At 33.9% G+C, this 417,038-nt stretch overlaps 68 protein-coding genes, 4 long non-coding RNA genes and 2 pseudogenes across 99 annotated transcripts; 45 read left to right on the top strand and 29 right to left on the bottom strand.

Annotated features, from left to right (window-relative positions):
* Positions 1 to 18,103: 18,103 nt before the first annotated feature.
* LOC103831121 (receptor-like serine/threonine-protein kinase SD1-8) lies at positions 18,104 to 34,043 on the bottom strand. 5 transcript variants are annotated; one of them, XM_033274921.1, is made up of 9 exons: positions 33,304 to 34,043; positions 33,158 to 33,227; positions 32,884 to 33,067; positions 26,428 to 26,574; positions 26,149 to 26,330; positions 21,536 to 21,746; positions 21,209 to 21,446; positions 20,962 to 21,112; positions 20,559 to 20,888 (listed from the first exon to the last, which is right to left on the bottom strand). In XM_033274921.1, exons 4-9 carry the CDS (start codon positions 26,504 to 26,506, stop codon positions 20,559 to 20,561), a joined length of 1,191 nt encoding a protein of 396 aa, XP_033130812.1. In that variant the 5' UTR covers positions 26,507 to 26,574; positions 32,884 to 33,067; positions 33,158 to 33,227; positions 33,304 to 34,043. The 5 variants fall into 5 exon arrangements, with proteins under 5 accessions (XP_009105220.1, XP_033130812.1, XP_033130811.1 ...); XM_033274920.1 differs by having other exon boundaries at positions 32,884 to 33,227; XM_033274922.1 differs by lacking the exon at positions 33,158 to 33,227.
* A 1,030-nt stretch (positions 34,044 to 35,073) lies between these two features.
* Positions 35,074 to 35,694, top strand: SP11-60. Its single transcript, XR_004449204.1, has 2 exons — positions 35,074 to 35,192; positions 35,283 to 35,694. It is a non-coding gene; the product is annotated as an S-locus pollen protein (long non-coding RNA).
* A 17,855-nt stretch (positions 35,695 to 53,549) lies between these two features.
* Positions 53,550 to 53,966, top strand: LOC108869022. The gene has a single exon (XM_018652944.1). The coding sequence runs from the start codon at positions 53,550 to 53,552 to the stop codon at positions 53,964 to 53,966; it is 417 nt and encodes a 138-aa protein (XP_018508460.1).
* A 935-nt stretch (positions 53,967 to 54,901) lies between these two features.
* On the top strand, positions 54,902 to 57,429 carry LOC103831119 (EEF1A lysine methyltransferase 2). Its single transcript, XM_009106970.2, has 7 exons — positions 54,902 to 55,231; positions 55,393 to 55,518; positions 55,603 to 55,794; positions 56,198 to 56,294; positions 56,618 to 56,721; positions 56,828 to 56,879; positions 57,006 to 57,429. Exons 1-7 carry the CDS (start codon positions 55,011 to 55,013, stop codon positions 57,225 to 57,227), a joined length of 1,014 nt encoding a protein of 337 aa, XP_009105218.2. The 5' UTR covers positions 54,902 to 55,010; the 3' UTR covers positions 57,228 to 57,429.
* Positions 57,430 to 57,722: 293 nt separating this feature from the next.
* Positions 57,723 to 59,604, top strand: LOC103831118 (ATP-dependent Clp protease proteolytic subunit 3, chloroplastic). The gene is made up of 5 exons (XM_009106969.3): positions 57,723 to 58,124; positions 58,508 to 58,622; positions 58,722 to 58,897; positions 58,986 to 59,081; positions 59,151 to 59,604. The coding sequence occupies exons 1-5, from the start codon at positions 57,810 to 57,812 to the stop codon at positions 59,388 to 59,390; spliced, it is 942 nt and encodes a 313-aa protein (XP_009105217.1). The 5' UTR covers positions 57,723 to 57,809; the 3' UTR covers positions 59,391 to 59,604.
* A 236-nt stretch (positions 59,605 to 59,840) lies between these two features.
* LOC103831115 (E3 ubiquitin-protein ligase SINA-like 5) lies at positions 59,841 to 65,007 on the top strand. The gene is made up of 2 exons (XM_009106968.2): positions 59,841 to 62,210; positions 62,304 to 65,007. Exons 1-2 carry the CDS (start codon positions 61,881 to 61,883, stop codon positions 62,985 to 62,987), a joined length of 1,014 nt encoding a protein of 337 aa, XP_009105216.1. The 5' UTR covers positions 59,841 to 61,880; the 3' UTR covers positions 62,988 to 65,007.
* LOC103831114 (paraxanthine methyltransferase 1) lies at positions 64,880 to 67,383 on the bottom strand. Its single transcript, XM_009106967.3, has 3 exons — positions 66,268 to 67,383; positions 65,529 to 66,182; positions 64,880 to 65,427 (listed from the first exon to the last, which is right to left on the bottom strand). Exons 1-3 carry the CDS (start codon positions 66,340 to 66,342, stop codon positions 65,095 to 65,097), a joined length of 1,062 nt encoding a protein of 353 aa, XP_009105215.1. The 5' UTR covers positions 66,343 to 67,383; the 3' UTR covers positions 64,880 to 65,094.
* Positions 67,384 to 68,366: 983 nt separating this feature from the next.
* Positions 68,367 to 70,028, top strand: LOC103831113 (E3 ubiquitin-protein ligase SINA-like 2). Of its 2 annotated transcripts, XM_033274930.1 has the most exons (3): positions 68,367 to 68,826; positions 68,941 to 69,672; positions 69,707 to 70,028. In XM_033274930.1, exons 1-3 carry the CDS (start codon positions 68,614 to 68,616, stop codon positions 69,956 to 69,958), a joined length of 1,197 nt encoding a protein of 398 aa, XP_033130821.1. In that variant the 5' UTR covers positions 68,367 to 68,613; the 3' UTR covers positions 69,959 to 70,028. The 2 variants fall into 2 exon arrangements, with proteins under 2 accessions (XP_033130821.1, XP_009105214.2); XM_009106966.3 differs by having other exon boundaries at positions 68,941 to 70,028.
* A 1,608-nt stretch (positions 70,029 to 71,636) lies between these two features.
* Positions 71,637 to 73,876, top strand: LOC103831111 (methionyl-tRNA formyltransferase). Its single transcript, XM_009106964.3, has 11 exons — positions 71,637 to 71,891; positions 71,986 to 72,048; positions 72,138 to 72,272; positions 72,368 to 72,470; positions 72,546 to 72,616; positions 72,700 to 72,804; positions 72,883 to 72,916; positions 73,001 to 73,101; positions 73,199 to 73,258; positions 73,329 to 73,532; positions 73,627 to 73,876. Exons 1-11 carry the CDS (start codon positions 71,778 to 71,780, stop codon positions 73,714 to 73,716), a joined length of 1,080 nt encoding a protein of 359 aa, XP_009105212.1. The 5' UTR covers positions 71,637 to 71,777; the 3' UTR covers positions 73,717 to 73,876.
* LOC103831112 (protein AAR2 homolog) lies at positions 73,823 to 76,804 on the bottom strand. The gene is made up of 13 exons (XM_009106965.3): positions 76,587 to 76,804; positions 76,268 to 76,350; positions 76,121 to 76,178; positions 75,950 to 76,009; positions 75,606 to 75,735; positions 75,276 to 75,508; positions 75,091 to 75,183; positions 74,890 to 74,961; positions 74,741 to 74,773; positions 74,473 to 74,604; positions 74,315 to 74,371; positions 74,142 to 74,237; positions 73,823 to 74,054 (listed from the first exon to the last, which is right to left on the bottom strand). Exons 1-13 carry the CDS (start codon positions 76,680 to 76,682, stop codon positions 73,998 to 74,000), a joined length of 1,200 nt encoding a protein of 399 aa, XP_009105213.1. The 5' UTR covers positions 76,683 to 76,804; the 3' UTR covers positions 73,823 to 73,997.
* Positions 76,805 to 76,925: 121 nt separating this feature from the next.
* LOC103831110 (polyadenylation and cleavage factor homolog 1) lies at positions 76,926 to 78,396 on the top strand. Its single transcript, XM_009106963.2, has one exon. The coding sequence runs from the start codon at positions 77,019 to 77,021 to the stop codon at positions 78,267 to 78,269; it is 1,251 nt and encodes a 416-aa protein (XP_009105211.1). The 5' UTR covers positions 76,926 to 77,018; the 3' UTR covers positions 78,270 to 78,396.
* A 1,607-nt stretch (positions 78,397 to 80,003) lies between these two features.
* Positions 80,004 to 82,993, top strand: LOC103831109 (uncharacterized protein At1g66480). Of its 2 annotated transcripts, none has more exons than XM_009106962.3 (2): positions 80,004 to 81,982; positions 82,703 to 82,993. In XM_009106962.3, exons 1-2 carry the CDS (start codon positions 81,407 to 81,409, stop codon positions 82,787 to 82,789), a joined length of 663 nt encoding a protein of 220 aa, XP_009105210.1. In that variant the 5' UTR covers positions 80,004 to 81,406; the 3' UTR covers positions 82,790 to 82,993. The 2 variants fall into 2 exon arrangements, with proteins under 2 accessions (XP_009105210.1, XP_009105209.1); XM_009106961.3 differs by having other exon boundaries at positions 80,051 to 81,991; positions 82,703 to 82,979.
* A 4,208-nt stretch (positions 82,994 to 87,201) lies between these two features.
* LOC103831108 (transcription factor bHLH83) lies at positions 87,202 to 101,230 on the bottom strand. Its single transcript, XM_009106959.3, has 5 exons — positions 96,239 to 101,230; positions 96,041 to 96,148; positions 95,880 to 95,945; positions 95,723 to 95,788; positions 87,202 to 95,600 (listed from the first exon to the last, which is right to left on the bottom strand). Exons 1-5 carry the CDS (start codon positions 96,734 to 96,736, stop codon positions 95,466 to 95,468), a joined length of 873 nt encoding a protein of 290 aa, XP_009105207.1. The 5' UTR covers positions 96,737 to 101,230; the 3' UTR covers positions 87,202 to 95,465.
* Positions 101,231 to 101,477: 247 nt separating this feature from the next.
* LOC103831107 (probable fructokinase-6, chloroplastic) lies at positions 101,478 to 103,621 on the top strand. The gene is made up of 6 exons (XM_009106958.3): positions 101,478 to 101,759; positions 101,953 to 102,155; positions 102,225 to 102,437; positions 102,511 to 102,846; positions 102,983 to 103,099; positions 103,296 to 103,621. Exons 1-6 carry the CDS (start codon positions 101,597 to 101,599, stop codon positions 103,428 to 103,430), a joined length of 1,167 nt encoding a protein of 388 aa, XP_009105206.1. The 5' UTR covers positions 101,478 to 101,596; the 3' UTR covers positions 103,431 to 103,621.
* Positions 103,499 to 108,078, bottom strand: LOC103831106 (probable serine/threonine-protein kinase PBL7). Its single transcript, XM_009106957.3, has 6 exons — positions 105,519 to 108,078; positions 105,141 to 105,398; positions 104,870 to 105,051; positions 104,724 to 104,803; positions 104,482 to 104,629; positions 103,499 to 104,094 (listed from the first exon to the last, which is right to left on the bottom strand). Exons 1-6 carry the CDS (start codon positions 105,907 to 105,909, stop codon positions 103,729 to 103,731), a joined length of 1,425 nt encoding a protein of 474 aa, XP_009105205.1. The 5' UTR covers positions 105,910 to 108,078; the 3' UTR covers positions 103,499 to 103,728.
* A 219-nt stretch (positions 108,079 to 108,297) lies between these two features.
* LOC103831104 (calmodulin-1) lies at positions 108,298 to 109,494 on the top strand. The gene is made up of 2 exons (XM_009106956.3): positions 108,298 to 108,543; positions 108,941 to 109,494. Exons 1-2 carry the CDS (start codon positions 108,468 to 108,470, stop codon positions 109,312 to 109,314), a joined length of 450 nt encoding a protein of 149 aa, XP_009105204.1. The 5' UTR covers positions 108,298 to 108,467; the 3' UTR covers positions 109,315 to 109,494.
* Positions 109,495 to 110,868: 1,374 nt separating this feature from the next.
* On the top strand, positions 110,869 to 111,668 carry LOC103831103 (calcium-binding protein CML24). The gene has a single exon (XM_009106955.3). The coding sequence runs from the start codon at positions 110,913 to 110,915 to the stop codon at positions 111,372 to 111,374; it is 462 nt and encodes a 153-aa protein (XP_009105203.1). The 5' UTR covers positions 110,869 to 110,912; the 3' UTR covers positions 111,375 to 111,668.
* A 15,991-nt stretch (positions 111,669 to 127,659) lies between these two features.
* On the bottom strand, positions 127,660 to 135,563 carry PAP1 (transcription factor MYB114). The gene is made up of 3 exons (XM_009106954.3): positions 135,360 to 135,563; positions 130,700 to 130,829; positions 127,660 to 130,533 (listed from the first exon to the last, which is right to left on the bottom strand). Exons 1-3 carry the CDS (start codon positions 135,478 to 135,480, stop codon positions 130,041 to 130,043), a joined length of 744 nt encoding a protein of 247 aa, XP_009105202.1. The 5' UTR covers positions 135,481 to 135,563; the 3' UTR covers positions 127,660 to 130,040.
* Positions 133,254 to 139,949, bottom strand: LOC103831100 (protein C2-DOMAIN ABA-RELATED 2). The gene is made up of 5 exons (XM_009106953.3): positions 138,703 to 139,949; positions 138,148 to 138,243; positions 134,270 to 138,052; positions 133,761 to 134,084; positions 133,254 to 133,673 (listed from the first exon to the last, which is right to left on the bottom strand). The coding sequence occupies exons 1-3, from the start codon at positions 138,811 to 138,813 to the stop codon at positions 137,732 to 137,734; spliced, it is 528 nt and encodes a 175-aa protein (XP_009105201.1). The 5' UTR covers positions 138,814 to 139,949; the 3' UTR covers positions 133,254 to 133,673; positions 133,761 to 134,084; positions 134,270 to 137,731.
* Positions 139,950 to 140,206: 257 nt separating this feature from the next.
* Positions 140,207 to 143,829, bottom strand: ETR1 (ethylene receptor 1). Its single transcript, XM_009106952.3, has 7 exons — positions 143,622 to 143,829; positions 142,510 to 143,431; positions 142,069 to 142,437; positions 141,415 to 141,672; positions 141,210 to 141,337; positions 140,951 to 141,139; positions 140,207 to 140,878 (listed from the first exon to the last, which is right to left on the bottom strand). The coding sequence occupies exons 2-7, from the start codon at positions 143,416 to 143,418 to the stop codon at positions 140,521 to 140,523; spliced, it is 2,211 nt and encodes a 736-aa protein (XP_009105200.1). The 5' UTR covers positions 143,419 to 143,431; positions 143,622 to 143,829; the 3' UTR covers positions 140,207 to 140,520.
* Positions 143,830 to 145,130: 1,301 nt separating this feature from the next.
* LOC103831097 (senescence-associated protein AAF, chlorolplastic) lies at positions 145,131 to 148,006 on the top strand. 2 transcript variants are annotated; one of them, XM_009106949.3, is made up of 13 exons: positions 145,131 to 145,350; positions 145,531 to 145,817; positions 145,889 to 146,032; positions 146,134 to 146,207; positions 146,320 to 146,396; positions 146,483 to 146,554; positions 146,623 to 146,691; positions 146,767 to 146,816; positions 146,899 to 147,007; positions 147,092 to 147,163; positions 147,250 to 147,353; positions 147,465 to 147,540; positions 147,621 to 148,006. In XM_009106949.3, exons 2-13 carry the CDS (start codon positions 145,558 to 145,560, stop codon positions 147,807 to 147,809), a joined length of 1,296 nt encoding a protein of 431 aa, XP_009105197.1. In that variant the 5' UTR covers positions 145,131 to 145,350; positions 145,531 to 145,557; the 3' UTR covers positions 147,810 to 148,006. The 2 variants fall into 2 exon arrangements, with proteins under 2 accessions (XP_009105197.1, XP_009105198.1); XM_009106950.3 differs by having other exon boundaries at positions 145,247 to 145,436.
* A 2,966-nt stretch (positions 148,007 to 150,972) lies between these two features.
* LOC103831096 (THO complex subunit 4C) lies at positions 150,973 to 153,556 on the top strand. Its single transcript, XM_033274931.1, has 7 exons — positions 150,973 to 151,157; positions 151,419 to 151,615; positions 152,377 to 152,520; positions 152,613 to 152,681; positions 152,769 to 152,959; positions 153,045 to 153,110; positions 153,211 to 153,556. Exons 2-7 carry the CDS (start codon positions 151,436 to 151,438, stop codon positions 153,395 to 153,397), a joined length of 837 nt encoding a protein of 278 aa, XP_033130822.1. The 5' UTR covers positions 150,973 to 151,157; positions 151,419 to 151,435; the 3' UTR covers positions 153,398 to 153,556.
* Positions 153,557 to 153,559: 3 nt separating this feature from the next.
* Positions 153,560 to 156,518, top strand: LOC103831095 (putative F-box/FBD/LRR-repeat protein At5g44950). Its single transcript, XM_018653061.2, has 5 exons — positions 153,560 to 154,419; positions 154,502 to 154,622; positions 154,704 to 155,678; positions 155,765 to 155,905; positions 155,992 to 156,518. The coding sequence occupies exons 1-5, from the start codon at positions 154,298 to 154,300 to the stop codon at positions 156,337 to 156,339; spliced, it is 1,707 nt and encodes a 568-aa protein (XP_018508577.2). The 5' UTR covers positions 153,560 to 154,297; the 3' UTR covers positions 156,340 to 156,518.
* Positions 156,465 to 157,074, bottom strand: LOC108869069. Its single transcript, XR_001955295.2, has 2 exons — positions 156,843 to 157,074; positions 156,465 to 156,742 (listed from the first exon to the last, which is right to left on the bottom strand). It is a non-coding gene; the product is annotated as an uncharacterized LOC108869069 (long non-coding RNA).
* A 992-nt stretch (positions 157,075 to 158,066) lies between these two features.
* On the top strand, positions 158,067 to 160,840 carry LOC103831491 (putative F-box/FBD/LRR-repeat protein At5g44950). Its single transcript, XM_018653079.2, has 5 exons — positions 158,067 to 158,192; positions 158,268 to 158,385; positions 158,468 to 159,433; positions 159,532 to 159,672; positions 159,760 to 160,840. The coding sequence occupies exons 1-5, from the start codon at positions 158,071 to 158,073 to the stop codon at positions 160,105 to 160,107; spliced, it is 1,695 nt and encodes a 564-aa protein (XP_018508595.2). The 5' UTR covers positions 158,067 to 158,070; the 3' UTR covers positions 160,108 to 160,840.
* Positions 160,841 to 170,585: 9,745 nt separating this feature from the next.
* On the bottom strand, positions 170,586 to 171,931 carry LOC103831093 (transcription factor MYB20). The gene is made up of 2 exons (XM_009106946.3): positions 171,419 to 171,931; positions 170,586 to 171,318 (listed from the first exon to the last, which is right to left on the bottom strand). The coding sequence occupies exons 1-2, from the start codon at positions 171,679 to 171,681 to the stop codon at positions 170,739 to 170,741; spliced, it is 843 nt and encodes a 280-aa protein (XP_009105194.1). The 5' UTR covers positions 171,682 to 171,931; the 3' UTR covers positions 170,586 to 170,738.
* A 241-nt stretch (positions 171,932 to 172,172) lies between these two features.
* On the bottom strand, positions 172,173 to 177,358 carry LOC103831092 (subtilisin-like protease SBT3.17). The gene is made up of 8 exons (XM_009106945.2): positions 175,234 to 177,358; positions 175,036 to 175,127; positions 174,842 to 174,939; positions 173,931 to 174,751; positions 173,504 to 173,796; positions 173,311 to 173,425; positions 173,048 to 173,219; positions 172,173 to 172,782 (listed from the first exon to the last, which is right to left on the bottom strand). The coding sequence occupies exons 1-8, from the start codon at positions 175,351 to 175,353 to the stop codon at positions 172,220 to 172,222; spliced, it is 2,274 nt and encodes a 757-aa protein (XP_009105193.1). The 5' UTR covers positions 175,354 to 177,358; the 3' UTR covers positions 172,173 to 172,219.
* LOC103831091 (subtilisin-like protease SBT3.16) lies at positions 177,357 to 181,461 on the top strand. The gene is made up of 8 exons (XM_009106944.3): positions 177,357 to 177,473; positions 177,584 to 177,675; positions 177,777 to 177,874; positions 177,981 to 178,798; positions 178,878 to 179,173; positions 179,264 to 179,378; positions 179,462 to 179,639; positions 179,749 to 181,461. The coding sequence occupies exons 1-8, from the start codon at positions 177,357 to 177,359 to the stop codon at positions 180,312 to 180,314; spliced, it is 2,280 nt and encodes a 759-aa protein (XP_009105192.2). The 3' UTR covers positions 180,315 to 181,461.
* A 20,641-nt stretch (positions 181,462 to 202,102) lies between these two features.
* LOC103831090 (receptor protein kinase TMK1) lies at positions 202,103 to 205,466 on the bottom strand. Its single transcript, XM_009106943.3, has 2 exons — positions 202,998 to 205,466; positions 202,103 to 202,922 (listed from the first exon to the last, which is right to left on the bottom strand). The coding sequence occupies exons 1-2, from the start codon at positions 205,294 to 205,296 to the stop codon at positions 202,390 to 202,392; spliced, it is 2,832 nt and encodes a 943-aa protein (XP_009105191.1). The 5' UTR covers positions 205,297 to 205,466; the 3' UTR covers positions 202,103 to 202,389.
* A 238-nt stretch (positions 205,467 to 205,704) lies between these two features.
* Positions 205,705 to 214,875, top strand: LOC103831089 (zinc finger protein 4). 2 transcript variants are annotated; one of them, XM_009106942.3, is made up of 2 exons: positions 205,705 to 212,170; positions 213,957 to 214,875. In XM_009106942.3, the coding sequence occupies exon 2, from the start codon at positions 213,993 to 213,995 to the stop codon at positions 214,755 to 214,757; it is 765 nt and encodes a 254-aa protein (XP_009105190.1). In that variant the 5' UTR covers positions 205,705 to 212,170; positions 213,957 to 213,992; the 3' UTR covers positions 214,758 to 214,875. The 2 variants fall into 2 exon arrangements, with proteins under 2 accessions (XP_009105190.1, XP_033130823.1); XM_033274932.1 differs by having other exon boundaries at positions 205,705 to 212,176.
* Positions 214,876 to 215,882: 1,007 nt separating this feature from the next.
* On the bottom strand, positions 215,883 to 218,072 carry LOC103831088 (uncharacterized oxidoreductase At4g09670). Its single transcript, XM_009106941.3, has 3 exons — positions 217,503 to 218,072; positions 216,466 to 216,766; positions 215,883 to 216,381 (listed from the first exon to the last, which is right to left on the bottom strand). Exons 1-3 carry the CDS (start codon positions 217,965 to 217,967, stop codon positions 216,056 to 216,058), a joined length of 1,092 nt encoding a protein of 363 aa, XP_009105189.1. The 5' UTR covers positions 217,968 to 218,072; the 3' UTR covers positions 215,883 to 216,055.
* A 778-nt stretch (positions 218,073 to 218,850) lies between these two features.
* LOC103831087 lies at positions 218,851 to 221,153 on the top strand. Its single transcript, XM_009106940.3, has one exon. It carries the CDS (start codon positions 219,645 to 219,647, stop codon positions 220,701 to 220,703), a length of 1,059 nt encoding a protein of 352 aa, XP_009105188.2. The 5' UTR covers positions 218,851 to 219,644; the 3' UTR covers positions 220,704 to 221,153.
* Positions 221,154 to 221,817: 664 nt separating this feature from the next.
* Positions 221,818 to 223,663, top strand: LOC103831086. Its single transcript, XM_009106938.3, has 3 exons — positions 221,818 to 222,318; positions 222,527 to 222,733; positions 222,820 to 223,663. Exons 1-3 carry the CDS (start codon positions 222,264 to 222,266, stop codon positions 223,032 to 223,034), a joined length of 477 nt encoding a protein of 158 aa, XP_009105186.1. The 5' UTR covers positions 221,818 to 222,263; the 3' UTR covers positions 223,035 to 223,663.
* Positions 223,664 to 223,890: 227 nt separating this feature from the next.
* On the top strand, positions 223,891 to 224,969 carry LOC103831085 (protein OPI10 homolog). Its single transcript, XM_009106937.3, has 2 exons — positions 223,891 to 224,197; positions 224,282 to 224,969. Exons 1-2 carry the CDS (start codon positions 224,095 to 224,097, stop codon positions 224,749 to 224,751), a joined length of 573 nt encoding a protein of 190 aa, XP_009105185.1. The 5' UTR covers positions 223,891 to 224,094; the 3' UTR covers positions 224,752 to 224,969.
* Positions 224,970 to 225,989: 1,020 nt separating this feature from the next.
* On the top strand, positions 225,990 to 227,809 carry LOC103831084 (eukaryotic translation initiation factor 3 subunit J). Its single transcript, XM_018652732.2, has 6 exons — positions 225,990 to 226,210; positions 226,415 to 226,486; positions 226,621 to 226,891; positions 226,999 to 227,146; positions 227,225 to 227,384; positions 227,486 to 227,809. Exons 2-6 carry the CDS (start codon positions 226,474 to 226,476, stop codon positions 227,575 to 227,577), a joined length of 684 nt encoding a protein of 227 aa, XP_018508248.1. The 5' UTR covers positions 225,990 to 226,210; positions 226,415 to 226,473; the 3' UTR covers positions 227,578 to 227,809.
* On the bottom strand, positions 227,544 to 231,411 carry LOC103831082. The gene is made up of 2 exons (XM_009106932.3): positions 229,874 to 231,411; positions 227,544 to 229,650 (listed from the first exon to the last, which is right to left on the bottom strand). The coding sequence occupies exons 1-2, from the start codon at positions 231,148 to 231,150 to the stop codon at positions 229,338 to 229,340; spliced, it is 1,590 nt and encodes a 529-aa protein (XP_009105180.2). The 5' UTR covers positions 231,151 to 231,411; the 3' UTR covers positions 227,544 to 229,337.
* LOC117126860 lies at positions 228,063 to 228,782 on the top strand (annotated as a pseudogene).
* Positions 231,412 to 231,753: 342 nt separating the features above from the next.
* LOC103831081 lies at positions 231,754 to 234,171 on the top strand. Of its 9 annotated transcripts, none has more exons than XR_004449199.1 (8): positions 231,754 to 232,171; positions 232,395 to 232,496; positions 232,848 to 232,926; positions 233,001 to 233,149; positions 233,274 to 233,355; positions 233,434 to 233,551; positions 233,626 to 233,783; positions 233,930 to 234,171. XR_004449199.1 is itself a non-coding variant. In XM_033274937.1 (8 exons), exons 3-8 carry the CDS (start codon positions 232,916 to 232,918, stop codon positions 234,028 to 234,030), a joined length of 624 nt encoding a protein of 207 aa, XP_033130828.1. In that variant the 5' UTR covers positions 231,754 to 232,171; positions 232,395 to 232,496; positions 232,848 to 232,915; the 3' UTR covers positions 234,031 to 234,171. The 9 variants fall into 9 exon arrangements, 7 of the variants coding, with proteins under 7 accessions (XP_033130828.1, XP_033130829.1, XP_033130826.1 ...); XR_004449198.1 differs by having other exon boundaries at positions 233,877 to 234,171; XM_033274937.1 differs by having other exon boundaries at positions 233,434 to 233,556.
* A 3,287-nt stretch (positions 234,172 to 237,458) lies between these two features.
* LOC103831080 (60S ribosomal export protein NMD3) lies at positions 237,459 to 239,544 on the top strand. Its single transcript, XM_009106931.3, has 2 exons — positions 237,459 to 237,603; positions 237,798 to 239,544. Exon 2 carries the CDS (start codon positions 237,798 to 237,800, stop codon positions 239,349 to 239,351), a length of 1,554 nt encoding a protein of 517 aa, XP_009105179.1. The 5' UTR covers positions 237,459 to 237,603; the 3' UTR covers positions 239,352 to 239,544.
* A 551-nt stretch (positions 239,545 to 240,095) lies between these two features.
* Positions 240,096 to 242,085, bottom strand: LOC103831079 (exosome complex component CSL4). The gene is made up of 6 exons (XM_009106930.3): positions 241,467 to 242,085; positions 241,127 to 241,302; positions 240,887 to 241,050; positions 240,726 to 240,810; positions 240,526 to 240,607; positions 240,096 to 240,367 (listed from the first exon to the last, which is right to left on the bottom strand). The coding sequence occupies exons 2-6, from the start codon at positions 241,274 to 241,276 to the stop codon at positions 240,279 to 240,281; spliced, it is 570 nt and encodes a 189-aa protein (XP_009105178.1). The 5' UTR covers positions 241,277 to 241,302; positions 241,467 to 242,085; the 3' UTR covers positions 240,096 to 240,278.
* Positions 242,086 to 242,321: 236 nt separating this feature from the next.
* LOC103831078 (peroxiredoxin-2B) lies at positions 242,322 to 243,273 on the top strand. The gene is made up of 3 exons (XM_009106929.3): positions 242,322 to 242,580; positions 242,668 to 242,747; positions 242,880 to 243,273. Exons 1-3 carry the CDS (start codon positions 242,426 to 242,428, stop codon positions 243,131 to 243,133), a joined length of 489 nt encoding a protein of 162 aa, XP_009105177.1. The 5' UTR covers positions 242,322 to 242,425; the 3' UTR covers positions 243,134 to 243,273.
* Positions 243,274 to 243,836: 563 nt separating this feature from the next.
* On the bottom strand, positions 243,837 to 255,007 carry LOC103831077 (glutamate decarboxylase 2). Its single transcript, NM_001317245.1, is given in 6 exon segments — positions 243,837 to 244,347; positions 244,525 to 244,577; positions 244,675 to 245,143; positions 245,417 to 245,617; positions 254,594 to 254,798; positions 254,886 to 255,007. Coding segments are annotated over 6 exon segments (1,485 nt in total). The 5' UTR covers positions 254,972 to 255,007; the 3' UTR covers positions 243,837 to 243,876.
* Positions 250,257 to 253,854, bottom strand: LOC103841005. Of its 4 annotated transcripts, XR_004449202.1 has the most exons (7): positions 253,153 to 253,854; positions 252,952 to 253,048; positions 251,863 to 252,716; positions 251,696 to 251,770; positions 251,421 to 251,531; positions 251,113 to 251,233; positions 250,257 to 250,978 (listed from the first exon to the last, which is right to left on the bottom strand). It is a non-coding gene; the product is annotated as an uncharacterized LOC103841005 (long non-coding RNA). The 4 variants fall into 4 exon arrangements; XR_004449201.1 differs by having other exon boundaries at positions 252,952 to 253,854; XR_004449200.1 differs by lacking the exons at positions 252,952 to 253,048; positions 253,153 to 253,854 and having other exon boundaries at positions 251,863 to 252,942.
* A 1,111-nt stretch (positions 255,008 to 256,118) lies between the features above and the next one.
* On the top strand, positions 256,119 to 262,282 carry LOC103831075 (aarF domain-containing protein kinase 1). The gene is made up of 16 exons (XM_009106926.3): positions 256,119 to 257,916; positions 258,000 to 258,083; positions 258,405 to 258,545; positions 258,704 to 258,774; positions 258,882 to 258,972; positions 259,250 to 259,327; positions 259,693 to 259,759; positions 260,004 to 260,089; positions 260,193 to 260,243; positions 260,628 to 260,675; positions 260,816 to 260,936; positions 261,027 to 261,207; positions 261,292 to 261,429; positions 261,518 to 261,630; positions 261,730 to 261,801; positions 261,885 to 262,282. Exons 1-16 carry the CDS (start codon positions 257,716 to 257,718, stop codon positions 262,004 to 262,006), a joined length of 1,665 nt encoding a protein of 554 aa, XP_009105174.1. The 5' UTR covers positions 256,119 to 257,715; the 3' UTR covers positions 262,007 to 262,282.
* A 604-nt stretch (positions 262,283 to 262,886) lies between these two features.
* Positions 262,887 to 266,204, bottom strand: LOC103831074 (cytosolic isocitrate dehydrogenase [NADP]). The gene is made up of 15 exons (XM_009106925.3): positions 265,954 to 266,204; positions 265,425 to 265,468; positions 265,222 to 265,331; positions 265,099 to 265,136; positions 264,932 to 265,009; positions 264,786 to 264,839; positions 264,602 to 264,703; positions 264,398 to 264,483; positions 264,200 to 264,303; positions 264,046 to 264,114; positions 263,841 to 263,956; positions 263,705 to 263,739; positions 263,477 to 263,619; positions 263,277 to 263,399; positions 262,887 to 263,169 (listed from the first exon to the last, which is right to left on the bottom strand). Exons 1-15 carry the CDS (start codon positions 266,000 to 266,002, stop codon positions 263,082 to 263,084), a joined length of 1,239 nt encoding a protein of 412 aa, XP_009105173.2. The 5' UTR covers positions 266,003 to 266,204; the 3' UTR covers positions 262,887 to 263,081.
* Positions 266,205 to 266,450: 246 nt separating this feature from the next.
* LOC103831073 lies at positions 266,451 to 274,698 on the top strand. Of its 3 annotated transcripts, none has more exons than XM_009106924.3 (11): positions 266,451 to 271,243; positions 271,341 to 271,432; positions 271,517 to 271,542; positions 271,681 to 271,896; positions 272,001 to 272,072; positions 272,158 to 272,250; positions 272,824 to 272,865; positions 272,957 to 273,061; positions 273,140 to 273,299; positions 273,377 to 273,486; positions 274,384 to 274,698. In XM_009106924.3, the coding sequence occupies exons 1-11, from the start codon at positions 271,158 to 271,160 to the stop codon at positions 274,468 to 274,470; spliced, it is 1,089 nt and encodes a 362-aa protein (XP_009105172.1). In that variant the 5' UTR covers positions 266,451 to 271,157; the 3' UTR covers positions 274,471 to 274,698. The 3 variants fall into 3 exon arrangements, with proteins under 3 accessions (XP_009105172.1, XP_009105171.1, XP_033130820.1); XM_009106923.3 differs by having other exon boundaries at positions 271,330 to 271,432; XM_033274929.1 differs by having other exon boundaries at positions 271,341 to 271,542.
* Positions 274,699 to 274,938: 240 nt separating this feature from the next.
* Positions 274,939 to 278,418, top strand: LOC103831071 (benzoate--CoA ligase, peroxisomal). The gene is made up of 3 exons (XM_018652807.2): positions 274,939 to 276,500; positions 276,651 to 277,504; positions 277,711 to 278,418. Exons 1-3 carry the CDS (start codon positions 276,303 to 276,305, stop codon positions 278,360 to 278,362), a joined length of 1,704 nt encoding a protein of 567 aa, XP_018508323.2. The 5' UTR covers positions 274,939 to 276,302; the 3' UTR covers positions 278,363 to 278,418.
* A 952-nt stretch (positions 278,419 to 279,370) lies between these two features.
* LOC103831072 (receptor-like serine/threonine-protein kinase SD1-7) lies at positions 279,371 to 288,393 on the bottom strand. Its single transcript, XM_033274924.1, is given in 8 exon segments — positions 279,371 to 279,834; positions 279,919 to 280,069; positions 280,167 to 280,404; positions 280,493 to 280,703; positions 280,787 to 280,977; positions 281,059 to 281,193; positions 287,113 to 287,745; positions 287,748 to 288,393. Coding segments are annotated over 8 exon segments (2,535 nt in total). The 3' UTR covers positions 279,371 to 279,504.
* A 594-nt stretch (positions 288,394 to 288,987) lies between these two features.
* On the bottom strand, positions 288,988 to 294,142 carry LOC103831486 (receptor-like serine/threonine-protein kinase SD1-6). Of its 3 annotated transcripts, XR_004449196.1 has the most exons (8): positions 292,469 to 294,122; positions 291,651 to 291,788; positions 291,381 to 291,571; positions 291,088 to 291,298; positions 290,777 to 291,014; positions 290,523 to 290,673; positions 290,011 to 290,433; positions 288,988 to 289,017 (listed from the first exon to the last, which is right to left on the bottom strand). XR_004449196.1 is itself a non-coding variant. In XM_018653301.2 (7 exons), exons 1-7 carry the CDS (start codon positions 293,925 to 293,927, stop codon positions 290,107 to 290,109), a joined length of 2,715 nt encoding a protein of 904 aa, XP_018508817.2. In that variant the 5' UTR covers positions 293,928 to 294,121; the 3' UTR covers positions 289,912 to 290,106. The 3 variants fall into 3 exon arrangements, 1 of the variants encoding a protein (XP_018508817.2); XM_018653301.2 differs by lacking the exon at positions 288,988 to 289,017 and having other exon boundaries at positions 289,912 to 290,433; positions 292,469 to 294,121; XR_001955453.2 differs by lacking the exon at positions 288,988 to 289,017 and having other exon boundaries at positions 290,412 to 290,433; positions 290,791 to 291,014; positions 292,469 to 294,142.
* A 172-nt stretch (positions 294,143 to 294,314) lies between these two features.
* On the top strand, positions 294,315 to 297,724 carry LOC103839734. Its single transcript, XM_033274925.1, has one exon. The coding sequence runs from the start codon at positions 294,358 to 294,360 to the stop codon at positions 296,815 to 296,817; it is 2,460 nt and encodes an 819-aa protein (XP_033130816.1). The 5' UTR covers positions 294,315 to 294,357; the 3' UTR covers positions 296,818 to 297,724.
* Positions 297,725 to 297,945: 221 nt separating this feature from the next.
* LOC117125668 (receptor-like serine/threonine-protein kinase SD1-6) lies at positions 297,946 to 302,401 on the bottom strand. Of its 2 annotated transcripts, none has more exons than XM_033274928.1 (7): positions 300,408 to 302,382; positions 299,605 to 299,745; positions 299,337 to 299,527; positions 299,043 to 299,253; positions 298,723 to 298,969; positions 298,504 to 298,654; positions 297,946 to 298,412 (listed from the first exon to the last, which is right to left on the bottom strand). In XM_033274928.1, exons 1-7 carry the CDS (start codon positions 301,681 to 301,683, stop codon positions 298,086 to 298,088), a joined length of 2,544 nt encoding a protein of 847 aa, XP_033130819.1. In that variant the 5' UTR covers positions 301,684 to 302,382; the 3' UTR covers positions 297,946 to 298,085. The 2 variants fall into 2 exon arrangements, 1 of the variants encoding a protein (XP_033130819.1); XR_004449197.1 differs by having other exon boundaries at positions 298,175 to 298,412; positions 298,757 to 298,969; positions 300,408 to 302,401.
* Positions 302,402 to 302,433: 32 nt separating this feature from the next.
* Positions 302,434 to 307,095, top strand: LOC103831068 (probable helicase DDB_G0274399). Its single transcript, XM_009106916.3, has 7 exons — positions 302,434 to 303,176; positions 303,382 to 303,479; positions 303,578 to 305,507; positions 305,589 to 306,043; positions 306,124 to 306,485; positions 306,557 to 306,688; positions 306,762 to 307,095. Exons 2-7 carry the CDS (start codon positions 303,393 to 303,395, stop codon positions 306,841 to 306,843), a joined length of 3,048 nt encoding a protein of 1,015 aa, XP_009105164.2. The 5' UTR covers positions 302,434 to 303,176; positions 303,382 to 303,392; the 3' UTR covers positions 306,844 to 307,095.
* Positions 306,950 to 311,865, bottom strand: LOC103831069 (probable metal-nicotianamine transporter YSL7). The gene is made up of 6 exons (XM_009106918.3): positions 311,481 to 311,865; positions 308,989 to 309,152; positions 308,805 to 308,902; positions 308,583 to 308,717; positions 308,304 to 308,493; positions 306,950 to 308,226 (listed from the first exon to the last, which is right to left on the bottom strand). The coding sequence occupies exons 1-6, from the start codon at positions 311,863 to 311,865 to the stop codon at positions 307,126 to 307,128; spliced, it is 2,073 nt and encodes a 690-aa protein (XP_009105166.1). The 3' UTR covers positions 306,950 to 307,125.
* Positions 311,866 to 313,458: 1,593 nt separating this feature from the next.
* Positions 313,459 to 314,299, top strand: LOC103831067. Its single transcript, XM_009106915.3, has one exon. It carries the CDS (start codon positions 313,518 to 313,520, stop codon positions 314,067 to 314,069), a length of 552 nt encoding a protein of 183 aa, XP_009105163.1. The 5' UTR covers positions 313,459 to 313,517; the 3' UTR covers positions 314,070 to 314,299.
* A 613-nt stretch (positions 314,300 to 314,912) lies between these two features.
* ARF8-1 (auxin response factor 8) lies at positions 314,913 to 319,586 on the bottom strand. The gene is made up of 15 exons (XM_009106914.3): positions 319,382 to 319,586; positions 318,968 to 319,273; positions 318,765 to 318,877; positions 318,526 to 318,624; positions 318,378 to 318,434; positions 318,153 to 318,308; positions 317,999 to 318,083; positions 317,776 to 317,866; positions 317,543 to 317,707; positions 317,342 to 317,464; positions 317,151 to 317,226; positions 316,826 to 316,973; positions 315,655 to 316,538; positions 315,376 to 315,566; positions 314,913 to 315,289 (listed from the first exon to the last, which is right to left on the bottom strand). The coding sequence occupies exons 2-15, from the start codon at positions 319,008 to 319,010 to the stop codon at positions 315,178 to 315,180; spliced, it is 2,343 nt and encodes a 780-aa protein (XP_009105162.1). The 5' UTR covers positions 319,011 to 319,273; positions 319,382 to 319,586; the 3' UTR covers positions 314,913 to 315,177.
* An 812-nt stretch (positions 319,587 to 320,398) lies between these two features.
* Positions 320,399 to 322,437, top strand: LOC103831065 (sm-like protein LSM8). The gene is made up of 6 exons (XM_009106911.3): positions 320,399 to 320,531; positions 320,752 to 320,804; positions 320,879 to 320,919; positions 321,011 to 321,085; positions 321,984 to 322,036; positions 322,133 to 322,437. Exons 2-6 carry the CDS (start codon positions 320,768 to 320,770, stop codon positions 322,221 to 322,223), a joined length of 297 nt encoding a protein of 98 aa, XP_009105159.2. The 5' UTR covers positions 320,399 to 320,531; positions 320,752 to 320,767; the 3' UTR covers positions 322,224 to 322,437.
* A 308-nt stretch (positions 322,438 to 322,745) lies between these two features.
* LOC103831062 (ubiquitin carboxyl-terminal hydrolase 2) lies at positions 322,746 to 325,161 on the top strand. The gene is made up of 5 exons (XM_009106909.3): positions 322,746 to 323,030; positions 323,516 to 323,562; positions 323,855 to 323,901; positions 324,036 to 324,138; positions 324,210 to 325,161. The coding sequence occupies exons 1-5, from the start codon at positions 323,000 to 323,002 to the stop codon at positions 324,969 to 324,971; spliced, it is 990 nt and encodes a 329-aa protein (XP_009105157.1). The 5' UTR covers positions 322,746 to 322,999; the 3' UTR covers positions 324,972 to 325,161.
* A 181-nt stretch (positions 325,162 to 325,342) lies between these two features.
* On the bottom strand, positions 325,343 to 328,956 carry LOC103831064 (putative protease Do-like 3, mitochondrial). The gene is made up of 7 exons (XM_009106910.3): positions 327,723 to 328,956; positions 327,111 to 327,356; positions 326,649 to 326,835; positions 326,307 to 326,566; positions 326,100 to 326,227; positions 325,770 to 325,961; positions 325,343 to 325,602 (listed from the first exon to the last, which is right to left on the bottom strand). The coding sequence occupies exons 1-7, from the start codon at positions 327,952 to 327,954 to the stop codon at positions 325,396 to 325,398; spliced, it is 1,452 nt and encodes a 483-aa protein (XP_009105158.1). The 5' UTR covers positions 327,955 to 328,956; the 3' UTR covers positions 325,343 to 325,395.
* Positions 328,957 to 329,201: 245 nt separating this feature from the next.
* LOC103831061 (beta-hexosaminidase 3) lies at positions 329,202 to 335,811 on the bottom strand. Its single transcript, XM_009106908.3, has 14 exons — positions 335,276 to 335,811; positions 332,459 to 332,530; positions 331,658 to 331,693; positions 331,449 to 331,560; positions 331,232 to 331,302; positions 331,021 to 331,151; positions 330,857 to 330,922; positions 330,660 to 330,760; positions 330,508 to 330,567; positions 330,385 to 330,418; positions 330,224 to 330,322; positions 330,071 to 330,130; positions 329,757 to 330,007; positions 329,202 to 329,648 (listed from the first exon to the last, which is right to left on the bottom strand). Exons 1-14 carry the CDS (start codon positions 335,618 to 335,620, stop codon positions 329,482 to 329,484), a joined length of 1,605 nt encoding a protein of 534 aa, XP_009105156.1. The 5' UTR covers positions 335,621 to 335,811; the 3' UTR covers positions 329,202 to 329,481.
* Positions 333,370 to 334,581, top strand: LOC108869168. Its single transcript, XR_001955469.2, has 3 exons — positions 333,370 to 333,589; positions 334,258 to 334,314; positions 334,346 to 334,581. It is a non-coding gene; the product is annotated as an uncharacterized LOC108869168 (long non-coding RNA).
* Positions 335,812 to 338,234: 2,423 nt separating the features above from the next.
* On the top strand, positions 338,235 to 344,408 carry LOC103831060 (type II inositol polyphosphate 5-phosphatase 15). Its single transcript, XM_009106907.3, has 11 exons — positions 338,235 to 339,117; positions 339,343 to 339,595; positions 339,775 to 340,585; positions 340,962 to 341,086; positions 341,517 to 341,601; positions 341,762 to 341,927; positions 342,030 to 342,070; positions 342,190 to 342,451; positions 342,921 to 343,044; positions 343,338 to 343,698; positions 343,763 to 344,408. The coding sequence occupies exons 1-11, from the start codon at positions 338,379 to 338,381 to the stop codon at positions 344,159 to 344,161; spliced, it is 3,366 nt and encodes a 1,121-aa protein (XP_009105155.1). The 5' UTR covers positions 338,235 to 338,378; the 3' UTR covers positions 344,162 to 344,408.
* A 236-nt stretch (positions 344,409 to 344,644) lies between these two features.
* Positions 344,645 to 348,825, top strand: LOC103831059 (polygalacturonase). Its single transcript, XM_009106906.3, has 4 exons — positions 344,645 to 346,423; positions 346,888 to 347,177; positions 347,265 to 347,493; positions 347,823 to 348,825. Exons 1-4 carry the CDS (start codon positions 345,968 to 345,970, stop codon positions 348,039 to 348,041), a joined length of 1,194 nt encoding a protein of 397 aa, XP_009105154.1. The 5' UTR covers positions 344,645 to 345,967; the 3' UTR covers positions 348,042 to 348,825.
* Positions 348,826 to 349,333: 508 nt separating this feature from the next.
* Positions 349,334 to 353,861, top strand: LOC103831058 (mitochondrial proton/calcium exchanger protein). Of its 4 annotated transcripts, none has more exons than XM_009106905.3 (15): positions 349,334 to 349,560; positions 349,820 to 350,455; positions 350,530 to 350,842; positions 351,214 to 351,360; positions 351,445 to 351,533; positions 351,619 to 351,711; positions 351,812 to 351,938; positions 352,111 to 352,175; positions 352,247 to 352,421; positions 352,582 to 352,776; positions 352,871 to 352,918; positions 353,000 to 353,146; positions 353,234 to 353,316; positions 353,391 to 353,506; positions 353,594 to 353,861. In XM_009106905.3, exons 2-15 carry the CDS (start codon positions 349,905 to 349,907, stop codon positions 353,692 to 353,694), a joined length of 2,250 nt encoding a protein of 749 aa, XP_009105153.1. In that variant the 5' UTR covers positions 349,334 to 349,560; positions 349,820 to 349,904; the 3' UTR covers positions 353,695 to 353,861. The 4 variants fall into 4 exon arrangements, with proteins under 4 accessions (XP_009105153.1, XP_018508811.1, XP_033130817.1 ...); XM_018653295.2 differs by having other exon boundaries at positions 349,339 to 349,560; positions 349,856 to 350,455; XM_033274926.1 differs by having other exon boundaries at positions 349,341 to 349,564; positions 349,834 to 350,455.
* A 1,317-nt stretch (positions 353,862 to 355,178) lies between these two features.
* Positions 355,179 to 358,992, bottom strand: LOC103831057 (protein TWIN SISTER of FT). Its single transcript, XM_009106904.3, has 4 exons — positions 358,556 to 358,992; positions 357,659 to 357,720; positions 356,736 to 356,776; positions 355,179 to 356,652 (listed from the first exon to the last, which is right to left on the bottom strand). Exons 1-4 carry the CDS (start codon positions 358,754 to 358,756, stop codon positions 356,429 to 356,431), a joined length of 528 nt encoding a protein of 175 aa, XP_009105152.1. The 5' UTR covers positions 358,757 to 358,992; the 3' UTR covers positions 355,179 to 356,428.
* Positions 358,993 to 364,754: 5,762 nt separating this feature from the next.
* Positions 364,755 to 369,268, top strand: LOC103831056 (chromatin assembly factor 1 subunit FAS1). The gene is made up of 11 exons (XM_009106903.3): positions 364,755 to 365,805; positions 365,886 to 365,985; positions 366,072 to 366,219; positions 366,299 to 366,422; positions 366,505 to 366,863; positions 366,944 to 367,237; positions 367,697 to 367,778; positions 367,889 to 368,029; positions 368,136 to 368,558; positions 368,639 to 368,776; positions 368,856 to 369,268. Exons 1-11 carry the CDS (start codon positions 365,383 to 365,385, stop codon positions 369,027 to 369,029), a joined length of 2,406 nt encoding a protein of 801 aa, XP_009105151.1. The 5' UTR covers positions 364,755 to 365,382; the 3' UTR covers positions 369,030 to 369,268.
* LOC103831055 lies at positions 369,228 to 373,304 on the bottom strand (annotated as a pseudogene).
* Positions 373,305 to 373,468: 164 nt separating this feature from the next.
* On the top strand, positions 373,469 to 380,455 carry LOC103831054 (transcription elongation factor SPT6 homolog). The gene is made up of 17 exons (XM_009106901.3): positions 373,469 to 373,622; positions 373,767 to 373,840; positions 373,955 to 374,050; positions 374,411 to 374,546; positions 374,678 to 374,741; positions 374,830 to 374,974; positions 375,056 to 375,173; positions 375,255 to 375,492; positions 375,580 to 375,774; positions 375,857 to 375,964; positions 376,060 to 376,446; positions 376,520 to 376,627; positions 376,708 to 377,487; positions 377,590 to 378,900; positions 379,021 to 379,230; positions 379,297 to 379,741; positions 379,827 to 380,455. The coding sequence occupies exons 2-17, from the start codon at positions 373,810 to 373,812 to the stop codon at positions 380,237 to 380,239; spliced, it is 4,785 nt and encodes a 1,594-aa protein (XP_009105149.2). The 5' UTR covers positions 373,469 to 373,622; positions 373,767 to 373,809; the 3' UTR covers positions 380,240 to 380,455.
* A 157-nt stretch (positions 380,456 to 380,612) lies between these two features.
* On the top strand, positions 380,613 to 381,649 carry LOC103831053 (ycf20-like protein). The gene is made up of 2 exons (XM_009106900.3): positions 380,613 to 380,981; positions 381,061 to 381,649. Exons 1-2 carry the CDS (start codon positions 380,863 to 380,865, stop codon positions 381,533 to 381,535), a joined length of 594 nt encoding a protein of 197 aa, XP_009105148.1. The 5' UTR covers positions 380,613 to 380,862; the 3' UTR covers positions 381,536 to 381,649.
* A 1,215-nt stretch (positions 381,650 to 382,864) lies between these two features.
* LOC103831051 (CBS domain-containing protein CBSX6) lies at positions 382,865 to 386,336 on the top strand. Its single transcript, XM_009106899.3, has 2 exons — positions 382,865 to 383,421; positions 385,124 to 386,336. The coding sequence occupies exons 1-2, from the start codon at positions 383,069 to 383,071 to the stop codon at positions 386,073 to 386,075; spliced, it is 1,305 nt and encodes a 434-aa protein (XP_009105147.1). The 5' UTR covers positions 382,865 to 383,068; the 3' UTR covers positions 386,076 to 386,336.
* Positions 386,337 to 386,983: 647 nt separating this feature from the next.
* On the bottom strand, positions 386,984 to 388,443 carry LOC103831050. Its single transcript, XM_009106898.3, has 3 exons — positions 388,188 to 388,443; positions 387,678 to 387,960; positions 386,984 to 387,585 (listed from the first exon to the last, which is right to left on the bottom strand). The coding sequence occupies exons 1-2, from the start codon at positions 388,266 to 388,268 to the stop codon at positions 387,691 to 387,693; spliced, it is 351 nt and encodes a 116-aa protein (XP_009105146.1). The 5' UTR covers positions 388,269 to 388,443; the 3' UTR covers positions 386,984 to 387,585; positions 387,678 to 387,690.
* Positions 388,444 to 390,076: 1,633 nt separating this feature from the next.
* LOC103831485 (exopolygalacturonase) lies at positions 390,077 to 391,954 on the top strand. The gene is made up of 5 exons (XM_009107365.3): positions 390,077 to 390,110; positions 390,204 to 390,307; positions 390,390 to 390,701; positions 390,935 to 391,453; positions 391,548 to 391,954. The coding sequence occupies exons 1-5, from the start codon at positions 390,077 to 390,079 to the stop codon at positions 391,779 to 391,781; spliced, it is 1,203 nt and encodes a 400-aa protein (XP_009105613.2). The 3' UTR covers positions 391,782 to 391,954.
* A 668-nt stretch (positions 391,955 to 392,622) lies between these two features.
* On the top strand, positions 392,623 to 393,466 carry LOC103831049 (acyl carrier protein 2, mitochondrial). The gene is made up of 2 exons (XM_009106897.3): positions 392,623 to 392,952; positions 393,071 to 393,466. The coding sequence occupies exons 1-2, from the start codon at positions 392,764 to 392,766 to the stop codon at positions 393,245 to 393,247; spliced, it is 366 nt and encodes a 121-aa protein (XP_009105145.1). The 5' UTR covers positions 392,623 to 392,763; the 3' UTR covers positions 393,248 to 393,466.
* Positions 393,467 to 394,325: 859 nt separating this feature from the next.
* Positions 394,326 to 399,538, bottom strand: LOC103831048 (4-coumarate--CoA ligase 3). Its single transcript, XM_009106896.3, has 7 exons — positions 398,472 to 399,538; positions 398,164 to 398,402; positions 396,231 to 396,429; positions 395,542 to 395,687; positions 395,032 to 395,099; positions 394,848 to 394,950; positions 394,326 to 394,582 (listed from the first exon to the last, which is right to left on the bottom strand). Exons 1-7 carry the CDS (start codon positions 399,304 to 399,306, stop codon positions 394,478 to 394,480), a joined length of 1,695 nt encoding a protein of 564 aa, XP_009105144.1. The 5' UTR covers positions 399,307 to 399,538; the 3' UTR covers positions 394,326 to 394,477.
* A 1,034-nt stretch (positions 399,539 to 400,572) lies between these two features.
* Positions 400,573 to 402,390, top strand: LOC103831484. Its single transcript, XM_009107364.1, has one exon. It carries the CDS (start codon positions 400,573 to 400,575, stop codon positions 402,388 to 402,390), a length of 1,818 nt encoding a protein of 605 aa, XP_009105612.1.
* Positions 402,391 to 417,038: the final 14,648 nt, after the last annotated feature.

Below are 417,038 nucleotides of genomic sequence, written 5' to 3'. Positions count from 1 at the left end.
GAAAAGCAAGAAAAAGGCCGAGGATCCGAAGGAATCTTCTGAGCCCGGGCAAACTGGGGCAGACGGTTCCTCTAAAAAAGGGGGGAAGAAACGGAAAGCCGGAGATTTGCCCGCCGAGGACGCTCCTAAGAAGAAAAAGATGAAGAAGAAAGAATTGGCTATGCCCCGCTCATCCTCGGTCTGCGAAGAGGAACTTCAGGCTCTAGTTCCTGAAGCTATCCCTGAGGTTGGGACCTCGGAGGATGATGAGAATGAGACTATCGCCCTCCGCCGACGGAGACGGGAGAGTCGAGTCACCGAGGAGGTATCCCGTGGAACCTTGGCCGGTGATCTACCTTCTACTGAGGTTCCGAGGGGAATATCGACTTTGGGAGGACAGCGGGACCGCTCGAGGAATGAGTCCCCTGCTCATGTCACGGAGGGATCTGAGACCCGAGTATCCGGTCGCCCTAAGGAAACCCCGGCAGATGAGTTCAGATTCGAGTTTAACCGTGAGCTTCCGCTGGCTTGCTACCCGGAAGATTGTGCTCGCCTGTTACGGTTGGTCAAAGGCGGTCCCGATCAACTCCCTTCAGTGGGAGATCTCATCTTCAAAGATGAGTATGAGCACGCCTCTTGCTCGTCTGTAAAGGTAAGCGGTTGTTCGTTCCCTTCTTTTCCGAACCTTAAATTATTTTGGCTAAGTCTTTTGGTGTTTTGATCAGAGCCACGGCGACTGGAATGTTCTGGTCGGGAAGTATGACACAGCCCTTAGGCGGGCCAGAGAGCAGATCCGTGAGAGCGAAGAAGCCAAGAAGAAAGCGGAGGAGGCTCTTCGGGTGTCTTCGCGGGAAAAGGCTGAAGCCATTGCTCGGGAGAAATCTCTCAGGAAAGCGTTTGACGAGACGCGAACGTCTGATGCGGCTGAACTGCAGATGTGTAAGGAGGCGATGAACAATCTCGAGTTCGTGGTGGATAAGCAGCGGAAGGAAAAGGCTGATCTAGAGGCAAAAATGGCTGCGGAATTGCTAAGGCATTCCGAGGAGATGGACAGGCTTCGGAAATCTCGTAAATACGAGGTCACGCACGAGAGGGTTCGCGTGCTGATTGCCATGATCGCTAAAGCCGAGAAACGCTTTCACAGGATTTCCCTTCGTGAAGACAAAAGGGACAAATACGACGATGCTCGGTGTCTCTATAGTCAAGCCTTCGGGACGAGGAAATGTCTCGAGCAAATCAAGGCCTCTGGTGTTGAGATCCCGCAGGAAACCATCGACTTCTTCATCGGGCAAGAGAAGCACTACGAGGAAGAAGCAGAGCGTTTGGAGGTAAAGGAGATTCCGGCGGAAGATCTTTGCCTTTCTCCGCTAGTGTTGGAGTCTCGATTTTTGATCGAGGAAATTTGGCGTCAGCTTGACCCGTTTGGGTCGAATATTAATCTGATCGATTCGGAGGCCGCTATTGCTCTGCGTACTCCTCTTCGTCCTGAAGATCCGGTGGAGAAGCCCGCTCAAACTGCTGTATCTTCCAACCAACCCACCGATCAAGATGCTGATCTCGCGAAGCAGACATCGGCGGGAGCGGTTGTTCACAAGGACGGGGCAGTGCCGACCATTGTGCTAACAGATTCCCCCGCTAAGGCGTCGAAGAATGCCAGCTCATCTGCTTCCTCGTCGGAAGACCCGGAGAAGGGTGACGATGATCCCGCGGGGATGCCTATTGCGGACGCGACTGCTCCAGCCCCAGCCAAATTTGGTCGCATCTCGGGTCCCGGAGAAAAAGACGGTGATGGTGGCAAGAACCTTCCCGCTGGTGACGAATAGGGCTATCTGGTCGAGGACCTTCTCTTCCTGTTGTAATTTCGCAGTTTGCTTTTTAGTAGACTTTTTCTCCTTATGTTGTGCTTTGGTCTCGTTGAGACCTTTGAACCTTTATGTACCGTTGGCCCATATGGGTCTTGTTGTTCGATACTCGGGATGTTTTTCCCCTTTTTTTTTAAAAGGCTTTTATCAAATGTTTGCTTTGCTTCGAATCGTAACTCGTTTCTCGTTAAGTCGTTCCCGTTTGCCTTGTCCGTAACTAAGTTTTAACGAGTTTTAAATGTTTGGACTTTTAACGAGTTTTCGAGGAAAAGGTATCTGGATGCCCCGCGGTAACCGAGAGGAATTTGGTCGGCCAACTCATTATTCTTCGATTTGCAGTAAGATCCAGAAATTTCGCTCGTGAGTCGGTCAATGCCTTGAGCATCGGTGACGCGGAACTCTGTTTTTCCCTTCGTTCGATATTTGATCAGGATATCGTCGACTAAGTGGGATGAGTGCTCGTGCGCCGCTTTCGAGTTAAGGGGCTAGCATCATTTGGCTCTCGTCATTGTTTACTCGAGGGAGTGAGACGAGATGTATTTTTTGTTAGGTTGGGGCTGGACCCCGTAGAGGGGATGCCTACGTACCTCCGGGGAGGATCAAGCCTTTCGTAGTTCATTTTGGTCCAAGTAAAAGTAACTTGGTAGTCATTTACTTGGAGTTCATCATCGAGTAGAAGTGACCGTAGGGTGCATCTACTCGGTTTTTTTTTTTTTTTTTTTTTTTTTTTTTTTTTTTTTTTTTGCGAGTAAAACGGTGATGTAGATCATTTTACTCGTTCCGAAAGGGTACTCGTTTTACGAGTAGAAGCGACGAAGATGCATGGAGTTCCAAGCTCGTGGAACTGCTGCTCCGCGGGAAGTTTCGAGTCGATATACTCCTGGTTTGACGACTCGAGTGATCTTATACGGTCCTTCCCAATTTGCGCCGAGTTTTCCAGCATTGGGTTCCTTGGTGTTCTCAAAGACTTTTCTCATAACCAGATCGCCGAGATCGAGAGGACGCGATCGGACCTTTTTGTTGTAGTAACTCTCGATTTGGTTTTGGTAGTTTTGGATTCGAAGTAAGGCTTGGTCGCGCTTCTCCTCTAGCCCATCTAGGGCATCTAGCAGCATCTCTTGATTAAGCTCGACATGCTGGGGCATCTTGGACCTGCGGAGACTTGTTACGTTGACCTCGGCTGGAGCCATTGCCTCCATCCCGTAAGCGAGTGAAAAAGGAGTAGATTTTGTCGCTCCTCGGGGGGTTGTCCGGTGCGACCAGAGCACGCCGTCAAGTTCATCGGCCCAATGTCCCTTTTTGAGGTCAAGGCGCTTCTTGATTCCGTCGATGATAATCTTGTTCGAGGATTCTGCTTGTCCGTTTCCTTGAGGATATCTTGGCGTCGAAGGGCTTAGTCGGATGTTCCATTTGTTGCAGAAATCTTTAAAACTTCCGGCCATAAACTGTGATCCGTTGTCTGTCACGATCTCGTATGGTAGTCCGTGGCGACAGATGATGTTCTTCCAGACAAAGCCACGAACTTCCTTCTCTGTAACCTGCGCGAAGGCTTCTGCTTCGATCCATTTGGTGAAATAGTCGGTTAATACCAGCACGAAGCGACGTTGGCGAGAATTCGGCATTGGTCCGATGATATCCATCCCCCATCGCATGAATGGGTAAGGTGCTGCGGAAGTTCGCAGTAGCTCGGTTGGACTGTGGATACTCGGAGCGTGTCGTTGGCATTTGTCGCATCGCCGGGCATATGCTTCGCAATCGGTATTCATAGTTGGCCAGAAAAATCCCAAGTTCCGAATTTTCAAGGCTAATGATCGACCTCCAGAGTGGTTTCCTCCCGCTCCTTCGTGGGTTTCTGCCATTACTAAATGTGTTTGCTCGGCGAAAATGCATTTCAGGAGGACCTTGTTAGCCGTTACTCGGTGGAGTTCTTCTTCCATGACGACGTAATGCGCGCTGCGCCTCTTTAATCGTCTTGCGGCCCATTTATCCGTTGGAAGTGTGCCCGCGGTGAGATATTGGATGAATTCAGTCCTCCAGTCGGGTAGTAGCTGATCTTGGTCTGTCATCTCGGAGTCGTCGTTGGTCTCAGATAAGGGCGTTGTTTCGAGTTCTGTGGTGACGAAGTTAGCTGACTCCGTTGAGATGTCGATGCTTGGTTTCTCGATTCGGTGAATTGGAATAGTCCTTTTGACTTGATCGCGTAGCTTGCTTCCGAGTGCTGCTAGCGCATCCGCACAGACATTTTCTCCACGAGGAACCTTGGTGAGCTCGAAGAATTCGAACTCTTTAGCCAATGCTTGTACAACTCGGAGATAAGCATCCATTCTATCGTTGCGCGCATCGTAATCACCGCTGAACTGACTGGCGACGAGCTGTGAGTCGCAATATGCACTGAGTCGCTTAGCCTTGACTGCTTTGGCGAGGCGAAGGCCTGCGATGAGTGACTCATACTCTGCTTCGTTGTTTGATGCTGGGAAACCGAAGCTGAACGACTGTCGAATGAGCTCTCCCGATGGGGATTGAAGCTGAACTCCTGCTCCAGAGCCTTTGTTTGTCGAGGAACCGTCGACATGCAGGATCCATGTTGAATCCGAGGTTTCCAAATCTTGAGCGAGTTCCGGAGATAGCTCCACGAGAAAATCGGCGAGGACTTGGGCCTTAGCAGCGGTTCTGCACTTATAGGTGATGTCGAGCTCTCCGAGTTCGATCGCCCATTTGGTAAGACGGCCGGCTCTGTTCGTGTTTTGCAGGACAGTTCTGAGCGGCTGGTCGGTGAGAACTTCTACCGAATGTGACTGGAAATATGGGCGGAGTTTCCTCGCTGATTCGACGACGGCCAGGGCCATCTTTTCAAGTGTCGGGTACCGGGTTTCTGGTCCGGTCATCCTCCTGCTCATGTAGAAAACAGGTCGTTGTTCTCCTCGGTCCTCCTTGATTAACACGCTGCTGACTGCGGCGGATGAGACCGCAATGTAGAGAGATAAAACGTCGCCTATGTCCGGCTTTGCCAGGATAGGGGGCGTCGTCAGGTAATGTTTGAGCTGACTAAAAGCCTCCTCACATTTATCGTCCCAAATGAATTTCTTGTTTCCTCGGAGGAGATCGTAGAATGGGAGGCATTTATCGGTGGATCGGGAGATGAAACGATTAAGCGCTGCGATTCGGCCTGTTAGTCGTTGGACTTCTCGGCAATTTCTCGGACTGGGGAGATCAAGGACAGCTGATATTTGCTTCGGGTTTGCTTCGATTCCCCGCTGCGTCACTATGTAGCCAAGGAATTCTCCGGACGATACCCCGAAAGTGCATTTGGCCGGGTTTAGCTTCATCTTGTAAGCGTTTAGGATGTCGAAACACTCCCTTAAGTGTGCCAGGTGGTCATTTGCTCGGACTGATTTGACGAGCATGTCATCGATGTAGACTTCCATCGTTGTACCGAGCTGTTTAGCGAACATGCGGTTGACAAGTCGCTGGTACGTCGCACCGGCATTCTTCAGCCCGAAGGGCATTACTTTGTAGCAGTAAGTTCCTCGATCAGTTATGAACGACGTCTTCTCTCGATCGTCGGGATGCATCATGATCTGGTTGTATCCCGAGAAAGCGTCCATAAACGTGAGCATTTCATTGCCAGCAGTTGACTCGACCAGTCTGTCGATGTTCGGAAGTGGGTAGCTGTCTTTTGGGCAGGCTTTGTTGAGGTCAGTAAAATCGACGCACATGCGCCACTTGCCGTTTTTCTTCTTGACAACCACTGGGTTAGCGAGCCATTCCGGGTAACGAACTTCTGCTATTGAGCCCGCGCTTAGTAAGCGCTCGACTTCCTCGACAACTGCTTTGGATCTTTCGGGACCCAACTTTCGTCTCTTCTGTCGGATGGGCTTAATATTTGGGTCTACGTTTAGCTCGTGAGTCGTGATGGACTGGTCGATTCCCTGCATGTCAGTCATCGACCAGGCAAAGGTAGACAAGTTTTGCTTCAGGAAATCCGTGATATCACGTTGCATTTCGTCCGACAGATAAGCGCCTACTCGTAGCACTTTACTTGGATCCGATTCGTCGACTGGGACTTCGAGCACCTCTTCCTTTTGTGGGCAGATCTTGCTGATAGGAGGTGAGATCGAGTTGACTAGTGACTGAGATCGCTGCAGTTTGACCGTAGCGATTAAGAGATCTCGCGCGGCCCGTTGATCTCCTCTCACTGTTTTAGTCGTGCCATCCATTCCCGGGAATTTGACGCACTGATGGTACGTGGATGCGATTGCACGCATGGAGTACAACCATGGAGTGCCTAGTATCACGTGGTAGGGAGCCTTGGTGCTGACTACCGAGAACTTGACCATCCGTGCTACTCCCTCTGCTTGTACCGAGAGACGGATAGTTCCCATGATTACTTCGGAAGAACCATTAAAGCCGGTGAGAGTCCTGGATGACGGTTTCACGTCTTTTAAGTCGATTCCCATTTTTTCGAGAGTTTCGCGAAAAATGATATCGACCGAGCTACCAGTATCGATCAGCACTTTGGTGACGTCGTACTTATCGATGGCTAAAACGACGAGGAGAGGATCGTTGTGAGGGAAAGTTACTCCGACAAGGTCTCCAGTTGAGAAGGAGATTGGGAGATCAGTTGGGAACTTCTGCGGCCAGCGCTGCGAGGTGTCCACCATTCGTCGGTGATCTTTGACTGCTCGTACGGAGTCTCCGCAAGGTGGAGATCCTCCCATAATCACGTTGATCCGCGGCCTGACACTTGATTGCTTCCTGGTGAGAAGAGCTCGGAGGTCTTCGCTTTCTTTCGGCGACCCGGCCTTTTTGTGGTCCAGTTTTGCACGCAAATCACCGACTCGCGCGTTAAGCTGATCTCGTAGATCGACGATAGGATTGCCTTCCGTAGTTGCCAATGAGGATCCTGGGCTCGGCGAATGCTTAGCTCTTTTAGCATTGAGCTCGACTCGGAGGTCGGATGATCCGAGAGTCTTGTCAGTCGTTGGCGTGGTCTTTCGTTTGAGGAGTACACGTAAGTCCAACGGGTCGAGGGCTTCCTCGAGATCGCTCTCTTCGTCTGATGAGGACTCCGGTTGGGCTCGAATGACTTCAATCCTTTGTCTGGCTGCCGGCGGATCCTCGTCAGCCGAGGCGTCACCGTCATCGTCTTGATGTGGGATTTGCTCGGCGACCTTTGGTTTTTGGTCGTCTTGACGCGGTTTTGCTTGATTTTTTCGCTGATTTTTCCTGTCCTTGTTTCTGCTCCAACTGTTCTCGCTTTTTGGCTTCGGAGGAGGAATCTTAATTTCACCGCTTTCGAGTGAGGAGAGGAATTGCGCAAAAAGTGTTTTGCACTCCGAAGTGTCGTGACCTTTTACACCGTGGAGTTTACACGATTTAGTAAGCCCTGGTGGGGTCCGGGAAGATCCCGCTGCCGAATCGACCTGGGCGACCGTGGCTGGCGCTGTTGCTCGAGGGGATTCGCTTGGAGGATCGGTTTCCCGATGAAAGGTGTTCCACTTCTTCCCGTTTTCGTCGACGACGTAAAGGAGACCGCTCTTACGGTTATTTTTGTCGCTTTGAGCATGCTGACGAGGTTCGACGTGAGCTGTGACGGCATTTTTAGGCGCTGATTGCTTCGCCGAGTTGTGCTTGCTCATGATGGCTTTAGTGTCTTCTTCCATACGAATGAAGTTGTGAGAACGAGCAACGGCATCTTGCAACGTCGTGGCGGTGCATCGATAAAGATCTTCTCGGAACTTACATTCCACAAGGAGATTGTTCCTCAAGGCATCGACGGCGATGTGGTCTGGGATATTGATTCTTGACACGACCGACTTAAAACGTTCCATGTAATCGCGAAGATTCTGATCCTTCGTTTGCTTGAGGTTCCAGAGAGTCGACGCCGTTGCTTCACGCTTGGTGAACATGATATAAGTCTTGAGAAAAGCCGAGGAGAGCTCTTTGAAGCTTCTAATTGAATTCTCTTCGAGTCCCGAGAACCAGGTTAAGGCTTGCTCGTTGAGTGTTTCAATGAAAAGTTGGCAGTATCCCGCGTCTCTTTCATCGGGGGCGAGTCTGGCCCTCGCTACCGCAATATTAAAAGCCGTCAAGTGCTCGACGGGATCTCCTCCTGGTTTGTATTCCGGAAGACGCAACTTGTCCATCTTTCGGAGTTTGACCTCCGTCAGTTCCTCGGTGAAAGGAGTACGCGATGTTGATGCGATGACACTGTCAATCTCGGGTACTGCGCTCGTTGCTTGGTGGATCCTCGAGCTCATTTGTTGGAAATTTAGTTTGAGCTCAGCGATTTCTCGGATAGTTGATGGGTCTGACGCTGCAGGAGAAGCATCGGCGGCTAGGGTTTCCGCGAGTTGAAGAGTGGGATCGACTGGGTTCGTCGTTCGTCCTTCTGCCGGAGTAGGAGGGTTTGTATTGAAGAGGTAACGACGGAGCGGTTGTGAGTTGCCGGTGGAGGCGCTAAGAGCAGCGACAATGGCGGCGAGCTGATCATTCGTCGTCTTCTGAACTTCTTCTTGATGAGCAAGTCGGGCTATGACTGAACTCATGAATTCCGACGAGAGGAGGGGAGGAGGCGGAGGAGGCGTGAGTGCCGGCTCCTCTCCTGAGGTATCAGGGTTCGTACCTCCGGTGGTCATATCGGTCTAGAAACGCTGGGTCTGTCCTGCCCCACGGTGGGCGCCAATTGTTTAAGGTGAGTTTGGTCTCAGAAGAAGTAAACAATACTAGAAATGGGTCGAACAGAGGCGTTTATTAGATTTCGAGATGATGTTACAAAGGTGGAGAAAGTAAAAGCAAGCCGGAGCTCGTGAGAGCTTAAACCGGAAAAGTACAAATAGCAGAGAGATGATTGTACGGATGATAAACCCTAATCTCGCCGCTAAGTTTGTGTAGCTAAGTGTCGATGCCTTTCTCCTTTGCTTTCCTCTCCTTTTATACTCTGTTCGATTACCTTAACCTAAACTCTTTTTACTAATTGGGCTTTGTCGGCCTTTCGGGCCTGATTATGAGATGCTCGCTGAGCCGTTGAGTCGATCAACCTCGCTCCGCTTGCTCTCTGCTTCGACTATCAGCGCTCCCTGTCGAGTCGATCTCTCGAGAATCGGCTTCTGCGCCGATGTCGACTCGGTTTGCTGGACTGGGCCCTTTGTTCGATGGGCTTTGTGGATGGGTTAAATCCATCCCCAACAGTTTAGCAATCAAGTGGCATGATTATGGAACTAAGGTACACATGTGTATAATCTTTTTTAGCTATCCAAATTATGATATGGTCGTATTGATTTCAAATATACACTACAGAACAATATCTTAGCCAGCTATAAGTATATTGGACAATTTTGGTACTAAAGAAACTCTAGACTGAGTGTGAGACATTGACATTGTACATGTATACGATTGCATGTTAGTTAGCTACTTAAACATTTAGAGTGTGGCTGGATGTCACAGTTAGCTAGATAATATGAATGGAAAACTTTTTTACTCTTGTTTCAGTTTTTATTACGCCAATAAGTTATTTTAACTTCTTTTACGCTCGTTATTGTTCTAATAGAAAACAAGTACACAAGTGTACAATCCTTTTTAGCCAGACAAGCTATATTATGGTTTAAAGATGAATATATAGACTACAGAACTATATCATAGCCTGTATATATATATTTGGGCACGTGTGCAATTGCATGTTAGATGGCTACTTAATCATTTGGTGAGCAAAGATCAAACAAAATATTAAAGTCAAATTTATTAGCCATGTAAAGTTATAGTTAGCTATAGTTAAACATCAAATAGCATGGTTATGGATTTGATGTACACGAGTGTATACTCTTTTGTAACCATCCAAATTATGATATGGTCGTATTGATAAAAATATACACTGCATAATTATATCTTTAGCCAGCTATATGAATGATTGGCCTATTTTGTAATTAAAAATAAGTTAAGACTGAGTAATAAAATAAGAACTGATTTGCTGGTAGTGTCAATTTGTTAGACAATTAATATAATATTTATACAGTTAACAATAAGTTATTTGAGATACAACTTGCTTGAATGTATATCACATTCTTTGATATCATAATAATCAAATTCATAGCTAATGACATGAAATGAAAATATGAATAATGTTTAGGTACATGCATTTGTTGGTATATGTTAAATTCTTGAAGGGCTAATACAATACTTACACCTTTAAAAATGAGTTACTTGAGATTAAAAAATTTTTGTTGGTAATGTCAAGTTGTTATATCTTTACCATAATATTTATACGGTAAATAAACAAGATTTTTGCTTATATGTCAAACCAGAGAATAACATGTGGTTAAACAAGATTGTTGCTTAACATAAAGGTACTGTATATATATATATATATATATATCATTTATATCAGACGGAGACGCAGTGGTGGAGGGCTTCACCGGAGATGCAGAGGCAGGGAGCCTCAATGGAGACGGCAGATAGGTTCACCAGTGGTGGAGGGCTTCACCTTTAATACATGTCAAATTATTAGACAGCTAATATAATATTTACATCTTTAGAAAATGAGTTACCTCAGATTAAAATTGGATTTGTTGGTAATTTCCGATTGTTATACCGTTAATAAAATATTTACATAGTTAATAAACAAGATCTTCACTTATACTTCAAACCAAAAAAGAGCATATGGTTTAAACAAGATTGTGGTTTAACATATAGGTACAATATATAACAACACATAATATATATAAGACGTAGATGCAGTGATGGAGAGTTTCAAAGGAGTCTCAGTGGCGGAGAGCTTCAATGGAAATGCAGCGCCGAAGAGCTTCACCGGAGAGGCATCTACTGAAAGATTCACCGGAGACGCAGAGGCGGAGATCTTCAACCAGATACGCAGAGTCCACAAAATTCACCAAAGACGCATGGACTTAGAGCTTCATAGGAGACGTTACGGGAGAGACTTCACCGGAGACGCAGTTAATGTGACGAGATTGAGATTTCAGTGCACCACCAGAGCTTGAGTTTTTTCAGAGCACTATCGGAGTACGATGCTTCTTCCTCCATAACAACCATTCATCCAAAAAAATGTCAAACCAAAAAGAACTTGGACACATGTGAAGATTTGTAACGGTTGTAAAACAAAACTCAAAACAGAGAGAAAAGATAAAAGATGATTCAAGCAATTACAAGTTGGAGTATGTGAGGGAAAACAGGGAAAGAAAAATTTTTAAATTCGAAAATTTGGAGTGATAGAAAAGAGAAGAAATTATTTAGATGTAAGAACAAGTAAGAGATATGAATACATATGATTTGTTAAAAAAGATATGAATGCAGAGAATAAGATTGGGGTTTTTGCCAAAACTAACCCACAACTTGATTTTAATCCCAAACCTATACCCAAACTTGAATCAAATGCAAAACTAACCTAAAAGCCTAGTGAAATTACAGCTCAGCCCCTTGTGACCAAACAAAAAAACAGAAGCCATTTTTACGAATATAGCCCCAGTAAATCGTCTGAGTCGTCTGAATTGTTGGAAGTCGTCTAGACGACTGAAGTTTCAGTCGTCTGGTACCAGCTTATTTTAAAAATAATTTATAAATCTTGTAAAAAATATTTTGATGCGTGAAAAATAAAAATCAAGTAATTATAAACAGTTTTAAGTGATATAAATTAAGATATGATAAAATTGATTTGTTTTGAAGATAGATGAGTGGAAGTAGTGAATCATGAAATACTTTGGTTTAGGAGTTTGGCAAACATATGTTGTAGTATTGTATGGATTGTTAGGGTTAGATTTTGGAAAACTAAAATGTTTTTTTCAGAAATTAGTTTTCACTTATATGTGTTTATTTCTGTGTATAGTAAACACTTTTCAAGTTTGATTTGGTTTTATGAAGTGTTTAATTAGATAATTAAGTTTAGGGGTTATGTTTAGGGTGTGGACGACTTATATTTCAGTCGTCTGTTGAATAATTTACCCGGACGACGTATATTTCAGTCGTCCAGACGACTTACTTGTAAGTCGTCCAGACGATTTACTTGTAAGTCGTCTGGAAAGTCTTCTATTTTAGTTTCCCACTAAAAATATTTAATTTCCCGCTAAAAATATTAAACTCTTCTGGACGACTTACATGTAAGTCGTCTGTTTTAATTTCTTCACCAGACGACTGAAATGTAAGTCGTCCAGGAAGTCGTCTGAGTCAAAAATATTTAACCTAATTAGATTTTTTGCCTCCCTATATAAAGAAAAATTTACACATTCTCTCTCCTCCTCTCAAATGGCTGCAACAAAAATGTAATGTTCATCATTCTAAAACTCTCCAACCTCTCTCTAATCTCTTTGACTTGAAAACACCAAACTTTATATGAATTTTTCAGTTTTGTCTCATGTATTTCTTACTAATCTATCTCTTTTACAGGTTTTTAATCAAGTGGTACTCATCTTCCACTAATTTAGAGGTAGATCTATTAATTTTAGATATGTATTTTTGTGTGTTCTATAAATGTAGATTTATCTAATCTTCCACTCATTTTTTCTATTTTTAAGTCATTTGAACGTTTTTGGATATGCAGGTTTTTCAGATCTGGATTTGATGTGCAGGTTTTTCAGATCTGGAAGACTTCTGGGACGACTTACGTGTTAGTCGTCTGGAAGTCGTCTGGAAGTCGTCTGGAAGTCGTCTGGAAGTCGTCTGGACTTCTTGGAAGTCGTCTGGACTTCCAGGAAGTCGTCTGGACTTCCAGGAAGTCGTCTGGACTTCCAGGAAGTCGTCTAGACTTCCAGGAAGTCGTCTGGACTTCTAGGAAGTCGTCTGGATTTTTCTGAGCGTTTTGGTAAGTTCTTATGTCTGATTTTTCTTCATTTGGTAACTTCTTGTTGTATAAAGTTCTTACTTTTTTCCCAAACTAAAACTCTCCAAACCCACTTTAATCTCTTTGACTTGAAAACACCAAACTTTATATGAATTTTTCAATTTTGTCTCATGTCTTTGTTACTAATCTATTTTTTTTTGCAGGTTTTTAATTAGATGGTACTCATCTTCCACTAATTTAAAGGTAGATCTATTATTTTTAGATATGTATTTTTGTGTGTTCTATAAAGGTAGATTTATCTAATCTTCCATTCATTTTTTCTGTTTTTAAGCCATTTGAACGTTTTTGAATATGCAGGTTTTTCAGATCTGGATTTAATATGCAGGTTTTTCAGATCTGGAAGACTTTTGGGACGACTTACTTGTTAGTCGTCTGGAAGTCGTCTGGAAGTCGTCTGGACTTCCTAAAAGTCGTCTGGACTTCCTGTAAAGTCATCTGGAAGTCGTCTGGACTTCCTGTAAAGTCGTCTGGACTTCCTGTAAAGTCGTCTGGAAGTCGTCTGGACTTCCTGTAAAGTCGTCTGGACTTCCTGTAAAGTCGTCTGGAAGTCGTCTGGACTTCCTAAAAGTCGTCTGAACTTCCTGGAAGTCGTCTGGACTTCTTAGAAGTCATCTGGACTTCTTAAAAGTTGTCTGGTCTTGTCTACTCATCTACTCAAGTTGTCTGGTCTTGTCTACTCATCTACTCAAGTTGTGAATTGCATGTATACTCTTTTAGTTGTGAATTTTTTGTAAAATCAGTAATAATATTTTCCAAGATGTATTAAATGTGCTAACAATGTGTTTACACATTTACAAATCAATGAAATAATAGACTTCAGTAGCCTTTTTCTTATCTTTGGATCTCTCATATGCAATAATAAACTCCAATGGCCTTTTTCTCATCATAATAAACAAGAATGTTGGTAAGAGATGGAAACAAACAATAGTAACTAGTCAAAGCATATCATATTTTTTATAAGTTTGCATTGAAAAACTTAGTCAAATTTAGTAAAACTAAGGGAGAGAACATATTTTGTAAATATGAGTTTTACATATCTTGAAGTTACTTATCATTCTTAAAAATACAAGTTATTCAAAAACTAACGTAGAAGACTTAAAAACTAGTGGAGAAGACGCGGACGACTTCAATCTAAGTTGTCTAGACGACTAAACTATATGTCGTCTGGTCAACGCAGAGGTTATTTTTGCAATTGACTTTGAAATCTGTTATTTCGGACGACTGAAAGTTAAGTCGTCTACTATTGTTTGGTTAAAAAAAAAACTCCAAAAAAGCTAGACGACTTACATTTCAGTCGTCAGAGGTTAGTTTTGCATTTGACTGGATTATTTCAGAAGTTTGACTTTTTGGACGACTTACATTTCAGTCGTCTAGTGAAAATTAAAATAATAATATTTTTTTAAAAGTAGACGACTTAAAGTTAAGTCGTCGTAGGTTAGTTTTGCAATTGAAAAAAAAAACTTCAAGATTTAATTATATACAGACGACTTATAATTCAGTCGTCCACGAGACGACTGAAATGTAAGTCGTCTAGGATTTACGAGGTTTGACCAGAATCTCGGAAAAAAGTCCTGGACGACTTACAATTAAGTCGTCTGGTGGACGACTGAATTATAAGTCGTCTGTGTATAATTAAATCTTGAAGTTTTTTTTTTCAATTGCAAAACTAACCTATGACGACTTAACTTTAAGTCGTCTACTTTTAAAAAAATATTATTATTTTAATTTTCGCCAGACAACTGAAATGTAAGTCGTCTGGGGAAGTCAAACTTCTGAAATTATCCAGTCAAATGCAAAACTAACCTATGACGACTGAAATGTAAGTCGTCTAGGTTCTTTGGAATTTTTTTTGAATCCAAACAATAGTAGACGACTTAACTTTCAGTCGTCTCAGGTTACAGATTTCAAAGTCAATTGTAAAAATAACCTCTGCGTTGACCAGACGACTTCCAGGTAAGTCGTCTACAGCCAGACGACTGAAAGGTAAGTCGTCTACAGCCAGACGACTTCCCAAGTAAGTCGTCTGACGAACAGATCTGGAAAAAAACTCGATGTCATACCTTAAATTGGTGAGATAAGTTCCTTAGCATACATAAGGCTTCTCCAAGCACACAGAATCACAAACGAAAGTCACCCACCCATAATTGTTAGCTTCTATGACTCTATGAACCATAAAAAATTTAGAATCAAAATCTTGGGTTTTTTTAGCTCATTGTGGAGAGAAATTGAGAGATATGTTGTGTTTAGTTCACAAGAATGGAAAAAGAAGAAGGGTAAATCGATTTTGGGAGCATTAAGAGCTTCAAATTGGTTGTTCATGGTGGTTGTGGTATTGATGACAATGGCAATCTTGTAATTACTTGAAGATGATGAGGGTGAGAGAGTAAAAATGTCATTTTCGAAAAAAAAAGAAAAAAAAAATTGATGGCATTTTCGTAAATTATATGAACTTGTGGGGTGAATAGGGCAAAACCAATTTTCAAAAAAAAGGGAGGTTAGTTTTGTGTTTGACTTTAAGTTGTAGGTCAATTTTGCAAAAATCCCAATAAGATTTCATCAAATCTTTTGTAAGATATCGTCAAAAGCAATCGTAGAGCTGTTTACATCTACATAGGGGCATCAGAGTCCAAGAAAAAAGCCAACAGTGTCAAAATAGTAGAGTTTGGTAGATAGCTAATAATGAATAAGTTCTTTGGTATGCTTCCTAATTTACTACAATAATAACATCTAATAAACAAAAAAAAATGATAAACATGTATTCGAAAAAAAACTTTAGAGTTTCAAACTAAAAAGAGTATTAATAATAAACTGACTGTAACTTCTGTTTTGGCGGAAAACGAGGTTTTTTGGTATTGAAGGGAACACGAGATTTTTTGATTTTGACGGGAAAACAAGATTTTTCGATTTTGGCGAGAAAACAAGATTTTTTTTATTTTAACGGGAAAATAAATTTTTTTGCTTTTGGTGGAAAAACACATTTTTGCGGTTTTGGCGAGAAAATGAGTTTTTTTTTGGTTTAAGCAGGAAAACGTGTTTTCGGTTTTTGGCGGAAAAATGAAATTTTTCGGTTTTGGCGGAAAAATGAGATTTTTCGGTTTTGGCGCGAAAGCAAGATTTTTCGTTTTTGGCGGAAAAATACAATTTTTGGTTTTGGTGAAAAAACACGTTTTGTGGTTTTGGTGGGAAAACGCGTTTTTGCGGTTTTGGCAGAAAAAAAGATTTTCAGTTTTGGCGGGAAAACACGTTTTTCGGTTTTGGCGGGAAAACGAATTTTTTTTTGTTTTGGCGACAAAACAAGATTTTTCAGTTTGTGCAGGAAAACGACAATTTTCGGTTCTGGCGAGAAAACATGTTTTACCGTTTTGGCGGGAAAATGCGTTTTGTGATTTTGGCGTGAAAACACGTTTTTGTAGTTGTGGTATGAAAACACGTTTTTCGGGTTTCGCAGAAAATGTGTTTTGGTGGGAAAATACATTTTTAGCGGTTTTCGCAGGAAAATGCATTTTGGCGGAAAAACATGTTTTTACGGTTTTTGCGGGAAAATGCGGTTTTGCGGAAAACACGTTTTGCGGTTTTCACGAGAAAATGCATTTTGCAGTTTTGGCAGAAAATGCATTTTGATAAGAAAACACATTTTTCGGTTTTGGCGGAAAATCACTATATGGCGGGAACACACGTTTTGTGGATTTGGCGGAAAATGCATTTTGATGAGAAAACACATTTTTTGGTTTTGGCGGGAAAATATGTTTTTGTGTTTTGGCGGAAAAATACATTTTGGTGTTTTGGCGTGAAAACGTGTTTTTTTGTGATTTTGGCATGAAAACACGTTTTTGCGATTTTTTGCGGAAAAAACATTTTTGCAATTTTGGAGAGAAATACGTTTTTGCAATTTTGTACGGAAATACATTTTTAGGGTTTAGGCGTTAAAAATCGTTTTAGGTTTTCGCAGAAAAATGTTTTTTTGTGGTTTTGTTAGTTTTTTGTATGTGACAAAATGATATTATGTTTATGTTTGTAATTTATGAATTACATCAAGAGCATAATAGACATTATACCATATTGAATGAACCATCTCCATCGAGATGATCCAAATTAGCTAAGCTGAATGAACTTTAAAATAAAGCCTAAATTTCTGCAAGTTATCCGGATGATCCATCTAAATGAGTTGCATTTTTAGTGCTTAAACGAACAAAACTCTCATCTTCATCCAGATAGCTCATCCGGATGGAGAAACGAACAGGTCCAAAACCGACTAAATGTAGACTACAATGGCACTCGTAGACCAGACGTGACTATGTCGTAATTCAGTCATAACTAATTACGACCATTTGCCAACTGATTATTGTGCTCGTAAATCAGTCGTAAAGTAGAGACTGATTTTCAAATGATATAATTTGTGAGCGATGATTACCTACTAAAGCCGTAGTCGGAAATTCCTTGTTTCTTTTAGAGTGTGACTGGTAACCATCATAGGAACAATAAGAACGAATATGAAAAGAATGAGTAAGAACAAAATTTTAGGAATGATGAGGAATAATGGTTCCTTATCAAAACTAATGAAGAATTGATTTGTTTCATAACGAAGAATTGATTTGTTTCATAACGAAGAATTGATATAATTTTCTTGGTCACCAGTCACACCCTTAATGTCATGAAGTTGACGAAAATTTACACTTGAAATTTTGAATACAACTTCTAACATTTTAAGCAATGAAAATAGATTCAATAACATATTAAACATTGAAACTAACTTACTTGTTTGATACATCAAAATTACGACCACTAGCTCGTAAAAATGTGTGATGTGGCGGTGTATTTTTTTTAAAAGATTATCAATTATTTTAATAAATAAAAACAAACAAAAACAAACAAAAATTCAAAAATTGTAAAAATAAAAAAAGTCAGGAAAATAAAAATGAATAAGGAAATTTAAAACTAAAAAACAATAATTTAAGAAAATATTCAAAAAAACTGAAATTGAAAATGAAAAAAATATAATTTAAAAATTTTTAAAATCAACAAAAACTTTATAAATTCGTCAGTATCACCGCTATTTTGAAAACCAACATTGTCAATAGTCATATGTGATAATATTTTATAAAAATTACCAAAACTGTGAAGATTATGGTTTATAAAAATATTTTTTTTTAAATGTTGATATATTGAAAATCATTGATATGTCATAAAACCTCGCCTTCACAGATTTTTTTTTTTTAAATTCCGACATGTGTATATTGATAAAGATTATTTCCGACATAACGGTGTTGGTGACGAATTTAATCATATCACGTTAACAAGATATCATGAGATATATAGGATTTTTAAAACTTTTGGTTGAATACTAAAATATATATTTCTATTTAAAATATTTTTCATTTTCAATATTTCAAATTTTTATTTTTTCCTGATTTTTTTCATTTTGTGAATTTGTGCGAATTTCAAATTTTTATCGATGTCTACAATTTATTTTGTAGTTTTATTTAATTTTTAATTTTTATTAATTTTTTTATTAATTTTTTTTTTTGAAAAACCGTCATATCACTTATTTTTACATGTTAATAAACACTACCTATCATAATTTTAACATGTTAAACAAGTAAGTTAGTTTCAATGTTTAATACGTTACTGAATCTGTTTTTATTGTTTAAAATGTTAATACTTGAACTCAAAGATTTAAAATGCTATTTTTTTGCCAACTTCATGATTTAAAATGCAATTTATTTTAATATTTAAAGAAGATGAATAATTATAAATTGGTATAGTAAAATATATTTAATATATATGTGTGTTTTGGTAAAATATATATTTATGCTCATATATATTATAAGTGGCTTTCTTTACACGTAAACATTCAGAAACACACCTTATACATGTATACATTTGTTGTTACTTGACACGTTATAGACTACATGTGAGTCTATCAGTCACAAAGATATACACAAATAAGGTGTGTTCTAAATGTTCACGTGAAAAAGAGTGACAATTAACATAGGGTTAACTTGTTATATAACCATTATACGATAATAATCTACAAAATAACCATCTCTTAAAATATGTGTCAATTTACAATACAACTGGACATTGCAATTTTTACAGCGCATATGTATATTCAACACACACAAAAACAGAATACTCTTTTATCTATAATATCAAATATAAAATAGATTTTTTAAACAGAAATGTAACTAAAAATTAAGAATTTGATTTCCTTAGTAATATAACAATAATAATAGTACAAGGAAATGGAAAGAGAGAAATGAGGAGTGAATAGGGAGGAGCAAGAGGGAGAAGTATAGAAGGAGGAAGAAAAAAGAGGAGTTAAAAAGGAGAGTGAAGAGTGCAGAATGAAGAGAAATAGGAAAATGTAGAACACATGGTAGAAAAAGTGAGAAAGTTGGAGTAGGTGGAGGAAGAGGAGTGAAGAGTGAGGAGTGAGAAGAAGGAGAAATCAGAAGGAAAAATGTAGTGAGGTGAAGAAAAAAAGGTGAGGAAGAACAAGACGAGAAAGAAGAGTAAGAGGGGAAGAAAAACAAATGGCGAAAGAGAAATTAGGGAAAAAGTTAATAAAAATGAAAATGAAATGAACATATTGTTACATATTATATTGTGCTCTTAAAACAGAGGTAGAAGATTAGCAGAAAAAAAAAAGAGAAACAAGAAAGAAAGATGAGCAATGAAAAAGAACAAAGACAAGATAAAGAAGGAAAAAGAAGAGATGGGTGAGGAGGACAAGACGGATGAAAATAAGGTAGGAAGAAAAACTAAAAAAGGAGAATAAAGAAAAGAGAGGAGAAGATGAAGAGTAAGAAGAGAAAATATTGTAATGTGATATATTGTGCCACTAAAATATATATTTTATATTTTATACAATATACTATATCCAATTACATGATAGTTGTTTGGAAGAACAAAACAAGAAATGAAAAATTATGAAAAAAATCTATAGTAAATGTATATTATACACGTTCTTAGTAAAATTAAACTATTATATATAAATAGTTAAGTTAGTATAAACCACAAAGTTTTTTTATATTACATAATCTATTGAAAATATTTTATTCTATATAATAGATATAAAATATAATATTTTTATTTTAAAACAGATTATATAATTTTTAGAAATATATATCCATTTTAAACAAAACAAGTTTTGATATATTACAGCATCATTGTTTTTACAAAAATGCAGAATTTTTTTTCATCATCATTGTTTTTTGTAAACAAATTATTAAAGGGATTAAAGATAGACAAATGATAAAGGGGTAAACAATTTAAAACAACATATAAAACCAAAAAAAAAAAAATGTGGTTCAAATTGCGAAGGGCATACAAAGTAATTAATAAATATTATATAAATACACTATATTCTAGCCTCTCTATTGTTATGATTATTTCACTAATTATAATTTTTTTTGAACAATTTTATACTAAAATTAGACAAGTAAATGTGGGTTTAAACCAGGATATGTGTATATTTGTCCCAAATGTTTACACGAATAAGGTGTGTCCTGAAATAATGCAAGATATGTAATAGTGAAAGATATGAACATAACTCAACATAAAATAGGTGTATCCTGACTGTTTTTACGCGTAAAATACACACAATTAACATGTAGCTTACAAAAACAGAGTAAAAAATATGTAATGTGGTTGTCTTTGAATTGCCGGTGTTGACGTGTTGAGATGGTTGCTGCAGTTGCTGACTGTGAGTTGACTCGAAATAAAGAAACCAGATCGAGAGAATATCAGAGGATAAATGAAAATTTCGATAGAGACTGAGGAGTTTCGCACGCATTGTCACTCATTTTTTAAACTCATTTTTTCCATTTAGTAAAACTTTAATAATGAGAATATTATCAAAGACTATCATATTACCGAGCGTCAATGATCGACATGGTGATTTGGTTCACTGTCCAATTTTCATCGTCACGCAGTTTACTCCAACTAGAATAAGTTTCCAGAGAACTTTGGCTGACGCAATAACCTGGTTGTTTAGGTTGAGGAATCAATGCAGTTTCACTTCCGAGCATCAAAACTACTGACGACATCATTGGTCTATCCTCTACACGTTCTTGAACACACAAGAGGCCAATTTGTAAGCATCTTAAGATTTCACGTGGCCTGAACGTTGGTGATGAAGAATCTATGATGACCCTGTCTACTATCTCTAGACCTTGACCTTCTTTCCAATTTCTCCACACCTGTGGATAATGGTAGGATCTTTTCTTAGTGATTTCGTCAAAACACAATCGAATTAAGAGGTTTCAAGCTTACACATCCGAGAAGATTAAGATTACTATCCGAGTCGCAGAAGCCTTTGTTCCTCTTGCCACTTATAATTTCAAGAAGCAAGACCCCAAAACTGAACACATCTGACTTCATCGAGAATGTCCCGTTCATCGCATATTCTGGAGACATGTAGCCACTGCATAACAAATATTAAATAGATAAGCTATCCGGTTTTGATTCTGTACCCAGGTAAGTCTTTGTTTCAAAATACAAAGATGCTTTAATTGCTTACTAAGTTCCGACCACCTTCCTCGTGTCAGCTTCCGTCTCATCTTGTCCAAAGATCCTTGCCATTCCGAAGTCTGAAATTTTTGGAGTCATATCTTTATCAAGCAAGACATTGCTTGCTTTCAAATCCCTATGGATGATTCTAAACCGTGAATCTTGGTGAAGATACAGAAGCCCTCGGGCAATACCATTGATAATATCAAATCTCATTTGCCAATTTAACATACAGCTCCTGGTTTCATCTGCAGTACGTTCACAACAGAATCACATTAACATATCCAAAGACATTTAACTGTAAAAATAAATCTGTCTGATGTGTTGAGGCACTAACCAAAGAGATGAGAGTCGAGGCTTAGATTCTCCAAGTACTCGTAAATTAAGATCTTCTCGCCCTCATAAACACAACAGCCAAGAAGTCGGACAAGATTATTGTGCTGAAGCTTTGCAATTAGCCTGACTTCGTTCATGAACTCATCGGTACCTTGAGCTGACATTTCTGATAGTCTCTTAACTGCAATTTCTTGCCCGTCAACTAACCTTCCCTGGTAACACATAATTGATCACTTATACAAAACCAACAGAGCAGTGTCTATTCAATAAAAAAAACAATAATTAAGGCATTTGATTTCAAATAAAAATTAGGAGCATATTTTAAACTATATGTTTCTCTTAACAAAATTCACATTTTCTTTGTATCCCACTTGTTTATGTTTAGTTTATTTTATTTATTACTAGTATTATGGTCCTTGCTATTCAAGAGAAAAATAACGGTCCAATTAAAGATGCAATACGCTATGTTAATAATAAATCCATAGAAGACTACATACAATTACAAACTTGCAAAGTTGTAATGGATCAAATGAAACATGAACCAATAATATAAGTTGTTCTAATTAAAGTTTGAGACAAAAGATAGTACATAAATATTAAAAATCATATTGAAATGCTTGTAGAAAATAGAAATAAATAATAAAAAAATATCTTATATATTAAAACAGAAGTCATGACTTTTTTTCATGTGTGATTTTTTTAGTTTGGACCATTCCTAGAAAATATCATATTTTACATAAGTTCATTATTATATCTTTTAATATCTTTATCATTTTATTTGAAATACAAATGAATATATTTAAAATGTTCTAACAAAATCTTTTTAAAATCTTCTTAGAATCTTTTTAAATTTACTTTCAAAAATTAGTTAGTTTTAATTTAAATTATCATAAAATATAATTAGAAATTAAAATTGAATATATTTTTGGTTTATAAACGAAAATTTAAATAAAATGAAATTAATTTTTAAAGATTTTGTTAGAAATAAATATTTATTTTTATTTTAATTTTTTGCAAATTTGTTTTCTAATAAAATAAAAATCATGATTTTTTGATGAGTGATATTTTTATTTGGACCATCATTTAAATTTTATATTAAATGTATATCACTAATGCTAATATACATAATATTTTTAACTACTTTAATCATAATATCTTTTAATTTAAAAAAAAATTAAAATTCTAACAAATCTCTTGAAAAAGATTATAATAAGATCTTAATTGTCATAAATTGAATATAAATATTTTCAACTAATTTTGTAATTAGTAATGAAATGTTACTAAAAGAATAAAATTATATCCTATTTTATCAATTTTATAATAATATCTATCATTTTAAAATAAAAATGTTATATTGAAGAAAATATGATTAAATTATTTTAAATTGATAAGTTAACATATTTTATTTTCATAAATATAAAATATTTATGCTAAAAATATAATATGTTGGTAGAACGGATTAATATTAGTAAACTATATAATATATGCATAAAAATTGAACTTATCTTAAACTTTTTAATATACAGTAATTTATTATATAAAATTAATAAACATTAAAAAATTACTAAAAAAATCTAGGGATTTGAATTACGGATCATGATTATAATAAACTAAATACAAAATTGTTTTCATATATGTTGTTTCACGCATTAAAAAATTTAGTTTAGTAATCAAACGCAAATTCAATAAGACAAATATATAATAAGCAACATATAAATGTGATGATTTTAATTTACAGCATGAAAACTATAAAATTATTATATTTGACATAATTATACAAACATTTAAATATGTGAGTAACATTAAAAATATATAATAATTATGTAAAACAAATATGTATATATATAAATGTGAAAATATATACCCGCACGGTTGTGCGGGTGGAAATCTAGTTATATTTAAGATTGTAACCTTAATCTTCTCGGATGCAAAAGAATAATTATTTTGATAAAAAATCACGCACGTGCATTCTTATGATGTAAAAGAAATATTATTTTGATAAAATCACACTCTTAACAAAAGAAGTGCAGATCATGGGAGTATAGATAATGGGAGAATAGTTATGCTGGATAACTGAAAATCATTAATAGTTAAATATCAAAAACAATTTGACAATAACAAACCTTTTACAAAACAATACCGAAAGTAAATTGTTTCATTTTCTTAAAAAATACTTGTCATTCACATAATTGTTAACTAATTTATGTTTTATAGTATAAAAAAATAACTTTTATTTTGTCATAAGTTCTTGTCCCATTTATATTTCGTTATTTTAATTTATTCTACATATTTTATATAAAGTTCCGACATTTGTAAGTCAATAGTTTTCTATAAATTTACTGTAGTGTTTTTGTAAACAGTTTACTATAAATCGGCTTCTTCTTTTAAAAAAATTGTTTATTCATTGTAAATGTTTAGTGATTGTACTTTTTGGACAAATATTTTATTTTGCTTATCAGATTAAAAACTCTTAGGACACCTCCAACAATGATCTTTGATGGCCTGAGAATATCCAAGCCCTAAATTTTTCGTTTAAAAAGAAATAAAATAGACGAGAGAGAGAACCAGTTGTCTACATAGATATACGACTTTTTTTTTATTTTTTCTTCTGTGTGTCATCTTTTTAATTGTTAACTAGCGTTGACTCGCTCCCCCCCCCGAATGGATGTTTGTTTTTAATTTTTATAAGTAAAATAATTTTTTTTATAATTAATGATATATATTTTAACATTTACCATATAATTAATGATATATTATTATTATATTTTCCAAAAATATGGTGTGAATCCGATAATTTTTTTTTCAGATTGTCATTTGTATCACATTTTCTTATAATTATTATTATTTTATTAATTTTGAGCTAGAGTTTTAAATTAGAGAATATGTTACATTTTTGAATATTATTTGTTTGAGTAATTTATATGTTAAAAAATTTGGTACTTGCATGTATAATTAAATTTTAGATTATTAGCAAACACATAATTATTAATTATGTAGAAATTTTATTTTGATTAATATTTAAAAATCATGTACACTAACAATCAAAATAAGTTAGGTTACAATAGGATTAGTTATTGTGGTTTATAATTTGAAAATGATATTCGATCAAAAATATAATGAAAATATTGGTCTTAAATAAATATGTAAACCCACTCAATAATATGTGTTTTAGATATAGTTATATTACTATCTACTAGGTGTTTTGCCAGCACATGCGGTCATATTATTCTTACGATTTACTAATTCAAAACTCAATATAATAAATTATTATTTATGTTTTAAATTTTTTAAATCAAACATTAAATTATTGATATATGACATATTTTCATCAAAATATATATGCTTATTATTGGGTTGAAATTTATAGATACTCAGATATTATAAATATTTTAGAAAATATCTTTATACAAATATTTTTGTTTGATTAATATTTAATCATAAATTATGTTATATCTTAATTTTATTTTTTAATAGAAAATATTATTTTTAGATAACAACACAATGTATATAAGAATTATTTTTATTTTTTTGAAAATATTAATTTATAATCAATTATCTAGAAAATAAATCTATTATTAACTTGAAATTTGTTTTTAATTATATAAAATCCATTAAGGGTATAAACGATATTAACCGCTTTAACTTTTAACGTTTGAGCTTTATTGTGAAAAATCAATTCGCAAATAATAGTATAGATATAGATATATTGGGATATTTTGTAGACTTTATTCTGAGGAATAATAGGAGATACGTATTTGAATTAATTAATGTACATTTCTTTTAGATAATCATCATAATAAACATAATATTCTTATTTCTAAGCTAAGCCAAACATGATTTGCAAGTTTGAAAGTAGATTGCGTTAGTTGTATTCTTAGATGAATGCGTAATAATAGGAAACTTTTTAGGAATGTTATCAATGTTTGGAATCGACGGTTTTGATTTGCACGAGTATAATGATAATAACTACCCGAAGTTATTAATTTCAATTTTATACATGCTATATGAATCATAATATATACCATGATATTAACAATATTCGGTTCATAACAAAAACCGAGTACACAAAACTATATTTAAACAATAGTTAAGACGAGAAACAGTTCCTTGATAATTACATGATTTCTTAATCATTATATATATTGGATCGAAATTATGTGGTTAAGTATTTACAAAATTTGTTTTTACGTAGTGAACCGAACTATGTATAATTTGGTTTTGTTTATGTAGACTAACATTTAACCAAGGAATATTTTGTACCGAAACATGTTTGTTTTGATTTCTGCAGACCAAATTAAACTGATGCATATATTATTTAACAAACCACATGATTTTAGGTTCAATCGGTTTTGTTATTTAAGTTTTAAGTAGACGTAAATTTATTAGGCGCGTTAGTTAAGTTATAAAACACAGTGTATACGCCTAGTATAGTATTTCCATTGTAAATATTAAGTAAAAACTAGAGTTAAGTACTAATTGTGTTTCAGTTTTAATAGATTAGATATTGATTTTGTTAAACTATATTTTTTTAGAAACTCTAAGTGGGTTTTCACCATTGATGTTTTTCACAAAAAAAGAAAAAAATTCATAGTGATTCCTTCATATTATTTATACCTTGTAAACAACACCAAAACCACCTTTTCCGACCTTGTTAAAATCAGAGAAATGTTCGGTGGCTGTGACAACAGCTTCAAACTCCATCAATGAAAGTTCCAAATTTTCTACTTCGTCCTCACCAGAAAAATGTATCTTCTTTCTTGGTAACACCACCTCGTTCATTAGAACTTGATTTCCCACTAGACAGATTATTTTCATTCGAACACATAAAGGATCAAAACATAGAACGAAAATTTACGGAAAAGTAAAATAAAATGAAGGTTATTACGCATTTACCAATAGGTGTTGCATCTGCTTTTGCTTGCTTCTGTCTTCTCCTCCAAAAGCAGAAGACGATAACACTCAGAATAAGCATAACGCTGACTCCAATACTCCAACCTATGATTGTTCCAGTTCGGTCTCTCTTCTCACCCGAGGAAAAATCTGCAAAGAGTCGTGTAAAAAAATTGAGAAGTTATAATTTGGCATGAATGGGCAGGCTTGCAGCGCCTTAAAACAAAAAAAAAAATTGACTTCGACGGGTTAAGAAATTAGTATGAGATCGACGACATGAGAGCGAAAACAGAAAAAAAAAAACTACTGTATTATGTAGGTAGTGACGCCTGACATGACAGGAATGATGAGTTATAGTTTTTTTTTTTAAGTATTTGGTCCAGTTCACGTATCACATCCCTTGTATTTGCCGAATTATCTCATCTATTTAATCTTTCTGCTTCAACATAATTCGTAATCATACATACTAATATTAGCCGACCCGTTTCATGTATAAATTCGTGTTTAAATAATTTTATTTAGTTGTCCAACAGAAAAATATATTCAATTTAATTAATCATGTACGATCTTATATCTACAACGGGCTAATAACTACTATTTTATATCATATTAATATTTTATCCAGCATTCTCGTTAATCATCAGTTGTATATTTCGCACATGATATTTTTTAACTTAACAAATTCGTAGAAAGTAGATAGGGAGACTTCCTCATCCGGACAAAAGTATAAATTATTGATGACTATATTGGATGTGTTTAGTTTTAAGAGAATAAACCAACCTAGATCAGCAGCATTCAATCTGACGTAAAGATCTTGACCAACGACGGCTTGTTTCCGGATCTCAACGAGATCTCCGGTCCAAAACACACAACCCAATCCGCCGTTTCGAACATCCGCAGTCGCAAACGACGTACAGTTACAATCGCTAAGACACTTCTCTTCACATTTTTTCACATCAATTGTCCGATCCACAGACGCCGTCTTAGTATCCGGCAAATTCATATTGTTTAGCCGCAAAAACCCATCTCCACTACAGCTCATCTGCGTCGTCCTCACACACCCATGTGATCCGTCTCTCAAGTCCCACCGCTGCCGGTTCTTGGGAACGAACCCTCTAATACAGTTACAGTAAGGTGACGTGTTTAGGTCACAGTAAGAATAAGATCCACAGAAGTAAAGAGAATCGCACACGTCCGTTGGTAAACTCCAGAACAGGCTCCATCCCCATGACGGCGGGATCCGCGTGAATCGATTGAGTGTATAGTCACTGACTGTCAATCTGGAATAGATGCTTTGGTTGGTCATTTGGAACGAGTAAGCGATCTCCTCACTGTTCTCCGTATAATTGTAAACCATGTAATTTAATCCTTGCACCTCCGGTATGCCACTAAACTCGATTCCATTCCACGGACCGCTCCTTTGCATTACAACACGTTGATTCAAAAATCGATTTATAAGAATAAACTCAGGCAATCCCGTTTGAATGTCGAGTTCGTAAGTGAATTTCCCGCTTGACGGATCATCATAGGATCTCCATGATGTAAGGAACCTGTTGCGCCCTGTTTTGAAATCGTAACCTAGTTTCATCTCCGGAAGTAAAGTATCTGTCGGAAAATCGAAACTCTGCCACAAGAATCCACTTGAGTCTTTGTTGTTGGAGTATCTCATTACAAAATTACCGTTGGGAAGAAGCTCTGCTATCACTGGAGATCTCACATTTTCTCTAGTAAGATTTGTCGACCAAACAGTGTTATTAGACTGACCTAGCAGGACAAGATTGTTGCCAGAGATTTTGAGGGTTCCAATGGAATTGGAGAGAGGGTTGTCTCTGTTGGCAACCCATGCGTAGGTTTTCTGGGAGACTTTCTTATACCATATTCCGAGATACCATCGCGAGCGTCCCGAGGGTTTGAAGAAACCAAGCTCGAAGACTCCACCGGGAGATACAAGTGTTCTGTTGCTTGAGATTGTGAGAGACTCTGAAGACGACATAGTGTTGACATAGGTCGAAAGGGCAGGATGAAATAGAATCAAGGCAAGGAAGACTAACAAGAACGAGAAGGTGTAAGAATGGTGGTAAATGTTATGTACCCCTTTCATCTCTCCCCACCACTTTCTTTCTTTCTTTTTTTTTTCTTCTTGTTGTTAGTTTTTGTCCTAACTTTCATACATATATATATATATATATATACATCATAAGTTACTTTGCAAGAAAATTCGAAATTAAACTATTATGACGAACCTAGCTGGCAAGCAAAATGTTGTGTTCTATAGTCCATGACTTTTTCATCCGATCAATTAATTCACTTCCACAAACTTGTATCATTCGTCAACTACTTTTATATCTACACGTTATTAGTTCTCACGCTGCCAACATCGCATATGGAGTAGTTTTCTTTTAGAAAACACATAGCATATATAGTATTCCGCAAGTATGGTGGTCTCAATAGTATGATTCGATACATTCAAAGTATATTGAAAACTTTCGTACCATTTAGGGTATGATTGGTTTAACCGCTACTACCCGCAAACGCAACTATATTCGTTTAGAAAACACATAGCATATATGTGGTTTTGGAACATCGACTTTACTTTATGTTTTAAGTTCAACTATATTTATTTTGGTGTAACTACTAGCTATTTATTCTATTTTTATTGAATCGATCTATGAAAACCACATATGTTGTTCTTTTTTATTATTTTTATCTAAACAACTTTAAAACAAAGTAATATACTACTTTTAGTAACCACTATTGGACAAAAAACAATTTTGAACTCTTTAAGAAAATAAAACATACGAGTTTTGTCTGTCAATCCAAAACGTTATAACTCTTGAATTTATTTTAATTATAAGTACATAAACCGGTTCATTTTCACCAAAACCTAATATCTTCTTCATTTGCTTTGTCATCTCATCAGCATCCACATTTGGTAAGTTTTTCTTCTTTTCTTCTAATATCAATACAAGTATGAGTTTGTCATGCTAATAGAATAGATGTAAGACTAGATAATAACCCGCGCCTTGCGCGGGATGTGATTATTAGTTTCGTTATTTTTAATAAAAAAGACAATAAATCTGTTTAATCTGGATATTGGTTAGGTTTTACGTTTTTTTGTTTTTAATCTTCTAAAATATAACTATTATTTTAAATTAATATTCATTTTAGTTTATTCGGTTAAAACATTTGATTTTTTGGTTTTTTCGGATAAAAACCTAAAATTAATATTATATGTTTATTTTCATATTATAAAGTTTAGATAGTTGTCATGTCGAACCAATAGTTTCATATTATAGTTTTTAAACAGATAATAGTTTAAGAAAAAGAAAAGAAAATTATTAAGACAAATCATTTCACTACAATTTGGTCGGTAGTGAAAGAAACATTAAGAAAAAATATTTCAACTTTCAAAAAAATTAGATACTTCAGCTGTGGTGAATACTTAGTTATAAGATGCTCACATCAAGGTGCACATGTATGTTTATGTAAAAAGTATATAAAAATAGTTGAAAAATATATAAAGATATTGTTAATTAATATTAAATGACATTTTTGTTCAGAATAATACATGAAAGATAAAATTAAAATTTATTTAAAATAAAAAAGACCTTGACATTAGTCATTTTTTCATCAAAAGAAAATAAAATTATATTCGTAAATAGGGGTGGACACATATCAAGTATCTGGATATTTGGAAGCATTCTTGTCAATTTGATCTTTAGCCACCTAGATATTCGGTGACTCCGATATCCGAAATGTTTTAGAATTTTAAATAATATTCGATTTGATTCGTAAATAAAATAAAATTTTAAAAATAATTTAATAATAACATTTTATTACAAAAATAAAACATTATATAACCTTTTAATTCTAGTACCTAATATAATAAATTTATATTGTAAAACTGATATAAAGTATAATATATATAATTCTTTTCATATATGTATATATATGCATATAACATATCGAATTAGATATATGTTCCTAAAAATATTGGTATTAGTGATTTGCTTCTTTTTTGGATATTGTATTTTAGTATTTGATTTGTTTCGTAAAGTTTCAAATATCAAGATTTTTTGGTTCAAATCAAAACGGATAACAAATCGAATCAAAATTTATGAATATTTTGCTCAATTTTATCTGTAAACAATAAAAATAATATATATATATATAGTTTGGCTTTTGATTCGTTATCTATTTTTATTCGAACCGAAAAATTCAGAGTTTTTTTGGAACTATGTATGTGAGTTTTATATTAAAAAAATCACAAAGTACATAGTGTGAACACATTTATGACTATAGTGTGAACGCGTTAGCATATTTATTATCAAATCATTGTGAGACTGCCACGTGTCTATTATAATGTGAATGTATTTATTACAATGTTTCTCTTTTAATATATAAGGAATTATAGAATGGATAGATAACGGTAATATATCCATGCTAATAGAATAAATGTAAGATATGAGAGGATCTACCTAATGATTTAGTTTTTTTATTGAATGTAATGAAGTCTTGAATATAAACAGTAATCGCTTGTGTCGGTTGTGTACTCTTTGAAGTAATCGATGTTCCTTTAGTTCATATAATCTTGTTCTTTTTAAACTGATTTTGTTTGATGAACAAGGTAAAATGGCAGACAAGAGTAACTTGAAGTTGAAGCATCCCGCATAATCATGACTGTAGGAACCGAAATTCACACCGTCGATTTTTGTAATCAGAGAAAAACCAGAAAAACCTAACTTTCCCTGAAGTTCTTGATTCTCTGCGAGAGCCAACGACAAATAACCAAATAAATGCATAAAATATGAAAAGATAACAAAAAAAATTTAGAAAACAAGAGATATTTATTTCGAATTTGCGTATGAGCGTTTCAGAGACAAAATCATACTTGAAGCTTTTCTGAAAACGGGATTACAAAGAAAATCATATAACACAAACAGTAAAGCGAGACTAAGTTTGCTAGCGTTACCACCTATGTGGAGAAAAATCTATGTGGCCGCAATTCACTTAGAAATAGACGAAAAAGACAAAAAAGGTTTAAAGGATTTCGGACTAGAACTTATGAAAGGCTGCCTACGTACCCCTTTCGAGGATCAAGGCGAATGTAGTTCAATTAGAAAGAATTGAACAAGAGCTCGAACTGCATGGGCGAGTTCGTCTAGTATGAGTGCAAGTCATAGAAACCGAATTTGTCGAGAATAAAACTTAAGGTTTCTAAGTGTAGAGAGTTCTAAGAGCTCGGAAGAATCGTTTCCTTACTCCTTGCCTAGGCTCTTCTTTATATATGCCTCCAAGGTCGGCCATCTTTCCCAATTTCAGGTTATCTCTTCACCTATTGTGTCTTCCTTGGTGGCTGTATCGTATCTTGGAAGTCTAAGAAGCAAGGTGTTGTTAGTCGCAGCAGTACAGAGGCTGAATATCGAGCTTTAGCTGATACTACTTGTGATCTTCTTTGGTTAAAACAGCTGCTCGATGCGTTCGAAGTCACCATTAAGCTCCATGTTACTCTTTACTGCACAGCAAATCGGCTCTCTATCTTGCTTCCAGCCCTGTTTTAATGAGCAGACAAAGAACGTTAAACTTGATTACCATACTACTTGTGATCAACTTAAGAAGGGTTTCCTTAACATTCTCCACGTTGCGTCTACTAACAACTTGGCTGATATCTTGACGAAACCGCTGCAGCCAGGGCCTTTTTCACTCCATTCTATCAAGACTATCACTTTCAAGCCTTTGCTTTCCTAAGGATGGTAAGGGTTAAAAGCTTTTGTGGGGGCGTATTAGCATACACAAAGCCATCTAATGTTAACGGAAATATGAGCTGTATATGGTTAGTTATAACGGCGTTACTGTTAGCTATGTTGTATATAAACTGAACTCTGCACAGTGTAAGTAATTCTGATAATACAATTTCTTTTTTTCATCACTCTTGATATATATTATATACATAATTTTCTCTATGTTTTAATAGCGAAGTAGATTCTAAAACTTTGTTATTTTTTTTAATTCAAAATTTTATTAAATCTTTCATAATAAAATACATAGTGGATTACAAAAATCGGCAGAAAATGGTAATATCTTTAGAAGCAATAGCCCAAAAGAGGAAGACAATAACAATGAGGTAGGATAATACGAGAAATAAGCATTAGAGAGCCACATGTACTAGAGCCGGAGCTGATTGACTGATCATAACTCTAAACAGTCCTAAAGAATGAAACCGAAAATAACCAAAGAACCAATGACTTAGGCAAACCCAACTCTGAAGGGTACACCACCAAGCCAAAGCAGGTGCAACATCAGTATAAGCATGTGCGAGGATAAATTTACATCAATACTAGAGACTGTTGTAAACCGGAAGCAAGGCATAACCAAGTCAAAACCAAACACCTAGGTTCAAGAGCACACGAACTTAAAACGCTAAAGAAAAACACACCGACGAAGATTTACATGTCTTACCTACGGATACTCGTTAGGCAGAATAGCGATCTGCATAGCTAAAACTGATCACCTCCTTGCAAGAGAAAACCTGCAAATCAAATACGTTTCGTCTCGAAACGCTCGCCCAATCCATGGTAAATATTGGAAAGGTCTAATAGACACCTCTACAGCAAGTACACTTCACACCGACGAATCTAAAAAGCTAGAACAAGACGAAAAATGAATTGACCATAACTGTAAGCAATCGAAGAGAAACATAAACACTACAACCCAATTTAAAGCAGCCCTTAACTTGACAACAAAGACGGTTCTGATCGTCGAAATTGATGAGAAATATAAATCAACAAGAAAGAGACCCTCACCTAAAACCATCATAAACCATACAAAACATAAATTAAATTAAAGATAAAAATTTCACGTAACGACGGTAAAAAGTACCGTCAACCACGAAGTGAGATCGGTGATTATGGGATTTTCTTCTTATTTTTTTTCTTGGCGGCTTGACCTAATTCTGCTCACACCATTTTTCTCCCTGATACACATAATACATGTATATATATTATGTGTACTTACGTCTAAAAGAATAAAGCATGTTAAGTATAGAATAACAAAAAAAAAAAAAGTTAGACGAAGATGTTGACAAAAAAAGTGTAGACGAAAACTTTATCGATATTTTAACACGTTTGTCTACTCTTTTACACGTAAATACAGTCGAAACGTGTTAAGTGTTCTTTTCTTGTCAAGAAACGTGTTAAGTAATAGCACCTTTATCGACGCTGTTTACACGTAAAATGTATACACATAATGTGTTTATTTGTCACAAAATACACGAATAAGGTTTATCCGAATGTTTACGTGTAAGAAAGAGACAGTTAACATATGTGTTTATTTGTCACAAAAGTATACATGAATAAGGTTTATCCTGAATATTTACGTGTAGGAAAGAGACAGTTAACATATGTGTTTATTTATCACAAAGGTGAACACCAAAAAGGTGTGTCAAGCATGATTACTTGTAAAAAGTTCACAGATATCATATGTGCGTTGCCTTTGTGACTAATTTACACACAATTAATGTTCTGATCGGTAAACATCACTTAATCATAAAACAAAATTCTTAAACTACAGAAAAATTAATTAAATTACCGAAAAATTAATTAAATTACCAAAAAATTAAAAAAAAATTCAGAGTGGCAAAATATATATTATATTAATTAAAAAGCAAGTACCAATAACTAAATTCAGAATGGCAGAATGATTTCTTATTTCAAATATTTAGATTATTTTTAATAAATTTTTAATAATAGAATGACATCTTATAATACTATAAAAAATTATAATATAGTTTCATTTCTTACAGCATAACTATTCTTATCATTAAAACATTTATTATTATTTATTAATAAAATTTAAATGATATTATCATATAATATAATGATGTGTGTTTTTTATCCTAATTTATAATGTGAAATTGTTTATTTTGTACATAATCTACTAAAATTTATTTTTCACTTAATAATTTTTTTCTTTATATTTTTATCAGCGAAAAACGTAAACTTATGTTTTTACGTTTTTTTATTTTTAAACTTTTGTTGATTGATAAAATATTTCTGAAATTGCATTTAAAATGCTATTTTGTCATTATGCAAGATTATCAATAAAGCTCAAAAACATCTCCAATACATAACAGTATTTAAATATTAAAAACATAATATTTTAATATAGTTTTAGTACTAAAAAAATTGTTTTTCAACCATAACATTAAACTTTACATTAAAAACAATTTTATCATATTATATAGATTTATGTTTTATTTATTATTGATTTAGTTGTTTATTTTAATAATAAAATAAATGAATAGTTTTTTAGTGAAATGAATAATATTTTAGTGTGGTGAGTAGTATTACACTAAATTTGGTGTGAAACTATAATGTTACATTAAAATGGTATAATCTTTATTGTTGGATTGGAAAATATTGTTATGTCAAAATCATACTAAAATAGAATTGTTTATTTTAGTGTTGGATTGAAGATGGCCTAAGTGTTTTTTAAACCAGAAGAGCTCCGCAGGAAAAGAAGAATTGGATGAGGAAGTTACACACACGAATAAGGTGTGACCCGAATTGTTTACGTGTAAAATAGGCAATTAAGTGCAAGATGTGAAGGAAAAAAAATATATATATATAGTAATACAAGCAATAACATTCTATAAAAAAGCGAAAATCTTATATACTCATAAGTCATGAGATATGCTACTTCTATATATACATTTTTAACAAATATACACTACTTATGTTTCATATTTTTGATTTTGACATATGTTCAAGGTAAACTATATCAATAACTTTCCCCCTTTTATGGACGCTTTAGGATTTTTCTTACCTAATTGCAATTCATAATTTTTTGTTAATTTAAAGCACTAGATGTGGGAGCTTGGAAATGCCCTGAAGGCATCGTCTATCCGAGTCCTATCTCAGGAAGGTGCATTAATTCCAGGAGCACAGAGTGTAAAAAACACTATGAAGTTGAGGGACAGAATGTTACTAATTGCCGTTGTGATACTTATAGCATGCAAAATCCTGCGAGGATTACTTGCTACTGTTGCAAAGTTAAATCATAATTGATCAACGAAACATCCAGAGACGGTTACTCTATGCAATATACGACGGCATTGGATCTTTATATTGGAACATCTACTAGAAAATCATGATATTTAGCAGTCCTCCCTTTTATTTTCATATTAATATCACATTAATTAAGTTCCAACAAATAGTAATGGATCAACTAAATTAAACTCAAAGACTAGTTAATAAGACCCAGTACATCTTTTCTAGATAGGCCTTTCTATTTTTAGCACAAATATGTTTACTTTGTTAAAAAAAAGCACAAATATGTTTTATATAACTTCATATTATTTTTTTCTTTTATGATTTCTGAATTTTAATTTAAAGTGTTACAAGATTTATAGCTAAAATAAATTAGTCTCTATACAATTAAAAACATAGCAAGTCCAAAACTATGAAAAATGATTTTTTTTTAAAATAGATATACTAATAAAGAGAAACAAACAAATGGTATGCTATATAAGCAAATACACTTGAAATATAGTAAGTTTTGTAAAAATATACCAAATAAAATGACTTATTTAAGATATCACTTTAGTTTTTTAAACATCAATAACTAATATCATCAACTAATACAATTTATCTATATTATTAAAACAGATATCATGACTTATTTCATGTATTTTGTTTTCATTCGAATCATTTCTAAAATTTTTTATCAAATTTACATTATTTAATTAAAATATCTTTCAATATCTGTATTTTTATTTAAAATATAAACAAATATCTTTTAAAGAAATTTTTTTGAATGTTTTTAAAATTATTTCCAAAATTTAGTTAATTTAAATTCTAATTATTATAAAAATATCTTTAAAATTAACTTAATTTATCTTTTGTTTATAAAAAAATAAATTATAAAAATATTTTTAATTATATTTAAAAATATAAAAATGAAATTGACTGATTTTCGAAAATACATTTTGACAAAGATATTTAATAGAATATGTTAGAAACAAATATTTAATTCTATTTCAATTTTTTTGTCACTTTAATTCTATTTCAAATAAAAAAAATAGAAATACCTTTTTGATGTACCATTCTGGTTTGCAAGTAATTACAATACACTGTCATCATTGCAAGTAATTACAATACACTGTCATCTATCTTATTAAAATAGAAATACAAATAATAATTACCTCTTAAACTTACAGTTTATTTACAATTTTATGTCAATGAAGTAACTAATAAACTCATTATATTCTCTGTCTTTTTATAATTTATTAGATCATATCCTAAATCGAATATACAACAAAATCAGTATAAAATCTTTAAATTACGTATTACACATCAACACTTAGAATATCCTGCCTTAAATTCGTGGATAGCCTTTTTTTTGTCATTGAAAGTGTTCGCAAGGAACAGTCAACCAAAATGGTTGTAGTTCAAACAAAGAACAGAATAATAAAAGAAGAAAGCCAAAGGATGCCAGTAGGCACCATAAACCCCAAACACACGGGATAGAAAATAGCTAGAATTCATCTTGCTCGGTGGCTTTAAATTAGCACCGAGATACCTGGTAAATCGATCCTCATAGTCCTTGCTGCTTCCTTTCTGATAAGCGATTGTAGCCATCCTGGCCCATTCCTAGCCACATAAGATTGTTGCCATTGAAACTGCAGGGCGTCTGCGATTGACGAGGCTACCACATTACCCTCTTTGTGGGTTACCATACTCGATCTGTCTCCAGTTGATCCAAAGTTCATCGCAAACGTCTCCAAAGGGGTTGAAAAATATTAGGTAGTGATGACTGAGTATAATGGATAGCCTAAACCGGGAAATTAATGTTTAGAACCAAGCACTTTTTTTTTTTGATAAACGCCATCGGCTGATCCTATCAGCCCCAAAAGATCCGCACTTAATACTAAAAAGTGGACTAATCTAAAAACGTATCATCCTGTTTGACCCGAGCTTGGACCAAACTTTTTTTTTCCCACCAAACATTGAATTGATATATTAGTAGCTATTATAATTATATCTGACCAAACTAAACCAAGAAAATTAAATTAAATTACCAGAACAAACACATAAATTCATTTAGCATCTATCTTATGTAAATATTCAAATATATTATTAATAAATTAAAAATAAATCTATGAACATATGTAAAATTGTTATAAATACACGAGTGGTGACCATTGTGCTATACTATAACGGTATAACCAAACAATAAGAAAAAATTGATAGCTTTAAAAATAAATCGGTAGAATTATACATGGCTGACTATTGTTTCATTATAATATTTTCAGGAAATAAAATATTACTAACTCAATTATGGATTTAGTACAAATCTATCTATTATTTTAGTCATTGATTTAGTTATGTGTGTCATTTAATTTAGTCAAATAGACTTATATTAAACTTATTATGCATTTATATATAATTAATTTAATAAAACAATAAAATTATGTCAACTGTGTTGTGTTATCTATTTTAAACTAATAAATATGTTCAAAATCTAAGCACTAACTCCTAAAATTATATACAAATATAAATTATTTCATATTTTCAATGATACTTGAATTTTTTTTTCATTTACTTAATTATAACATAATATTATTTTTAATCTAAGTCTTTGCATTTCTAATTATTTATTAGTAATAAATGAAAAAGTAAAAACTACACAAATAATCTATTTATATAATATATGCATAAAATACAAATTTAATATGTTAGTATATTATTGAAAACACATTTCTATATATGATAACAAATGTGAGTGATATAACTGATTAAAAACAAAAGTCATTACTTAATGTAATAAATAAAATTATTACGTTTTAAAATATAATATTTAACCATTATTTAATACATGTAAATTATAAATTTATATTATGTCATTTATACAAAAAAGTTTATAAAAAAAGGAAAATAAATACATGAGTTGTTGCGCGGATCAATCTCTAGTTACCTTTTAGTTAAAATTATATTTAGTTTATTAATATCCCTATTAATATTTGAACACGACTTTGAGTAAAAAAAAAGTAAGTAAAATATATCTTCATTTAAAACGTGACTTATCAATTTATCTATAAGTCAAGTATACATAGTGTTTCCATTTGATCCAAATCGTGGGATTTTTCTTTAACATACCTCATGCTCACATGTATTTTTTATTTCAAGAAAACTTTAAGTACCTCATCTCCAACGACAACAGATATGATGATGATCTGTTGATGTAAATACTTATACAGAAATAGATATGAAGATGATAATCTATTATCCCCACTCAATGAAGGTTTTAAAAAGTTACATTATTATATCATTTTCCTATGTTTAATCAAACAAATATCACAAATATTTCACATGTGTTTTCAAATTAAAATATATTTTTTAGTAAACACTATTTTTTTCATCTAATATCTTTAACAAACTAGATTTTATTCTTTGTAACAACATATTATTATAAATTAACAATATTTTTGAATAATCATCCTAACTAAATTGTAACAAATTTAAGTATTTAAATCATTTCAGTACATTATTTTAAACGATTTTTACATTTTTCAAAATTAAAATATTTTATGTACATCATAGTATACACACTAGCAATAAATGTTTGAAAAAGTTACCTTAGTATATCATTTTCCTATGTTTTATCAGAAAAATATTTCACATGTTTATATAGTAAATGTATTTTACTATAAATTTTAAGATATATAGTAATATTACAAACTCCAATATCTTTATTTTTGTCAACAAACTCCAATATCTTTAACAAAGACTTTTACATGTGTTTTCAAATTAAAATATTTTTTGGTAAACAATATTTTGTTTTCAATATCGTTAACAAAATAGATTATTTCTTCGTTTAAAAATATTCTTAGACACTAAAAGCTTGACTGATTCAAACGCAGCGGTTGCGGTTGTGAATGCGTAAATTTGTGGATGTGGGTAGTTGCGTTTAAAGTATTATTAATTGTTTCGTATGACTGGTACAATATTTGAATTTTTTTACGTTTGCGGATCATTTTTGACTCGTTTACCCACATACGCAAAAATTAATTAATAAAAATTTATTTAATTATTATTTTGATCAATAAAATTTTCTTTAATAGAAAAATAATTATAAAATGATAATTTTAAACCCAATAACAAATAAATTATATATATTTATAAAATATATCATTAAAATAAATATAAAAATTATATTTATAAAATCATAGTATTAATATTATATTTATAAAATCATAGTATTCAAATTATAGTTATAAAATCATAGTATTAAAAATTTAAAATAGTAACGAAAACCCAAATAAAAAGGTAACCAAAACCCAAAAATCTGTATAGAATCAATCATTACTATTAACAATAATAAAATTAATAACATTTAAACTAAGCACACTAATTTTTAATTAATTTATTAAATATATCACATATATATAAGTTGAAATATAAATAAAATTAATTAAAAAATTGAAACTTTTTATAAATATTGAATTACTAGGTGTTCTGCCCGCACGTGCGGGCATAGTGTCTTTATAGATATTTATATGTTTATAACTATTAAATCAAAACCAACATAGGAAATTATTAATTACGTTTTAAAAAAGATAAATCAAACATTAAACTTTATATTTTATAATAAAAAAAATATTATTTCAGATAAAACACAACATATTTTAGAATTATCTTATGTTTTAAAAATATATTTTATTTTTGAGAATTTTATTATATTTACTTATAGTCAATCATCAAATATAACAAATAAATAAAATATTATTGATATATATTTATTAGTTTTTTTATCAAAATATATATTCTTATTGTTGCGTTAAATTTTAAAAACATTCACATATGTTTTAGAAAATATATTTATTTGTTTTATTAGCATTTAATTATAAATTGTTTTATATCTAACTATAAATTATATTATTGTCAGATAACAACCGAATATATCTAAAAATTATCTTATGTTTTAAAACATGTTTTTATTTTTGAAGTTTTATTATATTATTTATAGTCAATTATCTAATATAATATATAAATATAGTATTAATAGAAATTCGTTTTTAATTATTTTTATTTTAGATAATTTTTAGTATTATTAATTTTAATCACTTATTTAATTAGATATATTTTATATCCGTTTTGTTTTGAACTAATTTATATAATTTATTCATTAATGGTATAAATGATTTATTATTAATATTAATCACTTTTTTAATCAGATAGATTTGAAATTCATTTTTATTTTTTTGACTAATTTATATAATTATTCATTAAGGGTATAAACGATATTAACCGCTTTAACTTTTAACGTGAGAACTCCGTTGCAAAATTTTACTTCGTAAATAATAGTATAGATTATGTATTTAAAACAATTGTGTCAATTTTGCAGAGCCTAATGATGATAAATAAAATAAGTTAGGTTTATAATTGTATCATTCTTTAGACTATGATATAATCAAAAACTCATATCGTTTTCTTTGCGTTGAATCTCATGGCCGGAATCAGACTACCACCGGAAGAACCAGAGACAACCGATAGTTTTGCTTCGGGACGACGATGATCGTTCTATTGCGGCAGATTCATGGTCACGCCGACGCCGCCGAGGCTCTCTTCTCCGCCAACTTTCACGTCTCTTACAGGTTTACCTTTTGTCCGGTTCATGCTGATTTTGAAGGAACGGTTGGATTGATTTTCCAGATCTTAGGGTTTACTCTCGGCTAGTTAACCTGAATCTAATGGAGTATTGTTGTGAATCGTAAAATAATTTTCTGTTTTTTTGGTAAGGGATAAATAGTACTTTCTCCGTTTATGAATAAGTGTCACTTTGATAATTTTCACACAAACTAAGAAAATAACGAAAATATATGTAAGTTGTTATTAATTCATATTTCTTACCAATAGTATTTGAGATAAATAAAATTATTTATAAAACCAATGCAGTTTATAATTAATTTTCAGCTGAAATTAAGTATAATTTGTATTAAAATTGTAAAGTGACATTTTTTATATAACAAGAAAAAAAGTAAGATTAATACTTATTATGAAAAAAATGGAGTAATATATTTTTGGACGAAACTAGAATTTTATTTATCTTAAGAATACAACTATGGAAAAACAAATGAAAAACAAAGTCAATAGACCGAATTTCCATAGAACAATATTACATAAGCAGAAATATACGCTATTTGCTGAAGACAATAGAAATAGAATAGAAAAAAAATGAATTTAAAGATGCTTCCCGAAGTAAAGACTTATCCCTAACAGATTATTCATTATGTTATTTTCCTTGTTCATAAGCGAATTGTGTGTTTAGCTAGCAATTCCAAGACTTTTATTTATACACTGCATAGTGAAACTCAATGCTTCCATTAAATTCCCTATATATTAAAAAAGAAGCATTACAACATATTTTTGTAACCACATGTCATCACCACAATCATTCTTAGAATCCTTAGAAAAATATGTTGGTCCATATAAATATATAATAAGTTTTTTATGAAACTAACCATAAATTAATCATAAATGATTTTCATTGTTTTCTTAAATAAAAACCACGGAATTACCTAATGTGGCTAAAGTATATATGACAATTAATGATATTGAATAATAAAGATTTGATAAAAATCAGTCTATTTTTTATCATTTTTAATTCATTTTAAAATAAATTAAACAACCACATTAACTATATAATAAAATTTTAGATTTTTTCGTATATGTTATATTTTGAATTTTAAAAAACAAATATAAATGACTAAGTTGTTAAAAAATCTCACACTGAAATTTTTGTGATCCATGGTTTAAAATTTATGTTATAACAAGATATAAAGGATTACATAAGTAGGAAGTCTCATTTAATAAATATTATATATATGCATATAAATATTTTTTTAAATAAATTATAAACCATATAAAATACATAAGTATTTTAATTTTGAATTTGATTTGAAATTTTTTGATAAACATTTTGAACAATTATTGACAACTTAATATTTAGATTTTAAACTTTGCATTGAATGTTTTTAAAATTATAAATTATTAAAACTATTAAACATCCCATAAATGTTTTATTGTTATCATTGATTTAAAATTCTTGTTATAAAGAAATACAAACGATCAAAAATAATATGAGTATAAAATATTTTTTAACAGATGTCAATATTAAAAAATGTACTATATATCTATGTTAATATCATTTAAACTTAATTTTATAACATATAAAATTGAAAAAGTGTTTGTCTGGATAAATAAAATTTATTTAAGTATTTGTACCAATTTAATTATATACGTAATAGTTACTAAATTTTTAATTATTCAATATATATTTATTATTTCATAATATGTAAAAAATATATAATACTTAAAAATAATATATATATATAATATTTATTCCGCGCAAGGCGCACATCTTAACCTAGTAAAATTATATTGCATAAATAGATACCGATGCTTACGTACCCAACACCTTATAATACAGTTTTGCTTTGACTGCATATTTCTTGCTTGATTCAATTTATTATATACCTTTATATAGAAATATGTAAATATATTCAATTCATATCAATTAATTATTGAAAAATATCATAGGATAACCATAAAAAAGTCTTTATTCACAATATAGCCTCTAAGGACAAAAAATGACTAAAAATATTTCATTAAAGAGGTAAATAAATATTTATACCGATAGAGTTAAATAATCTAGAATTATGGAATAGAGTTAAGGGTTAAAGTTTTGGAAGTGAAGTTTAATTTTTTTTAAACAAAAAAATAAATATTAAATATAGAAAAATAAAAATTCTAAAAATATTTTTCCAAATTTTTTCGAATTTCCCAAAAAAAAATTGAAAAAGTATTGCATAATTTTTTTTTAAATGTATAAAAATTCGAAAACATATAATTTGAAACTGTAATAAAATATTTATTTGTTTGTTTAATTAGTTATATTTATGTATTTATGGTATAAGGGCCTTTTGCTTTTTAATGAAATGTATTTTTGTCATTTTCTCTTCTTTTTTCTGACGAAAACTTAAAAAATTATGAGTGAATTAGCTTAAAACTAAAAAGAATGATATATATATATATATATATATTATAAAATTTAGAACAAATGTGAAATTTATAATATATAGTTTATACTCTGAAAAAGGTGTATATAGTCATATATTGACAAAATATTATTTGTTAATAATTTATAAATTAGACTTGTATATAATAATAGTTTAGTGATTTGACTACTATATAGTATTTGATTAATATATTGGGATGTCTACGAAAATGGGTTAGATAGTTATATTTTATTTATTTATTTTTAAATCAAGTTTTGTCTAATTACAATTCTAGTCACTAAGGCTTATTGATTAATGCAATGTCACTATAGTGAAATAGTGAGACAATCAAATTACACAGTTTTCACATAAACATGTTCTCAAATAATAGTATGATTTGTTAGTAAAATATGCTGGGAATTTTTTATGATATTAAAAATGACAGATAAAAATTTTAAATTATTTTCAGTGTAACTGTATACATTTAAATTGTTAAACTGATAAATGATTTTTATATTTATTTATTTCATTAATTCATTAACCTCACATTTGCTTAAAAAAATTTCATATATAGGTTTTTTTAACTAAAATTTTATATATAGGTTGTGCTTATGTGTCTACAAATTAGAGAGTTATGTGATAAAGTAGTTTAATGAAAATAAATTTTTTCTACTTTATATATGTAGATTAAACACATCAAAATTGTGTAGAGTAACAAACCATATTTATGAGATTAATATTCTTATATGATGACGCAATCATTAATATTTTATATGCACTAATCGTTTTGTAACTATTTTACTCGTAAACATAGAAACCCACAAATTTTATGTTTTATGTGTAAAAGAGTCGCAAAACGATTAATGCTTAAGGACAATTATGCAATTAATCAAATTAAGATTCATGAAAAAATACATAAAATTTAGTCCGAGGTGTTTTGATCGACTTATCACTATAGAAACAATCTTAATTTAAAGTGAGGGCCATTCGAGCGACGTGGTGGCTTAGTTCGAGGTTTAAGATTCAAGAAAGAATGCATAGAAATTATCAGCATAGATCCATAGATGCATTAGATATAGAGAATACTCGTTAACAATTGTTCCGATGTGTTCGCCAGCATGAACACGAATATTTTTCTATGGTTACGTTATAAAACCATAGGAAAATTATTTGTTGCATGGTATTAGATTTTTTTTAAATCGAATGTGAATGGTATTAGATTGTTTTTTATTAAAAGAGAACAAGGTTACTGAACGTGAAGGAAAAGACAATATTGGTTACAGAGAATTCGAAATAAGTTTACATGTGCAAAATAAATGTTTTAAATTATATAAAGGTTATGGGTTAAAAGCCTATAGTCCCTACCAAAATTAATATTAGTTTATCCCTAATGCCAGTCAGTTCTTCTAAGTTTTGATTTTGATATATGTTAACTGAGCGAATGACACTTCACCAAAATAGATGTTTTAACGTTCTTTTTTTTTTAATAATTGGTTTTCATAGATGTTTTAACCTTATATTATAATATAAACCACGGCACTGATAAGACTTGTAACTCTATATTATATAATCATATAACATTCTTTTCATAGGTACCTCATTCCATCTTTTTTTTTTTTCCGCCAAGGATAAATTTTAATTCATAAACCGGGCCAAGCCCAAAATACATGGCCTAAGGCCCAAATACACAATAAACCTAAAAGCCCAAAAGCCTAACGGCTACAATCTAACACTTTAACGGCCCGCGGCCCACACCAAACAAGACCAAACGACGACGGCTGGACAAACGCATCAAGGAAGCTGGCTGCTGAACACGTGGAAGCATCTGCGCCCTCGGATCGACACGCGTCGCACACCGCCTCGACCTGACCGTCTCCGCCACTAAACGCCTCCAGATCCAACTCACCGGACCTTCGTTTCGCCGGATCTCAAAACCCGCCTCGATCTACCTTCTTCTCCGATGGTCCTCCACCGAAAGCGTTATCGGACAAACCGCGCTCTCATCAGAACCACCCACTCTTCTCTCGGGAGTAAAAACCGAACCCTCAACCTCCACTTTCCGCCGACAAGAACAACAACCCAACCAAACTTTCACCGCTAACACCCAAACTTCCTACGGGTACCACGCCGGCAGTGTAGATCTATAGTAGCCTCCACCCTCCGGTAACAAGACGGCGACGACGGAGCTAGGTAAGCCTCCCCCTCCCGGAAACTGAACCGACGACGGCGGAGCTACAGGAGCCTCCACCTCCCGGAGAAAACCCGACGACGACGGAGCTGTAAAAGCCTCCCCTTCACGGCTTCGAAACTTGATCTAAAAATACCTACTCTCCACCGCAGAAACCCTTCCCCACGACCGCGTCTTCACTCCAGACAAGAAACCGCCATGCACCAAAGATTGGGCCGGATCCACAGCTCAGACAAGGCGATAGTGGGGGGGAGGATACGAAGAGAGTCACTAAGATAACTTTAAACGGACGGACCACGGTTCCGGCGACGGCACGCTCGCTCACGCGCCGGCCGTACGCCGGAACCGAATAGATCTACTTTCTCTCACTAAGAAGCTCTCTCTCTCCAACGCTAAGCACTTGGCCAGGTGTGTGTCTTACCTCATTCCATCTTTGCCGCATGATCCATTAAAAAGTTTTCTTCTATAGGAAATTGTTTTTGGAGCATTCAGGAAAACAGAAACAAGGACTGGAACTGATTTAAATATATAAGAATGACGAATATCCTTTTTCATTTTTTTTGTAGGTTGATCCGAAAACTTTCACAGTTTTTCAATTTTTTCAAAAATCATGTTCTGTTTTTATTTTGTATACAAATAAATAGTAGAATTAATTAATTTTATATATTTTTACCTATTAAAATAATTAATATCTTTTTCATTTTATTTTTAAGTGATCTAGTATAGATTTTAGCAAAAAAAAAAAGTGATCTAGTATAGATATACTCACAGTCATCAATCCAGATGCAGATATCGAAGATATTCCGAGTTAGGTTAGTCGTAGTATATTACCATGAACTCATTTAAATATTACAGGATATCTTATCCAGAAAAAAGAATAAAAGATAACTTAATATATATACATAAAATATGTGTATTTACGTGTCATGACTTTTTAGTTGCTAAAGAACGTGTTGTGACTTGTGACTTTATAATGAATTTTGTTTGTCAAGTATGTGAATTTATTTCCAAAGAAATAGCAAAGAGATATAAGAAGTTTTAGATCTAAAGCTATTAAAAAGAAAAATTCTACTTAAGAATCTCCGGAAAAAAAAAAGAAGATAAAGGCTCTTAAATACAAGATTAGGTCTAATGTAGTTGTAGTAGAAAGGATTAAACCTGCAGACGCAAATATTCAAAGGATCGAAGGAAGTTGGAAAGATCCCGAAAGATACTTGAATGGACGACAACCGGAGGCAAAGGCGGTTGGCTTCCCGGCCCCCGGCCATCGGAAGGTCAAGGTACACCTAAACCAAACAATCCACAAGTGATGGAGGGAGGTGACTGTAGATCCTTGACAACGGAGAGAAGAGCTCACGATGAGGAAGAGAGACTCTGGAGAATGCAAGTTAATCTCCCAACAACTGAGAGAAGAGCTCACGATGAGGAAGAGAGACTTTATAATGATACAAGTTGTGTCTGTGTCATTCTATATACAAGCACATATATAAACACATAATTTTCATATAAACATATCAACACACAATTTTCGTGTATTTATTTTGTAACAACCTGCCCCGTGGGTCTCGAATTGGACCTGCACCTGCAGAGCACCGACCCTAACCTCTCACATTTGAGTTTTCATTGACTTCTCCATTTAGCTTATTGATGTGTTTGGCGTTACTCGAATCCAATACCTCATCCTTTAACAACCTTCTGATCATAAAATAAGTTGTCACCAACTGATCTGTAGGCAGTGGCGAAGCCACGTTGATTACTAAGGGTGCACATGCACCCAATGTATTTTAGATATTTAACATTTTACAATAGAAACATAAGATGGAAGTGGTTAATTTGGTTATGGTGCACCCATGATTTTCTAGCAACCTGAGTTCAATACCCCTAAGACTACTTTTATTAGTTTTGCACCCAGTTATAAAAAAGTCTAGCTTCGCCCTTCTCTGCAGGTCTATATGCATGCACATTTTTGTTATGCTCCTCATGTGATGATGGCGAGAAGCCGAGACCGGGTGTTTTGTTCTCTAATCCGTTTCCGGTTCCCGATCATAGCAAAGGTGAAGGTCTATTCCGTAAATCTCGTACCAGTGTAGAATTCTTTCTATTGTACTTTAGATTTTGAATCATGATTCGTTTGTTTGAATTGAGTCTTTTTGAGTCTTGTTTGGTAGTTAATTATTTCATTGTAAACCAGAACTAGGGGTTTAGAAGATTTAACAGTTGATTGGATTATGTGATGTTAAGTGATGTTATATAGATATATATATGTATATATATATAGTTATAAATATAAGGGCTATGTGGGGATTACGGGGGGCAGAGACGTCTGAGCTAGCGACGCAGATGTTTGAGAGATTGTGGGGTGCATAGACGTTTTCATAGCGATGCAGAGCAAAGATTGCGGAGTGCAAAGACATTTTCATATCAACACAGAGCAGACACTGCAGGGGTACAGAGACGAACTTTTGTACTATCGCCGCAGTTGATATTGTATATCCTTATGAGGAGAATGTGGGGGTGTATGGACTAGTTATGTGCTATCATCGCATTGTTTGTTTTGCTATTTGAGTGGCTTATTCTCTCAAAAAAGATGTTCAGTTGTAGTACTTAGGGATCGAATCCACATAGATTCTAGGATTACATAATAGATTTTATAGTTTTCGAAGTAAAGCTAAATGGAAATGTTGTAAACAATAAATAAATTGAAGTTTTGGTGAATAAGATAGTTGTTCAGTTGGTTGATTGATGTTCTAAACAATTAAAGGTAAATAGCTATATTCAGGTAAATTCTCATGTATGATAAGTATGCTTCTATGGTTTATTAGGGATTCATGAATATTAATTGTTCTCGAACTCAAACTTAAGTTATAATCTATCAACTTCCGTTTGTTTAGATTATCTAATGTCTAGATCTAAGATCTCAAATTCCGTTTGTTAATCATTAGAAAGTGTCGATCGATGTACTTCTCAAGTATCGATCAATACAACTTTTAAAACGCCGATCGATACACTTGTTGGTGTGTCGATCGATTTTCATTCTAGCAAGCTTTATCGAGTGGGTTGATGTGTTCTCTAATTGTTTAGACAAACTTTCGTGTGCGCCTAGCTAATTAGATCATACTAGCTTAGTTTTAGGTGACAAACCAATCTTTTGCTTGCGCCAATCAATCCTAAGATCTAAGTTCAGGGTGATCATGCGTAGACTGAGCAGTAAGAATAACTAGATGAAGAACTATTTTAATTCCTTAACAACTATTCATTTCAGCAATACATAGATCAGCCTTTGAAAAACCTTAAATCTAACAAGAAGACTACTCAGACATATTCATAAAAACATTATGATTGGTCTGAGTAATACTGCAATAAAATGAAATGAAAAGCAAACAAAGTAGATTAAGAAACAAAGGAGTTCAAGATCTTCTCTGGTATGAAGTTCAGATCTCTCTCTCCAATCCTAAGCTCTCTCAATAAGTGTATAGATGTCTGCCTCCAAAATTAGTCTCTCTCTAAAAGTTTGTCTCTAGTTATAATAGAAAACCCCTAATAATAAGCTAATAGGTAGTCATGGATTTGTGGTGCAATATCTCAGAAATTCTGAGTAAAACTTGTAATTTTCCAAAATCATCATTAAACTCACGGAGCAAGATGTCGATCGAGCTTCATGTCTTCCGTCGATCGATGTTTGTTGCAACAATTGACTTCAACTTCATGTTTTCAGCAGAGCTTTCCTCAAAGTTCCAAACGATCCAAAAGCTCCAAATATGTCCATTGAGTACTTGAACCTGTAAAGTTTCTAAAAAAACTTTAAATGCATATAAAAAACTCTAAAAACATATATAAATCATGGGTAAAATTGGATAAAATTCATGACATATCAGCTTCCCCAGACTTATCCTTTTGCTTTTCCTCAAGCAAAATATAGGACAATCATCTGAAGAAGGTTTAAAAAACAGCAGGGACTCACAAAATCTAAAATTACTACTCTCACTTCTGCAAATATGTTAGGTGAAAATGAATAATTACTAACCTTGGATGATTCAATGTACTACACTCTAGCTTAGTCATCATGACCATCACATAACTCCACTGATAGCGCCAGACATACCCCTTTATTGACTTCATTTCTGCATAAAGTAAATGTGTAGGCTACATCTTGGGAGTATCGATCAAGGAACACATGTAATCAACTCAAACAAGTATCTAGACCTACATGTAACCCTTTCTTGTTTTCTCTCTCTCTTCTCTAAATCCGAGTTTTTATTATTATATAGTATATAGTATTATTGGGCAAATGTTGTAGGCGAATAGTGGGGTCATCAATAATGTATCTACCCCTCGCTTCCAATCAATGTGTGATCATTCTATTATAGTAGAATAATGGGGTCGCATGAAACATTCATACCCCTCTAAACCGTAAGAAATCAATTCAATATTTTGTAAATATGGATGCCAAAGAGAGGTGGAAGGAGAACTAGGGACACTAAGTCTAATACCTTCTAGACTCGCCGGAGGATTCCGATCCAATGTATACCAAGCCCCAAAACAAGCGAGTAGAATAAGTTAAAGTTGGAAGTCAGCTTTGGTTTCACCAGACATTCTTAGTAAGTGTGGATGTGAGTAGTATGTGATACACTATGGTGTTTCCATCTAATACATCATTCAGTCAATAAATCAAGATAGTTCTAGAGAGTGGTTAGAGTAACAATCAAATTGTAAACGATCATAATCCCTTTCTTGACTCAATAAAAATTTTAAGTAAAAACTATTTTTTTATAAGACACAAATAAAACATAATATCAGTAACTACCGTCTCCAAACTTAAACGATATTGTCCCTAGTGTTATTTAGTCTAAGATTGGTTAAGAAATAAATCATAAGTACTAAAGAAATGCTAGACAGTAAGATAAAGTTTCGTACCTTTCTATCTCGAGCGTCGATCGTCACCATGAACTTGGTGTCGATCGATGGTGCTGAGAAGAAAATTTTTGCGCCTAAAGTAACGTATCATATGGTCTAACTCATCAGGTATGAGTCATCAGTCAGCACTGTTTGCTCTGTTAGACAATCCAAAAACATGTGAAATTTAGGCAATAGATAGTCTCAACTCTCAAATCATAGCAATGTAAAATAGAATAAGTGCAAGCATAAGTCTTAATAAAACCGAAAAATAAAACATAAGTAGCTAAAAGTAGAAAGATGGGGACTAGTCCTCACTGTTGTCTTCATCAGTGTCATCTGATTCATCCTCTTGTCGGCGAGATGATCCTCCAGCTGATGGTGATCTCGCGACACTCTCTCTACGCAGCGGCATCTCGACACTCTGGCCCAAATGGCATGAAGAGCGTCCACCACAACGAGCCTGAAGTTACCATGATCGTGCATGTGTATGTCCAGAATGTGTGGGAAATTAGGACCGTCTGGCTGTGCATGGGCGGCTGCTTCTGCGGCTCCTCTGGGAATGGCACGTTGGCGTTCGGTTGGCTGGGTTGCAGAGGAGAAGTGGGTCCGGGTGGAATGCAAGTCTGCTGACGTCGCCTCTAAAATATGTAGCCATCCGCTGAGGTAACTCAAGCAGATGTGATCTGTCACCATTCACAAAGGTCCAGAAACGTCCCGCCTTGACCAACTGTGTGCTCATCAGGTGCACCACGTCTATGAAGACCGTCTCTGACAACGGTGACTCCATCCATCCTAATCCCAAGGTGCCTGACACGGGTGTAAGCAAGCTTTCCCAATGTCTCCTTGTTGGCGCCAATACGGCAATACCATGAAACAACTTAGTCTTCAGCTTGACCAAGTACTCAGCTTGACCAAGTACTCAGCAAAAACAGCCCCTATGTTGAATGATCGGTCCTCCATCGATCCCTGCAAATCGCCAAAATCCACCAAATCCCTCATTGACTTGAATAGCAATGTAAGTTCGTGCACCCGCACTTTGTTTGCCTCCATCTTGCACAATAATGTGTTGGCAAGGACCTTGATGAAGTAGCATAGTGTCGGGTGACGAATATCTGTCTGATTCGTTGTCCCTGAGTCAAAGTGTCCGGTAGCGATGAGACCCCAGAAATCTGACTGCCCAAGAAATGTTGGTACCATGTAGTAGATGTTGTCGAGGTACTTGATCTCACTCAAATTACCCTAAGGAGTGAATTACTCTCTCAAATAAGAGGTTCAATTGTAGTACTTAGGGATCGAATCCACAAGGAGCTAGGAAACCCAATAAATCTAATCAGAGTGATTAAGCTAGGTTAATTATGTTTAAATGTAAATAAGCAGGTTGTGAGCAAGGCAGTTGCTGATTTGATTGGGTTTTGACAATTAAATAAAGTAGCTAGACTTAGGGTTTCTATTCAGGTTATCAGGATTATAATCTTATAGATGCTTAATAGTTGTATGCATGATATTATAGAGCTCAAACTCTTGATAACAAACCGATCGGCGTTCACTTTCAAGGTTTGTCTATTGACCAGATAAAGTGTCAATCGATGATTCTAGAGGAATATCGATCGATACACCTTTCGCACTATCGATTGATTATTCTATACGAATATCGATCGACGAGCGTTAGTCAAGCTTTACGCACATGTTGAATAATGTTCACTAAACTTCCTAGATCAGCTTTCGCCATACTCTAGCAATCATAGCTCAATTAGAACGGATTCAGGGTGAGATGCAAGTGATAACTTGAGTCTACAACTCCTAGGTGAAGTTCTAGCTAGCTAAACTAGACACCTACATTAATGACAATCCTAATATTATAAATTAGATTTATTTATTAATTGAATTTTGTTAAAATACATTCAAGTAAAAAGAAATTACTAATTAATTCAGTGAATCGAATAACATTCGGTGAACGAACATATTTTATGGCGATTATACAAAAATATTAATAATCTGAAAAACATGATCAATTGTTTTTATATCTAGTTAAAGTACAACTCAAAAATGATCTACAACTTTTTATTTTCAAATTCTAAAACTGATGTGAAACTTTAATTATTTATATTTATAGTTATGTTATTAATTAATTTTTTTACTAATGATAATACAAATAAGTTATTCTTGTATTTTAAGAATCTTATCAAAATGTAAATTTCATAAAAGAAATTGTACATGTCATAATAATGTGAGAGTCATGCTACATTTTATATTAAATCATGTCATCATTTAAAAAAAAAAATTGGTAATGACACAAATTACTTTTCAAATAATGTCTAAGAAATCATTTTTTCTTTTTACTTTTTAAAATATTTTTTTGGCAGAAATTTTTGTAAATGAATGATAAAATATGGTTTTCAGAGTAATAAAAATACACTTAAGGAGTGAAAGAAAAATTTCTAGATACATAAACTGTTTTAGAAACAAAATGAAATTAATTGGAAGGCAACAACACTAATATTTTTTCTTAAATACAAAATAACAAAGGTTGTACTCTCTGTTAAAAAAAGAGAAATTACCACAAATACCACATTCATAGTACTATTTTTCATATTTACTCTAACTATTTTTACCATCACTTTTAATGAAGGATAAAAAATATTTATATTCATAGGGTTAACTAATCTAGACTTAGAGTTTAGAGTTGAAGGTTGGGTAGAATTTTTGAATGTGAAATTTTACGATTCTAATAAATATATAAATAAATACTTAAAAATATTTAAAAAATTTTAAAAATAGTTTCAAACATAATTTTTTTTTTTCAAAATTTCCTTTTGAAAAAAAAATTAAAAAGTTAAAAAAAAAAGTTTATAAAAAAATTTGAATTTGAAAAAGTATAATTCGAAAACATAAAAAAAAATATTTTTTTTTATTTTTATATTTATTATATATATAAAGAACAAGAGTATAAGAGGTTTTTACCACTTAATGAAGATAATAGACACTATGTGTGTGTTGTGTGAAGAAAGCCAGGAGACTTGCCAGCATTTGTTCTTTGGATGTAGATATTCGGCTAAAATCTGGAAAGTTCTAGTTGGAGGCATCATGAAAGAAGCATTTACTCTGAACTGGAATGACATTATTGAGATGATAGCGAACTCCAGCTACACAGCTACTAAGACATTCCTTATCCGGTATGCTTTCAAAGCTCTAGTTCATAGCATATGGCGAGAAAGTAATGGGCGTAGACATGGGAAGCAGTCAAAAGATGAACAGGTTCTGATCAAATGTGTTGATAGAACAATCCGACTGAAACTGCTATCAGTTAAAGGGAAGGGGAAGAAATATTTGGAAGAAGGTCTATGTACTTGGTTTGGAACAAGAATACAAGACTCAACTATAAATTGGTTAGAATGGAACTAAAGCTCTGTTTTCAAACTAGTTTATGATTACAAATCAAACATTAGAAGCACTTGATGTATATATGTTTTGTTTGAATAAAATTTTACATTCATTTAAAAAAAAAAAATCAATAAACAACTATTTTGATATGTTTGATTTTTTTTCTTTAGTAATGTCATTAAAACAAGCTTTACTTTACTTTGACATAATTTGTTATATTAAAAATTAGAAGTGAAAGAAATTTTCATTCAACTTCTTTAAAAAAAAACTTAAATATTTTTTTATAAAGCAAAAATTTAAATGTCAAAGCTAAAAACTAAAAATTAAAAACCAAAAATATGTAAATAATCAAGACCTTAGCAAATGTATAAATGTTGTTTTGTTATTTTTGTAAATGTTTTTTTTGTCAATTCTTCTAAATAGATCATTTTCAATTTTTATCACAAAAATAGATTTTAAGGAGGAAAATGACCAAAATTTTTCTTTTAATATGTAAAAAGACCTTAATACCCTAGATGTATAAATACAAATAAATAAAAAATAAATAAAAAATAAAAGAAAATTTTAAATTTTATAGTTTCATATTATATGTTTTCAAATTCGAACTTTTTATAAAAATAAATTTTGAATTTTTTATTGAATTTTTTTGTAATTCGAAATATTTTTTGAAACTATTTTTCAAAATTTAAATATTTATTATTTATTTTATAAAATTTTAAAACTTAAACTCAAATTCCCAGCCCTTAACTTTAAATTTTAAATTTTGGATTAGTTAACCCTAAGAATATAAATATATATTTATTTTTTTTAAGAAACATTTTGGTCATTTTGATCTTTAGAATTTATATTTGTGACAAAACCTTTTTTTAGTGCTATCATACAATATTATCATGTTTTTTTTTTGGACAGAACTTTTGTAAATGACAAAATATGGTTTTCAAAGTAATAAAATTACACTCGAGGAGTAACCAATGTAGGAGATTACAACTTCATCGTCTCTTTTCTATCAGACAGTGTCAAAAAAGCAGCCCTACCTTCTTCCCCCTTTTCCTTGCGTTGAATCTCATGGCCGGAATCAGACTACCGCCGGAAGAACCAGAGACAACCCCTCAGCAACAGGCTAGAGCAACAACAGATAGCTTGGCTTCCGACGACGATCGATCTATTGCGGCGGATTCGTGGTCGATCAAGAGCGAGTACGGAAGCACTCTCGACGACGATCAGCGCCACGCCGACGCCGCCGAGGCTCTCTCCTCCGCCAACTTTCGCGTCTCTTCCGATTACAGGTATACATTTCCTCTGCTTTGGGAAATCGCAGAAAGCTAGTGCCTGGAATGAGAAATTAGGGTTTTCGTTAAGGAATCAATTGTACATTTTGAAGGAACAGTCGAATTGATTTTCCAGATCTTAGGGTTTACTGAATCTAATGGAGTATTATTGTGGACAGTTCTGATAAGGAAGAGCCAGATGCAGAAGGAGGACAGTCAATGCTTGGTCTCCAAAGCTATTGGGACGCTGCTTACTCTGATGAGCTCTCTAATTTCCGGGAGCATGGCCATACCGGCGAAGTTTGGTAAGGAAGGACCCATTTAGATCTCTGGTCATTAGCCTAGTGGAAGTTTGTTAACTTCTTTCGTTTCCTGTTGTTTAACCTTAGGTTCGGTGATGATGTCATGGAAATTGTTACCTCTTGGACGAAAGACTTGTGCGTTGAGATTTCTCAGAAGGAAATGTCTGTTTCTGACAACGGTGAGGTGAATGATCAGGCTGACAAGTATTTGTCTAGCTGGAATGTGCTTGATCTTGGTACCGGAAATGGGTTACTTCTTCATCAGCTTGCTAAGGAGGGGTGAGCTTCTTAACATTTTCTTTATGCTCTGTCACTTAGATGCGTAGCTATGTTATGACATCCTCGTTTTACATTAGCTGATTGCCATTAGGTACGTCTGAGAAGTTAAGAAATAAGAATCATGTAGGAATCAAAATAAACAAGATGTAGTCATGTCTTTGTAGGCTGGCTTTGTCTGCTGCCTAGATCTTGTGTTGACTTTCTTCTTCCACTCTTGCACCAAATCATGTTGGCATGATGCTTAGAGGTGGCCGTATATCTTTGGGGATATGACTTATGAGTCTCTACGGCCGTATCATTGATAATTATACTTTTAACAGAACATTTACACACCATCAGAATGTTACGTTCATACTCTACTTAGTATTATAAATCTCATCATCCTTGCATTTTTCTTGCTCAGGTTCTCTGATTTAACCGGGACTGATTATAGTGAAGGAGCGGTTGAACTCGCTCAACATCTCTCCCAACGTGATGGTTTCCCAAATATACGTTTCATGGTATGATTTTTGTTTAAGCTTCATTACCGTAAATGTTTGCAAAACCCACAAGGTTTCTTCCTTCATAAACGTCCAAATTGTATAATTAGCGGAATTGTGCAGTTTTCCCTGTGTATTTATCTTATTTCTTGTAAATGGTGACTGGCCTTATTCAAGGAATGGGATATGTTGGTTACATGCAGTTAGCATCTAGTATTACAACACAAAATCTTCGCTATGAACTAGTTGTTGTTACAGTAATGAACATCAGAAGACGTAACTTTTTATCTGGAAAAAAGATCTCAGGTGCTCTACGTTAGTGAACTAAAAGTTTGCTGTCGTAGGTTGATGATATCCTTGATACAAAACTGGAACGGCAGTTCAAGCTGGTGATGGACAAAGGAACTTTGGATGCCATTGGTTTGCACCCTGATGGCCCTGTCAAAAGGTACCTCCTTATATTGATTTCCTTTACACTTGCTATTAGTCCTCGGGGTTAGGTGAAGTAGATTATTTTTGTTTACGAATGACACACTCCCATTGTCTGTTTTCAGAGTCATGTATTGGGATTCAGTGTCCAAGCTGGTTGCTCCTGGAGGAATATTGGTAATAACTTCTCGACTCGTGAAAAAATATGTAGTGGAAAGCTGCTATAAATTCCCATGTTATCCTAAAGCAAACTGTCTCAGTGTTATATAAACTCTTTTTTTGTTTCTGTTTCTCTGTTCAAAGGTTATCACGTCGTGTAACAACACAAAGGACGAACTCTTGGAAGAAGTGGAGAATTTCAACATGAGGAAATCAAATTTAACTGGAGATGTGTCTTCCGAAGCTGCAAGTGAAACTGATCATCCTCCGTTCGAGTATCTGAGCCACGTTAGGACATACCCGACGTTCATGTTTGGTGGGTCTGTTGGATCGCGTGTGGCAACTGTTGCTTTTCTAAGGAAGTGATAACAGTGTGGTTTTTTTTCTGTTGAGGGGTGTGGGTTTTGGGGTTGGCATAACCTAGTGATGCCCAGACTTCTTTTCTAGCCGTATTTCTTGCGTCAAGACATGTTCATGTGCTTTTGGGAGCTCTTAATAACCTCTAAATTTCTTTTCAGAAACTTAACTTATGGGTTTGGCCATTTATCATTGTGTTCTCTTTTCCTAAGTTCAGTATGTGAAAGAGACAATATGGATAAACTAAATCGTATTAAACCGACTAATATCAGATCAGAAACTTAGTTTTGAAATTAGTCCACCAAACAATTTTTATAAAACAAAGTGGCCAAGCCTCCAAATTGTAATTTGACGACTTACATCTCTCGACTCTTGAGTTTGATGTTTAAGTATTGGAACTTCTAAAGCAATAAGAGAGTAGAAGAATCGTACACGTTACAAATATACAACTATCGTCCAGTCGTAGTTGATACGACAGCGTTTTAAAGAGCCTCCAGAAACAGCCCCATCACTTGCTTCATCCTGTATCTTTAGCACAACCAAACTCAAAACCCAAAACAAAACAAAAACACTTCAGAAACAAAACACACGATGGAGATGAGTTTGAATCTCGTATCGTCTTCATCCTCGAACCATGTTTTCCTATTCAATCCGATTCTATCAGGGAAACAACTGAGTCTCCCAAGCCGACACCAGAGAATCCCGAAAAGAGCGAAAACCTTTTGCGTTAGGTCTTCGATGAACTTGTCTGGACCTAGACCCAGACAAACCCTGTCTAGTAACTGGGATGTGTCTAAATTCTCCGTTGATTCCGTTGCTCAATCTCCTTCTCGGCTCCCCAGCTTCGAGGAACTCGACACCACAAACATGCTTCTCCGTCAAAGAATCGTCTTCCTCGGTTCTCAGGTTTTCTTCCCGAATTGTCTCCCTGTTCTATGTATAATCCAATTAGTCATATATCCGTATGAAATTAAACCCATATTTGCATTAATCTTGTGTACCCAGAGAAGTTGCCATATTATTTAGCTCTTTGATTATGTAAAGATTTTTGTTTTGTCCTGATAGAGTGATTACCTGACAGTTTATTGTAGTTTAAGATTGTGTTTTTTTGCTGACTAATTTTATTATTACTAGAGCATTTGATGTGTTTTAAGCTCTTTGTAGCAACCTGCTGAGTAAAGTCAACAGTTCTTGTTCTGTTCTTAGATAAAGAGAAGAGTTTTGGAGATAAAGCTCTGTTCTTGTTGTATGACTCAAGCTTTTTCACTTGAATTTGATTATTTCTCCAGGTCGATGATATGACAGCAGATTTGGTGATAAGTCAGCTCTTGTTACTAGATGCTCAGGACTCAGAGAGAGACATCACGCTCTTCATCAATTCACCTGGTGGTTCTATCACTGCTGGTTTGTGACTTTGTGTTCCCATATGCTTAGTACTGTACTAGATTTTGCAAAGTTTTTTTTTCGAAAATGATTTGGCCTTTTTTATTTATTTATTTTCAGGGATGGGAATATATGATGCAATGAAACAATGCAAGGCCGACGTATCCACTGTCTGCTTAGGACTAGCTGCATCCATGGGTGCGTTTCTCCTTGCTTCTGGTTCCAAAGGGAAACGTTACTGCATGCCTAACTCTAAAGTTATGATCCATCAGCCACTTGGTTCCGCCGGAGGCAAAGTAATAATCTTCTTTTTACGCTTTTTTTTTCTTTCTATTCTACTGAATGAATGTTTTGATAACACAACAAAACCGTGAATGTGTGTAGGCAACGGAAATGAGCATTCGCGTTAGAGAAATGATGTACCACAAGATTAAACTTAACAAAATCTTCTCTAGAATCACCGGGAAGCCCGAATCAGAGGTATGAATGCTAGAAATTTTATAATATGATTCCTTCTCCTTGCAACCTAATGCTTATGTCCTTGTACAGATTGAAGGTGACACAGACCGTGATTACTTCTTGAATCCATGGGAGGCGAAAGAGTACGGTTTGGTAGACGCTGTTATCGATGATGGCAAACCCGGATTAGTCGCACCAATTGGAGATGGTACTCCTCCACCTAACACCAAAGTTTGGGATTTTTGGAAAGTTGAAGGAACCAAGAACGATAATAAGGATTTGCCGACCGAGCAGTCGAGGGTACAGAATGGTTACGCCACTCCTGAATAGTGAATGTTGTTACGGCCTTTACTGTTTCCTTTAAATTCTTTATGTTTTAATGTGCTAGCTGCAACCATAACAAGACATTTCGTGTGTTTGTACCATTTCTCGGATAGATTTTTGGAGTTATTTGAAGACAAAAAAAAAATGATTAGTTGTTGTAGCACAGAAGGTGCAGCCAGCTACATTGATCAACTTCAGAGAAAGTTTGTTTGAGAGAAAATTAGTTGTTTTCTAAAGAAAAAAAAACTGAACAGTTTCAAATGAGCAGTTTGGGTATCAGCAGAAACCATATAACCAAACTGTCAGTTTCCTAGAAATCATGTTTTCCCGCTAAAACCGAAAAATCATGTTTCCCCGCAAAAACTGAAAAATTATGTTTTCCCGCCAAAACTGAAAAATCACGTTTTCTCGCCAAAATTGTAAAATTATGTTTTCTTTTAAAATTAAAAAATATACGTTTTCCCAAAACAAGATTGAAAATTACGGTTTCCTGTCAAAACCGCAAAATTATGTTTTCCCATCAAAATTTTGAAATTACATTTTAAGTATATTTTGAAATTACGTTTTCCATAGAACACTTTTATTACAGTAAACTAAATTTTTGTCAAAATCATATAAGTATATTTTTAAGAAACCCATGGACACCCATTGTTCATTTGGTCTTTACCTAGTTGGACCATGAACCAATTGGTCTATTGTCCAGTTAACTCATTTATTAATTGGGTGTGTCCATAACCCACCCAAAATAAATTGAACTGGGCTAGCCCATGGACAGCCCACCCAGTTGACACCTCTACAAACTGATGACTGTAATTGGTTATCATAAAATGAAATTAGTTTAATAAAAAGAAATGTTAAGAGGAATGGAATATGAATAAAATTGAAATAAATTTCATTTGTTCATGATAAAATTTGTAATGGAATGGTTTTCTTTGAATTATTATTTTTGTGGAATTGATGGAATGAGCATTTCAATGCATTCATTATAAATGGAAATTTTTTTTATGGAATCTTTGATCCAAAATAGTGTATCGAATGAATGGAATAAAACATTTCACATTATTTCATTCTGAAAATTGAAAATTCAATTACAGCCAAAATATTTTAAATACCGTATACATCAGTTATAACAGTCAACCAGATATATCGATAAACCAATCGATTAACATATAATAATATAGCTATTTTGTATACTACACAATTTTGATTTGATTATTTTATTGTTAAATGTACTATTAAAACAAAAATTTCTGGTTTTGTTAATTTTAAATAAAATATTTTATTGATACACCTATTTTATCGATTTTACTAAATGATAATATTCTATTTTTGTTTGTTGATCGAAAAAAATCTATTTTAGTTTTGTAGAGAAACAATTTAGTGATTTTTTTACTTTTTATGTCATATAAAACCCGTTAAGTAATTTTTGATTATGATTTTCCGATATAACTTGTAGTTATGACTTACATAGAAAATAAAGTGTGTTGTATTTGCGTCATTTTAATAAGGGTATTAGCACAAATATTTAAGATTTGCGGAATATACTTAAGATATCACTTGAAAATTTCATCTAAAGTGAGTTAAATAATCTAAATCTGCCATTAAATTAAGCCAACCTATGTGTTTTACAATCGTCTTAAGTAAATCCGCACACTCCCTCCGATTCAAAGATGACCTTTTACTTTTTTTTACCAACAATATAGCTTTTATATTTATAGTTTGATTAAAAAAATTTGACCATCTCCGATCCAATACTAAAACTCTATATTAGTGTGATTTTGACACAAAAACCTTCACTATACCAACACTAAAAAAAATATCATTTTAGTATAATACTATAATTTCACATCAAATTTGGTGTAACACTATTCACCACACTAAAACACTATTTACTCCAATAAAACACTATTTACTTATTTTATTAATAAAATAAACAATTAAATAAATGACAAATAAACATAAATATATATAATACTATAAAATAATTTTTAGTGTAAAATTTAGTGTTGTGATTGGAGAATAACTTTTTTAGTGCTGAAACTACACTAAAATGACTTTTTACTTATTATCAATAATATAGCTTTTGTATTTATAATTTGATTAAAAATATTATATTTATAATTTTGAGCATTTAAACAAAAAATCTTCTACATTTTTTCCGACTAAAATTTCATTACTTATATCAAATTAACTTTTGGCTCAAAAAAAATATCAAATTAACAAAATTAAAGTCATAAAGAATAATGGAGCGTAAATTATTACACAAACAGATAGATACATGACTCATATGCTAGAAAAAGGTATTAAAATCTTCTCCATGTTGACGAATCTTCAGCTTCTAAATGAGACCCAAACTAAGACAGAGATCATTGGAATGTGGACCAAACCAAAACTGGCAAGAAATCCAAATGACCAGTATAAAACCCTATCTGAGAGCACCCAGGCCTAATCATCTCAACAACATTCAGTAACAAAGATCTTCCCCCACTTTCGACAATGCCTCCTCCCCCGAGAAACCCCGACCACCGTTCCCCGAAGAGGCCACGGTTCCCTCTTTCTCCTCCCGTCCCTGAAGAGGAGGAAGAAGAAGAAGACGACGAGTTCAGCGACGTTAGTGCCAATGACGTGGAAGATCGCAGCGACGAAAGTGCCGATGACGAAGAAGACGACGTCGAAGTAGTCGCTGTCGTTACGGTAGCGGAGGCTCAGTCGAGAGGATACCTTGGCAGCAGCAGCAGCATCCCTAGCTCCCCCGTTAAGCTGAACAGCACTGAGATTCTCGACTGTCCCACTTGCTTAGAGCCACTCAGGGGCCCCATCTATCAGGTTTACTCTTTAATTGTCTTTATCTTTAATTTTTAATTACCTTTGTCTTTAATTTTTTTATCTTTAATTACTTTGGTGTTTATTCTTTTGCAGTGTCATAATGGGCATATAACTTGTTCTCCGTGCCTCCCCAGAGTCTATAAGCACTGCCCTGTCTGTAGGATGCCCATCGGTGACATCAGATGCAGAGCCATGGAGATGGTCATTGAATCATCTGCTGTCCCCTGTCGTTACGCCATGTACGGGTGTAAAGAAACCACGTTGTATGGGGACCAAGCACATGAGAAGGTGTGTCTATACACCCGTTGCCAGTGCCCCGTAACGAACTGCAACTACGCCGGCGGCTACAAGGAGGTTGAGGCCCACGCTCGTCTTCTGCACTCTTGGGACGTGGAAGACCTCACCCCGTTCGTGTTCAACACCCCTCAGATATTTAGCATCAACCTCGCTAGGACCAGTAGGGCAGTTTTTCAGGAAGAGAAGGAGGGCGATATGATTGTGGTCCAGACTTTCAAAAGGACTAACGCTGGTCTTTGTGTGACCGTGAACCATATCGCGCCTTTGTCTCTTGGATTGCCCAACCTCTCGTGCAGTATAGCTAAGCTCAATTCGTTTACGACGCTAAGGCTTGGGGTGATGGTGAAGAGAATCCAGAATGTGAGAGAGCAGGAAGAACCCAGTGAGGACTTCTTGTTTATTCCGGATTATATGTTGATTGATAATCACTTGAAGATGCAGATTTGCGTCGGAAGTGAATTTAAGTATGTTCATATCTGAGGAAGATGTGATGATGATTGCTCATCTTGAAGATGCAGATTTGCTGGCATGTGATTTGCGCAACTCTTTTGACCTTAGTGTTTTATTGCTTATGATTGTAGTGTTAAGCAATGCTGTTTTAATGTTATACATGGCCCTAGGCCAATTTAAAAATTATGTCTTTTATATAAAATTTATCTAATATTATAAACCAATTAAAATGCAAAAATAATTTAAAACTTCATAAAAGTACTCTAAAAAGAAAGATGAATGAAATGGTATTTATTTATTTTATAAAAAACTTAAAATTTCATTAACAATAAAATACACTCAACTGTTTATAAGAACTAGTAAATTTAAAACACTAAAAATATAGTTTTCTTACATTTTTTCCTATAAACCGTTCAAAAATTCCGTATTATCAAATATTTTAATCACATTCATTGAAAAAAAACTTTGTAAAACTTCATGTGTGTTTTGATAATATTATTTTTTGAAAAAAACTAAGTATTTCAATAGGATTTTTAACTTCTTATGGTATCAGAAAATCTTAGTTCTATAAAAAAAATCATCACCAATTATTAATAAATGTATACTTTTGTTTTAAAAATTATAAAATTTCAAACATGATTCTCTTAGGGCATTATAACTAAAATTGCCTAATAAATATTCTTCTAACTATAAAGCTATCAATTTTATTTATCTTATACATTAATAAAAAACAAACTAAAATGTGTCGTTAAACTAGATGCCCTAATGGCCTAATCAATGGTTTGGGTGGCTTGCCCTCTGGATCAGCCTTGATGTTGATGACCATTTGTAATGTTGGTTTAGATGTGGGTTGGAGTTGGGGGTAGCAGAGCAAAACAGTGTTCCATGCAGAAGCGCCAAACATTGTTGCGCCGAGAAGTAGGGATGTTAAATCAAGAGTTTGAGCCTCTTTAAGACCTGGAATTTGTATACAAATGGGTTAAACTATGGTTAGCCCAACTTTTAATGTGTTCTCTTTTGATATTCTGTTAATGTTTTCTAAAATAAGAAAGTTATATAAATTTATGTTTAAGTTGATAATTTAATTTGCTTAGATGATATAACTTGCAAGTGAAAATCTGTTAACGTCAGAATCACACGTAACATAAAATATGTTGCAAGGAAATAACAGATTCATAACCAAACTTATAAAAACTGAGATAAAAGAAACTAGATGCAAGGATCGCACACTAAATATATGATAATCAATAAAGATTACATATTCCATAGTAACGTCATATTCTTGAAACCAGGGAGGTCCTCCAACATTAAACAAAGATCCAATGTGCACATTACAGATTTTTCAAAAGTGAAAGGATCCAGCTTATCATAAGCTACCTCAAGCATCTGCAACTTGAACCTCAACTGATGTACACCATTTAGAAGTAGGGCGTCTATTACGTACCGGTTGATTTGTTGAGGTTGTCTAGCTCGTGGAGCTCGACTAGCTTGCTGAGCTCCAATTTGTGTTGATTGGATAGGTAGAGTGACGTCACTAAGAGCTTGTTCTTGACTTTCGATGTCATTATTTATTCGAATTCAAACCATTTTAACCTAATCTACGAAATTCATTTATTTATTTTATTTGTTAATCCATATGTATCCAATTTTTCTATCCATTGTATGGATTGTATATAACTAATGCATTTACTTTTATCCATTTTGACATTCCTTTCTTTAATCATTTAAAAAACTTAGCTGCTATAGGTTTATGTTTGTGCAATTTTTTTTGTCAACTGTGCAATTATATTTTATGTATTATTTATATGAGATTAATAAATGCCCTTAATTCTTTTCTTCCTTACCGAGGCACGTCCCTGCTTGTTGACACAAATGTGTGTTAGCCCTTTGTTTTGCGTAGATGATACAGATAAATGTAATAATTCAAACATCAACCATGTATTTGTTAAGTTGTAGGATATGGAGAATACAAACGCAACAAGACAACGATAAAAGAGAAAAACAAGAAACAATTTTGGATATTAAAAAAAAAAGGACAAGAGACAACACACCATGAGATGAAAGAAGGAGAACTGCAATAATGACAACAAAAATTAATATTGAAATATTATTCAAAGTAATAATATACTTTGGATCATCAGTTCTTGCGAAGCACGATGAGGTACTGCATTCCGGGTTTGGCATTCTGGATTTTAGAAAACTCCTTCCGTGCCTTGACCTCGACTAGTTCAAAGACTTTCCTCGTTGTGTCCACTCCAAAATATGCCGATAGAAAAGCTCCATAGGAAGCTCTAAAGGAGACCGCCAAGATCTTAGGGTCTAACGGAAACTCCCCGTTTGGATGAATGATATCCTCAAAAGCCTCAATTGTGAACTTCCCATTCTCCTTTATGATTTGCCTTAACTCGCCTTCTTCTGCAATGTAGAGTGGTGTGCTAAAAGAGTCAACCTTGTCTTGGTCGATGACACCCTATTTTTAATCATATATAAAGGTCGTGTGATTATGGTAATTATAGCTTGGAGATAATTAAGTGATACTTAATTAGTTTAAGATGAAAACAATAAACGTACCTGTTGAGCAAGATCGTTAAGAGAAGCTCCAATTAAATCCATCATAATTCCTTTAGCGGTCTCGGACATCTTAACCCCGTTTCTTAGACCTGATCCCAAAAGCAACATTAATCCCCCATGGAAGAGCTCCTCAGCTCTAGCGTCTAATAGATTCTTGGTGTCGGCCGAGTACTGATCGAGATATGCTTTCTTGACTGCTTCATTAAAGCCAGTGCAATGCACGTCTCTGTTCCAAAGAGGAGAGTCGCGGTCGGTGATCCCTTTGGGGATTTTGGAGGTGAAATGGAAAGCATAACTGATAACTCCTATGTGGAAACTATGCTTAGGGAGAACACGGCCGAAGAAGGAGCCCGGAACACCAGCGCTGTAGTAGCGTCTCCCCGGTGGAAGTGCCTGGAAGAGAGTGTTGAAATCATTGGTGGTAGAGTCGTTGAAGAGGACTTGGAACTCTATGTTCTCCGCCCGGTTTTGTCCGGTTTCCTTGCGGTACTTGTCTTCAACTGCGTCTATTATGTTTTGGACTGCCACAAAAGTGTTAGGTCCACTCGCACAACCAAAATCCGCAACGCAGAAGCGATCAGAAATCAAGTCGAGGCTGAGTTTGGCTGAGATAGCCTCGTTCATCTTTTCTTTTGAGGTTTCCAACAAAGCTCTCTGTGAATTGAAATCATATTAACGAAGAGATTGTTAATGCATACATATATATCTGACTTCCTAATTTTTTGAAAATCATATATACCTGATACGAGGAATGTTGGTTGTAACTCTCAGGACCATCTCCTCCAATCATGATCCATTGTGGAGTAGTTGCCATGGCCGATATCTCTTTTCCTCTCACTTTTCTTACTTGTTTGATGTTATTTTATGAGAACTGTGATGAACTATGGACGTCTACACGCATATTTATATTGTATTCCTTGGGTTTTTTTTTTCCTTGGTGTTTGTTTTTTTTATAACTTTTATTCTATTTATACTTTTACAAACATATTTTAGTCGTTTAAAACAATTCAACCTAATTTTTATTTTATAGTTAATGCAATTTTCAATTTGTTATAACAATTTTAAATTAAACAAAAATGAAAGAAGATAAACAAATTATTATAAATTTTTTATAATTTAAAATTATTAATTTTTACATATTTTTTAATAACACTAAGTAATTTCACTTATTTTATTTATAAAATTGAAGAATATTTTTGTAGATTACTAATTAATCTTATGGTTAGTTTAATGAAAATTATTGTATATGTTTAGATGAAACCACTTATTGTTTCAAAGATTTTAAAAATTATTTTAATGATCACACATACACATGGTACATCTCACATATTATAATAATTTTCGATTAATATATAAGAGATAGGTTTTGTAACTTTGTGCATTAACAAATAGCGTCAATGTCGTCCACACGGTATACGTTTTACACGTTTTAATATATAAGAGATAGGCTTTCTCTTTTGATACAACAACAAACAAAACAAAATGGAAAGACCCTACACTTTACTAGTTTTAATTTTTACTAGATCTTGATCCGTGCAACCGCGCGAGTGTTTATTTTCATTTATTTTTATAGAAATATTTTATTTTTAATTCTATATTGGTATATATCAGTATAATATATATGAGATGTGTCTATCACTTTTTAAAATATAATAACTTTATTGTATATTTTTTTAATTGAATTGGTTGTTTTCAGATCACGTTTTTAGCTTGAAAAAGATTGATAATTATTTAGTTCCTATAATGTAGTAGACATATTATTTAGTTCCTATAATCTAGAAAGTGAGTTATTTAGATCAATAATATGATAAGATTATAAATTAAATGTAACATGATTTTTTAGTAATAGGTCAATTAGGTCTATTTTTTTTAAAAATCACAGATGAGTCAAGATTGTGACTTCTCTTTTAATATATAAGATTGTTATTATGTTTCAAAATCATTTTTTAGTACCATTTGTATCAAGTCCGCCAAAAATTCTATTTTATGTTTTCAGTCTACCTGCATACATGTTAAGCTAGATGGGCTTCCAACCTAAAACCAATTGGTGCTAAGTGGAGTGGCCCATCCATCTTATATATTGCTTAGGATCCCTTCCAATATCCGATGTGGGACATTTATCCCTAATACGCCCCCTCGAGATGATGGCTCTTTGAGCGTCAATTTCGGAATGCTCGGGCAAGGATCGATGGGCCGACTTTGGGCTGGATCGATAATGGATCGGATTGGACTGTGTGGATCGGGCTCTGATACCATGTTAAGCTAGATGGGCTTCCAACCTAAAACCAATTGGTGCTAAGTGGAGTGGCCCATCCATCTTATATATTGCTTAGGATCCCTTCCAATATCCGATGCGGGACATTTATCCCTAATAATACATGAGTATTTTTTATAATACACTCAATTAAAAAACCCTTTATTTCGATAGAATATATATAAAATATCACTATAAATCTTCGTTTCTATATGGGTTCATTTCTATTTAATTTTTTTGACAACAAACGGTTATTTTATTACTCAAACTTGAGATGGTCTGGGAATCCAGATAAGAATAAAGCAACTAATGTAAAGAGTAAAAGATCTTGCATTCTTAGCTAGCAAATCAAAAATTTTATTTTGCGCTTTTGGGATATGAAATATCTTGAAGTCCGGAAAACATAGCTGCAACATCTTTATCGCCTTTAATTTTGTTGTAAATTTTGACCAAGCATGAGACTCCTTTACCATTGCAATCCGATCCTCGCAGTTCGTCCCAAAGTTCTGACATGGCGAATGTTGTAGCATACTCTCCATTGTCCGTTACATTGTTTCCACTTATGAATATTTTATATACTGATTACATTATTTTTTTGGAACACCATTACTAATTTAAGTTATATGTTTTTCTTTAACAATACTAATTGTATTTTCTTATGTGAAAATTTCCCAATATTTATAAGATGATAAAAATCATCTTTTAACATAACTGACCCAACTTTTGAGAACAACCGCGGGAAAATGAAAAAGGGTTTTCCCGCCTAAGTTGAGCTATGTATCTTTAAATGGCAGAATCGTAAAGAAATTGGCTCAACTTTTCTGAATAGTGATGATGAAAGAGACGAACGCCGCAGGAGAAGCGTCGAGCAGCCTCCGCCGCCACCGAAAGAGACAACGACTTCCTTCCGTTGAGAATGGCAGAGAAACGGCGAGTGAAGACGGCGATGAAGTGATACCGGAGGCACGATCGGGGACGCTACTCGATTTGGATCTTCTCGATTGTCCCGTTTGCTTTCAAGCACTCACCCAACATGTTTTTCAGGTCTCCGTTTATTTTTTTTTGTTTGTAACTGATTATTATTTAAAATGATTATATTTGGTTTTTGTTTCATTGATTGGTTACAAGTTTGTTTATTTTTTTTTTGCATGTCATCAGTGTGACAATGGACACATAGCTTGTTCTTCCTGCTGTCGTGAACTGAGAAACAAATGCCCTGCCTGCGCTTTACCCATTGGTAATAACCGATGCAGAATCATGGAGAGAGTTGTTGAATCAGTCACTGTCCCGTGTCCGAACGCCAAACATGGTTGTACGGAGAAGTTCTCTTACGGCAAAGAATTAGACCATGAGAAAGAATGTGGTTTCGCTCTTTGCTACTGCCCTGCACCTGACTGTAACTACGCTGGTGTGTACAAAGATCTCTACACTCACTATGATGCTAACCACAAGGATACATCGACCCGCTTCGTGTGTGGCACTCTCCACCGCACATATCTTGGCACAGTTTCGACTACTTCAGTCCTTCAGGAATATAGAGATGGTCCATTGGTTGTGGTTCAGGGTTTCGAGGTGGCACATGGATTGTCTGTGACTGTGAACTGTATAGCACCGTCTGCTCCAGGAGTTGGGAAGTTTTCCTTCAATTTAACCTACACGTTGGGACGTCACACTGTGACGTTTGGATCAACGGAGATGAATAGGATTCAGCAAGTGAGCTTGGAAACTCCTCAGAGCGACTTCATGTCGATTCCTTCATATTTGGTTTCACCCATTATTGTTAAGAACTTGCGTATATGCATCCGCCGGCTAGAAGAAGAAGCTGGTGAAGATGAAGAAGAGGAAGAGGAAGAAGAAGAAGAAGAAGAAGAAGAAGAAGAAGAAGAAGAAGCTGGTGAAGAAGAAGAAGCTGGTGAAGAAGAAGAAGAAGAAGCTGTTGAGGTTGATGTTGTTAACAATGTTCGCAGGTCAACTCGTGAGAAGAAGGGTAACTCCAAATACCAAAACAAAGTCAAGTAACCAAAGGTTTTCTCCAAATACCAAAACGAAGTCAAGTAACAATGTTCTCTTGCATGTCTCCTTTTTGTTGTTTAGTGTTTCAAAGTTTGTAAGAACTAACAACTCATGTTCCACCTTTCTGTTTAAAGTAAAAAAGGAAATTAGTTTATTGCCTTAATAATGTTCTATGTTCAGATATCTATGTACAATTAAGGTTTTTAGTGATTCTAAAGGACTTGGTTTGATTATTCTAACTTGTTTCTAGTGAAATTCATATTATGTGAGGTTGTTGTTACTAATGGAAAGAAATAGCAAAACCGGTGATGTTGAATTGTTGATATTGCAAGAACATTTGCTACAATCCTGAGACCCATCAACATAACCAGGTCTTCTGATAATAAGCCGGATCTCTAGACTATTAGAATCACAAAGCAAGAAAAACACACAACAAAAGAAATGATAACTTTGATCTCTACACCAAGCGACCTTGTCTACCAAGTACCAACAAAAATCCATGGGCACAAACAAGATTTGGTTCTCCTTGTCAGAGACCCATCAGCTCTATTCTTATCTAAAGAAACCTCATCAACCTTTTACTTTAACCAGTCCTGCTTGAAACTTGCGTGCATCAGCTCACTGCAACCCTTAGTATATTTTAGTATTTGGAAAGCTCTTTTGAATTTTCTCAAGTGTCTTAACGAGGTTGAGGAGGACGTTCATGTGTTAGGCCTTCATCACTTGAGTGCTCCGCGAATGAAAATAATCTTATAGTACTAAAAAAACGAAATTTGGTTGCCATTGTACTTACGTCTCAATACAACGAAAAATATACGTGCCCCTTCTTTCTCATTCTACCATACTATCATTGTTACTATCATCGTTGACCTAACATACTTACCCTTCAACATGAACCAACAAAAACCATATAAAGAAATGTCTAAAGAAATTAAGCATGCACAATTGCTTTTAGACAGTTGCTTCAATTGGCAAATAGAACGCTCTCTCGGAAACACAGAGATAAAGGGAAAGACATTGAAAATAATCTATCAGATAAATCCCTATGATAATTGTCACTAAAATGTGTATTATTGTGATAAAACCTAAATAATGTAAACGGTCTCCGTACTTAATAGTAAAGTATTTAATTCGGTAAAGGCATACTGATCTAAAGCGAAACAGAGTATGTGGTTTCGTTAGACCATCTCCAATGGTACACTATAATTTTCTCTATATTTCACTCTAAAATAGAGTAACTCTATTATAGAGTTGAATTTGCTCCAATGGTTCACTCTATTATAGAGTTAATCTATAATATAGTGAAATATAGAGTATTCTTGTTTTTTCACTCTATATTTAAAGTGAAAAAACAAGAATACTCTATATTTCACTCTATTCAAGAGTAACTCTATTATAGAGTGAACCATTGGAGCAAATTCAACTCTATAGTAGAGTTACTCTATTTTAGTATAAATTATAGATGAAAAAATAGAGTCCCTTTGGAGATGCTCTTAGAACATGATCAAGAAGATTTTGGACGTTTGAAATATTTTTTAATAATTTTAGTAATTTTTTTTTAATAATTTGGTGGTCCATGTTTATGTAAAAAACCTTCAAAACTTTGGAAGGTCAACCCAATGTTTCGTTGTTCTGTTTTAAAAAAAAAAGAATCTTATGAATCAGAAATCAAAACTAAATTAAAATAAATTAAATGTTTTTATAACTGAAAAATAATTATAATAGTTAATTTTTATATAACAAACTACTGAAAACCGGAAAAAAGAAACTAAAATCAAAATTAGACCAAAATTAGAATTGAACATCCCCAGAGAAGATTTAAATTCGGTTTGGCACATTAATTTTCGGTTCAACTCGGACAGGAACGGTTTAAATCCAAAAATGTAATCACTAACCATTTTATCTTCTTCTCCGTCTCGTCTCGTCTCTGTTTCCAAAACCCAAAGGAAATCTCCGAAACCATTTGAAGCAGAGAGAAAACAATGAATTCAGCGCTAATGCTACGTCGTTTCATCTGCGTCAACGCTTCCGCAACTCTTTCTTCCGTAGCTCCATCTCCGAGGAAGAAGCCTCTCATCTTCCTAGGCTCTCCTCAAGTAAGAGAGACTTCACAATGTTTCGTGTATATACATAACTTTATGTGTTTAGGGTTTAAGCCTGACAATTCAATCATATCTCTTTGAAAATGAGGTTTCCGTGACAGTGCTCGAAGCTCTTCTCGACGCATCTTCCGCACCAAACTCTTCCTTCGAGGTAATAATACCATTGAAGGGTCTGGTCTCTTCCTTACAATGAAACAAGATTTTAAGACAAATGTGGTGAGATGAGATCTTGTTGTCTAGGTTGCAGGAATTGTCACACAGCCTCCGGCGAGAAGAGACAGGGGGAGAAAAGTGTTGCCTTCTCCAGTAGCGCAATACGCTTTAGAAAAGGGTTTACCTTCTGATCTCATCTTCTCCCCTGAGAAGGCGGGAGATGTAAGGTTTTTTCTTTTGGGTCTCATTAATCAAGCTTCTTTGCTTTTAGGAGAAAGGTGTGATCTTTCTTTGTGTGTTTTGTTGTGTGGATGAAGGAAGCGTTCTTATCCAGTTTAAGAGATTTGCAACCTGAGCTTTGTGTTACAGCTGCTTATGGGAATATTTTGCCTACCAAGTTCCTTAATATCCCACTACATGGTTAGTAGAAAGTTGCTAATTAATGGAACATTGAAGAGGCTTGTGTGTTTGAAGTCAATGTTTTACTATTTTTAGGGACAGTGAATATACATCCTAGTTTGCTGCCACTGTACCGTGGTGCTGCTCCAGTGCAAAGAGCATTGCAGGTCTTCTAATCTTGACTTATTCCAACTCTTACTGTTATTGCATAACTAAAGATTTCACAGTAAGACTTGGGTGGCTGTAATAGGATGGTGTTGAAGAAACAGGAGTGTCAGTAGCATTTACGGTGCGGAAGCTTGATGCAGGGGCAGTGATTGCCTCTAAGAGTTTCCAAGTAGATGATCAAATAAAGGTTATACTTTTTCTCTGAAAGTAGCTGATCATCTTAACATATTTATATGGGTATTAATGACTTTTGAATCATTTGCAGGCACCAGAACTACTCTCGTTATTGTTTTCTGAAGGTAATTATTAGCTCTTATGCTCATACATTTCAAGAAAAGTGTCACTTTGAACATTACAGATTCTGTGTGGAAAAAACTTTGCAGGGTCTAAGCTTCTTATCCGTGAACTTCCATCGATATTTGATGGGTCAGCAAAATCAAAAGCAGTTCTTCAGGATGATTCTAAAGCTACCTTAGCTCCAAAGGTATTTTTTGCATGTCTCCCGTATGATTATGCATTAGAATCATATCAACAAATACCGTGTTTATTATTGGACTTGAATCAATTTCATTGATGCTCAGATAGCTCCTGATGAGGCTTGGCTTTCTTTTGACCAGGAAGCTTTTGTTCTACATAACAAGGTAGAAACCTTTTAATTTGTTCCGGTTAGGCTGTAATCGTAAACATGAAAAGTAAAAAACTGCTTTCTAGGTTCGTGCATTCGCAGGATGGCCGGGAACACGAGCTAAAGTCTTGGTTCTCGATGACAAAAGCGGTCAGCAAAACGAGCTAGAGCTTAAGATCATCACCACTCGAATATGTCAAAGTACAGAAGTCCTGAACGGTGAGCAAGATTATGTAACTTTCAAGAAATGTTCGTTGGTGTTTCCTTGTGGAGGAGGCACAGCTTTGGAGGTAAAAAGCTATAAGACTTGCTTAATTTTCCGCTGAGTGTTGATCCAAAGGGAAAATGTTGACATGCTTAGCATTTGGTGTTTTGCTAACTCAGGTAGTTGAAGTCCAACTTCCTGGGAAAAAAGCGATCAATGCAACTGCTTTTTGGAATGGCTTGAGAGGTCAAAAGCTGAAGAAGCTATGAAGACAGAGACTGAAGTTTGCTTCTAAATGTCAAATTAGTTCATTTCTTTTGTCACATTCTAATTTTAAATGACTAATATCCCCACATTCTTTGGTGTAATTCTATATATTCTCTTCTCGAGGAAGAAGACTTTTAAGATCTGAAATAAACAAATTCTACATACTTTTGCACTAATGTAAGAATTGTATTAACTCGTGTTAGAATAACACTCAACACACTAGCATCATACCAACATCTGTGCAAGCAAAGGTAAAATCGATGAAAGCTTGCATCTACGTCCTCTATGTGGCCATATAGTCTCCATGACTTTCGTTCAACGTCTCAACCACAGGAGCATACTGTACCATGTCAAGTTAATGAAAGTTCCATGAGCTACAATGAAAAAGAAAAAAAGCAGAAGAAGCTGTTAAGATTTCAACATCTACCTCATCATCTTCGTCAAAGTAGATCCCATCAACATCACTCTTCTTCTGAAACTCCCATCCTAATCTGCTCTCAAGCAACTCTTTGAACTTCCTTGTCTGCATAAACACATTATTTGAAAATGAAATTAGATGTTGACATTGTGTGATCTGTTTATGTAGAGTTTTGTACATACCCACGACAATAAATCTCCATCAACTACAGATGCCTCTTCCACTAACGCAAAAAAGTCCTGTTATCAAAAAGCAATGGTAGTTCGAACTCAAAATCTTTTTAAAATCTAAAACCTATGTTCGCTCAAAGGAAACATGTAAAGCTAGTCAGAGATTTTACCTTGCAAAGCAAGTGCAGAAAGCTATCTGAAGCTAACCAAGAATCATCAAGAAGTGCAAGTACGCCCATCTCTGGACCACTGCTCTCTTTCTGTAGTCCATATTTTAGTTGATGGTAGATGACCTTAATGAACTGTAATAAATACATCATGAAAGATTAAGTTAGGAACTAATTGGGTTCGTAGAATGAAGTTCAAAGAGTTAAAAAAGCATATCTATATGCATCCTCAGATAATAGTTTTCTAAAAATGAAAATTAACGTAACTCACCTTTGTGAATAGTTCACTCCTAGTCTGAAATGGCTGCAAAAGGTCACAAAGACCATGAAGTTGCATTATTTTTCGAATTAAAATTAACATACAGAAGCAGGTACCATATCTAACCAAAAACAGAGCTTGGATTTTCTAGAATCACATACCGCTTCAGTGCAGCCTAGTAAAAGACTAACTAAGGACTTCCACTGCATGAAGGATTCAAGAGACTGCCCCATCTGCACAAAAATGTGACACCATGATCTGAGAATGGAATACAAATCTGAAGGATTCCTATTTGTGACCATACATAAACATGCACTGTGTGTATGAGCGTCTAGTAGTAAGTATAGGTTAAGAGTACATACCAAAAATGCTACAAATGAAAACTGTAGCTCCCCAAGAAGCAAGTCTTCCGAGGCTTTGTACTCCTTTGACAATACGCTTTCTAATAGTTGAGTCTGTACAAACAAAAGAGAAAAGCTTCATAGGATTTAAAGGTTCAAAACATCTACCGAAAAAAGTAAAGAAGAAAAACAGAAAGAGGGGTTACCTTGTCAAGATTCAAAGAGGTTAGCTCCTGACCAGAAATTCCCTTGTGTTTTATAATCCGAGGAATAGAAGTATAGTAAAACCTATTCCCTTTGGGTTGCTCAGTAGATGATGATGATGCCTCAGACTTGCTTTTCTTCATCTGCGCGTCAAGTGCTCTTTCCATTTCGGTCTTAGGTCCGCCTTTTAGAATAGCAGATTCGTAGATGACTGTTATCTCTCCTCCAACTGGCTCTGCAAAACGGAAGAAGCCAAAATTTTACAGTATTCACTACACGACCGAGAGGAACAATGTGGTTAAAGAATCAACTAGATATAAGGTTTCACATACCAAACTTCTCGATAACATCTTTAGTAATGTAGTTAGACAAGTGCTTCCATGCTCCATATTGGCTTAAATCGTATGGACCAAGATGTTTGTCAAACTCCAGACTCTTCACTGCTTGAGAATATCTCTCCTCCTGGCATTAAAGGGAAAATGAGGAGAAACTTAACAAACATCAACATTTCTAAATCGTATGGACCAAGATGATTCGCTTCTATTCAAGTTTCACAGGAACAGGTTTGATTATAAACCTCTATCAGGAGGCATCAAACTAATAGTATGCAAATCACTGAGAAAGGTATAAGCAGGACTGAGGAAACTAGTGCACTAAGTTATTAAAAGGGACAAACCTCTTCTTCAGATACTTTGGCTAGCCACTCGTCTTGCTGATTCCATTTCCGTACAATAACCTTGTGCAGCCAATAACAAATACACCCATGATTGATAATACAGTTCCATGGCATTTCTCGAAGGGAGTTATCGAAATATTGAAAGATGTTAGGGTAAGATTGATTTCAAACCTGAGAAGGAGTAACGTCGATAAAGAAGCCAATGGTAGGTGAAAACTCTTTACCATCCCTGGAAAAAAAATAACGTACGCAGTTAATCATGGTTTCTAATATCTTAATCATGTTATATACAAAAGGCATATAAAGACTTGAATGAACCTGGTGGACGAACTGTAGAATACAAAGTGAATTCCAGGAGGGATCATCTTTATCCCTTTGAAAGCTGGCCCCACCGTAAACATCTGCAACGATAACTCACAACATTGTTAAGATATACAAATTCCACCAACAATGAATCTGTTAAGTCTCCATTGAAATAAGATTTAGACTATTAGTGTTGAGTATCTATCACTTCAAAATGTTCATCAGAAACTCCTTGTAAACTGACAATAGTGTTTCTATTCACCATACTAACGCTCAAGAAAGCTCGAACTCACGATTCGATACCTCAATAGGTTGAAAGAGGTAAGTCACTGACCTGAGTATCGATTCCGATGAGAGTATGCTGAGGAACGTCGAGAAATAGAAGCGTAGCTCCATGCTTCACTAGTTCAAGTGCCTTTTCCGAATCCATCACTTCCTCCTCCTTCGTCGTCCTCCTCCTCTGGGGTTTAACTTTCCGATCAATACGAAAAGAAACAAACAAACATCGAATGGGAGAGAGGGCGAGTAGATTCCAGAACGGCCCACTAACATGTTGGGCTTTTAAGTTCAGCCCAATTAAAATAAAACCCGCGTAGATTAGTGGAAGGAGACGCGATTTTCACGCGCTTTACTTCTAACCGACTTAAACCTTTTTATATATACCCACGAACCCTCTCGCTCGCGTCTTCTCATACGTTTCCTTTTCTTCTTTCACAATTTTTAATTCATTCATTGTTGATTCGTTCAGAGAAACTCATACGTCAAGATGTCTTCATCCAACGGAGTCTTCGTTCATCAGAGAAACGCGCATCGTAACGGTGGAAGAACCATGTGGAAGAGACCAATCGACAACCGCGGATGCAGAATCGGAGGTTTCCAGGAGGAGGAGGAGGAGCGAAGCCGTTACGCCCAGCCTCAGAAACGCCCCAGATATCATCAGGCGCAAACTCAATTCCAATCGGCTAAACCTGCCGGCGGCGGGACTCCTCCTATGTATCGTCATCATCATCATCATGATAGTAACTTGTCTAGGGTTTCTAATTACGGTGATGTGATCAATTCTAATTCAAGTAATGTCTTTCCTTTTGCTCTTCGTAACAATGAATCTAACGCCGATTATCAGAGACCTTACGGTTATAGAAACCCAAATCCCCAATCGGTTCCGCTTCCTTTACCGTATCGTAAACTAGATGGTTTCGATTCGTTACCGGAATGGGTTCCTAATTTCGTACCTAACACAAACCGTGAGATAACCGGAGTCCGGTTTAACGCTAACCAACTTTCTCAAGCACCGCCTGTGTTTACGAATTTGCCTAATTCAATGCCTTTGAATCATTCAAACATGGTTTCAGTTGTGTCGCAATCATTACCCCAACAACCTGTCGTGAGCAAAGAATTGGCTGATTTACTTAGCGTTCTTAACAACAATGAGAAAGAAAAAGAATGTGATCTCGGGCTTGATTTTGATAAAATTAATCTTAACGTCCGACATGAATCTGTTGTTAAGTCTCTTTATTCCGACATGCCGAGGCAATGTTCTTCGTGTGGAGTTAGATTCAAGTGTCAAGAAGAGCATAGCAAGCACATGGACTGGCATGTGAGGAAGAATAGAATGGCTAAAGACGCGACCAAAGCCGCCACAACCACGAGGGCAAGCCAGAAACCGAAGAAGTCGCGTGATTGGTTTGCTAGCTTGTCTCTATGGCTCAGTGCGGCAACAGGAGCTGCCATTGAAGGGGCTAAACCTCTTTTTGGAGAAACACAGAAGACGAAAGAAGAGGAGAAACAACAGCAACGCTATGTCCCTGCTGATGAGAACCAGAAGATGTGTGCGTTATGTTTGGAGTCGTTGGAAGAGTTTTTCAGCCATGAAGAGGATGATTGGATGTACAGAGATGCTGCCTACTTGAACATGAACGGGTCTGGTCCTATAGTGCATGTTAACTGTATGCCGGAACCACGAAAAGGGCCTGCAAAGGGATTGACAAAGCCTGTTGCGAGTGCAGTGGCCTGCTGATAGATTTACGTAGTCTTAGACTCCTAGAGATTTGATTCTTGTTCCTTTCTTTGTAACTAATGAACATGCACAATTAAGAGTTGTAAAACACTTTGAATTTCAATAAAATTTTCATCTTCAATTGCTATAATCTCTTTTTACTTTTCTGTATCTTCTCTGGCCAGTATTGTTCAATATGCAACATATTTTCTTCCCTACTTTCGACTGGCAGAAGCCAAAGGACATTGTTCAACACTTTTTCAAATTTAAGTTAAAACAATTGGGTTGTGTTGAATATGTTGCAATCGAATCTCTTTCTATCATTATTTTTCTACAGCAAACATATCAATAAGGCAACAGATAAATGTAGTTGATTATCAGTACAGGCCTAAGTTACAATAGATGTTGACAAATTGTTTGATTCAGTAACAGGCAATTTATAGCTTACTGGTTTAAATAGATCAGCATCATAGTCGAACATCATACGTAATGTGGCTTTGTGTATTTGGAATCACACTAAAGTCAAAATTACATGCCGCAATAACTGGTTAGCTATCTCAACCTTCTTTTTACGTTTATGGAGGAAACCAGATAAGCCTAGTAACTGAGATAGCTAGCCGAATTTACAGATAACAAGGCTTTTACCAAACTATCCCACTGAAGCATACTACAAACTCATAAGATTGTTCAATAATACTTTTTTTTAGTTCTTCAATATTATATATTTGCTGCAAGTATCCAAAATTGCGGGATGGATGTGGGAGTTCATGGATTTGGAGGAAGCTTCTAAAACTGCCAGGTGTTGTGAGTTTTTCAAAACAGAGCGTTCTGGTTTGATTTTTGACAACCCACTGGTCGAATATTTTAAATTGTAGGGGAGAATAGTACTCCGTTCTTAGGTGTGTAGAAGTATGCCACAGCGGCAGACGCTGCATCTAGCACATAGTTAGTGTATCATAGAAATGACTTAAGAGCAAAAAAAAAGAGGTTTGTTGTACACCAGTGCAACTCTTCAATCTTCATAAGAGAATTGACGCAATAAAATGTGCACACCTTTTACAAAAAAAATAAAAATATATAATGTGCACTTGATAGATAAACGTAATGCTCAATTCAAGTAATTATGGGAGCTAATTCTAGAATTACAATTTAATAGTGTATACATGTTAACAAAAAATGTTTTATTTTCCAAGGATTTGCAATTTATATCTTACTGATTTGATTAGATGTGTACTGATCTACATCAAATGTAATGTGGCCTTGTGTATTTTTGATTCACATTAAAGTCAAAAATTATATGCGAGTCTTATAATAACTGGTTAACTATCTCAAGTTCTCAACCGTCTTTTCTCGTTTGCAGAGATGCCTAACAACCAATGCCTAACAACCGATGCTACATATTCCCCGAAGCTTACTAATTAACACAGTAAAGGTAATCACCGTAATAAACTAAATTTAACAGTCAGTTATTTTAACTAGCATAACTAGTTCGTCTTCATTTGCACTTAAATACAGAATAAACTCTGTAAATTAATAAATATAATAAAATAATAATAGGTTGGACCATTTTAAAATCTAACATACACTAATAATATAATAATATTTTTAAAATGAAATAAACATGTAGTATATTAACCTTATAAATTAATAACTACTATCTTTCTCAAAAAAATTAATAACTACTATATATAATTTGTGTAAGATTCTTATAAACATGAATAAAATATTTTCGCGTTATTTTTTTAATTACATATAAAATTCATATATAATTTAAGATTTGTATTTTTGATACACAAAATACCAATTGGTATAATAAAATAAAATATATTTTAGCTGATATATAAGATAAAGTTTTTTAAAATATTATTATTTTTATAAATTAATAAAATATGATATTTTGATATTGCTAATTATAGAGTTTTTATTGTACTTTTCATTAGAAATGATGGCTAAGTTTGTCATTAGATTATGTGGAATGCTAAAGAATAGTAAATGAAGGATGCTTTGTTTGACCATCTCAACACACGTCCCGGTATTATCATGTTGCCTTTTTTTTTTACTTATTCAAGAGTAGTATAGATAATAATCTTTTTGGTTGAATAATCTTAATGATTATGAATAGTAAACATTGATTTTAGTTAATATAAGCATACTCTTTCGTATAAATTAAGTACTTTTATTTGTACTTTTTACTGCTATGACCAAAATATCATAAAATATGTTAATATCTAAACTCTTAATACAAATGGATGGATCAATAAATAATCTAGAAATGACATAGTTGCCATGTTCGGTACTCCGTACTCGGGCTGCAACCACTTCCAGCGATCAAAATTTACACATCAAAATAGGAAAAATAAATAGTGGAGAAAAATTGACCTGCCGCTGCCGCTGCGATTACATTTTACAAAGGTTGCACGGTGTTTTCCGTGACGTTGTGTAAAATAGCGGCAATTAAACGAGTGCTGCATCTAATTTTAATGGTGAAAAGTACGGCTACCAGCGGTGTTCTCCGCAAATTTGGACAAGAAGTCAGTTATAATTTTGGTAGCTCACCGCTGACGCAGCATCCGTGTACCGAACATGGTTATTATATTCTTAAGTATCATTTTCGTAGGTAAGCTTTAAACTGTAAGTGAGTAAGAATGAGCACAAAATAAAATTATACCATTTTCATATAAGTTTTTTGTCTTCATTATATTCCTTACATTATAATATGGATACATGAGCCATGAGTCTTACATACACGAATTACAACATACAACTTGAAAAATACGTAGCACGAAAAGCACGAACGGTAGTTACAGTCATTAACATTTAAATATCCAAGCTAATTCTAGATTGCCTGTTAAAAGTCTCTAATAAACAAACGAACAAAAGTTGTAATAAATCATATTATTAAATGTATTACGAATTTAGCATGGACCGACATATTCAAGATTAATATTCTTTTCAAACCGTTATGAAAAATATTTCAACGTTAAAGACTTTACAAAAAGAGGGGATTAGAACGAATCTCTGTTAAATTTCGCAGCTTCACACATATTATAACTAAAAATATATATTTATAAACCCAAACCTCTTATCATATATAAATACACCATGTTGCCGCTTTATGACATTTCACATCATCCACGCGTAACAAAAAGCAAGAGAAAATGGGAAACAGCATCACGATTAAGAGAAAGAGAGCCAAAGTGATGAAAATCGACGGTGAGGTTTTCCGCATTAAAACTCCGGCGACGGCGAGAGAAGTCACGGCGGATTATCCCGGCTACGTGCTGTTAGACTCCGAAGCTGTTAAACACTTCGGAGTACGTTCGAAACCGCTCGAGCCGAGCCAGCTCTTGAAACCCAAGAAGACGTATTTTCTCGTCGAGCTTCCGAAGCTTCCGCCGGAGACGACGTCGGGAACTGATAATAAGCTTCCGTTACGGCGAGTGATGTCCGGAATTCACGTCGGCGCGAAGGAGCGGTTGGAGATGCTCATGCTTTCTCGAAGAACGGTTTCGGACGTGGCGGTTGGTAGATCAGACGGCGGCGATGGGCTTGGGCTTGGGCCTGGTCAAACGAGCGTGAGGTTTAGGCTGCCTCGTTCTCAGATTACAAAGTTCATGGAGGAGAGCAATGATGATTCTGAGATCGCGGATAAGATTTTAAGTTTCTATAGGGAGAGCTCCGGCGAGATTGGCGGCGGTGACAGCCACCGGAAACTTGGAACCGGGAAGATTAAGGCACGTGAGGTATTTGGTTTTTCTTTCAAAAGATTTGTTGGTCTTATTTTGAGTTTTGGTCAAAATAATTTTACTGCGTCAAAGGCTTAAAGTTCAACTGTTTCCTATTCAACAAAAATAACTAAAAAATCATTTAACTGACAGTTTAATTTAATAGATTGAATCTATAATATTGATGATATAAGCAGATGAGATATGAAACTTAATAAAAATATATCTAGAAAAGAGATGAAATTTAAAATTGTAAATCATGTCAAGTATCACTTAATAGGGTTTTGTTATGGCAATAATGGATTACATCAGGGAATTAAGCATATATATAGTTTGACTATTAGTTTAATAGAGTAGAATTTCTATATAAATGAACAAGACAAGAAACAGAATTTAAATTTCCTGTGTTGCTTTAGAATTTGATGATAATTATTGTAACCACTAGGCCACTTGGGTATATATTTGTAACTTATCTATAAAACGTGAATATGACGTATGTAATATACACAAAATGTATCACATATGGATACGTACATAGATGCATGTTAACGAAAATTAGTTTTATATACATAGTCAAACATTAATCATACTTATATCAATGATGGAGATCCTCTCGATCATCAACTAATATTTTGTCGGTTTGTTTGGCTAATTGTACATTATTTTCTTTCTTGTAAACTATATACTAGTTAAGTGACATAACAAATTGTAATAATTAAACATGTGCAGAAGCAGGTGAGTTTCGCCGGAGATGGTGGACGGGAGCTTCCTGTGTTATGGAGCAGAACGGGAAACCAATCGTCATCAATTGGATAAAAAAAATTCCTTCTCTTTATTTTCCTATATATATATACATATTGTGGTAGGTATCATATTTGTGCTAGTGTATATATATCGTTTTATTTTGCAATTTGAAATCATGTAGAACTTGTTTCCTCCTGTGTCAACAGAACTTTCATTTTGTTTTATAAAAGAGTAGTTCATAGATAGACTGAAAGGTCCAAAAGTCAGATTAATCTCCAGTTCATGTTAAAAATACAAATATTTTGAAGCCCAAAAAAACACAAATATTTTGTCAGTTAAAATGTTTGCTGTCGTGTGTACATGCATAAAAGCGGTTATGTAAGTAAAAAGGAACCACAATAATTTTTGCAGATGATGGACGTCAGGAATTACATTTTATACACACGATGAATCATTTATCACATGAAAGAAATCAGTAGACCACACAATTTTGGTTTTCGTTAGTTAGTCCTAAATCACATTTTGAGAAATGTGAACATTATGGACCGCGCCACCTTCAATGGAAGGTTATCATAAAGTATTTCTGTACAAAATGAAAAATATTATCATTTGATATAAAAATAAATTATTTACCATGAAACATTACTAAAACATCCGCAGTTGTCTAATTAGTATATATTTTTATTTTAATATTAAAATTTAAATATGTAACTAAATTATACTATATAAATATGATATTATTTTGGATAATATAAGGATATAAATACTCTGAAATGGTTGGATGTCATCTACCGCCTACCCTAAGTAATCACGATCGTAAAATTCTCCAAAATTTACGTGGTTTTCAAAAGAGAAATCTGAAGAAAAACCTAAAAACGATTTTGCCTTTAGTAGCAAAAACTTCAAAAAGTAAAAGGTTGTGGGTAGTCCACTAGACGCGAAGGCGAAATGATTACTTATCTATTGCATGCAATCATATTTATCGGAACATCTTAACATATTGCATAATGATTTCTAAATTATTCAAACTACATCATCAATTCAACATGGAATGGAATCTATGTGCATCAATTTCAACGATCTGTAAATTATATATTCATGAATTTGAACATCAGACATAATGTAAAAAACTTCCAACTTTTTAGCTAATCACTTAACTACTTGTACAGATTGACTTTTAAGGATTTTTGGGTAGGAAAAAAGGCGAGTAAAATAGTCAGAATGGTTAGGCCAGTTTCCCCGATTAGAGTAGTGTTCATAATTTTGTCCTCAACTAAAACATTCCAAAATCTTCTAACATTGTTTTGGGAAAAAGAAAATTAGTTTTGTCCGTTTCTATAATCTCCTTTCAATTATTTTCATGTATCATTAACTTATCAACTATCTTCGCCTTTTTGGATGGAGAAGTCAGTCTTTTCTTTCGCCATTACAAAGAAAAAAAAATGTGGTATATAGTTATTTTTATAGATTGTAGAGTGCTTTAGGTGCACCACTCTCCTTTTGAATTTAGAGTAAGCATAATCTTTCCTTTTTTTTCTTTGTCACAAAAGCATAATCTTTCCTACCTAGTAGGAGTGAGAGCTAGGTAGAGAGAAGATGGTTGGTGGAAGTACTGAAGCAAATTAAGAGTTTTTTTGATTTGATCTTTGCTTTGATTTTTATTCAATCTGTATAGAAATCATAGAAAGTAAGGTACTTTGTAATAGGGTTTTTTTCTTTGAATTAAATTTAACATTCAATTCAAAAAAAAAAAAAATCTTTCCTACCTATGTTTTATTATGACTCTTAAACTACTAGATTAGGATGTCATCAGTATGCTAGCTAAATGAGAAAATGCAAAAAGAATTTAAACTAGTAGTTATGGTTCCGTAGTTCTCCAAAGTAAATATAATAAAATGCAGAGAGTATTCTCCAGAGAATTAACTGCGTTAAAAAATGTGGACCACCCTCCTAATTATTAAAAAGAAAAGAAAAATAGAACATATATAGAAAAGCTAATACAAAAATTGAAAAGGGATTGAAATAGATTATAATTTGTTTAACTAAAAAAAACTTACAAAGTCATTCTTTTGAAAGAAAAAATATAAAAACCTTAAACAAATATTAAGGGTTCTAAATTACGAGTTAGAAAACAAATTAAATTGTATATTTTTTAATTAAAAATTACAAACTCATTATTTTAAAAACAAATATGAATATTTTGTTCAAGTTAATCGAAACCTTATCCTCGATTCTCCGGCTGATTTATAAAAAAAAATCTTTTTAAAAAATTGGTAAAAAACAAAAAGAAATTACGAGTTAGAATGCATTTTTTAGATGAGACTGAAAATGCATGTGTTTCTAAAAGATACATAAAGATTACAGATGGTAGGATAGTCCGTCCAGATTCTATTTTGGTGGATGAATCGTGGTTGATTGATTTATTTCATTTTGAATATACTTTTTTGTGCAGTGTTCAATCATCCCGTGTTTTTCTTTTCTAACTAACATCGCGTGTTGGATTACATCAATATTCATTATAGCAGTTGCCTTTGATTGCAGAAACCATTACATCCATCTACCATCGATGGCTTTCTGATCAGATTATGGTGCATATTTAATGGACTTGTTATATGTTTAATGAAGCCCATAATAAAGGTGTACTTTTACTGAATCCAGAGAATTAGATACAAAAGTGTTATGATGAGCCCATATGTAATTGGGCTAAACAAAATGGTGAAGCATGCAAGTGTACTTTCTAAATTGATTAAGGATTTAATTAATGGTGAAAGTCGGGTGTATACGTACGCCGGATGTTTATTACACCGTGATGATCACATAGTATCTGAAGAGCTCAGGAGAGATGATAGTAAAAGAGCAGTTACTGAACTGAATGTTTTCACATACAACTCCATGATTTGATGGTTGTGTAAGGCTGGAAAGTACAAAATTCTTTAGTAATTGCCCCTGTGCTCAGTCCTTACTATTGAAACTCATATTACACCCTCCGATTTTTGTAATTTTATTTAGAAAAAGGAAGATGAGTGAAATAAAAAAAAGAGGCTCCCCGTGGCCGTAGAAGAATGAATAATTTTGACCATAGTACATTTGTAAGAAATGAATACAGTTGGCCTTTCCCTTAATTTCCTTTTATTTTTTATTCAATGTCCCTTAATTTCCTTTATACAACTAAAAACATGCAATTCTAAGAGCATTTTTATCGTTTAAAAGTGAGCGTCTCTAAAGGAAGGGGCACAATTTTGGAAAAAATGGTATGTTAATGTTGCAGAATAAGAGACGTGTGTTGTGTGGTTTTTGCACTGTTCGTAGAGTCTACCGACACATGACGGTCCGCGATTAGTGTGATTTTTAATTTTTTTTTAATCAGAAGAAAAAAAAATTAAGAAATCCTTAATGGAATTTAGGGATAAAGATGCACTGATAGCTTGATATGTATATATATGTTCATGTTCGGAAGGATGTTGTCGGATTGTCGCAACCCTACGGATTTACATCGGTTGGAAGTTGTGTAACACACATCCCAATCACTTTGAACTCTAGCTAGCTCTCACGCTGTAATTTGAACCACAGAAAGACATTTGTACAGATTTAAAAAGGAAAACGAAAAAGTGATACTATACAACAACAAAATTCAGCAATCAAATTTACTAAGCTTATCATATATAACCTATCATCTTACATGACACAATTTTCTAATTATACTATCACACAAGAACATATTTTAACCCTAAACCAGAAAACCAGACAAAATGTCCAATTTTAAAAGATGCAATGATGCGAATTACAAGTAAAAAAAGTGTCACTTAGAAGACATTAATAAAACCAATGTTCTAAAAATCGCTAGGCGGTAGCTAGGCGCTTTATAAAGGACTAACGACTAAGCGGATTATTCGGAGCATAGACGAGGTTTAGACTTTAGCAAATTATTGATTTATTTTATATATTTTATACTTTTGTATGACATATTTTAGTTTTTAAGTTTAATTATAAAATTATTGTAATGAATTATCAAAGTTAAATATACAAAACAGAAGAAAATATACAATTTTGTAGATTTGTAATAATATTATTGCTTAATTTAACATATATAGACAATTTTAGATCGGTTTTAACCAATTTTAACTGATTTAGAATTGTTTAAACCAATTTGAATCATATAAATCGTTATAAATCGGATTTTTAAAAAATCGTTTCGGATATGACCAAGTTGCCGCCTAAGCGGGGGCCTAAGCGCCTCCTAAACCGATTTTTAGAATTTTTTTATAAAACTGAAACAATATTATGTGAAAGACTGACACACATAATTTAAAAATGATTAAATTTTTTATATATTTTTTTCTCAAAAAAAGTAAAGGAGGCAAGAAATCTCCATAAAAGGAATCGGGAAGGGTTGGGAACTATAAATGCTCTCTTTTTTTTTGAACACCCTATAAATGCTCTTAATGACAGCAATAACTACAGAAAGAAATTTAAAATATTTGGACCATTCACATTAATCGGGACTATTAACATATACTATGATTGTTATGCGATTAGCCATGTGAATCTAATTGTATACAACACCTAATTATCCATAGTGGTCCCCTTTATGTTTTGGAGTTTGTACATGGTTGTATTTACTGAAACAGATATTAACTTCGTTTTTCTTTTTTTTTTCTTAATAAGAGTAGGCATTAACTTCGTAGAACAACAAATACTGTATATAGAAAGTTTATAAACAACGAAATTTTCAATCATGTTTTGGTGTTGTTTCGTTATAAAATATATGTAATTCGTATAAACTAAGTCTCCAAAAAATCTGATAACCCCATTAAAAAAACAAGCTTAATAATCCACATCAAGCTGATAAGATAAAGCTGCAGTCTTGGAATTTTTCGTTCACTAAAATAAACAAAAAATATAGGAAAAGCCCAAAACAAACAAAACCCGCGATTAGGAAAAGGAAAAACTGATTTTTACTAGTATTTTAATGCGAGCCTCACGTTTTCTTTCTTTTGAAAAGGAACACCGATTATATTAAAACAAGCTCTCGTCTCCAACTAGAGAATACGACCCTCACGTTATATTAATGAAATCAGTGTGCACGTGGATCCTCTTGTATTATTAATCATAGACTCATAGTTGTACATTAAATAAACACACTTTATGATACCATATACAGTCTGCCATTCTCTTAATGACACATTATTTGTGATTCGATATGTAGGATACGGTTACATTAAATAAACACACTTTATGATACCATATACAGTCTGCCATTCTCTTAATGACACTTTTTTTTTGTGATTCGATGTGTAGGATACGACTTGGGGAGGTAGAGTTTTCAACCCCTTTCATATAGTGACATACATAAATATTTACGGCTGGAAGGGTAGAGAACATAGACAATCATCATATTTACGGCTGACTTTAAAAGGTTGATCGATTGGGAATTGACGTGTTTTTGGAAAGCCAAAACATTAAAACTTAAAACATCTCTCTATCTGTAATATTTCAATAAAGTTATAAAAGTTAAACAAATAATAATATATAAAAATAGTTTATATATTATTATTCTTTATTTATTATTTTAAGAAACCTTTTAAAATATTATTGATAAAGATGCTTTTGTAACGAAATGACGTAATTTGATGTTATTTTAAATATAATTTGTAGGTACAAAAAAAAATAGACATAAGATATTATTTCATAACAATTAACAAATAAAAAATATAACACTATATTAAAGGAATAAATCAACCTCTAAACTAATATGTTGAGATTTTTTAAAGTATATTTGAAAAATGTTATTTAAATTAGATAAACTATTTTGAAGAGAGAATTAAACTAAAGAATCAATTGATGCAAGAGAAAAATAAATCTGACAGCTATGCTGTTATAATGATTGATTGATACCGCACAAAACATGTATTATTGGTAAATTCGAAGTAAATATAAAACTAGGATGATGAAACTGAGATTATGGAGTAGAAAAATTCAGCAAATCAGCGTGAATATGTTTTGTATATTTTGTCTCAATAATATCTTAAGGTAATAAAATATTGTTTCTATTTTATAGGTAAAACTTTAAGAATAAGTATAGATATTTTATTTTTCTTTGATTATTTACTCCAATAATGCAACACTTGTCTCTAGTCAACCCAGTTTAACTAAGGCTCACAAAATCATTCATAGGCAACTGTCATGACAATATAGCTTGTCATATTTCATTACGTTTTGATAAATTACTTAAATTTAACAATAAAGAAGTGAATGGAGTATTTGAGAGTCGTTCTTACTAATGGAGACATCCAAACAATAAAGAAGAGTTTATTAACCATTAAAATTTGTTTCCTAAAACAAGATTTTGTTGACAATTCTACTAGGAGGATTCTCTAGTATATCCTCAAAACCATTCAATTGATAATTTAAATGTATTCTTATAAAACTACTATTTTCTGTTTTTAATACTTGACATGTTAGAGATTTTTTTAATTCTAATTTAATTTTCAGTATACAATTTATTAAATTTTCATGTAATTTAATTTTCGTGTATTATGTACTTCATTTTTATTAAATAAATTATAAATAGAAAATAATAATAATATTTTTGTTTAGAAAAAACTTCAATGTGTTTTAAGTTTTTGTACATAATCTTAAAATGTCATCTCATAAAAACTGAGGAAATAGTAAAAGTTTGGCTATTATAAGATCTTTTTTTAGTTATCCTAATTGATTAGCATTTGGGTAGTCAACTGGTTAAGGTTTAAAGGATTCTACACTCATGTCTGAGGTTCGAATCCAAAACTATGCAATTTTTTTGCAGATTATAGAAAATTGAGGTTTCAAGTCCCGGAAAGAATAATTTATTAAATAATTATGCAGAATACAGAAGAAAAACTTACCAGAGATCTTCAACATGGTGTAAGTAAATCTGATCAGGCGTGAATCTTAATAGGACAGCTCAGATGATGCAATTAGGCGTAGATCCTCATACTGCAGATATTATTGTCGGTTGTCGAATCGTGTATGTAATATTTCTTATATCATAATTGTAATATCATAATAAATCAGCGTTAAAAAAATTGACTAGCTTAACATTATGGTCTAGTAACTTTCAATACCATTTCCTAAATAATGTAGATATTTCAAAATATTTTTAATAATAAAAATATAAGTTAATATATTAATTGTCAATTAGTGTTTAATTTTTTAAAAATATGGTATTCAATTCGATTTAAATAATCTAATCAAATTTATAACTGAGAGATCTAAAATTGGTCCCGATGACCCAAATACACAACAATCAATAGCTAAAATGTTATTGGGTTTGATTGAAAAGAGTTCTAGCTTTCTATTTTTTTGTTGTAAAACTAAAGCTGTAGATTTTTTGTTGTCACTATAAATATTTTAACTGTAGAATATTGACTGTAGATTTCAAAAGATTTAATGATTTACTTGTAAAATTTTATATAGCTAATATATAAATCTTTTAGCAGTTTTGCTTTCTACAGTAAAAAAAAAAAGAAAAAGAAAAAAATATGTAGCTTTAAATTTTTTTACAAAGCATGATTGTTAGAGATTTATGATTCAGAAAGAAATTGGGTTGTGGAAAGACTCTACGTACCAATCAAACCTATTATCTCAAAAATGTATTGTAATACTAAGGTTTGACATTAAAAACTAGAAAAATACTCCCTTTGTTTTATAAAGATGCATATTTAAAAAAAAAATTGTATCAAAAATATATTTTTATATTTTCAATGACAGTGAAAATCAATAACACTGTATAAACCGATAAGAATATCAATTAATATTTTTTTTTTGTAACTTGAATATCCAATTAAATTAAGTGTGTCGATTTTGTTGTTTTCTCCAAGTTGATCATGATGTTTCTTCGTGTCGATTAGTGTTTCTTTTCTGATCTCGCTGTGTGAAGTCAATAAGCCGTATATCTACATTTTATCCTTCTTCTTTGTTTTGTAGACTAAAGTGAGGATTGGTAATGAAGATTGTGGATCTGAGATAGGTTAAAGCTGTAAGAGCACCTTCAGCTACTAAATGATTCATATATAGAGGTATCTTTAATAGTTAATCATGTTTTTTCAAATAATAAAATATCAGTCGATGTTGATATTTTACCTTTTTCCCCTTTGTGTGTTTTCAATCCAGAATTAATAAATGATTTTCTTATAAAATTAATAGTTTCAGATCTTCTATAAAATGATTTATGATATTGGCTAATATACATAATTACATATGTATTCTAGATATATAATATTGATACACGCAAAATAATATTTTTTTGTTTATAATTATTTTTGACTAAGAAGCAGATAAATTTTGGACTTCCAATAAGTTCGTTTGTCTTATTCACTAGATGGAGCTCGGAAGTACATACATACAAGTACAGCGCTTAAAGTGTGATTATCCATGTGGCTAATCATGTATACTAATTAAACAATGTTTTGGACTTGCATTTAAATATCAGTTCAAAAAATAATGTTAATAATTTAATCAAACACGTATCCCTAACCTACATGTTGACCTTGGCTGCCAAATCGAGAGCTTTAAGTATGTCGTCCGGTCAGTTAGAATTAAATAGGTTTTGCGGGGGTTGTTGGCATTTTACAAAATTACAAAACGTTATAAACCGTTTTATATACTGTTCAAAACTTCAAAACTTCTCAAAACGAAAAATTGGTTCTCTTTATTTTTTATATATATATTTTTATTGGTTCTCTTTATCGCTTATATGGTTATGGATGATTACAAGTAGATAAACAATAAAAACTTAGTTTATTAAAATAACTAGGTAAGGAACCCGTGCGATATCGCACGGAAATTCATTTTATAAAAATAAAGATGCTATATTTTATAAAATAATCTTTTATTAAAACTGTTTTAATTTTTTTTAATGAAATACATGGGTTACAAAATTATCTTTCATGAATCTATATTACTTTATTGATAGTACTAAAAATCTTTATTTTGTTTATAGGTTTGGTTACAATAAAATTACAAGTACGTCAATACCAAATAATATATATGTTTTAATATAAATTTAACTAAGTTATTTAAAATCTCAAAAATAACTAAATACTTGAAACTAATTAAAAAAGAGTCTAAACATATTTCAATTTATTCAAGCAAAAATTAAAAATACGTTGATATAAATATATTATTTTATCTGAAATACTATTTAAACTTAAAAATATTACCTTTTTTGAAAGGATACACTTTAAAAATATTTTTAGTATTCTTAATGGATGCATCTCTTAAACAGAAAAAAAATCCTTTAATAAACAAATGCATTTTTCATGTAAAATAAAATAATTTTTTTAAATAGAGATAAAATTGAGGATAAGAAAAGAAATATTCATAAGCTATTCAATTGTTATGTGAATAATATCTCCCATAACTTAAAAGTTATAATCAGTTGGTAAAAAACACACACATTGAAGGTTCTATGCATGTTCTAAGTTATTATCTTGAAATTATTAATTGAAAAATATGTGCCACTTTGTATAATTTATATAAAACATCTTGTTCTTGTTTTCAAAGAAGTTTATACATCACAAAAGAGAAAAGATATATCCTAACTTTCCATAGACTGTTAAAATGTATAATATAATTAAAATGAGAAAATAACCAAAAAATAGCAATGAAATATTTAAAATGAAAAAGACACACAAATACATATAATATATTGTTCAACTAATACTATTTCTCAATAACCTTATCAGTAACAATTTTATTTATTTATTTCAATGATTGTTATACCAACCAAATTAGAACTAAAGTTATATGAATTTATTTTTACAGAATAATAAATTCTCGACCAACAAGATTTCCACTCAAAATGACATTACTACATTGTTTTTGGCATTATTGTCAATGTTATTGTTCGAGTATATTATTTAATATAATAAATATTTTTAAAATAAAATTATCATTTTATGTAGTCATAATAACTTACAAGTTCACGAGTTGATACATGTCGAAGTTTGTAAATATTAGCATTAAAAATAAACAAATGTTTTTTGGATTACAAACAAAATTTTCGTAATTGACTTTGCTGTTGTTGCCGTTAGAACGTTAGAAACAAAAAATTAAGATTTTTTAGACCATGCATGCACCCCTTCGATTCCATGACACAACTACACGCAACAACTACCCGTTTAACTAATCTATTATTTTTAAGTAATTAACTAATTAATCTCATTAATCTATGTAAAGACACATGCGTGAACTATTGTGACTTTTCATCACACAAACAGTTATTTTATCTTTTACAATTTTTTTGAACTGAGTTTTATCTTTTACTTTGCGGGAAGAAATAACAACAACATGACAAACAAAATCCAGATTTGTTTTGTTTATCCATTTATTTGTTCATGCAAATATATATATATATATATATTCCGTAACTATGTTTCGTTACGTAATCTAATTCAAGAACAATGATTACTGCACTTCATTCGTCTCTGTTTAAATGCAAGTCTCATGGTAAAAGAATTTGATCTTTGTCTTCTCTCATCCTCGTCTCCATCATTAATTAGGATCCATTACTATAGCACCAACGACAAGAAGGATACAACAATAATTTGAAACGGATATAAACAAATCTGTAAGTATAAAAGACAAACCTTTTCATCTAGTATAAGAAAATTGAGACTAATAATTTCATTATTTTGTTTTGGATTTTTAGCTATCCAAACACTTAAAACTCTTCCTACTATTTTTTTGTCTATAACGTTTCATTTGAATATCTTCTAAAAATTTGTAACCAACTAACTTCTTAGAATTTTTTTCCCACCATTTTATTAGCTCAATTAGTAAAAATTATATTTTGAAAAATGTATGGCATAGACTATTTATAGATTTTCAAAATCTATTTGAATAGTCACAACTATTCAATTTGAATAGTCACATTCTTCCAATTTAAAGGTAGTTACTCTCAAAAGATATTTATAAGTATAGTCATAATTTTTTACTTTTTAAAAGATATTTATATGAATTTTTGAAAAAAATATAACCTTCCAACATTGAGCTTTTAGAAAAAACACAACATTTTTGACATCTTTTAGAAAAGATACAACTTTTCAATTTAGAAAAGACACAACCTTTCGACATTGAACTTTTACAATAGAAAAAAACACAACCATTTTGACATCTTTTAGAAATGACACAAGTTTTCAATATAAGTGGAATTCACGACCTTTAAAATTAAATGGGATTGCTATTATTAGTAGATAAAAGTAAAAATAAAAATTGAAAGTTTATAAATAGAAAATATAAATAAATTTTTATGGTTTATGGTTTATATTCACAAACCAACATTATAATAGAGAACTTTAAACAAAATATTCTATAAAGTTTTTAGTCATTAATATATATATATATATATATATATATATATATGCATATATATAAATGAAACAAATTATCTTTAAGAAATATAATTATATAATATTCTGATATTTTTCTAATTATATAATATATTAATATTGTTAATTTATTGTTAATTTATTATTAAAAGGTAATTGATGTAATTATAAGCATCTTGTAATGCATCCATTCTAATTATTCTGTCAGTCTTATAAATCACTTAAGAATCGCATTCGCAAACTTTTACATCTGCATCTGAAATTTACGCGTTTAAACTAGTCATAATTAATTCAAAATCTTGAACGCAAAATCAGAAACAAGATGCATAATTATTAGTTTATATTTCGTGATTGCGGTTATAATTCACTAACCCTATTTGATAATCAAATTAAAATATTATCGCAGTATTAATAAAACATTTTAATATATTAATCGAAAGTTTGATAGAAAATATTTTCTTGAACACAAAGTCTACGTATATATACGTCTATATATCAAAAAATTGTGTTGTTAAATGTGCCAGTTGTTTTAACAAGAGAATTTGTACTCCCTACACACCAAATATCTCATATTTGCACTCCATACACTATATCCCTCCAATTTTTTTCCCCCTATCATTACCATTTTTCCCCCATTCTATGGTATCTCACCATTTTTAGTATATTCAGCAAATTAGCTCTTTTAACAATCCAAGGAGCTGATGAAAAAGTGGAAGTAATATATACCCAATCTAAGTTAAAAAAAAGATATATACCCTCTCTATGTCTCTAACTTGAAAAGTAGAAGTGCATTTTATAATAGTAGTATCTCTATCTCAATTTTTTTTATTTGTCAAAAAAAAAACTTGAAATAGATTAGCATTTCGCTCATGATCGAAAAGAACATAAGTTTTTTTTTTGTTCAACGGCACATAAGTTAAAATTCAAATAGACTACGGTGACAAAACATATAGATTCTCTAAAAGTGAAGGCCCAAGAAAAATCCAAAAGTGAGAATTTTATTACTCATTTCTTGGAATTTAAATTCCATTACAAGATCTGTATTCCGTATACTAAAAATACCAAAAATGCAGAAAAGAGAAGATACATATTTACATATATTAGTAATTTAGTACTAGTTAAAGATTCCATCCTCGTGTGTAGCCAGTACGAGCTGATCAAGGTGATTTCAGTGCCTCTTGTCTTCCCTTCGATATAAATGCATTAAGAACTTTTCGTTATTTTTTTAAGAAAGAAAAAAAAGGAACTTCTCGGTTTTTTCACATAATTAACATTACATAATCTTAGGATTTGTACGTGGAAGTTATCGAGAGAATCATTGTTTTCCCCGATATTATTACAGCGTAATTATTGTTAAGTAATTCATTATTATGAGTCTTTCATTTATTGGTGATTGGAGTCGAATTCTTGTCTCTTTGTGATGAAGAGAGGATGGCATCAATGGCGTCTCTAACTTGAGAAATGTCTGGAGCTTTTCCTCCTTGTGCTGGCCAAAACTCATCGGTCGCAAGTACCTAACAAATATTAAGATTAACTTTATACGTTACTTACAATACACAAAACTTAGTAGGTTTACATATATATCAATCAATCTCATGTAATATTTTTTGAGGGATGTTTGTCATAATCAATATACCTTAACTTGTAACTGAAGAAACTTGACATAACTAATAGCCTTCTCTAACATCGTCACCAGATCAACCTTCAAGAAATAATACCCCTCATTATCAAAACACTTAATTTAATAACTGTATATAAGTTTGACATAAAATATCCATTTGATGGATGTGTACCTTGGTGCCATTGGGCACAAGTTCTTGCAATATCTTGAGACGTTCACTTATCCTTTCTCTTCGGTTCTGAAAGACATATAATAACATATGAGTTAACAAATATCGAATAATTGGCATTCTTGGGTTTTATACAAACGACTGTAAAAGTAAAGAAAGCAAACCTTGGCTGCTAGGCTTTGTGGATCTTTAGGTGGAGTTATTGGCTTAGGCTTGGCTTTCCCGTTAGCGCCGCTCCTCGGTTTCTTTGAGGGTGGTTGAATGCTCTCTCCCTATTCATAATTCAGTGATAACATATAAGTAAGCTTTTATACATAAAATATTCACAAAAGCTCCGGGGGTTAATATGTGCTTGTAATTACCGTATAAGAACGTTTGTTTCCAGCGGATTTAGGCGAGAGAGACTCATCTCTAGAACCAGTGGTCACAGCAGTTGAATCGGAGTATAACCATTCTTTATGGCCTTGATTTATCCCCGGAGTTTCAATAGGTCTAGGGCTAATAATATCCATATGGTGCTGACTCCAATTTGTGAAGCCGTAGCTCATGTTGTTTCCTTCCAAAAAAGAGAAGCCACCACCGCAACTTATGGTTGGATGAGGAAAGCTCTCATGATGATTGTTGTTGTCGAAGTTAAGAAATGATGATCCGTTGAAATCTAACAAAGAGTTGTGATTTTCAATAGATTCGCCGGAAGGGTAAAACACAATCCCTTGATGATTTTGTTGATGATCTGAATTCATCGTGCTACTGCTAGAAGCCAATCCATAATTCTCCGGTGATGAGAGATCTTCGGATGAGGAGGAGTTTTGTTTTGCGATGTAATTAGACTCGTTGGGATGGTCATTCAGGAGTGCCATTAGACACTAATAAGGTTCTGATGAGTGTTTTGGTTAGGTTTTCTTTGTGGGTGGTTTTCAAGTTTATCTATTGGTAAGCAAAGAGAGACAATGTTCTTGTGTAGTTATGTTATGATAAACGTTTATATAAGTGGTTATGTCTAATATTATATTTAAACTGGTGACGTATTTAAGGATTAAAAAAAGAAATTATGCAATTTGACAACTGATTAGAAAAAGAAGCTGGCATTAAATCAAAGCCACTATTTAAATTCATTTTTTTTAAATCTTATCACTTAAAAGCTTTGAAGTCATGAATGTTATAGTTCTTAAATCTAGAGCTAGACATGTATTTAATTTTTATGTACATTGTCCTTAACTTCGACAGCAATATTGGAGTGGTTGCATGCCGAAAACGCATATAGGTCTTGGGGGTAACTAAACGTGTGTGTTATTTACTTATATTGGAGTTATTCCGACCCTTTTAACATAGGCCCGAATGTCTCCCTTTTCTTTCAAATGAAAAGAAAATGTGAATGAATATGTGTTGCGACAGACGGGATGCGTCTTACTCGGCTACGAACCTATTAACTGGGTGCTTTTATCTAAATCGGCAAACAATGAAAAATCGGGAGAAAAGGTAAAACCCGTTTAGAAAGCATATCAACAGATTGACAACGAAAATTAATACTCTCTATATCCCTAACGAGTGCATACTTGTCATCCATTCTTTAACTATTCCACCTAAAAACAATTACCTTTGGTAAACACCGATATCAGCAGTCGAGACACACGACAAAAACATCTACACACACATAAATATAGCTTTGTTGCGTTTCTTTCACCCATTATTATTCGATTTCGTCCTACTTAACCACACTTCTCATGTTCTTTGCTCCTATTAACTATACTTTTTTATACAGACACTAAGTTTTTTTCGCTCTAATTATTTGAAGCCATTTGAGATTTTTTAATATAGTAAAACTTAGTACATTTTTGGCTAACCAACATGACTCCCCACGGTTAATTTATTCCTTATATTTGGTTAACTGAAATTTGAAATGTCTTCTGAAAATAATTTTAAATTATTTCCTAAGGGTTAATTAGTATGAACTCCTCAATTTAGTTGTCATATATATATATATATATATATATATTTACATAATTTCACATAAAAGGAAATTAAATCCTAAAATTTCTTTTTTTTTTACTTGCAATTATCGTATATGATTGTACTATAAACAGAATATCTACCTCAAAAAGTTTAAATCAATTGAATCGAGTCTGTACCATTTATAACAAACTCCAAACGTTAAACAATTAATCTTGGTGTTATCAATAAGTTATTTATTGCAAACAGTTTAGCAGTTCGGTGTTTTGGTAATAAAGTGGTGGAAAATTTGTCATCAAATACGATTAGCCACTGTAAAAATGCACATGATCAACACTTAAACTTACGAATTAATTTATAATTTAGTATAGAGAAAAATCTAGATGTCGAGGAAACGTATGGATCTTGTATCATATACATCATTATCTTATAGAGTGATAAAAACAGAATGAATGAATGTAAATGAAAGTGCTGTATATTACTTTATTTATGAGTAATTCATCGGGATTGTTAGCTGGCAGTAAGGTGAAATTAATGAACTCAGACTTATATAACTACACAATGTTTATTAATTAAGAGAAACAGAGAACATAGAAGCAAAAGCATCGCCGTATCTGCCGCTAATCTGCACGTCTTTTTGATTCCATTTGTATTGCAATTGTTTCGATGATTCATTTCCCCCCGAAGCTGCTTCTTACTTTCATTTCTTTTATCGACACGTCGACTTTGGAGTAATATACTGCGTATCTTTTTTGGTCAACATATACTACATATCTATTAATCTAGTTTGTTTTAATTTCGAGCCCTATATAAGCTGAAAATAGTATTTTGATACTGGAATGGATTAGTGCCTTTACTGAAATATTGATTTGATTTTTTTTCAGGCTTGTTTAAAATATAGATGCATTTTTATGTGTGAAATGATAAAATAACATCAAAATATTTTGAAATGTTTTAAGAAAGTAAAGATGCATTTAGCTGCGAATAAAAATAAGCAATAATTATATTTATGTACATATATATTAATTATTAATTTTTATTTGTATTGGAATCATATATTTATAAATTTTTATTTGTATTGGAATCATATTAACTAATTTATAGAGAAATTTATAAATTTTCTACTATACATTATAAAGAAGTATATTTATTAATTTGCTAGAGAAAAAACATTTAGTTATTAATAATTTATTTTTAATTTAAGGACATTGTGGACCGACCTTTTTAGCAAAAAAAAAAATTTCATTGCGGACCGACCAAATACGGATCAAGGATCACAAAGCCGGCTATAACCCCTTTTTTTTTGTGTGGACAACACTCGGCTAAAACCCAAAAGCTCAAATTCAGCAAGACGGATAGTTTCTTACATGTTAAACGCAAACTTATTTAATAGGCAGTGTCTAAAGTATACGACCTTAATAAATTAGATTAATTCATTAATAAGCACGTAGTATATATATTTCTCTTTTCGGAAGAACACGTAGTGTATTTTGATCATAATAATAATCAAATTGATAAAAATCTCATAAGTCGGTCGAAACCATATTATAAGTTCAGAACAAAAAATAGTGCAGTAAACTCTTTCAACAAAAAAAAAAAGTACCGGAAGGTAGAAACGAAAAATCTCATTTCGTTAGTTTGTTTTTTTCTGAACAGTATCTCATTTAGTTTGTTAATGTTCAAAATTCTTTTTAACCTCAGTTGTAGTTGTAACAAAAATTGAAAAAGATGAGATCTCTTTGTATTCTATAATACAAAGTCAAGGTGTCACTACTTATATAAATCCAAAACCTAATTCTGATTATAAAATTTAAGACCCAACTAATACTAATAATTAAAATATAAAAGTAATAAGATTAAAAAATTAGTGATAAATAAAAGACAAAATGTCATTATATTAATAGGAAAATATTATCAAAACTACAGTGTTGAAAGATACATTTCATCGATTTGAAACTATAGTTGACATGTGACTTCAATCCCTGTCGGAGGAACACCTTTTCAGGTTTTACCACTCATTTTCTTGGAGTCTAGCAAAATTCTGATATCAACTTGCTCTCACAACCGTTTTAATAGAAGATTACAAAGAATTGTCCTGTTGTATTTGTGTTTTAACCCAATTTGACACTATAGATACAACTAAGGAAGCATAATTCAAGAATGAAAGTCATTCCTTTGCTACTATATTTGCCACTCCATTTCCATCTCGAGACTGAAAGACAAAGCTTGCTTCTTCAAAATGACATTGAAGGTTCAAAATTTTAAAGATTGGGCCATATTTTCTTATTGGGTCATATCTTCAAAATGACATTAAAGGTTCAAAATGTCAAAGATTGGGTCATAGCAATATCAAGATAAGAAAAATAATCCAATTTGTTTTTTGTGTATGTGTGGGACAGCTTCTGAACTTGTTCTCCTCCATGATTAGAATTTCTTGTCTCTGTGGCATATATGAATGTTCAAACGAAGAAAGAAAGACCCGTTCAATTTTATCAATACCATTTTCATAAGATATATTTCTATGCACTAAAAGTTTACGTGAAGACACTTACCAAATAATTCAAACTAAATTTTGGTATAATTTGGAATTTTGAACAATTTTTATTAATATTAAATTTAATAAGGGAAAATTTCTTTCAAATTATAAATCACCAAATCCTTTTTTTGATGAAAAAATCACAATAGCAAAATATTTTGAGAACTATTCAAAATTTTCTGCAAAATCTCCAACCCTAAATATAAACTAACTCATTTTAAATTAAACTGTGAATAATTCCTTAGAGTCCAATTAAGATAGTGATTTATGGTATTAAACTAGCCAAAAACTATTTGGTAGGGAACCAAATCTTGATGAAATCTCACTATGTTGGCAAGATTACTTTTTGGGTTCAAAACAATGGTTATAATCTAGCAAAACAAAACAATGGTTGTAAAAAAAAAGTTGTAAAGCTCACATAAACAAAATTTCTAAATAGAGAAAACACTACCAAATCAGTCAAACAAGCGTTCCAATTAGGAAAAAAAATATCAAATTAAGAAAAAAATGATTTCATAATTATTGCAATTTTTTTCATAATTTAATTGTTTATACTCTGAGCTTCTAATCTTAGGATTAAGATGGTTGTGGTCATGGCTAAGTTATAGTGGATGGGGTTAGAATCAACAGTTTGTTTCTCAGATGGGTGTGGGAAGAAAGCGAGTTCTATAATCAACAGTTACGGTTACTCGACGATGAAATCTCTGACGGGCTAGAGAATTGGGATGGAGAAAAAAAAAAGAAAAAAAAATCGTAGTTTAGAAAACTATGGTGAAAAAATAGAGAGAATATTAACATTTTACCAAAAAAAAAAAATAGGGAGAGAAGAAAAAGAATGTTAATTGCTGTGGAGAAGAAGAAGAAGTGTTTAGCTCAAATTTTGATTTTTTAGATATGTTTAGTTAAAAGGATTTTTTTGGTAAATCACATCAAAATACCTCACACCAGGGTATGTAAAAGTGTAAATAGAGAAAATAAAAGTACGTCAAGACATAGTTTTTTCAATTATTGTCGTCGGCAATTAATTTTAAAAAGCTGTTTAGCTAAATAACTCTCTCTTACTAAACACAAGACTGAAAATTAACTAACAGAGACAAAAACATTAACTCCTTGTTCCAAATTTAGAACGTCAATCATTGCCTTCGGTTCCTCCGCTCCTTCTCAGTTTCCTCTTAAACCGCATAAAAAAAACAAGAACGCGTCTCCCAAACGCATCTTCCGAATCTCTCCGACAATGGCTCTCCAAGCCACTACTTCTACGTTCTCCTTCTCCGCTCCTACTTTCCGATCAACTCCTCCTCACGCATTAACCTCAAAGCGTCGTCTCTCCATCACAGCTTCTTCTTCAGGACTCTCTTCTCCTCCCCTCCTCTCGCTTTCACGATCTAATCTCAAAGGTTAGCCATTTCTTCACTTGATTTTTTTGAAATGATTAAAAAAATAAACTTTCGTTGATCCCTAGATTGTCCCTCATCAATCTTCTGGATCTAGCTGTTTAATGTTACTGAACAGTAAAGTCTTATGAATGTATATAGCATTGTATAATCATCATTAATAACAAAGTTCACATTTTTTCTAATGTTTAAAAAGGAAGAGCCTTTGCTAGTGATGGCTCAACGCAAGAGTCTCCCTCTGTGGTCTGTTTCGGAGAAATGCTTATCGACTTCGTACCAACCACAAGTGGGCTTTCTCTGGCCCAAGCACCAGCTTTCAAAAAGGCTCCAGGTGGTGCCCCTGCTAATGTCGCCGTTGGTATCGCTCGTCTCGGTGGCTCTTCAGCTTTCATTGGCAAGGTGAGACACTTACCTCCGCATCCTATTTTGATTTTGAACTATCTGTGAATGTGTTGTTGTTGCTAACAGGTTGGGGAAGATGAGTTTGGTTATATGCTTGCAAACATCCTCAAGGACAACAATGTGAACAACGAAGGCATGCGTTTTGATCCTGGCGCCAGAACTGCTTTAGCTTTCGTCACTCTGACAAATGAAGGCGAACGTGAGTTCATGTTCTATCGAAACCCCAGCGCCGACATGTTGTTAGAAGAGTCTGAGCTTGATTTGGATTTGATTAAAAAGGTAAACTAACTATCAACATTTTTTTTAGTTGTTACTTTTAATGAAATCAATTATTTTGAGTCTTGTGTTGCAGGCGAAGATATTCCATTACGGTTCGATAAGTCTGATCACGGAACCGTGCAAGTCAGCTCACATAGCTGCGGCGAAGGCAGCTAAGGAAGCTGGTGTGATTCTTTCGTATGACCCTAACCTTAGGCTCCCCTTGTGGCCTTCTGCTGACAACGCTAGAGATGAAATCCTCAGCGTTTGGGATACTGCTGATATTATTAAGATTAGCGAAGAGGAGATTGAGTTTCTAACGAAAGGAGAAGATCCTTATGATGATTCTGTCGTCAGGAAGTTGTTCCATCCTAAGCTGAAACTACTCCTTGTTACTGAAGGTCCTGAAGGTTGTCGGTACTACACAAAGGTTGTTAAGAGTCCCTCTCCCCTCTCCCTCTCCTTCTTTTGATTTTGATATCCAAACTAAACTACGTAGCCTTAGTCTTGATACTCAAAGTTAATGATGTTTTTTTTTTGTTTTAAAAATATTTTTTAATTTACAGGATTTTAGCGGGAGAGTGCATGGGTTGAAGGTGGAAGTAGTGGACACGACAGGTGCTGGAGATGCGTTTGTTGCTGGAATACTATCTCAACTAGCATGTGATCTCTCTTTGCTTCAGGTAAACTTTGATTCTTGTCATTTGTTTTTTTTTGAGCGTTTGATAAGCTAAGACGAAGTTTAAGCTATAGTAATCAGCCTAGGAGTGGATGTAGTGGTGTTGAGTTGGTTTGAGAGCAATTATTAGAATAGCAGTTTCAAAGCTTTGTTCTTAGTCAGAGTCATCACATTTGTTATGCTCTCATTGTTTGACTCAGGACGAAGAAAGACTGAGAGAAGCTCTAATGTTTGCGAATGCGTGTGGTGCCTTAACGGTGAAGGAGAGAGGTGCAATACCGGCACTTCCTACTAAAGAAGCTGTACTTGAGGCCCTACTCAAAGCCGTCGTCTAAAATCAAAAAAACAAAGAGAAAATGAGAAAGCAGATTCAGATTTTTGTTCATCAAATCTGTATTGGTTGTTTCTTGTAACATAGCTGTATGTTATTAGTGTATTCTCAAATTGTTACTATGCTAGCAGCTAACTAAACTAGCCTGTTTTGTCAAGTCAAGAGGTATTTAAAAGAAAAAACTATTTCTTTGCATTTTCCTAAATTATATTTATAAAGAAGTAATTAAGTTTAAAACATTTACAGTGACACAAAAAAAAAATCTCTCTTTTTAGTTCTTGCGAGTATCTATTTTACCTTCCCTACAAAAGAACATTATCATTATCATCATCATCTTCAAACTCTGTTACTCCGAGCATTGCAAGAGCAAGATGACTCTTCATCTCAGATTTTGTCCTTTGCAACTGCGGATAACAGTCCATTAAACTCGAAAGATTTGACTTTGTCCTGCTTGAAAACGTCCTTAGCTCTACTCTCCTCCTTTCACCGCCTTTCAAAATCGAAACAATCTCTTTCATTCCAGGTCTACGTGACTCCTCATCGGTCACACATGCTCTTGCTGCTTGGATCATACGCTCCATTGCAACCGAGTTCTTTCTAGTACATGTCAGCCTTGGATCTAGCAACTCCTCTATAGCCTCCATCCCTCTACGTAACAACGGTTTCGCCTGCCAAAAATACGGTTATTACACAAGTTTAACTACACTTGAACGTTCATGTATTTGACAAGTACTTTGGTTCGAGTGACTACTTGGACGACACTAATATTACATGATGGGGTCGAACCCCCATGATATTAAAAAAAATATATATATATATATACAGATTCTGGTGAACGATGAACAGTTGAACCATAATTTGTAGTTCAACCAAGATTGACCTGAATTTAGCAGGCTAATGTCACAAATTAAATGGCATTTGGTTGGAAATTAGGATTTAATTTACCATATTTAGAAATAAGTTAGTGGGGAAGCTTGTGGAATTTAAGTTACTACAAGTCAATAGGTTTGGTTTAGTAGTAGTTATCAGAAAATAAAAGATAACAAGACACTTACCCAAACTACCAAATTTTCTTCACCAGATGGTCTTCTTACTTCAATGGGCTTTCGACCCGTTATTAGCTCAAGTAACACGACTCCAAACGCGTACACATCTGTCTTGTCTGATATCTTGCCGTGTTGAAAATACTCTGGAGCTAGATAACTACAACAAGTTTCCCAAAATGTTTGCATTACTTTTTATTTCCATATATAGTAGTAATGACTTTATTGGATCTTAAAGGTTTCAAGCTAGATACCCGAATGTTCCTTTCACGGTCTTACACAGGAAAGGAACCGATGGTGCAGCTGTCCATGTCGCCAACCCAAAATCACACAACTGAAAGAAACTGTGGTTAAACAGAACACTGATAAAATGGCCAAGAAGTGGTTTAACTCTCCTTACCTTTGGCTTTTTGTTTGAGGAAAGAAGAATTATGGAGGGTTTAATGTCTCTGTGCACAACGCATTGCTCAGTGCCGTTATGCAAATAGGCTATGGCATCTGCAATGCCTAAGGCGATCTTGTACCTTGTTGACCAAGGCAAACAAAAGGGAACCTTCACACCTCTCTTCTTCTTTTTCTTATCTAAATTCGGAAAGCCAGCAAAGAAACCATCAATCTCTAACACAGCTTGCAATCAATGGTTGTGGAAAGAGAGAAGATCAGCTGAATACCGTGTAAATAGTGTTCGAGGCTGCCACCAGAGACATACTTGTACACCAAGAAAAGCCCTTGCTCGGGGTCGATACAGAACCCTAGAAGAGGCACAATGTTAGGGCACTGAAGAGAGCTTGCAATCATTAACTCTCTGCAAAAGGACTTTGGGGATTCTGTATCTTCTTTGTCAAGTCTTTTGATAGCCAAGGCTTTTCGCCAAATCCCCATTCTGCCCCTATATACATAGCTACAAGCTCCTCTTCCCAACACTCTCCCTAACCAAAATTACAACAGAGAATCACAAAACTCATCAACTTCCTTTTTTTTTTTTTTTTCAAAACTCATCAACTTTCAAGTAGGTGTGTTGTCATATGTTTAGGGGTTTAGGCTTTTACCTTTTGAGAAATTGCGAGTGGCGGTGACAATTTCACTGTAGCTAAACCGGATCAAGGTATTGGTCACTGGAGAAATGCTCTTCTCAAGTGAAAGAGCCGTCGACCAATTCATCTCAACCGTCGGTTTATCTGTCTCCTTAACCTCGTTAACCAGAAGAACCGTCGCTGATCCTTCAGACACTTGAAAAGACGATGATGGTTGCTCCCTTCTGATCTTTTCCAGCTCCACCTGTGAGCAAAGACTAAACCTAAATGACGACTGTCCTGAATATGGGTCTGACTCAATAAACGTTGGTCTTGTTTCCTCCAAAAGCCAAGCTTTGTTATGCTCATGAGAGCTCTCTCTGGTTCGACCAGAGAGGAAACAAGCAAAACCCAAATCAAGAATCATTTCTTTTCTTTTTTTTTTTTTTTTTGTCAAAATGGGTTTTGATTACTGAAGAGATCTGAAGATGACAAATCAAATACCCAGAAAACAAGAACAAAAGAAAAAGGAGGCAGAAAGAAAATGACAAGTTTTCTCTTTTGAATTTTCAAAAATGAAAAGTTGATTCTTTAAAGCTTTTGCTTAAAGCACTCTTTGCATTAATAAAATGAAAGAAAAGTTTCAAGAAGAGGAAAGATGAATTAAATCGTCAGTGTATTGTTTGATGTTGGTGTGATGTTGGAGCAAAGAAAAAGAGTGGAGGGGGAAGATAATTGTGAAAATATTAATTATTTTGAATAATTGTTAGGCTTACAGTTGGATGACGATAATTGGGTATTAATTAATTGTTTGAATAATTGTTAGAGCAATGACTCTTGTTAATACAGAAAGATTAGTTGGTAAAGCGGTTGTTAAATGCTAAAAGAGGGACAAGACCAGAGCCCACGACCACGAGATGATGAGGGTCATAATCAATTATGGAAAACTAGACTAATTAGTTCTGACTCATTTTTTGTTCTTTTTTTTTTTTTAAATACCTCGATCAAAAAATCAAAATGTCTACAATGTTTTTGATATGTTCATCATCTTATATTTTTGTGTTTTCTTCTCTCTTCTTGGTGGGATCAGCATTTTAAAGTTACTATAATAAATCAAAATGTTTTTGAAACACCTCGATCAAAACATTTCAAAAAATCCATTGAAAATTCTAAAGTAAAATCTTACAAGACTTTACTAAATAATTTAATGCTAAATACTGGAAGCCTATATAGTACAATAATAAAAAAATACATCCAAGTTCATAACACTCGATTCTCAATGGTTTCAATGATCTCTTGCTCGAGTCCAAACAATTGATCTTCACTTGCAACACAAAAACGGCATGAATTACAATTACTTAGTGATAGCGCGTTCAATAGTCACTACCATTCACATGCAACACAGTACAACGAACAGCTTTGTCAAGCTATAAGATTCATTTTAACCATCTCTTAATCTGTTTTCATTTTCATATTTAGTAAATTTTCATCCACACAGCTATTTTCGAATACTTAGTTATTCCTAAACATTTCTAACCCCCAAGATCACTTATGATCCAGAGATCATATGGGCATAAAGCCAACATACGGCTTAATTAAAACCACTTGACCGAAGGTCAGTCATGGACTCATGGTCATCAACAAAGCTCGACCGGAAGGTCCCTCATGTTCCTTATGGTCTTCGATCGAGCAAGCTCGACCTGACTGTCCCTCATGGTCCTCGACTAAGCTATTGTTTATCCAGATAAATAACTTACCTACCATCTTCTAGCATCATATCATCATACACAAAACAAACAGTCAAAAGTATTGGCTCCAAGTTTAGTTAGATTGATGAAGTTTAGATTGTCGAAACAACTATGTGTGGATAAGAGTTCAGTTTTATGTGGATAACCAAATTTCTTTGACAGCAAAGATTCAGATAATGTGTATTGGAAGCCATTTTAATTGGAATTTTGCCGTGATGACTTCCAAAAGTTTTATACTAACTGCAACAGCTTGAAGCATGGATTCAAGATTTTCTCTCAAACTCCAGATATGGAGACTAAGAGCTTACAAATTTTACATTTGGCTACATATTCTCTTCATCTCGCTAACCAGCAAATTGACACAACAATGTTGAAGAAGGACAACCATCTGGCGAGAGTAGCCAACTTAATTATGAGGCACAACTAATGCAAAGCGAGGATATGGAGAAGACACAATAGCAACCAGTGGACGTACAAGCTACTGAGTAAGGGACAAATAAGAAGATTCAAGATACAATCAAGCAACAATTTCACTCGGAGAGACTTCTGATGTCAAAGGATCGGTGATTCCTTCATGCCACCACAAAAACCATGTAGATTTTGCATTGGGATTGCTAAGGATTATGGAGTCAACTATAACAAGTCTAAATCTTAAAGATATCATGAAGATTTTTAACTCGAACTTAGAATTATAGTATAAAACTTAATTAAAATATTAGTGTTTTTAAAAGTTATCACTTTAAAGATTTTACAGCATTTACCAATAATGTTTTAAAAAAAAGGTAAACAAGTATAAAATAATGAAAAATGTTAAATATAATGGTAAAATAGAATAAATTTGAAATTTCAAACTTTGCATTCTGTTTTTGATTGGTTATTATTAAAATGGATATTTTATCATAATAATGAAAACCAATCAAATTTAATAAATTTTACGTCTTAATTATTACGATTATATTAAATACATTTCATGTAAAATAAAAAACTACACGTATATAGTTTTTTTTTGGTCAACAGAAAATACTACATATACTGAAAAGTTATAGTGAAGATGAACAAGGTCCACATACAATTTCATAGCTTTTAAAATTATTACTTTCCTTTTTAACTTTTTCTCCTTGTCATCGTATAACTGTTTTTGTCGGTTTGCTGAGATATTTGTTTCACAGCTTCGGAGTAAAGAAAAAAAGAGCATTTCGTCGTCTCTGAAGCGAGAACCCCAAAATCGATCGAAGAAATGGCGGATCAGCTAACGGACGAACAGATCTCCGAGTTCAAGGAAGCTTTCAGCCTCTTCGACAAGGATGGCGATGGTTCGTCTCTTCTCATCCTCCTCTCTCTCTCGCTGCTCCGATCGATAGTTTATCGTCCTCAGATTCATATCTTATATACTCTGATTCGTGTGGTTTGCCTTCATTGCTTATTGTGATTGAATCGATTGATTTTAAGTCTCGTTTGATGTCGTGTTTGGGTCTAGATTTGGTTGATGATGTTTACTTGTTATTGCTTCGTGTTTTATCTTTCTTGATTGTTCTATCAATGATGTTTCTTTAGAAGCTGCCTTGTGTTGAATGCGGATCCTATTGGCTTAGTGAATATATTATCGGTGGTCTTTGTGTTGTGTGTATTCTGCATTGTTTGCTTAAATCATGTTTTCATCTGTATATCAATCTGATTCTTTCATACTTGCTTTGTATTATTTGGGAACAGGTTGCATCACCACCAAGGAGCTGGGGACAGTGATGCGGTCTCTAGGACAGAACCCAACCGAAGCTGAGCTCCAGGACATGATCAACGAGGTGGACGCGGACGGCAACGGCACCATTGACTTCCCTGAGTTCCTGAACCTCATGGCTAAAAAGATGAAAGACACGGACTCGGAGGAAGAGCTCAAAGAAGCTTTCAGGGTGTTCGACAAAGACCAGAACGGGTTCATATCCGCTGCAGAGCTCCGCCATGTCATGACGAATCTAGGCGAGAAGCTTACTGATGAAGAAGTTGAGGAGATGGTCCGTGAAGCTGATGTTGATGGAGATGGTCAGATTAACTACGAGGAGTTTGTCAAGATTATGATGGCTAAGTGATTTATATATATGGTAAGCTAAGAAAAAAACTAAGAAAAGTGGTGGTGATATTAACCTTTTATTATCTAGAAGAAAAAAATCGATCTGTTGTTGATTGAGCTTAGTAGTTTTCAAGGTTTTAATTAACAGACATTGGTTGACGAATATCTTTTTATTTTGTGGGTTTTTTCTTTGTTGGCATGTTTTTTTTGATATTGGTAGCTTGTGTGTATTGCCAAAAAAAAACTTTCTGCGGGAAGAGGGCCCAATTACACGAACTACGACATATAATACCTATCACACTGCCACAAACTGATTTGCTGATTTTGCGATGTCACATAATAACTAACATTCATTAAGCGTCAAATGAAAGCATTTTCTTAGGAAGCTGGGGCTTGAGAGAAGGGTGGAGTAAATTGATAGTGTGGTCAGTGGTGTATATATTGGATAATGTCAAACTCAAAACATATAGGTTTGTTGATAAAAGATCGCCTTGAAATCCTCCAAGCAATAAACTAATTATCTCAAGTTTTCGTATGATAATTTGCTCTTATGTAGATAATAAGACTCAGCGGACTTGAGATTATGGGATTTCTCAGGATTGATGTGGAGCCATAAGACAAAAGATCATCTCATTTACAAAGTTTCGTATTTGTGAATATTAAAACTAAAAATAATATTGAATATTTTATTTCTTTACATATTTAAAAATTCAAATACTATAATAAAATCCGGTATTTTTATTTATTAATTTTAACTAAAATTTGCTTTTTATATCTCATCAAATATTATTTGATAGATTTTTATAATTTAATAAGTTGATATATTAACTTTTTTTACAAAATTTTATTGTAAGGGGGAATTTTTTTAATGAAATATTTTCAAATCAATAATCCAGTATGCCTATGACTTATGTAATAAAGAGTCTAATAATGATTTTTATATACTAATTTTAAATCAAAAGGTATCCCATAGACATAAAAATCTAATATATTATTATCTTACGATTATTTACTATATCTGAATTATAAATGATGAATTATCAAGAGTTTAATAGGAAAATGCTCTTAGAATCTAAACAGAATTATGTATACTAGAATTTAAACTAAAAAGATATTATATTGGCAATAAATCATAATCAAAATCATTTAAAAGATATAATACCAAAAATTTCGCAGAATCTAAACAAATCTTGTATACTAACTAAAATATATTCAACTTAACATAAAAGATCTGATATATCATTATCTTTATCTAAGATATCTTATACAATAAAACAAGGTATGCTCTCTCCTTATTTACTATAATCAGAACCTTAAAGATTTAAAAATAGAATGTGCTATCAAGAGAAAATGTCATAGAATCTAAAGAGAATCCTGAATATAGAAATTTAAGTTAAAAAATATCCTGTTGACATAAAATCACAACCGTAACAGGAAATCTTACTAATATAGTATAGTTAAAGTCATATTAAAAAAATCAGAATTAATACTCTGTACTCTAACTCACGCAATCTTTAACGCGATTTCAAAACCGCGTTATCATTCGTCACTCCCCTATATATAACAAACTACCTTCTTCTCCTCTCTCTCTCAGTTTTTATCTCTCTCTCTGTTGCAATGTCGAAGAGCGGAAGATATTGCTTAGGATCAATGGAAGACATCCGAGCAGTATTCCAGCGCTTCGACAAAAACGGAGACGGGAAAATCTCAATCGACGAGCTCAAAGACGTGATCGGAGCTCTCAGTCCCACGGCGTCGCCGGAAGAAACGACGTTGATGATGAAGGAGTTCGATCTCGACGGTAACGGATACATCGACATGGACGAGTTCGTCGCTCTGTTCCAAATCGAAGACGGTGGCGATATTCGAGATCTGAAGGAAGCGTTTGATCTGTACGATTTGGATGGTAACGGACGGATCTCAGTGAACGAGCTTCACTCGGTGATGAAGAATCTCGGCGAGAAGTGTTCCCTTGAGGATTGCAAGAGGATCATTAGCAAAGTTGATGCTGACGGTGACGGTTGTGTTAACTTTGAAGAGTTTAAGAAGATGATGATGAACGGCAGAGCTACTGCTTGACTTAACGGCGAGGAATCGTTTCCTTTTTTTTTTTGTATATATTCAATTTTTAGTTTTAGGTTTTATCGATTAAACTGGATTAATCTTTGTTTTTCCTTTGGTTTTTTAATCTTATGGATTAATTAGGGATTTTAAGTTCTTAATTGTAAGGTTTAATCGATTTTTTTATTTTAATAATTATTTACTAAAATGGTTTAATTTGTAAAGATGGTTTGATCATATGCATCTTGTGTTGTGTGGATCGGTTAAAGATACAGTTATACTTCACGATCCCATGTGATCCTATTAACTGTTTCTCCGGTATCTCGCTGGCGCATTAATAACACGTTACTCACGATACGAGCTTTTATTTTATTAATTAAAAAAAACAAAAAAATCATCAATAATAAATTGTTATTATAATATAAATATAAATTTGTTTTAGATTATTATTTTATAAAATATATAGCCCATAGAATAAAGGGTGATTGTAATGAGTTGTAGATTTTTTGCCAAGATAAAAAACTAAAATCAAATTAAACATATAAAATACCATCACTCAATTAATCACCACATATAAAAGCTCTGTTTCTTAAACTAAAGACGTTGGAACATATGGTGAAACCACAATGCATGATAATTGAAAACATTTTCTTATAGAGAAGAAACAAAGTAGACTCTATATAAATAGTACATAATATATGTTATATTCTACTTACATATAGATTAATATATTTGAACATCATATAAAAATCATATAGAATCTATTGTGATTTGATAGATACATTGTATAAAAACTCTATAAATCTTAACTCTCATCTCCCTTCAATACTAAATCCTAAATCATAATTAATAAACCATAAACCTAATTATAAAATACAATATACTTATACTATTTTAATAAAATTAAAATTTGAAATACTTATAATAAAAATTGAATAGAACATTTCAAATGGTATACTACATTTTAATTTAAATAGAATGTTTTATTCGAAAATAGATTTTGTTTATTTGTGGACAATTAAAAGTTGCTTCCAAAAATCAGATGTTTCAATAGAATATTAGACAAGATGAAACAAAATTATAAGTTACGCATGTGAACACTCTTCCATCATACACTATTATGCAAATGAAAATATAAATAAAATGGAATAGACGAAATAGTATAGTACATATTGATTTAATTATCAGATGGTCTAAAAATACTACACTATGTATATGTTAAATTAGCAAGGGAAATTACACGTCATGTACTAGACTTTTACCCTAATTAACCAAATACCCTGAATCCCACAATGTGATACCTTTCTCCATAGACACAAACTAATCACATCATAGGTATTTTCATTTTTTTGGGTTTTAAACCAATTCACCCAATTAGCAAATAGGATAAAAATCAATTTTACAGTTGCTATATTAAGATGTGATGGTGGTTATGAAGAATCGGTGGGTAGATTGGAAATATGTAGCGGAGGTTACAAAGTTAGTGATGGTCGTGGTGGCTATGATGATGGTGGACGTGTGATGGATTTGTTCATGAAGGAGTTGATGGTGATTACGGAAGAGTTGATGGTTGTTACAGCGGAAGAGGTGGTGGTTTAATTGACGGTAGGGAAACATGTGGTGGTGGTGATTACAGCAGTGACAATGGTTACCGGAGTGGCGACGATTACCGGATCGGCGAGCAATTGGTGGTTGTGGTTTTCGAAGAAACCGTGATCATGGATATAGGCACTATGGTGGTGGCCATGGTGATGATATGGTGGTGAAAGATGAAGTGATATATATGGGTACGGAGGAAGCAATAGTGGTTAGGAGAAGTAGTTACCGGGAAAAAAAACAAAAAATGAAAGAGATAAATAGTGAGGGCAATAGATTCATAATTATAATTTGTATGAATGCTAGTGCAATTTCTTTTTTTAATTTTCTAGAGAAATTTCTGCTTGAATGGTTAACAAGTTTTAGACTAAATTTTTGTTGTCTAGAGTATTTACAGTTACAATCAATCACCTATATAGTGTTGGGTAGAACATTTTATGGATATATCATCTATTTTTTGTATATTTATTTGAATTTATTTTATTAGAAAATATTTTACATTTTAACCGTAATTCATATATCAAATATATATCATCCAAAGAAAAGTATATAAGAATGCTAGTCCATATAATTGATATTTATTTACAAATAATTTTTTTAATGGGGGTAATTGAGTGATTGGTTGATATGTAAGACATATCTTTACTTTTAAAATTTTATATAGGACTTAATTTATCAATCAATCATCCATTATATTTAATTTAAATATACATTAGAAAAAACTTAAACTGGTTAGAGGAATTTTTTTTTTTGAGCAAAAAAAGTGGATGTAGACATACCTTTCATTTAAAAAATTTCATTTAATTTTTACATTTACAAAAGATTTATATCCAGAAATAAAAACTTACTTTCTAAATTCTACTGCAACTGTTTTACCATTATAAACCAACCAACTATTCACAACTAGGTGGTTGACTTGTTTGGTAGCTGATGTAAGTTTGTTTATGGCTATTTTGCCATTGATTTCGATTTTATAACATATTTATATATTTTTTTAACGTAAACTGATATAAAAAGTTTCAGCTATAGAAATTTGAATATTTTTTTCGCAATAATCTTAGTCATTTCTTGAATAACAAATTAAGATAAATTTGTATCCGATTTGATTTTCTATAATCAAAAATATTCAAACATATCAAACTTTTTATATTTTGTTTAAAATGATATAATATGGCTCTAAGTTTTGAATGTTCAAAAAATGCAAAGTATTTGAACGATTCTTTTTAAATTGAATATTTCAAATTAATATTTTCAGTATTGAATAAGTTTGACAACAAATATGTCATAAATTTAAAGATATTTTTTTTTTATAAAATTGTTTCGATTGTTTGTCAACTGATGTAAATTGGTATATAGTTATTTTTCTTTTAAATAATATTTTTGATTGTTTGGCAACTGATGTAAATTATTAGTTACTTTAAATGGTTCAAGAATTGTCTTTCTAAACATGATTAAAATAATAAAAATTTAAAATTATCAACCAATCAAATTATAACAATTCTTCTTAAACTTCATATATGATTGACACCTAATCAAAATCTAATTAAGTGAATTCTCAATTAATATATAGGAAGATTTACATATATAGAGTATATAAATAAATGAAAGCAGTAATAATTCAACCAAATAAGAAAATTATAAAATTGGCAAAAATATAACTCGAGAACTAGGTTTTTGTAAATTACCATATGAAGACTGGAATAAGGAAAATTAATATCATCAGAAATGAATGTCATTTATATGGGAATTAACATTTGACAAGAGTAATGGGCTATTAATTTTTGGGCTCAAATTACATTTTTTATATATAAAAAATTGGTTATAGGTGCAGAAATAGAATTATGAGTGGAGACACTAATTTGATGTCTTTATAATTTGCACTAATCTTACAAATTGACCGATGCCAGCTGCCCCATGTTGGACTAAGTAGATCCGTCTCTGGAGTAGAAGAATTTCAGTGTTAATCAAATGGCTAAAAACATAAGCTTTCCACCAAATTATGCACATGTATTTTTTTTGATAAAGTTGGGTTAGGTTTTGGTGTTAGGTGGCGTGGGCTCGGTGGTGTTCATTACGAGGACTCCACTCCTGAATATGTTCTTTTCTCGCTGAAGTGCAATCTGGATATGGAGATGCGCCTTACAGGCTTGGAGAACACAATGGATGAAGTCAAGACCGATACTCTTACATTGAAGGCTGACTTCAAAGAAGAGATGTTTGCAACAAAGTCCACATTCAACATGATTCTACAACCTTTTCAGTCTCAGGAATCTCATGACATTTTTATAAAAATTTCACATTTTTCCTATACAAAAACTTTAATCTTTTATATATATACTGAAAATAAAAATTTTATTTTAATGTTTATTTATTTTCTAAATATTTTTTTGAAATCTTTGTTTTAATTATGTAGTAATTCCTTGTTGTGGTTTTCCTCAATATTTTTGTTAGCTTTCCTTAACTTGAGCTTAATAATAAAAAGGGGGAAAAAATTAGATTCACTCTTTTTAAAATTTTGTTAACCTTATTTTGTTGAAACATATGAAATAAACAATACTGTTGATGAATTCTCCCAATTTTTATCCTTCTGAATTTTTTTTTCTTTTTTGAAATTTCAATTTTTTTGTTATATTATGTATGTTTTTGTTATATTATGTATTTAGCAAAACTCAAACCCTAGATATTTTTTGTCAAATAGAGAGGAACAAAAGACAAAAGACAAAGTTTCCTATATTTTCCTTCAAAGCATGCAAAACCTCTACAATTTATTATTTGTATGAACGGCCAAAATTTTCTTCTTCCTTCTAATCGTGACTCATGATTTTTTTTATATCTGAAGTGCCAGATCAAAATCAATTGTAAACGCCACTATAAAAGACATCATGTATTCTTGCCTTGGGTCCTGTAGGATGGTCCAAATCGCCTAGTGATTGGATTAAGTGTAGTGTTGCAGCATCGTGGACAAATGGTATGAGTAATAATGGAGGCGCTTGGGTTGCAAGAGATTCTGCAGGTGTAGTGAATTTTCATAGCAGACGGTCCTTCTTCAGGGTTGAACACTCTCTCCTACCTGATCTTTGGAAGCTTAAGCTATGACTAGTTTACGAGTGGAAAAGGTGTATTCCGAAATCTCATCTGAGGTTCTAAGAGACTCCTTCTTACATCCATAGTCTTCTGCTCTCAGAGATTTTGTCATGTGGACAGGACAGAAACAGAGTAGCTTCCTTGATTGCTATTACTAGAGATCACCGTTATCAGTCCTATGTAGCCACCGGAGCGCATTCTTGGCTGAAGGGTCTGTTGGATCAGGAAGCTCTTAACTCCAGTCACTAACTTCCCTTCGTCTTCGTGTCCTCCATGGAAGGGAGCGACTCTCTACTGACGGTTTTCTTTGTTCTTTTGAGAACCATTTCTTGAGTCGTCAGAATTTTAGCCTATACCAAGTTAGAAATTGATTGAATCGCAAGTTACCGGGACTGAAATGATGCTTTCGCCTCTACACCTAATCCTTCCTTATCAACGACATGATTCAGGAAACCATCCTTTCTTTGACATCGATTCAGGAAGCAATCTATGTGAGATTCGATAAGGTATCATTCAGGAAACCATCCTTTCTTTCCTTATGTGTTTCTTTTGGGCTTGATTGGATAAACTGGGCTAAAAGTCATAAAAATCTGTATAGACTTTATTGTAACACTTTTTTAATGATTAAACATTAAAAATATATTATTATCACATGATTTAATGTTTTAGTAGAAATTAGAAACGGTATAATTTATGTATTGAGAAACTGTGTAATTTAGATTTGTTTTGTTAAGAGTTTGTACAATACTGTTTGTCTTATAAAAGGTTCTTCCTGAAAAATGTAAGACGCATGTCCAACATGCTGAGAGAAATTCTTATGCGATCGATCTTATATTCAAGTTAATATATGTTGTGTAATAAAAAAAATTAAATTTTTTGAAATCTTTAACAATTTTGTTATTTCGAAAATAATAGAATAAATATTAACAACTAAAATATTTAGGGGTTAACTGTTTGCAATTTTTAAAATAGTTTTTGATTTTCTAAAACTATTTTTTTACCAATCAAGAATTTTGCAAAATAGATTCTTTACACTTTTAAGGAAACCAGATTTTTTGAAATAACTACCTACTTCTTAGCAAAGAATCACGTATAAATAAAAATATGTGATTGATGTTGAAAACATATGTTTTTAATTCAAAGATGAACATAATAATGCCGTACATAAAATTTCTCAGATTTTTTTTTTTTGTAAACTAAATTTCTCAAATTTATAATAGTTCTTTGATAACGTTTTTTTTTTAAAACCTAATGCTTTGCTAACGTTGCATGAAACATATTGGATGATACTTACATATTGGCTCTGTTGATTTTTTCTTCTTCTTAATAATGGCTTATCCTGGTGATATATTCGGAATATTTTTTTCAAAAAAAAATTGAATCTCTGATATGGCAGTGAGAAATGGATTACCTATACTGTGAAATTAATAACTATAATTTTTTGGACCAAATTAACTTTAATTTTACGTGAAAATAGTACAAAAGAGAAAAGAATTTGATGGTAACTATTTAACATTTTACCAACAGAAAAAACAGAGTTTAATGGTCACTGACAAAAAAAGGGCCACAACAGCAAGACCAAAACCACTCTGCTTATGGTCGAGAGAGACTGTTACCCACAAAAATCCAAGAAGACGTGTTCTGTGTCAATGAGAATGGACTGTGAACGGAGATTGCAATAATATGAAGACAGTTCATTAATTATTATTTTGTCTCGACATCGTACGTCGACTTCTTCAGACGTCAATTGGTGTTACGTTTCTGTCACTCTCAACATAGAAGTTAAATAAAATCAAACTATAATCTTATTGGATCTTTTGTATCAATTATATAGATTTACAACTTCCGTACAGAACATGATTACTGGGTATATGCACAAAATAATCTTATTGTTTTCGCTGATTAAATATATTTCTAACCGTTTACGATATTATGTAAATAATTATAGAGGTAGATCAATTACAAATTACGTTCAGATGGTTAAGGTTTGACACTGGTTTATACAAATGAAAACGTAACACGCTATGTACTTGTTTTTTTTTAAAGCAAACACGCTATACTTGTTCCTTAAATACAAAATGTATCTCGTATATTTCTCTTCTTTTTTTAAACATTACTAGGTGTTTTGCCCGCGATGCGGACTTAAAAATTTTCATTAAATTTTAAAAAATTCTTTGTACACTATCTTTATTATACTAAAATAAATCTTAAAATAACTCAATATTATATTTTTAATTATATAATTAAAAATATTATAATTTATATTTTTAACTTTCTACGAAAATATTTTTTCAGATAACAATACAATATATATATATAAATTATCTTTTTTAATTATATTTTTAAATTTTTGACAATTCAATATTTTATTTTTAATTATATAATTAAGAATTTTATTTGATTAATATTTAGTTATATAATTTATGTTTTTAATTTTTTGCTAACAGACCTTTTCAGATATCAATACAATATATACATAAATTATCTCTGTTCAAATTATATTTTCAGATTTTAGATAATTCTTACTATTATTAATTTTAATCAATTATCTAATCAAATAAATTAATTTTTGTTTATTTTTTAATTTATTTATACATTTTATTCATTAAGGGTATAAACGATATTAACCCCTCTAACTTGAAACGTGAGAGCTCGATTCTAAAAATTTATTTTAAAATAACTCAATATTATATTTTAAATTATATAATAAAAAAATTATTTGACTAATATTTAATTATATAATTTATGTTTTTAACTTTTTACTAAAATATTTTTTCAGATAACAAGACAATATATATAAAAATTATCTTTTTTAATTATATTTTTAGATTTTGGATAATTCAATATTCTATTTTTAGTTATATAATTAAGAATTTTATTTGATTAATATTTAGTTATATATTTATGTTTTTAATTTTTTACTAAAAGACTTTTTCAGATAACAATACAATATATATAGAAATTATCTCTGTTTAAATTATATTTTCAGATTTTGGATAATTCTTACTATTATTAATTTTAATCAATTATCTAATCAAATAAATAAAAATTTCGTTTTTATTTTTAATTTATTTATACATTTTATTCATTAAGGGTATTAGCGATATTAACCACTCTAACTTTTAACGTGAGATCTCGATTCTAAAAATTTACTTCGCAAATAATAGTATAGATTAATTAAAATTTATTAAAGATAACGTTGACTTTAACCACTGAATTTATTATAATTGTTTTATAGTTTATTTTTAAATTTTATAATTGAAAAATATGTTTTAAGATAACTACACAATATATAAGAATTATCTTATTTTCCAAAAAGTTAATATTATTAATTAAAATTCGTTTTTGATTATATAATTAATTATTTAGAAAATTCATTAAGGGTATTATAGATATTAACCGCTCTAACTTTTAACGTGAGAGCTCGATTCCAAAAATTTATTTTTTACTAAAAGACTTTTTCAGATAACAATACAATATATATAGAAATTATCTCTGTTTAAATTATATTTTCAGATTTTGGATAATTCTTACTATTATTAATTTTAATCAATTATCTAATCAAATAAATAAAAATTTCGTTTTTATTTTTAATTTATTTATACATTTTATTCATTAAGGGTATTAGCGATATTAACCACTCTAACTTTTAACGTGAGATCTCGATTCTAAAAATTTACTTCGCAAATAATAGTATAGATTTAAATTTTATAATTGAAAAATATGTTTTAAGATAACTACACAATATATAAGAATTATCTTATTTTCCAAAAAGTTAATATTATTAATTAAAATTCGTTTTTGATTATATAATTAATTATTTAGAAAATTCATTAAGGGTATTATAGATATTAACCGCTCTAACTTTTAACGTGAGAGCTCGATTCCAAAAATTTATTTTTTACTAAAAGACTTTTTCAGATAACAATACAATATATATAGAAATTATCTCTGTTTAAATTATATTTTCAGATTTTGGATAATTCTTACTATTATTAATTTTAATCAATTATCTAATCAAATAAATAAAAATTTCGTTTTTATTTTTAATTTATTTATACATTTTATTCATTAAGGGTATTAGCGATATTAACCACTCTAACTTTTAACGTGAGATCTCGATTCTAAAAATTTACTTCGCAAATAATAGTATAGATTAATTAAAATTTATTAAAGATAACGTTGACTTTAACCACTGAATTTATTATAATTGTTTTTTAGTTTATTTTTAAATTTTATAATTGAAAAATATGTTTTAAGATAACTACACAATATATAAGAATTATCTTATTTTCCAAAAAGTTAATATTATTAATTAAAATTCGTTTTTGATTATATAATTAATTATTTAGAAAATTCATTAAGGGTATTATAGATATTAACCGCTCTAACTTTTAACGTGAGATCTCGATTCCAAAAATTTACTTCGCAAATAATAGTATAGATATATTTCTCTTTTTACCTGCTATATTTCTCATAACACGATATCTATATATATAAAGAAATGTTCGCCTCTCTCCCGTGAAGCCACGTCATCAATTCGTGCGTTCTGGGAGTGACACGTGTCCCATTTCATATTTAAGGCCAAAATAAATGAATGCAATTAAGGGTAATCGAACCCAGCACCTCTAGCACTGGTAATTTCTCTTAGAACCACTAGGCTAAAGTCATTTTTTATAAATATGTGGCCGCGAAAATACTTATTATCGTGTCAGCTGGAAGCTCATGCTTCTTCTGCTTGTGGCCAGGACCGACACTGAACTGACGTCAAGATGAAGATCGTGAAGTTAAAAACTTTGCTCCAAACAGTTTTGCAATGTTTCCAACTTTTATAACTTGATGCATATAATATATATCAAAATTTGTTGTACACGCTTTTATTAGTTTTGCTTTTAAAAGAAGGTATTTACAGTTATAAATGTTTTGTGCCAGTGAAGTAATGGTTGAAAAATTTCTATACATATGTCATTTTAAAATAACACCCAACTTCTATATATATAGTCAATACATATATCCATGTTATATTCTAGACTAAATATTTTCTCTTTTAAAAATATAGAAAACAATTTTTTTAGTCTACAAGCAAATGTTGTAGAGCAAGTATGCATTATACAAAATAATATATATTTAAAATCCATACACAAAAACATAAAAGTTGTTATAGGCCTCTTTCTGACACATGCACACTCCACTATGAATAAAAATTAAAAAAAATAGTATTGTTATCAAACTTTATCACAAATCCACATTTGTATATCTATAATTATGAGTTGGACAATTAGTTAATTTGATACAATACCAAAGCAAGAATAATCGAAAAACAACTATACCACCGTATACTAATAAGTAAGACATAACAGATAACCAAATTCTTGAATCTTAAAACAAATTTCAACTCGAGCATTTAGTGAATATCAAATTAACTAATATCCCGCCCGCAGGGCGGGCCGACCCTAGTTTTTAATATAACAATGCTATTTCCATATATATCTCAAACTTATGCGAGGGATAACACTAAAACAAGTGAGGTTATAACAAACTATTTATGTATTATTGTAAAATAATATACACAGTTCATGAAAATGATACTTTAGCATTCTTTTAAGGAAATACTAAGAGTTACTTGTTTCTTTTTTCTTGTAGACAAAGGGAAAGGAACGTGCATGCTCATCGTCCACGAACAATGTTCCAAATGAGACATTTCTCATAAAAGCTGTAAGGTGTCACGTCGACATCATATAAAAGTCTCCATTTTTGTGTCATTGTTGATTTCTTTCAAGATTTCATTTTGGCTTCATCCCACGAAGCTAATCTTACCCAAGAACTGTTTTGTTTTTTTTCGTTCAAAAAGTTAAAGTAATAGTTATTAGATTTTGAAAAGAAAAATTTATCACGCAATATTTCATCGATTAAAAATAATATATTAATTCGTATTGAAATTTTCTCACTTCTGATATTCGTTGAATCCCTAGATACAATACATATTAAGATAGGAAATATAAGAAGACAAATATATTTGTAAAAACTGTTATTAAAAATTTAAAAGTAAAAAATAATACAATATTTCAAAACCAAATGAAAGTAATAGAAATATAAAAGTTGGGGTCCAAAATTAAATATACTAAGTGGAGGCTTGAGGCTTTTCTACACATGAGCATGGCCAGGCCTGCGGTTATTATCTGAACCGAACCGACCAGAAGTGTTCAGTTTGAAAACTAAAAAAATTTGATTTTCGGTTCTGTTTGGTAATAGGTTAGTTCAGTTTAAAATTTTATTTTAAACAATACCAATCTTAACCGGAATTCTGAATTAAAGTAACTAAACTAATCGAAATCCAAATCAAAACAACCAAACTAACCAAAATTAACTAAAAATGTATGTATTTTATTCATTTAAACCTAAAATTTAACCGAGCTAACCGCAAACAAAAATTTCAGTAAAAAAATTGGACACCAAACTAACCAAAAACCGAATCAAACTGAATTTTCTTAGATTTACTTCGGCGAGATTTTAACTAACCCGAACTAAACGAGTTTCGAATTAACCAATCTAAATTAACCGAAAAATTAAACTCACGGGCTAATGGCCCTGGAGGCTGAACATATTGGAATTATTTGGTAGATCTGGATATCCAGTTGCGAGACACGTGTAATCTTTTAAGTCAATAAACCACTATTTAATCACAAGCTCATATTAGCAAAACTCATGAAACGTGCCAAATCACTTATAGTATTGTATTATTATACGTGCACTGTGCACTGTGCACATGCGTTTAAATCTAATTAAATATCCGGCTATCCGCCATTGCTAATAGATACTCCCTGAGTCGTTCTACGACATTTTACACCAGTTAAAAAAACTAAAGTAATACCTATCTTAACCTTTTCATTAGTGTTTAACTAGATTATGACCCGCACAGTTATGCAGGATTGCCTATATTTGTATTTATAATTTATATTTTAAAATTAAAAACTTATAAAAATTTAATGATATTTTATAAATTTTGATCCACATTAAATTTTACTGTTTTAGTTTTCAGTTTAGTTCCGGTTTAGTTATGGGTTTTGATTTTTCGGTTCAAAAAATATAGTAATAATTTGGTTATTTATGAATTTGAGTTTTGTTATTTTGTTATTTGGTTTGGTTCATCTAATTTTGCAATTATACTTTATTTATAGTGGTTTGTGGGATTGCACGGATTGTTTTTTATTTATAGTTATGAATTTATATTAAATATATATATGATGTTTGTTGTGTAGTATTACATAATAGTAGTTTTAATTTGGTTTCCTGTTCAGAACCACAAAATTTCGAAAATATAAGCTATTATCAAAATTACTGTATATTCATTCAAAGTTTCAAACCCAGGATTATTGCATAAATTTAAAACATTGTAATATATTGTTTTGATATTGTTACTAATACAAATGTTTGGTATCAATGGAAGCTGGTAATTTAAGATTTAAAAATGCATAGATTTAGGGATATATTTGTTTCAATGACATATTCTATATTTTAAAAATAGATTTCAAATTTTGAATACATAAAAATCTATCTAAAACTATATATAATGATTTTGTTGAAATATGTTTTATAGCATGCTATATTTTCTTAGGAATATACGATCAGTGAATACACGTTGATGTTGTGTTTGAGTATATAATAGAGATTTGGGTATAAAATATATATATATGACATGGTTTAGAAGAAGAAGTTGATGTTGTGTTATAATCTAAACCTACTTCCTATAAGATGGTGTTCATAAAAAAAAATAAACCACCGGTCAAACACTCCAATAATTGGTCAAAACAACTTATAGATCTTGATTTTTGAGTTCATATTTAATCCATGGAAGTTGACCATGTTGATCTCTTAACCTATTGGTTTCAAAACGTAGAGCAACACAATAACCAATCTATATGAGAGTTTAATAAGTTCAATTAATTTCTCTCCAGTTAATGCAATTGCAAACCATATTTGTTTGGTTCAGATTAAAAGATATGGTTTGTTACTCAAATATTAAACCCAAACCATAATTGGTTTAATATAAATATACCAGTTACCATATAAAATTGTATACATAATTTATTTTTATATTTAGTCACAACATGTTTAATAAGTCCAAATTAAATCTATGCCATGGTAAAATTCAAATAGGACTCTATTTTAATAGAGTAGATGTTTAATTTGTCACTGGAACTCGATCTGCGCACCCCACGCGAATATCAGTTATTTTATTCTTATAAATCAATATTTATTTATCATTATATATTTTAGATGTGTTCTCATATAATTAATTGTATTCAAAAGATTAAAATTGAATTGAGTAATATAATTATTTTTGGTACAAATATTTTAAAGCCGTTTCAGATATATTAGTTGTTTGATAATTTTAAGTTCCTATACATCAGAACATAACCATCTAAATCCGAAAGGATCCAACTCGAAACCCACACATAAATTTATAATATCCAAGCACATCATAATTTCAAACCCAAAAAAAAATATGATACCCGAAAGAAACAATCCATATCTGAATAGGTATTAGAGTGTCCACACCTAACTGATTCTAAAAACAAATTAAAAAAAAAAACTCTTTCTACGTGTTTGGCAATTAAATAAAATAGAAAAAAAAATATTTAGTAAAATATCTATATGATGTGAAAAATTAAGTCACATTATATGTAATACGTTTTATTATTTTGATTTAAGTTATTATTTTGTTCACATAAACTATGTCTTTGAATTGAAATTAAGATAAAAATAGTAAAATAGACTAAACCGAGCTTTTAACCATTTTCAAAACCCGATTATTTTACATTCGATTTTGTAATTGGTACAAAGTTAATGTTGATTAACTAATAAATAAAAAATCTGAAATATTATTATGGTAATATAATTAATAATGTGATGTAGTTTTAAAGTAATATAATTAATAAAATTGTTAAGATGAATAAAAATACGGAAATAAAATATGTAATAAATCTTTTGAAAATAAAGTTAGTTCTATAAGTGAAATTATTAAAATGACACTATATTTCTTTTTTATACGGCTATCAATGTTTTCAAATAATTATCATTTATACTGTTATTCATGTTTCTAAACAATACCAAAAAATATTTCAGTTTTAATAATACATATAGCATTGTTACTAGAGGTCATTATTTAGCAAAAGATGTTGATCCCAACTCGTTTTATGAAGGTACAAAAAGACTTTTCTTTTTTTGTAAAAGAAAAAAAAAGACTTTTCTTATTATTATTTGTATAAACTTTTGTGGAAGTCATAAAAGACTTTTCTTTTTTTGTAAAAGAAAAAAAAAAGACTTTTCTTATTATTATTTGTATAAACTTTTGTGGAAGTCATAAATTTTGACACAAAAGAAAAGTTGCAGAACGCCAATCATGATTGAACGACTAGAACAAGTTGGCATGTCCTGTCAAAATGATATTTACGTTTCCGGATGTTATACCCCTACTGCTTCATTATGCGCAATACAAATACACGTATGGTATATAATTAATTTCATACAAGACAACTTCAATAACTTACATGGTCCATAACCGGTTCCCGTCCATAACCTATAGTAGTAACGACAATGGGTTATTCTAAGAGGCGCAACAAACAAAGATACAAAAAAGATGGCGAAAGTTTCAATGCATTTTTGTTTTTTGTCCCATGCATTTATGACCACCCCGAAGAATATGGATCTATTAGTATAAGATACCCATAAACTAAACTTCTTATACTACTAGGGACATTATTCCGCACAAGCGGAAAATTGTAGACATAATTCTTGTTTCATTTCAATATTTGTTAAGGTTATTGTAGCTGTAAATTTTGCGTTTTGGGTTGATCATAGTTTTTCAAGTTTTTCTATTGTTATAGAGTTAGAGTTGTGATGATGAACTGTGTATGCACTGTCCTCCACTCATGAAGAACTAAACTGTGTTTATAGTTCGTGGTGTTGTTTGCTGTGTCACTGAGACTTACTGTTTGTTTGTCTTTTTAATTTGTTACTTATACTGTTGAGATTACATAAATTATATTAAGGTTATTGAGAGTACCTTTTGTTTCTGGATATTTTTTTCTAGTTTAGTTGTGTAAGTTGTGTGTATTAAGTAATAATTTTTCTATTCTTATTATGTTGGTTATATGTTTTTTATTTTATTTTTAAACTTGTTGCTTTTACCGAACCTTTAAAACAAATACATGAACACTCATAGGAGTAACTATAAAATAAATGACATTTAGTATTTGGGCCTTAATGGGCTTTTATGAAGCTTTTAGAAAAGCATTTGCATTTACTCCTTCAGTTTCATAATAAACGATATTTTAGAAGATATTTGTTGTTTCAAAATAGATGATATTTCAATATTTTATATTACTTTTAAATTTATTGAAAACTGTGTAACCAATTAGATTTTGTAGTTATTTTTATAATTGGTTGAATGATTTCTAAATTATATTTTTAAAGTCACTTTTTAGAAAATGTTAAATTTATTAATCTTTGTGCATCAAGGCAAAACATCATGTATTGTGAAACGGAGGGAGTATAATTTATGAAATTAAATAAAATATAAATTAATTCATTTATTTTATTTTATCATATCATAAAATTACTTTTATATCCAGAAAATAAAATTTACTTTTATATCCAGAAAATAAAATTTTGATTTCTAAAATTATTTTACAATAAAAATATTTTTAAAAAAAAAATATTATTTGACATTTAAAATATAATTTAATTTATATAACTTAATTATATTTTAAATGTGAAATATTATTTTAAAAAATAGATATTTTAATTATAATGTTTATTTTAAAATGATATTTTTTTATAAACATAATTTCTAAATTATTAAATAGGATAAATTAATTATATATCTTTTTAACTTTATATGTTAATATATTTATATTATATATTAAAAATAAAAATATTATATATTATATACTAATTTTAAGAATAATTTTAAATAGCATATTCATACTGCTTTACCAATCATCTTATTAAACAGTTTAACAAAAATATACAGCTTCTGCAGCATACTGATTCTATAGCATATTACTACTGCTTTATCATTTGCTTTGCCAATCAAGGCTTAGGTATTTGCTTGTACGTGCAAACATAATTTTTTATGACTAATTAATAGTTTATGTCTTATTAATTATATTTTTCTCAAAAAAATTAGATTAAACTTCAAATTATTTATAAATGACAAAAGTTTTTCATCAAAATATATATTTACTATTGTGTTTCAAATTTTAAAAACACTCAAATTTTATAATTTTTAGAAAATATCTTTATAAAATGTTTTTATTTGATTAATATTTAATAGTAAAATGTTTAATATCTTAATTTAAAATTTATAATAGAAAATATTATTTTTAGAAAACAACACAATATATAATTATCTTTTTCTTAGATATGCATTTTTGATAATTTTATTATACTAAGTATGATCAATTATCTAATATAACATATAAGTTTATTATTATTAATATAAATTCGTCTTTAATTATATAATAAATTATATATATAAATTCATTAAGGATAACATAGTTTTTAACCGGTCTAACTTTTAACGTGAGAGCTTGAATGCGAAAAATTACTTTTTAAATACTAATATAGATTATTAATTTATTTTGATAAAATGTAGTATATCATTGTTACATATATATATGGAAGCAGATGTATTTTTAGGTTTAGGCTGTTGTTTTTTTTTTTTTTGGTAAAAGCTTTAGGCTGATGTTGATTTCAACATAATGTAAAATTGATCATAGGGTCTAGAAATCTACGAAGAAATCTGTCTTGTATATCTTTTGGTAAAAAGGTATGTATATAAATTATTTCTTTTATGTTTCGAATTAGAACACATACATCTATGTCACCATATGATTTCACAGAAAGAAAATGTTTTTTACAATTAAGATTCCGAATAATAACACTCGCAACTGCTTTGACCAAAATTTTTCTTTTTACATGATAAATTAAATTGACACCACTGGATAATTTTTTACTGGGAGCTACAAATTGTTAGGGAGCGTGAACTTTTGTTAATATTGAGGAAATATTTGCACTGCATCCTTTTCAATGATAATTCACATACTTAACTAAAAAGTGCAAATATATAACAATACAGTGCAAATATATACTCCCTCCGTAATGTCAACAAATTATAATTTGACATTACATAAATATATACTCCCTCCATAAGTTCATACTTCTCAGTGGAAATATTTGCACTGTATTGCTATATATGGTACAATATCAACAAATTATAATTTGACATTACATAAAAAGGTCTATGGTCGACTAGTCAACAAATCTATTCATATGGACATATTTTCCAAAGAAGCTGGATTCAGTGGAGTTGCTTGCATGGATAATTCACTTCACTGGTAATCAGAAGATGACACCAGTTAGACGACAACAGTCAACAGCTTTAAGTTGTATGTCAACACTTTTGCACAAACATGATATGATTGCTTAAAGAAGGACTTGACAGTCCACACTTCCAACGCCAAGCTCTCAGTGCCATGCCTAGAGTAACTGGGGCCTAAGGCAAAAACTTATTCATTTTATATTAAAATAACACAAATAGTAATATGAGTGCAATAATAACTTTTAAAATGTAAAAAGTAAATAAAATAATTGTTATTTATTTATTTATTTGGTATTTCATATTTTAAAATTATTTATATGAAAAAGAGAAACATTCCTTGCTCTTATACAAACTTCTAATGGCAAAGGTTATAAATTGTTTAGTGGGAATTTATCTATATATATATATATATATATAGAAAAAGTTTTCAACATTAAAAAGATGGTTGGTGTCCACAATAATAAATAAAAATAGAGATGAATGTTTGAAACAAAATTATTGAAAGAATACATTGTTTTTTTGGTAACTATATTAGCATTTTGCTTACGAGTATTGGTAAATCTGAGGCCCCAAAATTAACAAATATGAGAGCGCCCCAAGGCCAATGCCTCAAAATTTATACCGTAGGCACTCTCTGCAAACTTTATCCCGACATCCTCACCTACAAAATATAATAAAATAATTAAAAGTTAGAAAGAGAAGAGACAAAAAAAAGTTTTTGATAAATGAGGAGAGAAGAAGTTTTAATGGGGTTCTTGCTTGAGAAACCCTAGTTACTCTAAACATATTGTTTTCTATTCAGCTATTAGTCTAATTAAACTAAAAGAGCTAAGAACATACTTGTCTAAATAAAATATCAATACTTTTATTTTGTACGTTCAAAAAAAATACTTTTATTTTCTAAGAACTCCTACTCAGGGATAATGGTGCTCATAAAATATTTTCCAAGAAGAAAATCTATGTAAAGCAACAACACATACTTAGACGTTGATTAAAGTTGGCAAACTATTTGCAAGAACATTATGCTAATTATTATCTAATCAATAATTACAGAAAAAAACATTTAGAAATACATTTAGAATACCATGATTAAAGTTGGCAAACATTTTCATTTATAAAATATTAAATTAAAAAAATTATAATATCAAAATATTATATTCATGTTAAAATTATATTTTAAAAATACAATTAAAATAATACTATACTTAATTAAAATATATAAATTAATATATATATAAAATTAGATATGATATATTATTTTAAATAAAAAATATATATTTACTATATATATATATTATTTATAAATGAACCAATTATATATGAATCATTTAATGTTATATCAATCATTTTAATAAATAATGAAGCATATAACTTCTGCATCATACTGTTTTTGAGCATATTGCTAAGAATTTTTCATCAGTTATACCAATTGGGGCCTTGTTTATCATGACACATTATCCTTTCATTTGCAAAAAGAAAAAAAAAAAATATATATATATATATATATATATATATATATGTCAGAAACATAAGTTAATTGGTTTATTTAGAAACAATACACAGTAAATGCAAAAGTCACAATGTCACGCACAAGCACAAACAAACAGTGGAAACACTAATCAAGTTCCAGTTTCTCCATCCAACAGGCTCCAAAGTTGCTCAACGTCAAACGCGGAGGTTGCGCCCTTTTTTATTGCTGTAGTTTCTGGAAAGAGCGCAGCTGGATCTTGGCTCTCATCTAGCAAACTTTCCCACCACCTATTCTGACCATCCATTAAATGACTAACAAGCTCAGATTTATCATCATCTTTGTTACATGTGATTATATTTTCAGAAACATTATTAGTATCGTTGTGTCCAAGGCATAGAGGAACAATGTCAGCTTCTGGCATGCCATTATTATGGCTGCAGCCGCTGTTAACGGTGAAGGATCGAGGTCGAGGTTTGAAAACGTCGATTTTTTGGGCTGGTGTGGTATAAGAGCAAGGAATGTTTCTCTTTTTCATCTGGGTCTTACAACCCGGTTCATGTTTCTTACTCAAATGGGTGTTCCAGTAATTTTTGACGTCATTGGCGGTCCGACCGGGTAATCTACCAGCAATTAAAGACCACCTAAGCATGCATTTGAAAAATTAGGGATATATTTGACTTAGTAATGGATCATTTACATATGAAATAAATTTAAGTACTTTTTATCAAAAAAAAAAACAAATCAAATGATTAGATTAGACCGAATGAGGATACGAAATACAGTTGAATTTGTGTCTTGAATGTAAACCTGTTTCCTAAAAGCTTATGAAGGCGCATAAGAAGATCAACTTCATCGGAGTTGAGTTTTCCTCTCTTGATACTTGGCTTCAAATAGTTCAACCATCTTAGTCTACAACTCTTCCTGCACCGATTTAGACCTACAAAACCAATAATTGACATTTAATATTATTAAAAGAACGAGCAAAAACTGCATTCGCGTCTCCTACTCCATATGTTCCTAAAAATAGGATGTTTTACTGAAAATTTTGATGTTTCAATTATCCAATACTAGAGTAAACCCGCCCTACGGGCGGGCGGAAAATTAAATAATTTTAAAATTTTTGTTTTAAAATGATTATTTTATCCAGGTCATTATTTTTAAAATTGTTTTCTTTCAAGTCAGTTTTGTTACTATTTAGTAGGTTTCTAATACAATTATTGTGATTTTTAATAATATTGTATTATATTTTTATTATGTTAGTATATATATTTTAACTTATTTGTTTCGTATAAATCAACTAATTTCATTTCTTCTATCTTTGTTTGTTGTCAGACTATTTTATATTTTTTTCTTTGTTCGATTATGTAAAGACATATTTTTATTTTCATATCATTATTAATTTAAATTAACTATAATTTTGTATATTTTATTCATTATATAAACTACTTTCATAATTATATTTTATTGTTTATAAAATTTAAATTAGTTTTTAGTAATATATAATTTAATGATGCATATAATTTTCTAGTATATATTATGAATATTATTACACCTTTGCTATATTTTTATCTGAATGACATAAATAATAAATAATAAATCTACATATAACATTTAATTGCTTTTTATTTTTAAAAAGTTATCATGTATGATTTTTTGCATATTTATTAGGTACACATACGTGTTTTAAAAATACTTTCATCTATTTTTTTAAAAATGTGTATTTGATTGTATATATTCAAATTTACAATATCAAATTAAATATTTAATAAACTTAACTAATACTAAATAATTTTCAAAAATAAATTAAAAGTAAACAATGTTTTGCTAATATTTTTTCATTTTTATTATTAAGATTTTGGAACAAAGAATATTGAGTATTAGATATTGGCTTCAACTTGATTTAATTAGTTATAATTTGTGGTAGGGACGTTGATAAGCATGTATAATACTTTTTAATAGATAAAATGTTGACTTTCGGTTAATAATACATTTGATGTTTGTTACAAAATTTCATAACTGTTTTCTGTAGCTGATAAAAAGAATTATTGTACATTTTTTGCGTAGCATATTCATTTATAATATAAGATAATTGATATTTTTAACTGTTGGAAATGTGTTAAAATTTAATGTTTTAATGTTTTCGATGGTATCTTCAGATATTACATTTTTCATAACAACTTTGCAATATTTTAAATCAACACAACACATTTACTTTTAGCAAAAAAAAAAAAAAAACTTTGCAATATTTTGTATCATGTACATTCTAAATAATTTATTTGCCGAATCTTTAACACTCTTTATTGTTTAGAAATCTTATCAAATAAACATTGTTTGTTATATACTTTTATTTTTATTGATAATATTTCAACGCTACTTAGAAAACTATTGTTTCTTGCATCTAGTGGAGTTTTTTTTCCATTACTTCATTTCCTTCCAGTGAGCATCAACTTCGACTCTTTCACCATTATATAATAACAATATACTCTTACACAGCTTTGTAAGCAAAGAATTGTATAGTATTGAATTGATAACCACCCGACAACACTCCCCTTTGCACTGTCACCACAGCGATCCGTAGGCCCATCACCGCCAGGAGAACACACAACAAAAGAAAGTCTTCCAAAGGCTGTTTTGGTGTTTAGAAACCGGTCTGAGATTTGCAGCTGAAAAATCTGAGAATCAGAAACCAATAGCTAAGACTGTCTCTTACAACCCAGCGTGAGCAATCACATTCTTCACCTTGCTCTCCTTCAACATCTTCACAACTCTCCAGAAATGGCAGATTAAAACCAATCTCACCTCTCTTAGATAGTTTGCTCTTCAAGCTACAGTCGGAGAATATAACTGGACACAAAAACAGAATTCCATCTACTATATTTTCTGTCCTTTTATGACATTTAGACCTACACAATATCTCTGCCTGAGAACTTTTCGGTATAAACACTGCACCTCCAATATATTTTCCAACACTAAACTCCTCGTGGTTAGAAACTTTTACACAATACTGCAACTCAACTCGGCAATGATGGCTTCTGTGAAATATGGAGCTGGAACATGACTGTGCTACAACCTGCTTTCCTCTTGCTCCTTTCAGAATAATAAGAGCAGGAACGTGATGGCATTGATGCTTGGTTTGAGCCAGACTTACCATTAATAAGACGGTCATAGTTTTCGTCTGTCCAAAGAAGTGTACACAAAACATTTTTTGAAAGTGGCAGTGTATTATAAGTTTGTCTTTGAAGAGATTGTTCAATAAATTTGTGGATAGCTTGGCTGTGTGTGATTCACAAATATATTTAACAAATAGAACTTGATTCCTGGATGATAAATAGTCGTTGGACTGAACTTGATTAGTGGAGTGAATAGAAAATGATGGAAATAAGATTAGTGCATAGAATGTGTTCCGTTAACACTATTTTGCAAGTTGAAGTGATCAAAGCAAATAGAACTTTACCCCTAAGTAACAAACCAAATGGGAGACCAATCTTACAATCTAGAAGAGCTTTTGACACCTCGTCACATGTTACATTCGGTGCTCTTAAGAAGATTGCAATGTTCAGGTATTTCTTGGATCAGCCACCATGTTATAATTCTTGGCCAAAGGCATCATTGACGTTCAGACAGGTTCCTTTGGAGCAGAACTTTCTGAATTCCAACCAAGCAGACGCTCCATCCAACCAAGCTGAGTACATTCCAGCAGCTGAGAGGGACGGTGATGGTATCCTCAGACATGATTAAGATTTAACAATAACTATGGAAGCTCTGTATGTTGAGAGAAAGCCTGCATAATAATTTGATTGTCAATAACATGCGTTTGAATGTGTGGAGAGGCTGACGTCACCACACCGACAATAAGAAAGCATGTTACCACGGCGCAGATGTCGTCCCAAAGAGATGAAGATGAAGTGAGTCGGTGTTGCCATTTAAACGGTGCCGACGAATTGAACTTCCGCAACGCCACCGGCGAGTAAACCAAACACTACGAAAGCTCTTCCCACAGGTTCGCGGGCGCTAATGGAGTAATTGTCTTGAACCGTCAATCAATTTCTTCAAAGAAAAGTAAGAACTCTCATCCTCATCTCAACTCATCTCCTCACACAGAATCTTTGCCATAGCCTTCCGAAAATCCCCGCTTCACAGTGAACGACTGTTGTAAAGATCTTCCATCACCATGTGGCTTGTGTTGAGCCAACTGTAGATAAGACAAAAAAAATTATCAAAAGCGATCCGAAATGTTTATCTAACGATCTTGGGGAGAGGAAATAGAAAGACAAAGAACCAAACAAAACCTAGAGTTTGATAAACATCAAACAAAAGCTACTACCTTGAAGTTTTATTAGAATTTGCGAGGATGATGTTCAAGGGAAGGATGCTAACCTTTATATTGTGTAGATTACACCGCCTCACAGAGAGTAAACTCGCATTCAACGTCAGATCGTGCCTCATTTCGGTCTTTGGAGTTAAGAAGGTCATAAAGGCTATGGATCTGTAACTTGGAGCGTTTCATCTAATTAGGAGAGTAACCAGAACGACGCCATCGAAGATCAACAAAGAGATACCTCGAAACTCCCATCATTTTTGTTTGGGAACTGTTTTGGTGTCGATGAAGAAGAAGAGCAGAAACCCTAATCGGCTTGCATCTCTCATGATTTTGAAATGGGCCTATTATTATTGAGATCCAATATGTATCAAAACCGTAATTGAAAACACCAGCCCACATCAAGCTTTAATGAAACGCAGAGTATAACATGAGCACGAACACGTGTCGCATTGTTAGAATTCGATTTAGTGACGTGGCAAGCTGAGAAGAAGAGAATAGTCTTCTTTATAGTATTAGATATAAAATGTTTTCAATTTTCTAGGTAACTTTTACTTTATTAAAAACTGTGAACCCAATCATATTTTAATAGTCTATTTTGTAATTGGTTGAACACCATTAATTTATAGTTTTAATGATATTTTCTAAACAAAAAATAGTTTTCTTAATATGTATGCTTCTACCAAAATATCTTATATTTAAGAACAAAGGAAGTAAAATTTTATCACGAAGGATCAAAGTACACCAGAATAAACAACATATTCCACACAAACACACGGGTTCGTGCAGAAAAGTTCACTAATCAAAAAAGCTCTTTCTCAAAAAAAAAAAGAAAAACGACGAATCAATAAAGAGAGTTGACATTTTCTCGCTTTGTAATTAAACATGAAGAACGCAAATGTTTTTTTTCATGAAAAACATTAGAACATATGAATCTATGATTCCTTCATTAAAACGAAAAGAAAAACAATGATTGTGTACCCCGGTGTTAATTAATTTCCTAATACTAGACAGAGAGAAAGAGAATAAATGTACTGAAAAATAAAAAGAATATACGTACTTATTAGTTATATGTGTGTGTGTGTGTGTGTGTGAAAATTAATAAAAGTAGCATACCAGCTCTTATGTTATCAAAAAAAAAAGACATACCAGCTCTTAAAGGAACTTGGTGCCATTTCCCTTCTCCATACTTATCAATGCATTGCCTCAAGAGATTATCTTCTTCAGCAGTCCATGCACCTTTTTTCAACCCTTGGGACGAACCCTCCATGGACCAGCTATAATTTTAGAAGTATCTAACCAAATTTTATTTTAAAAAGTTATACGTAAAGGCAGGCTTGAGGAAAAGGGTTTCTATTGTGGCTTGACAAATCCTTCGAGGACTTTATTTATACACGTGACGGGCAAAGAGAAGTGACGTGCATGTCTAACATCCACATTTTTGTCGTGTCTTTTTTTTTAACAACTTCCAGGGTACGATGCAGAAACAAAAAAGGTTCATAGCACATTTTGTCGTGTCTAATTTGCTAATTTAGTTATTTATGTTCTGCTACTGATTCAAACTAAATACAGAAAAGGTTCATAGCACTTAGTCCATTTTCGTCATAGCATAGCATATCACTTAGTCTCTTCATATTTTTCAGTACTTTAAAGGAAAAACATGCCTCTTAGCAAAGTTAGCAGAAAGGACGATTAATGATTGGTGGAAAGGTGGTTTATATGATTAAAAGAGAGAACAGCTTCATGCACCAGAGTTAAAAACAGAATAGAGAGAGAGAGAGAGAGAGAGAGAGAGAGAGAGAGAGAGAGAGAGAGAGAGAGAGAGAGAAGAGAGAGAGAGAGAGAGAGAGAGAGAGAGAGAGAGAGAGAGAGAGAGAGAGAGAGAGAGAGAGAGAGAGAGAGAGACAGAGGGTTGATGTATGAGTACACAACTTGATAAGTAGCGTATTGTTTTTCTGTCAACAAGTGTATGTAGACAAAAATCAGCTACAATAATTATGAGTACACAAATCACTATTTTGCAAATTGTTCCGTATTTAAAGTGTCTCACATTGTGAGTATGTACTTTTGGCTAGGGAGTTCAGAAATATGTAACTTGAACCTCATTTGATATTAAAACAATAAGATTTGATGAAATCCATCATAATCGTTTGACTACAAATTTCATATTTAACGTTAAACCTGTAAAGATTGGAAAGCAAAGTCAACTCTGGAGTGATTCTTTTTTGAAATTTGTAAGTATATCTTGGTATGTGCATGTATTTACCACAGAAGTAGCCTACATTATAGTTCTCACTGGTTTCAGTTTCACAATAGATGATCTTGGTTGATATCTTACTTCCTGTAGTATCAGACGCAATCTCTTAAGTCTTAGCCGGAACAAACTCTGTTTTACTGTAGTTTTCCACTGTAACCGAGACACAAAGTTGGACTTGCCTACCCTTCTAACAGAGAGAATCTTCTCCAGATCCTTGGTTCCACTATTCAGCATGTGAATCTGCTTTCTAGTTTCAGATTTTTTTAGACAGTTCTTCCTTGAGTTTCTCATTCATCTCATATGCTTGTAAGTGACCCGTGAATTCACCAAAATCCATTGTGTCAGTGTCTAATGCAGTGTCCATAGCTGTCTTCTTGGATTTAACTTTGAGGGTAAACATCTGAGAAGTTTCTTCCAAGCCTTTTGTCTTTGTATGTCTTTCCCATTGTTTGTGCTTCATTTGCTGTTGCACTCAGTTTTCCACTGAGTTCCTCAAATGATTAATTCTCATCCATCTGCAGATTTTCAAACTTAGATGCAAGCATATCGATTCTTGATCTTTTCACATTTGATGATCACCATTTGTCATTACTAAACAGGACCCGAGCAAGTCTCTCTTTCAAATAAGATGCAATTAAAGTGTTGAAAACAAAAACAAAGGTCAGAAACACATAAAAACCATATCGTTGATTCAGTAGTTTTTTTTTACATTTATCATAACAAGTATGCTGAAATCTCATCTTTGTTAATCCTGCACAATGGTATCAACAAAACAAGTGAGAATAATGATGAAAGAAAACAAAGTACAACAAGTCAAGGAAGTTGTTGAAGTTAACTGTTTATTTTGAATTGTTCAAGTTCTTGAAGTTGCTTGTTTCTTTTGCTAAAATGTGGTGTCTAGAGTGGTAGCTTTATGGGGCTTTATAACATGTGTAAGGGTAGAGAAAACAGAGTTCATTACTCTGATTTTCTTATATGAATATGTAGTAGAAGATGATGTGTAAAATGAGAGAAAAAAATCAGTTTCTCCATCTCATCTTATGCTATCTACTTGATTTCATCTCATTCTTTGTTTCCTCTCTCTACAACAAAGTGTGTTATGTTTTTCTTGTTAGAGTAAGAACACAAAACCAGAGAAGAGTTTTTTCTTTTCAATTTATAAAAAAACAATTGGGGGAGTTTTGGTTTAAAGCCCATAACTCCCCCACGCCAGCTTCATAACTAGTATATTTTCTAACAAACTTGATGTAATAAGATAATAGATCTAGTAAGCAACATCCTCATGCTCATTTATACTCAGAAGACCTGACACATCAATCCACTCAAGCTGAAGCTCGACCTCTCCACACTCAACGTTCTGGAGCTTAAGGAACATATTCTGGACAATCTTTCCATTGTTCCACACAATCTTGCTCTCTTCTGATAGACAGTTCTGCCTGCTTGCCTGTATCTTCATTATTACAGTTCCTTCGGGGAGTCCTCTGAACTGGTTTTGGATCCTGATGGCTTCAAGGAATGGATCAATGTGAAAAAACGCATCTCCCATCTTATCATCCCTTGAGAACCAGTCCCTATCGTAAACCATCTGTATCATCACAAAAAAAAATACCCACTTTCTTGCTATGTTCTGTTATGTATTCAAAACTTAGAGCAAGTTGTTGTAATGTTTGATCCACGTACGATTTTGATAGGAAGAACTGGATCAGAAATAGAGAGTGTCAAGTCTTCGTTCCATTCTGGATTCAAATTCTTTTTCACCACACGAGTTCGTAATTTCTGTGTCAAAAGAAGAAAAACATAACACCATATATTCAAGTGTAATTTCTGTACATGTAAAATTAAATTTGATCATTTTATATGGTTGTGACAAGGTCAGAAACAAGAACTACTATTTTGAATGATAAAATCAAATCCTAGGAATTTCTCATTAGTAAAACTGAACTACATTTGACGTGTTGATACTTAAAACTCGCGTTGCATCAAACCTATAATTGAAACACGTATGTATTTTCTGTCTCATTTTTTTTGGTCTCATTATAACACGATAAGTTGATTATATTCACTTTTTAACTGAAATTCTCTCATCAGATACATCAGAAAATCTGAGCAGCACAACCAGATTGGTGACCAAAAAGATCCATATAAAAAAAACGGGACAAACTTGAATATATACGGAACCTAAGAAACTGAATTACAAACTCGAAATTCGTGAAAAGTTAGGAGTCTGGAATATACCTGTTGGCCCATACGAACAATGACGTAAGGATCGCTACTTTTGGAATCTCTAATGGCGAGATTAACACCTCTAATCACATGAAGTCTTAGAAGGCCTAACATATTCTCCATTTTGCGTTTTTTTCCTCTCTCTTTTTTCAGAGTAAAAAAGCTTTGGTATTTCCTCAGATGCAGAAATTTAGATTATAAAGAAATTGACTTGACCGAAAATTTTGTAATTGACTGACATCGTAACCTCTGAAGTGACTTGCTTCTCTTATAAGCACCTCATATTCAGTCAAAACCAAAGAATAGGTCTCCTGTTCTATTTTTTCTTTTTTCGAAATTTCATATATTTACGAATTATTTAATCATATTTCTTTTATAAACTGATTTATTTCCTTAAAACGCTAGAATGTGTGATAAAAAAAATTACTTTTCATATTTAGCTTTATATATATAGATATGCCTAAAACGATAACATTCCATATTACCTCCATATACCTTTTGGTTCTTAAAGTTTTTACTATGACGCGGTTTGCACGCGTCAATCAGTTCAGATGGTGTTTAATTCTGATAATGGTTCATTAAATAAGTGCTTAAACCCGAGAAAAAAGAGCTGTTAAATACGAGTATAGAAGATACATATTCGCATTAGTAGAAAAATGAAAATTTATAAACAAATCATAAATTAAAATATCAATTATTATAAAATACGTTACTGTAATTTGTAAGCAATAACAACAATCAAAAATGGTTTTTAGTGATAAAATACTCTTCAATCTAATTTTGAATTGGAAAGAAATCCCTTAGTTAGCTTTTACTTATAAACTGTTAATGTATGTCATTCTCCTTTTACAATTTTATGACAAAATGTGATAGACCTTAACAATTAATAACTTAAAAATTAATGACGTAAAAAAAATAATAACTTAAAAATTAATTGGAGGATTTTTTTCTTATTCAAACATAGTTGAAAATTATTATTAATAAATGTCATTTTTGACAACATAAAAATCATTTTTGACAACATAAAAATCATTTTTATAAAGTCAGTTTAAAAAAGAAATAAAAATTAACTTTTCTCTAAATATGATTTTCTGCTGACTAAATGACTGTAAACTAACTATAGGACAATGAAAAGACAAAAAAAAAAAGCTATAGGACAATGGTAGCCTCAGTAGAAAAAGAATAGGTTGCAGAACTAATTAAAGAAAATTCCGCTATCGACTAGCAATTGTCACAGATTATACAAAAAAAGTTATAGAAAAAAAGTTAGGTTATTGATGGTGACCTTTTACCAAACGAAAACTTTCGTTGATTGTCCGGCTTGGTAAAAAGAAAAAACTTTGTCTAGCTAGAAACTTAGATGAAACGAATTTAACGAAACGATACAGCTGCGGGTGTTCTTATATGCCCCCACAAATAATATGTCGTTGATTATACCTCATAACACTGCATCCATAGTTCGAGTAATATAATAAACTTTCGACGTCAAAAAAAAAAAAAAAACACCGCATCGATATTATACATGTACGCAACAGAGGTCCATTACTTAATCCAAATTCTAATAACAATGTAACTATATATATAAGGATACACCACAAGTCAGATAGACATGTTACCGTCAACATCTTGTTCCTTTGTAAACCGGAACCCGACACTGTCCGGTCTAGTTTTTTTTTTTTTGTTTCGTTATTCCCTCTGTTTTTATAATATCATCCAAAGCGCTCTCCCCCACAATCTCTGTACGTACACATTAACCAGAGAAACATCAGCTTCCGATGTTTTAACGAGGGAGAGAAAGCCGGGACAGTGTCCCTCTCCGGCAACGTCCTCTTACATGGCCTCGTACAGAACCCGATGTTCTAGAAGATCAGACAGAACGTTTCTCATGTTGTCTAGCGACACGGGTTTGAGCAACACGCCGTCTAGACCAAAGCTCATACATCTCTCCTTTGTGGATTTGTCGGTGTTACCAGTGAGCGCCACGAGCAGTGGCCTTTGGTGGCGTTTTGTGAATTTCTCGTGTATACGGAGAGCGATCTGGTAGTTTTCGACCCCGGGGGTGCACACGTCCATGAAGACCACTCTGTGCTCATGGGATACAACTCTGAGACACTCCTCGCTTGAACTCACCGTGGCCACTTCGCATCCAAGGTGTACAAGAAGTCCCTTCGTCACCATTCTACTTACCCTGCGAACCAAAGCAAACATCAATCGCTGATAACAAACAGCAGAAAGATAGAACTAATAGGCTTGTACTAACCCATTCTCATCCATGACAAGAACCTTCAGTCCAGCGAAATTAACATGCTGTGGATTGGCTGGAACTTTTGGAATGCCAGACTGTTTAGATTCGTTTGAAATCCCAAGTTTAACATCAAAGATAGCAGTGCATCCTTTTCCAACACCTTCGCTCTCAATCCAAATGTTACCCTCCATCAGATTCACAAACCTTGACATATGAGCAAACGTTTATCAGTACCATAAGAGAAGAAAAAAAAGGATTTTAAATAGGGCTCAACCTCTTGGAGATGGCGAGACCAAGCCCACTACCTCCCGAGCTTCTGGTCGCTAAAGACTGTGTTTGAGCAAATTTAGTGAATAGCTTGGGAATGTCTTGCGGATTGATTCCTGCTCCCAAGTCTTTTACCTATGGTTGAATAATCGTCAATAGTAAGATCTATGAGAGTACTCTCATCTGTGGTTTAAGGGACCAAAGATACTAACCTTTACTCTCAAGTAGAAATGACTACCAGTTGGCACCACAAAGAAGTCAGGAGGAGCTCGGTTGTCTGACTTTGTGACAAGAGCAGTTACGGAGATGCTACCTTGTTTTGAGAACTTCACAGCGTTACCAACAATGTTTAATATTATCTGCATTAGCCGTTTCTCATCCCCAACCACAAACTCTGGCAAATCTGGTGCGAGGTTTAGTGTGATGGGTAATTTCTTAACAACGGCTATAGGCTTTATCAGATTAAGGACCTGCAACAAGATTCAAAAATTTCAACCAAATACTCTGACTTCTAAAACATGAAGCTGTTCTAAAATATACAAACAATGACATGCAGGAGTAGGCCTGCAGGTTTGAACTGAGCCAAACCAAAGGAAATTTTTCGTTTAGTTTGGTTCAGTTTGGCAGGTTTATAAAAAACTCCGGTTTTGGGTCCAGTAATCGGTTAGTTTGGTTTTTAAAAAAAAGAAAAAAATTGTTAACCAAATTTCAATCTGAATTAACCAAAATTTTGAACCGCAATAGCCCGGAATTTAACCAAAATATAATCAAAACCAAACACTTTGGTTAATTTTCGTAAAAAATTTAAAAATCGAATTATCCTAATGTACTCGCAGGCCTATGCAGGAGGTAAAATATGGTATTACCTCTCTAAATAAAGTATGAAGATTAAATGTCCCGAGCTCAAGTTGAAGACTTCCATCTTCTAGCCTCGAAAGATCCAAGACATCATTCATCAGAGTTGCCAAAAGGCTACTGCTTTTCAGCACTGTCTCCACCATCAACCTTTGTTCTGGGGTCAACTCCGTCTCTTGAAGTAAGGAAGAGAGCGCAATGATCGCATGCATTGGCGTCCGCATCTCATGGTTCATAACCGCCAGGAAATCATTCCGAGCACGGATCGCTGTTTCCGCTTCTCTTCTCGCTATATCAAGAGCCACGTTCTGCTCCATCAGAAGGTCCCTAGCTCGCATCGACTCTTCCAGAATCGCAGCATGTGAGAGAGCTACGGCCACCTACAATAAAAAAAAAGAGTTCAGACAAGCTCACCATAAGACATAAACTGAGCTCCAAAGTGTGTACATTACCTGATCCGCAACGACTTCGACTAGCTCCAGCTCATGAACATGCCACTGCCTCGCACTATCCGAAGGAAGCATCAACACCATAAGAGCGTATCGCTTCGTCGAAAGCTCAGGCCAATCATTAATCTGAAAATTCGAAAGGTGGAGAAGCGGAACCCTCACAGCCACCACCTCCCCGAGAAGATACTTCCCGGAGACAGGCCTCAGCCTCGCCACCGGGGAGTTAGGAGATATCTTCACAGCTCTGCTAGTCCCAAACACCTGGTTAATCACCGGCAACTGAATAGGCACCGTGTACTCAACAGGATGCTGCTGACGAAGCGTATACGAAAGCTGCAACTCCAAACCAGTCCTAGTGGGCATCCACAACGCACACTCCTCCAACGCCAACGTCCTCCCAAGTTCAACTAGTGTGGTTTTCAAGATCGTGTGCCTATCCAACGTGCTTCTAATCTCATGAGTCAGCATCCTCACGTGCCTCCCGGTCTCCTCCTGAGTCCGGATCAATCCCATCTCCCTGTCCAGCTCAGCAGCCTTGTTTTTCAAGAAGAGCTCGCGCGTCTTGACGCTGAGGAGGTCAGGGATGATGTGGACGAGCATCAACGCCGTGGCGCAGGAGACGACGGCGGTTAAGACCTTGGCGGTGGTCATAACGAGGGCGACGGTTCGGGAATGGGTGGTGAAGGTCCATAGGTTGATGAGGTGGGTGGCGCCGCAGAGGACGATGAAGGCGCCGAACTGGACGAGGACCCACCTGTAAGGGAAGACGGCTGATTTTTTGACGAAGTAGATGAGCTCGAGGGGGATTGAGAAGTAGGCGACGGCGATGAAGAAGTCTGAGATGTATTGGTACTTCATTAGGAGCTCGTCCGCTGGCCATTGAGGCTCGATGCAGTTGCAGACTTCCATCATATGTGGTTTGAGACTGTAACAGAATCGAGATATTAGGGTTTAATATGTAACGGATCAAACTCGATTAGGTTCTGTTTCGTAAACGTGAGTAGCTGAAACAGAAGAATTCGAATCGGAATCGATATAGAGAATAGTTCGTGATAACATTACAGAAGAATTAGATTAATCAATCAGTTTACTATGGGATCATAGAAGAAGCTTACTTGATCGGAAGAATGAATCGAATGGAATCGATTTGGGATTTTGAGAGAGAGACGACGGAGGAGGAGGAGGAGGAGGAGCAAGAAGAAGAAGGCGTTGGCAGCCCTTTTTATTAAGTCAAAAGAAAAAAATGGTTGGGTATAACACTTCTCTCTTTAACTTTTTTCTTTTTGTAACTGTGACATAATTTGTTTTTTTTTTTGGTCTAATGTACATGAATTTGTTGTCTTTTTAATATGTTATGATGATTAATTTTTCTTGGATTAATTATTAGATGGTAAGAAAATTGAGATAATTCGGAAAGAAATCTCCATGCATGTGCTGCTGGTGAAAGAACTTAGGAACAATGTATACACTTGTGTGTTAGGTGTAGTGGAGTAAAAAATATGAGGGGAAAAGGAAAGAAATGTATACACTTTTGTGTAAGATCCAGCACTCTCTCTAGATCGACGTTTATCCTCTTCCATAGGATTTATTCTTTAATCACGCCTTCTTCAGTTATTACTACAGTAACCTCGTCACGTTCCTTGGTTTCTTCTAGTACTTTGACCCATTTTTTGCTTGATAATTCCATATCCTTGAAAAATAGTTTTCCTGGCTACTTTCCCTTTGTCTTAGAACTTTTGACTTGCTCTTTTTACACTAGTCTTACTCACTTCCAAATTGTATTTTCTCTTGATCTCATGAGCCATCTCCTGTTCTTTAATTGTTGCCTTTGTCTTGTAACTTTTGACTTCGTCTTTTTACACTAGTCTTCTTACTCACTTCCAAATTGTATTTTCTCTTGATCTCATGAGCCATCTCTTGTTCTTTAATTGTTGATCACTTTAACATTTTAGACCTCCATGATCTAACAAATATATGATTAGTCACATAGACTTTTATTTGCATTTTATATCTTTTCTTCACTTAACTTCAGTTTCGGGCGGATTTGTCTCCATGTCAGAACACTTTACTTTCAGTTATCAAGACGGCATTGTCTCCGACTCCGACAACATGTGTCTCAGGTTCTCGTCAACTGCTCCGAGACTCTTCAACATTCCCCCGACTAAGTAATCTCTTGTGTGGCTTGAAGTAAACGAACTGCCTGACATATAAGAACCAGCTGAATATGCATTAAATTAGCCATCCCCACCAAGAAGTCCACCTAAAATGAAAACAAACCGGTAAATATGATGGAATTACTAGTTAAACAGTTTGTAATTTTGAATTGTAACCAGTTCAACAACTATAAATTAATCCCAACAATTTTAATTTCTTTTCTCCCTAGCCACTTTTCCTATCAACCACTCTTGGTAACACATTTAATCGTCCAAAATCACACGATATCAAAACTGAAATGACGTCTACGTGTGATATCAATACGGCAAAAGACAGTTGAATCACATGAATCTCTGGAAAAAGTACTTGGAAATATAAAAAAAAAATTTGAATGAAATCAAATCAACCTAACTCGATGATTGCCGACCGAGCATATGAGTAGAGGTTCCACACTCTAGAAATGGGACCAAAGATATTAAAAGGAGGAAAGAGTGGATCCCATTCTAACAAGGACAAGAGATTGAAAATAGAAACCTACGGGTATGGTTGGCTCACACTGGGCCACAAGTAACCCTTGTGGTTACAAATCTTCACTCCCCTCTATAATTCTCCTTCTCTGTCTTCTTCCTCTTCTTCTCTAAACATATCCCCTTTGGATTTTATCTTATTCCACTTCATCTATCTCACAAGGTTAGTCTCTTTCTCTCTGGCTTCCTCTCCATCAAAATTCAATCTTTACGATTCCTTATCGTAAATCATGGATTTTTCCTTGATGGGTTTGTGCTAGATTACCTTTACAATCAAGAATTTAAGTTTTCTCGAATTGATCTCAAAGCTGCTTACTTTGGTTTGTATTTTCGATATCTACAGAGAGAAGTTGTTAGGTGTTTTATCACTATGGCTCTTAACGTGAGCAAAGTTGTGCCCAGAAGTCCCATTTTAGCGAAGAGGGTTAACGCTTCAAGATCTCAAAGGGTCTTGCTAGCTTTCTCACCCAGAAAGGGCTCCTCCTCTGCTGAAGAATTACAAGGTGGTCTTTCTTGTACAAAGCCTGTCACTTTTGTTACTTCTCGTAGATCTTCTTCTACCTTGTGTTTCTTTGGGAAGTCTCAAGACACTGAAACTAAACCTCAGGAGGATTGTCTGGATTCACCTAAGTAAGTTAAGCTCTTTTGGTTCTTATCTTACATAGATCATGTAGCTGATGAGTTTGTTGGTGGTGTTTCAGCTCTCAAATTGTACAAAAGGAAGGTGAGAAGAAAGTGATGCCAAGGAGAAGAAGCAGCTCGAGCCAGGTTTTGGTGGAGTATGTGTCTAATGATGCTAAGTTTGTGAATGAAAGGGCTCGTAGTGACTTTGTCCTTCTATCTCGGTATTTTCTCACTATCCTGCGTCTATATAATAAAACTATACATTAGCTGTGTAAGAAGGTCTCTTATGTGTTAAAAAACTTATGTTTCCAAATCTTTTTAGTGGCATGATGAGACTTGACGCTCGTGCACGTCAGGACGTTGCGATTCTTGGTTCAGGGTTCCTTAAACTTGATGGTTAGTTCAGTAATTCTAGATTTGGTTCTCTTTCAGACAAACACATCTTGTCATGTCTTATTCCTTTTGTTTTACTGCATTTTAATCCCTTTCTTGTGGGGTTATTATGTAGCTCGGGCAAGAGAAGATACAGAGAAAATAGATCGTAATGTCAAGAGAAAGGCCGAGCGCCTTCATCATATTGCTAGTGTATGCTTATCCTCTCATTTAGACATTCACATATATCGACTACTTTTATCTATGTTTTATTTCTCATAATTAGTTTATGTCAATAGATATTAAAGAACATAGCTCAGTCTAAGTTGAAAAATGCCGCGGATAAGCATTGGAGTGATGGCGCCTTAGAGGTATGCCCTTCCATTTCATTTTCTGTGAAGTTTTGTGTAACTAATCAATGTGTCTGTATATGTTCTAGGCTGATTTAAGGCGAGCAGATTATCGTGCTAAACAAAGGGCAATGGAGGATGCATTAATGGCTTTAGAGGTAAAAGCAAAGATCTTGCAGTATTGATGTTTTTGAAATCATATTTCCTAATGGTTACACTTGTTGTGGTTGTAGTTCATCAAGAACATTCATGATATGATGGTGCAAAAAATGGTTGACAGCTTGTAAGAAAAATGCATACATCATCCTTGACACTTGTCGTTGCTTGAAAGCAAGATCTTAAGTTAATTTTGTTCATTTTGATAGGGTTATGTCAGAAACTGGTACCACGGACCGCATATCTCTGGAGAAGAATGGCAAAGCTCTAGACTTTTTCCCCGGGGAAGTTTCATCTGATCGCATATCTGCTATTGAGGTCTGATTAAATTGGGAAAAGAAGACTATGTGTTCTTAAGTATTCTTCTCTCTCTCTGATGGTTCCTTGTTGATGTTGAAGCAGGAAGCTTACAGGAGTATGGCATCAGCGCTCTCAGAAGCCGATGGAATTATTGACTACACTGACCCTGAAGAGGTCTCTCCAAAACCGGTCTTGTTTTTTTCCTTTGTTACACTATCTCTTATTCACAAAAATAATGTGTATTTGTTTGGTTTCAACAGCTTGAGTTGTTAGTGACAACTCTGATAGACCTTGATGCAATGGATGGTAAGAGTAGTGCATCTCTCTTGGCTGAATGCTCAATCTCTCCAGACGTCAATACAAGGTAAACTAAAAACCAAATGTGTTCTATTACATCTCTTAACAACTTTCTTTGGTTAGTTCTTCACTATTACAAATGCAAAACGTTGATGACGAAACGCGTTGTTGGGTGTAGAAAAGCGTTGGCTAACGCCTTGGCAGCTGCACCGTCGATGTGGACACTGGGAAATGCAGGCATGGGAGCATTACAGGTAATAAACATTCTTGCAAATCTTGCACTTGATAACTGTGTTTTGCAAATCTTTGATTGTTATCGTCCCATTGGAAGCAGAGGCTTGCGGAAGACAGTAACCCGGCAATTGCAGCAGCTGCTTCGAGAGCGATCATTGCGCTGAAGAAGCAGTGGGAAGTAGAAGAAGGTGACTCACTTAGGTTTATGATGAACTTTGAGAAACCGAGTGATGATGATGTTAAAGAAAAAGAAGAAGAAGATGGAGACAGTGACCATGACGAAATCTGAAGAAAGTGTTTTTTTTTTCTTGTAAAAGAATATTAAGTTTGTAGATAATTTAGAGTTCATAATAACTTTAGTTGATACAAAAACGAAACCATATGAAATATGTAACTATGAATGGTAGAAATATGAGATCCATGCTATATTAAGAACTGTAGAAACCGTCAAAATATTAAATTATATAATATTAATATAACTTGTTATTTTTGTCATCAACTTAAACATATACTCATCAATTTAGGCCATGCTAACCAAAAAAAGACTATATGTATTATAAAACGAATATATTATGAAACCAAAATATTACACACATGTATACGTTATTTGAAACTTCCTAATAGTATGGAAGTCATAAAGGACTTGGAAATCAATAGTGGGGGTTATTGGTTAGTGTATTTTGATGGATTTGAAAGTCCAAACTAAATCTAGTGTTATTGGTTCTATGATTTTAAAATATGTATTGAAATCATGTGTTATTCGTTTAATGATTTACAAATTCTAATTCAAATCAAGTGTTATTCGTTTAATGATTCATAAATTCTAATTCAAATCAAGTGTTATTCAATCATACGGATTTATTAATGGATTTATTAATAGATTTGATTTCATAATGTATTTGAATGGGTTTGCATGGATTTTTTTGTGAAAAATAGAAAGACCCAAATCCGAAGGAAAACCTTCGGATTTGTAAATACTAATCCGAGAAAATTTGAAAATTTGTATATTTTACTTGGATTTATAAATACTATATGGATTTCTAAATCAATAAAAATATATAAACCAATAACACCTAAGACAAATTCTCTTTTAACTTTTAGAAAGAAAAAAAAAAACTAAATTTAAATGAAAGCAAACACTATTTATTTGGTAAAAAAATCGCTTGAGATATGGAAGTCTTGAATTAATAATAGATTGACCCGCATGTTTCAATTTTTTTTTTGGTTAAAAAATCCGACCCGCGAACAAATATATTATACCTACACTCACCCCGCTTAATTTTGCGGGTAACCTGCGGGATCCACGTGTTATATATATATATATATTAAATAATTATTTAATTTAATTTTTCTAAAAATTCTACAAATAGTATATTTATAATTATTTTTTTTATATATTTTAAAATTTAATTTTTTTTTATAATTTTTAAGTTTTTAATTATTATTTTAAAATTTCTCATATTTTTCTAAAAATATATTTTTTTTACAAAAAAACATTTCTTTTTGCGGGTTGGCGGGCGATTCAAAATTCCCCGACCCGCATCTATCCCGCATAAAATACTCATAACCGCACTTGCACTCACACTGGCGAATCGATTTTTTTCGAATTGTTCGACCGTATCTGTCCCGTGGTGGGTTAAATGGAGCAAAAACCCGTGGCTGAAAACTCAATTTCTCAATCCTATTTGCATTCTGTAACCGCTGCGGTTATAAGGCCGTAAGGGCATCCACAATGGTGGGATTGTGTTTCAAGTCCCTTAGCATTTTTAATTAAACTTTTATTTTAAGGGATCTAAACTAAGGGACTAAGTGGATTATTAGTGGGACTTTGATTGTCCCTTAGTTTATTATTTAATTAATTTTTTTATTTGAATAAGTGATAATATATGTAAAGAAGTTTTAATTAAAACTTAGAAGATAGAAGTTTAACATTAAAATTGAAATGTTAAGAAAATTACAAAAAAAAAAAAATACAAAATCATAATTTAAAAAAACAAACAAACATTTATTCCAATACAAATAGAAACTTAGAAACTATATGTTATTTGGAAGATGTCCAAATTTATTCCATATATTTTCAATCAAATCATTTTTTAAACGTTGATGGGTTTCTCGATTCCGAAAGTTCGTCCGACGTTCAAGTGGACTCCGAACAAGAACTGTCTAATCCAAACTTATTACAGAAGAGAAAAGCTATCTAACATTCCTAACTACATCATTAATATAATGAGATTTGGTTTCAAACAAACTAGACTAGTTGTAACTAAGCAGTAATTCCTAACAACATCATCAATAATAATCCTAGTCTATTGCGAACAACTTGTGTCTTTCAAATACACGCAAGTGTCTTTAAGTTTCACAAAACTAAGACTCAAAGAATTACAAACTCAGGCAAGGCAGATAGATGATAGCAGAAACATAACTATGGCAAGGCAAAAAGAATTACGAACCAAGTTTCAGACGATAGCAGAAAGAAAACTAAACTACAGCACAAAACAAAACGAGCAGGATCTAAAGAGACACACACTACCAAAGAGACACACACTATTTTGTTAATATCAAACTGTAAATATAGAAATCACTCAACCTATTTTCTTACAGGATCTAACCACAAAAGTTTTTAACGGATGCTGTTTTTTAGCTACGAATCACGCATATAATCTAAAGAAAACAATCTCTCTGCCTACAAAGATACAAATCATACGATCGAACCATGTAAATCAATAAGCTTTTTTCTATTCCAAACCCTAGATTCTAACCATTTCATCTACGAGTTGAAGACCGTACCTTGACGAGATTGGGACGATTCACCGAGGATTTGGAGAGGAAAGAAGCTTGCGTACAGGAGCGGAATCGAACGGAAGTGGATTGAGATTTCAAAGCTGCGACCTCTCGATTGGAAGCTGCGACCTTTCGATTGGCAAAGACACACCAACGGAGACTCCAGTGGAAGAGAGAAGACGCAGGTGGAGTGAGGAGATCAGGTCCTCGATTTCGTTTGGAAAGGATCGATCTTTGATTCGATGCTTCAGTTCATCGCCATGGAGCTCTCCTTTTTGGATTTTGCGATTTCAATTTCAGGAATGGGAATGAGCCGAAACGACCGTCCCTTCGTCGTTTCCATCGTCCAATACCGTGTTGTCACGTCTCCTTCGGGACGAGCCCGATTGTCCCTTAATTACGGCCCGTCCCACCCATTTTAATTTTATTTTGATTTATTTTCGACCCAATAAAGAGGAAGGGACGGCCCAAGGCACGCCCGATGCAGATGCCCTAAGAACCTAGAAGATGTATTTTCGCTAATTATAGTGCTTGTTTTGTAAACACAGATTTTTAAGAAAACGCGTAAACGTCTCTGAGCTGGCAAGTTCTCTTTTATCGCCGACCCTTTGGTTTTTCCAATTAATATCTAAATGAAAAAGACGAAAAACACCCCCATAATCAAAATTATTAACAAGTTTGGCCCCATTGACCTAGACCTATTTAAGTATCTATCTCCCTTGAGCCGAAACCACATTCCCCCAATTTCTCAAAGACGATAAATCCCTAATTCCCCCCCCCCCCCCCCCCCCCCCCAATCGATTCGCACGAGCCGATTTCTACATCTTCTTCGATCCATCTTTTGATCTTTCATCTGGTAAAATTTCGATTCGTCTTTTGCTAATTTTTTCAGCTGATTCATATCCGTTGATGATTCATCTGATTGTATTCGATTCGTTTTCACTTTTCGATTGAGAATTTACGTCTGTTTTAGGTTTAGATCATAGGAATCTGTAGATCTAGCGCTTTGAGATATGAGTTTCCGTCGGATCTTTGATTTGTATATATAAGGATTGAATTTATATCTCTTTGCGATGAATCTATAGCTCGATTTGTTAATTTTGATTGTATTTTCCAGATTTAATTGAGCTGAAGATGGCGGACTCATTGAGTATGTCTCTAGATGAAATGGTTAAGAGGAGCAAGGCTGCTAAAAAGTCTGCTGGTAAAGGAGTTTCCCGAGGTGGAGCTAAAGGTGCTGGAAGAGGAGCTGGTGGACCTGTTCGCAGAGGTCCTCTTGCTGTGAAAGCTAGGCCGTCATCATTCTCTAACAAGGCAAGCTCACGAATCTGGGATCTTCTCTCTGTATGATTGGAACTCTGAGTTTACCTGTGACACCAAATAACGAAGCATACTCTGATTGATAAGCGAGTCTTTAAATGTTCTTGGAGAAGCACTTTTGATTTTGCATTCGCCTTGATCGTTAGTACAGATGATGACACACTTTTAGCTTTCCAAACTTCCTCTGGGACTCGCAGACTACAAAGCTTGTCTAACATCTTGTAGTTTATGAGAGTTCCTAGTCCTTGTGTACTTAGTGGTCTATATGGCCAAGTGTGATGATTTCAACAGGCCTAGATGAGCAGAAGTTTTTGGATTGCACTTTTAGTGGGGGGAGCTCTATTAGTCCATCTAGGGTCATCTGGATTGATGACTTTTGTGGTGGTTGGGGGGAATTTCAGCACACTTAGATAGATAGCTTATCCGTTTAAGTTGAGGAATGTGCACCATACATGAAGTTCATGTTTTGCCTCTGGCTACATCTGGTTTCTTTGGAGTCTGATGGCTGTCTCAGTTTATGATTCTCCAAGGACTATGTTTTTGGCATCAGAGACTGTGATAGCACCAGTGAGATTCGTATGAAGTTGGTCAAAAATTGCTTGTTTCACCACATTTTATCCTTCGATGGTTCTTGACTGGTATAGGTCTTTCAGATAAAAGGGTGGCTTCTCGTCTTTCAAGAAATTTTGTTGATTAAAATGGCTTCCAAGATTCTACAGACCCTTTTGGCTGACTTTATCTGTTCCACTTAACAGCTTAACCGCAGGAAGAAGAACTTGCCATGGCAGAATGGTTTGTTTGAAGAAAGCATGAGATCTGTTGGAGTAACTGGAATAGAGGTTGGAACTACTGTTTATGTTACCAACCTTGATCAGGGAGTCACAAATGAAGATATCAGGGTATTGCCTCGACTTCTATGGTTCAGTGCTTTGTTATTATGGTTCGATGTGGAGTTTCCTAAGAAAACGTTGTACTACCCTGTGGTATTTAGGAACTCTTTGGTGAGATTGGAGAGATGAAAAGATACGCAATCCACTATGACCAGAACGGGCGTCCAAATGTAAGTTGCAACAAATCTTTTACTTCTGTTTTCTTTTTGTCTGCACTGGTTTATCTGTTCTTTACCGATGTGCTGTGTGTGATACAGGGCTCGGCAGAAGTTGTGTACATGAGAAGAAGTGATGCATTTCAAGCTATGAAGAGATACAACAATGTCTTGTTGGATGGAAGGTCAATGAAATTGGAGATTCTTGGTGGAAACAATGAGGTCGCTCCTGTTGCAGCTCGTGTTAATGTAACCGGATTGAACGGAAGGATGAAGAGAACTGTTTCCATCGGGTATGTAGCCATTTATTTTAGCATAGTTGAGATTGCGCGTCTTTGATGATCAAGCGTGAAGACTTAAAGTGTCTCATTCTTGCAGACAAGGAATTAGAGGTGGGAGAGGAAGAGGAAGAAGTGCAGCTCCTTCTATGAGACGCCTTCCAATGTAAGTGATAAGACTCCGACCTCGCTTTCGGCTAATCATATGTGAGCGATCATGTATAGGTTTTATAATTTAATCATATCATACATTCTATTAATGGCAGTGGAAACCAACAAGGAGGTGGTGTGAGAAGTGGTCGAGGAGGGTTTCGTGGTAGAGGCCGAGGCCAAGCCGGTGGTGGCAGAGGGAATAAAGGCGGCCGAGGAGGAAAGAAGGCGGTGGAGAAGTCGGCTGAAGAACTAGACAAGGATCTCGAAACATATCACGCAGAAGCAATGAACATCTCTTGAGCAAACTCGATGCCTCTGCATCTTGCTCTGTGCTTTATCCTTGTCTAATGTTGTCTTTTCTTTCTCGAATACGCTCTTTGCTATAATTTCTTTTAGGATGCTCTGCTTTGGATTGTTTTTTATCGTCTCTTTTAACAGTCACCTTGGTTGAAGTTTAAATGAGATTTAGTTGTAAATTAAAAGTTCTCTCGCATAATAGTGTCATCTTTTGCTTTCTGATTAATGAGTTTTTTTACATTTATTGAATATCCATTCAAATTAGTACTTGCTTCCCGTTCCGGATTATACATCCAACAAGTGGTGGAATTATTTATATAACTTTTGACAACAGTTTTTTTTTGAAAAAAGTGACTTCATATAAAAAATCGGTATTAAAAGTCAAAATAAACTCAGAAAAAAGACAATGTAGTTAATTTAAGAATATAAAAAGGAAACAAAATAATTTCTAATGTAGATTATTATGTTCGCAGTTATTATTTATTATGTTTATTATGTTTCTATTATTATTTATATAACTTTTGACAACAGTTTTCAGTTAAAAAAGTGAATTTTCTCTTTTCAAATAAGAAAATGACTATATATAAAAAATCTGTATCAAAAGTCAAAATAAACTCAGAAAAGACAATGGAGTTAATTTAAGAATATCAAAAAGGAAACAAAATAAATTCTAACGACTTAATTTTCCATATATTATGCAATATAAACCTAAAACTCAAACACACAATCTTAAAAACTATATTTAATTTGTTAACTATAAATGGTTGCCAAAAGAAATTCAATTAATGAGAGACAATAGAGTCAAATTTTCTGGAAATATATTTAACTTATGCGTATAAAAAGCATATAAGCTAAGCCCTTGTTTTTTGAGTCCCAGCAATTGTTCGTCTTCTCCGATTGCGAATGGCTGAACCTTTCGTGTCGTTTCTTTCATTCCTGCTCAAGACGCAGCCGGACTATGCTCTTTCTCATCCTCGGCAGAAACCTTTCAGTGACACATCACGTCAAGCTATGCGGAAAAAAATGTAACAATCTTCTTTCTTTCTTTCTTTCATTCAATGCTTTTATACCTTTTTCACTGTATTGACAATATCTCAATCTCTCCAGTACTGTCATCTTACAACGGAGTCGACCTACCCCGACGACCGACACTCCAAGACTCCAAAGGTTTCTCTCTATATACACAGACTATCTAGAGTCTAAACTGATGAACTCGGCCAACTCAGAGGTTCGTATTAAACCTTTTTTTACCAATTCTGATAAGTCTCATTCTTCTTCTAGTTCTTGATGATTAGATTCTTGTTGGCAGGAGGAGTACTCGAATCCACGTGATCTTGAAGTCCGCGTGCATTATCTTCTGAAGGAAGTTAAAGAACTCTATAACCGTTTCCGTGATACCTCAGATAGACTCAGCGCGCTTCCGGACACTTTGATAACTCAGATACTCTTATACCTTCCCACCAAAGATTCCATCAAGACAAAAATTTTATCGAAGAGATTTAAAGATCTATGGCTTCAGGTCCCAGGGCTAGAGATGCACTCCCATGAACCCGCCGCCATACAGAACTTCATCGCCACGTTTCTCCAGAGGAACCGTGGCTCGCGTCTCCAGAAGTTCAAGATAACGTACAACGGACGCAATGTTTGTAGCCATGGGAACAGTGAGTTCATCGCCGGAGTGATTAACCGTGGAGTTCAACAACTAGACGTTGGCAGTAGCACACTCAAGCGTCCTCTCACCAACGATCTCGTACATGTTAACATTTACAAGAGCAACACTTTGGTTTCTCTCAAGCTTGCAAACGTGGGATTGCAGAATCCTCCTGAGTTTGGTGTTTCTCTGCCTTGTCTCAAGACCATGCATCTCGAAGACATTACCACCAAGGATCCTTTGATCGTAGAGAAGCTCATCTCAGGTTGTCCTGTCCTTGAAGATCTGACGGTGTTTAGGGCTTTTGATGACAATGTACCGGTGATGCGTGTGAGATCTCTCAGTCTGAAGAGGTTTTGTGTGAAGTTAAGTCGTGCCAGAATAATTCATGGTAAAGAGTATGCTGTTGAGGTTGATGCTCCGGGTCTCAAGTATATGAACTTCGGAGATAATCTATCTGATAGAGTTGTGGCTAAGAATCTGAGTTCCTTGTTCAAGGTCGACATTGATGCACAATTCAGTTTTGGTATTACCACTACTATTACCGTGCAGATGAAGCAAGCTATTATCAGTGATTTTCTCAAGGGTGTTTCTGGTGTAAGACATATGATCATCTCTCAGCCTACACTCGAGGTAATACATTTATAACAAACAATGAATAAATTGTTATTATTATTTTTGTAACACCAAATAAATTGTTATTATGTTTGTTCTTGCAGAGCCTTTATTCTTGGATGAATAATGGAGCGTTCACCAAATTTAGCAACTTAACTCGCTTAGAGGTTTCGTTCTGCACCGACTTATTACAAAGGTTGCCACATTTTCTTGAAGGTTTCCCGAAGCTGAAACACCTCACATTGGTACATTCTTGTTACTAAACTATATGTTTTTTTGGCCTAAGAACACATAAACTAATTTTGGTTTTCTATTTTAATTTGTTTGGCAGAACTTGCTTTATTTGAAGGACTTAGAACCAGAGAACCTTGAGCTTACCGTTGTGCCACAGTGCTTACTATGTACGCTTGAGTGTGTTGAGGTTAAAGAAGTGGCCACGGTGGAGAAAGCTGGGAAGAAAAGAGCGAGGTACATCAAGAGAACCAAAGTATCGAAACACATGAAGAAGATTTGGATTGAAGCAGTGAGGTATATTCTTGAGAACTCGTTAGTCCTCAAGAAACTCGTTTTGTGTTTCTCTTCGGTTACCAATAGCGTCTTAGAGATCTCGGAGGCGCTTCCTACGTTCACAATACGTTCTCCCGGATGTGAAATCATCAATAATCTGACATCTCTTTGAAGATTTTTTTAGGAAGGAATAATCTCTTTGAACCTTTTGCTTTTTTTTCTCCAGTGTAAAAGAAAAGCTAAGTTATAGTATTGCTACACTTACCTTAAGTTTTTATCTAAGGTTTCACTTTTTTGAATGACAGATCAAAAAAGGACACTAAATGTTTTTCGTTGTGTACAAAATAGAATCCAACACAATTTGGCCCAATTCTAACTCCTTTAATTAACCAGAGAATTCGCCAATGACGACGTTATGTTCAATGAGGTCACGTTCCTGCCAATGCCATTATGCTATGTTGCAACGGGGTTTAATTGCCCAAGAAGAAACACAAGGCAGCCGATGGTTTTTTGTGTCAAATGCAGTCGGTGGATCGGTAGCAGCTTGTGTATATGTCCTTAAGTGTTCATGTTGTCTTTCATCCGAAAGATATTTATGCATAAATTGAGCAGGATGAAGGCAACAGAGTGTTAAAATTCAGATCACACCTGGTGAACCTATGAAAAAGGTCTTACTATGATTAATGGACGCGTTTGGTTCAAATGTTGCTTGTTGATTCCGCAAGCATCACACTTTCTTCCCTTGATCCTTCATGAGTTTCACGACGGTATTCAAGGAGGACATTCCGGAGTGTTCAAAACTTTTGAAACGAATCCAGTGTTCTTTTCATTGGCATAATGTACTCCATTCTATCCAATAATATCTATCTCAGTGTGGGATTTGTCAGACTCACACGACATCCACACTATCGCTGACATGACTACTTCAACCCCTTACCATTTCTTCAGAAGTGTGACAAGACATCATCACGGATTTTAATAAAGATTTTCCTACCTCCAGTAATGGTAATTGTGGACAGATTAAGAAAATGCACACTTAAACACCCATTTACTGCATCGGATATTGCTGAAATCTTTGTGTGTGAAGTGGTGAATTTACACAGTTTTCCATCATATATTGTATGATACATATAAAACCTTTCTCATTGGATTTTAGCGTGAATGCTTTCGGGTTTTAGGTACTAAACTCAAATATATTATTTCGTTTCATCCACAAACAAACGAAAAACGGAGGTTTTTTAACGTTGGGTAAGCTTCAATAACTTGCAGCTCAAGTTATTCTTAACAAGCTGGTTAAGGGATAAAATGAAGCTATTTACTTGTATTAGAATTAGTTAAAAAAAAATTTTTTTTCCTAAATACAACTTTCTTCATTTTGGCACATATTAAAATTTTATCTAATAAAATATATTAAATATATAAAATCAGGTGTAGTTTATCTTTTTCAATAAAATTTCACATTTTAGCCCAAATTTTAGTTTTAAATTACAACTTTGTATTTTGTCACGGATTAGAACCTAAAAAAAACAATAAATAAAATATCTTACAGTTCCTGTTGAAATTCTACTCTTTACAAACCCAAAAACTATATTTAAGGAGTTGTGGAATGTTTTAATTATGGTGGGATGTAGGGGAGTTTTGAAGTTATTTGAGTGATTTTAGTTAAAGTTTAAAAATTTAAATAAAATCTACTACACCTAACTAAAACTCAAACGCATAATCTAAATTTGTCAACTAAAAGGTTACCAAAAAGAAATTCAATTAATCAGGAGACAATATAGAGTTAAATTTTCAGGAAATATATTTAAATTATGCCGTATAAAAAGCATATAAACCCTTGCTTTTTGTTTCCCACCAATTGTTCGTCTTCTCCGATCATCCTCCTCTTCGTCTCCGATTGCGAATGGCTGAACCTTTGGTGTCGTTTGTTTCATCCCTGCTCAAAACGCAGCAGGACTATGATCTTGCTCATCCTCGGCAGATTCGTTTCAATGACACAATACGTCAAGCTATGCGAACAAGAATGTAACGATCTTTCTTTCTTTCATTCAATGCTTTTATTCCTTCTTCACTGTATTGACAATATCTCAATCTATCCAGTAACGTTATCTTACAACGGAGAGTAACTCCGGGGACTTCTAGTAGAACACTCCAAAGGTTTCTCTCTATATACACAGTTTATCTAGAGTCTAAACTGATGAGCTCGGCGAACTCAGAGGTTCGTCTCAAACCTTTTTTTTACCAATTCTGATAAGTCTCATTCTTCTTCTAGTTCTTGATGATTTGATTCTTGTTGGCAGGAGGAGTACTCGAATCCACGTGATCTTGAAGTTCGCATACATTACCTTGAGAAGGAAGTTCAAGAACTATGGAACCGTCTCCGTGATATGAGATTTTCAGATAGACTCAGCTTGCTTCCTGACACTTTGATAACTCAGATACTCTTATACCTTCCCACCAAAGAGTCTATCAAGACGAGCTTTTTATCGAAGAGATTTAAAGATCTATGGCTTCAGGTCCCAGGGCTAGAGTTTCACTCCCATGAACCCCCCGCCATACGGAACTTCATCGTCACGTTTTTCCAGATCAACCGTGGCTCGCGTCTGCAGAGGTTCAAGGTAACGTACAACGGGCGCAATGTTTGTCTCCATGGGACCAGTGAGTTCATTGCCGGAATGGTTAACCGTGGAGTTCAACAACTAGACGTTGGCAGTAGCACACTCAAGCGTCCTCTCACCAACGATCTCGTACATGTTAACATTTACAAGAGCAACACTTTGGTTTCTCTCAAGCTTGCAAACGTAGGAATGCAGAATCCTCCTGAGTTTGGTGTTTCTCTGCCTTGTCTCAAGACCATGCATCTCGAAGACATTACCACCAAGGATCCTTTGATCGTAGAGAAGCTCATCTCAGGCTGTCCTGTTCTTGAAGATCTGACGGTGTTTAGGGTTTTTGATGACAATGTGCCTTTCCTGCGTGTGAGATCTCAGTGTCTGAAGAGGTTTCGTGTGAAGTTTGGGCGCTCCAGGAAAATTTATGGTAAAGAGTATGCTGTTGAGGTTGATGCTCCGGAGCTCAAGTATATGAACTTCAGAGATGATCTATCTGATAAAGTTGTGGTGAAGAATCTGAGTTCCTTGTTCAAGGTCGACATTGATACACAGTTCGGTACTAGTACCTTGCAGATCAAGAAATCTATTATCAGTGATTTTCTAAAAGGGATACCTAGTGTTAGACATATGATCATCTCTCAGCCTACACTCGAGGTATGCATTTATAACAAAACAATGAATGAATTGTTATTGTTATTTTTATTTTATTTTGTAACACCAAATGAATTGTTATTGTGTTCTTATTATTGCAGGTCCTTTATTCTTGCATGAAACATGGACCGTTCACCAAATTTTGCAACTTAACTCGTTTAGAGGCTTCGTTCTGCACCGTCTTATTACAAACTTTGCCATATTTTCTTGAAGGTTTCCCGAAGCTGAAACACCTCACATTGGTACATTCTTGTTACTAAACTATATGATTTTTTTGGCCTAAGAACACATAAACTAATTTTGGTTTTCTATTTTATTTTGTTTGGCAGAACTTGCTTTATTTGAAGGACTTAGAACCAGAGAACCTTGAGCTTACCGTTGTGCCACAGTGCTTACTATGTACGCTTGAGTGTGTTGAGGTTAAAGAAGTGGCCACGGTGGAGAAAGCTGGGAAGAAAAGAGCGAGGTACATCAAGAGAACCAAAGTATCAAAACACATGAAGAAGATTTGGATTGAAGTTGTGAGGTATATTCTTGAGAACTCACTGGTCCTCAAGAAACTCGTTTTGTGTTTCTCTCCTGTCACCAACAGCGTCTTAGAGATCTCGGAGGCGCTTCCTACGTTCACAATAGGTTCTCCCGGATGTGAGATCTTCAATCATCTGACATCTCTTTGAAGATCTGTTTAGGAATAATATATTTTGTTGTGAAAAAATGGAGTTTGGCCTAGCATTTTAGAGGATATGGTTTTATGATTCTCTGGTCTTCTTCACGTGATTACTACCATTTTCTCTGATTATCTCTGTTAATTTTGATGCATATTTTCATTTGTGATGCCATTGCCACTAAAGAAAACGATTCGAATAGACGATGGGCTTTCTATTTTCCCAACTCATTCCTTCAGTTAGTTCTTCGTTGTAGACTAGCTTAGCTCAACAGAGGCCCAATCGGATTTTGTCTAAAGCCAAGTCCACAAAGATTTAGGCAAAGAAAAGCAAAAACTACTTTATGAACCTGTCTTCCTGCCGCCATGATTAATTTATTATTTTCTATATTTTATGTGTCGAATTCGTTTTGCCACATATTTGTGTCAAATGTTTATTGTTGGCCCACATTTTTCCGTCTAATTACAATTCCATATTCGCCGTAAATATTATTGTAGCCATTTGTTAATATGCATATAAAAGTCATTAACTATTCGAAAGTTCTTTTTTTGTTGGTGACGTTTATTATTACACCATGTATAAATTATATATCAATTATGAGGCTAGCAGCACATATTTGACAAAAATATCATGACCAATGATGGCAAAATTCACATAAGTTCAGTTTTAGCGTATCAGAAGATCAATTAAAGTTATATATATATATATCAAAATTTAATCCTAAGAGAAAATTTATCAACTAAAATCAAAACGAAAGTGTTCTATGAGGGTTCATTTGCGTTCCAATTACAATCAGGGCTTGGATAAATGATTTAGTGTTACGTATCTTTACATAAATATGTGTATTCTTTTGCTTAAGAGGGAATAAAATTAAAAGCATATTCAGGGAATAGAATAGATAGGGATCGTGTGTCACGATAAAAAGATGATGGATGGGCCAATATGGAAGACAATATTATCATTATCTGCCCGCCCCCATCCAGTAATGTCTCTCCACCTATGTCCACTTCATTATTTATTTGGTTTTACGAACGTACTACACAAACATAGCATTCAATCATATACATATTATATATAACAATAACGATTAGACGTTAAACTAATTAAACTTGGAAAAGCTAACTAGCTTTAGGAATATGTAAGAAGATTAAAGCTATAACAATGCTGATTATTATGAACTTGAGCTGAATTCATTGTAATCTCAAATGCTCAGTTTGTATATGAAAACTCTGATTCTATTCAACAGAAGCAAATGACTATTAGTAGTCTTACAACGAAACAGAACGTACTCCTAAGAAACAGCAACTAACAAACGTGACAATAGTGGAAACGGTTTTGGACCTAAAGACTCGGTCACTACTTGATAAATAAGAAAACATAAAAGACTAATTCAAACCAATTCAAACTCCAACGGCTCCCATCTTCTTGTGTCGATTTGCTCCAACAAACCCTCCCTAAGCTGAACTTGGTCCTTCTTCAAGTTTCAGCTTCTCCTTAACTGAGCAAATCCCAAGTCTGCTCCTCATCTTCTCGAACACTTCCCTCCTTAATGGTTTCGTGAACACGTCTGCGACTTGTTCTCCTGTGTCACAATGCTCCAAACTTATCTCACCATTGTTAACTAGATCACGTAAGAAGTGAAACCTCACTCCAATGTGCTTGCATCTACCATGAAACACTGGATTCTTTGACAATTTGATTGTTGATGTGTTGTCACAAAGAATGACAGTGCTTCCTTCCATCTCACATCCCAACTCCATCAATACTCGTTTGAACCAAATAGCTTGACAAGCACACATTGAGGCAGCTACATACTCGGCTTCAGTAGTGGACAATGTGACTATAGGTTGCTTCTTAGAACACCATGCGACCGCTGCATCATCCATCAGAAATGCATACCCTGAAGTACTCTTCCTACTGTCAACATCTCCTGCGAAGTCACTGTCTGTGTATACACCTAGCTCTCCTGCTCCTCCTCCATTGTACCAGATTCCAAAGTCGGTGGTGCCCTTCAAATACCTCAATACTTTCTTTACAGCTTGAGCATGCATCCTCGTTGGTCTGGACATGAAACGGCTCAATAGACTTACAGAGAACTGAAGATCAGGCCGTGTAGTTGTGATGTACATGAGGCTCCCAATCATCTGTTTGTAGAGTGTCTCATCAACTCTTTCTCCTTCTGCATCCATGTCGAGCTTCTCTCCTGGCACCATTGGATTTGAGACTGAGTTGCAATCTTTCATGTCAAATCGCTTTAAGATCTCCACAGCATACTTGGTTTGTGAAATGTGAATTCCAGTAGACACCTGATGCACCTCAATCCCCAAGAAGTATCTCATCTTGCCTAGATCAGTCATATCAAATTCCTCTTGCATAGATTTCTTAAACTCCATCATCATCTCAAAATTACTTCCCGTGTAGATCAAGTCATCGACATAAACGCTAACAATCAAAATGTTACCTTGATTGTTGATCTTTAGGAACAACGTCTCCTCATTCTGAGATTTTGTGAAACCAGACCTCAAGAAGTACTCTTCAATGCGGCTGAACCAGGCCCTTGGAGCTTGTTTTAAGCCGTAAAGTGCCTTGTGAAGCTTATACACCTTATCTTCTTGACCTTCAACTTCATACCCTTTAGGCTGTTGTATGTAGACGTCCTCGGTGAGTACTCCATGGAGAAATGCTGACTTGACATCAAGCTGATAGATGATCCACGATTTCTGAGCTGCAATGGCTATGATGGTTCTGATAGTATCCATACGAGCAACTGGAGCATATACCTCAGTGTAGTCAACTCCATGCTCCTGTGAGTAGCCTTTTGCTACTAACCTCGCCTTGTACTTGATCGTCTCACCAAGCTCATTGAGTTTTATCTTGTATATCCACTTCACACCTATGCACTTAGCATTATCAGGCAAGAAACAAAGCTCCCATGTCTGATTCTTCTCGATGGAGTTTATTTCTTCATTCATTGCTTCCCTCCACTTTGAACTTTTCTCGGCTTCTTCAAAAGTTGAGGGATCTGTTGCATTCAACTCCACCATGTTGACTTCATCTTCTTCATCGTCTATGACTTCATGAACATAGTCACTTAGGTAGCGTGGAGGCCTTCTGGTTCTACCCTCCCTGATTTGCTCAGTCTGAGTCTCTTCATCATCTTCCTCAGGTTGCTCTGCTTCAATATTTCCTTCATTCTGATCTCCTTCTCTTGCATTGTGATCTTCGTCATCACTCTCTTCCCAGTCTAAGTCGTCTCCATTCCATGTTAGATCACCAGTTGTGCCTTCAGCGTGATGATCCTTATTCTCCTTCCAGTCCCATCCTCTTGTTTCCTCAAATACCACATCACGACTTGTCACAATCCTTTTGGTCTTTGGATTGTACAATCTGTAACCTTTAGATTCCTCAGAGAATCCAAATAGAACACATGGAATGCTCTTGTCATCAAGTTTACTTCGCTTCTGATCTGGAATGTGCACATGCCCGATGCATCCCCAAACTCTGAAGTGTTCAACACTCGGCTTCAACCCACTCCAGGCTTCTTGTGGCGTGATGTCCTTGATCGCAAATGTAGGACATCTATTGAGAACGTAGAAAGTCCATTTCACGGCTTCTGTCCAGAACTCTCTAGGCACTTGTTTGGTAGAGAGCATGGACCTGACCATGTTCATCACTGTGCGGTTCTTTCTTTCAGCTATGCCATTCTGCTGAGGAGTGTAGGCTGTAGTCAACTGTCTCCTGATGCTTTGCTCCTTGCAGTAGGTAGAGAACTCGAGTGATGTGTATTCTCCTCCTCTGTCTGTCCTCAGGCCTTTGATAACCTTTCCTGTCTCGGTTTCCACCATCCTTTTGAACAGCTTGAACTCCTCAAATGCCTCTGACTTCTTCTTCAGAAGATACATCCAATCTTTCCTACTGAAATCATCAATGAAGCACAATATGTACCTCATTCCACTGTTGGATGTGGGACTTATGGGGCCGCATATATCAGAGTGAATCAGCTCCAAAACTTCCTTGGCTCTCCATGTACTCTTCTTAGGAATCGCCTTCCTTGGTTGTTTTCCAACTAAACAATCTGAGCATGTGAAGTTTTGAGTTCCAAAATCTGGAAGACCTCGCACCATACCTTTGCTCTGCAATGTTTTCATCCCTCGGTGACTGATGTGGCCATACCGTTCATGCCACAGCTTCGGCATGTCTTCTGAGATTGTCTGCAAGCATCTCTGTTCCTTTGACTCCGGATCATCCCTTCCTTGATCGATCAGTGTGAACATTCGGTTTGTGCTCATCTTACTCTCAGCGATCAAACCCCTCTCCTCATGATAGATCTTGCAGATTCCCTTTTGAATGATGACTGTGATCCTCTTCTCTTGAAGTTGTCCGAGACTCAGTAGATTGTTTTTGAGTTCTGGCACGTAGTAGACATCACTTATCATGTAGCTTGCTCCATTCAGAACCAGCTTTAGATTCCCTTTCCCAACTACTTCCATCCTCTTATTGTTGCCAAGCTTGACTGAGTGTCTGAAACTCTCATCTAGCTTTGAGAACAGATTCTTGTTTCCACTCATATGGTTAGAGCAGCCAGAGTCAAGGAACCACATTTTTTTTTTCATGCTTTCTTGCTTCTCAGTGTTAACCATCAGCGAGTTAACTGAAATGAGATCCATATCTTCCTCTGCTTGAATCTCATCAGTTTCCTCTTCTTCAATGAACGCCATTAGCAACATCTCTTCATCAAGATCAGCATAGTTGGCTTCTTCTTCCCACTTAGGACATTCATTTTGAAAATGTCCAAGTTTGTGACACTTGTAACATTCCACCGTGCTCTTGTTGAAGAACGTTCTTCCTCTACCTCGTCCCCTGCTTCTGCCTGAGAAACCTCTGCCTCTGGATCCAGTTCCTCGTCCATGTGTGATCTTCAACACTTGATCATCCTCTTTCTCCACCTTTTTGAACTTCTGCTCGTGCACCACCAAGGAACTCTGCAGCTCATCCAATGACATGTTCTCAGTGTCTTTGGATTCCTCAATGGACACCACAACATACATGAACTTCTCACTGAGAGTTCTGAGAATCTTCTCAACCACCTTAGAGTCAGTCATGATCTCTCCATTGCTTCTCATCTGATTCGTGATGGCCAGCACACGGGTGAAGTATTCTTCAACACTCTCAGCTTCTTTCATTTCCAATACTTCGAAATCTCTTCTCAGCTTCTGTAACAATGATCTCTTCACTCGAGCATTGCCACCAAATTTCGCTTTCATTGAATCCCAAATGATCTTGGAGGTTCTTCTGTCCAAGATCTGCTCACACGTTACTCTATCGATGCTTTGATAGAGATAGTGTTTCACCTTGTGGTCATTCATCTTGCTGTTCTCCAATTGCAGGCTTTGTTCTGCAGTCAGCACCGTCACATCCACTGGTTCCTCAACCCCGATCTCGATCAAACTCCATAGTCCTCTGGCTCGGAAGAAGTTCTCCATAACTTCACTCCAATGGTCCCAATGTCCATCGAACTGCGGCAGTTTCATCTTGTCATCTCCCATCTTTTCTCTCTTTTCACAACAGAGCTCTGATACCAATTTGTAATCTCAAATGCTCAGTTTGTATATGAAAACTCTGATTCTATTCAACAGAAGCAAATGACTATTAGTAGTCTTACAACGAAACATAACGTACTCCTAAGAAACAGCAACTAACAAACGTGACAATAGTGGAAACGGTTTTGGACCTAAAGACTCGGTCACTACTTGATAAATAAGAAAACATAAAAGACTAATTCAAACCAATTCAAACTCTAACGGTTCCCATCTTCTTGTGTCGATTTGCTCCAACATTCATGAACTGAAATTGTTCGGCATTGTGGTATTGGTTGCTGTAATAAAATTACGAAATTAGTTGTAAATTTTGGAGTCGAAATGGTAAGGTTTATAGATTGTCGGGGATCAATTTGGTATGCTATAAATGTATTTTCCTGGTATTGAATTATGATTCTCCATTTTTTTTGGCTTTCACTGGTAAACAAAATAGGATAAACTGGAGTAAAATGGAATAAATACATCTTTTGTCAATTGATTTGTTTCTTTCAGCTAAAATTTTTCTTCTTCATAAAACAGAAGGAAAAATTTAAGCTGATAGATCCAAACATAATTTTCTTTACTTTTCTTTCCACCATTTTACCCTAGTTTTTTACTAATTGAAGCCTTTATGTCACAAAATTACATGTATTATAGTTATTTCTTCATGTCTACAAACAAAATAATTTATACCACAACCAGTTTTTTTTGTGTTAAGTATGTGAATTTCATTAACTGGTAATGAGACAAGGAGATTACAAGAGTGAAGAAATCAAATCCTAGAAATCTAAAGGGCTAATTAAAGCATAAGTGCTAGAGAGAGTCACAAAAAAGGTAAAAAAAGACTAAAACAAATTAAGGTTTATGCACAATCAGGGGCGAATTCGAAGCAACCATTTAGTATCAGGAGACCACAACCAGTTCATATGTTGAATGTTTTTTTGCAAAAAATAAACATATGTTGAATGTGACATATTAACACATGGTAAATTCGTATTGTTTCCATACTGTAAGGTAATATGATATAGAATTCAAAACATTTTATACTATGTGATGGTATTTCAGTGTTAAAAAGAAAAGAACCAACCAAAAAAGAAAAATTGATTAGAAGCATATGACACGAAAAAGGATAATACAAACCCACCGTGAATAATGGTCATTATGGTGGACAAATTAAAATCAACAAGGTCGATGACATATATCTATTATAGAAAACACGGAGTTCTAGTTCATCATGAAATTCTTCATTGCATATTTAAGTGGACAGTGTAGAGATCTCCCTTTTACCCTGTTGCTATTTCTTTGCGCAGGGAATCGTGAACCGACCTAAACACTATAAGATAACATGAACTCCTATCATGTGTGCTATTTGCTACAGTTTGCTGAACAGTGAAGCATGCACCGACCACGACGATATAAGAGTATGGTTCTTTATCGACTTACAGCAAAACATTAAGCAAAATAAATTTCGGAAATAAATTTGGAAAATTAAAGAAAAAAACATTTGGACAAGAACTTTCCATCGACATTGCTGTCTAGAATTCGGTGGAGAAAAGAAAGTGTCTTTAGTGGTACATATGAAATAATATGAAGTTCAAAAAACATATGAAATAATATGAATTTCTGTATATATAGCAAATTTCATGACATGTGTCCCATTTTTGAAACCTCAGTTCAAGCTTTTTGATTTTATTATATAAAGGAGAAATAGTTTCGTTTAAAATAACCACTAATCATAGTCATCCAGAATTTAAGATAAAACGACACATCATAGATTCACAATAATATGCACAGAAAATTCATTATTAAAGTAAAGCCGTGCCAACACTAATTGATGACTGGAACATTCATGATGAGAAATTTAGATATCATTTTTAATAAATTAAAGTTTAACGTACAATGGTTATTTATTAACCGAAAACATTTTATAATTGTCACGAATGGCAATGAAAAATTAAGATGGATGAATTTTTTCGCTGTGAAAAAAAAATCTCTGTGATGTGAGAGTAATTTGATTCGATTCGATAAAAATAAAACAATGATTTTTGTAAACGCTATGAAAGTCGTAACTAGCATTACTAAATGACAAGATGATTATAGTGATCTGAGACAATGATCAAGTAATATGAAATTAATAGTAGTAGCAAATAGCGTTAAACACAAGGAAAATAAGTGATTAAGAAGAATATTTGACAAATTTCATGATTTTCTGAGAATTATAACAGGCTGTAAAAGAATGCATTTAATTTGGAATTTATGGTAATTTGCATTTTTATGATTTTTTTTACTAATTCAACATTTTTTAACTTTTCTTTTAAATTCAGTGTTATTAAGCTTGTGATTTTAAGATGTACTTTAAATTATTACTATTATAAATATTTTAAATTTTTTTGTTATTTTAAATTACAAACCAACTTTACTACTTGGTTTCTGAACTCCATTTCACTAACTAAACATAGAACAATAGTTTAACTTTAGACCAAAAAAAACAATGGTTTATACAATTACTAACTTTTTATCTTAAATGTAGAACCAATTCTTTTATAGGTCAAGATTAGTTTTGTAGTACAGAAGATAACATTTTGGAAGTAAAGAACATATTCCATGCGTGAAGTTTTGATTTGTGCTATGTAATGCATGGCAATTTTACAAAATTTGGAGGTGATTTTTGCAGAAGTTTATTCTTAACTTATAAATATAATATGTGCACCAATAGAATGGTTAGCTGTTACCTCTCTCGTGAATGTGTTTCGACGATGTAAATTTTTTTTAATCAAACATATGTAAAAGAAAAAATATACAATGACAGACTTACACGAGACGTTTAGAGCATCTCCAAGGGCACTCTATTTTTTCCTCTATAATTTACATTAAAATAGAGTAACTCTATTATAGAGTTAAATTTGCTCCAATGGTTCACTCTATAATAGAGTGAAATATAGAGTAATCTTATTTTTTTACTCCAAATATAGAGTGAAAAAATAAGAATACTCTATATTTCACTCTATTATAGAGTAACTCTATTATAGAGTGAACCATTGGAGCAAATCCAACTCTATAATAGAGTTACTCTATTTTAGAGTGAAATATAGAGAAAATTATAGAGTACCATTGGAGATGGTCTTAGAGTTCTCCAACAATTATGTTTTATGTTGATTTCTTTCTTCCAATTTAGCTTTTTGAATTGGATTCTATTTTGAACTAGTCTAGTAGAGTTTTGTTGGCAAGAAAATGTAGAACCAATTTATGGTGGTAGAATTCATATTTGAAGTTTATTGAGCATTGTATAATGTTTTAAATAGCACAAGAGTTTTCTCGGTCGATTCATGATTAACTTATGGGCCGCGCGAGCTCTCTCATTCCACATAAACACATTTCCTAAGGAGCATTTTCTACCAACCACTCGCTTTTTATTTTATTTTCAATAAGACCTTTTTCCTTTTTCCAGTTATAAGTGAACAACTGGATCACTTAAGTTATTGCTGTTTATTCTCAACCAATTAGGTTTCAACATTCTCAAAGCTCATTTCAGTTACTTTCTATCAGACTAATCAAGTACCAAATATCCACTAAACTAATAGGAGGATCTACCAAATCACCTTCAAAGCTTAAAAAGTCATATTCACAATAATACATGTCGCTATAATTATAACGTCATTAGTTATTTTGACTGCTTAGGATGACGCGGTTCTGTTGTTAAAGAAAAGGATGACGCGGTTCCAGTAAGATATATAAAAAGGAAAATGTATTTCTAAAACCGCATTAGGTTTGGCCTAAAACACACCATCTCCAATTCGTCAAATCTAAATTTAATAAATTATTAGGTCAGCATGACGTTGGGAACGGGTAATAAACCCAAATGCTGGTGACATTGTCTCGGACACTATTTGTCTCCCGATATTTCGGTGTCGATAAAGGGATTTATGGTATTCTATCATTCCGTATTCATATGACTTATGGGTGGACTCATAAGTCACAACTCTTAGAAAGTTCGATTATGTCAGTTCGCTGAGATTCTTAAAACTGCTGTATCTACGATAATAAATAGAGTGAATTTGTTATGTGTTTGCGGGAATATAACGTGGTCTTGTCCTGATTTATGAATGCAGTGTTTCAAAAAAAAAAAAAAAAAAATAGAGTGAATTTGTTAAAATGATGAATTTTATTTGAAAACGGAAAATACACTCTAGCAGAAATATAAATAACCATTGTGAAATTTCAACTTCCATGCAATTCAAGATAGAGGCAAATAAAGAACGGATAACGAATTGATAATCCAGTTCACATCTTCTATCCACCACGTTAGATTGGGAGATTCTCTCAAGTTTCACTAACTCAAAGAAAAAGTTCTTTATCTTCCAAGATTCAAACCTTTATTTTATTTCCAGTTAATACAAGTTATGAAATAGTGAAGACACGAACCCTTTCTCAAGTAAACAAGAAATAGCCACTTTATATCTACAAACCTAGACAAGTACTTTACTTATGTACCAGATCTTCAAACAGACTTTCATACTGACCTGTTATATCTTATATTACTAACGAAGCAACCAAATATAACATAAAATTTACAAAATAGCTTTGCTAGTACAATAAGCTTTGACTTGGTAGCTCATATATATGCATGTAATTTTTTTTGCGTCAGACATAGCAAAGTATGGAGCAAAATAGAATAAGAACACATCGTTACAGAATGAAGAAAATTAGGTTTTGTTAGGAGATATCGAGATTATGAAACCATAAGTTAAATCTTAACACAATACATGTATTTATTGTCATTCATTGCAATTTTCCTTTTTATTGCCAAAGTGATACTAAACCGGAACACGTGAAAATATGGAACCCAAAATACAGAGCAAAAATTGGTCTACACTCAGACACACAATTCTCTCTAACTCTTTTTGTCTGTACAAAATAAATATATTTGATTTTTCTTTTTGTAACTTTTTCTCAAGTAATTTTTTTTTAAAAAATCTCACCTTAAACAAGACTGAAGAAGTGTATATAGGGTTTTCTGTCCCCACGTAGTTTCCATTTTACAAAGAAAATATTGACTTTAAAATAAATTCAAAACAACCCAAACGTGGAAGAACTCTGAGGAATATCATCAGTTAACAGTAAATCCCAACTGCTAAAGTCATCAACATCCCACAGGCTCATCACATTGTTCTCCATTATGTTGTCCACACCATTATTATTATGATGATTATTATTATCAATACCATAGTCCGACCAATCGAAATCCGGGAACTGAAAATCCTTCAAGATGCTTGATTCATTAGATGAACTGGAAGACGTGGATGTGGATGTAGTAGACATTGAAGAGTTGTTACAGATAAGCTCTAAACACTCCGGATCAATCATAGGGACTTCTTCGACGCCATACTCGAGATTCATTGCCATAAACATGTTTTTGCTGTTGCTGTCTTTGGTAAGACAATAATTAGTTGGTTCCTCCACAGTCTGCTTCATTGGTTTCTGCAGCTTCTTTAAAGGTTTGTCTTCTTCTTGTTCAACTATAGAGAGTGGTTTATGAGTGAGAGGATCGATCCCCATTTTCCTTAACTTCTTCTTGATGTGAGTGTTCCAGTGGTTCTTGATTTCATTGTCTGTTCTTCCTGGTAAATGAGAAGCTATCTTTGACCACCTTCACATACCCAAAAAAAAAAAAACATCTCAGAAACAGAGAATATAAATTCTCATACAGGTTTAATAAAGTTTACACAAACAAAAAAATGTTTTGTAACCTGTTGCCGAGCTGGGAATGGAGGTCAATGACCATCTTCTCCTCGTGATCCGAGAGAAGACCTCTCTTAAGGTCTGGTCGAAGATAATTTGTCCAACGAAGTCTACAACTCTTGCCACACCTGAGAAGACCGGCAAGCTTAGGAACAGCTCTCCAACAACATTGTCCATGGGTGAGGATGAAGTTCATGAGCTTCCTGTCTTCATCTGCACTCCATGGTCCTTTCTTCAACCCTACTTTGTCACAGCATGGTTGTCTCCCCATTTCTTTCTCTACCTCTTGTTCTTTCAAACACTATTTTTTATCAATGAACAAAACACAGCATATACTCTGTTTCTTTTTTCTATCTCTCTGTCTTTGTCTACCGTCTGAGAGAGTAAATGTTATTGAAAGTTGAGGACAGATGGTTGGGTAAGCATGGCAACCACCTATATATATGCATACGCACATATATGTATGTGTCTGTATCTATAGGCTTTTATAAAGATTAAAGGGAGCAAAAAGAATGTAAGGATAAATTTTGAGCACTAAGATATATATAATTCAACCTTTTCATATCTTTGTTCACACATCGGTGGTCCATTATTCCCTTTTCATTTTTCCATTTCTTATATTTTTTGTTAAGTTTATGGATGTGGGTTTACGCTCTTCTTGATTTGGTACCCAATATATCTATTTGGCAAATTGACTATTTCTTATATATATGTTTAAACCAAATATACTGTAATCTGAATTATTAGTAAAAGAATCTCAAGATTCAGAAACATACCATGGTAAAAACTATATTACAAGTGAAAAATGATTAAACGTAATTCCTCAAGATCTTTGTCCTGATGGAAACAGGAATAGTAACGTTGTGAGCTCCATCGGTCCAACACAAGCTCCCAAAATAAAAGTCCCCGTTCACTTGATGATTCGATCTCACTCTCACGCTAAATGTATTCTTCGTTGTGTTGGAACCAAACACAAGAGTCTTCGGATTCACCTCAAGCTCTATTCCAAAAGGAGGCTCAATAACGGGTTTGTAAACCGAATCAGCCGGTCCAACATTCGTTACTGTTCTAGTCACGGTGACTTCTCCAGTGAGACTTGGGATTGTGATCGAAGGCATGTTGAGGTCGAGCATAGAAGGCCTTGGCGAAGGGCATTGATTAGGTTTCCCAATTAGTTTGGAAATTTCATTATCAGAGTAATCCGCAGAACACAAGTAATGAATATAGTCATCCAAACCCATGTCGTAAACAAGTCCAGGGTCTGTGACTTTCTCTGGATTGATCAGCCCTCCTCCATAGTCAAACGGATCAGCAAGTTTCCGTGTTGCTCCCTCTGAAAATATAGGCTCTCCAGATGGATCGGTCCTCCATGCTTCATTTCAATAAGAGAAAACGGAGCAACTAAAGATGTTTAGTGTCTTTTCAAAATATTTAGTATAAGTCGAACCAATATAATCTTAACATAACAAAAAATCAAAGCCTAAACAAAAAGAGAGAACACCAAGTTGGTCCATAGTAGATTATTATGTGTTAATTTACGTAAGTATTTTCTTTTCAACCCAAGAACCGGACTCAAGGAATTAAACTAAAATACGGATTGAAAATCCTATGGTTGGGTATGGTTTTATAGTGAGAACCTGTTGTGACAAGTGCGGATCGGATTGCAGCAGGAGACCAGTCAGGGCGGGTTTGTCTGATTAGCCCAACGATTCCTGACACAATAGGAGTTGACATTGATGTTCCCGACATGAACTTATACCCATCAGGTACAGCAGAAAGAATATTAACACCCGGTGCTGCTATGTCTGGCTGCATTATTATCCAGCAGAGTACCAAACACTATTAACTTGAGCATCAATATATTTGAAGAAACAACAAAAAATAATAAGAATAGACAAACCTTTAGAATTGCTGGGGAAACTGAATTAGGTCCTCTACAAGAGAAACGAGCCACTCTAGATGCAACAGGCCGACCAACAAGAGTCTTGGAAGTGCTTAGCTTTGCTAAAGGCACACTGCAAAATCAAAATACTTTATGTCATAAACAGAAAAGTGATGATGATATTAAACGTTGGTGAATATTAATTTATTACTCGGTGGTCTCGATATAGTATAACATGTCAGTTCCAAATTCGTAATCTACAACGGCGCAAGGAACATCTAGGCCACTGCAAACCGTAGGATCAACTACAGATTGTGCATAGATGATGCCAGCACATCCAGCATTCAATACACGGTCTGCCTTTTGTATCGCTTCATTGTTTGGAGTAAACGCAAGCACGATTTTTCCTTTAATTTGCCCTTGTGCGATTGAGGTTTCCATCAATTCCTCTTGTAATAAAAGATCAGTAAATCCAACTTCAGGGAATGTGTTTAAACCTTCACCCTGAAACAGTCCACGAGAACAAAGTCACAAATCATAGTAAAAAAAATACTTATAAAAAAATTCATAGTAAAAAAATGAAAAGAAAAAATCATAAAATAAAAATAAATATGGAAATCAAGAGAATGTGATCATACGAGGATTGTTATATTATTTCCAAGAGTGATGGGGATAGGGAAGGAGCGGTCCATGGATGTAGCAGCTACGGTTATGATCCATGGAGCAACGTTATCAACGGTTTGAGCGTTCGGTCCCTCGTTTCCAGCAGAACAGACAACGGGAATGCCTTTCATTACCGCATGGAATGAACCAAATGATACATCGCTTGTATCAATTTCGAAACCGGCAGGTGCGTCAGCACCGATCGAAATCGATATAACATCAACCCCGTCACGTATGCTATGATCTATTGCTTTGAGTACATCAGGTGTAAGACATCCAAGTTTTCCCCAGCAGGTCTTGTACATAGCTATACGTGCATGAGGACCCACGCCTCTAGCGGTTCCTCCACCAAGTCCTTTGTAGCTTGCGTTAGCCACAAAAGAGCCAGCAGCTATCGCAGACACGTGTGTGCCGTGGCCTGCACCATCTCTAGCCGACCTATACTCATTTTCTGCATGGAAATCATATTGTCCGTTCGTCTCTGCTGCAAGACTGTCAACATAGAACTCAGCCCCTATAAGCTTCTTGTTGCAATGTTTACTGGCGTCAAATCCATCTCCAGACACACATTTTCCTTTCCACCGTTGCGGGATCGGTCCTAGACCTGTGTCCTTGAATGACTCTGACTCTGGCCATATCCCTGAGTCTATGATGCCAATAATAGCTTCACTGCCCAAACGGGTATCATGTAGAAGACCTTTTGGAGAACTAGGCAAAAGTCTTAAGTAATCGAATGCTCTTGTTGTTTTCAACCTCAGTGTTCGACTTGGTATAACACAAAGAACCTCGGGATGCGCTGATAGATAACAAATCAATATTAATTTATTTAGAGTTTAATGGAGACATATAATTAATGACTTTCTGAGTCAATCAACGTTCTAAGTACCTGAAAGGTTCTTTGCTTGGGACGCTGTAAGTTTTGCTGCAAACCCGGAGAAACCATGCTTGTAATTGTATACTATAGATTTCTGGGCAGCTTCTTTGCTGTGGCACGAATTAGAAAAGAAGGAAACTGAGTATACACTCAGTTTATGCTCCTGGTAACACTGAAATTGGATAAATTACAATACTCGTATATACCTTCCAAGAATTGGTTCCAAAATTTGGTAATGTGATTTAGTAACTAGCTCAGGAGTATCATGTTTCTTTGCTCCCAAATGGACAATGTGAACCTGGTATTACCGAAAATAAAAATTAAAAATTAAAAATATTCAGAAAAGGGGACTAATTACAATGCTCTGGTCTCCATCTCTAGGGGAAAGGAAAACGTTTATGTACCTTGTTCAACAAATTGACTTGTGCCGCAGAGATAAACACTCCGTTCAGGATTAACACGAGACTTATGACCAAAGGACACGCCTTAGAACTTGTATTGCTAATCAGAAAACAGTACCTCATTATAATTTTTGGGTTTAGAGAAATGCAGAGGGTTAGTAACAATCTTGCCCCTCAACAATGATCCTCTGATTGCAACACAAGCTGCTTGGACATGTCTTCTGATTATCATATTATAAGGGTATTGAGAAAAGATGAAAATTAGAAAACTAATTAACTAGATTCTAAAAATAAACATACCACCAGACAACAGTTAAGAAATAAACTAATTTACCATTTTAAACATAAATGAAATTTGGGACTTTTCAGCATTCCACCTAGTTTGTTTGTCAGAATAAGTATAACAGCAAAAACTATTTAACGACATTACCCCATAAACTTCACAAAGTCTATCAACAATATCATGAACTTGGCTAAACATAGAGAAGTCTTTTACCTTCTCGTTGGCCGTACCCAAATAGATTCTTCAGAGGTCCTCGGATCAACCATCATCATCATCATCATCTAAATTGCTCATTTCATCTGAATTCTCACAAATTAATAATCTTTGATTAAAAAAAAAAAACCTTTTACTTGCTATTTTTCGAATAAATATACATAAGAAAAACAAGCTTCATGAGAATCAAGAAGACAAATAAAAAGGGGGAAGGGGTGACAACTGAATAATTATATAACGGATTTCTATCTATAGTAGTAACTTTATATAAACCTAAATTGATTAATTTTCCTGTGACTTGTTTCTTTTAGTTTTTCCCAATTATTTATTTATTAGTTCTCATTTTATATGCTGTTCAATATTGTTATCTTATATATTTTGTTAGTTTTTATTATTTTACAAGTTTCTAATTTTTCAGTTTCACTACATTTTCTAAACAAATAGTCAGAAATTTACATAATCTAAAAATATACACTTTTAGTAATGAATGTTTAACATTTCATTTGGTAGTTACCTGTATATAAAAGTTATATCTAGTTTTTTTACATAACACTATCATATACTATTTTATAATAAAATTATTCACTTTTACCTTTTAAGAAAATTATTTGCGTAATTTGTTTTCATAGGGTTTGTTTAATTTTTCGTAATAATTTAATAGAAATACTATATATTGTAAATTTTACCCCTATGCATGACAGTGAAGATTTCTTATCAACTTTTCTAATAATTTGCATAACATTATTTTTTTTTTGTCATCGCATAACATCATTTGAAAATCAAATCTTACAATTTTCTAGTGAAAATAGTATTCAAGCTTTCAATCAAAACAATAAGCTTTCAATCAATTTTAATAGTTTTCTAATAAATGACGTAATATGACTAAACTCTTTTTGCGAGAAATTAGACATCAACCGAGGGAGTTATACTCAATTTGATTTTAAAAATTATAAGTATTTAAGTTATAATAAATTGGAGATAATTTTGGGTGTATTATGCTTTTCATTAAAATTATTTAGCAAACATTCTAAAACCATGAAATTTATGTATTATACATTTAATTATGAAACTTCATCTGTCCACCCTAATATCACAAAATATCATCCACTGCTTAAACATATTTAACAAGAGTATATTTAATATGAAAATTTTAAATTTCTAATTTAATAATACTAAATTAAAAATAAAATTTTAAATTCTCAAAACCCTTTAATTAAAAAAAAAGAAAACTTTAAATTCATATCTGAATAACATAATATTTACATTTACCTTACCATCATGGTTTTGACAGACAATAACAGTTTCAAGTTTTAACTCGTTTTAATTCTACGCCGATAATTATATAAAAAGAAACAAAACCGTTTTAAACTAGAGTAGTCCCAAATTAACTATTAGCTTTGGTGTTATCTCCTATCTTCGTTGTACGCTAAAAAAAACTCCCAACATTCTTAACCAAATCCTGATCAGTTTAAATACAAGATGGGTTGAATACAATCATCTTTATGCTTCTTCTGGGATACAATCAGAGAGGACACTGTTTGAGGAGATCCAAGAATAAGAACCCTAATATTCTTGGAAGATTCTTGTTGAAAAAGAATCAGCCTGAACACAAACTCTTAAAACCCTGAAAATGGGGTTGTCTTCTCTGACTGTATCCAATAATAGGAAGCATATTGTAGTTGTGTTCATAAGTTTAGTATTCATCTTGAAGATAGCCTTAATTTCTTGTGCGAATCAGGAAAGCCAGGTATGTAACCAATTGCCGATTTTTAAAATCATTTTATTTCTGCCAAAAGAGAGAGACGCTAATTGCAAGGAATTTCACTAATTTAACTTTCTCGGTGATGCTATATTTAGATTTACACGGTGCATTTGGGTAAGAGGCAACATGATGATCCTAAACTTGTTACTGATTCACATCATGATATCCTTGGATCGCTTCTTGGAAGGTAATCTAATTATTGGTCTATTCTTTCCAAAGATCATAAATGTTGCGGAGAAAAATATTATTGTTTTATGATGAATTTTAATGGTTTGACTGATGATGCAGCAAAGAAGCTTCTCGTGAGTCTATGATTTATAGTTATAGACATGGTTTTTCAGGGTTTTCAGCGAAACTCACATCATCCCAAGCAAGGGAACTCTCAGGTAAATTTGAAACTATTCTCTTTGAGGGAACGTGTTGCACAAGAATTAGGTTAAACTCAAAAACAGTACTAATTATATATCCACTTCGGATTTGGATTTATAATAGAAAATCCGCATGTTGTTCACGTAACAAGAAGCAAGAATATGAAACTAACAACAACAAGGGTTAGTGATTACTTGGGACTCACTTCAACCGCTCCAACCGGTCTCGTCCACGATACCGATATGGGAAGCGACGCAATCATAGGAATCGTGGACTCAGGAATATGGCCAGGGTCAAAGTCATTTAACGACAACGGTCTTGGACCGATCCCGGCACGTTGGAAGGGACAATGTGTTTCAGGAGAAGGTTTCAACGCGTCGATGTGCAACAGAAAGTTGATCGGAGCTACGTACTACGCAAAGGGTCTCGCCAGAAAGTACAAAGGGGCTTTCAAAGCAGCGGAGAAAGACGAGGCCATGTCCCCTTTGGACAAAGTCGGCCACGGAACACACTGTGCGTCGACCGCCGCGGGTTCTTTTGTCCAAAACGCAAACTACCTCGGTTTAGGTCAGGGAACTGCGAGAGGCAGTGCCCCTAGGGCCCGTGTAGCCGCTTACAAAGTGTGTTGGAATAACGAGGAGTGTTTTACGCCGGATATTTTAAAGGCCATGGATCACGCTATGCGTGATGGCGTCGATGTTCTATCGCTCTCGCTCGGATCCGAGATACCGCTTGATTTCGAGGTCGATAGGAGTGACTTCGCTATCGCTGCTTTCCACGCCGTGATGAAGGGTATTACCGTGGTATGCGCTGGTGGGAACGATGGTCCTGAAACTCAAACCATCTCTAACGTTGCTCCGTGGATCATAACGGTCGCGGCTACGACCATGGACCGAGAGTTCTTCACGCCCATCACTCTTGGAAACAATGTAACCGTACTGGTACGTATATATTTTTACTTGTGGTATAAAAACATTTGTAATTGTTTATTTAAATATTTTTGTGGGACGCATTTATCAGGGTCAAGAAGGTTTATACATAGGAGAAGAAGTGGGATTCACTGATCTTATTTACTTCGATGACTTGACGAAAGCTGATTTTGAAGCCGGTAAAGCTAAGGGAAAAATCTTGTTTACCTTCCTAACAGATAGATCTACAGATCAGATTGCTGAATTCGCGAAATCGAAAGGCGTCGTTGGCATCATCATCGCAACAAAGCCAATTGATTTGATCGAACCAGGCACCGCGGGTATCGCCTCTGCCAGGGTAGACTATGAAATTGGGATGGACATTTTACTCTACCTCCAAACAACCAAGTAAGTTCTTACATTTCTCTATTTGTTATCCATTTATGAACTCTTTCGATGCGACAGAGATTTTTTTTTCTTTTGTAATGATTTCCACAGATTTCCTAAAGCTAAGATCAGCCCAACCAAGACATTCGTTGGCCGACCTTCAGCGACTAAGGTTGCAAGGTTTTCGTCTAGAGGTCCCAATTCAATATCTCCCGCCATTCTCAAGGTGAAGTATAAAATTCCTACTAACTATTAATTTTTACATGCAATTTGCCCGACCTGAAGTTGGCTTGTGGTTTTTAAGTACAGCCGGATATAGCAGCACCAGGTGTAGGTATACTTGCGGCCGTACCAACAGGGGTAGGATACGAGTTCATGTCAGGGACATCGATGGCTACACCTGTCGTAACAGGAATAGTTGCACTTCTTAAGCAAAAACGCCCTGACTGGTCCCCTGCTGCGATTCGATCCGCTCTCGTCACAACTGGTAAAATTGTACATTTTCAAAAAATATTTGTTTCTTGCTCACCAAGAAACGTTGTTGTTATTTTTTTGTTTTCGAAGAAGTTTTAGTGAATAACTGATAACCCTTGCAGCATTTCAAACGGACCCATCGGGAGAGCCTATTGCAGCAGAGGGTTCCCCGCGCAAAATCGCTGACCCGTTTGACTACGGAGGTGGCCTCGTGAACCCGGGGAAGGTGGCAGACCCGGGACTTGTCTACGACATGGGCCATGATGAATATGTTCATTACTTGTGTTCTGCAGGCTATGAAGATATATCCATCTCAAAACTACTTGGAAAAGTCTACACTTGCCCTTCCCCAACTCCATCCATGCTTGATGTTAACTTGCCCTCCATCACAATCCCATATCTTAGTCAAGAGATCACAATAACTAGAACCGTGACAAATGTTGGACCGGTCGGTTCGGTTTACAAAGCTGTGATCGAACCGCCTCTAGGTATAAACCTGCAGGTGAGTCCTAAAACTCTTGAGTTCGGTCCCAACACCAAGAAGATTACATTTACGGTGAAAGTCTCCACGACTCATAGAGTGAATACTGATTATCACTTTGGGAGCTTGACATGGACCGACAATGGAGCTCACAATGTCCGAATCCCTCTTTCTGTGAGAACACGAGTTTTGAACTTCAAAATCTAACAAAACTATTAATAATATTGAAAATATTTTAAAATATCTTTGACAAAAATATTTTTAAAATATGTGTGTCTGAATTTGTTATCTATCAGAAGCTGTAAATGTGAAAAAGAAGCAGCGTATCTTTTACTATATATTATATGTTACTTAATAGTTAAAATTGTTATTTGTGATTTAGGATTTTGTTTTGTCAATTATTGTTCTTTGTTTTTTCAATTCTTATAAATAATTCTGTTATTTCTCAAGTTTTTGAAAATTGAGCTCTATCCATTCCTTATTGCCATGAGTTTGTTCCGAAAAAAGGAATGGCATAACACACTTGTTAATTGACAACGAATCCAAATACTTACATATAATAGATGAATTATGGGTTCACTGTGTGTCTGTATCAAAAGCATTATCACCAGCTTAATTATATTTTAATACAATAATATGTATTTTAATAAAATTATTTGTATTTGCATACAAGTTCAAATTAAAATATATTCATGTGAGATTAACATTTATCATTTTTTGTTGTTTGTTTTCTTTTGCATTATTTTATTTTCTTTTCTCATTTAGATACCAAATAAAGAGGTCAAATCTGAAATAAAAATATATTGTTTAAAAATCTTTAATTACTCACAATTTTCATTATCTCAAATGACGAAATATCAAAATAAACACTTTACTTGTAATCATAAGAATCTAGTCTTTCACGACTCTACAAAGTCGCAACACACTTAGTACACTTAAAATATCACTTTCAACTGATCCCACAATCCATATACCATTTTCTTTGTCCCATCACATATGTTAATTTATGTAAGTATATATATGTTATTTATATTTTAATATGAAACACATAAATATTCTCGAGAAATATAAAAATAAATTAAACTATTCTGAAAGTAATAAACTGATAATATAATATCGCAAGCATAAATTGGATTTTTTTTTAATTACTTATTTGATTTTTTATTAAAATTTATTCTAATATGTATTTTACATATTAATTTATTACAGTGAATTGAAATTTGTAGATTATTTTCCCAAGTGGAGTCAGGTTTTACCTCATAGCCATATCTGCATAAAAATTACAAAATGAAAAAGAAAAAATATTCTTAAGCATCCTACATAACATAATAAAGAAAATATAAAATCTTAATGTTGATATATACTTATAATAATTTTAAGATTGATCAAATGTTAGCGTGTTCTTCTGGGTTTATCTTAGTAAGTTCATATACAACCACCAAAATATATGTTGCTGACATAAAACAATATTCATAAAAAATATTCAGTAACTTATTAATTTAAATACTTATATAAGTTCTTAGTATGTTCATTTGTATAATACAAGAATCCTAATTTAATTATTTATAAACTATAAACCTAAGCAGTTAATAACTTCAGCAAAAAACGTAACTTAACACATGTTAATGAACAAAAAAACGTCAAAAGCAAAATTCATTAGTCGAAAAAAAATGTTAAATATTGATTATTCGTATCTATAAATAGGGCAAACCTCGTTTATTCAAATAACATCAGAAATTTAAAAACTTATTTCTTTCTCTAACTTGAGAAAAGTTAAACTGTAAATCCTCAAACACATAACAACCATGGTGAAGCTTAACTTTATTATGTTGTCTTTGGTAGTTCTAGTTGTGGCAATTACATGTGTACCTTCATTAGCTGTAGAAGAAAATGAGCCAAAAAAATTATGGGATCAATGCGTTGTTAAAATCAGTCCAAACTGTGCGCTCAAGATCATTTCCCAAGTTTTTGGAGATGGAGTTGTATCCATTCCTTGTTGCAAAGAGCTTGTTCAAGAAGGCAAAGAGTGTCATGACACACTTGTCAAATATATCGCGGATAGACCTAGTTTAATCGGAAACGAATCCAAATATTTACAGAAAAGAGATGAATTATGGGCTCATTGTGTGTCTGTTTCAAAAGCGGTATCACCAGCTTAATTATTATTTAACATAATAATATGGGATTTTAATAAAATTATTTGTATTTGCATACAAATTCAAAATAAATATTTAATATATTCATGTGAGATTTATATTTATCATTTTGTGTTACTTGTTTTCTTTCACATTCTTTATTCCTTTTTCTTAGTTTTAGATGCCAAATAAAAATGTCGAGTCCCAAATAAAAAAATTAATATTTAAAAGTCTTTAAATACTCAGAGTTTTTATGAATTATAATGGCAAAATATCAAAATAAACACTGATTTGTAATCTTAAAAATCTAGCATTTCGCGAATCTACAAGACCGCAACAGACTTATTACATTTATATAATAACTTGCATGTGGTCGTACAATCTATATACCATTTTATTTTTCCATCACATACGTTTTCATATTTAATTTTTGGAGTTGTTACATATATTCTGAAGAAATTAATCAAAAATACAATTTGAAGAATTGTTAAAAAAAATTGACCAAATAGAAACAGAATCGCACCTCAAAACTGTGCCATGAAAAAAAATCATTCAGGAATAGAAACAGCCATTTTTAATTTATGTAAGTATATATATGCTATTTATATGTTTAATATGAAACACATAAATTTCCTTGACAAAATATATAGTAATTAAACTATTGTGTAAGTTATAAACTGATAAAATCTGATATCGCAAGTTTAAAATCAAAAATTTGTTTTCTTTTTTTTCTTTTTTTTAATTAAATTCCATTCTTTATAGATTCCATATTTTATTTATTATATAGGGAATTTAAATTTGTAGACTATTTACCAAAGTGGGGTCATGTTTTACCTTATAACCATCTCGATATAAAAGTTTATAAAATTAAAAGGATAAAATTATATTCTTAAGCATCCTACATCACAAAATAAAGAATATATAAAATCTGAAACTCTCTCCTTTAATCTCAGAGAGAAATATATTGATATATACTTTAAATCATTTTTAGATTGATCAAATGTTAGAGTGTACTTTTGGTTTTTGTTAGTAAGTTGAAATACAACCACCAAATTATATGTTGCTGACATAAAAAAAATATTCATTAAAAATGTTCTGTAGTTTTTAATTTAAATACTTATATAAGTTCTTAGAATGTTAATTTGTATACTACAAAAATCCTAATTTAATTATTTATAAACTATAAACCTAAGTAGTTAATAACTTCAGCAAAAAACGTAACTTAACACATGTTAATGAACAAAAAAACGTCAAAACAAAATTCATTAGTCGAAATTAAATGTTAAATATTGATTATTCGTATCTATAAATAGGGCAAACCTCGTTTCTTCAAATAACATCAGAAATTTAAAAACTTATTTCTTTCTCTAACTTGAAAAAAAGTTAAACTGTAAATCTTCAAACACATAACAACCATGGCAAAGATTAACTTTATTATGTTGTCTTTTGTTGTTCTAGTTGTGGCGATTACATGTGTACCTTCATTAGCTGTAGAAGAAAATGAGCCAAAAAAGTTATGGGATCAATGTGTTGTTAAAATCAGTCCAAACTGTGCGCTCAAGATCATTTCTCAAGTTTTTGGAGATGGAGTTGTATCCATTCCTTGTTGCAAGGAGCTTGTTCAAGAAGGCAAAGAGTGTCATGACACACTTGTCAAATATATCGCGGATAGACCTAGTTTAATCGGAAACGAATCCAAATATTTAAAGAAAAGAGATGCAGTATGGGTTTATTGTGTATCTGTTTCAAAAGCGGTATCACCGGCTTAATTATTATTTAACATAATGATATGTGATTTTAATAAAACTATTTGTATTTGCATACAAAATAAAAAATAATTTTTAATATATTTATGTGAGATTTATATTTATCGTTTTGTGTTACTTATTTTCTTTTGTATTACTTTATATATTCCCTTTTCTGAGTTTTAGATGCAAAATAAAAAGGTCTAGTCCCAGATTAAAGATATTAACACTTAAAAAAAAAATTAATACTCACAGTTTTTATGAATTAAAAAGACGAAATATCAAAATAAACACTGATTTGTAATCTTAAAAATATAGCATTTCTTGAATCCACAAAACCGCAGCATACTTATTACATTGCACGTGGTCGCACAAACTATATACCATTTTCTTTGAACCATCACATATGTTTTCAGGTTTAAATTTTGGAGTTATTACATATATTTTGATGAAATTGATAGAAAATAAAATCTTTAGAATGATTAAAAAAAATAACCAAATACAAACGGAGTCACACCTCAAAACTGTGGCATGAAACATTTTTAAAAGGACTCAACTCAATTAAAAAAATTCATTCAAGAATAAAAATAACATTTCGTTAATTTTATGTAAGTATATATATATACTATTTATATTTTTAATATGAAACACATTAATTTCCTTGAAAGATATATAGTAATTAAACTATTATGTAAGTTAGAAATTGATAAATTATGATATCGCAAGTTTAAATTCGAAAATTTGGTTTCATTTTTTATTTCTTTTTTATTAAATTTCATTCTTTATAGATTTCATGTTTTGTTTCTTGTAGAGGGAATTTAAATTTGTAGATTACTTTCCCAAGTGGAGTCATGTTTTACCTAATAACCATCTCGATATAAAACTTTATACAATTAATGAATTAAAAGGATAAAATTATATTCTTAAGCATCCTACATCACCAAATAAAGAATATATAAAATCTGGAACTATCTCCTTTAATCTCAGAGAGAGATATATTGATATATACTTTAAATCATTTTTAGATTAATCAAATGTTGAGTGTACTTTTGGTTTTTGTTAGTAAGTTGATATACAACCACCAAATTATAGGTTGCTGACATAAAAACAATATTCATTAAAAATGTTCTGTAGTTTATAATTTAAATACTTATATAAGTTCTTAGTATGTTCATTTGTATAATACAAGAATCCTAATTTAATTATTTATAAACTATAAACCTAAGCAGTTAATAACTTAAGCAAAAAACGTAACTTAACACATGTTAATGAACAAAAAACGTCAAAAACAAAATTCATTAATCGAAAATAAATGTTAAATATTGATTATTCGTATCTATAAATAGGGTAACCCTCGTTTATTCAAATAACATCAGAAATTTAAAAACTTATTTATTTCTCTAACTTGAGAAAAGTTAAACTGTAAATCCTCAAACACATAACAACCATGGCGAAGCTTAATTTTATTATGTTGTCTTTTGTTGTTCTAGTTGTGGCGATTATATGTGTGCCTTCATTTGGTGTAGAAGAAAATGAGCTAAAAAAGTTATGGGATCAATGTGTTGTTAAAATCAGTCCAAACTGTGCGCTCAAGATCATTTCTCAAGTTTTTGGAGATGGAGTTGTATCAATTCCTTGTTGCAAGGAGCTTGTTCAAGAAGGCAAAGAGTGTCATGACACACTTGTTAAATATATCGCGGATAGACCTAGTTTAATCGGAAACGAATCCAAATATTTAAAGAAAAGAGATGAAGTATGGGCTTATTGTGTGTCTGTTTCAAAAGCGGTATCACCGGCTTAATTATTATTTAACATAATGATATGTGATTTCAATAAAACTATTTGTATTTGCATACAAATTAAAAATTAATTTTTGATATATTCATGTGAGATTTATATTTATTGTTTTGTGTTACTTATTTTCTTTTGCATTACTTTATTCCCTTTTCTGAGTTTTAGATGCAAAATAAAAAGGTCTAGTCCCAGATTAAAATAATTAATACTTAAAAATCTTTAAATACTCACTTTTTTTATGAATTCAAAAGACAAAATATCAAAATAAACACTGATTTGTAATCTTAAAATCTATCATTTCCCGAATCCACAAGACCGCAACATACTTATTATATTCTACGTGGTCGCACAATCTATATACCATTTTCTTTGAACCATCACATATGTTTTCAGATTTAAATTTTGGAGTTATTACATATATTTTGATGAAATTGATAGAAAATAAAATCTTTAGAATGATTAAGAAAAATTAACCAAATACAAACATTTTGTTAATTTTATGTAAGTATATATATACTATTTATATTATTTTTAATATGAACGACATCAATTTCCTTGAAAAATATATTGTAATTAAACTATTATGTAAGTTATAAATTGATAAAACCTGATATCGCAAGCTTAAATTCGAAAATTTGTTTTCATTTTTATTTTTTTTAACACACATTTTCTATTTCTTTTTTATCAAATTTCATTCTTTATAGATTTCATATTTTGTTTCTTGTAGAGGGAATTTAAATTTGTAGATTATTTTCCCAAGTGGAGTCATGTTTTACCTAATAACCATCTCGATATACAACTTTATACAATTAAAAGGATAAAAATATATTCTTTAGCATCCTACATCATGAAATAAAGAATATATAAAATCTGAAACTCTCTCTTTTAATCTCAGAGAGAAATATATTGATATATACTTTAAATCATTTATAGATTGATTAAATGTTAGAGTGTACTTTTGGGTTTTGTTAGTAAGTTGATATACAACCACCAAATTATATGTTGCTGACATAAAAAATATTCATTAAATAATGTTCAGTAGTTTTTAAATTAAATACTTATATAAGTTCTTAGTATGTTCATTTTTATACTACAAGAATCCTAATTTAATTATTTATAAACTATAAACCTAAGCAGTTTATAACTTCAGCATAAAACGTAACTTAACACATGTTAATGAACAAAAAAACATCAAAAGCAAAATTCATTACTCGAAAATAAATGTTAAATATTGATTATTCGTATCTATAAATAGGGCAAACTTCGTTTATTCAAATAACATCAGAAATTTAAAAACTTATTTCTTTCTCTAACTTGAGAAAAGTTAAACTGGAAATCCTCAAACACATAACAACCATGGTGAAGCTTAATTTTATTATGTTGTCTTTTGTTGTTCTAATTGTGGCGCTTACATGTGTGCCTTCATTAGCTGTAGAAGAAAATGAGCCAAAAAAGTTATGGGATCAATGTGTTGTTAAAATCAGTCCAAACTGTGCGCTCAAGATCATTTCTCAAATTTTTGGAGATGGAGTTGTATCCATTCCTTGTTGCAAGGAGCTTGTTCAAGAAGGCAAAGAGTGTCATGACACACTTGTCAAATATATCGCGGATAGACCTAGTTTAATCGGAAACGAATCCAAATATTTAAAGAAAAGAGATGAAGTATGGGCTTATTGTGTGTTTGTTTCAAAAGCGGTATCACCGGCTTAATTATTATTTAACATAATGATATGTGATTTTAATAAAACTATTTGTATTTGCATACAAAATAAAAAATATTTTTTAATTTATTTATGTGAGATTTATATTTATCGTTTTGTGTTACTTATTTTCTTTTGTATTACTTTATATATTCCCTTTTCTGAGTTTTAGATGCAAAATAAAAAGGTCTAGTCCCAGATTAAAGATATTAATACTTAAAAAAAAATTAATACTCACAGTTTTTATGAATTAAAAAGACGAAATATCAAAATAAACACTGATTTGCAATCTTAAAAATATAGCATTTCTTGAATCCACAAGACCGCAGCATACTTATTATATTGCACGTGGTCGCACAATCTATATACCATTTTCTTTGAACCATCACATATGTTTTCAGGTTTAAATTTTGGAGTTATTACATATATTTTGATGAAATTGATAGAAAATAAAATCTTTAGAATGATTAAAAAAAATTAATCTAATACAAACGGAGTCGCACCTCAAAACTGTGGCATGAAACATTTTTAAAAGGACTCAACTCAATTAAAAAAATTCATTCAAGAATAAAAATAACATTTCGTTAGTTTTATGTAAGTATATATATATACTGTTTATATTTTTATTATGAAACACATTAATTTCCTTGAAAGATATATAGTAATTAAACTATTATGTAAGTTAGAAATTGATAAATTATGATACCGCAAGTTTAAATTCAAAAATTTGGTTTCATTTTTTATTTCTTTTTTATTAAATTTCATTCTTTATAGATTTCATGTTTTGTTTCTTGTAGAGGGAATTTAAATTTGTAGATTACTTTCCCAAGTGGAGTCATGTTTTACCTAATAACCATCTCAATATAAAACTTTATACAATTAAAAGGATAAAATTATATTCTTAAGCATCCTACATCATGAAATAAAGAATATATAAAATCTGGAACTCTCTCCTTTAATCTCAGAGAAATATATTGATATATACTTTAAATCATTTTTAGATTGATAAAATGTTAGAGTGTACTTTTGGTTTTTGTTAGTAAGTTGATATACAACCACCAAATTATATGTTGCTGACATAAAAAATATTCATTAAAAAATGTTCAGTAGTTTTTAATTTAAATACTTATATAAGTTCTTAGTATGTTCATTTTTATACTACAAGAATCCTAATTTAATTATTTATAAACTATAAACCTAAGCAGTTAATAACTTCAGCAAAAAACGTAACTTAACACATGTTAATGAACAAAAAAACGTCAAAAGCAAAATTCATTAGTTGAAAAAATATGTTAAATATTGATTATTCGTATCTATAAATAGGGCAAACCTCGTTTATTCAAATAACATCAGAAATTTAAAAACTTATTTCTTTCTCTAACTTGAGAAAAGTTAAACTGTAAATCCTCAAACACATAACAACCATGGTGAAGCTTAATTTTATTATGTTGTCTTTTGTTGTTCTAGTTGTGGCGATTACATGTGTGCCTTCATTAGCTGTAGAAGAAAATGAGCCAAAAACGTTATGGGATCAATGTGTTGTTAAAATCAGTCCAAACTGTGCGCTCAAGATCATTTCTCAAGTTTTTGGAGATGGAGTTGTATCCATTCCTTGTTGCAAGGAGCTTGTTCAAGAAGGCAAAGAGTGTCATGACACACTTGTTAAATATATCGCGGATAGACCTAGTTTAATCGGAAACGAATCCAAATATTTAACGAAAAGAGATGAAGTATGGGCTTATTGTGTGTCTGTTTCAAAAGCGGTATCACCGGCTTAATTATTATATAACATAATGATAGTGATTTCAATAAAACTATTTGTATTTGCATACAAATTAAAAATTAATTTTTGATATATTCATGCGAGATTTATATTTATTGTTTTGGGTTACTTATTTTCTTTTGCATTACTTTATTCCCTTTTCTGAGTTTTAGATGCAAAATAAAAAGTTCTAGTCCCAGATAAAAAAAATTAATACTTAAAAATCTTTAAATACTCACTTTTTTATGAATTCAAAAGACGAAATATCAAAATAAACACTGATTTGTAATCTTAAAATCTAGCATTTCCCGAATCCACAAGACCGCAACATACTTATTATATTCTACGTGGTCGCACAATCTATATACCATTTTCTTTGAACCATCACATATGTTTTCAGATTTAAATTTTGGAGTTATTACATATATTTTGATGAAATTGATAGAAAATAAAATCTTTAGAATGATTAAGAAAAATTTACTAAATACAAACATTTCATTAATTTTATGTAAGTATATATATACTATTTATATTTTTAATATGAACGACATCAATTTCCTTGAAAAATATATAGTAATTAAACTATTATGTAAGTTATAAATTGATAAAACCTGATATCGCAAGCTTAAATTCAAAAATTTGTTTTCATTTTTTTTTTTTTTTGAACACACATTTTTTATTTCTTTTTTATCAAATTTCATTCTTTATAGATTTCATATTTTGTTTCTTGTAGAGGGAATTTAAATTTGTAGATTATTTTCCCAAGTGGAGTCATGCTTTACCTAATAACCATCTCGATATAAAACTTTATACAATTAAAAGGATAAAATTATATTCTTAAGCATCCTACATCATGAAATAAAGAATATATAAAATCTGAAACTCTCTCCTTTAATCTCAGAGAGAAATATATTGATATATACTTTAAAGCATTTTTAGATTGATAAAATGTTAGAGTGTACTTTTGGTTTTTGTTAGTAAGTTGATATACAACCACCAAATTATATGTTGCTGACATAAAAAATATTCATTAAAAAATGTTCTGTAGTTTTTAATTTAAATACTTATATAAGTTCTTAGAATGTTCATTTGTATACTACAAGAATCCTAATTTAATTATTTATAAACTATAAACCTAAGCAGTTAATAACTTCAGCAAAAAACGTAACTTAACACATGTTAATGAACAAAAAAACGTCAAAAGCAAAATTCATTAGTCGAAAATAAATGTTAAATATTGATTATTCGTATCTATAAATAAGGCAAACCTCGTTTATTCAAATAACATCAGAAATTTAAAAACTTATTTATTTCTCTAACTTGAGAAAAGTTAAACTGTAAATCCTCAAACACATAACAACCATGGCGAAGCTTAACTTTATTATGTTGTCTTTGGTAGTTCTAGTTGTGGCGATTACATGTGTACCTTCATTAGCTGTAGAAGAAAATGAGCCAAAAAAGTTATGGGATCAATGTGTTGTTAAAATCAGTCCAAACTGTGCGCTCAAGATCATTTCTCAAGTTTTTGGAGATGGAGTTGTATCCATTCCTTGTTGCAAGGAGCTTGTTCAAGAAGGCAAAGAGTGTCATGACACACTTATCAAATATATCGCGGATAGACCTAGTTTAATCGGAAACGAATCCAAATATTTACAGAAAAGAGATGAAGTATGGGCTTATTGTGTGTCTGTTTCAAAAGCGGTATCACCGGCTTAATTATTATTTAACATAATGATATGTGGTTTTAATAAAACTATTTTTATTTGCATACAAATTAAAAATTAATTTTTAATATATTCATGTGAGATTTATATTTATGGTTTTGTGTTACTTATTTTCTTTTGCATTACTTTATTCCATTTTCTCGGTTTTAGATGCCAAATAAAAAGGTCTAGTCCCAGATAAAAAAAATAATACTTGAAAATATTTAAATGCTCACAGTTTTTAAGAATTAAAAAGGCTAAATATCAAAATGAACACTGATTTGAACTCTTAAAAATCTAGCATTTCCCGAATTCACAATATTGCAAAATACTTATTATATTCCACGTGGTCGCACAATCTATATACCATTTCTTTGAACCATCACATATATTTTCAGATTTAAATTTTGGAGTTATTACATATATTTTGATGAAATTGATAGAAAATAAAATCTTTAGAATGATTAAGAAAAATTAACCAAATACAAACGGAGTCGCACCTCAAAACTGTGCCAAGAAACATTTTTAAAATGACTCAACTCGATTATAAAAATTATTTCAAGAATAAAAATAAAATTTCGTTAATTTTATGTAAGTATATATATACTATTTATATTTTAAATATGAACGACATCAATATCCTTGAAAAATATATAGTAATTAAACTATTATGTAAGTTATAATGATAAAACCTGATATCGCAAGCTTAAATACGAAAATTTGTTTTCATTTTTTATTTTTATTTTTATCAAATTTTATTCTTTATAGATTTCATATTTTGTTTCTTGTAGAGGGAATCTAAATTTGTAGATTATTTTCCCAAGTGGAGTCATGTTTTACCTAATAACCATCTCGATATAAAACTTTATACAATTAAAAGGATAAAATTATATTCTTAAGCATCCTACATCATGAAATAAAGAATGTATAAAATCTGAAACTCTCTCCTTTAATCTCAGAGAGAAATATATTGATATATACTTTAAATAATTTTTAGATTGATCAAATGTTAGAGTGTACTTTTGGTTTTTGTTAGTAAGTTGATATACAACCACCAAATTATATGTTGCTGACATAAAAAATATTCATTAAAAAAGGTTCTGTAGTTTTTAATTTAAATACTTATATAAGTTCTTAGTATGTTCATTTGTATACTACAAGAATCCTAATTTAATTATTTATAAACTATAAACCTAAGCAGTTAATAACTTCAGCATAAAACGTAACTTAACACATGTTAATGAACAAAAAAACGTCAAAAGCAAAATTCATTAGTTGAAAATAAATGTTAAATATTGATTATTCGTATCTATAAATAGGGCAAACCTCGTTTATTCAAATAACATCAGAAATTTAAAAACTTATTTCTTTCTCTAACTTGAGAAAAGTTAAACTGTAAATCCTCAAACACATAACAACCATGGTGAAGCTTAATTTTATTATGTTGTCTTTTGTTGTTCTAGTTGTGGCGATTACATGTGTGCCTTCATTAGCTGTAGAAGAAAATGAGCCAAAAAAGTTATGGGATCAATGTGTTGTTAAAATCAGTCCAAATTGTGCGCTCAAGATCATTTCTCAAGTTTTTGGAGATGGAGTTGTATCCATTCCTTGTTGCAAGGAGCTTGTTCAAGAAGGCAAAGAGTGTCATGACACACTTATCAAATATATCGCGGATAGACCTAGTTTAATCGGAAACGAATCCAAATATTTACAGAAAAGAGATGAAGTATGGGCTTATTGTGTGTCTGTTTCAAAAGCGGTATCACCGGCTTAATTATTATTTAACATAATGATATGTGGTTTTAATAAAACTATTTTTATTTGCATACAAATTAAAAATTAATTTTTAATATATTCATGTGAGATTTATATTTATCGTTTTGTGTTACTTATTTTCTTTTGCATTACTTTATTCCATTTTCTCGGTTTTAGATGCCAAATAAAAAGGTCTAGTCCCAGATAAAAAAAAATAATACTTGAAAATATTTAAATGCTCACAGTTTTTAAGAATTAAAAAGGCTAAATATCAAAATGAACACTGATATGAACTCTTAAAAATCTAGCATTTCCCGAATTCACAAGACCGCAACATACTTATTATATTCCACGTGGTCGCACAATCTATATACCATTTTCTTTGAACCATCACATATGTTTTCAGATTTAAATTTTGGAGTTATTACATATATTTTGAAGAAATTGATAGAAAATAAAATCTTTAGAATGATTAAAAAAAATTAACCAAATACAAACGGAGTTGCACCTCAAAACTGTGGCATGAAACATTTTTAAAAGGACTCAACTCAATTAAAAAAATTCATTCAAGAATAAAAATAACATTTCGTTAATTTTATGTAAGTATATATATATACTGTTTATATTTTTAATATGAAACACATTAATTTCCTTGAAAGATATATAGTAATTAAACTATTATGTAAGTTAGAAATTGATAAATTATGATACCGCAAGTTTAAATTCGAAAATTTGGTTTCATTTTTTATTTCTTTTTTATTAAATTTCATTCTTTATAGATTTCATGTTTTGTTTCTTGTAGAGGGAATTTAAATTTGTAGATTACTTTCCCAAGTGGAGTCATGTTTTACCTAATAACCATCTCGATATAAAACTTTATACAATTAAAAGGATAAAATTATATTCTTAAGCATCCTACATCCTGAAATAAAGAATATATAAAATCTGGAACTCTCTCCTTTAATCTCAGAGAGAAATATATTGATATATACTTTAAATCATTTTTAGATTGATAAAATGTTAGAGTGTACTTTTGGTTTTTGTTAGTAAGTTGATATACAACCACCAAATTATATGTTGCTGACATAAAAAATATTCATTAAAAAATGTTCAGTAGTTTTTAATTTAAATATTTATATAACTTCTTAGTATGTTCATTTTTATACTACAAGAATCCTAATTTAATTATTTATAAACTATAAACCTAAGCAGTTAATAACTTCAGCATAAAACGTAACTTAACACATGTTAATGAACAAAAAAACGTCAAAAGCAAAATTCATTAGTTGAAAATAAATGTTAAATATTGATTATTCGTATCTATAAATAGGGCAAACCTCGTTTATTCAAATAACATCAGAAATTTAAAAACTTATTTCTTTCTCTAACTTGAGAAAAGTTAAACTGTAAATCCTCAAACACATAACAACCATGGTGAAGCTTAATTTTATTATGTTGTCTTTTGTTGTTCTAGTTGTGGCGATTACATGTGTGCCTTCATTAGCTGTAGAAGAAAATGAGCCAAAAAAGTTATGGGATCAATGTGTTGTTAAAATCAGTCCAAACTGTGCGCTCAAGATCATTTCTCAAGTTTTTGGAGATGGAGTTGTATCCATTCCTTGTTGCAAGGAGCTTGTTCAAGAAGGCAAAGAGTGTCATGACACACTTGTTAAATATATCGCGGATAGACCTAGTTTAATCGGAAACGAATCCAAATATTTAACGAAAAGAGATGAAGTATGGGCTTATTGTGTGTCTGTTTCAAAAGCGGTATCACCGGCTTAATTATTATTTAACATAATGATATGTGATTTCAATAAAACTATTTGTATTTCCATACAAATTAAAAATTAATTTTTGATATATTCATGTGAGATTTATATTTATTGTTTTGTGTTACTTATTTTCTTTTGCATTACTTTATTCCCTTTTCTGAGTTTTAGATGCAAAATAAAAAGTTCTAGTCCCAGATAACAAAATTAATACTTAAAAATCTTTAAATACTCACTTTTTTATGAATTCAAAAGACGAAATATCAAAATAAACACTGATTTGTAATCTTAAAATCTAGCATTTCCCGAATCCACAAGACCGCAACATACTTATTATATTCTACGTGGTCGCACAATCTATATACCATTTTCTTTGAACCATCACATATGTTTTCAGATTTAAATTTTGGAGTTATTACATATATTTTGATGAAATTGATAGAAAATAAAATCTTTAGAATGATTAAGAAAAATTTACTAAATACAAACATTTCATTAATTTTATGTAAGTATATATATACTATTTATATTTTTAATATGAACGACATCAATTTCCTTGAAAAATATATAGTAATTAAACTATTATGTAAGTTATAAATTGATAAAACCTGATATCGCAAGCTTAAATTCAAAAATTTGTTTTCATTTTTTTTTTTTTTTGAACACACATTTTTTATTTCTTTTTTATCAAATTTCATTCTTTATAGATTTCATATTTTGTTTCTTGTAGAGGGAATTTAAATTTGTAGATTATTTTCCCAAGTGGAGTCATGTTTTACCTAATAACCATCTCGATATAAAACTGTATACAATTAAAAGGATAAAATTATATTCTTAAGCATCCTACATCATGAAATAAAGAATGTATAAAATCTGAAACTCTCTCCTTTAATCTCAGAGAGAAATATATTGATATATACTTTAAATCATTTTTAGATTGATCAAATGTTAGAGTGTACTTTTGGTTTTTGTTAGTAAGTTGATATACAACCACCAAATTATATGTTGCTGACATAAAAAATATTCATTAAAAAATGTTCTGTAGTTTTTAATTTAAATACTTATATAAGTTCTTAGTATGTTCATTTGTATACTACAAGAATCCTAATTTAATTATTTATAAACTATAAACCTAAGCAGTTAATAACTTAAGCAAAAAACGTAACTTAACACATGTTAATGAACAAAAAAACGTCAAAAGCAAAATTCATTAGTCGAAAATAAATGTTAAATATTGATTATTCGTATCTATAAATAAGGCAAACCTCGTTTATTCAAAAAACATCAGCAATTTAAAAACTTATTTCTTTCTCTAACTTGAGAAAAGTTAAACTGTAAATCCTCAAACACATAACAACCATGGCGAAGCTTAACTTTATTATGTTGTCTTTGGTCGTTCTAGTTGTGGCGATTACATGTGTACCTTCATTAGCTGTAGAAGAAAATGAGCCAAAAAAGTTATGGGATCAATGTGTTGTTAAAATCAGTCCAAATTGTGCGCTCAAGATCATTTCTCAAGTTTTTGGAGATGGAGTTGTATTCATTCCTTGTTGCAAGGAGCTTGTTCAAGAAGGCAAAGAGTGTCATGACACACTTATCAAATATATCGCGGATAGACCTAGTTTAATCGGAAACGAATCCAAATATTTACAGAAAAGAGATGAAGTATGGGCTTATTGTGTGTCTGTTTCAAAAGCGGTATCACCGGCTTAATTATTATTTAACATAATGATATGTGGTTTTAATAAAACTATTTTTATTTGCATACAAATTAAAAATTAATTTTTAATATATTCATGTGAGATTTATATTTATCGTTTTGTGTTACTTATTTTCTTTTGCATTACTTTATTCCATTTTCTCGGTTTTAGATGCCAAATAAAAAGGTCTAGTCCCAGATAAAAAAAAATAATACTTGAAAATATTTAAATGCTCACAGTTTTTAAGAATTAAAAAGGCTAAATATCAAAATGAACACTGATATGAACTCTTAAAAATCTAGCATTTCCCGAATTCACAAGACCGCAACATACTTATTATATTCCACGTGGTCGCACAATCTATATACCATTTTCTTTGAACCATCACATATGTTTTCAGATTTAAATTTTGGAGTTATTACATATATTTTGATGAAATTGATAGAAAATAAAATCTTTAGAATGATTAAGAAAAATTAACCAAATACAAACGGAGTCGCACCTCAAAACTGTGCCAAGAAACATTTTTAAAAGGACTCAACTCGATTAAAAAAATTATTTCAAGAATAAAAATAAAATTTCGTTAATTTTATGTAAGTATATATATACTATTTATATTTTTAATATGAACGACATCAATTTCCTTGAAAAATATATAGTAATTAAACTATTATGTAAGTTATAATGATAAAACCTGATATCGCAAGCTTAAATTCGAAAATTTGTTTTCATTTTTTATTTCTTTTTTATCAAATTTTATTCTTTATAGATTTCATATTTTGTTTCTTGTAGAGGGAATTTAAATTTGTAGAATATTTTCCCAAGTGGAGTCATGTTTTACCTAATAACCATCTCGATATAAAACTTTATACAATTAAAAGGATAAAATTATATTCTTAAGCATCCTACATCATGAAATAAAGAATGTATAAAATCTGAAACTCTCTCCTTTAATCTCAGAGAGAAATATATTGATATATACTTTAAATCATTTTTAGATTGATCAAATGTTAGAGTGTACTTTTGGTTTTTGTTAGTAAGTTGATATCCAACCACCAAATTATATGTTGCTGACATAAAAAATATTCATTAAAAAATGTTCTGTAGTTTTTAATTTTAATACTTATATAAGTTCTAAGTATGTTCATTTGTATACTACAAGAATCCTAATTTAATTATTTATAAACTATAAACCTAAGCAGTTAATAACTTCAGCAAAAAACGTAACTTAACACATGTTAATGAACAAAAAAACGTCAAAAGCAAAATTCATTAGTCGAAAATAAATGTTAAATATTGATTATTCGTATCTATAAATAGGGCAAACCTCGTTTATTCAAATAACATCAGAAATTTAAAAACTTATTTCTTTCTTTAACTTGAGAAAAGTTAAACTGTAAATCCTCAAACACATAACAACCATGGCGAAGCTTAACTTTATTATGTTGTCTTTGGTAGTTTTAGTTGTGGCGATTACATGTGTACCTTCATTAGCTGTAGAAGAAAATGAGCCAAAAAAGTTATGGGATCAATGTGTTGTTAAAATCAGTCCAAAATGTGCGCTCAAGATCATTTCTCAAGTTTTTGGAGATGGAGTTGTATCCATTCCTTGTTGCAAGGAGCTTGTTCATGAAGGCAAAGAGTGTCATGACACACTTATCAAATATATCGCGGATAGACCTAGTTTAATCGGAAATGAATCCAAATATTTACAGAAAAGAGATGAAGTATGGGCTTATTGTGTGTCTGTCTCAAAAGCGGTATCACCGGCTTAATTATTATTTAACATAATGATATGTGGTTTTAATAAAACTATTTTTATTTGCATACAAATTAAAAATTAATTTTTAATATATTCATGTGAGATTTATATTTATCGTTTTGTGTTACTTATTTTTTTTGCATTACTTTATTCCATTTTCTCAGTTTTAGATGCCAAATAAAAAGGTCTAGTCCCAGATAAAAAAAATACTTGAAAATATTTAAATGATCACAGTTTTTAAGAATTAAAAAGGCTAGATATCAAAATGAACACTGATTTGTACTCTTAAAAATCTAGCATTTCACCATTCCACAAGACCGCAACATACTTATTACATTTATAGTATCACCTTGGAGGGGTTGCACAATCTTTATACCATTTTTTTTCCCATCACATAATTTATCATATTTAAATTTTGGAGTTATTAAATATACATTGAAGAAATTGTTCGAAAATACAATTTGAAGAATGATTTAATAAACATTAACCAAATGCAAACAAGGTCTCACCTCAAAACTATGCATGAAACATTTTTAAAAGGACTCAACTTGATTAAAAAAAAATCATTCACGAATAAAAAAGTAAACATTCATTAATTTACATAGGTACATATATGCTATTTATATGTTTAATACGAGACACTTAAATTTCGTTGAGAAACTATACTGTAATTAAACTATTATGTAAGTTACAAACTGATAAAATATGATATGGCAAGTTTAAATTTGAAAATTCGTTTTTCCTTTTTATTTTATTTTTATGAAATTTCATTCTTTATAGATTTCATGTTTTATTTCTTGTATAGGGAATGGAAATTTGTAGATTATTTTCCCAAGTGGAGTCATGTTTTACCTCATAACCATCTCGATATAAAAGTTTGTGAAATTAAAAGGATAAAATTATATTCTTAAGCATCCTACATTATGAAATAAAGAAAATATAAAATCTGAAACTCTCTCCTTTAATCTTAGAGAGAGAGATGTATATTGATATATACTTTAAATGATTTTTAGATTGATCAAATGTTAGAGTGTACTTTTGGTTTTTGTAGTAAGTTGATATACAACCACCAAACTATATGTTGCTGACATAAAAGAAATATTCAATAAAAATGTTCTGTAGTTTTTAATTTAAATAATTATATAACTTTTGAGTATGTTCATTTGTATACTACAAGAATCCTAATTTAATTCTTTATAAAGTATAAACCTAAGCTGTTAATAACTTCAGCAAAAAAAATGTAACTTAACACATGTTAATGATAAAAAAAACGTCAAAAGCAAAATTCATTAATCAAAAATAAATGTTAAATATTGATTATTCGTATCTATAAATAGGGCAAGCCTCGTTTATTCAAATAACATCAGAAATTTGAAAACTTCTTTCTTTCTCTAACTTGAGAAACGTTAAACAGTAAATTCTCAAACACATAAAAACCATGCTGAAGCTTAACTTTATTATGTTGTCTTTTGTTTTCCTAGTTGTGGTGAGTTCCTGTGTACCTTCATTAGCTGTAGAAGAAAATGAGCCAAAAAAGTTATGGGATCAATGTGTTGTTAAAATCAGTCCAAACTGTGCGCTCAAGATCATTTCTCAAGTTTTTGGAGATGGAGTTGTATCCATACCTTGTTGCAAGGAGCTTGTTCAAGAAGGAAAAGAGTGTCATGATACACTTGTCAAATATATCGCAGATAGACCTAGTTTAATCGGAAACGAATCCAAATATTTACAGAAAAGAGATGAAATATGGGCTTATTGTGTGTCTGTTTCAAAAGCAATATCACCGGCTTAATTATTATTTAACATAATGATATGGGATTTTAATAAAACTATTTTTATTTGCATACAAATTAAAAATTATTTTGTAGTATATTCATGTGAGATTTATATTTATCGTTTTGTGTTACTTATTTTCTTTTGAATTACTTTATTCCCTTTTCTGAGTTTTAGATGCCACATAAAAAGTTCTAGTCCCAGATAAAAAAAATAATACTTAAAATCTTTAAATTCTCACAGTTTTTAAGAATTAAAAAGGCAAAATATCAAAATGAACATTGATTTGTACTCTTAAAAATCTAGCATTTCGCCATTCCACAAGACCACAACAGACTTATTACATTTATAGTATCACCTTGGAGTGGTCGCACAATCTATATACCATTTTCTTTTTCCCATCACATATGTTTTAATATTTAAATTTTGGAGTTATTACATATATTTTGAAGAAATGGATCGAAAATACAATTTAAGAAAATGATTAATAAAAATTAATTAAATACATACGGAGCCGCACCTCAGAACTGGGCCATGAAACATTTTTAAAAGAACTCAACTCGATTAGAAAAGATTATTCAAGAATAAAAATAAATTCGTTAATTTATGTAAGTAAAACAAATTCATGATAAAATGAAAAGGGACTTTTTTTTTGGTAAAAAGGCTTTCAAAAATGAAAAGGGACTTGAACCACGTCTAAACTAGTGAAACTCCATGTCACTCCTTTTATGAGTGATAGATGAGTCCTTTTGTTTAATACAATTATGAAACATATTATAAGACATGAATATTTATATATTTGTTGAATCTGGATTTGGCGTATTCAAAAATAACAAAAAGCCAGCAGTGGGTTTAATAGAATATCATGTTGATAAGGTCAGAATTCGGCAATTGATAATTGGCATTAGGGCTGGGCAAATAAACCGAACCCGAAAATCCGAACCGAACCCGATCCGATGAAAATGAATCCGAACCGATCCGAACCCGACATAAATACCGAATGGATCCTGTTTTTTGGTATATTGGGTTATGGGTATTATCCGAACCGAACCCGGACCTAAATGGATATCCGATAGAACCCGAAACATTTATAATAACAAAAAGAACTTCTACCAAATATGATCTTAATTCTTAATATGTATCTAAAATACTTTAAGATATTATTGAACTTCTAAAATAATTATCTATTAGATAAAGGTTGATGGTGGAATGTAGCGGTTGAAACCTAAAGTTTTTTTTATTTTGGTTTTGTTTTCATTAAATAGTTTCTCATTTCATGAGAACTTAGTTTTTGTTTTATGATTTCATTTATCTGTTTTCTTTATTTCACTAACTATGTTTATTTTTCGCTTGATTTTGAATGATCACGTTTGATGTTTTTTCTTATTTTTGAATCGATTTTACTTATGTTTTGGCTATTAAAATATGTACAAATCATGTATTTTAAATCTGAAGAACCGATTTCATTTATGTTTTAGTTACAAAATAGGTACAAATCATGTATTTTTAAACCGAAGAACCGATTGGGACCCGAACCCGAAAGTACAATGGGTTATACCGGTTCTTTGAAGATTTACTAACCCCGACCCGAACCCGATATAACCCGAACCGGTCCCGAACCGAACTTTTATATAACCCGAATGGGGTTGATTTTGATAAACCCGAAAAACCATAACCCGAATGGATAAAACCGAAACCCAATTGGGACCCCGAATGCCCACGCCTAATTGGCATAAGAAGAAAAATTGTTTTATTTAAGGTAGTGGAATCATTACAAAAGGGTGCCACATATATAACTAATATTTATATATATATATATATATATTCGCTTCTCAGTTTGTTCCGGTTCAGTTAGTTATTTCAACTCTAGAAATATAGAAATCGATTGGGTATTTGAGAAATTCGGTCCGTTTGTAGCTTTTGTTATTTTAGTTTGATTCAGGTTCGGATTTTTGGTCCCGGTAAAATACTAAAACATAATACCTATTGTATTGGTGTGATGGGGAAGACAGAGACAAAGATTGTGAAAGTGAATCAGACGTCTGTAACAGAGATTTCGATGACTCGAAAGAGGAAGCTAACTCTATCAACTGAACTGATGTTGTGAATCTATTTTGATTCTTTTTGCCGTCGAAGAAAAGAGAGTAAAATTAAAGAGAAAAGAGATATAAAGTATAACTGAGATTCTTTGACAAAGTGTTCCTTCCGATGAATCTGTTTTAACAGTGTAATTATAAAGTGTCAATATGCATGTGTAATTATTTCAAGAAGCAAACTATGTCACCAGATACTAATTTAACCCAATATTGAAATCTGTTGTTTATTGCAGAAACTAAATTAGTATTTTATTAAACAAAAAAATATAGTAGTGCCGTGGTCAATTTATAAAAGATATTAGCAGATCCAAACAAAAGAGACAGGCATGTGAAGATGAATCCAATGCCAACCTCTCTGCCTCACTGTCATTACCATTTCCACAAACTAAAAGAGTACACACGTCACGTCTGTTTGACTCAACAAAACAAACAGCAATATAATATCACGAAACCCAAAACCCTAAGGTTACTTGCATAACAAGAAACATGAAAGAATTGTTAAGTGAGAAGTGAAGAAAGAGGAAGAACACACAAATATACAGAAGAAAACAAACAAATTTGGGTTTCTGAAGAATTCTCATTGCATCAACGTCCATCTACGGAAGTGAAAGACTCTGCGAATCCGTAAGGTCTAGAAGGAATACTCATCTGCGTGTTACCCAAGCTAGGTAAAAGCGACGAAGTAGATGATTCAAGATCACTTCTTCCTTCATAAGCTTGCCATTTCTTAAGAGCTTGAGGCAAAGACATGTCGAGGTCGATTCCGTATATGTCCTCCGGATTCTGATCAGCCGGTTTCCACAGCTCGACGAGTGAGGACAGAATGTTGACAGCGTGTCCCATGTCTGGTCTCTGGTAAGGCTCACGGGCACAGCAATGACCTGCCAGCTCAGCAACGGTGTGAACGCTGGCTAAGGTTTCTTCGTCAAGGTCTATTGTCGGGTCGATAGCTTTCTTGAATGATGATTCCTTGTTGATGAACATTCGTTTAAACCAGGAGACCAAGTGAATGCTCTCTTCTGGTTGCGATTCGTCTAGAGATTTCCTTCCTGTTATTAGTTCCATCAGAATCACCCCGAAGCTGTACACATCGACCTTTGTGGTTACTCGACCAGTAACTGCAACAAACAATATCACAATCATACAAAATGAATAGAATTAAATCGAATGTGCAAAGTATCTAACTAACTAACCTGCATATTCGGGTGCCAAGTAACCAAATGTTCCAGCAATTCTAGTTTCAATAGACCCTTTCCCTTCAGGAGCAAGACGAACGAGTCCAAAGTCCGCAACCTTAGCCCTCATATCATCACCAAGAAGAATGTTTGACGGTTTCAGATCTCTATGAATGAAGCTCTGATGAGCTAATCCGTGAAGATACTCCACGCCTCTCGCCACATCCAACGCTAAAGTCAATCTCTGTTTCCACAACAGAGGCTTAAGCCCTTCCTCCGACCACTCAAACAGATGCCTACTCAAAGTCCCTTGAGGCATATACTCATACACAAGCAACTTCTCATTCCCGTCCAGACAATAACCAAGAAGCGTCACCAAATGGCGATGCCTAACCTTGGTCAAAACCGCAATCTCTGATTTAAACTCCGCAAAACCTTTGCCAGCAATCACTCCGTTCTCCATCCTCTTAACTGCAATCTTCGTTCCATCGTGCAATTCACCTTTATAGACAACCCCGAAACCTCCTTGTCCCAAAATGTTATCTTGGCTGAAGTTGTTAGTCACGGAGCGCAGCACTTGGATTGAGATCAGCATGTTTCCCGCTTCCACCATTTGAATATTATCTCCCACCTCGCTCGTACCGGGCAGCGTGTAGGTATCGCTTATGCCTCCGACGCTTACGCTTGAACCCGCCACTGTGATTTTAACGTTCTCATTGTCAGAGCCAGAGTGTCTCGGATGAACAACAACTGCGTTTGAACTCTCGCCTCTTGTGAACCGCTTTTGCCTCTTCTTGTACAAGCAGAAAACCAATAAACCGATCAAGAAGATCAGTAATAGTCCACCGAGGACAGAAACAATAACGATTCCTATAAAACCCGAAGACGTTTTCACTCTCCCATCACTTAAGCCTGAACCAGAACCACCACCAGAAGAAGGTGAAGAAGAACCAGGAGGAGATAAAGAGCTTTTATCTTTTCCGATGTCCGGATTGTCATTAGTATTCACAACCACATTGCTTTTGAAAACAGGAACCTTCCCAAAAAGATGGTTACTCGAAACGTCCAGCGATTTGAGGTTAGGTAACGTTGTGAGCTCATGAGGAATGGTACCGGTAAGGTTGTTGATTCCGAGAATGATTCTCTGAAGCGATTTGATGGAGCCAAACTCGGGAGAAATCGTCCCGGTTAGCCCCATTTTCTCAAGATTAATAACCGTAACGTTCCCATTGCTACATGTAATCCCAATCCAGTTAGTACAAGGATCATTTCCTATCCAACTCTCAGCTAGCCTCAGTGGATACTCCACTGAGCTAGCGATCGAGAGCAAAGACTTTACTCGAGGATCACACTCGCCCGGAGTAGGCAAGCAAAAGCTATTGGTGTCTTTCTCCAAATCGACCGAGACCGAGGTTTTAAACTCAGGGACTGGTCCTTGAAGATGATTGTTAGTCAAGTTCACAGCCTTCAACGAGTCAAGACTCGTCAAAGAAGCGGGAACCGGACCGGTGAAGGAGTTATCCCTCAAGCTCAAGCTCTCAAGCTCTTGCAGACCGGAGAAATCAGGCAGAGGACCAGAGAAGGCATTGGAATGAAGCCAGACCTCTCTTAAACCGGTCATGTTCCGAATAACATCGATCGAACCGGTTAGTTTCTGACCGTTGAGCCATAACGACTGAATCTGAGAGCCGGATAACCCCAACGGCAACTCACCTTCTAACTTGTTAAAAGCCAAATGCAAAATAGACAAACCGGGAAACTCATCCGGTCCGAGAAAACCGGGTAACGTACCGGAGACATTAGCCGAGTTGGCGGAGAAGTTCTGAAGAGCAGAGGCGTTTCTCAAGCTCTCGGGAATCTCCCAAGACGCGAAAGGGTTGTTGTCCACGTCGACAGATTGTAACGAAGTCAAGCCTTGGAAGATGTCGCTGGGGATAGAGTCGAAGTGGTTGTTGCTTAGCATCAAGACTTGTAAGGAAGACAAGCCGCTTAGAGTAGGGATGGGACCGGAGATGTTGTTCCACTGCAGCTCGAGCCTCTCGAGCTCTGTTAACGAACGAATATCGGGAGAGAGTGTACCTTGAAGACCTGAATGCCCGATTTGGATCCGGGTTACCCGTTTGGTGCCTGTGCAAACGACGTGGGTCCATTTGCACGGGTCAGGGTCGGACCATCCGAAGGATGAAGGTGGGTTTAGGCTTTTCTTGAGTGAAAGCATAGCTGATGCGTCTCCATCTGAATCAGCTTTGGAGAACTCAAGAAGACAGAGGAGGAGGAGAAGAAAGGGAAACTTGAGAAAGGCTCTGTGTTTCTTCATAGCTTAGAGATTAGTAAAGAGAGAGAGATTGAGGTGAAGCTTTGGTTATGATTGTGGAGAAATGAAAGTGGAAATGGGAAGATGGGCCATTGAGAGAGAAGGAAGAAGAAGATGGAACTCTGAAGCAGAAGCCAAGGAGGTTGCACATGGGATGTCTGCCCCACAAAGCCAATGACAGTTTGGTAACAGATTAGATACATCAGAATTATTATTTCTATTTTTTTATTTTATTATAATTTTTGAATTATCATAGGATTGAGATAACGTTATTTGAAATAAAGAGGTCATAGTTGAAATCTTGACTACGTAGTGGGTTGATGTCAAATGCTTCACACAAACGATATGGAAAACTAGAAAAGCAAAAAAAAAAATATATATATACATTACATCTTTCTTCTTCATATTGGCAAAATGTTTATTCTCTTAGCTTTAAATAAGTTATTATAAAGTAGATAATATGCACTACTTATTAACAAAAGTTCAGAATTACAAAATTATAAATAGGTAGAAGCTTATTTTACGCACCAGTTTTTTTTTGTAAATGGCAAATTGTTTTATTCATATGTTTTAAACAAATAACAGGTAACTTAAATTGGTAATTTACTATTTCACACAATTTTATATTTATTTGATTTAAATAAAGAGCAAAAAATGTATAGTTTTGTTATTTTGTCATTAAAAATAACACTGTCTAATCAACCATTGGTAAAAATGTACAGTTTAATTTTAGTTAACTTGTTTCAACTTGTAAGTCCTAATTTGGACTTTAATCAAGATATTCATTTCTCCAAGAAGTATAATACTTTTGCCAGTTAACCACTCTGAACCCTTTATCTCTTTTTGTGCACATAAATGAGGATAATCAATGTCTCTAAAGGATAGCAATAAACAAATTTCTCTAAGCTTTACAGGCAGTTACTCGTATATCTTTTTTTTTAATCCGTGTCTTATCAGAGTGTAAGCTATTTGATCCACCGATTAAAGCAAGCAATATGATAAAAACAAATATTAGTTAAATTATTATATCATAATTTCATTAATATCTATATGTAAACAAATATTATAATTTTTATATTAATAATTTATTTGGAACTTATTATTAATGAATATATTAACTAAAATTTTCGTTCAGTAATTATTATTTACAATATTAATTTTAAAAAAAAAAACTCCGAAAAAAAACCTATTTTTTTATTGATTAGGTTTACGTACTCCACTGTTGAAGTATTATCTTTAACTAAAACAGAGTTGTTTATTTCTAGTAAACGATTATATTATATTAACTATCGTTAAATGTTCATGATATAATAAATTAATATTTTAATACATTTAGTTTAATATACTGATATTCAGAAATTGTTAGTGGAGTTAAATTGGTCTATAGAGTCTTGATGTAAATTTTTATTATATATATACTAGATAAATATATATATAATTGTTTTTTAAAGAATTGTATAAGGATATATAAAACTGTTATACTAGCACTGTATATATTTACACATTTTTATTCTGTATGTGGTAGTTCACGAAAATAATAAAACAATTTGTTTGGTACTCTTTAAGATCCTACATCGAGGGTCTAGGCTGTCAATGGCATAAGGGTCCAAAAGTTGTGAAACAAATTGGCAAAAATTATTCGTATATAACACATAGAAAGCATTAAAAGATATTATTAGAAGTATACAGGTGTAAAACAAGTTTTCTTTAAGAAGCGATGCTAGTTGATGTCAAAAAAAAAAAAGAGAAGCGTAGTGGAGCGACTAACGAGCGGCAACAAAGATTCTTACAAACAGATAGATAATGAGACTATTATTATATATAACATGAATATATGTGGTTACGTTTAATATGGAAATCTCAAAATTAGATATCTGTATTTCACAAAATGCTACATGTATCTTTCGTTGTCTCATGAATCATGATCTCAAGTCCTTTATTCTTTATTTTTACTATTATGTTATCACTTTCTATGGGAGAAAAAAAAACTCTTGTCGTAAGGAAAAATACAGGTGAAGCTGATTCCCCATGCACATGGCTCTCTGCAGATCTATAAGAAAAGAAATAAACTTTATCTTTTGTAAGTTATTACTCTCATTATTGTCTTTGTAATAAATTAGGGAATGATGATGATATGGTACTTAGTAAAACCTGTCAAAATATTTATCGGACTTAATGACATGAATACTTATTGGTCATTAATTGGAATCGTTAGAATTGAATTTATCATGAATCAATTTTGTTATTCCAATCCAGACATGACATATAATTGATTTTTTTTAAGAGTTTACTAACCTATAAGAATAGACTTATAGACACACTATTACTATTCCAAATCATTTTCAAAAACAAAATGACAAAATATTCAAATATTTATGTCGCTAAATCCGGACACAACATGGAATTCTGGAAATGATGTATACGATAAATACCAAGTTTCCTCTCCTATAAGGCTATAGCAATAAGAAGGCATCATACTCGTAAAAATCTAATCATTTGATGATTTGATCACATATTGTTCATGTTCACAAAATATAGAATAGAAAAACGGTCGGAGGAAGGGAACAGAGTTCCAACTCTCCCCTTCCACTTTTCGTGCATGAGGGAATTTGGATCTACCAATAAATTCCCAAACACAATCCATATATCTCTTTGAACTGTCGCTCCCAAAAATAGATGTCTAACTTCAACATTAAAAAGTCTTCAGGAAAAGGTCTTTACATGCAGAGCGGACGTACAACAAGGTAATATAATGTGGAGATTATCTTACAGTACTCTCGAATGAGGCATTTCCTCATCTTCGACTTCTAGCCGGCAAATATCTACCTTCTGCTAGCTAATATTTTCATCCGAAAACTATATCTTTCCCGATTAACATAGAAACTATCCATATGAGATGACTTGACAAAATCGTAGTAACATACGTAACATACTGATACTTCATCATGAAGAAAAAACAGAACTACGATGTGGAAGTATTGAACAGATTTGGAGACAGTTATCATTGGCATTTATAAAAACACCGAGAAACTTCCTTTGTGGAATGACCAATTGTTCATGAATTGTTGGAACTCAATTTTTATGTTGCGTCGAAATTTTTTCACGCAACTTTTAGCTAATTTCTTTTTACGATGAGTTTAAGGAGTTTCTCATCAGTTCTTGAATAGGGAGGGAGTTAAAGAGTTTCTGATCAGTCCAATAACTCAATTTTTATGTTACGCAAAGTGAAGAGATTGTTGTTGTGCTCGTGGGCCACAATTTCTCATGTCTTGGCCCAACACCAAATCCTGCCCACAAAGAAAGAGTCGGTTAAAGTTTATACTAAGCCTAATGCAAAAAGGAAAGCTTTGTCATATATAGTCCTTTAAGGTAGGAAAAATCTGGGATTAACTCTAAATAGAACCTTAATACTGTGATTGGTCATTATTGGGAGACAAAAGGGGAGCTAGAGATCAACAAAAAAAAAAGAAAAAGAGTTTTGACTTGGTTCTAATGGCGTGTGATTTCTATTTGGTATTGTAAACAGTTTTTGGGTTGCTTATTAATAAAATGATTAGTTTTGGATACGTTCTCATTCTAAAATCATTTCATGCTGTACACAACCATCTGAAACCTAATTCTGAGCTTCCTATCTAAATCCGAATCTCTAAAGTTCCATTTCACGTCTTATCATCTTTTGCAAAGAGTTTTGTTCATAAAACAAATATTCCAATTATAAGGGCATTCCAATGAAACACTAAAATTTACTCTATATTCCAATTATGGTATAAAACAGACGACAAAAAGGGACATGTGCTTACCATTTACAGCATTAACTATTTTGGTATAGTAACTTCTGTAGAAGAAAACTATTAATTAGTCAGGACTGAGGAGTAATGTATGGACGTAGATTTTGACCAAAAAATGTATGGACGTAGAAGCGAACAAACGGCGGATGTCAATTATACGCACAATGTTGAAGGAGATTCGAAATATGTGATTAGACATGAAATAAATAAATAAAAGTAGTTTGGGTGATAAGAAAAAATAAAGAGGAAAAGAACAGACGAAACAAATAAAAAGAAGCAAAGGGTCCAATGGGTGAGGAGAGGCTACAAAGGCACAGCAAAGGTCATGATAAGTTTTAAAGAATCAAAATTCAAAAAGTGTTCTGAAACTTCAAAATTCTAAAATAAAATTTAAAGGCATAATTTTTCAGATGTCCTCCCCGTGCAGTGAGGAGCTACTTCACTTTTCTTTCCTTTTCCTTTCTTTCTGTAGGAGAAAAAAACAAAGAGAAAAAATGAGTTTTTTTTTTTTCTGTAAAAGAAGAAAAACAGAAGCTTGAACCAAAAAACACTAACATAAATAACCTTTTCTTGGAAAGCTGCCACCATGAGTATAATCTATTTATTATTTAAACAGTAATTTATTATGTTACTATTTTATTCTTGAATCACTGACATTACTATTACTAGGGTTTGATTGGTAATTGTAAAGTAAACTAGAGTAAATGAAAAAATCTAAAGCAAAATATGGAGTAAACATGGATCTATGTTTTTCTCCACTTAAATAGTAAATAGAGTAAAAGTGGAAAGAATATATCCCACTTGATTGGTAAACTTTTAGTAGGATTGAGAGTAAAAGTTTACTCTCAAAATACAATCTAATCGCACTCCTAAATACACAAAAAGAATCCATTTCTTTTCGTTTAGAACGTTCGTGGTGAAGACTTGAATTGTAAAGTTTATCTTTTAGCTATTGGACCATATGGATTGATTTATGTCCCATATTTATCAAATTGTAAATTAGTTTCAATAATTAAAATCAAAAGTACCAGCTAGAAAGCAGCCGTCCAAACAATCGATAAAGATTTAAAATTTTAGAGGGTTATTTTTTTTGTATTAAATTTTTTACTTAGTATTTATATGTTTGTATAATTTATAATTCTTTGATAATAGTAATATTTATAAAACATTTTAGCATTAGTTATGAAACTTTTATCAATAAATATATTGATTAAGTGTATTGTTAAATAATAATAATATTTTTAAATGTAATTTTTATTAACAAATTATTTTAGTAGAATTGTGATTACCTAAAGTATTGATGATAACATTGACAAATATTTATATACAGTTAAATTCTAAAATTATATTTACCAATCATTAGAATTAAATTAGTTTATAAAGTTTTAGTGTTATTTATCTGATAAATATATATGTATATATATGATATTAGATAAAAACATAAAAATATGTTATTAAAATTTGCTTAAAATATTAGACCGGCACTGTGTATATCTAGAAGAAAAAGAACATTATGCCAACATGAGTTTGATTGATCCAAGTAGCAACTTGTATTAAAACTAAAATTATCATTACTTCTTGAAAGCAAAACTATTACAGTGTTTTAAGAATGTGCTTAAAATACAGGAATTTATCATTTAAAATAAATGTAGTGCTTGTCTACGCTCGATACGAAGAACTGTATCTCCATCATTTTTGCTATCCATAGTGAATGTAAATAATTGACTGGAAAAAGATATCATCTGAACTGAACATATCAAATCATGATGCATGGAGATGCAGCGGCAACGAATAACCTGCCCACTTCCACCCCCGGAAAAGAGATTCAAAGCATATAGCTTAATCCTTTCAAACTTCTTAGCAAACGTAGTTTTTCTTTTTATTTAGCAAACGTAGTTGACATATTAAAGAAGGCATCTAACCCTACATCTACTATAATCCAAAACCTTCGGTTCTCCTACTAGATAAGAACATAGGTAGACTGCGAAGAAAACAGTGGAACTAGTTGTCGTGGTCCTACACATGGATATGCTTTCTGTGTAGGGATGATCTTCACTGCAAATTTGGACTCTTATCTCAGACGTGCGAACTGCTCCTAATCAGTATTCTCGCCATCTCCCATCAATGGTCCCGAATAATTTACAAAACTTATACGTCATATTTGTTGAATCAGAATTCGGTCTTAGGTAAATAGCACTAAATGATGATGGGTTATTTAAAAACGTGTATTAGAAAATTATCGACTGATTACCAAAAAAAGTATTGAAATCGGCAAAAGTGATGAAATATTTTAAAGACATGTTTAACGTTCTAAATTAGAAACCATAATCTCTTTGTTGCTTTAGTGTTAAATTTGAACGTCCTCTTCCAAACTACGAATTCCCTTCGTATATATACGAGGGAGTCGATGAGTCTGCAAAGTATGTATAAAATAAATAATTAAAGATATATCTGTCAAATCGACTTTTGAAATCTACCAAAAACGCATAAACTTGTACTAATATGTTGATTCACTGCACACTAAACATAAGCTTGCTGATAGAATTTTGAATTGTGCCAAAAGAATAAACGGAATTTTTTTGATCCTCTATGCACTTGACTGCCAACTTTCACCTTTGACAGAGTTGATTTTTTTTTGGGTCAAAGACAGAGTTAATTAATAACTGGAGTTATGGACTCTGAGTCTGAAAACCAATTGAACCATCACACACATACATGATGAATCATTATAAAATCACAAGAAACTAAATAAAAGAAAAAAACTATCCGAATATAAGAACTCTACTCTGACTTAAGTGTGAGACGTCCCACCATTGTCCCCTCCACTGCCACTCACAGCAACCTTAGCTTTTCCCATAATAATAAAACATCATCTTACACTATACAATCCACTCGCTCTTCTCTTCTTTTGTGCTCCAAAACCAAACATAATAACACTCACAAACTCTCACATCTCTCTCATCTCACTCTGTTCTCCTCTTTCTTTTTAAATCCCCAAATTACCCTGGAAATCGGTGGAGACAAAGCTGATCATAGCTCTTAATTCTTTCTTCAAATTCCAAGCCTCTGTCTCCTCATCATCTTAAGAGGTATAAGTATTATTCTTTTCTTCAAATATTTAGCCTCTATGTACTTGGATTAACTTATGTCTCAAAATTGTGCGTCGAAGGTTGTAGTTTTGACGATTAATATATATAATTATCAGCATGGTTTCAATATATAACTGCAAAAAAAGTTTTGGTCAGTCCAATTTTCTCTCTTTTTTTTTAAATGGCTTTAATATTCTCATTTAGTTTCAACTTGCTCCTTCTTTTCGTTCTGCTCAACAACATTGGATACCCTAAATTTTAACTACACCTTATACGGTTAAACCTTTTTTTTTTTTCATTTCCAATTTGGATGCTACAGCTAATAAGATACCTTAAAGTTATAAGAAATTAAATTGTTTATGTATAGTTGTTTCGCCCCACAAATCTCAGTTACTTGATACTGATATAACCCTTTTCAAGAAAAAGAAAAAAGAAGATCATAATGAACCATGTTAAAAAGGAACTTAATTACGGAGATAATATGATTTCCAAAAAAAACTTATCGAGATAATTATATAATAAAGTATGAATCTGCTTGATAAGTAATTTGATTTCGCTGTCGGTGCTATCTCGTAGTATCCGTTTGTCTGTTTATTTTTTGTTGCTTTGTGTTTCTTTTTGTTTGTCGGTTTTTTGTCGCTTTGCGTGCTGTTTTATTTTTCGATTTTACTGTCGGGGAAAGCACATGAAGTAGAAACTAGAAAATGTATGGATCATACTCGTAATCTAATGGCTTGCAATTAGTGTTATTGCTAAATAAAACTAAAAGAATTTGTTTAGTACTAAATTTGGGACTGCTTGATGGATGTGTCAGTACTAAATTTGGCACTTCTGATGTTGTCTAGTCATTGACTCATTAGGACCATTTATAGAGTCAGTCACACAAATGTTCCTCCCACTTGTTTTTTCTTGTAATTCAGGATCTATAAAACCTATAGAACCACCTTCATTAGAGGTTCTTTAATTAGAATACCACCATTAAAAATAAGAAAATAAAATAAGAGAGAGAATGAAAAAAGAATCTAAAACAAGTGTTTTTAGGGCATCTGTATCAGCGAACTGAGAAGCGTGATTCCCTATTTCATTATTTTGATTTTTTTTCTATTTGATTTAAAAATAATAATAATAATAATAATAGTCGAACAAATTGTGGGCCGCCACGTATCGTGAGGTCCGCAAAACAGTGATGAACCCGTATCACTGCAGAGATCTCACGTGACCTGGATTCACAAAAAGTGGATTATTATAATAATTTTTTTTTTAGGAATTGTGTGAACTTGAGCAATAATCCCTTAACGGGGATGCTCTTAGAACCATTTCTAAACTTTAACCATGTATCTAGTATTTTAGAATTAAAAAAAATAAAAAATTTAGTTATTTAATTAAAATATTTATTTTTTTATTTTTTTAGAATTCCACATATTTTCTAATGGTTGGAGGTCCTCTAAATAACTCAAATTAATTTCAGTCCACGAATTAACTATTTCTCTGAATTTTCTAATGAAACCTAAAACATGTTTTATATTTATATGGCCACAGAACTATAATGTCACAGGGTTGCTTGGAATATGAATTTCCTCAAAGTCCACTTAGACCACCACTAAACACTTGTTATTTCTTAAATTATAATTTTTATTACAGTTTATCTAAAGACATTCTCAACTTTGTTGGACATACCCAATCGTGATCATCTAAGTTCTTAAAGTTATTATTACTTTCTACGTATTTCTCAATTACTACTGATCTAGACATTTTCACTTTCTCTAAATATATAAAATTGTTGCAGAAAAAGATAAAACAACCTTTAGTTGCTGCCCAAACTATGAGATCCATCTTAGACCTTGAGGCTGAAGCTTCATCGGAACATAATCATCCAGAAGATACCAGTAGCCAAGCTGCCTCGAACTTGTCTCCGGTAGAAGAATACTGCAGACCCATCTCTCTGAATCTTAGCCTCCGTTTCAACAACAACAACAACAATTTGGATCTTGAATCATCTTCTTTGACGCTGCCAATTTCGAGCACGAGCGAAAGTAGCAACCCAGAGCAACAGCAGCAGCAACAACAGCAACCGTCAGCATTGAAGAGAGTCTTTTCTTGCAACTACTGTCAAAGGAAGTTTTACAGCTCTCAGGCTCTCGGCGGTCACCAGAACGCACACAAACGTGAAAGAACGCTCGCAAAACGTGCTATGCGTATGGGTCTGGCTGGGGTTTTCCCAAGAGGATCCAGTACCCCCTACGCCACAGCTGCTCTCTCTTGCCTCCCGCTGCATGGTAACATGACATCATTAAGGACTTTGGGAATACAGGCGCATGGCTCGTCCCACGACCCAAGGCCAGCACCAGAAACGATTATTAGAAACATTGCCAGGTTTAACCAGGGGTATTTCAGTAATTGTGTACCTTTCTACGTGGAGGACGACGATACCGAGCTCCTCTGGCCGGGGAGTTTCAGACAAGCGGCGGGTGCCGTTAGGGCTGAAGCTTGTAATGATAATTTAGGTGAAAGTAAAGTGGATTTCTTGGAGGTCAAACAAGCAGTGGATATGGAGAGTTGTCTTCCAGATTTAACCTTGAAGCTTTGAGCTATCTCTTCTTTTTTTTTTAATTCTTAATTTGCTTGCACGAGCTACATATAATTCTATTATGTACAGTGATAATTTCACAAACCATTATCATCAAATTATATTCTCTCGTTAACTTGTTTCGGTGTATACTTTAGAAATTTCTAATTGCATCAATGTCTTTAAGATACCTTTTGGCGGCTGTATATACAAGAGGTTGAAAAACGTCAGACAATATACAAATAGAAATTCGACATACAGAGATAGATTTGAAACTCAAATGGATTATAGAAAAGTTAAAAGTCGTTGACTGTGGGTTGACCCATGAAGAACGAGGAGAACAACTTTAGCCATATATAAGCTGATGAGTGTAACTGGATTTTATGAAGGCTCGCTAAATCGTTGGACAAGAAGTCAAGAACTGTGGATGCTTGAAGAAATACAAGAAAAGATTCGTTAGGCAATGAGGCTTTGCACGGAGGGAACCAAATGTGAGGACGTGCCAAGGGGATCAATGGAAGATGATTTTTCTTACAAAGGAGAGAGATTTGAGGGCTGAGCTAAGTGAAAGAAATCAGCCACGCAAAGTGAATAAACCTGCCATGTATACCACTCCATGCAAAGCTAAGCGACATTATGCCACCTAATCTATTTGGTGGATTTTGTCATTTTGAGCTTTTTCTCCTTTAACTTGGTGTATACTAATCAGATGATTAATCCACCAAAAAGTAGTAGCAATCCTACAAGAAAAAAACGTAAAACTCATTAAGTAGACAATAAACTTCATAGAAGGGTTAGATAGCAAACATCATAAAAGAGAATAAAGGAGATATCCAGCTTCCATGAAACCATATTCCGAGCTTAACCCCCTCTAAATACACGAAACTTTTTTCTAATCTTCAGTTTTATTATTGTGAAAACTGTATTTGTAAACGTTTAAAAGTTTGAGATGTGTTAATATTTTTATTGACGTCAAAATTAAGATACGTTTAACGATTTATATTGGTGAAGAATGCTACTACTATATGGGATATATAGTATTACTTTGTATTTATAATAATAGAGAGAATATTATATAAGTCGATCTGGATCTATTGTGGAAGATCCGACACCAACAATCATGTGCCGCCGATTGTAGTACTTGGGAACTACAACCAAAATACATAAATGGAGAGCATTTGATGATAGTAAGAACTACAACCAGATCCGTAGAAACATGCGCCGAAAGTAATGTGTCTTCGACTTATTAAAGTTGTGTACCATACTAGTAAATTTATCAGTTATACTAATATAAATATCATAATCTAATTACGAAAGAATTACCGATAAACCACTTCACAACCAATATCAACAGATTTCTTCACAGCATCAACCACCAACTGCGTCTTCCTACTGATCTCTGGCCACCTCGGATCAGCCTCTGAATCACCCCGCTTGATTCCTTGAACAAGCCTCACAAACTCTCTCAGCATCGTCGCCTCCTGCGACTCCTCATTCCCGCTGCAGTCCACCGTGACTCTCTCCGGCATCATGTTCCAGCCAATGTGCAAGTCCGCGAACTTAGCGCCACTTGTGTACTCGAACCAAGCCGTGTCCTCCTTGTAAGGGATCACATAGTCATTCATCTGAGTTGACCCTTTTGATCCTGACCATCCATTTCAAACAACTGATGTTGATACAAATACTACATTTTGCTTCAACCTAGGAGATAAAGACAAATCATAAGAACCTGAGATAGCTAAATCAGTCGAGAGCTGAGAGAGAAAAGAGCAGTGGACGATTGCCGTTGCGGTTGGGGTTGAACCGAACTGAAGGGAGGCAGAGCAGGACAAGATGGTCCCAACAGAGTTTGTGGCGACGGAAGAAGGAAGAGCCCTGACAGATACTGGCATCTGGTAAGACATAGCCCATAGAGCTGCTCCTATAGGGTACCAACCAAGCTCTCCGATGGCTCCAGCTAATCCCATCGCTTCTTTGGTCAGTCTCTCCAGTACTTGCTCCGGTACCAGAGTCGTCATCGTGCTGTACATCTGCAAAACATATATGAACATTATATATAACACATGTTATAGCTCAAAGAAAGTTCAACACTTTGTGGACAATGTTTACTAGGTCCTAGCCGAAATGACTTGTTTGTTTCTGAAACACTTTTTTTTTAACATGTGCCGAAATGATTCTTAAAATCCGATCTATACAACTTAAATAGGTTAACCTGTTCTAATTCGGATAATATCATTTAAATCGATCTTAATTAGTCTAAATCTATTAAATTAAATAATAATTTTAATACAAATCTACACTTTCTCAAAAAATAAAATTTTTGTATATCTAGTTTTGATAATTCATCAAAAAATTATAATTAAATCCAAAAACTAAAATATCTTATATAAATGTAATATATATATATATATAAAATAAACCAATAATTTATTAATTCTTATGTACCAAATAATCTATCTAATCGCTATTCTTCTACAGAGCACATAATTTTCGCCTAATGATTTCTTGAATATTGATATTTAATGTCAGGCAGCCAAACACATATTACTAAACAACATCTATTCAAAGCATAACTAGTACTGCTTTATAACCTATACAATAATGAAATAATATTCACTAATCTACCTTGTACGAAAGCCTTTTTCAGTATTAAACAAGTAACATATGCTAAAGCGCATTTGAGTTCTTCTAATTATATGGGTCAATTAAACAAGTAACATAATCTACGGACCAGTTTGCAATATTTAACTAAAAGACTAAGCTTACGTGGCGAACGTCTCCAAGCAATCCAGAATCAAACATCGTTTCTCTAATCTTGACCGTCCGTTTATGATGCAACCAGATCGTACCGTCCATGAACTGTACGCCGTTAGATTCACACGCCTCCACGATCTTATCAATCTCCGCCGCGTTCTGCGCCGGCGGTTTCTCAACCAGGAGATGCTTTTTCTTCTCCGCCGCCGTCACTGCCCATTTCGCTCGCTGAGTCACAGGCATCGTCAAGTAAACGGCGTCGACGCGTGGGTCGTCGAGTAGCTCTTCGTAGCTTCCGTACACCGCGACGGTCTCCGGGGATAAATTGTTCGCGGCGGCGAAGGTATTCGCGGTTTCGATAGACGGATCGCTGATGGCGATGATAACGGCGTTAGAGGATTGGGTTACCGTTCTGACGAATTTTGACGCGAATCGGATGCATCCGAGAAGGCCAATACGCACCGTATTGTCACCCATTGTTTTTCGTTTAATGTTGCAGAAGTGTAGTGTTTCAGAACTGAGCTGATGGATGTTCTAATGAAAGTGATGAGATTTGAAGGCATTTCTACGTGGCAAATTATGAGCCCATGGTAAGAATTTAAAATTATCTTCTTCATTTTATGCGTGTTTTCTAGGGGTGTTCAATCCGGATATCGGTTCGGTTTAGGTTCGGTTTTTTTCGGTTTTCGGTATTTCGGTTAGTAAAATATAACTACCATTCTAAATCCATATTTACTTCGGTTCGGTTCGGTTTATATACCGTCGGTTTTTGGTTTATTCGGTTTTATACCAAAAAACATAATTATTTAGTTTGAGATCATATTATATGAATTTTAGAGTCATATTGTCAACACAGTCATTTATTAAAAATATATTATATGTTCAAATAAATGAACAAAAAAATAAAAATGCTTCTACCATCAAATAAAATAATCAAATCTATAACAAAAATCAAAGCTTGAAATTTTAAAAATAAAAATATGAAACAAAACAGAAATATAAAAAAAAAGTTTTTTCACTCTTCCCTATTTAGTGTTCATTAAAGTCATGTTTTTTCAATTGAACACGAAACTCTGTTTGTTTACAGAAAAAAGTTGTGAAAATTTTTCATTAATTATTGTCCATCAAATTTATAATCTTCATATTAATTTAGTGAAGACTAAAATAAAGCAAAAAGATCAAAAAAAGACTTAGAAAATAAGATGTCTGAATTGCGATGCATTGTTATTTAATTATAGTTCAAATATTTTACAAATTAAGGTTCTTTATTACTATAAAATTATGGTAATAGTTATTAACACAAATTTAACTTATGTAACAAATAGATTTTCATGTATTGTTATAAAATAGATACATATTTACGTGTTTCTACTTTTAATCGGTTTTGTTCGGTTTATTCGGTTTAATCGGTTATATACCAAACCATATCCAAATCCTACGGTTTTTATAAAATTATATCCATTCGGTTTATATGGTATATACCAAAACCAAACCATATTGTCTATTTCGGTTCGGTTCGGTTCGGTACGGTTCGGTTTTACCATATTGAACAGCCCTAGTGTTTTCTGTCATACGATTTTATACTCGGTTTCTTCAGTTTGGTTCGGTTCGGGTTATCTGGGTTTTTAATTTTAATAAGTAGGCTATTGGTCTTTTAAGGTTCAAATCGTTTATAAACATTTATGGTAAAGGTTCAAATAAATTATCAAGTTTAGTTAACCTTATAAGTCTAGAGACAAAAAAATTCTGCATACTTTCTGAATTTGTTAGTTTTGTTGAATTTGGTTGACTCATTATAATCCTCAGCGCAATTCAGGTTATAATAAAAAAAAAAAAAAAAAATTCAGGTTATAATAATAAGAACAGGTACCAGTTCGCAACGATGAATTTCAATTTGGTTAAGCTTGGTTTGTTTCAGATTTATTCCCATTGCCCCCACTCCAATAGGAAAAGAGCTCGTGATCAACACGTGAGCATTTTAACAGAGTGCACTACCTGTTGAAGGGTAATTTGGTCATTCTAACGATAAACTACAATCGTCAAAGTCACCAGAGCGAATGAATATATATAGAAAAGATTACATCAAATCTCTTTCTCTTCATGATTTATCCTTTTCTCTGAGAACAAACACAAACTTTCTCAGGAAAAATCAGTATGGCGTCTTCTTCAGGCAATCGAAGCAACAACAGTGGAGCTTCTTCATCTCACCCTCCTCCTCCCATCACTTCATCTCGTCTCTACATCGCCAACAAAGCCAAAGAGATCCTCGCGACACGCGACGCCACAGGAATCACCAGACTCGTCACGAACCTCTGCTACGCCAAAGAATCAGACGAATCATCGAGTCTCCTCTACAACACCTTCAAGAATCATTTCCCGAATCTCTTAGCCGTCAAACTCCTCCACGCATACAGATTCATGACGACGACGGCGGCGTTTCCCTCCTCCTCTCGCTCAGGCCTTCGATCTTACCCCCTCGAACTCCTCACTTCGCTTCTCATCGATCTCGAAGAGTCTAACGTCGCGTTGAAAACAGAGGCGCTGAAGGACATGAAGGAGCATCTTAACGCTTGCCTTGTACTTCAAGAAACCTCTGATCGTGAGTTTAAGCTCCTCTCGAGAATCGTATCTCTCGTCTCCGTTGATTTCTTCATCGAATCCATCCCGTGGGAGGAGCTCTCTTCCTTCATCCTCTCTTTAAATGACAAGAAAATGCTACTGATGTTCGTGGAGTTACCGACTGTTCTCGACGAAGGTTTCTTGAAACCGTTGCTGGAGAATGATCTCGCGTTCAAGATCGTTAAAGCCTTGTTTCATCAAGATGATGAAGAATGGTGTTTAGCGTTGGAAGCTGGTTTTAATCTGATGCTGCAGCTGATAAACTTGGAGAGGAAAGATTTGGTTTGGGACTCGGTTTACGCGATTGTGAGTTCGGTTTGGGAGATGGTTAACGTGCGGAAACGAGATACGGTTGTGCGTAAAGGGCTGTTGAGGTTAGTGAGGAAAGTGCGTGGTGAAGCTATGAGGTTTCGTGGGCGTGAGTATGAGTTCGTGTCGCGTTTGGCTTTGATGATTAAGAGGATCGATGGACTTGGAGATGATACGAAGGTTGCTGCGAAGATGATTCATGATGTTCTTGATAGGTATTATATGGGAGGTACAGGATTGGATTCGGGTTTCGTCCAGGGCCTAATTGGTATGCACTCTGCTTAAACCGATTCTGGGACTTTCGGTTTGTAATTGGTTACTGAGAAGTCTATAAAGTTGGGTTCTTTCTTTGAGTTTGTGGATACGTTTTGAGTCGGTCCATTAATGAAATTAGAGCTGGGAATGTATACCAGCGTTTTGTCAAGATCTTGTTTCCAGAAAATTGAAATTTAGAACTTTAGGAAATTTGATATATTTCAATGCTTTTCATTAAACCTTGAGGAAGCAAAACAATGAATACTAGGTTAAGATTATATATAAAAATTATTTTATGTATTAAATATCTTTACATATTATGAAATAATAAATATATATTGAATAATTAAAAGTCATTAACTATTAAATATATAATTAAATTGGTGTGAACATATAAATCAATTTTATTAATCCAAAAAAATATTTTTTTTATTTGATAGGATATGTAATTAAATTTAGATGATACTAACATACATAGTATATTTTTAATATTAATGTCTATTAAATGATGATTTCTATTCAGATAGTTTTTTTGATCATTTGTATCTTTTATTGAAAAAATTTTAAATTACTCATAACAAAATTTTCATTGTGGGATTAATAGTTTTACTAATTTATATTCTTAAAAAATAAGTTGTTAATATTCGTTCAAAACTTTTATCAAAAAAATTGTTCAAAGTAAATATTGAAACTAAAATATTTATGTATTTTATATGGTTTATAGTTTAATTTAAAACTATATATATTAATATTAATAATTAATTAAATTAGACTTTTTACTTATATAATTTTGTAATCATTTATATTTTGTCATAACAAAATTTTTAAACCATGGATCACAAAATTTGAATGTGAAGCTTTTAACAGTTTTAGTAATTTATAGTCATTTTTTTAAATTCAAAATATAACATATACAGAAAAATCTAAATTTTTATTATATGGTTATTGTGGTTGTTTAATTTATTTAATAGTTTTAAATTAAACAAATATGATATAAGATACACAAATTTTTTTTATCAAATCTTTATTATTCAAAATCATTAATCATCATATATATGTTAGCCACATTAGACAATTCCGTTTTGACCAAAAAAAAGAAGACAATTCCAGAAATTTTATTTAATGAAATAATAAAGTATATTAATAATGAATTTATTGTTAGTTTAATAAAAATTTATTATATAATTAGATGGACCATCATATTTCTTTAAAAATTCTAAGAATCATCATAGTGATGACACATGACTACAAAAAGAAGTTGTAATGCTTCTCAAATAATATATAAGAGATTATTAACAAGAAATTTTAATACTTGTGGCAAGTATTCCTTCTTTTTTTTACCAATTTCCATCTTTAGAGATCATTTTTGTAACATCCTTGTGAGCTTGACGAATACAAAAAGGCCCCCAAGAACATTTCATTCAATAGATACGGACACTCTAGTTAAGTAGTAAAAAGCAAATTACGACAAATGGGCCTTTTAGAATCAGACGGAGAGGGCGAGATTGTAGAACAGATCTAGCCCTAAACCCCACAAAGGCGACCGTTTGAACAAATAGCTTCCAATCGTAAGCGTCTCAAATTTTCTCGATGGACCCTATCGGAATCTCACGCACGCTCAAAGATCTCGGCAGTAAAAAGTCTGGTAAGATATATCCCTTACTCGAAATTGTTTGTAGTTTTAATTAGATTTCATCTGATCGATCTGTCACATTCGAATTCGTATATAAAGGTTGTTTAGATACTGATCGCATCTGATCAGTCATGCGGTATTAAAATGAATAGAGTCTAATTCGTTGTATATTTTCGCTGTCTGATTTTTCGTAAATTATCATTTTTGTGTAACGTGGCAGTGACATCCGTATGTGTCATGTTGGACACTGATGATATCCCAATCCCTGAACCGAATGAGATCCAAGAGAAAGTTAGAATCCATTTAAGGCAGGAAGGTTATCATGGGATGGTGTCAACCAAGGCTTTCTATAGTGATAAGAATCAGTTCTCTGATAAACAGGCTGAAGAATATTGCAACTATGGAATGAAGCCCATTTTACTTAGAGGTGAATTCAATTCATAACCTCTATTCTGTCCTTTTATTTTTTTATTGTTACTTAATATGTACGTCTCTGTTGATATGCTATGCCAGGGGATAGAGGTTCCAGAATCCGCATGATGCTAGTAGACATGGTTTTCTGGGTGGAGGCCCGTAGTAACGAACCAGTCTATGTCCTGGTAATCTCTAAAGACGAAAACTTAGAAAAAGACGCCATGTTCTCCACTGTTCGTCAACTTTTGGGAGAACACAGAGATTTCCATCTTACCGTTGCACAGCCTGATACCATCCTAGGCTTTCCATCTTAGCTGTTCAGAGTTCTCTCAACTTCGGTGTTTTGCTTTTATGAGCCCTCTGTAGTAATATGTTTTTTTTTTTTTTGGTAAAAATGTTAAAATATCATTACCAATTTTAATTTTTGACAGAATTACAGAGTAAACGAAAAACAGAAAATAAAAAACAACTACACTAACTAAACAACAACTCAAACTGAACAAGAAGGGGAAGATACAACCAGCTAAAAACCCACAAGGAACCATCACAGTCGGTACTAGTCGCTTGCCGCAAAAGGATGAACCGCAGTGAAATACGAAATTCTGAGCCCGGTAGAAATTGGCGTACCCAATGAACAGATTTTTATGATAGGTACACCTAAAAACAGCTTGCTAAAGACCTTCTAATTTGATTCCAACACGCAAAGACTGCTAGACCAGAGACCAAACACACCCACAAGCCAGCCAAGCTTTATTTCAAACAACAAACACAGGCTGCAAAGCAAACCTGAAACGACAAAATCTATACAAAAGAGGGTCGAGTGACAGCTACCATGTCCAGTAATATTTAGACAACACCGTTCATTTTAAGATGCTTTCCCGACTGTTTAAAACATAATCCATAACTATGTTTTATAATAAGCGCCTGCTACATTTCTTCTTCACTTTTCTTCTATTTTTTCATGTAATTTCTCTTATTTTATTGCTTTGGTTGTTAACCCTTTTGAAATAACACACACACACACAGTCTCCGTGCGAAACTGTTATAGCTATTTCCAACTGCTTCAAGAATCATCTCGACACCCGCTCCGTCTCTCTCTTTTTTCTCCCTTCACTCAACAACCGCTATAACCATTTTTGTAACATCCTTGTGGGCTTTATTTTCATTTAACGAATATAAAAAGGCCGTAAAAAACATATCCTTCAATTGACACGGACACGACACACAGTCTCAGTGCGGAACTGTTGTAAGTTGTAACTATTTCCAAAGGCTTCTAGAATCATCTCAACAACCGCTCTGCTTCTCTCTTCTTTTTTCTTTCATCACTCAAGACCTCCCAAAACTCAAAAATCAACAGACAAAAACATAAAAACAATGTTCGGCGTGGTCTTCCCGAATAGAAGTTTCCCAATGGACATCTCAACCTTCGTCCAAATCGACACTTTCCACTGGGTTCTCGACATGAACCACTTCGTTGGTAAGTCTTCACCTCCTCGTCTCCTCATCTTCCCAATAAAACCTAAATTAATCAAATCCAAAAAAAATCAATTTCCCCTCTCAGGCGAAGCATACGACCAAATCGGAGAGATGTGCATCTTCCTACTCAACAACTTCACTCTCCCACCGGACAAAGCACTAGCCGTCTACGTCCAATCCCCAGGATCCGCCTTCGCCTTCTGCGGCGCCGTAACCGTATCTCGACCCTCGGCGGTTTTGTCCCTTCAGTGGCCGGAGCCTGGAAGCGCGGCGCAGATGCAGCTCACGGCGGGGGATTCGGGTCCTTTGTCGGCGAAAATCGGTATCTCGGTGGAGGACGCGGCGTCGCTTCCGTCGTTGGATGTGGCGGCGGAGAGGAAAATCGAGCGGTTGGCGATGAGAGTTGGGGAGAATCTGTTTAATTTCATGCAGTCGTTTTGCGGCGTGGATGGGAGCAAGTTGGTTGTTCCGATGGATATATTGGATCGGTGGTTTAAGAAGTTTCAGGAGAGAGCTAAACGTGATCCTGGTTTTCTCAAAAGCTTTGCTTTGTAGAATGGTTTGGTTTTGTTTTTTGCGTCTTTTGATCTTGTCTTAACCTCAAAGCTTAGTTTTTTCGCTACTTGATTATGGGTTCTGTATAAGAAACTGTAGTTCGATTCAGTTTGCCAATGAGTAAAATATTTGCTAGCTTGTGAGTTACAGATCCATGAAATTGATGCTGTTTCAGATCTGGTTCTGTTCATGAGCAATGGAAAGTCTTACTTTAATCATTACTGGGATTCCCCACTTCGCTATCTTGACGGTTTTACTTATTTGATCTTGAGTTCTATACAGTGAATTGAAGAAGACTAGAAGAGTTTGTAGCCAATGAGAAACTGTGAGGGAATTAGTGTTCTTGGTTTGCATATAAATCACAGTTTCAGTAAGCGGATGCTGATTCAGATACCATCATGTTTCATAACGTAATATGCAAATTAAAATGTTATCTTTTAGTTTGATAAAGTAGATGAAAGTTGAAGAACAAAACAAATGTTTGCTTGCTTGCTTGCTTCCGTGTAATAATGCTTGGTTGAAGCTGCTGATGTCATGGAAGCCTATTCCTTCTTCTTCTTTTTCGGACACAGTTTTTGCCATGAAACCAACATGACTTTTTATGATTCGAACCAGAATTGTGGCAAAACACTTGTGAGTTTATCGCAAAGGTTCGTTGGTAGCTTGTAGCACGTCATGGCATAGATTGCCATTGTCGATCCAATGGAATTAGTGAGTACTCCCTTACCCCTTCGCGACAAAGCTTTCAGGAACCATCCATTGACCCTCTGCCCTGTCCCGAACAAAGTTAAGGAGTTTTTTTTTATTTATTTGAACCATCCATTGACCCTCTGCTTTCATGCATTATCCTCCTTTTTTATCAATGCCCAATGTACTTTTGATTCTGAGCTTCATTGACTTCTGCACTTTGGATCCAAAGACTTATCGTATGCAAATAACATAAGATGGTCATCGTTTTCAAGTCTGATGCATGGCTATTTTAAGGTTTTTCAAGTTGTTCAGGCATAAAAACCGGAGTTTCTGTCACATCCAAATTCTATTGCTCTATTTTTCAAACTCATTAAATTCTTATTCTTTCCCTTTTTGTACTAACAAGTAACACATTTTAAAAATCAAATTAATATTTCAAAAAGAAAATTGAAAGAAAACCTAATTTGGAAAAAGGAAGATTTTAATATTCGGGACACTTGTGACCGGTTCGACCATATGAATCTAACCGAGAAGACAACAAAAAAAATTGTGAGATTTCGGCTAGGCCAGCATACTTTTCTTTTTTTTCTTTGCGTAAAAAGGAAAGATTTTAGAAAAAGACATATATCAAAAGAGAAGAGGAATTTAAAAAAAAAAAAACCCTAAATCCACCGAAACCAGGAACCCCCAAGCCGTTTAAAAGCCTATCGCCTCATTACAACGAACTACGCTTCTTCATCTTCCTCGGCTGTAACTCTTCCTTGTCTCGGTATGTTATCTTATTCAAAGGTTTCTGCTTTCGCTTCTAGATCTTTAAAAAAAATCTCTTCTTTCAAAGCTGTTGTTGATCTCTGTTGTGTTTTTCCTTTAAGTTGCCCATGCTTATGTTTTTTTTGCTTCTCGAATTGAGACTTAGCTTTGTACGATTAGGTAATTGTTGATCTCTGTTGATGCTTATGTATATGTCCGACAGGTTTTACAGTTGGATTCAGATCTCAGCTTGTATTTTTTACTCGATAACTAGCAGCAATTATGGATGATTGGGGTAAGATTATGCTTTCTTTTATTCTTTATTGTGTGTTTCTGATTATAACTATCTCTAATCACATTACAAACATTGATTCACTTGCATCTTATTGGAGTTTTGATTGCTTATAGTTTTTATTTTAATGATTTCAGAGGATGAGCAACTTGCACCAATTCCAGCTAAAGTTGAGCTTAAAAGCAACTGGGACGACGAGGATGTAGATGAGAATGATATTAAGGACTCTTGGGATGACGATGATGATGTTGACGAACCTGCTCCTGTTAAGCCTGCTACGGAGAAGACTCCTCCTAAGAAAGCAGCATCCAAAGCTGTTGAAAAGAAGGGTAAAGCAGCCGATGTTCCAAAACAAGCACCAAAGGAAGAGCCTTTAGATCCCATCTCTGAGAAACTTCGCATGCAGAGGTATATAAACCTTCTACTTTTTCAGTTTTTTGTCTTTGTTGAGACAGAGATTTTATAAATAGACCAAAGGCTGTGTGTTCTTATACATTATGTTCTTTCTCTCACAGGCTTGTTGAAGAAGCTGACTATAAGGCAACTGCTGAGCTATTTGGAACGAAGGATGAAGAGAAAAAACTTGATGTGTTCATCCCCAAGTCTGAAAGCGATTTTTTGGAATATGCTGAAATGATTTCTCATAAGCTTAAACCATATGAGGTATGTTTGCATAGCCTTTCTTCTCCTTTGCTTAATAGGAAACGCTTGTTGAGCTTATATTTTGGTTTCTGTTTGCAGAAAAGTTATCATTATATTGCGCTACTCAAAGCAGTCATGAGACTTTCCGTGACCAACATGAAGGCAGCAGATGTTAAAGATGTTGCTTCCTCCGTTACAGCTATAGCAAATGAAAAACTCAAGGCAGAGAAAGAAGCTGCTGCTGGCAGAAAGAAGACTGGTATGTCCATTGACACTCGCCTTTTAATTTTTGGGTTATATATTTGTAGATTTCGTTATTCTGAAGTTGAGTGTGAATCCTTTTTTTTTTGTGATGATCAGGTGGGAAAAAGAAACAACTGATTGTAGATAAGGCCAATGACGATCTAGTGGCTGGTCCTTATGATGCCATGGACGATTTCGACTTCATGTAGATTATAAGAGCTTTTTTGAGGGATTGCAATTTGGATTGTCCGGAGTCCATATCATCATTAAAAGTTTATTATTTCTGGAAATATACTTGGAAAAAATATTGATTTATGAGTATTGGTCAGTTTGGTCTGGAGTTATTCTCTCAAATGTCGTGTTTTGATTTTGTTTTTGAACTAATATTTTGAATCAAATTGAAAGTCGTATAAATTTGACATTGTTCTGAAGATGATACGATTAATCTCTTGATGAGTGATTCTGTTATCTTATTTCCCAAGCATGTTTCATTCCATGGTTGCTATGATTCTCTGAAAAGAGCAGTGTTCTTTTTACAATATTCAGGTTTCAAATTGTTTTGCAGCATGCAAAAGATCGGTTTGATTTTTACATGTATATCATCTGATTAAAGAGTTTTTAACATTGCAATTGGTTGGTGGGCATTACATTAGGGTATACTATTTTATGAACGTTTATTTTTTGTTTAAGCTAATCTTCCCACAAAACGAAGAAACTGCTAATTTTTTATTGGGTCCCTCCATTAGAGGTAGTGTTTTCTTTTTCGACTCTTCAAAGCTCTACGCATGTCGCTGTCTTTGCTCCTGGTTTTCTCTCTATCACCACTCTCTTATATCTCGCCGAAGACTATATCTTTGATGGTCTTGATGCGCTCGGAGACCTTGGATGGTACGCAATCCGAGCAGCCCTTGTAGCCAACAACTTTGAGCTTCCCAAAACAGTCACGGCCTCTCTAGGCACTGTCCTGAACTAGTCAGGAGTGATTCTCTCGTGTGGAGCGTTTCTGAGCCTGGGAAGACGGACGAACTGCAACCATATACGGCTCTTTCTTGGCAAACCTAACAATTGAGATATCAGCCATTGGAACAAAAGGCTTAGTTCGTGTTGACGACTTTGTTATACCGTTCCAAGAGACCGAAGCATCGTTCACCACGTGCACTAAAGCTTGGTTCAATAAGCCCGTGACCGCGTGGGTTAATCCTCCGAGTGAACAAACGGTTAAGACAGAGCTCCCGCAAGAGGCGTGAATGGTGAAAGAATTTGTCAGGCTGGTTGGAGAAATGAAGGACAAATGTGCAAAGCCTGTTGGGTTTTGGCCAAGCATTAGCCGGAAGACACAGCTGGTGGTTGATGCTGTTAAAGAGTCTATTGATGAAAACTATCAACAGATTAGTCGCTTTAATCGTTGAAGAAAAGGGCCTCAAAGTAGACATTATATTTTCCTGTTTCCGAAAACTTTGTTGCATTTCCGTTTTTTGGGGCTAAAATGACTAATTGTTAGACCATCTTTATCCCGGGTTATTAGGGAGTTTCTTAAATCGGAGGTCCCACAAAAACCATAACAACTGATGACAAAAGTAACTAAATAAGGACTGATTTTAGTTAAGTTTTTGTACTGTTTGCGGGTTCCACCGATACGTGGTGGCGCACGATTAGTTTACTTTTTTAAAAAAATTTAGTCAAAAAAAAAAATAAAAAATTAAAACTAAGAAACTGTGAAACGGTTTAGCTTCAAAGATGCTCTTATGTCTCCAAGGTTTTGTTTTATGAATATGACCAGAAACTTTTGCAGCTAATGTGATCAATTTTTCTCTGACTCAGACGTTTGAAATTAGTTTGGCATATCAGAATTTAAATTTGTGATAAATATTAATATTCAACTATTATAAATAATATTTATACATGGTTTATTTTATTTAATTTTTGATTCCATATTTCTCACAGACTATACAATACATAGAACAATAGATTACATCGTCGGATCTCTTGTAGACGGTCTTGTCTTCGCAACGTTTATGACATCGTTTGCATGTGTACCGTGTGGGCAGATCATTGCAAAGAATATCGTATTTTCCTTCATTAAGTATAACCGATTTACAAGGTAACAAATACATGTTGTTCCCGTGTAAGCATTCGATATGGAGTTGGATGTCACAATCACTGCACGTATATATTCCATTCTTGGGTAGTATTTCTTTTTCACAGACATCACACCAGTGTTGACCATTCGAGTCTTCTTCATATGAAAATATGAGAGGATGTTCATCATGCTGGTACTTGAACTTCATTGGTAGAATTGCACAGCGAAAACAAAACACAAAATCACATTCTCCACATTCTAAACGGATCTTTTCAGTTTTCTTACAAATCGAACAAATTCTTTCAGATCCAGGTTGAGATGGTAGGAACAAAAGATGTGGATGACATTGATGATTAAGTGGTACAGATACAGCTGCACAATTCACGTCTAATGTGAAAAGACAATTGGCCATTTGACACACATACCTGAAATTATTGCATACACGAAAGCAAGCTGAACACCCAAACGTAGTTTGTAGATTTTCCTCTTGTAAGAAGAGAGGGTGAGGATGCAACACATGTTGTTTTTTAACTGGAAGATACGCACATACTTTGTGGAGAACAAAATCACATTCCAAGCAATTATAAATGTCACCTTCATAAATCCGAAATGCGCATGCTTGACAGTGTTTGTTAATCTTATTTGTTTTCTCAACTTCTTTGAGGAGTCTCATATGATGTTTATGACTGAAATGTTTTATAATTCCATCACTTATCTCTTCAAACGGCATAATGCTTTCAAATATTTCTTCTGGTTCTCCTTCAAGTTCTTTTCCATCCCATACATCTTTATGTATAGCACACTGGGAATGAGCAACATAATAACAACCTTTCACGCAAGAATATCCTCCATAATTTTGGTTTATTTTTTTCCGACAAATTCCGCAAAACCATTCTCCAGAAAGAAACGAAGAAGTGAAAGAGAGGCGATGTTCATGACGAGAAATTTTTATGACGTATGGTGAATATATACACTTTTTATGGACTACATAATCACATTGATGACATACATAAATAAAGTACCTTCGATCATGCAAAGCACAAACATCGCAAGTCATGGAGGCTTCTCGAGGAATGTAGTAGAGTGTATGTTCATGCCTTTTCTTGTGGTCTATTGTAAGGAGTAGCGGTTTTCTCGCACAATCCCGACAAATGCTAAAATTACATATAAAACAATAGTAAAAGTGAGTTTTATAAGTGTAACAACAATAGCATACTTTGTTTGGTACCACTGTTGCAAATACGAGAACTTGGAGCGGATGTTTAGGATGATAAGGATTGTTGGTCATCGGTTTGATACACTCTTTATGAAAACCAACAGTGTTGTTTTTAGAAATCCTCTTATCGAACTCTTCGCATAAATAATAGCCTGTGGTGCTATCTAACTGACGCTCGCAAAAGTTGCATGGAAATTCTTTATCTTTGTTTTCTTCGTTGCGGCACCATACAAGCGGATGGGTATTATCTGAAGGCGGGGACTCCTTATCGTTTTCTAGACCGGGAAAACCGAACAATACAATTGGTGAATCTTTGAATCGTGCTGAACGAAACTCTTCTTTGTTTCTGTATCGTGGACGAGTACAAACGATAACAGTTGGAGAATGCTGAATTAAGTCCATGGTTGGAACCAGTTTGATACGGGGAATGGTGGTTATGAAGTTACAATGGATCAATTGTTTAAGAAAGTAGAATATAATGTACATTGGATAAAGTAATATATTTATAGGTGTCGGAATGTTTTATTGCAATGATTCTTAAATTGTTGTAATACATGTTTAGATTTCACACGTAAAGTACTAATGCCATGATTCTATTCGTTCCTCCATTTAACATTTTTAATAACCTTTCTTCCGAAAGAAGAGCCCGAAAGAAAGGTTAGACAGACGAACGAACACATATTCTATATCTTTTTCTTCCACATACATTGCGAAAGCAACCGACTGTGCATTCTTACGATTACTAATTAAAAAAAGAGAAAAAGGAAATTGCATTGTATATCAAAGAAATAATCATAATTAACTAACCAATCCAAATAAAAAGTTTATATAATATAATAGGTTTATGTTTATTTCACATTATAAATTTTTTTACCATATTTCTGAGATTATATCGAATACCACTTTGCTGATAATCTTATAACATAAAGTAGAAGGTTATTCTCTTTTCCTCTTGCCACCTCATCAAATAGTGCAAGGAGGAAGCTACACCTGTCCCATAAATTAAAACACACCGTTTCATTAACTTGGCGATGGATTGATACGGGCTTATATATGCGTTTTAGCTTTTAAGCCTTTTGTGTGGATAAAAAGACTAGCCGGCCAGCCCAGTAGAATTCGACGCAATGCCGTCAACCCTATCTCTTCTCTTCCTCCTCCATGGCTGCTTCAGCTTCATCCCTCGCTCTCTCCACCTTCTCCATCTCCAAACCTGCCTCCACTTCCATCCTACCTCTTCCCTCTCCTTCGAACTCAACTCCCAATCCATTTCCCTCTCCATCTTCGCTTCATCTGCCGCGTCTCGCTTCGTCCGCAACGTCGCGGTTACAGACGACTTCAACGTAGAAGAAGAAGGGAACATTTTCTCCGATGAGGCTCCGCCGCCTCCGCAGCAGGAGCAATCCTTCTCTGCTGACCTTAAACTCTTCGTCGGCAACCTTCCCTTTAAGTCAATAGTGCTCAGCTCGCTCAGCTCTTCGAAAGCGCCGGAAACGTTGAGATGGTTGAGGTATGAAAGAATCATTCTTTATGCTTTTTGAAGTGGTTTGTGTTATTGTCATAATGGGGATTCCGACAAGAGACAAAGATTGATTCTTTTTATTTTTGTTAAGTTGAGATTAGTTCAGTTGTCTCTGTAGTTAATGTTATGTTGCAATGGGATTCCGCAGGAGACAAAGATATGTTCTTTTTTGTTGTTGTTGAGTTGAGATTAGTTCATTTGTCTTTGTTAGGTGATCTATGACAAAGTGACATGACGAAGCAGGGGTTTCGGGTTCGTGGCTATCTCTTCTGTGTCTGAAGTTAAGGCAGCTGCTCAGCAATTCAATGGCTATGTAAGAAGATATCTCTCTCTTAATCTGTTCTATGCTGATAAGGGTTTTGTTAGATGAGTGAAAAACTTTAAACTTTATGGGTGGTTTTAATAAAAGTCGAAGCCTTTCTCTTCTCTTCCTCATCTTAGTAGCTCTTAAATGGTTTAGTGATTTAAGCCGATGTCTTTGGCAAATACTAATACTCAGTTACCAGGTTAGGAACGTGTTAATCTGTATTTTTTTTCTAACGTCTTATTGTATCGAAAGGTTTCGACTTTTACCAAAACCACCCATAAAGTTTAAAGCTTTTCACTCATAAAGTTTAGATCTTATTGTATCGATGTATAATCAAACTAAACCTAACCTTTGTAGACATCATAGGGGCTGTACGAGACATCAACATTACTTTTAATGATCAGACTTGGACAGCTCAACACATTATGATTAACAGGTGCGATGATTGATTCATAATAGGTATGTGTTTACATAATTTATATTCGAAGTCTAATATGGAACTACACTTAGTTGCAGTTCTACAACTGTTTCTCTAAGTGTTTTTGATGCACAAGCGGACCAGCTAAAACAAAATATCTTGGCCATCGGTGTGGCAAAGGTGATCGTCGCAACCAGCATTAACCCCAAGTTTGTTGGAGGTAACATTCGGTGTGGCAAAGGTGATCGTCGCAACCAACATCAACCCCAAGTTTATAGGGGGCAAGCATTTTTTTATTTATTTCCACTCCAAATCATATGCTTATGTACATTAACAAATATAAATAAATTTAATTTTTTCTTTAGGTCGACTATACCTGGATGCTACTTCTGGGATCCATTTTTACTTTGACCATGAGGTGGCCGCAAGCCAGAGACTATTTCAAGAGTACTCATCTTATTACTCACATGTCTAAAAATAATCTACACATGTCTTTGTTCATATCTGATTATATACAATATGCAGGTTGTATTCAAAACCCGAGAAGGACACTACCAGTGCGAAGCAGTACCATGGTGTAAAGAAGCTCGAAAAGGTTTCACTAGGAGAGTTGAACAACTATGTTCTGGAGTCACCCCCACAAGTAAGGTTCTGATAATTTTCTGCCTCAGCCTCATGCTTCTGTGGACTAAGACCAAAATTCTTTAATAACTGCAGGCCCTTGAGTTTCTATGCAAAGCCAAGATCGCATCACTGGAAACTACAAACGGATGGTGATACATCTCCTGTGCTAAATGCTCCAAGAAGCTCCAGCGAGGGAACTCTTCATTCACATGCCCTACATGTTTTAATGCCAGTGTTGTTGGAGTTGTCAGGTTCGGTTCACATATCTATATTAAACTTGCTCATTAAAAACAGCCTTTTGTTATTTGTGCCAACTATTTGGAAAAAAAAAACACAATCGCAAGGTATCGTGTTGAGCTGCTGGTGTAGGCGGGTGATGATAAATCTCTCTTTGTAGCATTCGACTCAGCTATGACTAAGCTGACAGGAATCAGGGCTGCAGAAGTTGTGATGGAGGTGATTGAAGCTTCAAGTTATGTACAAGCTCCATCAATTTGACATATCTTGATTAAAACAAAACACAAAATTGTAGATTGGATTAGTGAAAGTTTTATCTTCACTTACCATTGTTCCTTAGATTTCTTATACTAACTTTTTGTTTTTCATATAAAAGAAAGCTGAGATCTCGCATTTTATGAATTTGAAAGAACTCAAAATGCCTTGACTCTCAATCGAAAACGGAAAAAGAAAAGAGAACATCTAAAAATGCATTTAAGGTTCATTGTGCAGGCGTTGTTGGAGAGGAATATTAACAGTGGGACTGCATTTTCATCAAACTATTGTCCACCACCTGCTGAGTTTTAACCCAATCGAGCTTTAGTGACAGCAGTAGCTATCTACTGCAGTCTTAGGAATCCAGAGCACTTAGATGGTTCCAAAATAATTATTACCTAAACATGTTTTTTAAACAACTAAAAATAAATAAATTTGTGAATATTAATAAAATTTATATTTTCATTTTTTAAAACTATTCTAAGAGAACAAACTTAATAATATTATTTTCATAAAGAGCGTATGTCACATTATTTTAATTTTAAATTTCAATAGCTGACATATGTTGTTTTCAAAATTTTGTTTGCTATTTAAATTATGTTTAAAATGATTTTTAACATATTTTTCTAACAAATAAAAAACTGCTATATAGATAAGTTGTTTAATTTAAAAAGTATGCCATTAATTAGTGTCACTACCACATGAGGACATATTTCTACACCACATTTATATGTAAATATCCTCTTAAAGTGAAATGGTCTAGCAACTCTTTTGTGGACCTTTTGGCTAGAAAATCATGTAAACAAACGTGAAATAACCAAACAAAAATAATAATTCTCACTTACTATCAAATTTAAACCATTTTATATATAGAAAGAAAAACAGTTACATAGCTTAATATAGGATTTAGTAAACATAAAATACAAAAACAATATGAAAAAAAAATTAGAAACATTTTAAAGTATCAATCTAAATTATACTCCCTCCGTTTCATAGTAGATGAAGTTTTAGCTCTTTGCACACAAACCAAGAAATTTATTTTCTCCAAAAATTATTGAAAATACATTTTTAAACTAATTTATTTAATTATAAAAAATAGTAATAATACAATTGGCTACACAATTTTGATAAATTTAAAGTTACCTAGATATGAGAAAACATAATATATTGTAATACAAAAACAATCACCTAAAAATCATATATATTGAAACGAATGGAGTATAAATGATCGTTTGAAAGTATGTTAAACCAAAATAAATTTTGTCTTGGAATATGCACATAAAATTTAACTTTTTTATGGATTCCAAAATAGTTAATCTTTCAAGTAAAAGCGATATAAATTTTATCGTGACATCATATAATCATACAAAACAACTAAATTTATAAAGATTTTTAAAAGTTGTAAAAAAATTATAAAAAGTGTTAAAAATCCATCATCCCAAATTATAAATAAGGAGAGTTCAACTATATGGAAGAAAAAATAATTTATATCTATCTTCATCGTTTTTATTGTTAGATGAATATTTATTGTTTTCATTAAATATAACCTTATTTTAAATATTAAATTATCTACATTTAAGAAGAAAACATTAAAATAATACTGTTCATTTACAAAGAACTAAAAAAATATTTAATAAAAACTGTAAAAACTAAGAAACAAATAGAAAATAAAAAATAAAACTAATATATTTACATAATATTTTTAAAATATAATTGGAGATTCAAAAGACGTGGATTACTTATGCATATAAGGTATCTGCTTTACATCTATGCAATGGGCTTAAACGAATTGAAATTTTTGAAAAAAATTATAATTATATATTTAAGTGTTAGTTTATAATATAAAAAAATAAATTTACACTTTACTGTTTTTAGTGTTTTGGATTCAAAATTATCAAAAATATACAATGAGAGCACCACATACATATCATCTACCCAATATATATGTTCTATGATGTAATCTATTAATAAACCAAACATAATTAATTTTAACATATATAATCTCTTCACAACCTTTAACATTCTCAAAACAATAAACATTATTGTCATTTCTCTTGCAAAAGCTTACATAACATATACACAAAATATATACAATTACATACTTATATATATCACATATAAAGCACATTCCGCGCGTAGCGCGGACCTACCCTAGTATATATTAATTTATCTTTTTGTACATTTGTTATCAAAAAATGGTCTGAAATAGCTTAGATGATAGTCATTTTCATAAATACTTTAAATTTAAGATGAAAAAGACTAAATTGACCTTCTTAAATCATTTCTAAGCGATTATAAATAATATATTTACAAATTCAACTCTACTCCCAAAATATTAAACTCTAAACAATAATCATTAAACCATAAATTCAAATTGTTAAAGTATTTTTGGTTGAGTATACTTTGGAAAAATGGTAGTGAACTTATGGTATTTCAATTAATTTCTTATTTTATAATGATTTTAGAACTTAATTTGGTCACTTTAACATTTGAAGGCTGCTAAAGAACAATAACTAAAATAAAAACTATTCAGGAGATTTGACCTTTGTTATTTGGGAGAATTTCAATTTTACCATAAATTTTATACCGCTTTTCAAATTTATTTTTAAAATTTAATAATTTTCAGAAATCTCTTAAATTTTTGATAAAAAAACTAAACCTCACTTCCTAAATACTAAAACCTAAATAATAATCATTGAACCCTAAACTTAAATGTTAAAATATTTTTGATTGGGTGTATTTTTGAAAAGTGGTAGTAAATTGGGTATTTTAAGCAATTTTTCAATAATAATAATCACTAAACACTGACCCAAATGTTAAGATTTTTTTTTTTTTGTAATTGAGTGTATTTTTGAAAAGTGGTAGTCAATTTGTGTTATTTTAAGTAATTTCTCAACAGTGATTTCTAAAAACTCAAATGATAAGATTTTTTTAGTTGAGTGTATTTTTGAAAATTGATAATTAACTTGTGATTTTTTAAGCAATTTATCTTTCTATTTTATATTTTTATTAAAAAAATCTGTGAATATACAGATTAGGCTCGCGGATTTTAACCAAATTGAATTCACCGAACATAACCAAAATTTCGGTTAGTTTGATTAGTTTGGTAATAAATTTGTTTTAGTTCAACAAGTTTATAAAAAAACTTATGTCTTCGGTTCGGTACTTCAATTCGGTAATCGATTAGTCTTTTAAAAAATTGTTAACTAAATTTTAAATCGAGTTAACTGAATCGCTTAAAATTTCAAACCCAAATAACTGAACTAACCGAAATTATTCAAAATTACTTGAATTTAAACACATTTTTAACCGAAAGATAATCTAAAGAAGAAACTTGGGTTAGTTTTAATAAAATTGAAAAAATTAAACTATCCAAATACCAAATTGAACCGAATCAAACTTTTACGATTTAACTGACGAGATTTAACGCATCATCTTCTCTTTTTTCTTTTTCACCAACCCTAAAGACGCCTTTCACCAGCGCAATAAAAAGCCTTCACCTCCTTTTTTTTTGTCTTCATTTTCTTCCTCCTCTCATTCTTCATCCCGCCGCCTTCTCTGTCTCTCGAACCAGCTCAGGTAAGCATGATTTTTATCCTTCTTCGCCTTTCTTTGTCATCGTACCAGACTTCCTTCACGTTTCCTTTTCATCGTTTAACCTAGAACCATCTTGATTTCATTGCTACTATATATCTGCAAATGGTCTCGTATAATCGATTTCGAGATTTCTTCGTTCTCGTGTTATGCTGTTGATTGTTGTTTAATTTCGTTAGATGTCAGCAATGGATCAAGACACAGGGATGTTCAAGGTCCAGCAAACCATAGGAAGCGTCCTGTGCTGCAAGTGCGGCGTCCCCATGCCTCCCAACGCAGCCAACATGTGCGTCAACTGCCTCCGCTCGGAAGTGGACATCACCGAAGGCCTCCAGAAGAGCATCCAAATCTTCTACTGCCCCGAGTGCGGCTGCTACCTCCAGCCCCCCAAGACCTGGATCAAAGCCCAGTGGGAGTCCAAAGAGCTCCTCACCTTCTGCATCAAACGCCTCAAGAACCTCAACAAAGTCAAGCTCAAGAACGCCGAGTTCGTCTGGACCGAGCCCCACTCCAAACGTATCAAAATCAAGCTCACCGTTCAAGCCGAGGTCCTCAACGGAGCTGTGCTCGAACAGTCTTACCCCGTTGAGTACACCGTTAGGGACAACCTCTGCGAGTCTTGCTCGAGGTTTCAGGCCAATCCTGATCAGTGGGTTGCTTCTGTGCAGCTCAGGCAGCATGTCTCTCACAGGAGGACGTTCTTTTACCTCGAGCAGTTGATTCTCAGGCACGACGCGGCGTCTCGAGCTATTAGGATCCAGCAGGTTGATCAGGGGATTGATTTCTTCTTTGGGAATAAGAGTCATGCTAATAGCTTTATTGAGTTTTTGAGGAAAGTTGTTCCTATTGAGTATCGTCAGGACCAGCAGTTAGTCTCTCACGATGTTAAGAGTAGTTTGTATAACTACAAGTACACTTACTCTGTTAAGATATGTCCTATCTGCCGTGAGGATCTTATCTGCTTGCCTTCTAAAGTCGCTAGCGGGTTGGGGAACCTCGGTCCGCTTGTTGTGTGCACGAAGGTTTCTGATAACATCACTATCCTTGATCCTAGGACCCTGAGGTGTGCGTTCTTGGACGCGAGGCAGTACTTTAGGTCCGGGTTTCGATCTGCGTTGACCAGCAGGCAGCTTGTGAAGTACTTTGTGTTTGACGTGGAGGAACCTGTCGGCGAAGCGACTGTCGGAGGACAAAAGTACGCTCTGTCCTATGTCCAGATCGCGCGTGAGTCGGACCTTGGGAATATGTTCTACGTCCAGACTCATCTAGGACATATCCTGAAGTCAGGAGACCAAGCTTTAGGGTATGACATCTACGGTGCGAATGTGAACGATGATGAGATGGAGAAGTATCGTTTGAGTGTGAAGAACGGGCTTCCTGAAGCGATTTTGATCAAGAAATGCTATGACGAGCAGAGAGAGAGGAAGAGGGGGAAGCCACGTGCGTTCACGACTAAGAAGCTTCCGATGGAGATGGATGAGTCGAGAGGAGGGAGAGTTGATCCGGAGAAGATGGAGAATGAGTATGAGGAGTTTTTGAGGGATCTTGAAGAGAATCCTGAGCTGAGGTTTAACATATCTTTGTACAAGAACAAGGATTATCAGGAGTCTGAGACTGCTTCGATGACTGATGGTGAAGGTGCACCGACTGTTCCGATTGAAGAGTTGCTTGCTGAGCTTGAGCTTAGTGAAGCGGAGGAAGAAGGCGATGATGAAGAGGACATGGATGAGTAGTTTTCCTTTACCAGACACTCGAGGATTGGGTTTGATATGGTTCTGTGTTTTATTTTACTTGCTCTTTTGTTTTGTTAAAATTTTGTTCTGAATGTGAGCTGATTGATGTAAGCTCAACAGTTTTTGTTTTAGCTACTTATCTGTCTGAAACTGTTATGGCTATAATACTTTGTTTGAATCTTAGATTTTTGAACGTGCTGAGAGTTGCTAACTTCAGTGATTACTTTGTTTGATAACTAAGCAACGCCAGAGATAAAAAAATTACTTGCAGAGTGAAATTGAACAGTTTAATCAAGAACAGAATGTATTAGTTCAGCCAAAGCTCAAAATGCATAAGGTAACGTAGAAGGGTCGCTTGGCACCATTGAAGATCTTTCTATATCAGTTACATCTCATCAAACTAGTACCCTGATAACAAAGGATAAGCAATGGTTAGTAGTTACATGAGTCCATGGGAACTCTGTGAAACATTTTTCAAAGTACATTTCCAATTTGGGAATGTCCAGTCTTCTGACATTTGTTAATTTTGAAGATTTTAAACCTATTAGGGTAATTTAGCTCCAACGATGTTGATTTCTTAAATACATGTTAAAAATACTAGATCAATTGAAAGCAGATCCAAAATCTGTGAAATTTTGCAGAAACGATAGTACATTTGATATAAATTTTCAAACTTAGAAGCATCCAAAATTAAATGGTGCTAACCAAGCCAATCTTCGTCGCTATTATCAATGCAGTGTAAGAGAAACAAAAGGGCTCACATTCAAATTCATTCTCTCTTAACCCTTTCATTGAAATGTCTTCTGAGTTTGGGAACAAAGGCAAGTTGCTTTTACACTTGACAAAACACAGTCTTTTAAGTTAAAGCATGTCAAAAGAGCTCAAAACTGTAATAATAAAACATGTCTTTTCTTGTTGTGTATTCAATTAGGCCACCTTGGCAACTTTCCTCTGCTCGGTTTGACCAGACAAAGGACATTGCATCTCAGTCCAACTAATCGGAACCATTGTTTCACCTGTACCAATCACCACATTACTTAAACATCATATCATACGATAACCAAAAGAAGTACCTGTACAGTAGCATATTCTATTTCCATAACAACTATGTCTTTACACTTCGATGGATAACAAAAAAAACTGAAAAATGTGACAGATCAGTTATACAGTTTACCTGCAGCACTCTCAGCAGAGACCACACCAAGCTCATTCTTAGCAGTTGACAGATAGTAAGCCCGTGAGTCACCAAGAGACAGCTTTTTTTTTTAAAAAAGTCAATGTTAAGGCAACTTCATATGCTATCTACTAATATAAGTCACCAAGAGACAGCTTTATAGAGAATGTGCAAATCATAGCGGCTCAAAAAAAGGATACAACCATAGCTCTAACAATGTCACCAGGACGGAAAGACTGATGAATCTCAACTTTGTCAATCTCTGTTTCTCTAACATCTTGTTGCCTGTGTAAAGAAGCACAACCACAAGTTAGACTGATGATGCATACAACTAAAAGTAAAAGAAGCTCCATAAAATGACCTGATTACGCCAGCAAATTTTTCACGAACGGCCTTTGAACCAACACACAAGATATCAACAGAAGCCATACGAGCCATAACTTTAGTAACCCTAGCTAAGACAAGAGAACCAGGCTCGGGGATAAGTCCATGCGCCTTGTGACCCGTAACTTCCACAGTAGCTCTCTGCATTATAAGAAGCTATTTAAATGAGCATTTTTATATAGTTCACTTCACTAATCAGTGAAAGAAGAGGACATACCTGGTCAAGAGAATCTGGAAGAGGAGAAACAATGTGGCGAGATCCTGTGAGGGAAGCGTAGATGGTATTGTCGTTGACGTAAGCTCCTTTGCCGGGTTTTAACTCGGCCGCATTACCGAGCACGTCTCCAGGCGTTACCATCTCTGTCATTCTCAATTAATTGGTTTCGATTGAGACTGTGAACAAACAATGCAGAATCAATATCTAAGCTATTAGTTACAATATTATCCGAAAAATAAACCTATGAATTATATAATTTACTAGAATCTTATATTAAAAACAATGATAGATTAGCCTTCTTGAAGCAGACTCAAATACGTAGCAACTTTTGGAATCGTACCTGTTGATAACGAGGAAGGAAGATGAGCACAAAGGTAAAGAAGGGTTTATGATGGGTTTTTTCAAGAGGCAACACACAGATTAAGTGAAGCACAGAGGTTTAATGACTTTTTTTTTTTTGAAATCCCTATTTTGGACGGTCTAGATCTGATCATGCCTGCTTTTGATGATACACAAGCTAGGCGATTGACGGGTTTTTGAAACCAATGGCCCAATATATAATTTGTTTGGGTCTGGCCCAATATAAATTTACGTAATAATGATTTAATAGATTTTCTTTCGGTGTATTCTCACATATTCACATTTCTTTCACTTACATTTTAATTACTTTGGAAACTTTCATTGCTATAAATAATTATATGTAATATGGAAAAATATAATAAAAATACAAAACAGAAACAATTTAAAATGTACATATTACTAAAGAAATTATCCAAAATCATCTTTATTTTTATTTATTTTTAAACACACACATGAAATAGATATATTTTCAGATACTTTTAGCGGGATGGTTTCGATGGTAGCTAGGTTGGTGACAAAAACACGTTTTGAACACGGTATTTTTTTTTAACCAAATCGTTATATTTTGGAAACTACAATGTAGTTTTGGAAACAATATATACGTAGTTTGACTATTGTTTAATAATTAGCCAAGATTTGTAGAGTCAACAAAATGGCAATCAATAATAATTACAGAAATTAGCCAATATTTTTAGAGTCAACATATGGCAAACAATACAATTACTGAAATCAGTCAATGGCAATCAGTAACGATTAGTTACCTAAAATTAGTCAATGATTTATATTTAATACCATAAAGCAAGATTACATTGTTTCGAAAAAGAAAGATTACATTGTTCGTTCGAAACCCCTATAAATACATTTCGCCTCAAGTCCAACTACTCAGAGTCGTTTCATTTTCTCATCACTTTTTTTTGTTCAAATCCTTTGCTCACCTCCATGGCTCCTATTGCTGTCGGCGATGTTGTACCAGAAGGAACTATCTCCTTCTTTGATGAGAATGACCAGCTTCAGAGCGCCTCCGTTCACACTCTCGCCGCTGGTAAGAAGGTCATTCTCTTCGGTGTCCCTGGTGCTTTCACTCCCACATGCAGGTAAACTTTTTCATTTAGTTTTATTTCACTTTTCTGCCGTAATACATTAGATTTGATATTTTTTATTTGTTTTTTCTCTTGTTTTAGCATGCAGCATGTGCCTGGATTCATTGAGAAAGCAGAGGAGCTGAAATCGAAGGGTGTTGATGAGATCATTTGCTTCAGCGGTAAATATTCTTCGTTGTGATTTGATTCCATGCAATTTGATTCTTTCTTTTAAACAAATATTAGATTGTTATATATATATATATATATTAGCTGTTTGGTTTAATATTATTAATGAAATTGTTTTGTTGTAGTGAACGATCCGTTTGTGATGAAGGCATGGGGAAAGACATACCCTGAGAACAAGCACGTGAAGTTTGTGGCTGATGGTTCAGGAGAATACACACAGCTTCTTGGACTCGAGCTTGACCTCAAGGACAAGGGTCTTGGTGTTAGGTCAAGGAGATTTGCTCTGTTGCTCGATAACCTCAAGGTGACTGTGGCCAATGTCGAATCCGGTGGCGAGTTCACGGTTTCCAGCGCTGATGATATCCTCAAGGCTCTCTAAGAATCTCTTATCATTTTGCTTGTTCTATTTCTACATTTCTGTACGTGAATCCGCTAAATCTCTAGCCTGTTTTCAGACAAGAAACATGCATAATAAAGCGGTTTGAGTTTATTAATTATAATTTGCATTTTATTCTGGACTTTGAGATGGACATATACCTTCTATTTCATTAAACGAACCAAATTGTTAGGCTTCCACTAGCACACAAAGAGCATGAATGTTTAGTTGTTGAGTATGAAAATCAAATACTATTCTCTATTCGACCAATTAGTATGCTTAATTCTAGTCTGGATCAAATAGAAATTTTATTTTTGAGAAAAAAGACCAACATATTACAAATTTTAACTTTTCGACCCATTTATTATATGGTTTAGTTAGCTCAGCCTCTGGCCATGACCGGAACGTAGATCATCTCTAGCTGATTTCAGACAATAAAGCGGTTATTTTTTCTTATTACTTGGCCTTCTGTTGTATTGAACTGAATTGCGTGCAAAATTTTGAACATCTTACCTCAAATAAAAAGGGAGCACTAGATTTCAAGGAAAGAGCATTTGAAGACTATTTTATAAATAACCAAAGGCTCAAGTTAAGTTTCAAGCATAAAATAGAATCCATAATTAATTATTGTCTCAAATAGATACCAAACACACAACTCTTTCATCAAACCCCCAGTCCTCACACACACATACTTATTCTTTTATTAGACGACAATACATTCAAACACAAACACAAGATACTTCAGATTAACACACACCATTCATCTTCTTCCTCTCCTTGACAAACTTCCTCCATCCAACAATGACTTCCATCAGAATATCCCTTTCCACCTTCTTCCCTTTCACATTTCCGAAATCCTCTGCTCCCATCTTCCTAGATATCTTGGAAGGCAAGGTGTCAAGCTCGTGAAGCACCTTCACAATATCAGCCACAAGCCTCTCCGCAAGTGTTCTTGAGAAATCTTCCCTAATGACAACACGCAGAACCGTGATGTGCTGCGCATCCGCAGGCATTGTGTAAGCCGGGACAATCCAGCCGAAACGGCGTAGCATCTCTGAGATCTCGAACTCGTTGTGGAAGCTGTGGTCCTTGAGAGAGAAGGCTACGAGTGGCACTCCTACCTCCTTTGAGACTATGTTGAAACGCTCTGTTTTCTCTATCCCTTCTCTCAGAACCACCATGTTCTCTCTACAGTTCTCCATCACGTTCTTGTAGCCCTATTCCATGGAAAATGCAAATCGGTATATTTTAAAAAGAAATAAAATAGCACAAAACGGCAACGTAATCTAAGTTAGTTTTTTTTTTTTGAAACTAACATAAGATAGTATATTACATGCTAGCTATAAGTCTATAACACTAAAGCTAGGATATATATTTATTTTTAATACACTAACCTCGAAGCCAAGACGAATGAGCTGATAGTATTGAGCAATAATTTGGCTCGAACCTACAAACAACCAAAAATGTTTACAACATTTCATAAACATCCATAAATAACATCATATGTTTAAAAATTAGGGATCAAGAAGGCGAAAGAGACATACCCTTGGAGAAATTGAGAGTAAAAGTGGGTTGATCAGCACCAAGATAGTTGATATGAAAGATGAGCTCATCAGGCAAATCCTGTTGTGTCCTCCACACGACCCAGCCAATACCAGCATAGACCAGCCCATACTTATGACCACTCACATTGATACTCTTCACCAAAGGAAGCCTAAAGTCCCATTCCAATTCAGGGTAAATAAATGGGGCTATGAAGCCTCCGCTTGCTGCGTCAACGTGGATTGGAGTGTTCCAGCCAGTCTCTTCGTTTTTCTTGACCAGCAAGTCATTAAGGCGCTTGACGTCTTCGAACTCACCGTTGAGTGTGGAACCAAGTATGGCAGCAACACATATTGTGTTCTCGTCAACCATTTCAGCTGCTTTATCTGGATCCATCACGTAGTAACCTTCACTAAGCTTCACTTCTTTTAGCTCCACCTCGAAGTACCTAGCAAATTTCTCCCAGCACACCTGAAAGTATTTTTTTTTTCGTGTTTAAACCTTATATTCTATGAGAGTTGATGCTTTACACACTATTTTCTTTTAAAAAAAATGAAATAGTACAGATTAAACGGAAAGTGTGTCAATTTATGTAATTTGAAACTGGTTTGAAAATGAAATTTGCGGTAATACCTAATATAAAAATATTATTCTGCAATGTTTTCTAGATATTTGAAGTAGTTTGCTAACTATTCACAAATTAACTATTATGTAAAAATAGTGAGATAAAGATATAGTACTCACTTGAACATTGGCTCCGGTGACAATGTTGGGTTTGTCATAGGGTTTACCCTCAGCTTTGCGTTTGTTCTGCCAGTTCCTTTTGAAAGCCAATCCGGCTAACATGATGGCTTCCGAAGACCCAACAGTGCCTACTCCCATGGCGGTCTCAGTTTCCCCAAGTGGTGCATTGAACAGCCGAGCTATCATGTTTACACATCGGTTCTGTTTTCCAATAAATTAAAATTATGATTTATGAGCACATATGCTTTTGCGCAAAAATAAAAAGAGCACAGGTTTTATATAAATATTCCTTGTTCGTTAACTAATGAAAGTAACTACATTTTTCATATAGGTCCAATGGATCGAGTTCAAATGAAACTCCATGCACATGAGATATCAGCATATTGGTAATCTTTTTCTATTATTTTTCTTTTGTTGATGAACTTATTTAGATCCTTAACAACAACAAGAACTCACTGGATATTGTATCAATATCAGAATAGAAACACACAAATTCAAAACCCATGAGAAATTAATTACAATTAGAAACGCTAGCAAATCCCTTATATATTAATTGAGGAACATTTGAAAAGATGTAACCTCAATTTTGTATTAATTAAAAGAGGCCCCAATGTATAGGTGTCACTCAATTAGATAGTCAATTACATTCAATTGAAAAATAAGTAGGTCCACATTCGATTTTTATATGTTGTTAGATATATAAGTTGGTCAAACTATATGATATAATGATATGATATGATATTTTCTTTCCTTAAATAAAACCTACGGAATTACCATAAATGACTAATATATATATGACAATTAATGAGTTTAATAATAAAGATTTGATAACAATGTATATCTCCTCCATCATTTTTTGTTTAATTTTATATTATTAAAATAAATTAAACAATCAAATTAGCTATAAAAAGAAAATTTAGATTTTTTCGTATATGTTATATTTTGAATTTTTAAAAACGATAATAAATGACTAAAACTATTAAAATTATTATGTTAAAAATTAATGATCAATGGTTTAACATTTTTATTATAAGAAGATACACATGATTTTAAAACCATATGAGTAAAAAATATCATTTAATAATAATAAATATATATATATATATATATATTATTAAACACTATATACCATAAGATTACATAAATATTTTAATATTAAAACTTTCAATGAATTTTCAAGAACATTTATAAATTATAAACTTATTAAAGATTTCAGATTGAAAATTTTGTTATCGATGATTTAAATATTTTGTTATAAACGATATGAACGATCATAGAACCGTATGATTATAAATTCTTATTTAATAAATAACTATACAAAATATACTATTCCTAGAAAAATAGGTTGGTCTATCTTAACTTATATTACACTTTTTATTAAACTAACTATCGAATTGATAAATAACGTACCAAAAAATGTTTTGCACTTTCCTTAAATAAAAGCTACGAAATTACCTAATATGATTAACGTATATGTGAAAATTAATTATAATGAATAATAAATATTTGATAACAATTTTTGTATCTTAGTTCTTTTTTTTAATTTTATATTATTAAAATATATTTAAAAATCACATTAAATATATAATAAAAACATTTATAATTTTTCTTATATGCTATATTTTGAATTTTTCAAAACGTCTATAAATTATTAGAAATTTGAAGATCCCCACTCTGAAAATTTTGTGATCAATAGATTTTTTTTTGTCATAATAAGTTACAAATGATCATAAAATTGTATTAATATGAACTTTTATTTAATATTATAAGAAGATACACATTATTTTAAAACCATATGAGTAAAAAATATCATTTAATAATAAAACATATATATTTATATATATATAGATTATACTATATACCATAAGATTACATAAATATTTTAATATTAAAACTTTCAATGAATTTTCAAAAACATTTATAAATTATAAACTTATTAAAGATTTCACATTGAAAATTTTGTTATCGATGATTTAAATATTCAGTTATAAAATGATATGAATGATCATAGAACTGTATGATTATAAATTCTCATTTAATAAATGACTATATAAAATATACTATTCTTAGAAAAATAGGTTGGTCCATCTTGACTTACATTATATTTTTTATTAAACTAACTATCGAATTGATAAATAATCTACCAAAATTTTTTTTGCACTTTCCTTAATTAGAATCTACGAAATTACCTAATATGATTAACGTATATATGAAAATTAATTATTATGAATAATAAATATTTGATAACAATTTTGGTATCTTAGTTCTTTTTTTTTAATTTTATATTATTGAAAGATATTAAAAAATCACATTAAATATATAATAAAAACATTTATATTTTTTCTTATATGTTATATTTAAATTTTCAAAACGTCTATATATTATTAGAAATTTGAATATTCCCACTTTGAAAATTTTGTGATCAATAAATTATTTTTTTGTTATAATAAGTTACAAATGATCATAAAATATAACGCATATGAATTTTTATTTAATAAATATTCAAACTAAATAATATATATATATATATATATATATATATATATATATATATATATATTTATATATATTATATATATATATAAACACTAATGATTTAAAGCAACAAGATTGGCTGATCAATTTAGTCGTCTAGTTGAAATCTTTCAAAAGTATGTGAAAGACTAAAATCAAAGTACATATGGATTTAGAATAGTAGTTATATTTTACTAACCAAATACCGAAAAAACCGAACCGAACCGAAACCAATCTGATATCCGGATTGAACACCCGTAATCCAAATGAAACCAAACTATTGTTTCATTCTCCAAAATATAATAAAAATAATAACTTAATCCCGCGCAAGGCGCGGATCTTATCCTAGTTATATACTAATAAACTAACCAAACTATCTTTTCTACTTTTTCAAACAAAACGATAAACAAATTTGGTAAAGTAGGCTATATTATTCGCGAAAGTTCAAAAAAATAAATAATTATTCGCGATAAAGTATTCTGTGATATTTTACTATGAACGTATCGTATTCACACTAAGGCACACGGAAATGGCATCACCAATCTATTTTGAGGACACAGTAGGTACAACTTTATGGTGAAATATCTTAATTTTCACATGGAAGAATCAATGTGACTATTGATCTAGCCATCACGAGACTTATACCGTGTGGTTTTGTCTCCTTCTAGGTTTTCATCATACACATTTTGTAAAATTATTTCATTTGTATCTCTTTTTCTAATCTTCTATTTATATATTCGCAACGTCCATCGTAGAGCGTCAGCTCACTCTATTTCAATTTTAACTATGGATATAGTAAAAAAAAACTATGTATAGTATACTAAAGTAAATCGTATCATACCCCTAACCCAAAGTGAGAAGAATGTTTTAGTGTTTTTTTTATTTTTGTTAAATGGATAAAAGGAATTGAGTGGACCAATCAAAACCAAAAGCAAGTTATGTGGTGATCTGTGAAACAATGAGAGGTTGCCGACAGAACTTTCTCTTTCGTCTCTTGAATTATTATGCTTTACTATTGAATTATTATGCTTTACCATCCTTTTCTCCCATACCTTAGATTCTCGAAGATTTGTACTTGTATGTTTTAAACTTTAATTCATAGGATCTATACTTGGTTCATTTCAAAGAAACTAATATACCGACCGGTTTTACAATAAACCGACGGTGATATTTTCCAAAGCTTCAAATCAAGTGGGCCACTAGTGTTAATGACAATTTAGAATAACTAGAGATTTTTCCGGGCTACGCCCGGGTTTATTCAAATAAAATTGTATTTAATATCTATGTTATAAAAATATAAATAAAAATTAAATTAGAAATTGAGTAAGACTTACAATTTATTTTCTTACTATCTAAAATATATATGGGATGGTGAACAAATGCGAAATGAATAAAGAATTTATTAAATCTTAGTTATATCCAAAATATATTTTCTTACATATTTAGGTTATTAAGAAAATATATTATTAATCTCCACATCACATATTTCTTTGTTATGTATACTATTTATATCATATTTATGTTTTTTATATGTTATTTAATATTTTATAATATATTTTCTTATGATTATAATTTATTTCTTACAATTGTACTAAGTAAAGCTAATTTAAATACTCATTGCTTTAAATTAAAAAAAACTTTAAAATTTTTTGTATGTGTTAAATACACTGAAAAATCTATGAAAATATTATTATTACTATATTTTTTTGCCAGCAATTATTATTACTATATTGCTTGTTTAGTTATAAGCAAAACAAATATCTTACAATCTAGCTATAGTTAAAATATTAATCTGGATTAAAACTAAATCTAAAATGATAATCAAAATATTCTCAAGAGATATTCAAAATTTATTTAAATTTTATTTTTATATATTAGTTGGTTTTAAAATTACTATTTTTCAAAATACAATCATGTTATTACGCTGTTATTCAAAAATGAATTTTTAGATACTAATTAGGGGAGTTTTGGATATATTTTTAGTCCAAAACTATGATCCAAAAACATTATAATATATTTTTAGTCCAAAACTATGATCCAAAAACATTATTTTCTTATTATTATTTTTTTTCCAGTAAAAACATTCTACAATCTTGTACTAATATCACAAATTGAAAATTTAAATTATTTCTAATTTGATATAGCCTTATTATTTTAATTTCCATTAAAAATGGTCATTTAGTTTTCTTCTTATTTCGTGTCTTTAATATTTGTTTTGTTAAACTTCATACACTATTTTTTTAAATTTTTCTTTACTTTTTGTGAACAGAAATTTTAAAATGTTTGTTGGCCATTATTGCTGAATGTGGTACGGTTAATCTTGTAGGTGTCTTTAGAGAGGAGGCAAAAGCTCATGAACTGGTTTTTTTTTTTTATCTTGTGTGGTTCAGTGGTTCTTTCATTATAGTTCTCTTTGTTAGATTCTAAGTCTTTCTTTTGTTAGTTTTTGCGATTGTTTAAATACCAAAAGTAAAGATTGCACATTAAGATCAAAGATGTAATTCCAGTAAAATGCCAAATAATGGAAAGAGTATAAATAACTATGCAATAAACTAACATGGTGGAATTGAGACAAAACAGAAGTATATAATTTCTCATGATAATAATACGATCATGTTCTGCATATTACAATTCCAAACTGTATCACAAGTAATTTGTCAACATTATTTACTCACTGAGCTAGTTTGTGTCTTTTTATCCTCTCTAGCGCACCCAAAGCCTCTTTACCGTCTTGCTCTCACTTTCTGGCAGGTCCTCCAAACACAGCATCTCATAAGTGAACTCTACTTTGTCTTCTCAAACAGATTCATCATCACACTCTTCAGGAAGCTCAGTACCTTGCACATTCCCTGTCACCAACTCACAAACCCCAGTTTTCTTGCACCATCTTTTGATGTAACTGTGGTAGACATTGGGGACATGAACTGCCTCTTCAACGCTGCCAATTCATCTTCTGGCTAACCTGCTTTATTCAGCTAGTGTTTTGCCTCCTCCACATCTACCAGCTCGTCTTTTTTGCGTCGTGTTCTGTAGCAGAATGAAATGAGCCTGAGACAAAATATCAAATGTGGTCATGTCAGTCAGCTTCCAATTGTCAAAAGTACAACAAATGGATACTCAGAATTGACCAGAAAACAGTTGCTTGTGAGCTGAACCTGATTGTAAGAGATTAGAGAGAAAACCTGACTGTAACCTGCGGAGACACTTCTCTTGATCCTAAGCATTTCTCTGTGTCTTCTTTCCCACGTTGCACCTAAGACTCATGTTACTTGGTGTAACAGAAACTTCCAAACCAGCTTCTTCCTCTTACATATTAAATTACACCAAACTTATATAATTAATCACACTGATATATATATATATCCCATTGTATACACTGAAAAACTAAGCTGGATTCATTAGATTCTCTGACTCCAAGTGACAACAACAAAGGGAAGACAGAAGATAGATAGTCATATATTATAGATTATAATGAAATTTGTATACGTACCTTTCTTTGTTTTTCTTGTTGGTTCGCAGCTGCACCAACTTTTAATCTGGCCTCCTCTTCCACACATGCGTCACATACTTTATATATGCAATGAGTAATGCCACAACCATTCTATCACAATAGATAACGGAAAATTCATATGGAACCAAATAAATCCATACAAACCAGCTATAGAATAAGAGACAATTGAGACAAAAAGGAAAAAAGAGTAACACAATCAATGTATAGTTTCAAGACTTTTGTCTACTAAAAGCTGATTAAAAATGCAACGTTACCTTTTTCTAGAGAGAGCTTAGACCTCTCCTTTCTTTTTTGTTTCATAGCTAATTTGTTAATGCATCTCAATTCGACTATGGGATCATCAAAACAGATGGAAACTTTGTTAAAGAATAACTTCTCTACAATGAACCAGTAGAAATGCAGTACAGAAAATGGATCATACCTCATAGTCGTCTCTGAAGATGCAACCCTTGGCCTAAATAATTGCGACTTGTGAAATGCCTAGAAGCTCAAATATCAAAATATGTCAGAGATCTTTAAGCTGGGACTGAAGAATATTACACTTCATGAGATATTTGGGTTTTCTGAATTTGCTTTGTCTGCGTCCATTATCGTTGTGAGAAGAGAAATAATAGATATGCGAATCAGTTTCTTGTAGCTCCTCGAAGACATGAACATAAGAAGCATTAAACCATTTGAAATCCTCAAATATCTGAATCTCAATAGTGACTCCTGACGTTGTCTAGCGAACCATTACTTCATTGCCGCATTAGTGGATCTCGTTAGTGAGAAGATGAAAGATGACTCTCCTGGGGGCCTTGGAGTTGAGAGCAGTGGAAATGACCACAACTGAAGTAGCAACAAAGTTATTAGAGAAGAGACAAAGATTGTTATATGTGAGTTTGGAAACCACATCGTAGCTTCTTTCCATGAGCTTTGAATGTAGGTGGTGAGAGGAACACCAAGGCAGTAGAGACTGTTTGGCCCTTTCTTGGCAGCAATCTGGGCATACTTGGAGCTCTATGCGGTAACATAACACATCTGTCCTTCGAGCGACTAAATAGTGGCCTTGAGACTCATGATCATGGTGGCGCTGTCACACTTCATCACATCCTATATTATAGTGCCAAACTTCAGATTCATAGCTGTCCTGTGTGATGCCTCTCTTACTGATATCTTGATAACCTTCAGTGAATGTGACAGTGTCTGGTTGGTCCTCAAAACCAAGGTCAATGCATCCAATTTTCATTCCAACCTCATGCTCAAGGATAAAATTCCCATTATCCTATACACCAACTGTAAAGAACGACAAAAACAAAAATAAATCAAATAAGCATGAAATCATCAAAACCCTCTTGAGAAAGATGTTATAAGTCAAACTATTGACCAAATCAGATTGTAGTGAAAATGCTTTAGTTATTGAATTCTAGAGAGGACGGGTAAAGAGCTTCTGGTTGTTCCACAATCATTAGACAGAGGCTAAGAAACAAAATTAGAACTTTTTGATAGTTTTAGTTTTAAGGAATCAGACCTGCAATACAGATCCAAGCTTTGAGTTAGCCATATAGGCCAGAGATCCGAGAAAGCTACCCAAAAAAAATTTCTTAAGAGTAAGACCTTATGCTAATCTGAAAATAAAAATTGCGGGGACAAATCATTCAACGTAGTAAGACTCTGAGAATGATCTTTCGTAAAAAAAAGAGTTATATTCAGAGATTTTTCTGAAACTTACTCACGAAAAACATTTTCAGACCTGGTGTGCTCCTTCAAAGTAAACTCACAAAGGTAGAGAGCTAACAATCGCCATAGCTTGAGATTCTTGAAAGCAGGTTTCTGAGTTTGGTCCAAAGTAAATCTCTACGAAGAGATGGGAGCATATACGTGAAGGCAAGTGTCATCTTTGACTGCATGTTCTCACCTTCTGCAGCAAAGTTATGGCGAAGGAAGGATTTGCTTTTGCTCTTCTCCCTCATCATCCCCGTCCCGTAGACGAAGCCCATCAGCGACTGCGAGTGCGGATCTCCGGATGAAGAAGCCGCCTCTATCTCCTCCACCACTTCCTCCATCAACCCATCAAAATTTATGTCGCCACGAGCCGGGATCGAGCTCCTCTTCGGATTTGGGTTCGGATTCGCCGAATTCCTCGAAGTTAAAGGAGTCTCCGACTCCGGGATCGTCGCCGCCGCTGTTGAGATCGTCGTTGGAGAGGATGAGGACGACGGGACGCGCGTGAACGCTACGATCGACGGAATAGAATACAGTTACAAATAGAACAACGATTACATAGCCTGAGATTCTCATTCTTCCTCTTCCTCCTCCACCTTCTTCGTCGCCGTAGATTCTCAGTGATCAGATCGAGTTTCAGAAGGAGATGACTCGGGAGAGAAAGAAAGAATATGAACAGGGTAGTTTTTTTTTTGAAACACGAAAGGGTAGAATATTCGAGAAAGAGATGGGTGTGTGACGTGGCTCATTACTGATTTCCTATTGGCTGATTATTTTTGAGGATGTGGAAGCATGAGGGGAGCCCTTATTCCCCTTTTAGTATTGTATTGATTCAACACGGTTATTTATGATTAAGAGAACAACTTACAAAGTTACTAAAGCCACTAGCTTTTTTTTTTGTTCAACAAAGCCACTAGTCTTAGAACTTGTTATGTCGGCCAATAGAGGCTAAAATCGTATGGGTCATATTTCTAAGAAAGGAACGAAAAGTCATGAATAGGTTAATATTTTGTCTCATTATATAGTGTTAAGGAATAATAAATGTAGCACTGATACAAATTAAACAAGGAATATGGGTTCTTTTTTTCTTGGGCAAGAGGAATATGGGTTCATCAAATGCAAACAACATTTTTCATCTTCCTCAAAACTAATTCTTCTTTATTATCTTTGTGGATACCCTTTAATCCAAAATTAGTTTTTATGTTCATTTTTAAATAAATAAAATAAATCAAACACAGTGTAAATTTGTATTATTATATGAGAACATATCGTATATTTTATTAAAACCATTGCGCAACTGTAACCATTCTAAACATTTTGAGTTGATTTAGATTTAGAATTGATATAATACTAGAAACTAAAACAAGATCTAGCACTATCACTTATGAAGTAATTTGGAATATATATATTTAAAAATAAAATTGGAATATAGAGAGATGGAGAGAGACCTGGAGCTCGGTAGTGACAGGGTACTCGTCCATGTCGACGTAGTTCTTGTTGATAGATTCCATAATGAGTTTGTCACACTCTGGCTCCATCCATGTCGTCACAAACGAAGCCAGGTTCAGCCTCGGGTTACCATCAAGCATGAGCTCATCTTTTATGATCTGATATGCAGCCTCCTTCGGTATCGAGCTCTCACCAATCTCATACCTTCAATTTATTTCATCATTATTTAACGAGTAAACTCATGAACAGTAAGAAAAATAAATAAAAGAAACATGTTTTTTTCTTAATTACTTGGGGAGTGCAGTGCGGACATAGCGAGATCCGAACGTCGAGCAAACATTTTCGTCACTTTCGGTGGCCGCTCGACTTAGAACCATCTTTTTTTTTCTTTGGTAGTGAGAGGAGGAAGAAGAGTATGCAAAGAGACGAAGGAAGATGACACGTTTATATTGACTTTGCAGTTGATGTCTTCTTCCTTTTTTATTATTTATTTTTATTTAATTTATATGCTTGTACTTAGTTGTAACTTGTAAGACGTCGACGTTGATATTCACATGTAAAATATCTACAAGACTAGGTTAAGACCCGCGCCTTGCGCGGGATAAACATTATATATATAAATTATTTTATATATTATATGTTTATAAGATATTATGAAATAATAAATATATATTAAATAATTAAAAAGTCATTATCTACTACTTATATAATTAAATTGATGCGAACATATAAATAAATTTTATAAATAGAAAAAATATTTTTTCTATTTGATATGATATATATTTAAATTTAAATGATAGTAACATATATATGGTATATTTTAATATTAATATTTATTAGATGATGCTTTTTGCTCATTTTTTTTTATCATTTGTATCTGTTATAGCAAAAAGTCTAAATTAGTGATACCAAAATTTTCACTGTGAGATCAATAGTTTAAGTAATTTATAATATTTTAAAAAAATTAAGTTGTCAATATTTTTTCAAACTTTTTATCAAAAAAATGTTCAAAGTAAATTTCAAAATTAAGATATTTATGTATTTTTATATGACATATAGTTTAATTTAAAATGATACATATATTTATATATCTTTTATTTTTGATACTTATTAAATGAGACTTTTAACTTATATTATTTTTAATTATTTATATCATGTCATAACAAAAGTTTTAAATCATAGATCACAAAATTTGAATGTGAAACTTTTAACGGTTTTAGTAATTTATACTCGTTTTTAAAAATTCAAAATATAATATATAAGTATTTTTTTATAATTTTTATTATATGGTTACTATGATTGTTTAATTTATTTTAATAGCTTAAAATTAAACAAATATAATTATAATACACACTTATTTTTATCAAATCTTTATTATTCAAAATCATTAATTGTCATATATACTTTAGCTACATTAGGCAATTCCGTAATCTTATTTAAGGAAATAATGAAGCACATTAATAATGTATTTATTGTGGTTTAATAAAAAACTTATTATATATTTAGATGGACCAACTTATTTCTCTAAGGATTCTAAGAATCATTCTAGTGATGACATGTGGTTACAAAAAAATGTTGCAATGCTTCTCAAATAATATATAGGGGATGATGCCATTCAATAATTACATCACATATAATCATATTATGTGCGTACCAATTGGGTCAGCTAGTATTATTACATTACCATTATAACTGTTTTTCTTACAATGACTACCATTGGATGGTTTTGAAGCTTTTTGGTAGTGTAATTGTAGTACCAAATTTGAATGCATGACCAATAAATCAATTACTTTTGGTCAATTTACTACAGTTATAGCAAGCAATTTATACCATGACTCGTAATTTGTAACTTGACTAAAGTTTCAATCAAACTAACCTTAAATTCAAGAGAATGCAAATGTTGTTAATCATAATTTATAAATTTGCTGTTTGACTCAAACTGTACTATATTATCCTTAAATTAAGAAAAATAAATACTTCATATGTTTCTTAATGTTACATATTCTAGATTTTTCACACATTTTAATAAAACACATTAAATTTGTATAATTTTTTTTGTTTATCTTTGTTCCATAATTTTAAGCCAATAAAAATTCAGTAAGTGCAATTAAGTTTTAAATTTGCAATTAGTTAATAAAACATGTCTTGAAAATGTAAAAAATAAATCTTTTTAAAACAAATTTGTTAATTATTCATATTTCATAAATTTGTTGCTTGACTAGATTTTAATCATTCATCCTTAAATTGAGAAAAAACAAATGTTGTTTATCATATAATTCATAAATTTGTACTTTGACTAGTTTAGTTGGAGATCATGTAAACATTTTCAGTTTGCAAAACACGTATTACTAAAGTAAAAATACAAACATTTGGTAGACACGAATCAATTAGTCCAAAGCATTCTTAAAGTTTAGGTTTGAATTGACCTTAAACATAACATGCGATTCAACTACTTTTTCACATTAATCATAAAACATTACAAATTTTGGGTCTGGCTGTGTAGTCAACTTTAACACCCAAACTAGATTTTGACCCGTGCTTTCAAAGCGCGAAATCATTTCTTTTTAAAATTTTATTTAAATCAATAAATATTTGTCTAATCTATATTTTAATAAATTTTATATTTGTTTATAGTAATTTTTTTATAATCTTATCTTCTTTATTTTTTTATTATATAATAATAAATTTGTGTACTAATTAATTAGTTAAAAGATTTTAAAATGGTAAACTGGTTGTAAAAATTGAAATTGAAAAAATTAATGGAAATTTTTGTAATTAATTGGAAAAATCAGGGGCATAATCCTAAGAAGTATTTTGCTTTAATAGTATAGATGCATATTATTGGAGGAGCTGATCAAATTAGTCGATAGGATATATAAAAAACCAAAAAAATAAAAAAATTCCATGAAATTAAACCACTTTATAGAACACTGATCACCATCCCAAATAGCAAGCAGCACCCACAAAAATAGAAGGCCTGGGCCCATTTTCCACAGTGTGCTTAGCCTTATCTAGGCCCACCATATTTGTCTGCACGATAGAAGTCCGATGATCCCGGAAGTTTAGCTTCGTCTTCTTCTCCGTCTCTCTGGAGTCCCCCTAAAAAGATATCCCAACAAAAATGGAGTTTCTCCGCAAGTTCAAATTTCCCGCGAGATCCAAATCGCCGCTGTTCGTCTTTACAATCGCCGGCGTAGCTATCACCGCCGTCACCAGCAGCTCCGCCGTTTCTGTTTTCCGGGACTCTACTTCCATTCACAACCCCAACAAAATCGCGACGGCGGTGGAAGGCGTCGTCCGTTCTTCTCGCGCTATCTACGCCGTTCGTTTTATTCTTCTCTTATCTCTACTGTTTTAAATTTTTTCTCATTTTCCGATTCCTTTTTAATTCTCTCTACTTTGCAGATCACTGTAACCGTCGCTGATTACAAGTATAGCTTGCGTAGAGTGACGGCTGATTCTGATGAGTATCTTCAGAGATTAACAGAGGTTTGTAGTTTGTTACGTTTCCTGATTTGCAAGAAGTAATCTATCTTTAACGTAATAGTACTGATTCGCATTGTTCATGTCAATGTCACATTTGTTTTATGATATATTGATGCTATGTGATGATTGATTGTTGTGATTTGAACAAGCACATAGCAGCAATAAGTTGAATTAAAAGATAACATGTTACTTTGTAGTTTCTTTCTACTTATTGATGATAGGCTAAGTGAAGTTATATTGCTGTGATGAGATGATTGCTTATTCTTGTACTTAATTATTTGTATACTACAAGCGCTATATGGTAATTTTCGTTCTATGTTGTAGGTTCATTCACGGTCTGCCAAACGACTTCTTAAACTGTGTGAAAGTAATAAAGGTTTCTATGTGAAAGCTGGTCAGTTCGTGGCCACGTTGAAGCTGGTTCCCAAAGAGTACTCTTTGGCCCTTTCCTCGTTGCAGGACCAGGTGTGAATACTATTAATGATTTGAAGAACTCTATGTGTTTCCCTTAATCGTTTTCCCTCTTTTGAAAACTATGAAATTGTTTTGTTTCACCAGAAATTTATGATTTTTTTGAGTGTGAGAAACGATTCTAATTGTTTGTTCGGATTCTGTTATTGAAGGCAGTTCCTTGTAACTTCCAAGATATCAAACACGTTCTGACAAGCAATTTGGGTCGAAATCTCTCAGAGATGTAAGTGTTATTTAAAACTGTCTATGTTTATGATGATTTAATCTGACGGTCAAGGCAAATCCACAAGTGTCAAGGCACATTCTAACATCCCTCAGTTGAAATGACAGATTTTTATCTTTTGATGAGGAACCAATTGCAGCATCTATTGCTCAAGTGCATCATGCTGTGTTAAAGGATCATCAGGAAGTAGCAGTAAAGGTTAATTCCTCACAATGCTGACCGCTTTAATTTACTTGTGCTATTTTTGACGATACTAGACAATGATTTCATCGTTCACTTGAGATACCTGAAATATTGGTCTCTGAATCATTTCTTTTTTTTTTTTTTCCTCTTTAGCTTATACACCTTTCATCATTTATGATGTAAATCGGGCATACCACAATCCTCTTGACTGCATTAATTCACCAGATTCTTAATACAGCATTAATTCACCAGATTCTTAATACAGCATTATCGTTTGTGTCCCTTGAAATAGGTGCAATACCCTGGATTGAAGCAGAACATGAAGTTGGATACAATGATCATGTCGTTCCTTTCAAAATCAGTTGTAAAGGTGCATATGTTTCCGTCTTATCTTATATTCATGTGACACCATATAACTAATAGAACATGCTTTATATTTCGAGTTTGAGGGCATTCATGTATGACTCAATTACTGCAGTAGTGTATGCTGCCTTGTGAAATTTTTTGGAAGTGCTTAGTAGAGAATATTGTGCAGTCAGATTATGAGGATTGATTCTGCTACTGCTTCCTAACTTCATTAGTTTTGCGGTGATTGTGAGCTTTGCTTGTGTTGTTGTGGAAGGTGTTACAATGATGCAATTACATGAACTGTGTTTGCATCTTTGGTTATATACAGGCTGTATATCATATGCAGCCGTTTATAGTTTCTTAGAGTCCTTTTCTTTCACTTCGCAGATTTTTCCAGAATACAGATTTGACTGGCTGGTTCATGAATTCGTAAAGTCAATTTCCCAGGAACTTGGTCAGCAACCTAAAACTTTTTTAGTCAAGCACTCCATCGTGTCCATATGTTTATTTCTTAGTTAACCTGAAGCTGAATGTGTCAAAATAATTGAACCGTATATGTACACATTGTGTAGTGTGTAGAAGTGTATATTGTCCATTCATTACATTGTTTCTCGGGATTTTTTTTTCTTTTTAATTTATTTGGTGTTTTCCATAGTGTATCTGGTGATTCATTTCTGCTTTCATCTTCATTTCCACAGATTTTATACAGGAGGCAAAAAATTCAGAGAGAATTGCCACAAACTTCAAACATAACAAAATGATTACTGTTCCGACAGTGTTTTGGGTATGACTAAAGAATTTAGATGTCATTGTTTATTATTTTTCCTGATATGTCTTAGTCATGCTGAATTTGTTTTCTTAATCTTATTATCCATATTAATATTCAGGAGTTCACAACCGCTCAAGTCCTGACAATGCAATTCTGCAAGGGTTTCAAGGTAATGGCGTCAACACAGTTAATCATTCATACGGTTTATATACAGAGTTAGCTTTTTTTTTCTTTTTCATTTTGGCAATCTTGGCTAACCATATCCATCTCAAACATGCTAAATAGTTAGAAAAGCTATCCCAAACTATTTAAATTGTTAGAAAAGGCTAGATATGAGATGTACTGAAAGCTTCGCAAAAGGGAAGAAAATGAAAAATTATTGAGTTTCCTAAAAGAATTATTGGAAAAACAAAGTTTAAGGTTGATTAAACCGCTTAGAAGGCAAGGCAATGGATTAGTTTAGTTATATTTACTCTTATAGATCGTCATGCAGCTTCTCGTGTAGACTCTACTTCTTGGATGTTGTACTAACTCGAATTTCCTTAGGTTTCAGGTTGACGATGTGGAAGCCATCAAAAGAACTAATTTGAGTCCAGGAAAGGTTCGTAACAGCTTCTTATGCAATTAAGAAATTCAATTTTGGATACAACTTTGGCATGTGGCAAGCATTAGACCCGCCAAATATATACTTGTTATTTCGTTTTTTGAAACACTGAAGCTTTTTCCAATATTATATTATAGGTTGCTAAACTGTTGGTTGAAGTGTTTGCTGAAATGATATTTGTTCACGGATTCATACATGGCGATCCGCATCCTGGAAATATACTAGTTTCTCCTGGAGGGCAGAATGGCTTCTCTCTAGGTACGTTTTGTGTTCGTAATTCTATATTGGTGTCTTCACTAGTTCCAGACACTAATCATAAAACCATCAAAATCATGGTTGGATGAAAAGTCCTGCTGGATCACGGAAACTGTAAGACATTGGATGAGGGATTTAGGCAAGACTTTTGTCGGTTGTGGGAGGCTTTGATTCTTCTAGACTCGACCAAAATACAGGAATTAGGAACACGGTTTGGGGTTGGACAATATGCCAAATTCTTCCCTGTCATCTTCACAGGCAGAACGAGTGATAGGTACTTTCTTTCCCTCTGCAACAAAATCGAAACTGTCAGAAGATTTTGTGCTTATCCTTTGTTTCTGAATTTTCTTGGTGATAGCAAATCAGGACTGGGAAAAGGAATGTCTATCCAAGAGAGACAAAAACTGAAGCAAGAGGTGAAGCTTCTGAGATTGGAAGACGTAACCACTTTCATGGGGTCTCTTCCACCTGACTTTCTCACCGTACTGCGAACAGAGTAAACTCCTCCACGGTTCTACTAAGTAATTGAATCTGGAAAGTTTAAGTTTCTCCATGCGAATAATACTTGCTTTGGTCTATCACAGTGGACTCATAAGGTCAATCACATTGAAGTTGAGTGCTCCACAACGTGTGAGATTACTCGCGTATGCCAAATATGCGGTATATGGGCTTGGCTATAACCCGAGGTCTGAACCAGGTAGCTGGATCCGAGAAACCTTGATCTGTTTGGAACCTGTCCATTCAGTTTTACCTGGATGAAGCTAAAATTTAGTTTTTTTCTTTTTGCTTTTTATAGATTTTGTTGAGAAGACGATGATCTCCAAATCGGTGATGTTAGTGAGCTACATCCGCTTACGTCTTATTCTGGGTAAAGAAACCACTAGTTACTATCTAAATAATCAGTTATACTAATACTGTGTGTAAATTTCTAACTAATTCCTATGGTTTCAGAGTTGATGGAACTTTTTCAAGGAGTGAAGAAGCTGAAACATACCATCTGTACCTTTTATGGACGAGTCGTCGACGGCATCACAAGAAGTGTAAAGGTATCGAGTGTTACATCCATTGTATGAAGGTGGTTTTTATGCTAGAGAAATTGGTTCAAAAAGAGTATTATTGATTTGGAATTAGAGATAAGATCATCCATTCTTTGGCATTTGGTAGCTAGTCAGAACAAAGGACCAGTGATAAATGTATGCCTCATTTGTCTCGCATGAATTAATGGTTAGCCTGTAATTTTTACAGATAACAGCATATGTGACTAGCCAAACTATAAAATCGCTGATATTGGAATCTTCTTGTATTAAACAATTTCAGTCGATTATGCTATAAAGATCTTTGGAATCTTATCTTTAACTAAAATCTTGTTTCATTTCATAATTTTTTGTTTAGTAATCTATTACCATAGTCTACTGATGACTGTTTTGCTTATCTTTGTCCGCTAGTGCCTTTTAATAATTGGATGAAGCTTAATTACTGTAAAATTTAGAAAAGATGTAAATTCACATTGAAAAAACAGTGGTTACATCAGATCAAAATACTACTGTGCATGATTAGTTATACCGTAGCTATAGTTTCGAGGTTTTTCTGCTCTAGCTGTAAATTTTTTTTGATGTGCGAAAATCCTTTAAATAAATATTTGAAACTTCAGAATAATTGATTTAACAAATAAAAACAATAAAAAGAACTTTGATGTTAGTTGTCCAATTTGTAGGAAGAACATTAACAAAGAAAAAAATCAACTACTCGAACTCCTAGTCTTGAGCCTTAGGCCTGCTTTAGGAGTTTAGACCAAAGTCCACACTTTAATTTTGGTTAAAACTGATAGCTTCCAGGTTGTTTGAGATGAAAAGTCAGATTAGCATTCTCACACGAGATCTTATATGTTTCTCCATCTTTCCGTATAGGTCCAGCTAGTGGAGTGTATGCATTTGGGTAAATACGCTACGATAATTAATGAAAAATAAAATTCGAAATCTTCATAAAAGGGGAAACATGTGACAATGTTTAGAAAATATTATTGCAGATGAAACAAATCGTTCTTAATAAGCAAAATATCTTCTTTTATTCCTCCCAATCTCAACCACTCTCACGAACCCACCAGATAAACACATATGACTGAGTAGCCGAATGTTTTACCCAAATGTCTTAAGCTTTGACGCCGAGTCTTGTTTTGAGCTCATCCGCAACTGCATCGATGAACTCCTCCGTGTTCAGGTAAGTGTCCCTCGAGAGCCTTGAGATAAAAAAAAACAAATCATAAATCAGTCAAAGCAATCTTGATGAGAACATGAAACTTAAAAGACAGCAGCAGAAGAAGAAAAAGAAGTCTCGTTAACTTACTTTGAGCCGTGAATGATGAGAGCAAGATCTTTGGTCATTTTTCCAGACTCCACCGTACCGACACAAGCAGCTTCAAGCTTCTCAGTAAACTCCAAGAGTTTTGAGTTGTCATCTAACTTAGCCCTGGTAAAAGAGATAGTTGCATTCTCTTTATATAATCATCTTCCTTCTTATACAAAGAAAAACAAATATTAAGCTACCTGTGTGCAAGTCCACGAGTCCAAGCAAAGATGGAGGCTATGCTGTTTGTGCTGGTCTCCCCACCTTTCTGGTGAACCCTGTAGTGACGGGTAACCGTTCCATGTGCTGCTTCAGCTTCAATCGTCTTCCCATCCGGGCAGACCTAATCAAAAGAACACAACCGTTGTAACTTAGATTCAACAACTCAAAGGAAACATCTTAACAGGAGATTGTGTAACGATATATACCAGAACAGATGTCATCAGTCCAAGTGACCCGAACCCTACACATTATAAGAAACTATTAGCTAACAAGAAACACAACGAAACCTATGTGAATATGAAAAAAATAACAGCAGAATATGTGAGATAGACATGAGCATACCTTGTGCGAGGAAATCGCTTTGGACATCACCATCATAGTTTTTGCAAGCCCACACATAGCCTCCCTCGCTCTTGAGAGCGTAAGCCACCATATCATCAATGAGACGGTGCTCATACCTAACCAATTCAGTCATTTACATCCTTCTCAATCAAAGGGTAACTTACACAAGACACGAGGATGATAAAGCATTGTCGAGGCGACTCACCATATTCCAGCAGCTTCATACTTTGATTTCCAGCTGGCTTCATACACTTCTTGGAAGATGTCTTTGAATCTTCATAGTAAGACGAAAACATCAAATACGGACAGAGCAAACGGATAATAATGTAAAATAAACAAAAACAAAACCGTACACATACCTGCCATCGTATTTCTTAAGAATGGTGTTCTTTGTGCTAAGATAAAGTGGCCACTTCTTCTCATAAGCAGTGTTCATCGATGCCTCAGCAAAAGCACGGATGGACTATATTTACAAGGAGAAATATGTAACTTGATCACCAAAAGAACAAGTAGTTGTGACTGTAGTTGGAAGAGAGTGTAAGGCGTTACTAGTATACCTCATCAGTGTTGTACATGGCCATAGCAACACCGCCTTCACCAGTAAATGTGAAGACTTCAGTTTCAGTTTTCCCATCTTTTCCCTCTGAAAATCAAAGAAATTACAGCTTTAATTGAAAAAGAAGATATCAAAAGAGACGTCAAAATAATACAATGCCAGTCTCAAATGAGATGAGATGAGCAGTGAAAGGGAGCAAGTTTACCGAAAGTCATAGTCAGTTTTCCTGGTCCCTTGATAACAGCATCAGTGGCACGGTACTGATCACCAAAAGCATGCCTTCCAATGCAGATGGGCTTTGTCCAGCCTGGAGAAAGCAAAACATATTCTCAGAACCCTTTTGGCAAATATAAAATGTTAATGGAACTAGACCATTGTCAATAAATTACCTGGGACAAGCTTGGGAACATTTTTGCAGAGAATTGGTTCTCTAAATACAGTTCCTGTGAGAATGATAGCAAAGAGTGTAAGACAGGAAGAAAGAATGACATTTGATAGGGCTTTAAAACAAATACAATTTGTGTGTATTTCTCACCATTCAGAATATTCCTGATGGTACCATTGGGACTTCTCCACATCTGCTTCAAGCCAAATTCCGTTACACGGCCTTCATCTGCACGCAAAAGAAAAAAAGATGAATACATGGTAAAATGAGAACACTGTAAAAAAATGTTAAAATGAAAAATATCTATCAAAACATACCTGGAGTGATGGTGGCACACTTGATCGCCACATTATACCTAAAAACAACATTACACACGCAGCATATGTTAGTAAGCAGAAAGAAAAAGTGGGGTTTTGAGTGGTAAAGTCCAACAAACATACTTCTTAGTGGCTTCAGCACTTTCAACAGTAACTTTGTCATCGGTAGCATCACGGTGAGGAAGACCAAGGTCGAAGTACTTGATATCCAACTCCACAAATGGGGTAATCAGCTGCAAAAACATTTGAGCAAAAAAAACAAATTAGAAAAATACCACAAAATACATATTAAATATATGAATCAAAATATATAGCGCTCTTGTAACCTTGTCCTTGATAGACTTCCAGATAACTCGGGTCATTTCATCACCTATTAGTTACACAAAAAAAGACCATAAAGTGTGAGTAAAAAAGGACACCACCAAAAAAAAACTAAGGAATCAGGTGAGAATGGAACATCATAGTTCATAACTACATTAAAAGCTGAAAATGAAAGTTTTTCTTTAATCTAAGAACACAATTACTATGCTGGTCCCATTTTCAGATATAAGCTGTAAATCAAATTAATAGTTTGTGAATATAGTTTTTGTCATCAGATCATAAAACATAACTAATCGATCGGCGAACAGAGCTACGTTTATTTTACCGATCTATAACGTAACAAACGTTGACAAAGTAAAACTAGTTTTAAACATGCTTGCTAGCTTGCTGTTCACCAGTTATCAGATCACAAACGAAACTTCGATAAAAACTAGGCAAAGTGAAAGTCATAATACGTTTTTTCATTCTCGCATCCAAACACACACAACAAAAGATCTGAGAGTAAAACAAAAAGCTGAGGCAGGGAAATCTCACCATCCATCTCCACGATGGGATTTGCAACCTTGATCTTCTCGAACGCCATTGTTTTTTTTACTGATTCGATAGATCAGAAAGGGATGTTAACCTCGTCGGCGATCTAACAAACGAGAGAAGTTTTCAGGCGGAGAGATGCAGATCGTGCAAGGCTGGTGAGTTGGTGAAGAAAGGCTCTGCAGGTTATATTTATGGTGTGTGGATATTATTTTTGGACCCCATTATTTTTTGTTTATTCCGTTTTTGTCCTTTTTTCATTTTCTTGTTGTAGCCGCCGAGAAGTATTACAATTCAAAGAGTTGAAGTGAAATTGTTGACTATTTGATAAAAGGGAATGGATACGGATAAGTGGGAGTTAAGTTCCTAAGTTGTGTTCTTCTAATCATACAACAATATATCCATAGTATTATTGCCTTCTGAACTCTTTCAAATATCATTTTTCAAATTTAATCGTAAAGGATATATATTATAAATACTCTAAATTTGTGGTGAAAAAATTTAAAATAACTTTTTTAAATCATTTATAAATATTAATAATGTTTTGTAAAAGTTTAAAAATTTAATCTCATCCCTTTAATATTAAACTCTAAAAAATAATCACTAAAAATTAAATCCAAATTTTAAAATATTTATGATTGAAAATATTTGTGAAAATTAGTAGCGAACTTATAATATTTCAAGCAATTTTCAAATATTAATTGCATGTTAAAATTTGGTATCACTTTAGTTAGTTATATATTAAGAAACCTCTACCAACTATATTAGTGTATAATACAAATCATCTTGTATTTTAGTATTTATTGTCATTATTTATTAGTTGGATCAAAATACAGAAAAGTGGTCACTTCACATGCACTTTGGGTGGAGATACTCCACCAATGAATATATATATGGTAATCAAAAAAATATATCCCCTTTACTTAAAAAAAGCTGACCACCTAACCAAATCCATTTTGTTTTGTTTAACAACCATATTCTTTTTACTTCTTTATTCTTTTATTAATTTAGTCATTTATATTATACATAAAATTTAGACATTTATTTTATTTATTATTTTACAATTTATGATGTAGTGTATACACTTATAAGCAGAATTGAATTTCAAGAATATTTTTTTTTTTTTAAAAAAAAAATATATATATATATATATATGTAATTTTAATTTTTAATCTACTACATAAGTTTATCAATAAATATTTTTATAAAGTTAAAAAATGTGAAATTATAATATATGCCTTCATCAATAGTAGTTTATAAAAATACTAAGGTGATTTAAGGATATATATCTTACCTTTTTTTTTGTAACCATTGTTTTTTTTCATTTTCTTTTTTGGAACCATTGTTATATATATATATATATATATATAAATATCTTATCTTGATTTGCAAATTATCTGTATCTTTTTTTTTGATCAACTATCTGTATCTTCTAATAAATAAATTATATATTTCGAAAACTAAAGTATATAAAATAGTACCAAAACTGTTTAAATCCTTAAAGTGGATTTGTTAAAGCAATATTTATAGCAATTTTATGAAATGTTTATTATGAAAAGTTCTCTACAGTATGGTTGAATTTGGTCGTATGGTGAACGTGGATCTTTGATGCGATCGTCAACAAGCATAAGGTAGGCGTATATTTTCTATTTAGCTACCATTTTAAGATGTATTTTTCTAAAATATAGTCGCATGTTTTTTAATGATAAAAATATAGCCACGATGTTGGCATATGAGAGGATAAAATAGATTGTCTTTTCTGGAAATTTCAGACCTGCTTAAGGGTAACATAATTGATCGGAATGACCAGTATTTTACAGTGAAGATATTTGAAAGAAAAAAAGTGAGAATTTTCGAAATGTTGATGAAGCTTAAAAAATATAGTAAAACTAAAATTTCATTTATACTTTATAATTTTACTAACAAAATTTATATTTCCGAACACACTCATTGCAATATGTAGGATAACTTTTTGTTTGAACTCTGAATCACCATAAAATCCATAATCAGGACAAATTTTCTCTAGCTTTACATTTTTGGTAATATATAGAAGAATGTAACTGGATGTTCTCTTTAAAGAAAAAAAATGGATGTACGAGTCTTGCAATGTCCTTGTCGCCTTACAGATGAGATGGATTATTTTCTGATGGTTAACAAAGAAAGACTCTTCAAGAGAAGAACAGACGTTCAAAACTTAACGTCTCAAAACTTTATCCAAACCATTTCGATGTGGACGTTTCAGGTTTCATCAAACTCATTATCATTTCCTTTTTCTTTTGTCTTTCAAAAAAAAATATAGATATTCAAATAATATATATCTGGTTACTATAATTGGTAAACTGTTCTCGACTTATAAGAGTATAATTAAGGGAAAGTTTTTAGGATGAAATTCTTAGCGGAATATGAGAAACCGATTCTTAACTTTTAACTAAAAAAATTAAGAATCCACTATAAGAATCTTCATTAATCATGCTCTAAGATCTCGTGTACATTGGTGGTGCATTAACAATTTTTAGTGACAGAAAGGTTGTACCTACCATTAAAATTAACAGGCCCATTATATTCTTTGTGCTTTCAGCCCATAGAATCTCTAGACCGGGTCCGCACGTAGGTCTGTATAGAGAGTTTTCCTCCACTCATTTTCGTTTGCTTGGCGTAACAATAAACGAATAAGGTACACAAAATATTTTGATATGGTGGATATACGCGGTGTATATGCTTAAGTAATGGATACTAGGGGGTTTTAGATGTATATATATAGCTGTATCGGGGTATATCATAGTAACATACTGTAACTGAAAAAAATTCATACTATAAGAGAATCTTCAAAAATGAACTCTATTTTGAAGTTATAGTGTCTTTTGGAGATGCTCTGAGAGAGAATTCGATCCAGATTTAGACTCATTATACAATAGTTATCTTTCTGTTTGGTGTAATGAGAAATTCTTTGTAACCCTATTAATGGCTTCTGTGGTTATAGTTAGTCAGTTGGGAGATTATTTGAAGGGAGTGTTACTATTTTCACATTTAATGCTCATTAATGGCGGAAACAATGGCAACCTATGTTTAACTTAAATAAAATATTTGACCACTGCTATTTGCTATGAATGCAAATTAATCGACTTTTGTTCATATCTAGTATATGTGCTTCGTCCAAAGATATGTGGAATGTTCTTATAGTTGATAATATTTGCGTCTGAAAGATATAGGAGATTGGTAATGAGCTTCCATGTCATGTGTGACATAAAATATGACATAAAGTACTTCAAACTCAGAAGTCAGAACTTACTTTCATACTTACGCAGTCTTTTTAACGCTTCAGATTAATTTAATAACCTACAACCCATTACCCAACTACAAAGGCCTACAAAGTAATCATATCATCACCAAATCTACAGCTCAAGCCTCAAACCCGACCCAATCGCAAATGTAAACCAACCAAATTATCAAACTCCGCCCTTCTATCAAAATAACTGGCCCAACCCATAAATAACATTGGACATCAAACTGACTTGGCAAAGAAGGCATTTGTATATTAAAGGCCACTAATTTTACATTGCTAAACACCAAAGAAGACAATTAACGGCTGCATTTTGGATAATGCTAGAGGCAACCTAAAAGATGCAACACTCACACTCACAAGTATAAGAAACTAGCGATGGGGATAATCATTTTCCAAACACAAAAACCTTATTTCTTGCCAACAAGAAAATTTCTTTCCCTCTTCAAATTTCTCCACAAACAATTTTTGAGATCTTATCTCCAAGGTTGCCACATTCTCCGCATCAACCTCAATCAATGTATGCTTGCATGACCAACCGTCGCTGTCATCACACAGGATCGTTGTGTGTACATAAGTAAAAATATACACCACATAACAAAAAAACAATAATCCGTGGAGCATCCAATAATATATATATATATAACTTTGATTTTTCTATTCTATAAAACCATTTTTTTGGATATTTTGAATTTTTAATAAAATTAGAAATTAACGTTTAGAAAGTTTATATTAATTTAGATTATTAGACTGATACATATAGTTGTTCAGAAAAAAGAGACTGATACAGAAAACAGTGATACATGTCACAATTCAAATGCATTCAATCTTATATAATAAATGATACCTTCACCATGATATTACAAACCTTATATTACTCTTAAAATGACCATAAATCTGCATTATCACTTAGGACGTTTGAGTCAAAAACCTTGGAATCGAGCTTATGTTACTGGAGATGGAGAGCACGTGGTGAGGGATGATGGGTTAGACAGAAAATCACAAGAAAGCAAAAGCGCTAACTATTGAAACACAAAATGACAAGCCCATAATAGTAACGTGCTGTCTTCACGGGTCACCTCTAGCATGCTCACTGTCAATCAAAACCTAACTTTATATTTTCTTTATTATTTTGTAAAAAGAAATTATTTTTGTTTGTCTTATAACTGCTTCATGATATCAAATTTAATAGATTACATTAAAATTAGATATAAACGGATTAGTTCATATCCCGTATATAGTAGACATTACTAAAGCTTCTATTACATCTGCGATATGAGATTCTATGACACATTGTCTTGAAAATGACTTCAGTCTCATTTCAAACCAAATCTCACCCTGAGATCTGTTAACATTCTAGATGAACCCTACTTGGAAACCTTGACACCCCCGTTTAGTCTCATTGGAACTTCTATATATAGGAGAGATAATAAAATTGGCCACATAAATAGACATTAAATTAAGATAAAGAAAAAGGTATAAAATGAAGAATGTAGCATGGTACTTGTGTTTATAAAATAATAGTGGTTGCATATAAATTTAGTCTCAGGGAAGTGGAGTAACGCAAATATTCCATCTGAATTCTAGAATTGTTTTAAAATCATACTAAAAAACAAAAAGTACATTCCAACAGAATTTGCAGCATATACAAAGTAATTATTACCAAGAAAAAAAAGTAAAAATAAAACAATATTTCTCTTTTTCTCTCCGACTACAAACATCAAGGAAAACCAATCTAAATTCCAAAAGGGTTTAGTTGATTTTATCTTCTTTTTTCATCACCTGGCCTAATTAACAGTGATAATGTCTTCATCGCCTTTTTGTTCTTGGCCTCTGGTACTATTGTTAGTATTGTTGTGCATGGTGGCCAGAGAATCAAACGGAGCTTCCAACAATGTAAAAGTGGGAAGCATTTCAAAGGTAGAAGATGCTGATAATTTCCATATATATTATGGACAAACCTTCAAAGTCATCAAGAATGCTATTGATGGCAAGAGTTATCTCCTCATTCAGGTTCTTGCATTTACTCATCATATCGTCTTTTTTTTTTGTTGTCAAATATATCATTTGTGACTGAAATGAAAAAGTAATATCTGTAGAACACTTCTAGAATGGCGGTTCGGACAAAGTATTGTACTTCCAGGATAAAATCCTATGTGATTCCACTTCTTAACTACTCAGTAGACACTCAATCTTCTCAAGGTATGCTCCGTTATTTTCCCCTGCTTTCTTTCCTCTGTTTTAAACGGGCCTGCCTTTTAAGATCTCTCTTTTTTTCTTATTCAGGAGGCCTTCCGGTTTCTTTCTTTGAGGCAAGCACTTTTTTTCTACCTAATTTAAAGATTTGGTTTGTGTTAAATCAACGACTTTAGGATCACGGTTCAGGATGGGCCAAAAATGTAATTTAGTAAGGATGTTTATAAAAACAAATGTTATGGCTATATCCGCAGCTACTTGGATTACTAGGGAGCTTGAAGGGAATAACATCAGACGCGGTGGCTTCACCGTGTGTTCTGAAACTGCTTGAGGCAGGGGAAGTAGTTAAGTTTGAAAAAGGTGCAGAAGAAGTGTCTCAGTTTGCAGCGCACTTCATCAGTGATACTGATCAACTTCAGACATGCAATTTTGCAAACTTTTTTCCACTCAGCGAAGGCACACCTCTTCAGGTGCCTATAATTATTATTATCTTTGAATATATCTAGATCTAACCAAACGTGAAACTTTTCACATTTTGATTTGAAATTATGCTGGTTTTGTATTCTTGAATTAGCGAGCCGAGTGGATTAAATTCCTTGGTGCTTTTGCCAATCTTGAAACTAAAGCAAATCAAGTCTACGATGCGGTTAGTGATAATCCGCACTTCTCTTTACAAAATATGCCTACCACCAACACTTGTTGTCTATAAAGTTTGTTATGGAGCCTTGCAGGTCAAAGCAAGCTATACTTGCTTGTCTCAAATGGCAGCTAAAAGGACCACATCCTTCAAACCCATTGTAGCCTGGATGGAGTACGATAAAAATGTATGAAATATTTTTTTATACTTTCTTATGGGGACAGTTTTAAACTATCTTGAGGAGGTTTAAGCAATTTTTATCTCTGACGTATATTTATGCTGTAAACCTTTGTTTAGAAGAATTTGGGGTTCTTCTTCCGCTGGCTTATGACTCCGGGAGTTTTGATAACTCACTGGCTTTAGTTTAAATATTGTGTAATCCTCATTTGAATGATAATCTAATCTTCTAGTGTTAAAAAAGAAGAAGAATGATTTGGGGTTTATGCAAGACCGGTCTTGAAGTTTTCGAGGTTGTAGACGATTTAGTGAAAGTTTTAATAATCTTTTCTCAAATTTGGAGACTTTTCTCTACTTAATTTTCTTCAAATTTTTTGGAAGTATAGGCAAATGTTTCACACTTTCACTTGGCTATGTCCATGACTAGCCTTGGTTCGTGGTTTATGTACATATTCAAAACCATTTCTAAGGAAAATGTAATCAGGAGTCATGTTTGAAGAATTAGGGGTCCTGTTTCGTATAATTCAAAGAGAATTGTGTATTTATGGTTTTATACTAACAGCAATTACATTTCATCTTGAAGGGAGGTGTTTGGGGTTTTACAAAGGAACCACATAAGCTAAAGGTATGCAGTTAAGCTCTCGGCACTTTCAATTCTTCATGTGAAAATTTGGAAACAACTATCAAACTGAACATTATGCACACAATTAAAACAGTTTGTAGAAGATGCGGGTGGTGAGAATATCGACAAATCTATAAACAAGATCACTTACAATGTCTCTGATCCTGATGATTTGGAAGCACTCCATGCTATTTTATGCGTAAGCGTGTCTGTTATTATTTTCCTGATGACCAGAGAAACTCTTTTTCTTAAACTAAAAATAAAATATATTTAACAGACTGTGGATGCGGTGATCGATGAAACGCTATCGTCCGAACCTCAGAATTACACAAAGAAAACATTCTTGGATAACATAAACCTGGAGGATAACTCATGTTTTGCGTTTAATCAGAGCATCTGGAGATATGACAAAAGAGTTAGAAAGGGAACAACTCTTGGTAAGAAAGTGTTAAGACATTGTTTAGTTTCTATTGATTTTAGCTGAAACCCTGTTTTGTGTTTTGATAATGAGAAGACTGGCATGACGGAGCAATATCGCAACCAAACCTTGTACTGGCTGACATGATTGAAGCCTTGTTTCCAACTGGAAACTACACAACCTCCTATTTTAGAAACATTGCCAAGGTAACGAAGGTCTTTGAATGGTTGGAAACTAAAATTTCAGTTTTTAATATAAATAATCTAAAACTGGTATTTTAAAAATTGGTTATAAAATACCAACTTATGGTGAGTTTTTGAAGGATCACACCATTTTAGTTGAGGGAAGGTATTTGAGTCGTTCTATTACGATTTCAATTATAGTTAAGACTACTATCAACGTCTTGAGTAGTTAAAAAAATAGTAAGAAAATATAGCCTTTTTCACATGTCCTAAAGGTCAGTCTGAATTACGGCCTAGAAACTCTCTTCTTAGGTAAAGAATTAGTTACAAAATTTTCTACCAACTTTTTTTCTTTGGAACACCAGTTTTCAATGGATGATATACTGATTTTTTTTTGCAAAATAAAAACAAAAATGATTTTAAAACTACACGACCATACAAGCGAGAAAAATTATGATGGACCAAAACTATAGCTGGACTAGTATTAGAGGAAAGACATGGCGTGTCCACCTATCCTGTATATAGTTGACTCTATCCAGGGGGAGATCTAGATCTGTATTTAACCGGGGGCATATAATTTTTTTTTAATATGTTTTATAATTAGGTAGGAGGCACTGTCATTTGATTAACCTTAATTCCTTAATAAAATGAAGAATGAGACGGGGGCACGTGACTCGGTACGTCCACCCCTGGCTCTATCAGGAACTGCCCCCAAACCTGTCATATTTTATTAACATTTATGAGAATCAGCTTAAATTAGGGCCTGGTGCATTACAAACAGAGGGCCAGTGGCCGATCACAAAATCCATATATAACCGAATGACCTGAATTTGAATTCAAGTACATATTATTTTAGGTTATTTTAATTGTTTTTGGCTTTAAGTTGCATAATCTCTTACCCTCATAAAATAAACATGGCAGGGCGAAGGAGTCATAGACATTAGTTCGGATATGTGTGATAGAGACGCATCATTGCCGTTAGTTCCTATCATTCCAGCTTGCGGATGATGTTTTATACCTTCACGGTTCTCTGGTCTTCCCCTCCCTCTCCCACTCTCCTCAAGAAACATAGAACATCTTATTCGATTGCATTGTTAGCGATTTCAAACTTTTTAAGATTTCTGATGTGACAATATTTGATAAACTACGTTTATTCATAGCCAGTTTTAATTCCTTGTGTAAGCACACGTGAAATATGTTGTATTTTACGGAAACAACATACAACTATAATGTCTTCATTTAAGTTTTGGTATGATACTTATAAGTACAAACACGGTTTGCATATTTCGAATAAATTACTTTTGACAACAAGGCAAAGTCATTGTTAGAGTCTGGTTTTATGTTGGAGACATAATTGGTTCGCCTATTTCAAACAACTTTTAACGACGATATAGTCCTTGTTTTATGTTGTAAAGACTATTTTGGTACTGTGGATTATCTGATTTTCACGTTGCGGATTTAGAACGAGTTGTAAACATTGTATAAGTTTATCAACAGATAACGATGATTTTAATCTAATCATTGTTAATTTAGTGCTAACACCATGATATTTTTCAAAAGCCAACATAAGTTATTTATATGATGTGTCCATCGCTCTAAAATGACGGATTTTTTTGTTCCCGACGAGATATATATGAAGAAACGACTTTGTCGATAGCTTGTTTCCGACGGATTTGTCCATCAGGAATCGTCTATTTTCTTGTAGTGAATGGTAGATATGCCGTAGTTAATGTAATGAATTTATGTTTCATTGTAGTGCGTACTAGTTTAGAAAAACATATACTACTGTTTCATTCACGTTGAGCTTCGGGGTTCCATATCGGTATATGGTTTTAATGTTCATACTGGAAAGGCATGTGAACGATTCAAACAATAAATGAATTGTATGGACACTCCACGGTTGTATGGGAAAACATCTTGAGTTTTTTTTTAAATGATTTTATCTTTATCAAGGTTGTATGTAGGAGTGGACAAATTGCTAGGGAAACTGTCCAATTTGAAATTTTGGTGTCCTAGGTTTGCGGACCAGATCATATTTCTAGTCCAATATATGATACATATATTTTTTTTTTAAAATAACAAAAAATTGAGAAGAGAACCAATAAATTTAGCATTTCATCAGAAGTCCTTATGGTCGGTTTTTTCTCAATCTCTTCGAACCTCTTTCCTTCTCATCTTCAGTTTTCATTGGTCTTACAAAATTAGAAAATGTTGATGTCTAGTGTATATTTAAAGCATTTCCAATGTAAAATTTTGTTTTTTCCTCTAAAACAGAATAAAAGAGAATATGAAGTAAAAATGTTTTAACTCAACTCTATTTTACGCTCTATAATAGAATAATAAACAAAAAAATAGATTACTCCATTTATAGCGTAAATTCCATTAGAAAGTTAGGTTGAAACATTTAATACTTCATACTCTGTTTTATTCTATTTTGGAGTAAAAATGTATGTAATAGGGTTGGAGATACCCCTTATTAACTTCTATTTGAAACTCACTGTGTTCCTATTAGCTTAATCTTATGGATTTTCTAGTTTTTATTTTATGTTCTGAGTTAATGTTAATAAAAGGTACCAATTCAAGATTAAATAATTTCATATATTTAAATTTTCTATAAGATATTGGTTCATGATAGGTTATAGAAAAGTGTTTTAGTGAGAAAAGTTAAAACATTTATTATCGTGCATTAATTATTTCCTAATGTATGTTAACTCTATGGCCTCGAGGAAATAATAAATGCTCGATCAAATAGATTGTCCATCGCGCTTATATAAGATCTACATGTATAATCCCTCTTCCCTCACACAAACACACAAATATAAATACAAACTAAGAACAAGATGGACAATCTGGCGTTATGTGAAGCAAACAACGCTCCTCTAACGCCCATAACGTTCTTGAAGAGAGCTTCGGAATGTTATCCAAATAGGACTTCCATAATCTATGGAGAAACTCGTTTCACTTGGCCTCAGACCTATGACCGTTGCTGTCGTCTAGCTGCTTCTCTCCTATCTCTTAACATCGCCAAGAATGATATCGTATGTCACTTCCTCTCTCTCTCCAACAAATCTTTTTGTTTAAATTTGTTCAAAGTGTACAGTAGGTGTTAGAAAACAAATCTGAATATAAGAAATAATTATATTCATTTTAACTTGGATATGAGACATGACATTAAAAAATGTGTTTAGGTATCCGTTCTGGCCCCAAACATACCGGCCATATATGAGATGCACTTCGCTGTTCCCATGGCTGGAGCTGTCCTAAACCCTATCAACACCCGCCTTGACGCAAAATCCATCGCCGCAATCTTCCGCCACGCACAGCCCAAGATATTATTCGTAGACCGCAACCTTGAGACCTTAGCTAGAGCCACGCTCCATCTACTACCAGATGAAGAGCAGCGGAACCTGCTGGTCATTTTCATTGACGAGCCCGATCGCCCTAAAAGGATTTCGTCCAATGATCAGTTAGACTACGAAGAGCTCATCCGTAGGGGAGAACCTTCGTCCTCCTCGGTTGCACGTATGTTCCGTATTCAAAACGAGCATGATCCGATCTCGTTAAACTACACATCGGGTACCACGAGCGAACCAAAAGGTGTGGTGGTCAGCCACCGTGGAGTTTATTTGAGCTCTCTAAGCGTGATTATGGGCTGGGAGATGGGGAAGTTCCCGGTCTACCTTTGGACTCTGCCTATGTTTCATTGCAATGGATGGAATCTCACATGGTCAGTGGCAGCACGTGGAGGCACCAACGTCTGTATAAGGCATGTGTCTGCCCCGGAGATTTATAAGAACATAGAATCGCACGGCGTGACGCATATGTGTTGTGTTCCTACAGTCTTAAACATTCTGCTTCAAGGAAATTCACTTGACATGTCACAAAGGTCAAAGCCGGTTCAGGTTTTGACCGGAGGTTCATCGCCTCCTACTGCCCTTGTAGAGAAAGTTCAGCGGCTCGGGTTTGAAGTGCTGCATGTTTATGGGCTCACGGAGGCCACTGGTGCTGTTCTCTTTTGTGAGTGGCATGACGAGTGGAACAGGTAATAATACAAATTTATAACTCTATTTACAGCATCAGATTTTCCTGTTGTTCACAATTACTAAAAAAAAAAAAGAAGCAAAATTTCACTTTTCAAAAGGATTGAAATTGAAAAAAAAAACTGAAATGATGAAGTTATTTTGAACTTACAACCATGATAAATGTTATTAAGATTGGTTTAACATTTATATTACTCAATTAAAACAGACTTCCAGAGAAGCAACAGATGGAGATGAAAGCAAGACAAGGGGTAGGCATCTTAGCCCTAGCTGACGTTGACGTAAAGAACAAAAAAACCCAGGAGAGTGTCCCACGCGATGGGACGACAATGGGAGAAATTGTCATGAAAGGAAGCAGCATAATGAAAGGGTATCTAAGGAATCCGAAAGCTACATCTGAAGCGTTTAAACACGGATGGCTCCACACGGGAGACATAGGTGTGATCCATCCCGATGGTCACATACAGATCAAAGATCGGTCCAAAGATATTATCATATCGGGAGGTGAAAACATCAACAGTATTGAAGTTGAGAATGTTCTTTACAAATATAAGAAAGTGCTCGAGGCCGCTGTTGTCGCCATGCCTCACCCTATGTGGGGTGAAACCCCTTGTGCGTTCGTTGTTCTAGAAAAGCGTAAGACTGGTCAAGGAGACTGTGATGATCAGTTCATGACAAGAGAAGGTGATTTGATTAAGTATTGCCGTGAGAATCTGCCTCATTTTATGTGTCCGAAGAGGGTTGTGTTCATGGGAGAACTACCTAAGAACGGCAACGGAAAGATTCTTAAACATAAGCTAAGAAACATCGCTAAAAGTTTGGTTATTAATGATGACAATACTATTGGCATTAAGCACTAAATATCATCTCTCATGGAAAATCCTTAAGAGTGAGATGATTAGAAATCTGGTATTTATTGTTTCGATTATAAAATCATTTTTGAATAAACATATGTAATGTTTAGTACAAATAATTGTAATTTACCGAAACATTTAGATTTTATTGTACTTTTATTCTTTAACTGAACTTAATAGATAGGTTAAATCTCATATCTATTAAATCACATTGAACCTGGACGAACCATATTGATCCATGATAGGCGGTTATAAAAAATTCTCCAAGTTTGAATGCATCCAAAAATGTTAATGTAACATCTCGAGTTGTGATATATGGAAAGAATTAAGATGATTGATTTGGCTATTTATTTCAACAAAGTTGACGTAATTTTTCCGTAACACATCCGTTTAGAACTCCAGAGTTAAGCATGCTTGAGCTGGAATACTTGAAGAATTGGTGACATATTTGGAAGTGATTCGCGATACAGTGTGAGTGAGGGCAAAGAACGGAGAACGGTCATGTGATGATTACAAGATCAGTAAACAAGTTTTTTGGACCTTGGAAAATCAATGCACTGCCCGTCAGATGGGTAGAGTGAGCGGACATGGGTGGCCCATTGGGCGCTTGGGCGTTACAGTTAAGTTGAAAATGAAGATCTTCATGCTTGTTGGTGCATGGTAATATGATGTCTCTGGCATTCTTGGATGGCTAGATATGTCTTCTGCGTTTTAGATGTCTCTCTTGGTCGTTGTAATCTTGTTTAAAAGTGTTTGAGCTCATGAGCTTGCAAATAAAGTAAGCTGAGAATGAATGAGGCATTACTTTATTCCAAAACTAAATTAGATAGAGTCAGTCATCAAAGATCGAATAGCAAAAGTTGAGCTATTAAGTACTTTCTCAGTTCCAAAATATACAATTTTTTATATTTTTTTTGTTCCATAAAATAAATTTCTTATACTTATAAAGTATTTTTGTATATTTTTAAGAAATATTAATGAGAATATTTGATTTGACTAAATATCATTGGTTGATAGTCATTAAAAATTGTATAATAAAATAAATAATAAATTTGATTATAAACATTTATTGTATTTTTAATGTGTGAATAGCCTAAAAACTCCTTCTTTTGACAATGGATAAATAGATTGTGTCGGTAACGTTCAAATTACCGGGCATCAATGACTGAGAGGGTGATTTGGTTCACTGACACTTCATCACCGCGCTGTGTACTTGACGACGATTCAGTCTCAAGAAGACTTCTCCCAACGCAGAAACCGGGCCGTTTAGGCTGAGGAATAGCCGTAGTTTCGCTCCCAAGCATCACCATAACAGTCGACATCACTGGTCTGTCTTCAGCACGTTCTTGAACACACAAGAGACCAATTTGTATACATCTTAAAATTTCATGTGTCCGGAGTACTGCTGATGATGAATCATCTATGATGATTGGGTCTACTATCTCTATCCCTTTTCCTTCCTTCCAGTATCTCCACACCTTCGCATAAGAGATGGAATTTCTTAGTGTTATCGTCAGACTATAACTGCAAAAAATATCGAAATCAGGAGGTTCTTAGCATACAAAACCGAGGAGATTAAGGTCACGATTTGAGTTGTAGAATCCGTTAGTCTTCTTGCCACTTATAATCTCAAGAAGCAAGATCCCGAAGCTGAAAACATCTGACTTCATCGAGAATATCCCATCCATTGCATATTCTGGAGACATGTAACCGCTGCATAACAAAGAATAAACACCCATACGTTAGGTTTTCTTTTAAATTTGAATTTAAGACAAAAACTCTTTTGTGGTTTTGGAAAATAATTGCTTACTAAGTGCCGACCACCTTCCTTGTGTTAGCTTCCGTCTCTTCCCGTCCAAAGATCCTCGCCATCCCAAAGTCGGAGATCTTAGGAGTCATATTTTTATCAAGCAAGATGTTACTTGCTTTCAAGTCTCTGTGGATAACCCTAAACCGTGAATCTTGGTGAAGATAAAGAAGTCCTCTAGCAATACCATTGGCGATGTCAAATCTCTTTTGCCAACTTAAGTTAGAGCGCCGAATTTTGTCTGCAAATCGATCACAAGCCAAAACATGTTAACTTGTCCCCAAATATGTTCAATTATTAGAAAAAATGAGCTGTTTTGAGTCACTAACCAAAGAGATGAGAATCAAGGCTTAGATTCTCCAAGTACTCATATATCAACATCTTCTCTCCCTTATCGACACAACAACCGAGAAGCCGAACCAGGTTTATGTGCTGAAGCCTGGCAATTAGTCTAACCTCGTTCTTGAACTCACCGGTCCCTTGTAATGACTTTTTCGATAGTCTCTTTACCGCGATTTCTTTCCCGTCAGGTAACATTCCCTATTACGACACATTTATGGTAAAATGAAACCTTGTACAGTGAACTAATGATAGATCTTGAATACGTTGTGCATGACCATTACCTTGTAAACAATACCGAAACCACCTTTTCCAAGCTTGTTGCCGTCAGAAAAGTTGTTTGTTGCAATAGCAACTGCTTCAAACTCCATCAATGGAAGTTCTAGATCCTCTGTTTTGCTTTCTCTGGATATGTAACTCTTTCTTGTTACTATCACTTCGTCCGTTAGCGAATCCTTGCTTCTCACTTGATCGACTGTTTCATTCAGAAACAAAAGAACATTTTGACTATCAAAACTTACAGACGAAATAATGAAAATGAAAGCTATTTATTTACCAATAGGTGTTTGAACTGCTGTGGCTCTCTTCTGTTTTGTTTTCCAAAACCGGAAAATAATGATACTTAACAGAAACAAAATGCTCATTCCAACACTCGAACCTATGATTTTTCCATTGTTGGTTATCTTGTCATCTGCAATAGAAACGAAGCATGTATTTTTTTTTCTTTTAGTTTAAAAAATGTATTTTTCTTCTATTACTTGTCAGAAAAGGAAAATCCATCCCCCAAAACTTTTGATAAGACATTTCTTACAGATTATTTAATAAAGTTTTTTTTCTTTCGAATTTGCTAATGTATTATCTCTCCATTTGTTAATGTGAAAACATAACTTTTGAAAAATGTATCATGGCATTAAGTCAATTGTTACATGGACCTGCATTTATGTATACTTATAATTTTGTCAAATTATTAAAATATTCTAATAACACACAAACATCACCTTTCAATGTAACAATTTTGTGTATATATATTATCAAAAATTGTTGTAAGTGTATCTTAACAAATACAAATACAAATCCAAGACAATATTTATCATATAGAATTTTGGCCTATTTAACTGAATATACAAATTTCTTGTGGTAATTGCAGATCTATGCATTATTTTTAAATATTTGCACAACCATGTAACAATTGTGCTGTGTTGCCAATATTCTCCTCGAACTGAGACGAAAATGTTAACCTGTTACCGAGGTTGAAGAACAAAATGTATTTTGATTGCAAGTGGAGAGGAAGAGCAATATATGTAGAAAACCGGTTATAATTTGACATAGTTGACGTACATACATATTGAAACCGGATTTAGGAGCAATAATTTATTGTGATCCTATATTAGACACATATGTTGCATGAAGTTCATATTGGAATCAGTAACCGGTTATAAATTCTATAAAACCAAAACATCAGATCTATAACCGGTTATAAATTCTATAAATTTTAGACACAACTAGAGAATGAGTTTAACTTTTTAGAACGAGACGATCTTTTAACATATAAAATGTAATTAAGTGCTTTGGGTTTTTGCAGGAAAGAAAAATATTAGTTGAACATTCTTGATTCTTTGCATTATTATCACACTCTCTCTCTCTCTTTCTCTCCTCAGTTCTTTGCATTTGTGGTAATTAACAGTGTGTTCAGCTCACGTGTAACGTGTAACAGGTCGTATATTAGGAGCAATCAGTTATAATTTGACATAGTTGGCGTACATAAATATTGAAACCGGATTTAGGAGCAATAATTTATTGCGATCCTATATTAGACACATATGTTGCATGAAGTTCATATTGGAATCAGTAACCGGTTATAAATTCTATAAAACCGAAACATCAGACCTATAACTGGTTATAAATTCTATAAATTTTAGACACAACTAGAGAATGAGTTTAACTTTTTAGAACGAGACGATCTTTTAACATATAAAATGTATCTAAGCGCTTTGGATTTTTGCAGGAAAGAAAAATAGTAGTTGAACATTCTTGATTCTTTGCATTATTATCACAGTCTCTCTCTCTCTTTCTCTCCTCAGTTCTTTGCATTTGTGGTAATTAACAGTGTGTTCAGCTCACGTGTAACGTGTAACAGGTCGTATATTAGGGGCAACCGGTTATAATTTGACATAGTTGGCGTACATACATATTGAAACCGGATTTAGGAGCAATAATTTATTGCGATCCTATATTAGACACATATGTTGCATGAAGTTCATATTGGAATCAGTAACCGGTTATAAATTGAGTCAATTAGCCCAAAATCCTAAAAGAATGTAGAAATTAGGTAAATACCCAAGAGCCAAAATGTATGGGGCCGAAAATGCAAGTAGTAAACGTGAATTGACGATACTGTCCTTAGGTTGCATAGAAAGATATTTTACGGTAGGCCAATTTTAGGGTGGAAGCTATAAAGGTTTTTATTGGTTGTAGTAGTAATGATTACCTAAGTATTTCTCACCCCTAGGTACGTGAACGGGATAAGTTGAAAAGTATTGGCGAATCAGAGGCTTGGGGTATTTGACAGGAGCGGCTGCATAAAAGGGAAGATCCTATAAAAGGTTCAAGCTTTGGTGGCTCGTCGGTAAAAGGGCATGCAATTTCTGTTTCGAGGACGGCGGGGAGGAACCAGAGACCGCATGTTAGTCACCGGAGCAGAGGTTTGTCACCGATGAAAGTGGATCTCGGTGTCGTGGATGTGTTAAAAGGGATGGCGGTTCCCTCAGACATGAGTGAGGGGTAGTTCGTGTGGTTCAGACTTTGAGACAGTGGTGTCTTGAGCAGTGGCGGCGCGAGGGTTTGGAGTCGGATATTCTTCAGAAGCCAGCATCTGTGGCCGCGGGGCGCTCTGGAGTAGGCTTGGTCATGACGGCGTCGGGTGAAGAAACGAGCTTGGACAACTCCGTTCCGTGTAGCTGCGGTTATAATTCTCTTCTTTTAACATTTTAATACCCCTTTCTGTTGAAATAAAAACAGAGAAGAAGTGTATTTGGAGTCGAAATAAAATGTGTAGTTAAGGTGAAGTATATGGACGACATCACAATGGTATGCCCAAGAGATGTTGTTTTGTTTGCAAAACTTTTCCAGATTATGGGACGAGTGATATGTTTGTGGCGTGGGGAATAGAAGAAGAACGAGACTGGTTTTGGATTCGGGGTGATAGAGGATGAGAACGAGAGTTTTCACACATTTAAAGATTTATCCAGCTAGAATATGTTGTTCTTGGACAATATATTAATTAGCTTCTATACAAAAATTGCTAGGAGAATTTTTGGGAAGTTAACGTTCTAATTTTAGGAGTGGACGGATAAAAATATTATTGGATACACTAGTTATATTAATAGACGACAATAAAATATTGTAGCCTGTTAAGCTTTTCATTAGCATGTAAAATATATAAAAGATTGTTTTAGCATTTGTTTGTATTCTCTGTTTATAGCGCAATCCAGTTTGAGATGTAAGGAGTACAATACGTATTGATACGTTATATTTAAATAAAATCCCTTCTTCGTATAATGCTGTAGTTATTGAGTAACCAAGTCTTTTGTAGATTACAACAAATAAAAATTAGCTGTGTAATTGAATAAGAGAGAAGTGCTCTAGGAAAGTATGGAGAATGTTTCTTAAAAATATTATTATCTGGAGAAAACCTTCAAGACTTCAGCTAAACATAATATTAGCTATATCAATAATAAAAGAGAAGTGCCGGTGAAGAATTGGATTTAGACCCCTTGGAATCAGTTGAGAGGAACAATACAAAAGCACGAGATCCAAACTCTGATGCTAACAGTCAGCTACAAATGATGAAGCTAGCTTTGACTTGTAAACCGAAAGGAGTCGGGACAAGCAATGGTTGTGAGAGGGAAAAAGAGACATCCTTTGAAGGGAGCATCATAGAGGGTAGATGCTGAAATGTGTTGATGAGAAGTGAAAAGCTGATAGCATCTCTGTGTGAAAGTTATTTTTTGCTTTTTAGTAATAAAGTGTCTATTTGCAGGGTTACATCTTCATTGGTCGGTTACTTGTTATGTTAGCCAGTCAATTTGTTTTTGTGAAGGCTAAACAATTTAGTAACAATCTAACAGACCTTGAACAATAGCACTATCTATTTTATCTTTTCTCGAGACGGTTAAACGGGAGTTTAGCAATGTCTCTCGTCGTTTTGGTTTGCTAAATTCACTTGTAACCGTTGGTGTAATGAAGTGTCTGATGCAGGATTGCATTTTCGTTGGTCGGTTACTCGGTGTGTTAATCTGATAGTTTGTTATTGTTAAGGGTAAACATTTTAGTAGTCAAACTTGGATGATAGCAGTATGTTTAATCTTTTATCGGGACTGTTAAAAATGGGAGTTTAGCAAGGGGTCTGGTCGTTTTGATTTGTTAATTCCACTTGTAACAGAGAATCAGTTCAAAAAAACAAAAAAACTCTGCTCTCTCTTAAATATATATCAAGCCCCTAGGGGGAAATCTGAACATAAATAGACCGGAGCTCCGATGAAACGGAAATTGCTAGGTTACATGGAAAAAAGAAGAAACACACCTAAACACACAAATCTAAAGCGAGCTAGAGGAGATGTGGGGAAGAAGACGAAGGAGGCGGAGCCGCCACCTGCGACAGACACCGCTGCCAGCATATCATTGTATCCGGGACATCACTATAGCAGAGTGTCCATGCCAGCTAATAGAACCTTCACCGGTGTACCTTCAAAGCTAAGCCATCTCAAAGGGGTCCCGCTGCCACATAACACCAGAGCCATAAAGAACATCCGACTCTGAAACTCTTCCACCGTTGATTGCGAAGGGTCTCCACCTTCTCACAAGTCCGAACAGTCGTCACCGGGAGAACCGCCATCTCTATGGATAGATCCGCCGTCAAACGAGCACCTCTCAACAATCGAGACAAACTTTAGGGATCCCGATGATTGACTTGCGGATTCGGCTGTCTGCTCCACCGTCCTCAAGCAGAGCCTCCACCTAAAACCAACGAGCCACTATAGAACAGCCAAAGCTTTCCTAATTCTGTCGCACAACGTAAACAAATCAGAAGAGGAAGAGAAGAAACACCACCAAAATAAAACCATATGACATCTACAAGGAAAAAATGGAGGCGGCGTTACACTGCCGCTTGGATCCATTTGGATTGGACAATTGACACAAAGAAGACAGAGTAAATAGAGTTATGTCTGATATATATCATTTAAGGGACGAACAGTAACTTATAAAGAAGAAGAAGAGGTGTCTTGGTTTGGGGAAATTTTATGAATATAATATAATATATCAATTTGTCTGACCCAGATACATTTCATGTAGAATTGGATTATCAGAAAAAGAATCTACAAGAATATGTGGGCATCATGAAAATCGAAGAGTAGAAAGCAATAGGGATATAATGGTCATAAATTAATCGACAATTCCTATGAAAACAAAAATGTGTATAGAGCTAATTATGCGATCTTTCTTGTGTGTAGAGTGCAAATTCTCTTATAAATTCTATAAAACCGAAACATCAGACCTATAACCGGTTATAAATTCTATAAATTTTAGACACAACTAGAGAATGAGTTTAACTTTTTAAAACGAGACGATCTTTTAACATATAAAATGTATCTAAGCGCTTTGGGTTTTTGCAGAAAAGAAAAATAGTAGTTGAGCATTCTTGATTCTTTGCATTATTATCACACTCTCTCTCTCTCTTTCTCTCCTCAGTTTCTTTGCACTTGTGGTAATAAACAGTGTCTTCAGCTCACGTGTAAAGTGTAACAGGTCGTATATTAGGGGCACGCTTGGTATTACCACAATTTATACAGTACCATTACCTGTTAGCTAATTTATATCCATTTTTTTGTTATCTAGTGCAAATTCCTTAGAATTTTATAGATAATTAAATATTTGAAATTGTAACTAGTGCTATTAATCGTCGTGAAGAAATGACTAATCATTTTTTTTAAAGATAGAGTTCATTTGTTGTAAAATACTTTGGTTGATCAGTTGAAGATGAGTGTACTAGTTAAATAATAATAATAAATTTTATTCAGTTTGATGTATCTTAACTAAAACAACAACAACAAAAAAAATATTACAAATTTTACGTTTAACTATACATATGTTTTTATTTTTAGAAAATATATTTTTACCAAGATATTTTTTAGATATGTATAATATTGTTATATAGTTTAGATATCAATTTTTTAAGAAAATTTAGATATCAAGGTCAAGAAAGTCTTTCTAAGATTTTTTCAAAATCGTTTTTCTAAAATTTTTTCAAAATCGTTTTTCAAATTGAAAAAAAAAATTGATATAAAATTCAGAAAGTCTTTCTAAGATTTTTTCAAAATCGTTTTTCAAATTGAAAAAAAAAATTGATAATAAATCGAAAAATCAAAAAAATTATTGATGTTTTTAATATTTATTTATTTTAAACCTAATTTGGTCATTTTGATCTTTAAAAGGTAGTTTAGGAAAAAAATTGAAACTATTTAAAATTATTTCTCTATTTTTTTTTATTTTTTTTTAAATGATTACTATTTATGCGCATAACCCCTTAAAATGCAAATGACAAAGAACTAACCGAGATCAGCAGCGGCTTGTCTAACGTAGAGATCCTGACCTCCCTCAGCAAAATATCGCATATCCAACATATCTCCGGTCCAAATCACACATCCCCATCCACCATTACGAATGTCCGCATTAGCGAAAGCCGTACAATTGCAATTTTTTAGACAACGTGCCTCGCACTCCTCTGTCCCAATTCCTCTGTCCACTATTGTCTTTGTAGTATCAGGCAACTTCATGTTCTTCAACCTCACAAACCCATCCGTACCGTCACAGCTCAGCCTCGTCTTCCTGACGCAACCATCAAAATCATCTCTAAGATCCCACTTATTTCTTGGCTTAAACCCGTGGATACAGTTACAAACTGGTGAAGCGTTGGAATCACAATAACCGTAACTCCCACACTGTTTGTAGTTATTGCATATATCCCTTGGTGAGTACCATAATGGTCTCCAACTCTGTAACCTCTCGACCCAAGTTGATCGTTGTAATAACCCGGTCGGGGTTAGGGTTAAGATCGAGTAAATGTTGCTTTTTGTGATATGGTATGAGTAAGTTATTTCTTTATCAGTCGCTGAGAAATTTAGAACTAGGTAATCAACTGGTCTTACCTCCGGTATGCCGTTAAACCGGATTCCATCCCATGGCCGCTCCGGTACACTATAGACTCTTTGTTGCATACGTAAACTTCCGGGAACCCTATGGTCTTGAATTTAGTCGAGTAATCCCCGCTTGATGGATCATCTGGGGTTTTCCTGGATCTCAAGAATCTGTTCATTCCGGTTTTAAGATCCCAACCCAATTTCATCTCCGGAAGTAAAGTGTCTGTCGGAAAATCGAAACTCTGCCACAAGTACTCGTAATTGTTGGAGTGTCTGAGCACGAAGTTACCGTTATCGAGAAGCTCTGCCACCACAGGAGATCTCACAGTTCCTCCGGTTAGGTTCGTTGACCAAACAGGTTTATTGGAATGATCCAAAATGACGAGGTTATTGTCGGATATTTTGAGAGATCCTTTGGAGTGAGAGAGAGGGGTGTCTCTGTTTGCAACCCATACGTAGGTTCTGGTAGGAATTTTCTTGTACCAAATCCCGAGATACCAACGAGAACTTGACGCGGGAGTGAAGAAACCGAGCTCGAAGATTTCACTGCGAGATATGATGGTTTTGCTGCTTGAGATAGTGAGAGATTCTGTAGCTGACATAGTGCTGGCAGAGACATCGAAGGCTGGAAACAAAATGAAGACAAAGATTAAGAAGAAGGTGTAAGGAGAATGGTAGTTTGGTACATTTCTCATCTCTCTCTATTATCCTCTACGCCTTTGTCTTGAGTTATGAGAAAATTTATACACACATATCTTTCAAGATGTTAAACATGTCGTGTGGTCGATGTGTGAACGGTATTTACACGACTACTTTCTTTTTCTTTTTCTTTTTTGAAGGTCTTTTTGTTGAACGTACACGACTACTCTCTACGTTACTTTCTTGGTCTTCTTGTTTGTATTTGAAATACTATTGACTATGGACTTTACCTAGCAAATAAAACCACTCTTCTTTAGTTTTCAGTTCGTTATTGTGTATCAACCAAACAAACCCAACTTTAATTTGGTGTAACAGTAAAACAAACTCCCAAGTTATTACACGTTTTGATTAAGAAGTTTATCCATTGTGTCACTAAACAGATGGTAATTGATTTAACCTTAAGTGTTGTCTTAAATTCTCTTGTTTATCCCCTAGTGTGTGGGAGATATACTTTACGCTACTTCTGATTTGCGCTTTATATATATGTGCTCTTGAAGATTTTCCGTTAATCTACCATGCTTTATCCTTATTCGTGGTCTACCACTCTTTCGTTTGTTTGCCTCTTTATATAGGTTAAGACTCAGGACTCGCGCATGATTAACATTATATATAAAAAATATTTAATGCATTATACGTCTTTACATAAAAGAATAAATATATATTGAATAATTAAAAAATCAATAACTATAACATATATAATTAAATTGGTATGATTATAATTAAATTTTATTAATCCAAATAATAATTTTTTTATTTGATAGGATATATAATTAAATTTAAATGATATTAATGTATATTTTAATATAATGTCTATTAAATGATTCTTTCTACTCATATGTCTCTTTTAATCTTAATAATTAATTAATTAGATTTTTGACTTATATGATTGTGTAATTATTTTTATCTTGCTCAAAATAAAATTTTTAAACCATGGATCACAAAATTTAAATATGAGCTTTTTAACAATTTTAGTAATTTATAGTCGTTTTTTTAATTCAAAATATAATACATACAAAAAAATCTAAATTTTTATTATATGATTCATGTAGTTGTTTAATTTATTTTACTAGTTTTAAATTAAAAAAATATGATATAAGATACACTATTTTTATCAAATTTTTATTATTCAAAATCATTAATGCCACATACTTTAGCCACATTAGGCAATTCCATAACTTTATTTAGGGAAATAATAATAAAAAAATAATGAATTTATGGTTAGTTTAATAAAAAGTTTATTATATAATTAGATGGACCAACATATTTTTTTAAAGATTCTGTGAATCATTCTAATGATGACACGTGGCTACAAAAATAAGTTGTAATTTTTCTCTCAATTAATATATAAGGGAGAATGAGACTATTTCTAACATTTTCTCTTATAGAGATACTGACTTTAAATTATTTGTTCATTAGAGGTATTTCAAATAATTTCTTATTTTTATATATTCATCTACTAGTATTAAATGATTTATCTAGCTAATGCCTCATTTATTATATAAGAGATTCGAATATAAAAATCTAATCAGTTGTTTCATAGTTCTCTCTCTAATCCAAATTCTTCGAGTCAGTAATAACTCTGTTCCGAAACTAAATTAGATAGAGCAAGTTATCGAAGATCAAATAGTACAAATTGCGCTATTAAGTATTATACATAGCAACATAGCAATAGATATGCATATAAACAGATTGTCTCGGTAACGTTCAAATTACCGGGCGTCAATGACTGAAAGGGTGATTTGGTTCACTGACAATTCATCATCGCGCTGTGTACTTGACGACGATTCAGTCTCAAAGAGACTTCTCCCAACGCAAAAACCGGGCGGTTTAGGCTGAGGAATAGCCGTAGTTTCGCTCCCAAGCATCACCATAACAGTCGACATCACTGGTCTGTCTTCAGCACGTTCTTGAACACACAAGAGACCAATTTGTATACATCTTAAGATTTCATGTGTACAGAGTGCTGATAATGAAGAATCCATGATGATTGGGTCTACGATCTCTATCCCTTTTCCTTCTTTCCAATATCTCCACACCTGTCAACAAAAAAAAAATATAGAATCTTTAGTGATATGATCGATAATGACACTAAAATAATATCGAATATAAGTTGTTCTTAGCTTACAAAACCAAGGAGGTTATTGTCACGGTTAGAGTTGTAGAACCCTTTACTCCTCTTGCCAGTTATAATCTCAAGAAGCAAGACCCCGAAGCTGAAAACATCCGACTTCATCGAGAATATCCCGTCCATTGCATACTCTGGAGCCATGTAGCCGCTGCATAAGGTAGAATAAATTCATAAGTTTTGATGTTTTCTACTTAGTCTGGATTTAAGACAAAAAAACTCTTTTGTTTTTTTTTGGAGAACAAATAGCTTACTAAGTTCCAACCACCTTCCTTGTGTTAGCTTCTGTCTCTTCCCGTCCAAAGATCCTTGCCATCCCGAAATCTGATATCTTAGGAGTCATATTTTTATCAAGCAAGACGTTACTTGCTTTCAAGTCTCTATGGATAATCCTAAACCGTGAATCTTGGTGAAGGTAAAGAAGTCCTCTAGCAATACCATTGGTAATATCAAATCTCTTTGGCCAACTTAAGTTAGAGCGTCGGATTTTGTCTGCAAATCGATCAAAATTGGAAACATGTTAACTGTTAAATTGTTAGAACATAAGTTGTTTTGAGTCACCAACCAAAGAGATGAGAATCAAGGCTTAGATTCTCCAAGTACTCATATATCAACATCTTCTCGCCCTTATCGACGCAACAACCAAGAAGCCTGACCAGGTTTATGTGCTGAAGCCTTGCAATTAGTCTGACCTCATTCTTGAACTCATCGGTCCCTTGTAAAGACATTTTAGATAGTCTCTTTACTGCGATTTCTTTCCCATCAGGTAACATTCCCTATTACAGACATTTTTGATATTTAATAAAATGAAACCTTGTACAGTGATAAATTTTGAGTACATTTTGAATCGTTTTTTACCTTGTAAACAATACCGAAACCACCTTGTCCAAGCATGTTAGCGACAGAAAATCTGTTTGTTGCCATGTCAAGAGCTTCAAACTCCATCAATGGAAGCTCTAGATCATCTGTTTTGTTTTCTCTGGATATGTATCTCTCGCTCGTTAGTACCACTTGGTTTATTAGCAAATCTTGGCTTCTCACTTGATCAACTGTTTCATTCAGAAACAAAAGACATTTAACTTTCCAAATTTACAGCAATACAAAGGAGAATGAAAGTCATTAAGTTACCAATAGGTGTTTGAATTGTTATAAATCTCTTCTGTTTTCTTTTCCAATAGCCGAGGATGATGATACTTAATAGAAGCAAAATGATCACTCCAATACCCGAACCTATGATTGTTCCATGGCTTGTTATCTTAAAATGATCTGCAATGTAAACGAGGCATATAGTTTCATATACGTAATTGTCAGAGAAAAAAATCCCTCCACAAAGAAACTTCATTTTACTTATGATAAAACATTATACTAAACCTAAATATAATATAATTTTGGTGTTGAATCTATAGCTTAAACCATACTAATGCTGAAATATTGTTTGTGACTAATATAGTAGTCAGTAGATTCGCTTAGTGATGCAGTTTTGAAAGAAATATTAGATAGAGCTTAGTTTTAACATTATTTTATTACATTAATTTTTGAAGAATTTTTTTTTTTGGATTTATAATGATCTAAACATCAACTGATATCTTAATATTTTGAATGGATATTTACCACATATCTTATATTCTAAAATTTCCTAGTATCACAGCCCTAGCTACAATTACGTGCTCTCAGCTGAAACTCTTGAGATCAATAGCACAAAATATTCAATGAAATTACTTCAACTTAGTAGAAAGCAGTCATATCACATGCTTTGACTTTAACTTAAGTCATTTCTATTAGAGACTAAATATTCCACATTGAAAATGAAAGAGATTTTAAATAATATAAAAAATAGATCAATTCATTTATCATCAATTGATTTTAGATTAGAAACTCATCTATATTAATAGTTTAACTAAAACAAAACCCTTAAAACGCATAGGAGAAAGAAGTCAAGAACTAACCAAGATCAGCAGCGGCTAGTTTAACGTAGATATCCTGACCACCATTTGGATACATCCGGATATCGAAAAGACCTCCGTTCCAAATCACACAACCTGACCCGCCGTCACGAATATCAGTATTAGCGTAGGCCGTACAGTTACAATCTTGTAGGCACTTGGCTTTACACTCCTTCAACCCAATTCCTCTGTCCAGAACTGTAGCCGCAGTATCTGGCAATTTCATCCTCTTCACAGCCACAAACCCATCTCTACCATCACAACTCAGCCTCGTCTTCCTCACGCAACCGGCTGAATCATCTCTCAAAGCCCACTCTTGCCCATTTTCTAGCCCAAACCCTTTGATGCAGTTACAGTTAGGCAAATTGTTGGAATCGCAATAACCGTAATTACCACACTGTCTGTAGTTGTCGCATATGTCCTTTGGCTGGTACCATAACTGTTTCCAATCCTGTGCTTGCTCAATCCAGTTTCGTCGCTGTATGGTTCCGGTGTAGCTTAGGCTTAACGTGGAGTAAACGTCGGGTTTGGTCATGTGGTATGCGTAACTCACTTCTTCGTTACTTGCTATGAAAGTGTAAACCATGTACTCAATTGGTTTCATCTCCGGTACGCAGCTAAACCGGTTTCCGATCCACGGACCGCTCCGGTAGATAATTGTCTCTTTGTTGAATACATAATACTCAGGGAACCCTCTGGTTTCGAGCTTTGTGGAGTAATCGCCGCTTGCTGGATCTTCTACACTTTTCCAGGATCTCAAGACTCTGTCCAAACCGGTTTTCTTATCCCAGCCGAGTTTCATATCCGGAAGTAAAGTATCTGTCGGAAAATCGAAACTCTGCCACAAGTACCCTTCTGGATCGTTACTGTTCAGCACGAAATTACCGTTGTCGAGAAGCTCTGCCACCACTGGAGATCTCGAAGCTCCAACGGTTAGATTCGTTGACCAGACAGGTGTGTCGGAGTGATCGTAAATGACGAGGTTGTTGTCTGAAGATATTTTGAGAGATCCGCTGGGACGAGATAGAGGGTTGTCTCTGTTGGCAACCCACACGTAGGTTCTGGTGGGGATTTTCTTGTACCATATCCCGAGATACCAACGAGAACTTGATCCTGGAGTGAAGAAACCGAGCTCGAAGGTCTCGTTACGAGATACAATGGTTTTGTTGTTTGAGATAGTGAGAGATTCTGTAGGCGACAGTGTGTTGGCATAGACACCCGAAGCTGGAAACAAAATGAAGACGAAGAAGAAGGTGTAAGGATGGTGGTAGTTTGGTACATGACTTCTCATCTTTTTTTCTCTCTCTTTATTACTCTCTATGACATTGTCTTGTTGAGTTATGAGAAAATTTATACACAACATATCTTTGTCTTGTGATGTAAAGACATGTTGTGTGTTCAATGTGTGAACGATGTTTCCACGACTTTTCTTGGTCTTCTTGTTTGTATTTGAAATATGCATCGACTACAGAGTTGACGTAGCAAATATTATCATTCTTCTCTAGTTTTCAATTTATTGCCCAATAAATGTATACCAACCAAACCAGTCCAACTTCAATTTGTAGTAATGGTAAAGCAAATAGTACTCGACTTAACCTTACGGGTCTTCTTATATCCACGATGCTCTAATGGAATCTTCCTAGTTTGTGTCTGATTTTAAACAGTGACCTTTCCCTCCTATATCTTGTCATCTATTTCTGAAAGTATACAGAGCATCAAAAAGAAGACTGTGGATATATTGGGCCACAACGAGCAAGCTGCCCCCGAACATTAACGAGACGTTCGTTCGCCTCATCCCGAAGGTCTTAAGCCCCAAGGTAGTCGCAGACTATAGGCCGATCGCCCTTTGTAATGTCTATTACAAGATCATCTCAAAGATCCTCACTAAAAGAATGCAACCGCTGCTCTCGATGGTCATTTCTGAAAACCAATCCGCCTTTGTTCCTGGTAGAGCGATCTCCGACAATGTACTTATCACACATGAAGTACTCTACTTCCTCCAACATTCACAAGCCAAGAAAAGATGCTCTATGGCGGTGAAGACAGACATGAGCAAAGCCTACGATAGGCTCGAGTGGGATTTTATTCAGCTGGTCCTTGAGAGGTTGGGTTTCCACCCTCAATGGATTTCTTGGATAATGGAATGTGTTTCTTCTGTTACCTATGCCTTCCTCATCAACGGCTCGCCTAGAGGAAAGGTTAAACCGAGCCGAGGCATCCGTCAAGGAGACCCTCTCTCACCCTACATTTTCATTCTTTGTAGCGAAGTGCTCTCGGGACTGTGTAACAGAGCTCAGGAAACAGGTCTCTTGACCGGCATCCGGGTTGCTCGGGATTGTCCCCAAGTGAACCATCTCCTCTTTGCGGACGACACCATGTTCTTTGCCAAGGCAAACAAAGACAATGCCCTGGCGCTAAAAGAGATTCTGCGCCAGTACGAGATGGCCTCGGGCCAATCAATCAACACCAACAAGTCCTCTGTTACTTTCTCCAGGAAAGCCCCTATCACGCTTAAAAATATGGTGAAAGACTGCTTACAAATCCCGAAAGAAGGTGGTATAGGCAAGTATTTGGGGCTACCGGAACACTTTGGCCGGAAAAAACGAGACCTCTTTACGTCGATTGTGGAAAGGATAAAGACAAAGGCTAGCAGCTGGTCGAACAAATATTTATCCACAGCTGGGAAGATGGTGATGTTGAAGAGTGTTCTCTCCCCCATTCCATCCCATGCAATGACTTGCTTTAAACTGCCCCGATCGCTCTGTAAACGCATTCAATCAGCAGTGACCCGCTTCTGGTGGGATGGAAGAAGTGGTAACAGGAAAATGGCTTGGGTCTCTTGGGATAAGATGACAAGACCGAAACAACAGGGAGGCTTGGGTTTCCGAGATTTTGAGAGCTTCAATGACGCTTATCTAGCGAAGTTGAGTTGGCGACTCCATCACAACCCCTCGGGGCTTCTGTCCAGGGTCCTAACCGGGAAATACTGCAGGGACACTTCTTTCTTACAAGTTGAGCACAGAGCCGCGGAATCGCATGGATGGAGAGGAATTTTAATTGGCAGGGACCTCATGATGAGCAACGCGGGCTGGGCAATTGGCAACGGTGAAAGCATCTGCATTTGGAATGACCCCTGGCTCAGCCTCTCCTCACAAGCTCGCCCCATGGGCCCAGCACCTGAGCAATACGCCGAATGGACCGTCAAACACCTTATGCTGCCAAATGGAACAGAGTGGGACAGAGCCATCATTCAGCGAGTGCTACCTCAGGAGGAAGAGAGGATACTCAGCCTAAAGCCGAGCAAACTTGGAGCACCGGATAAACTTATATGGCTCGGAACCAGCTCTGGTATCTACTCAACAAAGACGGGCTACATAAAGGCACTTGAGAGAAGCGAAGAGAATCGCCAACCGATTACGACAGTGGATGTGGACTGGATAAAAAACATTTGGAAACTTCAAACTTCTCCTAAGATCAAGCTCTTTCTCTGGAAAATCTTCCAGGGGGCACTTCCGGTTGGAGATCTCCTAGCGCTAAGAAACATAGGTCCTGCTCAAACGTGCCCAAGATGTGATACAGTTGAATCTATCAACCACCTGTTCCTTCACTGCGAATTCGCACACAATGTATGGAAACTTGCACCTTTCTCTACTTGTGTTGATGTTAGAGGTTTGCTAGATTTAACCTCAGCTTGGGAGGGACTCTGCTCACGTACATGCCTCCCACCGGTGGGAATTGCTTCTGGACCTCTAGCACCTTGGATCCTATGGTCTCTATGGCTTGCTAGAAACAACCGAATCTTTAATAATAAAGACGCTACCCCGGAGGAAGTGATCACAAAAGCTATATCAGCGGCGCAGGAATGGCTAAGAGAACAACAGACGGAAGCCACATCATCTACCAGGCCACCAACACAGCGGCCCCCGGAACCCACAAACGCTACCTTGCTCCACTCGGATGGGGCTTGGCGTGCAGATCTACAACTAGCGGGACTGGGATGGACAATTGGCGGAGGAAACCAGACTGGGTCCTACATGGCACACTGCCACTTTGTTAACTCCCCACTGATCGCTGAGGGACTGGCGTTACGGGAAGCCCTCTCCTGCTGCATCACCAAGGGTATCCGGTGTGTACTATGCAAATCAGACTCTCTACAACTCATAAGAGCCATCAATGAAGAAGTACCCAACTCAGAGATCTATGGCATTGTCTCTGATATCTTAAACTTAGTCTATGCTTTTGAATTTGTTTCCTTTGTCTGGACTCAACGATCGGAAAACAAGGCTGCTGATGCTCTTGCAAAGCAAGCCTTGTTGAACGAAGTCTTTGTATCCACGAACCGTGTTTTCTAAGTTTCTAATGCTAGTTTGTGTTACAAAAAACAAAATTGGGCCACAACGAAATAAATTTTAGCCCAATTATCAGATTTTAACATGAAAGGCCTAATCAGAGTACAAATCCCACTAGTCAACAAGAACGTTCTCTGATAAGAACTCAACCACGTTATTTTTTTTTTGACAAAAACTCAACCACGTTATTGCTCTGAAGTTCAAGTAACCAAGTACAATCCAAAACGTAACGACTTGAAGACTCCAAACCTTGAATCTCTACACTCAGAGAAATCAAGCCCAAACAGCATGCACTAAACGCATAAAGAATTGCAAAAACAAACTATGATTCCTTTTATAGTTCAAGGATCGGTTACAATATTAACTATTTTTATTCTCTTGACTGTTAGAATTTTTTTCCTTTTTGTTCAAGTCTTGTGAGTATCCCAGACGCATAGAGAGGTTCAGAATAATCTATAAAATGGTGGGTTGATCCACTGATGGACTCTCAATCCGGATATTCAAATGAGATCTAAAGTGTGGTCTCATATCCGCGTAGCCACACATGTTTAATATCATGGGTTGTTTTGAACCCAAGTCTCTCCGTAATCCACCTACCACTAGTGACTAGACCACCCCTGTGTGATTGAATTAGAATAAAACATTTGCAACCTCATCTTCTATTCCTCGTCTTTCAGCGCTCATCTTCCTTAGTTTTCTTGATATGTATACTTTTAGTGGCATATCAATATTCCCATTACAAAAAACGAGCTTGTCCTCACGCGTAAATGTAGGGAATTGAGTCTTGCCTCATCCAAGAAGTTCCATGTGACGGTAAATTTTTTCAGGTCACTAAAACCTCCAAATGTCCTTATGATATGCATCATATCTAGTGGCAACTACCTCTGGTTCAACTAACAACTCATCAGCATTAGACAATATTGGTGGCGAGGGGGTAACTGAATATCCATGTCCCACAACTTGTTTCAATTTGTTCATTAGAGGTATTTCAAATAATTAATTATTTTTATATATTCATCTACTAGTGTTAAATGATTTATCTAGCTAATGCCTCATTTATTATATAGGAGACTCGAATATAAAAATCTATCTATTTTTTCATAGTTCTCTCTCTAATCCAAATTCTTCGAGTCAGTAATAACTCTGTTCCAAAACTACATTAGATAGAGCAAGTTATTTAATATCAAGTAGTAAAATTTGCGCTATTAATTATTACATAGCAAAATAGCAATTGATATGCATATAAACAGATTGTCTAGGTAACGTTCAATCTACCGGGCGTCAATGACTGAGAGAGTGATTTGGTTCACTGTCAAATCATCATCGTGCTGGGTACTTGACGATGATTCAGTCTCAAGAAGACTTCTCCCAACGCAGAAACCGGGCCGTTTAGGCTGAGGAATAGCCGTAGTTTCGCTCCCAAGCATCACCATAACAGTCGACATCACTGGTCTGTCTTCAGCACGTTCTTGAACACACAAGAGACCAATTTGTATACATCTTAAGATTTCATGTGTACGGAGTGCTGATGATGAAGAATCCATGATGATTGGGTCTACGATCTCTATCCCTTTTCCTTCTTTCCAATACCTCCACACCTGTCCGCAAAAAATATGGAATCGTTCTTTAAGTGTTATGACCGATAATGTACTATGAAACAATATCGAATATAAGTTGTTCTTAGCTTACAAAACCAAGGAGGTTATTGTCACGGTTAGAGTTGTAGAATCCTTTACTCCTCTTGCCAGTTATAATCTCAAGAAGCAAGACCCCGAAGCTGAAAACATCCGACTTCATCGAGAATATCCCGTCCATTGCATACTCTGGAGCCATGTAGCCGCTGCATAAGGTAGAATAAATTCATAAGTTTTGATGTTTTCTACTTAGTCTGGATTTAAGACAAAAAACTCTTTTGTTTTTTTTTGGAGAACAAATAGCTTACTAAGTTCCAACTCATCCCGTCCAAAGATCCTTGCCATCCCGAAATCTGATATCTTCGGAGTCATATTTTTATCAAGCAAGACGTTACTCGCTTTCAAGTCTCTATGTATAATCCTAAACCGTGAATCTTGGTGAAGATAAAGAAGTCCTCTAGCAATACCATTGGTAATATCAAATCTCTTTGGCCAACTTAAGTTAGAGCGTCGGATTTTGTCTGCAAATCGATCAAAATTGGAAACATGTTAACTGTTAAATTGTTAGAACATAAGTTGTTTTGAGTCACTAACCAAAGAGATGAGAATCAAGGCTTAGATTCTCCAAGTACTCATATATCAACATCTTCTCGCCCTTATCGACGCAACAACCAAGAAGCCGGACCAGGTTTATGTGCTGAAGCCTTGCAATTAGTCTGACCTCATTCTTGAACTCATCGGTCCCTTGTAAAGACATTTTAGATAGTCTCTTTACTGCTATTTCTTTCCCATCAGGTAACATTCCCTATTACAGACTTGTTTGATAATTAATAAAATGAAACCTTGTACAGTGATAAATTGTGAGTACATTTTTGAATCATTTTTTACCTTGTAAACAATACCGAAACCACCTTGTCCAAGCATGTTAGCGTCAGAAAATCTGTTTGTTGCCATGGCAAGAGCTTCAAACTCCATCAATGGAAGCTCTAGATCATCTGTTTTGTTTTCTCTGGATATGTATCTCTCACTTGTTAATAGCACTTCGTCTATTAGCAAATCTTGGCTTCTCACTTGATCAACTGTTTCATTCAGAAACAAAAGACATTTAACTTTCCAAATTTGCAGATACAAAAGAAAATGAAAGTCATTGATTTACCACGAGGTGTTTGAATTGTTATATCACTCTTCTGTTTTCTTTTCCAATAGCCGAATAAGATGATGATACTTATTAGAAGAAAAATGGTCACTCCAATACCCGAACCTATGATTGTTCCATGGCTTGTTATCCTGACATGATCTGCAATATAAACGAGGCACATAGTTTCATATACGTAATTGTCACAAAAAATTTTTTAAAAAAAATCCCTACCCAAAGAAACTTCATTGTACTTATGATAAAACATTATACTAAACCTAAATATAATATAGTTTTGGTGTTGAATCTATAGCTCAAACCATACTAATGCTGAAATATTGTTTGTGACTAATGTAGTAGTCAGTAGATTCGCTTAGGGATGCAATTTTGAAAGAAATATTTGATAGAGCTAATTAGTTTTAACATTATTTTAATACATTAATTTTTGAAGAAAAAAATTATGGATTTATATAATGATCTAAACATCAACTGATACCTTAATATTTGAATGGATATTTAACCACATTTATATTCTGAAATTTCCTAGTATCACACCCCTACTACAATTACGTGCGCTCTCAGCTGAAACTCGTGAGATCAATAGCACAAAATATTCAATGCAATTACTTCTTTGTAATAAGCAGTCATATCACATGCTTTGACCTTGACTTAGGTCGTCTCTAGTAGAGACAAATAAGTCTTCGGAAATAAATTTAAATAATATATAAGAGAGATAGGCTAATTTATTCACTAATCAGTTTTAAGTTGAAAATTCATATTTTAACAATTTCGACTAAAACAAAACCCTTAGAACAAGAACTAACCGAGATCAGCAGCGGCTAGTTTAACGTAGAGATCCTGACCACCATTTGCATAACTCCGGATATCGAAAAGCTCTCCCTTCCAAATCACACAACCCGACCCGCCGTCACGGATATCAGTATTAGCGTAGGCCGTACAGTTACAATCATTTAGGCACTTGGCTTCACACTCCTTCAAACCAATTCCTCTGTCCAGAACTGTAGCCGTAGTATCCGGCAATTTCATCTTCTTCACAACCACAAACCCATCTCTACCATCACAACTCAGCTTTGTCTTCCTCACGCAACCGGCTGAATCATCTCTCAAAGCCCACTCTTGCTCGTTTCGTCGCTCAAACCCTTTGATGCAATTACAGCTCGGTATGGTGTTGGAATCGCCATAACCGTAACTCCCACACTGTTTGTAGTTGTCGCATATGTCCTTTGGTTGGTACCACAACTGTTTCCAAATCTGTGCTGACTCAATCCAATTCCGTCGTTGTAAGGTTCCCATGTAGCTTACGCTTAATACGGAGTAAACGTCTTGGTACGAGTAAGTCACTTCTTCGTTACTTGCTATGAAAGTGTAAACCATGTAATCAACTGGTTTCATCTCCGGTATGCAGCTAAACCGGTTTCCGATCCATGGACCGCTCCGGTAGATAATTCTCTCCTTGTTGAACACGTAATACTCAGGGAAGCCTCTGGTTTCGAGTTTAGTCGAGAAATCGCCGCTCGATGGATCTTCTACACCTCTCCACGATCTCAAGACTCGGTCTAAACCGGTTTTTTTATCCCAGCCGAGTTTCATATCCGGAAGTAAAGTATCCGTCGGAAAATCGAAACTCTGCCACAAGTACTCGTTATTGTTGGAGTGCCTGAGCACGAAGTTGCCGTTATCGAGAAGCTCTGCCACCAGTGGAGATCTCAAAGTGCCAACGGTTAGATTCGTTGACCAAACAGGAGTGTTGGAGGAGTGATCGTAAATGACGAGGTTATTGTCTGAAGATATTTTGAGAGATCCGTTGGGATGAGACAGTGGGTTGTCTCTGTTAGCAACCCACACGTAGGTTCTGGTGGGGATTTTCTTGTACCATATCCCGAGATACCAACGAGAACTTGATCCTGGAGTGAAGAAACCGAGCTCGAAGGTTTCGTTATGAGATACAATAGTTTCGTTGCTTGAGATAGTGAGAGATTCTGTCGCCGACAGTGTTTTGTAAGAGACAGCTAAAGCTGGAAACAAAATGACGACGAAGACGAAGGTGTAAGGATGGTGGTAGTTTGGTGAACTTCTCATTTTTTTCTCTCTCTCTCTTTTGCCCTCTACGCCATTGTCTTGAGTTATGAGAAAATATATACACACATATGGTTGGAGATGTCAGACATGTTGTTTGTTCAACGATACTTCCCACGACTTTTCTCTACAGTATTTTTCTTGGTCTTTTTTTTTGGGTGCATATAGGCAATTTTAGTGTTCAAAAGTTAAACGGGCTTGTCATACAAGAACGTCATGTTTCTAGGTGATTGCGTACAACTATTCAAGAGCTTGCAAATTGCAATCACCATCAGCAGAGGCAATCATGATGGTCCAAGACATCCTTAAATTTTCCAAGCTTAATAACTTCTCTTTTAGCCATGTTCCTAGAAATTTTTTACAACATATTGATCAGCTAGCAATGAGAGCCAGGTTGACCAATCAAAAAATATGTAATAATCTGGTGCAACTAATAGCCACTGTAATACAAATTTTTAGGAACGAAAATATTGACAAAAAAAAATACTTTCAGAACCAATAAAAAAACACTGAACTTGCTTTAACAACTGATTCTTTTTATTATCTAAAATGGTTCATTGAACAAAAATATAAATTTTGAAATAGTCAACACTGGTACCGATCCTCGAACTATAAAAGGAATCATAGTTCTTTTTACAGTTCTCAGTTTCATTTTATCAGTCACTATAATTGAGTAACTCTGACACAAGTCATTTCTAGCTGAACTAACAATCTCTGGTACTATTTGGCTAGTGACATAGTCCGAGTGGCTTCGAAGCCACTGCATCAGGTATGGTGGCACGTGCACCCGTAATATTCTTAATATTATTAATTTTATATATACACATAGAAAGGAATCAGCTGGATGAAATGGTATAGTGGCCTTATGCACCCCTTTGATGTCTCATGTTTGTCGAAGTCCCTTTAGTAAATTATTAAATTTTGCACCCATTAACAAATCATTCTAGATTCGCCCCATTAGTCCATAAAACTTTTATCAAAACGTCTAACCTGGGAGTTTGTTTTTTGTTTTTTGTTTTTTTGAAAAGTAAGCTAGAGGTTGAAGAAGATGTAAACTGCAGTTTGATTTGTTTGGTTGGTATACATTTATTGGGAATAAACTGAAAGCTATAGAAGAATGATAATATTTGCTAGGTCAACTCTATAGTCAACAGATCTTTGATATTTCAAATACAAACAAGAAGACTAAGAAAAATACCAAGAAAAGTACTGTAGAGAACTAAAATAGGCAGGTTAAAATACAAATAAGAAGACCAAGAAAAATGGGTGTTCAAAAGAAGAAAAAGGAATAAGTAAATAATTTACAAACTAGACCCTCAACAAAACCAAAACTTCAAGAAAGCCCTAGAAGTTCAGTACATTGGAAGCAATAGTAAATTACTCCTTTAGCTTTCCCTCCAATTCCCATCTCCTTCCTCACACAGACCCAAAACCAAAACCTCAGTTTGATGCCTCAGAAAAGCTAACCTTTCTCCTCACAGCCCTAAAAAATCAAAGTAAGCTTCAGGGTTTTGATGGTTCTAGGCAACGTAGAGTTTTAGGGTTTCAAATCGCAAAAAGCTATAGACTTTTGTTTCAAAACTTGCGATGATTGATGGGTCTCGTTCTTTTGCTTCGCTATGTGTAAAGTTTGAGCCTTTGAGGGTTTAGTGATTAGGGGTTTAAAAAAAATCGATTCTTTATTTCCTTTCACTCTTTCAGAGTTAGCAAAAATGCGTATTGAAGGAAGAGATTTGATCGATCTCGTGCTATCTTGGTCTCTTGAAGAAGTACTCAATGTGGATCTTTATAAAGGACAGGTTCTGTTTTATGCCCCTTATTTGGTTCTTGTCGATTTTAAGACACAAAACACAATCTGATTTGCTTGTTGTTCTGTATTTGATTTGTTTTCAAACAGGTGGGAACGATTCCTACTGAGTTCGACTCAACCACAGACTACTTCAAGTCCTTTATCCCTTCACTTATCGAAGAAACACATGCTGCTTTATCGTCCAGCATAAAGACACTGTGGCGGTCCCCTGTGGTTGAAATCACCTACATTGCCCCAACAGCTGAGTTCGAGCTTCCTAACAACTTGTTCTATAAAGTGCATTTGAGCACCGACGAGTCGTCACTGATCCCAAAAGATCTCATCGCGCTTACAGATAAAAGGCCTAACCGTGTTGACGGCTTCAACATCACCAACGAACCTTATGTAGTTGCTATTGTCTGTAAAGCAGATCCGGACAGGCCTAATGTTATCACCATCTTAGCTTCAAAACCACTTTTGCTCGAGGATGTACATCAAAGGAACAAGAAGGAGAAGAAAGAAAGCCTTTTTGGTGTTTATATGACCAATATAACCACCAACGTTCGTATCTGGAACTCACTGCATCTTGGTTTACAAGGTGGGAACTTGAGTCTTCTCTCAACAGTCCTTCAGAGAAACACTGATGATGATGATGGTGGAGTTTGTGTTCCGTGTAGATTTGGAGAAAGCGACGGTCTTGTCCCTAGTCGTTTCCTGAACCTGAATCCTTCACAGGAAGATGCAATACTGAGCTGTTTAGACGTTAGAAGATGCCGCCATGCCAACACCATCAAACTGATTTGGGGTCCACCAGGGACAGGGAAGACAAAGACAACGAGTATACTTCTGTTCACGCTTCTGAACGCGAGATGCAGAACCTTGACATGTACTCCAACGAATGTTTCTGTTATCGAAGTGGCGTCGAGAGTTGTGAAACTAGTTTCCAAGTCTTTAAAGATCGGTAGCTACGGTCTCGGAGATGTGGTCTTGTTTGGGAACGGGGAGAGGATGAAGATCAAAGAGAGGAAAGATCTTGTTGACTTCTTCATTGACGAACGCGTTGATAAGCTTTACCCGTGTTTCATGCCGTTTTACGGATGGAAAGCTTCTATCAGTTCCATGATACGTTTACTCGAGGATCCGCAAGGACAGTATAATCAGTTCTTGGAGAAAAGCAAAGACAATGTTTCTAAATCGTTTCAGGAATATCTACCAGAGAGATTCAGCGAACTTAGGAAAGACCTGGAGCTTGCTTTCTCAAGCTTATGCACGCATTTGCCTACTGCTTTGCTCTCAACACAAGCCGCAACGCGTATGTATGAATCTATTGACCTTGTCAAAGACGCTACAATCTCATCTGTTCTGAGTGGTGAAGAACTAAAATCAGTACTCGTTGTTAATGGAGAAGGAAGTGACAGAGTAGAAGATTATTATTTAAAGCTGTTGAGATTGATCCCTGAAATTTTCACACTTCCAGGTGGTTGTGATAGGCATCTTATTAGAGAGCTTTGCTTGGGCCACGCTTGTCTGCTTTTCTCTACAGCGTCATGCTCTGCAAGGCTATACACTGGACAACCAATACAGCTTCTTGTGGTCGACGAAGCTGCTCAGTTAAAAGAATGTGAGACAGCCATTCCTCTCCTGCTTCCAGGTATCCAGCATTCGATTTTGATTGGAGATGAGAAACAGCTTCCTGCAATGGTGGAAAGCCAGATTGCTTTGGAGGCAGGATTTGGGAGAAGTCTCTTTGAAAGATTAGCCATACTTAAACATAAGAAGTACCTGCTAAACATCCAATACAGGATGCATCGATTGATAAGTATCTTCCCAAACAGAGAGTTCTACGGAATGCAGATTCAAGACGCTCCAACGGTTAAACAAAGAAACTACACAAAGCAATATCTTCCTGGCAAAATGTATGGTCCCTACTCTTTTATCAACATAGCACATGGTGAAGAACAATATGGGGAAGGACGTAGTCTGAAAAACAACGTTGAGGTTGCTGTTGTGTCGGATATAATAGCTAACCTTCTCCAAGGTGAACTATCTTTTGAATGATAATGTTTTTCTCTCTCTATGGTTTTGGAACAATGAAGTTAGATTTTATGTTTGAATGCAGTTTCAGTGAGAACAAAGACACGCATAAGCGTTGGTGTGATTTCACCTTATAAGTCTCAAGTAATGGCAATCCAAGAAAAGATTCAGGAGACATGTAGTGGATGTGATGCAGGAGGGCTGTTTTCGTTGAAGATTCGGTCAGTGGATGGGTTTCAAGGTGGTGAAGAGGATATAATCATAGTTTCAACTGTTAGGTCCAATGGTATTGGAAGAGTTGGGTTTCTTGCAAACAGACAAAGAACAAATGTGTTACTCACTCGAGCGAGGTTCTGTTTATGGATACTTGGAAACGAGGCAACTATGGTGAATAGCAAGTCGGTGTGGAGGTATCTGATACAAGACGCAAGGAAGCGAGAATGTTTCTATAATGCTGAAGAAGACGAGTCATTGGCTCGTGCTATTATCGATACCGCGAAAATCGAGTTTATCCAGCCACTGAACAAATCAAGATGGAAGGTGATGGATGAACATTGCTTTTGTGTTCTTTTTAGCTTTGTGTTCTTTGAGACTGACTCTGTTTTTGCATGTTCAAACAGATTTGCTTCAGCGACGAGTTCAAGAAATCTGTGGGAGAGATTAAGAACCCGGAGATGTACAGGAAGATCAAGAGTTTCTTAGAAAGGATATCACATGGTTGGCTCCATGAAGAAGAAGAGTCAGAGAGAGATAGTCTGGTTTCTTCCTCCCAGTTGATAAAACAAAGCAAGATTGACGATGTTCTAAGTCTCATTTGGGCTGTAGAAATTTTGAAGGAAGAATTTCAATATATCCAAGTTCTGAAGATATGGGATGTTGTGCCATCATCAGATGTTCCTGAAGCTGTAAAAAGTCTGAACTTAAACCATATGAAATATACAGTAGACGAGGTGGAAAAGTGCAGAGCCAGATGTATCAGTGGGTGAGTGACAGTTAAGTTCCTACTTGTAGTAACAAGTCAAAGCACTGATTCTTTAACATTGATTGATACAGGGACATAGTTGTACCCTTGAGATGGTCTTTAGAGGCTACAAATGGAAATGGAAATGGAAATAGCGACGTTATGGAGGAGACACTTGGATCACTCAACCTTGCGGGAGAAATGATGACTTCTGAACAACCAAAGTAAGTTATATACAAGCACACATAATTAAAGTACATTTGAGAAAAGTCTCACTGGTTCCTTTGTGGCGTGTAGTGACTCTCTGGAAGATGAAAAAGAAGAAGAGGATATCGAAGTAGACCGGTTAAGCCATCTTCTTTCCTCCATTACTCTGTGACATGGTTTCCTCCTATGAGGACCATATCTGCCTTTAGTGTTTTTTTTTTGTCTGAATGAGTTTTAAAGAACTCATCTGTACAAATTCTTTTTGGTGGCATATAGAATGCAACTTCTGTATCAGTTTTTGACTCAAAATAAGACTGTTTTAAAACCAATAAATCCATTCATTGAGTAGAAATGAAATTAACCACAAACTTAAAACAATTAAAACTAAGAAAGATAGACAAAGAACCATAGAAAAAAAAAAAAATCTAGAATAACAAATGAAAAGAAAACACAGTTAAGAAGGGTTTAAGAAAGAATCAACCTTAACATTGGTAGCGCCAGACAAGAACTTCATGCAGATAGGAGGCTTAACACCAGCTAAAGCAAGCACAGAGCTTGGTAACGTCCATATCCCTTCGCCACATATCAAACCAGAAGCAACAGCTGAAGAGTAAGCATCAGCTTTTGGTCTATTCAGCTTCCTCCACACGAACAGTATGAGACTCCCCACGCACATATCGATCGTGAAGTAACCTCCGATGTAAAACGGTATAGCCATAGCCATCGGGAGAGGAATGAACCGAGACCATTTAGGCCCCACCGCATCCCTCACGCCGTTCACAAACACCGCTGCTGCGAAGAATATGTAACAGATCATGAGACAATGCTGGGGCAAAGCAGAGAATCCTTCTACTCCGAGTATCGACATGTTTCGGTAGACTAAGGCGTAAGGCGCGGGGTACGCGGTCCCGGTTTGGCCGAAGTCGGGAAAGGCTTTGTAGAATAGCCAGAAGACGCAAGGGGAAATGACACAGCCCATCGCCGTTCCGATCGCTTGGCTCAAGAACATTGACCTCGGGGAAGCTAGCGTCATGTAACCGGTTTTGAAGTCTTGCATGAGATCAGAAGCTGTGGAGACGATGTTCATCATAACACCACACGCCGCGAGTCCTGCCAAGACGCCTCCGTTGGCCGAGCCAGCCCAAGCTCCGATGGTGAAAATGGCGAGTTTGCCGTAGGTGGAAGCTAAGGACCAGTCGGTGAGCCCGCAGCCGTAGGCGTTACAGAAGGCAAGGACGGGTGCGATTATGTACATGGTCAAGATGTGGTACCATCTGAGCTGAGGGAAGATGTGGGGGACTGTGACGATCGAGACTATGGCCATGACTACGTAGCCGGTTACAGCGATCCACGAGGGGATTCTGTCTTTGAGGAAAAGCTCAGTTCTTCGTTTGTCGTCGTAAGAGATGGTTGCGGTGTTTGATGGTGACCGGTCGTTTACGGGAAGAGCGTCTCTGTTCTTGAACTGCTTGTATAGACCGACGATGGTGCGGCCTAGGACTTTGATGAAGTTGTAGAGACCATCACCGAGGATCATAGCTATGGCTATAAACACCTGATGCATTGAAAGAAAATTTAGTAAATATCAAGGAGCTTTGTGAGAGAAGAGAGAGAGAGGGAGAGTGATGCTACCTTGTAGCCTTGAAGGCCGTGGAGACTAGTTGAACTAAGATCAGCAGAGTACCATTTGCCTTTTTGGGCACCTATGAGAGGCCACATAATACCCCATGATAGTATTGATCCAACGAGAAGCGACACATTGATTAGATATGGACATATCATTCCAACACCAACATATGTAGCCGAGAAATCAAAGTAGAACCTGTTTTGATATGATATTCACAGATAATAAGAATTTAGTTGAAGTCTTAGTTTCTCCATGAGTAGACAATTGTGAAAAAGTTAACGTACTTGTTTTCATAGGCTTCGAGACCAAATGTAGGGAAGTTAGCAAATCCACAGCCGTCACCAGAAGTGAAGAACCATTGGAAGAAACCCCATAAGAAACTGAACGAGAAGAACTTTCCCAATGCTCTCACTTGCTTCCTGTGTTATTCGAAAAAGAATGTGATCATCAGTATTCAGAGAAGAGAAACCTCGTAGTAACATTGAGGAGTATGAAAGATTATTTACTTTGCGAGCTTGGCACCCTGAGGTGTGTGGAAGCTGTTGATGAGATGAGCAGTTGCAGTACCACTAGGATATGTCAATTTGAAGTCCACTATCATGATCTGAAAACAGAATTTCAGTAGATAAGACTTTTTTTTGCTACAGAAATGTATTCAAATGTGACCAGAGATGTAAATTAAGGACGTACCTTTCGAAGGGGAACAACAGAGAAGAGACCGAGAAAGCTAACGGTAAAGAGAAATCCAATCATCCAACCCAAATGAGGATTCTTTATGTTGAGAGGAGTATTGGCTTCGGCTGATTGTTTAGCAACAACTTCACTCATCCCAAAGAGATAACTACCAAACCCTCCTGTATCACAAAATATTAAGTCAAACCGAACAGGCAGCGTTGAGTTGATGATCTTCACATACAGGTTATGATAACAATTACACAAAGCAGAGGATCCTAATATCTCACATCATGACAGAACTATAAATCTTTCAACTATTGAGCATTATATCACTTGTAATTTTATTCATACTAATATATAAACCCCTTTAAACAAAATTTTATTCATATACGAAATAACCAGTTTTTAATTGAAAAATTAACGTCGTTTCATGTGAATATGTTTACATGTAAACTAATTCCTTTAATTAAAAACCAAAGCAAAATCCAATCATAACTCGAATTCCCTCTACTTAATCAGTGATCTGATCCTTTCGATAGTTTAAATTAAGGATCATGTGTGTGTACACATCTAGCCAGCTCTACGTTACTACATGTTCCCATTTGGCACACGTGGTGGACAGTGGACACACACCAAACAGGAAAGCAACGTTGACATGATATATATGGATTATAAATTTAATACAATTACACAATTTTGGATCAAGAGCATATTTACTGTATTTATCTTTTTTTTTTGATCAAATTTACTGTATTTATCATTTAGCAATTTTCAACAACTAAATAAAGTTTTACTATTTAACTTGAATGCACATATTAAATATATGATTAAACACTTCAAAAATATTTGTATGGTAAGTTAGATTATTTATTAAGATCTAGTGTTGAATAGTTAATGTTTTAGATGTGGATTAGTGACTTTAGTCAAAATAAACTAAAATCTAATAAATAGAATCCCATCTACTTAATTAGTGATCTAATCATGTTGCTTAATTGAAATTATGGATCACGTGTGTGCATCTAGTCCACTCTACGTTACTCCATGTTCCCATTTGCCCACACATGGTGGTGGTGGGCATAGCAAGTCAACTCATATTAAATAATTTGACGTCAAGATCTCTATAAGAGAACGAATCACGTGAGACAATAAAAAATTATTTTCTTGGAAAGTCATGGCTTCACTTAATTTTCTACCAAACACTAAAACTTTATTTTAATAAAGTGCTACTTTCATAAAAATCTTTCTACTAAACACTAAAAATCACACTATCTAATAGTACTCTTTTTTTTTGATGAAACACACTATCTAGTAGTATTGAATCACAATATCATACTAAATTTAATGCCCTATTACAAACAACCTTAGATAATATTCACTTATTTAATAACAAAATGTTTTTTGACATCATTTTATTCCAAAATGCTAAATTAAACACATATATAACTAATATAACATATAATATAATTATTATATTTTAAAATAATTTCTTAAAATCACTATTTATAATTATTTTTAATATTTTGTTTTACTAAAATTAATTTTAAACCGACTCCATAGAAAAGTTTCAACAAATAAAATATAAAAGAGCTAATAGTTGTGCACACTAAAAACAGCTAAGCCACTGGTATTTGATGAGACAATTTGATTTCTAAAATAAATGTAAATGCAAACCGAACTTCCTTATAAAGCGCCGAAATCATATGCAAACAAAAGATTTACTTGACCTAATAGTCTTGCCGTGTAGATATCTTTTAATGTTATCACAAAGTCATATAACACTGCTCTCCGATTTTAAATGTAACTTCACTTACATTAAATTTGGCATTTTCCATAAAATACATTTAAGTACTAGCAGAAAATACGCCTATACAAAAATATTTATTACTCTTTATGTTTTAAATTAATAAATTTATTTCCTTTTTACACATATTAAGAAAATAAATTAAAATTTAATTATTTTTTATTTTAAAATTTAATTGTAACTATATAAACTTTTAATCTGGATAATTATGCTAACTATATGAATTATATTAGTCTAATGATAGCAGCAACGGACCTACCTAAGTAGTGTCAATAGTTTTTTAAAGTAATTTGTATGTTTAAAATAGATACATTAAAGATAAAGTTATATAATGTATAATTATTTCATTTAGTATAAAATATTATTTAAATTGAAAATAATAATAAATATTCATGATATCTTTTACAAGATACATTTGACGTCAGAAATGAAAAAGAAGAAAACATTTTTAACAACTAATTAACTTAAGAATAAATAAATAACTCAAAAAAAAATCACAAAACTACAAAAGTTATCTGTCTTTTTCACGGAGCCGCAAAAGGTCAAAAAATATAAACGGTGACAAGAGCGAGTCGGAATCCGTTACGATTCAGCTGACCTAAGAAAATCCACTAGATTTCAACTTTATCTACTCACCGAAGAAAACTATCAATTTTTTTTTTTTTTTAAAGAAACAACAGAGTTTGATCGGAGAAAATGAACGTACCGCTAAAGGCGATGCCGGAGGAAGCAACGACGCAGGTCTGAATAACGGTGTTCTCCTGCCTCGTGAATGGCTGCTTGAGAATCCCGGCCTTGTTGAGTATCTTCGTCCACGTCTTCACGAAGAAGAAGCTGAGCAGCCCCGCGGAGATGTTGAGCGAGGGGATGATCCCCGTCGTGAGGTTCAGCTTCATCACCACGAAGGTGAAGAGAATCGAGAGGATGAAGCTCACGATCATCGCTCTGAACGTGAGCTGGTTCTGCCACGCTGGAGGAGCGTCGGCGCTCTCCTCGAAGATTCTCTCGACGGAGACTTCTTCAGCGGATCCTCCTCCTCCTCCGTCTGCGGAGTTGAGATCGTCGTCTTTCTTGGCTCGCTCTACCTCCATAACTAACTCGGATCTGACCTAGAGAGGGAGAGAGGAGAAGGTTTGTTTTATAAAGAGAATCTGAGGAGAAGAAAGCGGCTATTGAGGAGGAAATCGAAAACTGATTCTTCTATGACATGTGTGTGTGAGAAAGAGAGCGAATCAGTTTCACATTCTATATTTGTAGTCAATGCTCTATTTTCTCTTAACACGGATTCTGTGTACCCACGGGCCACGTCTTTACTAATGAGTAGAGATCCGGTTTACCATTTTCACTATTTGGCCCGGTTTACATTTTAGCTTGTTTTTTTTTATTTAGTAGTACTCATAGAAATATGATGACTTACAATAATTTCTAAATCATTTTCATGTTAATTTCACAAAAAACAAATTTACTTAAATATTTTTAGTGAATTTAATTATTAGAAATAAATATCATTATTACTATTTTTACTTTATTTTATTTTATTAATTAATAATTTGTTTCAATTTTCCTTTAAAATAACCTAAATAGTAGATATCTTTAAAATAAAAATTTATGTCAAAGTTTTGGTATTATTATTTGAAAAGCATATTCTATATGTTGTTATCACCTTAATTTTGAAGAGTCTAATTAAATAAGTAATCAGAAGTGATCCATGCAACATCCAATGTTAAAGCTTAATCTAATTATAAGTCATTGTTTAAAGAAATGGTGTTGTATACATTTAAATTAATTTAGGGACCAATAATATGGCACATCCCGGTCGACATACAATCTACATGAATGGCGAGTTGATTCTTATTCATTCATAATAGTATTTTCAATATAAAATAGAATAATTTCTTAATAAAATTGAGTTTATTCCAATCCTACTCTAAAATTGGAGTAATAAACCAAAAAAATAAAATAATTATTCTATTTATAGATTTTGACCTTTTTATGGAGTGGAACATAAAGAAAGATTAAAATATTTGTTACTTTTTGTAGTAAATTATAGAGTGAGATTGAAGGTGTTTTAAAAAGAATATTTTTTATCCGGTAAATTAGTATTTTTTTTGTATTGCTAAGAGCATCTTCAATGTAAAACTTTATTTTTTCCTTCAAAATAGAGTAAAACTGCTTCAATCCTATTTTATTTCTCGCTTCATATTGGTGTGATGAACAAACAAAAACTAAATTACTCCATTTATGGAATAAATTTCATTATAGAACGAGATATGAAATTGAGTTAGATCATTTCTTACTCAATATTTACTTTTATTTTATTTTAGAAAAAAAAAATAGAATATAAACGAAGATGTCCTAATTAACTAATTAAGTAAACATTTAAATTTAAAATTTGAAACATAATTTTTGAACGCTTACATCACTATTTCTTGTTATTGACCTCACTTGTCTCCACCATCAAAGTTTAGCTCATCAATTAGCTTGGATTTACCACAAAAAGTCATGTGATAATGGGGTTACATTGGAATTTTCTTATAAGAAAAAAAAAACAAACACGAGGTTCACAATGTTAGTTTTAACGGCGAAATGCTTCGAACATCAACGGAAAATGTGTGTAACGTTAAGTGACCTTTATGGCTAAACACAATAATAGAGGGGCTTATTAATAATATCTTCACCGAATCTTCTGGCATATCGTCTTTTATCCCAAAGAAGAAGAAGAAGTCAAAGACAACACACAACAATGGCGTCGTCCTCTCACCTCCTCCTCCTCCTCGCGATCACCATCTCCTCCCTCTCAATCTCCACCACCTCCGCACGTCCCTGCAAAACCTTCCTCATCTCCTCCTACTCCCTCTCCATAACCCCAGAAAACCCTAACCTCGACCCCCAATCCGACCTCTCCTCGACCCGATTCGTCACCGTCTTCACGATCCGCCGCCTCAGCCCCAACCCGATCGTCCCTTTCTTCGTCAATCGCCGCCACGGAATCCTCCCTTCCGAGAAGCCTCAGATCCAGGAGGAGAATCGCTCTTCTCAGCTGTCTTTCCCTTTCGTCTCCGAGAACGTCAAGGATCGCACGAGGGACATCCTCAGCGTCGTGATGGCTCTCTTGTTCGGCGTCGGGTGCGGCGCCTTGACCGCGGCGACTATGTACCTCGTGTGGGCCCTCGTTGTGAATCGCCATGGGTATAATTTCGAGGAGGATGATTACGAGAACGAGGAGTCTGATGCAGCTAGCTTGAAGAAGCTGGGCTACGTCAAGATCCCTGATCCTGTCAAGGAAGCTGCTTAATTTCGAGGCTGTTGTTCTTATCCTAATTACCAAAACAGACCTTTCGTGAATTTAGTTTCTACATATTACGTTATTGTCTATCTATGTTGCGTTGATTATCAGTTAAATTCGAGTGTTTTTATGGATTTATCTCTAGCTATTATATTATATATATATACTGATGAAATATTATCAGTGGTTTACGATTTGTGTTGTGGATGTTTATAATTTTAAGTGTGATTATGATGTTACTCTTGTCTTCAGAGATAGGCAGATAGATTTTTATTCATTATCTCGTCACCAATGTGGCTCGTTTTGGAGATGATGCACTCCATTTCTTATTGTCTTGCTGACTCGCTAAGTAAGTCGCAAGATGTATGGATTAGTTTGTAGTGCTTATGAAACTGACAGTTTAGTTATCTTTATGTACGAAAGAGCTGAAACAATTATGCAATCTCTAATTAGGTCTCTGTCTTTCACATTCTCGGGAACTTTGGTTCTAGGATATGTATGTATGGTTCTTACTGATTAGTTGTTATTGCTTATGACAGTTTAGTGATGATCTTTTTGTATCTAGCCTTAAAGCGTGTATCGTTTTGAAAGTGGAGAAACAGTTAGATGAGTCCTTAGGTTTTCTTTTCTGGATCTCTCCTCTCAACCTTTTGCTTCTTGGTTTAGCTCTAGTCTATCAGTGATCTGCCTGATAACGGCTTTCAGATATGATGTGTCGGATTCTGCTTGTCCCTTTCTATATATTAGTTTGATTGTAGTTTTTTTATACCTGAATTTATCTCCAAGAACATCAGTTCCTTCAGAGTTCCTAACTTCAGATTTTGCTTTCAAATCATATAATTTCATTTCCGCTATTGACTAAATTATGTTTATAAAGCTTGATAAAGACTAGCACAGGGGGGATTACAATAACAGAAGAGTCTAATTATTACAGCAAGACGAGTTAATGTTGCTACCAAAGAAACATATGTTTTTAAGACAGTGCGTCCAGACCAAGTGTCTTTTAAGTTTCTAAGACTCAACTTGCGAAATGATACGGTTCATACAGACATTCAAACAGATAAAAGCAAGGGAAACATTGTGATGATGAGAACTATGCCCAAAGAGATAGATCTAATCAGAAATGGGTGAGGTTCTGTGGGAAGGAGGATCCTTCCCCATGTTCACCCATTTTGTGCACATCATCTGGCGACAGTATCTTTATATACCAAACGCTGTTCACAAATGACCTGCATCAATTTCACCCATTTTCAATCAGCAGTTTTCATAATTACAAAACCTTAGAACATATGAAGGAAAGAGAAAGAGAACTAACTCCCAAGGATCATCGCCGAGAAGAAGAATATCATCCTCCTTGTCCACGAATACAAGCTGCCAGCCTGATCTAAAGGCGTCTTCCAACAACCCTTTGATGTCAAACATTCTACCCAACTCTTCTCTCAGCTCGTTATAGCTGCTGAACCGTGATATGTCCAGTGACCTCCCCACCGATCCAGATTTATACACCTTCACACATACAATCATCATCACTATATTAATTTTACAATAAAAACAAACGAGATGGATTGGAAAAGTCAGACAAAAAACACAGCACCTTAACAAAGTTATTTGTGTGTTCAACCCCCCCATGTGCTGCTACCTCTGTAGTTTCTTGCAAAGTGTTCTGAAATCCAGAATCTGCCAGTGGCATCGAGGAGGTATCACCAAACCGAGGAACCGTGGTTGGGAGGAAAAGTCCAGAATCCGAATCAACACCAAAAAGAGAGAGGTTTTGGGTACTTGGAGGAGGTTCCAGAGATGGACTTGCTCTACCGTAGCCTTGTCCAAGCGACAATGGCTCAGAAAAATAGTTGGTTTCAGGATGATGAGAGTGTTTTAGAGACCAATCATGTGTAGGTAACTGCTCAGACTGACCAGTTATAGAGAAATTCAACAGGTGGCTACTACTATCTCCAGAGCCTTGAAGGGTCAAGTTTTGTTGCTGTACTTGAGGATTAGTAGCTGCTGATGTGAATTTGTTGGTAAAATCTGAAGGTGAAAGCAAATCAGAATGCTGCCACACACGGTCAGGTTGTTGTGCCTGGTTACTAACTTCTTGTCGCATATTCTGCTGAGGAAGGTTCTCAGTCAGAATCTGCGGCTGAGCCTGCAGAAGATGACGTGGCATTTGCTGCTGTTGGTGATGTTGCTGCAAATCTGAACTGTGGATGATGGGAGCTGATTGTTGTTGAAGATATTGGTGGTTTGGCTCTTGGAGATGGACAAACTGCTGTCTCAGAGGATCACCACCTCCACCTCCGAAGTTTTGCAAACCGGCTGCCAGCATTGCTTGGTATTGCTGATTCTGATCGGTTCCTAGTAGACTGAGATCGAGCCTCTGTTGCATCCATGGGAATACATTAGGAGACGGATAGTTTAAGGGAAGCAATCCGTTCTCTCCAGCTCCACCCCTAAGCCATGTTAGGTCACCTCTGCTATCTGTAACATTACATAGAGTTGTGTAAATTACCTAAAAAGAGTTAAACAGTATGACCTGACATAAGAATCTAGAATTCTAGCACATTCACAACTACATTATCACAACTTCCATATGTAGAAAGTTAGGCTTACCATCTACAACTTTGCTCATAAGACATTTAAATGAATAGTTTCCTTTTTAAGTTCCAACTAATACCATATTGAATAGTTAGTCGAAGCATGATTGTCTAATATCCAGTATGTTTGGAGTAAAATGTAACACAGATCCAAGAGCCAATGATGGATACCTTGAAATGAGGAAGCACCGGGATGCCAAGGGCGCTTTAGCCTGAGAGGAAAGAGTGATGGATACATGGGAAAAGTGGTAAGAGGTTCAATCTCCCATAAAGAAGCCCTTGCCTGTCTTTCTCCAGCGGTCGACTCATCCCAACCAACCTACATCAAAGAATATTTACATCTTTGATATTAAATGGAATTTTTAGAAAGAGCTCTCAGCTTAAAGGCAAATAGATCCACATTTCTAGGCGTCCTCTGAACATGTATCCAAAACAAAGATGGCTAAATCTCAGATTATTGCAAATAATGGTTCTTGTTATAAACTAAAGTGTGTACCTTCACAGACCGCCAATGAGAGTTCGGCCAAAGAACAGAATCCAAATCACCGATGCCAGTTATAGTACCCATGTACCTGAAAAATACCACGTCATTGTCAGGATATGAAACAGTTAACGTTGGTGTGACAAAAATGATATTTTTTTTTCTCAGTGACAGAAGCAGAAATTGCATTTTCAAGGTGAATATACCTTCGAACACTAGACTCTTCTGTCTCAAAGAGCATACGAAAGCGCATGCCGACTGAAATACGCGTGTGAAAAACAGCTTTAATGTACTTGGGAAGTGGTAGCACAAACTCAGATGAGCTAGACCTGATGAGCATTAAAGAGAATGTTTGTCAGTGTAGGTATTTTAAGAAACTGAGAGAGAGGAAGAAACAGTTGTTCAACCTTGGATGATAAAAAACTGTAAAACAGCTATTAGTAGCAGCCGCATGAGCAGCTGCAGCGAGGAGTCCAATATGCATGCTATCACTAGACAACATAGACGATGGTACAATAGTCTGTGGCCGAGTGGCATGACGTATTCCCAAAAGTAGTTGATTCCTTTCATTCCTGAAAAGCAAGAAATAAAGGTTATAATATTTGTAATCATAATGAATTAAAAAGAGAGGAGTAAAGACCTGATGAATATGACAGAATCTCCAGTTACGAGTCGCTTGGCACTGACAAAGACACTCCATCCAGTAGTAAGCAGATGCCTTTTGGGCTGTCCTGCAACACACAATATGAAGAATCTTTTTTTCTAAGATATTACTTTAATAGCCAAAAAAAGATTAAAACAAAGCAGACAAGGCAACTATAAGTAGTTAAAAGGATGTACTAAAAGAAGAAGGTGAAACCTACCACGAAAGATATGCCTAAACTTCCACTCATTGTCATGGAGATCCTTTGCAATCAACTCTTGTGCTGGTGGCTGCTGTGTGTAATCCTGCAGCAAGGCGAGACATCTCAGAACATATCTCACAACAGTATTAGTATTAGCAAAAGTAGTACTCACCAATGGAGGAAAGACCTTCTCAGCAGCGCGCCTAGGAACAGAAAACCCTCCGTGTGTGCTAGTATCACTAGCCGTCAGCGTCTTGCAGAAGTAATTGCTAGGTTGCTTGCTCGGGACTCCCAACTCAATCGGTACAAACGTATCCTTCTGCTCCTCCTAAAAATCAATAACAGCTCAAAAAACCATTGCATTGTAACAAAATACTGAAACCATTTGGTATGTTACCTGTGTCAATGGTTGAAGTACCATTTGAGCATACACCTCATCCGTCTCCAAGTCTGCCTAAAAAATATAAAAACCAAAAAAGACCCATAAACTTACAAACACACAACATCCCAAGAGAAAAGGACAGGGAACTAACAAAACTACGCACATGCATAGTAACATTATGGAGCTGACAAATTAGTTGTGGTGGTAGAGTTGGGTAATTGGGTATGTGACCTTCAACTTCCTTATTAGTCGTAGCAGCAACCTATAAATAGAATAAAGGCTTCCTTAGCTTGTGACTTGTTTGCAAGCTCCAAATCATTAAATGCAAACAAAAAAATCTCAAAGAGGAAAAACACAAAAATAATAATTAAAATCCAGAATTAAAGATTAGAGATAGAGAACCTGTTCACTGTGACCTTGAGGAAAATAGACAACACGGCTACCAGATGATGGAAGAGAGACCAATGGTCCAGCACAAGCATGCCATAGCTCAGAGTTCAAACACTTCTTCTCTCCTGTTGTTTACAGAAACAAAAACATACTCTTTGAAACGCTAAGTACAAAAAGCAAAGCAAGAGAGAGAGAGAGACAAACTTTCACTTTACCTTCATGACTCTGATGACCAAACCCAGATGATGAAAGATTCATGTTTTACACACCAAATTAAAACTAAACTGAAATTAGCAAATAGCCCTAATTGTCCGTACAAATTTCTTCACTTCCAGCTACTACACCAACTATAAATCTTCAGCTGTAGCAAGACAAACTCTTCTTTCTCCATCTCCTTCTTCTCCTTACCCCCCCAAAGAAAGACTCACACTTTCTGCTCTCACAGTCGAATCAGAGCAAACCCATTTTCTGACAACTCGAACTCAGTCTTCAGAGCTACAGATACGCATTGGAGCACTCAACTGCAGAAAACATTAGAGGAAGAGACAAGAGAAAGAACAAAAAAACTTGCGGTCAGATATTTGCGGAGAGAAGGAGGAGGAAGAAGATAAGGAAAAGAGATGTCTCACATCGCTTTCAGTGGAATTAAAATCCGCTCCGAAGCAGTTTCCGTCGCTGTCTAAAAGGGCCTTGGAACTGTAGTGAGGGAGAGAGAAAGAAAGAGATAGGTAAGAGAGAGACAGAGAGAGAGGTTTCACATTTCTTTTATTTATTGGGGCTGTCTATTATCTGGATGGGTAAATAGCGGATAAGCGGTCGAAAACGAGTCACGAGTCATGAATCATTTTGGTATTATACATTTCCTTTTTTTTTGAGCCAATGTATTATAGACTTCCTATTCACGGTATTTCTAATTCAAGAAAAACTTCGTTAGTCAAATTATTTGTGTTAGGATACAAATTCTGTTTATAAATTAACATTTAATAAAATTGAAAACAAATATTATTAGAAAAAATCACACGGATGTGATATAATTAGTAAGTAAATTTAATGGAAAATTGAGTTTGAAATAGTCTCCATTGCATTAAACTCGTTTGGCTACATAGTTATAAGTTTTTATTTGAATACATGTACAAAGACCGGTGTTATAAAAAACGGCGTAGGAGTTTATTAACAAATCGGATATGAGTGGAACGATTTTTTCAAAATAATTATTTTCTTAAATCGGTTTAGGCGTTCAAAAAATCAATTTGCAGCTTAACGATTTTTAGAACAATTAAAAGACTATTCATTACATATGTCTTCCTTTTAGAGATCTAAGTTTATCCATGGATCTGGATTTTCTTAAAAAATTAATTGGTTTATGTTAAGTTACTCAATGTATTTAAAGTGAATTTAGACAAACAATCAAATTATTTTTTGGATTGTCAGATCCAAAAAGTTAGAATAAATATTAGTAAAATATGAATAAATTAATAAATAAATTTTAATATATGATACTATATTAAGAAAATATTAGTAAAAGATTTTCAACTAATGAAAATTGAAGTTAATATAAAAATTCACGTACTGTCGCTTTTTTAAATTGCTGAATTTTAATTTAATTCGAATTGGATTTTATATGGATCACCGGTTAGCCGGTTCGAAGGCGGGTTTAATAATCTAAGAAAACACAAACCCGAGTTTTCTGAGAAAAAAAGAAGTGACGGCGAAAGGGGTTTTAATTAGGGATTTAACATTGAGAAGAAAAGGGCTTAGTTAGATTCAGAAGCAGCAAAGGTAGAATCTTTTCTCTCTCACCCTCTTCCAGGAGCTATAACCAAATTTACATTCGTTTTCCTTTGATTCCTTCCCTTTAAGATTTTTGAAAGGAAGAGTGTCTAATTATGCTGGAATGATCTTTTTTTTCTTTCTCTCGTAATTCTGTTGATTTATTATCCGTAATGCCCACCAAGTGTTCGATGAAACTCCTGCTGAACTATCTTTGTAACCTTTTCAGGTCTTTCAACTGTAGCATGGCGACAACTACTGGACTTGAGTCTCTTGTCGATCGTAAGTTGTCTTTTTCTTGTTCTTCTGTCGCATCAATTGTCTGAAAAATCTTATCTTTTGGTTTGGTGCTGCAGAGATTATCTCCGTAATTACCAACGATGGACGCAACATTGTGGTATGTTATGTTTCACTCTCTCTCTATTTTGTTATATTGATTTTAAAAGCAAGTAGCTTAGCAAAAAGAACACTGCTGTTTTGCTTATTAGGGAGTTCTGAAAGGTTTTGACCAGGCTACTAATATAATCCTGGATGAATCTCATGAACGCGTCTTCTCCACTAAGGTAAAGCTTCTGATTTCTATTTTTGTTTTTATTTGAATATTTTATTTGAACTTTCCAGTTTTTACCAAATTGAATGGATATTAGTACTTCTCTCCATAAAGAAATGGACATTTCATGACCTGTGTAACTTTGTTCACTCCATTTTTATAATGGCTTGTGCATCCTACTACGTCTTGTGTGTAGTTAAATACTAGAAATAGGTTGTGCTAGTTCAGCTTTGTTCTTTGTCTGAGCATCCTTCTTCATCCGGTATTGGTCATTTGATTTCTAGCTTTACATTGTGGAACAAACATATTCTGACATTTTAGACAGGCTGGTCCGTGCAGTAGTTTGTTTTGTGAGAGAAGAATGGTGGATACAGAAAAATTTCTTCCCTCAGGTAGTGTGAATTTGCCAGTACGGATATGGCGATGGAGCTTACAACCCTACATTAATATTGATTTAGTGCTAGTGAATAGTGATTCGTCAAATGTTATGATTTAATGAGAAAAGTGTGAGTTCATTCGCTAGAAGTTCTAGCCTTCTAGGTGAGTGTGTAATTAATACATGACCACCACCTTTTGTTTCCGCAGAGATGTTGAAAGGTTTGAGTCCTGTATATTTCCTTGTTGCACTAAGAGTTTGTGAGGCAATGTTGATACTGTACTAGACCAATGTTATTTAGGATGGAAATAGAGATGATTCTGCTAAAATGATGTATACATGTAGAGTAGTCTTTCATTTGACATGTTATTCTGTCTAAAACATGTTAGGAAACGGAGAAAAGGCACGTGATCTCAAAATGAGTTGTGTCTTTAATTTCTTGTTAATTACCCTCCATTACTGTCTATTGTAAACCTAAACAAGGTCAGTTAATGAGCACTAGGACCTCTTTTAAAAGTGTTGTTAATGTTTTCAGGAAGGAGTACAACAACATGTGTTGGGTTTGTACATTATCAGAGGCGACAACATGTAAAAAGACTCATCCCTGCTCACATTATCGTCTTGATCCCAGCATCGATGATTTTTGTTTTTTAATAAAAGTTTTGTGTTATTTGTTTTGATCAGAGGTGTTATTGGGGAGCTGGACGAGGAGCTTGATGCTAGTCTGGATTTTTCGAAACTGAGGGCTCATCCTTTGAAACCCGTCGTGCATTGATTGAAAAATAGTTATGATGAGTACTAAACAAAGAGAAAGATTGCAAACAGTTTGTGTTAAGTTTGTCTTGGAGTTGTGTGCTTTTGTCTATCCTAAGGTTCTTTGTCAAACCCTTTTGCCCTCAAAGATCGTTGTAATTCCAAAACGTAATAGACTTCATTTGCGATCCCAGTGAGATGAATTTTATCTTCAAAATCACGTATCCTTAATATTTTTTGGGAGCTTTTTTTATTCCAATCCTTGAAGCGAATACAAAACTTATTTGAGGAAACTTACTAATCACAGTTAAAGCCACAGTATGTAATCGAAGATTATTTTGTCTGTTGTACGAAAATAAAGTTGATCAAATTTTAATTTTTACGATTGAATTAGTATATTGAATTTTTTTTCCGGCAGTATATTGGATTTTATAATCTGAGAGGTCTATGTAATACAATAATGTGACTAAAATTTAAGCTCACAATATTTTTTACCAAATTAGATATTCTATTAATAAAAGGAAAGTCCATTTTTTTATTTTCATATGTATTTGTATTTTTTAACCATGTAATTTATTTGTTCAGGAAAAAAAAAATCAGGAACCAAGACTAATCCGGATGGGAGGAGACAGTATATAAAACAGAAAAAAAAAACAAAAAAAAAAAGTATAAGGCGAAATCGAGCGAAGTTTAAACCCTAATTCCCAAATCGGATTCGATCTCGAGAATCCCAAGTCCGTCTCTCTCTCTCTACTTCAAAAAAAGGCGTTCGCTTTCCCTCTCTTAGCTAGTTTAGTCATGTCTTGGTGCACGATCGAGTCGGATCCTGGTACGTATGGTCTCCTCCTCATCTTCTCTTGCGATGGATAAATAATGGTGTTGGGTTACAAGATCTCACTAACTTGAATTTTAAATCCAAAGTTCTGTTTACCATATATTTTGATTGTTTTATAAAATAAAAAGATTTGAAATTTATGTTCCTGAATGGGTATCTGAATGGGTCTGTTTGTGTGCTTTTGGTACTATCTAAGTAACAGATTGTAACTTTTGGAGTTCATGCAAGATCATCTCAAACTTTGAAACTTCTGACCTGAGGTTATTCTAGCTTATTCTGTTGATGTTAAGGCTTTTGAGGAAGAAACAAGTTGCCACTTTTGGATAATTCTTATCCGCGCTTGCAATGATATTTGAGTTTATGTAGTAAACAAGTTTTGTTATTTGGTATAGAGATCCGTTCAAGGTCTTTAGCTTTTAATCTACTGATTTTCCATGGTGGAATCTTTGTGTGTTTGCTAATTGATGTGTACACAACAGGTGTGTTTACTGAGCTTATTCAACAAATGCAAGTCAAAGGTGTCCAGGTAATATTCTACACTTTATAGTGTCTTTTTTTTTCTTCTATATTCTCTTTAGCAGAGTTCATCCTGAAAAAAATATCTAAACTTTCTTAGTTTTTCGTACTCATGTTCTGTAGCTACTTTCTGAATTGATGGTCTCTGCTATTTAATGTCTTCTGTCACATATCTTTGTCTTCTGTCAAATATCTTTGTCTTCCTCAAAGATGAAACTGCCTATTGAAAACGATTTCTTTTGTCACTTTTACCACTTGTTTATGTTTATTCCAATCCATTGATATATACTTTTGTTCTGTAGGTTGAAGAATTGTACTCCCTTGATCTTGATTCTCTCAATAACCTCAAGTGAGTAGTTACATCTACAATTATATTGCTCCACGTTAAAGTTTCTGCTTATTTTTGAATGGGCCTTTTAACTCTATGTTATAGCTATACCCTTATTAATATATGTTTTTTCCAACCTTGTGGCTGCCTTGTAGACCAGTGTACGGTCTGATCTTTCTTTTCAAGTGGCAAGCTGGGGTAAAAGATGATCGTCCAACAATCCAAGATCCAGTTTCTAACCTCTTTTTTGCAAACCAGGTTTTGTATTAAATAACATATTATCTTTTTCTTATTCAACCTCGAATCTTAAAACGTTCTATACTTCACAGGTCATTAACAATGCTTGTGCAACCCAAGCGATCTTGTCCATCCTCTTGAACTCTCCCCAGGTCGACATCGGTCCTGAGCTATCCACGCTGAAAGAATTCACCAAGAACTTCCCATCCGACCTTAAGGGCTTGGCCATCAACAACAGCGAGGCGATAAGGACCGCTCACAACAGTTTCGCAAGGCCTGAACCATTTGTCCCAGAGGAACAAAAGACTGCTACAAAAGACGATGACGTCTACCATTTCATAAGCTACGTACCTGTGGATGGAGTCTTGTACGAGCTCGATGGTCTCAAGGAAGGACCTATAAGCCTTGGCCCCTGCCCTGGGGACCAAAGCGGTATCGAATGGCTGCAGTTGGTTCAGCCGGTGATCCAAGAAAGGATCGAGAGGTACTCGCAGAGCGAGATCAGGTTCAATCTTTTGGCTGTGATTAAAAACAGGAAGGATATCTACACGGCGGAGCTCAAGGAGCTTCAGAGGCAGAAGGAGCAGATGCTGCTGGAGTTGGCTGGTGCGGAGAAAAGCCGTGCGGGAGAGCTTGAGGTGTTGATTGGGGAAGTGAGGAGTGGGATCGAAGCTGTGAGTGATAAGATTGTGATGGAGGAAGAGAAGTTCATGAAGTGGAAAACGGAGAATGTTAGGAGGAAGCACAACTACATTCCGTTTTTGTTCAACTTCCTCAAGCTTCTTGCGGAGAAGAAACAGTTGAAACCTCTGATTGAGAAGGCTAAGAAGCAGAAAACAGAAAGCTCCACTTGAGAAAAAAAACAGAACTTGTTTATGTCGGTCTTGCCAAAAAGCATTTGATACACTCTCTTGTTGTTTAAGTCTTTTGTGTTTCTGTTTTTATCACACAAGAAATAGATTTTCTCTAGATGAAGTTGGTTTCTAATGGCTTTGTTGGTTTTACATTCAAAATTCTCTATCTGAATGGTTATTAACTTAAAAATAGTGTGTTATGAAGCAAGATCAACACTCTTTGAGAGTTTATGACAAAGAAACTAACCAATGTTAATCTGAGAACATAGACTTCAGTCTTGTCCCCTACTCAATACCACATAGTTAAAACATTTTCACATATATATTCAGTAAAATCACAGATAATTTTCCTTGTTGATCAGAAGTTGATCGAAAGAAAACCAAAAGATCTTAGATCAAAACTCTTTGGTTAGCTACAACTCGGCTACGAAGACTGAAGGTCCTTAGACATGGTCGATGGTATTCCGTAACGTTTTAAAATCTTAGGGGTTGCTCTTTTCCCAGACTTGTAGCCGATGATGATGGTATTATCGTTCTCTAGATCAATTCTCAAATCCTCAGTGCAACATTTCTCTATGAGCTGACGTAGATGCTTCAGATTCTCCACTTGCACTCCGTTCACTTTCTTTACCTGTTTCCACCACAAATATGATTTGCATAGTCTAAAAAATTATCTTACAAACTATATGATTCATATCTTTCAACGTTTATGTCAGTTAAATTAAAAGCTGAGACGATTCATGGTGTCACGGCCATATTATATAGTCAATACAATTAAGACTAGAGAACAGAAGTTACCCGCGAGTTGTTCGAAAACGTGTATCCTACAGTGGTTTCATCCTCTAACACCTGAGAAAGTTGGACGATCTGTTCACCGGCTTTCTTGGGTACCGTTCCTGGCTGAGGAGTAGAAGGCAAAAAGACCAAACCGGCAAATATGTAATAACTTGGAAGCTTATCAAATTGACACACTTGAATTAGAGGTTCCACCTACGTAAGTTACCATGCATAACACAAAATGTAAAAGATCGGTTGAACTAGAGAAAAAAACACAATATCCAAAAATTCAGAAAGAAATTACAAAACTCATACAACGAAGTTAAAAAAAATGGACGTTCATTGACTTACTGGGGTTATATTGATATTGAATTCATGTGTTTTTCCATCTCTTAGGACTTTCAGAGTTGTTGTTTCACGTGGTTTCTTCATAGAAACCAAGTGACTGAAATTTATGCTTTCTGTCTTCCGAAAAACAACTGTATCAAACATAAAGATGGTGAACTTTCACACCTGAATCAATATTGAAAAAAAAATTGTGTAATATATAAATGTTACCTGTCTCATCGTTTCCTATGGAAACACCATCAATTGAGAGAAGAATGTCATCCTTTTTCAGAATACCATAAGAACTAGACAACGGGTTTATTCTTTTTATTAGAATCCCTGTCATTTTAGGGGTCATCTTGAAGTAATTACGCATACGAGTATTCTGCATATGCTGACACGATATACCTAACGAGCAGAATCCAGGGAATTTGCCATTTTCTTCTACACCAGATATGAAATGCTTAACTACTGGAGTTGGGATAATGTAGCTGCATATGATAATCACCAAAACAGTTTCATAAAAAAAAAGGCTTGTCACCTTTTATTCAAAGATTTACAGTTTCAACTCACCCTGTGTTCTTAAAACCTTGAAACGCTACACCAACAACTTTGTTATCCATGAATGCTGGACCACCACTATTTCCATGATTAACAGCTGCGTCTGTTTGTATTGTCATTAGACTAGTTTTGCTGTGAGAGTATCTGGTAACTTCAATCCTAGAGACAACACCTTTCGTAATGCAAATGTTATCACCACCTGCAAATTGAGTTCATAACATAAATCAATAGTCATTTTCTTATTACTTTCAGCAAAATTGTTGCCTATCATATGATATAAAACGAAATCAAGTGCTGCGTTTTATTGTCTATGGTTTTCCAAATATAGCATGGTATCAGATAGACTAACATGAAATCTTTTACTAAAATATCCATCTAACGATATTTGAAATATAAAACGAAACCATGGTCATTTTAGCTGTCTTAGTTTACTCTATTATTTCTTATATACTCAAACAATAATCTGAATTTTACCTCTTGGATATCCAACAACAAACACAGTTTCTTTAGGAAAGGGTACGTCTCCGAAGTCCAAGGGCTTCAAATCTTTCCAAAACGTTTTGCTTTTAATCTTCAAAATTGCCAAATCACAAGCATGACCAACTGATTCGACTTCTGCTTTGAATTTGGTTGGTGAACCATGTTTTCTGACTTGCACGAATGTGTGATCAGCCACTACATGAGCGTTCGTAAGAATCTTATTGTTTGATATGACAAATCCTACATGAATTAGAAACAAAGATATGATTTAAAACCACGCAAAGAAGAAACACAAACATGCAAGTGTACTTAACAACCTAATTAAGTAAACCAAGAACATGCACACATTGGGTTCGTGACATGACGTATTATCTTAGTAATCCAATTTAGGGTTTCTCGGACGTTGATTTTTTTCGCAAAAATACCGAAAACAACTAGAACACTAATACTTAGTTTCTTTCCCTAGAATTAAAATATAATTAAAATACAAATATCTTTGATGATTATCCTATCTAAGCGTCATGTGACGAATGTTGTAAAAAGATACAAAAGAAAAAAATTCTACAAGAGGAGAGATCTGTGACATATGTTATGTCTATCGATTACCAGAGCCAGAACATTGTCGCGGCAGATTTTTTTGCCAAGGTTGCAAAACGTTGGACTTGGAAGAGCTGCAAAACACTTTCACCACCGAGTTCAGCGCCAAATCAATAACAGAATCCTTTGCGTTTTCCGCCGCCGGAACGGAAGAAAAGCGGCGAGAAAAGGTGGTATTAACGCTCTGGCTGCTAGTGTTAGAGCAACGAAGAATAAGAATACGAGCAGACCCGATAAACATTTATTTTTTTGAACTTTGTTGGAACTTCTGACGATCTTATAAAAGTTGTAGCTTATATTAGAGAGAAAGCAACCTCTTAATGTGCTGCAAGAAAATCATATGGACCTGTTTATAGATAGAGCTTTCGGTTCGATTTTTACTTTTTACTTCCATATTTAAAAAGGAAAATCTCTAAATTAGCACTTTTTAAAGTTCATACAAAAAAAATATTATTCAGTGATAAAAAACTGGGGAGATTTCCTAAATATCCTTTTTAGTTTTTGTTTCTAAATAACCTCCAATACATGATCAAAATTACCAAATTAGGTTTTATTAAGCCCTTTATTAAATGGGTAAATAATAATTATACCCTCATTTATAAAATTAGTTAATTATTTATGACATATTCAAAAATAAATAGATGATAAAAATATGAAAAATAATAAAATAAACAAATCAATTTTCCTTTTGAATTTTTTTTTTCACAAAATAGTCAAGGAGGACCTTCGTAGATATGAAGAACATCTTCTTGAATTTGTTAAAAAAAAATTATCAAATTCATAAGTTAGATTTTTATTTTTTAAATGTAACTTGTATGTATATTTAGGAAAGCCTTCTTAAATGTGTAAGACATTTTACTGAATTTGATTTATATGAGTATTTAAATCTGTATAAGATCCTTATAAAATTTAGATTTCAAAATGCAAGAAGGTCTTACTTAAACTTTAGAAATATTTTCTACATATTTAAGAATATTTTGCTAAATATACATATAATTCAAATTGAGTGATATATATATATATCCATATTTATCAATATATATATTTTAAATTTTAAGTTTTTTGATTAAAAAAAACAGTTTTTGAAAAAAATATCGAAAACAAAAATTTGAAAAATCATATCTGTATGAAATTGTTTAATTATCATTTACCCATTTAATGTAATATATTTAGTCATTATAAACATTTATGGCTTAGTTTGAAAAAAAAATCCATGTTTTAGAGCTATATGTGGCGATTTCTCTTTATTTTTTTTAGAATATAATGGTATCGTTGCTACGAATCATTAAATTACTAACACACTGGTTGTACGGTAACTATACAACATAAAAATTAATGTTGAAATTTATACTAACACTGGTTCATTATCCATAAATATTAAGAAAGCTGTGTAAATTTATATCAGTAAATACCACATTGTTAAAGCACTGTTTAAGCTTCTCTCTAATAAATAAGTTGAAATAGTATTTTGGTCTTAATCAAAATATGTATTCAAAACAACAATAAAATATTGATTCATCAGTTACTATTATGAAGCAGAATGGTTATAATTCCATTTAAGACAAAAGAAATACATACTGGAGAATCAGTTATAACTTATGAGTTATAACATAGTGAATCAAACTATAAAGACAAAAAGATAAATTTCCATCTCCAGTTAAAATAAACTATTTTATATTTGAATTTCACTTGATTGCTGGCTGTTGCTTGTGCTCAGCCACGATACCGCTGACAGTAACATATTCTACAATCTAAAACATTTCGATCGTTACTGAGCGAGACATGAACCTGGCTCGAAAGGCGCGACTCGTCCTCCACCAACCAAAGGTGCAGCTGCAACTCCTCTTTCATTCAACAAGCATCTAAAGTGAGCCAACCTCGTAGTTACCTTGTCTGGATTTTCAGCCAACTTTGTGTAGGGAGTCCACAACCGCTCTATCAAACACCAGAATATAACTTTTATCTTTTAAGCAAAAAAGTAGCATACAAAATGTAAAAATAAAATATTTTGCAAGAAGTATAAGAAAATGTTTATATATGTACCTGCAGCTGCGGCAGCACGAGGCCAAATGGTTTGCTGAATGTCAGAAGCATCAATATGTTCACCCCACATGCACACTTCACCACCAAGTACTAGACTTTGTCGCTTTTCATCCTTTATCATCTCAAATGGCTCGTTCGCGTAAAACATTTGCCACGGTGTGTCTATATGGTCCAAATACCATTTGTCTTGGTTACTCATTATGCACCTTAAACCGGCCGCAGTCACTCTCCCAACAACTCCTGTACCAAGCCTGATTCACCACGTAAAAAGATAAGTAATGTTGTCTTCTACACAATTTATGGTTTGCATTTACCAGTTGTGGACCACCGTTTTCGGGTTTAATTTGTTTCCAAAGTTGTTGAAGGTTTCTTCCCTACAGTATATAACATTAGAGCAAAATGTAGTTACTAAGACAAAGCTACTTTTAGCATTTTTTTACTGTCCGATGAAAGGATATTTAAATTACCAGTTGATGATTTCATATCCGTGTGACAAAGCGATCTTTTGCGCCCGTAGTACGAAATATTCATAAGCTTCTGCTTCAGTTTTTCGATGTTTTTTTAGCCTGTAGATTAGATAGTTCAAATAAATAACATGAGCAGATGAAATGTCTAATAGTATCATTACCATTTGGATATTCGAGGTGTTGTAGACCAGCAAGCTGCAACGAAAGTGCATGTAGTCAATATACCATGAAACTAAACACGATAGAGAAGAAATGTATTTGTTAAACTGTGGATACTTTCTTACTTGTATTTACTTCGTCACCTCCCAAGTGGATAAATTTAAACTTAAAGATCTTGCTGAAATCTGAAAAAGATAATTCCATTAGAAAAGGTTTGGCTAAGCATATAATGATATAAATATGATGAGCTGAAAGAAAGTGTTTTTAAAGATCGTACCGGAGAGAATGCCATCAATGACCTTGAATGTAAAGTCACTACTCACGTCAAGCGGTTCTTGACAATTCTTGGACGGCCACAAGGAAGGATATCCCTTTCCCCTTTTATTTATTTATTAGAATGAAAATTATTCTCATCGAAAATAATTTTGAATATAAAGAAATGGGATATGAAGAAGGGTAACAAAAAGAAATTACCATGAGAGAGCGTGGCCTGGAACATCAATCTCAGCTAATACATGAATCCCTCGTCGCCCAGCATAACTATATGTATATTTTACATATATACAAAAGTAGTTCAGATATGGGATTCCTAACAGTCATAATTTTTTATATATATCATTTATGAATCCCAACATTACTTGACGATCTCTGCAGCGTCTTCGAAGGTGTATCTCTGAGTGGGAGAATAAGCGCCATTCCATAGTTTTGGATACGAAGGAATCTCTAAGGGAAACGACTGTGTGTCCACAATGTGCCAATGAAGTACATTCTACGCGTACAACCCAACCAGAGAATTATAAGTGATACGATTCATCAACCAACCAAATTGAACAATAAAAAAGAGCTTACTAGCTTGGTGTATGTCATGGAATCAATCACGTTCTTCATAACAGGTAGTGGCAAATAATGTCGGGATGTATCTGTAGCAACAAACAATGTCTCATATCTTATTTCATCCATTTCACATATTAAGAGATCATATTGCAATTCTATTTATTATATCCTAAAAACAAGTTGAATATATATTGGTAACGTTTAATTTAAAAATAACTGAAAACTTGCTTACCGATCAAAAGACCACGGTAAGAGAATCTAGGCTGGTCTGTGATATTCCATGGAGTCATTAAAATCTCTATTACCTTTTTCTTCATATTAAAATGGCATAACTGGCTGAATGTCTGCATTTATAATTTTATTTATTTATTTTCTTCGATAACTAATTACATCCTTCTTTCGTAAAATGAAAACTAAGTTCAGAAAATAATAAACACAAACCTGTAGGCCATGCAATGCACCGTAAACGCTTTTTGCCTGCGTTGCAACACAGATATCAGTGGAGAGGTTCACGATTGCATTATTAAGTTTTTCTTTTTCATATATTAGCACAAGAGATCAACAAACACTAGTGGAATCACACATTATCATATCCTTTCATGTTTTTTTTTGTACTATTGTCTGAATTAGTGGTCTGTGTATGTATTTTAAAAACAACGGGAAATAGTAATCGACACATAAGCAGATCACGACTTCTGCTTGCATATTTGTATTCTAGTACATGAAAGAACAAACTATAAAGAAAAGACCATACTAAGCCCATCATGGTTAGTATGGTTCACGTGGAGGCAACCATCGCAGGTCCTACATGAGCCTCTATTGTGATATATAGTGGCCAGAATAATGAATTTTTTGTTAATCTTTTCGACTCGAGGGTGATGAGGAATAATATCATTATTTGTTGATTTATTGGCGACAGAAAATGAAATATATTTTTTGAGAGATGAAATATTTACAATTAGAAGGAACAAAACTGCAACGTCAAATAGAAGTATTTGTATTTCCCCTTTTTATTTTGAAACACGTATGTTTTTCTCTTAAATGTATATATTTTCCAGTGGAATCAATTAGATGTCGAACTCAACTATAAAAGAGAGCAACCAAATATTCAAAGTTGGTGTCTTTTATGGTTAATAAAGCTGAATTCACATTTAAATCTTTTATGGATATATAATAATAAGTGGGCAGAAAAAATGATAAAAGGTAGTACTAGTTTTTAGTTGGTGCGTGGGAACTACTAACCTCAAGTTGTGCATACGGCTTCTCTCGGGATGCAACCACTAATTTGTACGATTCATCTGCTCCATATTCCAACTGCACCATACCAATCACACGGATTTTAATAATAACAATAATATTGTTGGGTTTTTGAAAAAATTACACAAACAATATTTTCTTTAAACTGGTAACGGCCAAATGATCAGATGACTAATCTCATAACCATAACATCAAAGAACTTTGTTTATTAAAAACAATAAAACATCAATTTTTATTAAAATTAAAGCCTTGTAAGTCAATGGATACCAATCACACAGATAATCTACTAATAATAGTAATAATAATATATAATATTGTTTGGTTTTTAATAAAATCACGCAGACAATATTTTCTTTAAGCTCGTAATGGCCAAATTATTAAAAAAATGATTTTTAATTTTAAAAAAATTAATGGAATAACAAAATTCGTTATTAATGACTATTAGAAGTGGATACCAGATAATCTGTCGAAGTCAAAAGAAACAAATAAACGATGAATTCATTATCATATCTCACTAATATTGAAATGTTTGTATTTAAAAACTTCTTCAAATTTTATAAAATATAGGTCACTACTTTTATAACCGACTTACAGACTTGCATTTGTTCAGAAGAAAAAATAAAATATAGAATTTAGTGTCTTTAACCATTGTGAACATTGGATTACTATCATACATCGTGGATCATAAAGAAAATAATCTGATTAAAATCTGGATCTAGGATTCTAATATTGCATATTAGGTGGATCTCTGCAATCTTATCCTTGAACTAAAAGTATTATTTTACTCAAATCAAACAGTAAGGACCCTGCATCCTTATTTTTTTAAGCAAAGTAATGATTCAGAATTAAACTACTCATAAAAAATGAACAAAATAAAAAGTGTGTACTATTTACAGTCATGTGTGGAATTATGCTACCGATCGGAAGATGCTAAAACTTGATATCCAATTTGTTATCTCCTATTTTGTAACTGATCTTGGCAAATGGCCACGGTCACAAACACAACCCGCTATATAATTGGTCATGGCGACAGCGTTTTAGAACAATGGTTGCTGTTATAATTTTGTAATAAATGATGAAACGATATCAGTCTAAATAGTGTACTAAATAAGAATTGTTTTAAGTACTATTTCCAAAAGGAATAGAATTCATCTACGATAAATTAAACATTAGCAAAACATCTATACTATTAAAGCAGAATACTTCTTATGATTATGCCCCTGAATTTTCTTATTAATTACAAAACATTCCATTTCTTTTTTCAATTGTTTTTAATGGTTTTCAGAAATTAAAAGCCCAACACATTTGCTTATGTCCAACTAAACAAAACAGCCCAATAATTTAAAAATTTAAAGTCAAAGAAGCCCAACAATATTTTCTTTAAAAAAAATTATAAGTCAATTTAAATACATAATTATTATTAATATTTGTGTAATTATAATTTAATATTTATGCATTATTTAAAAATATGTAGAATGAAAAACGTAATGTCTATTACAGTTTTCATATAATATTTAATTAATAAGTTAAAATTGTAAATAAATAACCTTAGCAAATATATAATCATAATATGATTAAATTTATTGAGTAGAAGTTTGCACAAATTAATTAGTACACAAATTTATTATTATATAATAAAAAATAAAGAAGACAAAATTATAAAAAAATTACTATAAACAAATATAAAATCTATTTAAATATAAATTAGAAAAATATTTATTAATTTAAATGAAATTTTAATAAGAAATGATTCCGCGCTTTGAAAGCGCCGGGTCAAAATCTAGTATATATTTAAAATTTCTACAAAATAATATACCGAAAATATACCTTTACTTAATAAGGTCTTTCAAAACTTTTACCAAAAAAAAAAAGGTCTTTCAAAACTCACGTAAATTATGTTTTCCCAGTTTTGTGCCAAGAGTTAAGAACTTTAATTATGCAATGAAGATGTCCGTGACTGCGGTGGACCACCACACAACTAACGACTCGCCAGACATCAATCAGCAAAACCAAGCAAGCAAACATTTAAAAAATAAGAAGTTGGAGAATCGATACATCTACAGATCCAATTTTATACTCCCTCCGTTTTTTAATATAAGTCGTTTTAAATCTATGCACATAGATTAAGAAAAACATTAATTTCTTATATTTTCAAAACAAAAACATCATTAATTATTTACCTAACCACAATTCAACTAATAGAAAAATAGAAGATATATTATCATTGGTCAGATAACATTAATTATTAATAAATATTACATAGAAAACCGAAAACGACATATAATTTGAAACAAAAAAGTTTCTCTCAAACGACTTATATTGAAAAACGGAGGGAGTATCTCTTTGCTGAACATATAAAAAGTATTCTACAGTATTTAAAATACTCTATTTTAAGCAATAAGAAATTCTTCTACGAAGATATGCCAGTATAGTTACTACTTACTAGTTAGGGTGAGAATGGTAAACATTTTCATAAATGTTAAAAAAAATTTTTGCTAAAAATGATAATTTCAACTTAAAAAGTTTTCAGCATAAAATGCGATGACAGTTTACTAAAAGAAAACAAAGAAAATGATCTTCATCCACAAACAAAAAAAGAAGAAGAATATTTATCTTATCAACTTAACTTTTCCTTCTTCTCCTTTTCAGATTTGTTTAATACGTTTTTCTTATAACTGTTTTTTATACTTTTCAAATAATAATGGCATCATTCTAAAAACTAAACGTAAGCAAAGTATTCATCATTAATTTCATGAAAAAGTGACTTTATTCGTTGACAGTGAGTGGGATAATGAAGCTAACCTCATCGGTGGAGGAAGATATGATGACGTGGAGTCCCTCAAGCAGAGCAGATCCGCCGGAGCTTGAAGAGTTCCGATGGCCGGAGACGACGTGGCTCAGCCTCACAACTGCAAGCATTCTATCGAATCCTTCTTTCAAAATGCCTGAAGGATCCTCGTATTTGCTTCCCTCCGTCACAAGCTTGAAATCTTCGCTTAAATACATTCTACGGCCACCGTGGCTAACTTCCGCCGGTAAAGGCCAAATCCTTAACTTTTCGATGTCCTCAAAGGAGGAGACTGCCCCGGCGATGAATAGCACAAACAGCGGCGCAAGGCCGGAGATCTTTGTTGCTATACCTCTCATTTTATCTCTCTCAGTTAGGGAGATAGGAACAAGTAAAATAACAAAAATGGTTTTTAATATAAAAAAATTTCGTAGCAGAAATGAAGGAGAATCTCAGGATTAAAAGCTTAGAAATCTCGCTCTTTATATAGACATATCTATTTCATTATAAATCTCTAATTCTTTTTTTTTATCAACAAATCTCTAATTCTTAAGTTTTTTTTTAAAAAATCTAATTCTCTTTACACGTATTAAGGGAAAATATATAAATTGTGATACCTTAGTTTAACTACACATTTTTACCTATTCGATAAGCTGAAATACTGCTGACAAAAAAAAAAGAGATAAGCTGAAATACTATTCATGTTAAAGTGATTTAAAAAAAAAAACTCTTGCTTGTAATACAAAATTATAAAACGTAGAATATTTATTATGAAACGTGGATAATATTTATTTACATGTACATTGAGAACTATATACAATTCACATTAATGATTTTACCCTCTAAATTGACGAAATTGGGGGCTGTATAAAGAGTGTTTTCTGAATTAGTGTTAGTGCTAGAAATGCGAAAATGGATTTTCTTATTAATAGTAGGAAAGTATATTATTCGTTTTTGGGTCAAAAGTATATTATATCGTTTTTGGGTCAAAAGTATATTATATTGTTTTGTGAATATTTTGAATCGTATAGGAGTATGTTTGATTAGCGACATAATTATATGTTTGATGATGAAAGGTGGATGGATGAAAAATTTCAGTAATATAGTTTTTTTACATAGTAATATAGTCTCATGTTATGTGATGAGTAGAATTTTATTTTAAATAAATTTCTACCCAATGGTTAAAACTATTGATATTTACAAAAAGAAAGAAGAAGAAGAAGAAGCAAAAGGTGTATGAAGAAAATAGGTGAATAATTGAAGACTGTTTCGTTTATTTGTTAGTGATTTTGGTGAGAATTTGGTAATATTGATATTGTTGATGTGATTTTCATTGGTTAGGTCAACTGGGCTATGTTACCTTTTCTTTTGTCAACGAGGATTATGTTCATCGATATCGTATTATTTACTTTGTATTTTATTTTATTTTATTTGGAGATCATCCACGTTACGAATAGCTAGAACGGATATTGTTTGAGATTATTAATTTTAGTAGTCTTCTCGTAAACTAATTCCGTAAACATATTGTTAAATTCTCAAATTAGAGATGAGTTTTTCTAATTCAAAATAGATTGCTATTGATTTGCGTCTATTAACTTTTCAAAAGAACAACCAAGCTTGGATAGCAAAGCAAGATCTATATTTTCCTAGAAGCAGGCATTGCAAGACTGATGTTGTTGTGTGAAACTTTGTCAAAATAATTCAAGACAATTGGATCAAACTGAAATCAATATGAAGGGGAATGTAGCTTACGTCTTCAGTTGAGACTGGAAATTCAAATTCTTGGTATTTCGACAATGAATGTTCACAACATATGACTGAAGCCAAAAGATATATTGGATTAACTTTCTCCTATGATGGGTGGAAGAGTTACTTTTAGTGACGTGGACAAGAAACAAATCATGGTGTTGGTTCCATTGAGAATCCAAACCAACCACAACTTGTGAGTGCTTTCCAAAGGATTGAAAGCCATTTTCATCAGTATATGCTAGTTATGTGATGATGACTTGAAATTCATATTCACTAAAACTGATTTCAAGGCTATTGATGTAACCAGAAGTATAGTTATGCTCGGTGTTAGATCAAGTAAGAACTATTATAAGTGAGGGAGATCCAGTAAACGTTTGGTGCATGTAAAATCTCAACTAGATCTACGGCGCAAGAAGATGAGACATATGGGTTTTCATGTTCTAATTAAGTCGACTTCAAAAGAGATGTGGTTCAAGGGGTACCTAAATTTGAGACATCAAATGAAAATGTTTATGACACATGTTGCTATGCAACATAAACAACTCTTAGACAAAATTTCGAGCTTGCTCACATAGACTCAGTAAAACCTGTTCAGACTGAGAGTATTAGTGGGATATGTTCAGACTAAGAGCATTAGTGGAACCAGTTCATATAAGAGCTCAGAATATGCTTTCTGATATATATTTTATGTTGATTATATTTCATTGATTTGGTTTTTGAATCAATGTGTAATTCGAACTAGTATAGATATTGTTGGCAAAAAAGAATGATATAACATTATTGCTTTGATCTCGCAGAGTATACATGACATGACAACCACTTTCTTAAACCGATACTTGTTTCAAGCTGCGCTCATAGCATCTTGAGAGAAATGAATCAAAGACGACATGGCGAACTTTTATTTCACTGCTATATCAACTTGCAAAAATCATTGACAAGAGGGTAGAATTAAGTTAATTATGTTTTTCATTATTATTTAAACAACTTTTTTATAGATATATTTGATGTAAAATTGTTTTTGGTTGAATAAATAAATCTAACAGATAGCCGTACTATTAATATTGACATGTACTTTAGTTTTTTCTTTGTCAACCACATGTACTTTAGTCAAAATCTTATTTATATGCAGTAGATCGATGTTTTTTTTTTTAATTTACAAAATTCATAAAAATGTGATTCACGGTAGCCATATAATTTTTTTTAACTGGCCAGGAAAGAATATTAACCAGAGGAGGTTCGTAGCAACACGTTTCAAGCACTTCTTTCTGCTTCTCAAAAATATCTCCTCTCGAGAGGCTTTACCGAATCGAAAAACTTCGTCTCTCTATCTCTCTCCCTCGACTCTGCTCAAAGTAAAAACTCCAAGTCATGGGAGATCATCAAAACGACGACGTTTTCTCCTTCTTCACCACTCCCAACGACTCCGACTTCTCCTCCGCCGCGGCTACTCCCTCCACGCTTTTCAACCCTTGCTCTTACTCCTACTCCTCCTCCTCCTCCGGCGACGAATCTCACCCCTCCGCTCCCTCCGTCGACGACAGCAACAAGCGAATCGACTACATGATCCAGTTCCTCGACCGTAGGCTCAGCCAAGACGGCAATTTCGACGCGATCGGGCCTGAGAACGACGCTGACGGATCAGATTCTCTCCCGGAGTTCGTCGGGAAGTGCGGTGGGACCGGGATCTTCAAGGTTCCGATCAGGTCCGCAGTTCATCCGAATCGGCCTCCCAGTCTCGAGGTGAGGCCTCATCCTCTGAGGGAAAGTCAAATCGGACGGTTCTTGAGGACGATGACGAGTACGGAGAGGCAATTGTGGGCTGGAGCTGAGGACGGTGGGTTGAAGGTGTGGGACTTCGACGGGATGTACGGAAGCGGGAGGGGATTAGAGGTGGAGGATACGGCGCCGTATAAGGAGACTTCGGAGGTGGAGATTGGGTCTTCAGTTGTGTGTATGATTGGAGATGAAGGTAGTAGAGTGGTTTGGAGTGGGCATAGAGACGGGAGGATTAGGTGTTGGAAACTGAGAGATGACCATGTGATTGAAGAAGTTTTGTCATGGCAAGCTCATCGTGGTCCGGTGCTCTCCATTGCCATCTCATCTTACGGTGAGTGTATAGACATTTTAGCAATCGATATGGATTAAGTAGTGAACTTGAAACTTCCTGTACTTAATCATCCTTAGGTGGATATATGATCTCGTTGAGTTAGCCTTTCACTGCCTTTTGGAATCTCTATTTCTACCTCTGAATATAAACTATGGAACCTTTGCAGACGAGTTATATTTTGTTTAACCTTCTCTCATGTCTTAACTTTTGTTATCGGTTGTCTAGGAGATATATGGTCCGGGTCTGAGGGAGGCGCTCTTAAAGTTTGGCCCTGGGAAGGTCTGGGGAAGTCTCTTTCTTTGAAAATGGAACAGAGGCACATGGCTGTGATATCAGTAGAGAGATCGTATATTGACCCAAGGAACCAGACTTCGGCCTATGGTTTTGCTAATACATTGACATCAGATGTTACATTCTTGGTATCTGATCACACAAGGGCAAAAGTATGGAGTGCTAGTCCCCTGACGTTTGCTTTGTGGTAAGTTGGAGACACGCTTTTGTCTGCCTTTCTTATGTTTCAGCCTTATGATTCTGTCTGATCTCCAAAATTTCAAAGCATTTTAATCAATACACTAGATAAATATTATCTACTTTCGTATGCCATTGAGTAACTTTGTTGTAATTTTGTTTGTCTTCTGTTTGTTTTTTGCATGTCAGGGATGCGCGCACAAGGGATTTGATCAAAGTATTCAACATTGATGGGCAGCTTGAAAATCGAAATGACATGTCCGCGTTTCCTGATTTTGGCATTGATGAAGATGCAAAAATGAGGATTGCCACTGCTTCAAGGAAAGAGAAAAGTCAGTCTTCTCTTGGATTCTTTCAGCGGTCGCGTAATGCTCTTATGGGAGCAGCTGATGCTGTTCGCCGTGCTGCAGTGAAAGGGGGGTTTTGTGATGATAGTAAAAGGACTGAGGCCATTGTCATATCTGCTGATGGACTCATTTGGACTGGAACTGCAAACGGCGTAGTTATGCGATGGGATGGGAATGGTAATTGCTTGCAAGAGTTCTCATACCAGTCTTCTGGTATTCTCTGCATGTTTACTTTTTGTTCTCGGCTGTGGGTTGGTTATTCCAATGGAACTGTTCAGGTATTGGACCTTGAGGGAAAGCTGCTTGGAGGATGGGTGGCTCATAGTGGCCCTGTAATAAAAATGGCTATTGGTGGTGGTTATTTATTTACCCTTGCGTATCATGGAGGTATCCGAGGATGGAATGTTACTTCTCCAGGGCCCCTTGACAACGTATTGCGGGCTGAGTTGGCTGGGAAAGAATTTTTGTATTCAAGGATCGAGAATCTGAAAATATTAGCTGGTACGTGGAACGTTGGAGAGGGTAGAGCTTCAACCGACTCAATTGTATCTTGGTTAGGCTGTGCTGCAACTGGAGTTGAGATCGTAGTTGTTGGACTGCAAGAAGTTGAAATGGGAGCAGGAGTTCTTGCAATGTCCGCAGCAAGAGAAACAGTAAGTTGCCGTTTACCTAGTATTACCGGGAAATATTTATGTGTTAATGTGTATGACATTCTTCTGGGTGAAGCAACACCAATGCTATTTAAGTTATGCAATTCAGGGAAGAGTAGACAACATGAACATAATCTGGTTAAATGCCTCAGTTGTTTGGCCTTAATTTTGCGCGATCCTCGTGACCTTTGTTTTGCTTTTAAGTTATTTCTAGTAAATAAATTTTCAGAAGCACACAGGCACGCCCACACACACACACATCCTTTTTTCATTCTCTTTCTGGTTAAGGGGATACGTTTTGTACGACCAGCTAATAGCCTGTCTGTAAAATGCATTTTGGTATTCTGAATTTCTTAACTCTGTTTCCTCGAAAATGCAGGTGGGACTTGAGGGTAGTCCACTAGGTCAGTGGTGGATGGATCTGATAGGGAAAACTTTGGATGAGGGTTCATCGTTTGTTCGTGTTGGCTCTAGGCAGCTAGCAGGGTTGCTCATATGTGTATGGTTAGTCCTTCTTGAAGTCACTTATATCGTTTCATTTCATTTGGACAATCTATGTTTATAGATGAAGCATACTCCGTGTTATTTATGCTCATCTGAGTTGTTTAATTGTCAGTTGCCAAATGTTCTCTTTCAATCTTGTTTCGACAGAGCAGTTCTTAAATAACAGCATAGGAATAACTTGTCATTTTGAATTATCTTATTTCAGATTTGGTTGATTTTTATTGGATTTTTTAAAAGATTTGGTCCTAAAGTTAAGGAGAGAGAATAAAGATTACGGTGTTACTTATCCTTCCTTTGTTGACTCTGGGGATTCTTTTCCCCCGATTTATATGCTGCATACTTTCTCTCTGGGCGTGTTTTACCATTTCACTTACCAGTATTGAATGAATTTTATAAGTTTATATTCTTATAGAGGAGATACATTTTTCAGGGTGAGACATGACCTTAAGCCTCTCGTGGGAGATGTAGACGCTGCTGCGGTTCCTTGTGGTTTTGGACGAGCGATTGGTAATAAGGTATGGTGCGTTTCGGCAATAGTTGCTCACGAGTATCATCAACAAAAAATAGGGGATTATCTCAAGTATTATTTTGATGTTAACTGTTATGGTTCTTGTCCACTTTTTGATTTCTTTATCATCTCATCTCTATAATTACAGAACATTTTTGTCTTTTCAGGGAGCAGTAGGTGTTCGACTCAGAATGTATGATCGAATACTGTGCTTTGTAAATTGTCATTTTGCTGCACACCTTGAAGCTGTTAGCCGGCGAAATGCTGACTTTGACCATGTTTATCGAACAATGGCCTTTTCACGCCAGTCTAGTTCACTCAATTCAGGAGCTGGTATGCTGCGAAATATATTCCTCTCCTGCTCTGTTGCCTTCTTGGCTTATCGATTTTGGCCTATTCATTGGTCTCTCTTGTTATTGATCTCTTCCATTGCAGCTAGTGCTTCAGTTGGTGTCTCAATGCCTCGTGGTGGAAATGTACGTACTTCCTTCGATTGTTTTTTTTTTTTTTTTTTTTTTTTTTTTTTTGCTATCATTCTCTAGCAGAGACTGTAATATGTAGTTTCTTCAAAAGTCTAAGAGCTATATTTTCACAGGCTGTCAACACATTTGAAGCAAGGCCTGAATTATCTGAAGCAGACATGATCGTATTTCTTGGAGATTTTAACTACCGCTTGGACGATATAACTTATGATGAAACAAGGGATTTCATTTCTCAAAGATGCTTTGACTGGCTAAGACAAAAAGACCAGCTACATACTGAAATGGAAGCTGGGAATGTCTTTCAAGGGATGCGTGAGGCAATTATCGGGTTTCCTCCAACATACAAGTTTGAAAGACACCAAGCTGGTTTAGCAGGTCAGTGATTTTCTCTTTGTTGCTTCTAATAATTTCTTATGTATAATAATAGTTCAAGGTTCTGTACCAAATCTTTCTTTTTTTTCTCTTTCATCGTTCCAAATCTTCCTAAGTTGACTGCATTATGAATTGTGAACATCCAAGCTTTTCTCTGCTAGTTAGGTAGCCTAAAACCTAAAGGTCGATACTTTGGAAAGTTGAGAATGTGGATTTCTCCTAGTACAGTAGTACTTCAGAGGAAAAGTACAAACTAAAGTTTGAAAAGTTAGCCTTGTATCTACCTAGGAAATTTAAATATATGTGATATTAAACTTTCTACTGGCTTCTATAATATGGTCACGTGATTTTTTTCAATGGGAAGAGGCTGGATCTGTGATAATATTACTATATCCAGGCCTAGGGCTTTTGGGATTGAACGGGCATTGAGTTGCCGAAATCGTATTTGAACATTGAAGCTGTGTTTCTGCAGGATATGATTCTGGGGAAAAGAAGCGGATTCCTGCCTGGTGCGATAGGATCCTCTATCGGGATAGCAAGAGTCATTTGGGAGCTGACTGCAGTTTGGATTGTCCAGTGGTGTCTTCTGTATCACAGTAAGCTTCCTGTTTTTCCTTGGATACGTTCGGTAGGTTGCTGTGTCAGTTCACGGTAAAAAAACTAGAAAGCATACTAAATAGAGGATCACGGTCGTAGGTTTCCATATGTTTTATTAGATCATTAACAGATAATGAAAAGTGCTTCATTTGAGATAACAAATTTTTAGCTTACTATAACGAAGGACTTAAGCATAGGTTGTCGCTACTTATCAGTCCTTGACCTTCCTTTATAATTAACCTAGAATTGAGCAAGGATTGAGGGTTGCACTTCTTTATTTTGATTTTGGAAGGTATGATGCGTGCATGGATGTAACAGACAGTGACCACAAGCCCGTGCGCTGTGTATTTAGCGTAAAGATCGCCCGGGTCGATGAATCAGTTAGGAGACAAGAATTGGGGAACATCATAAACACGAATAAGAAAATCAAGGTCATGCTTGGAGAGTTAAGCAAGGTTCCAGAAACAGTTGTCAGCACTAATAATATAATTCTCCAGAATCATGATTCAACGATTCTGCGTGTCACGAATAAGAGCGAGAAGCACATTGCTTTCTTCAAAATAATTTGTGAAGGTCAGTCTATCATTGAAGAGGATGGTCAGGCACACGACCACCGAGCAAGAGGCTCTTTTGGGTTTCCCCAGTGGTTGGAGGTTAGTTCTTCTTTTGATTTCTAGGAGCTTAATTTCAGTAAAATACTTATTTTTTTGTAAACAGGTGTCTCCAGGAACGGGGATAATCAAGCCGAACCAAATAGCCGAGGTCTCAGTCCGCCTCGAAGACTTCCCAACAGTACAAGAGTATGTGGACGGTGTTGCTCAGAACTCATGGTGTGAAGACACAAGAGATGAGGAAGTCATATTGGTGCTCGTGGTGCACGGAAGGTTCTCGACCCAAACAAAAAACCATAGAATACGTGTGCGTCATATCCCTCGTGGATGCACCACGGCAAAGAAACATTACGATGATAGACCCAAAACCTCAGGACAAATAAACGCTCTTCATCGATCCGATTATCAACAGCTAAGCAATACGCTTGATGTGGTTGAGCAATTAAAGGAACTTGCACAGTCCATAGAAGAGGAGCCACCTCTCTCTCGGAGGGGTCTTTTGTAAGTGTACATAGAGTGAGGTGAAATCAACTCTTGCCTTTTATGGATTCTAATGGGGGAAATTTGTGTGAAAAAGACCACAAAAGAAATTGATTAGCTTCTTGCGTTTTTTTGTTTAGAGGCTAATATGTTGTTGTTGCTTATGAGAGTAATGGATTTGTAATGTAACTTTTATTGTTTTGTATCTCTCTCTCAATAATACTCTGATAACTTAAGTGATGAATTTGTAACAATATACTATTTTGAAAATCTCTAGCAAGTTCTCATAACGCAAACATATTGAAAAAAAAATAGAAATGAATTTTCATTTAAAGCAAAAACAAAAAATACAATGTTTTGTCTATGTTTGTATAAATTTAACAAGTTTTATAATTTATATTTATAAATTTATGATTTATGATTTTAATAGGACCATACATTTATTTAAAAGTTCTTAAGCATTTATTATTTAATTAAATTACATTATATTTTGAATTAGTCTAACTTTATCAGATATTAAATTATAAAATTTATACTGTTTTACTTTTGGTATTAGTAATATTGAGTTATGCCAATCATCAGTCTATTATATAAAAGATGATTTGATTATATTCTTATAATGTGAACAAGTTACAAGAGATTCAATGTGCTTTAAGATACAACACACGCTTTTTTGGGTCGATGACAGTATATGATTAATTAATAAGTTTTGTTGTACATTCTTTTATAAGCAATGTGATGCTTAACTTTCAACTTCGCATGTATGATAAATCTCTTAAAGTAAGGCTTAAAAAAGGAACGAAAAACGAAGAAAGAACATTCAGTATAATACTAGATAATAACTTTAAACATGATATGGAATGATTCGTTGAATTTCATTACATTTATACCCCTCTGTTTAAAAAGATGTATACTTGAATTTTATACACGTTAAAATACATATTAAATTTTGATTATAAATATATTATTTTCTGTAATTATCTATTTTTATAACACTAAATTAATATAAATTTATTACAGACAATTTATTTTTTTCAAAGTTTCGAATTTATTTTTATGACATAATAAACATGCATAAAAACGTAAAAAAATATTTTTGAAACAAATTTCTTCGTATCTTTTTGGAGAAAGTATTTCGTGAGAAACTAGTTACACAGTTATTTCATGAGTTATCCATTGGTTCAAAGCTCTGATGAGCTCGACTCTATTCACATATGTTTTCAGATAACTTTTTTTTGTGACCAAGAGCTATGGTATCATGGTTTCAACCTCACAAGTTATAGCAAAATATATGGCCGGTTTAAATTCTTTAGGAATAAAGACAATTTGATGACAAAAAGACAATTTGTCTTATGGTTCGTTCCTTTGTTGTATGGTCGAAGAACTGCTTTAGGTCTAAAACCAAATTTGTATTGTTAAAAGTAATCAAGGCTATAGATCTTATATATTGAATTATGTAGAACCAAATTATGAAACGGTCATGATTGTAATATAACATCTTATAAAAATGATTAAAGTAGAAGGATCACTTCATAGTTACTTGACTTATAACAAAAGAGGATATATTTTGAGCGTTACGTACGGAGGCTTCTAAATTACTTGGAAACCAAACAACTCGTTTTTCAAATACCGTAGAGAAATTGATGGCGACGCGCGCCGTTTGCTTCATATTGTGATTCCTTAAAGCACAATGAAGCTTTCTTCTCTTTATCCAAAACCTTAAAACATATATATACACACGTGCACACTTATAGAATCATCAAAAACAATCTTTCACCGGAAGTTAATACGTTCTTAAGCTTTTATATCATTCCAATAAAAACAAACACACATGGCATCGTCTCTAAGCTTGGTTCACATTTTTACCATCCTTGTAACAATAATCATGTCCCGTTTTGCTCAGTTTGACGCAAGAACAAGTCTTAACGTTCTGAGTTTCGGGGCGAAACCAGACGGAGTTGTAGATTCCACAAAAGCCTTTTCGGATGCATGGGACTCAGCGTGTCGAGTGGAAGACTCGGCCATGATTTACGTGCCAAAAGGAAGGTATTTGATTGGTCGGGAGCTTCGTTTTGAAGGAGAAAGTTGCAGAAGCCGTGAGATAACCCTAAGGGTCGATGGAACTTTGATTGGTCCTCAAGATTACAGGTTGCTTGGGAAAGAACAAAATTGGTTCAGTTTTGTTGGTGTTCACAATGTTACTGTTCTTGGAGGTTCTTTTGATGCTAAAGGATCCACACTATGGAGTTGCAAGGCCAATGGTCAAAACTGCCCTGAAGGTGCAACGGTATGTCATATGTGCTAGCTGAAATCATTAATTTGGGTCGCTAATTTTAATTTTAAGGCCAAACTTTTGTAAAATGTTCCTTTGCCTTCGTTTTTGAGTTTAACAAATGAAAAGAGAATATAACAGTTTAAAACCAGCTTATTAGAGTTTGCTTTTAGTACAACTTTTGTTTTTCAATTTTAAAGGAGACTCATACACATATATGCCATATTTTATACCAAAATATTAAAATACTCTATATTTTCCAAAATAAACAAATTAATAAATTATATCCTAAAGTCTGAAGCGTAAACCCTAAAAATTAAATAGAAAACTCCAAATTGGTGTATGTGTCAAACTCCTTTTTATATAAAAAGAAACAAATTGGCCATTTTTAGTTTAGTTGATTTTTGTTTTTTATTGTACATTTTTTATAAGAAAATGCAAACAAAAATAACAATCATGACCTTATATATTTACCGCAGACACTGAGATTCATGGACTCTTACAACGTCAAGATCATAGGAGTATTGTCGTTGAACAGTCAATTGTTCCACATAGCAATCAACCGTTGCAACAATGTAAAGATTGAGGATATCCGCATCATAGCACCAGATGATAGCCCCAACACTGATGGAATTCACATTCAGAAATCGACTGACATCGAGGTCAGAAATGCTTCTATCAAAACTGGAGACGACTGTATATCTATCGGACCTGGTACAAAGAACTTGATGGTAGATGGAATCACCTGTGGTCCTGGTCATGGAATCAGGTATATATAGTAACACCTAGCGTGATACATTACAAGTATTATTAATTGGTCTAGTTATATTGGTCTCACATATATTATTTTGTCCAGCATTGGTAGCTTAGCGAAGGACCTAGAGGAGGAAGGCGTGGTAAACGTGACAGTGAAGAAGGCAGTGTTCGTACGAACGGACAATGGGTTAAGGATAAAGTCGTGGCCACGTCATAGCAAAGGATTCGTGGAGAGGGTTCGGTTCTTAGGGGCTCTTATGGTCAACGTCTCCTATCCTATCCTCATCGACCAGAACTATTGCCCTGGCGATTCTTATTGCCCTACTGAGGTAATTTTTGCTTTAGTGACTTTTTATATTGCTTACTGCAAAGCCAAAATTGGTAAAAAGTAGAAAGAAATGCGATAACAGTTTTGGTAATAATTAATATAATTTGTATATTATTCAAATAAAAACACATTCGATAAATGATCCATCATATTTTAAAAATTCTTCAATACCGATTCTAGAAATAGAAAACAAGTTTGGTTATTGTATTCACGTGTGAATTGTTTTTATTTATTTACATATCTTAGAACCTAACTAGATGATGGAATTTTATTCATGTGTGAATTGTTTCTAAAACATAAGTGACTAATGTGAAGAATTTAAAATTTCAGGAGTCGGGAATCAAAATAAACGATGTAATATACAGTGGAATCATGGGAACATCGGCCACAAAAGTTGCTATAAAGATGGATTGCAGCGAGCGATTCCCATGCACTCAGATACGAATGCAGGCAATTAATCTAACTTATCGCGGTGGAGCAGCAACAACTTCTTGCATCAATGCTTCCGGTAAGCAACTTGGTTTGGTTATACCCAACGGATGTCTCTGATCGGACTCTATTCGTTTTTCTTGACCAAGACTTGTAAAATCAAACATCATACTGGTCCTATGGAAACTGAATGTAATTCATTAACACACATTATGGGTTTATATACTTTATAACCCTTGTAAATAATTCTTTGTATATATACATCATGTGGTTGTAACTACTGTCTACTTACATGTAAATAAATAAAATGGAGCTCAGCAGTTTCACGCAAACGAATCATTGTCGCAATGCATGTGTTCTAAACTAAGGAATTCGAAACTCTACAAAAATGGAATTAACGATTTGAAGAGTACTCCAAATCAATGCTAATGATTAATATAAAAATGAGAAAAACGCAGCCCACCAATCCAAACAGCCGTACCAAATGTTCAAAAAGAGGAAAAGATTGAATAAATTACATAAACTATTCAAAAAAGGAACTGCCAGAGTGTTTGACATGTTTATAAGTAGGCTACACCTCCTCTTCAATAATCCAATACCACCAAAAATGCATACTAAGCACTCATTATCACGAACTGAAAAACTACTCACATGATTTTCACGGACAAGTGTTCGTAATAACATGGTATATCAACATCAGTACTACCAAAGGCCGCAGAAAACAACATGATGTACAAGAATATCAATTTAAACCATAGGAAGATAAAATAAGGAGAGTAGAAGTTAAATAAAATGGAAATAAAAAATTGGACACATTTACTAGTTCCTCATGCAAAATAAAATTACATCATAGACACATTAGTCTCATTTCAACCACTAGGTAAAAGAAAACTGTGAGACGCATAAAAAATTACGATTTGATAATAATTAAAATAGTACAACGTTAGAAATATATTTGACAACAAATAAAGACCAAAACACCTCAATAATATTTTTAAAATCAAATAAATATAATTATTCTGCCAAACTCCTAAGATATATAGATATTTCTAAAATGTTATGTTTATTTATCCAACTCAAATTTTAGAGGGTTTCAAACAAATTCACGAATGTTTTCTAAATTTCTTTTCTTAGAAAATCGTTTTTGAGATTTTTTAAACTAGACAACATTTATCTTATATAAAAGTTATTAATTAATTATTTTTATTGTGAACAGTTTAATTTAATAAATATTAATTTTTGATTGCTCTTTTCATAATAATATTTTTAGTGCTACTACTGAGATTATTTTTTAAATTCATGTAATACATGCACAAAAGTAAAGTCTAGTACCATATGTCGACCGTATACTTTTCACAATACAAAATAAATATTCATCATTAGCAAAAAAAACAAAAAAGAAGAATATTCACAAAACATCCCGGAGAGATCCGGAGCCGGGTAGAAGATATTTGACTATTTGTAATTTCGGATAGGACACGACCCGACCCGAAACAAAACGGTCAAAATCAGCAGAAACACGTTGAATCATTCTTCTCAGGGCTGAGTGACGAGTCACGACGCGATTCATTTGAAGCTCGAAGTATCCTCCACTTCCTCTCTCTCTCTCGCGTTTGATCGATCCTTCCTCTTTGTAGATGTAAGTCGCACAATCAATCCTCTCCATTGATGAGTTTCTAGTTTCTCTCATCATCTTAGTTTCATCGCAATCAATCAATCAATCAATTCTTCGTGTGTAATTTCATATGCTATTGCGATTTTAGTGAAAATCTGAATTGTTTCGTCATTTTGTGGAATGATCTATCATAGAGTATTAAAATGATTGTGATTAATCAATGATATAATCTGTGTAGAATATCAAATGTAGTGAGCTATGTTTGTGTATAATCACTATGCAGATAACATTGTAGAGTTCGGCTTTTGATGGTGTGTAGCTAGCTGGTTTCATACTGTATAGAGCTTTAAACATTACTTGCAAAAAAAATGGCTTCAAGAGCGCTTCTCCGAAGAAGGAAGTACATCGTTCAGTCTCTAAGTGAACAGTTTAACACGATCCAATGTCTTTCAAGCGTTGAGCGTCAAGGATATGAGAGCATTAAGGGTCTGGATTCTGGAAAACCTGATTCCAAATTGCCTTATTTTCTCAAGAATAAAGAGTCGTTCACTTCCAATTTGGATGGGTTTCACACAAGTCGATTGCTTCAGTCTCCTAATTTTAGTAACGGAGGAGTTGGAAAGTTAGAGTTTCCTTACCCGTTGGGGTATAGATCGGTTCAACAGTCTTTGTGGTCTTCTGTGGCAACGGCCAACAAGCCTGATGATGATAAAAAGGGAGAAAAGATTACTTCACAAAGCAAAGAAGCCTCTCCGGAGGAGTGTGATGAAGCAGTGGAGGGGCTGAGTTTGGCTAAAGCTAAAGCTAAAGCGAAGAAATTGGAAGAATCGCAAAAATCTGATGTATACATTATGCAACGTGTGAGGGCGTTTCTTCTTGGAATTGGTCCTGCTTTGAGAGCTATTGCATCCATGAGCAGGTCAGGATTGTGGCTTTTGAGCTGTATTTGATGGAATTTTGTTGTTATTTTTAACATATGATCTGTTTTTGCAGGGAGGACTGGGCCATCAAGCTTCGCCACTGGAAAGATGAATTTAAATCTACCCTGCAGCACTACTGGCTGGGGACAAAGCTGCTCTGGGCTGATGTCAGAATTAGTGTTAGGCTGCTTGTTAAACTTGCTAATGGGAAAGGTCTCTCTAGGAGGGAACGGCAGCAACTCACTCGAACCACTGCGGACATTTTTAGATTAGTCCCGGTCGCAGTTTTCATTATTGTCCCGTTCATGGAGTTCTTGCTACCGGTAGCTCTTAAGCTGTTTCCAAACATGCTCCCGTCGACTTTCCAGGACAAGATGAAAGAAGAGGTATTGTTAAAAAATCTTCTCTGTTCTTTATGTGTAGAAATGTTTAGCCCTTGATCTAGTTCCCTAGAAGAATTTTCAATCTTTTGAACACGTGCTTACATCTGAGTACTGGAATTTCTTTTGTTGAAACTGATTTAGAGTACTAAGGCTACTCAATGCTGATAGTAAACTAGTGTACAAATTTAGGAAGAGCAGAGCAAAGAGGCTCAGTTTATTAATGCTAAAAGATACACAAATCATATTTATATTTTACTATTTTGAGCTACATTGATCTGGGAAGTATGATTTTGATTGATCTTTTGTCGTCTCACAGTTACTCTTTCCTGTTTGTCAAGTTAGATGCTAAAATTCTTGGAACGTTTCTTTTTCAGGAGGCGCTGAAAAGAAGGCTGAATGCAAGGATGGAGTATGCAAAGTTTCTCCAAGATACTGTGAAAGAAATGGCAAAGGAAGTCCAAACCTCACGCAGTGGGGAGATAAAAAAGACAGCAGAAGATCTAGATGGATTCATGAACAAGGTTCGCTTTTCTTGTTATCTTGTACAGTTAAGTTCCTTCTATTTAGTCACGATAGACTGATACCTTCGTTAATCAATTGTATAGGTCAGAAGAGGAGTAGGTGTTTCAAATGATGAAATTTTGGGCTTTGCAAAACTATTCAATGATGAGCTTACATTGGATAACATTAACAGGTTACACATTAGTCAAAATTGTATATATTACGGTACTACTTCTCTCTTGGCTTGTTTTGTTTATATATAATCTTCTTAACTGCAGGCCTCGATTGGTAAATATGTGCAAATACATGGGTATTAGCCCATTTGGAACGGATGCATACTTACGTTATATGCTTCGGAAAAGATTACAGGAGTAAGTTCACCACTCTGCTTATACTGCCATTTTTCTTGTCTCAATTTATTCTCTCTTTTCCACATAACCATTGGGCCTTGCCGTTCCTTGGACTTCGTAGGATTAAAAAGGATGATAAGTTGATCAAAGCTGAGGGTGTAGAGTCTCTCTCAGAAGCTGAACTTCGCCAAGCTTGCAGATACAGAGGAATGCTTCAATTGGGTTCAGTTGAAGAAATGAGACAGCAGGTTAATGCTCGTTTATAATTATTCAGCTTGCAATCTTTTCTGGAGGTGGTATTAAACAGATGATACTCTTTGTGAACAAGAAGAATGATCTTTTTTGTTTGGTACATGTGTTGTCTTAGAAGTTAAACTAAACAAATAGGTGATTTCTGATCTGCAAATCACTTTTTTGCAGTTAATTGACTGGCTGGATTTGTCCCTCAACCATTCAGTTCCATCATCCCTCCTAATTCTCTCTAGGTAAGCTTTTCCTGCAGCTCAATATACTATACGACAGAATTAAAAATGACTTTCCCGTATTTGTCTTTCAGATCTTTCTCGATGTCTGGGAAACTCAAGCCAGAAGAGGCTGTCCAAGCTACTCTCTCCTCTCTGCCAGACGAGGTTCTGGACACAGTTGGCGTCACAGCTCTGTCATCAGAAGATTCTGTATCAGAAAGGAAGAGGAAGTTAGAATACTTAGAAATGCAAGAAGAATTAATCAAGGTCTTCCTTTTTTCTTTTCCTACCAAAGTAAAAGCATGATTGAGGAAACTATGTTTCTCTTTTCCGTGGAGCCTTTGAAGTTTTGTCTTGTATGTGGAATTTGCTGAGATACTACCAGGAACCTCTTTTCTTGCTTACGTTGGGATTCAATTGAATGTAGGAGGAAGAGGATGAAGAAGAGGAGGAAATGGCAAAGATGAAAGAGTCTGCTTCAAGCCAAAAAGATGTAGCGTTGGATGAGATGCTGGCTTCTACAGCTAAAGATGCTAATGAACAAGCGATAGCAAAAACTCTTGAGAAACATGAGCAGCTCTGTGAGCTCAGCCGTGCATTGGCAGTTTTAGCTTCCGCATCTGTAAGGAGACATTACCACACTCTCATTTTGTTTACTATCAGAGATAAGAAAACCGTTAATGCTTATCGTTTCTTTTGACTTGCTTGGATCCCAGTCTGTTAGCATGGAGCGTGAAGAGTTTCTCAAACTAGTTAAAAAGGAGGTAAAATCTGCTTTGCATTGCCTTTTAGCTTTAATCTTGCTTTCTTGGACTTTTTCTGAGTACTTTTATCTTATGTTACAGGTGGATCTATACAACAGCATGGTAGAGAAAGGTGGTACAGATGACGAGGAAGAAGCTAGGAAAGCTTACTTAGCTGCTCGAGAAGATAGTGACCGAAGTGCTCAGAAAGCAATCGCTGATAAAACTTCTTCTGCACTGCTAGATAGGGTAACAACAAAGTTTATTTTTCTGTATCTGTAATAAACTATAGAAAGTCTTATTAAATCTCATCTTCATCTACCTTTCCATCTTTAGGTTGAGTCAATGCTCCAGAAACTTGAAAAGGAAATAGATGACGTCGATAACAAGATTGGAAACCGCTGGAGACTCCTGGACAGGTCTGTGTGGAATCATCCTATAGATTTGTTTCTGAATAATTTGGCAGTCGATAAATACAATTTTGTATGTACAGAGATTATGATGGAAAGGTAAGTCCAGATGAAGTTGCATCGGCTGCGATGTACCTAAAGGACACATTGGGCAAAGAGGGAATTCAAGAGCTTATTCAGAATCTTTCTAAGGATAAAGGTCACAACTCTTTTTTCTTTTTTCTTTTTTCTTCCATTGCCTTAACTTTTCAACTTGATCGAAGCTCTTTTTGTTTCCCTCTTGTAGATGGCAAAATTCTGGTGGAAGATTTGGTGAAGTTAGCTAGCGAGATTGAAGATGCTGAAGAAGCAGCTGAGGAGGCTGCGAATGAGCCAACCAAGCCTTGAGATTGTTTGTTCTTTTGTGTGTTGTCTCATTTTCACGATTCATTTTTCTGTTTACTGGAAAGTAAAATTCATATAGTATGACTAAAATCTATCATAATAAGTTTCTTGACACGTTTTTTTTTGTTATCAACATTATTGGTTTCTTCAAGAAAAGCTTTTTTATATGAGTTTGATATGAGTTAACGTGGGATAATAGATGAATGAACAAATTGAATCAATAAAATATCGTCGATTGGTTAGCATGGACAAAATATTTCACATACTCACTATTTAGGCTTTGGAGAAGCGTGATTCGCAGATATGTAGTTCGCTTTAACCGAACCACGACCAACACCATTTCTGTTCCCATTGTTTCTTCTTCTGTTGAATCTGAGTTTAGTGAACTCGTTACAGAAAGTCAAAACTCGACGATGGATTATTTTGAAAAGTGTTTTATTGATCAGAAGAAAGTAACGGTTGACAGATGCGTGAACAAACGGAAAGTAACCGGTGCTCGTCTGAGTTAGCCGTAAAAGTATAAGTCGGCGAGAAATGTAAGAGAGTAAATAGTTTTTAGCCGTCAGTCTCTGTGTGTGTTCAAGTCTCTCCTTCTGCTTGGCTGCTCTTGTTCTCTTTTTATATTTAAACCTCTTTTTATGTTCGTCCTAGGTTGGTTAAACCTAATGGGCTAAGACATGCCTTCCGGACCGAGCAGTCGGGCTATCAAGCCGAGCCTGTGGACCAAGCTGGTGGCACCGAGTAAAGTAGAGCTTCTGAGCCGAGTGTGAGTGTTGAGCTGATCAGCGTCGAGGAGCACCCAGTCGAACCGACTAAATAGGCTGAATCTCTTATTTGATGGCCTGGTGCAGGGATGTAATCCATCTCGTACATCTTCCAATCGCAGAACCAGCCTGACAGCAAAACTCACAATGTCTTCTCGCTCCTCATACCTTCGACTCAAGCTTTAATTCTTCATCTTGAATCAGGGCATTGTATAAGCTTCCTTAAGTGTAGGCAAAGGAACGAGCGTTTGCGCTATTGAAGAAGTAAGGGCAAACTTCATACTAGTCATTGTCGGTCACTGTTTCAAGAAAATCATCAAAGAAGTTTGACGAAATCTAGGTCCGATAATAGGAGAAGAACGGAAAAAGAAAATGGTCTCGTATGCGGATTACATAGATCTTAGAATCGATGAGCCAAACCATGTAGTAGTTAGGTTTGTAGATTTGATACCAATTACAAAGACAACAAAAGTCTAAGACTACAAAAACATAAACTACAAGTCTTACAAAATTTTGAGCATATTGAACTAGTTTTCAAACTTAAATAAAATAAACCAATAGTCAACTAAAATTTTATGGACCCACTACTAAAAAGAAATCGAGGCATTACATTCTCAACTATTCAAATCTATAAATATCTCTGTGGATGTGGTTCAAAAAAAAAGTTCTCTGTGGACACATACACGAGTAGCGATTTGTTTGACAAGACTGTCCGTATGGTGGTGAAAATCTGAAAATATTGGACCAATTGTTTTTTTTTCTGTTGGTTACTGACATACCTACATGTTATATTCATAGTACTATCACACGACAATGAATGATCAAGTCCCCAGAAGGTCCAAGGAAAAAAAAAGTCTAGTGATGGAACACATGGACTAATCGAACTATCAACCTTTCTTTATGACAACATTCTCTTATCTATTTCTTTTCCAAATTTAATTGCCACCCTCTCCTTTTCTTTTCTTCTTTTGTTGAAAATCTCCTATTACTTTTTATCTCTAAGTAACTTTGCTTTTTAAAATTAGACACTTTCAGTTTATGGGATGCAAATTCTTCTTCTGTTACTATTTTTGGTTTAGATAAGCACGGATGCTTACGAGCATAAGATTCTTGTAACATCTTGTATGGCTGTTGTTTTATTAAAAAAATAATAATAATTGAAACTTATTTAATTTTTAGTTACTTTAAGTATTATTACGGTCTTGTGGTATTTGTAAATAAGGGATCGGAAATAGAATGCTACACAGTTTTTTTGCTTAGAAATACAAATATCTACCTTTATGAATTAATTTATTTTCTAAAACATATATACTCCATTTAAAAACAAGGGAATGTACGTGTTGTCCTTTATTATAGATTCTTTTAATTAATTCGATACTCATTTATTACATTTAGTGTATATAGGGAAAAGTGAATAAATTGACCGACATATTTTACTTGTTTAAAAACTTAAATTTTTGTTTTTGCCATTTTATTCATTCGATTATTACATTAACATTTAAATAGCGTGTATGTGTATAAAGGCCACACAAATCTCTTGGCTTAGAAACAAACAAACTCAATATTTTTCCAACAAGTTTATAGATATAAATATGATGAAAGTGTATTATGTGATCACCAAGATGAACTCAAAAGTAGAACAAAAAGCAGATTCTATTGCCACTGGTTGTTTTTCTAGTCCATGTTTTCCGAATGTTAAGATACCGTTGCATCAAACTAAAATGATACGATTGTAGCTATATAACACTCCTATTCCATGTAGAATCTATAAAAATTGCATCACGCACCATATAAGTAAAAACATTCTCATTTGTTCCCCCTTTGATTTATTTAATGCATATTAAACTATTGTAGTCATTATCACCGTTCATTACTCGTACCATAAAATGCTTATTATAGTACTATAGATGTTTTAATTTCATTAGGGCATGTAAAGTCAACTGATTAAACGAAGAAACCCATGACCCATCGATCTAAGTTCTTCGTCCTCCGCAGCCATTATCCCTCTGACAATTGAAGTAAACCGCAGCCACGGGAAGGCCGAGATTGTATAGCGCGGCAAACTCACGAGTGTTAAATTGTGGGCGCCACCCTGGTTCATACACTGTTTGCCTCCCGAGCTGCCGGAACAATACCAGCACGAGACGATGAATTCCCGAGGTGGGCCTTGGACTCTCGTAAGACACAATCTCATTGCCTGCGAAAACAACCATCAAACATATATATACATTGGTTCTATCAACCGCATATATAGCCGTCAATCTTTGGAATAAAACTCACCAAAGTTTGTTCCAGTTGTCGCAGGGATATCAGTCACCAACCTGTAATGAGAGTATCCATATAGACTTTTACGATATTGTACCAACCCATATTAAAATGCTACTTAAACTAAAGATTTGTAAGAAAGATAATAACGTAATAAATAGGTTATCGGTGCTAATGAGATAGTTATATTGTGATTGTAAAGCAATAGATCTTCGGTGTAAGTGACACCAAAACATGCATTAAGTAATATTCAATGCGCGTCTTTGAAAGTTTGGTATGGTGCATGCATACTTAACAATATATATGTAATATGGTTCATGCATTTACTAAAGTGAAACATATATATATATATATGTTTTATGTAACACTAGTAGATAAAAATAAAGAGACTAGTAGATAAAAATAAAAATATATAAAGTGACACTAAAAAGAGGTGTTGTGTAGTAGCTGTGATATAACAGGAAACCTGGTCCTACTAACTTCAAGTCACAAAGATACGTCATCAGGCTAAGAATGTACAAACAACTTTAAAGTGGAAAACCAAATGTTTGTACAAGTCATGTCCAATTGGATTAATGTGTAGCTTGTTTTTTTTTTTTTTTTGATCAACCAATGTGTAGCTTGTTTAAGAAAACATTTATACCTATGGTATATATATAGTAATGCTAAGTTTTTGAATCTCTTCAGTTTAGCATAAGGTGTTTGGGCTTTGTTAGGAGACAAAGTGATAAACCGCTTTCTCAAAGCTGATTCTACATGTACTTCTATTAAGCGGAAAATATTTTTACTTTTGTTATCAGTGAATTACTTAATTTTAAAGTCTCCAATTAATATTTTTTCATTTTTCCATGTCTAGTTGTGTGTATATATAAATTAAAGCAAAATTGTTTGAGGATATAACAAAAAGGTGGATAAAAGAGGTGAACTAGTTCACAAACCAATGGAGATATTCTCGAAGGTGCGGGTTGCTAGGACTTGGAACATCTGGATCCACCATAACCTTCATTAAACCCATCAACACTAAAATACGTTACAAACAAGACGATTTTCTTTTTGGTAAAAACAAATATATAAGTATCAGTCTCAAACTGATGAAGAAAGCATAATTAAGTTTGAGAAATGAAGTAACACATGAAAGAAGAAGAGAAAACGGTAGGTAGTAGCTACTAGTCCAAAAAACGGTAGGTTGTAGCTAAGTGTATATATAGGCAGTGTATCTAAAAGACTAACTTGAATATACTTATTCAACAGGCATCAAATATACCACAATAGAGATCAAATATTCATCAATATATTTGTTAAATGGCCATCCATTTTCTTAATTATTATATTTTAAACATTTGAACCCATATACTTTTGCCTTTTATGAGTATTGTAAAATTTCTTAGAAAAATTACGATCTAAATTATTAAAGGAACAAAGAAAATCCCCAAGATTCTTACCGAAACTAAAAGCAGTAGTATGCAAAAAGTTTTGGGAAAAAATGAAAACCTTTTGGCAAAAAAAAGTTTCTGAAAAGAAACATCTGAGACTTAGAAAAGAGACCAAGAAAGAAGAGAATTCTGGTAGGATATAAAACTGTTTACATTTTCTTTGGGATTTGGTGAAATGCTCATGGGTTCATCTTCATTGTAAAAGATAAAAAAAAAACACTATACTTACTGCTATGGTATATCTCGAAGTTAAACCAATAAATCGTAAGAGAACAGAACAAGAGAAAGATTTCACTAAAGGCCTCTTTGTGGGTCAGCGTGGCCAAGATAAATTGCATGAAAGAAGAAGAGTAATGAAGCAATGAAGAAGAAATAAGAAACAGAGAGTTTAAATGTAAGAACCAAAGTATAGAAGTTCCTTAGGTCTTCTCCACCAATCTCAACTCTTGGCTTGTTGATAATTTGAGAAGGCCTTATATCCAACCCATTTGTCACCTCTCTTTGGCCGTATGTAACCCTTAGATCGATTGATCTTGTGAACCGTTCAAGAACGTCCCCTATCACTCCCCCTACCACAAGAGGATCTCTGTTATTTACAGACATCTCTGATCTAAAACAAACAGGTTGTTTCTGATTTATTTATTGGTTCTTCTATCTTCTGAACCAACCCTCTACATGTCACGTATATATATAGTGTCTTGGGAGTCGGTTTAACTCGGGTCGGAGAGCTCATCACCGCAATCTTTTTCCTGTACAGTGATGTACGAGAATCCAAAACTGATTCTACGTACATCACATATTGTCTTCTTATTCCATAATTATTATTTTCTTTCTTTTATGTATTCCAAAGCCACCACTCTAATAGCTAGACTGATAATATTCCAGATTATCTCGCACCCACTTGGTAGCCAATAATATTTTTATATATCCTTTAACTATATATATACCTTTCGACTTATGACTCAAAATAAATAAAATATCTCTCCACCATATTTACTAGTGTATTGTTTATACATAAAAGAGTGCAAATAACAGCGAAATCTGTGTTAGAAAACATAACTTTTTCTAGTTTAGAAGAACAGTATTTTCGTATAAAAATACCCATTTATGAACGAGTATTAAATGATTTGTGGTAATAATTATGATGTGTAATAATGATAATTAACTTGTCTTGATTTGAAGAATTTGTACCAAACGATTTACCTGTAAATGAACACAAATATAAATATTTATAACTAACTTAACTATAATAACTTTTTATTTTTAGGCTATACATTGATTATACAAATAATGGTATTAGCTTTTCCTTTTTGTTTTTGTTTTAGCTTTTGCAACAAACTTTTTCGAATTGGTAAAAATTGTATCTACGTTAGAACTTAGAAGAGTGGCCTACCTTATTTTGAAAGACTTTCTTATTAGAAGAGTTGTTATATATATATTTAACCCAGAGGTGTTCCGGACCTTAGACAGAAACAACGCAAGATAAATAAATTAATTAGCACACAATAATTTATCTTACTTTTGATATTTGTATCTCCAATTTGGACTTCTGGAATCTTATATATATATATATATAATTTAAAATAGAAATTAAATTTTATAATATTAAAATTTACTTTTAGGTCTTTTTGTCATAACATGATCGGAAAATATAAATCTAATACGATGTCAATAGTGTTTCGCTGTAACATTTAAGTTAATTTTTTTTGTTTATTTATAAACGATATAATGCATGGGAAAAAAAAGATATCACGTATTAAAGGACTAAATAATATGACAGCTTTATTTTCTTACAGTGTAGCTCAAAATAAGACTTAAGAAATAACGAGAGAAGCGAGTTGTAAAATGTGATATAGCTAGCGTTCTTAATTTCAAGTTCCAATAATAGACACACATATGGCATATTTGGTAGGCCTGGGCACGGCCCGTGCCGCACGGGTCAAGTACCCGGCATTTTTTAGGTACTTGTTACCCGACTTGGTTTGTTCAAGTTCTTGTATTTGTTGCTTGTATATGACTTATTTTGAACAAGTACTCGCTATACCAAGTACTTGCAATTTTTTTTAATACTTATAAATTACTTAACTTGGTTTATTACTTGATTTTATCTTTTACAGTTTTACTTGACTTGATTTGATACTTGATATTTTCAATTACTTAACCTATTTTCCTTAACTACTTGAAGTTAAAACACATAATTTTACTTTTACAACTCTGTATATAAATCTCAGATTTCCGTTAGGCTAAATCGGTTAGTACTAGCCCAATAGTTTAGTAATGTTGGGTATTTATATTTAAACACACAATTCTTTTAGTTTTATAGACATATAATACATCAAATTTTAATTAACTAATAAATTAGATACCAAATATTTAATAAACTAAATAATATATAACAAGTAAAGGAGCAAGTAGAGGATACTAAGTAACAAGTTAAGTAGCTAAAAATAAAAATATACTTGTTATTTGACTTGTACTTATGAGTAATAAAATCCGTTTATTTGTTACTCGACTTGATTGTAGCAAGTACTTGTTTTTTTAAACCGAACCGAGTCAAAGTAGTAAATATAAGCCGAGTATCAAGTAACAGTGCCCATGCCTAATATTTGGTGCACTTGATATAGAAAGAATAAATATATCATACGTAATCTATCCATGAAACCAGTAGACAAAGAATGTTTTTAAGAAAAACCACATTGAATTAAAAGCTAATGAATGTACTTTAATTTGAAATATCAACCATCTATTTTACAAAAAGAAATATCAACCATCCATTTGTTGAGGCGCTGTTTGCGTCTACGCATAAACTTACTAATTTGGGAGATTTCGTTTTTGACCATTGCCACTAATTAGACCATATATTTATTCAGTGATGAGTTTATATAATTGACCTTTAATCGTTCGTAATATTAGTCAGAAAATTTGAATAGTAGATTTGAAATGATTTTTCATAGTATATTTTGTTTTGTTTTGAACTATTAGTATTATGTTCTTGGTTACACAATATTTCGAAATTCAAATAAATAAATAAATAAATCGAAATTCAAACTTATCAAAACCATATAATATTTGAACTTATAGTATTTAATCTATAACAAAACTAGACCATAGTGAAAGAAAAACTATACCATAGTGTGTAGCATCAATATAAATTTAATCTATAAAAGTAATATCTAATATTCGGTTTGCGTACAGTTTTAGCATTATAGAGCTGAAATTATACAAAAGCCATGCATGTAGATTTCCATTTAATTCGTGCTAAATTGCTAATTTACATAAGAACGAAAATAAATTGTGGTAGTAGCGGAAGTCTGGTTGCAGACAAGAGAGATGGATTGTGCCCACTTGTCTTTTATTTTTCTAATTTTTTCAAATAAGTTGCAAACACTAATCTTCTAGTTTACCGGTAAATATATACTTATTAGCTAGCTAAGAGTTTTATTTATGAAATATGAATTTTCATAGTTACAAGAATACATTTTGACTTTTGGAATCGCAACATACTATAGTCATAAACCGAACAATTTAAGACAACACACACAGAGTAGTCTGTTTATTGGCCAGAATGATGCTAATAGGAGACCTGAAAGCATCTTTATAGCATTTCATGGAGACGTGGGTTTATAGTATAGTCGACTGACGTTATCCTATTACCAACCACTTTGTAATAGGCTTCAATGTTTTTTGTATTATAACTTGTAAGTACAAGGTTCGTATTTAGTATAAGGAAGAAACCCTAAAACAAGAACCGGTCACCCTTTGTCAAGGAGAATTTTCGGTTATTCTGCTAAAACAAGAGAAAATGTGTCAGAAGCTTTGTGTGATAATATGCTCCACCAAACTAAGGTTAAAGAAAAAAGAGACTTTGATGAAGTACATATAGTTTATAAAGATTCATTTGAGACTATGATTTAGCAAGGTAATGTATATATTAAGAAAGAAACAAACTTTTTAATAACCAATTACTAACCGGAAGTACATGTAGTTTATAAAGGTTCCGACTGGTGACATGTAGTATTAGAGTTGAATTACAATATGATTTATAGTTCGATGTAACTTGCAGTAAAAAGTATGTGGTAAAAACGGTAAGTTTATGTGGTAAGTTTTGCAGTAAAAATAAAAGTTATCATTTTGTTAAAACTTGTGACTGGTAACATTTTTGATGTATAAGTTGCAGTATGAGTTCTGAATAAAAGAATTAAATATAAAAACAGAGAAATAAATATTTTCGTATTAAGCTATTTTTTAAATAAATAAAAATATTTTTTTAAATAAGTATAAAAGTTTAAAAAATAATGTTCAGTATATATAATTTTCTAAGTATTATAATAACTACTAATAATATGTATTTTAATATCAATAATAAGTTAAATTAAATGAAATAATATTATTAGCATGAACTTTAAATTAAAAAACCAAATAATAGAAACAAAATTACAAATGTTTGTGAAAATTAAAAAAAATTACAGACCTTAAGCTTTCGGGTTTTGAAAATGACGTGATACCACACTAAGTTAGGTCAATATATATAGAATTTTGTGACTGGTATTTTTTTTGAATTATCAAATAGAATTTATGCTTAAGGTTTTGTATAATTGACTAAACATTTGAATAATTCAAAAAATTAGGAACAAGAAAGATTATAAAATCTTTGACTAGCATAAATTTAGGTAGAGTATTTATGGGACACTCAAATGGTTGTTCACGATTTTCTCTTGTAAAAAGGTTTGTTCACGATTTTTTTTTAAAAAAACAGAAAAATTAATTAAATTTGTAACACAACTCTTAAAACATGGAATTTTGGTTGATGTAGGTTTATGTTTTGAGTTAGCAATTTTATAAAGGGTTTAAGTCAAAGTTGTAACTCAACTACAACACATCTTAAATCAAACTTAAAATCAAAAAAATAAATTTAATGCATGATTGGTAACATTTTTGAGTTACAAACTTAACTCAAACTTAATCAACCCTACCACATGTCACCAATCAAACCAAAAGATTCATTTGAGACTATGATTTAGCAAGGTAATGTATATATTAAGAAAGAAACAAACTCTTTAATAACCAATTACTAACCGGCTGACAAACTTATCAACTAAAATTTCGCTAATGATATTGTCAAATGCAGAATAATTATTAGATAAAAGTAAGAGAACCCACCATCCTTTTATGAAAATGACATTCAGAAGTCATCAGACCAACTGAATAAATTGGGTACATGAGAAAGCTTTAGAGTAAGACAAAACATTTCTTGGGTCTCAGTGTGATGTCCTCATTAAAATCCCTTCGTTCACTCGTCTTGTTCGCTTGTTGGCTCTGGCGTGCTTTGTAACTTACTTCGGTGGCTATAAAATATCAATAGGTGCTAAAATACAGACCCTCAACTTTTGTTTTCTTCGTTTTCATGTGGAACAACCGAACAAGTAAACATACATTTCTTAATTACTACCATCGGGTGGAGGAGAAATTAAATAAAAATAGTAACATAGAAAAAAACGAATCTAAAAATAGAAAGAATGCTACCAAGTAGAGATGTCTCTATACTTTGCCACTCATCCAATCCTTTAGGGAATAATCTTCTCTTTAGCCAAGATTCTCGCTTCTCTATCATTAACGTATCTGTTTTATTTCATATGCTCTCTTTTTCTTCTTTTTCAATTATGTGAACAATCTTATTATTCTTGATAAACTTCCAGCTCATCATCTCTTATTTTGGACCTTACTGAAAAATAAAAATTATACATAAATTCAAACGAAGATATTCTGATTATATTTATTGTTGTTATTGTTGTAGGTTATTTTCATCTTGTTTCAATAATTATAGAAATGGAATAAGTAAATTATTGGCTGTTATAAAACGTGATCATACGAATCTAATTGCTCCTGGTCACTAGTTTAAAGCACGAATTTCAGCTTTTAATGAGAAAAGAAATAAAAATCAATTTAATCCTAGATTTGAATGATGGAAACCGGCTACTTTTTCATATCTTTAACCTATGTTTACCATTATCAACGTAGTTTTTAATATTCATTTTTATCATCTCAATGAGTCGATACATAAATACAAATGCTATATTAATTTCTATGAGTTCTTAATTCAAAATTAATTGGTAAAAATGAACACATTGTCAAATTAATTGGTATAATTTCTATGAAATTATATGTTACTATGGTTTACATTTTTATGTATGGTTCTTAATAACACATTGTCAATGTTTTTTTTGTCATCTTAATCTTGATTTCGTTTCAATATTTTTTAAGGTTCATGAGTTTTGAAATCAAAACTGATTGCTATATATTAAATATATTTGTTATTCTAGATTTTATTATACTTGTATGTTAACACTCGAAATTACATAGTTTTAGTGCACAGTAATCTCGGAACTAAATTAGATAATGGCATACATTTGTGACTTCGAGAGAACCCTTTTCTATATCATTTGACACCACTATATGTTGACGGTAAGTTTATAAATTTTTTCAACAAAAAAATCTCATGTGTTCAGAAGTCCAACAACATCAATTTCGAATGCTTTCATGAATACCAGAGATCGTCTATGAGTAGCATTCTGATAATTTCGTCTTAATGTATCACCATTTCTTGTTTTTTTTTTTAAAACTATATGGTAATAATTAGTTCAAACAAGATATCTAATCACACAAATAGCATATCCAATGGGAAATCAGAATGAACGACGTGTCATCTCAGTTGAAAATATGACGATGGATGCATGAGGGGTAACCTCGTGGGAGTGGGACGGTACACAAAAGCTCACACGTAAGCATAATGACCACCAATAGAAAACCATAGCCACATAATCTTTTCCGGAAAGTCAATAAAATATTTATAAATTATTATATGAGCATCATGTTGTGTGTGATTTATAGTGTTCCAACCAGAAAGTGGAATTCTTGTAGGTTTGACTTCTTCCAACCACAGAAGAACACCAAAATAGTGATTTCATCGTGGGCCGAAAAGTAACAAAAGCAGGCCCATATGTAAATGGGCTATCTATCTTAGTGGCGCGAAACACAGTAAATTTTTTACCAAAGGTGTCAGATGGAGGCAAAACCACCCGTCAAATCCTTGGCGGGAAAATCAACGAAAAACCTCCCAACATTTTTATTTATTCATTTTTCTCTTTCAAAGGGAGCCTCCACTAATCATCATCTCTCCTTCCATCTTGTATCGAGCTAGGGTTGGATCTGCGAATCGAAAAGAAAAAGAAATGGATGTTGTTGAGAATCGGAAGACGATCGTTGCGAAGAAGCGGAAGAGAGAACCGGCCGCGATTGAGAATCTAAGCCCGGAGGAGAAAGACGCTCAGATCCAATCGTTGAGGCTGGAGATGGAAGGCCTCTTCGCTTATTTCAGGCAAACGATTGTTCAGACTCAGACGCCAGATCTGACCGATTGTTCATCCTCTTCTGTGAATTCATCGGTGGCGTTGTTGATGGAGGAGACGAGCTTGCCCTTGTCGAAGCTCGTGGATGAGATTTTCTCGAAGCTGAAAGAGAAGATCGGAAGCGTTACGATGGCTTCCGTGAAGACGGCTGTCGTCTCCGTCGGGCAGAGAGTTAGTTACGGCGTGCCTAACGCAGACGCTGATGTATTGGAAGATGAGAATGAGTCTTGTCTCTGGTGCTGGGAGGTAGTTACTACTTTTATCTTTTTGTTTCTTCTTCAATTAGTAGTTTTGGGGATTTTATTAATGATTTTGATTATGAACAGACGAGAGACCTGAAGATGATGCCTAAATCGGTTCGTGGATTGCTCAAAGTTAGACGGACTTGTCGGAAGAAGATTCATGAGAGGATTACTGCTGTTTCTGGTAAAATTGATGATTTATTTACTCTCTATTGATTGTTTTATATGATGTGGAAGGCTTATTGGTTGTGTTTTTTTGTATTTACACAGCAATGTTAGATGTGTTACAAAGAGGAGAAACTGACAAGTCGTTTAGATTTGATCTGAACAAAGCTGCTGAGAAGCTTGGGAAAGTACTGAGTGAAGTGGATATTCGATCGTTCATGGATAATATGTTGCAGAAGAATAGTACTGAGATGTATGCTTTTTTAAGTTGTTACTTCTTTGTTTATGTTTTTTTCTTTCTTCTTGCTTAGTTGTTGTTTTGGTTGTTAAAGGGCTGAGAAAGATGCGAAGCGGGAAGAGAAACTGCTTCTTAAACAATTGGAGAAAACTAAATGTGAAGCTGAGAAGGAAAAGAAGAGGATGGAACGTCAAATGCTTAAAGAAAAATTGCAACTTGTAAGGATATGATCTAGTGCTGTATATTCTCTGGATTTGCTATTTTATTTTGAAATCTGATCATTTTGTCTATTGTTTTCAGGAAAAGGAGCAGAAGCTGCTACAGAAGGCACTTAATGACGATAAAGAAAAGGAAGAGGCCGAGTCAAGAAAACGTATTAAGAAACAGCAAGATGAGTCAGAGAAGGAGCAGAAGCGTAGAGAGAAGGAACAAGCGGAGCTAAAGAAGCAGCTTGGGGTACAGAAACAGGCTTCTATCATGGAGAGGTTCCTTAAAAGAAGCAAAGACACTTCATCCACCCAACCCAAACTTCCTTCCGGTGAAGTAACTGCTCAGAGTCCGTCATGTGCAAAACCTGAGGATGAAAGTAGAACAGTTATTCAGGCCATTGACAATGCCTTTGCAACAACTTGTGAAGCTTCAGTTGATGATATTCGCAGGTATGGCAGTTGTTTTCATTGGTGGTTGATCTGCAAAGTATCGTTTTGGGTATTGTGGTCTGAGTTGTGTTTCTTTGTAGGGAACATTTTGCTTCCTGGCGTCGGCTGGGTCATTCGAGAATACATTGGGGGATGCGTAGGAAGCCAAAGAGTGAACTGTTTCCTAAACTAAAACTATCTACAAATAATGGAGGTGAACCTAACATGGAGAAGCAAGGAGATGGATGTGAAGAGAAACATTTAGGTGATGTATCTTGCATTAGGCAGAGCGAGTCTTCGTCATCTGATCGTAAGAAGTCCAGAAGAGCCATGAAGTTGTTACAATTTGATAAAAGCTTCAGACCTGGCTTTTATGGTATTTGGCCAACCCAAAGGTTAGTACTTATTTTGAATTTTAAAAAATATTAGGCAGTAAGTAAGCAAAGCATATTAGATCATTTGTTAGTTTTTAGTCAGCTAGAAACATGTGAAATCTTGTCTAACTCCAAGCTTTTAGCTTCTCCATGAGTTTGTTTGTTACTGCTTTTGCATAGTTGGCAGCTGTCTGTGTGACTACCTCTTCTCCATGCTGTTTATTAAAGCATGGTAAAGAATGTCCGAAGACATTGTAGTTCTTGTTTAAGTGAACGAATCTTCGTCTATTTTGGATATGTGGTTACTACCATTCTCTACTTTCATTTGGATTAAACAATCATCATAGCTAATTTTAATGTAGTGATTGCATTAGTGATCCTGCTAGAGTTGCAACAATAATTACACTATTCTGATATACAAATATTCACTCTCTAAATTTTCTTACAAGTACTGATGGTTCTTCTGTTGAACATTGACAGTCAAGTTGTAGGGCCACGTCGTCCTCTGAAAAAGGATCCGGAATTGGATTATGAAGTTGATAGCGATGAAGAATGGGAAGAGGTAATTTAATTTACTTTAACACTCTCCTTTGGGAAATTATTATGCTGTTACAACCCAAGAACTGGATAAGAGATCACTGGTTAATAAGGTGTTTTTGCTTTTGTATAAAGGAACAAGCTGGTGAAAGCCTTTCAGATTGTGAGAACGATGAAGAGGAATCTTTGGAAGAAGGATGTTCAAAGGCTGATGATGAAGAAGATGATAGTGAAGATGACTTTATGGTGCCTGATGGGTATCTCTCAGAAGATGAGGTATCACATGCATTTTTAACTAACTCTTCATAAATTCTTCTACCGAATGGTTTTGCTTAGGTGAAAAAAGTTTCTTAATGTAAACTCTTGTGATCGTTTGGTTCAGGGGGTTCAAGTGGACAGCATGGATCTTGATCCGTCTGAACAGGATGCAAGTTCATCTCCATCTAAGCAAACAGATCAAGAGAGTCAAGAGTTTCGTGCATTACTACATCAACAAAAACAAGTGCAAAGTTTGACTGACCACGCTCTTGCGAAAACGCAGCCACTGATTATATGTAACCTAACGCATGAGAAGGTCTCTCTTTTAGCCTCTAAAGATCTAGAGGGGACACAAAAATTGGAACAGATATGTCTGCGAGCTCTGGTGGTGCGTGCATTCCCTTGCTCATCGTCTCTCATTGAGATATCGATCAGTGACATACAAGATGAGGATCAAGAAGCAGCGGCCAAGTCATCTTGTAGTCAGAGCACTCCTCCATCAGCTTCAAAATCAAGATCCATACCAGACTCAGATTTACCAACAATTGTGAGTAGATTTTTCTCCAAATAAATAACATTTTTTCATTATATATTTTAGATAGCTCTAACAAGAAATTGGCGTGACAGGTATCAACAATTCAATCATGTTCTCAAGGAATCAACAAAGTGGTTGAAACATTGCAGCAGAAGTTTCCTGATGTTCCAAAGACCAAACTAAGACAAAAAGTGCGCGAGATATCAGATTTCGAGGATAGCCGTTGGCAGGTTAGTTCTTACATGATGATACTTTGATTGATCTGCTCTGAGTGAGACAGAATTGCTTATCCTTTGTTCTAATGAACAGATAAAGAAAGAAGTATTGACAAAGCTTGGACTATCACCATCACCAGATAAAGGCGTTAAGAGGCCGAAAATGATATCCACATTCTTCTCGAAGCGGTGTTTACCTCCTTCCACAAACCCACCACCACCCGCTGTTGAAGAACCAGCAAGATTGGATAATGAGAATGATGCTTAAGTCTCTCTTTACAGTTTCCATCTTTCTTTTTTCGGATTACATCCCTCAAAACTCTTTTTCGGCTTCTTGTGGGTTCTGATTGTATGATCGGGCAAAGCGTTTCAGATGAGGGAATGAATGATAATCGGTTAAGAAGTAACCTGAGATGTGTTTTGTTCAGGTTACAAGTCTATGCATAGCCTTTACAACTATAAAATCTTATGTATTTGTTTTCATTACAGTATCCTTTTTGTTCATTACAACGTTTTGTATACTATCTTTAAGTAACAAAAAACAATATATGGGACCGTGTAAAGTACTATTTTCAAACAGTAATCAAATACCATATCTAGCAGTATAATCGTATCGCATAGAAAACCCAACAAGGCCAATTTTACAACCAAACAAAATAAACTGAAATTCATTATGATTTTTATTTCATGTATATATATTAAAAATTTATTGAATGCAAAAAATAGTATACTAAGCGAAATAGTTTTTAATAAATAATTATTTTTAATACTTTTTAGCTTGATCTTTTATATGAAAACCAAATTCAACTTCAAACCATACTGATTTTTTTCTTTTGTTTTTTTTTGATAAAGAGGTACCGAAGTAATGAAGTAAAATTCTGAAATCAGGAAAGGGTGTCTTCAAACCAATTCTGAAACTTAGCCATCTCCTTAGAAGGCAAAGCAGCCAAGACATAAACACCTTTACTATCTCCATCAATGTCTGGAAACAGCAAAACTATGTCTTTCCGATGATACACAACGGGACAGCAATACTTAGGCTTTCCCCATGGATACTCAACCTCCGCAAAACCTAGTTTCCACCAAGAAGAAACCAAAACCTCCCCATGTGGGAACCCTTTGTACATCTCTCCCCAATCTATAGCTGATCTCGCGTATTCATCTGTGATCTGATTCGCACCTTCTCCCACCATTTCCACTATCCTCCCAAACGGCTCTTCGAGCAATGCCTTTCGTTTAGCCTTCGCGTACGCGGTTAAAACCGCGTTTCCAGTGTACGAAGAGGGGAGCTGAGGATTCAGCCTCCCTCTGATGTCCACCGCCTAAAGAATCGTTGATTCTTTTTCAAGATCCTCTTCTTTTACATAAGAGAGTGCCTTGCACCTCCAAACCAAAGCGGTTACGACGTTGAAACCGGTCGCACGAACACAACCAGTACTACTGATACTCTCTGAGGCCTTCTCCTTCAGTCTCAGGATTTGTTGAGATGATAGCTTGAAGATGTTGAAGTCTAAGTGCTCTGAAGTGGCTTCGAAGACGGTTGTTGTTGTCTCGGAGTCTTGGATCTTGACAAGCTCGTGGTGTGGGAATGTGACACGTGGTGGAGAACGAGCTTTGAGAAGAGTACGGTCGTTGCATGGAGGGGTTGACAAGGGCTTCTCGCTTAGAAAGGAGGCTAAGTTGTCGAGAAATGTTTTGAAACTAAGTCCGTCGAACGTTGTATGGTTTGTTGAGATTCCTATTGCAAATCCACCGCACTTGAATGATGTCACCTGCCCATATTTTTAACTTTTTAAGTACGTATACATATTGATCTCCATTACTTGGATCAAACTATAGAATATTTCACTTGTCATGAACACATACTACATCACTAATGATGTCCATTAATTTAGACTGATTTATGTTCGGTTGTCAATAAAGGAGCAACCAAGAAAAACCAGCATTTTAATTCTTTACGCGGTACAAGTAGATTAATGTGGCAATCATTTATTAATTATTTAAAAAGTTTTATTAATGCTAGCAAGTACTAGCAACTAAAATAAATTGACATTACGAAAAACTTTAATATATATGTACTTTGATAACTTTATACTAAGTGTTAACTAGATTCCCACCCACAATTTAAATAAGGTAAAAACAATATTTATGTCAGTATTGTTGTACATTGGAAGAATTTCAAACCTTTTTGGCAAGTTATCTGTCTGCAGGCAAAACTGGAACATCCCGAGTAAATATTTATGTCACATGTTGCTTTGTGTTTACATGTTTCGTTATACTTGATATATACATATTTGTTAAGGATTGAGTAGGGTAGTTGAGCTACTTAAACTAAAGATCTCCTAGGGGTTTTTCTTTTCCTTCAGGTTTTCGATTTATCCGTTTAGCTACCCAATGCATATGATTAGTCTTTTGAGTATTGTTTACTCCTAAATATTTAACTTAGCGTTTGTGGTTTATTACAAATGATTGAGGAAATCCTTAATTACCTAAATTATGTATTTCATTACAGATTTTAATTAAATTAATAAACTAAAAAGAATCCGATACTTTGATACTATTTATTTGTAACTACTAATTTTGCCTGCCTATTGGCTTGTTAAAAACATGTTGACTGAAAGATACTATGAACTGTATTACCAGTCATGAAATTTAATAACCGGAAGATCGGTGAAGCAAATCTTAAATTATTTTCTGAAACGTGTGGAATAGTAAAAAAGTTGCTAGTTTATTTGTCTACGTACGTTGGAAAATCAAAATCGTATTCGAATCGAAACCTATATCAACATAGTCAAACAGTTACCATTGTCTATTGCTTAATTACATATGTAAAATGAACGTACGTGCTCCTTTATTTGACAACAAAAAAACGTGAATATGAATCTTCTTGGTTTTGAGTCTTCCGTAAATTTGATCAAATTTAATCGTAGGTGGCAACTTCGATATCTTGCCTAACATTTTATCAAAAAATTTAAAATTTGTGTGTTTTATCCTTGTATTCCCTTGAACTATATGTCAAGGTTTTAGTCTATCAGCTCGCACGATGATGCTGCTATTTCTCTTCTAACCGTTTAATTCTAGCAATGAAGAATTTTGTGAACAAAAAAGAAAGAATCTTCTTGGTTTGTTTATACAAATTTTATTTGCTTGGATCTTTTGTTGTTTTTCTTAAGATCCTCAGAAACTTTACTTGTGTGCTTTATTATACGACGTACACTCAAAACTGGTAAAAAATAATATTTTTAGGATATTACTTCACAAAAAAACGAATTAATTAACGTGGAAAAGTGTAGGTTTAGGATTGAATAATAGGAAGCAATTTGTTGGTTACCTGAAAAGCAAACAGTGGTTGATCATCTTTAGGCAAAATTTGAAGCTGACTTGTAACCAATTTAGCAAAAGCTGGATTTGGATAAACCAAATCTCCAAGCTCCTCCAAAGTGTAATCACTCGCTGCCGTTACAAACCCAGCTCCGGCACCGTTACAGTCAACATCAAGCCGACCAGAGCTAGGGTTCAGCCGAAGTCTCCCAGCCAAAAACTCGTAAACGTCCATTGCTCTCACCAACGCCTTTCTCAGCATCTCCGACACAATCTCCGGAGGAAAATCTTTGTTTGGTCGGAAGAAATGAACCGTTTGGACATCAAAGTTAAGAACTTGGTCGACATTTGACAAAAACATAGATTTTCTCTCATGAGTTAAGGTTTCTTGAGATGGGAAAATGAGTGATGCTTCTTTGATCGTCACTTTGAAATCTTGAAGAAGCAATGATGAAGATTCTTGGTACGAAGTAGCCATCTCTCTCTCGTTTATTTGTGTTTTGAGTGGAGTTTGTGATTTAGGTTTGAAGCTTAATCTTTATTATATAGACTAACACATGGTGATAGATGGTTATTAGCTTGTAAATTATAGTATGAGATTATCCATGGTTAGTAATATGGATCCCACAATAAATGTAGCATAAGTTTTGAAACGGAATTGCATGGAAAAATCAACTGTGCGTCGCTTTAGTCCAGTCACATGGAAGCGTTTATCGTTTCTTTAAAAGCAAAAATTGTCACTGTTGTTGCTTTTTTGTGTTGTGTTTATTGATTTGGGAGTAGTGATGGGCTTGATTTGGTGGGTGTGAGGTAGACTTGGTGATTTATTAAAGATTTGATAGGAGGAGTTTGAGATGTCGGCCTTAACTACATATAAGTCATGTAATCAGCCTTTTACGAGTCAATTCAATTTATATGTGCCAATCTTTTTACTTCTCCATTTGGAGTTTATGGAATAATAAGATGTTTGTCAACATTAATTATCAAAAAGTCAATATTTAATTTGCAGTATTTTTTATCAACAATTTGCGGTATCTAATTAAGGTTATTCGTTACAACAGTAGACAAAAACAACTACGGTTACGATCTACAATTATCTTAATTTTGTTGGTTAACTTTTTCATACAGATGATTTTATCTTTACTTTGTTTACTTTAGATGTTTTTAATTTAAGTTTTAAGTATTGGTTTTTGATAGAGAGAAATTTTCTCTTTCGTTGCTCTTCTTCGTATTCTCAGCTAATTTGGGCCAGGTCTGGTCCCTGCATGTGGAGAGACACGATGAGTCACTGTTCTTTAAATGGGCTTAAAGTTATATTGTAACCTCTTTTTGGGCCGATCTCTTTTAAGCACCAGTTGTAATACCCATTAAGCTATAAATGAAACATGGTCTGACGAAGAACAAAAAAAAAGTTAACAGAGAGGAAATAAAATGTCGGTATAAACTTGAAGTGATATTATTATATCAGAGCTTCGTCGAGTCTTCGTTCTTCGTTTCTGGTTTTGCTCTCATTTGTCTTCAGAGAAGAAACACAACACTGGTAAGCCCTTTTTTTCTCTCTCTCCTTGGCATCATTTACAGTTCCTTAAATCTCTATCTCCCTCTCGCGCCGCGCTTCTGGGGGAACGAACCTTCGCGAAAATCAGAATCATAAAGTTTCAATCTAATCTAACCCTTTCTCCAGCTTCCAGATTTGGGTTTCGTGCTTCTAATTTCTCGAAAGAATCATGTCGAGGAACGTTGTCTCTGACGAAGAAGGTACCTACTCTCAAAATCCCCTTTCCCCTCAAACCCTAATTTCTCCTCTCTGTACGGCTTAGGGTTTCTTCTGCTTATTCTAAAGATTTGATTTTTATTTCCTCCGCGGCGCAGACGATCACGAGCTCGAGGATGAGGACGGAGAGCCAGTTCATGCAGATCCTGTCGGTAATGCTGACAACGATGATGATGATGAGGAGGACGAAGAGGGTAATAAAGTTTTGTCCTTTATTTTTCGGGTTCTCCAAGTGACAATGCCTGTTCTTTCTTCTTAGGGTCTGTTTTCATTACACAAGTGCATGCAGTTCATTTGTCTTGAAAGTCAGATTTATTTGTAACTGTTCTTCTTCTTTGATGTTTTATCTGCTGCTGGAACTCATTCAACCACTAAGTGTGTTTATACCTTCTCTGTTTCTTGTTGATGCTTGGTTTGTCACGTGCCCTTGTCAAGTTCCTTTTAGACTATGCATTATTAAGCTATGAGTTTCACTTTTTTTTTTTCACTTTGGGCTTGAGTCACTGGTGTTTTTTCTACTCTGTTGGTGTGATAATCGTTTCCCTTTCTTGTAGGTGAGGATGAATATGAGAACGATGGGTTCATAGTGGGTGATGAAGAAGAGGAAGAAGAGGAGGAAGATGACGAAGAAGAAGAAAAGAAAAATAGCGATGAGGAGAGGCAGAAAAAGAAGAAGAAACGAAGGAAAATGTATATATTTCTTTCCCTATTGAATATCATCCTTTCATATTCGTAACTTGGAATAAGCTAATGTTAATCTAGAATTATCAGTAGTGCTTATTTATGTTGTGTTAAACTTTTCACATATGGTGATTTGATAGGGACGAAGATCTTGATGAAGATGACTATCTGCTTCTCCAAGATAACGATGTCAAATTCCAAAAGGTCTGTTATTACTTTATATATCAAGATTATGTACACACACACTTAACAATATATAAATATTGATTTTTCTTCTTCTGAATCATGACAGAGGAAGTTTAAGAGGTTGAAGAAAGCTCAAAGGGAAAGGGAAGGTGGCCAGGGGGGATCATCTGATGATGAGTTTGACAGGAGTGGTGGAGCTGGAAGAAGCGCCGAGGACAAGATCAAAGACAATCTCTTTGATGATGTTGATGGTATACTTCTCTTTAGTTTCTGTGATACTTGTATTTGGAACTGTTGGCGCATATATGTAATTTTGTACTCTTGTCTTGTAGATTTGCCTGATGATGTAGGCGATGAGGAGGAATTAGCGGTGGAAGAAGATGTAGTTGGTAGCGAGGATGAAATGGCTGATTTCATCGTAGATGAAGATGGGAATGGTCAGCCTAGGAGGTACATACTTTTATGTTCTTATATGTGTCTTATGTCACGTTTATTTTTCTCTGATTCTATCTACTCAACTAATTTTTTCAGGGGAGACAATAGGAAAAAGAGATATAGGCAAGGATCAGATATGAGTGCTATACATGACGCTAACGAAATATTTGGTGATGTCGGAGAGTTATTGTCACTTCGTAAAAAGGGTTTGGCATCTAGTGAAAGGATGGAAAGAAGGCTCGAAGATGAGTTTGAGCCAACTATTCTTTCTGAAAAGTACATGACAGGGAAAGATGATGAAATCCGCCAAGTTGATATTCCCGAGAGGATGCAGGTACGTTCTCTCTCTATGTGTGTGCCTATGCTCTAAGTTTGTTTGGTCGTCATGGTTGGGTGTAAAGATATCTTGTAACCTTTGCAGATATCTGAAGATAGCACTGGAAGCCCTCCTGTTGATGAACTTAGCATTGAGGAAGAGAGCAATTGGATATATGGACAGCTTACTTCGATGCTAAAAGATCCTGATGGACTTTATGTTTTAGGAGGACAAGGTTTCTCGGTCAGCAAGGATGATATTGCAAAATTTTTGGAGCTTCATCATGTGCAGAAACTAGAGGTCTTTGGATTCATTCCGTAGTTGGATTTTCGTTGAATCGCTCTTGGATTACTATGCTAAAAAGTTTTATTGTCTCATCCAGATACCATTTATAGCCATGTACCGAAAAGAGCAATGCCGGAGCTTGTTGGACTCTTCTGATATTAGTGACCTCAATACAGAGAAGAAACCTGAGGCCAAATGGCATAAGGTAAGCAGTTTTACTGGATAAACAACAAATACTCATCTTAATATAGTGTCTGCGGAAATTACTGGATTTAATTTAATAATAATATGCCAATGTAGGTCCTCTGGATGATTCAGGACTTGGATAAGAAGTGGCTCCTTCTTCGAAAAAGGAAAACGGCGTTGCATGGTTACTATACAAAGCGTTTCGAAGAAGAGTCTAGGAGGGTCTATGATGAAAATAGGCTCAACCTAAATCAGTATCTTTTTGAATCAGTCATGAAATCTCTCCAAGTTGCAGAAACAGAGAGAGAAGTTGATGATGTAGATTCCAAGTTCAACTTGCATTTTCCTGCCGGTGAAGTTGGTGTTGATGAAGGGCAGTACAAGAGGCCGAAGCGAAAATCACAATATAGCGTCTGCAGCAAAGCAGGGCTCTGGGAGGTTGCAAACAAATTTGGGTATAGCGCGGAGCAGTTGGGACTTGCATTGTCCCTAGAAAAACTGGTCAGTGTTCTCTTATACTGTTTCCTCCGCATGCTTCTTTGGAATGACAATTCTGATGCTACTTGAGTTGCAGGTTGATGAGCTTGAGGATGCAAAGGAAACACCAGAGGAGATGGCAATGAACTTTATGTGCGCAATGTTTGAAAATTCTCAAGCTGTTCTTAAGGGTGCACGGCATATGGTACGTTCCGCAACGAAGTTTATATTATAAGAACTTCTCCGATTACCAATGCTGAGATACTTCTTATTTTCCTTTTTCAGGCTGCTGTTGAGATAAGTTGCGAGCCATCAGTCAAAAAGTATGTCCGTGGCATTTATCTGGAGAATGCAGTAGTCTCAACGAGTCCAACAGCAGAGGGGAATGGAATAATAGACTCTTACCATCAGTTTACTGGGGTTAAATGGTTACGTGAAAAGCCATTGAGCAAGTTTGAGGGTGCGCAGTGGCTTCTCATTCAAAAGGCAGAAGAGGAGAAACTTCTTCAAGTAACCTTCAAGCTGCCTGAGAATTACATGAACAGGCTGGTTAGCGACTGCTATGAACACTATCTAAGTGTCGGTGTTAGTAAGTATGCTCAACTCTGGAATGAGCAAAGAAAATTGATACTGGAGGATGCACTTCATGCTTTTATTTTGCCATCAATGGAGAAAGAAGCAAGAAACTTGCTAACCAGCAGAGCGAAGAGTAGGTTGCTTTCAGAGTATGGAGAGGCTTTGTGGAATAAGGTGTCTGCAGGGCCATATCAGAAGAAAGAAATGGACATTAGCTCAGACGAGGAAGCTGCACCGAGGGTCATGGCATGTTGTTGGGGCCCTGGAAAGCCGCCAAATACATTTGTGATGCTGGATTCATCGGGAGAGGTGCTTGATGTGCTTTATGCTGGATCTCTCACACTGCGATCCCAAAATGTCAACGACCAACAACGTAAAAAGAATGACCAGGATCGTGTTTTAAAGTTTATGATGGACCACCAACCGCATGTTGTGGCTCTAGGAGCTGTCAATTTGGCTTGTACTCGTCTGAAGGATGATATTTATGAAGTAAGCGTTCTTCGTTAATTTTATGTTGGTGCTTCATTTTTCATTGCTATTTCTTTTGCATAGTAAATCATGGTCATGTTTCTCCTTGTCTTGTTATTTCAGGTCATTTTCCAGATGGTGGAAGATAAACCTAGAGATGTTGGGCAGATGGATGATTTAACCATTGTTTATGTAGACGAATCACTTCCTAGGCTATACGAAAACTCTCGAATCTCAGGCGAACAGCTACCTCAACAGTCTGGGATCGTGAAACGTGCAGTTGCTCTAGGACGCTATCTCCAGAATCCTCTAGTAATGGCAGCGACGTTATGTGGTCCAGGCCGGGAAATACTGTCTTGGAAGCTTCACCCGTTGGAGGGTTTTCTTCAGGTCGACGAGAAGTATGGGATGGTTGAACAGGTCATGGTTGACATAACAAACCAGGTTGGGATCGACATTAATTTGGCAGCTAGCCATGAGTGGCTTTTCTCTCCTCTACAGTTCATTTCTGGACTTGGACCTAGGAAAGCTGCATCCTTGCAGAGGTCGCTCGTAAGAGCTGGTTCAATATTTGTTCGCAAGGACCTTATAATGCATGGGCTTGGTAAAAAAGTTTTCGTAAACGCAGCCGGTTTCTTGCGCATCAGGAGGAGTGGGCTGGCTGCTAGCAGCAGTCAGTTTATCGATTTACTGGATGATACCAGAATACATCCGGAATCGTATGGTCTTGCACAAGAACTTGCGAAAGATATTTATGATCAGGATGTTAGAGGTGACTCCAACGATGATGAGGATGCGATAGAGATGGCAATAGAGCATGTGAGAGATCGACCAGGCTCTTTGAGAAAAGTTGTCCTCGAGGAGTATCTTGCAAGCAAGAACCGGGAGAATAAGAAAGAGACTTACAGTAATATCATGAGAGAGTTGAGCTGTGGCTTCCAGGATTGGCGGATACCTTTTAAAGATCCAACTCCAGACGAAGAGTTTTATATGAACTCTGGTGAGACTGAAGACACCATAGCTGAGGGGAGAATTGTCCAGGCCACTGTTAGGAGACTGCAGAGCGGAAGAGCCATATGTGTATTGGATTCTGGACTGACTGGGATGCTTACGAAGGAGGATTTCGCAGATGATGGGAGAGATATCGTGGAGTTGTCAGACCGGCTGAAAGAAGGCGAGATCCTTACGTGCAAGATCAAATCGATTCAGAAGGTGAGGTATCAAGTGTTCCTTATATGCAAGGAGAGTGAGATGAGGAACAACAGGCACCAGCGGAACCAGAATCTGGATCCGTATTACCACGAGGATAGAAACAGTCTCCAGATTGAAAAAGAGAAGGCTCGGAAAGAAAAGGAGCTGGTGAAGAAGCATTTCAAGTCTCGGATGATTGTCCATCCACGTTTCCAGAACATCACTGCTGATCAAGCCACCGAGGTATCTACAGGCTTTTACTCTCTTTTTGGTACATGTTAAGTTGATTCGTAGTCTTGGTCTCTGCTGCTATCTCCTTTCTAAAGATATCTGAGTTTATGTATTGGTGATATGTTCTTTCAGTATTTATCTGACAAAGAATTTGGAGAGAGCATTGTTCGTCCAAGCTCTCGAGGACTCAATTACTTGACATTGACGCTCAAGATTTACGATGGAGTCTACGCTCACAAGGAGATAGTTGAAGGTGGAAAAGAAAGCAAGGACATCACGAGCCTTCAGCGTATTGGGAAGACGCTGACAATTGGAGAAGACACCTTCGAGGATTTAGATGAGGTAATGTCTCTTTATTTTAATATAATTGTACTGCAGCTTTTTAACAACACCACCTCATAACTGCAGGTCATGGATCGGTATGTTGACCCTCTGGTCTCTCACCTCAAGACGATGCTCAACTACAGGAAGTTCCGTAAGGGGACAAAATCAGAAGTTGATGAGCTTCTCAGGATCGAGAAGAGTGAAAATCCAGCAAGGATAGTTTACTGTTTTGGGATTTCACACGAACACCCTGGTACCTTTATACTGTCCTACATAAGGAGCACCAATCCGCATCACGAGTACGTGGGTCTATACCCCAAGGGATTCAAGTTCAGGAAAAGGATGTTTGAGAGCATCGACAAGCTTGTGGCCTACTTCCAGAGGCATATTGATGACCCGTTGCAGGAAACAGTTCCATCGATCAGGTCTGTTGCTGCAATGGTGCCCATGAGAAGCCCAGCAGACCGTGGCTCTTCTGGAGGAGGTAGCTGGGGTGGTAACTCAGATCGCTCTTCCGGACCAAGACCAGGTAAAACACTTTATGGTTCGACTTGTCTGTTGGCTTATGTGTTATTAACTTTGATTCTGGCGTGTTGTGAAAATGAAAATTGTAGGGAGAGGCGGTGAGTACAGAAACGGTGGTGGACGTGGTGATGGGCATCCAAGTGGAGCGCCAAGGCCTTATGGTGGTCGTGGTAGGGGCAGAGGAAGGAGGGATAATAACAGTGAGAGAGAAGATGGAAATGGAGATTGGGGAAATAACAATACCGGAAGTGGGGATGGAGGTTGGGGAAGTAGTGGTGGTGGTGGTTGGGGAAGCGAGTCCGGCGGTAAAAAGAGTGACGGTGCAGGCGGATGGGGTAGTGAGTCTGGAGGTGGTGGTGGTGGGGGTTGGGGAAATGAGTCTGGCGGTAAAAAGAGCAGCGAGGATGGTGGTTGGGGAAAGGAGGCCAGTGGAAAAAAGAGCGGTGAAGACGGCGGTTGGGGAAATAGCGGTGGTGGTGGAGGTGGCGGTGGCGGATGGTGAAGAATCATAACAGCGGCTCTACAGTGTTGGTTAAAATTGCAAATGCTAAGATCAAATGCATAAATTACGTTATTTTAAGTAGTAGCAATTAGCTTTTCCCTAAACGCCTTTTGTTTTGTTATATACCCTCTTCTTATGTCTTAAACTCCTGTTATGTAATGACTTTTAAAAAAAAAAACTTTCGAGGAAATTGTTGCAAATAACGAATTAATATTAGAAAATGGGAATTTCGTAACTAACTAGAGCTAATTACAATATCGAATTTTAGTTTTTTACGGGTTTCATCAACTTGTATAAAGTATCTAAATTGCATTGCAATGTTCTTATATGTTTCACTAGTGGTTGGATTCATGTTCGTTATATATTTTGACTAAAACGTTTATTGTATTGTTTTATTTTATCTTATGTATTTATTTTTCTCTAGTTTTTATTAGCTAAATTATCCTAGATAATTAACTCGAAAATGGAGAGAGGCCTCCTTGTAGGAGTAAGATAACTAAAAACACCTTTCGTCACTCTACGCCGCTTCTCTCTCTTAAATTATACTTGTCCATTGATTCCAAGCATGTTTCTCTTCTGTATGCGAACCAAAATCTCAGAAACCACCAACTCCTTGTTCTAATATGGCTTCACACATCTTACCAACATCACTATCAATTTTAGAAACTGACAAAGGTCGATCCTTTACAATCAATCTGTTCCACACAAGAAATGCGTCGTTGATCATCACTCCCATGAAAAGGTTCCATTTTGTTTTTTGTGTTTTTTTTAGTTATAAAAAAAATCGATATGGTATTTGATAGTTTTGTCTTCAATTCTAGTTTCCAGATTCGAAGAAGACGAAACCAGATAATAGCGTTTGCGTTAGACACAGGATCTTCTTCTTCTGTTCCTGGAGGAGGAGGAGAACGACAAGAGATTAATGAAGACAGAACAGGTCTAGGTAGCACTAGATTAGGCAGAATAGCGATTGCCTTAGGCAGACAGCTTCTTTTGAAGATAAACTCTGCTAGAAAAAACTTCCCCATGAAGATATTCTTACTGCTTCTTGGTTTCTACACTGCTAATGCATTAGCCACCATTCTTGGCCAAACCGGTGACTGGGACGTGCTTGTGGCAGGCATCGTCGTGGCTGCTATCGAAGGGATCGGTATGCTTATGTACAAGAAGAAGAAGAAGCCATCTTCATCTTCTTCTTCTTCTGGGAAGTTGCAGTCTTTTGTTGTGTTTATGAATTTCTGGAAAGCTGGTGTTTGTTTGGGTCTCTTTGTTGATGCTTTCAAGCTTGGTAGTTGAATATAAAACAAGCTTTTCCTTTCTTCTAGCATATGAGTTAATGTTTGTGTATAGAGAGAGCCTTTGATTGTATCAGTTAAAAGAGTTTCAGTTTTGTTGGAATATATATATATATAACTAAGATAAAAGAATGCTTAAGCTTTGTCTTCGGATAGAAATGAGGTCAAAAGAATAACAATGTCTTACAGTAAAAAACCAACATTTTCACGAACTGTTAGAGAATCAAAGAGAGCTGTACCAGTCCCAGAAGGACCGATTCAGCTTCGCCATGTCTGATCTGCATACTAAAAAAGTTGGTTAGGCAAAAGATAAAGATAAGCCTCATATGAAACTCTTCAGCAGAAAAGAGAGAACAGTTTATATATTTATCTATTCAACTATATACACTATCATCGGTCCTCAAAATATTTAGACTCCAAGTGACCTCTAAATCAGCAGCCTCCAGTTCTAGTCTCTAAATCAACTGCTCAGCTATAACTCAGATCACTCCATCATACAAATTCGCTATAACAGCAGATCATGTAATACTCTGAATTAGTACAACCTATTCTTCAAATCTTTGCATTTTAAAAGTGTACAAGAAATATATTTCCAACTTCTTTTACCATTATTGTGGAAGGTTAATAATGTAAACGAAATTAAAGTTTGTAAAAAGAGATGAATGATTATCCGTTTTTTTTTTTGTGGTGTGGGTTATACACGAAGTGAAGTGTACAATAAAACATGTTTCCAACTATCTTTTGTCCTTACCTTACTTGGATATACACATGTATAGAATCCACCGCAGTGACTATCTTTATCAGCGGTAGATTAGACAAATCTATCCTAAAATGGTCTGCGCACACATAAAATAAAACGTCTCTTCATAAGATTCTTATCACTATTATGTCCAAAAAAAAATTCTTATCACTAAAAAAAATGTAAGCTTGTAATTGTAAGTTTTGAGATCTGAGAAATTCCTTTAATAGCTATTTTTAGTTTATTTTCACAAAAATTTCAAAATAAATTTTATTAAAGAATAAAGATACATTTATACCCAAAGATTAACTAATGTAGATTTAGGATTTAGAGTTAAGGGTTGAGTTTTGAAAATATGGTTTCAAATTTTAAAAAGTAAAAAATAAAAATAAAAATTTTCAAAACAAAAGTAATATTTTGTTTTTTCTTATTGCTATTTTTGTGACAAAAATTTCAAAAAGTTTATTTGAGAGAAATTGCCCTTTTGATTTTCTCTGGTCGATTATAAAAAAAAAAAGTAAGGACAATATTTTTTTTCTTTTTTCCGACAGTAATATTGTTACCGTATATATAAATACGAAAATCATAAATTTCCACAACTTTCCAAATTAAAACAAAAGTGGGTGTGGTTCATATCTATCCACAAAAGAAAGAAACTCTCTCTTAATGGGATTCTCTCAATGGCGAATTCTCTTCTCCTCTTGATCCTTCTCCGATCACCAATCACCGGCCTCCACATCCTCCTCGTCTTTCTTCACTCTCTCTTATAACCTTCGATCTTGCCATCTCTCTCTAATGGCGTCGGTGTTTCTGTATCACGTGGTGGGAGATCTGACGGTGGGGAAGCCGGAGATGGTCGAGTTCTACGAGACCGAGACCGTTGAGTCCGCGATTCGCGCCATCGGAGAGTCGACGGAGTGCGGGATCCCCGTCTGGAGGAAGAGATCGTCGGCGGCTCTTCCTCCGGGGTTGGTGGAGAACAGCGAGATGAGGCAGCAGAGGTTCGTGGGGATACTGAGTTCTCTCGATATAGTTGCCTTCTTAGCGAAGAGCGAGTGTCTCCAAGAAGACAAAGCTATGAAGATCCCTGTCTCTCAAGTTATCTCACCTAACAACACTCTCCTCAAACAAGTTGATCCTGGCACCAGGTAGCTCTTGAGACCAATCTTAGAATCTCAACTTCGCTGAAAAGGTTCTTATGTGAAGCTCGGTTTAAGTAGTAAAGCTCGCTAATTTGGATCTAAAGATCTTAACTTTACTACGAAGGGTCACTCACATCTTAAGCTTAGTTTATGTCACCAAGCCTGACAAATTCAAGTTTATGTTTTTTTTTTGTTTTTTTAAATGATTCTCGGTCTTGATTCTGTTTCATGTGCCTGAGACTAGTTGGATATCAAGTCTCGCATTTGATGTGTGTTTCGTGTTTCACTTGTTTAAAGTTATCCAAACTTGCTCTTTTTCGTTCCTAGTTTAGTTCCATTTCGATTTTAGTTGCATATTTTTAGTCATTAAGCATATGATGTTTTAGAAAAGAACCATATGTAGGATAATAAATTTTACTAGAAAGGGTCACATTTTAAGCAAAATGGGAAAGACAGTTTGATCTCTTATTTCTAAATTCTACTGTTTTTGAGCTATTTCCACTTGCAAACTGATTGAGATCCTGTTTTTTCGTTTCTTTCATGTTGTGATAATTCATTGAACCTCTCAACATGGTTGGATCTTAGGCAGAGTAACTCTGTCATATAGCCATGTGCTTAGATACCCATAAATTATTGATCTGATTTCATTTTTAAATATAGGCACATAAAAGTGGGACCTCTTATAAATTGTTTATTTATTGATTGATTGATGCCTCAAATTTGCCAACCTTGGTCAGCAAAATGAAGTATATACAATGTTTTCTTGTGCTCTGCGTTTTAATAAGATGTTTCAAACATCTGGGAAGGCACATCTACTTAATAGAGACTAGTTTAAAATGCTTGCATCATTGTTGACTTCAACGTCTCTTATCTTGCTTAGAACTTCGTCAATGCTTATTTTATGTTTGCAGCTGTCTTTGTTATTTGAAATGATATTTTATGTCATCAACTAATAGAAAGAAAGAAAAAAACAGGAAAGACATGATTAAAATAGGACTGTCTTAGATTCTGTGATGCTAGTAGTTTAACTACAATAAAAAAGCTTTTACTTATCATTCTCTTCTTTATCATCCTCACCTACTACAAACAGAATTGTTGTTTGACAATAATCACCTGCATCAGTGACATAATAACTTTTTTTTTCATCCTTTAACATAATAAACTTTAACTGCTTTTAGCTGGAAAGCTATTTGGAATATTATAGGGAGCATGGATTGTATAAGCGTAAATGAGAGTTTTAAGTGTCTCTCTGACAATTTTAAGTGTCTGTAGGAGCTGGAAGATGCATATCAATTGTTAAGACGCCGTATAAAGTCATCATCCTCATTTGCAGTTCAGATATAGTGTCTATGGGGTTGATTGCAGTTTACTTGTTAAACATCTCATTTTTTCCACTTGAAAGGGTCACAAAGTTGTAATGACTTGTGCAGGTTACATCTATCTGCTGCCCATTTGTTTGATCTTCTATAAGTAGACACAACAGTGAATAGTTCTGTAAACCTATCGAAGATAGAGTGTTTCCTGCATATTTGCATCCTTGTTCATCCTTTCTTGTGTGTATTGGTTAGGTGGATCAGCCACGTTTACTTGAGCATGCAGAAGCTTTTGAGTTGTCTCATATTAGCCTCTTGTGCTACAATTTAATGTGGGTCAACAAGATCAAATGTTTAGTATGATGCTAATTTTTATTGTATCCATTGTAATCAAGATTGATAGATGCTTTGGAGATGATGAAACAAGGAGTGAGGCGACTTCTAGTTCCGAAAAGCGTTGTCTGGAGAGGTATGAGCAAGAGATTCTCCATTCTCTACAACGGAAAATGGCTGAAGAACAGCGAAAACTCTAGCAGCAGCAGCGGTCTCTCCGCTGACTCCAACAGGCCCGCTACTTCCAAGGCCTCAAGCCGGGACAAGTTTTGCTGTCTCTCAAGGGAAGACGTGATCCGCTTCCTCATAGGTGTCCTTGGAGCATTAGCTCCTCTGCCACTCACATCAATCTCTTCTCTCGGAATCATCAATGTAAACTACAACTTCATCGAAGCCTCTTTGCCAGCCATTGAAGCCACCAAAAGGCCACCGTGTGATCCTAGCGCCATCGCCGTGTTGGAACAAACCGAACACGACGAGAAACAGTTCAAGATCATAGGAGAAATCTCAGCTTCAAAGCTCTGGAAATGTGATTATCTAGCTGCAGCTTGGGCTCTAGCTAATCTCTACGCAGGACAGTTTGTGATGGGAGTTGAGGACAACATGTCGTCAAGATCGTTCAGCGACTTCCTCCAGACTTCATTTGTCGGAGGAGGAGGAGGAGGAGAGCAGAACGGAACAGCTGCAACAAAAGCCAAGAAATTCAGCAGCAGGAGCATCGGTTTTAATCCGACAAGCCCGACGAGACTGAGCATCGGTAGGAGCATGTACAGGGGGAGAAGTGCGCCGTTAACTTGCAAAACAACGAGCTCGTTGGCTGCTGTTATGGCTCAGATGCTGTCTCATAGAGCCACGCATGTTTGGGTTACAGAGGCTGATTCAGATGATGATGATATTCTTGTTGGAGTAGTGGGCTATGGAGAGATCTTAGCTGCTGTTACTAAACAGCCTTCTGCCTTTGTTCCTTCGAATCGTTCTTACGAAGGAGGTTTTGGTAATGAACATCAAAGCTAAGACTACTACACAAATCAAAAGGGACACAGTTTTGGGTGTGTTTGTCAAATTTGTGTACTATTGAATTTAGTAGCAGAGAGCTCCAATAAGCAAAAATAAAGGAGCTCTAATTTTTATCTTCTCATTCATTACTTATGTGAACTGTTGTTGGTGTTTTAGTGTTTACAGCATATGTATAATAAACAGATTTGTCTTATTATTTCTTGGAGATATATTTGTATTACAGATATTAAAACAGGTTGGCTATTAAAGTTGAAGAAAGCGATCTATGTGGTCTATTCGGTTTTGACATATCATGAGAACACATAGAGGTTCACCAAGTTAGCTCTAGCTATTTAATACGCCACCGAATGTATTTAATAAACACTCAACTTTGACCAAACCAATAAATGATTGAATATACTGTATATCTATATACATTACAAACATTATTGATACACTGATGAACTGGATGTGATTTTCATTTAACTGATGAACTGGATGTGATTTTCATTTACTTATTCAATATTATTAACAATGTGTTCGAAATACTTATTAGATTGGCAGGTTCTTAAAATGTACAAATCTTAAAAGCCAAATCAAGGGGGGAAATTATATTGTCAACAGTTTCAATAAGACAGCTTTTGATGTGTCATGTGGGAAATACTGAGTAATAATGAACAATTAGTAATTAATTTTCAGATCTTGCCGATTAAAAAATGCATAACAAGAGAAGAGAGAGAGAGAGAGAGAGAGAGAGAGAGAGAGAGAGAGAGAGAGAGAGAGAGAGAGAGACGGCATGAAGTAGGAACAAACATTTGATTCAAACATCTCTTACATTTAAAATATGTCTCTTTGCACTCAATAAATAAACATATTCAAAGATATTAATAAGGTGTTTAGTCCCTGCACTTGAAGATGAATAATTGTTTTTAACGTAAAAGATACTTTGTTTCATCTTTTAATAAACAAAAGTACTAAAACAAGCACTTAGATCTTATAAGCTCAGAACAGAGAACTAAACTTGATCCTTCTTAATAATTCCACATATCACTCATCACAACGGCTTCAACTTAGCAGTTTCAACAGCACTACCATCACCATCAACACCATCATCGTCATATTAATATTCTTCCAATCCCCAACTTAACCAAAAAAATGACTAAAATATGCCACAGGAGCACAAGTACAAATCTTAACAAATGGGAAACAAATTGGAGAAAACAGATATAGAAATTAATTGAAGAGAAAAGGAAAAACAAATCTAGCTTGAAGTGTGGGTGAGATCTTCCATAAAAGACCCTAATTTTTTTATCAGAATGGCAATGCAAAAAGATAATTAATTAATTAATGAGGATGATGATGTTGCTGAAGATAGTAGGCAATGAAATTTAAAGAAGACTGAAAATAAAATTATAAACAAAAAAAATAAAAATAAAGAACCAAACCAAGAACACATATTCCTTTGTTTTTTCTTCCCTTTCACACTTTGCATATGAAATCAAGATGCTGGTTTATTCTTCCTCTGCCCCTGGATTAATTGGAACAAAACATCAAAACATGATTTAAAAGAAGAATCCAAGAAAAAAAAGAGAGAAGAAGAAGAAGAAATTAGAAGCTTACAAAAGGAAAGATCTCAGCTATGGCAACCAAAGCAATTGCAGGATTTGGGAGTGAAGGAGCAATAACCAAAGGGTTTATTTGGGATATTGCAGTTAATTGCGAAGCAACAAGGCAAAGGCAGGCAAACTCCTTTTGCACCTCCACAACAAGTGCAAACTGAACATATCTGGAAACTCCCAAGCTTCCTTCTTGTTTCATTCATTACCATAAACTTCTCCTCCATTAATGGCACCATTCTCACCTCTCCTTCTTCTTTAGAGGAGGGGGATGTTAGCTCATTTGCCTTAAAAAAAATCCACATTAATTCTAATCAGAGCCCAGAATATATAAAATCTGGTAAATACTCATTTTCTTAATGTGAAATAAAGTTCAAAACTTGAAACCAGCTTAGGTTTTATACAGACCAAGGTTCAATTTCTCAGGTAAAATCAGAAACATCCAAATGAAAAGAAGATCTAAATCCAATAAGACAAGGGAAATGGTAAGAGATGAGAAGAAAGACACTCTCACCTGGAGACTGAAAGTGACGAAGATTGAGAAGCATAGAAGCAACAAAACAATAGAGATCTTAGATTCTTCTAAAGCTCTCATCTTCTTCTTCTTCTTCTTCTTTTTTTCCTTGTTTCGTTGTGAAAAGAGTTGTTTAGTAGCTAATGACTTAATTTTCTTCTCTTCTTTCACTTTCGCCTTCTTCCTCCTCCTCTATCTCTCGAGCTACTTTTTTCAATTATTTGGTAAACATTTATTATTATTTGTCGAGAAAATGTTTTTGTTTTGTTTTGTGAAGAATATGTGGGGTCCTTGTTATTAATCCTTATTTATATCGAATCATAATATTGAAAAACCAATGGTTATAAAACTGCTTCTTCGTAAGGATTAGATTCTGTTCGTTCGCAAATGACAATTTTCATGCTAAACTCCATCAACTAGATTTGATTCGGATAAAAACTCAATTTTACAGTCTCGAATTATCTATAAAAAAATGGTACTATCGATAAATTTTATTTTTAGTTTTAAAGTTTGTATACAAACCGAACTTAGTTTAGGTTTTACCATTAAAGATCCAGAATTTTTGTAAAAAAAATTAAATTTAAGTTTTCAAATTAATACTTCAAAAAATTATCCAAATAAATGAATTATATTTGCTTTACAATTTGAACTACACACAATAAATTTTGTATTATTTTCTAAATTTTTCCAAATTTATGATTCACTTTTCCCATTTTGCAAGCATCAGTCTTCCGTGTCTCGGTTCTCGAACACGGTAAATAGTGTTGTGGTTCTTGTCTGATCGTAGCGGTGTATGCCTAGGAACATCTTTTTTCTTCTTTGTGACTACTCAATTGGCCATACCTTGGACCTATTCAGTTCATATACTTTTTTCACAAAAAGAGGAAATTAAAGTAAAGTTAGTTTATTTATTTACACAATTTGTTTCATGTTGTCATTATAAAATTTTGAATTATAATTTTTATATAATATTGTATTTTGGATTTTAAAGTTAAAACCAGAAATAAAAGTTTTAAATTTAAATTCTATTTATAATATTTTTAAAAATTTTAGATATTATTATTTGCTTAAAATATTTAACTTTAAATTTTAATTTAATTACATGTAAAATTAAGATAAAATAATTATTTTTTATTTAATAATATATGTACATATTTAAAATTGTAATCTATTTTAATCTATTTACTTGGGTTAAAATTTATTAAACCAAATTCTTTAAAAGTAAGAGAAATTTGTTTAAGTATATAATATCAAAACGTAAAATATAATAAAATTTCTAAAATTTATAGATATTTAAAAGAAACTAAAATTTGGAATATTTATTTTAGTAATAAAAATTATATAATTACAAATATATATAATTAAATAATATTTCAAAAACTGAGAAATATTATTAGATTTATATTTCTACTATTATATTATTTATTGTTATATTAATGATGATCTATGATTTATTATTAAATTTTAAAAAACTTACCAAAAATATAAATTAACATTAAATTAATGTAAATATTCATGTCACAGTTAGCTTTCATGTCATCATTGTTAATATGTCATATCATCATTTGTTTTTCCAAAATTATTGTGGTGATGACACATGATAAATCACTTCTCAAATAATATCTAGGAGATAAAATTATTTTAAAAACAAACATTAACCGAAACAATTAATTACCGGTAAATATGTAATCGGCCTTTCACCAAAATTCTGATTTTGTTTTAAATGAGAGAGCAAAGATAAATCAGATAACCATATATGTACGTTTCCATAACCATAAATAATTAACAAAAAGGAATATAAAAGAAACAGCCCAATTTTAGCCGATGATTACTAATTAGCAACAAGAATCAAGTTCTTGTGTTTAAAAATAGATTTATACTAACAGTTCATGGAAACACATGAACTCTATATAAGAAAATACAGTAGATAAACACTTTTCATTGTGTGGTAAAGATATTTATTAATAACACAAAATTCTTATTTTAATATACCCCTAAACAAAATAAGGAGATGAGTTGCATTGGTCGTCGCCATTGCAAGTCGTCCGACCAATAGGCCAAAGGTTTTTAACGTCCAACGCTATGGTGCCAAAGCTGATGGAAAAACTGATAACACCAAGGTATGTACATAACCAATATATATAGAAACACACAAAATAAACATTTTATCGATTTTGTTTTGTTTAAATTGTCCAAAATTAGGCGTTCACAAACATATGGAAAAGCGCGTGCACAAGGAAAGGTGGTAATAGTAAAATCTATGTACCGAAAGGAACGTTTTATCTCGGTGGTGTAGAGTTTGTAGGACCATGCACAAATAAGATTGAATTCGCTATCGATGGAACTTTATTGGCTCCTTCTAACCCTAGGGATATTAAAAATGACACATGGATTCAGTTCAGATACATTAACAATCTTATTATCTCGGGTGCCGGTACACTTGACGGCCAAGGGAAAGAGTCTTGGCCACTAAATGACTGCCACAAAAATCCCAGTTGTCCTAAGCTAGCTATGGTACCACTTCTTAATCCTTTTACACATTGTTTTATTATATGATTTTACAATGAAAATTATGCAATTAAATTATTTTCTACTACCCCTTAAATTTATAGATTTAACTATCTAGATACAAAACATCACTAAAACGAGTATATATAGTTTTGAAGGAGGCAATATCCACATAATAATATGTCTATATCTTATATTCTAGTATACTAGTGTCTTACTAAACTTGATTATTCTCACAGACCATGGGATTTGCATTCGTGAACAACTCAAGAATCAATGGGATAACATCACTCAACAGCAAAATGGGACACTTCAACTTCTTCTCTGTCCATCACTTCAACATCACTGACGTCACTATAACAGCTCCCGGTGACAGCCCAAACACCGATGGGCTAAAGTTCGGGTTCTGTAGCAACATTAACATCTCCAAGACACACATTGGTACAGGAGACGACTGTATAGCCATCCTTTCCGGAACCACCAACATGGATATCTCTGATGTCAATTGTGGTCCCGGACATGGGATTAGTGTCGGAAGCTTAGGGAAAAACAAAGAAGAGAAGGATGTTAATGGCTTAACCGTAAGAGACATAGTCTTTAACGGCACAAGCGATGGTATTCGGATCAAGACTTGGGAATCTTCAGCTTCAAAGATTTTAGTTTCTAACTTTGTGTACGAGAATATTCAAATGATTAACGTTGGAAACCCTATCAACATCGACCAGAAGTATTGTCCTCACCCACCTTGTGAAAAGAAGGTGAACTCTTTACGCAAGATACAAACTTAGATCATTTTTTTCTCTTTTTACAATGAAAGAAAAAATAAATGTTGTGTTTCACTAATTTTTTCAGGGAGAGTCACACGTTCAAATCCAAGACCTTAAGTTAAAGAACATATATGGAACATCGACGAACAAAGTGGCGGTGAATCTACAATGTAGCAAGAGCTTTCCCTGCAAGAAGGTTGAGCTAATTGACATTAACCTAGAGCATAAGGGTGTCGAGGGTGGTCCTTCCACTGCGGTATGTAAAAATGTTGACGGTTCTGCACGTGGCAAGATGGTTCCTCAACATTGTCTGAACTGATTCAACGATCCATGGGAACAATGACCGTGTGTTGTACTATTTTATATTTTCCAATGTTTTGTATAATTTTTAATTTCTGTGTATTTACTTCCTTTTTTTCTTTTAATCTTTTTGCTAGTTTATGAAAGTTTTTAATTGGTGCAATAAAGAAGTGAATACACTTTTGTGTTTTTTTTGTATGTGGTCTAATTTTTGTTTCATCGGACAAAAAAGAGTACAATCTTATTTTATTAATCATTCCTAACCATTGATATATTATTTTAATATTTTTATCCGAACTCTAATAAAACAAATATAAAAGTTGTTAATGCATTTTATTGTTTGATCATTATAAGTGTCACATTTTAAATGTTGCAACTTTTATGTACAACATATTTTTTTTATTTCAAAATACAAAGTATGAAACGTTTGACCGAGTTTATCATAAATTTTGTTCTCTTATATATTTAATTTTAATTTATATTTAATTTTTTTAATATAATATGTTTTTAAAGTTTACGAAAAAGTAAAGCACTTTTAACAAAGTAGAAAGTTTTTACTCATTTTATATTTTAAAATAAAAAAATTAAAACTATTTTTTTAAATGAAAATTTACATGTATTAAAACAATAGAAGTGATAATAACAAATTATTTTTAGAAAAGCTTAAAAAGTCCGAAAAGCCCTAGAATCCTATAAAAACCGGACTTGAGTTTTGAATTCTAATTTCAAAATATTTTCGGACCAGGTTAGATCGAACTCAAATATTTACGGACTTAGCGGGTTTGGACTGGTCGGGCCGGACCAGCCCAAATTAACACCACTACGAAAATCCGGTATTGGATAATAAAGTGTGCCGAATTAGTTAGGTAGGCCTGAAAAGAAATGTCCACTACATAGTGTACGACGTCGTTTAGGATCTAACAATAAAGCAAAATCTCGTTGAAGAGAGAGTAGTAGAGTAGAGAGAAACGCCTCCAGGGTTGTCCTTCTGAAACACAGCGATGGCGGCGAGAAATGCTCTGCTTCGATACCTTAGAGTCAACGTCAATCCATCACCTGCACTCCCTTCGAGCTTCGCACTTCTTCGTCTTTTCTCGGAGGAAGTAAGAGGATCGTTTCTAGACAAATCTGACGTGACAGATCGCGTTATCTCTGTCGTCAAAAACTTTCAAAGAGTCGATCCCTCAAAGGTAACTTTCTCCGATGGTTTCATTGGAATGAGTAGTTGAGGCCTATCTGATTCGATGTATTGTGTTTGAGAAATGGGCTTTTTCTGTGAATTAAGTAACTGTGGTTTGGTGGTTGCAGGTAACACCCAAAGCCCATTTTATTAACGATCTCGGGTTAGACAGTTTGGACAATGTGGAGGTTGTGATGGCATTGGAGGAAGAGTTTGGATTTGAGATCCCTGATAATGATGCTGACAAGATCCAGTCCGTTGATCTTGCTGTTGACTTTATCGCTTCTCATCCTCAGGCTACGTAAGAAGAGATTCAAAGCTCTTTCAATGTCATGCCTCAGCTGTGTCTACAGATTTTGATTAGCCTTAATAAGAACAGAAACAAACATGTTTTTTTTTTTTTGCTTTCATAAGTATCTTGACATTCTTATCAAATATAATACATCAGACACTCGTTCCAATTTGAGGATCCGTGAAGACTCGCTAGCAAGTGTCAAAAGTAAAGAGCAAATCTAATTTTTTTTTTTCTTACTTAACTTTGGGATATTATAAAGCAATGAAAATTCGTAAACTACAAATCAATGTATAAAAATGTGGGAAATTGGACAACAACTTCTGAATCACGATCACTATGCGCTACGTTGACAATTATTTGTATCACTGAGTTACATTTGATAACTGTCAAACAAAAGTTGATTAGAAAATGGAGCTTGTTATGATATTTAGTATTTACTGAAAGTTTAAACATTTTTTTGTGATCAGAAAGATACGTTTTTGTTAAAAGAGTTGAATCCTTGTTTGTATGAACATTGTAATTCTGTTGTGAGGAGTGTGAATCCGATCAACAAACTTTTCCATAGTTGTATTGGTTCGTCATTTCCAGAAGATTGGAAGAGGGTAAACCAAAGGGTTTTCGCATTATTTGTGTGATTCATTCGATCCATCATCATCTATCTATTCACCGAATTAACCAATATCAGAATGGCAGTTTCTTGGGTTTGTCATTTTGTATCACAGAACCACTCTATTCACCATAGGAGGATTCACAAACCGGAGGTTTTAGCCATGAATGGCTTCCTCGCTTTGCCTTGTTCAAAGAAGCTCTGTTCAGGTCATCATGCTTTATTGCTCTCGTTTTGATGAAGGTTTATTTTGTTTTGTTACTCACAAATTAGATTGTTTTCATGTTATTCTTCTTTAGTCTTCCTGTGCTATGGGATTTAGTCTCTCCGTTCTTGGAGCTTCAGTCTCCGGAGGTTTGTAGAACCTGCCTGAAAATGTATTCCAAAACTGAATCTCACCCTTGTAATCTTCCTTTGTTAATATATCAGTGTTAAAAAAAAACTGATGTTTCTTAGTTTATTCTCCTTCTGAAACAAAAAGAAAATTACTGAAATAATCATATCCAAATAATACAGTTTATTAAACTCTTAATTGTAACATATGTTGCGACAAAGGATCTAAAAGAAAGTCACGAATATCGTGGATACAGAAAGACATTTAAATCATATAAAAGAAAAATAAATTAATTACATTCAACAAAGTTTGGCTTTAAGATCCTTTCTCAGAATTTTTCCGGAAGGAGATTTGGGAATGGAGGGAACAAAGAAGACCTTGTGCAATCTCTTGTAGAATACCACCTACACATCCACCGATCAGTTATATATTCATTCTATATATAAAGCAGATGACGAAAATCACAAGTATGTATATATAATCTCATTGATAAAAACCTATAAGCAAATCATTGTCTTATTTCCCGTGAGATCTTTTAGTTTATATAACTCCGGTTATATTTTACGATAAAAATTATTTCTAAGTTATCTAGGAGAATCGTCCTATTATGTTTTCCCCGCATATCAATCTATGAAGAGACTTCTTTAAACAGAACAACTAAATGCGTACCTGTTTGGCTATATATTCTTTTATATCTTCTTCCGTGATAACGTTTCCATTTGATCGGACTACGAAAGCCACCGGTACTTCTCCAGCCACTTCATCTCTTTGACTGCAAGTGACCAATAAAGTTTAGAAACGGTGTCGGTTACACAACCTTACGACTCAATGCATATATAATTGTGCTACTTACGGAACAACCGCAGCATCCGCAATGGAGTGGTGATTGATGAGCAAAGCCTCTAGCTCAGCTGGAGGCACCTGTTCTTCAGTATTCCATCATTAGTGCTACAGTTTCTAAATAATCTTATTTCTATTGTAAGCAATGCGTTATGTCTTTATTATATAAAGTTGAGATACCTTTTAAATTAACCTCGACGTTTTGATATTCTTGTATTATTATTAGTTATAGAAGAAAAATGATAATACTATTCGGAACTTACTTTCAAAACATGTTTTCAGATGTATTAACATATGTTCTGTTTCTAATGATGTGACGTTTGTTTTTTCAACGATTTTACCAATGCGCTGTTTTACATATAAGTGTTAAAGTTATGTTACCTATCTAATTAACATTTAAAGTATTTTAAGAGATTGAATATGTTAACTGAATAAATTATGTAAAAGCGAGGAAGTAAATAATTGATATAAGTTATTTATAAATTTTGTTTTAATTGAACACAAATATTGTCAGTGGACTTGCCTGAAAGCCTTTGAACTTGATGACTTCTTTGAGTCGATCAACAATGAATATCTCATCATCTTCATCAACATACCCAATGTCCCCTGTGTGAAGCCAACCTTCCTCGTCAATTGTAGCTGACGTGGCTTCCGGATCGTTCAAGTACTCTGCGCGCCAAAAGTCAGGTGAAACTTTATATCCCTAAACCTTAATTATGTCGAAATTGTGATGTCCTTATTACGTTTTTGAATATTTTGTCAACTTTTCATTTCAAGAAATAGAAAAACATGTCACGTGTGTTTAAGTAGATGTAAAAGACGTGGCCATATATAGACATCATAATAAAAAAGCATGTCGTACAAATGTACATGTGACGATGCAAACCTAATTAAAAGCTGTATATTTAGATAACTAAACTTTATTGTTTTCGTTGTTTGAACAAACTGTAGAAATTAAATACGTTTTCTCTTATATTTGGGAAACGGAAAGTGGTACTATTTCTTTTCTGAAGCCACTACAAAGTTTTTTTCGCCACTAAAAATTGGAAATGGAATTAGTTATTTTATTTCGCTATCACCGGTTTCAAGTCTTTTACTGTAGACGTTTAAGGCCGTTTTTCCATTGAATGCAAAGCAGTTATTGCACCAAATTATTTTCCAAAAAAAAGGAGAAAAATATGAGTAGAAAACAGAAAAAAAATAAAAACGAACCTTTCATGATTTGTTGACCGCGGATACAAATCTCACCAGGTTGGTTGTAACCAAGAGAGAGACGTGTCTCAAGGTGAACCACTTTAAGTTCTGCGTTTCGGACTACAGTCCCACAAGAGCCTGATTTTGACGGTGTTGGCTCTTTAGCAAACCCAAGGCTCATTGACAACACTGGTCCTGCCTCTGTCATACCATATCCCTGTTTGTCCATAATCCAGCAGTTATTGGTTACCTCATAAATTCTAAATAACGACACTTTTGGCACTATTGTACTGAATTACTAAAAGACTAAATCAGTCGACCAAAGCAAGTATTGGTCGACTATACGAGTTTGCTACAATACGTAAATTTGATGTGATATATGATATACGTAAATTTACAGTACCGTTACAATTATTTTTATTTTCACATAACCTTTTATTTATTTAGTTATTATTTAGGCTCATAAACTTTTCTAAGTATTGTATAATACATCGACATGTATCATTAACTTCTCTAATATAAATATTTTAGCAAATGTTAATAGTGTGTGTGTCCATGTCTATGTGTGTGTGTGTGGACGTGTGTTAGAAATCAGCCCACGTCACATGACAGAGTTTTGATATCTCAGGACACGCATCTACTTTTTCTTCTACTTAATCAAATTTAATCATCGTATTACAATCTTCAGTTAATTAGCCTACAATACATAAGAAAATTATTAAAGTATCGCAATGTTGGTTGTAAACTTTAATAGCGCCTGATCACTATCACAGTATCACTATCTTGAAGCTGTCCTTTGAAAATTTGTCCAACTAATCTTGGTTGTAATTTATTTATTAACTTCTCAATGTTCTCATTCGTATTAATTTTTTTATGTCATGTTCTAATATTTATCATTAAATTTTCTGATAAATATTTTAATTTAAATCATTTATTAACATTATTTTAAACTTGCAAGTTATAATTGTATATTTTGATATCATTCAAATAGAATTTTTATTTATTTATAAATATAATGACTGTAGTTAATTAATTAATAATATCAAGAACTAAAGTACAAATTATAGTTTTTTAGAAGAATATATTTGAAGATCATCGTTGTTATTTAGTATTGTAAGATTTAATCAAGGGCCAGTTGTATAGAATAATATCATTAAAATCAATACGATTAGTTAATCTATTTTATCATTTATATAGATAATACAAACATAAAATAGTATAAAAATCATTTTATTATGTAGTCGATGATAAGCTTAAAATGGTTTATTTTGCAATCTTTGTTACTTAGTTTTTGAAATGATCATACCTATTGTTTTTTTTGTTATGAAGCAGACTATCATATATGTAAAAGACTTTAAAAGGGTAATTAAATAAGAAAACAAAAACAAAAAGAAAATTAGAGACGAAGACATTTGGAGAAGTTCAAAACCCAGCATAGACTCCTATGTCGAAACTTCAATTATAAAGAACAATATATTGTTGTGAAAAATTAGATGCAGTCCCTTTGGATCAGCGACCTAAATCACACGTGTTTTTCTACCTATGTCTAAACCTAAACTACACCTGCTTTTATTACTACTATAAATAAATAAATAATTAAAAGTAGAAATATTAGGAAAATGAATACAATGCCAAATTAGCTTGGGAGCAGATGAACCGTACGTAACCGAGATTATGCCGAAGAGCTAGACGCAACCACCCTCACTCTCTTCCCATGCATTCCCCTCCCATTTTTTTATTATATTTTTTGATAATTTAATTTAAAAAAATTATTAACTAATTAGGCAAATTTACATTTTCGCCGAAATTGGTAGCTAATGAAATTGAAAAATACTTGAGAACTTACAAAAAAAAGAAAGTAAAAACATGCATTGATCACGAAATGGTTCCCGCCGTAATAGTAGGGTTACCTAGTAAACATAAAAATCAACATGCAAAGTAAATATATTACCTGGCCAAGGACGGCCTGAGGGAGACGGCGGCCTAGACTATCCTCGAGATCTTTGCCTAAGGGAGCTGCACCAGAGAGAACCAATCTAACGGAAGAGAGATCGTAAGAGTTAACAGTTGGGTTCTTGGCCAAAGCAATCACAAGCGGCGGGACAAGCGCCGCTACCGTCACCTTGTGTCTCTGTATTAGATCCAATAACGCCCCGATTTCGAATTTGTGCATCAAAAGAACCGTCGCACCTTATTACAAGTTCAATATTATATTATATTTGTCTCATTCAAAAAAAAAGATTTGCATGTTTTATGTACCGGATCGGATGGAGTTGAGAAGAACGCTGTTGAGCGAGTAGATGTGGAAAAGAGGCAAAACGCAGAGTACGACATCGTTTGGTTTCAAGTAAAGATTCGGGTTGTCTCCATCTACTTGTTGCGCAACGCTCGTGATTAAGCTCTTGTGCGTTAAAACTACTCCTTTAGGTAACCCCGTCGTGCCAGAGGAGAAAGGAAGCGCCGCCGCATCGTCACCACCGACATCAACAACATCTAGCGAGGTTGTCTCGTCGTCAGTTAGTAGTGTGGAGAAAGGAAGACAATTCTCCGGAGGAGGATTGTCTTCCGTGGTGATAACGGTGAGATCTTCACCGATTCTTGTTTCTCCGTCGAGGTTTCTCAACTTATCGACGTAATGAGAGTGGGTGATTATAAGCTTAGCTCCGGAGGATTTGACCTGTTTGTGAATCTCCTGAGAAGTGTAGAAAGGGTTCGCGGTGGTGGAGACGGCGCCGATCATGGAAGCGCCCATGAAGGAGAAGACGAACTCGGCTGAGTTTTGAAGGAGGATCATTATCACGTCGCCTTTTCGAATCCCCATTTTGTGTAGCCCGGCGGCGACTCTCCGACATATGAGGTGCGTTTCGTCGTACGTGTAGCTTTTTCCCGTGGACCCTACGATCAGACAGGGCTTGTCGGAAACAGAGGAGAGCTTTTGGAAGCAGTAGGTGTGGAGAGGGAGGTGGTTGGGAATGTCGATGTCCGGAAGCTTTGATCGGAAAATACGCGGCGGAGTAGGAGGAGCATCGGTGGGGGGAGTAGTTGTATCCACCGGTTGATGAATCTGAGGTTCTTGTAGAGTTGCAGTTATCATTGTGTAATAAAAGATAAGTGAGGAATGTGTTTTTATTTGATTTTGTTTTTGTTGTTATCTTCTTGTTTGGGAAATGAAGAAATGTGGATATATAATAGAACCAAGTGTGTGTGTGTGTGTGTAGGTGATGAGAGAAGAATGAAATAAATTAGGGAAGATGAGGAAGGAAAGAGAAATGGGGTAGGTAGAGGGAATGGCTGTTAGAAGAGGAATGGAGGATTGTTTGGTAGGTTTCATCTTTTGCTATACACTCTCTTGCATGTCCTTCTCTCACTCTCTTATTTCTTTCCTTTTTTCCCCATCTTTAATATGTTTCCTTTTTTTAATCCTGTTACATATATTATGTTCATAATAACTTGCCACAAATCTAATTATATGAATAAATATACGTTATACACCGAGTAATTGAGTTCCTTGTTTTATATATGTATAAATTAATTGGTTATATATATATATTAATTCATAGATCAAGATTTATATAATTGTAAGTTACAAAAAAAAAAGATTTATTGTTCACATATGTTATTTAATAATATATTAGATTCTTGTCCACGATTTAGAAACACATAATTAATTATTACGAAATTTTATTCGATGAAATTAAGATATATTGTCATACCACTCTTCTATGCTTATGTTCGTTCAATCGTATTCTGGTTTTAATTAATATTGTTTTTTTTTTCTAAAACCATACGATTCAATAAACACAAGCATTAACATATACGAATGGTAATATAACCCTAGAACTGAAAACCGTTGAATTCGATAGGAGTTTCTCTCTCATGCGATTTCTCTCCCGGGTGACTGTCTCGAGAATAGTTATTACCCGCTAGTTTCATAAAAGTATCCCTGCTTACGTACCAGTCCATTGCCAGTTCCGGACCTGATTTCTCTGCAACTCACCGGCTAGATTCAAATTGCCTCCCTCTTTTAGAACTGTCCAGCGGTCCAAAGCAGTATCCCTTGGCCAAGACACGCCGGGTTCACCCCCGACACCAGTCGGAGGGCCGCCGTCAGCCATGGAGTCTACCACCGGAGCTCGTTTAGCTACACCGCCCAAGTTTCGCTGGATTTTAGCTACCGCTTCAGCTTGCACTCTCGTCGTATCCTAAGCGTGAAGGTAGTTTACTCCCCTCAAGCAGAACTTTCGATACTAATCTACACTTTCGTAGTTTGATTGCTACAGATCTTTCACACCCTAGTGGTGAAGAACTTTAAAACGCTCTGAGAATCGAAGCTTGTCTCAACAAAAACCCTATCTTCAAGATGGCGAGACGTCTATCATATGAAGAAAAAGGGAAAGGCTTACAATCAAAAACAGAAGCCCCAAGAACCGGACGGTTCAGAGTCCCAGAGTTCGATAGCTCAGAACTCATAAAGAAGCACGAGCTGACCTTGATTGGCCGTACTACTAATCCGAAGCTGCAACGTATATGGTCACTCATTCCCTTCTTATCAGACCTATGGAAAACCAAAACCCGAGCAGTTGGCTCGGACTTAGGACAGGGGCTCTTCCAATTTCAGTTCGCGTCTCAAGAGGATATGCAGCTTGTCCTCGCGAACAGACCTTATCATTTCGCAAGGTGGATGATAATACTTCAGCAATGGGAGCCCTCGATTGACCCCACCTTCCCATCTCAAATCCCGTTTTGGATAAGAGTCCAAGGTGTTCCGTTGCATCTCTGGAACGAGGCTGTGCTAAGAGGAATAGGTGAAGATTTGGGAAAGTACGAAAGTTGTGAAATACTCCCGGGCTCCATCAAACTGAGAACACAAATAAATGGATTACTACCGCTGATCAAACAGTATACTCTGGAACTCGGCCAGGGGAAGGAAATCATTGCTGCGCTTGTGTACGAAAAACTTGAGAAACATTGTGGCAGATGCCTAATGCTCAGTCACGAAGCAGAGGACTGCCCTGAGGCTTTGCAAGAAAGAGAGGAGAAAGCGAAAAAAGACACTGAGGACAAACAAAAGCTGACCCTCAATACCCGTCGTCATGAGAATGAAAGGACAGAGAGGGGCTACCAAGACCAGCGAAGGGGCCTCCAGAGATCCGAAACGTATAACGCAAGTCAACCACCCAATCCGAAGAACTCCCGACAGATTTACCGCCCTCCTGTGGAGAGAAGCTATAATAGGGAGAATAGATCTTGGAAGACAATGGAAGAGGAAAGGTATGGAGCTAAGTCCCATTCAAGAAGGGAAGACGCTGCTGGTCATCTGAGATACAACCATAGAGATAGTCGTGGTACAGAAAGATGGGTAACAACTGGACGGAGATTCCAACACTCATCTCGAGCTAGTGAGAGAGAACTTTTAAGAGAAGGGGAAAGATCTGCCTCACATTTCAGAAACAGTCGAGAAGATGAAAGATCTTTTGTGGGCTCACCTCCGGTGAGGGTATTGGAGGGTTCGACAGGAGCCCCACACGCGGATGAAGGAAGAGCTGAACTTCCAGAAATACGAGAAGAACCAATACCTGATGAAGTTATGGTAGAAGCTAGAGAGGAGCTTAGAGAAGTAATGATTCAATATACCTCTTGCGCAGATCCAACAGAAAGCGCGGCCAGAAAAGAGAGACTGAGAAGAGCAGAGGAGCAAGGAGAAGTCGAGAAATCAACTGAACAAATAGCCAGACAGTTAATGAAGGAATCTAGGCCTGCATTGGAGCTAGTAGACACTGAGCCGCTTGCCACAAGAGTCCCTGTAACCCAGAGATTGGGACCGGCTACCCAAGAGGAAGAAAACGTTGGAGTCACCCTTGAGACGGGAAGAGTCCCGGCCAGGAAAAGACTAGGCAGACCCCCTACTAAGAAGCCCTTGGGCGTTAATACAGCTACTGCAGGCTCCTCGGGGGTAGCAAAGCGAAAAGTTTCTCAAGTAAGAGTTTCCCCGAAGAGGAGAACGAGTACTAGACAATCAAAACCTACTACCAAGAAAGCTGAGCTCTTGACAACCAATAGAGGAAATGGTAGCCAGCAGGGTTCAGTGCCAGGAAGCAGTAGACCGCCAATTCGACTCATCCCAGCGGCCTCAAAACAGAGGAAGGATTTTCACAATCCGCCTCCTCCAGTTCCTTAAAAGTAGTATGCTGGAACTGTCAAGGCTTGGGGAACCCTTTGACAGTCCAGAGCCTAAAGGACATACAAAAGAGTATGAGTCCTTCCATCTTGTTCCTCTCGGAAACAAAGAATCCTGACGACTTTGTTATTCGAAAACTGTCTTCGTTGGGTTATAGCAATCACCATCTTGTTTCAACAAGTGATCAGAGGGGAGGTGGCCTCGCTTTGTTCTGGAAACAAGAAGTTATGTTGGAAGTTTTAACTTCGTGTAAAAACTATGTTGATTCTCGAGTTCAATATGAAGGAAAAAGTTTTTATGCCACTTTTGTTTATGGGGATACTGATAATATCAAACGAAGAAACATGTGGAAAGAACTCGTACAAATCAACGCGTTGAGAGGTGGAGCCTGGTTTCTCTCAGGAGATTTCAATGATATCTTAAACGGGCAAGAGAAATCAGGGGGAGCTGAAAGACCAGAGAGCTCTTTTGTTGATCTGCGTTCCTTCATGTCTGAAGGGATCTATACGATATAAAACATTCAGGGACTTTTGTCTTGGCGAGGAGTTAGACATGACCATGTAGTACGTTGCCGTCTGGATAGGGCTGTTGCAAACAGCAGCTGGTACGAGGATTTCTATGCAGGTCACAGCGAGTATCTTAAGTTCGGAGGATCAGATCACAAGCCCATCATTACTTGTTTTGACACTACACGAAGGAAGGGTAAAGGCTTGTTCCGGTTTGACAGGAGACTTAAAGACAACCCTGCAGTTCAAGAATTAGTTGAGAAACATTGGAGACAATCCGGAACAGCACCTGTCTCCAGGAAAATAGCCATTGTGCGGTCAGCAATAGTAAAATGGAATAAAGAGCAACAGAGAAACAGCAGGGAGATCATTGAGCAAAGGAAGAACGATCTTGAGGAGGCAATGACGAGCGCTAATGATGATGCAGCCCTGCTAGCAATCCTAAACCAAGAGCTGAAAGAGGCATATAAGTCTGAGGAGGAGTTTTGGAGACAGAGGAGCAGGACCCTATGGCTCAGCCTAGGTGATCGGAACACAGGCTATTTCCATGCCACAACAAAGGGTAGGAAAGCTAGAAATTGTATCTCTGTTCTAGAGGATGCCGAAGGTGGAGTGCATCACAAGGAAGAAGCAATCACCAAAACTATCGTGAATTATTTCACAGAACTTTTCACCTCTCATGAGGAAGAACGTGAACAAATCGTTAACCAGGCGCTATCTCCATTGATCACTGCGGCTGACAATGAGAAGCTTGTAGGAGAACCATCAGCGGAGGAAATCAAATTGGCAGTATTTTCGATACATTCGGATAAAGCTCCTGGGCCGGACGGTTTCTCTGCGGGTTTTTTCCAGGCCAACTGGAAGACAGTCGGAGATGACATAGTCCGAGAGATTCAAACCTTTTTCGCATCAGGCCTAATGCCGAACGGTATAAATGACACGCACATCAGGCTGATACCCAAGGGAGAAGGACCTCGGTTTGTAGCAGATTATAGACCAATTGCGCTATGCAACGTCTACTATAAGATAATCTCTAAGCTTCTCACCCGAAGACTACAACCGATCCTCTCGACCTTAATCTCAGAAAATCAGTCAGCTTTTGTACCGGATCGAGCCATCTCCGACAATGTGCTCATAACACATGAAGTTCTCCATTTCCTCAAAACGTCTACAGCTAGTAAGCATTGCTCCATGGCTGTTAAGACGGATATGAGCAAGGCATACGATAGACTCGAGTGGAGCTTCATTGAGCTAGTTCTTAAAAGATTGGGTTTCGATCAGAAGTGGGTCGGCTTGATTATGCAGTGTGTGACTACAGTCTCTTTCTCTTTCTGATCAATGACACGGCCAAAGGGAGAGTCATTCCAACACGAGGTTTGCGGCAAGGAGACCCGCTGTCTCCTTACTTGTTCATCCTTTGCAGTGAAGTCCTTTCCGGGTTATGCTTGCAAGCTCAAAGCGAGGGATCGTTACAAGGAATCCGAGTTGCAACAGATTGCCCTCGAGTCAATCATCTCCTTTTTGCAGATGACACGATGTTTTTTCTGCCGGACAAACCAACAGAGCATCAACAAGCTGAATGAGATACTGAAGCTATACGAGCAAGCATCAGGACAGATGATAAACAAGCAGAAATCAGCAATTACATTCTCCCGGAAAGCGCCACAGAGCCTGAAAGACAGAGTAAAAAAGGAGCTGGATATACAAAAGGAGGGGGGAGTGGGGAAGTATCTTGGACTACCCGAGCATTTTGGGAGACGGAAAAAAGATCTTTTCACCTCAACAGTGGACAGAATCCGGCAAAAAGCTAAGGGGTGGTCAACGCGATTCCTATCTTCAGCGGGCAAAATGGTTATGCTTAAGTCGGTTCTCTCGGCAATGCCGAACCACTCGATGTCTTGCTTCAAGTTACCGACTTCTTTGTGCAAACGAATTCAGTCCGCCTTAACTAGATTTTGGTGGGATCCAAACCAAGACCAACAGAAGATGGCATGGATCTCATGGAGTAAGATGACAAACTCGAAAAGAGATGGAGGCCTTGGGTTTAGAGACATTCAAAGTTTCAATGACGCGTTACTGGGCAAATTAAGTTGGCGGATTTTGGAGAACCCGGACTGTTTACTAGCACGTATACTGCAGGGAAAATACTGTAAGTACAGTCCGCTGCTAGAGGTCCAAGCGTCACAGAACTGTTCACACGGGTGGAGAAGTATACTGATTGGGCGAGACTTGGTCAATAAGCACCTTGGATGGGCAATAGGCAATGGAGAGACAGTCCAAATATGGTCGGATGCATGGCTATCAACGACCAAAGCAGAGACACCGATGGGACCAGCAACTGAACAGACTAATGAAGCCTTTGTCAAGTCCCTATTTCAAGCAAATTCGTGCGAGTGGGACATAGGTAAAGTGGAAACTTTGTTCCCAGAGATCGCCCATAAGATACTAAGTATCAAACCAAGCAAGGAGAAAGGCCCCGACAAGAGAATCTGGTTAAAACATGATTCTGGGAAGTATAATACGAAGTCTGGATACCTAGCGGCTTTAGAAGATAAGCCGGATGAGGCAGGGGCTGCAGCATTAAGACAGGTCCCATGGATTAAGAAAGTGTGGGAGTTGCATACACCAACGAAGATCAAACTACTAATATGGAAAGCGATCCATGGAGGCCTCCCAGTCAATGAGAGACTAGCAGCTCGGAACATTATCCCAACAGCTGAGTGTGGCGTTTGCGGAGCCGTGGAATCTATAGATCACGTCTTTTTCTCATGCCCTCTTGCTCAGGAAGTGTGGAGAATGGTCCCAGTCAAGAATGATATATTGCCCTTGGAGTCGGATCGTTTTGTTGATAATTGGATCGCAGTTGTTGGTGCGGTGAGCCTACCACCTACGGGAGTAAATGCTGGTTCAATCACAGCCTGGGTAATATGGAGGTTATGGACCACAAGAAACTACAGAATCTTCCAAGAGAAAATCTTTACACCTCAGGAAGTGGTTACGAAGGCGATTGTGGATGCTAAGGAATGGGCAGTAGCGCAGGAAAAGAAGACGGACCCTGAACCTTCCAAGAAACGGGCGGGAGAAACAATAAGAATTGGAATCACCTGCAAAACTGACGCTGCCTGGAATCAGGAAAGAATGGCTGCGGGAGCAGCTTGGAACTTCTCACAACTGAATTCTGGTCTCAATAGGTCGGATTCAGAAATTTTCACCTATGTGAAATCACCCCTCGTGGCGGAGGGGCTTGCCTTGCGCGCAGCAATGGAGCAGGCACTGGTATTAGATTACAATCAAATCTCTTTTGAATCAGACTCGAAGATGTTGGTGACAGCAATACTAGAGGACTCATCCTACGCAGATTTGCATGGAATCTTATCGGACATCAAAACGTTGAAAGAGGCGTTCACCTCTGTTTCTTTTCGCTGGGTTAACAGAGACTCTGTTTCCTCTGTTGACTTACTAGCCAAGCAAACTTTAAATGCTTTTGTATTGAACCTTTAAGTTTTATTTAATCAGTTGGTGCACAAAAAAAAAAAAAAACCCTAGAACTATTATCTTAACAAAAATCAAGCTTCAGAAGTCGTGTTTCTTGTAGACATGCTACCCTTGTTCACGTGCTGAACACTTTGAGCACAAAATAAGAATCTTCATAAGTGTTATCAAGACTTTTCAAGCGAGACGTACTCGTAGATGCTTAAGCTCGAATAATTTTAGGGTATTCTAAAATCCTATTATGAAGACCATCTTACAATACTAAAAAGTCTCAATAACCTCTAGGAATTATCCCTATACCACTTTTAAGTGATTTTTGAGATGAGACTTTAATTCAATACCTGACCAAGATATATAAACAAAATCTAAGCTATTTGAGGCAGCAACCACCTTCTTTGCTTTCGTTATATTTTGTAAGGATAATATTCTTTCTGTTTCAATATGTAAGTAGTTTTAGTTAAAAATGATAATATTAAACTTTTGAAAAATTAGTATTTAATATATAAGTTCCACCAATAATAAAAAACATGGATTATTAGATTAGTCACATAATATCTAATAAATGCAAAAGTTGCTTCGGATTATGTAAACACCTTATAGTACAAATATTTTTTGCTAAAATATATATTGTAACATATGGATTATTGACTTTGGAAGTGATAAAAACTAGTCATGTAGTCTTTGATGCTTCTTTTCAGAAGTTTTGTATTTTTAACTTATCCACCTAAGTGGTGAGATTGTAAACAAGCAAGATATTTTTCTCTTTTAGCTAGTATAGGCACTCGTGTTTCAAAAAAAAAGAAGCTAGTATCAGGGGCGGGCGCAGGCGGTTGATGGGTGTGGCACTTGCCCCACACTCATTTTTGTTTTTGCTCAAGTAACTCAACACAAATTTAGTTAAACCCCTAATCTATATATTTGTTTCAGTATGTGCCCCATACAAAATATTTCTCTGAGTCCGCCCCTGGCTAGTATAGGGCACTCATGTGAATAAGTGCTAAAATTAGGTTTTTTCCGTTTCTGATGACATATTCTCCTCTATTAGATTATTGGTGCGCCTCTCCTACTTACTTGACTTATTTTGGATGTTGGTTTTTATGTCTTCAACAATTCTGACTAGTTGTTCACTATCCACCTTTCGGCCATACTGAAAATAAATAAATAAATTGTAATCCAAATTAAATAAATTCTAAAAGAATACTCATCTATCAACAAAATTTTTTGTTATCCTAATTTCTAAATCACAACTCCAAATGTACATTATTTCTTAATAAAAATGAAAACTTTCCTAAAATATATTTTTTGAGTTTTTTTATTTTAAAAATACCACATATTGATCAAAAAATCTAAAAGAATACTCATCTATCAACAAAAATTCTTGTTATCTCAATTTCTAAATCACAATCCCAAATTTACAATATTTCCCAATGAAAATGAAAACTTTCCTAAAATAGATTTTTTGAGTATTTTATTTTAAAAATACAACATATTGATAAAAAAGTCTAAAAGAATACTCATCTATCAACAAAAATTCTTGTTATCCTAATTTCTAAATCACAACCCCAAATGTACATTATTTCTTAATAAAAATGAAAACTTTCCTAAAATAGATTTTTTGAGTTTTTTTATTTTAAAAATACCACATATTGATCAAAAAATCTAAAAGAATACTCATCTATCAACAAAAATTCTTGTTATCCTATTTCTAAATAACAACCCCAAATGTACAATATTTCTCAATAAAATGAAAACTTTCCTAAAATAGAATATTTGAGAATTAAATCTTAAAAATACAGCATATTGATCAAAAAATCTAAAAAAATACTCATCTATCAACAAAAATTCTTGTTATCTCAATTTCTAAATCACAACCCCAAATTTACAATATTTCCCAATGAAAAGGAAAAATTTCCTAAAATAGATTTTTTGAGTATGTTATTTTAAAAATACATCCTATTGATAAAAAAATTCTAAAATAATACTCATCTATCAACAAAAATTCTTGTTATCCTAATTTCTAAATCACAACCCCAAATGTACATTATTTCTCAATAAAAATGAAAACTTTCCTAAATAAGATTTTTTGAGTATTTTATTTTAAAAATACCACATATTGATCAAAAAATCTAAAAGAATACTCTTTTATCAACAAAATTCTTGTTATCCTATTTCTAAATAACAACCCCAAATGTACAATATTTCTCAATAAAATGAAAATTTTCCTAAAATAGAATATTTGAGAATTAAATCTTAAAAATACAACATATTGATCAAAAAATCTAAAAAAAAATACTTATCTATCAACAAAAATTCTTGTTATCTCAATTTCTAAATCACAACCCCAAATTTACAATATTTCCCAATGAAAATGAAAACTTTCCTAAAATGAATTTTTGAGTATTTTATTTAAAAAATACATCCTATTGATAAAAAATTCTAAAAGAATACCCATCTATCAACAAAAATTCTTGTTATCCTAATTTCGAAATCACAACCCAAATGTACATTATTTCTCAATAAAAATGAAAACTTTCCTAAAATAATTTTTTGAGTATTTTATTCCTAAAATAGATTTTTGAGTATTTTATTTAAAAAATACAACATATTGATAAAAAAAAATTCTAAAAAAATACTCATCTATCAACAAAAATTCTTGTTATCTCAATTTCTAAATCACAACCTCAAATTTACAATATTTTCCAATGAAAATGAAAACTTTCCTAAAATAGATTGTTTGAGTATCTTATTTAAAAAATACAACCTATTGATAAAAAAATCTAAAAAAAATACTCATCTATCAACAAAAATTCTTGTTATTTCAATTTCTAAATCACAACCCCAAATTTACAATATTTCCCTATGAAAATAAAAACTTTCCTAAAATAGATTTTTGAGTATTTTATTTTAAAAATACCACATATTGATCAAAAAATCTAATAGAATACTCATCTATCAACAAAAGTTCTTGTTATCCTATTTCTAAATAACAACCCCAAATGTACAATATTTCTCAATAAAATGAAAATTTCCTAAAATAGAATATTTGAGAATTAAATCTAAAAAATACAACATATTGATCAAAAACTCTAAAAAAATACTCATCAGTCAACAAAAATTCTTGTTATCTCAATTTCTAAATCACAACCCCAAATTTACAATATTTCCCAATGAAAATGAAAACTTTTCTAAAATAGATTTTTGAGTATTTTATTTATACAAAATACAACCTTGATAAAAAATTCTAAAAAAATACTCATCTATCAATAAAAATTTTTGTTATCTCAATTTCTAAATCACAACACCAAATTTACAATATTTCCCAATGAAAATGAAAACTTTCCTAAAATAGATTTTTTGTGTATTTTATTTTAAAAATACAACCTATTGATAAAAAATTCTAAAAAAATACTCATCTATCAACAAAAATTCTTGTTATCTCAATTTATAAATCACAACCCCAAATTTACAATATTTCCTAATGAAAATGAAAACTTTACTAAAATAGATTTTTTGAATATTTTATTTTAAAAATACAACCTATTGATAAAAAATTCTAAAAAAATACTCATCTATCAACAAAAATTCTTGTTATCCTAATTTCTAAATCACAACCCCAAATGTACATTATTTCTCAATAAAATGAAAACTTTTCTAAAATAGATTTTTTGAGTATTTTATTTTAAAAATACAACATATTGATCAAAAAAATCTAAAAGATTACTCATCTATCAACAAAAATTCTTGTTATCCTATTTCAAAATAACAACCCCAAATGTATAATATTTCTCAATAAAATGAACACTTTCCTAAAATAGAATATTTGAGAATTAAATCTTAAAAATACAACATATTGATCAAAAAATCTAAAAAAATACTCATCAGTCAACAAAAATTCTTGTTATCTCAATTTCTAAATCACAACCCCAAATTTACAATATTTTCCAATGAAAATGAAAACTTTCCTAAAATAGATTTTTTGAGTATTTTATTTAAAAAATACAACCTATTGATAAAAAAATCTAAAGAAATACTCATCTATCAACAAAAATTCTTGTTATCTCAATTTCTAAATCACAACCCCAAATTTACAATATTTCCCATTGAAAATGAAAACTTTCCTAAAATAGATTATTTGAGTATGTTATTTAAAATACAACCTATTGAAAAAAATTCTAAAAGAAGACTAATCTATCAACAAAAATTCTTGTTATCCTAATTTATAAATCACAACCCCAAATGTACATTATCTCTCAATAAAATGAAAACTTTCCTAAAAGATTTTTTTAGTATTTTTATTTAAAAAATACAACCTATTGATAAAAAATTCTAAAAAATACTCATCTATCAACAAAAATTCTTGTTATCTCAATTTCTAAATCACAACCCCAAATTTACAATATTTCCCAATGAAAATGAAAACTTTCCTAAAATAGATTTTTTGAGTATTTTATTTTAAAAATACAACATATTGATCAAAAAAATCTAAAAGAATACTCATCTATCAGCAAAATTCTTGTTATCCTATTTCTAAATAACAACCCCAAATGTACAATATTTCTCAATAAAATGAAAACTTTCCTAAAATAGAATATTTGATAATTAAATCTTAAAAATACAACATATTGATCAAAAAATCTAAAAAAATACTCATAAGTGAACAAAAATTCTTGTTATCTCAATTTCTAAATCACAACCCCAAATTTACAATATTTCCCAATGAAAATGAAAACTTTCCTAAAATAGATTTTTTGAGTATTTTATTTAGAAAATACAACCTATTGATAAAAAATTCTAAAAAAATACCCATCTATCAACAAAAATTCTTGTTATCCAATTTCTAAATCACAACCCCAAATTTACAATATTTCCCAATGAAAATGAAAACTTTCCTAAAATAGATTTTTTGAGTATTTTATTTTATAAAAATACCACATATTGATCAAAAAATTTAAAAGAATACTCATCTATCAACAAAAATTCTTGTTATCTCAATTTCTAAATTACAATCCCAAATTTACAATATTTCCCAATGAAAATGAAAACTTTCCTAAAATATATTTTTGAGTATTTTATTTTACAAATACAACATATTGATAAAAATTCTAAAAAAATACTCTTCTATCAACAAAAATTCTTGTTATCTCAATTTCTAAATCACAACCCCAAATTTACAATATTTCCCAACGAAAATGAAAAATTTCCTAAAATAGTTTTTTTGAGTATTTTATTTAAAAAATACAACCTATTGATAAAAAAATCTAAAAAAATACTCATCTATCAACAAAAATTCTTGTTATCTCAATTTCTAAATCACAACCCTAAATTTACAATATTTCCCAATGAAAATAAAAACTTTACTAAAATAGATATTTGAGTATTTTATTTTAAAAATACCACATGTTGATCAAAAAATCTAAAAGAATACTCATCTATCAACAAAAATTCTTGTTATCCTATTTCTAAATAACAACCCCAAATGTACGATATTTCTCAATAAAATGAAAACTTTCCTAAAATAGATTATTTGAGAATTATATCTTAAAAATACAACATATTGATCAAAAAATCAAAAACAAATACTCATCAATCAACAAAAATTCTTGTTATTCTATTTCTAAATAACATTCCCAAATGTACAAAATTTTTCAATAAAATGAAAACTTTCCTAAAATATAATATTTGAGAATTATATCTTAGAAATACAACCTATTGATCAAACAATCTAAAAAAAATACTTATCTATCAACAAAAATTCTTGTTATCTCAATTTCTAAATCACAACCCCAAATTTACAATATTTCCCAATGAAAATGAAAACTTTCCTAAAATAGATTATTTGAGTATGTTATTTAAAAAATACAACCTATTGATAAAAAATTCTAAAAGAATACTAATTTATCAACAAAAATTCTTGTTATCCTAATTTATAAATCACAACCCCAAATGTACATTATTTCTCAATAAAATGAAAACTTTCCTAAAATAGATTATTTGAGAATTAAATCTTAAAAATACAACATATTGATCAAAAAATCTAAAAAAATACTCATCAGTCAACAAAAATTCTTTTATCTCAATTTCTAAATTACAATCCCAAATTTACAATATTTTCCAATGAAAATGAAAACTTTCCTAAAATAGATTTTTTGAGTATTTTATTTAAAATATACAACCTATTGATAAAAAATTCTAAAAAAACACTCATCTATCAACAAAATTTCTTGTTATCTCAATTTCTAAATCACAACCTCAAATTTACAATATTTCCCAATGAAAATGAAAGCTTTCCTAAAAAAGATTTTTTTAGTATTTTATTTAAAAAATACAACCTATTGATAAAAAATTCTAAAAAAATACTTATCTATCAACAAAAATTCTTGTTATCCTAATTTCTAAATCACAACCCCTAATTTACATTATTTCTCAATAAAAATGAAAACTTTCCTAAAATAGATTTTTTGAGTATTTTATTTTAAAAATACAACATATTGATCAAAAAAATCTAAAAGAATACTCATATATCAACAAAAATTCTTGTTATCCTATTTCTAAATAACAACCCCAAATGTACAATATTTCTCAATAAAATGAAAACTTTCCTAAAATAGAAAATTTGAGAATTAAATCTTAAAAATACAACATATTGTTCAAAAAATCTAAAAAAATACTCATCAGTCAACAAAAATTCTTGTTATCTCAATTTCTAAATCACAACATCAAATTTATAATATTTCCAATGAAAATGAAAACTTTCCTAAAATAGATTTTTTTAGTATTTTATTTAAAAAATACAACCTATTGATAAGAAATTCTAAAAAAATACTCATATATCAACAAAAATTCTTGTTATTTAATTTCTAAATAACAACCCCAAATTTACATTATCTCTCAATAAAAATGAAAACTTTCCTAAAATAGATTTTTTGAGTATTTTATTTTAAAAATACAACATATTGATCAAAAAAATCTAAAAGAATACTCATCTATCAACAAAAATTCTTGTTATCCTATTTCTAAATAACAACCCCAAATGTACAATATTTCTCAATAAAATGAAAACTTTCCTAAAATAGAATATTTGAGAATTAAATCTTAAAAATACAACATATTGATCAAAAAATCTAAAAAAATACTCATCAGTCAACAAAAATTCTTGTTATCTCAATTTCTAAATCACAACCCCAAATTTACAATATTTCCCAATCAAAATGAAAACTTTCCTAAAATATATTTTTTGAGTATTTTATTTAAAAAATACAACCTATTGATAAAAAAATCTAAAGAAATACTCATCTATCAACAAAATTCTTGTTATCTCAATTTCTAAATCACAACCCTAAATTTACAATATTTCCCAATGAAAATGAAAACTTTACTAAAATAGATTTTTGAGTATTTTATTTTAAAAATACCACATGTTGATCAAAAAATCTAAAAGAATACTCATCTATCAACAAAAATTCTTGTTATCCTATTTCTAAATAACAACCCCAAATGTACAATATTTCTCAATAAAATGAAAACTTTCATAAAATAGAATATTTGAGAATTAAATCTTAAAAATACAACATATTGATCAAAAAATCTAAAAAAATACTCATCAGTCAACAAAAATTCTTGTTATCTCAATTTCTAAATCACAACCCCAAATTTACAATATTTCCCATTGAAAATGAAAACTTTCCTAAAATAGATTTTTGAGTATTTTATTTTAAAAATACCACATATTGATCAAAAAATTTAAAAGAATACTCATCTATCAACAAAAATTCTTGTTATCCTATTTCTAAATAACAACCCCAAATGTACGATATTTCTCAATAAAATGAAAACTTTCCTAAAATTGATTATTTGAGAATTATATCTTAAAAATACAACATATTGATCAAAAAATCTACAAAAATACTCATCAATCAAGAAAAAATTCTTGTTATTCTATTTCTAAATAACAACCCCAAATGTACAATATTTTTCAATAAAATGAAAACTTTCCTAAAATAGATTTTTGAGTATTTTATTTTAAAAATACCACATATTGATCAAAAATTTAAAAGAATACTCATCTATCAACAAAAATTCTTGTTATCTCAATTTCTAAATTACAACCCCAAATTTACAATATTTTCCAATGAAAATGAAAACTTTCCTAAAATAGATTTTTTAGTATTTTATTTTAAAAATACAACATATTGATAAAAAATTCTAAAACAATACTCATCTATCAACAAAAATTCTTGTTATCTCAATTTCTAAATCACAACCCCAAATTTACAATTCCAATGAAAATGAAAACTTTCCTAAAATAGATTTTTTGAGTATTTTATTTTTAAAATAACACATATTGATCAAAAAATTTAAAAAAATACTCATCTATCAACAAAAATTCTTGTTATCTCAATTTCTAAATCACAACCCCAAATTTATAATATTTCCCAATGAAAATGAAAACTTTCCTAAAATAGATTTTTGAGTATTTTATTTTAAAAATACAACATATTGATAAAAAATTCTAAAAAAAATACTCATCTATCAAAAAAAATTCTTGTTATCTCAATTTCTAAATCACAACCTCAAATTTACAATATTTCCCAATGAAAATGTAAACTTTCCTAAAATAGATTTTTTTAGTATTTTATTTAAAAAATACAACCTATTGATAAAAAATTCTAAAAAAATACTCATCTATCAACAAAAATTCTTGTTATCCTAATTTCTAAATCACAACCCCAAATTTACATTATTTCTCAATAAAAATGAAAACTTTCCTAAAATAGATTTTTTGAGTATTTTATTTTAAAAATACAACATATTGATAAAAAAAAATCTAAAAGAATACTCATCTATCAATAAAAATTCTTGTTATTCTAATTTATAAATCACAACCCCAAATGTACATTATTTCTCAATAAAATGGAAACTTTCCTAAAATAGAATATTTGAGAATTAAATCTTAAAAATACCACATATTGATCAAAAAATTTAAAAGAACACTCATCTATCAACAAAAATTCTTGTTATCTCAATTTCTAAATCACAACCCCAAATTTACAATATTTCCCAATGAAAATGAAAACTTTCCTAAAATAGATTTTTGAGTATTGTATTTAAAAAATACAACATATTGATAAAAAAAATTCTAAAAAAATACTCATCTATCAACAAAAATTCTTGTTATCTCAATTCTAAATCACAACCTCAAATTTACAATATTTTCCAATGAAAATGAAAACTTTCCTAAAATAGATTGTTTGAGTATCTTATTTAAAAAATACAACCTATTGATAAAAAAATCTAAAAAAATACTCATCTATCAACAAAAATTCTTGTTATTTCAATTTCTAAATCACAACCCCAAATTTACAATATTTCCCTATGAAAATGAAAACTTTCCTAAAATAGATTTTTGAGTATTTTATTTTAAAAATACCACATATTGATCAAAAAATCTAATAGAATACTCATCTATCAACAAAAGTTCTTGTTATCCTATTTCTAAATAACAACCCCAAATGTACAATATTTCTCAATAAAATGAAAATTTCCTAAAATAGAATATTTGAGAATTAAAACTTAAAAATACAACATATTGATCAAAAAATCTAAAAAAATACTCATCAGTCAACAAAAATTCTTGTTATCTCAATTTCTAAATCAAAACCCCAAATTTACAATATTTCCCAATGAAAATGAAAACTTTTCTAAAATAGATTTTTTGAGTATTTTATTTAAAAATTACAACCTATTGATAAAAAATTCTAAAAAAATACTCATCTATCAATAAAAATTCTTGTTATCTCAATTTCTAAATCACAACACCAAATTTACAATATTTCCCAATGAAAATGAAAACTTTCCTAAAATAGATTTTTTGTGTATTTTATTTTAAAAATACAACCTATTGATAAAAAATTCTAAAAAAATACTCATCTATCAACAAAAATCTTGTTATCTCAATTTATAAATCACAACCCCAAATTTACAATATTTCCTAATGAAAATGAAAACTTTACTAAAATAGATTTTTGAATATTTTATTTTAAAATACAACCTATTGATAAAAAATTCTAAAAAAATACTCATCTATCAACAAAAATTCTTGTTATCCTAATTTCTAAATCACAACCCCAAATGTACATTATTTCTCAATAAAATGAAAACTTTTCTAAAATAGATTTTTTGAGTATTTTATTTTAAAAATACAACATATTGATCAAAAAAATCTAAAAGATTACTCATCTATCAACAAAAATTCTTGTTATCCTATTTCAAAATAACAACCCAAATGTATAATATTTCTCAATAAAATGAACACTTTCCTAAAATAGAATATTGAGAATTAAATCTTAAAAATACAACATATTGATCAAAAAATCTAAAAAAATACTCATCAGTCAACAAAAATTCTTGTTATCTCAATTCTAAATCACAACCCCAATTTACAATATTTTCCAATGAAAATGAAAACTTTCCTAAAATAGATTTTTTGAGTATTTTATTTAAAAAATACAACCTATTGATAAAAAAATCTAAAGAAATACTCATCTATCAACAAAAATTCTTGTTATCTCAATTTCTAAATCACAACCCCAAATTTACAATATTTCCCATTGAAAATGAAAACTTTCCTAAAATAGATTATTTGAGTATGTT

This window comes from Brassica rapa, chromosome A07 (assembly GCF_000309985.2).
Source record: "Brassica rapa cultivar Chiifu-401-42 chromosome A07, CAAS_Brap_v3.01, whole genome shotgun sequence".
NCBI classification, from domain to species: Eukaryota; Viridiplantae; Streptophyta; class Magnoliopsida; order Brassicales; family Brassicaceae; genus Brassica; species Brassica rapa.
This window is presented reverse-complemented; position numbering and strand designations above follow the sequence as displayed.

Bases quoted from the DNA above. Each gene is read 5' to 3' on its own strand.
- LOC103831075 (XM_009106926.3), top strand. From the start codon at position 257,716: ATGGAGTTTCTCCGCAAGTTCAAATTTCCCGCGAGATCCAAATCGCCG. The intron at 258,775-258,881 runs GTAAGTGTTATT...TTGAAATGACAG, and splicing joins GGTCGAAATCTCTCAGAGAT to ATTTTTATCTTTTGATGAGG. The intron at 258,973-259,249 runs GTTAATTCCTCA...CCCTTGAAATAG, and splicing joins ATCAGGAAGTAGCAGTAAAG to GTGCAATACCCTGGATTGAA.
- LOC103831059 (XM_009106906.3), top strand. From the start codon at position 345,968: ATGGCATCGTCTCTAAGCTTGGTTCACATTTTTACCATCCTTGTAACA. The intron at 346,424-346,887 runs GTATGTCATATG...TATTTACCGCAG, and splicing joins ACTGCCCTGAAGGTGCAACG to ACACTGAGATTCATGGACTC. The intron at 347,494-347,822 runs GTAATTTTTGCT...TTAAAATTTCAG, and splicing joins ATTCTTATTGCCCTACTGAG to GAGTCGGGAATCAAAATAAA.
- LOC103831113 (XM_033274930.1), top strand. From the start codon at position 68,614: ATGATGAAAGAGACGAACGCCGCAGGAGAAGCGTCGAGCAGCCTCCGC. The intron at 68,827-68,940 runs GTCTCCGTTTAT...GCATGTCATCAG, and splicing joins TCACCCAACATGTTTTTCAG to TGTGACAATGGACACATAGC. The intron at 69,673-69,706 runs GCTGGTGAAGAA...GTGAAGAAGAAG, and splicing joins AAGAAGAAGAAGAAGAAGAA to AAGAAGAAGCTGTTGAGGTT.
- LOC103831091 (XM_009106944.3), top strand. From the start codon at position 177,357: ATGGGGTTGTCTTCTCTGACTGTATCCAATAATAGGAAGCATATTGTA. The intron at 179,379-179,461 runs GTGAAGTATAAA...TTTTAAGTACAG, and splicing joins TATCTCCCGCCATTCTCAAG to CCGGATATAGCAGCACCAGG. The intron at 179,640-179,748 runs GTAAAATTGTAC...TAACCCTTGCAG, and splicing joins ATCCGCTCTCGTCACAACTG to CATTTCAAACGGACCCATCG.
- LOC103831106 (XM_009106957.3), bottom strand. From the start codon at position 105,909: ATGATTCTTGATTTGGGTTTTGCTTGTTTCCTCTCTGGTCGAACCAGA. The intron at 105,399-105,518 runs GTAAAAGCCTAA...AATTTTGGTTAG, and splicing joins CACTCGCAATTTCTCAAAAG to GGAGAGTGTTGGGAAGAGGA. The intron at 104,630-104,723 runs GTATCTAGCTTG...AACTTGTTGTAG, and splicing joins ACCGTGAAAGGAACATTCGG to TTATCTAGCTCCAGAGTATT.
- PAP1 (XM_009106954.3), bottom strand. From the start codon at position 135,480: ATGGAGGGTTCGTCCCAAGGGTTGAAAAAAGGTGCATGGACTGCTGAA. The intron at 130,830-135,359 runs GTATGTCTTTTT...TTGGTTTTGTAG, and splicing joins CCAAGTTCCTTTAAGAGCTG to GTCTAAATCGGTGCAGGAAG. The intron at 130,534-130,699 runs GTTTACATTCAA...ATGCATGCTTAG, and splicing joins CATAAGCTTTTAGGAAACAG to GTGGTCTTTAATTGCTGGTA.
- LOC103831057 (XM_009106904.3), bottom strand. From the start codon at position 358,756: ATGTCTGTAAATAACAGAGATCCTCTTGTGGTAGGGGGAGTGATAGGG. The intron at 357,721-358,555 runs GTTCTTACATTT...GGTTTAATGAAG, and splicing joins TAAGGAACTTCTATACTTTG to GTTATGGTGGATCCAGATGT. The intron at 356,777-357,658 runs GTTTGTGAACTA...CTCTCATTACAG, and splicing joins CTTCGAGAATATCTCCATTG to GTTGGTGACTGATATCCCTG.
- LOC103831103 (XM_009106955.3), top strand. From the start codon at position 110,913: ATGTCGAAGAGCGGAAGATATTGCTTAGGATCAATGGAAGACATCCGA.
- LOC103831109 (XM_009106961.3), top strand. From the start codon at position 81,407: ATGGGAAACAGCATCACGATTAAGAGAAAGAGAGCCAAAGTGATGAAA. The intron at 81,992-82,702 runs GTATTTGGTTTT...AAACATGTGCAG, and splicing joins GGAAGATTAAGGCACGTGAG to AAGCAGGTGAGTTTCGCCGG.
- LOC103831071 (XM_018652807.2), top strand. From the start codon at position 276,303: ATGGACAATCTGGCGTTATGTGAAGCAAACAACGCTCCTCTAACGCCC. The intron at 276,501-276,650 runs GTATGTCACTTC...AAATGTGTTTAG, and splicing joins ACATCGCCAAGAATGATATC to GTATCCGTTCTGGCCCCAAA. The intron at 277,505-277,710 runs GTAATAATACAA...CAATTAAAACAG, and splicing joins TGGCATGACGAGTGGAACAG to ACTTCCAGAGAAGCAACAGA.
- LOC103831049 (XM_009106897.3), top strand. From the start codon at position 392,764: ATGGCGGCGAGAAATGCTCTGCTTCGATACCTTAGAGTCAACGTCAAT. The intron at 392,953-393,070 runs GTAACTTTCTCC...TGGTGGTTGCAG, and splicing joins AAAGAGTCGATCCCTCAAAG to GTAACACCCAAAGCCCATTT.
- LOC103831051 (XM_009106899.3), top strand. From the start codon at position 383,069: ATGGCGTCGGTGTTTCTGTATCACGTGGTGGGAGATCTGACGGTGGGG. The intron at 383,422-385,123 runs GTAGCTCTTGAG...ATTGTAATCAAG, and splicing joins CAAGTTGATCCTGGCACCAG to ATTGATAGATGCTTTGGAGA.
- LOC103831112 (XM_009106965.3), bottom strand. From the start codon at position 76,682: ATGGATTCGGAAAAGGCACTTGAACTAGTGAAGCATGGAGCTACGCTT. The intron at 76,351-76,586 runs GTCAGTGACTTA...TTATCGTTGCAG, and splicing joins TCATCGGAATCGATACTCAG to ATGTTTACGGTGGGGCCAGC. The intron at 74,962-75,090 runs GTATGTACTCTT...ATTTTTGTGCAG, and splicing joins TTTCATTTGTAGCATTTTTG to ATGGGGCAGTCTCTTGAATC.
- LOC103831069 (XM_009106918.3), bottom strand. From the start codon at position 311,865: ATGGAGGTAGAGCGAGCCAAGAAAGACGACGATCTCAACTCCGCAGAC. The intron at 308,718-308,804 runs GTAAATAATCTT...CGAATAACACAG, and splicing joins CAGGGTGCCAAGCTCGCAAA to GAAGCAAGTGAGAGCATTGG. The intron at 308,227-308,303 runs GTAGCATCACTC...TCAATGCATCAG, and splicing joins ACGGCCTTCAAGGCTACAAG to GTGTTTATAGCCATAGCTAT.
- LOC103831093 (XM_009106946.3), bottom strand. From the start codon at position 171,681: ATGGGGAGACAACCATGCTGTGACAAAGTAGGGTTGAAGAAAGGACCA. The intron at 171,319-171,418 runs GTTACAAAACAT...GGGTATGTGAAG, and splicing joins CATTCCCAGCTCGGCAACAG to GTGGTCAAAGATAGCTTCTC.
- LOC103831074 (XM_009106925.3), bottom strand. From the start codon at position 266,002: ATGGCGTTCGAGAAGATCAAGGTTGCAAATCCCATCGTGGAGATGGAT. The intron at 265,137-265,221 runs GTATGTTTGTTG...TGTTGTTTTTAG, and splicing joins AGTGCTGAAGCCACTAAGAA to GTATAATGTGGCGATCAAGT. The intron at 264,484-264,601 runs GTAAACTTGCTC...TTTGATTTTCAG, and splicing joins AAAACTGACTATGACTTTCG to AGGGAAAAGATGGGAAAACT.
- LOC103831050 (XM_009106898.3), bottom strand. From the start codon at position 388,268: ATGAGAGCTTTAGAAGAATCTAAGATCTCTATTGTTTTGTTGCTTCTA. The intron at 387,961-388,187 runs GTGAGAGTGTCT...ATTTTTTTTAAG, and splicing joins TCGTCACTTTCAGTCTCCAG to GCAAATGAGCTAACATCCCC.
- LOC103831073 (XM_009106923.3), top strand. From the start codon at position 271,034: ATGTCTTCATCGCCTTTTTGTTCTTGGCCTCTGGTACTATTGTTAGTA. The intron at 271,244-271,329 runs GTTCTTGCATTT...TAATATCTGTAG, and splicing joins AGAGTTATCTCCTCATTCAG to AACACTTCTAGAATGGCGGT. The intron at 273,062-273,139 runs GTAAGCGTGTCT...TATATTTAACAG, and splicing joins CACTCCATGCTATTTTATGC to ACTGTGGATGCGGTGATCGA.
- LOC103831491 (XM_018653079.2), top strand. From the start codon at position 158,071: ATGGCTGAACCTTTGGTGTCGTTTGTTTCATCCCTGCTCAAAACGCAG. The intron at 158,386-158,467 runs GTTCGTCTCAAA...TCTTGTTGGCAG, and splicing joins TGAGCTCGGCGAACTCAGAG to GAGGAGTACTCGAATCCACG. The intron at 159,673-159,759 runs GTACATTCTTGT...TTTGTTTGGCAG, and splicing joins AGCTGAAACACCTCACATTG to AACTTGCTTTATTTGAAGGA.
- LOC103831114 (XM_009106967.3), bottom strand. From the start codon at position 66,342: ATGGCAACTACTCCACAATGGATCATGATTGGAGGAGATGGTCCTGAG. The intron at 66,183-66,267 runs GTATATATGATT...TTCAATTCACAG, and splicing joins ACCAACATTCCTCGTATCAG to AGAGCTTTGTTGGAAACCTC. The intron at 65,428-65,528 runs GTACGTTTATTG...GATTAAAAATAG, and splicing joins TTAACGATCTTGCTCAACAG to GGTGTCATCGACCAAGACAA.
- LOC103831119 (XM_009106970.2), top strand. From the start codon at position 55,011: ATGGCCGGAATCAGACTACCGCCGGAAGAACCAGAGACAACCCCTCAG. The intron at 55,519-55,602 runs GTAAGGAAGGAC...GTTTAACCTTAG, and splicing joins GGCCATACCGGCGAAGTTTG to GTTCGGTGATGATGTCATGG. The intron at 55,795-56,197 runs GTGAGCTTCTTA...TTTCTTGCTCAG, and splicing joins CATCAGCTTGCTAAGGAGGG to GTTCTCTGATTTAACCGGGA.
- LOC103831054 (XM_009106901.3), top strand. From the start codon at position 373,810: ATGTCGAGGAACGTTGTCTCTGACGAAGAAG. The intron at 375,174-375,254 runs GTACATACTTTT...TAATTTTTTCAG, and splicing joins GGGAATGGTCAGCCTAGGAG to GGGAGACAATAGGAAAAAGA. The intron at 376,447-376,519 runs GTCAGTGTTCTC...CTTGAGTTGCAG, and splicing joins CATTGTCCCTAGAAAAACTG to GTTGATGAGCTTGAGGATGC.
- LOC103831090 (XM_009106943.3), bottom strand. From the start codon at position 205,296: ATGAAGAAACACAGAGCCTTTCTCAAGTTTCCCTTTCTTCTCCTCCTC. The intron at 202,923-202,997 runs GTTAGTTAGTTA...TGTTTGTTGCAG, and splicing joins CTTGGCACCCGAATATGCAG to TTACTGGTCGAGTAACCACA.
- LOC103831081 (XM_033274933.1), top strand. The intron at 233,150-233,273 runs GTGATCGTCGCA...TTTTTTCTTTAG, and splicing joins TAACATTCGGTGTGGCAAAG to GTCGACTATACCTGGATGCT. The intron at 233,356-233,433 runs GTACTCATCTTA...TACAATATGCAG, and splicing joins AGCCAGAGACTATTTCAAGA to GTTGTATTCAAAACCCGAGA.
- LOC103831062 (XM_009106909.3), top strand. From the start codon at position 323,000: ATGTCTTGGTGCACGATCGAGTCGGATCCTG. The intron at 323,902-324,035 runs GTGAGTAGTTAC...GCTGCCTTGTAG, and splicing joins GATTCTCTCAATAACCTCAA to ACCAGTGTACGGTCTGATCT. The intron at 324,139-324,209 runs GTTTTGTATTAA...TATACTTCACAG, and splicing joins ACCTCTTTTTTGCAAACCAG to GTCATTAACAATGCTTGTGC.
- LOC103831085 (XM_009106937.3), top strand. From the start codon at position 224,095: ATGTTCGGCGTGGTCTTCCCGAATAGAAGTTTCCCAATGGACATCTCA. The intron at 224,198-224,281 runs GTAAGTCTTCAC...TTCCCCTCTCAG, and splicing joins CGACATGAACCACTTCGTTG to GCGAAGCATACGACCAAATC.
- LOC103831056 (XM_009106903.3), top strand. From the start codon at position 365,383: ATGGATGTTGTTGAGAATCGGAAGACGATCGTTGCGAAGAAGCGGAAG. The intron at 365,806-365,885 runs GTAGTTACTACT...GATTATGAACAG, and splicing joins CTTGTCTCTGGTGCTGGGAG to ACGAGAGACCTGAAGATGAT. The intron at 368,559-368,638 runs GTGAGTAGATTT...TTGGCGTGACAG, and splicing joins ACTCAGATTTACCAACAATT to GTATCAACAATTCAATCATG.
- ETR1 (XM_009106952.3), bottom strand. From the start codon at position 143,418: ATGATGGAAGTCTGCAACTGCATCGAGCCTCAATGGCCAGCGGACGAG. The intron at 142,438-142,509 runs GTAATGTACACA...TTTTTATTGTAG, and splicing joins TCGAAGTCGTTGCGGATCAG to GTGGCCGTAGCTCTCTCACA. The intron at 140,879-140,950 runs GTTAGTACAAGC...TTTGGTTCGCAG, and splicing joins CTTGTCATGGATGAGAATGG to GGTAAGTAGAATGGTGACGA.
- LOC103831086 (XM_009106938.3), top strand. From the start codon at position 222,264: ATGGACCCTATCGGAATCTCACGCACGCTCAAAGATCTCGGCAGTAAA. The intron at 222,319-222,526 runs GTAAGATATATC...GTAACGTGGCAG, and splicing joins TCTCGGCAGTAAAAAGTCTG to TGACATCCGTATGTGTCATG. The intron at 222,734-222,819 runs GTGAATTCAATT...ATGCTATGCCAG, and splicing joins GAAGCCCATTTTACTTAGAG to GGGATAGAGGTTCCAGAATC.
- LOC103831053 (XM_009106900.3), top strand. From the start codon at position 380,863: ATGGCTTCACACATCTTACCAACATCACTATCAATTTTAGAAACTGAC. The intron at 380,982-381,060 runs GTTCCATTTTGT...CTTCAATTCTAG, and splicing joins ATCATCACTCCCATGAAAAG to TTTCCAGATTCGAAGAAGAC.
- LOC103831082 (XM_009106932.3), bottom strand. From the start codon at position 231,150: ATGTACATTATATTCTACTTTCTTAAACAATTGATCCATTGTAACTTC. The intron at 229,651-229,873 runs GTATGTGTGTCA...CTACCAATGAAG, and splicing joins CGTGTATGCAATAATTTCAG to TTCAAGTACCAGCATGATGA.
- LOC103831100 (XM_009106953.3), bottom strand. From the start codon at position 138,813: ATGGAGAATATGTTAGGCCTTCTAAGACTTCATGTGATTAGAGGTGTT. The intron at 138,244-138,702 runs GTATATTCCAGA...CTTTTGACACAG, and splicing joins TTGTTCGTATGGGCCAACAG to AAATTACGAACTCGTGTGGT. The intron at 138,053-138,147 runs GTACGTGGATCA...GTGATGATACAG, and splicing joins CAGTTCTTCCTATCAAAATC to ATGGTTTACGATAGGGACTG.
- LOC103831486 (XM_018653301.2), bottom strand. From the start codon at position 293,927: ATGCATATTTCAAATACAAACAAGAAGACCAAGAAAAGTCGTGGAAAC. The intron at 291,789-292,468 runs GTTAGTTCTTGA...TTTACATTGCAG, and splicing joins ACTAGCCGCTGCTGATCTTG to ATCATTTTAAGATAACAAGC. The intron at 291,299-291,380 runs GTAAAAAACGAT...TGTCTGTAATAG, and splicing joins GTTTCGGTATTGTTTACAAG to GGAATGTTACCTGATGGGAA.
- LOC103831092 (XM_009106945.2), bottom strand. From the start codon at position 175,353: ATGAGGTACTGTTTTCTGATTAGCAATACAAGTTCTAAGGCGTGTCCT. The intron at 174,940-175,035 runs GTATATACGAGT...TTCGTGCCACAG, and splicing joins TTGGAACCAATTCTTGGAAG to CAAAGAAGCTGCCCAGAAAT. The intron at 173,220-173,310 runs GTTTGTCTATTC...ATAATAATGCAG, and splicing joins TTTCCCCAGCAATTCTAAAG to CCAGACATAGCAGCACCGGG.
- LOC103831485 (XM_009107365.3), top strand. From the start codon at position 390,077: ATGGAAACACATGAACTCTATATAAGAAAATACA. The intron at 390,308-390,389 runs GTATGTACATAA...GTCCAAAATTAG, and splicing joins GAAAAACTGATAACACCAAG to GCGTTCACAAACATATGGAA. The intron at 391,454-391,547 runs GTGAACTCTTTA...TAATTTTTTCAG, and splicing joins ACCCACCTTGTGAAAAGAAG to GGAGAGTCACACGTTCAAAT.
- LOC103831065 (XM_009106911.3), top strand. From the start codon at position 320,768: ATGGCGACAACTACTGGACTTGAGTCTCTTGTCGATC. The intron at 321,086-321,983 runs GTAAAGCTTCTG...TAATGTTTTCAG, and splicing joins AACGCGTCTTCTCCACTAAG to GAAGGAGTACAACAACATGT. The intron at 322,037-322,132 runs GTAAAAAGACTC...TGTTTTGATCAG, and splicing joins ATTATCAGAGGCGACAACAT to AGGTGTTATTGGGGAGCTGG.
- LOC103831089 (XM_009106942.3), top strand. From the start codon at position 213,993: ATGAGATCCATCTTAGACCTTGAGGCTGAAGCTTCATCGGAACATAAT.
- LOC103831067 (XM_009106915.3), top strand. From the start codon at position 313,518: ATGGCGTCGTCCTCTCACCTCCTCCTCCTCCTCGCGATCACCATCTCC.
- LOC103831096 (XM_033274931.1), top strand. From the start codon at position 151,436: ATGGCGGACTCATTGAGTATGTCTCTAGATGAAATGGTTAAGAGGAGC. The intron at 152,682-152,768 runs GTAAGTTGCAAC...TGTGTGATACAG, and splicing joins ACCAGAACGGGCGTCCAAAT to GGCTCGGCAGAAGTTGTGTA. The intron at 153,111-153,210 runs GTAAGTGATAAG...TATTAATGGCAG, and splicing joins TCTATGAGACGCCTTCCAAT to TGGAAACCAACAAGGAGGTG.
- LOC103831048 (XM_009106896.3), bottom strand. From the start codon at position 399,306: ATGATAACTGCAACTCTACAAGAACCTCAGATTCATCAACCGGTGGAT. The intron at 396,430-398,163 runs GTAATATATTTA...ATGGACAAACAG, and splicing joins CTCAGGCCGTCCTTGGCCAG to GGATATGGTATGACAGAGGC. The intron at 395,688-396,230 runs GTTCGTTTTTAT...TTTGGCGCGCAG, and splicing joins CGGTCAACAAATCATGAAAG to AGTACTTGAACGATCCGGAA.
- LOC103831104 (XM_009106956.3), top strand. From the start codon at position 108,468: ATGGCGGATCAGCTAACGGACGAACAGATCTCCGAGTTCAAGGAAGCT. The intron at 108,544-108,940 runs GTTCGTCTCTTC...ATTTGGGAACAG, and splicing joins CTTCGACAAGGATGGCGATG to GTTGCATCACCACCAAGGAG.
- LOC117125668 (XM_033274928.1), bottom strand. From the start codon at position 301,683: ATGAGAAGTTCACCAAACTACCACCATCCTTACACCTTCGTCTTCGTC. The intron at 299,528-299,604 runs GTAAATCAATGA...TGAATGAAACAG, and splicing joins AACAATTCAAACACCTCGTG to TTGATCAAGTGAGAAGCCAA. The intron at 298,655-298,722 runs GTTTTTTGTCTT...TACCTTATGCAG, and splicing joins CTCCAAAAAAAAACAAAAGA to CGGCTACATGGCTCCAGAGT.
- LOC103831064 (XM_009106910.3), bottom strand. From the start codon at position 327,954: ATGTTTATCGGGTCTGCTCGTATTCTTATTCTTCGTTGCTCTAACACT. The intron at 326,836-327,110 runs GTAAAATTCAGA...CTCAATTTGCAG, and splicing joins TGTTGTTGGATATCCAAGAG to GTGGTGATAACATTTGCATT. The intron at 326,228-326,306 runs GTAACATTTATA...TGTTTGATACAG, and splicing joins CATAGGAAACGATGAGACAG to TTGTTTTTCGGAAGACAGAA.
- LOC103831111 (XM_009106964.3), top strand. From the start codon at position 71,778: ATGAATTCAGCGCTAATGCTACGTCGTTTCATCTGCGTCAACGCTTCC. The intron at 71,892-71,985 runs GTAAGAGAGACT...TTTGAAAATGAG, and splicing joins TCTTCCTAGGCTCTCCTCAA to GTTTCCGTGACAGTGCTCGA. The intron at 73,533-73,626 runs GTAAAAAGCTAT...TTGCTAACTCAG, and splicing joins GAGGAGGCACAGCTTTGGAG to GTAGTTGAAGTCCAACTTCC.
- LOC103831484 (XM_009107364.1), top strand. From the start codon at position 400,573: ATGGCGAGACGTCTATCATATGAAGAAAAAGGGAAAGGCTTACAATCA.
- LOC103831088 (XM_009106941.3), bottom strand. From the start codon at position 217,967: ATGGGTGACAATACGGTGCGTATTGGCCTTCTCGGATGCATCCGATTC. The intron at 216,767-217,502 runs GTAAGCTTAGTC...TATGTTTTGCAG, and splicing joins TGCTTGGAGACGTTCGCCAC to ATGTACAGCACGATGACGAC. The intron at 216,382-216,465 runs GTTCTTATGATT...ATGGATGGTCAG, and splicing joins GACTGATTTAGCTATCTCAG to GATCAAAAGGGTCAACTCAG.
- LOC103831078 (XM_009106929.3), top strand. From the start codon at position 242,426: ATGGCTCCTATTGCTGTCGGCGATGTTGTACCAGAAGGAACTATCTCC. The intron at 242,581-242,667 runs GTAAACTTTTTC...CTCTTGTTTTAG, and splicing joins GCTTTCACTCCCACATGCAG to CATGCAGCATGTGCCTGGAT. The intron at 242,748-242,879 runs GTAAATATTCTT...GTTTTGTTGTAG, and splicing joins TGAGATCATTTGCTTCAGCG to TGAACGATCCGTTTGTGATG.
- LOC103831110 (XM_009106963.2), top strand. From the start codon at position 77,019: ATGTCTTCATCCAACGGAGTCTTCGTTCATCAGAGAAACGCGCATCGT.
- LOC103839734 (XM_033274925.1), top strand. From the start codon at position 294,358: ATGCAACCGCTGCTCTCGATGGTCATTTCTGAAAACCAATCCGCCTTT.
- LOC103831121 (XM_009106972.2), bottom strand. From the start codon at position 28,525: ATGAAAGGGGTACATAACATTTACCACCATTCTTACACCTTCTCGTTC. The intron at 21,447-21,535 runs GTTAGTGCCTCA...AACGTACTGCAG, and splicing joins CCTCGACTCTCATCTCTTTG to ATGAAACCAGGAGCTGTATG. The intron at 20,889-20,961 runs GTAAGCTTGAAA...CATTATCCACAG, and splicing joins ATCTTAATCTTCTCGGATGT to GTGTGGAGAAATTGGAAAGA.
- LOC103831118 (XM_009106969.3), top strand. From the start codon at position 57,810: ATGGAGATGAGTTTGAATCTCGTATCGTCTTCATCCTCGAACCATGTT. The intron at 58,623-58,721 runs GTTTGTGACTTT...ATTTATTTTCAG, and splicing joins TGGTGGTTCTATCACTGCTG to GGATGGGAATATATGATGCA. The intron at 59,082-59,150 runs GTATGAATGCTA...GTCCTTGTACAG, and splicing joins CCGGGAAGCCCGAATCAGAG to ATTGAAGGTGACACAGACCG.
- ARF8-1 (XM_009106914.3), bottom strand. From the start codon at position 319,010: ATGAATCTTTCATCATCTGGGTTTGGTCATCAGAGTCATGAAG. The intron at 318,435-318,525 runs GTGCGTAGTTTT...TATATTTTTTAG, and splicing joins TCCATAATGTTACTATGCAT to GCAGACTTGGAGACGGATGA. The intron at 318,309-318,377 runs GTAACATACCAA...ATTGATTTTTAG, and splicing joins TACTTCAACCATTGACACAG to GAGGAGCAGAAGGATACGTT.
- LOC108869022 (XM_018652944.1), top strand. From the start codon at position 53,550: ATGTGTGTGTTGTGTGAAGAAAGCCAGGAGACTTGCCAGCATTTGTTC.
- LOC103831107 (XM_009106958.3), top strand. From the start codon at position 101,597: ATGGCTCTCCAAGCCACTACTTCTACGTTCTCCTTCTCCGCTCCTACT. The intron at 102,156-102,224 runs GTGAGACACTTA...TGTTGCTAACAG, and splicing joins CTTCAGCTTTCATTGGCAAG to GTTGGGGAAGATGAGTTTGG. The intron at 103,100-103,295 runs GTAAACTTTGAT...TGTTTGACTCAG, and splicing joins GTGATCTCTCTTTGCTTCAG to GACGAAGAAAGACTGAGAGA.
- LOC103831097 (XM_009106949.3), top strand. From the start codon at position 145,558: ATGGCTCTTAACGTGAGCAAAGTTGTGCCCAGAAGTCCCATTTTAGCG. The intron at 146,817-146,898 runs GTAAGAAAAATG...TCATTTTGATAG, and splicing joins CAAAAAATGGTTGACAGCTT to GGTTATGTCAGAAACTGGTA. The intron at 147,541-147,620 runs GTAATAAACATT...CATTGGAAGCAG, and splicing joins CAGGCATGGGAGCATTACAG to AGGCTTGCGGAAGACAGTAA.
- LOC103831115 (XM_009106968.2), top strand. From the start codon at position 61,881: ATGCCTCCTCCCCCGAGAAACCCCGACCACCGTTCCCCGAAGAGGCCA. The intron at 62,211-62,303 runs GTTTACTCTTTA...ATTCTTTTGCAG, and splicing joins TCAGGGGCCCCATCTATCAG to TGTCATAATGGGCATATAAC.
- LOC103831095 (XM_018653061.2), top strand. From the start codon at position 154,298: ATGGCTGAACCTTTCGTGTCGTTTCTTTCATTCCTGCTCAAGACGCAG. The intron at 154,420-154,501 runs GTAACAATCTTC...CAATCTCTCCAG, and splicing joins CAAGCTATGCGGAAAAAAAT to TACTGTCATCTTACAACGGA. The intron at 155,906-155,991 runs GTACATTCTTGT...TTTGTTTGGCAG, and splicing joins AGCTGAAACACCTCACATTG to AACTTGCTTTATTTGAAGGA.
- LOC103831079 (XM_009106930.3), bottom strand. From the start codon at position 241,276: ATGACAGAGATGGTAACGCCTGGAGACGTGCTCGGTAATGCGGCCGAG. The intron at 241,051-241,126 runs GTATGTCCTCTT...CTTATAATGCAG, and splicing joins TTCCAGATTCTCTTGACCAG to AGAGCTACTGTGGAAGTTAC. The intron at 240,811-240,886 runs GTCATTTTATGG...TTCTTTACACAG, and splicing joins AAATTTGCTGGCGTAATCAG to GCAACAAGATGTTAGAGAAA.
- LOC103831058 (XM_009106905.3), top strand. From the start codon at position 349,905: ATGGCTTCAAGAGCGCTTCTCCGAAGAAGGAAGTACATCGTTCAGTCT. The intron at 351,712-351,811 runs GTAAGTTCACCA...TGGACTTCGTAG, and splicing joins CTTCGGAAAAGATTACAGGA to GATTAAAAAGGATGATAAGT. The intron at 353,507-353,593 runs GTCACAACTCTT...TCCCTCTTGTAG, and splicing joins GAATCTTTCTAAGGATAAAG to ATGGCAAAATTCTGGTGGAA.
- LOC103831108 (XM_009106959.3), bottom strand. From the start codon at position 96,736: ATGGCACTCCTGAATGACCATCCCAACGAGTCTAATTACATCGCAAAA. The intron at 96,149-96,238 runs GTAATTACAAGC...AATTATGAATAG, and splicing joins GAAACAAACGTTCTTATACG to GGAGAGAGCATTCAACCACC. The intron at 95,789-95,879 runs GTACACATCCAT...TATTTCTTGAAG, and splicing joins TTGTGCCCAATGGCACCAAG to GTTGATCTGGTGACGATGTT.
- LOC103831060 (XM_009106907.3), top strand. From the start codon at position 338,379: ATGGGAGATCATCAAAACGACGACGTTTTCTCCTTCTTCACCACTCCC. The intron at 339,118-339,342 runs GTGAGTGTATAG...TCGGTTGTCTAG, and splicing joins CATTGCCATCTCATCTTACG to GAGATATATGGTCCGGGTCT. The intron at 341,602-341,761 runs GTATGGTGCGTT...TTGTCTTTTCAG, and splicing joins GACGAGCGATTGGTAATAAG to GGAGCAGTAGGTGTTCGACT.
- LOC103831087 (XM_009106940.3), top strand. From the start codon at position 219,645: ATGGCGTCTTCTTCAGGCAATCGAAGCAACAACAGTGGAGCTTCTTCA.
- LOC103831084 (XM_018652732.2), top strand. The intron at 226,892-226,998 runs GTATATAAACCT...TTTCTCTCACAG, and splicing joins GAGAAACTTCGCATGCAGAG to GCTTGTTGAAGAAGCTGACT. The intron at 227,385-227,485 runs GTATGTCCATTG...TGTGATGATCAG, and splicing joins TGCTGGCAGAAAGAAGACTG to GTGGGAAAAAGAAACAACTG.
- LOC103831080 (XM_009106931.3), top strand. From the start codon at position 237,798: ATGTCAGCAATGGATCAAGACACAGGGATGTTCAAGGTCCAGCAAACC.
- LOC103831068 (XM_009106916.3), top strand. From the start codon at position 303,393: ATGCGTATTGAAGGAAGAGATTTGATCGATCTCGTGCTATCTTGGTCT. The intron at 303,480-303,577 runs GTTCTGTTTTAT...GTTTTCAAACAG, and splicing joins TGGATCTTTATAAAGGACAG to GTGGGAACGATTCCTACTGA. The intron at 306,044-306,123 runs GTGATGGATGAA...ATGTTCAAACAG, and splicing joins TGAACAAATCAAGATGGAAG to ATTTGCTTCAGCGACGAGTT.
- LOC103831061 (XM_009106908.3), bottom strand. From the start codon at position 335,620: ATGAGAGGTATAGCAACAAAGATCTCCGGCCTTGCGCCGCTGTTTGTG. The intron at 330,761-330,856 runs GTAATTTCTTTT...AATAAATAAAAG, and splicing joins CCAGGCCACGCTCTCTCATG to GGGAAAGGGATATCCTTCCT. The intron at 330,323-330,384 runs GTAATGATACTA...TCTAATCTACAG, and splicing joins ACACCTCGAATATCCAAATG to GCTAAAAAAACATCGAAAAA.